The sequence below is a fragment of the Rhinolophus ferrumequinum genome, chromosome 24 (assembly GCF_004115265.2).
Source record: "Rhinolophus ferrumequinum isolate MPI-CBG mRhiFer1 chromosome 24, mRhiFer1_v1.p, whole genome shotgun sequence".
NCBI classification, from domain to species: Eukaryota; Metazoa; Chordata; class Mammalia; order Chiroptera; family Rhinolophidae; genus Rhinolophus; species Rhinolophus ferrumequinum.
In genome coordinates this window covers 9340681-9917396 of record NC_046307.1, presented here as the reverse complement: position 1 = coordinate 9917396, position 576716 = coordinate 9340681, and the positions used below count along the sequence as shown (strand labels likewise).

The following is a 576716-nucleotide window of genomic DNA, read 5'->3' as shown; positions in this document are numbered from 1 at the left end:
CAATTTAATATTTTCTTTCTTTTCTATTTTCTTTGCAAATTCTTTAAAATTTTAAACACCCTATAATGCAGTTTATAGTCAACTTTGAAAGAGAAGCATTTAAACAGGTTTTCACAAAACAGCTTCCTCTGCAGAGACTAACAGATGATGTAACTTATGAATCGTGGACACGAGGAATGGTTGAAACTGAAAGACTTTTTAATTGTTCCATAGAAAAAGATGTACATCAAGTTGGGGAGGGGTAAGGAGGTAACGGGGTGCCAGACAAGCCTTTGGTTTTCAGTGTGCTTCCTGCCTGAAAGGAAGAAAACCAATGTTGTAACCAGGAGGAGCGGTCCCTTACATCTGATGGCCCTACAACAGCATAAACAATGACAAGTTTCATAAACATCACAAATGGAAGAATTTGCCTTGAAGTTCCTTCTGGGATCTAATTTACAGGAACAACTTGGTGAAACCGAGGTCATGAGGGAAGCAGAAATGAGTGGAGAGAAATGCAGTGTGACAGCTGAACGCGCCCAGCCTGCCGGGGGCAGCTGTGCTGCTTTGTGGGGAAGGACGCCGGGGAGGAGATGCTGGTGGGAAGGGACTCTGGAGGGGACAAGGCCTCAGCAGCAGTGACCCCTTCAGGCCTGCTGACATCAGGCCCCTGCAGAACTGGAGCCGAGCTTGAGCTGAGAAGAGGACTCGGCACGTGCAGGTTCAACTTCAAGTCTTACCTATGCCATTTACTGCAGTTGTGTGACCTTGAGTAAGTCACATGCCCATGCATTGACATTTTCTCCTCTGAAAAGAGCTGAAGCCAATGCCCGCTCAGGCTGCTGTGAGGATTAGTGCAGTCACATCTCCCAGGGCAGGAAGGGTGGCGGTCATACTCTCAGCTGATTACCAAGTAGGTGCTGGCCGGGGGAAGTGCATATTAGATTCCCTCAGCCTGAATATTCTTCCTGTTCAAGGCTTTATGTCGGCTTGCAGACTTTTTATTTCCTTTGTTTAAAAATCAGAGTTGGAAATTTGAAGTTGGAAAACAAGAGGTCTCATTTTGAACAATGTGTGTAGGCAAGCCCAGATTCACCTTGATCTTTGGATGTATTGTGAATTTCTCGGGTCACCTAAATCTACCTGCAACTCCAACACTGCCCGTGATGGTAGCAAGTAAAAGAGCACACAGACAGAGAGAAATGTGTAAATTAGGGCCTGCGGATCCAGGGGCCTCTCAGGTGGAGCTTTGTTCTGCAGAGAGGGCTAGACGCCTTCCAAGAGCAGTGACACCGCCCGTGCTCAGGTTTGAGCAGAGGATGGAGGCCTCAGGCTCCGGGCATCACTGGAACCTGTTGCCTAATAACTGTCGGGAAGGAAGCTGTCCTCCTAATGGCCCTGCACCCGCAAGTTATTCCTGTCTCCACCCAGCTGGAGGGAGACAGAGTGTGTGCCTGTTTATTTTCAGTGTGAAGTTGACCTCACTCTCTTGTTCTAGGTGGTTCTTATTTCAGCTGAATTCTATGGGTTGATTCTTCTTAGGGCTGAAGGGAGTGAGTACCTGAGATGGAAACAGCAGGTAGGGACTGAAGAGTTGAGAAAGGACTGGGGAAGCTGTGTATGCAGGGTGGCCATGTGGGTGGAGGGTGGTGCACACCTGCTTGGTTTGTTGATCTTCCTGGAAATTGTGTGATTTGTCACGAAAAACGTCTTTGCTTGAAATTTGTTGGAGGACAGGGCTGGGTGGGGGGCTTTCAGCCGAGTGCCCTTCTGACAGGAGTGGGGTTCTTTTTGTGCTCACAAAGGAGGTCCAGTTTCTCTTTATAGAAAAGGCGTCTGGAGAGAGGGGTTGGGTGTGGGGCAGGAGAAGATGCATCGGTACACAGACCTGTTCTTTAAAGCGGACGACGCTCGAGTCGCCTCTGGAATCGGTGGGTATTGTTTGCAGCCCTCTGTGGCTTGGAAGATGATGCAGCTATCACAATATGCTTCATGAGTGGGCCGTGGGAGCCAAATTTCATTTTACGTCTGCCAGGAGATTCCGGCAGCGTGCTTCTGTGGTGCGGGATCATTATTTACAATGAGGCACTTAGAGAGAAGTAGTCAAGTTAATGGAGGTTTCCGAGGAATTAGCCTTCTTCTGTTTCCCAGGGGCACAGCCGGCTCCCCTCTCTAGTAGCTGGATCTGGTAAGGAGGCAGAGCTAGTGGAGTTTGGAGAGTGGATGAAATTGGGAGGGACCCAAAGGGCGAGCCGCGGGCCTGCAGACCCTGGCCTAGGGCTGGGCTCTGCCACAAGGCTGCCTCCCTGGGCCACAGTCCTGCACGGCCTCCCTGGGGGTTCCTGGCAGAGTCAGGGCTGTTAATGCCTCCCCCATGGTTGGCTCTCGCTGCTGCTGTAAGAAGGTGGTGAGATGCAAGTCAGCCCCGTGCTTCTGTTCCCTGGTCAGAAGTGACCGGGCTGAGTGACTTACTCAAGTGGGCCACATGCCGTGAGGTCCTTGGGTGACGGGGCCTCAGGACCAGGTTTCCATGTCTTCCCCATTGCCCCACTCCCTGTGTGGGGGTTCGGAGCCAGGCAAATGTGGGTTTGAATCCCAATTCTACTGGATGGCCTTCAGCAGGCTACATAGCCTCTTGAGCTTCACCTTCCTTGTCTCTGAAATAGGGACAGTCATCATGCCAGTGCCACAGGGTGTGGGGAAGGCTCATAAGGTACAGAAAGCACTCGTGCGGAGCCAGGCACCAAGACAGCTTACTGGTCTTTCACTTTTTGTCTCAGCTTCTACCCACCCATCCATATGTACTTCTGTGCCAGAGAGTCCACAGATGGCATTTCCCAGGTTTCCTTGCCAGGCGGCTTCCTCGTGGGTCCTGCCCGCAGGAGGCCCAGAAGGCAGGAAGACCAGGGAGGCCCAGCACCTGTGAAATGATTTTCTGTGTTGAATCTCCTCTGTGTGAAGGACCTAGCGTGGTTTCTGTGTCCCTGACTGGACTCTGATTGATACAGTGGAATCCCCATTAATCATGACAAGAGCAGGCCTCGGAATCAGACAAGGCCAGGCTTGAACATCGTGGCTCCATCCCTTCCTTGCTGTGTGACCTGAGCCTCCATGTGGCATCTGTAAAGTGGGGATGATAATAGACCCAACTTCATCGGGAGGATTTAATAAGATAGGTGCTTGTGGACAGACACACAACATGCGGTTATGGTTCTAGAAGTGGTTGTTGCTTTCTCAGGTTGGCCCGGGGTGTGCTGAGGATGCCACTGGAAAGGACATGTGGAGTGGTGGGCCTGGGCCTGGGTAGTTGTGGGCAGCTGGAGCTGTAGGGGCCCTGTGGACAGGCACTGGATGAAGCTGTCTTAATGTCCCCTCTCAGCGTCGCTCAGAGCTTCAGCAAAGCACCAAGGGCCAGGCGCTCCCTGGGGCCACCCTGGGAGGACGACCTCACAAGTGCTATGGCCTTTTCTCCATCTCCAAGGCTCAGATAAGTGAGGATGGGTCAGGGCCTCAGTCTGAGGCATCACGGGTAGTGTGGCCTTTAAAATCTACTTAGTCATTCATTTTACCTAATTAGCCAATGACCTAACACCAGTCTGTAATGTTATTTTCGGCTCACAATGATACTCATGGGGTTTGGAGAGCTGGATTACTTTATCTACCATGATGGCCAAACTTTCCAGCACTTGTTCTCTCAGACCCTCCAGAGAGGAGCTGGCCACACCCTAGGGCTTACCTGGGAGTCTCAGGGCCTGGAAGCCAATGGATGGGCCATCCGTCAGGCCCCTGTGGAGCGCGGGGTCAGCAGCCCCATTGTAAGTGGCTTCCTGTGGGCTGTTTATCTCCAGGAGAGGGGTTATGATGAGCAGGACTTGGCAAACCTGGGAGGGATCTGAAGCAGCAGGACTGAGACAACTTGTCTCCTAAGCAGGTAATCTGGACAGCGTAGGCTTGTCCACCTGCCTGCGCTCTGCTGGGCCCTGCCTTTCCCAGGGTGGTCCTGGGGAGCTCCAGAGGCCCAGAGTGCAAGGTCATCCTCCTACCATCTGTCCTCCCCGTTGGGAGTCCACCTGTTTTGAGAGCACCCTCTCCTTCAGACAGGTCAGCTCCCAGTGTGTGCATTTCTGACCCACTTTTGCCACGCCACCTACTGTGCTGGTGATGCCCTCTCTCTGCAAATGCAAATCGTATTTGTTTTTTAAAGCTCTCGGGAACTTCCCCTGGGGGTTCAGAGGCCTGCTGACCTCCCTCCTCCCTGTCTTCCTCTTGTATAGCAAACACTTCATTAGGTTTTACCTGAAATGAGTCTCCAGGTCTTTGCAAATGTCAGGCTGGAGTCTCTTTGTGGGCTCCTGTAATGTTTGGGATTTCACGACTAGCCCTATCTGGAAGCCTTCGCGTTGCGGCCTTGTGTGCCATTCTGGGTGCCCTTACCAGGAAGACAGAGTTTTCAGGGTATTGCTGTGTGGGCAGTCAGCTAGGTTTTCCCCACTGGTGGAGAGGCACAGCACAGACCAAAGTTTCCCAATCTGGCGTTGTAATAGACATACCTGGGAAAATATTTAAAAATACAATTCCTAGACCTTACCCCCAAATATTCTGTTGTAGGAAATCTGGAGGCAGGGCCTGGAGATGTATGGTTTTCAATCAGACCCCCAGATAATTCTGATGTCCAGCACAGTTTGCAAACCCTGGCATTGAACAACACATGAGCAGGTCAGTCACCCTCACGACTATGCCATGTCCTATGTTTTTGGGGCAGTCTTATAGCAAGTATTCTGTTCCATTGCTCCCACAAACCCCGGAAATAGTCCAGAAATGCCCCGGTTTTGTTACTCAAGGTGAATGTCTCAGGTCGCTTCTCAGACATGAACAAGGCAGCTCCCCAGACCTCAAGTCCTGAGTTAGGAATTGGGAAATGGGCACCTTCCCATAAAACAATTTCATGATGAGGCACTTGATTTTTAATTCTCTTGGAATCTAAGATTCAGCACAGAGTAATTCAAGAATCTCCTCTGCACGATTCAGTCAGTGCTAGAACAATCCCAGCCAAGGAGCCCAGGACCCCGTGAGTGGCCGGGCTTGTTAGACCTTCTCCGTCCCTGGTCCCTGGAGGTGACACCCTCCTCTCTGTCCCCTCCCACCACTGATCTCACTAGACCCCTAGGGCAGTGGTTTCCAACCCTGGCTGCACGTTGGCCCCTCACACTGAGGTTCGGATTCAGCTGGTCTGGGCGAGGCTCTGGCCTTCATCCTGATGAACAGGAAACAAGCCATGTTCCTTCTCACCGTGCGTCTATGCAGAACAGTGGGAGGAAAACTCGAGCCACATTAAAGAAAATGTAAACACTTAGGCACAGTTTAGAACTTTCCTTACTAAACTTGAGTTATTCCTCCTCATTGAAGTTCCTTATAGTTACGTTTCTCGATAATTTGAAGCTATCTTTCTCATGTAGCACTTTATGTTTCAAAATGACCGCCATGGTGGATGTACCCCGCAGCCCCTCCTCCCCGCCCTGGCCAGACCCCCAGTTGCTGACTGCAGCTCACTTCTGCTATTGACGTAGTTGCTTTGTTTACTGCCTTTCCCTTCACTCTGCTTTGCACTGTCTGAGCCCTTTCTGGCCCTTGTTATTATTTTTTTACAATGAGAGGCGTAACTTTCTGCTCCTCTAAGTTACTGAAGCTTCTCTCCCCAGAGCATCACACTGAAAAGAGAGGGAGAAGGAAGTCTACACCCATCCCTATGATTTTCTTCGTCCTCCTCTTTCCAAGCTGACCTATCTCCTGGGCTGGCTGCTATCCCTGTCCTCCATGGTGCGCAAGGAGGCACTGGCATGGAATAAAGATTATCCATTAATCCCCCAACCATAATTCCTGCCCAGTTTGGCTTCCAGAAGAGGAACATGTTCTTTATGCCGAATGCTGGAAGACTTTGCCTTTTTAAATTAAGTATCGCTTCCTTGCAATGTCCGAGGGGAGGAGGCACATCTCGTCTGTTCCTCCATTTGCTCTCCCGCACCCCCTTCCCCAGCCCCCAGCCTTGTGCTAAGACCCTGCCAGCCTCAGGAAACACTCACTGTATTAAATTCCGTTGAAATTCTTGCTCTTCCCTCCCTGCGTTCACTCTAAGAGGCCGGCATGAGGAATATTAGTGTCAGGTCGTGTGTTCTCACTTCAGCAGGCTGTCGCTGTCCTGTTGGCGACACTCCCTGGTTTCACAGTCCCTGCTGTGTGGTGTTTATCCCAGGACAATCAGCTTGTTGTAGGAGAGTTTGCCCAGCCAGGGATGGGATTTGTCAATATGAAGGTGTGTGATTCCTGCACATTCTTGGATTTCCAAACAAGCCTCTTGTCTGTTTGGAGTGGAATTGCTCTCGCCCAGTGCAACTGGCTTATAGGATTCATTAATTCTACTATTAGAAACAGATCCCTATTAAAGTCAGTTAATAAACTGTGATAGTCTCTTGGTGGACCTGGAGCCTAGGAAATACAGGAGCCTGAAAATAGCAATGCTGGTGGGGAGAACGGGGGGACGCTCGCTGCTTGTGTTGGCAGGGGAAGGCTGGCACCTACCATTTATACCTGCAGTGAATTCAAGGCTCGGCAATGCATTCTGTTGCAGGAATTTAGGGGAAAGGAAGGGAAATCAATGCAGACTCTGTTTTAATCTTAATGCAGGAAAACCTGCATTGTGTAAAATGGTTAAACATACGAGAACAAAATGTACCTCAGATTTAACATGATACTTTTCTCAAACCTATCACAGGTGAAGAGACCTGCACTGTCCAATCCAGTGGCCACCAGCCATGCGTAGCTACTGAGCACTTGACATTTGGCTAATCCAAATTGAGATTTTCCGGGTTCTGCCAGGTTTCGTGGACATGGACGGCAGAAGGGTGAAGGGTGTGCTTACCTCTCGTGGCGTTTGGGTTGTCACCAGGCCCTGGAGTCTCCATCTTCTCCCCCAGTGCAGAAGCATAGATGGGGCAGCTGGGTGAGATTCCAGCTGGCTTGTTCCCTGATGACTTCTTTCAATGACTTTGGGGGAGATATGAGGGAAAAACAACACTCTAGTAGCTTCGATTTCACCAACAGGCTTCCAAAGTCATCCTGAAGGATATAAGCCAAGAGAGCATACTTAACTTTTCTTTTTAGTTTTTCGATTTTTTTTTTTTTTTAATATTGCAAAGTTCACACTGAAGTCCCTGAGCATCTGGTCTTCCAGCTGCAGGTGTTCTCCTCGGTTCCCAGCCCCACGCTGGCCCGCAAGCCTGGATGGGTTTAAGGGCAAGATGACGAGAATCATGTCTGGTAGCAGTTAATTGGCTTGGACCATCAGGACTAGAGACTGAGATTTGCCAGATGTGCCCCCGATTGAGTGACGTGATTTCATACCACGTGAGCCCCCTCTAGCCCTGCTTTCATCCCTCGTCCCCGAGTCTAGCCCTGGACGCAGCCCACGTGCACGCAGCCCCTGGGCTATGGAGGGGAGTCTCACATGCTGTGTCCGATTGGAAACGGGCTGCCTTGAAGGTGGCACAGTCTTGTGTTCTAGTTTGGAGTGACAACATTTGTAGAAGTTTAAATTCTGGGGGAAAAGTTAAAGATTTGACTACATTGAAAACTGAAACCTCACTTGAGGATTTTATATTTTTGCCTTAAAAATGAAGTTCATTGGGTAACCAGCAGAGATTTACTTGAGACTGTGTGGTGGGGGAAACCCCTTTTTTCCAAGGAGTTTATAGTTTCTGGTGCGTGGAGAGACAGAGCCAGGGGAAAGCTGTGGTGAGAAGGTGGCAGGTTCAGAAGCCGAGTGCAGGAAGTCTGGGGGTGGGGCAGATTTGGGGGGGTGGTCGAGAAGGTTTTCCCAGAAGGTGCCATTGTGAGCATGACGTGAAGACACCCTCTCTGTGATCAAAGGACAAAATGGGCTCATACGCTATGACAGGTGCTGTGTAAGTGAGTGACAGTGTCTCCCTTCATTTCATCTGGATTATGCAGTGAGAGGACACGACCCTCTGTCAGCCCTGGGGTTCTCCTTCTCCTGTCTACCAAAGGCCTCTGGCTTCCATGGCATTGCTTCAACTGCCCACGCATCTACAGCTCTTGTCTGGTTACAGAGTGTTCTCACTGACTTTCAGAGGCAACAGTCAGCTGGAGGAAAAAGAGCGAACAGGGTTCCCAGAGACGGACGCCGCATGGCCTGCTTCCGTAAAATCTGAGCGTCTTCCTGTTCGGTTAAGCATCTGTTTGTATGGCATCCTCTTTGATCATTCCATTTGTCCTCCATTTAAAGCGAGGAGCCTTCTTGACCTCATACAACCAGTCGTAAAAGAATGCTTTAAGAAAACTCTCTGAAGTAGACCTCTGTTTACGGGAATGCAATTTGAACACCGTCTGCATCGATCCAGCCAGGGGGGAAGGCGAGCGGCACACATGGGGTCACGCTTGCATTTGGAACACGGCAGCTTCCCCCAAAAGGCGCCAAGCATTTAGCTACAATAAGTAAATATTAGCCTGGTCTGGCTGGCAGGAGACCGAGGAACAGAGAGAAGGACATACGCGTTTCCTTCCCAGCCTCCTCTCCTGACCTAGCCGACCACTTGAAGTTGATGTTAACAACAAAAGGAATCCTGTTATTGTTGCGAGGTTGAAGGGATGCTCATGAATGTCCAAGACCCTTCTGCGTATTTAAGGAGGAGCAGGAGTGTGATTGACGACCTACACCTGAAATATGTCCGGAGCTCCCTCCTAAGGCCTCTCAGCCCCACACTTGGGTGGGCTCTGCAAGGACCAGGCTCCTTCAGGTAACGTCTGCTGAAGAATCACCCGGGGTACTTATCTCATTATGCACAGCGCGTGTCCTCATCCAGGTTGCTCCAAGTCCTACTTTGGGAAAAATAAACGTTCCCCACCCCCCCAGTGACTCTTCAGCTATAGGACAGCATAATTGGCAACAGGAGCTAATACTTCTAAGTGTGACCAACTCAGCAGCACCCGGGAGCCAATTATTTCCCTGGGTCAGAAATGGGGAGAAGGTGAGAAGGCTTGTGCACTCCAGGTCTCCTCCCCAGGTATTTGATTTATTCTGGGATTCACGACAAGCTATATACCTTCCTGGAACCCACACTGTAGACTCAAGATAATGCCGTTTGCTTTCTCTCCAGGGGCCTGGGGCCCCTGGAGCAGCTCTGGGGGCTGAGAATGACAGCAGAATCTGGAAGCTACTCAGTGGTCCAGATCCTGCCCCTACTCCCTGGGTGAGGGTGACAGGTGGGTGTGGTTGTTGAGGCCTCTGCAAACGTGGAACGCCTCTGTCCTTCTCTCCAAGTCTGTAGGTTCACCGGCAGCTTCCACTCCCCTGCTCACCCAGGTTTGAAACCTTAGCACTTTCTGAGTGGAGTCTGGATCTCTTCCACGCCCTGAAAAGGGATGGATAGATAGTTTTCACATATGCCACAGAATGCATGGAATTCTGCCACTTGGTGTATATTAGTCAGGGTCCTCCAAAAAAAAGAAACAAGAGATATCTATCTATCCATCCATCCATCCATCCATCCATCTATTGATATTTACTTTAAGGAATTAGCTCACATGATTGCAGAGCCTGGAAAGTCCAAAGTCTGCAGGGAAGGCTAACAGGCTGGAGACCCCTGGGAGAGCTGATGCTGTAGTTTGAGTCCAAAGGCTGTCTGCTGGCAGAATTGCCTCCTTTCAGGGGAGCTCACTCTTTCAGTCCTTCAACTGATTAGATGAGGCTCACTCACACTATGGAGGGTAATCTTCTTCACTCAAAGTCTATTGGGTTAAATGTTAATCTCATCTAAAAATACCTTCACAGAAACAACGAGAGTAGTGTTTGACCAAATACCTGGGTACCATGGGCTAGCCAAGTTGACATATAAAGTTAACCCTCCGACTTGGCTTCCCTGACGTTTGATGCCAGAGGCTTGTTCTGACTTGGCTGTGTGACTCTGTGTGGCTCGTACCTGATTGCCAGCATTTACTGGAACCAGGCTCTCAGCACGGATCTTTCAAGTTGTGCTTCATCCTGGAAGAAAAACCTTCCAGGGTTTGAGTCCAATTTTAACCTGCGTTTGTGGCAGAGGTGACGCCCCCTCACCTTATTTTCTTCCTGTACGACTGCTGCTTGGAGGCTGGGATCCTGGCGGATTCACCCTTGCACCTTCAGTACGCAGCTCCAGACCTTGTGCACAGGAAGAGCTTAATAAACGTGATGCACTGACTTCTGGGGAGTGGCTTTGCGGGAAGTTCTCTCAGTGGTCGTGGGGCATTCAGACGCCCATGCTCCTGGGCAGTGAGCCATGCCTGCTGCTGCCAGCAGCTCCGGTCCTGCCCTGCACGGCCCCCCTTGGCTCACCACCTGTGGGTTTTGTGGTCTCATTGCTTGGGCATCCTGCCTCTGCCTCCAATCGTGTCGCTCAGGGGTGAGGTGATTCCTGTCCCCTCCGGTTAACTTCAGCCCTGGGACCAGGCCCCTGAACAAAGGTTTACTCTTGCTGCTGCTCATCAGAGAGCAGAGCTGCATTAATAGGAAAAATGTTGGCAAGAGGGGACCAAACGAGTGAATTAGTCACAGAGCTTTCTGTGGGGGAGAAGAATAAATAATCAGGATAAAACATATTGTGATAAGGAAGCCTGCCCTTTTGTTTACTGACACGCATCTCTGCTTCAAGCTATTTTAAAAATGACTATTTCATTTGTGCGGCGATAAAAGAATGAATGGAAATTTACCTAAGAACGTCCTGTAATTGAGTGCCTATCTGTGGGATGAATAGCGAAAGTAAATTATCCGCCATGGGCTAACTCTCTGCTTTCCTAGGACTGTGCATTCTATTCTTCCTGTTCAATAGAGGATGTTGTATGCGCCACCAAATTAGCCAAACACAGATATTGTTGTCAAAAAGTGGCTCCATTAGATTTCTCAGATGCCTGACACCAATACAAAAGCCTCTACTCTCACAGCATCTCAACTTCAATTTTTTCCTACATGACTCAAAAAATAAATTTGTTTTGTGGGGCAGAGATGATCAGTTTGACAGGTTTTTAGAACAGAAGATAAGGGAAAAGTTAGCAGTATTGGCTGGGGGAATTCCAGCCAATTTCATTAGGCTGTTTACCACACGTGGGGATGTAGGCAACTTAGTGAACTGGAAAAGACCTTCTGACGGCATGATGTGCGAGCCTGGGCTCCAGATCGGACTGGTCGTTAATCGTGTTAACTGGGTTTGCACTTGACACCCCATGGAGATGATAATGTCGACATCCAGAGAAGGCGACCTCGACCTTCAGCTAAGAGGTCTGGAAGGGAACCGAGGCCTGGAGAGGGGCTATGTCCATAGTCTCCACACGGTTCGTGTTTCTTACAGAATTCAAAACAGGGCGCAAATGACAGCACCGTGGACGTCTCAGGCCAGTTGGGAGAACTGAGCAGAAAGTGGGGCACAGGATATCCTGGAGGTGGGACAGCCCTTCAGGGGAGAAGACACTTCTCCCACAGCGCTGCATGAGCTCATTTCAGCACCCTTTTAAGGAAGACCTAAGAGATTTCGTGATCTCGTCATATCTGTTTATTTTCATTTTTTTGAAAAAATCTTGTAACAACAGAGAATCTTAGAAAATAACTCCGTAATCTCACCACTCTAGTAAAGCAAACGTGAGCGTTTTGCACGTGTTTTTCCATATGCGTGTGTGGTTGGTTGGTTTTCCTGTTCGCTCTTCTCTTTCCCTCTGGCTGGAGCACGGTGTACGCCTTCAGTGGGGGGCGTACGCTGAGTTGGGGTAGCTGAAGGGGAGAGTGGAGAGGCTTTCTCTGTATAACCCCATGCAGGGTCATGCAGGTGGTCTCCTCGGCAGAGTAGGGGCCCCGTGTCTGGTGGGTGTTTGACGGGAAGCCCAAGCTGTCCTTCACTTTCTCCCCAGGGCCTGACTCGGAGGCATTCTCCAGCTTGATGGGAAATGGGGGAATGGAAAAGCTGGATGAAGCAGTATTGAGTCTGAAGACTGAGGGATTCTAGGAGGGGTGAACAGAGGGGCTTAGAAAACCAAGAAGGCCCTGGGGTTGGGGCTAAGAGAGAGGCGGGATTAGGAGGAAGGCCCTCTGAGGAGCATGAAGAGGGTCCGCACAGGAGCGGTTGTGAGAGTCCAGGAGAGAGTGGAGAAGCCCCAGCCAAGAAGAGCTCTGCACAGGTGACACTGGGCGATGGGTGCTGGCGTAAGCCCCTCCCCATGCCCCTCTCTAGCTATCACGGATAGATGAGCAGTTCACTCAAGGTCAGTCTGTTTTATTCCTATTGTGCATTGTTCTCTTGCCCTGTCAGTGTTTAGGGCTCAGCGATACAGTTTTACAATGTGTATGTATGAGTGTGTGTGTGTGCGTGCGCACGCGTGCATGCACGTTTAACCAGAGTACACCCACTAGTCCCAGTTCACCCCTCTGCCTGGTGCGAGCCATGTTTCTGACGGCCGCACAGCCCCCTGTGCTGATTTGCCATAGTCTAGTGGGTGCTACCCTAGAGCCATGGTCTAATGTCTGGCAGGCGCTGAGGACAGTGTGGCCAGACAAGGCTTTAGAGACCAGGGCTCTTGCCAGCCGTGCCAGGACAGCCCCAAGTCTCCATGTGGGCGGCTGTGGGGGGACCTTGGCCTTGCTGCCGTCATGTAGGAAAAAGGCCGGGTCCTTTAGAGGAGAGGAAGCCGAGAACCACGCTGGGCACTTGAAGCAGAAAGGGACGGGCTGCGTGGATTCAGAGGCTCGCACGGCTGTGGGAAGTGGACGGGGGAAGCAAAGGCCACAATGGCCACGTTCAGGAAATTTGGAAATGTAGGACTGTCACAGGGAGCTGTGCCTGCTGATCTCAACAGCACTGAAGCAGGAGAGGCTCAAGGGAACCTGGAGCCCTTGGCCGACCTCACGAGGCCTCCTCACCGCTTTCACCAAAATAGCAGCTTTGACCTCTCCTTGACCTTCAGATCCCACACAGTAGCTCTCACCGGCAGGATCTAATGGCAGCCCTGCTGACAAGGGACTCTGGGATTCTCCTGTGATGCGGGAGATAGCACAGAAGGGGCCACTGCGATACCCGGTAGAGAATGGACAACTTGGTACACGGGTCTTTGCAGACCCTGGCACAGGGTAGGGGGGTCAACACACGTTTACTGAAAACAATGAAGAATGGTGGGCGCACCACTCAGGGCGTCTCTATTCCACTCAGAAAGACCAGGTGTCCACACCCTGCGGTGGGGTGCGTGGGGGGCTCCCAGAGAATCCATTCACATTTAGAAGGAGAGAGGGGCTGAGGCTCCAGGAAGACTCCTGGGCCTGGGGAGGGACAGCATGGCTCCTGAGTTCAGAGCTTCCTGAGTCCAGGGCGGGAAATGCAGGGCCTGCAGGGGAGGGGCATCTCTGAGGTCTGGCTTGAGGCCTAGAGACTGGGCTCCACGGGGATTTCTCTCCTGCCTCACTGCGGCATGGCCAGATCTTACACTGAGGTTACAGGCTTAGACACCAGGCCTGGAGCTAGGAGAGTTTGTTCACAGGCACAGGGGTCAATCTTGGGAGCGCCTGAGGATGAGAACTGTATTCATCTGGTCTCTGACTGTAAACCATAGGCAAACCCACTCCAAAAAGGATGTTTACTGACTTGCATAGCTGAGAAATTCAGGGGGTGTCTGCCTTCAGGCAAGGCTGGATCCAGCCACACAAGGCTCTTTCTCTCACTTTCCTTTTCTTGGCTCTGCTCTCTCTGACCTTTATTCAGGTGTACATCTCATTCTCTTCTTCTTGTGGTGTGCTTCCTTTTTACAAGGTCAGGGAAGATGGCCATTAGCAGCTCCAGGCTGCCAGAACCCCACCTTAGCCAGTCAGTGGATAGCAGGCTTCCTCTCCAAACATGAGTAGAAGAAGCTGAAATGACTGGCCTTGCTGGGTCAAGTGTCCCCACTGTGGACACCTTACTGTGTTTGAGGAAATGTGGTGCTATAATCGTTACAGATTGGCACACTTGCCCGCGTCTGTGGGCAGAGGCTGGGCTGGGGGAGGGGCACTGGGCTGGATGGCTCCACAGGATCGCAGGGAAGGCAGGAGGGATGGTTCCCCAAAGGAATAAAAGTTGCAGCTCTAGCCACCTATTTCCAGAACCAAAGAGAACAGGCAGAGGCCTGGGCTGAGGCGATGGTGACGCAGGCAGAGGAGAAGGGCCATGTGACAGCCCTTAGCTTTGCGTCCGCTCATATGGGCATCCAGCTGGGTTCTTCTCCAGCGGAGAGCAGCTAGCCGGCTCCCTGGAGCACCACAAAGGTCCCCGCTCCCCTTGAGTATGCTGCATTTGGCATGAGCTTATTTTAAATGCCATGTTTGGTCTTTCCATGGATACAGTGTCTGAGGCTAACTAGACTTAACAGCAGCATGGGTTTTATGGTGGAACATACAGAAGGGATCCAAATGTTCTTCCTCTTTCGTTTTCCCTTCTAGATGCTTTGGCTCCTGGCAACTTCCTATTTAGGAATTACAGAATTACGCATATTTCAGTCAGTGTTTACTGAAAGCCTACTGTGTGAAAGGTTCTGGGGATCAGCCTCAAACAAAACAAACCCAGTCCTGGCCCTCACAGAACTTAAAGCCCAGGAGGTGTTGTCCTAGCTGGTGAATACATTACTCAGTGGCAATGGGACTTGGGCTCCAAAGGAGAAGCACAGGGTCTCCAGACAATTCAGGACTGACCTGGCGCATGGGCAAGATGGCTTCCTGGAGAAGGGGATGTTACACTGGGAGCCAAGGATGGCTGGATTCTGGACTTCGATGAGGCAGAAGGGGTGGAACAGGCAAGTGTGATGGGATGCCAGGGCTCGCACTGGAGGGGAGAGTGGGCCTGCTGCCTGAGGGCCTGGGTGAGTAGGCTGGAAGGGGCAGTGTTTGAAGGCCTGGAGGCCATGCGGGGGGTTAGGGTCTAACGTAGCTCCCCTGGGAGTAGGAACTTGCTGCCATCCCATCAGAGCCCTCAGCTACAAGGACGAGAGGAATGGTCACTGTCGGGTCCCCCCCATGCTACCTCTAAGTGCCCCCACCCCCAGATTACCTGGTGGGAGGAAGCATGTCCCCTAACGGCACTTGAACCTGCACAGCTCCAGGTCTAGTCTGGCGGTGGGTGGGGGAACTGCTGTATTTATGTTAACGCAGGGCAGCCTCCCTGGCTGAGAAAGGGCTGTTGGGGGCCCGGAGAGACGGTGGGGCTTCGAAGAGGCTGTTGGCAGTGCAGGTGGCACAAAGTGCCGGTACAGGAGGTGCTTTGAAGGTAAAGCCATCCAGACTCATGGGCAGAGTTACGTGTGGGGGATGGTAGTGAGGAGAGAGAAACAAATGAGAGGGACTGCCAGGCTGCAGCCTGCGGGGACGGGGGTGCCGTTCGCTGAGGTGCAGAAAGCTAGGAGGAAGACGACTTGGAGGAAATAAACACAGCCACACACGGTCCGGCTTAGAAATTTGGAGTCTGAGGAGATGCCGAGGAGGCAGTTGAATATTTGGGTCTGGGCTGGACATAGGAGTGTGGGAGCTGTTGGCACGGAGGCGAGAAGTGAAGTCGTGGCAGTTGGGGTCTGTATGCGCGGTATGGGGAGACCAGGCACCGCAGCATGGGGAGGTCAGTGAGAGGAGAAGCACCCAGAAAACAGATAAACCTGACGGGGGAGGTGACAAGCTGGCGTGATAAATCATGCCAGAGCTGCTGGGCCGCAGATGTGAGCTCTGAGGACCCCGTAGGCACCAGGGGCCTGTCGCGGGGTGATGGATGAAGGCAGCTCGCACCCACCCACCTCCCTCCAGCGTCTGCTTCCTGCCACCACCAGGAAGTCCCTCAGGAATAGAGCAAATAGCTGAGCAGCTCGCCGTGACAGCCTTTTAAAAGTGACTTTTAAAACTTCTTATAATTGTTGATTAAAAGGCCCATTGCTCCAAAGGCTCTGTTTGTGGTAGAAGAAGGAAAGTCATTTTAGAAGAAATTTCTGGGGAGGTGAAGCGTTCCAGTAAATTGGTGGGGCGGCATTTGAAGCTCCAGGCTTATATTTCAAAAGCCATTAAAAGACCCTGAAAAAAGTGGTGCAAAGTTGTTGTTTTGAGAAAGGGAAATACTTTTTGTGGGGGAAGGAAAAAATGCCAGCTGTGGGGCTGAGTGGGCAGTTGGGGGAGGAAGCAGGAGCCCCCTGTTCCCCTACACCTGAGAGCAGGGCTGAGCTGTGCCTACCTGCCTGGCCCCGGCAGTAACTCCAGCTTCCTGCACTCCCAGGGCGTGTCCCTGCACCTGTCACCTTGCTTTCACTGCCCCCGCCCCCCTTTGGAATGACCACTTCTTAGTACCGTTCTTTTCAAAGTTAACCTATTTTGTGGACTCTTCCCCTAAATCTACCTGGCCTAGTAGCCCTCACTGACATACAGTGGCCCGTTGATGCCTGCAGGACCCATGCGTGCTTGTGGCAAGGGACCCTCACGCTGCTGTTCAGTGCCTGTCTCTGGTTCCCCCCCTGCAGGTTGCAATATGTGCTGAGGGCAAAGGGCACTCAGGGTGCTGGGGGTGGGATGAACTCTGCAGAACATCAAAGGCTCCTTTCCGCTTTGCTGAGCGGCTAGCATACTGTGGGGCGCGCGTACTTGGCACCTATCACGTCTGTGTCCTGGGGCTTGTGCCCTCCCGCGTGGGGCTGCCCCAGCAAACGCAGGCAGGATGAATGAATAGCATGCATGTACATGTGTATGTGGTGTCTGTGTTTTCCTGTGGTCGTCACGATGAGGACAGCTAGACAAGCTGGCCAGGGGAGGACTGCCCAGGAGAACCTCCTGGGGTTGAGAGGAGACCAAGAAGCGTTTGCGTCTAGCACACAGCCACCTCCAGCAGGGGGCAGGGCAGGGTGGGGACCTCCAGCCATGACACAGAGCGTCTTCGCATCCCAGTGTCTCAGAGCCCTGTGCCCATGGTGGGACCACTTAGTCTCAGCTCCCCTTCTGAGGGGAAGAGAGGCAAGCGGGCCAGGTGAGGCCACGGCGGCCTGCGTTCCCTCCCTCCTGCTCTGCCTCCTCCCTCCTGCCAGTTAGGCCACCCATCACCATCCACCCATCAATTTGTTCACTCTAGGCCTCACGTAAGGGGTTGGGGACACAGGGGCTACCATCTGTGCCCTTGGGTTATGGGGAGGCCGACAGGAGCCAAACAGATACAGGGTCAGAGTGAAGCATGCTGTGTTTGGAGCACATGGGGCTGTAGGAGCCGTTGCTCTGGGGGCCACAGAGGCTTCCTGGGATTTCCGTCATCCTTTGACCTTCCCTGCTGTGACTGGGCACAGCCACCGGGGGCTTCAGTGAGTGTGGCAGGTCGGACAGGGCCCAGTGAACACGGCCTGACTGGGGAAAGAGGGGAGACCCGACACCCACACCTGGCGTGTGTAATTTCTGCTCTGCTTTCTCTGTGTAAATGCAGGTTTCTGTGGTTGCTTTGGAAGTTTTTTTCTCTGAACCTCATCTCACCGCTGAGCTGAGAGAAAGCCATGTCCAGGAACCGCATACATGAGAAGGGGTCACGTGTTGACAATAACCAAATCTGGTGTTTTTAAGAACATCGCTCTGCAGATCACTCAGAACTGCAGCCCTCCTCACCCCCTCGGCTCCTCTGGGAAATGAGGCTGCTGGGTTAGCAAAATTTCAAAGAGTTTAACATTCTGAACCTCTAGACGTAGTAGAGTAGCTTTTGGCATGGCACCGTGCACGCATTACATACTGTTACTTCTTTTCAGCCTGAGGAGGAGCACTTCTCCAGGAGCACCTTCCCCCGCCCGCCCCCCAAGGAGGAGAAAACACAACGAGTGACAGCGTGGGACCCAGGCTGGCACCTGCGGGTGAGCAGAAGGCAGGTAGGACTAGCTTGAGCCTGGCGCTGTTGGGCTGCCACTTGTTCTGGTTCAGCTGCAGGTGTTGTTAGGTCCCCACGTGAAGGAAGTGCTCGAGGGCCAGTGCTGTCCTTGGGCGATGAGCAGGGGACGGGGAGAAGTCTGGGTGTCTGTGGCTGAGTCCTGGGTTCAGAGGCTGTTTCCAGTTTGCTGGGTCTCTGTGGGGAGACTGGTTGTCCTCAGCCACATCTGGGGAGCCAAGCACTGCCCGAGGGACCAGATGCACCAGAGGGAAGGTGTGAGGGCTGAGATAGGGGGATGCAGTGCGGGTAGCAGTGCCCAGCCCTGAGGACAGACAAGGTTGAGACTGACTCCCTGTGAAGGACTGAAAAGGGAGGGTCGTGAAGGGGACCGAGGAGTCCTGGGCTCAGTGTACTCTGGTCTTCACTGGAGCCAGGGATGGGCACTGTCAATTTCTAAGGTTTCTCAATGTTTTGCGGCTTGGTTTGTTAATCTGGTAGCATGGACTTGTCTCTCCGTGGTTACAAAAGACACTTGTGTGCTTATCTGAGAGACAGCTGTGCAAGGGACGTACTGGAGATGGCGGGGGGGAGGGAAGAGGAGGTCTGGTAAGCAGGATAGAAGGACGGGGACTAGGGAGAGAAGAGGGCAGGGGTGTGTGGGGAAGGGACTCAGGGGACGGTCAGGCTCTTTAGTGCTTGGGGGGGCCTCCGGAGTCCACAGAAGGGCCCAGGTGACCTGTCTCTCCGTGCTTGCCTGTATTCACACACCACGTGTCCACATGAGCACCAGGCTGCGGGCACGGAGTTTCTTTACTCTTTAGCAGTTCCCAGGTGGGGAATTTAGGCCTCAGAACAGGAGACGGTGTTCCCCAAGACCTCCCAGACACGTGACTCCTGTGAAAATTTGTGTGTCTCTCTCCGGAACTTTCTCTAGACACCATTTCTCTCCATTTCAGAAGCCCTGTCGGGTATGAGTCCTGTGAGATGCTCTGTCAGAACTGCTCACGGCCCACCGAATATCAAGGAAACCACATTCTGTGCTTCCTTCTTGGAGATTCCCAAAGAATACTAGCATTTCAAAGGCCCCAAACTGTTCTTTTGCAAAAGAAATCTGTTAAACTTTCTTGAGTCCTGTATTTCCTCAACTCCCTTGACCACACATACCTTTTGTTACAGAAAGCAAGCCTAGGAAAGTCCTATGCCACTCTCCTCATCACCCCCTGGCCCCACCTCAAGCCCCCGACACACCGTGGGCACTCTGATTACTCTGTATTCTCATGCTTGCTACCTTGTGGACTCAGAAGCTCTGCATTTAAGATTAGGCAGGGAGTTTGTCATCTGACCTGCTGTGGCCTCCTCTGAGCTTGGAGCAGGCCTGCTAGGGCCACAGCACACACCCTTCTGTTCACCCCACACCACTCAGCGCGTCCAGTCCTCCAGCCTGAGTGTGCCCACCAATTGCTTCCTGGTTCAGCAGGAGACTCTGGCATGATGACCAATCTGCATGTGTTCATGTTCACGGCCAAGTGAAGCTCACCCAGGCCCAGGAAGCTGCGCGGTGGACGGGATGTGAGCAGAGATACTCCATCTGTCGGATCCCCTCTCCCCTGCAGCAGGGCTGGCCCTGGGCTGTTCGGAGGGCCTTGTTTTGCATATGGTGATAAAATATTAAAGGACATTCTTCCAGTTTTGAAAACCTTTTTGTCGAGGCACCTGGGGCAGCCTGAACACGTGGCAGAAGCCCCTGTTCTTGAGAGAGGAGCAGGACAAAGAGAGAGGAGGAACCACTCCAGAGGTTGGAGGTTTTTTGAGAGGGACCAGGGATGGCTCAGGGTGGCCATCTTCTCCCATCTTTGCCCTGCTGATTGCGTAAGTGGACACTGCTGACCCGGAGCCTGGGAGGACATGGTTCTGGAGAGTGCTGGGAGGCTTGTACTGTGTCCTTGGGCAAGTACATGACCCTCTCAGGGCTTGGGCTTCTCTACGGATAAAACTAGATGTTTGACCAGATGCCATGGGCCTTGGCAAGCTTTAGGCAATAGGATTCTACTGGGAAGTTGTTTGGTCTTTCACATATTTGTTATGGATGCTGCCTCGATTCCTAGTGAGATAGGCTGGGCCTAGGGGCCGTCCTGGAAGGGAAGCTGCACTTAGGGGGCCCACTAAGTGTGGGCTGCTGTGGCTTGGAAAGACCCAGGCTTTCCTGCTCACGGAGACATTGTTGGAGCTGGGGCAGCCGCATCCAAGGGCTAGCATGGCATTGGCCAGCCACATGTCCGAGCTGACCTCCTGGGCATACCCCATGACTTGACTCCTGCTGGGTGTCCTCACAGGGTTATGTCTGCATCCCTGTCTGGGTCTGAGCCAGGGTCTTCTCTGAGCACAGACACAGAAGCCGCCCCTTGGCATTTCTGATACAAAGTGTCAGCCTCTCCAGCCGTGCGTGGCCCTCAGTCCTGTGATGCTCTGTGCCCTGGCTTGGACAGACCTGAGTTGACCTAAGTCGGAGCTGACTCCAGAATGGCCGGAGCATCTGCAGAGCCCGGATCCGTGCTGTCTGGTGATGTAGCCCCATGTTCACGGGCCTGAGCACACGCATCTCCCAGGGAAGGAGCGAACACCTCCCACTCAGATGATTGATTAGCATCTTTTGCCAAGGCAGCTCAGAAGCACACAAGCAGATGGCTTCTCAGGGAATTCCTCCAGGGAACTGGGCTTCTACAAATCCAATATGCAAATGAGAGAAGAAACTGGGAAAGATAATAAGTTCTCTTTCCTTCCCTCTCAGTTAAAACCTGGATACAGAGCCAGAGGGGTTAGAAACAGCCCCCTCTCTGCCCTGGTTCCGCTTCCAGCTGGAGGGAGGAGAGCATACCTGAGGCTGCTTCTAACTGCCTGGCGAACAGGCCTGTGAGGGGCTGTCAGAGATGGACAGCCAAGGAAGTGAGCTTCGAACAAACTGAACAGGCTTTGCTTAAGCAGCTACGTACTGGGTGCTAGGCCTGGCCCAACCCGTGTGGATTGAGGTCTCATAGCTATGGCTTCAAAAGCAGACTCCCAAAGTAGACCTGGGGTCTAGTCCCGACTCTGCCACGTTCCATCTGTGGGTCCTTGACCAGGAATTTAGGGTCTCGGAGCCTCAGATTCTCAGTCTGTAAAATGGGGGTCATAGCACCTGTGTGTAGGATTGTTGATAACAATGCAAATGAATTAGTGCATAGAAAGAACTCAGCAGGGGCCAGCTGAGAGCAAGCCCATTAATCACAGCCCCAAGCCCCTGCAGCAGGCAGAGGGGGTGTGCCCCGTGGCAGAGGTGGCAAACGGAGGCTGAGAGAGATGTATGAATTTTCCTAAAATCACCTGGGTTATAAATGGTAAGGCGGGGCTGGGATTGGGGTCTCTCAGTTCTCCAGGGGGATGTCCTGCCCCTGCTTGGAGCTTGGGGACTTCCCTAGGTCTCAGGATAGTCTGGGATGAAGATGAGCCTGCTTGGGGCAGAGGTGGGGGTTGGGGGGTGGGTTTCTGTCCTCACTGCCCTTCAGCAGAGGTCGGGCTATTAACAACACACCTGAAATTTTAACTTTTTTACCTCCCTCCTCAAGAGGGAGAATTCCAAGGAATTAGAAAAGCTCTCCAGATCCATCCTCCTAAGCTGGCAGAGACTGTGGAGGAGGAATTCAGAGCCCCCTTTCCCAGAGCCTTGATCCCCCGTCGCCCCACACCCATATTTTAAGGAGCCTGTTTGTTCTCTAGCATTTGGCTTTTCCTGTTCTTCTCCCTGAGGTATGGTCCCATTACTGTGTATGAGCAAATAAAACCTGGGATGCCGCTCTGGGCCATGGGATCACTGCTGATCTGGGGCGTGGGGTGGGAACATCTAATTTAACATAATCTTGCTCTCGTGACTTCCCATGACATCCACTGCGTCCTCCTCCTCCAGGAAAACGGGCGAAAGGAGTGGGAATGTGATGACAGCACAGGCTGCATCTTGCTCCTCTAACCTCGGCACCACTGGTCCCCCCCTAGGAGCGGCATGAGAGTCAGGTGGGGTGTCGCAGTCATGTGTGTTGTTTTTATGTTAATTCCTACGTGGGCATGCATGGATGAACAACCTCGGGGGCACACGAGCTCCCGGGTGGCATGGATGGTGTGTCAGCTGGTTTCCTGCAGAACGAGGTCTCAGGGCAGAGCTGGTGGGTATGTTTTTGATATGCGTGAGGATGCCCATTCCTCCTTTGGAGCAAGAAATTCAACAACATAACATTACTTCAAGGATAAAATGCAGACTAACTTGTATGTGGTGCCATGTATTCCCTCCTAGTTCGTACCAGACGTGTCATTTCTCTTTTCCTAAATGCACCGAGTCCTCGGTGGGATTCTTTTTAACGGGCTTGGAGGAGCTGTCTTGGGAGTGCTCGGGGGAGGGTGAGAGGCTGCCTGGAGGCTGCATTAGGGAGATGCATCTTGAGGAAGGGCAGTGTATTCCTTCTGGAGCTGTGAGCCAGGCAGAAGGAAAGTAATTATATCATTACTTGTCACTCTTGTCTCAAGGGGCCACCTTAGCTGACTCTCCCAAACTAAGGTTTACTTTTGACTTTGTAATTTACAGACTGATACACATGCATGCTAGTTCACTCCTAAATCTTTCTGGAACAGCTGAAGTGTGCCTGACACAGCAGGCAACACAGAAGAGGAAACGCGGTCTTGACACGGAGGCTGTTACAGGTTCGCAGGGAATGTGAGACAGACCACAACCCATGGAGGTGCCCAGCAGGATGGGAAAAGGGCAGAGGAAAGGCACAGAGAAAGTCAAGGGCGAGCACGCACACTGGATGCAAAGACTTCAAGGAGGGAGGAGGAGGCAGCCTGGCCCTTGGAAGATGAATAGGATTTCCACTGGTGGAGACGGGGTGGGCAGGGCTTCAGGGAAAGGCCATCCAAAACGCAAGTGTAGACGGAGAGACGAGGGCCATTTGGTAAGAGCCTCTGTGGAGGGAAGTCCTGGGAAAGTGGCTGGAAAGCGTGAATGAGGTTCTCCTGGGCTCTGAAGATGCTCAGTGCGTATTGAATAATATTGAATAAATGTGCGAGTTAATGGCTGAGCCTTTATTTATCTGACAAATATTTACTGAGTGACTAGTACGCGCCGAACACTCTGCTAGGGGCTGGATATGCGGCTGTGAACAGAAGAGAGAAATACCACTTCTTTGTGAGTTTACATTCTAGCAGGGCAAGCCAGACAGTAAACAAATAAATATAAGGCGTGAGTAGTGCACGCAGTATGTTAAGAAGAGGGAAGCGCAGGGGAAAAGAATGAGTAGAATCGCGTAGGGATGGGAACATCCGGGGCGTATGTATGCGTGTTTGGGGGCACGTTGCAGTTTTGACCAGGGTAGCAGAGTAGGCCTCTGAGAAGATAACATTTGAGCCATTTGAGACGGATGTAAGGAGTCAGCCAGGTGGATATTTGGGGGAAGAACATTCCAGGCCGAGAAATGGCAAGTGCATAAGAACACGATGCAGGAGTGGACCTAGTGTGATCAAGGAAGAGCAGGAAGCTGGCGTGGGTATGGGGGCGGGGGGTGAGTGCAGCGTCAGTGGTAGGAGAGAAGGTCAGTGAGCCAGTGGGGGCCTTGTAGGCCAGTAGGGCTTTGGACTTCACCCTCAATGACAAGGGGGCCTCTGGGGGACTTTGAGTAGAAGAGAGTTATGATATGACTTCTGTTTTAAAAGTATAATATCATTCTGTGTTGCGTGAAAACTTGACCCTTTTGGGTCCAGGATGGAGACGAGACCAGCTGGGAGGCTGCTGCAGCCTCCAGGGGAGAGGGGTTGGTGGCCTGGGCTGCAGTGGTATCATGGAGGTGATGAGAAGGGTTCTGTTCTAGACTTGGAAGGCTTCTTAACAGTCTGCATGTGGGTGTGAGAGATGGGGGAATTAAAGATGGTGCCACAGTTTCAGCCTCAGCAGTTGGGACTGAGAAGGCTGTGGGTGAAGCAGGCTGGGGTGGGATCAGGAGCTGTTTTAGACATGCGATGCTTGTTGACATCTGTGTGGAGATAGAAAGGGCAGCTGGCTTTCCTTGCCTGGAGGTCTGGAGAGAGGTTGGGGCTGGAGGTGTAAATTTAGGGGCCGTTGGCCTTTAGATGGTATTAAAACCATGAAATGGGATGAAATCACCATGGCATTGATGGAGAGATACAATGACAACCAGGGCTAACATTTTATTTCATTTTGAAGTGTCAGGCGTTCTGTTAAACACGTCCCAGCATTCCCTCTCTTGGTCGCCACCACAACCGGATGAAGTAGGAGCTGTTATTTCCCCCATTTTACAGAAGAGAAGCCTGAGGGTCAGAGGGGTTAAGTAGATTATACAAGATCACACACCTACTAAAGGCCAGAGCCAGATTTGGCACATAGGTCTGTCTGACTCCAAGTTTTTTATCATTACACTGACCGACTCTCTAAAGCATGGACCTAATTTTGTGCATGGTGGGGGATCCACTGAAGTTTTTGAGCAGAGAAAGGACTTGGAGATATGGGCTAGCAAGAGGCATCTGGAACCTGGGGACTCCTAAAGAGTGCACTGGGGAGGGAGAGGTAGAGACCAGAGGCAGGGAGTATAGAGAAGATTTGGACTCCCCGGTGGGGGTTGGAAACGGCCTGGAGAGGCAAGTTCCTGAAAAGGAGAGAACCAAGGTGTGGCAAATGCAGTGTTAGGAACCTAATGTTTGTGTCTCCTCATGTTGAAGGCCTAATGCCCAGTGTGGCTGTCTTTGGAAATGGGGCCTCTAAGGAAGTAATTAAAGCTAAATGGGGTAATAAAGGTGGGTCCCTGATTCAACAGGGTTACTGTCCTTATAAGAAGTGACACCAGAGAGCTCCGTCTCTCTGTGTACACTCAGCCAGGAACGGCCACGTGAGGACACAGAAGGGGGCTGCCTGCAAGCCAGGAGGAGCAACCGCCAGAAACTGATTCAGCCACAACCTCGATCTTGGACTCCCAGCCTCCAGAACTGTGAGAAAATCAGTGTCTGTTCCTTAAGCCACCCAGTCTGTGGTGTTTTGTTCTGGCAGCCCTAGCAGACTAATACCCCCAGACTCTTGGGTATTCTGGCTTTTCCCAGAACTGTGTCTTTTTGCCAGGCTACCGGGCACAGCCGGTTGGTAGCTGGTTTCTTAAGGGACTTCTGCCCTCCCGCCTCTATACGACTCAACATATTTGAATGAACCAAAAGTCACTGAACAATTATCTAGTGATTAGCTTTCTTGTAGAGTCCAGAGAGCATTGCTGGAAGAAAATTGGTAAATTCTTTTCATTCTTAATAAAACCTAACATTATCTTGCTAATGCCTGATATTAGGAGTTCAAAGTCATTTCTATACCACTGATCTTCAAAGGAAGATATTTCCTAATTTATTTGACAAAGCCTGGAAAAATGCCGGAGCGGTTCCTTTCAGATGGGAATTTTATTTTTGTTTTTTTTAAAAAAATCTTTTAAGTGTTTTTGTACAAAAAGTGGTGTAATTTTATTTTTCATTTTAAAACACCAGAGTGTGGGGAAAGGATGTAAGTAATGACAATAACAACAAAAAGATGCTTTTATAACATTATTTTCACTGTTTAGAAAGAAAAAAAAATCACTCCAACAGGATTGGAAAAGTCCACAGATGAAATTCATTTTCTTCTCTGAAGGATGGTACCAGGCCTATTGATTCTGTGTCTTGTGTCCAGTGGAGCCACGTTGGTCTCAATGGTGCAACAGTTCCCAGTACAGAGAGAACAGCCCAGATTTCTGGGCGCATGGCCTGAATGGAAATGTGGGAGCGTGAGGGGATTGAACACCTTTCCCCACAGAATTGTGCGCAAGAAGCTACTTCCTGAGCCAGGAATGGAGACAGGTCCAGCAGCAGCCCACACCCAGAGCAGAGGGGTGGCCGAGGCCTAGAAGCCCTGCTTTTGCCTCCCTTCCCTTTCCAGAAGACGGAAACAAACAGTCAAAACATCATGCCTGTGAAGAAAGTGCAATGTATGTTTAGAAATACTGGTAGAGGGAAGCATCTTAGGAGTCAGGAAAGCTTTGCCAGTTTTTACTACAAGTGGGAGAAGAGCGCCGTCAGGGAGATCCCGCCATGAGGTAAACAGACTTGGCTTTTCTAGAACCCCTGTAGCATTTCCAGTTTCCCTTTACAATGAACTGGACTTCTGGATTCGGCATTTTGACTGCATATGGATTGATCACCGGGAGACTGCAATCCCTTGCCCGATCCCAATTATCTAGTCACCCCACTGCCTAATGTGATGGTACCTTATAGTCCCGTAACCGGGAAATTCCATCTTTTTCCAGAGGGGAATTTTAGAATACTGGATAAATTGGCATCACGGTCGACCTCTCCCACCAGCCCTACCCCTTCCCTGCTCTTGGCTTCCTTTGACTTGCTGGGTTCAGTGGCAGCAGGGACCTCCCTGAGCATCCGGGCCCTATGAGGGACAGGACCACCCCCCCCCCCAAGTACGCTGGCATCCTGCTTTCCACCCCTGGTCTGAGGAGACGCAAGTGCTGGAGCTGTGTGATTGAGCTAGTGGTAAAGGGGGCACAGAGACGTGCGCCCTGTGCTGCCAGGTCCTCGGGAAGTGATGTTTCTGGAATCTTAATGCTTTCTCGCTATTTTTTCCCTGAGAAAACCCTTTCTCAGTAAAAATGAGTGGTCAGCGGCTCTTGAGGCTCTATAAATTGATTCAGGCTCTGTCCATTACAGGTAGCTTCTGTGCGAACAACCCATATCAATCTTACTCAGTCAGGGAGGGTTTAAAATGGCAAATTTCAGAGTAAAGCCTTAACAAAAACCATAAACAAAACTTCAGAAGTAATGGAAGTGTTTATAAGCATCTGTGGAATTCCACACAAGAACAATGAGCGTGGTTTGGGTGCCAGGAGATTGACTGAGGCGTTGTGTTTGCAGTGAGAGAGAGAATATCCATCTTTATTTGGCCTCTGCTCAGGGAAGCCGGACTTGGAGAAGCGTAGATGTGAGCAGGACTTCACGGTTAGGCTCATGAGAGGGGGTTTATCACTGTCAGGGGCAAGTCTAGCTCGGGAGGCTGCCACTGGGAGTGGAACTCGAACTTGCCAGGGACTAGAGCCTTGAGTCCACCATGTACCTCTTGTTGTGGGAAAGTACAAACATTGCTGTGAGCGCATGATCCCAGCACGAGCCGTGGGGGAGTCGGAGCAGAGTGTCTATGTCCTGTTTTCCAGCTAAGGAAACTGAAGCAAAGACTGGTTTCCGAATCCCAGAGTGAGCCATCATTGTAGCCGGGGGAGAGCCAGTGGTTCCCAGGCCTGTACCCTCCCTGTCTCAGCATTTCCTTCCTCCCATCTTAACTCCACCTCTTCATCAGACAGGTATTGAATCAGCTCCAGGCCAGGACCTGGGCTGAGTGCGGGGTTGTGGGAAGACATATGAGTGTGCAAGTGTTTTTACTTTCCCCCTCTGGGAGGCCCTCTGTTCCTCTGCTGGGAACTGTACACAGGGAAGTCAGCATGCTGGACAAAGCCCCAGTAACTGTCATTCATTCAGTCATTCACCAAGCGTTTATTGAGCAACAGCTATGTTCCAGGTTCTTTGCTAGGTGCTCAATAAATAGTAAAGTGTGCAAATGTTAGTGTAAGGAATAACTTCTAAGGGTGGCCCAGCAGGGGTGAGATTGGCATGTGGGCGGAGTGGGTGGAGGATTCCCCCAGAAGGAAGGGCTGAGTTGGACTCTCAAGGAAGACAGGGTTTGGGGAGAACAGGCAGTTTCCAGGTGGCAGAAGCTGAGTGAGGAAAGGCCCAAGGCTGTGAGTGTGGGAGTTGTGTAGATTTGGGCCAGCAAACCAAACAGGTGGGCCACTGTCACACGTGTGTGACATTCCACAGATGTTCTAGCAGTGTCAGCTGTGGGATGGGCCGAGCTTGGTCTTCTGGAGCTGTTGCTCTGGACGTTGGCGTCTTTTGGCTGCACCCAGGAGCTGAAATGCAGACCCCTAGAGCTGGGAGTGGGGCTGCGGTGTGCTGGGAGGGCAGCTGCTCTTTCTTCCAGTGCCTTCTGTTCTTCCTCCCATCTTTGGCGTCAGCTGGGTCCCTGTACTTCCAGGAAACTGTTGAATTATAAGCATCTGACCCCAACAACCCTCAGCTCTGTACCAGGCAGATCTAAATCAGACTGTGACCCCTGTACATATCTGTTACTTGTCCTGTGTCCCTCTTGTCTCCCCAGGCAGCCCTGGATCCCTGAGGGCAGTCTGTAGTAGTCCCAGAGACCCGGCGGGCCTGGACACGTGGTGACTGCTGCCAGGTAAAATAGAGGAGACCCAGTTCGATTTGAATTTCAAATAAGAAATAAGTAATATTTTAGTAAATGCATGTCCCAAATATTGGAACATCATTAGACTAAAGAATTACTTGTTGTTTATCTGAAATTCAAGTTTAATTAGGTTTTCATTTTTTTCTTAACACTCAATCTGGCAACCTTCCCCTAAAAGGCTCACTGATGGGTTATTGAAACGCAAGGATTTCTAGGTTCACAGGACAGGAAATTAGTCACGTAGAAGCAGAGACTAGAACCGAGGTCAGGAGCCTCAGCTCTGGATCAGACTGCTCAGGTTTGAATCCCATCTTTCTCATGTACTACCTATGGGGCCTTGAGCAAGTTACTTACCTCTCCAAGCCTCAGTGTTCTTATCTGTGAAATGGGAATGGTGATATTCCTACCTCCTGTGTGAGGAATAAGTGAGATGATGCCTGAAAGTCTGAGCACACTGGCACTTATGAGTCTCAGGAGAGTAGTAGCCTCTATTATTGCTGTTACTATTATTGTTGCTGTTGTCATTGTCACCTGATGGGGCCACACAACCTCTCTGGAGCTGCCCCAGGAAGACCTCTCTGCTCCCTCTCCTTCTGCCTCTCTTCCTCTGGGTTGGTCTCTCCTGGGAGTCCCCCTGGCTTCTCCTGTCCCCTGAGTGTTGCTTTCCAAGTGACACACACTAGGTTTGCTTAGACCCATCAGGCCTCCATCCCTGCTAGAAACAGACGTGGCTGGGGTAGCAAGTCCTTTGGCAGACTTTGTAATGGGACATAGATCATTACAGATGGGACTCAGCTTTTACAAAATATTTTAGGAGGTAGATAAATTAGATCATGAAAAGTGCATAAGGGACATCAATTATGCAAGAGCCAGAAGAATGATTATAAAGTGATCTGGCCTCAGTTTTAGCTCATGAAACATTTAACTTTGGCCATTAAAGTAGAAAACATCCTTTGTTCCCTACTTCAGAGAAGTGGGGTGGTCCTACTTGCCCCAGGGAGGTTGTGACCTCCTTCGCTTGTGAGCATCTGAGGGGTAGAAGGCCACCTGGGAAGTGTAGAAACTGGGACTGGGCTCGTTGGGATGGAGAAGAGTCCTGGGGGCCCTGGGAGCACTGGAGCCAGCTGAGGGCTCTCCTGGTTCTGAACTCAGGGCAGAAAGTACACACCAGGACATCAAAGGGAAGTCATTAGATGTCGTGAGTCCTGGGTCCTCACCGCCCTCTCCCGCAAAGGTGTCGTGCTTGGCCTACCTCTGCCCAACAGCAGCACACACCTGGCCCACAGTGGGCTGGCCTCTACCAAAGTTACCCGCCTGGATGCTGAGGGGAGAAGGGGCAGGTGATCGTGACCCTGCCAACGGTCCACTTGCCTTCCTCCATGAAACTCCAACGACTGTGGCTGGTCCCAGACCTGGCCATGAATTCTGCCTCTGAAAGAACCCAGACCGTACCCCGAGCCATACAGGCAGCTTACATGAGTGTGTCTCAGCCCTACTTGGATGATGTGCTGTGACTGCACAAGGCAGGCACCTTCTTCCTCCTTCTCTCGCCCCTGGGGCGTTGGGCTGGGCACATGGGGCTCCAGGCGAGCCTGTCGGGGGTGGCGAGGGTTAGTGACCAGCTACAGGTGACATTCTCAGACCTCCTTCCCTGGGGTGGATTCTTGTCATCCCGTGGCCCGTTCCTCTGGGCCTCCACTCCTTGCTCCCAACGTCACCATGCTTGTTTCTGCCTTGCTGCCGCGCAAGATCAAAAACTTTTCCTTGGAGGGGAGGAAGTGGTGCTATGGCCTCCTCATTAATATCACAGGCTCGGGATTCTGGCAGGGGTAAGATCATATCCCTGCTCTGCCACTCACAAGTTGTGTGACCTTGGGTAAGTCACTTAACCTCTCTAGCTCTCAGTCTTCTGAACTGCAGAATGGGTCGTGTCGATGCCGACCACATTAGGCGTATAAAGTAAATTCTCTGATGCGTGTTCTTCAAGCAATGGTGTGTTCTGCTCAGGATGGAGAGATGGGTGTGGGACCTTTTGCTTTGCTCAGCCTTTTAGAGGTTGGAGTGTGGGGGCAGGCACTTGGCCTCCCTGGCCTCAGTTTATGCATCCATGAAATAGGCTTAGTATGTGGTCAGATTCTCCATAAATCTCAGCACGTTAACTTTGCAAATGCTGAAGCCATTTCTCACTAGGGTGTACCCTACCCATGTACTTTAAACTTGCATGATTGAATCATTACTATATACTGTTATGAATGACACTGGCTAACATTTATCTAAAGCTTCTTGTGGTACAAAGCCTGGGCTAAATGCTCCATATGCATTCTCCTCTTTAACATCATAACTCAGTGGATAATGCCGCTTAGGTCTGGAGATGTGAAGTGACATGCCCAAGGCCATAGAACTGGGGAGGTATAGAGGCAGGATTTGAACCCAGGCAGGTGACTTGAGGGCAGAGAAAGAACAGGCAGGCCTCCCCAGGAGGAGCTTTCCTAAGTCCTGCCTGTGAGCCCACCTTTCTAGAATGGGAGGGACTATGGCAGGGGGTGTGAGAAGGAATTTCTACTGTTTCCTACAAACCTAGAAGAAGGGGCTCCATGAAGGTGATTTCATTTTCTCTTGTATTCCAACGTCAGTCAAGCGGCTGTAACTTTCCTTGAATTGAAGACGGCTCTGGAGAGAGAAATACTTCCTCAAATCACTTAAAGATGCTTGCATGCTAAAAAGGACAAAGTAGCCCATTACATAGAGGAGGAAAAGGGCAGAGGGCTGGCTCAGCCATCCTGTGTGCTGACAGCTGAAAAAGAGTTGGATGTTGATCTTGAGGTAAAAAAATTTCGCACACAGTGGAAGGAAAGTTGAAAAGATATTGCCTGGAGCTCAGACTAGGCAAGAGATCCCACCGTGATGAAGGAAGGCAGAGGACACAGGAGGGTATGTGTCCATGGGGCTGGGGCTGGATTGTATATAGATTTATACACACATAAGGCTCATTTATTGCCCAAACCAGGATGCCTCTGAGAGTGAAAGGTGTTATTAATAATTGCACTGGGATGATAGGCATTCACCTGGGACTGTCCTTGGGTACAACTGTGGATTAGTCCTATTTATTAAAGCCACCCTTTGGGCCTCTGATGAACAATGTCTTGTCTGGTTTGAGTTGTGTCCACATGTACGCGTCATATACCAGTTGACTCACCTGCATCGAGCTTGACCATTAAAAGGCAGAGAAGGAATCTTGGAAAGGGAAAGCCACAGAGCTCCTTAGAAGGCTGGGGGGCTGCACAGCGTGAGCATTTGGGTTTCTGTCCTTGGCTTTTTCCACCTAAAGGGAGTTTCTAGGGGTTTGGGAATGACTTCTCCAGCTCTAAACTTGGTAGTCTCTGCGTATGGGGGTGAGGATGGTCCTGACCACTGAGGGTGCAAAGCAATAACTGGGATTCTCATGGGCGGGAGTTCCCTGGCAGCCCTGAGGCTCCTCAACAGCTCCCTGGTAGTGGGGGTACTTACAGGGCTCCCCGCCCCCCCAAGGCAGTGTGAGTCCTGGTTCCAAGGGCTCCTTGGTTGTCCTCAGCACGGAGCCTGCAATGAGAACTCAGCACATTGCCATTGTTTCTGGGGGCAGCCGGCAGGGCCGGAGCGCTGGGGCCTGGGGACCTGTTTGCCGTTGTGTCTCCCGCACTAACCCGCTTTACCTTCTTCTACCGTAGGTCTTGGGTTGTGCAAACCCATGTGTGTCACAGCTAATTGACAGAATAAGGTAACTGCTGGCTTTCCACTGAAGAGGGACTGAAGCTATCCTTTCTGTCCCAAATGGAAAGCTCACAGGGCCTGTCCCTGACAAGCCCCCGGGGGACCATGAGAGGCCCAGCCCAGTTCAGAGCTCTCATTCTGGCCATTTGCAGTAGCTAGAGGTGACAGAAAGACAGAACATGGCAGTTCCCGTCCTACCATATGACTGCAGAAGGGGAAGAAGTGGTTCCTGTCAGGTGGGGTGCATTTTTCCAGAAGTGGGGAAGAATGGGGCAGAGAAGCTGTAGTGGCTTTTCTTTCTTTTTCCAACAGCATTTGTACCAATAGAAGCAGAATCACAGTGGTAAGTCTTTGCTAATTTGATTGAACAGACAGTATTTGATTTAAATGTGTATTTCTTGATTAGTAGTGAGGCTAAGCATTTGCCCCCATATTTGTTGGCCATTTGTATTCCTGCTTTGTGACTCACCTGCCTGTGGCCTTCGCCCGTGTTTTGTAGTATTGCTGAGTGTTTCGGGGGGTGGGGTGGGGCGGGTGAATCTGAAGTTGCTGTTTTCCACGGTCTTTGGTGGGTAATTGTGTCGACTGTGTTTGTTCCTGCCTAGAAGAAACCCAGCTGAGCCTTCGGGAGACCAGTGTGGAAATCCAAGGAAAAAGCTCTCTCCTTAATCAAATGTCTCGTATTATGAATGGTTATTAAATGTTTTGTGTGAGGATTGTAATTACTGGTTAACGCCAATATCAATAGCCTCAGCTAATCAGAGTGTGACACTAATTAGAAGGTTCTGAGTAGCCCCGGACGACTTGTCTGTAACGCTTTGGGAATTGCCGTAATTGCTGGCAAGCTGAGCTGGGAAGTGGGCACGCTGGCTGGGAGGGTGCACGTGTGTCCGTGTCAAAGCCCAGTCGAGGGGCAAGGTAAACACAGTGTGGCAGGAATCACTCTGTTGGTTCGGAGGGTTTCCCTCAGGTAAGCTGTCTTGCCTGGTGTGTGCCATGGAGAGCCTGCGCCCCCCACCCCGACCCCATCCCTAGTCACGTGGCGTTTGGATTAATGAGATCTTGCTCTGAATGGTGGGAGGTTTCCAGCCTGAGAGGTGGGACCCTCAATCAGATGCCTGTGTCTATGTCCCTCCAGCCCTCCTACCGCTTCCAACACACACACACACACACACACACACACACACACACACACACTCACTCTCTCTCTCTCTCTACACTCACTCACGGCTTAACCATTACTGGCTTTGTTTGTCTGGAATATTTCTTTTTGAGAGTTTTGTCCTACCTCTAGTGGGGGCAGCTGACCATGCTGCAGTGAGAGTTACTGGCTGCAGAATGGCTGGATCACATCCCAGCTTGGGCCACCCAACAGCGTGTGCAGTTTGTGGGAGAAGGCAGGGGGCTACAGTGCTGGGGCCTGATGTCTGGGTGGGCGTCATGCTGGGTCAGCCATGGGACACCGTCTCCCTGTTTCCTGGGAAGTGGACTAGAAATGGTCACCAGGGACCAGTGGAGACGGCTAAGAATGTGCAGTGGGGAGCCACAGAGGAGGGTCGAGGAGACCAGACAAGCTGCCGTGGGCGTCCGCTCATGGTGACACCTTAGTGGGGGAAATGGCTTGGGGGTCAGAATCCCAGCCCCGCTGCCCACCCGTTCTGGGGCTTTGGGAATGTCACACCACCTCTCAGAGCCGCAATTCCCTCATCAGTAAATAGAAGCTAACGACACCTGGCTTCCAGCGGGCCCTTGGAGAGGCAGCACAGGCTTTTTTAGGGCACCGCCTCTGGAGACCCTCAGCCAGCCTGGCTTCCTACCAACGCCTCGGCCGCCCCAGCTGCTGCGACCAAGTTATTTAACCTGTGAGTCTCAGCTTCCTACTGTGCGCAATGAAGATGGCAATAGCACCTACTCACTGGATTACTCGGAAGATTGAATGAATGGTAAGGAACTTAGAGCAGTCAACACTACACAGGGGCTTGTTAAATATAAATAAATAAAGAAAATGTCATGTAAGTTGCCTGACAGGTGACCAGGCAGCACTAACCACGTGCTTAACACACCTGCTGTGCCCAGTGCTGAGGACACAAGATGTGCGTGAGCCAGACCAGGGCCCTCTCCCTCCTGTCTGGTGGCAAACGCAAGGAGACCAGCCAGTGAACAGGATAAATGCAGCCTGTGTTTGTGCCACGAAGAAAACTGATGCAGGGTAACAGGGACACGAGTGACGAGGTGGGAAGGAAGGTGATTTTAGGTAGACAGAGCCAGTGGCAGCTGAGTGGACACCTTAACGAAAGGAGGAGTGAGTTAGGGGAAGAGGCAGAGGAAGAAGCAGGCACAGAGACCGCTGCTTCGTTGATGCCGTGGCTGCTCTGCCCGAGTCCCCTTGTGTCCCTTCTCATGCTACATACACGTCTGTGCCTTCTCTCCACTGCCCGTGCCTGTGGCTCTTTGTTGGCAAACTGACCTCAGGCTGCTGGAACTGCTTTTCCTCCACACTGAGCGCAGGAGGTAGCGCGGGTTTCCATCTCCCTCGGGGGCCACCCTGAACCAATGACTGTTGGGTGCGGGGGTGTGTCTGCCAGCCCCTGGGCGCCTGGTAGGGAGTGTCCTACACTGTTTTCAGGGCTCCCCAGTGGCACGGCGGCACAGCCACCCTCTGTGGGATTTTGCTAGACTGCGCTTGCTCACCTGGCCTGCTCCCCTCCCTGGGCCTGGCTCCTTGCCTTGGAAGGAAGGGTCTCAGAGGTGGGAGCTTTACAATCCTTCTGAGGCCCATTCAGGGCCCCTTTAAAAAGAAGTTTTGTGGAGGGCTTTGCCAGGGTTGAAACGCCAAGGACTTTCTCTGCTTTAGAGGTACCTGCTGAGACCCAGCCTTGTGAGATGGGTGCAGTGGACCAGTGCACATGCAGCCCAGCACCCCACAGGCTCGGAGTTCCCGTGGGCTCTCCTGGGGACCCTCCTTCGAGGACAAGGGCCAGGCAGAGCCCACTTCAGCTGTGGTTGGGTAGAGCTGGAATCCATTTTGCTTCCTCAAGTTAAGACAACATTTCCTCAGAAAGCAAGACAGTCCTTCTATTTCTTCTAGAAATTAAGTACCTGGAATATTAAAATGCTTGGCTCTGACTTTCTGGCCCCCAGGGGACAGTTTTTAGGAGACATAAACTCCTTTCTCTGCATGAGACAGAAAGGTCTATGATGAGCTTCCGTGGGGGTGGGCTTTCTTTGAGAAACATTTTTCCCGGCTGCACATCTTTTCATGATCTGGATCCTAAAGTGGATGCTTCAGGTGGCTATAGCCTATGGCTTGATCCCCAGGGCACATCTGGTGGGCAGATGTGGAGGGTCTCTGTTCTTGGGTGCTGGGCAGCCCCTCAGTGACCCCAAGGACCCCTGAGAGGCCAGGAAACCCCAACTTAGGAGCTCTAGTACCCACTGACCAGCTGAGACCCCCAGTTTCCACAGAAGCAGCCAGTGGTGTCTGGCTGGGAGCGTGGGGTGGGGGAATCTGATTTGATTATGGGAAATTTTAACGTTACAATATCCAAACCTTCAACCTGAATTTCCACTTCTTTGTGTCCATTTTAGAAACATAGTCCTAATGTGTACAAAGAGACATTTATGCAACTGCTCATTGCAATTAGTTTTTAATAGTGACAAAATGGAAACAACTTTAAATGTCCTGCATATTAATAAACTGTGGAATAGCCATATTAGGACCTACTATGAAGGGTTCACATTCCTTAAGGTAGATGATATGTGTACAGTGTTGTGGAAAGACCCCCCCAGTGTTATTACTAAGTGGCAAAGTAAGTTGCCGACTAATTTGTATAACATGCCATTTATGTTAAAACCCTCCCAGAAGTGATTACTTTATTTGTTTACATACATCAGACACCAGACAAAGCAAACTGAAAACAGTGATTAACTTGGGAGGGGACTGGAATTGGGGGTGGCATCCTCCAGGCTTCGTATCTACAGTTTGACTTTTAAAAATGAGATTAATTTTCAAAACTACTTGTATAATTAAGAAGGTTATAATAGGACATGAAGTAATGACGCCTATTATAAGAGATTGTGTTAAATACAGAAAAACGTCACCCTGCATCCCACTAGTAGCATTTTGGTGCATTTCCCTCCCAGCGCATTTTCCTTCATGCATTTCCACATAGTGTTAAGCATACTGTATAGGTATACTCTGTACCCTGCTTCTTCTTCCTAACGTTTTGTCCTAAGTACTTTCTGCGCTGTTTCGAGCTCTCTATAAATATATTTAATAACTGCATAATTTTCTATTGTGTGTATTTAGCCAGTTCCCATTTTTTCTTCCCATTTTAAAAGTGATCTCTGTTTGCCTAGGAAATCTTCCACGAGTCTGTGAGACGACTGAAATCGTTACTATTCCCATGCCTGGGGCAGTGCCAGTACATGGGGTGTGAGCAGTGTGTGCAGGCACGTGTGGGCACATGTGTGTCCGTGTTTGTGTGTGAATGGCGAGATGGGAAGCTGAAGTACTGCCTCAGAGGTGGCCTGGCCAGGGCTCTCCCAGGGGAATTTTATGCAGAAGAGGCAGGGCCACATATTGAAGCCAGAAGCTGGTAGGTCAGGTGAGTGGCACCTTTTGGATACACCAGTCTCTTCTGTGAAATAACTGACAGCAGATGGCCTGGGAGTGTTCCCTGCTGCAACGCTAGAATCCTGGGTTGGAGACTTAACTCATCACTAACTCTGTTCCCCTGTCTGGAAAAACTTTGTCACCAGCCCACAAGCCATTTTGTGATCTGAATTCAGAAAAGGAGGTTTCCGGAGGCATGTCCTCTGGGTAATCAAGTCCAGGTGCGGCCTTGTGGTTTAGCCCCCCAAAGAGGCTCTTGTGGGCGGTGGAGAAGCAGCTGTGCTCATCCTGCTTCAGGCCTCAGCTTTCTGCTCTGAGAAATGAAGCTGCTTGGAGCAGGGAAGAGACGGAAATCCCCGAAGGGCGATTTAAGGCTACAGACGGGACTATTTACAATGATGTGGGCAGGATTAAGGGATCCAGCAAGGGCTGGTGAGGCACCTGGGGACTAACAACACTGGGCAACCATCAGACCCCTGGGCTTGAAGGGGAAGGGGAAGGAGCTGTGAGGAACTCAGGGAGAGCTGAAATCATAGGAGAGAGACAACTGAGCAGAATCTGAGCCCTTAAACTGTGTTCTAAACTGAGATTTGGCACAGAGGGAGCTGGGGAGTAAACATCACCACCTCTCTGTCTTCTCATTTCCAGTCTCCTGCTGGTACTGTCCATTGTCAACCCTATAGAAAGCCCGAGGTGACAAGGGAGCTTGGGTATTGGGTCTGCTCGGGCCAGCTACCCAGGGCACAGAGCAGGGTTCTTCGTCTTCGGAAGGGAAAAACTATGGCCCCACAGAATGGAAGCACAGAGTCCCATCAGCCATTGGATCTTAGTGTGATGATGACAATTCAGTTATATGCCCACAAGGAATCTAATTTAAAATGTTAGCCTCTAACGTGGGTCCTTCATACAAGGTAGTGGGAAAAAATAAACAACACAAACACACATGCTGCTGTCTGCTCTGCAGCTGGTCATGAGGCATTCATTGGTGATCATAGCTTTGGTTTTTTCACCATCCATTCGATATACCTCTGGTCCTCTGCTAGCACCTTTGCTGGTTGGCTTATTTTAACATGGTGGTGTGACCTAAACCTTTGTTCATACAAGATCAAGCTATTGTTGAGTATATGAATAGCTTTTATTCTTGTTGTGGTGGCTACTTTCTGCATGGGCCTATAGATCAAGTGACTGGGGAAATAGGTGACTGGAATCCACAAAGACAGTCATTTCATTTACATGATTATTGCGAGCCTCGTGCCGGGAATGCTCTCTGGTGAGGATATCTGTGGGACATGGGTATGTGCACACATACTCTGAACTCACTCTGAGTGGCCCTTGCAGATGTTGTCTTTGTCACCAATGTGTCAATCTTATTGTCAGTGACTTATGGTTAATGCTAGTGACTGACTATAAATCAGTGTGTATTTATCAGGATCTTTCTCCTTCCATGTGATACAGACAACTACAGGTATTTCCTGAGTTTCTGCCACCAGGAGGATTTCCTCTCCCCACTGTCTTTCAGGGTTACCCTTGAGTGGGATTGCAGTATATTGTCCCTTCCCATCTGACTTGTTTCAGCATACTGTGCAGGCCATGCTTCCCCCTCCTCTCTTCATTGATTATGGGGAGCTCCCTCTGTGCCATAGGTGGAGGTCGAGGCTGATGTGGTGCAGCAGTAGGAGTAAGTACCATAGGAGTTCGAGCCGCCTGCTGTATAACCTTCCAACCTGTGCAGGTTTGATCTTATATATACCACTTCCATTCAACAAATGGAATTCTGCTGTCTACTTCCGATTTTATGATTCAGCAGATCATATAGCATTCAGTTCATGATGGGCGGTTTGTGTCACATCATCACTTAGTGTCCCATGGTCTGGTGTTGTCTTTTCCATGGCTTAGGAGAAAGCCAGAAGCTGCTTTGTAAATGGAGTACTATTATTAGCAGAATTCTTACTCTCAAATGGGACCTGTGCTGCAACTTTCCTTCTAAGGCTTGCTAGAGGCTCTCTATAATGTCTCTATCTGCCACAGATATTTCCAGTACAATTGGATGTGCTGGTTCACCAAATAACAGAGCAACAGACCAATATATAGCCAGGACCTTCTGTAGAAACTTTTCTTGATGCAGACCTCTCTGAAATTGGAAGACTTGTTATCTAGCAAAAGGTCAGAACATGATGCCCAAATGTGGTATATGTTTTATCCACAATCCAAAGAGGCGCAATCAAATGTCATGCTTTTCTTTGTGGTGAATGGTGGAAGGAAAGCAACATTTTTTGTCACTTCAGAGAGAATATTCCTATCTGTTCTAGATTGCTGTACTCTTACAAACTTTACTTATGTATCAGGTCCTTGAATTTTTACAGGGTTTGTCACCCATTTCTGGCATGCATTTGTTTTCCTAAAATATAGGTGATGCTTACTCACTCCTTCTCAACAGGTCCAATTTGCATAATTATATTAATGTAATAGATTACTGTGATTTTCTATGGGATAACGTAATTAAGACTATATTGTGACAGAGAGCAGACTGTGTTGTGACAGAATTGGAGCGTTGACATAACTTTGGGATAAGACAATGAAGGTGTACTGCTATCCCTGCCATGTAAAAGCAAATGGCTTCTAATTATTTTCATTGATTAGGATTTATTAGATCAATAACAGCTTACCAGATTTTTGTGCTAAGGAAATATGGTTTCCTTGTGTGAGGATGAGAATCTGCTTCAACCAGCAAGGAAATTTCAAGAGGATTTAGGGGTTCAAAGTTCTCATCTACCCAAATGTCTCTATTCCATGTATCAGGATCTTACTTCTTTTCCACTAGTGCCCTTACCTTAGCAGATCAATCTCAGCTCTACTGATTTTTTGGGCTAAGTAATTGTTCTCTCTCTCTCTCTCTCTCTCTCTCTCTCTCTCTCTCTCTCTCTCTCCTGTGCATTGTGGGATGTTTACAAAATCTGTGGCTTCTATCTATTAAATACCAGTAGTAGCCCTTTTGCCGCCCAGTTGTGGCAACCCAAAATGTCTCCAGACATTGCCACACGTTTCCTGGAAGACAGCTTGCTCCCATTTGAGAACCACTGCCTTAGCACAAGAGACCTGGCAAAGATCTGTATTCATTGGTACTTGAACTCTGTTATGCTTATACTTAGGCTTTGTATTTGATCCTAAGCCATAGCTGCCTTGAAACTATAGATAATGAGAAACTCTTTCAAAAACTGCCATGAAGTCTTCCTGATTTTCTACCTGTTCTTTTACTCAGGAATTCAAGGTTTCATTTTGTCCTGCCTACAACAGAATACACAGGAAAGGACAAAATGAAAACCTACAGTCAGAAGCAGTTGGCACATCCCAGGGTCTTTGTAATCACCATTGTCACTATAGTGACAGGGTGTCAGAGCTACTTCAGCTCCCAGCACTTTGTCTTCTATCTGTACTCTGTCATATGCCATCACCGGTGACTTGAACAATTGTACCACTGCTTACTACAGATGATCATTATCCCATGTACCCTTAGTAAGAAGCTTATCCATGCTCTCATCAAATAAGTGAGTAACCCAATCCCCAAATCCTATTTTTAGTGCCTATTTCTGGGGCCACTTCCAGTACCAATTATTGTAAAAGTCAAGAGAAAAATGGCACGTTCAAAAGAGTAACTAAAAAGAGGTTAATGTAAAGACTATTCATAAAGGTGTGAGCAGGATGAAGGGAACCAAAAAAAGGATGGTGAAGCACCCAGTAACTCCAAAGAGCAGTGAGCCTTCACCTCTCCTGGACTGGAAGAGGAAAGGAAAGGAGCTGTTCCTGGAACCCAGTGAAACCTGTCAACAAGGAGAGGGGTCTCTGAAGTTGTTGTAGCCTTAGGCAGAAATGTGGCGACTGCTAATGCTGCTTGGAAGGACAGAAGATGGGGACAGAAATACTCCAACTTCTCTCCCTTCTTACCCTCCCATTTCTGGGTGACTCTTAGTGGCTGAACTGGAAACCAGGAGGAAGGAAACCCACTTATGCAATCTAGGCAGGTCAGCCTCCCGCGGTACAGAGCAAGAATGGGGTGGAACATGGAAGACAAACCAGGACAGTAGTTGAGTAGGGATATATATACATATATATATATATATATATATATATACACACACACACACATATATATACATATATATGCACACACACACATATATATACACACACATACACACACACACATATATATACATATATATGCACACACACACATATATACACACATATATGTATATATATGAACTTCTTTTGTAATAATTTAATTTCTCAGCTCCCCCAAAATTTAAAAATCACCTAATCATTTTTGAGTAGTAGTGTAATAAATAATGATATATTATTTATTTCACAATTTTAATTAAAAAATTAAATTTATAATTAAAATTAATTTATAATTTTAATTTAAAAATCGAGATCAATATTGTTAAAGTTTGTATGAAGTTTATTTCACAGATAGCTTTGAGTATATAAAGAGAACAAATTAAACTCTTTTGCATTTAACAACTGATAATAATTTAATAATAATAAAAATAATGGCTAATGTTTATTTTGTGCTTTCTATATATTTGGTACCATAGTAAGTGTTTTGCACGCATTGGCTAATTTAATTTATTTATAATCTCTTTGCCAGAAATAACATACTGCGTGTATGGGCAGTCATTTTTTTTTTTTTTTTTTAAGATTTTATTGGGGAAGGGGAACAGGGCTTTTTATTGGGGAACTGTGTACTTCTGGGACTTTTTCCAAGTCAAGTTGTTGTCCTTTCAGTCTTAGTTGTGGAAGGTGCCATTCAGCTCCAGGTCCAGTTGCCTTTGTCAGTTACAGGGAGCACAGCCCACCATCCCTTGTGGGAGTCGAACCGGCAACCTTGTGGTTGAGAGCCTGTGCTCCAACCGAGCCACCCGGGAGCTGAGCGGTAGCTCACTGACTTCATTCTAGTTGTGGAGGGAGCAGCTGGCTGGCCCATGTGGGAATCGAACCAGCAGCCCCATTGCCCAGAGTTCACGCTCTAACCAACTGAGCCACCCATCCGCCCCTACGGGCAGTCTTTATTTTTAACAAATGAAAAGCCACATTGGATATAATCATTACTATATTTTCTTTTTGAACATTCAAATTTTGAAGTGCTAAAGCTATCTAGATGTGTTATACGTGATTTCTGATCAGATGGCTGCAACTTACTTAACTGGCAGAAATCATACCAGGGTGATTTTATAGAATCATTACCATTTTTTATAGTCTTCATTAATTTGTTGTATTTTAACATCCGTGTTTCTTATGCTTCTTGACTTTAACCAATGGCCCATTATGAGTATAAATTAAATAATGCATGGCTAAGAATAGGATATTTAAAGGAGTATAGTGAACAAACCCACTATGGATGGCAGTTAGCACTTGGTCAGCTAAGTTACCAATATATTGAGAAACTGATTTGTTGACAAATTGATCTGATCTTCACTAACTGCTATTCTTGTTCTCTTAATGCACACCAAAGAGTTCTTTAACTTTTAAAGAATTATTTTATGTAATTATTTTTTTAAAAATGGAAGTGGACATCTTTGCGGATGAAGATGAACCCTTGCTACCATCTCTAACCCCCAGAAGGTTTCTAGATGGCTATTTATGTCAGGCAGAGCAAGAGGCACCTTTGGTCCCACTCTGGTTTTGCTGGTGCTGATGCTATGGGCCAAAATAGCTATTCAGGGGGCTGGGCAGGAATGACCAAGCCCCACAGAGTGGAGAATTGGCTCCCAGGAGGCCTAGGGTCCAGCATGTCAGTGCTGGAAGAGATACGGGGGTTATATGGTCCAGGCATCTTTTCATATTCTTTACTGAGGAGGAAACAATCCAAGAGATTTGCCAGCGTCAGAGCCATGATGAGAGCAAGCACTGTTTCTTTTCTCCTTATAAATGATTCCAGACAACATTTGCTGTTGAGCACATTTCCCAGGGCCCCTGAAGATCATGGATCCTTATTTCCTGGCAGGCATGATGGAGTCATGCCATGCCGAAAGGCCTGCTGAGGCTGGGTGAATGGCAAAGAGGGACATTTATCTCTGGAGTCCGGGAAGGATTTCCAATCCTGACCTCTGATGTGTACCTGGGGCCTCTCAGGAGGTGTAGGTATGTGTGGTTCTCTTGTGGATTTAGGAAGAATACCCGAAGAACCTTGTTTGAAGTCAGGAGCTGCTGGTGAGGTTGGCAAGCAGAAGCTGAGATGCACAGGCTTTGGGTCCTATTTGGAGAAGCAGTGTGGCTTCCCACACAACAATCTTTGTGATTCACAGGACAGACCTGAGATCCTGGAACACCTAGTGTAAAATGCAGGCGAAAAAGACTGTGTGTCTTGAGCGTCAAGGTGCCCTGGCAGAGGTGCTAACTTCCTTGTATTGAAACGCTTTTCAAAGTCTTTTATATTGGAGCCTTATTCTCTCCCACCACCCCCCCCTCCTTTTTTTTTTTTAAACAGAAGGCTCTCTGTTCTCTGAGGGAAGATTGGGGTAATCTTTTTGCTGGCTGATGGCTCTGTCTGCAACCCTGCAGAACAGATAAGCCAGGTGGCAACAGTCTTGGAGCAGGCACAGAGCAAACTTTCCACAAGACAAAATTCTGACTCTCTGCTGATGTGCCTGCAGCAATGGCAAGTCAAGTGTTTTGGTTCCATTGGTGTTCTTCTGCAAAGTGTAGGGAAAATTCCATTCCCACTCATTCAGGGAGGTCTCTGTCTCCCTCTTGTTGTCCCACCTCAGGCTAAGGCTGAATACGAGTGCTGAGTATTCAGTATTCAGTGAGGCTGCTGCCGCCTCAATGGTTACCCAGAGCTTCTGGTTCTTGTCCTTTGGGTTCACTGGGCCCTTTGGGAATCATTGAAAATGCTGGATCATCTCCTTCACAAAATGCCCACTGCACAGGCAGACTGCGTTCTGGAACAGGCACACTTTGGCGGTTGGGTTTGTGTTCACAGACCATCCAGAAATCCATACACTTGAGGTTCAGGATGCTGAGGTTGATAGCATTCCTAGTCGTGGTTAGTGCAAGTCAGACCCCTACCCACTGCCCGTGGAGAGATGGGTGCTGGGCCCGGATGCGGACCCCACATGGAGGATTTCTTGCTGTTGGGAAGAGTTAGCTGTTCCAAGTGCTCTACTTGGTGTTTCTGACTTGGGTTCCCAACTTTTTTCTCCTGCTTCACTGACTCAAATCTCCTTCTCTTCCATCAGTACAAGTATTTTTCAAGGCTGATTTATCCTTTGTCTCTTCTCTCTAAACCTCCTCCCCGAATAATCTTGACCATCCCGTGACCTTTTTGCCAGTGATCTCCCAGTTTTCAGTCCTGCATTCTCTCTTGAGCTCTAGACTCATTTCCAGTTGCCACAAAGATGCCTTTTAAACCAGCACCCCTCCAGAGCCCCCACCCTCCTGGACCCACCCACTCTACTCTCTCTCTCAGCAGCTTCTCCCAGCTGTCTACAAAAACCATTGATGGACTCCAGAGCAACACTGTGTGTGTGTGTGTTTCCTTCTCTCCACCCCCAATATCATGGCCTGCTTCTGGCCCCGTTACTATCCTTCTGGAAGGTTATGAAATTCTTCCATGCACCTCTTAGCTCACTTGTCTCTTGAATCATATTCTGAATTGTAGCCATGCTACCTCCAGGCTTAGAAGCCTTCTTTGCTCTAATTTCCTGTAGCCCGGTAGATCCAAACATAGACACACTGAAGGCTCTCCACGGTCAGGACCCACCTGTAGCAGATGTTGTGATGCCCTGCTCACATCCCTGAGGTCTAACCATATCCGCACACACAGGCCCACCGTGCACCTGCCAGTATCTGCGTCTCTGTGTTTTAGGGCCGACTGTATAGATGTGTGAATACTGGGCTCTGATAGCAAAGCCTACTTTGCAGGGCCTGGGATAGGTTAGAAGGGCCTATCGTCCTCCTTACCTCCCAGAGCAATCCTCAATAAACGAATGGCTGGTGGTGTAAATACTCCTGGTGCCTTGGGTCGGGTATTCTGAGCTACATGCTTCTGCATTGGCTCCCAGAGTTGCCATGGGCCTGGATTCCAGAAGCCCTCAGAGCCAGTGTTTCCTGAGACCACATCCCAAATATACCACTTACACTCAAGTCTTTATTTATACTTCTGGAGGAACCCAAATTAAGTCACCAGTTGACCTTTTCCTACCCTACCCCTCCCACCAGGGGCTGTGCCTTTCCCTGACCATCTCCTGGTTCCATCTGTCTTTGTACCTTTCCTTAAGCCAGGTCCTCTACCCAGGAGGTATCCCCATCTCTGCATTCTGGAATCCTGCCATCTGTAGGTTCGCCTGCAAGGTGGCCTCTTCTGGGAAGCGAGCACTCCCACCCTACTTTCTGTCTTATCTGTAGAAATGAGGTATTTAAAAAAACTGTTTCAGCCCCTGCAGCACCTAACCTGGAGCTTGGCACTTGGACCTTCAACAAATGCTTTTTGAATTAAACTCCCTCCTCTCTCCCAAATCAACGTTATACTGCCACTCACTTTACTAAAGCCCCATTCTGAGACTCAGTGGCAGAGTGCCCTGCATTCTCTCTTTGGAGGCAAGCTGAATCTCCTCTTCTGAACTGTCCTCCAAGCCAGTGACCAAGAAGGGCTTTTAAAATTCATCAGGCAACCAATATACTCAGACAGTGACCCATGCGTTAGGCACCGTGCCTAGGGGGATAGAAAAATACAAGGGTGAGTCTTATATTCAAAATGTTTACAGTTAACCCATTAATGAAGGGGTCAGCACACTTTTTCTGTAAAGGGTCAGGTAGTAAACAGTGTAGGCTTTGTGGGACACATATGGTCTCCTGTTTTACAACCCTTTAAAAATTTAAAAACCATGCTTAGTTCTCAGGCAGTGCAAAAACAGGCTGTGGGCTGACCCCTGCATTAGTTCAATGATTCATCGAACTAGCATTTATTGAGCACCTACTGTGTGCCTGGCACCTCTTCGCAAAGTTACGCTTTCTGACGGGTCCCCTCTAAGGCTAGGTACATACCTGGCACGGTGTGGAATGTTCCTGAGAAGTTGAAATGAGTTGACTACATTGCCGACCGTGGTCCTGTGCTGGGGACCCAGGGAGGGTTGTCCTTTCCTGCATTACTCTTGCTTCTTCTCTTCATGGCTGCTCTCTAACAACGTGGCTGTCTCAACCTGATTGCAACTTTAATTTCAGCTAGAAGTCAGCTGTCTCCGTCTTCCTAAATTGCTGCCCCTCCTGAGTGAATTTTGTGTGTCAGGGCATAATCTGATTTTTGCTTTACTTTGGACACTGACTCCATATTAGCCTCCTAACAAGCCTCAGTCTTTTACCTCTTTCCACCACGTTGGCTTCCTGCGCTTCTCTGGTTATCTCTGCCTCCCTCCCTCCTCGCTGTGCTCCGCCTCTGGCTGCATCCAGTTCACACCCCTTCCTGCCTGTCAGGGGCCTCCCTAAGAGCCACTGACGGCCTCTCTGTCTGTCTCTCACAGATATAGTCAATCTCTTCCACTGCTGGCCCCCAGGGCTCTGCCGGCACAAGCCCCATGTCAACCTGAGGTCACAGCCAGTCAGTAGCCAATGAGGTATCTGCTTGCAGGCTGCAACCCAGAGGTGGTTTTTTTTCTTTAAATTACTTAATCAGTTAATTAATTAATTAATTAGTTAATTAATTAATTAATTAATATTTTATTTATGTATAGCTGGCATACAGTATTATGTTAGTTTCCAATGATAATATAGTGACTCGACATTTATACACCTTACATTGTGGTCACTACTCTAAGTCTAGAAACCGTCTACCACCATGAAAGTTATCACAATGTTATTGACTATATTCCCTTGTACCCTTTTCACCCATCTCTCCACCCTGCTCCCCTCTGGCAACCATCTGTTTTATCTCTGTTTCTGCGAGTCTGTTTTTGTTTGGTTCATTCATTTATTTTGTTGTTTAGATTCCACACATAATGAGATCGTATGGCATTTCTGTCTCTCTGTCTGACTTACTTCACATGGCATAATACCTTGTAGGTCTATCCGTGTAGTTGCAGATGGCAACATTTCATTCTTTTTTATGGCTGAGTAATATTCCAGTGTGTGTGTGTGTATGTGTGTGTGTATGTGTGTGAGATTTCTTTATCCTATCATCAATTGATGGACACCTAGGTTGCTTCCATATCTTGGCTATTGTAAAGAATGCTGCAGTGAACATAGGGGTGCATATGTCTTTTTGAATTAGTGTTTGAATTTTCATCGTGTCCAGCACTGTTTTGGACCCAGAGTTTCTGAGTGTCAGAGCCCTGCCCCCCACCATGGTTAATGCCTTCATGATGAATTAGGTCCCTTGGCGTCCTCGTCCTCTTCACCTCAAAGGATTTAGTCATGCATGGGTTAATTTGGTCTTTGCAATAGATAATAAAAAGCATTCTCTATGAAAAGCCCTCCTTAGAGGTACAGATGCATGAGAAATAGACACCTTATGCCTTGAACCACCCCCTACACTGGCATTCTTCACTTATAGCTACCCATTTTATAGAAACCCACTCTGACTAGGAGGGGGACTAACTTGCAGATTCTGAAGTTTCCCTTGGTTTCCAGAAGAATTCATTGCCGGTTTTTACAAAGTAGTGAGCTCCCTTAGTGCATTTTAAGTGGTTTTATTTGCAAGGTTTTGATTGGGGTTTAACTTTGGGAGTGCATAAAATGCAGCATATTCACGTTCACCTGGACCACATTGTTACCCGGATGTGAGGAAAAGATCATTTGCAAGTCTGATGCTGATGCTTTACCCCAAATCCCCCAGGGCAGTTAGTTCACATTCCAGAATGCAGATTGCTCCTAGTCTTTTATCTTAAGAAGTTCACCTGTAAGCATCTGTCTTTAGAATGGAGGAAAGTCAAGATCTGAGGATTCCGGTCGAATGCGGTTATGATCCATTGAAGGACTTCAACAGATCACCCTGGTATTTGAACAAAGCCCTCAGCAAGCTCTACCCACTGAGCAGGGCCTTGCACCAGCTTCCTCTTTGCCCAGAGTTCCCTGACCTGGTGTTCTCAGACCCCAAGGCGTCCACCTGTGGGATTGAGGGGTCCACCAGCCCTCTGAGAAGGCATCTGGTTTTATGTGTCTTTGCTTATGTGCATTCTTTTGGGGAGAGTGTTTAGGACTTTGGATCCATGAAGGATTTGGGACCCCAAAAAGGCTCACCTATGGCCTGGTCTCAGGAGATGAGATGGTCCACGAAGGTGGCGCCTTTGGCTTGTTCTCTGCTGGGTCCCAGCTCCTGGAGCACAGTCTGATGCATAGTTGTCGCTCAGTGTGATTCGTGGGTTGAATGATTCAGTAAGTGAATGAATGAAAAGGCAGAACCAGGACCTGAACCTGGGCTGCTCTGATCCCAGAGCACTCTGCGCTGCACCATCCCACAGGGAAGAGACTACTTTGGTTTTCCAGGAAGGCTGGGCAGGGAGCTGGGCATAGAGGAGGAAGAAAAAGGCTGTATTCACCAGAGACCCAGAGTGTGAATTAAAGACCCAGGTCGCTGCAAAAGAAATCTCAAAGTAATAACCAGAGCAAAGACTGTAAGAGAAAAGACAAATTGGATTTTCTGAGTCTCTCTCTCCCTCTCTCTCTCTCTCTCTCTGTCTTTCTCTCTCTCTCACAGAACAGTTACCTCTGAGCCTTGGGAGGGTTTGGGCTCTGGCCAGCTCGAATGCCAGCGGGCAAAGCACTTCTGAGGCGACTGGAGCGGGAGGCAGCTGCCTCAGGCTGCCTTGGGCTCTGGCTGGCGAGCAGAGCATGGGCTAGGCCGTTACCACATTCTTCCATTCTAGAAGTACATGGTGCCATGGGCTGCGTTGGACACTGAAAAAGGCAGTCCTCTAAAGTGGACGAGGCAGTGGACTGAGGTCAGAGGGCCTGGTTTCGGGGCCTGACTCTGGCTCCTGGCACACCTCGAATCACCTACTACTTCCCCCTCTGGATTTCAGTCCCTCTCTCTTTCTGTAGAACGGTTAGCAGTGCCTGATTTTATTCTTCCCAGTGTTAGCTGGGGCCAGTGGTGAGGATTGTGACTGGGTTTTATAAACTACAAAATGTGCTGACAGCATCCTCCTGTCTGGGGTGCAGGTGGGTGTGGTCAGACCCTGTGGTCAGCTGGTCAAGCAGATGCTCCCGCTGAGCAAGGGCTGCCTGGGGGCTACAGGGAAGTCCAAGCTGGCAGGTACCTGAGATGCACGCAGAAGGCTCAGAGCTATCGTCCTGCCACAAGAGACTCATCAGTCACTCAGGTGAACGTGTGAGGAGTCCTTGGTCAAGAAAGTTGAGGAAGGAGGAGCTGGGCTCCATCTGTGCCCTAAGCCGATGATCTGGCCCTCTTTAGAGAATAAGAGTCTGTTAGTAGAGCCACTTAATTAATTCCAAGATGCTGAATTGAGCCAGACTGGCTTAGGCCACTCTCAACAGCAGAGCAGGCAAACACGGCCATGACCCATCCCTGAGTTCTGGACATGTTCCAGTTAATAGAGGAATCACTGTCCATGGTAGCCAGGGAGTTCCTGACTGAGAATTCTAGATGGGAGATGAGCAATTCTCAGTATTCTGGGACTCCTGAATGGGCCTGCAAATCGTGCTCCTGAACCCTGACATTTTGCATAGATGCAGCTGACATTTTCGAGGGAGAGAGCAGATCTGTCAGGAATGGGATGAGATCCCTCTGGGAGGTTTAGTGCCATCCTGCTCAGAGCAGGAGGAAATGGACATTATGGTTGTCTTGCCACTATTCATTCCACACTCCCCCAGGTCTAGCAGCCTCGTGGTTTGAGTGGCCCTGATTGGTCCAAGTCAGTCAGGGAAATCGCACTCTCCCCTTGCTGGAGGGACAAGTGGAGAAATGGTCCAATCAGAACAAAGATTAGGGCCTTAGTTCAGTGGTCTGAGAAATGGCGCTCTCTTTCCCTCTGGATGTGAAAAGTGAAGCATGATGTCCTGGTTTCTATTGGCAGCCATTTTGTGACCATGAGGAAAATAGATCTGAAGACAAAATTAGTACGTGGAAGGCAGCAGAGCAGAGAGGATCACAAAGAAATGGAGCTGGACTTTCTTGAGATATGAGTCAATCAATTCCCTTTATTGTTCAAGTCAATTTGAGTTGGCTTTTCTGATTCTTACATGGAATACTTTCTAACTGATACACAGGGCATATTATTTTCTCAGAATCCTCTCAATCCTAGAAGTCAATAATTCACCTTTATAGTTTTATGTCCTGGGACTGGAGCCAAAAGCAAGTGGAAATAGAAACTTGGGGCTAATGTTCTACTTAAACATTCACGCTTTGTGTCAGAGGTTGGAATGCTAGAAGCTGACTTGTACCAGGGATCTCTTCAATCTAATCATCACAGATCCCTTTAAAAGCATGGAGAAGCCCTCTTTGAATTTTGGGGGCACTTAGGTCTAGAGGCTGGTCTAGCCTGTGGTTTGTTGGGGGTTGGAGATGGTCTAGATCTAGAAGAATCCAACCTGAAAATTTAGGGTTGTTCTTCAAATGGTCTGTGGCTTGGAAACTACGAATCAATTGAGGAAATGATCTCTTCTAAGTTGTGTTCTGAGCTCCTGAAGTCAATTACCTATAAATCTTAGAGCTCACTCTGGTACTTAAAATTGCACAGTTCCTAAGCCAGTGTGTCAGGGGAAGCCAAACAAACAAGCTTCCATTTTACAAATCCTCAGACGTTTCCACAAAGGCGCCCTTAACTGTCTCTGACAGTAAGAAAATTAACAGATGCAGCTGACAATGTGTAAAATGATGGTGTGTGTCAAGGTCTCAGAGGATAACATAACGTCTCCACTAGAAGGTATGATGTGAACTGGTAGCACTGGAGATGGATGGCTAGAAAGCCCGCCATGGGTTAAATGCCATTATTACAGGCTGGTTCAATCAGGAAATAGCTGTCAAGTGCCTGCAGGCTGCCTAACGGTGGGCTGGGTACCCAGGAATCCCGGCATGCAGGATGATGTTAAAGAAGGAGAACATTCCTTGACCTTGAGGAGCTGCCCTGTCAAGCTGTGAAGAGAAGGCCCACATAGCTTACTTCCAGGGTGCACTTTACGGCTGTGTATGTTCTCAGAAGTCTGTAAGAAGGAAATGATTTTTGGGATCTGGGCTCTCTCGGGGGAAATGGGGCTCGAATTAGACTTCAAAGAAATTGAGCAAATTATTATTTGGAGGGGGATTATGTATTATTGAATAAACCTTGAAGCAGCCATTCATTGGCTAGGTCTTGGAGATTTTATTTACCGAGAATGTTGGAATAAAATTTATTATAACAAGAATTGGCCTGCCCCGTATTTGTCCTATATTTAAAACATGTAATTTTTCATAGTAACAGCAGAGAACATGAAATTTAAATGTAGGCTTCTTTATGGAGTCTTGGAAATGACTTTTCTTCCTGGATGGAATTGGACTATTGACTATGTTAGGTTTGGAGGTGATTGAGCAAATAGTATTTTCTATTTGATCTTATTATATTTTAATCACATTGCAAGAAATGTCAGAGTAGTACAAAATGGGAAACTTCACAAGCTCATATTTCATTATGAAGTCAGTTTGTACAGAAGTTTGGAAGGGGCCTCACTCACATTGATTTGCTGCAGTGATCAATTATGGCTCCGCTCTAACAGGCAGAGGCTGGTGTGCAAGGAGCTTCCACCAGGCCGGGCCTGAAGGTCACTCCACTCCCCTCTGCCTGGGGCTGGCCATGTTATCCGCTGTTTTATGGAGTGACTTGAATCTGGAGGTGGATGAAACACCACTTGCTGGGCTCTGGTTTGCTAACACTTCAAGACGTCATGGCTGAACAAATATTGTCTGTGAGCTGAATCATATTTTGAGATATTTGTTTTTCTTGACTCCACCCCCCCCTTCCTGTTCAAGCAGGGAGCAGGCTTGGGGTTTCATTGCCTCAGTAGAGCTGCATGACCAGGCTGCAAGCAGAAGTTGCCGGTATGACTTGTTGACTCTTAGGTTCTGAAAGCCCAAGTGTGTGGTGTAGGATCGGAGTTTTGGCAAAAGTCAGAGGGTGCGGGGAAGCAAGAGGCAGAGAGTTTCCAACTATCACTTTTAAATGGAGATTACCCTGCGTGGGTACCCGAGGGCAGTGGCAAGTCACAGACTTGATGCATTTCCCACAGATGCTGCTGCAGTCTGAGGGTCCCATGTCCCTGCGTGATGGTGTGGAACCAGCAGAGAACCACAATTCACCAGGCAGTGGAGATGAGGAGGAAGTCAGTGGCTAGTCAGCGGTACCTGCAAAGTGGAGACTCTGCCCCTTTCCAGGAACCACATAGTTCAGGCGAGACCGGAGGGCCAGGAGCTCCCGAATGACCCTGTAGCCCCTTGACATATAGTGATTCTGTGGCTTCCATTCACCAGTGAGGAGACTCTTGGTCAAGGCCGGCCACCCTGGTGTCCTTGGTCCAGCATCCCTGCTGCCTCCTCAGGGCGTTGCCGTGGCAGGGCTGCTGCGCTCAGGACAGCCTGCCTCTGCCAGCCCCCTGCAGTCTCTAGAAACAGCCTCTCTCTTCCTGGGGATAAAGGAGGGCGTTGGAGAGGGAGTGCTCAGTCTGTGTGGTTCTTCCACAGCAGCCAAATACAAAATGCATCTTGGCATTTAATGTTATTTTTTTCTGCCATGCTTGTCAAACAGAGAAGCATCATGGGGAACATGAGAATCCACCCTCATCTCACCTACAGAAGATTGTAGAATCAGCTAGTGTGGACACTGTGAAGTGACTTGAGCTAGTAGTTCATGTGGCATCCGGTGCTGTTGAGTGTCACTGTGTTTCCCTCAAACATTGAAAATATTGTGTGGCCTGCTGTGATTTTGCTGCAGCACTCTGGGGTGGCTTGGTGCACAGTTTGAGAATCATAGAAATAGAATTATATCGTTTATGAGCTTTGTATATTGTGTAAAACTTTTGGAATAATTGCATGTTGCTATATTTGTATATATCACGTATTACTGGGCCCTGTTGTCGGACTTGAAGGCCGTTAACAAGTCTTCTTTAGAATATTATAAACATGATTAGAATAAATAGCTTTGCAGTTCATCATTGAGCCAATTTTTTTGTTAGGATACATTTCTAGAGTGGAATGGTGAGGTCAAGGGTAGTCCCATGTTTAGGGCTGTGTATATGAATAGCCACATTTCTCTGAAAAGGTTGTGCCAATCTGTACTCACACTATGTATGTACAGGATCAACTATTTTCCATGCCATCACTGATACTAAGTATTGTCATTCTTTTTAATCTTTGCCAGTCTGATGGCATCTGCTTGCTTACTTTGTGTTTCTTTGGTTATTAGCAAGCTTGAACTTTTTCACACGTGTATTAGTCTTTTCTGAATTTCCTGGGTACGTCTTTTGCTCATTTTCCTATTGGAGTGTGTGATGATTTTAAATTAGGCCAGTACTTTCTTTGCCATTCTTTGTTCAAAAGGTGGGGCCTAAGTCCCATCCCTCACATATGGGCTGGACTTAGTGATTCACTTCGAAAGAACAGAATATGGCAGAAATGGTGATGTGTGACTTCCAAGGCTAGACCAGAAAGGACATTGCAGCTTTCACTCTCTGGAGTCATTCGCTCTAGGGAAAGTCAGCTGCCACATTGTGGGGACAGTCAAGCAGCCCCGTGGGGGAGAACCGAGAGCCACATGGAGAGGAGCTGAGGGCTCCTGGCATCAGATGGCACCAACTTGTCAGCTGCATGAGTGAGCCACCTTGGAGGTGGATCCTCCAGCCCCAGCCAAGCCTTTGAATGATCACAGCACTGGTTGACACTTAACTATAACCTCGTAGGATACCTGAGCCAGACCATCCAATTAAGCTGCTCCCATATATTTGATTCTTAGAACTATGTGAGATAATAAATGTTTATTCTCATGTCAAACTGCTGAGTTTGGGGGTAGTTTGTTATGCAGCAATAGGTAACTTATACAGAGTATTTGTCTTACTGATCTGTAAGGCTTTTTATATAGTAAGAATATCAATTATTTGTATATTATGTGTTGCAACTATCCCTTGGGATTTTCATTGAATCTGCATTGAATTTATAATTATTTTGGGGAGAAGTAACATCTTTACTTTTACTTAGGGAGAAGAGCACTGCTTCTTCTTGTCCAGGAATGTGGGTTTTAGTCTTCTTCTACACGCTGTAGTAAATTTGGTTGTTTTATTTGTTTAGATCTTGCCCCCCCTTTTCTTATGTTTATTTTTGGGGTATTTTATATTTTTCATTGATATTGTGAATGAGATCTATTTTTGCCTTATACTTTCCGATCAATCGTTGATGATAAGACTACTTTAACAATAATTAAAACTTGATGAACTCAGTGATACATGGATTCTCAACCTAAATGGGTTAAATTCTTTGAATCTTAGCTACCCTGTCTATAAAATGGGGGTAATAATTGTACATGCCTTGTGGGGTGGGTTACCGGGATGAAATCAGATAATCTAAGTAAGGGGTTCAGTGAATGCCTGATACATGGCAAACATGTCAAATATTTGCTGTTGTTGTTTTTACTAATGATCAAAGGAGGAAATAAAACCAAACCTTACCTATATCGACATCCTTGACTCAGAGTAACCACACTGTGTGTTAAGAGGATGTGCATACAATACACAATTGTTTTACCTGCTCTGACGGAGCTTCAGGCTGCCCTCATTACAGAGCAGAGAGATTTGACGGCCTTTCTGATGTGTCAAGCCCTTGGATTTGAAATCCCTTGTAAGATGTACAAACTAGTTAGCTTTATTTTATACTGTATACATGTGGAGTTGCCACCTCTTGACTTCAACAATCAGATTTATGTGAAAAGCATGGAAATGACATTTCCCTGAATCAATTAGAGCCTTGTGTGTCTCTGGCTGAGGTCTGCACTGCCTCACACACCAAGCTCTATATTTATCAGTTCCTTTGACTCAGGGAAGGCTGAGGGCACTTTCAACTGTCTTCCCTAACTTTCTGAGTGCTCCCTGAGGGCAGAGACCCTGGGCTCAGTTAGCTCAGCAAACATTTTTGACAGGGATGTGTGCCTAGATTTGAAGTGTGGTGAGATATGTAGTGGGGTCTAGAGTTTGTGTGAGACGCAGGTGGGCAAAGGGAAGGGAAGGCACGAGGGTCTGATGAAAGTGGTGTTTGTGTTTTGCTGCTTTGGGTTCAGGACCATTTCTGAGCCCAAAGAGCTGGTGGCGCAGATAACAGGTATCAGGGTTTAGCTGGTGGATGGGGCAGGTTCACTTCTGCTGCTGTGGTCCCAGGACCAGGGACAGCAATCCATCTCCAGGAATAAAGACCTGTAATCACAGTTCAGCCCTGAATGGAGATCCCACCTGTGGGAAGTGGCGGGATGTTTGCATTCCCTTGGTGGATGTGTTGTGGGCTTGACGGTGTACCAGTGAGAGTCTGACTTTCTATTCCCAAGGTGTGGTAGCCCCCACCTCTTACTGGCCCATGCTGTAGGCGATAAGCTCTTTTTTGTGTTCCAATTCTCATTCATGGCAGGCACCTGAAATCTTTATTAGCATATTCATCCCATATGTAGATGCTGATTGCCAATGACACCTCAGTGTGGAGAAGGGATGGTGGGGGACACTGAGGTTGTGTATCAGTCAGCTAATACCACAATAAAGCTTCATAACACACCTTCCCCAAACTCAGTGCTTGGCAATAACAAACACTCTCAGGCTCAGGCATCTTCAGGTTGAATGTGGTTCGGTTCATATAGGTTGCACATGGCTGGGTGGGGGTGGGGCACTCCAGACTACAGGTTGGATTCAGGTCTGTTCCTTGTGTGATCCTCTTGGGGCCCAGGCTCAAGGGGCAGCAGCCCGCTAGTGGATTATAAGACACATGAGCCAAGTCATACCACATATGTATATTTAAGTCCTCTGCTCATGTCACTTCTGCTAATCTTCCATTGGGCAAAGCAAGTCACATGACCAAAAGCCCACCACCAATGGGGCAGGGAAGTATACTCTGTCCACAGTGGGGGGGGGGAGGGAATGAACAGCCAAATTATAGGCTGAAACTCAAGAAAAACATCACAAAGGTTAGAGAGTAGGAGTTTGGCCTCAGGCATTAGCACATGTCTTTCTCAGAGACCGTGGTGAGCTGAATAATGGCCCCCCCAAAGTCGTCCTGGTCCTAATCCCTGGCATTTGTGAATATGCGACATTACGTGCTGAGGGGGACTTTGCACATGAGATTGAGTGAAGGATCTTGGGATGGGGAGATATTCCTCTGGATTACCTGGATAGGCCTGATAGAATGACAAGGACCTTTATAAGAGGGAGGCAGGAAGAGTTGGAGACAAGGCCCCGTGATCATGGAAGCATAGCTAGAGAGGGAAGTGCCCCTGCCACTGGCTTTGCAGGGAGGGAGGGACCAACTAGCCAAGGAGTGCAGGCTGACTTTAGAAGTTCTCAAGGAAACGGATTCTCCCTAGAGCTACCAGAAGGAACCAGTCCTGCTGACACCTTGATTTTAGCACTGTAAGATGCATTTCTTCCGACCCTCTGACTTACAGAACTGTTAAGAGAATAAATTTATGTTATTTAAACCACTGAGTTTATGGCAGTTTTTTAAGCATTTGTATTTCAGTATGTTTTCACAGACTCAAAACCTTGAAGATTACAAAATAATTCCTGAAGTTTGCGATGCTGTGACAATTTGATGTCATATTTTGGGATATGTATAGGGTAAGGGGCTTTGTCCCGTGTCACACCTCACAGGTGTGCTGTACCGCTCTCATCTCTATCTTGTAGTGACCTACTTGATAATGTAATCTCTCAAGGAATGGCGGTCATCAGCTCTCCTCTGTTCATGATGGGTGATTGGCCATATTTTTACTTCTCAGTGGTGGCATGTACTTAAAACCTTATTAGTTTATTATGAATTTTACTAACTTTCCTGCTTGTCAATTAAACACACACCTGGAGGTCATGTTGAATGCACCAGATCTTCTCTGTGGGGAGTATGGGTAACGCAAGGAGGGCTAGTTGGGGCTATGACTCAAGAGCTGGTTGCCTGAGGGTGTTTCACTTGATCACCACCAGATATGCTAAGGAATTAGAACCTGATCCAAGACATTATGGAGCCTCCTCTCTTCCTTCCCTCCGTCCTTTTTTTCTTCCTCCCTTCCTGTCTTCCTTTCTTCCTTCCTGCCTTCCAGCATGGCATGACATAATCTGATCTGTGTTTGAAAAGCTAGCTAACTGGTGACTGTGTGAACTGGAGTAGGCCAAGCAGACCAAGGAGGAGGTTGGCACATTCATCTCGTCAGGAGGTGATGAGAACTTCAGCTAGGGCAGTGTTATTTTGGAAGTAGAATGAGTGTGGTTTTGGGCCTGCTGAGTTCGAGGCCTGTGGTGGACACGGCCCAGCTCCCTGTGTCAGGAAGGAGGCCCTTGTCCCCCACCCCGCTGGCCTAGGTGTAGGTTGATAATGGTCATGGCTGACCACTTTCAGGGAACTGCGCCTGCCAAAGGAGCTTCATTACCTAAGGAGCCACGGGAACTTGGGACGAAGTGGTTACCAGAAGGAAGATGTGATGGGCAGAGAAGGCAATTTGAGAGTCCCCGCCGGATTTGGCAATGTAGAGGTCATGGGTGACTTTGGCAAGAGGACTATAAGGTGGGATAAGGTATGGGTTTCTGGGGCTTGAGGACCACATGGGAGGCAATGAGAAGGAGCCTGACTTGAGTCTTGAAGGAAAGGGAGGAAGCCGTGCATGGGAAAGCCTTCCAGGAAGGGGGATGATATAAATGAAGGAACCCAGTCTGGAGAAATCACCTAGTTGGATTGGAGGGTGAGGGGAAGGTGGGAGGAATGGATGGAAAAGTGGATGGTACCTGGGCATGGCCTTCTTAAATGGCGGCTCTGTCTAGAGTTAGAGCAGCATTGACCAGACGGCATCCACGCATGTGCCCGAGTTCCACCGGGTTCAGGGAACTTCCCTTTAGTGGGCACCGGGTATTTTGTCCCCAGAGCGTGACCTGCCTGTTCACATGGGTGTTTTGACCATGGTGCAAGGCCCCCCTCCTTGTTTATGAATGCAGATGTAATAAATTTTCTGGAGTGAGTCCATTAAGCCAGTTTAATGCCTCGATCAGTTTACTGTTCTGTCTTATTAGAAATAAGTAAGCTTATTCTAATACTTTTGACTTATATTTTAAGGTTACTAAAATTATTTTCAAAAATTAATTCTGTTTTGTATAAATTGTACAGGAAGAATTTAATACATCCACCAAATTGTATCCATTATAATGTCTGTCATTGTGAATTTTCCTTTGTGGCCGTTGTTTCTATCAAATCCAATTTTCCTGGACAAATATTTGCAGATCTGAATTTTATCAAGACAATTATATATATAAAATCTCTAACAAATTGCACAGTGTGAAATTCTCTCATTATCAGTTCTATTTTGAGAGCTAATAAAATTCATTATGACCGGGATCAAAGATCGATAGTTTATATTTATTTTTTCGCTAATTTATTACAAAATTATCTATGAGATGGTTCCGGTTTGCTCTCTTGTCCAGGACTGGGTGATTGAATTGTAAATCTAATTCTTCGGTCTGTTTCTGATTACTCTGTGTGCTCTGTATAAACCGCCTCCTGTGTTGGCAGTACACGGTGAGGTCAGGATTTCCTCAGGGACAACGGAAGGGGTGGGCCTTTCTGCCTCAGCTCCATGGTAGCCCCCAGCATGGAGCGCTCGCTCTGTGTGTCACTGTGCTAACCCTCTACAGGCATTACCTCATTGCATTCTCCTTCCTTAGCCCATTTTACAGGCATGGAAACTGCAGCTTAGAGAAGTTAATGGGCATAATTGGGATTTGAACCTAGGTTTGTTTAAATCCAAAGTCCACAGTTTAAACTGCTGGCTTACACTGTATATATTTCACTGTACTTGTGTGCTCAGCAGATACTCACCCACTGCTGGATGTTATTTGGGGGACAGTGTTTGTTACGTCATAGAATGTCTTGTCCAGACTCTCCCTATTGTCACACACACACACACACACACACACACACACACACACACCCCAAATGTGGAAACAAAGTCTCAGGGGAGAGAAAGAATAGCGCAGGGTCAAGTAGCCATTGGGTGGCACAGTTGGCTAGAACCCAGGTTTCCAGCCCCTCTGTGTCAACCTCTGGTGGTGATTGTCACTTGGGTTAGCCCAGCTGCTTGAACAAGTGTCTCTGATTCTTCTCCGGGTCAATGAATGGCTACTTTGATGGGGAAGCCGGGCAGTGTGAGTCTCCTGAGACGGGAGACTCTTGAATTTCCTTTGTTTTAGGGAAGTTGGGAGAAAATGCCCCGGTGAGAGGAATGTTAAATCACTGGTTAGAAGTGACCCTGTCTGCTAATTACCACGTGCCCTTCCCGGGTGCTAGAGTCTCTTGGCAGGGTCTGCTTTTCCCATTAGAAGAAGGAGCTGAGTGAGACCTCCAGAACTCTGTCCCCTCTCTGTGGGACACTGAGCAGGGAGCAGAGGAAAGTCTGCCTCTTCCATTTGTGGGCCTGGAACACACATCAATTACCTTTTTGACCTCCACTGTGAATAACGCACTGAGGTACTTCAGGCCCTGAAATGACTGAAAAGAAGGCTTTTTCTTTGCGTCGTTACAACATATTCATAATACTTTTTCTGATTATATAGGGAATGCAGGCTCATGGTGGTACAGTTTCCTTTAAAGGGGTTATTTCATGACAACCATTGAGACAGAGTCATAATAGTATGAGAATGAGAAAGAGGTCTTGTGTTTTCCTTTCTTTCTTGAAAGCCCACATTCGCACAAAGAAAGGAAATATGGGGCACAGAGCATGAGGAAAGTAACTATCCACTTGACCTAATTAGATGGAGAAAAGGCTGACTGGCTGGTAACAGGCTGGGGTGGCTTTTTTCCATGTGGAATTCTGGGGCATCTGTGCTGGCAGCACTGACCCTCAAATCCCACTGTCCCCCACTACTCCTGGGCAGTGACATATGGTCACCATTACGTATGCAAGGGAAGAGGACTTTCAAAACTCCGCATCTCAGGCAGTTTCCATTAATGCTAGGAAAGGAAGTCTGTTAGGAGAGGGGAGTGTGGCTAGAAGATTACTGGGAAAACTTGGAGTGTCAGCTGGAGAGTCTTGCCTTTGCTGTTCTCCCTCTGCTCCCACTAGTCTGGCTGGGGGCCCACCTCGATGCTGGGTTAATCATAAGGTGATTTTGTTCTATGGAGCTGGAGATTCTTCTGTTTTTAACCTCCCACACAAAATGAGGCCCCACAGCCGAGGACCCTGTGCCCAGGGAGTATTTTAGCAGGTCGGGCCAAGGTAAGCCAAATAGGGCCTATTTGCCAGTCTGCCTTCTTTGTCATCCTCTCTGGGGACAATGTGGACTCCTTCTTGACTGAGCGTCTCAGTGGCCCCCCCGTTTCAGGAGTGTGCCTGGAAGGGCGGGGCTTGCACAGCCACCCACTGCCTCTGCGGAGACCCCAGTCTCCGTTAGCAGCAGACACGTGGCGAAAGTCCGACACCGCTGACCTGCCAGTGAGTCTTCCTTCGTTTGACTCCATTAGCCACTGACTTATCAGACTTCAGGAGATAAAGATTCTAAAACCCACCTGTGCCTTCAGGCTTTCACAGAAACAGTTGGTCTATGTTCCTCTCGCAGATAGCTTTGGGCTGAGAAGGAAGAAGTGGCTGTTGCGTATCCCAGAAGTGTTTTGTAAAAGGACTGTGTATTCTAGGCACAGTCTACTTGGCCCGGCCCGCTCAGACAGTCAGTAATTCCAGTTTGTTTATGGTTATCCTCGCCCCCGCCCCCTCCATCTGCCATCAGAGTTTGCGCCTCGTACTGCACCTGCCCCGTGGAACGTGGGAGCATCTGTCTCTCTAATGACGGGCCGTGGCAATCGTGGCTGTTCCAATATGGCTAGATGAAGAAAACATTTAATTTGTACAATATGGGGCACTCCAAAGCTAGATTTGACAACTGTTCCATTGAACACTAGTATTTCACAATTTCCTTAGATTAAAAAAAAAAAAAAAAAAAACCAAAAACCAAAAAAACCCACAGTTCTCACTCCCAGAGGAATATATTTACAAGATGAGATGTTGATAACTAGGCCACTAGAATGACAAATGGTTCTGAAATACACTCGGTATTGACTTTGATGAACGTGCACTGCCTTCTGTGGGATGGGATTCTTCCAGAGTGTCTTGTTCTTAGCCTGAAGGGCCTGCAGAAGTCTTAGGGAGAAGACAGGGCCTGAGTCCTGCTTCCTGGGAAATTCTTAGAGTCCTAGGAGACAGCTTGTGGGTGGGGGTCTCTGGGAAAGGCATGAATGTCAGGTAGGAGCTCCAGGGAGGGAGCTCCCTGAGGGCTGGGGGAGTTGGGTCAGAAGAAGGTTCAAGTAGATGTGGGGTGTACATAGGGAGGTGAAGGACGGGAAAGGCCTTGGTAAGGGGGGGGAGTTAGGGGGATAGGGAGGGCGAAGACATCCAAACTGTTGTTTACAGCGAAAGTGGACTGGTCAGTTGTGGACCTGGGTGGAAGGGGCTGTTCTGTGGGCAGGGAGGAGGCTCTGGATAAGTTCTCAGGGCTGTGGTCTTTGGACCTTGGCCGAGGTAGATCAGTCCATGGTCATGTGTGAAAGGGAAGATGCGCCTCTGGCCTTGGCCTTGTGGCTATGGAAGGAGAGGACCCAGAGACAAGGGCTGACAGTAAGACTACGGTTATAGAGGCTCGCTGCATGCTGGGCCCTGGGCCCAACTCCTTCGGGATATTTTGGTAGAAGAATCACAGAGGGCCGATTGGCATGACAGAAGCTTGGGACAAGGAGGCAGTCAAGCTCCTCAGAGCCCTCTGAAGGTGGGGCTCTTGCTCCCATTCTAGACACTCATTCTCTCACCTCGTGGGCCATGACCCAGAGCCTGTGATCCAGAGAAGCTCAGCCGCCCCCGTCCATGACGTTCCTGCTCCTGCCCAAGCCCTCTTGTCCCTGCACATTGGAGGTGGGGCTGTGATGGGATAGAAGGAAAGCTGGAGTCAGAAAATCTCCTTTTTACCTCATGAAAAGGCAGACGTCCTCAGAGACTGGAGCCGTGAGAAATGGGCACAGAAAGTGTGCTATGATTCTCCAAAAAAGCATCTTCCACCATTTGCTTTAATTTCCTACTGCTTTGGGCTTTTCCGAATAATTAATTGATGGAACAAGCATCTGCCCTGGATTTTTTAAGGTAATTAGTAGGTCAGGTACCTACCAGAAAAGAGGATTTCTTGGGGTCCCTCTGGGTCCTGTGCCTTCCCAGTGTTGTTCCCTCCTGGCACTGCTTTGTGAAAAACTCACTAGGCTTCAATTTGTTTCTTGGTTCAAAATATGATTCGATACCCTCTCTCCCCCCAATAACCTTTGTCAGCTCACTCCATGGTAGAGTGAATCCCTCTGGGTCTGGATTGGGAACCCTGGGGAGAAGAGGATTTTGTGACCCATTTCCCTCTGCAGAACACATTTAACTTAAGAAGGAGGTGAATTAAATAAACTTCGTGAAGACATTTTCATCATGTCTCTTGAGCTGTTATAATACCGGGCTTAAGTTTTCGGCCCTAAACACTACTCAAGTCGTTTCTAAGGCTCAGGATGATTTAGTGATGATGCGATGCTTTTCCTTTCGGCCCTCCTAGCAATGGGCTGAAAGGGGTGGCGGGATTGTGGGAGGGAAGGGCTGCCTGTTAGATACACCCTACAAGGCTGGTTCCCAGCTCTGTCCCTCACCAGTTAAGTATGCCAGTAATCCCTGCTTTATCCCCTCCTCATGAGATAGGGGAAGGCTTCGGGAAGGGCAAAATGTGAGCACATTGTTAGGTATCAGTGTCTGTCACGTGGGTAGGTCTCGGCCCTTTGCTCTCAGCCCTCAGTTGTTTCACTGAACAGCTGGATACTTGAGCAGGTTGTACAATGCTCACAGGTGTCAGCTGAGAGAGCAAATAGGGGCTGAAATCAAAATGGGGGTTGCAGTCTGCACTGCAACAGCAATCTGTGTGCCCCTGGCACTGTGCTGGCCCGTTCTCTGATTCATACAAAAGACTAGGCTGATGGTGGCACTGGCTAGGAATCCTCAGGCTGTCCTCAGAGCAGGCCTTGGTCACGCAGAAGTCCACGCCTTGTGGCTGCCTCCAGGAGAGAGCACCCGTGCCTTACCTCTATGCACTCTGGCTTCTCGTTTGCAAACACGGCCCGTCCCTGGTTCCCAGTGCAACTACTCTGAGGTTCACGCATCACTGTACTTCTTTAGGGGCCTGCAGTTCAGCTGAGGGCCTCGCCAGGGAGTGCTGACTGGTCAAGTCAGCTCCTCTGAACCATTATTTACCCACAACCAACCCACTTGGAAGGATTCGCCCACCTCTGACTTCCACCTCTTTCTGCCCTGAGGCCTGGCCCTGGCACCAAACCTGCTATCCTCCAGAGGATGGGTCTCTTCCTCTCCTGCATCTGCTATCAACTGTGGCCCCCAGGTTTGCATATCCAGCTCTGAAAAATCTCTCACCCACAGTCTGAACTCTCTCTCCCTGCCTCCTTCTGCCTTTCCTCACATGGCTGAATAGGCAGTGCCTGGGGCTACTACCCCACCTTCAGAAGGCCTGACTAGGGCCTGCTGTTGGGTTTGTCTGTATTCAAGGAGAAATTCTGGTTGACTTGCTCCAGAACAAAGTCTCTCTCCACCCAGCCACTCTGCTCAGTAGCCTAAGCAGCTCATGGGAGGGGATATGAATCCTCAGTTAGCAATTTAGAAACTTCCTTTTGCCTTCTATGCATAAATCTCTCCCAGAGATTCCACAGGAGCTGGGAGCAATTGGTGGGAGGCAGTGTTTAGGGGTACAAAACTGAGTACCTCTGCCATTTGACTGCTCTTGGGACTCCCCACCAGTACCCACCAATTCAGCCTATCTAAAGCCGTTCTCCAGCTTCAGTCCAACAGCAGCCCCACTGCTGGCTTCCCCCAGGACCCAGGCAAGGTCTGCGGCCAGGAGGAAGGGGGAGGAGATAGTCAAGGGCACGAAAAAGATTCCCAGCGGCGCTTTAGGTGATAATAAAAACAAAAAGAAAATTAACCCAGATACATTTTCTAATCACTTGATCTTATTAGAGCCTGATTATATAATCTATCATGGTTTACATTTTCTTAACCTGGTTTTTCAATTGGTATTAATGGTGCTTGAGAGTCTCGTGTTGGACTCCTCCATCTGGCTCGGGTGGGCAGGTTGTGGCAATTTATCGTAAGCCTGATTCTGGGAAAACCAAATGTCTCTGCACAAATGAGAGGTTGGTACTAACAGTGGTTGCTTTGTGTTGTGCGATTTGCAATCAGAAATGATCAACATTACAATAAAGGGTCACCAAATTACCAGGTGCCACATCTCTGATAGAATCACTGACTTTGGTTTCTCTGGGGTCGTCCTTTAGCTTCCATGGGCCTGTCACAGCTAGCTAGAGAAAGTTGGGAAGGGGAAACATCATGGATTTGTAGAATAATGTGGGCGGCAGGCAAATTTAGTGCATTGGCCGACCCCTGTGCCCCAGAATTCTAGGCTCTGCTTTCTCTGCTTCCACTCCTGCAGGTGGCAGGAGGCCCCAGTCCCCATAGGAGACCTGTGGGAGAAGTTCCACATTAGGCACTATAAACAACAGGAAGCCAGAGCATGACAGGGTGCAGCCATGACCTCTCAGCTGGGGCTTTAAGATCCAAGAGAAGCTTCTCCTCTATCCTCACAGCGCCCCTGGTGGCTAGGAGGAGTTATTGGAGCATTTCCTCCAAGCCCCTCAGGAAGCCTGGAGCAGGGGCTTTTTCATTTGCTCCATATCCTCACAGCTACACGAGGTAGTTTAGCAGCTGGCAGTGCTCTGCCATTGTTATTTTCAATAGCTAGTTTTGTCATTTTAGTACCTAAATGTCCATTCGGTTTCTCTTTTTATCCTTGGTGAAAATGGAACACGGCTCTTTGCATACTATCAGTGCCTTTTTGCAATACCAGTTTTCTTTCTACGCTCGTTCTAGTTCATTTAGCTTAGAATTGGTGTTTCATTTGGTCACTGCTAGCAGTTTGTTGGGCTGTTTGGGCCAGCAATTATTTTTTTTTTTCCTGCCTGGGGAAAAATGTCACTATATTTGGAAAGAAATTCCCTCGATTTAGGAGCCAAAACTGATTTTATGATTCAGATATTAAATGCATTTTTTTCCTTTAAGTTTCTAATTTTCTTTTAGAGCAAATACATGAATAGCTGTCTGCACATGCCTGTCTGAAAGAAGGACAGAGCCATGTAGGTTCATGAACTTTCAGTCAACAATCTGCTGTACACTAAAAAAGAGAGAGGACACAAACCACATACCTGCTGAAGGCCTGCTTGCTAACTATTGTACTTTTCAGAATGATATACATATTGCACACTTTTGAATCTGTGATTTGTAGAGCTCATCCTTTGAAATGAGGAGTGACAATGGCCAGGCCTCTAGTACAAAGACCTGTTGTGAATATTTCAAGGATAATGGGGTTATCTCAGCTGAGTGGAGTCCTTAACGTTAATTTTCCTTGCTTTATTTTTTGAGGTGTTAACAAACCTGTTTTACCTAATATATTAGCATTCATTTCTAGGCTTTGAAAACTGATCCTACTTTGAAAGGAGAGTTTTAAATTTGAAATATGAGGCCTGTATTGCAGTGCCTTGAAATCATTAACTGTCCTTTCAATATTAATTGCGGGTATATCCATCATGGGGAACTCGTTTGTCATTAACGTGAGGGGGATGCAAAAGGAAAAGCGCCTGGAACCCCTCCAGGGGTAATGTTGTCACTCAAAACTTTATTTTGGAATCGATCTGACCTCAGAAATGGGTTGTACCTATTGATAAAATGACAGTTGGTAGTTTTAACAAAGCTGACGAGTGGCAGTTTTAGCAAATGGAATGGGAGTTGGTTTGTGGCTGAATCTGCCAGGCAGCTTTGGCTCTGAGCAACGTTTTTGTGGACAGGTCTGATGAGCCTGCGGCGTCAAAGGGCAGGACACCTTGGAATCCATGCTTAATTCCATGGTGCTGCCAAGGATATGGCTTATTCGCAACGTAGCCCAACTGCCACAGGCTCAGCCTGCTTGGGGAAGGTGGTATTTATGTTTGTTCAGGTCTCTGGCTAAAGAAACATTAATCTATATATGAATTATACATAGATTTAAAAATTTTAGCCACTCCTCCCGATCCCCGCAGCGCCTCCATGGCTTGTCTTCCTACATGCTTATTGACTTGTGTGCTATTGATTCCCTGTTGGGGCTGGTGACTTTTCACTTTTTGCTCTTATTCAGCAATTTTGCCTGTTAAATTCTAATCCAGGTCTAAAACATTTTCCAATAAAGCCAAAGCTTGAGGATCATCCAGTTGAAAGGGAAGCTAGATCCATAGAGGGCCCTCAGGGTATTTGCACTGAGGCTTCGCCTGCATTGAGAGGCAAATACCTTCAGTCTGGAAAACTTGCTGGTCCTGGAAGGATGGGCCAGAAATGAGTGTCTCTTTAAAATTGAGTTTTTATTTCTTACTGTAGTCACCCTGGTGTCTTACAGAACGCCATCTTTCCTGGACAGAGAGATGGGGGACAAAGGCCAGGGCTGAGTCGTTATTCCTGAGAACAAACATTGATCCCATTGCTAGTCAACTTTCTCTGCCTCCAACTCCCAGCTTGTCCCTTTTCCTGGCCAGGGACTTATCTATGGCGATGCAGTTCCTGTATGGGAATATTCAATTCACTTTTCTCTTCAATAAGTTCAATTTTACAAATCCTTATTGAGTGCCAGCTCTGTAAAATTGCCATGGAAACCCAAGTGGAATCTTTAAAATCCACTGGGGGAATTGTTCAGCATTCCCACGTCCAGGGACACTTCAATGAGCAAAAAGGATCCATCTTGGTGCAACCTTCACCTGGTTGGGTAGATGCTTGCATTCAGCCCAAACAACAGAAAGGGGAGACAGATGGAGGAAAATTTGTAAAGCTGATAAGATGGCTTTTTGTCCCTGGCGGTGTAATGTTAGGTTCCCAGGGAAGAGGAGTGAGGAGCCAGGGCTTTGATTTCTGTGGGAGCGAAGAGCTGAGTTCAGTTACAGCAGCCTCTGCTCAATAGTGTCAATCACACACCAGCTCAGCACAGGGCAGGACCTACAAAGGGATGTCTTGGCGCCTGTGACAGCCTCCTCTCTGGCACCCTGCAGCACAGCGGGGGCCATGGGCTTTGGAAGAGCAAAGCCTCCATTATGTGAGGCACTCATCACACAGCAGGAGCAGGGCTGCTCCTGACACAGGGCTAGAATCCACAGACTCATGGTCCCAATGGGGGTCTTAGAGGAACCATGAGACCCCATGCTGTTTGTTCTTAAGGAGACAGTAGTTCCAACTGTGCTTAGGAAAGTTCCAACTTAGAAAAGAGGAAGATGGGGTTTTGACATTTAAGATCGTTGTAATGATTATAAATCAATGTGCTGCAAGTAACAAGAAAAAAAAAAGGAAGAAAGCAAAGAACAGAAAAATCAAACTGGCTTAAACCATGAAAGAAATCTGCTAGTTCAGTTAAAAGAAAAATCCAGATGTACGTTTAGATGAGGATTGATCCAGGGACTCAGGCATGTCACCAAGGACACAGTTTCTTTCCATTGCTCTGCACTGCCTTTCGGTTCTCTTCCTAGATGGCGCCAAGCTGGCTGCCAGCCGTTGCTAGGGCTGCAGCGTACCTCATCCATGTCTAGCAGGAAGTAGAGACATCTTTGTCCCAACTTTCCCGCAGCCCTTGATTTTCACCCTCATTGGACTGGCGTGGCTCACGTGACCACTCCTGAACTAATCACTGGTGGACCGAAGGAGCGCACAGTCAGCTTTGGGGGGAACCAAATGGAAATGAGGAGCTGTGGTGGGGGGGGCATAGATTCAGGAAGGCAAACAACAGGTATTTACTACAGTTTTACAAAGGACATGACTTGAGTTTACCCATATCTTTGCCTGCTAGCATCTGTTTACAGATAATTATAACAGCTTAGATTCATAAATGTCAGCAGCTACATTGATTTGGGAATTTACCGTTAGATCTAAAAGACTTCAATATGCTAAGCACTTCACCTGAATTGCATTATTTAATTCTTATACGAACCCCTGAGATTGTGACCATGTGTCATTATGTATCTTTGTACAGGTGGAGAAACCAAGGCACAGGGAAGTGAAGTGACTTGCCCAAGGTCACAACGGCAGTACGTCGTAGAGACAGCATTTGAACTCAGGTCTGTGACTCCAGAGTCCATGCATTTAAAGGCAGGATGCCAGAAGCAGTGTTTTCTGAATATTGCCCGGTAAGGATTTCCTACCAACAAAGGGTTTGAGTCTTTCTCTGGACCCTCTGGCCTTTCCGTGGAAGTGTTCTTCAGATTCCTGTGTTCCAGGCCAGTCCTTTGCACCAAGCTGCCCTAAGACTTTGGGTTCCTGCCTCCCTTGAGCCTCAGCCACCTCACTTGTGAAAATGAGGGCTTGGACTCCATGGTTTCTCTGGTCATGTTCAACTCAGACAGCCCAGGGCTGCTTGAGGCCTGAGTCTGAGCTGCATATGGATTTCTTTTTCTTTTTTTGCTCTTGGGAGGCAGGAGGGATTTTTTTTCCTCGGTAAATTTCTTGGAAGAGAGCATTCCTTTAATTGGCTCTTGTTTTTCCCCTAAAAAAGGAATATTCAAATGTTTTCTTTGCTAATCACAGAGAATCTAAAAGCAGCAAACAGATCACATCCAGGGATGAATTTCAGTGGGATGATGGCAAATCTACCAAAGATGCACCCCCTTTCAGCCTGTAAACTCTGACCTGCACTGTGCACACTCCTGCCATCGTTTAGGCAGGCGCTCCACCTGGACACCCCCGCCCCCCACCCCCCTGGGATACACTGCAGCCAGTTCACAGGGTCAGAGTGGAAGAGCCGACCCCCTCTCTCACTCTCTCTGCACCCAGAGGAGGGAGCAGTTTAATTTTCAGTAATGCAGTGAGCCTTTCATCTGGTTTTGCCGTCATGTTGTCCTTTCCACATTTGTCTCCTTAGAGCCACTCTTCTGAGGGCTGAGGGGCTCTCATAGTCCAAGCATAACCGATGCCCACATCGGTGGGTCTCTTGCTCTGCATGTGCCCACTTTGTATCACTGCTAAAGTCTGCATGATAGCAGCTACATTTGAGATTTCACTGACCCGCTGTTCGTGTAGGTATCTCTGTCACCAACCTCAAAAATAGCTTTTGTTTCCTCGTATATCATGTCCCTTTTCTTTTGGGAGCATTGATTTTTCTTCTCGTGGTGGTTGATGGTTGTGCTCAGCCAGTGTCTGTGAGCTGTCAGGCTTTGGCGAGCTGGGGTTTGGGGGCGTGAGATGGTGGTGACTGGGTGTGCCTGGCCCTTCGTCAGTCTGCTCCGTACTCCCCACAGGGCAGCCCCACTGGCTCCTTGGCATCATCTGGGCCAAGCACCAGGACGATTGACTGTATTTGTGTTCAAATGAATGAGCTGCTTTTTCACTATGTGGATTCGCTGGAGGTCAAAGGGTGCAGGTGTCCATTGGTTCTGATGAAGTGACGCCCCTGCAAGAAGGTCTTGTGACCAGAATGCCATGTGCACACTTCACTTCTGCAGGGTTCAGAAACAGAGGTTCATGACGTGGGGCTCTTTGTCCTAGAGAGGTGATGGCTCTAGGGGACGGACAGTGATGGGGTCTTCCAAAGAGGTCAGAAGCCAACTCTGAGTCAGGAAGAGTGGTGCTGAATGTCTTCTTAAAGCCATAACCACGTCCTAAACCACGAATTACATCGGCCCTCAGTCACAAGGGCTGGGAGAGAGGTCACGCTGACTCCTAGTACCAGTGTGGGTTAGCTTTGCAAAGAATGACCTGCGAACAAAGGCAGTGCCTGAGGCCACCACAGAGCAGGATGCTGGAGTTTCCCTATGACAGCCCAAGGCTCAGCCTTCCCTCCTGGAGAGGTAGGGCTCTCTGGTCTCTTCCAGCTTTCTGGCTCTTGCAGTTTATTACACAGTGTGGTAGATGCTTTTGGTGCCCTGTCCTGACTCCCTTTCTTGCCAATGCTCCCATTCCCGGGCTGCTGTATTCTGTGAGTTCTCTAGGAAATCACTCTGCCGAATGGGAGCTACGTTGTGCAGGAAGTTTTGCCCCCTCCCCATCCCGTGGGGCCAGTGACTGACAGACCAGAGTGTACAAACGGCCAGCCCCCTTGCCTCAATTTGAAACCAACCTCTTGGGGGCAGTTTGGGCTTCAGAGCCTGCCGCTGGATCAGGCCCGTATCAGATGGAAGCCAGTCTCCAGCTGCAGCCACGTCCTTGCTGGCTCCTTCCTCTACCTTGCCCTGCTCCCTCACTCCTCCCAATAGTGTTTGTTGAGTCTCATCAATATTCCGGAGAATATTTGCTGAATAGATCGCATGAAACCAAATCCCTGTTTTTTCCTGTTTTTAGGGAATCTGACCCAAGGTACACAGTCACCATGGACCAGGATTGTGTCGTCAGCATAGGATTAATAGGATGGTGTTCTCCATCCATTCTACTAATGCCAGTCCCTTCTCCTTTGCGTCTCCCCAACCCTTTCTCTCCTTCCCCCTCCTTTGCTATTTCACGTATCTGCACATACACTTGCCTACCAATCCATTCACCACCACCCCATCCACCCTTCTGACCACCCATCACCCAGAGACTGGCCCTCAAACCTTCCGGTGTGGTGGAAATATCAAGATTCAGATTCTGCGCAGATGGAAACCACTTGGGACCAACTATCTCTTTGAGACAGAGCTTCCTTTCTGTTCCTCTCGAGAATGGACGGGGCTGAGAAACAGAAGGATGAGGGCCGTTGCTTCCGGCCAAGGGAACTGGCTTTGTGGATGCAGTGCAACTCGCCGTTAGTACATCCTCTGCCGTTTCATGAGCTTGTTTTCCTAGGGGCTCACCACCTGGCCCTGGGTCACTGGCAGGAGCAGGAGAAGGGAGTGTTTTTCATTTATAAATGGTGTAGGAAAAATTGAGGTGAATTTTCCGGCTGCTGCGTGAGTGCTTTATTGATTACAGAGCGCCAATCAAATTAGCTGTCAGAAGAGAATGCAGATGGCACCGTGTAGAATAGATTTTCTATATCCCCTAATTACATTATTTCAATCAGCGGGTGAACATTGCATGGCCTGCGGTGGGATGGGGTTGGGGAAGTGGGGGTGGGTTGACACGCTGTCTGGGCCAGGCTGGGGATGTGGGTTTGAATGTCACAAGTATTTCAATATCAAGGTTGAGGCTTCAGCAAAATGGATCTGGGTTGCTTTATGGATTAAAGCAGGGCAGGGGCAGGACTTCGAGCATGAGCTTACGGGACAGAACACTTCCCACCCTTGAATTTGGAGATACATAAATCCCTAGTATAAGCAGATGGAAACAACTCTCTTCCAATGTTTGAAGGTGGATTGCATACCATTTAGGAGCTTAAGTTCGAGTCCAAATCTCGGTTCTACTCCTTACCAGTTGAGTGACCTTTGGCAGACTACTTAACCTCTCCAACCCTCAGTTTCCTCATTTGTAAAATGGGCCTGATCATTGTACCTTCCTCACAGAGCTATTGGAAGGATCAAAGGAGATCTTGCAAAGTGTTCAGCACGTGCCTGGCCCACGGTTGGTGCTCAATAAATGTGAGTGCTTCCTCCTGAAGGTCATTAACCTTTCTTCTGGGCACTTGGGAATTTAGAAGTGTTTCTGGGTAGGATTGTGGAAAGTCTCGTTCAATGATGGAGTAAGACCGAAATGCATGACTTCTGTTCTTCTCAGAAATTCTCTTTTTATTTATGTACTTAATTTGTATCTGTCTGTCTACCTACCTACCTATCTGCTTATTTATTTAATTTATATTCTTTTATTTATTTATTAATTTGTCTTTGGACTTGGCTCTTCTGAGTGGACGAGATAAACATGTGAACTCTCCCCAGAGATCCAGCCCAGTGGAACCTGGAGTGTCTACTGGTGGAGGATATGTAAAAGGAATTGCAGGGGCTTTGATGGCAACAGCGTGGCCATCCTGTTGCCTGGCATCCAGGGATTCTGAGGGGCAAAGCTTCCTCCATGGTGGGGTCATGCTGGCTAATGGCAATTGATCAGCGAATTCCCAGTGAGACCCGTAGCAGAACCTTCTCTTTGCACGGGGGCTGCTGCAGCTGCCAATGAAGGGACCTCAGAAAGTTCTGGGCCAGAGCTGGGCAGAAGTGAGGACGAAGGGTGGGTAAGATCTGTGGGGCCCCAGCCGAGGCTCTGTCACCTCAAAAGTAAAAGCTCTGTTTTCAGTAGCCCTGGGCCTGGTGGCAACCATGACTCCTGTATACCATGCTTGTAACGCTGGGATACATTTATACATTTGGCTGTCCATGTTGCACCTACCACCAAAAATCTTTCTTTTTTTTAAATCTCCCATCTAAGAACTTTCTACTTGCTTGGACAAGTGCATTACCTCTCTCAGAAGGAAGGAGGTGGCAGGTAAGGGGCAGTGCTAAGATGGCATCAGGGCCCAACTTGCTATGTGGAGAAGCAAATAAGTTCTTTGGATCAGAAGAACAGTTACTTTCATCTCTACCACCACGGCCAAGAAGAGTGGCATGGGGCAGGCAGACGAGGGAACGGGGAGACTGTTCAAGTCCCGAAGACTTATTCATGTGGTCCATTCTTAGGTGCTAGGGTCACAACCGTGGCCTTGGCCAGACCTGTCCAGGTCACAGGCAGAGAGAGGAGAGGCTCAGACCACATCCTCATCCCATCCCCTTCACCGGTGGAGACCAGGATGTGCAACATGCCATGTTCTTTGTCTTATACGAAAACACACAAACAAGCAAACTCCAGTAAGTTCACAGTTCAGAGTAGTAAACTTTTTCAGAGAAAAAGCTCCCAAGGAAATCTAATTAGGAAGCCTGTAATCCAATAAGTCTCTGTGTTCTGGGACTGTGTAGTGTGTGTGTGTGTGTGTGTGTGTGTGTGTGTGTGTGTGTGTGTGAGAGAGAGAGAGAGAGAGAGACACTAGGAGGCAGAAGCTCAGTGACTATCCATCTGGCGTGGCAGAAGCTCTGGGTGAGGGCAGCCTGGCAAGGATGCTGGCTGGCTGCTTCGACCTAGTGAACCAGGGACAGGTTGAGAACATCCTGAGAGCTGGCTGGTGATTCCAAGCCCCGAGAAATGTAGACACTGCCAATGGAGTCCCCCAAGCTGTCCTCAGCTCCTTCTTTCTGTGCGCAGTAAAACTCCGATGTATGCTGTAGACATATCACCAGGGTTGGGACGCTGAATTCGTCCAGAATCAGCCTCTCACCTTATTGGATCCATGATAAACACTGACAAGGCTGGAATCCATCTGAAATCCGTCTCCTGCTGGTCCCTGGGAACCAAGCCGCAGGTTGGACACCAGCAAGTTGCAGATGCAGCTGAGGGGCTGGTCAGCAAAACCAGGAGGACCAACGGCTTTGGCTCTACTTCCTTAGCTCGTCCCATCTCTGTTTCCTCCCTTCCCTCTTCACCAGCACTCACCTGACTCATACACCACTGGCGTCTCTTGTCTGGACTGGGAGGCTGTGATTGGCTCCAGGTGAGAGAGGAGAAGGGTTACAAGTAATGTCTGATAGACAAATAACTAAAGCATCCATGTTTCATATAATTTACTTTTTTTCTAGACTAGCAAATACAAGGTTGTTGCTTTAAATCTTACTTTCCTTCTGCTATTGTTTTGATGGATGATGAGAGGTGCCATTTCGGAAAGAGTTTGGAGAACTGCATATGACCCAGGGCCTCTCGTACCTAGGTCAAAGCCTGTGGTCCGGAAATGCCCGCAGATGTGGGTCGGGCACATGAACACTGCTGGAATTAAAGTAATAATTTGTGTTCTGGACTTTTAAACAACCCCCTAAGAGGATTGTACCTTTAGTCTTACCTCCTCCAATTTATCTCCCACACTGAGGACAGAAAGAATTTTCTAGAATAAAATGGAACATATCCTTCATAGTTTCCTTTTCCCAAACAGCAAAGCTCACCCTTCCTGGAAGTCTCTTTGGCATGGCCAACAAGGCCCTGCACTGTGGGTTCCCTGTCCTCCAACCTCCGGGCAAAGCCCAGTGCTGTCTGCTTGGCACCAGATAGTGTGAAGGCCAGAGATGATGGAGTGTAGATAACAGTTTTTACACACTGGCTGCTTTCTCACATTTGCATTTGCAAAGACTGAAGACCTATCTTACAGAGTCAGAAAACTGGTGGTGGAGAAGTGAAGGCTAGCTGAGCAGATTCCGTCATGATTTAGCTTTGTTTTCTTTCTCCTTCTTATAGGAGTTGGAGCACTAGTGTAGGTCTTTGGCAAACACTGCCTTGATTCTCAGCACCTTCCAAACGGAGGGGTAGGAAAAGTAAAGTGCACCGTGATGGAGACGTGGGGTACCTCTTCAGCTTGTAGAGATCCCAGTTCGCTTGTGATAAAACAGACCTACAGACACAGGTTGTTTTTCTGTTACTTATGGTGGCAAATAAATCTTCAGACCCTTGTTACTAGACTATGACTCAGAGGCAGGAAAGGAGCAGCAGAGATTAAAAAGGGCAGAGGTTGTTGGGGGATGGGCACGTATTTTAGTGAACAAAGAAAGAAAAAGAAAGAAAGAACAAGAGAGAGAGAGAAAAGGAAAGAAGGAAGGAAGGAAGGAAAGACGGAAGGAAGGAAGGAAAGAAGGAAGAAATGGAGGAAAAGACAAAAGGAAAGGAAGGAAAGGAAAGAAGGAAGGACAGAAGGGAAAGACAGAGAAGGAGAGGAAGGAAAGAAGGAAAGGGAGGAAGGGAGGTGGGGAGGAAGGAAGGTGTTGTGGCCTTTCCTTTCTAAACGTGTGCCGATTGCAGGGATGGGAGGCTTCTGGGCCCTTGCCAGGGGACTCTCTTCTCATGGATGTTGGTGAGGAGGTCCTTCCTTCGAGGAGGAGAGGGAGATCTTGGTAAGGAGCCCCTCGGATAGCCCCTCAGGGACCCCTGCGCTACGCAGCCCATGCTCGCTCTCATACTCTCTGGTTTACTAGGATGCTTGTTGACATGCACACAACACACGTTCCTTGGAGGCAAAGGAGTCCAAAAAAGAAAAAGACAGACATGGAGGACAGAGGGTGGAGGTCTGACACATGGATTATGGGGCTTGGAGAAGAGAGCAGAGCAGATGAAATAGAAGGAATAAAGATATTCTAGAAGAAAACATGAGCTGAGGAAAGATATGTACTGACAAGCTGAAAAGGCTCACCATGCTCCATGCAAGATAAGTGAAATGAGATCTGTATCTAGCTATAGCTGGCTAGCATTTTCAAACAAAGTTTTACTAAGAAACATTTCAAGCATACACAGGAGAGTTAGTACAGCAAATCCCCCCAGGTACGTACCACCCAGATTTTAAGTCATGAAAATGTTGTCACGTTTGCTTCATCTATGCTCTTTGCTTCTTTTATTCTTTCTTTGTCTTCTTTCCTTTTGTTCCCTTTCTTTTAATTTTTGCTGAAGTATTTAATTTTTTAAACTGAGATATAATTGATGTATAACATTGTATTAGTTTCATTTCATATGTACCACACAATGATTCAATATTTGTATATATTGTGAAATTATAACCACAGTAAGTCTAGTTAACATCTGTCACCATACATAATTGCACATTTTTTTTCTTATGATGAGAACTTTTAAGATTTACATTCTTAGCAACTTTCAAGTATGCAATACATCACTGAAGTATTGTCAAGAAAATCGCAGACTTCATCTCATCCTCTCTATATATTTAGTATAAATCTCTAAAAATGTGAGTATTTTCTTGCATACCTACAATGTAATTATCATACCTACTAAAATGAACAATAATCTTTGGTATTGTCTAATACCTATGCATCATAAAATGTCCCTAAATGTTTATAAAATGTCTTTACAATTGGTTTGTCTTGATCACGATCCAGACAAATTCCACATGTCACATTTATTTGCTATGACATTTTTAAGATATGTCCTCAATTTTTTTGACACTCTTCCCTTCAGAAGATGGAGACAAAGACCCCTTTCCTTCAATGTGGGCTGGAATTAGCGCCTAGCTTTTTTTTTTTTTTTAAACAAAGAATGTAGCAGCAGTAACAGTACATGACTTCCAAGGCTGGGTCATAAAAAACAGGGGATCTTCCACCTTATGCTGCCTCGGAGGGATCAGTCCAAGTGAAGCCAGGTGCTCTGTCATGGGGACACTCAACAGCCCATGGAAGGTCGACAGGGGGAGGGAGGCACAAGGCCTCCGGCCAACAACGAGTATCAGCTTATCAGCCACGTGAGTGAGCGAACTTGGACGTGCAGTCTCACTTCCAGCCAGATCTTCTGAAGCGTCCTCAGCCCAGCTCCTGTCCTGACTGCACCCTCATGAGAGACCCTGTACCCTACCATCCAGCTCATCCACTTCCGAATTCCTGCTCCACAGGAATCGTGAGATAATAAAAGTTTAGTGTTGTCTCAAGCCACTAAGCGTTGTGGTAATGTGCTGTACAGTGATAAATAACTAAAAGTTGTTATTTTTAAGAGTCTGCTGTAATCTAGACCACATCTCCCCTTTTACTGTTATTTTTCATGCTATAGAAACTGAGTCAGTTGTTTTACAGAATGTCCTACCATCGGGATTTGTCTGTTAACGTCCCGGTAGTGTCATTTATTGTGTTCCTCTGTCCTCTGTGTTTCCTGCAAATGAAAGTTAGCTCTAGAACCTTGATTTTGGTTCAGTATTTTTGGCAAGATTACTCCACAGGTGATTTTTTGTGCGTGACATGCTGAGCGTCCAGAAGTATCCAATGTCTGGGTGTATCGCGCTTAGTCGTATTAAGACGGGTCGGGCAGTTCAGGGGGTCTGGCAACATTTTTGAACTTCAAGGACAAAAGGGAAAAGTCCTCAGTGTAAGCATGTAGTTAGAAAAACTAGGCTACCCACCATGGGACACCATGGGAATCTAAGAATTTTATGACCAACCAAGCTGGTTTTAGTGAGTAAAGACAATAGAATGGCTGACTCTCACTTGCAAAAGCTCAGAAATATATACCAACTACATGTACTTCTTGGGGAAAAAATACCTTGAGGATGTAGATCTCTATTGGTGCTGTTAATACAATTATTTGAGAACTTCCCACGTGCCTAAGTAGGGGCTAGACCTTGAACTGTCCAGGAAGGAATGAAATGAAAGACTTGAGCACAGAGAAGCCATGTGTGGAATGAAGGGCCATTTGGTAGCCTGGACCAGTGACACACAGTGAGAAGTAAACATCATCAATCTGGTTGTGAACAGTCTGGAGCAAGTTGTTGTGCCAAGCCCACTCAGATGGCCTTCCCAGACAGGGGTATCTGATTGCAAGTGGGGGTGGACAGCTGGGGAAGCCCTGGGTGGTGGGCAGTGCAGGCCTGGGCTGCATCTCATGTGGAACAGGAAAGAGCATCACTGTGGGAAAACACAGGCCCCAGAGCTTGGCCGGCAGCAAAGGCGATCTGAAGTGGGAGAGATGGGGGACCCAGGAGGCAGGCTGTGCAAAGGGAAGTGAGCAGTGCTGGTGAGAGGGTAGTTCTGCAGGGGGTACGGGTGGGGGGACAGAGCCTGCTGATGGCTGGGCTTTCTAGAAGTTTCTAGCCCTGTTTCTGGGGCTGGACGAGGGAGGTGAAGAGACGTTTAAGAGGCTTTGGAGCAGACATGCCCCCAGAGGTGTGCAGAGAGCAATAGAGATGGCTCCCTAAAAGCCCTCTGCCTGGTGTGTCTTGTGTGGGGAGCTCTAGGACCTGGTGCCTGTGGAGTTAACGCCCTTGCAGGGCATCTTCCTCAGGGCCCTCTGTGCAGGCCCAGCAGTTGTCAGTGTGTAGGCCCAGCTTGTAGCCTCTACCACAAGCGTTCAGGGGGGCCCTGGGAAAGGGGGATTCCCAAACTGCCTTGCAGGGTTCCTGCTTCTCTGGTAACTCGTTCTGGATTGACCTGAGGGGGTTCCACCACTGGGTCTGACCCGGTGGGAACACATGGGCTGGCTGTGCACGAATCACTGGGTACCTCCCTCCGCGGGGAGTGTGGGGTGTTTATCAGATAATGCCTGAGCTGGGGTCTCTCCTGCCTTCTGGCAAGAGAGGCTGGGGGAAGCTTTAGAGAAGCTGGAATTATACAATGAGGGAGAAGAGGGGCCACCAATTGCAGAGAAAATTAGAAAGTGCTCTTGTTTTTCTGAGAGTAAATCTCTGACCAGATTTGAAGGAAAGCACAGACACCTGCTTTCTCTCTGGGTGAGCTTCTCCCTGCACCTTGGGATGATGCCCTGGACTCCGTGGCAGGATGATGCCCTGCACTCGCCTTCCTTTTGTCCTGCTTTATCTCTCTTCTTTTTTTCTTTATTGCTGCTCTCGAAAGGCAGAATAAGAATAGCTATGACCCCATAACTTTCTTGGTCCTCCATCCCAGCTAAACTCTAAATCTCTAGTCTGTGGGGTTCTCTTTTCTGCACATGTGTAAACTCCCAGCCTCTCAGCTCTCTGAAAAAACTCCCACTTTCTAGATGTTGTGTGAAAAGAGATTGGACCAGGAGTCGAGTGTATATGTTCTAACTCGATGCGTGGCCTAAAAGTGTCTCTTGACCGCTCTGGTCTCCTGTGATGTCCTCATTGTCAGCCTGCTCTCTCTCCTGTGCTATGTGCAGCAGTGCTGATCAAAACCGTGTTTTGAATCTTTTTTCCAGAGTGTGGGTGACTTGTTTTGTGTCAGAGCTCATCCAGTCCAGCCCAGACCAAAATGTCTTTGTTAGCGGTCCAAAGACACAGACAACTTGATCTTAACCTCCCGCAGAGAGCTTTCCAGTGTGGGCCCCTGAACCAGGCAAGAAAAGTGTGCACACCCTAAATTGTGCCTGCTGTTTCTTCAGCCCTTCCCTCTGCTGCTTCTATACAGGGAAATCGGGTGTCAGCTCTCTGGCCTGCCTACCACCCCCCACCCCTCCCCAGACTGCCTGCCAGTCCCAAAGCAGATCAGGGTCAGAACAGCCCTGTGGGTGTAAAGTATCCTAGTTGGGGCCAGAATTTGCATGCCCGTTCCCAAGGTCTCATCTCTTTTTCTCTCTAGGACACACCCAAGGCGTTAAGTATCTCTTTCTTGGTCATATTTCTCACTCTCTCTCTCTCTCTTTTTTTTTTTTTTTTGGTTTGTTTCATTTTCTGCCTTTCAAGTTCTACTGTGTTCTCTAATTGCTCCAGAAGCCAGACAGATGGGCTGGTTTCTTTAGCCAAAATAAAATTTAAAAATCTCAAAGTAAATGGGAAGCTCAGATGTTTCAGTTAACTTGCACGCCTCTTCTTGATGGCTCGTTTGCCATCATAAGAGCTTCCTGTTTTTAATAAGCCATCTGGGCCTGGCCATCCCTCCCTCCAGAAGGGGTCTAACAGCTTTGCTGGACTTGGCGAAGGACACTGTGGGCCAGAAATGATCAGCAGGAATGAGAGTTGTCTCAGCTTGTGTAAAATTGGGGGTGATTCAGGCTGAGTAAGATGCGCCCGATCTCTCTCCTGCTTCCATTGTGTGGTTGTGGGACCTGTGGCCTCAGAGGGATCGCTGCTGGGAATAAAAGCCAGGTCTCCTGACTCCTGATTTAGCTTCCGTTCTTTGACATCATGGAGACTGTCACAGAGAAAGGGCTTAATAAGATCTTGCTGGAAGAATAAATGGATGATCTGCTTTAAGGGGATTATCAAGAGTCTTGGTGAGGGGGGAAGGGTGGAGAGCTTTGAACTCTGACTCTCTCCACTTTGGAACTCTCCAGCCACTGCCTTAAACACAAGAAATGGATACGGTTATATCCTCCCATACCACTTCAATATCCGGTCTTTAGTCTCATGTCCTGGGACGTTAGTCTGTTCGGATAAGGAGAATCAAGTCCTAAGAAAGATTGCTTTTCAACATACAGATTTAATCAAAATTCCAATGGCATTTTTTAAAGAAATAGAACAAAAAATCATCAGATTTGTTTGGAACCACAAAAGACCCTGAATAGCCAAAACAATCTTAAGAAAAAAGAACAATACTGGAGGTATCACACTCCCTGACTTTAGCTTGTACTACAGGGCTACATTAATCAAAACAGCATGGTATTGGCAGAAAAACAGACACATAGATCAATGGAATAGAATTGAGAACCAGAAATAAAACCACATAAATATGGACAGATAATTTTTGACAAAGAAGCAAAAAATATACAATGGAGAAAAGACAGCCTCTTCAGTAAATGGTGCTGGGAGAATTGGAAAGCCACGTGCAAAAGAATGAAATTGGACTGCTATCTGTCACCATGTACCAAAATTAATTCAAAATGGATCAAAGACTTAAGCATAATACCTGACACAATAAACTGCATAGAAGAAAACATAGGTACTAAACCTATGGACCTTGGGTTCAAAGAGCATTTTATGAATTTGAGTCCAAAGGCAAGGGAAGTAAAAGCTAAAATAAACGAATGGGACTATATGAAACTTAAAAGCTTCTGCACAGCAAAAGAAACCATTGACAAAATAAAGAGGCAACCAACTGAATGGGAGAAGGTTTTTGCAAACAGTGCCTCCGATAAGGGGTTAATATCCAAAATATACAAGGAACTCATGCAACTCAACAACAAAAAAACAAACAACCCAATTGAAAAATGGGCAGAGGACCTGAAGAGACATTTCTCCAAAGAGGACATACAAATGGCAAATAGACATATGAAAAAATGCTCAACATCACTAATCATCAGAGAAATGCAAATAAAAACCACAATGAGATATCACCTCACCCCAGTCAGAATGGCTATCATCAACAAGACAAATAGTAACAACTGTTGGAGAGGCCGTGGAGAAAAAGGAGCCCTCATACATTGTTGGTTGGAATGCAGACTGGTGCAGCTGCTATGGAAGGCAGTGTGGAGGTTCCTCAAAAAATTATGAATAGAATTACTATATGACCCAGCAATCCCTCTCCTGGGTATCTACCCAAAAAATCTGAAAACATTTATACATAAAGACACGTGTGCTCCAATGTTCATTGCAGCTTTGTTTACAGTGGCCAAGACGTGGAAACAACCAATATGTCCTTCGATAGACGAATGGATAAAGAAGCTGTGGTATATATACACAATGGAATACTATTTGGCGGTAAGAAAAGATGATATAGGAACATTTATGACAACATGGATGGATCTTGAGAGTATAATGCTAAGTGAAATAAGTCAGACAGAAAAAGCAGAGAACCATATGATTTCACTGATATGTGGTATATAAACCAAAAACAACAAAAGAACAAGACAAACAAATGAGAAACAAGAACTCATAGACACAGACAATAGTTTAGTGGTTACCAGGGGATAAGGGGGTGGGGGGTGGGAGATGAGGGTAAGGGGGATCCAATATATGATGGTGGAAGGAGAACTGACTCTGGGTGGTGAACGTACAATGGGATTTATAGGTGATGTAATACAGAATTGTACACCTGAAATCTATGTAATTTTACTAACAATTGTCACCCAATAAATTAAAAAAAAAAAAAGACTGCTTTCGTCAAGCTAACCTCATATTAACTTCGTTCAGGTTTGTACAATAAAAGTCAATCTACTAGTTGTAAGTGGCCAAGGGTCTACCAGATGACTAGGTGATCACGTTGGAGACTGCTGGAGGCCACGGAACTGCTCTGACCATCCGAAGGTTGTTGGTGAGCACAGAATAAAAGCCAGGAGTGCTGGGGTTCTTAGGGCTGGCCCCTCCGTTCCTGAGGCTCTTTCTTCTAATGCCCGGGGCCAGGTCTTTTTGGAATTTGGTGTTTATTCCTCTGTATTGAGGAGGGGGGTGGTACAAAGAACGGGATTCTCTCTACGTCTCCTTGCTTTCTGAACCATATAATCTTGACATTTTCTTTCTTTTCCTTTTTCATTCTCCCATTACCCAGTAGGGTGTGTTGGTGGTGGACAAATTCACCATTTAGTCTGTAGGTGGTAGAATATTGAGATGGGAGAAATGAATGTTGCCCAGAGATCTTGAACTTGAAGTTGGATGCACTAACTAGATGTGCCTTTGGGCTGGTTCCTTTTGGGAAGAGAGGAGGTGGTAACATAATGATAGAGGGAGAAATTTTTAAAAAGCGTATGTGAGGAAACCTCAATAATTAACCCTTTCTGGTCACTTATGGGGTATCAAGCACTGTGCTAAAACTTCATATACATTATTTACTTAATCCTCCTAAGTAAATCCTATGAAGGGGAATTATCCCTTTTTATGAAGGATGAAACAGACACAGAAAGTTTAAGTAGCTCTCCCAAGGCCATGTCAGATTTTAAGGCTTGACAATCTGGCTCCAAAGCCCTCAATTTCTCTCTTGCTCTCTTCCTTCCTTGCTTCCTTCTGATATATGTTACTTACAACTAAAGAACCTTATCTGATACTCTCCCCACCTCTCCCCCACCCCCCAGTAGTTAGTCTGGTTGCAGACCATTCTGTCTCTAAGTCACATCATACCCTGTTGTAACTCCTAAGAGGAAACTTACCACATTAAGGACAGTTGTATGTCGTGCAGGCTGACTCCAGTTATCTCTAACAAAGGAGTTCTCCTTCAAGGACCTAGGAGTCATACCTTCCTTTCAGTTCCATCTTTTCAGTCCTACCCCGCAATGTCTAGAGGTATCTTGCTTAGGGAGCATGGAGTCCTGCTCCCCAAAATAAAATTGGGGTAACTTCCTCACCCCGACACCTGGTTTCCAAATCATAAGGAAGTATGGGTTCCTTCTGGGAAGGTTTTCTGGGGCTGCTGACCTGACTGAATCGATGTCCCCTTGGTACTTAGATTCCCAGATATCCTGTCTACAGAGGCTCTGATTGGACACCCGGGGGCTGTGGACCTGCATCTGGGAGAATTTGGCTTCCGCAAGCTCTCATCCTGAGCCCTGTGAGAAGGGAGGGCATCTGGCTATGCAACGCTGTTTGTTGAACACTCATAATCTGCTAAGTGTTAGTGAGGAGCCCTCTTTTTATTCCCTTTTCTATCTCAAGTGGCTTCTCCCAGGCTTGAAATACTACATATCTGTTGGGTGAATGTAAGGTACAGCTCCCTTCAACAGGCTGTAAAGCCATTTCCTCTGCATGCCCTTTTCTTGCGTTGGATCAGGCTATGGACAGAATGTTCCAGAGCTGGGGCAGCTGCTACCCTCCCCTTGGCCTCTTTTCACCTCCCCATTTTTTCTTTATGTGTACAGAAAGCCAGCAAATCCTGTCTGTAAGTTACTGATGCTTCTCTTTTCCCGTCCCTTCCCTGCCATAGCTTCTGGTGGTATTCAAGGGGCAATGGTGGGCTCCCCCAGATCAAGTCCCTCTTGTTTCCCCCAATGCTGTCCTGGAATCCTCTGACCTTTTCAGCCTCTGTCTATTCCCAACCTCCTCACTGTCTCATGGTGCTGTGTTATTTCATTCCGAGGGTTTATTTCAGCTATATGAAACAGGATGGCCTTTGTTTCATACTGAACTGCCCTTTAAACTCGTGTGGAGTGGTTCTGGGGTCCAGATTTGGGGAGAAGTTTATGTCCTACTTCTTCTTGGCCTTAGAAGCTAAGATGTTGGCTGGGTCTTCACCTCTTTGGCCCTAGTGAGACATCCTGACCCTACCTTGACCTCAGAGGGCAGCTTCTCCTGGTCCCTCTTGAAGGGATCATCCCTGGGATTGTCCCTTCACGGCCAGCCTCATCCCACTGCCCTGGTGACTGCTACCCAGGTCTGCCTGGGGGAGGGGGAGCTGGGTGAAATGCTGATGACTTTCTCCTGTAGAGGATGGGGTACATGACTGCTTAGATGCCGTCCTACCCAGGCGACTGCTTCAATGGCAGAAGAGGTCATGGTGGCTTTGTTTTTCAAGTTCAAATTAATGTTCTGCTCTGTTTGCTACAGGTTCTTAACCCCCAGTAAGTAACCATCCTATTTCAGCTTCCACAAGGGTCAAGGTAAACCTCCTTGTAATCTTTAAAATGCCTTTTGTTGTTGCCAAGTTTGCTGCCTGTTGGAGTTTTTTCAATTCATTTTCTGTTTTGCTACTTCTGAAAGTTGATGGCTCTCTGGGTCTTTGCATCTTCTTTTTGTCTGGGACATAGCTCTGGATGTGAGATGTGGTTTGTATAATGTGAAGACGTGATTGAGGATAGAGTGATGGTTCCCCTACCTGTCACCTGCCTTTAGAATATATAGTTAACACACCGACATGCCACTGGCTCAAATTTGCAGCTCGGTAATAATTCAAACATTAACATAGGAGGCTCCAGACTTAAACAAATTGAAACTGCTTATATATAGGAAATAGTGTTTTATCTTGCATATGAAGTAATGATATGCCTTCCTTAATTTCATTCAGCAAAGGATGGAAGTAAATGAAAGAATTGTTCAAACTGGCTTTATTTTCAATATTTGAAGTCTGATTGGTTTTACAAATTGAATCCCTTCATACTTTTGAAGCTAAAGGTATATTATTCAGCTGGGATCCTCTTTCTGCACAAGGAGCTCTATTTGGAGCCAACTGCCCTGCCTCTCCTGAATCTTTCCCTTCATTATTTTCAACACACACAATACTAAAATATGTTAAACCTACAGCTGAGAGAAATACCCCTAGAGCTATTAAAAACCTTCTGCTGCTTCTTTTGGCTCATTCACAGGGATAAAGGAAATTGGGATAAGTTCCGTGACAGCAACATTTCCTGGGGTAGAGTGAAGATTGCTGGGCCATGGTGACATGAAGCTCCCCATAAAGGATGTGATGAAAAGCTTCCCTTGCCTGTGGATCACCCCACCAGCTTCAGGACCACCTTTGTCGGCTCTGTTGTGCTCTGGGGTATATGCCATCCCTTGACACCAAGTGTCCCCAGGGGTCTCAGTAAGGTCGAGAAAAGTGGCACAGCTGAGTTGTGTTATGCAGTCACTTTTTAGCCTGGCTTCCCTCTTGGACGTGTGGACTCCGGCACAGGGATACTGACTGTCTCCTATCAGTGTCCATCCCACATGGGGAAGATGACATTGGCCACTCCCTGGAATTTTCTCTGCTATTGGTGAGCACGCGGAATCACTCAGGATTCCGGATAAGGCAACAGCAATAATGATGGTCTGATGAGAACGTTGGAGTGAGCTGGCTTAATCTGGACTCTGGGCTTCAGAACGAAGACCAAGGGAGAGAAATCATGGGGGTCATTGTCCTTTAAAGTTTTATCTCAAGACTGACACAGGTGTGGACAAGATTCCAAATCTAGACCCTATCCTCTTGTTTTTCCCCAAACTGGGTCTCTCCAGGGTCAACAAATGGGGTCCATCTGATGCCCAACACCAGGTAAACTGTCGTTTTTCGCATGATTGACTACAATTTTGGAGTCATGAAGACAGCTTCAGACCCACACCCCCCGATACTCTCTCTCAGATATTACAAAGGGTTTTATTCATAACAACGCTTTGCATTGATGTAGAGCTTCATCCTTTCCCAATCTCCGCATCTATCCTGGTGTTTTATTATCACTTTTCACTCTCCTGTGATTGCCAGTGTATGGTCCAGGCCAACTTCCCCAGAGCTGAGAAGACTCCAACTGGTAACCCCAAGCTGTTAGCCAGGATTTGGTAAAAGGCAGGAGTGAGGCAGAGGCAGGACTTTAAAGGTTGTCTCTATAATTAACAATTTAAAATCATGGCATGTCTATCTAAAAGATATTCCTCTCCTAAACAAAACAAATCACAGGTCTGAGGAGTGGAAAGCTCACGGAGAACACATCTCTTGGTAAAAACAGTCATTTACTGACAGACTAACACCGCCTCTTGGCAGCAGGCCATTTCTCCCCTGACTGCACAGAACTAACCAACTTCTAACTTGCATCTAAGTTTTCATCTCTGCATCTAGTTTGAGCTTTTTTTTCGGGCAAAGTCAACACCGTGAAACTTACCGCACTGCGAAATGCCCTCTAAAGATGGTGTTCTAAATTTTATATGAAAATCGAAAAGACCTAGAATAGCTAAAACAATTTAAAAAGAGGTGAACAATGTTAGACGACTTATACCACCTGATTGTAAGACTTACTATAAAGCTACAGTAATCAAGACAGTGTGGTACTGGCATAAATATAGACATATAGAGAACAAGCAAACAGAATAGAGCCCAGAAATAGACACACCTTACGTATGTGGTCAATTGATTTTCAACAAAGATGCCAAGGTAATTTGATGGAGAAATGGTAGTGATTTCAACAAATGGTGCTGGAACAGCTGGATACTCATATGGAAAAAAATGACCCTCCACATACATTTACCTCATGTTGTACACAAAAATTAACTCAAAAATGGGTCATAAACCTAAATGTAAATGCTAAAACTATAAAACATCCAGAAAAAATAGGAGAAAAATCTTCATGACCTTGGGATAGGCAGAACTTCATAGGATATAAAAAGCACAAACTAGAAAAGGTAAAATTGCTAAATTTGATTTCTGCTCTTCTAAAGACACTGTTAATGAAATGAAAAGTCAAGACACAGACTGAGAGAACATATTTGCAATATGTATTTCTGATGAAGATCTTTTATCCAGAATGTATAAAGAACTCTTACAAATCAGTAATACAGACAACCTCATTTTTAAAAGGGCAAAAGACTTGAACAGATACTTACCACATACAAAAATATACGAGTGGCCAATAAACACATGAAAAGATGTTTCACATTGTTCGTCACTAGAGAAATGCAAATTAAAACCACCAGGAGATATCACTGCACTCACATCAGAAAGGCTACAATTAAAAGAGTACACTCTTGGGGAGGGTATAGAGCAGATGGAGCCCTGATACCTTGTTGGTGAGAATGTACAATGGTACAATTACGTCATAAAAACAGTTTGACAGTTTCCTATCACGTTAACGATACATTTAAAGTAAGACCCATCAATTCCACTCCCAAGTATTTGTCCATGTGAAATGAAAACATGTTTGTACATGGAAGCTCATGGTGCTTTACTCATCCTTGTTAAATGCTGGAAACAATCCAAATGTCCATCAGTGGATGAATGGATAAACAAGTTGTGGTACATCCATGCAATGGAATACGACTCAGCAATAAAAAGAAATGAATGACTGATACATGTGATGACATGGATGATGCTCAAATATGTTGCATTGAGTGAAAAAAGCCAAGGCGCTAAAGAATACATATTGTATGGTTTTATTTAATTGAAACTCTAGAAAAGACAAATTGAACCTTGCTTATAGAAAGCAGATCAGGGTTTGCTAGGGACTGGTGGGAATGACTGATGGGGCATGAGGGAACTTTCACTCTGACGGAGACTTTCTATATTTTGATTACAGTTGGTGGTTACGTGAGTGTACAAATTTGTCAAAACTCATCAAAAGATATGTTTAAAATGGGTGCATTTTATTGTATGTAAGTTGTACCTCAGTAAAGTTAAAGGAAAATATAGTACAAAGCACATTAAAAAAACATCAGCCTCTTTCTGCCATCCTAATGAAACAATAGTAGTGCCCCGGAGAAAGCAAGGTGCTTGTTGCCACAGGCCTCTTTGGAGCTTCTGAAGTTGGTGCCCTGTCAGGAGTGTTGTCTGTGATGACGAACCTCCAGGGCTTGCTCTCCAGATGCGAGTCAGAGAAAACCATTTGTCGGCCGGACAGCGGCTGTCTGTAGGGTCACTCTGAGGACAGACTCTGACTTTCAAGGACCAGGTAGTGGATGTGCCAAAAAGCCAACTGGCCAAGGGACAGATCCTTAAACTGAATGAAATACTGATTTGGAAGATCTTATTCCAGTTCAGCAATGTAAGAAATTCTCTGTCTGGTTTCCCTTTTCTAAAAATGGAACCGGATGTTGTGACCCATAGAAGTTAATACTTGGGATTGATTTTCACTTGTCTGTAACCCCCTGAGGGAATAGACTCTTGTTCTTGTTTCCTACTGTGTTCCTAGTGCTTGATGGACTGCATGGTACATCTTGGATTTTTTTATAAATATTCTTTGAGTGATTGTATGAATATATGAGATCAGGATTTGAGTAATGAATGTTTATCCAATGTATTAGTCAAGATGAAATAGGTTATGCTACAGTAACAAACACCCCCTAAAGCTTGGTGTGACTAAGTGACAAAAGTTCACCTTTTGCACAGAACTAGATACATGGTCTGGCCTGACTGCAGGGGGGCGGGGGGGCTGGGAAATAATTTTCCACATCCCCAGAAAATGGGGGATATGAAATGAGATTTGGTGAACACACAGCATTGTTTCTGCCACATTATGTGTAGAATAGTTGAAGCTTACAGTTGGAGGCTGATGGAAAAGTGAGCCTTGTGGGAAGTGAACACAAGTCTTTCTGATGGTCTCTATCAGATGCCATGCTTGCTTGTGCTTCTGTACTTTAGCTTGTGCAATTCCTTACATCCGGAAGGCCCTCCATTTTCTTGTTGGAGGAGCTGAGATTCTGATCCATTCTTAGACACTCAGTTAAGAGGTAGCTCTTCTGATGACTCATTCCTCGTCCATGGCCACGGTGAACGACACATGCATTTGCATACTTAACTGCACTTGATCCAGTATTTGTTCACGTAGAGTCACGTGGCTTCTATGACTCCACATATCTGCGGGTTATTTCTTCAATGAGCCATAAGCTCCTAGAGAGTTGGCACAGCTCTTCCTTCTGCTCTCTCGTATAGCAGAGGACTAAGCACAAGGTGGACTCTCAATTAATTCATATTTTTGACAGACATGGGTTGACCAAACCAATGGGAAGCGTCCACTCTGTGGAGCTGAGCCAGGGGAGCAGAGCAGCCCAGGTGTAGCACGTGTGGGCTGCACCAGGTCTCATTGTCATGCTTCCCCAACGGTAAGGGCCGATTTCACAAGACTGTCCACAGTGCGATGTGGGGCGGGCATTTATTTATCTGTGGTGCACCTCCCAGTTCCCACTGAGAAATAGCAAACCAGGTGAGCCCTGAAAAATAGAGTCCTATGGGCTGTGGCTGCGTGTCCTCTGAGGAGCTGAAGAGCTCTGGCCCCAGGTCCCTTCATTACCAGCCTAAGTGATGCAAATCTGCCCCCTTCCCGCTTAGTCTAGGCTGGAGCATAATGAACTAAAGGCTTAATCACTTTGGTATCAAGATATGCCTTTCCGTCTGTGCAACTGTTCTTGGGTGTGTAATGTGAACATGTTGCACTCATTTGGAGCCATTGTTCTCTCTAAATGAGAAAATGCAAATGAGGCACTCAGGGTACCACGCCATCACTCGCTGCATAAAATTCTTGACATCAACATGAAGCTACTTAGCATAATTTTCCTGTTAATAAACTGCCAATTTAGTCATTTAGGTTTCAGCTCCTAGAGAATGCATCAGCTGGATTTCTCCCCCCTCGTATATGCCTGAGTTTATTATTTTGATGTTTATGTTAAAACATAGGAAATTGGAGTTTATGCGATTATTTGGAGATCGTCTACCCTAATTTGTTTACTTTCATAATTCAGAGAATCTTTGCTCATTTGAAAAGCAAAACAATTTTTCAGAGCATTTCCTTCTATTCAGGACAAAATTTCCATATTTAAAATGACTGAAGGACATTTTGAGAACCTGATTGAGTATAGTCTGTGCTGAAGACATCAAAGCAGGGGGCCATGCCTGCCCTGGCCTCCCGCGAAGCTCCTGAAGGAGGCAGGAAACTTGAGGGAAGCCTTGGTGGTGCCTGGGGTTCCCAGTCGGTGTGGAAGCCTCATTTCTGGGGGTCCTCCCATGGCCACAGTCCAGCCCTGCCAACCTCCTTGCTGGTCATTTGTCTCTTCATTCAAAGAATATCCACTGTGTGCCCATCGTGGAGGTGATGCTGGGATAACATATACCCTAAGCTGGGGAGACAGATGTTACTTAATGAATCATATGACAACAAATGAAAATTGCTCTGGGAGAGCCAAGCAAGGATCTGACTAAACTCCTGCCTTCAGGCGCTCACAGTCAAGATTTACTCATGTAATCACCGCAGCAGTTTTATGCAGCTTAAATGATCTGCCAAGTTTCTCCACTTCTCCAGGTTGCTGTGAAGTGTAGACACAACCTAACTAGTGGCATCAGATATATTTTGACACCGTTCCAGGCACGAGCTATGCAGAGCGCTCAGCTTCCGGTAAAACGGCTGGAGGGCAGCCCAGCCTGGCCGTTAAGAGCACGGCCTTTGGGGTGAGGCAGCGTGAGTGAGAATCTGGTTTGCACCCCTCCCCAGGCGTGCGTCTTGACTCTCCCATTTGTAAAATGAGTAACTGAGTTACAGCGTTGTTGGGAGGATTAAATGAGATTTGGAAGGGGCTTGATAAGTCATGGTTATTTTATGTTCCCAGAGAGGAGGGGACACGTTTGCACAAGAGTTGTGCCTGCTATTTTTGTATCTCCTCTGTGTCTAGGCCAGGGCTGAGCTGGAGGGAGGTCCTTGTGGACCTGCCTCGAACCATATCATTATTGTATGATTCAAACCCACAGCCCAGCCGGGCCCCTGGTGCTGTCTCCAGCTTCTCACCTCTTCCATGGGTAAGTGGGCAAGGGTCTGGGAGAAGCAGGGCCCTCCTGGTGAGTGCCTTGTTATCCTGGGAAAACTCTGGTAGAAACTGTCTCTGGGTCTCCAGGGGTCTAGCTGGCTTGCTGGGTCAGTGTCCAGGGGCCCTCTGTGGGCTGGTTTGCAGGGTAATGGATGCCTGTGGACGTGCACTACCTACCACAATCCAGTAGAAATGGCTGAAATGGCTTCACCCTGGCTACTTGCCTGATTTCGGTGTTGGAAGAAAACAAGCTCTCCCACCGCTCTAAGGTTGGTTGTTCCTCTTCTCTGAAGCCCTCAGATCTTGCTCAGGCATGGAGATCAAGGACTCTACTCCCTGCTCCCTCAGTCCCTTTTCCCCAGCTGGGACCCAGCAGCTTGGTTTATATAGCCAGATGAAAGCTGCCTGGTCGGCAGCTGGACTGGCTCAAACAGGGGGCATCCTGGGAAGATGGAAGGATCCCCCCAAAGCTGGCTGGTAATTAGCTTGAGCTCATGGTTCCTTGATTCAGTTGCATCTAGCCTGCTTTCTTGGGAATTCTGTGGGCTTTTGTTGTCTCTTTTAATCCTAGGTTCTCTGTGTCCCCGTTTCTGTGCTTGCTTTTTACAGTGCAGCGGTAGCCTTGGTAGGCTCTGGACCTGCAGGGAGGGGTAGGTGGTGTGAGAGGCTTAGGACAGCTGAGGCCAGGCGACAGAGGCCGGTCCTGAGCCAGGTCCTTCCCAGCAGATCACGCACTTTGCTTTGCTTTCCCCATGGGTTTGGCCAAAGCAAGTGTTGCAATGATTATGCCAACCCATGATTTTTTTCTTTATTCATCCTAATAATTAGGAGAGTTGCAATTATCACATACATTTAAATAGATAAGCTAAAAATAAATACATCTTTATAATTTTTACTTTGAATTTTCAAGATGAAGACTCAATAAAAGCCTTTTCACTATATTTGTCCCTGTTTTGAGTGCATGCACAGAGGCTTTTGCCTCTGCTTCCTGTTATCCTTGAAGAGCAAGGACCCCCTCATGGATTTCTTTTGATTGAAATACCGATGTTAAGAGTAGCACATAATTTGAGCCTTCCAGCAAGTCACAGACACGGGGTTCTTATACGCTCACGTGTCTCGAGTCGGGGGAGAGAAAGAGATGGTGCAGCTGTGAGAACCATGCGTAGCCTGTAGAGCCTGCATTGTGCTTGTGGGCGGCTGTCCTGTCCTGGGCTGGAAGCCTGGCTACACACCACTGGTGGGACCCAGCTTTCCAGACACCTGCACAGCTTCATGGGCTGTGTGACTTTCAGAGTGGCCCTCTTGGGACTCCTGGCCCTCATGCGGGCTGGGCTTCCCTGTTGCAATCTGGTAGGTCTCCGGGACAAATTTAAGACAAACCTAATGACTTCTAGGCTCAGCCTGTGTTTGTAACCAGACAGAGTGGTTCCCTCCTACATGGTCTCCACAGGCCTTTTGTGTTTCTCCAAGGGAAGCTTTACTTCACAGTCAGGTACTGTTCTAAGGACTTGATAACTCGCTTAAACCCCCATTTTACAGATGTTGAGACTGACCCTCAGGGCACTTCAGTAGCTTGTCAGGTCACACAGCTGGTGAGACCGGGGTGAGGGTGGGGACAGGATGTGAACCCCATAGTCTGGCTGTGGAGTCCGAGCTATTGGCCCCCCATGCTGGACTGCCTCTCAGGGGCTCCAGTCTCCCCGCGGGGGCATCACAGACAGGCTGTAGCACGCAGGGACCACTCTGCTGCTCTTTCCAACCCCACCAGGCCTGCTGATGAAGCTCCACAATTGCCATATCAATACTGGGACAAGGTCGTTGAGTTTAGTGGCCTGTCTGGAGCTGTGCCCCGAGATTTATGCTCCCCACATCCATTAGAGCAAATGGGAAAGGCCTGCATACATCATGAGTGGTGGAGGGGAGTTACCGCTCCAAGTTGCTTCCACGTAGTTTTCCTGCTGGCTCTGAATTGGGATGTTCACCCTCTCTAGTTGTCACATACCCCCTAGTATCTCAGTTGTTAGTTTTCCCGGGGAGGCCGGGGTTTGGGGAGAAAACTCCAAGGCACTGGGCTGGATATTTTGTAGCTGTGTGACCTCAGGTAAGTTACATCACCTCTCTGAGCTGTCCTCATTTTCCCACCTGTGAAATGAAGTGAACACCTTGGTGTGCTGTTGGGAGAAGAGTTAAAGCCCTGAGTTCAGCAAACGTCAGAACTCCCTTTCCTTCCACCATATCTCCTCTTAGTACAGGAAACCCAAGAGGGGCTGCGCTGCTCTTTGGTGCCTAATTCTCTGGCTGTGAGAACTGCCAGGTGTACACACAGCTCGGATCTGGAGAGGCTGCGATGCTCAGAAGAGAGATTGGTTCTGAGAGACAAAGTTTTCTTCTGTTCACTTGTTTGTTTGTACCCATATTTATTTGTTCATTCATTTATTCTGCACGTTTATATTGCTTCTAACAGTACTTATTTTAAGTTTGGGGGCAAAAGTGAGATAGTAGTATGCCGATACGATGAAACCTCATTCCTCTGTTCTCACCTTCCCACGGTGCCCTGAGCCGCTCAACTGTCTTGCCACCCAGAGAAGCTAAAACTCCTTAAAGCTGAGTTCTTTGCCTATTTGTTTGTGTTTTACCTTCTTTTTTTTTGTACAAGCCAGGTGCCCAGGTCCCGGTCATGCTTTTCTTTTTATTTATTTTTTAAATTTAGCTGATAAGTTTTATTTTTTTTAAATTAAAGTTTATTGGGGTAACAATTGTTAGTAAAGTTACATAGATTTCAGTTGCACAATTCTGTAATGTATAGATAATGTATACATTATCTATATCTCACGTTGTGTGTTCACCACCCTGAGTCAGTTCTCTTTCTGTCACCATATATTAGACCCTGCTTACCCTCTTCTAGAGCCCCGTCCCCCGTTACACTCTGGTAACCCCTAGACTATTGTCTATGTCTATGAGTTTTTGTTTCTTCATTTGTTTGTCTTGTTCTTTTGTTGTTTTTAGTTTTATATACCACATATCAGTGAAATCATATGGTTCTCTGCTTTTTCTGTCTGATTTATTTCGCTTAGTATTATAATCTCAAGATCCATCCATGTTGTCCCAAATGGCACCATTTCATCTTTTCTTAGGGCAGAATAGCATTCCATTGTGTATATATACCACAACTTCTTTATCCATTCATCTATCGAAGGACATTTTGGTTGTTTCCACGTGTTGGCCACCGTAAATAAAGCTGCAATGAACATTGGAGCACACGTGTCTTTATGGATAAATGTGTTCAGATTTTTTTGTAGATACCCAGGAGAGGGATTGCTGGGTCATATGGTAATTCTATTCGTAATTTTTTGAGGAACCTCCACACTGCCTTCCATAGCGGCTGCACCAGTCTGCATTCCCACCAACAGTGTCAGGTCATGCTTTTCAATGCGCTCTCTGGGCACCTCCGCGTGGCCGGGCTGGGGCCAAAGGCTGGAGAGACAGCGGATGGGAAGGGAGTAGCTGTAGCCACCATCCCAGGAGAGTGGATGGTGCCCCTGAGCAGTGCTCAAGTTCATAAGTCTGATGGGGGCCTCCGAGGTCCTGGGCAAGGAGAATGAGAGAAAGGGAGTCTATATAACTTATCATCCACGCTGGGACCTCCAATGACAGGAGGCACTGTTAATGAAAACATGGGACAGAGTTGCGACCTGGCCGTGGGAAGGCGAGGGAGGCGGCGAGGGTTAAACTGTAATAAAGAGACAGAGACTCACATACAGTTACATCACAGAGGACCAAGGGACTCGCAGCCTCAAGAGACCGGAGCCCCGAATCGGGTCACTGACAGGATTTATTGATTACAAACAATGCACATCACATGATTAGAGGCAGGGTCTGTGAAACTCTTACGCCATTTTATAAAAATGATTTCAATACCCAATTATTTGTCCCAAAGCAGCCGAAGCACATCGATCGTCCCAAGATGACTAAGGTGCGGTATGCACCGCCCTGGGGGAGAGAGTCTCTCGCGGTGAAACTGTCCCATGAGCTGAGCAGAAAGAGCTTGATCTTAACGCCGTAATGGGCCTGTCTCACAACAAGGTGAGAGGGAGCAGCAGAGGCGAGCAGCAGCTTCCCACAAGCACAAGAGGAAGGAGGGGCAAGGCTCCCTCCTATTATTTCTCGTAACAGCTCATTGGGGTCTCAACGGGGTCCTGTCTGGCTTGAGTTGTCCCTCCCGTGAGGAATCTTACTCGTCGTTGACCGCAGACCCTTCTCTTGAAGACCAGATGGAGAGACTCAGGATTTTATAAACTCAATCCCAGAGAGGCACAGTCCCACAAATTCTTCTTTCCTTAGGGAAAGGTTGGGGGGACAAATGGCTAGGCTGCTGTGTGACCACAGGGCAGGAGGTGTAAGCCAGAACCAGCTCGGGCAAACAGGGACATCTGGCCTCCCTGTCAGTCAGGCTGAGAGGTGAGGGAAGGCTGCAGGAAGAGGGGAGCCTGCGGCTGAGCCCAATGGAGGCAGTGTTTGGTGTTCAGATCAATCACACATCCCCAGGAAGGCATGCTTGCAACCAAGTGTCTTAAAGGGTAGCATTTTAGAGGGTCCATTTTTCTTTCTCCCCAAGGATCAGGCATCTAGGAGGGCTGATGGCTGCCGTCTGAGGAGGACATGGGGACAGCCTTCCTGAGTGTCAGGCTGGAGTGTTGACCCTTCCTCCCCGGGCCCCTCCATGTCAGCCTCAGTTCCGACTTGGACCCTGGATGCAGACCTTCCTGATTGCAGAGAAGGGAATGAGATGTCTCCAGGCTCTGCCTTCTTGTTCCCTAAACGTACTGTCTCCCTGGTCCTTCTTCAGGGTGTGCCCCAGGGAGAGGGCATCAGGTTCACAATTTACCGAGATGTGTCACAGCCGCTCTAACGTTAAGCCAATAAACACACCTGATAGCCCACGTCAAAGTGACTAGATAGGCATCTCTCAGGTGGCTCCCTCTGAGCTGGCTGGGGGCATGAGCGTTAGGGATGAGGCTGGAAACCTATTCACAGTGGGGTCTCTGGCCCTTCAGGTGGCTTGAGCCGGGGACTCTGGGCAATGAGGGAGGAGCAGAATGAAGGGACAGCATGATCAGGGCAAGACACTGTCCTAGGAAGGTGGACACAGGAGCTCCCGCCCGCTCTGAAATGCTCCTGAGTGGCCCAAGCCATTGCTCAGTGATGCCGACTGCGGCTGATGGCTGCATTGCTCTATTTCATTGGGGAAAATAAACATCTTGGAAAGTGCCCTTCTTGCTGCCGAGGCAAGAAAAATACACTGAAGAAAATATAATGAAGGAGCCAGTGTTTTTAGAATAAGCATAGCCAGTCCTCGGAGAGCTCATATCTCAAGGAGAAGCCACATGTGGCATTTGTACGTAAGGGAGAGAATGCAGTTTATCTGACCAAACTGCCAGCTGGCCTCTCAAGATTGGAGCTGGCTCTGGTGAATAAATGGGTTCTCATTGGGGTGAACATTTGGTCTAATCACAATAAAAACCCTCATTTCCTCCTCTGTCTTCTGAGCTCCTCCTAGAGTGGTCAGATTGGGTTTGACATGGATGGCCTGTAATCTGGAAAGATTTCCTCCCCGCCTGTTTGTGACAGCTGTGCCTCACTCTGATATTGGCCATGTGTCTAAAATTTTGTGTATCGAATGATTTGTAAGCCGTATCCCTTTTTAATGCTCTGGGGGAAGTTTGTTATGGATTGAGATTATAATCAATAATGATAGGTAATATTTATTGAGTGACTACTGTGTGCCAGAGACGGCCAGGGCTTGAATGCAATGGTGAATATCACCACCAAGGTCCTCGTCCTCATGGAATTGGATTTCTAGTGGAGGAGAGAACTTTTGCCAGCTTTCCTTCCCCTGAAAATTAAGGCCAGCTTTGGTTCTCCCTCAATCCCATCTCAGGAAGACCTGGACCAAGATGGCCCCTCTCCCCCACATTTGGGCCAGATAGGCCAGTCAGCTCCCAAATTTTAAAAGGAGAGAATAACCGGAAGTGAAGGTAATGGTAAGATACAGAGCTGCAGCTCCTTGGACTGTGTGCGTGGGAAACACTGGTCCCTTTTCTGTGGTCGTGGGGTCTCTCCCACGTGCCGTGTGCAGTGAGCTGGTGGCTGTGACCAGCCTGTGTAGCAAGGTACATCACTGCAGTGGTGCAGGGCAGTGGTCAGGCCCATGGGTCTGGTTCAGTATCTCAGGTCCAGCAGGGAGGTGGCTGGTGGTTAATCGGGGCACATGTCCAAGGGCAGCGGACATGGCTCTCTCTAGCCCCGCCCATTTCAAACTAGAGCAGAGACTCACCCCCAGGTGGAGGAGGGTCAGAGCAGGGAACCTAGTAGACGAAAGGGGGCATTGCCAAGAAACCCTCCTTGGAACGTCCCTGGCCAGGGTCTAAATAAATGCAAACCACCTCATTTTAGAGAGGAGGGAGGCAACCAGGACATCACCCTCACGTCTGTAATGACCTGAGTTTCTTCCTTTATCCTTTGCTCCCTCTTCCTTCCCCCTTTTCTTCCCTCTTTTCCTTCTACTCTGCAGCTATTTACTGACAATATCATACATCATGCCCTGGTATAGGCACTGGGGAGACACACTCCCAGCTTTCAAGAAACCAACAGACTGGTTTCTGACCTGCCAATCTGAACCCAGACAGGGAAAGACCCCAAATGCAGTGCTCTGAGCAGGGTACCTCCCCGGTGGGCTGGGGTCCAGGGAAGGGCTGTGCAGTCAGGCTCGCAAGAAGAAGTGAGACGGCCCATTTTGTAACTCAACTGATGGCTGAGCCTGCGGTCAGAGTTGCTGGGCCTGCCCCCCCACTCCCTCCTATCCCCACCTGTGGAGCATTACAAACACTGACGCCTGCCCACCTGTCCCCCTCCCCGCCAACCTCCCATATTGCTGTAATTGCTCTGGGATGTGGCCTTAGTACTGGGAGTTTTAAAAGCTCCTCAGGAGATTTTAATGAGCTGCCCAGTTGAGAGCCATTGGTCTGAGAAGGAGGCAGCTTGACGTGCGTGTGGGGAAGAGACAAAGGGTCTGGGGGAGACAGCACTTCATCTAGGAGGAGTGTGGGGACAGAGTCCCAGAGAGCAGTTTCCAGGCTCTCGGCCTCACGTAGCAAGGTGCTGGCTCGGGCGATAGATGGCCGTCAGCTGTAATCAGATGGCCATTTGCTGTGGCTGGGTGGCCATCAGCTGTTACCGGTTAGCCATTAGCCACTAATATAACTGCCGTGGCTACACTGGCAAGGGGGTTGGTTGGTTGGCAGAGAAGCAGACGGCGGATTGTGCATTGTGTGGAGCCTGCTAACTGTATCTCCAACCCAGACGCCAGCGAGAAATAGTGGTATGAATCCCCTATCCATGGCTCCGTGGGTGTTCCTTTTTGGCCTCACCATCACCTGCGTTCTTGTGTGGGGAGCGGAGCAAGTCCCTGCATGCAGACAGCCAGGTAAGGGGGCTGTGTATGCGGTAAGGGGTTAAAAGGAAGAGTCCTAGAGGACCCAGTGGGAGGTAAGGAAGAGGAGTGCCAGACCCTGCAGAGCAGTTAGATGGCTCAGGCTGGTGTAGGCACATCTGGAAGGCAGCCCCTTGCCGTAGGCCCACCGCCGACCTGGTGCAGGTTCCCAGGAGGGGATGACTGCTGTGTGATACGTGCAAAGTCTGGAAGAAAGGGGGAATTGGCAGGGGGTGTGCTGGTCATATTCCACAAAGCAAGCGTTGCCTTTCCTCTTCCCTCATCCTGGGGAGACGCAGCTCCCTGGCTCTGAGCCTCATGGAAAACAGTGCTCAGCGGCTCCTCACTTGGTATGACCAGTTGCCCACTCCACAGTGAGCTGTCACTTGCTGAGAGTTGTCCTTGGACGCTGTCTCGGTGGCTGGGTATGACCGCTGTGGAATTCCTTCTAGCCTCGTATACTTCCTCCTCTAGAGAAACTTCTATTCAGTCCTCATAGTATTGTATCCCAAAGCCAGCTCACTGCATGCTTGAAGCCCAGAGGGGGGTGGTGGGGCTTACTCAAGGCTAAGGGCAGAGGTGAGATTCAAACCCAGAACTCTGGGCTCCAGGGCCTTTGGACCTGGCTGCAGAGAGGTTTTCCAAGCCAACTACAGCCTTTTTCCTGCGTGTGCATCATTCATTTTCCCCAACTGTTTGGTTTTATTGTTGCATTAAGGTCCTGGGAGATGATTACGTTCCATGAAATGGCGTGATTGATTGACCTTTTGAAATGTCAGCAGCCACTCCCCGCTCCAGGGGATTCTGTGGGCTTCATCACCCCTCCCCTTCTGGGCCATGTGAGCAAACCTCTCCTGTAATTGGCAAGACAGTAGCGAGAGGGGAGCTTCCAGAGGGCTGGGGAGCTTGGCAACGGCTCACGGTCAGGATCCTGGAGGAATTGGGGCACAAAAATCATCCATCACTTAAACAAACCAGGATTGGGTTAGGGAACGGGGGAATGGCTGCAGGACAGAGGTGTGGGCCAGCAAATCACTCAGCTCTGCTACTGAGTGGACGCTAATTAGTCCCCTGACACCTTCCTCGTTGAAGAAGAGGGAAGCTCACCTAAGTTTTAAAATTGTCCTGGATGCTTAGCTCCTGCTCAAAGCAATGACAGTGTGCTTATGAGCTAATGACGATGCAGTGTGAGACAGTGCCTTTTCCTGTTCAGCCACTCCCAGGCCTCCCTGCGCCTTCACATGGCCGATGTGATGGCTGCCGGAGGATCATGGAAGTTGCTGTTTGGGTGGGGCCTCTGCACTACTTAAAGGTTACTCCTTCTCATCATCCTCCCCCCGAGGAGCATACCCCTGGTTTCCAAACTTGAGAGCTCCGGCACACCAACAGGGAGGGATGGGACTAAACCATCCTGTATGTGTTGTGTTGGTTGGAGGTGGAAGAGCCCAGTGGATGGGGAGTGGCTGGAGGTGTACGCCCATGCGTATTTATGTATGTGCGAGTGTGTAATTCACCCAGTAGAGGTTTGGCGGAATCTCCTTCTAGCAATCAGGAAGCTCTGGGAAGTGACATTTATAACATTTCCCAGCACAAACAATGGTCAAGATTGTCACCGATGATGGAAAGCCTTAGGAGAATCTTAAATGTTTTCGGAGCCATCAATTATTAAGTTGTAGAATATGATATTTTATTCCTTGAAAAATTGGTTGTCCTAGTACAGCAACTCTGGTAACTTTCTTTTGAGCAAGATCGTTAACCAGAACATTCTTTTCCTAACCGTGCTCGGTATTATCAATTTTCCATTATTTATTATAACGATTGATGATATACAAGTAATTATATGCACAATGACAAATATAATTTCTTTTTTTTTGTTTGTTTGAGAATTTTTATAAGAGTTTATTTGAGCCAAACTGATGACATATGCCAGGGGAGCAAGATCTCAAATACTCCAGAGAATAACAGTTTTGTAGCTGGTAAATATAATTTCTCGAATGCAAACTGTAAACCAGACCCTGTGTGCTAAATACTTTGTATATATTTTCTTTAATCATTCCAACGACCCTGTTAAGTAAGCATTTAACAGATGGTGTTTGGAGAGACACATCCAAGACCACACAGGAAGGGACAGAGAGATGCCCGACTCCAAATACTGTGTTCTGAACCAGTGTGCACACTCTCTTCCTACTGCAGTGTTATTGGACACCTACCCTGTTGGCAAACTTCGTAGAGTGATTGTAGGGGGCTCAGGTCCTGCTTTCAAGTCAGTTGGGGAGATGGCAGCACATAGAGAAGGAAGGAAACAAACAGTGTGCTTAAGGTTTCTTGCCATGTGACCCATTCAAATAGCCAAGAAATGATAGCCACAAACTGTGTGTGTGAGTGAGACAGAAATGGGGGGCATGGGGGTGGGAGAGAGAGGATCAGGGAGGTTTATGAAAGAGGGGCAACTTGATTTGGACCTTGAATGATGCAAAGCAGATGAAGAGATGGGTGACGGCCCTGACTGGGGTCCAGAGGACACATAATAGGGAGGGAGAGAGATTGAAGAGGTTGCTCAGACAGGTATTGGATGCCTTGGCAGCAACCCCACATCCCCGGTTGCACCCAACGAACCCCCCAGCCAGGTCCCTGAAGGATCCGAGAAACGCACAGTTGAACCTGGATCCTGCAGTGGTTGACAGGGGTCCTGGGAGAAGAGCTTGTCCCACGGATGCATCCCCAGAGGCAGGAGGGGAGCAGACCTGCGAAGAGCCTGGTGGTCACCAGGGCAGGGGAGAGACAGGGCCCCTGTTCCGGAAGGAGGTATATGGAGCCTGTAGGCTGCTTCTGTGTCATTTCTATAACCACGGCTGGAGTTAATCTGTAAAACACACTTCATGTCCTACCAACAGGCCCCTGGAGCTTTAGCTAGTATCTGGATGCTTGTGCAATTCAGCCCTACAGAAAGAATGCATGGTCCCCTGATGTTAGAACTCCCAGGGAGTGGGCAAATGCTGTTTCTATTTCCAGATCGCAAACAAACGCTGATCCTGTTGGCCTTCCATGTCAGGACAGCAGTTACTGTGCCACTAGGATCCAGCATGCAACCTGCCTGAGACTGTGCCTGGCCCAGGGTGATTCTGGCACTGGTGACAGTGCACGACCACGCCAGGCTGGAGAGCTTCGTGAGGAAGGGCATCCCTGAGCTTCTGTGTATTTGAATCAAGAGGTACCCCTGCCCCTCTCTGGGGATTACCTGGGTGCTTCTTGCTGTCTAAGAACATGGGCAAGATTGTGTCTGTGGCCCCTTGGATGGGGATCCAGGACTTCAGACTGGTGCTCTGCACTCCCGCCCTGATTCAGACTGAGCTGAAAGCTGTGGGTCTGCCTCCTGCTTGGGGGCCTGAGACCTCACACACTGGGAACTGGTCTTGACTGGCAGGGAGAGGCAGGAGTCATGAGGTTGGCCTCCCGGTTCCCCAATTACCTGCTGTTTGTACTTTACTAGGGCTGAGCCCATCGGACCCCAGAATTGCCAGTGGGTTCCATGAAGCTGTCAGTTAAACCAATTTTATGGCACGATGACTCCAAAAATCAAATGAAAAAACAAAAAAGCCTTCAACCAAGTTAGTTAAGGAACTGAATGTCCTGGTTTTCCCCTTCATCATGAGACAGAGCTGTTTCCTGAGCCCGCCTCTGCTTTCAATCGCAAGCCTCACCTGTGTCCTTTGCTTGGCTTTGCCACATGCTCAGGTGGTGTGACCCAGCTCAGCCTGGGCACTGCTCAGGGTTGGTTTCCCATCTGACTGAACAGGGATGGACCTGCAGCTCCTCCCCATGGCCTGCCCCCAATCCCAGTATAGCGTACCCCAAGAGCTTCCTGGAGAGGCAGCGAGGCCCCTTCCGCTGCTCACTGAGGGCTCTTCTCTGGTGATGGTAGAGGGTCTCCCCTGTCCCTCCACCCCCACAATCCTCCACACCTGGGACAGTCCGGACTCACAGCTGTGTTGTAGGTAGTAGCTGTCTACAAGTGTGTTTCTAACACAGCGATTTTCCTTGGCAATTTTTTCCTATACTGTCTTTCAATGGAAAAACAAGGAGCATGAATTGAATAAAGAAAACACTATTTTCCCCCAGTTTTATTGACAAATAATTGACCTACATCACTGCAGAAGTTTAAGGCAGACAGTGTGTTGGTTTGATTTACACATATGGTGAAATGATTACCACGGTAGGTTCAACTAATGTCCATCTTATATAGATACAATACAAAGAAAAAAGAAAAAAAATTTCCTTGTGACGAGAACTCTTAGAAGCTACTCTCTTAACTTCTCTGCGTAGCATACAGCAGTGTTCACTCCTGTCACCATGCTGTACATTACACCCCCAGTGCTTACTTATCTCAGACTGGAAGTTTGTCCCTTTGGACCACCTTCCTCCAATTCCCCTCGCCCAACCTCCACCTCCACCAACCAGGAGGCTGATCTCTCTCTCTTTAGATTCCATATGTAAGTGAGATCATACAATATTTGTCTTTCTCTCACTTATGTCACTTAGCATAATGCCTTCAGGGTCCGTCCCTGTTGTTGCACCTGCAGGATTTCCTTGTGTTTTATGTATACCACAACTTCTTTAGCCATCAGTGGACACTTAGGTCTTTTCCATGTCTTGTCTATTGTGAGTAGACAAGTTGCCGTGAACTTATTGTGAGTTGCCGTGAACATGGCGATGCAGATATCGTTTCAAGTTAGTGTTTTCATTTCCTTTGGATATATTTCCAGAAATGGAATTGCTGGATCATACAGTAGTTCCATTTTTAGGTTTCTGAGGATCCTTCATACTGTTTTTCATATCCTATTTCCCCAAAAATAAGACCTAGCCGGACAATCAGCTCTAATGCGTCTTTTGGAGCAAAAATTAATATAAGACCTAGTATTATATTATATTATATTATATTATATTATATTACATTATATTATATTATATTATATGACCTGGTCTTAAAGTATAGTAAAATAAGACTGGGTTTTATATTAATTTTTACTCCAAAAGATGCATTAGAATTGATTGTCCAGCTTAGGTTCTGATTTTCGGGGAAACACGGTAGTTTCTGTACCAATTTACGTTTCCACCAAGAATGCACAAGGATTCCCTTTTCTCCATATACACACTTGCATTTATTATGTCTTGTCTTTTTGATGATGGCCATTCTAACAGGCGTGGGGTGATACTTCATTGTGGTTTTAATTTGCATTTCCCTAATGAGTATTGATATTAACATCTTTCCATGTTGGCCTTTGGTATCTTTGGAGAAATATCTGGTTCATTGCCCATTTTCTAATTGGGTTATTTATTTTTTTGCTATTGATTTGTATGAGTTATTTATATATTTTGGATATTAACCCCTTATTGGATTTATCATTGCAAATATCTTCTGTCATTCCATAGGTTATCTTTTCACTTTGCTGATGGTTTCCTTTGCTGTGCAGAAGCTTTTTGGTTTGATGAGTCCCACTTTGATTTTGTTTCTTATGTGTAAGGTTTCATTGTCTAAAAATCATTACCAAGAACCATGTCAAGGAGATTTCTTCTAGGAATTTCATGGTTTCAGTTCTTAAATTTAAGTCTTTCGTCCACTTGAGTTTATTTTTTGTAACTGGTGTAATTTTTTGTGAGTCCAGTTTTATGTTTTTCCTTGTGAATATCCAATTATCCCAGCACCATTTATTGAAAAGAAGACCTTCTCTCCGCTGAGTATTCTAGGCTCCCTTGTCAAATATTAGTTGACCATAGATGCTGGGTTGATTTCTGGGCTCTCTATTCTGTTACATTTTCTATGTGTCTGTTTTTATGCCAGTATCATACTGTTTTGATGACTATCGCTTTATAGAATGAAATCAGGAAGTGTGATGCCACCTGCTTTCTTTTTTCTCAAGATTTCTTTGGCTGTTCGGAGTCTTTCGTGGTTCTGTATAAATTTTAGGATTGTTTTTTCTACTTTTGTGAAAATGCCATTGGAATCTTAATAGGGACTGCATTGATCCATAGATGACTTTTGGTAGTGCTGACATTTTAATATTAATTCTTCCAATCCATGAACACAGAATATCTTTCTTTCATTTGTATCTTTTTCAATTTCTTTCATCAATGTCTTATAGTTTTCAGAGTAGAGATCCTTTGTCTCCTTAGTTAAATTTATTCCTAAGCATTTTCTTGTTTTTGATGTTATTGTAAATGGGATCAATTTCTTTATTTCTTTTTCAGAAAATTTGTTAGTGTATTGAAGTGCTACTGATTTTTGTATGTTAATTTTGTATCCTGCAACTTTATTGAATTCTTTGATTAGCTCTAACAGATTTTTTGGTTGAGTCTTTCAGATTTTTTCCATGTAAAATCATGTCATCTGCATATAGAGAAAATTTTACTTCTTTGCTTCCAGTTCTGATACTTTATTTCTTGTGTGATTGCTCTATCTAGGACTTCTAGTACTGTGTTGAATAGGAGGGGTGAGAATGGACACCTTGTCTTGTTCCTGATCTTAGAGAAAAAGCTTCCAACTTTTCACCATTGAGTATGATGTTAGCGGTGGCCTTGTCATACAAGACCTTTATTATGCTGAGATATGTTCCTCCTGTACCTAATTTGTTAAGAGTTTTTATCATGAATGTATTTTGTCAACTGATAATCTATGTCTCTTGAGATGATCACATGGTTCTTTTCTTTCATTATATTAATGTGTTGTATCACATTAATAAATTGATTTGTGAATTTTTTGAGCCATCCTTGCATCCCAGGGATAAATTCCACTTGATTGTGGTGAATGATCTTTTCAATGTGCTGCTGAATTTGGTTTGCTAGTATTTTATTGTGAATTTTTGTATCTATGTTTATCAGAGATATTGACTTGTAGTTTGCTTTTCTAGTAGTGTCTTTTTCTGGTTTTGGTATCAGGATAATGCTGGCCTCATAAAATAAGTTCGGGAGTGTTCCCTTCTCTTTAATTTTTTAAAAGAGTTTGAGAAGTATTGGTGTTAGTTCTTTAAATGTTTGGTAAAATTCACCAGCGAAGCCATCTGGTCTTGGGCTTTTTTTATTTGGGAGATTTTTGATGACTGATTCAATCTCTTTACTAGTAATTGATCTATCCAGATTTCCTACTCGTATTTCTTCCTGATTCAGTCTTGATGAGTTGTATGTTTCTAAGAATGTTTTTTTTTTTAGGTTGTCCAGTTTATAAGTGTATAGTTCATAGCAGCTCTTTTGATGCTTTGTATTTCTGTGGTATCAGTGGTAATGTCTCCTTTTAATTTATAATTTTAGTGATTTGGGTCCTTTCTCTTTTTTCCTTTGTTAGTCTGTTTGTCAATTTTGTTATTGTTTCAAAGAACCAACTCTTATTTTGGTTAATCTTTTTTATTGTTTTTCTGTTCTCTGTTTCGTTTATTTCTTTTCTCTCTCTCTCTCTCTCTCTCTCTCTCTCTCTCTCTCTCTCATTTCCTTTCTTCTGCCTACTTTGGGCTCAGTTTGCTCTTCTTCTAGTTCACTAAGGCATAGAGTTAGGTTCTTTCTTGCTTCTTAATGGAGGCATTGTTGCTATAAACTTCTCTCTTAGAACTGCTTTTGTTGTATCCTGCACGTCCTGGTATGTTGTGTTTCCATTTTCATTTGTCTCAAGAAATTTTTTTATTTCCCCTTTAATTTCTTCTTTGATCTATTAGTTGTTCAAAAGAGTGTTTTTTAATTTTCATGTATTTGTAAATTTTTCAGTTTTCCTCTTGTTATTGATTTCTAATTTTATGCCATTCGGGTCAGAGAAGATACTTGGTATGATAGTCTTTTTTAATTTGCTAAAACTTGTTTTGTGGCCTAACTTATGGTCTATCCTAGAAAATGTTCCATGTGTGCTTGAGAAGAATGTGTATACTGTTGTTACTGGATAGAATGTTCTGTATAAATCTTCTAGGTTTATTTGATCTATAGTGTTGTTTAAAGCCTCTGTTTCCTGATTGATTCTCTCTCTCGATGACCTATGCATTGTTGAGAGCGGGGTACTAAAGTCTCCAACTATTATTGTATTACTTCTCCTTTTAGCTCTGTTAGGTTTTGCTTTATATACTTAGGTGCTCCGATGTTGGGCGCATAAATATTTACAACTCTTATTCTTCTTGATGTATTGACCCTTTATCATTATATAACGACCGTCTTTCTCTCTTTCTTTTTTTTACCATTTTTAGTTTAAAGTCTATTTTGTCTGACACAAGCATAGTTACTCTCCTGCTTTTTTTTTGTTATCATTTGCTTGAAATGACTTTTTATATCCCTTTGCTCTCAGTCTATGTGTTCCTTTAATGCTAAAGTGAATCTCTTGTAGGCAGCATATTGTTGGATTTTTAAAAACAATCTATTGAGCCATTCTATATCTTTTAATTGGAGGATGTAATCTGTTTATGTTTAAAGTAATTATTGATGGATAAGGACTTACTATTGCCATTTTGTTAACTGTTTTATGGTTGTTTTGTAGATCCATTGTTCCTTGTTTCTTATCCTGCTGTCTTTTTTCTGTTTGAGGTCTTTCGGTATCAGTATGCTTTGACTTCTTTATTGTGTTCTTTTGTGTAATTACTACAGGATTCTCCCTTGTGGTTACCACAAGGCTTATACAAAATATCTTAAACTTATAACACCCTATTTTAAACTGATGACAACTTAAATTCAATATAATTCGTAAACTTTACATTTTACTTATCCTCTTTCTCACATTTTAGGTATTGCTGTTACTATGTGTATATATATATATATATATATATATATATATATATATATATATATATATATTTTTACATTATGTAACTAATAATTATTGTAGTTGTGGTTATTTTTACTACATTCTTTTTTAAAACTTTTAAACTAGAGTTTTAAGGGAATTGTGTAGCTCTATTGTATTGCAGAATTAACTATGACTGTATATTTACCATTACTAGTGAGATTTACACTACCTTTTTATATTTTTATGACGTTGATTAGCATTCTTTTACTTCCACTCAAAAAGTCCTTTTAGCATTTTTTATAGGGCAGATATGTTGGTAATAAACTCAGCTTTTGTTTATTCAGGAAAGTCTTTATCTCTTCATTTCTGAAGGACAGCTTCTCCAGGCATAGAATTCTTGGTTGACTTCTATTTTCTTTCAGTATTTTAAATGTGTCATCCCATTCTCTTCTGGACTGAAAAGTTTCTATTGAGAAATCTACTGATAGTCTTGTGATGGTTCCCTTGTATGTAAACTCTCTCTTTTCTCTTTTAAAATTCTTTGTTTGTCTTTAACTTTTGACAGTTTAATTATAATGTGTCCTGCTGTAGTCCTATTCGGGTTCAACCTACATTTTTTGTTTGCCTCAGGGATTTGGATGTCATTTTCTTCCTCCAGGTTTGGGATGTTTTCAGTCATTATTGCTTTAAATATACTTTCTGTCCTTTTCCTCTTCTTTTGGAATTCCCATAATGTGAATATTGTTTCTTTTCATTGTGTTCCATAAGTCTCATAAGCTTTCTTCACTTTTTTTCATTCTTTTTTGGTTCCTCTGACTAGATCAATTCTAATCTCCAGGTCATTGAATCTTTTTTCTGGATGGTCAAGTTTACTTTTGAAACTCTCCATTGAATTCTTCAGTTCAGTTATTTTTCAACTCTAGGATATCTTTTCTTTTCTTCTTTTTATTGTTATTATTTCCCTGTCAAACTTCTCATTTTGTTTTTTTCGTACTTATTTTCCTAATTTCATTTAGTTTTCGGTCTGTGTTTTCTTGTAGTTCACTAAGCTTCCTTAAGAGAATTATTCTGAATTCTCTGTCTGACAGTTGATAGATCTTCATTTCTTTAGGGTCAGTTGTTGAAGTTTTATTAGTTTTCTTTGGTGGTGTCATATTTACCTATTTTTTTTTTTTATCCTTGACTCCTTATGTTATCTATTATGTTATCTATGCATTAGAGCAATTGGGCTTCTCTTCCAGAGTTTATAGGTTTGCTTTCAAAGAAACAGTTTTTCATCAGTCAGCTCAGTTTAAGTTTCTGGTGTATCTGCTGGTAATGTCCTTGCTGGTGGGGGGACTGCTATTATGGTCATTTTTAGGCCAGGCAACTGTGTGAGCTCTGAAGTTGGGGGTGGGGGTGTGTGACACTGGCTGAGAACAGTTGGATAGGACTGCTGGCTTTGTTCTCTGCCCATGTGAGGTGGTAGGATGAGTTCCGTGGTTACCTGAATTCTCTGGTCAGGCTTACTAGATGATTGGTACTGGGTACTATATTCAATAATAGAGGGGTCTAGGAATTAGCTTCCCTGACCTAGTAGGGCAGCAGGATAGGACTCAGGACTTGTATAACTTATTGTTTTGGGGACCAGATCGGGCAAGAATGTGCACTGTATTCCCTGATCATGAGAGGCCACCATTTTGTTCTGTGGATATGGAAAGCCACTGGCTGTGCTCTCTGTTCAGGTGCCACTGTACGCAGGGCTGTTGGATGGGCTACACAGCAACCATGTGCTCTGGTTAGGTCCTGGTCCAGCAGGCTGGAGGGTGTATATAGCGATGAGAAGGCTACGAATTAGATTCCCTGCCCAAGCACAGCAGGAGAAGCAGCTCTAAAGCCTGTACAGCTTTTTGCTTGTTGTCTTAACTGAAGCCAGCCCATGCCCCAAATTCCCTGACTGAACAGGTCCACTGGCTTTGCTCTGCAAACTGTTGGCTTTGCCCACTTCTTGGCTTGAATGCCACTGGGCTGCACAACTTCCCGGAGTTGTCTCCAGCACTTCTGGTCATATGGGGCTGGAAGACACGCCACAGTGGGTGGGGCTGCATTTCAGCTCTTGCTTGGGTGTGGGCAAACTGGGCTTTGGGGCTGGCAAAACTTCTCATTTGGGGATCTGAATCAGGCAAATCTGTGCCTTGCTGAGTCCCCTGGTCAGAATGTACCCCTGACTTGGTCCTGCAGATGAGCAAAGCCTCTGCTTTGGTTTGCTAGTTGGGCACTGCAGGTGTGAACTCAGTCTGCCAAGATGCAATGTACTGCTTGTTGCAAGCCCCTCCGCCTTCTGTGTCACAGATTCCAGTGGTTGAACCCCATAATTCCCTTGCAATCCCTGTTGGGGGAGATCAGAGTAGGGGCTCCTGCAAAGTGACCCACAATGCTGGGTAGGCTGGTTCTCTTTACCCACTGGAGGAACTGGAGGCTTGGGGGGACCTTTCTGTGTGGTGCTCTGCTGGCCTGGGGGAGGGGCAGCGTGGTCAGTATGCAGCAGCTTCTCTTACCTTCTAATGCGGTCTGTCTTGGTCTCTGTGGTACAAGGTGGGGGTGCTTCACCTCACCCCTGTCTCCTAGGATTCTCAGTGGTGGTTTATTGTTGAATTGCTGTTAGTGGTTCTTGTGAGGGGGAGTGAAATCAGGAATGCTCTCTGTCGCCATCTAGGCGCTGTCACCCCCAAAGGAGAGAAAAACGGTGCCACCGTGCTGACTGTGTGTCCTGGAGAAGCAGGGGCCCTGCTGGGCCCCAGGCAGCTTCCCTTGCCCTGCCCTGCATCTCCCTCTTCTCGGGACCTTCCTCTCTGGAAGTCTTCCAGGCTTGCTGCACGAGTCGACCACACTTGTGCCCTCAACGAGTTCCTGGCCTGCTCTTCCTGCCAGGGAGCCTGCAGAACCCCCGTCTTGTTTTCTGTTTCTGTGTCAGGCTGAGTCTGGTGCGCTTCCGTGAGGTCTTCTTTCACAGATGGCTCCATCTCCTCTCTGGAAGTTTCCCCAGTGACAAAGTCCTTTTCCGTCCTGTTGGCCGCTCTCCTTGGCCAGGGCAGACTGTGGTCATTGGCATTCCTTGTTTAGTGTTCTACAGAAGTGTTTGCTCCAGAACGGTCAGCTGGGCCTGCAATGATCGCAAATGGACAAGTATGCGATTGGCACAGCAGGTCCCAAGGTATCATTTTGGCTTTTGTCTACGTGACAGTCGATGGACAGAGGGACAGAGCACTGGGAGGTTGGGGCTGAGCCTGACCCTGGCTTTGTAAATGCTTTCTCCTCCCCAGCCCCTCAACACTGGTGTCTATGCGGGAGCCCCTTTACAATGATCTAATTGGAATGGTAACGGATATAGCCTTCTGCCGTAGCTAACAGCAAGATTGGAATTTGAGGAGACGCAGAGACAAATTACCTCTGAATTTTCTTGCAGCCATAAAAGCTTTTACTGTCTAGTAATTTTCCGTTTCTGCTGCCGGCATATTTGCATCTTGCTTAACAATTTATCTCCTGTCATTTGTCAGATATTATCCATCTCCTGTTAATAAGCTAAGACAGGTCACATTAAGACTTTGCAGGCGTCCTGTGCTCACTGTCAGCCCGGCTGTCCTGCCCACAGGGTCCCACTGCTGTGAGAGCAGACAGGGCATAACGGGATTGCAGCTTGGCTCTGTGTCAGGGACCCTGTCTGCAGTCCCTTCTGTTCCTGTCCCCAAGTAGAGAGATGATGGAGTCATGGCATGCTGTGTCTCTGTTCATGGACTTCAGATGAAGCTGTGGTAACCCCATTCTCCTTAAGTGGGACCTGGGGGTCCATGTGCAAGTGGAAACAGCCCTGCTCTGATTCTACTCCTGGCTCTGGCTCCCAGCCTCTCTGATTCTGTCTAACTTCTTTCCCCACTGGAACTCAGTTTCCCCATTTCTAGAACAAGGATTCTAGGACAAGGTAAATGAACCACTTGTTTGCTTTTTTCCTTTTTAAAAAATGTAAAAGCAATAGCACCCTTTTTTCCATTATCTAGAACAGGTGAGCTGCATTTGGAGATGAGTGGAGAATGGGGTCCTGTTTTCCTGCCTGTTTCCACTGACTCCTCTTGCTTCCCCACACAGAGTGGCCCCAAGGGCACCTCCTGGCCTCTTGGGACCCCATGGAGCCGAGGAGAAAGGTGCCTGGTGTGATGTTCTTGGTCCTACGTTCGGCTCTGATTCTCTGAGGCTCTGGTGGTGTCAGCGCATTTGTTCAGCACCTGCCACTGGCCTGGCTCTGTGCTCAGGCTGAGGTGTGATTTCGTTTTCCAGCTCTCAGACTTAAGGTGCTAGGCCTCTACTCACTCTGAACCCCGGCTTAGTAACAGTAGGCTCAGCTGGCCATTGGTGGACAGAATTTGAGAGGAAAGAAAAATAGTTTGATGCGGAATGTGTGATTCGATTTGCATAATTGAATTGAAATAGAATTAAAGGGTCATATGTTTACACAGCGATGCCTGAAATCAGATTGCCGTGATGTGTACTCAGTACTAAAATAAGTTCCTCAGGGACATGTGGATATCTGCTTCCCAGAATCTCTGCAAGACCCGGAGAGAAGTTTCTGGGTGGGGGATGGTTTTGTGGATGCCTGTCAGGGAGCCACGGGGTAGTGAGGACAGTGGTAGAGTTTACTGAGCACTTCCTGGGTGCCCGGCCGCGTGCTAAGTGATTTACCTGGATTTCCTTGTTGAGTCCTTACAACGTCTGTGATTCAGGTACTATTATTGGTCCCTTCTTACAGATAAGGAAACCGAGGCTTGGAGTGGTCAAGCGAGTAAGAGACGGAGGCAGCCCTCGAACCCAGGCAGCAGTGCCCCAGAACCTGGGCTCCTGGCCATTCCCTTGGTACTGAGTGGGGTGAGCTCCAGCATTCTGCTGGGAAAGCATGCAAACACGTTCTCCTATGTGCACTTTGTGACCCACGCTGTGCTATTGTGTTTCTGCCAACTTTTTGTTTATAAGTTTGAACCCTGTTTTTTTTTTTTTTGATCTGAAAATTACATGTCGAGGTGTAGCAGCTGAGGATGTGTGCAGGAAAAGCAGTGATCAGCATTGAAGAGGAACAGATTACTATGCAGGACCGAGCCGTGTCCTCCAGCCATGGGGGAGCGTGCTCCCAGCGATGCCAGCAGGCCCTCGGGGACCTGAGGCGGCCCTCTTTAACTGTGTGTGCTCCTCTGACCAGGGTCTCATACTCAGCACCGAATGTCCTCCCGAAGGCAGTCAACGTGGCGGAGCTTTCACAGTTGTCACAGTCATGGCTGAGACACTGACAGTTGTCATTCACAGGAGATGTGCGTAAGGAATACTATGTGTCTGAACTGGTAAAGAGAGTCCCCACATTCTCAAGGTTGTGGAACGGCTCTGGGTTTTCATCATTCTGACACTGTCTATGTCTAAAAGAGTCAGAATCCTGTAGACTTTTTAAATGAGGGCTGGGAATGACTCCTTCCTGATGTGCCACAGGATCCCTTCAAAGAGTTTTACGTAGCACCTCATTTGGTCCTTCCAGAGCCCTGCAATGTAGGTCGTGTTGTATCCTGTGTGTGGATGAGCAAACGGAGGCCCTGAGAGGTGAAGTGACTTGAGAAAGGTCACCTGGTAGGTAGGATAGCAGGGTGGTGAGGAGAATGGGCCCCCTGGGTTCACCTCCTGGCTCTGCCACTTGGGAGCTGTGTGGCCATGGTAGACTTGGTTATTGTCTTGGGTCTGTTCCCCATCCTGGAATACAATCACACATCCACGTCCCTGGCACGGGTGGGGTACATACATCCCTGCACACATCGTGGGTACTTGGCTTCGCCATTGAAATGTTAGCAGACGTGACTTGAGCAGAGACTTTCAATGTGCTTCTTCGGTTTGGTGCTCTCCTGCGCGGCTTGATCTGTCATTTGGAAAACTCTCTGGGGGGTGGGGGTGGGGGTGAGGGGTGGACTGCCCATCCTTCAGCATGGACCACAGAATGAAGACCCTAGACAGACGCGAATCTGATGAGAAGTCTGGAGGCCAGACTGGCACAGCTGAGCCCAGACTAGAGTAGCCAAAATGCAGCTGACCTGCAGACCTGGGAAAATAAATATTTATTAGATAAGGCACGGAGATTTTTGAAGATATTTGTTATGCGGCAGAAACTGACTGGCACCAAGCACATCCTTGGGGAAGAAACTAACACTTTGGAGTTTCCATTTCTTTATGACTAAAACAGAAACCCTCATACTAGGTTCTCACCTGGTTTTTGTATTCAGCATGGAATGTCCTTATCGAGTCGTTGTGAGGAGTCAATGAGATAAGCACAGTTCCTGGCATAGAGTAAGTATTCAGAGTTTGGTTTGGTTTGGTTTTCTGAGTAGGCAAAGTTTTCCTCGGGATGGTTTTTGATGCTAATGCAGTTGGTGGCAGAGGGGTAATCCCTGACTTTTGGGTAGACGCTGATTCCAGCATGTTTCTTCCCCCTTCGGCCACCCAGCCCCCAATGAGCCTGGCTTGCTCAAGCAAGTGGAACCTAGCATGGATTCCTCGGGCCCTGCCAGGGACTCTGGTTAGCCTGAGTGACGTCACGGAAAGGCTCGCGGTGAGTGCATTTTCATTCCTCTTAGCTGTTCTAAATGTCCTACCCTTCCCTTCAGAGAGGAGACAGCTGGTCAGAGGGCTAGAGTCCAGGAGCCTGGGTCGCAGCAGGTCCCAGACCTCCAGGCCTCCCGGCTGCCTTTCCTTTTGGCTGCTTTGAGATTCTGCCCCTCGGGGCGCTGGCCTTGCCACCATTATCCTGTCGGGAGAGGTGAGAGCCGTTGATGCCTTGGCCTCAGGGATAAAGCTCTTGCTCTGAGAAGGCCTGGGTGCTGTGGGTTTGTCTCCTCTGAGGAAGACCCACCAGGTCTTACACGCTGCCCGGCTCCCTAGGCCTCAATGTACCTCGTCGTCATTAGTCTCTCCAGCCTGGGCAGGCGTTTTGGCTGTCCCCATGAGCAGATTTCGAGTTTAGGATTCTCAAGCAGCTTTTTAGGACAGACCTGGGACCTTCTCACTTCTCAGAGTGAAACCGTCTCCCACGTACTGAGTGCTGTCTCTGCAGGTGCTGTGTCTGTCACACATGCTCCACGCATGGTCACATGGAACAGTCACAATTGCTCCATCATGTCGCACTATTTTATCACTGTTTTGTGGAAGAGGAGATAGCTCAGAGAGGAAAAGTGCCTTGTCAGGCCATCTGGCTGATAAAGGGCAGAGCTGGGATTTGGAACGAGGTCTGTGACTTCATGTTATGCTCTTGTTGCCACAATGACTGTCCTGTCTGTCTGTATCTGCCGCTCTTTCTTTCCCCAGCATCTGTTAGATGAGGTCCAGCCCTTCAGGATGGATGCTGTCTGCTATTTCTGGAAGTTTCTGGCTTCTGGAACAGTGCCCCTGCCATTTTCCTTGGGTGTCTCCTGGATGCTGCCTGAATGCTTTCCGGAAGTGGGCAGGGTATAAAGTGGTTGTTTTCTCTCTGTGGCTTTGAATTTGGCAGTCTGTGGCCAGAGACTGTTCCCCTGCTGTTTGGTTTCTTCCATGGAAATGTTCACACAGTGGGTGCTTGATAAATCCCCACTGAGTTAAGTCAAAAGGAAAGAAAAGAGGCTGTCCTCAAGAAAGTGCTAGACCCCCACTGGAAAAAAAAGCTGTTAGGCGGAGGGTAAAGGCTTGGAGATGAGCCCTCAGCTCTTTGAGCTGTCCTTTCCTGAAACCTTTTCTTCCCTGGTGACAGGGACAGATGCTGAGAGGCACGACGAGGCAAGTGTTTTCAAGCATGGAAGGCGCTATTGCGAATCTCAGCTTGTCCTGGCGCCGTGGTGACTTGGCAAGGCTGTGCGGGTGGGTGGTCTCACAGCGTGGTCTGGAAGGTGCGGACGTCCCTGGCGCCATGGGCAACTGGCCTTCACTCTGCCCCGCATCTCCCAGTGCTGTGGGGAGGATCACTGAGGGAGGCCAGGGGGCCCATTTCACGGCGAGTTTATAAATTCAGCCTCTTAAACAGAAAGAGATTCTGACACGTGGGGCTTCCGTGTTCACTCATTAGCTGTTGATGCGCCTTGGATTTTCTTGGTAAATTCATGTGAATGGGGGAGGGGGGGAGACTGTCTTTGCCATCGTTTCTGAACATGGAGCGAGAATCTGTGTATTTCGGGCGAGCGATGTCAGCCTGGTCTGGGGTGGGGAGTGAGGTACCACTGCTCCGACTGCCCAACTGGCTGGTGGAACGGCTGCTCAGGGGAGTGGGGGCTGAGCTGGGGGGCGGGGTTCCCCCTGGAGTTGCCTGGTTGACCTTGGCCCGGCATTGACACGGCCTCAGTTCTGACAGAGAGCACATTTGCTTTTACGTAATGCCTGTGCTCTTCACTGGCGGGACAAAGCAGAGAACCGCACAAAAGATGTGCCCGCAGTTGCCATGGCAGTTTCCAAGCCCCCCTCACTGCCCTCCACTAATTCCTCCTAATCGGCCTGTGTTTCGGGCATTGCAGCTGAGGGGACGTGTCCTCTGGCCCAGAACCTCATACTAACCTGTTGGAGCGTCTCTCCCACAGAGGCTCCTCTGAGATAGGCTCACGGTCAAATTAGGCGTCAGGGGCCCCAGGCCATGGCTCAGAAAGGGCTACCTGTCAACCTTACAAGCACCTACTCACACCTGCCTGCATGCACACTCATGCACGTTCACACACAGTCACGCGCCTAATGCAGAGATAATTGGGGAGATACTTGTCCCCAAGGGGGCCGCCCAGTTAGGGTCTCCTCCTTCTCCTCCCTTCCCACGGCCCTTCTGGTCTAACCCAAGTGAATTAGAGCCACGTGAGGAATCTGTCCATCTGTTTGCCCTTCCATGTGTATCAACAGATACCTTTGGAGACCAGCCACGTGTTAGGAAAGTGTACAACACAGAAATGATCAGAATTCACATTGGGAGCGTAACAGTCTAAAAGGAGAGGGCAGACAAAGGACTTTGGGGCCTGGAGGAGAGGGAGGCCAGCGTGTCCAAACACTTCAGGGGAGCTGAGGTGGGTCAAGGACTTCTAGGAGAGGGATCAGCGTGAGCAGAGGCACGGTGTCCAGAGGCTGCGCCTATTCAGGAACCTGTGAAGGGTCTGGGGGGCCTGCGAAGAGGCCAGTGGGTGGAGCAGGACCCCAGAAGGACAGTCACCAAGACATCAGCAGGTTCCTAAGGCACAACTCAGGGCCGGGTACGGGTCCTGTCCTCGGAGGCCCCAGACAGAGTCAAGACTGTCAAAGACCAAAGACGTCCCTCTTCCTCAGCCCCCAAAGCCTGTGGGAAGGGGAGGAGGGACAGTGTGGCGGTCAGGAGCCCCTGGGGGCAGACAGACCCAAGCACTACTCCCTACTTACTCGCTGTGTGACCAGGGGCCCACCCACAACTTCTCTGAACCTCTGTGTCCTCATAACGAGGTGTCCTCACAGTGTCGGTGTACATGAAGACTGAATTAGATAACCTATAAGGCTCAGGGCACAGCTCTGTCACCACATTTCATTGGAGATGGAGCTTTGGTTACGGTGTGGCTTAATCTCTGAGGAGAACAGACGGGAGCACTGGGTCATGAGTAGAGCCGTCTGAAACAAGCGTTAGCCTCTGGGCTTTATCTTGTAAGACGGGTAAACCTTCCCAAAGCTGACCTTCAGGCAAGCTGCTCACTGTCTTCACTTCCATATCCCCACCCCCCGCCTCCCACTTCCCAAATTCTTTGCTCAGTTCTGGTTTGCAGGGAGGAGGTGTCTGTGGCTTTCGGCTGTCCTGGCTCTGTTTGGGGCCTCTGAGGATGGGACTAGTGCCCGGCTCTGAGCTGTGCCTTGGCTCCTACTGATGACTGGCTTAGAGGACGTGGATGAGGCGGGGGCTGGACTTTTGTGTTGGGTTTGGTGGCACCCAGCTCCTTCCCTACTGTGGACACTGCCCTATAAAGCCTGGGTTGTTGGCCTTCTAGCCTTGGTCTCTTTCGTCTTAGAGGAAAGGACTGCTTGGGTAGGAGCTATGTTTCAAATCTCTTGAAAACAGTGATGACTTAAGGAAAATAAAAGTCCTGCCTGCTTTGTTGTTTGGGAAGCCTACCTTTACCTCTGACATGCGACAGCAGGGGCAGTGCCTCCCGTCCTTTGAACTTGCAGTATGGGGTGGGGGTCCTGGCTCTTGTGCTGGCCGCTGGGGCCACAGACTACAGATATGGGCCATCAGGCCCCTGGTAGCTGCCACAGTGATATAGTTTGGAACCCAGAAGGGAAGATGAGAATATGCTAGCAAAGTGGCATTGCTGCTGGGTGCTCAGAAGCGGCTAGTTATGGAGCAGTCCATGGTCATCCTCAGGAGGAAGAAAGGGCTGAATAAAGAGGTGCAGTCACCTGCAACATAATGGCAAGCCTGGCAGGCTGCTGTGTTCCCTCCCCACTGCTGACAGGAGGGAGCCGGGGGTCCGAGCAATCATCTGGTGCCACAACACGCATGGCTCAAAACGAGATGAGCCACAACAGATGCTGGAAGAGAAGTAGGGGCAAGGAGCACTGGGAGGGCCCTGGGCCCCCCCCCCGGTAGCGCTCCTGATTCTGTGTGTACGTGGAGAGTAGTGACACATGCCTGTCACCCCTGCTGAACTGTGCGCTCAAGAGGGTGGGAGTCAGGTACAGTGTTACTCCCCACTGTGTTCCTAGCACCTAGCAAAGTGCCTGGCACATAATACATGCTCAGTTAATACCTGTGAATGAACAGATGGGTGAGAGGAGGAGACCAGGGAATTTCTGTGGGGTGGCGGTGGAGGTGCACAAAACATTGCCAACGAGCAAGGCAAAGGCAGCCTCCGGCTTTACGGGGTATCTGGGACTTTGTAGCACTCAGATGAGGCCTGTCTTGGGCCCGGGGACAGTGTGATGCCGATGTGACACCTTTTGGAGGACAGGCCCTCGGTCTACTCTTCCAGGTGCTCTCCCATCCTGGGCATGCATTGAAGCAGTCAATGCTTTTCATGGCTTGGCAGGGGGGCAGCGGGGGCACTCGTCTGGGGTTTGGAGTTTTGGGGCCTCCACACAGAACTGTGGCGGGGCTCGCAAACCCGGCAGAGGAAGTGTTGATCCGTAGCAAGGTGGCTAGCCGTCAGAGCCCTGGGAGGACAGCACCAGGACAACCAAGTCAGTCAATTTATCAATAAAACACAGTGGCTGACATTAACCCACGCTGACCTCCCCCCTCGAACTATCAAATCACAATCCGCTCTTCCCTCCGGGTGGAAACAGAGATGCAGTTTTCCTCAGGAGATGTGCAGGGTATTATAATTTGAGAGGATGCAACAAATATTTTATAATTGTATAATTCGCATATAATTCCTTGTAATAAAATGTGATGATTATAGTTATGTTCTCATAAAAGGCTCCCTAATCTTCTAATTATGAAAGGATGTTTTCTGTGCTCTAGAATGGTCCATCTTTAAAAGCTGCTTTTATTTTTAAATTTTTTATGAGAGTTAGTATCGAGTTCGGCTTCTGCTAGCTCTGCGCTTTTCAGTGGGTCCGGATCCTCTCAGAGAGCAGAGGCGGTGGCCCCGTCCAGACCCTGCCCGTCATCCAGGTGGGTGGGCCAAGAGCGAGAGAACTTTCTCACAAATGCGAATCTTTCTATGTCTGCCAGAAATGTTGTCACCTGAAAAAAGCAAATGGCTGCCTTTTACCCACATTCATTAAACAAATATTTACCGAGGACCTGTGTGCCAGGGAGGTCTCCCATCACGGGACTCCCCACACAGGGTGCCAGAGATGTGAATCAAATCATCACGCTCTGGAATGTGACATTATAGCTGTGACGTGCGTGAGCTGTGCCTGTGAGGTACCTGGTGCCGCGAAAGCTGGTGACGGTGGCCCTGACCTAAGCAGGGAGGTCAGAGAGGACCCCCGAGGCCGTGACATTGGAGGTGGTCTGTGAAGGATGAGTAGGAGCTAAGTGGATAAGGGGGGGCGGGGCAAAGCCTTCTGAGCTAAGGCAGCAGCATGAGGTGGGAGGGCGTCTGACCTGTTGTCTTCTCACATTTAGGAAGATATGTGGTCTTCCTCTGCCTGCTCCTGAGACCAGAGCAGCAGAGACCTCATCTTGGGGTGCGTGACCCTCGTGCCCCTGCTGGAGAGGTCAGAGCCCCCCTCAGTCTCTCCCATCAACGTCCTCCAAAAGGGTTTCTTTCTGTTCTGCTTCTCCACTTTGCATGCAGCCCTGGCTCTGAGGACCGAGTCCGGCTCGGTGGCACAGTCCAGGCCGCTGCCATCTCTCACCATAGCCCACCTGGACTTCCAGCAGCCCCCTCACCATCCTTCAGCCAAAGGGATCTTCCCGTGGGGCAAAGCTGATCACATTACGCCCCTGCTCAAACCCTTCAGTGGTTTCCACCCCCCCCACAGATGAAATCCATGCTCAGGCCCTGCCAGCCTGGGAACTCGGAGAGTCCCAGGGTCTCTGCTGTACACACTCCAGGCACTGAACTTGGTTGGGCTGGTGGATGTGCCCAGCTGTCCCTCTCCTCAGGGTCTTTACACATGCCATTTACTCCCCCTGGAACACTCTCCTTACTCTAACCCGACCCTATCCCTTCATCCGTCTGGAAAATTCCTTCCCATTACATTTCTTCAATGCCCAACTTAAAAGTCATCTCCTCTAGAGCCCCCCTGGGTCCTTGATGTAGCTCTCCACTACGCTTTGCTACAGATTCTTGTTTCGCCTTCTGGCCATAGATTCCAGGAGGCCAAGCACACGTCTGTCGTATGCAGTGTCGTGTGTCTCCCGTGTCTGCATAGCACCTGGCACACAGCAGTGACATCTCGGGTTGGCTGTGTGTCGCCTCCCCAGCCCCGCCACGTTCACCATGGCCCCCGTCCCTGCACAGACTCTGGCTTCCTGTTGGCGTCGATTGCAGAGTGTCTCTCGTGCGCCAATTCTCTGCGGGCTGAGTGAGTCGGTCTTGGGGACAGACAGCCCTCCTTGAGACTTGCCCCCAGCCTTGAGAATTCAGCCTCACAGGGGTGCGTGTGAGCAGGTGTCAGTGGCAGGCTTGGAGCTTTGGGGAGTTCAGAGATAAAGAGGGCGACAGTGTGAGGAGTCCATTCCCTGGGTTCTCAGCTCGGAGAAGTTCAGAACTTAGATGTGAGTTGTCCCGACCCGCGGGACACTACACGAGGGACCCCGAAGCACCTAGAAGGGAGGAAAATGGGAGACACAAAGACCGGAGACAAGACAGGAGTTCTGATCAAGTCTCTCTTTATTGCAGCTCAATCATGGGTTATATACATTTTTGTGCTGGGTGGAGGGGCATTAACATAAGCAGGGTTGCCGCAGGCTGATGGTCTTAAGCCCTCTGGACATACCCTACAGAATGTGAGTGTTATCTAAAGACCCAAGTAACTTCCTCTATCTCATGCTTCTCAGTCATGTGATGGTGCCTTACAGGCACCCGCCCACTACAGTGAGTCAGAGCCACGTCCACAGTCGCAGCCAACTCGTGGGCAGGACAACGGCAGCTGGGCAGGCCATCCATCTGGTGCGAGTCTGGCCTGAGTGCTGCCAGCAGTGGAGACCCCTGGGAGGAGGCATTAGAGACACATTGCTTCTGGAGGCTGCAACAGAGTCGTCTATGGCTGGCAATTATGTATTTCGGATCCATTAAAGAATGCTTTGGCATAGAAAATACAGATTAGGAATGAAATCGTAATATAATCAAATTGCATTTTTATGGAAAGTACTACATTTTTCTCTAAATAAAATTCAGCAACAAAATTTTATTTGCTGTTCCTCAAAAATGCCTTTCCAAATTGATTTTTCAGAGAAATTGTGGAAAGCAATGTGGTTGAGTGGAAGAAAGGTCTACCTCAGGCCTCCGACCCACAGGATGACATGGACATGGTTGGTAAGCTCAGGGTCCCTTGGACTCAGAGCCTCTCTGATTTCCAGTGTGCTCCTCGCTGGTCAGCTCATCTTTGACGGAGCTCTCTGGGAGATGGCATAAGTCCACCCCGGCCAGGGTGGAAGAGACACGTTCTTTCTGAGGCATCTCATGCTAAGGGAGCCGCAGGCAGGTGTTCAGAGCACAATTATTAGAAAAAGCAGATGAAGTTTAGACTTTGGAAATTGCTGGAGAGGAGGATGTGCCAATTACCATCTCTGTGGGCAAAGGTTTGCAAAAAGGATTTTCAGCTGTCCATGCACAGCCCCGGATCAGCTGTCCGTGCACAGCCCCGGATCAGCTGTCCGTGCACAGCCCCGGATCAGCTGTCCGTGCACAGCCCCGGATCAGCTGTCCGTGCACAGCCCCAGACACTCCTGTGAAAAGTCACAAATTCAGTTCGTCCCACCGGTGTTTGCTCGGCATCTTTATGTTTGGGAACATCTGGGTCATCATGAATTTATCACCCCCCCCACATGCTTGATATTCCCTACCTGGGGCCAGCTGTGTGCACACAGCAGGAATTCAGCGTGATTGATTCTTTCTCTAATAACTATAATCCACCGCCAGGTCCTCAATAACTGTAATCAACCATCAGGTACTTATGTCTTACGCTCGGCATATGCAAGGTACAAGAGACATATGTCATGATGCTTCACTTAAGAAAAGTGGCATCTTGTTTGAAAGACAAAATCAATAGCATGGTATACTGCACCCTTGGTTCTCTCTTGGTCTAACCATGATCTTTCCAGGGCATATGACAGGAGTGGGGTCTGAGGGGCCAGAAAGGGGGGGTATAGAGCAGGGAAGATCTGAAGGGCCACAGGAGGGATGTTGGCCGCAGTGTTCTGCTCCGGGAGCCGAGCAAGGACATCAGTCAGTACCCCTTCTCTTTCTGAGTGGCATCTGCCTTCGGCTGGGGCTCTTATCATCCTAAGTGGGTGGCTGCCACCCATGCCAGAAGATAAAGCATTGAGCAGTGTGAGGGGCATCCTGGGTTCTGTTTTCTAGGTCCTGAAATTTGATTCCCCTTTGCCCAGCTCACAGACCTCAGCGGGGGGCCTGGCTTGAGCCAAAGCTGAGGGCTTCAGAGGCCCTATGGGGGACAGAACAGAAAGTCAATGGACGTCAGCCGCTAAGGACAGGTTTCTACCCTGAGGACCATCAGAGCTGTGGGCCCTGTAACATTTCTCATCAAAGTCCCATGTTTACCGAGGAAGTCAGAGTAATTGAATTTAGAAAAAACGAGTTTCAAGTCAGACCTGTTTATCCCCCTTGAAGGTGATATCTAGTTGTCTGGCTTCTGTGTGAGCTCTGTCTACAGAATCTTTGCTCTGTCCTAGGAATGACTGCGACGCGGTGAGTGGAGAAGGACTGTTTTGAAGGCTAAGTCATAAAGCATTTTCAAATCCATGACAAAGCACAAAAACCTTTTTTGCCAGAAAGAGCCAGTTTCCCCCAATATCCATTCTCCTCTTCTCTAGAGCCATCTGTTTTCAGCTGGGCTCCATTTCCCAGCCTTCCTGACAGCTGGCTCTGGCCCTTTACCAAGTGCTGGTCCACAGGCAGTGAACACAGTGATGTGACTTGACTTTCAGGATGTGCCCTTAAACAGTGTGCCATAGCACCACCCCTTTTTTCCCTTTGCATTTTGTCTGGAATGCAGACATGGTGGGATGACCCTGGATGGCAGCCCCCTCACGATGGGTGGACCAATTAGATAGAAGGAGTCCAGGCCCCTGGCGCCGTGAAGCCATGAAGCCAGCCTGGACAGATTATGCCCACGTTGTTGTTCAAGAGAGAAGTAATGTCTCCCTTATTTAAGCTACTGTTACTTCGGATCCCAATTCACAACAACGGCATGTAGACCCTTGTTTATAATTCTTTCATTGGAAAGTTGAATGTGTACAGTTGCAGGATAAGGAAGACACGTGCATAAACCAACCACCTTAAGGTTCTGGCAACTGAACACTGTGTGGATTTGCCTTCATGAGAGGGAGGAATGAAAGGCTTTCTACAGACCTGCCAGTTTGCAATCAGTTTTGAAACCTCACCATCCTGGGAAGCCCCCCTGGATACTTTCCCATCTCTCTCCTCTCTGTCTCTGGTTACCACTCTCCTGGCTGAGGAGTTTATCATCGCTTCCTCGATTGAAATGCAGACTCCAAGAGGACAGGGGCTTTTTGTTCACTGCTCATCCCCACACTACGGAGAGTAACTTGTAGATCATAGGTGCTCAATACACGGACTTCGTATCCACAGAGCTCACAACCTTTGCCTTGGGGCTCCTTGCTCTCTTCCCCTAGTCTAGTCCACACAATCATTTTTCTTAATCTTGTTATCATGTAGAACCTACCACCCAACCCAGTCCCTTGCCCCAGCCTGTCATTGGCTCCCTGTAGGATAGAGTCTACACTCCTTGAGTTGTGACCCACGGGTTCCCACTTCCTCCTGCATGTGCCGCTAGGCCACAGGCTCTGTCCCTGCAACAACTTGCAGCTCCCAGGCCATGGTGCCCTTTCCTACATCCAGGCCGGTGCTTCCACCTGCCATGCCATTCCCACCTTCTTCACCTGGTGAACGTCTTATTCTCTAAGACTTGCTGGCCTCTTCCCATCCATCACTGCCTTACAGAGCAGGCCCTCCCTGCTGTGCGGCCCCGTGACACAAGCATTCTTCTACTGCAAAATTTCCTTCCACTGAAGTTACTTCTCTAGAGTTGGGCCCTCTGGTACCACGGCTGCTTCACAGGTGATCTTCACCGTAATTCCCAGCCCCTAGATCAGAGTAGAAATCAATGAACGCAACAAATGAATCACGTGGCTCTGGTTCAATGCTGTGCTGTGGCCTTGATTAAGTCATTGTCTGTATCCTCCTGGCCACAGTCCCTTCGTGTGTGAAATGAGGATAACGCTGGTCCTTCTGCCCATCTCATCTGGCCTCTGTAAGTAGTGAGGGAATGTGCATGGATAGTGTCACCTTCTGCGTGAGGTGGATACACACATCAGTTTTCCAGGCTGAGATCCTGGGATGGCTTCTGAGCCACATCCAATAAATACCATCAATTCTGACACTGGACCAATGAATTGCTCAGAGGATGGGCTTCATATACTTGTACAAATCCTTATAAAGCACTTACTGTGTGCCAGACACTGGTCAAACACTTTATGATATTGGATCCCATCTGCCACTGTGTGAGGTGGGTACTTCTCTTATCCCCATTTTGCAGATGGGGGAACTGAGGAGAGGTTGAAACCATTGCATGAGGGCAGGGCTAGAATGGAAGTCTGGACATGGGCAGTCCAGGCTCCTAACCTTTTGCACCTGCTATGTTTCCAAAGCTAGCAAGTGGTAGCTTGTCATGGCAATGTGTGGGTTGGTTATAATTGTGATTTTCGTTTGGCATTGGAGGAGGAAATAGAAACCCCAAACAGAGGCCCATGTGCTGCCCAGTGGGTTCCGTATAGAGGCAGTGCCTGGTGATTTTACAGTAATGCAGACCTCTTAATCAGGTGATCTGACAACTGCACCATTTGCCAGGAAAATTATGCCCCTCTCGAAGTGATTGTGGGGAGAATAAGAAAAATAAATGAGTCGGGAGTATGTCAGGGCTGATAAGCCCCAGGGACATGGCTGGAACACAGCGAGTACAGGCTTTTTAAGAGCAGTTGCTGGCAGAGCAATCGGGACCAGTTTCACGGGCATCCATCACCGGGGACTGTGGCTGGCCTGGCTCTTGCCAGTGCTGGTTGCGAGCCCCTTTCCCCCGGCTCATACCTGGCTGGTTGTTCCAGACTTCCATTACTATAATGACTGGCATAGAGTGGGTGCCTAATAAGGCTCAGATAATTCCACTGAGTGATTTGTGGGTGAACAAAGAAGAGGGCTGAGGCAGTTCCATCCTGGGAAGGGCTTGCTGAAGCACCAGCAGAGAGCATGAGCCTTCTGGCTCCGCCATGTGGGAGCAGCAAGAAGGAGTCATCATCTCTTACATTAGGCCAGCGTTTCACTGTTTCCAAGCACACAGCACATCTCTTGTTTTATCTGCCACATTCTGCATTTCTGGGTTTTGCTCTTTGTATAGACACAGCATATGCCGGGCCCTTGGTGGCCACTGCCGTTGGACAGAAGTTTTATTCCTTAGACCATTTTAGCTTTCCCTTCCCAATTCAGCCAACCAAGCACGTTACCCCAGTGTAAGCTGCTGTGTTCCCTCTGAGGTGCCATATTGAAAGTCCACGACCTTTGAATTGAATGGGAGGGGATAGGGTTTGTCATCTCAAAGCCTGACTGCTAGCTGAAGAAACAACACGGCCATTCAGAAGAGTGGACCGGCCCATCCCTGGAGAGGGGCTGAGTCCCCCGGGACAGGCCCCTGACACCAGCGGACCTGCTGCCCTTGCTCTTTGAACGTTAGAACTGTGTGTTTCTGTCACCACCGCTTGGCTGACCTTGCGAGCGCTCGACAGGCCCTGTACACTTGGTCAGGAGTTCCATGCTGCCAACTAACTGTTTCTTAGAGAAGAATTCATAGGCTCTTTGGAACAGGTCCTCCGACTGTAGACTAAAGCAACGTGGCTGCCATTTAAGTCTTGTCACAAATATATCTCAATCCCTGGAGCTTCTCTTTGGGAGGAAGCCTAATAAAACAATGAATAGTAATTTGGGGGAGTTCATTATTTACTGCTGCCCCAGGTGATCTGAATTATGCGGCCCTCAATCACACGACTTCCTCCTCCCACGGGGCCATCTCTGCAGGCTGCCATGGCGGTGGGTGACAGCCGTAAGTGTATCATGAGGGCAGTTCCCCATTTCTTGAGATGCTTCAAGTCCCCTGGTTGAAGGCTTATATTCCACAAACTCGGTATCTTAGTGACGGGTCCCGAGACACTTGGAGGCAGAAAGACAGATGAGGTGTTAGGCTTGACAGAAAGAGTGTGTGCCTCTCTTTGCTGAACATCCAAGACAGAAAACATCCCCTCAATGGGTACTTGGAGGAGAGAACGTGTATGTCTCGGCTGCAGCAGTGACTGGGTCAAGGAGAAAGTCCGGGCCTGCGGTTGCCTGTCTGTGCTTGGGAGCTCAGTGTGGTTGAGAGGCAGCAGGTAAGGGAAGGGTAGTGGGTTGAATCACCTCCGAGAAACATACAAGCGAGAAGCGGGGTTGGGGTGCAAACCCTGGCACCTCGTGGATGCTCTCCCCTTTGCAACCACTCCGGGTGGCCCAGGAGGGAGGACGAGAGGAGAGGGGAGGGGAAATGGGGGTGCAGGCAGCAGCTGCACACGCAAGGTGAGCATCCCGCTACTGCCTTTTGCTTACCCGTCACTTTCAGCCCCGCACTTGGCATGTAAGTGAAAACAAGACCTTCCCCTAACGTGTAGCTTAATGAGCCCTTTAATGCCCGAGCCGTGGCATCGCTTCTCTCTCGCCTGTTCCCTGTCAGCCATGGGGCATTAAACTGGTGATAAAAATGCCTTTTTGGTACGGTCCACAAACTCACCAAGAGGCTCCTGGTAGCAGTATAGCCAGCCAGCATGAAATCAAGAGGCAGTCACCGTGGACGAGGTGAGAGGAGCTCTGCGCAGGAGCAATTAGGAGCCCACGTCCTGGGTCCTGACCTTCACCATCTCCTTGCGCCTCACCCGCTGCCTCGGCCCCCGCGGGGAGCACCCGCTGCCTCGGCCCCCGCGGGGAGGACTCCCGCCGTGGAATCCCGCAGCCCAAGCCCAGTTCTGAAGTGGGTGCTTTTCCTTTCCTGTGTTTGGGTCAGTGGAAGATGCTTCCCCAGGTCTGTAAAGCGATCGGACACAGCAGCCCTGACCCATATGGCTCCTGGGAGCACACATCCTTGGTTATGTGTTCAAACTAGAAAATAGAAGACACAAAAGAGCGAAAAACGAAAGACATGCCCAGTTATGAATATGCATTACCATGAGGCTGCGTTTAGAGCAGGAAGCAGGAACCATTTATTTTAAGCAAATCGGATCTTGATACACGGCCCACGAACGTGCCGACTTCTCTATCATGCAAACATGCTGGGCAAGCTTGATTTATAGGGTGTGCCTGTGAGGTTTTTTTTCCCAATTAAAAACGAACCGAGAAAAATCATTAATTTAACTACTGTATATTACATTTGCATTAAAACATCCGTTTGTCTATATTTATCAGTGAATTATCAAAAATGTGAGCTCATGAATTCTAATTTTTAAGATCACATGCCAAATATTGAAGATAAATTTTATTTATTTCTGCAATTAATTCTATGAGAACAAATAGCTCTAATTTAGGGGATGGCAGATGTAACTGTCCGCTGGTGCCTTCCTGCATAACAAACATAACATTCATCTTTTCTCATTAGAGTTTTCCCGTGTCTGGTCTCAAGATACATAAACCTTGGCTCTCTTTCTGTACCTTGTGACTCCAACACCCTCAGTAGACATGTCTAGAAAGTACTTCGGAAAATATGGACCGTGTCAAATCTCTTTTTTCTCCTTCTCGGTGATGTGCAAAGGCTTCACCCATATCCCAAAGGCTAAGCAAACATTTCTTCAAAGGATATCTTGACATTAGCCACTGGGTAGAGGAGCTGGTGGCTTTTCTCTGGGGCCACCGCCCCCACGCAGACCTTAACAATACATAGATTGTAAGGAAGGGAGGCTGTGATCCAGCCTCTCCACCTGAGCACCAGGATGTCTGGTTAAACTGAGAACTTTGCAACTCCCACTCTCTCCCTGCAGGAGGCCCCCCTGGGCCGGGCTCTATGTGATGAGTATTACAGGCTGCAGCGCAGTCAAGGCCAATCAGAGCACAGCGCTTCTCTGGGCTCCAGTCACATGGTGCCTCAGTTGGGTTGTTCTCAGAAGCTCTGCCCCCAGCGCAGCCAGATGCATTTGTCATCACCCAGGTGCCTAGAACAGGACAGTGTGTCTACTGTCAAGGCTTTCTTTTGCTAGATGGCCACACATATTGCCAGCACTGTTGTTTAGTAAGTAAGTAGTTTGCACACCTATTGGGTTACCTGTGGGGTTTATGCTAGTTTTAGCCATTAATTGGGGGCGGTCCCTGCTCTCAGTAGCAAAACAGGCAATGACAATGCAATGTGATCAGGGCCAGACCAGGGGAGTTGGGAGCAAGAGTGGGGATGACCCCCGCTGCTACTTGGGAGACCGCCAGCTGGTTGGGTGGCTGAGCTCACACTTGTGCCCTGAAGGGTTTCACTGCATCAGGAGGTCCGTAGTTCCATCTGATGGTTGTCATGTCTATAAGGGGCTGAATCATTCACACCCCACCCACTGCTGTGGGTGGCACCATCATTGTGCAGAAGATGACAGTTGGGCCAGGAGGAACTGTGGCCATGCAGGGGGGTACTTTCTCTGTACCACAAGTACTGAGGGTCACTGACCCACTGTCCCTTCTGCAAGCAGGGCTGACGCCTCTCTCCTATGGACCCGTGCCACCAAAGACCCATTAGCAAGAAGTGACTTTCTCCATGCTGGGAACTCTTTTCCTCAGCATGGCTTGCTGACCTCCTCCTCTGGGGCTAATTCAAGTTCAGCTCCAAGGTCAGTCCTGGCTTTGGCGTCTGCTGCAGCCAAGGGGTGGCTTCTAGTGGTCTCTTCTATACAAGAGGGACCCAAGGCTGCATCTGGAAAGTTGGATCCTTCAGACGCCGGGCCCACCCTGCTGGGGGCCAGGGTCATCAGTGAAACAGCTGCTTTTCCCACACAGGGTCTCCCAGCAGCGGAATCTCCCCTGGCCTTGCTCCTTCCTCTCCCAGGGAGGCTCCAGATTCTTCCTTCTGATTGGCAGTGTTTCTAAAATCACATTTTGTAACAATCAGCCCCAGGAACACTCAAGTCAAGTACAGCACATTATCAATGACGATTGTCATGTCAAGTTTTTTTTTTCTCTTTCCTCAGTCACAGAATGATCAGACAGTCTTCTGTGGGCCCATTTCAACCTAAAGTGAGCGGCGAGCACTGCTGCCAAGGGTTCCCATGGCAGATGATCCCAACTTCTTAGAGAATTACCCAATCTACGATCTCCTCCTCTGCTCCAGGATCTCACTGAGGGCAAGGAGTAGCTGATGATTACAAGAGACCTTGGCTCCCAGTGAGTCCTCAACACATGGTCGTCAAAATAAAACCCCCTGTCGGGCCCCTAGGATACGGCTCCTCCTTACAGGCACCTCGTCCCAACTTCTGTTCGAGAGGACAGGTAGACGCAATGTCCGTGCAGTAATCTGGCTACAGCAAAATCAACAGAGACATCACAACAGCTACCATGTGAAGGCCTCACAGTGTTCCAGACGCTGTGCTAATAACACTGTGTGCAGGACCTCCTGTTATCCTCACAAGAGACACTATCCATCACCTGTATTACAGGTGAGGGACGTGAAGCTCAGCAAGGGGAATGACTTGCTCCAGGCAGTGTAGCTGGTCACAGGCAGAGTCAGAACTGAACCCAGGTCTGTGGGACTCTAGAGCCAGAGCCCTGCCCCTTTGGGGGCTGTGGCCTCTCTACTGAGGCCTGGGTGTCTGGACAATGCAGGGGCACCCAGGGCAGGCCGAGGTGAACTCCACACAGCATCCCCCCCGCCCCCCACCCTAGTGGGTGCGACGAGCTATCTCCCTAAGGTCATTCTCATGCTCTGAAGATTTGCACTCAGTGGTCAGCACCAGTCACCTGGACAGGGACAACTGCAGGAGGGAGAGGCGGCTGGTGGGCAGGCTGGCACCAGCCCTAACCTTGGGCTCCTTCTGGCTTTGTCTCCAGATGCCCAACTGTGCGTGGAAGACAAGCCCCAGGCAGGCCATGGCAAGTGGTCACCGCTACCCCTGCTTTCCCAAGCTGCCCCGAAATGCTGTGAAGTCGGACAGGAGTAATGAGTGAAGCAGGACAACCCCCCACCACGCAGGCATATGTTCTGTCCTCTCAGAGGAGTAACAGGTGATCGTCACAGCCCTTCCTGACTCCAACAGCCCTGAGTCAGATGCTTCCCATCTGGAACCACCAGAAGGACGGGGCTGCAGCCCCACCGAGACTCTGATCCATTCCTGGATATGTTAATACATTCTAGAGCCAAATGGAAGTGTGATCTACTCTTTGAAAATCAAAGGGACACTGATCATTCTGTGACTGAAGGAAAAGAAAAAAGAAAACTTGACATGACAATCGTCATTGATAATGTGCTGTACTTGACTTGAGTGTTCCTGGGGCTGATTGTTACAAAATGTGATTTTAGAAACACTGCTAGTCAGAAGGAAGAATCTGGAGCCTCCCTGGGAGAGGAAGGAGCAAGGCCAGGGGAGATTCCAGCTGCGGGGACCTTTTGTGTCAGAAAAGCATCTATTTCACTAATGACCCATGACCTCCAGCAGGGGGGGTCTGGTGTCTGAAGGATCCAGCATTCTGGAGCTGTCTGGATGTTGTCACAACTGATGCCATAGCTCTTGGCGTTCTACTCTGTGTCCCACCACACTAAGCCCCCCACCCTAACCTACCCTGCCACTCCTGCTCAGTCTGCTGTGCCGGCCCCTTCTCCTCTCACTAGCCTCTAGTGACTGACATCCAGTGCTTAATCCTTGGTTCTGTTTTCTTTTATTGCTGTACTCCCTCTCCAGGTGATCTCATCTAGCCTCAGGGCTTTAAATACCTGTATACAGTGATGATCTCCACATTTCGACCTCCAGCTTTGACTTCTCCCCCTGAAATCCAAACTCTTATATCCAACCGTCTGCCCAATAGCTCCACTTGTGTATCAAAATGAACCTGTCTGGACTGAACTCTTGATCTCCTCCTCCGGACAGACACACACACTCACCGGCCCTGTGCTCATCCACAGACCTGCCCCCCACCCCCGCCAGGCTTCCGCGCATCCGACCCTGCTCCCCACACTCATACAGTTGCTGCTCTGATCTATAATTTCGGGATTATCCTTTCTTGTTTTCTTTTTCTTATACTCCACCTCCAAGCCCTCAGCAAATGCTGTCATCTTTATCTTCAAAATAAATCCAGAATCTGACTAGTTCCTAGTGTTCTACTGCCAACACCTCCCCAAGCCATCATTGTGTTTTGTTTGAATCATTTATTACAACAGCCCTTTAACTGGTCTCTGCCTCCCTATAGTCTGTTCTCAACACGGTAGCCAGGGTGATCCTTTTAAAAGGTTTCTTCATGGTAACTTATCACCACCCACCATAATCTAAAATCATTTGTTTATTATCTGTCTCCTTGCATTAAAATGTAAGCTCCATGGGAATTGAGATTCTATTGGTTGCTTTATTGCTGTCTTCTCAGCAGCTAGAATAGTCCCTGGCACACTGTAGGTTTTCAGTAATTATGTGTGGAAGAAATAAATGAATAAACACATCTTACTTAATCTTCACAGTAACCCTTGGTTTGAGGATGTTAAAACTCAGAGCAATTAAGTTACTTGACTGAAGTCACTGAGCTATCAAGTGGCTGATTCGGGATTTCAATTCTCTCTTGAGTCCAAAGTTATAGCTCTTAATACTCTGCCAGACTTTCCCATGTTTGTGACCACTTCTGGGTCTGCTCAGGCCTGAAGTGAATATGTTCCTAGGGTAGAAAACTAAGGAGGTAAATCTCCATTTCTGAAACTCTATTCATCGCTGGATGCATTTCCCGAGTCTTTGGTCGGTGTCTCCAGTGGATGGGACCACTTCGCTCCTGCACTTCATGGTCTTTCCACACTAGGCTTTTCTGGTCTCTAAGCAGGTCCTCCCTCTCTAAGGCAGAATGTGCTAGAGACCTCAGATGTCATCAGTGTGCTGTCACGTGGGCAGAGGGGGTAAAGGCATTCCTGATTTCATACCACATCCAGGCAGGGGCCACATCGTGGACAAGCTGCCCAGATCCCAAGAATTTCAGCTAAATGATCTCTAGGACTCAGAACCTAGGTCTCTTAGATTTGCCTCCCTAGGAAAGAGTCTTAGCAGAAGAATTTTTATTCAAGGGGAGAGTAAATGTTTTATGGCTAAAGACTGACGTATGTGAGAGTGATTCTATTTGAGGATTTCGGCTTTTAAACAGAGGCGCAATTTGTCAATTTTGGTTTCAGTTTTACAAGCATTATCTTTTCCGAAGACTAAATTTGTGTGAGCATGAATGTTCTAATGAAACATGACATTTTCCTCTATTAAATGTACCTTCTCCGGGGAAGGGTTCTAAAAGAGTTCATAAAACTTCTCATGGCATTTGGGGAAGCACATCATTATATCTATAGATGTTTGAAAGCAGGATTAAAGCTCTCATGGTGGAAAAGTACTCAGAGTAATTTATACTATTAACATCGAGAGACTAAACAGAATACAGAATTAAATAGAATACACATAGTTTTCTAGGGATACACGTAGTTTTCCCCCTTCCATTTTCTGAGCAGGGGCTGGCTTGCAAATGGAAGACTTTCCATTTTAATATTCACAATTTAATTTTCAGGCTGACACAAACTTGACTCAGTTTTATCCTAAGAAACCCAAAAGAACAATCTATTTTCTAAACATTGGATCCTGTAGAGTTAGTCATGGTTTCCTTGCATCTTTATGTAGTAGGAAATTGGCAATATTAATACTAATTTTTTTGCTGTTAAGCTCCAAATTGGTTATTATCCAACTCTTTCTAAGGCAGAAGAGAAGGCTTTTCTAAGAAAAAGGAAAAATGCAGGGAGAACAGTTATATTTCAAAGCATTTTTGAAGAATTAGAATCTTGAAAGAAGAAACTAATTAATAAAAAGTCTTTTTAAAAGCGGGATTATTTTCAGAGAGCTAAGAATACATGAAATTTAAAGTGTTCTTAACAAAAGGGATTGTTATAAGGTTTTTCCAGCTATCTGAAAGTGATTGAAAAGTAACCAGAAAAATCCCAGAGGTAGTGTTAGTCCATGGTATTACAAAACAGTAAAAAAGTGTAAACCTCATGTTTCCACACTAATTTCAGTGTTAGGATTAAAAAAAAAAATCCTTAGGATAAGATATTTCTTGGTGAACAAATGTGGTGAGCAGATATCCATCCCCTCATCCACTGCTGTATTTTGCTGTGTCTCTAAAATGCATCATATCATCTAGTCCAGTAGAGATTAAACTTTCATATATTTGAGGGTCCACGGAGCCCAGTCATGGAGTCTGGGGTGGGGAGGGGTTGTGTCTGGATGGGGAAGTCACGAAGGGCTGAGCCTATAAGCATCCTTGCTGGACCCAGGGCCCGTCAGACTCTCCCCAGCTGACTCTGCGGTCCTGCCGGCCTCAAGGCCACACCCTAGGGTTCCCCGCTGCCAGGGCTGTCAGTAGTGAGGGGCGTCTCCTCCCTGCTCCTCTGTCGTCCCTTGAGAGGGTCACTGATACCTGCCCAGGTGAGATAAAGAGGCTCTCCTCATTGACCTCCCCAATTTTTGTGTATTCTTTATTTTCATGTACTCCAAATCCCCGCCAATTTAGGGTGGTGGTGATGGATTATTTTGCAAGCCAGCTTTTAAGGGTTAAATCTCGGGTCCTGAGGCTAGACCTAGCAAAGGGCTCTCACTTGGCCCAGTCCAACACGGTACCCAGGTGCTCTCTTTCCTGCCAGCTGTCTCTGCACAGTACTAGGCTTTTTCAGAATCAGCTCTAATGCTGACACAGCAAATCATCTCATCCAATCCACAGAAACACTCCTATGGGTCAGTGGCTGTGGGGACGGAGCCAGGAGTACAGTTTCCAGGCTTTTGCCCTCATGTGGAAAGGTGCTCACTCGGGTAGTAAATGGCCATCAACTGTGATTGGATGGCCGTCAGCTGTAACCAGTGAGCCACTGGCCACTAATATAACTGCCGTGGCTATGCTAGCAGAAAATGGGGGCTAGCAGGAGGATGGTGGCTGAGCTAGCAAGAGCGGATTGCAGTTAGCACGGTGGATTGCAGCTAGCAAGTGAGGTTGGTTGGCAAAGACAAATGGACGGCGGGTTGTGGATAGTGTGGCTCTTGCTTCCTGTGTCTCCAACCCAGCTGCCAGTGAGAATAGAGTGGTATGACTCCCCTACCTATGGCTCCATGGGTGTTCCTTTTTGGCCTCTCCATGTCCTGTGTTATTATGTGGGGAGCGGGACCAGAAACCCTGCATGACACCTGCATGACAGTGGCATTAGCCTTCTTTAGATGGGCAATGGAGGCTGAGAGGTGAGCGGCTTGCCTGAGGTCCACAGTGAGCCAGAGGCCCAGACTGGCATGATCCACACCTGCTATTGCCGTCTGGGTTGCAGTGACGGGTGGTTTTAGAATCAGTGACTTCTGATTGCACTTTTACATTGAGATTGGGAGACGTTGGTGACAAATATTCCTGTTTTTTAAGGTTTCAATTTCAAAACCTATTTCCCACATTTTAAATTATTCCACATTCCTATTTTCATGCCAAGCTCTTTCTCATATTAGATCCTTTGCAGAAGCTGTTCCTTCTGCCCTGATGCTTTTCCTTTGGAACTAATAGAAAGAACCTACTTAGCATTCAGTTCTCCCCTTAGATGTCAGTCCTCTGAGAGGCCTTCCTGCCCCCCCCACCCCCCACTCCCCCAGGCACTATCACATCACTGTTTTATTTTCTTCATAGAACCAATCACACCTGATTTTTAAGTGTGCGGCTTCATCGTCTGTGTCAGCCCTAGAATGCAGTCTCCAGGAAGGCTGATTCGCTGCAGCCAGCCCACGGCCTACACTAGTGCCTGAAGCATACCCTCGGTAAATGTGTATTGAGTAGATTTCTTAGCTAAATGAATGAATATGTGACTATAAAGGGAAATCTGCTTATGTGGAATAGACTATTCCATTCTCTACCCTGATGCTTATGAGCAGGTTTCCTTTCCTTGATACACACCGCTCATGTGATTGCTCTGGTTGTGTTCAACTTGCCTTTATTGAGCACCTACTGTGTGGCAGGCATGGCATTCTGACGTCCACCATCTGTGATCTCCAGGCAGCAGAACAAGAAACGTTTCTGCTGTTTCATAGACATACAGTTTTTATTAACACACACATACACACACACACACCCCCTACCCCCATGGGAGACTGTGGTCTTTCCTGCTTCATTCTTTAGGTGACTTGTCAAGATTTCTTTTGTCTTCATGGGATCTGAATTAATACAATTTTGCTTTCTTTCTTTATTATAGTATATGGAGAACCTTTTCCTCCCTTGATTACTTTGTGCGAAGGATGGCTCCTCCTGGTTGCCGGCAGTATTAGAAATGATAACACTACAACCCCCATTTATCTGAAGGCTGGAATTGCAGTGACCTCCACTGTGAAGAAGACAGCGGAAAGCTTTGCAGTAGGTAGGGGGAAATAGTTCGTGGAGAGGCAAATTGTTGTCCCACAGTGATGCATGTTACTTACAGGAAAGACAGAATAGCCCCGGGTATCGAGACAATTGTGTATGATAGAAGTTAGGATCGAAGCAGCCGTCCACGGACATCAATGCACGAGCCCTTCACTCCCAGAGGGAAACAGGAGTCCCCTCAGACGATACAGCCACCTGGGTCCTGGGTGCAGGCCACCACCCTTCCTTTGCTGCTGCTGCATCACTGCCTGGCACTGTGGTCATTGCTGCGGTGATTAGCAGATCAGCACGGAAGCTGAATTCTGTTCCCAAGACTACTTGTTATTGAGGCCAAACCAGTAAGAATTGCATTATAGAAAAACTACAGTAAAAGCAAACAGACAAATAAGTCTGGCACTGAGAGGAAGTGGGAGAGTTGGAATCTTGCCCGGCCTGCTTTCTTGCTGCCTTTGCCCCTCTATTCCAGCCCTGGTCGAACGTGGCCTTGGATTAGGACCCCCTTTCCTTGTCTGTTTCTCCCTCACTAGATTGTGAGTCCCTGGAGGCAGAGAGGATGTTTTATTTATTTCCTGGTCATAGCTCTGTGCACGTAATAGTCCCTAGATAAGCATTTGTTGATTTGCCTAGAATTAAAGTTCGGTACTGGAAAATTCACTTAAATTGGAGAATTCAAAGTGGAAGCAGATGCGTTGAATTTGCATTCACAGTTGCTGGTGGGCATCACGAGATGTCAAACGAAGGACCTTGAGTTGATTAATTGGGTGATTACTTGGTTCGTTTTGAGCTGAGGAGGTTTGAGTGACAGGAGTGCTGAGAAGCCATCCTGTCCCGTCTTATTTTAGGGGAGGAAGACCTCGCAGTGGGCAGCAGCCAGGCAGGCTGAGTCAGGAGGAGACACCCCTACCCCGGGAAGGACCCCAGGGGCTGCTTTTATGCCTGGGTGACTGCCGAGGCTCCTCACTCACAGAGAGAAGGGCTGGAGATTCCCCACCTGTGCTCACGGCCAGCCCCATTTGCCTGCTTTGCGTCCATTTCTCCAGGTACATTCACATGGGAGGTAGAAGCCAGCTGTCTCCTCAGCTCTGCAGCACAGCTCTGGAGGGCTGTGGCAGGAGGGACCTCATGTCCCCAACATCCGCCTAGATGTGCCCTCCACTGTGAAGAAGATAGCTGAAAGCTTTGAAGTAGGTAGTGGAAAATAGCTCATGGAGAGGCAAATTGTTGTCCCACAGCTGATGCATGTTACTTACAGGAAAGACAGAATAGCCCCGAGTATCGAGACGATTGTGTATGATAGAAGTTAGGATCGAAGCAGCCGTCCACGGACATCAATGCACGAGCCCTTCACTCCCAGAGGGAAACTGGCATCCCCTCAGATGATACAGCCACCTGGGTCCTCTGATTTGTGGGCAGAAAATGTGTTCTCTGACCTTTGCTATCTGAATTGCATCAATTTGTTGTCTTTAACCTTTTCCTCTCCCTTTTCTATTTCAATGAGTACTGTTGGGCCTGTCCTTCAGATAAAAATCATTTATCCACCCGTTCACTCGTGAATAAGAGCATCAGCTGTGGGATCATTTAGATAGGAGGTTCAGGTCTGCTCAGCCACTGTATGAGGACGGGCGAGGCTATGCTGCAGTGACAACCCCAAATCTCAGTGGCTTCAACCCAAAAAGGCTTATTTCATTATCATGTGTCATGTCCATTGTGGGTCAGCTGGGAACTGTCCTTTGAGTCACATTCAGAGAGCTGGGCTGAGGAACAGTCACTGTCTAGTGAGTCACCGGATACTGTGGCAAGAGGGGGTGCTGTGGCAATCTTGCATTTCTTTTAGAGTCTCTCTCCTGGAAGCGGCACACAGTCCTTCCACTGGAGGTTTATTGTCCAAAATAAGTCCCGAAACTCTGCTCAACTTCAGTCTCACCAGGTGCCTGGAAGGAGAGCCAGAATATTGGCACACAGCTCTGATGACTAAAAAGCCATTGGCTGGCCATGTGCCCTTAGAGAGCCACAAAACTTATTCTAAGCCTTAGTTTTACCTGTAAAATAGGGATAATAACAGTACCCATCTCTTTGGTTATTGTGAAGATTAAAAGAGATAATGCATGTGTATCAGTTACCTAGTGCTACATAACAAACGTTAGTGGCTTAAACAACAAGCATTTACTTAGCTCAGAGTTTGCAGTTTGACAGTTGAGGTGCGGCTCATCTGGACATTTTTTTCTGGTCTTAGCTCATCTATAGGTCATCCAGGTGATGCTCCTCCTGGAGGTTGTCTGGCTGTCAGCTGAGGCACCTCAGCTCACCTTCGGAAGGTCCTTCATCCTTGGGTAGGCTAGCCTAGGTTTCTTTTCATGATGCAGGCAGACAACCCAGGGAGAGAGCAAAAGAATACAAGAAACCTTGAAGTCTTGGCTTGGATTTGGCACACTGTCACTTCTTCTGTATGCTATCAGCCAAAGAAAAGTCACAAAGTCAGCCCCGTGTCAAAGGGTCTGGAGCTAGATTCTACATCTTTGCAGGTAGAGCTGCAAAGCCACACTAAAGAGGCTGGGGATACAGAGTTGGGGTCCTGTGTGCATACAGTCTACAAAGTCTACCCTCTGGTCAAAATGATCCACTTTTCTTCTATGTGCAAAATAGACGCATCCCCTCTGAAGACCCCCAGATGTCTTATTTAATCATGGCATCATGTTCAAAATCCAGGATCTTGTAATCTACATAAAATCCACATGTAGCACTTCTTGATCTGCAGACCTAATGAACCAAAAACAAACAAACAAAGACAGAAAACAAACCCAAAAGCTCTGTCTCCCACGCACCCACCATACAATGGTGACACAAGGATAGCATAATAGGATAACAGAATAGCAATAAATACTCCAATTTGAAGCAAACTAGCCACTAATCCATAATAATCCTGAAGTCCTGCTGGGTAGAAATGTTGCCAAGCTCGCCATCGCGGGTGGGAGGCTTCCTTGCTTAGACCACAGTCCTGCTCCCTGGGAATGATGCTCTAGTTCCTTGTTTTCTACAGCTCTTGTCTCCACCATCTGGGCTCTTGGCTCTTCCCTCTGAGACCTGCTTCCTTTTCCGTCACAGTCCAGGGCTACTTCTAAAGAAATGCTCTAGGTTGGTGGCTCAGTAGCTTTCTCAGTCTGTTTCCTGGCCATAGAACATCAGAGATCCAGAGGCCTTTTTGCAATTGGAACACTCTTGCTTCCTGCTGGCCCAGGTTGACAGCACTTTTTACAAGTACAACTCACATTAAAAACATTGAGGGATTTCTATATATTTCATAATAACCCACTGCATGTTAACACTCACAATTATTTCAATGTGCCTCTCTCTCTCTAGACTTACTGCGATGCTGAAATTAGGCTCCGGTGGGATCTTGCCCTTAAGTCCTAACGCCCATTTGTTCCTCTGGGAAGTTCTACTGGGCAGTACATTTGTTCTTTTAGATGTCTTAGCAAATGATCTTGCAGCTATACACTGATTTGATCCATGGCCCCAAGCTTCCTTCCTTCTTCCTTCTTCCATCCTTCCTTCCTTCCTTCCGGATATGAATTATTTCTGCCAATTGGCTGAAAAGACCACACTTTACCCAGTGAATTGTCTGTGTACCTCTGTCAAAAATCCATTCACTGGCAAGAGTACCTCTGTATTGGCAGATTAAGGACCTCTACAAATCTACTTTTCCATAAAAGCAATGAGAATACTATTGTGTTTCCCCGAAAATAAGACCTAACTGGAAAATAAACCCAAGCATGATTTTTCAAAAAGGATGACATCCCTTGAATATAAGCCCTAATACGTTTTTTGGAGCAAAACTTAACATAAGACCCAGTTTTATTTTCAGGGAAACACGGTGGTAAAAACTGTCAAAGCTAACTTATTCAGAACTCTGAAAACTATCCAAAGGCCTGCAACTCTATAAGGAATGTTGCTTAAAGAAAAACAGCTGAATCTTGGTAAAAATCAAGCTTTGCTGCACTTAACTTACTCTAGGCCCATCTCTTTCTCCTATTCCCATCCCTTCCTTCTGGAGCAGGACTTAAGCTGCAGCTCCAACGACTGGGAGCCCCAAGACAGAGAAGGGCGTGGTTGGCTGAGGAGAGCACACAGGCCCCTAATTGGGTGAGCATCTTGGGAGCTGTGTGTGGAGCTGGCACACAGGGCCCTCAGGGGAATGTGGCGGGGAGGATGCCTAAGGACGGGCAGGACCCAGACCTTGTGTAACTAGGTATTCCAGGTCAGGATGCAGGCCTTTATCTTGAAGCCAATTGATGACGGGAAGCTATTGATGACGGCTAAGGTGAGAGGACAGAGAAGCTGAGCCTAGCACTTCAGAAGTCCCTCTGGTTGCAATGGGGAGATGCACGTGGGGCATAAAGTGGGCCCTGAGACAGGCTGTTGAAAGCAGGGGCACTGGGACCCTCAGAATTATTGCTTGATCTGGGCCTTCCCTCCTTTGGACATTCCTTGTTCTCGGTGAAAGTGTGAAGGTGGGTATCTGAAATAACATCATTACAGGGTCCTTTACTTGTTCCAGAGGCTGGGTAGGAACATGGCTGAAGGGAGGCAGGGGACCTCGCGGGCCCTCAGCTGTCCTGACTGGTGCTGAGAGGCGGAGCTGCTCAGAGGACAGGACACACTCCCACTCTTCTGGGCCCCAGACCCTGGCGGGACTGGTCCCTGGACTAAAGACTGGCACTGTTCCTGCCATGTTCCTGCCATCTTTCTGTGGATTCACAGAAAGCATTGCCGCTCTGAGCACTTTCGTCTTCAGCAGATACAGGTCAGGCTGTGAAGAAGCACTCAGGGAGGATGAGCCTCCTGGGGTACAGGGTGGCCACCTGGGGCCTCACTTCCCACGCTCAGTGGGGCCCTCATCTGCCCCACCCACTCACTAGGAAGAGCTGGGCCTGAGTCGTGAGCGCTGACACCACCCCCCCGCCCCCACCACCACCCCACCTCCACCCCCTGTCACTGAATGTGAATTTTGGTGGAGCCGGGGTTTCGGGGGTCGGATGTCAACTGTGTCCAGTGGGTGACTTCAGGCTGTTGTTAAAGAAGTGATTTTGGAAAAGGGATTTTTCTGGTGCTCCTTAAATCCTATCACTGAGGCATCCAATTATGCCACCTATATGTGGCTCTAATTGTTAAAACATCCTGAATTGTGATGCTAATAGCAAATTTGCTAGGTGGAAATGAATTTTTAATATCATAATTTGCCTTTTCCTTTTGATCTGATTCGTTTTCTTTCTAGATGTCACTGCATGAAAGCGAATGAAACTTGGAAACATTTCTTGCCCTTTCTGTTTGTGACATATTTAGTTAGATTTCATCACATCTGGGGATTCTTCAGGACTTGTTAAAAGTGCGTGCAGGATGGCCCTGCTCGTTTGTTGCAGTGACAGCTGTCCCTGCCCCCAAGAATCAGGCCTCCTTCGGCAGCCTCACCTGCAGCTTGAGGATGACACAGGCAGAGCATGCAGGACTCAGCCAGAGCTGCAGCTGATTCCACGAGGGGCCCATGTGTCTCTGGGCCCAGCGAGTCTTTGGCTACCGACGAGGTCACGTTAGTGGCATAACTTAGGCCACTTGGACCTTCGGTCCCTTCCTGAATATCTCGCGGACTCACAGGCTAGTTTGCCCCCACAGCTCACTGAGCCTAAAGGTGACGACACTGCGCAGTGTCGGTGGCAGGCCGGAGAAATTGCTCCTCTCCGAGTCATACACCTGCCTGCAAGGATGACAGCATTTAGTGAAACAAATCCACAATTTCGCTTACAATCCTTCCCTGACCAGACAAAGGTGTTAGAAGGTCTGATTTACTCACATCTACGGGCTCTAGTCAGAGTCACGCGTACTCTCTGACCCTTGCAGCCATATCTTCCAGAAGGATGAGGGGTTTTCTGGGAGGTACCTCAGTCCCCAATGAGGCAGACTTGTGCTGACACTCACCCCAGTCCCCCAAGGGGCCTGCAGTGACCCCAGCAGGGAGCCCTGCTCAGGAGCAAATCCCGGTGGAGCGCATAGCACACAAACACTTCACGTGTGGAAAGGCATTCTTAGAGTTAGGTCACAAACTCAGTCCCGTCACAAGGCGCCCCTTGGCCAATCATTGGTTTTCTCACTACAAATATATGAGTGAGAAGCGTCATGGCACGAAAGGTGAGGATGAGCCCCTAATTTATCCAAATGCATTGATTCACTTCTGAATAGAATTTCGTTCATTCATTCCACAAATATTTATTGTTTACTTACTGTGTGCCAGGCACTGTTCTAAGTAAGTAGACATAGCAGTCAACAAAACAGATAAAAGATTCTCTGCCCTTGTGGAGTTTATATTCTAGTAGAAAAAAAAAGACAATAAACAAACACATCTAAAGCGTGTATGATGATAGGTAACGTGAAGGAAAATGCAGCAGGGAAGGGAGGTCAGGTTAGGAGTGAGGACGTTGAACTACAAGCAGTTAGGATGATGTTGGAGCACAGAATTGAGGAGGTGAGAGCACCTTGCAGATACCTGGGGAAGAGCATTCCAGGCAAAGGCACAGCCAGTGCAAAGGTCCTGAGGTGGAAAGAGGCCTGGTGCTCGAGCTGAATGAGTCAGGGGCCAGTTGCAGGGGATGAGCTCAAAGCGAGTTTTATAGCCCAATTTAAGGACTTTGCTTTAATGCTGGGTGATAAGGGAGGCCACAGAGGGTTTAGAATATTGAAGTGACATGACGCTCTTTGTTTTAAAAGGAGCATTCTAGTGTGGTATTAAAATTAGACTGTAGGAGGACAAAGTCAGAATCCGGGAGAAGACCACTGCAAAAATCTAGGCAGACAATGAGGGTGGCTTGGGCCAGGGTAATACTGGTGGTGGGGGAGGTGGTAACAAATGGTCATATTCTGGACATATGTGAAGGTGCAGCCAGTAGAACTTAGCTCATGGATTGAAAGTGGAATGTGAAAGAAAGAGCAGAAGCAAAGATAACAGCAAGGCTTTTGCCCTAAGGAAACGGAAGCACAGTCGGCCTTTGTCAAGAAGGAGAAGGTGCGGGAGGACATGGTTTGCAGAAGATCAGCACTTCGGTTTTGAACACGCTCAGTTGGCAGTGCCTATGAGACGACCAAATATAGATATTAGACAGGCAGTTGGCTACGTGAGCCTGGAACTCAGCGGTAGGGAGAGAAATTTGGGAACCATCAGCATCTTGATGGTGTTCGTGGCCTGAGGATTAGGACAGAGCAGAACTCAGATATCAGAGAAATAATGATGCTTTAAAAATACATCAGAAGCAATGTTTTCAGCAAGCAAAGGACAACACTGGAGAAACCCTTTTCAACATGGGAATAACTTCTTTTATTTCTATTCAGTGTCTTTGTCCAAATGTGTGTTTTGATTCTGAAAAAAAAAAAAAGGAAAAAAGTCTTCACTGTGAAGAAAGGGAGATTAACATAGAATTGCTTCAAAATCAGATTCAAACTGTGATCCGCCCTTGAGGTGCTTCACAGAGAACAGCCCAGGAAAATTGCACTGCATGAGAAGGTTCTTCTGTGCAGTCGCGAGAGGGGAAAACGTGGTGTTAGAGCTACCAGGGTTCTGGAAATAGACTTTTTTTTTTTTTTTTTTTTTTTTTTTTAACAGTGAACAGTGGAGAAAAAGCTTTTAACATTTTAAATATCTTTTAGCCATGGATATTTATTTCTGTGAACTGATTTACATATAATTCGAATATCTACAGGTTCTAAGGGGGAAAATACATCTTTATTCTGAACTATAGAAAGACAATATTGGAGGCTCTTCAGAGAAGAGGGAACAATAAAGCAGGAGAAAAGCATCAGAGTTCAATTTCTTTTATAATTTGCCAATGTTTTTAAGGCTTCCAAACAAATTTTTTAGAAGTAGCTCTGGGGAGGTAGTTCTAGATTTTCCATCAATTTTCTAATTAAAACAGGATTTAGAAAAAAAAAGTGCTTTGTTCACTGAAATGATTCTTTACATTGCAGGTGGTATAACATGAATTCCATAATAGTATAATAAAATATGTGAGCACTTTGGCTGGTTCACTTGCAGATGAGACACTGCTGGATCTTATAAGCTATTCCTTTAGTGATTATCTTTTTTTTTTTTTAAATTGAGGAGAGATATGATACGCAGGATACTCCCACGCCTGACTTTCCTGTGGGGGCCTTTGGCCAGGATGGAGCCAGTGAGCTCGGGGCCTTCAGAAAGCACCACACCTGAGCTGCCACAGTCCTGAGGGGCCCAGGTGTGTGGTGCTCTCGGATTCCACAGCATCCCGCTCTCCTGGCATCCCTTGAGCCAAGGATTGTGTAGTGGCCTGGCTGTGCTTGCTGGCGCTGCTTCCCTAGCTGGATGGTGTTTTCAGATTTTGAATGTAGAGAAGGAGGAAGAGACCTTTGCGGCCCCCTCCGTTATGTGTCCCAGGTCAGCCAGATGTCCCCAGGTCCAACACATCTAACCCTTGACTTGGCTTCTGGAAGAGGCTTTCTGAACTGTAGAGCCCAGTTCTTCTTCCGTCACAAAAGTGAGGCTGCTTTCTCAGTCCAGCTTGTACACCAGAACAAACCTCTATCCCAGTGGCTACTAGCTCAACAGGGTGACCGATCAAAATGGAATGTAGGCGCTGAGAAAGCCATCTCCTGGGGTGAAGCTCTGTGGCACAGGCATCTAGTGCTTACGGACCATGCAGGTGCTCCCTTCTATTTCTCAGAACTTGCAGTCAGGCCTACGCCTAGTTCTGGCCAATGGGTTGTGAGTAAAAGCAGTGAGTGTCACTCCCAGCCCCAGACATTTAAAAGTAGGTGAACATCATCGGGAAAATTAAAATAACAATGACATACCATCGCACACTCATTAGAAGGGCTAACATCCAGAACCCTGACCACACCAATGCTGACCAGGGTGTGGAGCCACAGGAACTTTCATGCTTTGCTGGTGCGGATGCAAAATGGAGCAGCCGCTGTGGAAGACAAAAGTTTGAGTTTCTTAAAAAACTAAACGTGCTGTAACCACACAATCCAGCAACCATGCTCCTTGGTATTTACCCTTAGGAGGTGAAAACTTATGTCCACCAAAAGCCTGCACACAGATGTCTATAGCAGCTTTGTTCATAGTTGCCCAAACTTTGAAGCAACCAAGACGTCCTTCAGAAGGTGAACAGATAAATAAACTGTGGTACATCCAGACAGTGGAATATTATTCAGTGGTAAAAAGATGGAGAAACCTTAACTACAGAGCGTGCCAAACAAATGGATACACATTTTAAGAAAGGAAAACACTGTATTAAAATTGTAATAATATATACCAATAACAAAAGATGAATACAAGTCATGTGTGTACATTTTTTGCACCCCCCGGCGTGTATTGCTGAAATCTGAAAAGGCTACATACTATATGATCCCAACTATAGGACATTTGAAACACAGCATAACTATGGAGACAGTAGAAAGATCAGTGGTTGCCAGGCGTTAGGGAGGAGGGACGAAAAGGTGGAGCACAGGAGTTTTTAAGGCAGTGAAAACACTCTGTGTGATGCTGTAGTGATGGACACGTGTCATTATGCATTTGTCCAAATCCATAGAATGTGTAATATCAAGGGTGAACCCTCGTGTGAGTGATGGGCTGTGGAAGATAGGGATATGTCAGTGTGAGGTCCTCAGTCGTAACACACGTAGCACACGCTGGGGGCACGCTGAACATGGCTGAGGCTGTGTGTGTGTGTGTGGGGGGGGTTATGGGAAATCTCTGTACCTTCCCCTCTATTTTGCGGTGAACCTACTGTTCTGAAAAAAAAAATTCTTAATAGAAAGGAAGGGAGGATGGAAGGAAGGAAGAGAAGAAAAGCAGGTAGAGGTCCTTATTCTCTCTCTTCTAGCTGTAAGAAGATGGAAGAGGACAGGGTTGATGATTCCTGAGTCACCATGAACTGTGGCCTGAGCAAACCTCCTTGGAAACCTGATGAGAATGAGAAAAAACTTTTGTTGGGTTAAGCCGCTGAGAGTGAAGCATTTAGACATGACTGCAGCACAGCAGCGACTATCCTAACGGATACAATTCCTTTCTCAAAGCACTCTCATACTTCATGGGGTCTCAGTGGTGTGGTTTGGGACCCAGAGGGCATATGCTTCAGAGAAGGAGCTTCATACCGCTTTGTTTGGGGCCATTACAACCCTGTGTGCTGATGATAGATTTCCTGAGTGGTGGCGACTGGATGGGTGTTGAAATGAACTCTTAGCTCTGGCCAGCTGGGTGCCTGGGTGTGCTGATGTGGTGCAATTTTCATAATTAGCATGAAATTAAATCAATCTCAATCTTAATCAAGGAGAATGGTCATCAGTAGAAAGAACAATATCCCGTATAAAATTGTGGGTGTTGGGTCATCTTTCATCTACCTTTGAAGTGATTCTTGACTCTCGAAGCTAATAAAACACCTTGCTGAAATAAAACGGTCCGCCCAAGCAAATAAAACTCCTGACAGAGTTACTGTATGGTGTTTCCTAGGGAGCTATAACCATGATAGCTAGTTCATTGAGAACTAAGTAGGAAACCCAAACACTGACAAAGCTGCAAAGGAGAAATGAATCACCAATGGGGGGAGTCTGTGCCAGGAAGCACGCTGAGGTCATAAAATATAGGGACTCGCTGTACGAGGGCCGTGAGTGGGCAGCCAGGCTGGCTTCTTGCCTCGGGCATCCCAGCTTCAAATGTCTACCGAACTTCCCTTCTACACCCACCTCATGCCAGGCTTTGGGGGTCACCAGGAGCAGCGGGGCCGGAAGATCTGCTGGGGAGATGAGATTTACTGTGAGACACGAGCCACTAAAGAGTTAACGGGCTTAGGAAAGCCAGTGCATACTAATGGCGGCAGGAAAAGGAGGGGCTGCCCGGGGTCCTATCTTCAGAAGAGGGTCCCCCAGCCTCCAGTGTCCTCATTGCTGTGCCGTCTTCTTAGAGTGGAGTGGAGGCCCGTGCCTGGGGCCCTAGTAGCATCCTCGGCAGGAGGCCATTCGATCTATGTCTGGATGTTTCCAGTGTTTGGGAACTTATTACCTGTCAGAGAAGATCTCTCGGACGATTCTTTACTTGAATTGAAACCTGCTTTCATCGAGCTTCTACCTACAGATGTAAGACCTGCCCTCAGGATTAATAGAGCACAGATCTCATCTATCTCCTATACAACGGCCCTACAGATATTTCCTCATAGCTACCAGGCAACATCTCCCCACACAGGCCTGGCTCCACACACCTTCTCTCCAGGCTGAGCATCCCAGCTGTCTTCAGAAGCACAGCCTGGCTCCCAGATCCCCCCATCCTGCGTGGCTCCCTGGCTTGTTTCAATTGTCCAAGGCGCTTATAGCGCCCTCCTTTTTGCATGGCTGCCATTCTGCCTCAAGGCATGAGTCTCGCCCAAGGCAGGGGTGGAGCACTCTGGCCTCAAAAGTCTAATGGCTCAGACCTCTTTGTCCTACAGTGAAGTCCCTGCCTGGAAAAATCCCCTTTCTGACCTGATGCCTACATCGTTCAACTATGATAAAAAAAACACAACACCCGTGAGTAACAGCTCAACACCACTTTCCTCATGCGGTTAGTAACGTAGAAGAAACATGTGTTAACCCCTCTATTCTCAAATGAAATAAGATATTATTCTCTTGGCCCCATGCAAAGGTATTAGTGAAGTATGGCTCATTGATATCTTGAAAAAATTTTAAAGTAGTTTGTCTCACAAGAAGTTGCAAAAATCATGCACAGAGTTCCCGTATCCCCTTCATGCGGCTTCGGAAACTGGTACAATACTTGGAACTCAGTTACAAACCTTGTTTGGATGTTCCCAATTTTTACATGCATTTGTGTGTGTGTGTGTGTGTGTGTGTGTGTGTGTGTGTGTGTAGCACTGTGATATTCTGTTAGGTGTAAATTGAGTAACCATCCCCACAATGAGGATACAGAACTGTCCCGTCACCACAAAGAAAGTCTCTCACATCATCCCCTAATAATCACATCCTTTCTCCAACCCTAACCTCTGGTAACCACTGATCTGTTCTCCGTCACTGTCCTTTTGTCACTTGGCGGGTGCTGTGTCGATGGAATGGTACAGTACGTGAGCCTCTGAGATTGGCTTTTTTTCCATTCAGCGTAATCCCTCTGGGTACCTTCTGCTTGCGTGTACTCATGATCCTAAATTATTGGATGGTTTTATATTTTTATCTTGGGCAACGTGACAAGAGCTCTACAATGTATACACTCAAATAAACAAGACACTGACTTAAAGACAGAAGAGTAAATCATGCCCCTACGGCCAGTAAGTGGCGCAGGGGTGGCATGAGCTGGGTGACTCCACGGGGACTCTCCTTGAGGAGCTTGGGCTCTAGGACTGTGAATGAGATGCATTTGAGTTTTTGTCTTCCTCTTCTAACTACCTCTATGCTTTCAAACACATTTTTCATAGCCTGAAGATTTCAACATTTTCAAAAGGCAGGCATCAAAATCAGGAGTAATTAAACTTGTCAACCTATAGGGTTTTTGTTTTTTTTTTCCAGGGAAGCATTTTAGTAGAGGCGATGGGCTGTCATATTTCTAAATCCCCCCATAGGTACACCTTCAAAGGGGGTATGTGTTCTGTGATTGTCTGATCTGGAGAAAAGTTGTATAAATTCAAATTTTAATCTGACTTTGCTAAATCAGAAGTGATTAGCCACAGAATGAAAATATCCACAGTGATGTGGCAAATATTAATATTGCTGCTGAGCATTTCCACTGGAAATGAAAAAGTAAAGTATGTAAATTGAGGATTAGACGGGAAAGAGAGCTGCTCATGTTTTAGGAGTGTGAATAATTATTTAGTGAGCTTATCTATTTACAGCAATGTATTATGCAGGGAAGTTGGGGTTTTTTTTCAGCTTTGGGGAAATCTAGGAAATTTAATGGCATGAAAATTTCTAAGCAGTCCTCAAAAAGTACTAATCTATTGGCTGTAGATCAGCTCATTTGTTTCAGGGGTTAAGCAAAGCGAAACTCAAGACATTTTATAAATATAATCAAATATGTATATATGGTTGGGTTCTGGTAATATAACTATTTTTTTAAATTCAACAAACATTTATTGAATGCCTACTTTGTGCAAATAGCTCTCTGATAGGCATCCGACAAATATTTGTTGAATAAATGATGAATGAATGAATGAATGAATGAACAAGGACAAGTTAATAAGGAGGTGACCAGGATGTCTTAGATTCTTAAATGAAGAAGATGATGCGAACTTCCGGACGACACAGAAGTGCATAAAGAATTGTTGTTACTCCCTAACTTAATTACAAAGTTCTCTTTATGAACCAAAGCTTTGTGTTTTGTTTAACCAATTCCAAGAAATGATTAGTAAATATTGTAGATTAGGTATTATGCATCTATTGGAAAACACTTTCCATATTTTCTCACCAGAGAAAATAGTGATACTATCTCCTTCATTAGCACTCCCAGGATAGGCTGTAATGTAGTTCTACTGCTGCTAGAGCTATGCTATTACTTACACCAACACTCATTAATACTAAGCAACTACCGTTTTGAGCCCTTGTTAAGGACCCGGCTCTGTGCGAAGCATCGCAAGCATGGTGCGGTTTAATCTTCATCACCCCTGTGTGAAGCTATAACCAGTGTCTTTACAAATGACGAACCTGAGGCTCAGAGCACATTGGTGGTTTCCCCAAGGTCACAATGACACTAAGCGGAAAAACTGGGGTTTGAACACAGGTGGTTATCTGCAAAGCAGGAGCTCATAATCTCCTCAGCTGCTTCCATACTGTTTTCTTTCTATCTAGTCATTACATCCAGTGTGGATAGCATTTGGAGTGGGCCTCACTGGATTTACTTCACTCTTTGGAAGCAATAATAACTGCTTTTCTTCTTTCAAGATTTCCTAACTTAGACTCCTTCATTGATCCATCTAAATTAGTGTGTGTGATTGTGCATAAAAGAAAAGTAAGCCACAGAACAAATATGTAGGCAGGTGAAGTAGAGAAGAGGTAGGCCGCAGGAACCAAGAGGTCACCTTGACATCAGTTTGCAGTTCCCCACTGACATGGTCTGGGAGACGGCACAGGCTGGGGACCTTGTGAATTCTGGGCACCTGTACTGAGAGAACCTGGGCTGTGTATAGACACACGGCTCTGGGCCGAGCGCAAGCGTGCTGACCTTGAGCACACCTGGGGGTGTTCTGCCCACAGCCCCAGAGAATGCAGAGGACCCGTGGCCAGCAGCAGGGCAGCAGCAGTTAAGGCCAGCCTCTGCCCTTGGCACCCACTGGTGAGGGAGTTATGTCCTTCCAATCTCAGCTTAATTATCACTTTGTATGGGAGAATTTCCTTGACACCCACAGGCCAGGCTGGGTTTCCCTTGCTGGGTGCTCCCAAGTGCTTTATACTTCCCCTATTTTATTGTAATTGCTTTTGAAACTATTTATCTTGACTGTGAGATCTAGTAGGGCAAGGAGAAGGTCTACTTGGTCCCAGCTTTGTCCCCAGGCCCAAAAGAGGGCCTAGAACACAGGGGCTGCTTAATAAATCAGCATGAAATAATTTATACTGTTTTCCAAGACAAGGAAAGATGGAAATGACTTGGGTACCTTACATGAAAGGAACTAACGGAGCCTATACTTTTTCTCACTGTCTGAATTCGAGCAAGTCGGGTGTGCAGGACTCCTGCTTTTATTCCTTCAGGCCCTAACTCTTTCTTTTTGTTGACTTATCAGAGTTTCTCTTTTTTTCTGTTCCTTATTGACCTCTTGCTCTCTCACTTATTTCCTTCCTTTTATCCTTTCTCTGTCACTTTAGTGTGGTTTTGCCTATGTCTCTGAAATTCTTTTTTCTGGGTGAACAAACACAGATTGCGAGCTTAAGAAATTGAGAGGGGAAAGGTATTATTCTTAGTAACATAGGGACAACTACTAGAACGTATTAAAAAATGTATAACTTTCAAATCAGCAGAAGAAATTTCCATCTACCCAATAGAACTCAGGAAAGTAAGGGGGAAAAAAGGAGAAACATAGAAAATTGGAAACAAAAAAGACAGAAATAAATATTAATATAAGAATTATATAAATGTAAATAGACTTACCAAAAATAAGCAAAGATAAAAATTTTAATATGAAAGAAACAGTAATTTAAAGCATAAAGTAATAAAAGGGGAAAATGAAGATATAGTGGTAAAACAAATAATATATGAAAAAATATAATGATCGTGAACATTGATGACAATATAACATCAAAATTGTACATAAAGCAACAATTGACAGATCTAGGATGACAAATAATAAATCAAAAATCATAGTTGAGGATTTTAATAACCTTCTCAAAAGCTAGTAATTGAAGAATAAAAAAACAAGCAAAGATATCGAGGGTTATAGTAATATAATTTATCTATCCTCAACAAAGAAAATACTTTCTTTTCATATACACATGGAACAACACAAAAAATTATGTGCTAGGCCAGAAAAGAAGCTTTAGCAAATTTAAAAGAAGCTTTAGTAAATTTAAAAGGATCAACATCATATACACAACACAATGTTCTGACAATGATTCAATTAAATTTAATTTAGATTCTTATATGTCTAGAAATTTAAAAAATACTGTCAAATGTCATTGGACAATAATGAAATCAAGGAGAAACTATTAAATATACCTACAGGCGAATGGCATGAAAGCACCCCATGTCAAATTTTGTGCATCATATTCAAAGTAGTATTCAGAGGTGGATTTATAGCTTTAAATATAGTAGAAATTGAGAAAGAATACGAACAAGAGAGCTAAGCTTCCAATTTACAAAGTTCAAAAGAGAAACAGAGTAAATCAAAATAAACAAGAAGGAAGAACACAAATAAGAATAGAGACAGAAATAAATAAATCTGGGAAACAAAAACAAATAGGAAATTAATTAAACTTTAGAAAGACTAACATAATAGATACACCTCTGGCAAAACTAATAGGAGAGGAAAAAGAGGGAGAAAATATGAATAAACAAAATATGAGTGAGAGAATATATGTATAGTTATACCCTAATAAATTGAATACTTAGATGAACTAGGTAAAGTTCTGGAAAAATGTAAAAGTACTAACTAAAAGAGTGCCCCCAAATCTTAGAACTACAACCCTTAAAGAAACTGAAATGGAAGTATCATCACTCTTTCAACAAAAGCCCACTTCCAGATGGTTTTACAGCTATGTTCAATAATAATTTCAAGGAAGAGATAATCCCAATCTTAAAAGGTTGCTACAGAAACAGAGGGAAAACTCTTCACATAATTTTATCAGATTAGTGTAACCTTGATTCCAAAACTAGATGGTAACAATTCAGCGGAAGAAAATGATAACCCAGTTTCACTATGAAAACAGATGTGAAAATCCTAAATGTTAGCTAATCAAATCTACTGGTTTATTTTAAAAATACAGCCAAATTGACTTTATCCAAGGAACTGAAGAAAGTCTAAACATTAAAAACCTATCAAGGTGATTCAATATATTAATGGAATAAAGGAGAAAAATCTCATGATCACTTCAGTATATGCCAAATGAAGCACTTGATAAAGTTCAACTTCTATTCAGCATTTTAAAAAATACACTGAGAAAACCCGAATACAAGGGGAATTTCCAATGTTAACAAAGGCTAGCTACTAAAAACAATTTTTAAAATCCTATATTTTACAGCATCATTTACAAAAGAGGAGTTCGAAGCAGCCCAAGTGTCCCTCTTTAGGAGACTGGATAAGAAACTGTAGTCTTTTTGTTAATTAAAAAAAGAAAATGTAGTTATACATCTGTTCTTTTCTTAAAAAAAACTACATGTGATTGGTAAAATAAACTAAATTTACATATAGTAATGCAAATAGATCTGAACAGAGAATTGAGTAAAGAAGAATGAAATGTACGACATTTTGAATTATAAAAAGGAACATGTATAAAACACTACGTATTTCTCATGGATCCCAAACCACATAGTGGCATTGATAAATATGTTAACGAGGGTGCCTCTGGGCAGGTAAGAATAGGTATGGAAACCGGGTCCTAGGGGAAGAGCCCTGCATGGACCAGTGAAGACTGTGTATTTAATTGAGCAATTATGATTTCCTCAACTCTGTGCACTTATGGACCGAAAGAGAAAAAAAACTCCTATCTACCCATGGAATATGGTAGCCTGGGTGCATCCCGGCGTCTCTTGGGGTTAATTTGTTTCTTGACCATCTCAGGCTCAGATTTACCAATGTTGCCACATTCCGGCTCTCCCCTGTGTTTCTGAGTCCACCATCCCTCTCCCAAGGCATCCGGGAGGGGCTCCCCAAAGGCTTAGAGCAATGAAGAGGCAAGGGAAGGGGGGTGTCACAGCACAGCACAGTAAGCTTAAGGGAACTCTCCTTAAAGCTCCAGACTCGTGTATCCAACAGTCCACTAATAGACGTCTGAAACTTATTAAAGGGCCCAAACTGACTGCAGGATTTTCCCACGCTGAACTTGTGCTTCCCCTAATTTCTCCATCTTACTAAATGACTTTTCTCTTTCATTCATGACCATTCCATCATTCATCCTTATCAACTGGAAATTTAAACTATAGCCTGAATTTAACCACAATTAAAATGCCACTCCCGTCCAAGCCAACATATCTACCACCTGACCTATTGCCATAGCTTCCTAACCGGTCTTCCTTCTTCTATTTCTTCTATTCTTGTTCCCTAGAGTCTGTTCTCCACCCAGCAGCCACAAGGATCTTTTCAAGACATAAAGCAAATAAAGTCACTCTCCTGCTCTAAAACTTTCCATGGCATCCCCATCGTACTTAGAGCACCAACTACCAAGCACCACCCACAAGTCCCTGTGTGGTCTAGTCTTAGCTGCCCCTCTGGCTGCAATTCCCACCATACTAGCTTGTTCATGCTGGCACAGTCTTCTCTTTGCTGCTTGAGCACAGCAAGGCTGCTCTCATCTGAGGGCCTTTTCACGTGGTGTCCCCTCTGCCTGGGATGCTCTAGCCGCTGCTGGTGGCGCCTTGACCACATCTCCTTGGGCTTCCATCTTTCCGTACACAGAACCCGACTTCCACCTGCCAGCTGCTGCCTCACGTTGCCAGGTAAGTTCTCTGGTGACAGCCTCCTCTGCCTGTGTGAGTGGCAAGTCAGAAGGGCCAGAGAATTCATGCCATCACCAATAAGAGGGGAGTCGTTGTGTAAATACGCCAGCTCCCTTGGCCCTTTGGGTGGGAAGGAGGCTTAGAGGCATGTGTTTTATGCTGGATCACAGCAGGATTTGCTCCGTCTGTCCACAGTGGTAGGGGGCTTTCTGACATGCCCTTTGGGGGCTGCCTTCCCTTCTGTTTCACGTTCCCACTCTCCTCCTCGGGCTTCCTAGGATCACCTCTTAAATAATCTTCCTGCCCATGAATCTTAACGTCAGTTCTGCTCCTGGGAAAAACCAAACTAAGACACCGCGAACTCCAACAGCTTTCAACTTACACATCCCCTCCTGGGGAAGGAACATCACACAGCGGTTTGGAGGGTGGATTCTGTGGTCAAACTGCCAGGGGTGGGGGGAAGCCTGGCCCCAGTGCTCGCTCGCTCTGTAAACTTAGGCTCTAGTGCCCTATTTTCTCATCTGTAAAATGAGAAGTAATCATAATAATGAAGCCAAAAGCAAGTTTACATGCATGTTTCAGGGGTTACAAAATCATACTTCCTGAATGCTTGCTGCATGCCTGGCTGCCTTCTAACTGGACCACATCTATTGATGCATTCAATCCTCATGGCAACGTATCATTCACTAGCTGACGTTATAGTCCATTGTTTGTTCTTTCTTTGCTTTCTGCCTCCCTGTCAGTAGGACCCTGGGTCCGTGGGCATAAGGACTCAACATGTAGTTCGGCTCTGTGTGCCCGCTCCCAGCACAGGGCCCGGCTCGCAGTAGATACTCAAGGGGTTTGTTCAGTGGATGATTCTTAGTCAACATCTTTCTTAAGAGGCTCTGGAAGAACCAATTCCCCGGCCACTGTGTCCCTCTCACTGGCCAATAAGATGGCACCGTTGGAAAATTGCTGCTGAAGTGTGGTGTGTGTGGGGTGGAGGGGGCAGGGGATTGCTGGGTTTGGAGCAGGGGAGTGTGGATTCAGAGTCGTGCTTCCAAGAAGCTCCCTTTGGCAGCATGCATGGAGGGACTGGGGTGGCTCGAGGCGGGAACAGGAGTCCTGTTGGAGGCTCTGGCTTAGCCTAAGGCAGAGGAGAGGTGAAGAGACGAGAAGTGCAGAGATCCCGAACACAGGTAGCAACTGAGAGGAAGAAGAGGAGGGCCTGACAGGTGAGGGAGGTGGGAGAAGCCAGGGTCTGGAGCCTGGTCCAGACTAGGTGGAGAGTGAGAAGAAACACAGGAGGCGGTAGGTGTGGGGAAAAGGTGCTGAATCTAGTTTAAAGGTCTGTGGCTCACCTGGTGAGAGCAGATGTTGGTACCCAATTAGGTATACTTGTCTGCAACTTAGGAATGAGGCAAGGCCTGGAGACATAAAGCTGTATTAGATTGGTATAAAAATAATTGCGTTTTTTGCAAGTATTTTTAACCTTTTAAACCACAATTACTTTTGCAACAACCTAACAGATATGTGGTGGCCTGGAGAGGGCTGAAGCTAAGGAAGGGAATGTGGTCACCAGCTTTTGTCTAACGGGAATCCCAGGCAGTACCAGAGGGCCCTCCACACATCTAGGGGGCGCCCAGGCGACCTTGAGGCCTGTGTCCGTGCAGGAAGGGCCTGACTCCTGCGTCCCAGTGAATTCCTGGTGCCTGTGCCGGGATGTTTGCATCTTTCTCCCTTTCCGCCCTCTCGCCTGGTAGCCCCATGGCTCTGTGCTCAGCTCTGGGAAGACTAATGGCCAGGTTAGGAGAATCCCTTCCACATGCTAGCACCATCAGCCAAAGTCCAGAGGAAAAGACAGCAAGGAGACTTCACCGGGAGGCACCCATGAACTGACCTTGTAAACCGGGACGGGGGTGTGTGTGGGGGGGCGGCGCAGGCATTGTGACCCAGAGCTGTCTGGAGACAGGTGCAGTCACCGACTGGCTGGGATGCTGTCCCTAGGGTGTGAAGTGTGGTTAAGAACACGGCTCTGAAGTCCGACCACCTGGGCTTAGGCTCCCTATTGAGTAGCCTGGTAGCTTTGGGCAGGGTGTGGAATTGCTCGGAGCCTCAGAGTTCCTGTATGTAAACAGAGCAAATGCATTGTACCTACTTCAGAGGCTTGTGGTGAGGATCAAATAAGATAATGCATGTAAAGGACCCAGTATAAGTGCGCAGGGCATAATACGTCCCCGTCAATGCCACTATTGATTAGCATTACCAAGTACTCCAGTTTCGCCTTTTGCTCACGGAGAGATTAGACGAGAGAAAGCGAGCAGGTTTGCATATGGCCAGCTGGCCTGTGAGGGGCAGGGCTGGAGATGTCGGCAATTGCTTCACACACACCCTCAGAGTAATTATTGCCAGACCGTTTGCCTAGAAATGAGCAAATTTAGGCCCCTTGGAATCTTCCCGTCCAGCAGAAGACCCTCTTTAGTAAGTACAGGAGCTAATGAGGAAAGGTAGGGTGAACAAATGAAGGAAGGAATGAAGGAGTAAACAAAGGAATAATGAGCCTTCACTGATGGCCCATCAGCGCTGACCTTTCTCTGATTTCACGCTGCAAATTGTTAGCATTGCAACTGAAATGCAGTCTGATGCAGGCTCTCAATGGTGTGTGTGTGTGTGTGTGTGTGTGTGTGTGTGTGTGTGTGTGTGTGCCGGCATGTGCGCGCTGAGATTAACATAGGAATAAATCAGATGTTTAATCTTCTTGGTCCCTGACAGGCCAGTTAAGTAGAAGTTATCAAAGACATAATTTAACTTGCGCTTCTTTTTCGGCTCCCGTCAATCTCAGCATGGACAGCGCTGGACTGCAAAGTGCCTCATGAATTAATGAAGAGACACCAGCTTATCCAGCCTTTACTGCTATATTGACTTCATTTAGGATTTGACCACAATAAACAGCGAAGAACTCATTTCCTGCCCAAGATGCAGAACAGTTAATCCTCAGCAGGAGAGAAAAGACGCTACATGGGGAGATACTTCCTGAGGAAGAGGGTTCCAGAGCCAGTGTTCAAACAGGGGTGTCTCCTCGTGACCCAAAGAGTTTGGGGTTCCGTGGAGGCCTCCAACTTGGCTGAAGGGCCTTGTGGTGTGAGCTTCACCTCAGAAAGTTCATCGACCAAGGAGACCAGGCCTCAGGGATGAAACGCTGTGTGAACTGCGTGAGTCTGTGAGTCAGGATGGTGACATGTCTGACTGGAGGGAATTTCAGAATTCCTTCTCTTCCCTTCACCTTCTGTGGGTTTCCCGCCTACAGAAGGAGGAGGCTGAGCTCCATCACTGCCAAAGGGCCCTCTGGTACTAACAACCTACAACTTGAGTCAGCACACATGTGCTCTGGGGTATGAACGTGTGTACGTGGGGGTGTGTGTCTTGTTTTGTCTAATGCCGAAGGCAGCATGACCTGACACTCAGAGGGAGCGAGCACATCTATAGAAGGTAATTTCTGGATGTATGAACCCATTCTTGGCATGGACATAGGACCTCAGACTCAGGGTAATTTTATAATCAAAATGAAACCCCCAAAAGACGGCATGTGGGCAAGCTGCCCATTGTCACCACGAGAACTGTGGGCGCGTCTCCTGATTGGTCACATCTTTGTCACACTTGTGTTTATTTAATAATCTATTGGAAGACTGTCTGGATATTAATGTTAATCAGAACAAGTGGGAATCCTTGCTTCCAATTTTCAAAAGTCAGCACTGAGTCCCTTTTTCTGGCCTGCAGCGTCAGTTCCCAGGAGACCCTTTGAAGCCGGGAGGACCGAGGCTGGTGAGTGACCTGCATCTCAGGAGGTCTTAGCTGCTTCCAGGCTTAGAATTGTGCGGAGTCCACTGCAGGTAGTTGATATGTGACTAATTTATTGAGTGGATGTATGACTCCTCTTCGTGGGGTTAAGCCCAGAAAGAGACAGTTTACCCTGGAAAGAGTTGGTCCTGACACCTTTAGCGAGAGAATACCCCTCTTTGCCCAGGAGCTGCACTGGGGACCACCAATTGCTAAACCATGCAGCAATTCAGTGCTGCCCTCTAGGGCTACGGAATTGAATCAGAACGTTTGCCCGGGCACTCGTTGGCCCCAAACTTTTCTGGTTTTTATTTCTGCTTTTAAATTTGTATTTATCAACTCCTTATTTTTTTTCTCGTGCTTTTAGCTGCCACTCCTTGGCATGTACCAGGTTCTAGAATTATCTTCCTTTCATAACCACTGCTACTAATTTTTTTGAGTTGGGAAATCAGACCATTAAGAATGTTGGAACTGGGCCTGGCCTTCAAGTGAAAGATTAAGCACACTTTAGTCAGGTGTCTTTTCCAGGCGGGTGTTGGGTGTACTGCCCTCGCACTTGCCTACACCCCTCAGGTGTGTGCTTCCCCCATCGTCCTTGCACCATGATGTCTCTGGAGGCTTCTCTTTGTTCAGTGACCCCTGTGTCACCCATTGGGGAGCAAAACGGAAAACCCCTAAAGCAAAAGGGTGGCAGATGTATCAGTTAGGATTTTGAAAGCAAACAGGATTCACCAGAGGGGTGAAACGAAGAGGTTTTAATGAGGAGAGGAGACGACTTATAGCGGTGCGGGAAGGGTGAAGGGAACAAACAGGTGAAGGGAAGCGGCAGTGAGGTCCCCTGTGGGAAGATATTACCACCTGTAGCACCAAAGAGACAGAGAGAGGAAATAATGCTGACAGAGCCCCCTGAGAGCTAAGCTATGGAGGAGGGCCATAGTCACAGAGAGAGAGGGTGTCAGCAGGGAGGGGGTCCAGAAGGAAATACCCAACCTGTCTCTTTTTCCATCCTCCGATCAACTGGTGCTTCCAATGGGCAAAAGCCAACCAGAGGCAGAGGAAAAGGGGCTTCTAGGTGCTGCCCATATTCCGTAGCAGTCAGTCCCCTGCGGCAGAGAGTTAGGTCTGGGGGACAGGCAACTGGAGAATCACCAGCGATGACTTTGAAGGGTCAGAGAGCCAGGAAGCAGAAGGCGCTATCCGTTGTTTAAATAAATGACTCATGAGTAAGAAACTTAGGGTTGGCCTCTCCATCATCGTCATTCACCATTGTTACCCTCCATGTGAGCAGGATGGCAGATGTATCAGTGTTTCCTCGTGCCGTGGTCTAACGTTGTAATACTGTTGTCATTCTGAGGGTTTGGGACGGGAAGAGCCCAGCCACTGAGCCGTGTTTGCAAAGGTTTCAGAGGATGAACATGCTGACCCCGCGGCGGAGGGAAAGACGTGGAAAGCAGTGCTAAAGCCCTTCGAGACATCACCGGGGGCCAGGGAATGGATCTCAGCAAGAACTTTCATTCCACTGCAGGTTTCACAGCTCAGTCTCTGCCCTGCCTCAACATTAGAAAGAAAGAAAGGAAAAAAAAGAACTTTAAAATTTTCCTTGCCTTTTGGAACACAGGAAAGGGTGAGAACTGGAGTGGTCTTTCTCAGCATAGCTGCAAGCTTGAACTCAAGTGCCCAGAGGGCCGCTCCAGCTATAAGCACACGTCACACGTTTGCCCCAGACCCCTAGGCATCCGGGGGGCTGAACGCTTTTTCCTTCTGGCCAAGCACATCCCTGTGGCCCTGGGAAGGACACGCTTTCCAAAGTACAATCTCTTTACCCTCTCCCGACCATCATTTGATTTTGATAACCACTTGAATTTAGGAAAACTTTTTATTTCCTAAAAGAATAAAATGAGGATTAAAAATATTAGAGAGGATAAGTTGCCTCCCCATACAGTATTAAAATCGGAACGGCTTCATTCTGTCCTAGGGACTTCTTTGCACGCTGTTTCGTCCCTTCCTGGGTGTCCGCCAGGCTTTACCTGCCTCCTTGTAAGCATGGGGTCGTGCCCGCTTTGCTGTTTTCTCTCTGATCCTTTGAGCTCTGTGTCCCCGGCTGCCTTTGGGGCAGGATCTCTCTTTATTAAACAGGACAATCAGTCTTGTTCACACCGCTCTGCCTCGTTAGGCAGTTTCTCTTAACGATGGGCTTAACTCCTGTGTCTGTTGACAGCTCTGTGGGAGGGGTACCTATCCAGTGGGCAACGTGCTCTGCCCTGGATTGTGAAGAACTCCAGAGGGCTGCCATGCTAGTATGTGCTAAACCCCAAATTTTAGGGATCAAGACATAAGCCTGGAGGGATGGCAGGGGAGGTGCGAAACCACACATCAGTCTGAAGGAGGGTTGGGGAAGGAACAGTCAGAGCTCTCCGGAGGCCCAGGCTCTGGGGCTCATCCCTACCAGTGGCCCTAGGTCTTGCAAAGACCATTATATCTGAAGAGCCATTATATTTTTTTCTTCACAATGGAAATATCTTTAAGGTTTTTGATGATGATAATAGTAAGGAAAACTTGTTTGTTGTAAAATTTGAAAGGATTCGCGGCTCTGTGAAATAGCCAGTGAAATTCCCTTACCATCTCAACCCACAGAGTTAAGAGCTTTTCAGAGCTAGCAGGGTATGCTTCCAGATTTTTCTATTTTCAGTATATCACATATGTACGGTTATGAATGGTTAAAACTTGGGTCAAACTTATGCACACGTTCCTGTGTCTTACTTATTTTGCTTTAGAATACACAGGCAGTCTCTTGCTTTCACACGTAATAATACATTTCTGAAAATATGTTCAAAAGTTAAGTAAGCAAAAGTGAATAATTGACATACATTTTCTAGGGTGATTGCAGTCTCAGAAATCTAAAATTATTCTGGCGTCTCATTTACATTCTCACGGTTTGTTCTTATACTTTGCAGTTGTACACAGAGCCCACAAGTTTAAGACTTTCTCCTTGTGATTTCTTTATTTCAATTTTATTAAGCATCTGAGATCTTGTCTTCTTGTTGTAAACATTCGTATCAACATTTTAATTTCTTATCATTCATTTTTATAAGACAATGAAGGCATGATGCAGTAAAATATTCAAGGATAATTGTGCAAACTGCCCGGGTACGCTCCTTAATCTGGATTGGGGTCTGACCGTCAGACCCCAATGCAGAACTCAAGTGTGCATTCTTCTGCTGAATTCTGAGGATCTAAAGCTGCCACTTGAGTGGTGGCTTAGAGGGTTTCCACGTGTGGTGTACAGAAGTGTGGGTTTTTCAAAAGTTGACATTAAAAAGTCAAGGATACCTGTATCCTGGAGATCTTTCCAGGCAATGGAAGCTAACTCAGCGCCTAAAGAAGAAAAGGAGCTGACTAAAGGAGATAGGGCAGCTCACAGAAGTGCTGGGGGCCAGAGAACTAGGTTTGGAACGCTGCTTTGTGGAACAGTGGCCAAACCCAACTGCAGAGCTGTCTTTGTGACAGAATGACACCAGGTAGGCCTAGCTGCTGCAGTTGACTCTGCTGGGAACTCATCTTGGCTGACACCACCCCAGTCACTAGCGCCGATACCACTTCTGTGTCACACACAACCTTGCAAACCCTAAAGAAGGCTGTCTCGACCACTGTCCTCAACAGCAAAACACCGTCCCTCTCTGAGCCGGTTTCCTCACTTCCTATTTGAAGTATTGTGTGGTGTGTCTCGTTGGTGGAACCAGGTTACATACCTGTGTCCTGGCTGCAAAGAAGGCTGGGAAATGGGGTTTCTGGCTTCTCTTGTTAACTATCATAACTTCCCAAGCATTAAAAGGATGCTCAAAAGCTGCTGGGAATAAATATGGGGGGGTGGGGAGAGGGAAGAAGTCCTCGACAAGTACAAATAGCTACAGTGGATTGGTTTAAAGGCTGCATAATATTTCGTTTTATGCATATATTGTAATTTAGCAAATCCCTTATTAGTATATATTCAAATAATTTCCCTTATTTTTGCTATTAAAAGAATATTACAGTGAACATCTCTGTATGTGCATGTGTACACATACATCTATACAGACAAATGTGCAGTGTGTTTGTATACTGTAACTTATAGAAATGAGTCTTAGGAGTGCTGATCATAGGATATTTAAAATTTTATATTTTGATTACAACATTGTCTTCTTAAAAAACTTGCTGAAATGTGTCTCAACAAGGTAGATCGTGTTTAAAGGAGTTGTCAAGTTCAGGGAGTTAATATTCAAATAACTAAAAAATGGTTAACACATGGATGTTTCTACACAGCGGCTTTATTAACCAGACTATCTAGAATAAATGGAATGGTCCCTTTCCCTACTGAGCCTGATACTAGAAAGTTTGCTGTCCCAGTAATTTGTGAGTCTATACATGGATTTTCCAGATTGTCGATGTGGTCACTGTGTGGTTCAGTCTCTGTGATTCATTTTTGTGACACTCTGGGAGCCCTTGGGAGTATGGCTCAACCAGCCACAGGGTTGCCCAGAAATGACTTCATGACTCCCCGAGATGCTATTTCACAATGTAGTCCACGGAAATTGTGTGCCCTGGAGTTGTGCAGTGCATAACCTGTGCAACAACTCATAGCACTCCTGCCAAGCTAGCAAGAGGAGTCACGTGGCAATCCTTCCAGTAGTCCTTTTGGACTTTTAATTCATTTGTCTAAGGCAACCGATTGTGAAACAGCAAGCCCGTTTCCCCTCCAGAGCAACAAGGCAGCGATGGTGACAGCTCCTAAGTACATAAGAAACACATCTTGAGTTCTGTGACATTTTACATTCCCAACTTTGCCCAGTGGCCAATGGTTCCTTCATCCAAGTGACATATTGATTGTACATGCATACAGGGTGACTACGGTTGTGTTCAGTGTTTTGAGCTCGTCATCTGTTATCCCATTCTTTTTGTCATCCTACACCCAGACAGTATCAAATTGGAAGCAGTAGTGTAGAAAATTACGAGCAAATCAAAAAAGACTGCAGCTGTGAAATGAATCAGGCTATCACTCCACATTTACTATTTTCCCTGATGTAAACGCCCGGCTCCTTTCTTCGTTCTGTTAGGAGGTCTCAGAGCCGGGAGTGCGCTGGGGTAATTAGAGCTCAACTTTGACCTTGCTTTGAAGTTAGGTACCAGGTGTCCCCAGGAGCAGCAGATTCTGCTGTCCTAGAAGCTGTGTCACATCTTGGAGGCCATGGAATGGCTCACCAAGGTGTGACAATGAGGAAGTGGAGATTGACACATGGTGATTTCTGTGACTGTAAATGGCAATTTCACTCTTACGGGGCACCAGGGATAGCCATTCCCTCAGGTTTTATGAGATTCTCATTAATCACACCCTCCAGGGATATTTGTGACAAAGGGGATAATACCAGGGTGCTATGTTGCTCAAGGTGGCACGAATGTAGGTGCAGCTCCATCAGGTGGATAATTTCACACATCATCAGACTGAAAAGCCTTAACAAACAGCAAGTGGGCAAGGCTCACCTTGTCACTATGATGACAACCGTGGGCTCCTCTGTCACTGTACCGAGCCTGTTGTCACTTTATGTTTGCTTAACGTACCTGTGGTAGATGTAAATGGGGCCTGCATTTTAACATTAAACAGAAAAAGTGCAGACTCTCTTCTCATTCCAAAACGTCAGTTCTGACTCCTTTTCCTGGTTCACAGAAAGTCTGGACAAAGAGAATGGGGCTAGGGAAAATCCCTGTCTTGGGAGCTGACCCTTCGGTGTCTGTGGAAATGATCACCATGGGTGGGATGAATGTGGGGTGACCTGGGCTGGCAGCACATGATATGGTGGATGAAAGCTTGCTTATTTATTATAGGACGTCCTGGTCCCTGGCAATCAGAGATAATGTAGTCGAGGGAGAAGTTACTCCACTGAGAAAGACCTGGTTGGAGGATCCTTCCAAGGAGGCTCCTCCCTTCTCACTACCCTTCCCTGCCCACAATGGGGCTTATTCAGACGTCCAGAAGGCAGGGGACTCTCCCCAGGGATCTTGGCCTACCTGGAACCTCCTGACTTAACTTAGATCTCTAGGTTTGCTTCCGGAGCAAGGCAAGTTCTGAGGACAGGATGGGAGTCTCTCTCAGAGGAGGGGCTGAGGCAGTTTGGAAATCTGCTTGGGAAAGCCCACCCCTCTCCAGGGCCACCCTATGAGCGTCACACATCTCTGTTCACATGAGGCTAGGGAAAACCTGGTGGGTGGTCCACAGACCCTCCCCTCTCTGAATCTCAGTATCCCCACTCATGTATTAAATCATCCAATCAACAAAAGTTTATAGATCTACTGCCACACTGGTGTAGGGATTGAGGACATAATAATGAACCAAATATACAAAAGTCCAGCCCTCACGGAGCGTATATTCCAGTGGGGAGAGAGAGAGAGAGAGACAAAAGTAAAATATAGAATATGTTGAAAGAAAATAAACGCTACGGAAGAAAAATAAAACAGGGAAAGGGGACAGCTCATGCTAGGAGGGGGAGCATTTGAAGTTTGAGTTGAAGTTTTAGGCTGGTCAGGAAAGGTTGGTGGAGACGCAGAGGCTGTGGAGTGAGCCCAGTGGGTGTCTGGGGGAGGCATCATTAGGCAGGAGTGTGGCTGGAGTATTCAGGAATTGCAACCAAGCTGGTGTGGCTGCAGCAGAGTGAGCAAGAGGGTGACAAGGGGGGCACAAGTCAGAGAGCTGATGGGCGATCGTGTGTAGGGTCTCAGAGGCCCATGCAAGGACTTGGATTTTCCTTGGAGAGCAACGAGAAGCCATTGCGGGAGCGCGTCAGGAAGAGGGACGACACGATCCACCTGGTATTTAAGAGGACAGTTCTGTTTTGAGAATAGTCCCTGCGGGCAGGGGAGGAAAAGCGGGAGCTCAGGATACAGCTGAGAGCTGATGGTGGTCTGCACGTGGTGGGTGGCCACAAAGGCAGTGACAAGCCGTGTGACTTTAGATTTCCTGGGAAAGTGGGGATGCAAAGGTTTGCTGACAGATTGGATTGGGGGGTGGGGGAGAGAGAGAGAGAGAGACAGAGAGAGAGACAGAGAGAGAGAGAGAGAGAGAAAGAGAAGAGCCCACGATGACTCCAAGGTTCCAGCCTGAGCAATTGAAAGGCTGAAATGCCATTATCTGATCTGAGGAAGAATGAGTGTGGTGGCGTTCGGTGAGAAAGGTCAGAAATACAGACTTGAGCCCATTTAGTCTGAGACCCTTGTTAGTTGTTCAGGAGGAGGTGCTCAGGGAAGGTGAATACAGGAGTCTGGAGATGGGAGAGAGGTCCAGGCTGGAGATACAAGTTTCAGGGTTGTCATCTTACACAAGGTGGGGAAAGCTGTGAAGTGGAAGAACTTGCCAATAAAATGAGTGCAGACAGAAGAAACGCCAGAACTCAGACCCAGAGTACCCCAGCATTTAGAGGTCAGAGACATAAGTAGGAACCAGCATAGCCAACAGAGCAGGAATGGTCGGGGAGGGAGAAAGAAACCCAGAGAGAATGACGTCCCAGAAATCAAATGGAGGAAGTGTTGCTAAGGCGAGGGGGTGATAGCTGTGTCCACTTCTGTCAATCGCTGGACTCCAATTTCCGTGAGCACCAGGGACCTTTTTCTATGCTCGATCTCTAGTCCCTAAACTAAGAGCTGGCACATAGTAGATGCTCAACAAAAGAAAACTGTTGAATTAACAAGCAAGTCAAACAAGAGGAGGACTGAGAATTTGCATTGGATATGGTAACTCGGAGCGTGTGGTAACCTTACAAAAGCAGTCGCAGTGGCATGGTAAGGACGGAAGCCTGTTTGGGATGGGCTCCCAGGGAGAGGAAGTGCAGGCACAAGACAGAGAACCGAGAAGCAAGCTTGTTGCTGGAGGAACGATGGTGTTGAGTCCAGTCTGACCTGTCGTATCATTAATGGGTCCATCTTCCAAGAGCCTGGCTTTCATCTTGTCACTGCTGCATCCCCAGAGAATAACGCCCACTCCCTACCCCACCCCCAGCCCTAAGGCAGCTGCTATTTATCTTTTCACTTTTGCTTTTTGCTAACTCTCTTCTTACCCTTCCATTCCAGCCAAACAATGTAGATCCCTGCTGTGCTCGTTACCAGCTGTGTCACCATGAGCAAGTCACTTAACTTCTCTGAGCCTTAGTTGCCTCATCTGCATAAGAGGGATAATGGCAATATTTTCCTCATGAGGTTGTTAAAGGAATTAAGATCTTGTGTTCAGTTGGTGTTCAATAAATAGCAAAAATGGTATTCCTGGTTTTGCACGTTTGCTTGTGCTACTTCCAGCCACCCCTTAGTCCATCTATTAAAATCCTCTCCAAGATTCTATTCAAGACTGCCCATTTCTGCATAGTAATAATAGTAGCAGTAAGTATTTGTATAGTGCTTACTCTGTGCTAAATGAATACTTCACATATATGAAGTCATTTAATTCTCGGAGCAATCATAAATAGTAGGTTCTATTGCTGTTCCCATTTTATTGAAAAGGATATCGAGGCACAGAGTGGTCAGACGCCTTGTCTGAGGTTGCACAGCTTGCAGGTGGAAGAGCCAGATTTCATTCATTTGCTGTTCAGTAAACCTTTAGTGAGTGTTCACTGTGAGCCAGGCTCTGCACCGGACACTGGAGGTTTAGAACGTCAAATACTCTCTGTGTTCTTGAGGAGCCCACAGCCTGGCTTTCCTCACCACTTAGTCCCAAGGCACAGCTTTTGAACTTCCACAGCCATTACTGCTTGTCCCACTCATGGAGCACTCAGGCCTCTGAGTGTCACCCTGATGTTTTACCCTGTAAGCTCTTTGAGGTTGGGCTTCTGTTTGGGGACCTCTGAGTCTTGAAATCTTAGTCTTGCCTTGCATATCCCAAGGGCTCAGAAAAGGTCTTCTATGAAATGGCAGTCTGTCCTACAGCCTCTCAGTGTTGTTTATTCAATCAATTAACACTTATTTATGGGGGGACTATTATGGTCCAGGTGCTGACCTGGCCCTGGGGACTCAGTGATGGGCAAGACAGAGTCCCGGCCCACATGGTGCCATGCGCTATGGGATGGCACCGGCTACGCCTCCCCTCACTCATTCATGCCCACAGCATGACTTCTGTTCTTAACATTTGACTTAAGCTGGACTCACTTTGGATTTTGTTGGGGGAAGAAGACGGAGTGATGGCATTTTCGCTGCTTTTGCAAACTCAGGAAAGCAGAGCCAAGGCAGCTTTAAGGAACTGGTAATATTCCAGATCAACGCACCTTCCCCTATTTGAACAATAGAGCTGTGTCTCTCAGTCTTTTCCAGATTCAGTGTTGAAGCAGCTGGATTACTTCACTTCAAGAGCATCTTCATCAAGCACAGAAATATGGTTGGTGCTTCTTGGAGGCCACTTTGTCCCCTCTGACCACGGGAGTCCTGTTGAGCTTTAGCTCATTCACCCCCTTGGGGAGTCCTGATCCTCAGGAAGGAAATGATAAGGGTAACAATAGAAAATGATGACTTTAAAAAGAGAAAACCAATCGGAAAAAAATCAATAAAACAAAGAGACGATTCTTTGAATGGATCGATACAATTGACAAATCTCTATTAACACTGATGAAGAAAAAAGGGAGAGGACACAAAGCCCCAACCCGTATTAGGAATTAAACAAGGGATATTACTACAGACCCTGAAGACATCAAGTGGAGAAAGCCAGACAGAAACACTACAAAAAAGAAAACCAAAGACTCATATCTCTCACAAATACAGACCCCCAAAACCCTTAGTAAGATATTAACAGAGAATTCAGCAAAATATAAAAAGAATTATATACCAGGACCAAGCGGATTTATTACAGTGATGTAAAGCTAGTTCAGTATTTAAGAAATCAGTGTAATCCGCCATATTAACAGACTAACGAAGAAAAATCATATGATCGTTATCAATTAGTGTAGAAAAAGCATTTGACAAAATTTGATTTATTAGAAACTCTCAGAAAAATAGGAAGACAGAGGAACTTCCTCTACTTAATAAAGAGCATCAACAAAAAAATCTACACACACACACAAATCTACACAATTTCATAATTATACATAATTATGAAAGAATGAACACTTTCTCCCTAAGAGGAAGACAAGGTTATCTGCCCTCAGGACTCTTATTCAACATAGTGCTGGAAGTTTTAGTCAGTGCAATAAAGCAAGAAAGCAAATAAAAGACAACATATCAAAAGGATTAAAATGGTCTATTTGTAGATGATTTGATTGTCTAGATTAAAAAATCCACGGAATCTACCAAAAATATTCCTAGAAATAATAAGTGAATTCAGCAGAATTATAGGATATAAGATAAACATACAAAAGCAATGGTATTTCTATACACTTAAAATTAGCACATGGACACCAAAATGAAAAATACAGTACCATTTACAATGACTTAAAAAAGAGAAATAAGGAGAAAACTTCAAAATACCCACGAAAGAAATCAAAGCAGGTCTCAATAAATGGAAAGACATACTCAACATAGTAAAGATTCAATTCTCTCCAAATTGATGTACAGTTAATTGTAACACAATTCCTACCAAAATCCAAGCACATATTTTGTAAGTATATACAAGATCATTATAAAATGTAAATGGAAAGGTTCAGGGCTGAGAATAGCTTAAACAATTTTGAAAGAAAGAATAAAACGGGAGGAATCACTCTATTCAATTTCAAGACTCATTATACAGCTACAGTAATCAAGACTGTGCAATATTCGTAGAGGAATAGACACATAAATCAATGGAAGAGGATAGAGGACCCAGAAATAGACTTACAAAATATGCCTAACTGATTATTTTACTTTATTTTTATTGAGGTGAAGTTCATATAACATAAAATTAACAATTTTAAAATGAAACAAATCAGTGACATTTAGTATACTTACAGTGTTGTGTAACCACCACCTCTATCTAATTCCAAAATATTTACATCATTCCAAAATTAAACCCCAAAACCATTAAATAGTTAGTTACTCACCACCGTTCCTCCCTCCAACCACCAATCTGCTTTCTATGGATTTACCTATTCTGGGTATTTCATATAAATGGAATCATACAATATGTGACCCTTGTGTCTTGCTTCCTTCTCTTCACATATTGTTTTTGAGGTTCATCCATGTATCAGAACTTTATTTCTTCTACGATTGAATAATATTCCATTGTATGTATTTACCATAATTTGTTTATCCATTCATCCATTGATGGACATTTGGGTTGTTTCTAACTTTTGGCTATTGTCAGTGATGTTGCTATAAATATTTGTGTACAAGTCTTGGAGAGCCAGTTTTCAATTCCTTTGGGTATGTATGTGGGAGCAGAACTGCTGTGTCATATGGTCAATTTATCTTTAATTTTTTTGTAGAACCGCTATACTGTTTTCCACAGCATTTTACATCCCCACCAGCAATGTGCAGGGTTTCCAGTTATCCATGTTCTTGCCAACACTTGTTATTTACTTTTTTAAAAATGCTATTATAACTTGTTTCCCTGAAAAGAAGACCTAGCTGGACCGTCAGCTCTAAGGCGTCTTTTGGAGCAAAAATTAATGTAAGACCTGCTCTTATGTTGTATAAGACCGGTATATTATATTATATTATATTATATTATATTATATTATATTATATTATATTATATTATATTATATTATTCCGGTCTTATAGTATATTAAAATAAGACTGGGTCTTATATTAATTTTAGCTCCAAAAGACGCATTAGAGCTGATGGTCTGGCTAGGTCTTATTTTCGGGAAAACACGGTATCTATCCTAGTGGGTATGAAGTGGTATCTCCTTGTGATTTTGATTTGCATTTCCCTAGTGACTAATGATGTTGAGCATCTTTTCATGTGCCTTTTGACCATTTGTATAGCTTCTCTAGAGAAATGTCTATTCAAGTCCTTTGCCCATTTTAAAAAATTGGGTTATCTTTCTGTTGTTGAGTGGTTCGAGTTATGTGTTCTGAATATTAATCCTTTGTCACATATATATATGACTTGAAAATATTTTTCTCATTCAGTAGGTTGTCTTTCTGCTTTCTTGATAATGTTCTTTGATGCACAAGAGTTTTTAATTTTTATAAAATCCAATTTATTTGTTTTTTCTTTTGCTGTTCGAGCTTTTCTAAGACTCCATTGCCAAATCCAAAGTCATGAAAATTTACCACTATGTTTTCCCCTAACAGCTTATGGTTTTAGCAATTATATTTAGGTCACTGATCAAATTTGAATTAATTTTTATATATGGTGTCCTATGAGGTCTCACTTTTTTTTTACATGTGCATATCCAGTTGTCCCAGTGCCATGTGTTAAAGAGACTATTCTTTCCTTCACTGAATAGTCTTGGGACCCTTGTTGAAAATCAATTAGCTATACATGTATGTTTCTGGAATCTCAGTTCTATTCCATTGGTCTATCCTTTTGCCGGTACTACACCCTTTTGATTACTGTAGCTTTGTAGTAAGTTTTAAAATCAGGAAGTGTGAATCCTCCAACATTTTTTTCCTTCAATTTTTTTGAACGTTGTATTGGCTCTTTAGGGCCCTTCACAATTCCTGCTCAACTGATTTTTGACAAAGGTGCAAAGTAATTCAATGGAAGAAAGATAACATATTCAACAAATGATGTGGGGCAATAGGAAAGTTCTTAGAGGAAAAAAAAGAACACTAATCTAAGACCTTGTATAAAAATTCATTCAAAATGATTAACAAATTTAAATGGAAAACTATTCAACTTTCATTAAAAAAAATCAGAGAAAATCTTTGGGATCTTGGATTTAGACTTGATATCAAATGTAAAGTATATAAAAAGGAAAAATTGATAAATCTCATTGCATGTAAATTAACAACTTTTGCTCTGCAAAATATCCTATTAAGAGGATGAAAAGACAAGCTGTAAACTGGAAAAAAATATTTGTAAACCACATATCCACAAAGGATTAGTATCTAGAATGCATAAAGAACTCTGAAAACTTAATAGTAAAAACAAAAAACAAAACACAAGCAATCCAATTAGAAAATGGCCAAAGACATCAAGAGACTTTTCACCAAAGAGAATATACAGATGACAGATAAGCACATGAAATGATGTTCAGCATCACTAGCCATGAGGGAAATGCAAAATAAATCCACAATTAGATATCACTACACACCTTTCAGAATGACAAAAGAAAGTGACATCAGCAAATGCAGGCAAGGACACAGAGAAGGGAATCATTCGTGCATTGCTGGTGGGGGTGTGAAATGCTACAGCCATTCTGGAACATAGTTTGGCCATTTCCTAAAATAGTAAACATGCCACTATCATACAAGTCAACAGTAGCACTCATGGGCATTTATCCCAGGAAAATGAAAATTTATGTTCACATAAAAACGTGTATACAAGTGTTTATTGCAACTTTATTTGTAATAGCCTAAAATGGAAACAGCCCAGGTGGTTCAACAAAGGTGGTACTTCCATACCATGGAATACTACTCAGTAATACAAAGAAGCAACTATCGACATGTGAAACAACCTGAATGGATCTTGAGGTAATTATGCTGAATGGAAAAAAACCAGTCCCAAAGGTTACGTATTGTGTCCTTCTCTTTACATAACATTCTTGAAATGACAAAATTGTAGAAATGAGAAGAGATTAGTGGTTGCCAAGGGTTAGGGATGAGGAGGGAGGGGCAGAAGAAAGGGAAGTAGGGGTGGCTCTAAATGGGCCACAGGAGGGATCCTTGTGTGGACAGAAAGGTTCTATATGTTGACTGTGTCAAGGTCAATATGCTGCTTGTGATATTGTACGGCAGCTTTGCAAGATGTTATCATTGGAGGAAGCTGGGTAAAGAGTACACGTGATCCTTTCTATTATTTCTTACACCTGTATGTGAATCTCTAATTATTTCAAAATGAAAGGTTTAAATGGAAAGATCAGTAAGTGATACATTATTCAATTTTTTTTTCCATTTATAATAAAAGACTGTGAACCTGTCAGTGTGTAACAAGTGAGCACACACAGAGGGTAGGTGGAGGTCAGAGGGGAATGTTCACGATGCCACCACTCACTTTATCTCTTAGATCAAGAGTTGAGACTGCTGGGATGGTTGCGATGTTATATTTTAAACTGTTTTTCTTCTTAGTCATATATTTTTGATTTGTGCCCATAATGGATTGTGCTTAAAGACTAGAAACATAAGGAACCCAATGATGAAACACAAGATGATTAAAAGCAAAAAAGTGATAAGACTACAATCCTATTTCAAAATTACCTTCACCAATCTGTAAATTTCATACATCTGATAAAAAGACTCTTATATAGAACATCAAGATGTCTCTGGTACTTCAAAAACAATGTTAAGAAGAGAAAACAGAATGACAATTATATCCAATTTGGCTTTTCATTTATTGAGAATAAAGACTCTACTCACACCCACAAAGTGCTATGTGCAGAGCGCTTGTGAATCTGACATCTTTCCCCTCCAGTCAGGTATAAACAAAACAGAGAAGTTATAAAAATAAAACTAGTGTTTTTAAGCATAAAATCCCATAATTTCAGACATCGATTTTTGGAAAACGGTTTTTGCCTATACCTGATGCTGTATTCTGGCATCAAACCTCAATGTACTTTTTAGTACGAGGTCCGACCATTAAGTTCGCGAACTTGATGCAACGATATTACTAACCTTTTTTGATATCAGAGGGATTATTCATTATGAATTTGTAGCAACTGGACAAATAGTTAACCAAGTTTACTATTTGGAAGTGCTGAAAAGGTTGCATGAAAAAGTTAGATGACCTGGGCCGGCCCAGTGGCTCAGGCGGTTGGAGCTCCGTGCTCCTAGGCTGCCAGTTCGATTCCCACATGGGCCAGTGGGCTCTCAACCACAAGGTTGCCTGTTCGATTCCTCGACTCCCGCAAGGGATGGTGGGCAGCGCCCCTTGCAACTAAGATTGAACACGGCACCTTGAGCTGAGCTGCCACCTTGAGCTGAGCTGCTGCTGAGCTCCCAGATGGCTCAGTTGGTTGGAGCGCATCCTCTCAACCACAAGGTTGCCACTTCGACTCCGGCAAGGGATGGTGGGCTGTGCCCCCTGCAACTAACAACAGCAACTGGACCTGGAGCTGAGCTGCGCCCTCCACAACCAAGATTGAAAGGACAACAAGTTGACCTGGAAAAAGTCCTGGAAGTACGCACGTTACCCAGTTAAGTCCTGTTCCCCTTCCCCAATAAAATTTAGAAAAACAAAAACAAAAAAAACACCAACCTGAACTTCTCACCAATTCATGACTCTTGCATCACGCTTCTCACCAATTCATGACTCTTGCATCACGACAATGCACCAGCTCACACAGTGCTGTCTGTGAGGGAGTTTTTAGCCAGTAAACAAATAACTGTATTGGAACACCCTCCCTACTCACCTGATCTGGCCCCCAGTGACTTCTTTCTTTATCCGAAGATAAAGGAAATACTGAAAGGAAGACATTTTGATGACATTCAGGACATCAAGGATAATACGATGACAGCTCTGATGGCCATTCCAGAAAGAATTCCAAAATTGCTTTGAAGGGTGGACTAGGCTCTGACATTGGTGCATAGCTTCCCAAGGGGAGGACTTCAAAGGTGACTGTAATGATATTCAGTAAGGAAGTATGTAGCACTCTTTCTAGGATGAGTTCGTGAACTTAATTGTCAGACCTTGTATATAGCCAGTGCCTAAACCAGATATGACATATCATTTTAAAAATATATTCATCAGAAAATTATGCTTTCTCATATATAATTTAATAAAACTTAAACATTTTGCATTTGTTAAATGATACAAAGTGGAAATTTATCTGCAATATTATTAATATTATCGATTGCATTTAAACAAGACTTCAGAATACAGTATTTAATATGATACTCTCAAATAATTTATTTAAAACTTCAAGCCACTTCTTTGTCCCATGCCACACAAAAATGGCAAAAATCCATTGTAAATTTTTTGAGGAGAGTTGTAGTGACAGGTGTTTGCAAGTCACAGATGGCAGGGCATTACTGATGGGTGTGCATGTATGAATTCATCAGCTTTAAAGCATCCTGTGCTATTATGTGTCCATTGCTTTTTATCTAGGGCAGTTGGGAAATGGAGGGTCCTGGTTAATTAAACATTCTCCATACCTGGAAATTACTATATGTCTTGAGCCTGGATCAGAGTCAAGAGACTTCAACTTTTGACTAGCTTAGGGTTCTTGGACAAATCAAGTGGGAGGGCAAGAGAATTATTCGTACCTCTCTCCCATGCTGTGTGTCTGAAGCCAGTCAAAGAATGCATTAGGGTTTTCTTTACATTTTAGCTTCTTTCTCATTTGGTACGTTTTCTACTTCGAGTCACAGAAAACCCCAACTCACTTGATGTAAGTCATGAGGAAAATAGAAATCTCGAGGTCGGGCGGCTTCAGAGTAGTTATTTCGGCAGCTCATTGAGGTCCTTGGTTCTTTGGCTTTCTCTCTTCTGCTGTCTTCCACGGATCATCTTGGCTGCTCTGAGGGTCACAAGACGGTGACCCTGGCTCTCGGGGGCCCTTGTAGTTAATGAAGTATCAAGAGGGAAAAGAGACACCATCTCTTTCCTAGCATTTCTTTATCCCCGCAGTTCTCACCTCTCCTTGGTCAGAACGAGGCCCCCTGCTCACCGCTCAGCCAGTTCCTGTAAAAGAAAATAGGAACTTCCTGATGGGCTTAGGCTACTGGACACAGCTGACATTCTGTAGGCAGAGAAGAAGTGAGAAACACTGCGCGTTTGGTTTGGCTATGACAAGGCTTCGTGATGAGGACGATTAAGCGAATATACCAGTAGGTTCAGGACAGAAGCTACGCCGGTTGCCTATCAGTAGAACATGAATTCTGAGACGAGTATTAGCTGCCATTGACATACACACTATGTATAGCTGATAAAGAACTGCATAGTGACTACGAGGGCAGGCTCTGAGGAAACCCTACCTCTGCCATTTGCCAAACTGCCTTAGATAGGTTGTGTCACGTCTCTGAGCTTACCTTACAAAATGGGCCCTTGCAGAGTTGTTGTGAGGATTAGGTGAAACGATACATACAAACGGCTAAGTCTAGGGCCCAACGCATAGTTGGCAGCCAGTTAACGGTTCAGCGCTGGTATGATGTCTGTGATCATGCGAATGAGCTAGACACCACTGTGTACCTCTCAACGGCGGATCAGCTGGTCCCCCCGCTTTTACTCCTTCCAGCAGCCATTCTTCGCTTGACTCAGTCCATTCGCCACACAGCATCCAGAATATTTGTTAAAAACACGCAGTGGACCACATCATTTTCCTGCTCAGATCTCTCCACGGGCCCCCATGACCCCTACCGTCAGACCTGCAGGCCTCATTATCCCAGCCTACAGGGCCCATGCGATCCGGCCCATCTCTGTCTCTGCAATTCTCCGCACAGACCCCTCTGCTTAGCTGCCAAGGCCGGGATCCCATCAAGCTCCTACATCACCTTTTTCATGCCTGTTTTGCCTTCTGCCTGGATGCTACCCCCACCAGATCTCCTTATACCTTGTCCTCTCATTTAATCATGTCTCCTCTCTAACCACCTCCTTAGAGAGAGTTTTGTCATCTGTCCTCTTAAAAACAGTTATGACTCTTCCTTCCTGTTGTTCCTTCTCTCCGGCTACATTCCCCAGAAACAGCACCTGAGGCAAGAGGTTATGTACCATTGCTTTACTGAGAAGGACAATCCCAGCGAAACAGGGACGATGAAAAACAAGGAGCAAACAGTGAACAGGGCCCAGCTTTGTACTAAGCGTAGCCTCGTGCTTGGTCCCCAGAGAGGTCTTCAGACAGGACATAGGGAGCATTGCATCTCAGGACAGACAGTCCAGGGAAGGAAGAGAGAATTTATCTGCTGGCTTCCTCTTTTACCCCATCTCCCATGGGTCAAGTCCACCCCCCAGGCAGAAACTTCCTCCCACTTCTGGGTGGTAGGGAGTGGCCCCTCCAGGCGGCCTCTGGGGAGGCCAGAACCCCAGGGTCCAGTATGCCTGTTGCACAGGTATGGATGCCAGGGTCTGCCTGTCAGTTGGTGCCACGTGCAGGCTTTTTGATCTGAGGGGGCCTGGCTCTAAGACTGTGGAAATAGCTAATAACGTCTCTCTGGCCAGGAAGCAAGGCAAGGAGCCCGACTCCTGGTGTGGGGTGGAGGTGGAGCGGTCCGTGCGGCTGCCCTGATTTGGGTGGTTTATAAACTAGTCCGGATCCATCTTACCCATCCTCATCTTGCCTAGCACTTAAGATGGCCCGCCAGACGGATGCCTATCCATTTGAATGAAGCATATATTAACCAGAATGGAATCTCCATCAGGTAGGCGCTCATCTTTTTGTTTAGATTGTTCTTTACCACTCTGTACGGTGAGGTGGAAAACAAGGTCATGAGAAAAGTTTGTGGGTTTATGCCTTCCCGTTGAATAAAAGATTGGCCCTCCTTTGGCTCTCCTCCTGCTATGCTCCCTCTTTCATGTGTCTCCCCAGCCCCAGTAGGATGTGGTGCTTTGTGGTCTGGAGGCCAGGCCTTCTCATCCCCAATTCTCCCTGTGCACGTAGAATTCTGAGAACAGCCGAGCTTCATTTCCTCCCGTGATCAGGGTCTGTCTGAGGCCCCTGGCACCATCAAGCTAGCCCCTGGGAGTTAGATGGGACTTTTGTCCCTGGAACAATACCTTGGTGAAGGGTTTTACTGTTCATCTCTCTCCTCTTTCATCATTCACATTTCCCTTCCATCACTGCATCGTCTCATCCATCCCAACTTCTTAATTAAAATTCCCACTCAACACCATTTCCTTATTGCCTTGAAAAATTTCCTAAGTCACAGTTATCTCTTGAATGAATACCTTACTTACCTCCATGCTTTTACTTTTTTTTCCCTAAGTCAAAGTTAAAAAATTATTTCTGAGTGTGATTTCAGGTCTAGGATTTGGAATTTATTACCTATATTCATTAATTTCTAGATGACTAAATAAGTCATCATTTAAGAAATCAGCATGAATGGTAGACTTGAGGGAAAGCTTTAACCTCATAGCTCTTTTTAGATCAGAGAAGCCCTAACTTCTGTAAGTACTAGCAAAATAAAAGCATGGACTTGTAGAATTTAAAATGGCCTTAGAAGTTCACTTAGTATGACCACCTTCCAACTGCTTTCACCCCCAGCTTCCTCTTGAGAGATGAGGAAACAAGGCCCAGAAAGGGTGGGACTCATCCAGGCTCACCCAGCGAGAGAGGGGCACCGACAGGAGAGGGGTCCAGTCCCCGTGCCGCTCTGTCCAGGGCTCTCCTAAGATCCAGGCTACTTCTTCAATCAACTTCATGGTTTGGTATGAAGATTTACTAAGACATTTTTTGGACAGGCAGCAGAATGTTCAATTATGCAAGACACGGAAGACAGTTTCCTATCTTTTCTCACCTTCTCACAAGACCTCCCCGTCTGGCTTCTCTTGGGTATTTCTGGGGACTGACTGACCAGGCCAGGATGGACCTGACCCATAGCTAATGACAGGACACTTTTGGTTGAACCTGGAGGAGGTGCCCTGCTCCCTCCTGATCCCAGGGCTTGTATGTCACCTCTGGGCACCCTGAGGTGCAGTTTCAATCTGAAATGACCTGTAGGAAACCTGTTATTTGGTAGCAGTTTTGATCATATGGTTATGCTTTTGGTACGAATAGAAATAGAAATTGGCAAAGTAGAAAATACATATATGGGAGATTTTTAAACTTTTTGACCTAGTAAAAATATATTGATAACTTCCTTTTGTGTGTGTCTGAGTCTGTCTGGCCAAATCTCTTACCAATAACCTAGAGTTGGGGTTGAAGGAAGTCATCTGAACTTATGTTTCTTTTTAGCATCCTGATTCGGAACTTATTGAATTGTATGAAATCAAAACTTAACTTTTTTTGTGTGTGTGAAGCATCCTAGCTGGCTACTGAGAATTATCAGTATGTTTGCAAGTTCTGAAGCAGTGTTTCAAACAAATTCTAAAATTTTGTGTGTGAAATCTAGCCTATTTAGAGCAATTCAAAGAGGTGTCAGTTTCTACTGGCACCTGATGCCACTTCCCTGAAGCCTTGTTCAATGTCGTCACTCCCACTTCACCTGTTTTATTCCAACGTGACTTTTAATTCAACTCTTATTTTATGCACAGTAGCCACCATAGGTCCCTTCAGATGTTAGCATTATCTCTCAGGGAGATGTCTCCATCTGGTTTGCAGCAGCTACACTGTCCCTCTTCTTTGGGAAGCACAGAAGTTTGTAGAAGTCCAGTCCCTGCTTCCTGCATTAAACAGAGCTATTTCTGATCTTGGTCAGTCTGCAGAACCTGACTTACATATGACCCTGAGTTATTAAAACCACATACCTAGAGGCCTGCATGGGTTATGTAATAGGACCAGGAGGCTGAATCAGGGACTTTGTGCTCAGAGCTGAGAACAGAGATCTGCTTTTCCAAACACATCACAGTGTGGGAGAGGAGATGAACCCAGTCTCTGAGCTGTGGGGCTCCATCTTGACCAGGACTTAGAATTACGTTCCAGAGGGAGGCACAGCGTGTGTCCAAATTTCCCTGCTTCCTTTCACGCCCAGTCTTTCTTCTCTTTTTCCCAAGATGGAAAGTGCCATCCCTTCCTTGATCCAGCGGTAGAGAATCTGGCCTCAAGCTTCAGAGTTTCAGTCATGGGTGGCCTTGGCAATGATTCATGGTCAAATATGAGAAAGTATCATGTCTGCCAAGGCACTGGGCGTTCTGAGGATGGAGTAGGCTTTATCCTTCTAAGCCCAAGTCATGATATCTACGTGGGAACTCACAGCAGACTGAGACCTGGAAGTCATCCAGCTCTTTATTTTGCAGATGGGAAGACTGATCTCTCTAGCAGAGATATGCCTCGCTCTGGGTTACCAGCTGAGCAGTGATAGAGGGAGGACTGGATCCCAGACCAAAACCTGTGTAAAGGCAGGGACCATGCTGGCCCAGCCACTGCTGTCTCCCGAGCACCTGGTACAGTGCCTGGTGCATAGGAGGGCTCCGTAAGTATCTGTTAAAGGAAAGAACACATGTAATATCTCTCCTCCATGTCACCCTTCTCCTGAGTAGTCTTCCCCTTCTCCTGAGATTTAACTAACTTTATCCTCAGAAAAACCCCTCTACCCCTCCTCCAGGCCAGGAGTTATCACAGGGGCACGAACAAGACACTGTTTCCCCAAGCCAGGAAGTCCCCCGGTGCCCATACAGCCAGAGCAGGAGGCAGTCCCCCAGAAAGTCCTGCCCATTGGTCACCACCTACCTGGCTTGGCTAGGGTCTCCCTCCTGTCACAAATTAGAGTCCAGATTAGGGCTACGGTATGACCACTTGGGAGGCCCAGGTCTTTACAAAGATGTTCCCAGTTTATTCAGGCTCCAGGGCTGATCTCCAGTGTAATTAATACAAGCCAGATGAATGTTGGTTGGGGTCTCTCAAAGTTGTGGTTGTGGAAGAGGATCCCAGAAAGGTTTGGGATGAGGTCCTGCTGTGAAAATGCCTGGTTTTGAGAAAGAAGAAGGGACCCTGGTCACAGCTTGGCCAGGCTAGGCAAAGGTCACCTGGGATAGCCCCTGTATGCCCAGGATTTTGTAAGATTCTGCAACTGGGAGAGGGCAGATTCAGAAGAGAGAAATGCAAACTTGGCTTTTTCGCAGGTTGTGGGTTCTCAGCGAGGGGGAGTGTCACTTGACTTTGCCTCCAGGGACGACTCTCCGTGTGGTGTAGGGCTCCGCAAGCTATGGCCCCTGATGAAGACCAGCTGTGCTCCTTGAGCGCACAGCCTTGGACAATCCGGCCGGGGAGGGAGCCGAGAGAAGAGAGAGGTGAGGAAGGGTGTGTTGGGTGGTGGGAGACGGTTGCAGCCTGCTGGGCTCCGGGTGAGCCAGGAGCGGGAACGTACCCGCCCCCCCCCCCCCCCCCCGGGGATCGCGCAGATTGCCCTGGGGCGTCCGAGTCCTCGTGCCCAGTGTGCGCGCCCCGGGGCTCCGCGCACCTGCCGCCCGCCCTGCGCGGGTCTGAGAGGCGGGCGGGCGGACCGCGCGCACAGGTGGCGGCGATTGGGCAGGCGGGGCCCGGAGGGTGACGTCACGGGCTCCGGTCCCGGCGGCAGAAATAGGGCAGCCGCGGCGTCCGTCGCACAGCAGCGGGCAGCGGCGGCTCAGAGAGCTGGAGCCGCGACAACCTCCAGGGCGCCCGGCACCCGCCGACCGTCAGAGAGACCGACCGAAGGACGCGGGGCCAGGTCGCGCCACCGCTGCCGCCACGGGGCGCTCCCGCCTGCCCAAGTCCGGCCACCTGGTCTTCTCGGCCCCGGCCGCCTCAGGTACGCGGGTGCGGGAAGGGTGGCAAGCGCCGCCACTAACTGGTCCCGCTGCGCCCCGCTGGGGTCCCGACGCCTGCGGCCCCGCGTCTCCCGCAGGGCCCGGCGCCGGCGCTTGCTTGTTTTCTCAGCCCGCGCCGCCAGAGTCAAGTTTGCCCACTGGTGGGCGGCGGGCAGGGACCACAGGCTACCCCCGCCGGGGCCAGGACTCGGGGTAAAGACTGGGATGCCGAGGCGTGGGGCCCGGGTCTGCAGGAGGGACCGGAGTGACCTGGTTGGCACGCGGAGCGCGGCAGAACCGCTGGGGCCGAGCCCGTCGCCCGCGTCGGGCTCCGAAACCCCGGAGGAGCTGCCCCGGGGCGCCGGACCCCTAGCGGCGTGGGCGAGCCCGGCGAGTGGCGGCCCCTCTGCTAGGACCCGTGCCCTTGGCGCTGGGGTGCGGGGCGGGCGTGCTCACTGCCTCCCCCCTCCAGCTTTGCGGGGAAACTTGCGTCTCCTTGCTGCAGCCCGAAGGGCTCGCTGCATCTCGCCTGGCCCTCACTTCGCGGTGTTCCCCCGCGTCTGGGGCTGAGCGGGGGGCTAGGAGGGAAGGACCCGGGACAGAAGCCGGCACCGGGCAGCCGCAGCTCTCGTTCTGCCCGGCTCGTCGCTTTCCCGGAGAGCGCCGGTGTTCCCTGCTGGGGGAGTCATTAGGGAGCAGTTTGTCTGGGGGACGTTAAAGCAGGGGGCTCGGTCCTAAGAGAGCTTGTGCTGTGGGTGATCTCCGTCTCTCTTTGCGCCCGCAAAGGAAACCTGGTCCAAGTTTCGGGGGGACCTAGGCGACGCAGGCAGAGAGCTCCGCTTTGGGCGCGTGTCGCCTCGAGTTTGGGACGAGAGCGGTGCAAACCTTGGGAGCTCTTCACCTGACACCGAGGCCCCCCGGCGCGGTCGCCCGAGGCCTAACACCTGAGGACTTCGGCGCCCGCCACTCTTGCCGGGGCCGAAACCCACTGGAAACAGGAGGTTTCTCACGATGCCCGGAACGTGGGGAGCCTCCGTGCAGCGCGTCCGGCTGCCGGAAGTGCCTGCGGACCCGCGGAGTGGGGACCTGCTAGGTCTGTATCATCGCCCTGTAGAGTTGGTCCCCCATGAGCTGTCCAGCGGATCTCGCTCCTGATAACTGTCTCCGACATTGATGAATTGCGCTTCCGCAGCGTCTCCTCCGCTCCCCTCTAGGTGTCGCTTCCGCCGAGGTTTCCGGAGAGTGGAAAACGGCGACAGTAGCTTTGGTCTGTTCCCTTCCTAAATTTGTTGCAATCTTGTGCACCAGGAACTGTACTAGATGGGTCCCCGAGGTACAAACATCCACCTACATTTTCTGGGCCAAAGATAAATAGAACTTTAATAGGAGGTGACACAGTAACTGCTCATCAAAATGTATACCCTGAGGGGAGAAAAAAGATAGGGAACAAATTCGGACTTTTCTGAAAAGTCCCAAGTTGTTTTCCTATCATCAGGCTTAAGAGAAAGCCAGAGATGTCTTTTAGCAGTGTCCTCTTAATCCTGGAGTGGCCAGAGACAGGCTCTGAGTCTGGGTAGTGGTCAGGTGGAGGGCTCACCTGGGAAGCAAATGGTCAGGGGAGTGAGTGATGTGGCTTCCATGACGCTAGAGCCGCAGCAACCCTCATGCTGTAGCGCGGTCGGAAGACGGAAGCTACATAATGCCTCAGAGGGCCCATGATGTCTGCTTTCCATCTTAGTTTCGTTGGAAGACACTGCAGCATCACTAGACCATTTCGGTTTAGACACACTCAGCTGCATGCTCGTTTCCTCCCATATTAGGGGAAAAGACAGCCCCCTCCTGGAAGACTTCAGGCTGAGCCAAAGGTCATGCAAGAGAATAGTCTTTGATGTAATCTATTAAAATTGCTCATTAAAGTTCCAATGGCTTCTGCTCGCTTTGAATTTTATGATGACTCTCAGTTTTTGTTTATTCCAAGAAGGTTCTTTTTGCTCCCGAGAGGGGCCAGCCTGTACTGGGCATTGAGAGAACTTCTGTGCCTTTGATTGTGCCCTAGAGGTGGGTGAGGGAGGGTTAGGTTGGCTTTTTCTACCTTGACCAGTCACTCACTCAGGATTCTTCTGTTCTAAGGGCCACAGGATTTTTTAAAAAGTGGTCTTCGTGTTGTGATCTTCCGTTGGACTTAACACTATATTCCAGAAACTGACATTGAATACTCAAGATTTCCTAAAAAATCTACCTGAATTCCTACTTTGCGTTTTTCGGTATTTCTGTGCAAACTCCCCCTTCTTGTGTTGCTTATGTGTGGTCAATGTGTGCTTACTAATTTAATGAAATTAGGTTGTTATTTGACAAGCACATCTTTCCTTACATTTTCTACCTCAATGCACAACATAAGACATGGAACTTCAAGTAAAAATAGAACTACAGTTGAGGGAACATGGTACTTAAGAGGTATAATCTGAATCTTGAAAGGAAGTTGTGTGTGTGTGTGTGTGTGTGAAACTTCACAATAAACAGGAATGTCATAGATTTACACATTGCAAATAGGCATCTAATTTATCAAATGTTGGAACAGTTAACCAAAGATATAAAGAATTAATAGGAAATGTAATATAACTTCATTATGGCTTGTTGTTGGGTTACCCTGATATATTTCCATGACTAATTTCCCTGGGTTGGTATTTTAGAGGCTGTCTTCAAAAGTTTGTATCCCTTTCTTTTTTCTAAAATACTTACAAATCAAACTAGGGGCCTAACCTTCCAGAAGAAATTAATATGTAGCTTCCTGGTTTTGGGTTAGGGTTTATGTGGCTTTTCTTTTCCTTTTAACATTGGGCCGTCATATAGAAGAGGATTGCAGGATTTTGGCAGTCTCCAGTTTGTTTCTATTTGTTGGCTACTAACATCCCATGTGTAAAATGCACTGCCCCTCAAGTAATACACTTTTCCAGTAAGAAAGGTTGGAAATGCAGGTGCCTCAGGGTCACAAACCTTACCTGTTGTCTTAAAGGCTGGGTGGTATCGCTTGGTTCTGCCAAATCATGTTCATAATTTCTGATCCTGTCAGTTACAAAGAGAAGCCATTCCCGTGTGGCTAATCCATAAAGTCTGGTTTGGTAATGTTTGCATATTCTGGGAGAGAGGCTGAGAGGGAGAACCTGTCAACAATCTCCTCCAAAGCTCTCAAGGTCAGAATTCCCACTCTTCCCAAAGAGGGCTGGTTCCCAGAGGAAGAAAGAGAAGTTTGTGTGAAATCCACTGCCACTTGAATGTCGGTGCTTCTCTCTGGCCTCTGACCCTGTTCAATAAAGACAGCTGACATGCCAGCCTGTGTCCTCTGGTGGGACAGATTTGGAATTTACATATTCATGTCGATTTCTCCCTAACCATTTGCGTTCTTATGTCGTATTTTTTTCAGCTTTCTTCAAAACGGAAGTCAGAATTTAGAATGTTATGTCATACAAATTTGTAGTACCTCTGTAATTTTAAATATGAATAAATTACAGCACAGGCATCAGCTTATATTATAAAACCAGAAAATCCTGTGGTTTTCACAAGGAAGGGGTAGATTCGAGTGGGGTCCATCCAGCACTAAAAAATGCAGTATCAGTCTATCTAAACAGAGAATGCAAACATATTCCATACATAAGTTTGTAACAAGGTAAAAAACGAAACAGTTAGTTGCCCAGGGGCCTGGGTTTTAGTCTAGGTCTGCCCATTGATTTGGCTTCACACATTGGATTCCTCAACCTGCCAGGGCTAGCACCTCGTTCCCTTGAGCATGGGGAAAGCAAGGAAGCAGTGAACTACTTCTCTTGGAAATGAGATGTCTTACATATCCACGGTTTGGGCTTTGAGTTATTTGAAAGAAAAGGGAGCTCTTTCATGACAACAATCTCGGGTTGATTTATAATCAATCTTAGGCTCTAGTATGGATTGAATGACGCTTACAAACCTACAGTGGTCTCAGAAGGAACTCTAGGTTGCACAAAGACGTTAGTGGTGCAACTAATGTCTGGTTGCAGTTAGGGAAAGACATTATTCTCTTCCCGTGTCTATACCTGGAGATCCTTGGATTTCCTTCTGTCTGCAGGCCAGTAGGGCATTTGCATTTGAGGAGTAATTTGTCAACAGATCCAGTTCCCCCAGACCAACTGTCTTTGCCATGTCAGTGCTCCCCATGGGCCGACGGGCATCCTTGCTACCTGGTATTCTGTGCATCTCCTGGTGGTTTCTTTCTTCAACCACATTTCTTCTTGGCCAATAAAGACAGCAGCAGTGGAGGCTGAGGCGAGCATGCCAAGTGGGGTGCAGGATGGGGAGCAGCTTGGCTTTCCTCCTTACTCCACTCCTCCATCCTTGGCCGGACCCATGAAAGCTGGAGGAGTGTAGCTCTTGGAAGCTTTTGGAGGAAAGGGATACGGGGCTCAGGGCCTCCTATTTTGCTCTCCGTAGATTTTCTCCATCATGCTAGAAACAGCTGTTCACTGAAATAAGTATTGGGAGACAGTAGAGAATGGGGGCTAAGAGCACAGATGCCGAGTCTACCTGCCTGGCTTGAAGTCCTAGCTCTGCCACTTATTTGCCACCTGACCTCGGTAGGGTACTTACCTCTCTGTGAACTGTCTCCTCTGACTGCGGGGTCATCATTGCCCTCCTTATCGAGCAGGAATGAGGCTTATGAGTTAATACCTGTAAAGCATCTAGAATAGTGCCTGACGCACAGTAACTGCTATATAAGTGTTAACCAAAATAGTCTCTATGTGGTTATCAGACAGATCATCAAAATTGATTTAGACCCAATATTAGTTCTTTTTTTTTTTTAATGTTCCGAACGGTCATAAATGTGAGTTGTGAATTTTTAGGTGATTGCTGCTGTAGGTGTCATGAATTGTCACTCAGCATGAGTACAGGATGATATCTAAGCTGCATCTATTGTGCAAATGAAGTCTGATCTACTGGGCGCCAAGCTGAGTTAAACTTTACAAAGAAGCTGCCGAGGAATATTTCAAGTAGTTGGCCGGCTTAATGTGTCTCCTTGTCTTCGAATAAGATCCTCCAGGACCTCAACACAAACCAGAGACAATGGCAGGTGCAGCAGGGCTGAGTTCCAGCTTCCTGAAACACTAAACAGCTGGTTTAAGGACCGAGGTCAGGATGCGTCCTCCTACGTGGAGTGATTCGCAGAGTGCCAAAATAACAGTCGGAATGCATGGATTTTATTTTGATGCGATCTATTAATAATAAAACATCAAACATAATTGGTCTTGGATTCCTAGGCAATTTGAAAGCTAGATACGAGATTTCATGGGTTGAATATTTCATAACTCCAGGAATTGACATCTGGATGTTAACTTGAGCAAGTTTTGATTATCTTGCTTTTTAGAGTTTACTTGGGCTCAAAGGCGTGAACAGGGAGAAAAGAAGACCTTCTCTATGTGTGCTCAGCCCAGGAGCCTTGTTTGAGAGCGGATAAGTAGGGAAGAATTAATAAAAGTGGAGTGGGAAGCAATGTCTTTCTAGTTCTAGCTTGAGTTACTATTGCCGGTTTTTAAACAAATTCCAAACATCTCGTATCTGCGTTTTGCAGTCTCCGGAACATGGCTTTGCATTCAGAAGAGAATAATTTATGGAGAGTAGGGAGTTGCCCTATATTTTTAGAAAAACTGGTTGCAGTTAGGGAAAGACATTATTCTCTTTTCATCTTGAATGTGATGTTTCACTCCTCCCCAGCGCTGTAAGAACCCACACACCCCAGTTAGAGCCCTGGATCTGGAGCGCAGAGTTTGGTGGCTGCTTGGACCGCTCCTGTCATCTCCCAGGAGCAGCCGAAACCACACTGTTCTGGTTCCTTCAAGTGCGGAGCAGGTGCTGATGGGGGCGAGACTGTGACCTTCACATTATATTTACTGGCCACCTGGACTGTTTCCCCAGTAGCTCCAGCTTTGCCAACAGATGTCAGAGATGAACGGCTGAAGAAACAGATGTAGGAGTGGGAGCCTATGGACTCTTTAAAACAAGGAGACACCTTTTCTTACGAGACAGTCGTAACTGACAGCGTTGCCTTTCATAGGCCGGTGTTATATGACCACAATTTTTAGTCTGACTTCTCCTTCCTGGGGGAATTTCTATCTCAAGATGGGGACATAAAGCAAATCTGAAGAGACAGCTCTATTTGGGTGTGGAAAGCAGCCAAAGGAAACCTGGAATGTGGCAGGAGTGTAATTGGTGGCCCTGGCCTCAGCACTAGTGATCGTGGGATACCTCTAACCCCTCTTGTTTAGAATCCTGCAAAGCTATTGGCTTTGGGGTGAGCAGGGTGGACTCCTCAAACAGGCTATAATGTCCCCCAAGCAGCTAATCCTTTTTGACCGGGATGCCTAACTCAGGTCACACCGGCTGCCGGCCTCCAAGGAGCTCTGTGTTTTCATCTCCCCAGCCGTGATCAGGATACAGTGTGGACCACAAGCAATTAAGTGCTAAATTGTGTGGTGCTCACAGAAATTAATAACCCCTAAAGTTTCCTTGAGTAAGAGTTGTAAATACTGTACCATGAGTTCCATCTGGCCATGTTTCTTAGGTAGAGATACTGAGATTAAGTTTGGAATATGCTCATAGTAGAAACCTTAAAAAACACAGCAAGTGGACTAGCCTGTGTTCCCTCAGCACAATGCCCAGAACACAATAGGGAGTTGAATATTTATTGGCGCGGATCCTTAGTTTTATCCAGGTGATTCTATGATTACTTTGAATTGTCCATTTCTTGTCTTCTGGGACTTTGGGCAGTTTATCACATGAGCCTCAGGAAACACCTGAAAAGTTACTGAAATCTCATTATCCAGGGGATGCTTGAATTCTGCAAAAATGACTGGTCTTGAAAAGACTGGTCTTGAATCGGGCCTTATAATGCCATTTTAAAAAGCTCACTCTCTTGTAAACTGAGTCATCAGCTCCAAATGGGATGCCACGGGCCTAATATGATTTCTCATCAGCTTCCTGGGGAAACTCAAGACTGGACATATGGTGACCTAACAGAAGGGACCCTACTGTCTCACCCTGGTTTGTTCTTGGAGACGTAGTGGTAGGTGGATGGTGTTTCACATGAGTTTCTACAGAGCAGCCAGCATGTTTAGAGCTCTTACTCGGTGCCTGACACTGAGTCCTTCAATCACCACAGCACGCCCATGAGATATGTATTATTGACCCCATTTTAGAGGTGAGTAGACTAGGCTCAGAAGTAACTTCTCCGCAGGAGAACAGAAGGCGTGGTGCCAGGATTTAAACTCAGGTTTACCTGATTCTTGAATACAGGTAGTATGAACTAACTACCCCGTGGCTTGCTCACACGTTGTAATGCTAAATTCTGAGCCCTTGTCATTTTCTTAACAGACTCAACAAAATGAAACCAGGACACGTTTGGCTGCATCTTGCACTGCTCGGGGCCTCCCTGCCAGCTGTGCTGGGGTGGACGGACCCAGGAACAAGCAGAGGCCTGAACGTGGCTGTGGAGGAGTCGCGGGCAGAGGTATAGTCACGGAAGAGCTGACATGACATTTTAAACTGATTGCTTTTCAATGTTCCAGTATCTGATGTCCCCTCCACCTTTAGTTTATATCAATGAGATTGCAGTGTGAATTTAAATTGTTCCCCCTTGTTGGTAGGGGACAGAAGGAAGCAACATGTGTTGATATGGACAGGAGATTTATATCGTTACTGTAAGTACTGGTCTAAATCTCTCCAAGGCTGGAAACACATTCCAGAACCCAGCTGCAGTTGCAGGGTTTGTCTTCCACAAAGACCCTCAAGAGAACGGCCTTTCTGTATATTTAATGAAACTTGGAAAACGCAGACTCATGGGTGGAGCACACCCCTGTGAATTAATGAACTCTTTTAATTACAGAATATGTTTTAAAAGCAATGAACTCCTTTTTGGGTCTCTAGATAAGAAGAAGCAGGCTGAGAAAGAGCTGGCAAGTAGAGTCCTAAGGGACACTGCCTTAATGAACAGATAAGAATGATTAATGGCGTGTTAGGTATGTATAAATGCTTCTAAAATGCTTGGAAAACTTGTTCTCAAATGCCTCCCTGGAGAGTCTCGGTATACTGCTAATTGCTCAGTGAACTTGGTCTTAAGGACTGAAGTGGCTCCCTGAGCTGGGCCTCGCCCTGCTCAGGTATAGGCCTCATGAATTTAGGGCTCACGGGGGACAGTTTTCCTGCAGAAAAGGTTTTGTATGTGCTGAGCCCTAAGAAATGACTACCCACTTGCATTAAAACTACCTGGAATTTTCTTTATGCTGCAGTGAGTACTGTGTCGTATCTAAGAGCTTCTCAGGGTGTTTTAACTTCCATTATCTTTCCTGATACATACCCTTGTTCTTTTTTCCCCCTCTGTGCGTGTTTCCTGTCCTGTGGAATGAGAATGAGAGAAAAGTTATTACCTCAGAAAGTCAACAGTACCAGAGAGTGAACGACGGTACACAGTGTATGGCAGGATTAATGCATTATTTGATCAAAAGACACGATTTCTCTTTCATTATGACTTAATTGTAATGCGATCCCAAACCTACGAGCCTTCCTCTTCGGGGAGCTTCTGAAGTAATTTACCGCACACTTTTCCTGCTGAAGTTAGCGTGGCTTCCTTTTGTGGTGAGCGGATGATTAAATAGAAACACTATCTCTCCCATCTAAATCCATGAAGGACGCAACTTAATGCTCTTTTGAGAAAGTCTGGAGGCTGACTTGCTAGCGAGCACGGCACGTCCCTTATGGGAACGGCTTAATCATTATTCTCACATCCATATAGAGAGAAAATGATCACCTAAATCCTACAAATATATCGTGAAGTATTTAATAGCAGAGCAAACAGACACACACACAGGTATGCTCACTTAGACTTTCACCACTGGGGCTCTCTGGCCCGCTGTTTCCAATCACGTCCTTCAGTTAAGAGGCCAGCCAGTTAGGGTGGGATTTAGTCGGAGGTAAATTGAAAGTATGTTAATATCAGCCCAGGACCTCTTAGCTGTTAGCACCCTAACACTTTGTGTACCAACAAGAAACAGCAGATGCTGCTCATTCTGAGGAAGTGAGGCTTTTTGTCGGTTTTGTCGGGGGCTGTGGCTTGGCTCCTCCTCAGCCTCAGTGGCATAGAGCCCAGGAGCCGCCCTGGCTCCCAGGTCCAGGCATTCCAGAAAAGGAAGTGATGCCTCTGCAGACTCCCGGGCGTAGGAACTACGGCCTGATGGATACACTTTTTTTTTTTTTTTTTTTTGCTATAGGTTGAGTGTTTGCAAAGTGTTATACCTTCTACCCATTGAGTCATAGCAATGATTAAATGCGATGGTGACGATGGGAAGGGCCCAGGACAGAGAATGGCCTCAGCAAAGGTTTAGCTAGAGAGACAGAACATTTATGGGTAACTGATTGGTTTGCTGACCTTGATCACCCTTCATGCATGACCCCTATGCCCTTAGTCACTAGGGTCCTCTTTCCACGTGCCTGAATCATCCCTTCCTCTGAGGCTCAGCTCTGGTTCTTACCTTTTATCTAGAACCATCTTTGACTACTCGTGGTCACATTTGATCCCTTCCTAGACTCCTAGTCTTTCCTACCTTTTTTATTTTTCTTACTGTTGCATTTTTATTTTAGCACATGGGTGGTACCGATCTTATTCATCTTTCTTTTCCTCACAGTGTCAAATACTTTTAATAGCAAAATAGAAGCTGTGTGTTTTTAAGCCGATTGATATTTTTTCAATATTTGGTAGTCGTCGTGAAGTCACTGCTGCTTGCCAAATTCAGACTAGACCACCCAGTATTTAAGTGTGTGACATGTCTCCCTGCGCACAGGGTTCATTTCCGGTAGAGACATGAGCGGTCGACCTAGAGAACCAGTAGACCTGGCTTGTATCTTATCCACATCCAAGATAGTCCTTTGGTGTTAGAGGTTCTTGGTAGTTTCTTCTTTGAATTGTAGCTATTAATATAACTATAACTCACTGCCCAAATCATATGAAACTCCTCCAGCAGTTTCCTCGGACAGTCTTATTTTCTGGAAGAATCAAAACCAACAGACTTTCCCGAGACTCAATAAATAAATCAGAAACACTTTTCAGGAACTAAACATTTCTCTGTGTGTTTTCTTTCTGATAGCAGTACTTTACAAAACATTCATTCACTTAAGATTTTTTAAAATGCTTGGAAAGCGTTCATAAGATTTGATTTGCCTTTAAAGTTATTATACCAATTACTTGAATGACCAAAGGGTAAATAAGGATTAAATGACCAACGTGTGTGTGTCCGTACATTTTTAAAGCGATTACAGCAAATGTGAATTTTGTTAAATTATTGTTTTATGAACAAAGACTGCAGTTGAAATGGCTTCAAGGAGCTTGCCATTTTACAAACACAGATAAAAAGAAATGTAGCTGGGTGGAGTGCCTCTTTAATAAGAGCTGAGTGGTAGAACATGGCATAGAATACTAATGCAATTCTGAATTCAGCGGAAACAATTCTGAGAGATACAATTTATTGAAATTCTGAAATAATTGTATTTCCCCCTCCCCTTTCCCTTAGGTTCTGGCTAATATAGATACAGTAATAAAATCAGTATTGGTAGAGTTTTATATTTGGGGGACCAGGAAAGTGAGACGTGATGTAGCAGCCCCCAGAGACCTGCCCCCTTTTGAGGGGCAGGCTTTTGTAGGAGGGACCCCCCTGCCTTTGGGCCCTGAACGCTGTGTTCCTGCCACTCACTGGGCTCTAGGATTCAATGGTGGCCATTTCACAGCCTTATGCAGGCTTCAGGGATCTTACTGAACTTTCTCTGAATTGCTCCTACCCTTAGTTTCTAGTCCTGCTCTAAATAATTGCACACGGTAATATTGGGTCCTTTAAAATTGGCTTCATATGCCTCAGGGCTCGCAGCCCAGAGCTGTGCTTTGAGGTCAGACACCATATGTTGTCTTAGGAAAGTCGTCAAGGAAAAGATACGTCAGGTGGTATCAGTAATAAGGACGACTTCCCTGCTCCCTAACCCCAGGGGTCAGCCCAAGAAAGCGTGATCCTCCTCTGCTGACTGGCCCTTGCCCTTCCTGCAAGTGCCGGCCCCAAACACGGACAGAGGCCTGCGGTCCCGTGAGGCGGCTTCGCATTGCAGGCACCTTTAGTGCCCTGGCTCCCTTCTGCATTGCTTGACCATTCACGAAGAATTGGGCTGCTAAGACTGGGCATTAATTTTTTTAAAAACGATTTGTTTTCCCTAACAGGTATTATTGCTCTTACATGTGTGGTTGAATTTAATGGTCCCCTGCCGTTTCTGGTAATATTCCCCTCCGTGCTCCTCACCACTGACCCTCCTTTTTGATTGACTGCCGGGAAGAATAGCTGATCTTTTGTGGGGTTTAAGGTCTTCCCATCAGCCGTCCTGCTCACTCGTGTCCCTGACTTTGTGGGCGTGGAGAATAAACTCCCTGTTCCCCGTGGACAGCTAGGTCCAGGCGGACGCGGGCGTTTTCTAAGGCTCCCCTGTAGTACAGGCCCGCATGCATCTCACGCGATATCACCCTCCCAAACACTCACTGCTGCCGACTCCAGCATTGGACTGGCTTTCGAGGAAAACGAGACTCTGGGCAAAGTGTCTCAGCAAGACGAGTGCTGGGATTGCTGCCGGCACCCCTTTACGAGGTCCCAACACTGCAAGTGGCGGGTGGGGCAGCCTCTTCTCTGCGCCTTGAACGCTCGGCCATGGCTCTCTGCTGTGTCAGAGAGTGTGGAGTTTTGTTTCTCAGGTAACATTGGGAGAGCATGATGTGTAGTAAATCCATCATTTTCAAGATGAAAGATGGTGGCAAATACTCCGAGTTCATGGGGAACTTGGATGAGCTGGTTTCTACCTCGTGTTAGTGGGAGCTGTGCCCCATGCCAGCACCTCTGGAGCTTCTGTGCACTTGCAAACAGCCGGTTGGGGGGGCGGTTAAAATGCAGTTGCTGATGCAGGAGGTCTGGGGTGGGTCCTGACATTCTGCATTTCTCAGGAGCTCCAGTCCCAGTGGACACGGGGCAGAAAAGCTCTAGGGGCATCCTCCCTCACACCTCACGCACACACCCAAGAAAGGGCATCCGGGTGGTGATGAGCCCTGGCCTTCTGTAGCTCTTGCCAACATGATGCTGCTGATTGCAGGCAGGAAAAGGAGAGCAAGGTGCAGGCTGCAGTCATGCCAGGAAATCACTTGACATGAGACCGGCTTGCGGGGCGGGGACAGGTAGGCAAGGGGGAAGGTGAATTTAATCAGCCTGGGCTCAGAGTCCTTTTCATCTATAGTCAGGTGGTCAGATAAACTTAGGTCTCTGAACCCAAGCTTCCTCCCTGGCTTGTCTGCAGGTGGTTTAAATCCTGAGGGTCAGCCACACCCTCTGTTCTCACGCATCACCACCTCCATGCCACCCATGCTGGCGACATGCCCCAGGCTCTGTCCCCACGGCCCAGCCAGGCTGTTTCGGGAACCACAGCTGCCAGGCTGGTGTTCTGTTTGGGGCTCTTGTTCTTATTTTCATCCCTGGACAAAGGAAGTTGCTGTCTTTTTTCTTCGTGTTGGATGTTTCTGCTCTCTTGCTGCTCCCAGCAAGCCCGGTGCTCTGTACTAGTCAGCACACCGCATGCGCCTTTCGTATTTTGAGATCATAGTTGACCGAGTTTTAATCGGCTCTGAGAAGTTCTGTGACCCAGGAAAATGAGTGTTTATATGAGTTCACAGAAAACCATTATTTTTTTTCCTCTTAATTTAGCATTAACTCATCTAACCACTTTATTTATGCCTCTGCTGCTAAATAATCTATGCTTCTCTAGGAAACTGTCCACCCTTGTAATCAGGACATCAGGCCATGCGTTGTAAATGGGGCTCTGATTTTCCATTTTTCGGGGAGTTGGCTGCATCAGATCTGCCAGGTCCCGATCATCTGCCTGATTTATTCTCCATGGCTGGTGGATTACCTCTCTTGCTTCCCGTCTAGAGAGAGGTAAATGCGTGCTGGTGTCTGACAGGCTCCAACAGGCCTCATCAGTGGGCGCCACTTTTCTGTCCTGCCAAGCCAGGGCCATTGTCCTTCTGCCTCCACTGCTGTGCTTTCTGCTGTCAGGCTCTTGGCCATGTCTTGTCTCCAGCCACCTGGGAGGTAGAGGGCACTGGTTCTAAAAACGGAGGGCGTCTGAGGCGGGCCCTATACTCTGAGCAGGCAACACCTGAGTAAATTGCAGTGGGAGCCAGGCATGCTGGTATTGGGTGCAGGACATGTACCCCAGTGGCCCAGAAGCTGTCTGTCCTTCAGCCGGACCTCTCTCTCTATCAGTGGCCACACACATTTCCATTTTGGCCTTAGGTGTTCCCTTGAGCCAGGAAGGCACGGTCCAAGAGAAACCCAGTGTCTTTCTTCATGAGATCCAGGTTCCAAGAGGATTTTTAAAAAGTAAAACCTGAGTCTTCTCAATTAACACTTCATCTTTGTGGGGCCGCCAACTGACCCTGGACGCCGACAGTTCCTAGCCCCATGCTGTGCTCAGATATTTCAAGGACTATAAAATTAACTTTATTTCAGTGTAACTTAAAAAATCTGTGTCTCTGACAGCACTTCTGGGCTTAGTAGGGATGCAGGGACACAGAATTCAGCCGCAAATAGACCCCTGCAGGGTGGGGAGCAGAAGAGAACTCTGGAGGCATTGGAGGGAGGGGCAACAGTGGTTTCCCTGGTGTTTCTTCCTGTTCTCCAAGGGACGGTGTCATACAATCGTATTTTGGAAGAAGTAGTCCCTGAGGGAAGGACTGGGTGTTCTGAGGTCAGACAGGAATGGAAAGCTGAGGGTGTGTGTGTGTGGGGGGGGGGCAAGGGGAGGAGTGGGAAGGTGGAGGAAGGGAGCTCTGAGTGGGGTTGTTGGGTCAGTGAGTGAGTAGAACTGCCTGGCTCTGGCTGTTGAGCTGGGGGTGACACAGGGCATTTGTCAAATGCTTAGTGATCCACCTGTGTTTTGTGGGTTGGCCTTTTCTCTGTTGTCCAGAGTAACGCCTGTTAGTAATCCACTCCCGAGACTGGAAAGGTGACCCAGTGGGGGAGAACCAAGCAGAGACCCTTAAGCTCTGTAGGAACCTTCTAACTCTAAGTGCCGTCTGCCAAAGCAGCTTATTTCAGGCTGAGGCCACAGGATTCTCACTTAGACTCTGCACTGCAGGCCGAGGCTGGCCCAAACGAGGTCTGTGGGCTTGAGCCAGTCATCCCCTTCTCTTCTCTGGGCCTCAGTTTCTTCATGTGGAAAGTGAGGGGGTAGTCAAAACGCTGACTCAGGTTCCCTTCAGGTTGTCTTCACCTCTCAACTCTACCACTGCTGACTGGGCCCCTTTAAAATGTGTGAAGAAAGGCCAAAGTGTTATTTCAAGTACAGTTTTACCTGTCTTCCTTTTTCCTGTGTGGCCAAGCAACAGGTGTGCAGTCTGCAGGCTTGGCTCACCTTTGTCTAAAGTCACGTGGCGTGTTCTCCCTTGGGAAGGGATGGCAGTTAAGGAATTCTTCATCACTTAACGTGGAACCACGTGGGTCTGTTTGACCAGAAATCCTCTCCCGTCCCTCAGCGCAGACCTGGGTTCAGAAAGGTTCTCCTGCCGTGAGTAATGATGCCACAAACTCCAGCGGCCTGCTGGTGTCTGAGAGAGCAGGTGGAAGTCCTGGGCATACAACCTGCGAAGGAACTTGATTCTCTTCATTGTCTAACGAGGACAGGGCACAGCGTATCTGCCGTGTGCTGGCAACTGTGCTCAGAGAAGTGGTTCCTAGAGCGTTTCAAGAATCAGCAGAAATAGTCGGTGGCTCCGGGGAGAGCAGCTACCAACTGTCCCTGCAAAGGGAGGAAGGGATTGAGGGCGATGGGAATAGACGTTATCTTTGGAGATGTTATTAAATAGGTGTAAGACTCCTGATGACTCTTCTTGACACTCAGGACAATAGGATTAAAAACTTGTTTAAACTGTTCTATCATTTGCAGCTTGCTCTCTAAATAAAGGAAACAGAACTCTTTTCCCATTTATTTCTCCTTCTAGCTTTGCATTTAAAACATGCTCACAAAACTTCCTGTGTGGTAAAGACCTCAGGTTTCTGTGGTTTTGCTGATGCCGCAGGAAAATAGACTTTCCTGTGGGCACATTGGGAGATGTCAAAGGGAGAGGCCTGCCAGGCGATGCTCTAATTGGAGTGCTTCTAAAAAATGCCCCACTGTTCCTGCTCTTCCTCCTCCGCTCTCTTCTGTTTGGTTGTTCCATATGCTGTTGTTTTCACGTTAGCATTTGGCTGTGAAGAATGGGATTCTCTGCCTCATGCTTGGGTGTTCATCCCTGGCAGTATAGCTTAGGAGTATGTCTTTGTGTCCCAAAGCAGAACTTCTTCCTTGGCCGTCTCAGGACGCCGTGCACCTGCCTCGTGTGGGTCTCTGGGCCAATAGGGACACCTGGCGGTCTTAAATCTTAGTTATCAACAGGTATCTATGGAGCACCGAGCTGTGCGCTTGGCCCTGTCCCAGGGCCAAATGGTTGAAGAGAAATAGGAGTTATGATTCCATTCTTGTGGCTTGAGGTCCAGTGTGACGCGGGGGTGGCATCGGGGGTGGGGGCGCATGAGGCAACCGGCTGTCGCGGAACGGAGTTTGAGTCCACAGAAGGAATTCAGCACCGCTGTCAACTGGTGATCTTTTCTAACCTGTTCTGGTGATTAAGTCCTCAACTTGAGCCTAAAGGAAATGTGGTACATTTATTGAGTAATAAAGGAGGAAGCAGCCTCTACCTTCTCTGGTCCCCAAGCGGGATGTTTGTCCTGACAGTCCAGACATTCTCCTTCCCAGACGGGATGGGGCTGATGGCAGATCCGGTGTCACAGGTTTGTTCTGGCTCATGACTCAGCGGCTCTGGAGCCCTCAGAGGGTGGGTTGGGGGCTGGAAGAAGCTGCAGTGTCAGTGTCACCAGCATAGGCTGGACAGAGTTCTGACTGCTGCGGCCCCGTGGTGCCCAGGGCTCGATTTCAACCAGAGCCCCTGCCTCCCTTCCAGAACTTGTCCACCAGAGCAGGGCCTGTGCCCTTCTGGGCCCTCTCCTATGGTGGTCCTACCTGATATGGCCCTCGTCTTATTGGCTCAGTGCCTCCTAGGTCCCACTCAGAGGCCTTGGGTTGGCGGGGGGCGGGGATGGCTGCTCATTATTGTTCTGTCTCATCTTGCTTAGGGCGCTGCAGCATGTGACATTACCGCCCCCCCAGGGCCCACTGTGTCATGCTGGACGTCTTAGCTCTTGCTTTAGAGCCCCATCTCGAGTTAGGTGTCCACCCTCGTCCAACGGGTTTGGTAATTTTTCGGAAGGAAAACACTTCTATGGCCATGCCGAGCAGAACAAAATTATCTGTGATTCATGATACATGAAAATGTATCATAAAATTTAAACCTAGAGTCCTTCGAAACAACTGTGGCTGTGATACAAGAAAAGGTGGTCATGAGGTGCCTTCTGCAGGAAGTGCCTTCTGCATGTGGGCTGATGTCTCCCCACGGGATCATGAAGAAGGAGAAAGAATAGTCACAAACGGAGCTTAAAGAATCATCGATACGCTCCCACATGGTGAGCAATGAGCACAGCACAAGACACATCCAGGGAGCAGTGTGGGCCAAACCGAGGGTGGTGAGAGAGTTTAGAACAGAGAGGCGCTGGGTGGGAAGTGGGATTGGGGAGGGCTTCTGGAAGGTGCAGGGCCTTGGGGAAGATGGCTGAGATCTGGGTGGGAACAGTACTTAAGAATTTGAGGAAAAATCCCCCAAGGATAGGTGTGGGCTGGAATAGGAGCATATCTAGTGGGAAGGCAGAAGAGAAGAGACTGGTGGGGTGGCTTTCCAGGCCCCCTGGCAAGTAAGTCCGTTGGGACCCTTTGGTGGCCAGGGGATCTTGTGGAGCCCACTGCAAGTTGCCTGGTGGGCTCAGGGCATTGGGTCGTCAGGCAGCCTGCCCTTCCTCTCCCTTCTTCCCACCCGCACCGTCTCCCACCTCCATTTCTCTCTCCCTTGGAGGCTGGCCTTTCCACAAAACTAGAAATCCCATCTCGTGGTTGTCACCGTGTAACGTCAGCCCTGTGGCCCTGCCATCACACGAACCTCCAGCTCCAGGGCCCTGGACTGCCTCAGACGAGATCTGCAATCTGAGAACTTGATTGGAGAAGTGTCTGCCCTGGTCCATACACAGGTGACAGGTCCCCATATGTGAGGCAACATTCAGGAGCTCTGAGCAGAGGGTGTGGATGCAGGCCGGGAAGTGCTAGTGAAGGAGTGGGAGAGCAGGCCCGTGAGCGGAGGGGGCTACAGAGACCTAGGAGCCAGCCTCCATGTTCTGAGAAAGCACACCGAGCAATGTGAGCAGAGTCTTTTCAGAACTGTGAGCATTTTATGGAGTTGAGCTTTCTGATCTTTAGAGCTGGAATCGGGGTAGGAGGGCCTGCCTACGTGGTCTTAAATCTTTGCCTGCCCACCTTCCTCTTCCTGTCTCACTGATGTCCTCCCCACCCCAACCTGGTCCTTCTGCAGCTGGGCGGCTTGGAAGCCCAGCTTATCCCTCCTTGGGCTTTCCCAGAAGTCAGGCTGTAAAGTGCTGCTGACCTGACTCACATCTCACAGGTCACCACCATGACCCTCCCTCCCTCCTGGTGCCAGTGTTCCCGACACCCAGGGCTTGTGTCCACACCCTGCCCACCAAACTGAGAAGGGGGAGCAGGCTTTGGTGCTTGGACGTGGCCCTGTGACTCCAGAGTCATGTATCTTGTGGCTGCAGGGAGCTCCTTAGTGCAGCTGCTTTGAGCTTTCGCTGGAATTGTTCTTGGGAAGAAAGAAAGGGCTGCATGGGAGGTAAGTCATGACTTTACCAGCTGTCTCTTCTTAGAGGGTCTGCCCCCCAGTGGGATCCAGTGCGCAACGTCACGCTGGAGCTGTTGTGGGATAATTAGGCCAGTCATCATGGAAGACAAGACGTGATGGGTGCTCCCCCCGTTCTGGGGCTGAGTGCTGCTCCCAGCCAGGTGCAAAGTCTTGTTGCATTAGGAACTTGGTTTTTGCTCCTATGTCTATTTATGTGTAACCAAGAGTTAGGGAGTGTTAGAGAACCGAGGACACCTGAAGGGTGGGGTGACAGGGCAGGGTGGCCCCTGGAGCTCAGGGCTGCGAGTGTGAATGACTCTTCTCACCCTTCCCGACAGGCATAAGGAGGAGATTCCCGAGAGGAATTCTGATTATTGATATGGAATGAATTCCATAGCTATGAATGATGTAACATTAATAAGTAGCCACCATTTTGTCAAAGCTTTAGGTGGATTACTTCGTTGATTTCTTAAACTGATTCTACAAGGTACTATTAACTTGTTGATTTTACATCTGTGGAAACTGAGGCTTCCAGATGGTAGGTGAGCTGTTTTGAGGTCTCCCATGTATTAAGTGGAGCTGGGGCTTGCACCCGGCATTCGGACCGTCCTGTTTGTGCTCCTAACACCACACTGGCCTTTAATGGTCCTCCCTCATGTTTTTGAAGCTAAGAAAAGGATATTTGATGACATTGAGCTTTGAAGACTAAAGCAGACCCCATGGCATCAGATAAGGTCTCCCCACCTCCCAGGGCAGCTTTGCCTTCCCTGTGGGGAGTGGCAGAGCACACAGCTGAAGAGTGACATTGAGTGTTCTTTGCAAACCCTTTACTCCACTCTCACAACAATCTCAGAGGCACTGCCCTGAATCCTAGCTTACAGCTGAGCAAATGGAAGTTTGTGGGGCTTCCCCCACCAACGAGCAGGGGCAGGGCAGGGACTTTTAGATGGGCCAGCTACTAAGTGAATAGCAATTCAGCTATGCTGACTGTTGGGTACCTTTCTTCCTTTTGTCTCTGTTATAAAAGAAAATGGAAAAAGAGCCTTATTGTGCCTTAAAGGCTTTTTAATTATATATAACTCACTTAATTTAAACTACTTAAAGTTCCATTTTTAATATAAGTTTTATGGTGATACAATGAAAATGCCTTCTAATTAAAGTGTGTTTGGGGATTTACTTCCTGTACAAAAGCTGATGCCCGTGGGAGTCCAGGCCAGTTGTTTATTCAGAAAACAATCAGAAATCACCAAGTACTGGGTGGAAAGCATGGTTGTGAGGGCTCATGGGAGTGAGAGGTGTCAGAGGTCCCTCCAGGGGGCTGTGAGATTGAACAAGACGGGTGAGGAAAGGGTTCAGCAAACGGAAGCTGCCGTTGTGATGCCCACTGCCATTTCTGGGGCCACACCTGCTACCCCTGCCAGTTCTCACTGCTAGTGCCACAACTGTGGAGGAGGGCGATAATGATGGAGCGGGAAGCTTACTGGGCAGAAAGGTCAAAGTCGTGCTCCAAGGGGACAGGTCTCTGCTCAAGTAACAGCATCCTGGAGGGGCCCTCCCTGAGCACCTCATCCAAAGTAGGAAACACTTCTCCTGTCATTCTGTCCCCCTTCCTAGTTTTACTGTTGACCATGGCACGTCTTACTATGCACGGTCCATAAATTGCATTTGCTTGTCTGTCTCTCCATGTGAGGTCATAAGCTTCATGGGGACAGGGGCTGTGGTTATCTTGACACTGCTGTATTCCCCGGGCAGTAAATATTTATTGAATGAACGAATGCTTGAACAAATGAAAGGGTGAAGAAATGAATTGGTCAGGAGGCAAGTCAGGAGCTCTGCTGAGAGGCCTGGGTGAGGAGCTGAGTGTCTTGGGGAGAATCAAGGTGGTAGCATAGCAGAATAGGGCCTGACAAAAACACAGTCGCGGAGAGGAGCCCACAGAGGCCGGAAGTAATGAAAGAGGAAGAGAAGGCCGAGGACATGTCCAGGAGGCCAGGGCTCCCGGGAGGACAGAGGAACCACTGGCCAAGGAGGACCAGAGGGCAGGGGACCTGTTCCTGGGCAAGATGAGAGATTCTGGTTGGGAAGCTTGGATTAAGGGGTCTCCATGTGTCTCTCTGGGGGAAGAGGCCATCCTTAGGCCTCAGCCCCTTGAGGTGTTTCCGCCTTATTCCTGCCAGACACCGCCCGCCTAGCCTTGGCTGCCGTCCATTCCTCGGCTAGCCTCCTTCTCCCCCATCCTTACCCCACCAGGACTCTGGAACTTTTTGCGTCTTTATGTCAGATCCTTTGTATCTGTGACCACCCCCCGCCCCGCCCCATTCCATGGACAAAAACGAGACTGAAAAGTTAGACATAAGGATTGTGCTGGAGGGCAGCCTCTTTTCTTTTTTTGTCTTTTAATTTTCTAGACACAGGTTATTCTAAACCTCAGCTTGGCTTACAGCTGGCAGGAAGAAAAGAAAGTGGCAGGTTTGACTATCGTGTTAAACAGGTCGACGCAATGTTACCTCGTCTGTTGGATGGTGCCTCAAGGGTATGATGAATAATTAAAATGTAAACCTGTCCCCTTTCCTCCCGGGGGCCATCTGTTCTCCCCCCAACACCCACAAGATGGTCTTGATTTTCTTGGGGCCTGTGGTCTGCCGGAACAAAGCCAGCAGAGGGGTGCGGCCTATTGGGCTGGACAACCAGTGGACACAAAACTTCCCAGAATGAAGAAAGCATCATACGGTGTTCCTGTTTCTGTGAAAACTTCCCTAAAAAAGGAAAAGCGTAGGAAGTCAGGCTTCTGAGATAGTTGGTGTGTTCCGCGAGCCTCGAGGAGAAACTCACTCGCCCCGTGCTCTTGCCAGGAGATCATGAAATAATCTGATTTCATCCTTGCAATAAATTTGTTTAGGACCTATAATAGGCCAGGCCCTGGGCTGGGGTGGGAGGGGCGTGCGAGGTGGACCATCCTGGGGAAGACAGGTGCTGCTCTAGTAATGACCATCCAGAGTGACCCTCACTTGTTTGGCTAAGTCGCTGTGCATGTGACGTGCTGGGCAGTGTTGAGCCCTGCTCGTGTCCCTGGAGGTGACTATTTTTGAAGTGGTCCCTAGGGTGGCACGTTAGAGCCCCTTGCTGCTGTCAGGATGGTCCCGCACCCCGTGATTGCTTGTTCTCAGGCAAAGATGTGGATTATTTTCCAAATCAAAGACTTAATTCGTTTTTAATTTGTTGGGTTGTCAGAGAGAGAAAACTGGAAAGTGCCCCTTTTTTCCTTCTTGGTCTCTTAGTCTGGCTGCGTGCAGGTGGTTATGTTTAACCAGGTGGAGCGATCAATTAGTCATTGACATTTATTCCATCAAAGGTAATTGTAATGTTTGCTTGTGTCGTTGCTTTGGTAGATTTGCCACAGAAGACTACCTTAAATTCAGAGCCATTTTTTTCTTTTTTTAACTGTAAATGAATAACCTTTAAGAGTTAGCTTTAAATAATACCTAGGATTTGAAATCCATAAATCCTCATATAATATTCTGTTTGTTCTTTACTTTTAAAAACAAGAAAATGAACGTCCAAGTCATCTTAATTTCCGAAGGCCTGGCAGATATCCTCACGGCCTCATCATTAACACCTTTCCTCTTAGAAGGTCACCACTTTCTCCTACACTGGCCACCCTCTGCTCCCCAGTAGAAAGCACGAGGCAGAGTTGCCTGTGGGACTCCACTCATGTTTCTGATTCGTCCTGGCAGGGCTGTCTGGTCTGCCCATTTTGCAGGTGGGTAAACTAGAGTGGGAGGTATGTGGCTGGTTCCCTCAGGGCTACAACTGGTGGAGCAGTTACTACTAAAATCAGGTTTTTCAGCCCTCCTGGAAGCTGTGAGGGTCTTGTTTCACAGTATCCCTCCGGGATGTAATAAAACTGATGTCCCCTGCAAGTGTACTGCAGGGAGACTATCGGTAGGTTCGGAACGGTGATTTTTTTTTTTTCCAAGCATATGAGTGGCACTTCATTTGTAAAAAGATTTCTGATATTTTGTTGTTCTCTATGAGTCAGGAGACAAGCTTGGACCCCCTCACTAGGTGGCATTTCTCCAGAGGTGGCACGTCCTTGTTGGTATTTTCCTTGACTACTTGGCTGCAGGCTCCACGTGGTCCCAGGAGAGGGCGGAAGTGTAGGCTTCCCCACCCTCCCAACCCAGAAAGACCTGTTTTAGCTGGATTATTCCCTTGGCTCTCAAACTGACCCTTGAGTGTAGGGTTAATCCCCTAACCCTCTCTTCGTCTGGCTTTGAAGGCCCAGAAATAATGTGCTGGAAGTCTAACAACAGGAAGGTTTTCCTTCTGCCTTTGACTGAACGATACAAATGAAATAATGTACCAAATGCTTGGGGTGTGCTCAGTAAATGGGAGCCAGTAATAGAATACGTGCTACAAAAGGCATCACTTTATTTAGCTGTATCCTGTCAGTCCAAGTGGAGGTTTTAATTGCAGAATGGTGTCTTGCTAGCAAAATGAAAGTGGTTAGAATCGAGTTTTTAAAATTCAAATGAATGAATGAAAAATTGTAAGAAAGGTTGTTAAAGAAGCATTAGTTTTAAGAGCATCTCAGATATGAAAAACTTAGAATTTGGATGTCAGAATTTCAATATTGATTAATGCTTCCAGCAAGGCTTCCAGCTCCACTGTACCAAATGGTTTATAAATTGAATACATGGGCTTCCTTTTGTAGCTTCTTCAGACAGCTGGGGCTTGAGGAGCTCTGAAGCAGGGGGCTTCCTCAGCTCTTCTGAGGCTGGAGTGAGGCTGTGCTGCTCCTGGTTCCCATCCGGACACTGGCAGGACCTGGAGGCCAGCAGCTGCCCACCTCAGCAGGTGCTGAGGTGCCCCACCTGTGCCAGGCTCACTTGGCTTCGTCTACGGAGACCCGGTCGTGTCGAGATCCTTGCAGGCTGTTTTTCTGGCATTCTCTTCTTAGTAGCGGGTGCTTTTAATCCCCACTTTCCCAACCCACAAAGCCAACATTTTCTCAGAAGCCGCTGAATCCCATAATACTTCAAGTGACAGATTAAGACTGAACCTCGAACCGAGGATGGCTGGATACATGGATGAGGAGGTGTGACTTCTGTCCTGTGGCCGGGCTCGACCACCCTTTTCCTGAGCTTCAGGCACAGCCTAAGATACGGAGCACAGCCTAAAATGGAAGTGAGAAGGGTCCAGCGATGGGATCTTGGGTCCTCATTCATACTCTTTCTGCTGCTGTCAAATAATTTTTTGGTAGCTGAAAATCTGCAATCGATTTTTGGATTATGAAAAATATTACTCAGTGCTCACATTATATTGATTCAAAAATAAAGATTATGCAGTTCAACTGCACAGTAAAATACAGCTTTATGGAATGGTAATTTTTTTACTTAAGTTCTTCTACATTATAGTGGAAGATAATGGATTCAGGAAGGGTACAATGAGGAATAAAGCTGTTGTATTGTATTGGTTAAATGACATTTAAAATGATTTGGCTGTCAAATTCGTGGAAAGGTTATGAACAGTGAATGAAAAATCTAAAATTAATTACCTACTTCAAGAAAGTGTGATTTATACCATAATAAAATTACATTTTTAGTTAAAGAAATTTAGTCATTAAGCAATGCCCATGCGCTGACTCTCATTTATAACCATCTGGTTTGAAGCTTCTGCAGCAAATAATTTTTTCCTTAGGCAATGCATCTGAGCCTTGGTGTCAATTATGTCAGTGAATTTTGTTCTGTACAGCTCTGCTACAGGTTCTGGGGGGTTGAATTCTAAGTACTGAAAGACAGGTTTTTATTTAGCCTCAATAATTGAGGCAGCCATTGAACTCATTTGCCCCCCGCGTCCCCCAAATGGTCTTACATCTCTCCCTTAGCTATCTTTGTTAATGACAGTAGAGACGATGACAGCCACCATTTGAGGACAGCCAACCACCGTGCTCAACATGGTACAGGCTTATTATTATTTCCCTTAATCATTACAACTACTCTGTAAGGAAGTTACCATGACTATCTTATTTTATACATGAACAAACTGAGGTTTAGGAAGGTGAAATAATCCACTGGGGGTGGCAGAGGTACAACTGGCAGGAATAAACCAGGCTCCAGCCCAGGTCCATCCAACTTCAGAGTCCCAAGTTTTAGTCCCTGTCATGTGTCTCATGACTATTCATCGAGTATCTGCTTTGAAGCAGCAGAATATAGTGGTGGGATTTCGGAGACTTGAGTCCAGCCCTGACTTGGCCACTTATTACTCGCGTGATTTTCAGCAAACTGCAACCTTTCCCTCAGTCGAAACTTCCTCATCTGTAAGTTAGGGGGGGTGATTTATTCTCCCTCTTCAACAAACGTCTGATGTGTACTGTTGGGTACCTTGTCCTGTTTTATTTTTTAATTTTTGATGGAAGCATATGAAATATATAGGAAGGTGCTCACATCTCAAGTGCAGCGCTCAATTTTTACATGGTGAACATAACCATGTCGTCGTCACCAAGCTCATAATTTAGAACTTTCCCAGCACTTTGTGTCCCCTTGGTCATGATCCTCCCAAAGGTGATCACTAATCTATCACTAGAGAGTGCTTTTGCTTGTTTCTGAAATTTATGAAAACAAAACCCTGTACATTGTACTCTTTTGTGCCTGCTTTCTTTTGCTCGACATTAGATTCATCCGCGTTGTTACGCATTGCAGAGTCTGTTCCGCATGGCTGTGAACTCGTCCATTGTCTGGCTATGCCAGCCTTTATTTACCCATTGTACTGTTGGTGGACATTTGGGTCGTTCCCTGTTCTTGGTTATTACCCATCATGCTGCAGTCAGCATTCTTGGACATGTGTTTTGGTGCTCTTACGAATGTACCCATGTTGGACATTTACCTCGCAGAGGAATTATTGGGTCAGGAAGACACCAGTTATTTTAAATAGAATTTAAAATAGGGAATTGGCTAAACAGATATTAAAGGGTTAAGAAGCCAAAAAGGACCCACTGAGATAACTAAGAGCAGTAACTGCAGAAAGCGGCTCTTGTCTCCATACGCGTGAGGCTGCGACCAGTGAGGGGAGTCCTGCTGGTGCTGCTTCCTCTGACAGTACAAACGTTAACAGGTGTTTCATCTCCTTGTAAATATTGGTATCGTCAGTTTGTTTTTTTAATGTTATTTTCTCTATGGTGTATAGCAGTATTCCATTTTGGTTTTAACTTGTGAAGTTCCTATTAGAGCCTTCTGCTCGTTTTTTAATTAGGTTGTTTGTATTTGTCTTTATTTATTTGCAAAAGTATGTTCTCTATTCCAAATGAGTGCTTTGTCACACACACACACACACATACACACACACATTCCCTTAATGACTCTACGTTTCACTGTCTTAATTGTATCTTTTAATGAACAGAAGTCTTCATTTTAATAAAGTCCAGGATATCATTCTTTTTCTTTTTGGTGTGTGTTTGACATCCCATTTAAGAAATTTTCACCTACTTAAAGGTCATGAAGATATTCTCTTACAGTATCTTCCAGAAACATTATCGTTTTACCTTTTACATCTAGATCTGTAGTCCATCTAGAAATGATTTTTATGTGGGTTTGAAGGTAGGAGGTTGTGGTTCATGGTCTTCCACATGGATCGCCAATTGATCCAGCACCATCTTCTGAGAAAGCCATCCTTTTCCCATTGTATTGCATTGACACTTATGTCACAAACTCAGACACTGGGTACATGTAGTTTCTTGCTCGATTTTGAATTCTGTGTACTTTTTTTTTAAAATTTGGATCAGCCTTCTTAGGGATTTATCAAGTTTATTCTTTTCAAGAACTAACTTTTGGCTTTAAATTTTTGTGGTATAATTTTACCCTTATTTCACTGATGTATGCTCTTATGTTTCTTTCCTTCTACTTTTTGTGGGCTTACATTGTTCTTTTTCTAGCTTTTAGAGATAGATGCTTAGTTCATCAATTTCTAGCCTTTATTTTTTTTCTAACATATACATTTAAGGCTATAATTTTCCTCTAAGCACTGCTTTAGCCACATCCCACAATTTCTTAAATGCTATAATTCAGTTGTCATTCAGTTCAAAATATCTTCTATTTCCTTTGTGATTTTCTTTTGGGAGTTATGCAGTATACCATATTTTGCGGTGTATAATGCGCTCCCATGTTTTTTCCCTAAACTTTCAGGGAAAAAAATCTTTCATTTTAATTTTTTAATTCAAAATTTTATTTGTTTATATTTATGTACTTGTTTTTTTGTATTATAAAGGAATTTCAGCATTGATTTTTTAACATATTATGGTACAAGAAATTTTATGTAACAAATAATTACAAAACACAACAACAGATACAAGGACAAGGTACAGGAAATTTTATGTACCGGTAACAAATTTACAATATTTATGCATCATAGAAGGCCAAGAACTCTTCGTCGTTGCAAGTTTGATCATAAGTTCAACAAAACCGATTATCATATTCCAGGGTATTATTTTGCATACGGATATCATTATTGATTTTAGAGTTACACTTTTAACTCATAAGCATAAATAAAAGAATTAAAAACGTTTATATAGATATGGAATTAGTACTACTATAATGTGTATCCTTATTTTCCCTCACAAATTTGGGCAAAAAAGTGCACATTATACACAGCAAAATACGGTACTTTTAAATTCATGGGTCAAATGTTTGGATATTTTTCTCTATTTTCTTTTGTTATTGATTTCTAATTTAACTTCACTACAGTCAGAAAACTACATGTGTTCTCTATATGATTTTAATAATTTGACACTTGTTGGAACTTCCTGATGGCTCAGCATATGGTCAATTTTTATAAATGTTTGGATATTTGAAATGAATGTGCTGTATGCAGTTGCTGGGCACAGTGTTTAGTGTATATCAATTAAGTCAAGTTTATTCATCATGAGATTCAACTCTTCTATATTCTTACTGATAGTTTTCTCTATTTATTCTGAGTTAGTGACAGAAGTTTCTTACATTCTCCTACCATTATTGTGGATTTGTCAATGTGGATTTCTTTTTTTAGTTCTTTTATATTTGACTTTATATGTGTTTAGTCTATGCTATTATGTGTGTACAAATTTATAATTGCTATATTAAAATGTCCTGTTATCTTTATGAACCATCCCTCTTTGTCACTAATAATAATAATAATAATTCTTTACACCGACTTTCTCTTGGTTGGAGTTAATGTGGTTTATCTTTTCTATCTTTTTACATTCAGCATTTTTGTATTCTTTTATTTTTGGTGTGTCTCTCGTAAGCATCATATAGTTGAATTTTGTTTTCTTATGTCAATTTTTGTATTTTAGTTGGATTATTTAGTTGTATTTAATGTGCTTAAATCTAACACATTATTCCCTGTTTTTTATTCCTTTTTCCCCCCACCTTTGGTCTTCTTTGCATTAGTCATTTTTTCTTTTCTCTCACTCCTTTGGCCTCATAGCACTAATTTTATCATTTTTTTGACAGTAATACAGCATTATAATATTTCAATTCCATTTGATCTCCTGACCTTTTGTGATCATATTGTTATCTATTTTAGTTTTACAAATATTATAACCTTAAAAGGCATTATTGTTGTGTTAAGCAGCCAAATTAGAATTATCCATTTTTCAATCCTTTCTGGTGCTCTTTATTCCTTTTTGCATGAGTATGTATTCATCTGAAAAAGAAAAAATTTCATTTTGTCCAAAGTGTTCCCTTCTATTGCTCTTACTGTTAATCTGCTGGCAAAGTATTCTCTCAGTTTTTGTTTGTCTAGGTATATTTTTATTTTGCCTCTCGAACACCCATATTTTCACTGGTTGTAGAATTCAAAGTTTTTTCAAAATTTAAAAAATATCATTCCATTGTCTTCTGGTTCCATTATTTTCTTCTGAAAAATCAGCTGTCAGTCTTATTGTTGCTCCTTTGTAATATATCCTTTCCACCCCGACTGCCCACCCTCTGGCTGTTTTTAAGATTTTTGTCTTTGAATATTCAACTAGTTTTCTTTGAGTACCTGTTGATGGTGTTCTGTGTATTTATCTTGCTTGGGGCTTAGAGAGCTTCCTAAATCTCTGGCTTGCTGCCTTACATCAATATTGGAAAATACTCAACCACTCTCTTCAAATATTGAGTCTACTTAATTTCCCCTCTCCTTTCACTCTGAAACTTCAATTACAAGCTTGTTAGACCTTTTCACCATGTCCCTTAATGTCTCTCATAGTCTTCTGTATTTTTCATTCTTTATTTTTCCCTTTCAGATCTTTAGTCTGGTTATTTTCTACTGACTTACCTTCCATCTTATTATTCTTCTCTTTAGTTATGTTTAACCTGCTGTTAAATTCATCTGTTAAATTCTTTTGGTTATTTAATTTTCAGTTCTAGAATTTCCATTTGATTCTTAATTTAATAAATTCAAATCTTATGGTAAAATCCAGCATATTTTCTCTTATTTTCCTGAATTTATCAGTTGTAATTATTCTAGAGCTTGTGTTTGATAATTCTAAAATCTGGATAATCTGTAGGTCTATTTCTGCTGTCTAGTTTATTGGATTTTATTCATTTGATCCCATGTTCTGCCATGCCTTGTAATTTTGGATTGGATGCTGGCCATTATATATGAAAAATTGTAAAGTCTTTGGATAATGTACTGTCTTCCAGAGAGGATTTACTTTTCTTTGTTAGACATAGAATACTGGCAGATCATCTTGGTCTATTCATGAATAGAAGTCCTTTGAGAGTATGTGAGCTTAACTGAAAATCAGCTACATTTACCAGGGCCACTCTTTTTTGGAAAGCCTAATGTTTGTTTCCTTAGCACCACGATATTGTCAAAATACATGCGTAGTTTGTTTTTAGCTTATTTGAAGTTAATTTTTTGCTTTTTTTCTCAACCTCTTGCCCTTCATATGTGCAGCTCAGGCATAACCATATCACTTAAGAGGAAACTGTTTGCAGAATACCGGGCTCACTTATTTCTGGTTCCCTTTTCCAGGATTTCAAACCCTCAAGTTCTAGCTGCTTTTGTAGCCCCATTTCAGGTACCCCAAACTCAGTAAGACTTCTTTAAGCTCTAGAACATCACTTTCTGATTGGCTTCTATATAAAACTGTAAATACCCCCAAAGGAAAAATGTGGCAGCAAATATAGGGCTCATCTCAATGGACTTTTCTTATGTCCAGATATTGGCTCTTTAGTATCTGGCTGCTTTTGTTGCTCACGTATGCCTTCAGAAAACTTTGTTTTTGTTTGTTTGTTGAGAATTTAAGAAACCCCTTAAAAAACTTTTATAGTTTTTCTTAACAAAAGGATTGGCTTAATACAAGCTATTCTTTCATAGTCTTTCAAAGCAGAAGTCTATCTCATCTAATTTTCACCATCGTTATGAGTTAAGTAAAGATGAAATGTTGTTACATGCATAAGCTTTAGAATCAGACTTTGGAATTTAAATCCCAGCTGGCCACTGAGAAATGAAGTTGAAGAAGCCTTTAAAGATCAGATACCCCCATTTTAATTTAAACTATTTCAGAGCATAATAAAAGGAACACTTCCAAATTCATTATATGAAACTGGTATAATTTTGATTCCTAAAACTGAGAAAAATAGCACCTAGAAATTATAGACTACTCTCATTCATGAATATTGATGCAAGAACATATTTAAAAATCATAGAAAACAGAATCCAGCAATATATTTAAATATATATATATGGTGGTGTGTTTGTGTGTGCATATGTGCGACTACTACTCAGCCATAAAAAGATAAAATATTGCCATTTGCAACAACCTGGATGAGTATTGAAGGTATTATGCTAAGTGACATAAGTCAGACAGAAAAGGACAACCACACGATTTCACTCATGTAGAGAATATAAAACAAAAAAGTAACAAACAAGCCAACGGAACTCATAGATATGGACAATGGTTGGTGGTTATCAGAGGAGAAGAGGGTTGAGGGACGGTGAATGGGGAAAGGGGGTCAAATATATGGTAACGGATAAAAACTACACTTGTGGTGGTGAGTACATGAAAGACGATACAGTTATCAAATTATAGCGTTCTTAACCAATGTTACCGCAGTAAAAAATATAAAGAAAAGATAGAACTTTCTAAAAAGAAAGAAAAGAAAAGCTTATTCCAGAAATACAAGGATAATTGAATAATACCAAATCTACTAGATAAGTCATCAAATAATAGAGCTAAGGAGAAAAAAAATCATATGAGCATCTTCATAAATGCAGAAAAAGGATTCAATAAAATTCAACACACATTTATTTTTTTTAATCAACAAATATGTATTGAGCATCTGCTCTATTACAGCATCGAGCATGCAAGAGTGAAAAAGATACTGGCACCATCTCAATTCACATACCAGTGGAGGGAAAGAGCCAATAAATGAACAAAAAAGGGGGCAACTGGAGCATTTATTTAAAAAACATTTATTTAAAAATATGCCTGGATTTCATTAATATAATAAACATACCTTGGGCCAAAAGCCAACATTTTTACCTAACAGGGAAACACCGACGGTTTTCTTCTTAAAGTCAGAAAGAAGATCAGGAAGCCCACAGTATCCACAACATTTAACATTAAATTGAGGAATTAATTAACTAATGAAATAAGACAGAGAACGCATCTAGAAACATAGGAAATGGAAAGGAAGAGATGAAATCATCATTTACAGGTTATATAAATATACAAATGGAACCCCCCAAAATAATTAATGGGAAAACTATTACAAACAATAAGATATTTAGTCAAGTGGCTGGTTATAAAAGCAATATATAAAAATCAATTGCCATCATATACACAAACAAAAATCAGTTAGAAGATATAATGAAAGAGAAATTCCATTTATGATAACAAAAGATATACAAAAAAGAAATGTGCAGAATACATACAGGAAAATTATAAAATTCTTTTGAAAGAAATAAAGGTAGACTCGAACAAATTACTTGAAATACCTCATTGTTAAAGAAGATACAACCTTATACAGATGTTCGCTTTCTCTAAGTTAATTTATAAATTTTATGCAGTTGCAATCAGGCTTCCATACAGTGTTTTCTAGAGCTGTAAAAGCTGATTATGACGTTTCCCTGTTCCACAAACACTGGTTATTTCTTGGAGCAGGAAGCCGAGGAACTACGTGGGAGGGATTGGGTTTGCCTCGCGCACGATATGCCTCATGGCTTTCATAACTTTCATGGCACTTACCACTCTCCATGCTCCCTCTTCTGAACCCTGAGCTGGTGAATGACCCTTCCGGAGCAGCAGCCCAGAAGCTCATTTGGTTAATTGTGCTGTGCCGATGGGCTGCTGGCCTGTAACACGTACCTTCCATCGGCCTCCTCTTGGGCTTTTGACTCCTTACAGAGGTGGCCCTCAGAGAGTGTAATTTGGGGAGGACACACTTTTCAGTGCCTCCCCAGTTTCCTCTCTAATATTGCCTTCCCCTCTTGGCCCCAAAAAGATACCAGACAAGAATGCTAAGGTATGAAAGGCAATGCCATTTGTTTAAAAAGTGCTGGCTCTGAACGGTCTTCTTAGTTGTGATGGTGAGGAGTTGGCCCAAGTTTGCTGTTTTATCTTTTCTTCAGTTGCTCGTATGGATTTTCACTTTACTTGCAATATTAGGCTTTTATCCTTGACTGGTCATTTAGGATGAATTATAGACACTTTTTATTAGTTATGAAACTACAGTATCTGTTTTCAGCCTTTCCCCCCTATTCTTACTGAGCCTTTTCTTCCTTCCTGAGCATGCTTGTACCCTTCTCCCACCCTACCTTTCTTAAGCCATTCCCTCTTCCTGGTATACGCTTTCCTCCTTTGTTCCCATCTAAAAGCCTGCCCATTCTTGAGTGCTATTTTGAAAGGCTATTTCAAAAACCCTTTTCTTTATATTTCCAGCTGAATGTGAATATACTGGTATTTATCAAGGCAGAATCGCCCCTTTATTTTTCAGTAATTTGTGTTTGTTCTGTAGCCTCCTGTTTAGCTGTGAATATCTTCAATGCACGAACCTGTTGCCTGTGTAGCTTCTGAAATACTTTGCTTCTTGTCCTGCACGTAGCAGGAAGATGACATTAAATTAAGGAAAACCAAGGGCTTAATTTAGTCAGCGGCTTGGACTGGCTCTCCATATTGTCTGTTAGCTCCTACCCTTTGGAAATGACTGAATTGAGCATAATCCGTCACGAGATCATGCCAGGGACCCACCCAGGAGCAACGATGCCCTTCATTGTGGCACCACCAACCAGAACCTGCTGCTAGCCAGGTAATTCTGGCTCTTGTCTACTTATGTTTCCCCAGGCCCTACAAGCACCTGCAGTCTAGGTGGAGGGTGGGGCATCAGCCTGGAAGAAGCTCTTCCTTAACACTCGATACCACCCAGATTCCACATAAGGAACACCATGAAAGCTGGCTCTGCTCGTTTAAAAACTGCGTGATTAACAATCTATCTGTTTTTTGCCTAAACCCCAAAGCAACAAGTTGTTTATATTTACAGGTGTGTGTGCGTGTTTTGTGTGTGTGTGTGTGTGTTGAGAGTTTAGTAGACCTAGCATTACTGAATGTCTTGTTCTTGTGACCTGGTACGTGAATAAATGGCTAACAACAGGTGAGATGTTTGTAAGCATCTGTACACGTAAATTATTCTTCAACAACAGTCTTTATTTTCTTGCAGGAATCCAGAAGCTTTGAAGTCACAAGAAGAGAAGGTAGGGAAAATGCATTTATCCCAATTTCATTCTCAGTGTTGAGATCTTGGAAGTAGTTTGTTGAAGCTAAGATGAACTTTAGACTGTGGACAGCTTTTCTTTGAAATTCCATGTGGCCTTTTCTGGGTGCTGACTGTTTGGCACATGGCTTCTAGGACCGACCTGCAAGAAGTGAAGGCCCGATGTGCTTGTGAGAGCTTTGTCTTTTACCGTCATGTATCAGAGGTGCGGTCTGGAGAATTGGCTCATTCTTGATCATGTTTACAGTCTCTTGCAATAGCCTCATTTTTAAATGAAATGTGGTGTGATTATTTAGTTTCACCTGGCAAAAATAGTACCGATAGTAAAATAATGGCTTATGGTTTGAGGTATTTCAACATCTGGGAAAAGATGCCACTGTGAAAAATATTTCTGATTAGATTTTTTACAGCTTTAGCTAGGCTGAAGTAGAAATAACCAATTAATTTCCCTTTTGAAAACAATTCCATGACGTTCTATTTTCCTTCGCAGAGTAGCACATTTGTTTTTTGGTTTTTGAGGTAAGTATATGTGGGTGGTAATTTCTAAAATCTTTTAGTGGAAATTGAAGTTTCCCTTATTCATTTTCAGCAATACCTAGTCTCTAATAAGAGGCTATCTTTTGTATGATTTATGGAATTATCACCAATCCAAAAATCCTTGTATTGCAGGGATGGGAGAATGAAGTCAAAAACCAGTGAGTTCTTGGTCTACAATCTGGCCTTTGGTTTTAGTCTTAACCACATCCTTTGCTATGGCAATGTCTCAAAAAGAGTGGCAATCTTTAAAAAGTGAGGAAATTCCATATTGACTGCTAAGTCTAACATATTCTTGCCTCCTGATTAATTCTGAACAATGAAGGATGTACAATGGCCGTATCATCAAAGTGTGTTTCTAGAGCTTGGAAACCTAACCTTTCCATACTATCTACCGTGTTTTCCCGAAAATAAGATCTAACTAGAAAATAAGCCCTAGCATGATTTTTGCAGGGTGACATCCCCTGAACATAAGCCCTAGTGTGCCTTTTGGAGCAAAAATTAATATAAGACCCGGTCTTATTTTCTGGGAAACATGGTTTATTGGTAGTACTTTGCTGCTGTCCATGGTGCTGGAACCTTGGATTCAAAGGATGTGACCAATCTGGCTCTAGGAGGAACTTCTGACTTCCATTCCCATTTGCCATTGTCTCTGGATTTGGACTCAGTGTCTTCTGAATTGTATCCATAGGGTAAACTGAATTGTTTGGGTATCAAAACTAAATGAAATTGGATAGAGGTGAGTGGGGCAGGGAAGGTATGTTGCTCATTGAAAATTGTGTCCACAATGGGCACAATGACCATACAAATTGGAGAGAAATAGCCATAAGGAGAGAAGTTGGCATGAACTTTGGTTTTGAATACTATTCTATTCACGTCAGTACCCCTGAGTGTTACTGTTTGGAATTAATTTGCCTTATGGAATCACATATGCACACAACTGTTTTGGAATCTTACTGTCCTTGTGTTAGAAATGATTCTAAATAGTAAGACGGGGGTATGAGAGGACCATATGTATTTTTGCTCAAAGGCATAAAAAGGCTCCAAATCCCTAGAATACTGAGGGCGTCCGAGGGTAAGCAGAGGCGTGGTCAGGCTGTGCTTCACTCATTCATAACCCTCCTCTCTTGAAGCAGCAGCTTTCACAACTGGCTGACTGGGACAATATACTTTGGGTTTGTACTGGCAGATTTGTCTTGAGATCACATAAACCTTTTTCTTCCTATTGTGAACTGATGTCTTTCTTGCTTGTTTCTGTCAAAGTTGAGTTTCTGAGAGTTCCTGAAATAGCACAGTGCCTTAATGTCAATGATTATAAGCTGGCAGGTAGGAAGAGTGGGGCCTAGCAGGTTGGTTACAAGTATTTTTGTGTCTGAGAATTCACTGGCTTGGGGGGTAGCGTTATTCTTCTCCAGAACAGGGTATGGGTAAAAAATAACAGGCACTGTGACTGTTTTCATAAGTTATTATTTCTACAAATACAAATAAGACATTATTGTCTAGCCACCAATACTTAAGGTTGGTTCCTTAGCTCTGACTTAACCTGGAACTGAAAAAGCAGCAAATAATTTTTCTGCCCAGTTTAGCAGGCCCAGGAGATTCTGTAGAGGCAGCCTCTGGACCACAAAAATCTAAGATATTTTCCTGGTTTTGTTTTCTTTTAATACTACACCTGCCTCAGGAGAATCAGCTTGATCCATGGTTCAGTGCTACAATTAGATGACCCAATGCAACTTCATACTAAATGACTTTTGGAAACTCTTCACAATGTCTGTGAAGCGAGAAGTTAGAGCGGCTAATATCGGCAGTGGAGGTGGAGTCCAGGCTAAATCAGCGGGTGACATGAATGCACTGTTAGTTTAGATCCCCGCCTTATTTCCCCCTGCGCTCCTTGGATCCCCAGCCTTGGATCCAGTGGTGTTACGGTTCCCAGACTGTAGCCCAGCTTGCTTACCTCTGGCCTCGCTCACACTGTTCCTACAGCCTACATCCTCTGTGTCCCTCATCTTTGTCACCTCTCCCTTCTGCCTTCCAACTCTTTTTTTTTTGAAGCGTTTAGCTAACCCTACTTTATCTGAGAGGTAAGGGTAGTGACCCTACCCTCACTCACCCCCAACGCCCCAAGCCTGTAGTTGCTCAATAATGATTTCTTTCTTTCTTTTTCTTTGTTTTGAGAATTTTTATAAGTTTAGTTGAGCCAAGCTGATGACATATGCCGGGGAACAAGATCTCGAATGTTCCTCAATAATCATTTCTTGAATTAAGTGCAAGCTACAAACTGCTTTGCATATATTGTCTTTTCACTCTGATCCTGCCCTAGTGATATATAAGCGAGGCACTTTTTAAAGAGTGTTCTGGGGATATGCATTGGATACTTCTAGTTGATGCATCAATGAAAGTACTCCGTGTTCAAATAAGCTTGGTTTTATGGGTTGAATTATTTTCCCTGCAAAAGATATGTTGAAGTCTTAACCCAGAACCTGTGGATGTGACCTTATTTGGAAATATGGTTTTGGCAGATGTGCAACAAGTTTAGATGAGATTGTACTGGCTTAAGAGGGGCCCTAACCCAGAAGAGGGACATTTAGACACAGACACACAGGGAGAATGCCATGTGATGATGGAAGCAGAGCTTGGAGCGATGAGTCTATAAACCAAGGAATGTGAAGGATTGCTGGCAACCACCAGAAGCCAGGAAGAATCCTTCCCTGGAGCCTTTAGAGGGAGCATGGCTCTGCCAACACCTTGATTTCTGACTTCCAGCCTCCAGGACTGTGAGAAAATTAATTTCTCTTATTTAAAACCACCAGTTTGTGGAACTCTGTTGTAACACCCCTCGGAAACTAATGCTTAGGCAAACACTGGACTCAATATTGAGCTAGTTTTGTTCTTGTTGTTGAAATTTTTATTGCAGAACCTCTCAGGTCTTTAAGATGCTAAATATGACTTCGAAGCATGGGGTGTAATATGTAGCATTGCCCAAATTTAGTTTCTTATGGCATCTTAGTTTTGTTGTTTTTGATCGTATTTGGGGTTGCATTCCATGCAGTGCCCTTTGCAAGCCCTGCTATACGAACTGAGGAAGTGCTTCCTAGGTGTCCAGGCTGAGGACATGCCCTGGCACCAGTGACTCCCAAGGGCAGTGCATGGACAGGCGGTGAGCTGGCGATATGATAATCACTTGTAGTTGTTCTGAAGTTTTCAGAGACCTTTGACTTTCTTTACCTCCTGTGACCCTCACCGACCCATGACGTGAGCAGAGCAGGTGACACCTTACCCTGGAGTCTCCTTCCTTTCTGGCCATGCTAATTTTATTAGGAGCCAGGACTTCCTCTAGACCAGCGTCCCTCTGATGCACTGACCATCTCTCTCAGGGGACAGTGGCTTACATGACTTGATCTTGCTTCATCCCATGCAAGGGGTTCTCTACGTACATGTCCACTGCCAAGCCCAGAGAGCTGAGAGGGACTCTAGGAAGAAACCTTCCTAGGGGAGCTTTGTTTCCATGTTAGATTTGTGGTAAGGATTCTCCGGGGAATCTGGAGGGAGATATAGTATCAGAGACCGTGGCAGGGCTGCAAGACTGTGGGATGTCATTTGGGAAGGACGTACACCTTCCCAGCTGGACGAAACCCTTTTGCCCTCTGGACGGTCCTGTATTATCCTCATGCCCTGGGACCCACCTGTGCTAGCGGCATGGGGGAGAAGAGCTGGCTGCTGCTTCATCTGCTTTCCTGTGCAGGTGTTTTTACACCTCCCTCCAGACACCTACAATTTAATTTCAACTTTTTCTGAAGCTTCAGCAAAAGGTGCCAACCTCACCTTTCCAAGACACTCCTGTGTCCACTCGGAGGGCTGGTGCTGATTACAACTGCCAGAATTCATCTGCTCAAACCACTACTTTCCTTGAAATGATCCCATCACTTTAAATTACAGCCATGAGAGAACGCTTGACTGAGCTGAGCAAGTGGCCGGGATAATTCAGCCCTTGTCAGCCCTCTCTTAGGAGCATGGCGGGATCTGTGAGCTATTCAAGATGTCTGTGATTGTGCTATGATTAGAGCCTGTGAGTTTTGGGGTGGGCACCAATGTCACATTGCATTACCCCACAATGACTCACTCACATGTAACAGTCCATAGCAGCCTGGCCTGGCTTCCAGCAGCGCGGTGAGGGAGCCCTGAAAGGGGGGATGTCGCTGTCTTCGTGGAAAAAGAAAGGGGAGCGACAGTCACACACAGGGCCAGGGTGGCTCCAGCTCCTTAGCAATGTACACGTCCTAAATAAACATGACCTGCCAGTCCTGAGTGTGCAGCGCGAGCCTCACGTTCTGAAAACCCTTGGAACGTGTGACTAATTGGCAGCTGCCTCTCATGGCCCCTTTATAGTTCTCTGCGTCTGGGAGAACGTCAGCCATCAAGAACTGCATTCTGTTTACCATTAATTTTGATTTTGTTTAGCAGCTGTTTTCTGGATCTCTCTATTGCCTGCAAAATCTGTCTTGGTATAATGTGAAGTGGCTGCCTCTCTTCCATGAAACAGATTAATAAACTCCTAGCTTCTTTTGAGGTAACTTCTTTAACGGCTGCAGATGTCGAGAATTGAAAAGGGAACCATCCGGAATTGACAAGCCTGCGGCAGTGGGTCCTTTTCAAATCAAGACTGCCAGCTGGGGAAAGAGGTGGAGTTACCTTCCCCATCACATACCGTGGAGTTTGCTTGTTCTCTCCTACAGTCAGTCACTGGGCTCCAAAAAGTTGGGAGGGACATTGTTCTCCTATTTCTAACTTCAGAGAAACTGGCTCTTTCTGGGCAGTGCTGTTCCTTTTCAGCTGCTGGAAGATATTGTACCTACTTGCCCCAGGTTGAGTGGGAAGTGGATGGCGCAGCTGGCTGGGGGGTCTGGGTGAATACAATGAATTATCTGGTTCCTACCTCTCCACTTACAGTGTCACTTGGTGCTAGTTACTGAATCTTACCTGGAAGAAAAAAATGGGGTTAGATGTAGTACCGACCATCAGCCCTAACTCTGGGTGGCAGACACCCAACTTGCACAGGCTGAAGCCGGAAAGGCTTGTGAAACAGCAGAATCCCAAGGTGGACATGGCTTCAGGAGCGGCTGATACAAGGGCTCTCACACTCTCCGTTTCCTTCCTTCTCTTGGAGTATTGGCCTCTTTCATGCAGCCCTCGCAGGATGGCACCAGGCAGCTGCTGCTCAGAGTCCTGGCCGCTCACCGGCCATTCCAGAGGGTGAAACTGCTTTCCCCCAGAATGACACGAGAAAAGTCCCAGTGAGGATTGTGATTTGCTGGGCTGGTATCATGACTCAAGCCCTAAACCAATCACTGGGGCAGGGATGGGATGGAATATTGGGAGTGGCCAGGAGAGATCACATGTTCTCCCTGTGAGGTATGCAAAATCACCCTCACTCAAATGTTGGGCGATGGGGACAGGCTGGCTCCAGAGGAAGGGTGCTGGCAGTGCCCCTCCTGGCTTCATGGAGATGTGGGGCGGGGCTCGGTGTGGACAGCCCTTGGCGCAGTATGGGTGGTGGTGTCAGTGCCAGGGAGGTCAGTAATCTCCACCATGGCTCTTCTTCTCATGCATTAGTCTGGCCTTAGACATAGAGTGAGGAACATCTCCGTCCATGTCTCCAAGCAGACTTACTGTGACCGTGCCTGGGATAGCCTGTTGACCTCCCAATGAAGAATTTCCTGAAACAGCCCATTCCATTCCTCCCCTCTGTCAGCATCTTTCTTTTACCTTCCACTCAAATTCTCTCATTCCACAATCAGAAGAGGGAAACACTCCCTTCTTGACGGTGTCTTTAAGAGCTTAAGGACAAGCACACATAAAACTTTGGGGCTTTGTGGGCATGGGGGCAGAAGTTGTCCTTGAGCACCACAGTTACCGACCCCTCCTATTGCCTTTCGTTTACTGTGTCGTAATAAAGCTCAGACGAGGGCCCTTCCAAAGGACCAAGCACAGCATTAGCCAGAGGATTCTCGGGCTGTGGATGACCCCAAGCTTCTCCAAGATAATTCTAAGCACTTGGGCCTGGAATGACCAACTGTGGACTAAGACAGCTTGAGTGAGCCTGAGTTTTCACTGCTGCTCCTGCATGTGCTCTGCCAGCTCTGGGTATATGGCTGTTCCAGCCTATCCCCTGGCTGATTTCAGCTCTCCAGCGATCTGGAAGAAGCAGGACCTGGCTGTGTGCAGCTCAGGGCCGATGATGGCTGGTACCCATGCTCCTGTTTGAACTGCAGGTGCGTGACTCCTCCCTGGTGGCTGTGGCGTGGGCTCTAGGGTCAGTTGTCTTTCCTGCTGCTGTGTAGCGTCAGTCCCGGGAGAGCAGGGACCAAGGCTCTTCCTCCTGGGCCCTTGCCCCTTACACGCAATGAGCACTGAGAAAGCGTTAGATGCCTGATGCATCCCAGGGCTGACACGGCTCTGTCACATCTGCATTTCCCATAAGGTAAAACCCCAGGGATGAGGGCTGCCAGGTGGTTTGGCAGTGGGGCCCCTAGCTCCACGGTGCCCCCATCCTACCTTCGCCCTGTGTTGACTCTTCCAACCAGTGTCCTGGGGCGACTCCCTCTCCTTAATGACCATCCTCTTTCTGGCAGCTTGTGGGTCCCTCTGCAAAAAAGGGCTTCAAAGGTGTTCATGCAAATGAGCTAAGTCTCTGCCATTGGGACGGACACGCTGTAGGGCCTGGTAGGTCTGAGCAGGGTCACGAACAATGTACAGCGAGTTGTGCTTGTCGAGGAGTCCCCTTGGCAGGTGCCACTGAGAAATGTGGGACTAGGTCCCTCTCTGGAGTTTGTGGGGGAGGAGTCATGTTCCCTGAGAGGACATAGCCCCCAAAGGGTATGAGCTACTGCAGCTTCGAAAGGACGTACTGCCCTGAACACCCAGCGAGCCCGTCAGGCCCTCGCAGGGAGCTGACGTCACCCCACCATCCTTGCTGAGGCCCCATCCTTGCCAGGAGGCTCGTCTCTCCTCTGAGATCTCAGCACCGAAGGTTGACGATTGCCATCTTTATCCCTTGCCTGGACCCCAAGCCAGAAGGAGTTTCTCTGCTTTTTGGGAGCCCTTTAAATTATCTTCTCCACATCAACACTGTAGTTAAGTGTTTCTTTCAATCGTGTTAAGCCACTTGCCCCAGCGATATTAACATGCCATTGGCAGTCCTCTGGGGTTAATTATCTGTGACTTAAAAGTCATTTGTTTCTGTCTCTGTTGTCTCATTGCTGCTCCGCAATCTTTCTTTATTAGGAAACAAGGTACCGAATCCAACTGACCGTTACGTTCTAATTCTTTTCTTGTCATCAGAATTAGTTTATCTTTTAACAATTCTTTAAGGAAAAAAAGCCTTCTTATTTTCAGATTATGTTGTCTCAACAAATCTTTAATCTCTCAGCTTCAGCGGGGACAGAGCCCTAAGTGGAAATGATCTAAGGGTCGCCGTCTCGTCTCACAGAGCGAGGCCTGTCAGTGCTCTCTCTGATTGGCCCCCGCTCACTTCTGGGGGCTCAGCCATTGGCCTCTCTCTACCCGTGAAGAGGGGTCACGGCATGTCCTCTGGGGCACACGCTGGGCTTGGTGAACGAGCGATGATGTCCCTGGAGGCCCTTGCAGATCAGGCAACCTGTTGGGGAGACCCTGAGCACCCTGACCCAGCCAGGGGCTCTCTGCACACTCCTCTTACAGCTGTGGTTCTTCTTGGCCAGGTCTGCCATTGGCTTCCAAGAAATGCTTCAGGGTCTGCATTATAGAAAACTTTTCGCAAAATGTTGAATTTTGCATGAGTCAGGTAAATTTGTCTTGTGCTCTCCAGGAAGTTGGGGGACATGCAACACAGAAATGATCAGGCTCTGTAGGATGTTGACGGTGACCCTCAGCCTTCAGGGACACGGGTGAAGTGAACGGGGGGCAGTCTGGGCTGGTGTCCGAGTGCAGTCGGCATGGTTGGCTGGTGCACGGTGCACCCGGGCTCACCAGGGCACCTGAGTTTGTCATTGCCTACCTGCCCTGTTCTCTGGAGGCCACTAAGGAGAGTTCTCGGCCCCTCAGCTGTCCTCCCACGCACACAGTGCTTCAAAAGCAACGTGACTACCTCCGAAGGACAACTAGCTCCTATAGAAAGGCAAGGGCCATCCTTAGGGTTTCTTGAAGCTTTATTGGGTGCTAATGGAAGTTTCCTTGGGCGAATTGGAGTTTGCCTGGTGTGCAGCGATGACAGACGTAGTCCCCGCCCTTACAGAGCACACGCGTCAATGAGTATGTCAGTTGAGGAGATGTATGAGCGTCCTGTAGACAGAAAGGGCACCTGGGTGTGCCTGTACCACGTCCAAGCACCGCGCAGAGGGGCAAATAGGCAAAACTCAACCCACTGAGACCAAACACACAGAGGAGCTAAATGGCTTATGTACCTGGACAGTCGGGCAGGGCGTGGAAGGGTGAAAGGTGACGGTTCCAGGCACACTTGATGTAGGGCGCAAAGACCTGGTTTCTCTCTTCTTTTCACCCCTGGCAGTTGAGTCCCTTCACAGTGGGTGTCACCCTCTCCCCAGACCCCCTTTCACAACTGCTAGTCCCGTGGAAGAGAAAGGCTCTTGTTTGATATTTCCCACAGAAGTGCTAAGATCCACTTGTGTTGGATGGGCTCAGGTCGTGTGCCCCCTCCTGAATCAGTGATGAGGCCGGGGGCATGCCACATGCTGCTGGGCTTAATAAGAGTCACAGGCCATGCCCCTGCCATCAGAATGTCAGGAGCTGAGACTGCGAGCAAAGTGGGTCCCCAGCTGAGAACTAGGGCGCTGTCCAACTAAGGTACATTGATGCAGCAAGGTTAGGAAAAGTCCACTCTGCCATTCACTTATTTATTTCACATCTGAGTGACTGTCACATCTGTCATCCCCAAGGGGTTCTGCCTCAATGCCTAGCTAAGCTCAGCAAGTATTCACCCAGCATCTCAGTGGGGAAAGCCTGCCTTCCATGTTCTGAGAAGGAAACTGAGGCTAAGAGGTAACATTGTTGACCTAAGGTCACTGGAGCTTATAAGGGAGTAGGAATTGGAACCCAGATCCCCGATGACAAACGCAGGGCATTTTTGTTGTTTGTTTTTTAATCACTGCTGCTCTCTCACCCGTTCCACTATGATGGACACAGTGACCTGGTGAGACGCACGGAGCATCTACTGGCCCAAACGGTGGGAGATGTTATTGTTTGTTTGGACCCCAACATATCCTCCTTTCTTTAGCCTTCAGCCAAAGGGCATAAGTATTGAAAATGTCTGTGCAAATTCCTCCTGGCAGTGACTTCAGTACGTAGGTCCATGGGCTTCTCAGAAGTTTTGTTTTCCATTTTTCATAAGAGATCCTCTTCCTTAGGAAGGGGGTGGTGGGGGCTCCTTGTGCTGCTGTTCTCACACGGGCATTATGTGGCAGGTGGGGACATAGACAGGGGCAGGGACCTGGGCCTTCCGTACAGCCAGAGCTCTTGTTTAATAAGCGGTTTCCCATTTGTACATTATTTCGGGGCGAAGGCTTACTCACTGCTTTAATATACACTCCATAGATGGGGACAGTTCTGAATGGAAACATTTTCACATTCAGTCTCTTACTCAGTGCTCATCATACCCTCTGACATCAGCACTGCAGTCTTGTTTTGTAAATAGAAACAAATGGGGGGCCAGTTTGACTGCTGTAGGGAATTGACAAGAGAATGAATATGGGCTTAGCTGAGGTCATTCAGGAAAGCACCTTCTCGATGAGAATTTCGCAATGTTTGTACAATTCTGATTGCAACGTTCATATTTACAAATGTGGAGCCATCATTCTGTGGCTAAAGTGCCCGCAAGTTTGGGCCGTGGGACCTGTGGCTGTGCCGCGGCCTGAGAAAAACAGGGATCTCCATGCTCAGAGGATATGGCCTTCAGGAAAAAACTAATCACGGGTCTGGAGAATGAGTTGTGGGAGTAAAAGATACATGTCAGTCTGTTTGCTTTACTAATTTTAGCTCCCATCCAGCTGTTGGGCTGCAGTATTTGGATTTTTATCATTTGTGTGGAATCACTGCACGTTTGAGCACCAAACAGGAGTTCTGTGGCTAAGAGGAGACACTTATTTGATAGGTCAGATGTAATCTCATGCTTAGAAACTTCAGCTGAAAATAAAATGAGTTCAATTTTTAAATTTTTTTTTTCCTTTTTAAAGACAGCAGATCTGTAAAGCTGTGCTAGCATATCATGTTTCCCTTTCATACAGAATCGAAGATAATAGCATCTTATACTTGGGTAGTGTTCCCAGGCTGGTTTTTGCGCTCAAAGAACTGACTCAAGTGTCATCTCATTTAATCCACATTCAAGAAAATCTCTGAGTCAGCGAGAGTCAGCGAGAGTGAAGATATCATTGTTAGTATCTGCCAGCTGAGGGAACAGATGCCCAGAGGTGGCAAGGGACTTGTCCCAGGTCACACAGGTAACTGAGGCAGGGCTGGACTTCTGCCACCATGAGTTCACGGTGCAAGTTTTCAAGTTAAAACCGCGTGGGAAGTACAGAGTTTTTAGGTTCTTTTTAAAATAAATTATTTTAAAGACAACTTTTCTCGTCTGTCAATGGGATGATCCCATACCTTGTGGATGTAAAATAGTCAAAATGTGCATGAGGGAAATGGTAGAAGTTAATCATTTTCATAGTACCTGTCTGTGGTGAGGTTTAATTATCACTGGACATATTTCATGGTTTACAATGATGACAGTTTAAAATAGAGCCTGAGACATCCATTCGTGACCGTGGGCTGGGTGCTGTATTAGAATGACCCCTACGTAGAGATGCTCCCCAGACAGAGGAGTCTGCAGCGCAGTCTGATAGCTACAGATGTGCCCGGAAATGACACCCCAGCCAGGAACTTTGCTGTGACCTGTTGTCAGCAAGCCGAGGGGGCACGGGTAAAACCTGGCGGTGTGGTGTGCTGCTCGCACTCCATGCCCAGTGCTGACCTCCCCCCGCCCCCCCAAGCCCTCACCTTGCACTGGCCTGCAGCGTTTCTGATGAACAAGCTGATGCATTGTGAAGTGTACTTTTAACCAATAAATGAAAGCTACTGAAACTACAAAGCTACTGAAACTACAAAGGGTGACATATATTTCCATGTGTTTCTTAGGGAACTGCATGCCTTTCCGAGACGGGAAGACTGTGAAGCAGCTTCTTGTGGTGGTTGTGGTTGTGGTGGTGGTTTAATAACCTCAACCTCATCTGTCTGTTTAGGAAGTACTTACGTAACTGTTCCTTTCCCATGAGATTGCTGGGAGAGGCACTGACCCGTCTGTCCACATTTCAAATTTGAGTTTGGAGAGTCCAGGGAGAGGGAGCAAATGAAGCCATCTCACAAATACGGATGCTGTTTGACGTCTGTTAGCTCAGTGTTTATCCGTTGCCGACAGCGGCGTCCTTTAGGACACTGGTGTCATGGATCAGAGGCCCTGGGCACAGTAAGAGACATGCCGAGAGCCTGTGGGTTGTGCCTGGCACTCAGGTCCAGGTGCCCTGCCCCTCTTCATTCCTCCCTTCACTCTCTGGTTGCCAGGGCCAGTCCCAGGGCCAGTCCCATGACCAGTCCAGGGCCAGCCTTTGTGGCTGCTTCCCAGCCCGGATGCTCTGTGTGGCAGTGGCCGTGGCCTCCTTGGGAGGTCTGGCTTCCTTCTTGGCGCTGCCATTTTTGAAATTAACCCAGTGATCCAACTCCGGATCTGGAAATCCCTGCAGGGTCACCCTTATTTTCACAGGTACAGGCTTGAAGTGACTGGGAAGTGACTTCAGAGGACACGGGAAGTGATGGTCTGGGATGTGAGGACCTGTGCTAGTGTCCGTAGACCTCAGGGCTCTCTCTGGATGTTTTTCTTCCTTTCCTGCCCCTTCTTCCCACCCTTGGGGCCAGGTTCTCCCTTCTCTCCAGGGTGGCACAGTATCCAACATACCCTTGATACTCAGCCACCGTTTTCTAATCACGTGCATTCTGGCTGAGTTCTCTAGTTAAATTCTCTGCTTTGAGTTTCGTTTAAAATATTTCTAAATATTTTGTTTTCCTTTTGTGGGGGAGGGGACCATGTCGGAGGGGGCACACGGTAACAACTGTCATTATCAAAGCCCACACCATAAGCTCTGCCGAGTTGACTTGTTTCAACACTCTCAGCAGTCCAGGGGGCCAGCGAGCGTGATCTTCCGTGTTACAGGTGAGGGAAACCGGCTTTGGGAGGATTAGCGGGCTGGCTGGCTGGCTGGCTGGTTGCTTTCGTTCGCTGGTAGCCTGTACGTTGACTCTCCCTGTCGTGGAGTATTCAGAGTCCTGTGGGACAGGGTGTCCATCTAGCTCACTGTTGTGGCCTCCCTCGGACTCTTGTCCTAAGGACTCTCAGCTCTAAAGCGAATCTGCAAGGCCATTTCCAAGGTCAGCCCCTGGAAAGCTTGAGAAGAGCAGGCTCCTCTGTGGCTGTGCCTGCTGGGCCTAGGAGCAGTGTGGAGGATCAAAGCCGGGGGAGGCCAGGCACTGCTGCATGCTGGGAGCAGAGGTGAGGATGCTGGTCCAGGCTGTTGGTCTTGCACAAACCTGGGCTTCCGCCCCCTTGATACAGCGAGCTACAGGCACCACCAGGCTCTCCCTCTCCCACGCTCCCTGGAGCTCAGAGGAAGAGTTTTCTTTTGTAGGCCAGGAGATCCAGTGGCAGAGACTAAGATCCACACTGAGGTTGGAGCCCAGGGAAAGGCGGGAGGCAGGAAACTTTGCCCCGAGGCTGCCTCGCCCTGTACCTTGGGGGTCCTGGGAATTCTGTGGCTCTGCTCCCATGTTCAAGGGGCCAGACAGGACTTTTGCCCACACGTGCCTCTGCTGTCTGCTGGCTAATGCCGACCCTTCCTCCATCCCCCACCATTACTGCTTCATCTCTTTTCCTCATCAACACCCCCAAAGTCATTTTGGGTCCTGAAGGAGTCGCATATGGTTCCACTGAACCATACCATACCTGTGGCACTCACAAAGCCTGCTGCCTCTTTGTGAGAAAACGCAACACAGGCATTTCCTAAGAGTCCTGAGCGTGATGTCTGTTTCATAAGTGATTGGTGTGACAGGTCTCAAACTGCTGGCCCACGGGCCAGAGTCAGCATGTGGTCATGTTTTATTTGACGTGCGTAGTATTAACCTACAGATGGCTTTTCAATTTTTATTTTTATTTTAATAAGTTGCCAACATTTAAAAACAAGGAAATTTTACATACAGATCCAAATAGGACAGTTACCTTGGCATTGTTACCCCTCGGCCCATATGACTTTCTGACAACCACAGGCTGAGTGAGCAGCCGTGTCCTTAGAGCTGCACGTGCTCGCCTGGTTCCCACAGTCCCCACTGCTCCCTCGTGACTCCCTGATACTGAGACCAAGTGTCAGATGCAGTTTTGAAAAATAAATGTGAGCAAGGTGAAATCCCAGAAGAACCACACTCATTCAATTACCTGAGTGGCTTCTGTAGGCATTTGAGTTTTCAGTCCCTATTTTGTACTAAGATATAGAACTTGTTAATCACAGCACAGTAGAGGCAGGTGTCGGTAAAAGGCAGGGCAGGAGTGAGGTGGGTGGAGCAGAAAGCAGAGAGGAATGTGGCGTAAAGGCTGAAGTAATTCTTACCGTGTTTCCCTGAAAATAAGACCTAACCGGACAATCAGCTCTAATGCATCTTTTGGAGCAAAAATTCAAATAAGACCCGGTCTTATTTTACTATAATATAAGACCAGGTCTAACATAATGTAATGTAATGTAATATGATATAATATAATACCGGGTCTTATATTAATTTTTGCTCCAAAAGATGCATTAGAGCAGATTGTCTGGCTAGGTCTTATTTTCGGGGAAACAGTATCTACTTAGCCCCCCTTGAGAATCTCTGGTGAAGCTGGTGTCTCTAAATGGGTCCTTGGTTTAGGCAGTTAAGTCTTCCATTAAACTATCTTATTTTCAAATATTTATTTCTTGATCTATAAACATTCACTCCAGGCTATAAGTTGGCAAGTGAGTTTCCAGCTTGGTAGTTAATATTTGTGCCGCTTTATATTAAGTTATGTCTTTAAAATGGATCAGTTGCTTTAAGCATTTAAAAGACATTCCACATATATTGTAAAGTAATTACTTTCCAAAGATATTTCCCACTGATGTTTTGTTAAATTTAAATATACATTTACAATACTCAGTAGACCAGAATGGCTCTGATTTATGTATTTTGGTCCACTGGGTTAAAAAAAAAAGAGAGAGACATTTTAAAATTATCTTTTTAATTAGTGTATTTATCCCAAAGAGTCTCTTGCCGCCTCTAGAATCAGTCACGTGGTGTTAGAAAAATAATAAACATGGTGTGTTCTCTGGGTTGATTTAGAATTTAATGAGAGATGACATCTCGGCCTGAGAGTGAGCGTGGCTTAACTTTTAACTTTTCTCCTGTTCTTATTCCTTATAGATTCTTACATCACCTATTATTGTTTTCTCTAATTTTCCTGTGTGGTTTCTCAAACTTATGCAGCCAGACATTCTGAGTATGGTCTAACTTACTAGGTAGATTAACTTTTAATCTGGACTCCGAAGTGTCCTGGAGCTTGGAGGAGCCTATTAACTCCGTCTGTGTCATTTTCTTAATGTGTAAAATTCAGGTAATAAACTGCTACTGCCCTTGTGTGGTAAGAATTAATGCTTGGTGAGTAGCAAGTATTGTTTTCATAAAATAGTCTTAATTGTTTGCTTTGTACATTTTCTGCTTTATTATTTTTATTGTTTTTCTTGCCTCTGTAATTGATAGTTATTGGGTTCTCATTATTTTTTTATTAGTCATTTTGTAAAAACTGCCTTGTGATTTATCTTTTCTCCCACACTTATTTCCCCCCACTTGTCATTAGCAGAGGCAAGAGGCAGGCAGATAGCACTCGCCTCTGCAGAGCTGGAGCTACCGGCAGCTCCTCACGGCTCGCGCCTTGTCTTTCGGAACAAAGATTCCCAATTTGTTGGTTGCTGTGCTGTGTGAGGACTTGTATGAAGCCAGGGAAGTTTCCTAGAAAAACATCCTATGTAACAGTGAGAAGGTAGGAAGAACAGGGTCTGCCAGCTCCTTCCATGTAGGCAGAGAGGAGCAAGATGGCCCCACCCAGGGTGAGACAGGCATTGTAAGCGGGTGGTGACCACATCACCTGGCACATGACAGACAAGGGCAAGCAAATGATCATCACACAGTGCAGAGACCCCCAAACTCCCTTCTGCCTACAAGTCGGCACCTCTGCATTTCCAGCCACCGTTACCTAGGGACTTTTCTCCTGTTCTTGTTCCTTAAAGACTCTTACATCACCCACTATTGTTTTCTCTAATTTTCCTGTGTGGTTTCTCAAACTTATGTAGGCAGACATTCTGAGTATGGTCTAATTTACTACATAGATTTCTTTGGGCAGATTACTTAATCTTCTGTGCCTTCGTTTTCTCACCTCTAAAATGGTTTTAATAATTCTGTTATTTCATGCGACAGTTGTACAGATTAAACATATAGAGAAAAGCTTCGCATAGCACTGGCCCACGTTCTGAGCCATATTAGCCGTCATTGTTGGCTGTTATCCACCCTCACTGGGGCTGGGGTTGGCACGGGCGGTGTCTTATAATTAAAAGTGTGCCTAGAGTACTGGGAACCGGGATAGCTTCAGTGAATGCTTGCCGAAACAAATTAGGTTAGAAAGCCTTGGATTTAGTGAACAAAGTTATTGTCTTTCCTCAAAACTAAGTAATTACATTTACCCACTATTTCTGGAACAGTAGGCAATGATAAGGTGAAAACTTTAGAACTATCTGTGCAGGCTTTTGTCTCTGGCTGTCTAGCTGGATACCTTAGCTGACTCTCCCACTTAAAGCAATTGAAAATGATGGATAAACCATTTAAATAATCTTTTAATGCTCTGTGAGAAGGCAGGAAAATGAAGATTTCCTAAGAGGCCAAAAACTCAATGAAAATTGAAAATCAGGGCTCTGGAGCTACCTTTCACTTTGATTTGCCCAATGCAGTTGACCTTGAACTTTCTTTTTTTATGACCTCTAGAGATAGGGGAGAGAGGAGCCAGGCCTAGGACATATCAGTTTGTTAGGAAACCCCATCCACCTAAAGCTGGGATCCCCAATAGGCTGCATGTTAGTGTAAGGGTGAAGAGAAACTAACATGCCCTGTCTCCCCTCCGGGAGTGGTGAGAACATTGCCTGTCTGGGCGAGGGTCAGAATATCTCCTCTTGGACTTAGAACCGCAACTGTGTTTCCACCTGAATTCATAGAACAGTCTGGTCTGAGAAAACCTCAAGACAAGAACTGAGCTTAAAGCAGGAGTGCTCGAGGCATGCAATAGTGGGAGCAGTGGCCCTGTCCGAAGAACCCTTCTTCAACAGAGGCCGCAAACAATTTTGACAGGTTGCCATCCAAGGAATATGAGCTCACAGACAAAAATCAAAAAATATTAGAAAATGAAGTAATAGAAAGATACCAAAGGGAGAGCCAGCAGAAGTAGAACTTCAGACGTTGGAATGAACAGACGTAAAATAAAAACAATAACTGTGTATAATATGTCATGAGAAATTTTAAAAAGGAGCTGAAATGTGAGCAAAGAGGAAGGTTACAAGAAATGATCTTGATTATTTGAAAAATAACCAAGTATAATTTCTAGAAATGAAAAATATAATCAAAAATCTAAAAACCAATGGATGGATGTAAGAGCAAATTATACATAATTGGGTTAAGACATAACTAAAGAAAACTGGAAGACAGATCTGAAGACATAGCCCAGAATCAACACAACAAGGGGTGAACACATGTGTCCAGCAAAGAAAGTTCAAGAATATTGTCACAAGCTAAACCATAAAGCAATTCTTATAAAATTTCTGCCCTTGATGCCATTAACTCAGAAAATTTTAAAAGATGACTAGAAATATTTCCATACTTTTGAAGGTTGAATATTTTCCTAAATAATACATGAGTCAAAGAAAAAAATGAAAAAAATCTAAACAACAACAAATACTGCATATTGAATTTTGTGAAATGCAGCTAAAGTGGGAATCAGAGGGAAATTCCCTTAGAAAAGAAGAAAGGCCCAACATGAATGAATTAAACGTCCAACTACAAAGAATAGCAGAGTAAACCCAAATAAAGTAGAAGAAAGTAAACAATGCAGAACAATATAAAAAAGGAATGGGTGAAACTGAAACAACAAATACAACAGAAAGGGTAAACAAAGGACAGACAGAAAGAACCAATAAAACTGACAAAACTCTGCATGAGAATAAAGGAAACAGGGAGGGAGAGAGAGTAAATATGTAACATGAGAGCAAAAAGGAGATATAATTATTGAAGTTGCAGAAATTAAAACAATAACAGCATATTATTTTGTCAGGATAGTATTTCAAAGCTCTCATGGTCAGATTCCTCAAAAAATAAAAAGAAATTTGCCAAAAATTACTCAAGTAGAAATTAAAAACCCAATCAGTCTTATAATCATTAAGAAAACAGAATGAGATTTCTAACTAGAAATCTCCCCACAAAGCTGGTATCAAATCCAGATACCAGTGGGTATTAACAAATTTCAAGGAATAACAATTTTAATCTCACATGAACTATTCCAGAATGCAGAAAAAGTGGGTATACTTATGAGGCTAGAATAAAGTCAATACCAAAACCTGGCAAGAATGATATGAAAAAAAAGAAAGGCAAGTTTTAAATAGAGCTGTCAAAGTCCTATTTAGAAAAAACTCAGTTCAGCCTGCCTCTTTCTTTCCTGTGTATCTCCTTTACTTTTGCATAGAGTCGCTTCTGACACTTCTGGTCACCAAATGTGTGGAGGAGTTTTTCCCCACAGCAAGCAATTCTCTGCAACACCAGCTGTGTCCTACAGTTTAACTCAATTCTGAGACAGTGTCAGATTCCACAGGTTAAGGGCTCGGTCCCAGGACGCTGCCCCCACTCCCACCCCCCTAAACACATACACTTCAGTCGCCAGTCACAAACCCAGGTTATCACCTGTGCTTCTGACCAATCAGCTGTAGATCAGCGGTTTCAACAATCCCCTCCTTGGGTTTGATTAATTTGCTAGAGCGAGTGGCTCACAGAACTCAGAGTAACGCTTACTTACATTTGCCAGTTTATTAAAGGATGAGATAAAGGTTTTCGGTGAATAGCCCGATGTCAGAGATGCATAGGGCAAGGTATGGAAAGGGGTGTGGAGCTTCCATGCCCTCTCCTGCCGTGCTACTCTCCCCAAACCTCCAGGTGTGCACGCACCTGGAAGTGCCCCGAACGCCACATTGGGATTTTATGAAGGCTTCCTCATGTAGTCACGATCAATTACTAACTCAATTTTCAGCTCTCCTGCCTTCTCGGGAGAGGAAGTGGTGCTGAAAATTCCAAGCTTCTAATCATGGTTTGTTCTTTCTGGGATCAGCCCTCATCCAGGAGCCATCCAAGATCCCACCCAGATTCATCTAACTTAAAACAAGAGATACTCTTTCACCCAGAAAGTTGCAAGGGTTTCAAGAGCCCTGTGTCAGGAATCGTGGGCAAAGACAAATGTTTGGACAAAAGATGCTTTTAGTGCTCTGATGACTTAGGAAATGACAAAGGCTTTAGGAGCTTTGTGCCAGGAAGCGAGAGCAGAAAACAGTATATATTTTCGATGATCTCCCAGTCCTAAGCAAAAATTAGCAAACTAAATTTAGCAGTGTATTAATAAAAGATAATAATCCATAATAATTTGGGTTTATCCCCCAAATATGTTTGGTTGCCACTAGAAGTGTCCTGATGTATTTCACCACAGCAGTGATTTTTAAACAGATGTAGGGAAAGCATTTGAAAAATCTAATATCCATGGACTATTATGGAAAAAAAAATTCTTAGAAAAAGAGAATGAGAATCAAAGAGAACTTATTTTAACATAATAAAGCATAATTAAAAAAACACAATAGTAGACAAATGAATACATCTATTGACTATAATGAGAAGTTTGTCTGTTGGGATAGGGAGTTACCAATATGGAAGGAGAGAAGTCTGGAATGTACCCTTTGTTGTTGGATTGGAGTTGGAAGTGTCAGCAAGGACTCAAAGTATGTGTCTGTGTGGCTAACATTTCCCAGCTTTGTCTACTGATATGGCCCAGAAGCAGTGTCACCCCAACATTCTTCACTAAAGGGAACCCAGACTTGGAGAAATGGCTGATTCCAGCACTGGAGCAGAAAAAGTCCACAGTGAATCTCAAACATCATTTAGTTCCACCATGTAAGGCATTGCTGAAAGAATCGTGGGGACTTGTCAGTAGGATACAGCAGCCAGGTGGAAAGGGCTCACATGGCCACATCTGGACAATTTGGGCTTAAAAAAGGAAAAAGAAAGGTGGTAATGGACTTGTGGAAGATGGTATTTTCCAACGAAGGCCACAACATTGTCTCCCATTTTTTATGTTCTTACAGTGTGCGTTCAATACCCCTCCTGTCAAACGGTGTAGTCTGCACTCCCTCCCCTAAAATCTAGGCAGACTTGTGATGATGGCGGACATGGTGTTATGTGCCTTCCAAGGCTAGATCGTAAAAGGCAGGGCAGCTTCTCCCTTGCTAGCTGGAGCACTCATGCTGGAGCCCTGAGCTACCACATAAACTGTCCGGTTGCCCTGAGGTCACTGTGCTACAAGGAAGCCCAAACTAGTCCAATCTGCAGGGACCACACGGAGAGACACTGAGATGGAAGAAGAAAGAATAATGCTCCGTCCGCCCCCAGCTGCTGGGCCTCCCCACTGCTGCAGCTTCAGCTTCTATCTGACTACAATGGCACTAGCACCCCCGAGCCCAAACCACAGCTGCACCCTTCCCAATTTCTGACCGACAGAAATACTGAGAAATAATTAAATGCCTGTTGTTGGTGTAAGTCACTAAGTTTTGTAGTGACTGCTTGCAAGGCAGTAGATAATCCTAATAGGTTTTGGTGCCATACTAAAAACTCAGAGCATGTGACATTGGTTTTGGGACTAGGTGGCAGGAAGAAGGCCCGAAGAGATTGCCGGTGAAAACTGAGAGGGCCTATGTGAGAGTGTTAGCAGAAACCTGGAGTGTTTTGAGGCCGCTCTCAGTGAGTGCTTACAGGAAAGAGAGGAAAATGTTATTCAAAGTTGCATGAAAGAGGATGCTGGATATGGGGAAGTGGATAGAGAGTTTGGTAATATTGTCACTGGTGGTAGTACAACAATAGGAAATACACCAAATGAGCTCAATGATCCCACAGAAGAGGTTATCAGACAGAATATTGAAAGTGCCCCCTCGCTGCTTCTTGCCTGTGATAACACAAGAGGAAGAGGTGAGCTATTAAATACAAGGGAGCCAGGGCTCACTGGGCTTGAAAATCAAACTCCTCATTCGCAGCCTCTCAAAGATGGCAAAACGGGGTTAAATAAATTAAGGAAAGATTTCAGGGCAAAGATCAAATCCACGGAGAGCCTGTAAGCTTCTTCTTTTAAAACTTCAGAAAAATTTAAGGTATCATCGAGCCTAACAACCAGAAAAAAGAAAGAAAAAGTACTTTAAGGATATGCCTTTTGGTTGAACATTGGGTTTCTAATGTCTTAAGAGCGTTGCCCCGTACAGCCTTGCAGGAAGCCCAAGATGCAGAAGGGTTTATTCTCAAGAGATTTTGTGGGTGTGGCTTTTGTCTGAAAAAGTATGTATCAGTCAGGCTTCTCCACAGAAACAGAACCAACAGGATGTGTTTCTATAGAATGAGATTTCTTTTAAGGAATTGAATGGTTGTGGAGGCTTGGCAAGTTCCAAATCTGATTGGCTAGGAGACTCAGGGAAGTCTCAGTTCAAGCCCATAGGAAGTCCACTGACAGAAGTCCTTCTTGCTCAGAGGACGTCAGTTTTTGTTCCATTCAGGCCTTCAACTGATTGGATGCGGCCCACCCACATTGAAGAGTAATCTGCTTTATTCAGAGTCCACCAATTTAAATGTTAATTTTATACAGAAAAAAAAGAAACAAAAAACACCTTCACAGAGACATCCAGAAGAATGTTCGACCAAAATCTAGGCACTGTGGCCCAGATATGTTGATATATAAAATTAAGCATCACATAGCACATTATATACTGATTCATTAAAAATCCACAAGGTTTTTTTTTTTTTTTAAAATTAGATTATACAAGTTTGGACTGAAAGGAACAGAGACAGCACAAACTGAAGAGCCCCCTGAATGCCCTAACTTCTATGGGCAGGGAGCAGCCTGAGAAAACGACTTAACGAGAAAAACAGGCTACTTTTTATGGAAAAGAAGGTTTCAGAAGGTGGAACCTGAAGCCATGAAGCATTATTTCTGGCCAGGAGTAGATCAGAGTGCTAACCAAGGAACTAAAAACAAGTACCCGCTGGATTTCAGAACTGCTGTGATTCAGTAATTGAAATATGCTTTGCATGTACCCCTTTTTAAAATAAAAATATCTATAGAAGTTATCCTATGCCTATCTCACCGTTATAAATTGGTGCATGGGGAGGGATTATGTATTTATTTAGTTTACAGGTCTTCAGGTTAAGAGAAATAGTATTCAAGGAACAGAACCCAAGGAACCCTATCTGAATATGGACCTGATTGAGATGACAAGATTCCGGATTTTATGCTGATGCACTAATACAGTTGGCGATATTATGTGTGCATGTGGGAGGGATACGAAGTGCTGTGGCCAGAGGGTGGAATATAGCAGATTACATTTTCCAAAGATGGCTGCAAGAATATCTCCCATCACACATCCTTCTACAGTGTGACTTTGACCTTCCTTCCATCAAGAGAGGAGATCTCTTTTCCTCTCCTTGAATTTGGGCAGGCTTGTGATTACGGTATAAGTGATGCTCCCTGACTTCTAAGGCTTGGTCCTAAAAAGTGACAAATATTCCATCTTGCTGGCTGGATCACTCACACTGGAGCTGTGAGCTGCCATGGGAAAGGTCTGACTACCCCGACGTTGCCATCCCAAGAGGGAAACCAAAAGTGCCAATGTGGGAAGACCACATGAAGAGGCTCTGAGACTGCAGGGAGAGAGGGACTCAGCAAGCCCCCAGCCAGCGAGTCCCACACTCGTCCACTCCAGTTGTCTGACGTTAACCATGTGAGAGAGACTGAGCCAGAATAACCTGGCTGAGTCCTGCCCAGGCTCCCAACCCACAGCAACTGTGAGAGATAATAAAATAAGTGTTGCTTCAAGCCACTAGATTTTATTTTTTTTTTCCATTTTCTAGGTCTTTTGTTAATCCATGTTTCACTAACAGCCTACCACATAAGTAGTAAATCCAGTAACTTTTAGGTCTAAAAGATACACACACACACACATACATTTCCCTCTTTAAATTTTATTTATTGAGATGACATTAGTCAATAAAATTATATAGGTTTCAAGTATACAATTCTATAATACATTACTTGTATATTGCACTGTAAGCCAAATCTCCTTCCATCACCATATATTTGACCCCCCTTTACACTTGCTACCTCCTCCACCCCCAATTTCCTCTAGTAATCACTAAACTGTTGTCTGTGACTTTTTGTTTGTCTTGTTCACTTGTTTTCAATTTTATATCTCACATATGAGTGAAATCATATGGTACTCAACTTTTTCCATCCGACTTATTTCACAAGCCACTAGATTTTCAAGTGATGGGTTCTACAACAAAAGACAACTGGAACAGGATTATAATATTCTAACACTCTAAATAAAATAGGAATCCATGCATCTATTCTTATATAAATTAATAAGTACATGGGGATAAAGGAAAGCTCTTCTTTATGGTGGAATGTCAGATAAGATATATACAAGGGATGATGGACTTTAAAAAAGTCATCACTGGATACTGAAAACCAACAGTCAAAATTCTACAAGGAGCACAATATTTACATATTCTGAAAGTATTTCTTCACCAATTATTTTTTAATTACAAAGAGAAAAAAAAAAGTACTGCCTCTACTTTGGAGACACTTGGTGGATACCACCTTAATCAAGGGATTAAAGCTAACATCACAAATACTGGGACGAGTCGCCATCATGTGCCTCTTGATACGATGTACTGAGGAGGACAAATGCCATTTCTGTGGTATTCCTGTGAAAAATTTATAACTTGAATCTTATCATGAGGAAACGTCAGACAAATCCAGGTTCAGGGGTATTCTACAAAATAACTTGCCTGTACTCTTCAAAAATATTAAGGTTAAAAAACACAGGGAAAGGATGAAAACTGTTCCAGATAAAAGGAGACTAAAGACACATACCATCTAAATGCAGTCTGTGATCCTGGGTTGGATCCTGGACTAGGAAAGAAAACCGGCTATAAAGAACACTATTGGAACAATTGACAAAATTTGAATGTGGATTGTGGATTAGATAATAGTATTGTAGCAATGTTGATTTTTACCATTGTACCACAAGAGACTGTCTTGATCTCAGGAAATATATGCTTTAGGGTTAAAGGCGTCTGATGGCTTTAACATGTTCTCAAATGATTCTCCAAAAAGTGTGTGTGTGTGTGTGTGTGTGTGTGTGTGTGTGTAGTGTATGTATAGATAAAGTGTGTGTGTATATATATAACTTTAACACACACACACCTACACCTGTTTGTGTGTGTATATATATGTGTATATATATATATATATATGTGTATATATATATATATATATATATAGAGAGAGAGAGAGAGAGAGAGAGAGAGAGAAATGATAAGCAAATAGGACAAAATGGTGAATCTGATAAAAAAGTGTAAGAGTTCCTTATATTGCTCTTGCTATTTTTCTATAAGTTTGAAATTATATCAAAATAAAAAGTGATAAACCTCCAGCAAATGCTGTTCTCAATAGAAAATCATTGCAAGCATTTCCTTTAAGATCATGAGCAAGAGGAGGGTTCCTGCTATGTTTCTTCTATGGAATGTTGTATTGGAGGTTTTAACTAGTGCAATCAGGCAAGAAAAAGAAATAAACAGTACCAAAATTGGAAAGGAAGAAACAAAGCTCTGATTATTCACAAATGATATGGTTGTACAGAGAAGCTAAAAGACTCTGTGAATAAATTATTAACCACTGTATTTTAATAAGGTTGTTAAATACAAAATTAATATACAAAATTCAATTGCATTTTTATTTAACAGCAGCAAAGAGAAAATGCAATTTTAAATGCTACCATAACCACTGGCATCAAAAATATAAAGTTTATAAGAATTAATGTAATTAAAAAATGTAAGATATTCATGGAAAAAAGTTATGACAATTTATTGAAGGACCGAATTAATGAATAAGAAAGCTCAATATTGCAAAACAGTTTATTCTCCCCCCCCAGTGATCAGTATATTAAGCTTTTGTCTGGTGTATTTGACAAGCTGGTTCTAACATTTATATGGAAAACAAAGGACCGGAAATAGTGACGTCCATCCTGAAGAAAAATCACAAATCGGGAGCCCTGACACACTGCTGGGTGAGAATATAAATTGTATGACTCCTTTGGAAAACAATTTGGTCTCAGTACAGCTGATATCTCTCATCCCCTAGGACCCAGGCATTCCACTCCCAGGTATATACTCCCAGAGAATTTCTTGCATATTTGTGCTGGGAGATATGAACAAGAAAGTTCTAGCAGCTTTGTCTATAATAGTGTAAAACTATAAATAATTTAAAGGTCTAGTAACAGAAGAATGCATAAGTAAATTCTGATATAGTCTATAGTAATAATGTATCTAGTGATCTATTTAGTGGTATATGAAGGGCGGGAGGAAGGGAGGAAGGAAGGATGGAAAGAAGGGAGGAAGGAAGGAAAGAGAAAAAGAAAGATATACTGTGTTCCCCCGAAAATAAGACCTAGCCGGACAATCAGCTCTAATGTGTCTTTTGGAACAAAAATTAATATAATACCCAGTCTTATTTTACTATAATACCTGGCCTTATATTAATTTTTGCTCCAAAAGAGGCATTAGAGCTGATTGTCCGGCTAGGTCTTATTTTCGGGGAAACAGTCGATAGATATAAAATAGTATATCACAATGAAAATGAATGAGTTACATCTACATGTAATAACATTGATGAATCTCAAGAACATAATATTGAGCAAAAAGAAGCAAGTTACAAAAAGATGTCTCCACATATAAGTAAAAACTAAATAATTTACTTGGGCAATCATTGTATCACTTTATATGCTACCTGTATTTTATAAATACCTCATTTCTATTTAGAAGTTATTTTTACATAACTTTAAATAAATTTAAAATATTTATCACAGCATTGGTTATAACAATAAAATATTTAAAAGTAATAATAAGTAATTGACTAAAATTATCATGATATATTCATGCCATGGCTTGCTAAAAAGCTATTTAAAACGACGTTGTACAAGTATGTCTGTTGAAATGGAAATTTGGTCACAGTATACTTTTAGAGGGAAAAAAGCAAGTTATCAGGAGAGTATGTACTATTACATTCTATTTTGCAAAAAAAGGTAAATATAGAAGTATATAAAACAAAAATAAAAAGCTTTATCAAGAAAAGATAAATATAGAAATATATAAAACAAAAAATCCACTTGAATAATTTTTCTTTTCTTCATGAATATCTGTTATCTTCTAATGTTTCCCAAGAATAAACGTATACTACTTGTGTAAGGGGGTAAAATCTACTGCTGACCAGAGACGAGGGGGTGAGAACATGTTCTCATTCTTCATTCACTTGTTCCCTCATCATTCACTGTGTATTTACTGAGCACCTATTGTGTGTATCAGAGCCTCTGCCTGGTGCTAGGAAAAGAAAGATGAGCAAGGAACTGTCCTTGCAGCGGAAGGGTCCCGTCTACGTATAAGTAATAATCTAGTGCCCTATGTACTAGTGTGATACTTTATGACACTCTCATTAATATAAGAATGTCGTCTGCCTCTTCCTTTCCTTCAGTCAGCCAAAGAAAGTCCCATAATTGTCAACCCAATTTCTACCCTCTCTTCTCTCCTTCCTTGCTCATAAAGAGGTGGGTGGGTCTATGTATTAAAAGAATGAAGAGGAAGTTACATGGAAGAAAAGCCAGGGCGGCCGGGAGTGAAGAGGTTAAGGCAGTAGTGAGTAGAGATGCCTGGGACAGCTGGGGGTGTGAGCAAAAAGAGGCAGGAGGGTAAAAAGGATGTTAACAAATGTCACCGTAAACTAGGTTATTTGTGTCCCAGTAACTTTTCTAGAAAACAAGGCAAGAATTGGTATTATTTGTTAAAGTTATTTTTAACCTCAAGGTTGTGTTCCTTCAACCATGTTATTCTTCCAAGACTGGACCTTATGGGTTCTGGATTTAATGGTTACACAAGAATAGTTGTCAGGGGACCCGGAGGATGGCGTTATCTGAAACTCCATCACTAGGCATAGAAGCAACATGGCAGTGTATAGAAGTACATCAGCATATAAGGAATTCGTGACTGTAGTGAACTTATTAAACGAGAACAATGACAATCTTTCCTTACAACTTATCCGGGTGTTCAGTTGTCGCCCAGCCTGGCCTTGTCCCTGTTAGGACCAGCTTGCAGAAGCCTGAGCAAGCCTTTGCTGGCTGGGAAACGGCAGCGGGCCTACTTATACTGACTGACCTTTTCTGAAACTCAGGTGGTATGGAAATGACTTGCATCCAGTACTTTAGGACGATTTGTTAACTTTAACATGCGAACTCCTATTTCATAGGAGGTTTTAATTTTGTTTTGTTTTTAAATGCGCCCAGTTTATCTTCCCAAGTGGTTGCTCTGGCCTGAGGTTTCACTATAGAAGTGTGGGTGAGGGGACACATCTCTCTTACTGTGGGCAGCCCTCCTTGCGGTGGGAGGAGAGGACTGGGGGAGCCCCAGCAGTGGGGGCCACTGGAGAGAAAATCAGGAGGCAGGAGAGGACGGTGAGGCAGGATGGTGACTGTCAGGGGCCGAATCGGTGGCCCCTTCTTCTCACTGAGGGTCTAAGGCAGTCTGCTCTGGGTGCGTGCTCAGGGGACTCAGCTCTAACTGAGCTGAAGCTGAGACGACAACAAAGTCAACTGCTCTTCAGTCGGCTTTGCTGGATCCGTGGTCTGCCCGACAGGGGTGGAGGTAACTGTTCCTGGAGAGCTTACGTTCATTTCTTATTGCCACTGTACCAAACGACCACCTACCGGGTGGCTCAGAACAACACATTGGTGACCTTATAGTGCTGCAAGTCGGCAGTCCAAAATCAATTTCACTGGGCTAAAAACAAGGTCCAAAATCAAAACACCCTGTCCCCGGGGGGAGGTGGGGACGTGTTTGTGGCAGCTCTAACTCTGTGAAAAAGCCCACGAGGCCCTCTTTCCTTCCTGCATTAACTCCTTGGTCCACAAGGTGCTGTTTGTTTGTTGCTGACCAGGAAATAAGTCCCTGGGACCATGACCTACACGGTTCACAGCAGAGATGGGGTTCGTAGGGTTTGTCCCTGGTTGGGTTGGGGGCCGACTGCTCCGGAGGTGTTTGGGCCCCTTAGTGGCTCATTTTCTCCAGAAGCTCCAGGGCCTTTGACCAAAGGGCAGAACCAGGCTTGGTGCTCAGGGGGCCGGCCGGCCAGCCTGCCTGTGAGCAGCCTCCCTGAGCCAGGACGGCTGCACGTGACATTGCCGCTGCTGCCGTTATAATGGAGGCTCTGACCTGGTCATCATAGCAAGACCAGCTGTGTGCCGTGCAGTGTGTCCTTCCGCCCTGTGCGTTGGGAGACTCAGAAGCCCATGGGGGTAGACGAGGCCTGGCTCTGCAGCCCAGAGTCCTGTCCGTGAAGGGCTATGAGGGGCTCAGTTCTTTCTAGTCAGGTCTTCCTGGGGAGCTCGTTCCTAACCCGCACGTTGGGTTAACTAGAACGGCCTCCTGCCGTGTGTCACGGAGGCTGCGCCACAGGGCTGCGCGTCCCAAACGGAGGCTGTTTGCTCCACGTCAGACCTGGAGATTATACTGCATGTAACTCTCTATGCTGTGAATTGATGAAACGCGCGGCACGGCGGTGATACCGGGAGGGGCAGTTTGCGGTGACTGGATTCCTGGAAGTTACAATGGTTGGTCTGTGTGGCCTCAAACAAGCAGGAGGCAGGGCTTCCTTCTGGAGGCTCTAGGGGAGAATCTGTTTCCTTGCATTTTCTGGCTTCTAGAGAAGACATGCTTTCTTGGCTTGTGTCCCACTTCACTCCTACCTCTGCTTCCGTTGTCACATCTCCTTCTGACTCTGACTGTCCTGCCTCTGTCTTAGGTCGCTGTGATTCCATTGGGCCCACCCAGATAATGCAGGATAGTCGCTCCAGCTCAGAATCTGGAAGTTAGTTTCGCTTGCAAAGTCAAGTCCCTTTGCCCTATAAGGGTGCATGTTCTCAGGCCCCAAAATTAGGGTGTAGATGCCTTTGGAGGAGTATAACGTCCACTGCCGAGCTGGAGCCACTTCCTGTTTAGCTCCCTGCCCTGGAGTCTTCTCGGCTTTCCTCCCCAGGAGAAAAGGATGCAGACCGCCGAGTGTCCCGTATTGCTGTGATGGATGCCAGGGATAAGCTCGCTGGGATACTGTCAAATATCATTCAGTTGAGAACATGACTGACAGAGGAGTCTGACGATTTCCATCCCTACCACTAACCTGTGATTTCGTAAACTGAAACTTGACTGGCAATTTGAAAAGGATCATCTTTCCCTTTCTCCGTTCTCATCCCACACTGATGCATTGCAGGTTGCAGCTGACAGTCTTAACAAATAAGATGATTTGCTGCTCACTCCCTCACGGTGCGTGCCTTAGAGTGGAGAGACCTACTCGGAACCATGTCCTTTTAGGTAACTAGTTCAGCCAGGAGGGGCTCAGCTTCTGTCTGTGCCAGGACATCCCCACACAGCCTGGCCTTCGCTCTTTCCAGCTGAGCTGTAACAGCAGAGGCGGGACACTCGGGGCCTCATGAGTCACTACCACTAGGAATAATCCTGAACTTCCTGATGTGGGTCCTTCCCTGGCAAGATGACCACCATGGCCGAGGCTCCAGTGATGTCCCCCCTCTCCCTTTCATGCATCTCACCAGGGAGGCCGGGGACAGCACTTTCTCCAGTAGTGGTACAGTGGTACCTCGGTTTTCGAACATCTCCGTTGATGAACATTTCGGTTTACAAATGCTGTCAATTTTATGGATCTATGTTATCATTAGATAATAAAATTCATGCTAAATTTGCAGTTTTAGGGGTTGATTTTAAAGGTCTGGAACGGATTAATCTATTTTGCATTACTTTCTATGAGGAAACCGTGCCTCCGTTTTTGAACATTTCAGAACTCGAACAGTCTCCCGGAACAGATTATGTTCGAAAACCAAGGTACCATTGTACCTTGTAACAGTTCATGTAACAGAATACAGTGGTACCTCGGTTTTCGAATGTAATCCGTTCTAGAAGACCGTTCAAGTTCTGAAATGTTCGAAAACTGAGGAACTAGTGTATGTTGACGAGAAGGTTAAGATTTTGATGGAGAATTATTGAAAGAAACAGTATGAAGACAGTCGTATCAGTGGTCCCCAGAGTGATACTAGGAGAGGGTCAGTCAGGACAGTTGGGGCCCTTCCTTTTCTCTATTCACTCTCCTTGCAAAGAAGACTCAGTGCCACCCAGGTCCCTGCCTTGTCCCCAGGCTCATCTCTGAGGTGTTAGAACCTGGCCCATATACAACCTGGGCACTGCCCGCACACATCAGGCACTGGGACAGTCCCTTCTCTTGTGTCCTTGCTGTTGCAGTCCAAGTGTGGCAAGATTCCCGACCAGTTTGTGGGTGTTAGTGTTTGAAACACACAGACCCCACTTAGGTAGGACCTGCTTCATCTGAAGCTCTGGCCTGGCTCAGCTTGCCAGATCTGTGCATGGTGTGTGAGACCTGGGTCCAGCTGTGAGAGAGGGATTACCTGGCTGTCCTCTGCCAAGGAATTTTGTGTATTTGGGGACTTCGTGGGGAGGGGTGACTGTGAACAGGGCAGGGTCCTTGACTGTCGGTCCACCTAATAGCAGCCCAGCCACATAGCGATTTCTAAGAGGAGAAGGTACGGTACTATTTCTGTGTACACTTGGACCTTCTCTGTGATGCCCGAGAGCATACTACGTGTGTGTCTGGCCTAGTCTGCCATCTCCTTGAAGGCAGGGACGATGTTTTTGCTTAACTTGTGCTTATTTACCTACTTTTCTCTTGAAAGTGCCTAAGCTAGTGCTGAGTACAAAAATGCACGTCATGTGACTGAGGATTACGGAGGCCCCTGCAAACTGCTGCGTGAGCTGTTCTGCAACAGCCAGCGAACAGGGAGCAGGGGTGGGAGCTGAGAGTCCTGCAAGATGTTTTTAACCTGCTCTAACCTTGAAGCCGAGTGTGGACAGTAACTGTGCTCAGGCTGCAGCGCAGTCCCGATGGTGCCGCGGCTCCAGAAGATGCTGATACGTTAGCTTTTCCCGAACCTTTCCTTTTCCCTGAGATCAGTAATTCCCATCCTTGGTTTTTACAGCACCCTAGGGTGTCTCCAGTTGTCTTGAGGACTGGCACAGAATTCTCAAAACCATTTGCTTCAAACAAAAACAAACATGCAGAATACAGCAGTTTCAGCTGAGTTGGAGGAGGGGAAGAAGTGCCACAGAATCCAAACAAGCAAATTGGGTGTCACCCTCTAAAGGTTAGATTTGCTGCCAGAGAAACGAGACAAGGCCTCACAAAGCCAGTATCTTCTTTTATGATTTGGATCAGTGTTTGGGGACCGCTGCACAAAGGCAAACATACAGAATTTCTTTTAAAAAACCATTTTACTGCTTTCTTTTCCTTTTCTATAGAAGATAAATGTTATTATGGATGAATAGTGTTATACAAAAACCGTTCAACAGAGATCTGAGCCAGCAGCTTTGTAGAAGTGAGTCTTTACCGAAGTGGAAGTTCACCATTTGCTGAGCCTCTGTGGGGTCAGGGCTGGAAATGCTTTGACTGGGTTGGGGGGTGTCCAGCTGCTTGATGAGTAACCAGGGAGGCAGTGGTGTGAGAGTTTCCTCATTGTACTATGGAAATGATGATAATTCATACTTCATGAAGTTAAGAGAATTAAATGAAGGGTTATGAAAACCTTAGAACAGAGCTTGGCACATAGTAAGCATTATAAAAGTGTGTGCTAAATAAAATATCGAGAGCCTACTATGTACCAGGAATGGAGCTAGGCAGGTTCCTGGTAGCCGATGTCTAGTGGAGAAGATCAAGAAAGAGACAGCTGGATGAAATGCCTTGTGGTGAACGCTAGATCAGCACAGAGCTATGTTGTGGATACTTTGTTAAAACGTAGATTCTGCTGTCGGCATTGGTTGTTAATATTTTGGGCAAGTCATTTCTATTTTCTGAGCCTCAGGGTGTTTGTTAGGGGAGGCTAGGTTGCAATAGCAAACAGGCTCTAGGGCCTGTTTCAGGGCCTTCATGCCGCAGAGGTGGACTTCTGCTCCAGGAAGAGTTCTGGCCAGTGTTCAGACTGTCAAGGCCTCTGTCCTCCACGTGGCCATTCGGGAACACAGGCTGACGGCCACTTGCACGATTGCCCAGGTGTCAACATTCCAGCCAGCCCAGGTGGAGGCCTGCCTGTAGGAGGTTCTCAAGGGCCAAACCTGGAGGTGGCACTCTCACTGCCACACAATTGCTCCTGGAGAGGGCTAGTCATGTGACCCCCTCTAATGGCAGGAGCAGCTGAGAGATATCATCCCACTGTGTCCAGAGAAGGAGAACAGATTTTGCCAGACATCCTAGTTTGTTCATTTCTAGGGTGGGAGCTGACGTTCCCTGCCACGCGGACTCACATGGGTTGTTGAGTGTCAAGTTACCTGAGTTGAAAAGAGTTATATGAACAAGGGGAGCTGTTACGTGGCGCACGGTAGCCTTAGCTGGCAGGAGAGCAAGGTGGGGGTTCAGCTGACATCTCAGCACCAACCCTACATTGTTCCCTGACCAAATCAATTCAACCAGGGTTCATAGAGGAATGTGTGCCATGCGCTGCCCTGGGTGCTGGGGACACAGTGGTCATATGACAAGCTTGATCCCTGCCCTCAGGGAGGAGCAGATATGAATTGGAGTCACAGTACAGTGTGACATGCACTGTGGACACACATACACAGCTTCTTCTCTGGACAAGGCAGTCAAAGCATCTTTCCCAAGATGGGCTACCTAACTGGAGAACAGAAGGGCTTGGCCCAGCAGGGCGGGGTGAGTGGGGAGGGGCAGGAAGGGGTTTGGAGCAGAGGGAATCCCATGAGAAAGTCCTGTGGGAGCAAGAGTGCAGCTTGGGTAAGGAACTGAAACTCGATGTGGCCAGGTCTCGGGTGGGGGAGGGGAAGCCAAGACACAGGTGTGGTTGGTGGCTGGTGCAGGGCTTTGCAGACCATCTTCCTGTGGGAAATGCCCCTTCATTAAAGATGACTTGTTTCCTGGTGTCACAACGGGGTGTCATAGGAATTATTACTGGAAGAGCATGGAAGCGTGTGCTATTTTACCTGCCCTAAGACCACCTCCCACCTCTCCACGATAACCACTGTTAAGCCCACCTCTGAGGGAAGGTGGCTGACACTTAACCACAGTTATGTTGTGGAGCTTGGACTGACACTGATGGCCAGGGGTCACCCTCACTCCCAGCACGGATTTGGGGGAGCTGAGTTCATGAGCTCTGTGTCCCAACAGACTTGCAGGTGAGTGCACAGAGGGAGGCTGAGCAAGGCCCACGGGGCACTGCAGTGCGGCTGACCCCTGGCTGTCGTGGGGTCACTGGGACCCTCTTGCCTGGGCCCAGAGCTGCACATACCTGGCTGGGTCAGGGAATGTTTGTGTTTATTTTGCACCTTGATGTTTCCAAATAAGGAGAAAAAATAAGGGGGAAATCAATAAAATGTAAATGACTCTTGCTGCTCTGCCTTCCTTCAGCTCTCACAGGACCAGTCTGGCCTGCATTTTCTAGATGATTCCTGGTTGTTTAACAGCATTATGTGTCTGGAATGCTTATGACATTGGTCAGTATTGCAGTGAACACCTTTAACGCTCGCATGCGTGTACACACACACACACACACACACACACGTGTGGTGGGTGTGGGGGAGGTTACGACTGAGAGAATGGAGTGGGCACTGGCTGGCCCTACCTGGCTTTGGGGTGAACCCTGGTTTTCATGGCAAGTCAGAAGCAGTTTTTGGTGAGAGAGATGTGTCTCTGAGGCGTCAAGCTACATCCGTGTTCCTGGAACTTTGACTAATTTTTGATTCCGTGGTTCTGTTAGCCAAGCATTAGACGGAGTGCCAAAATATACCCTTCAATTTACAGAGAAGTGAAAGGTATTCAAACATGGAATCAAAATAAAGGATAATTTTTCATCTTCCACTGAAACCTCTCATTTTCCAGCAGCGTAGAAACAAAACAGGAGGCAGCGGGAGGATACCGTGACTGAGAAATAGCACAGTAGCCACCTTCTGAGGGAGCCGCATGGGCACAGGTCCCCTCTGGACTCTGCTCTGTCCACACCCAGCACGATGGCCCAGACTTACACAGGGCAGCTGGCTGCCACGTTTCCTGTTGTTGGGTGGGAAGGAGGACGATTGGGACGCTTCCGCCTCAGATTCCTTTCAAGGTAGAGGGAGTCGACCAGAAACTCTATCTACCTGAGCTCAAAACCTCAGCGCAAGTTCCCAAACCTCAGGAGTTCCCCGCAGCCCACTGGGCTCGTTCCCAGTTCCCTGCAAAGGCCTCTCTGGCCCTGTCTGCCCAGGGCCACGGCACTGCTCATTCAGGTCATCCTGTCACACGTGGCCAGCTGGGTTTGGGCTTGGGGTGTGTGCAGTAAGTGAATCCGCGAGGAGATCTGAATGGCTGTCACATGGAGTTCGCTGGGAATCTCCTCTGCTTGTCTGCCCGCACTTGGAGGCCATGCTTGGTCTCGCCTCACCTGCCTCTCCAATGGCAGGTCTCACTGGGCTCTAGCATGCATCCTTTGTTCTGGCTATATATGTGGGCTTCCTCTGTGTGTGAATATGCTCTCCATTTCCTCCAAGATCCAGCTAAGGTCTCGACTCAGTTTTTCTCTGTTTATCTACCGTGTTTCCCCGAAAATAAAACCTAGCCAGACCATCAGCTCTAATGCATCTTTTGGAGCAAAAATTAATATAAAACCTGGTATTAGATTAGATTAGATTCTTATATTATATTATATTGTATTGCATTATATTATATCATATTGTACCCGGTCTTATACTCAAATAAGACCGGGTCTTATGTTAATGTTTGCTCCAAAAGATGCATTAGAGCTGATGGTCTGGCCAGGTCTTATTTTCGGGGAAACACAGTCCTTCTTCCTCACCACCCAAACCCCACACCTCATCGTCCAGTGCTTGAGAATGAGGCTACCCCCTTGGTTTCCTGGGTTACCAACTTAGTGGTGAGGAGAATAAAAACAGCTACAACATATTTATCACTTGCTATGAGCTAAATATTGGGTTAATCCCCTCTTAAACATCATTGCATTTAATATGCTTGATAACTCTGTATTGGTTAGTATCATGGTCTCATTTTATTTAATAAATCGCACTGCCAGGAATCAAACCTGTTTACCTGTAAAAACGACCCTTTAACCAGCACCCTCTCTGTGTGTGGCACATCGTAGGTGCTCCATAGTAGTTGCTTAAAGAATGAACAAGCTGTTATATCCTTCCCATGACCCTGATGCCCGGAATGGCATGGAGAACACAGTATATGCTCAACTAATGCGTCTTTGCTCATACTTGCAGGGGTGAACAGTTAGGGAATGGCTCTTATTGGCTCGTGGAGTAAAACCTGCTTCGGTTATCAATCCAGAGGCCCAGATTCCAGTCCCGGCACTCTGCTAATTGGCTCTGGGACCTGGGGCCCCAATTATCCTCAGACACAGTTTTCTTATCTGTATGACAAGGGGTTGTTCACAGGTCCTGTGGACTCCGAAATTCTCGATGCTTTTATTTTCATTCCCTGAAGAGGTTAATTAGGTTGAGGTTCTCTTTAACTGGCAATTACACAGCTGAGACATGGCTTGTTAGTGAGGACGCCGTCATCGCCAAGACTGGTACGGTTACTGATGACGGTTTGCCATTCTCAGGAGAGCAGGAACCGGGAGGAGGTTGTTTAAGATGAATAAAAATTTCCCCCAAACACCATCAAATGAGAAAGCGATGGATCCAGAGCCGGGAACATTAGTGTGCAGGAGTTTTCAATGCTCCTAATTTAGCTGGCTCTAATTCTTCTCTAAGCATCTTTTCACTCACATTGTGTAATAAAGGAGCCACCTTTGAGTGGAAGCACTGTGTCTCATGAGGAGGAAGCCAGGGCAGGCCAACCAGATATGGACACGGCAGAAAGAATCCAGCTCCTGGGAACCCGGCCTTCATCAGCTGTCACACTTGGTCAGCCTGTTGTGGGGTGGCAATGTGTGTGATAAGCTAATGCACATGGAAATCTAAATGGCTGCCAGGGATCATTTGCCTTTTTCACCAAAGGGATACGTCATTCGTGGAAGTCCTCCAGACATCAAGTGGTCTTGGACTTACTGACCCTGGGCCTGTTTTGCCCGAACAGTGGAAAGGCTGGAGCACCCGTCTATCAGGTAGACTCCACAATGCACGGTTAAAAAGGTGATGTTTTGGAGACCTGCTTGATCCAGGAGGTTGGTGCTACATGTGTTTGTTCAAGAAATCCTTATCTTAAAGCACTTACAGACAAATTGGCAGTGTTGGGTGATTCTAAAGGGCTTTGAAGAGGACTGAATACAATGAGGTCCAGTTCAGTCCTGAGATCTAATGATCCCAGCAGGTCCTAGTCGGTGCCCAGGTAGGCGGCATCCTTCATGAGATGAGCAGCACAGGTGGGGCGGCTGAACTGTGTGTACAGAGGCCCCTGAGGGCTGTGTGCTGGGTGTGACCTTCCTGAGTTCAATTCTATAGGTTTGAATGATGGCAGTGTCATGTAACCCACCTTGGTGAGCATTTCTAGTGGGTCTTGTATGTGCCAGGTACTGTGGCCATGCTGATCCAAATCGGTGTGTGGTGGAGAGAGCTCTGGTTCTGGGGTGCTCTGTCTGTCACAGGCTCATCTGTACCCGCTGACTCTTGATCTCTATTTCCTGAGTTACAGCCTGACAAGGCAAGGCGACAAACTGTGTGTTTCTCCTAAACTCCTTGGGGTTACACTGCTCTGACCCTTCTCTTTTGCACTGTGACTCTGTCTTTTTATCCTTCAGTCATGACAAAGCCTCTTGCCTTTGTCTTGTCAGATTTTGGAAAGTCCTGAGTTATGATAACGATTCATTTTCTTAAACCCTCCAGTAGACTCCCAGGATGCTCAGGATAAAGTTCAGTGGCTTCCCAGAGCCTACAAGGCCCGGTGTGATCGCACCCCCGCCTGCATCTCTGCACTCGTCTCCTCACTCTCTCCCTGCCACTCCTCATGCTGCAGACATAAGGACTTGCCTTCTGTCTGCCTCGCAAGTAGGACAAACTGGATGCCACCCTGGGCCTTCGCACTTGCTGCTTCTCTGCTTAGAAAGTCTTCCTTGGACCTTTCGTGGCTGCTGCCCCTGCATCACTCGTTATCCTTTCAGGTATTACTCCCTTAAAAAGGCTAAACGGGGTCTCATATATGGTGATGGAAAGAGAACTGACTCTGGGTGGTGAGCACACAATGTGAGATAGAGATAATGTATTACAGAATTGTACACCTGAAATCTATGCAACTTTACTAACAATTGTCACCCCAATAAACGTTAATTTTAAAAAAAAAAGACCATTGCTGGCCTTCTCATCTCAAGGAGCCCCCTCTTCCCTCCATGGTCCATTGCTTTATTTTAGTGCCTTCACAGCAATTATTATCTAAAATTCTATTATCTATAATTTACTGTCTGTCCAGTGAATTAGAATGTAAGGTCCAAGAGAAAACAATGCTCCATCAGAGGTGGTTAGAATACCATTGAATAAATGAATGAATGAATGAATGATGCTAATAATGGTAGCCAGTACTATTTATTGAGAATCTATTATGTGTCAGGCTGCATATACAAACACCTTCAATTATCACACCAACCCCAAGTGGTCGGTGCTATTACTCTCACTTATATATGGGGAAAATCAAGATTCAGGTAGGGTAAGTTTCTTGTCACTTTGTAGCAAACATCATAGCCAGGATTCACACCCAGGTCTGTCTGGCCTGGAAACCCACGTACTGTTTCTACCATGGGTAGCTTACTGTGTTGTCCACTGTGCAGTCCCTACCCCTCTTGGCTCACCTGATTTTTCCTCCTTAAAGGTCGTATCTCCAAATACAGTCATGTTGGGGGTTAGGACTTCGACATGTATATTTGGATAGACACGGTTTGGTCTATAACACCTTCCATGGAAAATTTTTTTTCAGCTCTTTAGCTATCCCTCATTGATTAAAACACAAAAATTCCCAGTAAGTGTCTCAAAACAAAACATTGAAATAGGTGGTTCCTGCCCTTAAGGAAATTAGTTTCAAGGGATCGCATCATTGAATTGTGTGCTCTATTAATGACCACGGGCCTTTAGAATGAATTCTGGACACGCCCGTTGAAGCCCCTGGGCTCTGAGGGGACACCGGGGACAGACCCATGCTAAGAACGTGTCAATTAGATAATCAATTAGCTTAATTTAAAAGGTGGGAGCCACTGAAATATTAAATGTTAAAGATGCTATTGGAAATTGTTTAGGCTGCAAGTCACCTCAGAGAGATGTCTGCGTCAGCATTATGTCATGCTTTGGCCTCCAAAATTTAGGCAGGATGTGAAAAAAGCTGGAGAGGGTCCAGAAATGAACAACATGGGTGAATTAAGGGACAGAAAATGATGCTATGAGGGAAAGTGATAAGAGTTTGTTTTTTATTTTTTTTCAACCCAATGCCCAAGGGATTATGGCAAATAGGTAATTTACTGTCTTCTAGGGTGGTTAAAGGAAGAGTGCTGACCAGCTGTTTAACGTTTTCTTGGAAAATTTAATAGGAGCCATGGGCTCAAGTCCAGCAAAGGAAAGGTGGAGGAGGCAAAGAGGCGATCGTTTTGATTTTTAGAGTGATTACATGCTGAGTTAGACGAGTGAGAGGATTGCACAAGCAGTGGTCCTGTCCTGACAGCTGTTTGTCTTGACTGGTTCGTGTGCAAGTAGACTCAAGCCTCCCTTGCCTGGTCCAGTTCTTGCTACTCATGAATAATTTCCCCCACAGCTCTATGTCCCTGGGGGGAATCTGGGCACCTGGAGTTAGTTCTGCACCCCATCTTGCTTTGTGTAGTGTCTCCTGAAATTTCTGCATCTTTGTCATAGAGGGAGCTTTATATCATCTAACTATGTCCCTTGGCGTCTGTCTTCAGTTGCATTACTGTGCTCTTGGGACAACACTACAGTTTATAAATCCAGCTACCTGGAGGCAGGAGATTAATCCAGAGGACCTGTGAAACCTCTTTGTTTGTAGTCAAAACATCTACTGGCTTCTTACTCATAACTTAACAATGGGTGGAATGTCGTGATTGCTCACTGTGCCTCTCCATGAAAGGGAATTTAATACATCCCCCCAAAGACATTAATGGCAATCAGGAGGTAACAGAGTCCCTTCTCAGGGAGTTAATTTTAGGAAGAGTTTATAGGGCAATGGGCAAAAAAATGGAAAAGGAAATGCTATTTATTGAGAATCATTTGAATGCCCAAATATAACAGATTTACAAGGAGATCTTCTTGCCCCCATTTGTATCATTCAGTCAGTGGTTCCACGAGACTTTTGAGAGCCACATGGGTGCCAGGCACTCTTAGATGTGCTGCAGAGAGGGTGGCCACCAGTGCAGAGTCCCTGACTTCACAGAGCTTGCAATTCATTCCTCATCAATTAGGATTTACAATTGCAAGTGACAGAAACACAGCCAAAACTATCTTAAGCAAGGACAAAGGTATGGGGAACTGGAAAGGCCAGTGGTAACTGGCTCCAGACATGACTGGATTCAGAGCTCAGTAGGGAAGCAAGAGATGGCTCCTCCCCAGCTGCTTAAGCTAAAACCCTAAGGTCTTCTCTCCCGGGATCATCTTGGTTGGGTCTTGGACTCATCCTTGAACACCTATTAGAGAGAAACAGAAAGTCAGCATCTAGAGTCAAGTGGCAACGATGTCTACTGCATGCACCCCCAAGTGCTGAGCATGAAGTCAGCGTCATCCAAAGAGTGGGGTTGGGGTGCTTATTTTAAAGCGGGTTCAAGGTACTTTCATCCTAAGAAAGAACAGTGGATGCTTGATGGAAAACAAAACAAAAACAAAAAAAGCCGTTACTTCTCACTACACCATTTCTCAGAGGAGGAAACAAACTTCCAAAAGTTTAAATGACCTGCCCAGGGTCTCACAGTAGGAAGCCGAGCTGGATATTGGACCAGCGCTTCCCTGCACTGGGCTCCTTCAGGAGCCAGAGGCCAGTATTTCCCAGGTCCTCTCTGGCAGAACAACCTCTTCCTTCCTCCATGTCACCTCGGTCCAGGTGCTCCAGACACACCTTTGTCCTTTCATCCCTTCAGACATCCAGCCCCTGTCTCGTTCTCCAGCATCTAGCACTTTGTTGTCCAAAATGATGCATAATTCTACATTATTATATATAAAAACACATACATAATGTGCACATACACATAAATATGACTTTTCATAAAAGTCATAAGCAACTCTGTGTTTTCATAAGCAACTCTGTGTTTCAAAATCCCTTCATTGAACACTTTCTACCCTCTTCTCCCTCTGACTAGTGCTGGAGCTAAATGTGATACTTTCTAACAGTAGGGACCCGGCAGCTCCTGGTTTCAGCTGGACACACTCATGAATGTCTGCTGAATGTGGAATGGGCCCCTTTCTCCTCCTGGAGAACTGTGTTCCCCCCACGGGTTGGTCGTGACCTGTGAAAGCTCTGCCTGTCACTTGCTGCCTCAGTGTCTGCCCATCTCTACCCTGCCGCAGACACTGAGTATCTCAAGGGACAGCCCTGGGTTTCTCCTCCTCATGCTGGCCCAGCACTCTGCAGTGTGCAGTGCGTGCTCAGCACTGACGGGTGCCTGGACTTGCTTCCCTGAGGCCACACAGGTCTTCGGGACTGCAGAGAAGGCTGGTCAGGTTCCTAGCCATCACTCGGAGCTCTTTGGTGTGTGTGACATGCTCTGAGATGTTCTTAGCCCATCGACATTTGCACACTCTTCCCCTAAACCCTGCATTTTTAAGCCCAGAAATAACACAGCCACATTGCAAAAGGAAAGAGGGCCAGGAAGGAGGAAGAGTGGAAAGAAGGAAAGGAGGAAGGGAAGAAAGGAGGCAGTAAGGAAGAGAGGAAGAAAGGAAAGAAGGAAGGAAGGAAGAGAGAAAAGGAGGCAAAAGAGGAAGGAGGGGGAAGAGAGAAAAGGCAAGAGAAAGAGAAAGGAGAAGGGAGAAAGAAAAACTGAGGAAAGAAATATATAAACCCACTTTCTATTGTCACTAGGGCTTATTTCCTTCCAGCTTCTTTTCATGTGCGTCTGTTTTATGTTGTTGTATTTTTTTTAACACAGTGGTGTACCCAGTCTAATTTAGCTGCGTGTTTATCCCAAGTAATTTTATGTAATTTTTTTCTGTGCAAAATTGACTCTCAATCTTCCGTAGCTCCCCTTGCTGGGACTAACACCTACATCTACTGCCTGAGTATTGTAATTAGACCCAGAATGAATGGATGTGACTTGTGGGGTCGAAGGCCCTATGCCCTCTCCCTCTGATTAGGAGATCGTAGAGATGACTTATTTTGAATTCTCGTTCCTGACTGCGCCTCTCAGAGCCGAAATGATTCTTGCTAAACAACAAAATTCTCTATAAAAGGCAGCTTGCTGGGGGAGGAGGGATAATATCTGGTTGGAAAAGTACAGCTAGTTATTGCATGAAAAACTCTACGTAGGGGCAGGCACCATTGTTACTGCTGTTGCCCTTCTCTGAAAGGCGGGGGGCAGCCCAGCAGCCCCAAAATGACCCTGGCCGTTGGGGTTCCCCTTTGCGTTGCTACTTTGGGGAGAGCAGACTGTAAGAAGCATGTCCCTTGGTGACTAGCGATATGAGAGCCCCAAAGCTACCCAGGGAACGCTTCCTGAGGCCAGGTGCTGGGGTAGAATCAGAAAGGGCCTGGTCCCCAACAGGGTGGGAGGGCTGGTTGCTCACTTGGAAGGGAGCCCCAGTATGAAGACCGTTAGTGCTGGTTAGTCATTGTGTGTCCAGGGAGCAGTGGGCACTTTCTGGCTCCTAGAAGGGAAGTCCCGTGGGGGTATATGTGTCGCAGGTTTTTACAACGATCGGCAGAAATGGTAGGCTTTGGAAAGTGCCGTGAACAACATTAAACAGAAAGGACAAGCAATTTCACATAAAGGGCAAAGGCAAAGGGCCCCCAAATCCTTGCTTGGGGGACCTTGATCCCCACCTGACAAGTGAGCCTTAGAACACAGAGCTTGGTTTTGCAAAAGTTGTGTCTTCTCTCTACGTCTCCGTACTTTCATCTGCAAAATGATCTTAATAATAATATAATAATAGTCTTTCTTCTCTTGCTTGTTTGATGAAAGACTCACAAAAGGGCTAACCATATACAAAGGTTAGTGTTCATTTTGTCCCATGCTATGGTGGTCAGGGAATAATATCCTCTGTAATTAGGTTTTGAGAGAGCTTTTCATTTGTTTTCAGTTTCCAAGCTGATATATCTGTTTTGTAGTCAAGTTGGAAAATGCAACAAAGCATGTCAAAAATATTTTTAAACTACCATCCAGACGTTAAAAACCAGTACTATTTGTCCAGGCTTTTTCTCCTATGCGTGGGTTAAGAGTAACAAGCATTTAGTACCTTTGTGCTCTCATCCTCATCTATGTAGTCCCAGTTTCTTCCTTAATGCAGAGTTTTAGTAGTGAAATCATTGGGATTTGGAGCAGACTATATGCAGAGTTTTAGATCTTTAGAAACATATTGTCAAGTTGCCATTTTGGAAAATGATCTTTCTTCACATCCCCACCAGAAATTTAAGATAATGCTATTTCCCTCTCCCCTGTCCTTTACTGGGCGTTAATATTTGTAAAAATCTTTACTAATACGATAGCATGAAAATGGCACTTCCTTGTTTTAATGTGCCTTTCTTCTATTGTCAGTGATGGCGAATGTGTCATTCTGTGTTGATTGGACACTTGCATTGATTTCTCGGTGCTCTGTTCCTTGGCCTCTTCTCTGGCGATGTGTTTCATTGTTTTCTTACTGATTTGTAAAATAACATTTTAACATATTAAAGACATTCACTTTTCAGCATGTATTTTGCAAATATTTCCCCAATTTGTCATTTGCCTTTGAATTTTTTTATGATAGGTCTGCACATGAAGATTTTGCTTAAATATTTACTTAGTAAAATTTTTCAATTTTCTTCCTTCATTATATCTGCATTTGCTTATATGCTTAGAAAATCCTTTGCAAACCAAGAGTGGCCTAAATATTCATCTATCTTGTCTTATACTATTATGGGGTCAATTTTCTTAGTCTGCCGAGACTTTCTTGTTTGCTGTGAGGCAGAGATTTAATTTAACTGTCTCCTGCGTGGTTAACTAGTTGTCCCAACACCATAAACTTAGTAAGTTATTCTCTCTTCTTTGAAATGCTACCCTTCTCATTTACAAGAATTGCGTCCTGGATGTCTCTTTCTGTTGTTTTGACCGGTGGTTCCTACCCTGTCTCTACTCCATTGTTTTAGTTTCCCGAATTTTATAGTTCACTTCAGTATCGGATAAGTAAACACACTATACTGCCTTTTCCAAAAACTTTTTGGAAAGAAAGAAATACTGTTGGGATTTATTGGAATTATATTTATATTGTAGGTTAATGTAGAGAAAATTAAAAATTTTACAACCTTGAATGTTCCTGTTCAGAGGCATAGAATCTCTTCCTTTAGTTGTTTATTTTTCTCAAGAAACTCTTGTAATTGTCTTTTTATGTATTTTGCACATTTCACAGACATTTATATTTTTGGTGGCTGTTGTAAACCGGATTAATTTTTTTCCATTATATCTGTTTGTCTGTTAATTTATATTGTAAGTTCCCTTACTAAATTCTTTATAAATTCTAATAGTAATTTTGTGGATTGCAGATTTTTTCCAGAAAAGATTATTTTTGGCTCCTCCTTTCTAATGCTTTTTGACTGCTGTTGTGTTTCCTTGTCTAATTGCAATGACTACACTTTCCAGAAAACAAAGTCACGCGTGAACATCTGCCTTAATTCTAAAAGTTAAAGGAGTGCTCCTAAGTGAATCATGGGTAAAAGGATATTGGTTGTTCTTTTGAGGTAGGATTCGTTTAGCATATAAAGTGAGCACCATATTTCTACTTTACAGAGGGGACTTCACTTTAGGAACAACTTGGGAACTTTGTCAAGTGCCTTTTCTGCACCTACGAAGTGGTTCCTCACCTTTGGGCTGTCAGTGTGTTGGCAGAATGGCTAAGCGTGTGGGTGCTACAGCCGTACTCTCAGGTATAAACCCTGGCATTGCCATTTGCTGTATGTGGATTTCGGAAAAATTACTTAATCTTTTTGTGCCTTGATTTTTCTCACCTTTAAATCAGCATGATTTTACTGTAGTTGCTCAGTAGATATTGGCCATTCGGTATTATTGCTAGTACTGTTGTTATCTCTATGAAGTTTGTTCCCCCCACAGAATCCCTAGAATTAGTCGTCCTCGGTCATGGTATGTTACTCTTTTTTTAAAGACATAGTGCAGGTTTTAATTTGCTAATATTTTACTTAGGGTTTTTACCTAAATTTTTATGAGATAGAGCTGTAGTTCTTAGTTTAGATGTTTTATTTCTCATATGTTTGTATCAGTGATGGCTCACTTTGTGAAATGAGTTGGGAAACTCCATTTTTTCAAAATACATTGAACTGTTAAATACCATTTGTCACTATATCTACTTTGTGTCTGATGTTGCTATTATCAGCCCTGCATATTTTGTTATTTGTTTTTTTCTGATCTTCATTTATTCAACAAATAGTTATTGATCGCATACTATGTTCTAAAGCCTGATTTTTATTTGTCTATCCTTAAATTTTCTATATTTTCTTTGTTTTGCTTTTTAAAAAAAAAAAAAAAGCAGGTGTTCTTTGTGAGCCAATCTAAGAGTCTTTCATTTTAGAGTAAGAGAATTTAACCTACTTATGTTTATTATAATATGTATCATGAGTGGAATTACTTCCTTCAGCTTATTTTGTTTTCTGAATTTATGCTTCCTTTGTCTTTCTTTGTTTTCTATATTTTACCCTATAAACGGTTTTTATTTTATCATCTATCGGTGTTTTATGTTTTATTTTCCCTGTTCTTAAATCTCCTACAAATTACCTTTTAAATTTTTGAAGCATTTTAAATCCATCTTTCTCTAATTCTCAAATCCACTGAAACAACATCTTTTGAATCCCAATATTAATTCATTTAAATGAATTTTTAACCTCCTCTCTGTTTCCAAGTTCTCTCCCTACCCCGTTACCACTTTTAAGTTTTTATTCTTATTAGGCATTTAGAGCAAAATCAATTTGAAAAAAATTTTTGAAATTTTCCTTTACAAAAAATGTTGACAGTTTTTATAGCTTATCAAGCATCACAGAAGCATTTATAGAGGTTTATCTGTTGCTTACTTGGTTGCATGACTTACTGAGAATTCTGTTATAGTCTCAGGAGATGGTCGCTTTCTTCTCTTGGGTTAGTTGCATTAATATTACCTTTTCAAGCAGTGCTTCTGTAGAGTACATGAGTGTTATATTGTCTGAAATGTTGCATATCCAAGAGTATAATACTTTCATATATGAAAGACAACTTTCCTGGCTATACTTCTTACAACAATTATTTTCCCTTTCATCATTTTCCAGTATTTTGTGATCCAGAATAAAAGGCTAAGTCTGATTTTGTTTCATGGCAGAAAATCTGTAGTTGTTATTTTATTTTCTTGCTATAATGCTAGAACCACTTCTACTGCTTTATCTTTGTCACTCAAAGCTTTGCTTTGGATACGTCAGCCATGTGTTTCTCGGCAGTTCTTCTTCTAGAACATGGTGGACACTTTTAATCTCTCCTTTGGCATTTAGGAAATTTTGCCTCAACTGTGTTTTAATTAATCGCTTTGGTTTATCTTCTGAAATTATCTCTGGGATCTCTGTTGCCTGCCTGCACCCCTGTTCTCTCCGCTCTGCAATCTAGGAAAACTTCTGAAGTTTGTCTTCCAAGTCACTGATAAAATTTTGTACCATTTCAGTTCTGTTCTTTACTGGCTCCTATGTAGATGTTAATTATACAAACTCATTTTCTGCTTCTTACAATCTCCCTTTTGCTAAGCTACCTCACTTTGAGTTTCCTCATGTTGTCCCTTCATCCTCTCCTGTTGTGTTTTTGAGTCATCCTTTTGTCTTTTGATCTATTCTTCTCTATGGATTTCTGCTTCTCTCTCAGAAACCATCACTTCTTGAATTCTATTAAGGTGCGGAAGTTTTCTTAAATGTTCTTCGGAATCCTAAAATAGAACCTTTTCAGATATGACTCTTCAGAATGATATTCTCTTGATGGCAGATTCCACCCCCACACCCACCCCTACTCTTTTGCACCAGGCCTCATTTTGGGTTGAAATCTTTTACTCATCACTGAAGGAGGAATGAGCCACTCTCACTCATGATTGGCCAATAGACAGCGTGTTTAGATGCTTTTGTCCTTGTGGTCTGTCCACTTGGGTGGCTGAAGATAGTTCACTGGAATCTAATCCTATCTGCAGATTATAGGAAGAATTCTGCTCATGTAGTTCTGTTTAGCCAAGTGTATCTGGCTGCTCCTCGGACATGCGGGATCTATGGTTGGGCGCAGGACAAACTATTCACAGAGTGTACTGCTGGTATGGTCTCTGCTCTCAACACTGTGTCAAGGTGAGGCCGTTGTGTCACTGTTTGTACTACTGGCGAGCATGGTTCTCTCTGACCAGAGAATACAATAACTTTTGTCCCATATAATAATAAATGATACTTATTTGTGGAAAGAAAGAGCTCTGCCCTGGTAGGATATATATGATGTGAAATGTATATATGTGTATTTATGCATGTGTGTATGTACACAGACACACACACACACACCATACTTAAAGTTTAGGATTAGGCATCATTAGAGCAAGTGCCCATTACACATGAGGACTGGCAAAAGTGCAGCTCCCTGAAAGGGCCTATGAGATTGTAGAAGATGTTATCCAGTTTCTTGGCATCACCTTCTTAATCCAATCCTACCTCTCTGTTGGCATCTAAGGTTACCGTGGCATCATACGCAAATCCCATTGCTCTTCTTCCTGAGTATATCGGTGTCTAAGTATATACACGTGTGTGAATGTACATATTTATCTTTTTACAGCCTGTAATATATAATTTCTGATGCAGAGTGAAAAGGGTTACAAAACACATGCATGATGCCTGAAGTTCAGGATACGTAAAAATATAATTAAATGGTAAGTACTGTAAAAGTCCAATGTGTAAAATCCTTGGAAGAAGTACCTACATTTTTCTGTGTCAGATCCCTCTGTTAAAGAATAAATAGAAAAGATATACTGGACAGTAGCTGATTTTGAACTCCGAATCTCGGATTGAGTTGAGATCCAAGCCCTCTTAGTGAGGCCACAGATTTTTCTCCCTATGTCATTGTTCGTGGCCAGTATCATTTGCCAATCCATGGCGGCCTAGACTAGACACCTGTGAGCAGCGGAGAGCTCTTTGTGGTCAGAATTGAGTCGGTGTTAGACTGTGCATGGGCGGGGGTGAGAGAGAGAGAGAGAGAGAGAGAGAGAGAGAGAGAGAGAGAGAGAGAGAGAGAGAGAGAAACACAGTGAGAAGCCTGGAGAAGGGCCAGGCAGTGATGGGACCCACGGGCTTGGGGCTTTGGAGGAGGGAGCCATGCCTGTGCCCAGCATGGGGTCTCACTGCTGTTCCCAGGAGCACCTGGGGCTCCAAGATCAGAGCCTTTCTCAGTTAAGTTGAAAGAATGACAATTCTATGAGGTTATGTGAAGAGAAAGAAGGGTGGCAAGGACTTTACAGAACGCTGGGAACTACAAACTTGCTGGAGACACAGAAACTGGAACTGTATACAAAGCCCTTTGCTCCTGGGACCTCTGTGGCTGGAGTTCCTCATGCTACACTCTATCCTTCCACCTTGAATGACGCTTGGTTCCACCTGCACTTCTGCTATGTTGTCTTGCTTCACCCAGCACCGCCACTGCCAGCTAGCTATGTCCTCTCTGCTCTGTATCTTTTCTCTGCTTCTTTGTAGCTGAGATTTGCTGTGACCCTTCTGATTCCCAGGCTCCCTCAAGACCTCTCTTGATGTTTCCTCTGACTCTCAGAACTGGGGCAAACTGATTCATGCACTTGGCATTTTTCTTTCAGTTATAAATTGCTGAAACAGAATCCAATGGCTCAGCTCACCTCTTGGAATATGTCACTGGAGAGGCTTTGGATGTGCTGCCTTTGGGTCATGTGTGTCCTCTGATCCAATTAGCCGTGGTCATGGAAAGTCACAGAGTACAAAGTATGGCTGCCCAGAGCCACCCTTTTAGCTGGGTCTGCAGCTGAGACTGTTTTCCTTAGAAGGGGCTGTGAGTGTGGTCAGAAAGGTTAGTGACAGGACTGGTGTACTTGTGCTAGCCACTGGGAGGAGGAGAGGCTATGGCACAAATGCATACGTATAGCTTCCTGTCCTTAAGGACCTGGGTGGAAATACAAAGATCACACGTGACTCCATCCACAAATCATGCTGGACATCTCAGGCTTCCAATCATGTCCTTCACAGGGGACGTGGGCCCATGGTAGACCACCCATGCTTCAGGGGGATGCCAGCCTAGGTTGAGAGGTCCAGAGGAGCCAGGCCCACAGCGGGCTTGGCTGTGCTTGAGATGTCCTTGAAGCCATATTCTCTGACCTTGATGGAACTTAGGGGATACATCCCAGACCCAGTAACTGAGTTCAAAAAACCATCTAGAGATGGAGCTAAGAGATGACCAAGCAATAGAAACATCAGTTGCTACAGAGGCATTGCAAAGGGCGCCACCCCAGAGCTGCACAGAAACCTTCATCGATGGATAGCTGGCTTTTACGGCCCCATTTCACAGGTGATTCTGAGGCCAGGGGACACACACATCAGAAGCCTCTCACAGTGGGACGCAGCTTGGCTGTGACCCTGCTTTTGTGTCCATTCTGTGACTCCCTGGCAGAGGCAGGAGGACGAAGCATGGAGCTTTCCACCTTCCAGAAGGGTCTCCCTGGGGCTGCATGTCAGTGCCCTCAGTAACGCACATGCTAAATTTTGTTACCGTTGCCTTTGAAATGTTTTGTCTTCTCCCAGTTCTCTTAGAGCAGGAGATAAAACCTGGGTAGGGAGCTGAGTCTGTGCTTTTCCCCTCTGCTGGGAACATTGATCCTTCTGAACGCCTGGTGGCCTGTTCTAGGGGAGGGCCAGGGGCATCGCTGGGCAGGTGCGATAATACACTCCGGAGTCACAAATTCATCATGGCCAGCCGCCAGCAAGCTGCCACCTAGAGCTCGTAGCCCAACCTGGGAGGATTCAGCACAGTCCTTGGGGTCTGAAAGGTAATTTTTTTATAGAAAAATGGGAAGAATCTCATTTGACTTACCACTTGGTCTTTTGGGGTCTGTGGCTTTTGTTAATACAGGGTGCCAACAAGTTGTTTTGTGAAGCATGATTGTGCACAGGGTGTTGGTGTAAGCATATTGGCTAGGAGTTCAGTGTTGAGGTCAGACAAACTAGGCTCTGTAGTGTGGCCATGCCACTGAATCACTGTGACCTTAGATAAGGTCACACTGAGCCTCAGTTCCCCCAGCTGTACAAGGGGGATATACTGGTGCCTGCATCATAAGGTCATTGTCAAGATTAAGGGAGATAAAATATATAAATACCTTGGCACAAAGCCTTGCATACAGTGGGCGTTCAAGTGTTAGCTATGATTATTAAATATGGATGAGTGGACCAGACCTTTCACCTGCTCTCCATGTACGAACCATGGCATCTGGGACTTGTGCCAGCCATTTGTCCTTAGAACGTTGTAGGCATTCAACATGTGCATGACTTCTGAGCTCCTCGCCCAGGTTCAGAGCAGGTGCTGCGAAGTCAAGGCCCTGTATCCATGGCCACTGCCCACGGCAGCAGGAGGGAAAGGGCTGGCACACTGACCGCTCAGCTTTGTGTCCTTTGTCTTTGTGTCTTTTTCCTGGTGGCTTGCATATGTTATCATATTCAGCCCATTTTCCATAATGCGACACTCAGAGTGTTCAGCTACCCAGATGCCATTGCAGTCCTTTGTTGAAGGACTCTGTTGATATGAAATGAGTCATTTCCAGAAGAAATAAGTGAAAGATCCAACAGACACTTCCTAGGCTGAAGGCAGTAACCGTCAGAATGCTGAGAGCGAACACTCAGTGGTCTCAGTCCCTTAAAAGGTTTTCTTGGGATAAATTGGTGCTTGCTGAGTGATTTGCGTCTCTGTGAGGGTATTCGGGTGCTGGCTGTAATGAGCGAATGAACGAGGAGGAGGCAGGTGCCAGGATGGCAAAGCCTCCTCTTTAAGAAAGAAGAGAGAAGAGGAAATTAGGAAAAGCAAAAGTCTGAGCAGAACATGGAAATGAAGAATTGAGAAGGTTGGCCAGGTCTGTGCTCTGTGTGTAAAGGAGGAGAGGGCTCTGCCCCGGAAGACTCCAGAAGCCCAGAGGGGATGAGGTTTGAGGGGTGGGTAGCCCCACCACCCACGGGAGGTTCCCCCACCATTGCAGGGGGCAGCTCTCCCAAGTCTGACGGTGCTTACAAACAGGGATAGGAATATGATAGGGTGTCAGGAAAAACACCTGCATTTTGAAATCGTTGCCAGATTTTTCGTTTCCTTGTGTCATAGTTACTCTCCAAAGAAAGCATTAGGCCAGAGATGGTGAAAGCAGTTTCTGAGCTAGTTCCAATGCGATCTTTTAATTGACCTTCAGAAATGACCCAATGGGCCCAAACTCTTTTCAGCCCAATTGGGAAACCTATAAGGAGCTAGTGCAGCATGCTGCATTGTTCATTTTCATTAAAACAAAACAAAAATCAATTTTTGTATTGCCTGCTCTTTTAAAGCCCAGTCTAATTTATTTCAGATGAACTTTTCAGAAATACTTGCTATTTGTTTATTCATTCCTTCAACAAATATTTATTGCATGAATGCACTTATGCCAGGCACCGTCCTGGGCCTTGGACAGAGATAGATACTGAAACAATTCTACTTTCACCCGATTTTCACCTGTGTGCCCTGTTTTGGCTCTCCAGTCCATGGAGTGTCTCTGTCATACCTGCTCTCTCAACAATGCTGGGCAGATGAAATCCTTATTACACAGGGAAGAAAACAGACTGAGCCTGATGGTTATACGAACCATCAAAGGAAGTGGTGAGTCAGAAACCAGAATGTCCATGCTGGTTACCCATCCACTCTTGTCCACCCAGTTGAGTTTCTGATCTTTCTTCTTGCTCTGCCTGCTCATCAGCTCTTCCCTGTCCCTTCCCTCACATCTGCAGGGTTGAGCTATTGGCTTTTCAGGGTGACAAGTTGAAAGAATCGACTCCTCTGTGTGACTGCGTAGGAAGCTAATAATAGCTCAATGTCATCCTTCTGTGCATATACTTGTACCCTGGCACAAGGTCATCAGGTTGTCAATTAAATCTCTTCTCTGTGCCTCCAACAGACTATGTTAGCTAGAGTTGGGGGTACTCCTGGACTAAAACTTGATAACTAAGTAAGAGCATATTCCTGCCATGTCACAAATCCCTGGACAATCAAATGAATTGACACAACGTTTTTCTTTTTCTAAAATAATCGTCAGCAATTTCTCTAAGAGGTGGGTTTGGATGGCAGCTTCAGTTATCCTTCGTTCAGTGAAGACTTCCTGAAGTTAAATGACCTTCTCCAGCTCTAAAGAGACCCTCATCTTGTTGAGACTGGCAGGTAGCCCCTTGCTCACTCTCTGGGATTCTGCAGTTGACTTGCCTTAAATAAACCTACTTGAAGAATATGTTTCCACGCAAGTGGGATGGGTATTTTGATGGGGATCACGAAGAAGTGTAGTTTATTGGATTTTATCTTGCAGCTGATTTGTTTCTGCCAGACATTGATATGCAGCCCCCATGCGTGATCTCAGCCCTCGGGAGTATCAATGTTATAAACAACCTTCCACGGTTTCGTCGGCGAGGAGGAACCCTAATGTATCACACAGATGTTAGAGTTGTAGTCTCGTCCACTCAGAAAAAACAATCGGCAGCTATAGGAAATGCATTCCCTCTTTTAAAAATTCATTGCAAGGGATGTGAGAGAGAATTTATTCTAAAATATCTTCACCCCAGTGGAAATAAAAATCCTGCCTAATGGCCAGGAATTTCCCCTGGGCTTTGATTGAGAGGGAACTGCAAAGATGGCAATGTCGTCTCCGTCTGTGTTTGGGGCTAGTCAGACTCCAGGAAAAAAATTCTTGTCTTAGGTCCTTGTTGGGGCAGGAGCCTCCCGGGACATCCAGGTCTGCCTCTGCCAACCTGCTGCTGCCCAAGGCATGCTGGGAGGGCACTCAGAGATTCCAGGATGCTCGCCCCCCCCCCCCCCAGGGGACGAGGGCGCTGCCCTCCTCCGTTCTTTAACTTCAGACACGATGTCCCAGGTGTTCTTATGTTTGAAAACAATACGCTTCATAGTTTTGGGGTTTTTTTTTCTGGTTATAAAAACAAAATATGTCCTTTGTAAGTAAGTAAGTAAATAAATAAATAAATATAAAGCCTTGAATGTATAAATATATGTAGAGAGGAAGGCACAAATGACTTGTAATGCCACCATCCAGAGACAGTCTTTGTTATTATGCTGATTTGTATCCAGCCTAGTCTCACTTAAAGAATTTATGTTGTTTCCACAAAACCGGGCCCTTACTGCCCATTCTGTTCTATAACCTGATTTGTTGGGTCACTTAACACTGTATTTTTTCATTTATTGTTATTTAAGAAAATATATATCGTGCACCTGTGCACGAAGAGGCCACTGTGGTGTCGTGAAGACACAGCCCTGACGAGGCGCATGGGGAGCCTGCCCTCTCTGAGCGCCCATTCCTGGGGGGATGGGAGGCCTCCACAAATCACTACACGGATCATCACTGGATTCCAACCGTGTGAAGAGCTGTGAAGGAGAAGGATGGAGCATTGTGGGCCCCTGACCTGGTCTGGCGGTCAGGAGGCCAGACGGCCAGGTGCTGACAGCGGGTTGTTGTCTAAGCAAAGAGCGCAGGGGAAGAGTGGGTGAGACATAAGAATGCTGGGGGACCCGTGAGCAGCCCGTGTGGCTTGGAGAGTAAGGGAGTGGGTGGCACAGGTGGCACAGGAGGTAGGCGGGGACCAGATCACTCAGAACCCCAGTTAAGGATGCCGGGTTTATTCTAAGAGCAGTGGTGAGCCGAGCCCTCCGTGGTTTCAATCAGGGGTGTGACTTAAGGAGACTTCCAGGCTTGAAGGATTACTCTTTCGCAAAGAATGGGGATGTGGGGGTAGCCGTGAGACGTTAGGAGGCTACCGCAGTCACCTCCTGCCATCGGGAGAGCAATGCCATGGGTTTGGAACAGAGTGATTGATAGTAGAGATTGAGGAGTGGGTGGGCTCTGCCTAGTTGTTTTTGTCTGTGTTTGAGGAGTACATTGATGAGATATTGTGAGTTGTCGGATATGGAAAGTTCGAAGGGAGAGCTCCTGGATTTCTGCCTTTTGCCACTGGACAGAGGCACTGGACACTGAGATGGGAAGCCTGGGGTGCGGGGAGCACCAGGACTTTGGGGGTAGATGATGGACCCTGGTTCGCCATATCATGTCGGATGTGCCCGTGGCGGGGGAGACACGGGCGGCTGGCTGGGTAGGACCAGAAGGCAGCAGAGGGCGCTACGCTGAAGGGAAAGCTTCGGGGGTCCTCAGCGTGTGGACGGCCGAAGAAGCCCTAGTGGCTGAAATGGTCTGAGGCACGAGGGTGGAGTCTGCAGGGAAGGCCAGAGCCTCCGAGCTCCTGGAGGAGGGAGGGCGCCCCGGGCTGGGCTCCTCGGCCCCTGCAGGCCAAGCCTGTCTGCAGCCCTACAAGGCAACTTCCCTCCATCCTTGTGCGGAAGCCAGCTCGCACTGGTGCAGGAGAGCTTTTGTTCAATTTCCAGGAATTGTGGGAGCCAGTGGTCTGAAATTGGCCATTATGGGAGCATTCACACCATGGAAATTGGCAAATGCTACAAATCAGGGCCCTTTTTCTTTTTTTCTTCCCTTCCTGGAGAGCTGGTTGTTAAACATTTACCAGCACACCACTGTTTATAACTAACCTCTGTCTTTGTTTCTGGTGCTATTTTGTGGGTTCTTTCCAATTCAATTTGAGAGGGAGAGTTATCTGTGACTGCTTTGATATACATCTCTCTTGAAAGTCTCTAATCTTGTTCTAAATTACCAGCCCTTTCTTCTAAAGAGGGAGTGACCAAGAGACATGTTGAAATAGTGAGCTTCCTCAGTCTCTGTATTTATTTTCTATTGCTGCTGCAACACATTACCACAGACTTAGCATCTTAAAACAACACAAATTTATTATCTCAAGGTTTCTGTAGGTCAGGAGTCCACACGGACTAAGCTGGGTTTTCTGTGGAGGTTCTCAGAAGGCCAAGGGCACGGCGTTGGCCTGGCTGGGCCCTTGTTTGGAGGCTCTGGGGGAAATTTCCACTTCCACATCCTTCGGGTTGGTGGCAGAGTTCAGTTTCTTGTGAAAGGGAAGCTGAGAGTCCTGTTTTCTTGCTGGCTGTTCCCAGGGACTAGTCTCTGCTCCTGAAGGTCCCATACGTGACCTCTCACGGGGCCTCTCCACCTTCAGATCCACAACAGAACACAGTCCTTCTCACGTTTCGAATCTCTGACCTCTCTGCCATCACCCATAGAATACGCTCTGCCTTTTAGGGGTTCATGTCATTAGGTCAGTCTCACCTAAATAATCTCCCCATCTTAAGGGTAACTGTTCTTGACTTAGTTTTCTAGGGCTGCTGTAGGAAAGTACCAGACACTGGTAGCTTAGAACATTGGAAACGCATCGTCTCCCAGTTCTGGAGGCTTGAAGTCCAAAATCACCACCCATCTCCTTCCGCAGCCTCTAGGAGAAGATCCTGCTTTGCCCCTTCCGGCTCCTGGAAGCCTCGGGCATTCCTGGGCTTGTGGCGACACAATGCCAACATCTGCCTCCAGCTTCACATGGCTGTATCCCCTCTGTGTCTGTGACATCCTGTGTGTCCATGTCCAAATCCCCCACTTCTTATAAGGACACCTGTCACGTTGGATTAGGATGTACCCTGATGACCTCATCTTAAGGTGACTCCATCTTCCAAGTCTTTGTTTCCCAAGTCTTTACTTGCTTCATCGGTACCAGGGGTAGGACTTCAATATATCTTTTTGAAGGGCACAACTCAACCCATAGTGTTGCCATGTAACATAACATAACATTACCACGTACATGGTATCTCATCATATTAACAGGTTCCAGGGCTTAGGGCATGGACAATTTGGGGGGTGGGGTGGGGTGTCCTTTTAGAATTCTGCCTCACCTAGTCTCCAAAGATGCCCTTTCAGGAATTGTCTCATTGGCTGACTTGCCTAAAAATAGATCCCATGCCGTCGAGGGCCTCTCCTTCGGCAGCCGCGGTTCCCACCTGCTCCTCCGTCCTCCAGTTTTGAATGTATTGTCTACCTGCCAAATGGAACTGTCTCCTGGACCATCCTGCCCTCTTTCCTGAGGGCTAGGCTCGGTAAGCTCACTGCCAGAGCTGACTGCAGTGGTTGACACAAGACACAGCAATAAGAAAGAACTCTCCCACCCTTCATACTTGACCAATTTTGTGCTCCCACCATCAGCAAAGGAAAGTTTACTCTTGCTTTTGATTTTGTTCTTAAGATTATGAAGCGCGTGACAAATTGCTCCCCATCGTCCTAGCCTGGTTTTGGTTGGCGGATGCCGTCCTTTCCCTGGCCCCCCGCCACACAGCCCTGCCGCTCGCTCGAGGTGCGTGTGCAGGCTGCAGGAGTTCCTGTACCCCCCTATTTCCCACTGTGAACAGCAGCCAGAATTACACAGTACTGGGGGGGCTCCCTTTTACCTCCCCCTCCTCTAGAGGGCAAGCAAATTCCAAAGTTAAAGCGCACATTTTTAGGAAGCAAACAGGAGTCATATTGGTATTTGTGTTTTACAGGCATGTTGAAAGCCGAATGGTTTCCCACTGTGTGTCCGGCTTGTTCTCTTCTGGGCCATTTCTTTTGGAGAATTTAATATGCTAAGTTATCATATGGTCGTCTACTCAATCCAGAAAGGTTAGAGAGGAGAACCAGTCATTAGGAAATCCTTTTTGGAAATGGGTTTGGTTACCGTATCAGTTTTTATATTCTCAAAGATTAATATGTTAATCAGTTCAATTTTTTTAAACATGGCTATTTTGTAAAATAGCCTCAGGGTACAAGCTTGGAAAATAAGCACCTTCATTATTTTGTGTTTCTGCATGCTGATCTTTGCACCCCAAGACGATATGATACCCCCAGAGTCAGGAGCCTGAGTCTTCTTGCCACTGGGGCAAAATTTCAGACACGTATGCTTCAACCTAGACTCTTTGGGATCAAAGCTTTGCCTTGTGGTTCATTCTGTGGAGACAGGATGAGGTAGAGCTTCCTCTGAGGGAATTGAACCCACAACCTTGGTCTCATGGTCTCATTAGCTCTTTGCTCAGTGGCAGAGCCATGCAGTCTGATGAGCCGAAGACCAGGTGTCTATGTGGGAGCAGCTGTGTCCGCTCTGAGGCTCACTGGTGTATGCAGTGGGGCCGAGTCGGCTCACCGCCATGAACACCCTAGCTTTCTCTGCAAAGTGAGGGCTCAGCTTCTCTCGCAGGGACCCTGGGAGGGTCACGTGGATTCATAAAAGTGAAAGTGCGAAGGCGGAGGGTGGAGAGCTAGACCCAAAAGATAAAAGACCCTTCAACTTTGGATCTCCCTCTCTAGTCCTGTAGCAGCAAAATATGTATCCAGTGCTCTAAGAGTTTCTGAAGCACCCTCTCCATCCGCAGCCTTTGGCTGGCCCATGAGAGGTGATAAAAAGGAAATATGCAGCATGGTGTGCAGCCCCTGTGGTCTAGTTGTAAAGATAAGACTTGTGCAGAGTGAGCACTAAATACATATTGATTGATCAAACAAATGTATGTCAAACACAATACAAGAAGGCAGAATTTAGATCCTGCCTTTCTAGGATCCCATAATCAAGTTAAAATGTGTGCCTTGGGAGGTGGGGATGGGTACAGATCATTGCTGCCTCAAGGACTTCAAAGAGATGAGAGGAAGGCATGAGGTGGCGTGGCCTCGGCTGCATGTCAGAAACCCCAAATCCCCAACATGGGATTAATCAGTTGAGCCTCTGCTCAGTCATAGAAGGAGTTTAAAATCATGTAAGAGTGTGCTTCACTGAAGCAAATATAAGTTGTCACTGGTATGAATAGCAAATTTTAAGCTGAACTGAAGCCCTGGGAGGTTGTTTCATTCCTAGGTTTGCATTTGGGGAATCAGTCGGCGATTGCAATTTGTGCAAGTCTTTTCTGGAGACTCCAGCCCCATAAGCCCTGACCGACGCAGGCTAACCTTTGCTTGGATATACAACAAAATGTGTCTTCTACCGTGTTACTTCTATTGTGTTACTAAGGGAATCCGATCACGTTCCCAGGCCCTTTCAGGACCCAGTGATGTGTGTAACCACGAGAAGGCTCTGATCAAATGGTCAGATCCCTCCAGAGATTTCAGCAAAGAGTTGGCCTCTGATTAATCTTGGAGCTCTTTTGCTGGCTTTAAACCAGCCATGTTAGGACCAAGTTACACAACAAGGGAATGAGAGCTGCTTAGCCGATCTCCTGTTTGCAGTTTTTAAAACATGGCTGTGGGAAGGGTTGACATTTAACCAGTTTGCAACCATTTGGCTGAACTGAGCATTTATGGCTGGAATCCAGTCTGACTGGTCCCTACTCATGCCACACGTGTGTGTGTGTGTGTTTGTGTGTGTGTGTGAGTGTGTGTGAGTGTGTGTGTGTGTAATTTGTTGATGCTGAGAACAGACTAGGCTTTGGGGATTTGAGGAGTTCCTATATTCCCTGTCAGACATCCATGTGTGGAGATTGTGTAGGCACTTCCTCTAAGAAAGGAAGACACATACTGACAGAAAAAAAAATGGACGTCTCTTCCCCTGGACTCAGCCCTCACAGGCACTGCCACTGAGCCCAGGTCTGAGGTAATTGGTCCAGCACAGAATTATCCAAGATCTCCCCTTCCCCACTACAGGGGAGCTGTTCCTAGAGGGAGCAGGGCTAAGAGCTCTGGACTCAGACGGCTCTGAGTTCTAATCCTTGTTCTGCCCCGTAAGTAGCTGTGTGACCTTGAGATGGTCACTTTCCTTGAGTTTCCTCTCCTGTAAGATGAATATAATAAAGCCTCCCCATAGAGGGTTTGTGGAAAGCAGGATGATAAATGGAAAGCCCTTAGAAAACTGCTTAACTCATAGGAGACACTCAGTAAATGGTAGTTATGGCTGCTGATGTTGTTATGATTTTGTTTGCCTGAAGGACAGGGGGACGAACCTCAGCTCCCTGCTCCAGTCTGAGCCCAGGCAATCCTGAGGCCTGTTCCTTATCCCCATTCTAGAGGCCTCTATTCCTAACATCCTGTCGCGGTGGACATTGTCCCTTGATCCAAGAAGAAGACAGGCCGTGTCTCTATCAGATTCAGAATCTGCGTGTCACCCACACACCCACCCACCCTTACACGTGTGACACTGGCGCTGACAGCCTCTGACCTGGCACCAGGGGCCTGGAGTCCACAGGACATTGACATCCGACATCTCTGATAAACTTGGAACATGATTCAGACCGGGATGCATGAACTTGCTGCTCCCAGAAGAGTCCCTCTGTCTGCCTGTTCTGCCCACTGATTTTTTTCCCCTTGCTCTTTAAATGGAAGACACAATAGAACATGCTTATAAAATTGTGTGTTATTTTTTTTCCAAGTAGGAGATGCTCCCAAGAGAGCCCAGATGTAGAGAAAGGTTGAGAAGAAAGGGCTTTGCATGAAAGCATTTATCCAGAAGGCACTGCTGCTGAACCCGCACTGAGTGGTCTGTGTGTTGCGCTTGTCTGGGACTTGTGGGGTCTGTCTTCAGGCGTGGCACCCAACCTACTCACTGGTGACACAGAGGGGTGGCTGGAGAGAGGAGGCTGCAGCTCTCCCACAAAATTCTTCAGCACATCCTTCAAAAACACACACACTGACGTAGCGCAGTGGGTGAGCTGTGCAAGTGGGGCTTCAAGATAAATCGTCAGGTGCCACCCCCCCCTCCAGGGAGACTGCCACCCCGGTCCCTCTTCCTTACAGCCTCCAAAACTACCACTGGGGTTTGTCCCACATTCTCTCATCTTCTTCTCCAGTAAAGTAATGTTTGAGAAGGTTTTCTGTCCCCAGGACTCATTTTTCGTGCTCTGGTTTAGTAAGACTCTGATTTCTCCATGAAGCCCCAGACGCTGTTCAGTTCTCTCTTTATAAAATGGCTGCAAATGTGTAATATCCTGGAGAAGGGACACCATCCAAAATGATGATGCTTAGAATGAGACAGCTTTTGCCATGTAATGCTCTTAAGCTCAGTTATTTGTATTATTCACTCATCCCTGAGAGATATCCCCAAATGTGCCAGTTTTGGGGTGTGACTGACAGCACTGACTCCCCAGGATTGATATGCCAGTTCTGTTTCGTTCCCCTCACGGATAGGAACAGCCGCCCTCTGGGTGTGATCACCATCCTTGCTCTTTCCCCCGCGGCCACGGTGGCCGGCCTGGAAACTAACCGAGGAGCTTCTCTGGGAGCTCAGCCCTCCCCGCAGGGAGCCTGGCCTGTCCCCACAGGGGCTTGGGCAAGTCCCAGCCTTGCTCACTGCCCGTGTGTCCCATCTCTCAGACCAGCTGTGTCCCTCAGTCCCGGCTGGTTTGGAAGTGGGCCAGCATTTGTGCTGGTCCTTCTCCTAAATGATTCTGGCTGTGTGTTCCCCGGACTGATTTCCATCAAGGTGCTATGCGCCAAGGCAGAAACCATTCTATCCGCTTTGTTTGTTCAACACGGGTATGTTGGGTTTTCTGCCTCAGAGTACAGACGGTTGTTTACAACCTCACAAGTCAAAATATTTAATGAAAGCAACCTGCGGTTTAAAAGGACTGAGAGGAGGCAAAAGAAGCAGTTCACTTTCCAGGTTGAACAAACCATTTGCATACGATGCTTTGGTGTGCGAGCACGGCCCCTCTCTGCTTGGGTGTGTTCATGGGTTTTTTTATCAGGGCACGGGCCGCAGGCCTTCTTCTTTTAACTGTTGTAAAGGAAATAAATGCATGCATAAACCAGACCCTGTTCTTCAAAGCGACATCAGGATTTCAGAGTTTTCAGAGATGTTTTAGCCCCATGAAATTCAGACTCAGCTGATCAAAATCTATGCTGGGAATCCCACAAGGCCGAAGGACGCAGTTGTTGAACATTTTATCTTCAAAACCTACTACCTGTCAGTGTATTCCGTGCTGGCAGGGGAACCAAAAATGTTTGCAAATGTATTTCGAGAGTGCGATTCCATGTGTGCTGATGTCGGCTGGCGCGCTGGTAATGACACCAGTGATTCAGTGCACTCATTCCTGCGCGATGCGGGACTCGGGAAGCTTTCAAGGAAATTAAATTACACGTTGGAACAACACATTGTTGTGCAAAAGACATCAGCACAAGTATTATCTTCGGCGGGATAGCCCAGCTTTAAGCCCTCAGTGGCAGATAAAAGTTGTGAGACTGTCACATATGAAATCTTCCATCACCCCTACTCCAGGGAAGTAGAAATAGCTTCCTTTTCTCCTTCTTTCTGCTGTTGTTTAGATGTTCTTAAACACATAGCTGCTGTGTATGTTTAATCTCTCTGTTCTTCGTTTCCTTAAGGGTCAAGTGGATAATAATACCTACCTCAAAGGGCTATCATGAAAATCAAATGTCTTAGTATGGCTAAAGTGCTTAGAATAGTGTCTGGTACATAGTGGGTCTGTTATTCTTATTACACATGCTAGAGCTCTGTGCTTCACTGTTGGAGTTTCCTTTCTTTTAACCTTGTAGAGTTTGAAGCAATAATAATTGGCTAGGGACTGCTTTTTACCTCAGAGGAGAACAAATATTGAGGCAAGAGGCTGGCAGATTTACCACCTGACAGAAGGATGGTCTGAGTTGACACCACACCCCTACACTATTCCCACTCCCAAAATAAATATTACATAAAATATTACTGGGAAAACATGTTTGTTTGTCTTCTAAATATATGTCTGAACCTGAAGGTGAGGAGAATTCCTAGATGCAAAAAATGAACAAAGAATTCTCGAAGGCAGTGATTAGTGAGTAAGCCAATGTTATGGCACCCTGAAGTTTCAGGGAGCAGTATCAGATTCAGGTATAGCCATCACGGTTGATAACAAGGGCTTCAACATCTGTACCCAGACAGCGAATGTGGTCTTGGCCTGCACCATACCAACAGGTACCTACATAGGCCAAAACCTGGGGGACTCCAAGGGACTAAGGAAATTTTACCTCCTGGCCAGTAATTTTTGACCTGCTGGAGTTTGCTCCATACATTGGTGTGGGGGTCTGAATTTACACTACTGATATGGTGCCAAAATTCTAAACCTAGAAATTAACTTGAAGGTAGGTCACAGGTCAGTGAAACTACTAAGGGTCCTAGAAAAAAAAAACGTGTAAATCCATTTTAAAAGAATACCTTCAGCCCAGAATGTATGGGATGCCCATGGGAAAAAGAAAACATGAGCCTAAAATATACCATTGCAGATCATTAGGAAGTAATTTGCCATGAGGAAGAGTTAACAGACTCAGTACACTGGATGGTTAAGTCCTCTAGAATCTTCATATAATAAATCAATATAAAAGTGACTGTTTAAAAATTTATGTTTGAAATTATTAGAATAGTTAAAAGAGAAAGAATTATAAAGAAAAAATTATAGAGAAAAAACAGATAAATTTGGAGAAGTAGAATTTCTAGACATTAAAGTTATTAAAATTGATAACGGATGGATTGAAAAACATATTAGACATAGCTGAAAAGAGAATTATTGAACTGGAATATAGCTCTGGGGAAATTATCCAGAAAATAACTCAAGAGAGACACAAAGATAGAAAATATAAAACAGATAGTAAGAAAAAATATTAAGATATTGTTAAGAGATATTGTTAAAAAAGACATTAAGATTTTTGAAGAGACAATAGGGAGGTCAGTAAGAAAAGTATAGAGGGAATGGCAGAGAGGAAGCATTGGAAGTAATAATGGCTAAGAATTTCCGAGAATTAAAGGAAGATATAAATTTCTAGGCTGAAGAAGCATACCAAGTCCTGGACAGGATAAATACAATTTATGTCACAGTGAACTGCAGGATACCAAAGATAAAAAGCAACCAAAATGAAAAACAAAACAAAAGATTAACTGCAAAGGAACAATTACTGATTGCAAACTTTTCATCGGCAACAATGGAGGCCAGAAGGCAACCAAATAATATCTTCCAAATTATGAGGCAAAATAGTCAACTTAAAATTCTATTCAAGAGTAAAGGCAAAGATACTTCATAACAAAAATTTGAGAGGTTATCATTCGCAAATGCTTTCTGAAAGAATTAATAAAGGATATACTTTAGAAGGAAGGCAACTGAACCCTTATTGTAGAAGATGATAATGGAATATAAAAATCATTAACAAGAAAAGCTAATAGGCAAACATATGGATGAATATAAGTAAGCATTGACCATAGAAAAACAGCAATAATAAGATGACTAGTTTTGGGGTATTTAAATATGAGATGGGAAGTGATGATTATGAGCAGTATTATAGCATTTTATGATTTTGCATTGTTTGAGAAGATAACAGTCCTTAATAACCTTTAGATTTTAAGTCAAAATGCATATTAAAAATATAATGGTAACCTATAAACAAATAAAAATAAAATATAACTTCTAACAAAGAAGAGTGGTAAAGCGGGAGTGGATAGATAACACTGAATCAATTCAATATAAGGTAGGAAAGTAGAAAAAGTGAAACAAAGTAAAAACATAATATAATAATAATATACAGTAATAAAGGTAGTAATGCATAAATAAATAACAAAATAAGATGGCAAAAATGTCTGATGTACCAGTAATAAATACTAATGGCTTGGACTCACCTATTAGTCAACAGCAATTCTCAAATTGAAATTTTAAAATCTAGAGATACAATTCTTAAAAAGAGTCATATCCAAATATAATGATTCAAAATTTGAAATGAAATTGAGAGAAAAAGGTATACTAACACATACTTTTAAAATGCACTGTAGTAACATTAATACCAAAGTATACTTTAAGGCACAGACACATTATTAGATTTACTGCACTGATGACAAAACTATCCATTGGGAAGACATAACAATTATGAACCTATATTCACTTAACAAAGGCACTAAATAGACATAAAGCAAAGCCTAGAGACTTATGGTAGAAAAATTGTCAAATCCATCATGATGGGATATTTTAACATATATTTCATAAAATAAACCAAGTGCACAAAAATTATTAAAAATTAGATATTTGAACATTCTAGTTAATAAGCTTAATCTAATCACTATATTTAACACTGTACCTAGTGTACATCCTTTACATATACATGTACAAAAATTAACCACATTCTAGGCCATAAAAAAGCTTCAACAAATACTAAGTAATTGATAGACCATAATTTTTTACCAGTATGCAATAAAATTAGAAATCAATACCAAAAAGCCCACTACAAATTCATACATTCAGAAACTTAAAAGTATACTTCTAAATAACTCAAGTGTCAAAGAAGAGGTCAAAAGGAAAATTACTGAATGTTTAGAACTGAACAATAATGAATTCATTATTTATTAAAGTGTATAGGACGCTGCTAAACTGATACTTGGAGGGAAAGTCATAGCCTTCAATATAATGTTAGAAAATTAGAAAAGTTGAAAATTAAAGAGCCAAGAGTTCAACTCAAGAACATTGAAAATAATAAAGGTAAGAGCAGAAATTAATAGAAAATAAAGATACAATAGTGATGATCAACAAACCCCAAATCTGGCCTCCTTAATAAAGCAATGAAATACAGTAAGCTCTGGAAAGACTGATAGTAATAATGCTTATAATCCAACGACTTCTGTGTGCCTTATTTTTAATTCACTTGAAAGTCAAAACAGTCAGGTAGATAAGTTTATCATTTCGCCACTCAGCTTACTGGTCCTCTGTGAGACCTGAGCAAAACACTTCCATTATAGCCACTCCTTCATTTTTGCTTATGGCACCATGTAGATATTTTTTTTAAAAAAGCAAAACAAAACAAAAACATGAATGAGGCAAAAAGGTTGGGAGGTGGTTTGCGTAAAGGATGGGAAGTGACTTATGAGGAAATACACATGAGGTGTGACAATTAAGTTCACGAACTTGTTGCAACAATGTTGCTAACCTTTTTTTTTTATATATCAGAGGAATTATTCATTATGAATTTGTACCAACTGGACAAACAGTTAACCAAGTTTACTATTTGGAAATGCTGAAAAGGCTGCGTGAAAAAGTTAGATGATCTGAACTTTTCGCCAACAATTCATGGCTCTTGCATCACAACAATGCACAGCACTGTCTGTGAGGGAGCTTTTAGCTGGTAAACAAATAACTGTATTGGAACACCCTCCCTACTTTCCTGATCTGGCCCCCAATGACTTCTTTCTTTACCCAAAGAGAAAGGAAATATTGAAAGGAAGAGATTTTGATGACATTCAGGGCATCAAGGGTAATACGATGACAGCTCTGATGGTCATTCCAGAAAGACTTCCAAAATTGCTTTGAAGGGTGGACTAGGCGCTGGTGTCAGTGCATAGCTTCCCAAGGGGAGTACTTTGAAGGTGACTGTAGTGATACTCAGCAGTGAGGTATGTAGCACTTTTTCTAGGACGAGTTCTCGAACTTAATTGTCCAACCTTGCAGACCCGGGGCAGGTAAATAAATCTTAAAAAGAGAAACAAATTTGACAAAGAAGAGGAAGTCTTGCAATGAGATAATGGGTCCTGGCAGTCGAGGTTCACCTGGAAATGGGCATTTTCTGGTAAAAGGGGTGAGCTGCGGGAGATGATGTCATTGGTGGCAACAGTCATGCTAGAGACTTGCTTTCAAAAGGGCAGAGGTAAGCCTGGCTCATGTGCGTGAGCATCTGTCCAGATGTCAATGGTGAGTGCTGTTTGTCCTTTGTCAATCCCCAAGGAAGGCTCAGGGCTGTGCTGGCAGAGGCAGGAAGCCCCTTTGGACGGCACAGAGTGGAGGAGATAGATAGGGGTTATTTGAGTGGTGACATACCCATTGCCCAGGCACGATGTGCTGTGTGTGCTCTAAAAGGGGAGTTTTCTCCCTAGAACCAACATGGGTCCCTGAGCTTGTGCGTGTCTTCTGAGAATGTTTCGGGAGTCTCAGCCCAAGGGTAAGGACAACATCTGAGATGATGGAGCCTTCTGAATGGGACCTCAAAGACACCTGAGAGTTCATCACTTGGAAAATGGAGGCCCTCCCTCCATGCCACCTGAGGTAGTCACCGTGAATGCCTCTTGCATGAACAGCCATGTGTGCACGCTTATTACATTATCAGGTTGGATAGGTTCTCCCTCTGTCTGCCTGTCACATCTGGCCCTTCCCAGAACTCAGTGCAATGAGAGTTTCTGACCAGGAGCCAGGTTTTCACAGTGGACTAGGCCGGGTAGCTGTCCCCCAGATGTGAGCTAAAAGTAGGTTTCCCTGGGAGCCTGCCCTTTCATGTCAGAGGTGCAGAGTTTGGCGTTTCTCTTGTGTCCTGGATGCTGCTGGGCCTGATCAGTAGCGCCCTGTGTCAGGACAGGATTCCAGGGAAGAAGGGCTCAAGCTCCCAGTGGCACCAGTTGTGCTTATTCCCCACCAGTGGCATGGCCGCTCCCAGGCCCCGGCCCTCTGCCCAGTGAGGGCTTGGCGAGAGGGCCTTTGGCAGGAGCTTCGGGGTCCCCAGGCTCTGTGAATCCTGATGGGTAGTCTCCAGAGGAAGACCAGATGCCAGAGGAGCAGGATTAGGGGTCCAGAAGCAGTGGGAGTGGTGAGGTGGCTCGCTTGGAGGTGGGGAGCATCCTGGGTCCTATGAGATTAGGGTGAAGGGGGGTCCTCTGAAGCACCCCAAGGTCATTCACAGCCTAGCACCCACCCCCACCCCCAAGGAACGTCTTGCTTCAGTGTTTTCATTTTCCCCAAGAATGAAATTTAGCAATGGTTGGGGAGTTTTTCTTCCAAATCTACAGTTTTAATAAAATTTCTCACCCAGAAAGAAGCACGTGATCTCTACCCTACACTCGGGTGGAAATGTTCCATCATCAATCTATATAAGTTTCTTACCAAACAGATGGCCTCCCACAGTGATTGTTTCATTTCTCTGGCCTTTTTTAAAATCCTAAATAACACAAGATAATTATATTGACAAAATAAAAATTAGAAAACTCCAGTTAAAAACCATATATGTATATATATATATATATATATATATATATATATATATATATATATACACACACACACATATACATATATAAATATGTGTATATATATTTTTATATATGTAGTTATATATATAGTTATATATATATATTGTTATATATATATATACACATATACACACATATATATAATATCTATAGTGTTTTTTTTCTAGTTCAGCTTCCAGTCCTTTAAAACGCAGTTGTGTGGGAAGAGGTCTGATTCTAGTTCCTTCGCCGTCCTTGTTTGGGGCATGACCCCTTCCGTCTTGGAGCATCAGATTTCCCATCTGGAAAAGGATAGTGCTGGACTATCGCTTTGGGGCCTCATGCTCCACACTAGGTCCTAACGATGGAGAGTCCTAGGCCAGGTCTTCTGGGATGTTCCAGAGATCAGAGACCGTCCTGGGCGCTAACCCTCTGCTGAGACTCTGTGGGGGGCTCACTGAGTGCCACCAGAGAAGGAGAGGGATGGCAAGTGGGGATCCCGCGCATCCTGTAGCACCCACAGAGGGCGATGCAGCCTCTTCCCATGGCTGACTCTCCTTTCCTGAGTGAGGACTTGCCATCTGCCAGGCACTGTGCTAAAATGTTTACATCACCAGCTCGGGACACGCCTGCCATGACCAGACAAGGTAGAAATGTTACATCTAATAGAGAAAACCTGAGGCCCCGAGGCAGTCACTTACCCGAGGTCACAGCAATAGACTGCCAGCGGAACAGTTCACCAAGACGGGAGCCTGTCGTCATGTATCCAGGGCCCCCCGTGAGTGATGCTTAACCTCGGAGTGACTCATGCTCCATCATCTGCAAGGAAAGATGGTGACAGCTCAGATTGCAGGAGGAGGAGAATATCAAACAGGCAGCAGCATACATCGTAGGCGTCTGCCCTTTATGGTGTGTGATTGTCCTGAGCTTGGCGACTCTGGGAGTGGCATGTGCTAAACGCCAAGTGCAGATGGATGCAAAGACACGACCTGGGCAATGAGACCAAGAGTTCCGTGTCTGGCTCCCCATGCTCACGTGGTAAAATGCCCACAGTGGGGTGTCCTCTGGAGCTCACAGGGTGCTTTTAAAAGGAGTCAGAATGTGCTTGCTGTCTGCCTGCTCTATGGTTTGCTGGTGTATTGGGTTCCAGGGTCAGACCCCATCCCTTAGACACAGCTTCTGGCAGGGCAATGTAGATGGATTGAAACCCTGACAAAGCACAGTTCTGTCCTCCGGAGGCGGGTGTCAGAGGCTCCTGCAGATGTCCTGGAAAAGTCCCAGGTCCTCCTCCTACTGGCTACGTAACTTTGAGCAAGTTGTCCTGCCTGAGCCTCCATTTCCGCATCAGTCAAAGCGGATAATATTACTTGGCATGATTTTGTGGAGCTTCAATATGGACATGGTGCCGAAGACAGTGTGGTTGGAAGCTCCTTCCCCTCTCCAACACCGCCCCCGCCCCGCCGGCCAGCTCCAGCTCCAGCTCTCAGGCTCCCTGCCCTTGTAAGGAGGTCCCTCTCCAGCTCCTGGTTGTGGTCTCAGCCCTGCTCACTGTGGACCAGGAGCTGGGGGCCGCAGCTCTTCCAGTCAGCTGTGAGGGGTCACCAGGGTTTTTTCTGCTTTCTTAGTGCTAGCCAGTGATAGAGAGCACCTGTGTTAAGTGATGGATCTTTCATAGGGAAACACATTTTTCTTCACCTTATCTCCTCAAAGCATTTTCAGACATGGTTGATGATTGAGCTAGTTTTTTAAAGAAACCAAAGGACAGAATGGAGGAGAGGATGCTTGCTGGAAAGATGTCCCTTTCTCCAGTTCCTTACAGGAATCTCTTTCTCTCTCTCTGCCTCTCTCTCTCTCTCTCCCTTTCTCCCTCTCTCTACCTCTCTATCTCTCCTTCCCTCCCTCCCCTCCCCTTCCCTTCCTTTCCCTCTCTTGGTCTCTCCTTCAGTCCCTCAGTCTGTCTGTCTGTCTCTCTCAAGATCTGTCTTCCTTGCCCCCTCTTGGTCTTTTCTTCTCTCCCTGTACCCCCTCTTCTCTCCCTCCTCTCTTTAGGTCTCTCTCTCTTATACTCTCATAGTCTCTCTCTTGCTTGCTGTCTTGGTCAATCTGTCTCTCTGTCAATCTGCTCTCAGTCTCTCTCTCCTATATTTTGCTTCTCAGTCCTTTCCCCTCTCTCTGTCTCTCTCCGTCTTTCTATCTCAGCCCCCTCACCCCACCCCTTGGTCAGTCTCTCTCTCATCCATGAGCCCGTGTTTTACTGATGGCTGCATGAAGGTTACATGTTCGTGAGTGTGAGCCAATCCTGCTGTGATTGCAAGTACTTCCCGTGGCAAGAGTGTCCTGCTCAGCTTAGGAATGTGTCCACTTGCCCACAGGAAGATAGTCAACATAGTCCAGAATCAGAGAAGAGAGTAGCTTGCCACTGAGGGAGTGAAGGAGAGTGTGTCTCCTGCACTCTCTCAGATAACTGGGATTCAGGACCAATTTGTGCCCCTGTGCAGCGGACCTCAGCCATTCACCTCCCTCACCCACAGTATCCAATAGCCGGGAACTGGCTGAGTTTCCCAGAGACTGTTTGCTGAGACCCTGAACTTGACAGCAGGCCTGCAGCAGAGCACGCTTCCTGCCCAGCCAAACCACTCCAGACAACAGCTTGTTTGCTCGCTGCCTTGGTTGCTCCCACTTGCGTATTTGCTTGGATCATGCTGATTATAAGTCATTTACCTCTTCAAAAGTGGGTTTAAAGGACCTCTGCGGAGCAGCACATCCCGCTCATTTCTAGTTTGAGTTGCTGCAACACTGAAATTAAATTAGATTTCACTTTCAATAGTCCCACATTCAGCCATTGCGCACACAGGCTGGCCATCCTCCCAGGGTGCTGGAAGTGGCAGGGGTGGCCTGCGTGGGAAGCAGCGCCGTTACCTGCCCAGGACGAGCCCCTCCAGCTTCCTCCACGAGTCTCCAGGCAGATGTTTCTTCAGCATCTGTTCCCGAGAGCCCGCTGTGCGTGAGTTCTGCCACCTTACCTGTTCCAGAGCACACGCTGAGAGACAGTGTTCCCACAGTGTCCGCTCAGTGGCCATCAAGAGAAACTCTTGGGGCGCTAGCAAGTCTCTTGTGTATTTTTTTTTTCCCTGGGAGCAGTACGGCACTACCCAGGGCAGTCACATTTCATTTTTAAACCAAAATTCACAGCTGCTATCAGGGTACTATAAATGTATTGAAATCCTTGACAAAGAGATTAAAAAAAAGAGGGGAGCTAGGAAAGTTCTTTGGGAGAAGTTCGCCTTCACGTCAGGCCAGGAGTTGAGATTTGGCTTGAATTGCGTAACACCTTTCCTGAAGCAGTAATAAAAATTGTTACTTAATGAATAAACACAAGGTGTGTACATTTAGCTAGCACTAAGCTGTCACACTCACGGCCTCACTTTATCCTTCTGACTATGAAAAGTTAGAAGGGAGGCATCTCCATTTTATTGGATAGGACCCTGAGGCCCTCATGGGGACAGCAGATGCAGAAGTGGGGCTAGATTTGAAGTGTCTTGAACGCTGGCACCAGGCTCTTGTCACCGTGTTGTTACTTAAGTGACAATAGACCGTGCTGCTGAGCAGTGTGTAGAAAGTGCCACTGCCAAGTGCAGATCACGCAGTGGAGGCCTGGAAGGCGGTCAGGCAGGAGAAGGGTGGGAATTCTCAGACGAGCTGTTGTGAGCCTTATACAAAAGCGCGTTTTTCTTGGGTGGCTTTAAGCCTTATACAAAAGAATGACGGTTCTTACGAATGTAGGAGAATATAAATCTCCTCACATATAAGCTAGTGAGTATCTTTATGTCTTCTTTTTTTTGGTTACTCAAGAAAACAGGGATTTTCATTCTTTCTATTTCTCAAAAAAGAAAATACGTCCTATTCATGTCAGTGGCCTCTCTTCCAATGTCGTCTTCAAAGTTCTATGCAAGAAGGCCTTTGAGGGAACACCCTTCTCAGAAAGCTTTCTTCTTCCTACGTTTCCATTGTCTGCAGACGGTGCTCAGAGAAGGGGGTAGTACCACTTCCGTTGCTGTCTTTTCGTTTGCTTCAAGGGTCCTGCCTGGTAGATAAAGAAATTGCCCAACTTGCTGTCCAAAAGAGAAGGTGCCTCACCCAGGGGACGGAGAACTGCATGGATCTGCTACTTTGGCAGAGGTGCATCTGGGAGAGGCTGGACAGGGGGCAGGGGGTGGCAGAGCACAGTTTGGGGACCCTGAAAGGCAGCCGCATGCCTGGAGCCAGCGCATGGAGAGTGATGGATCTGGGAATTTGGAGTCAGGGTAGCAGGGAGAAGAGTCCAGAGGGGGAAAATGGGAGTGAACATTCTTGCTGGGAGACCTGGCAAGTTACAGGGAGAAGGCAGAGGGGATGGAAACTTTGCAGCCAGCACCTTCAGTACAGACAGCGTGGGACACTCGCCTGGATGGGGGCTACGGAAGCGTCCTGTGGGCTCTGTGGCAGGATTGACAGCGGGAGAGGATTTTGTCTTCTGCTCAGCCTCCTTCTGCCTCTGCCCAGAAGCTCCCACCTGCCCTAAACCTACTGCTGCTCCCAGTACCATGCCCCACACACACTTTACTGAACCACGGAAACTGATAGTGACAGGCTCTGTGAAACGGTGGCAACGAAAAGAAAAGGCTGATGGTTGAACTGGCCTGGGCCTCCAGATTAAACAATGAGGCCGGTCTGAGGCTGGAGCCAGGGGTCCACGATGATGACGATAGCTAGCCCATCCATAGGTGACTTAGCAGGTCTAGCAGGTCTCTAGAGAGGGTCCAGCCATAGCCCGAGCCAGCATCTCCTAGCCCTTTTGTTTGTGTGGGCGCTGGGCTCACTGTACAGGCTCACTGTAGTGTGCATGTGTGCAGAGGTGTGTGTACTTAAACAAAATCCTGCCTCCAGCCACAGGTGGGTGCTTGGCTCTCTCTGAAGATGGCTTTGGTCCATGGGACCCACAGGTCTCTGTCCAGCGCTCCCATGTGACCTCTGTGGGTTATTTGCAAAGAGCCAGAGGGTCGTCATTCCCAATGGACACAGTATCCCCTATAGTCATGCTCTGAGCCTCCCTCCTTTTGTCCAATTGCAGCTGACCCTTGCTCTAGCTGAGAGATCCCCAAACCTCTGCCCCTCAAGGGAGGCCTTGGGACCCCCACCCTCTTGCACACCATATGCTCACCTCCCCGCCGTGCTAGCTGTGTGCTGTGGTGGGAAAGGCCCCTTGTACCTGCTGACTCTCATGATAGCTGCGGCCTGTTGATCCATGTTCCCACTCAGACCAAGGGCAGCTGCGAGGCCCTGCTCTAAGTAGCCCGCTTGTTGTCCGGCAGGAAGTGATGTGCAAGGTGAAAAGTCAGGCTCTGTTAGCCCTGTGGCAGTCTCTGGAAGCAGGCCATTTTTGCGGCCTCTTCAGGGCCTGTGACAACCAGGGCTGAGCCCAGACTGACCCCTTGGTGGCCCTCACCTCCCCGGGGACTCACAGGAGCCCAGCCGTTGGTAGCAGACCCCTTGTCGTGAGCGTGGCCAGTGTTGCTCTGTAGCCCAACGCCAGAGCAGTGCCAGCCGGAAACCTGGCTCCGAGTCTGTGTCTTGGCGTTGCAGTCTGGCTTCCTTGTTCTTTTCTCAAACAAACAACGTGCGTGGTATTTTCTTCCTTCTGCATCAATTAGCATCAGCTTTTAGTGACACTGGGACTGTGTCTACGGGCAGACTGCCTGACTGTAGTCCTGCTCGTCTTTCTCACGTGTTTTCTGTTTCCACCTGGAGTTAACTGCCTTTCCCCTCCTTCCTTCTCCAGACAAATCAGCCCTGAGAGCCGGGATCCAGTTCTCTCTGCCTGTCCCGTGGTCTGTCCCTGTAGGGTGCCCTTCTAGAAGCTGCGCAGGAGTCGGCAGGTTTATCCCTCCCACCCTCGTTATGCCTGCCCCTAGGCTGCCATCCTGGGATCTGAGCTTTCCCTCTTGGAGGTGGGTCGATTCTAGATCACTCCCTGTAGGAAGGGACTGTGTCTGACTTGTCACCTTTATGAATCCAGACCGTGACCTCGAGCCTGGCCCACAATGGGCACTCATAAAGATTTGCTGAATAAACAAAGAAGATGTTCCTTCGAGCGGAGTGGCAAAGCACCTGTGATGAGTTCCTTCCCCAGCTTTGCTTGTGACTCATGAGTGATTAGAATAAGAAAGAAAACCTACAACCCAACCCCCGAGCAGGGGTTAAACATCTCAAAGCCAGAGCGACCTGGACCACACGGCTGAGGCTTGTGGAGGCACCAGGCATGTGCCCGCTCTCGAATGTCCTCAGCCAGCCGTGTGGTCCCCAGCCTCTGGCGAGCTCACTGCTTAGGCGTATTAGGCCAACAGCCACTGTCCCCTCCAGCCTGGACTTCAGAGCCGTCTGGGATTGCCAGGACTGCATTTGTGCCATGGGCTGGCCCTTCTCTCCTCACTTCCCCAACCAGACCTCAGCTGTGAAGTGCGTGGCCTGTTACTCACAGGGGCTTGTCTTTTCTTGCACAGGTAAAGCCTTGGGGGAAAAAAAATCTCATTGAAAAATCGAGTTTCTCTTCCCAGGAAAACAGGCTCATCATCGTGTGGAAGGTCATTTGAGAGCAGAGACTTAAGGATTAGATGTGAGATTCTAAGAGAGGCGTCACTCGCTGGGGAAAACAGCAGAAAACACTGTTTGGGATGGATGAGACCCTGGTTCCCAGCACTCACACATGCACGGCCATATGACCTGCTCTCCAAGAGCTGCGGCCACAGCTAAACATGGGCTTAACCTTGACCCAAGCCAGGCATCGCCAGAGCAAGGGGGAAGCCCAGGTCAAATCAGAGAATGTCTCCCAAAGCCAAACCTTGGTGACTTTGCAAGCTCTTTGCTGTTCCAGCGATCACTTGCAGCAATGCCCCTCCCCCTGCAGCAAGTGGGGAAAGATGCAGCAAGATGACTATTCAAACACGTTGGTGGCATTTTAGCTCTTCAGTTTCAAGGAGAAACTCAAATAGTAGCAACAGCAAATATTTATATAGGACTTACTCTATATCAGGTTCAGATCTGAGGACAATGAAGTCGACATTAAAATCCCCATTTTACAGATGAGGAAACTGAGACTTACCGAGGAGAAGTAATTTGCCCAAGGTCATAGGGCCAGTAGAAGGCAGAGCTCAGATTCAAACCCAGGCGTCTGGCTCCAGCATCTGTGTCCCTCCCACTCTGCTTGTGCCATGCAGGGGGTGTTATGGTCAGCTGTGTCAGCATTCCGTCAGGTCCATGTCGGCTTTTCCCTCTGCTTGGTGAGTTAAATGCTTTCATGAACATTGTCTTATTTGATCCTCATGGAGAGGGAGGAAAGAGTGTCACCCTCTTTCTAAAAACTGGTTTGAGTCTCATCGAAGGCCACAGAAAGAACTCATCATGGCCTTAACATGGTGTTTCATTTTTTAAACAACATTATTGAGGTATAACTTACATCCTATAAAATCCATCCATTTTTAGGGTACAATTCAATGGTTTTTAGTATATTTACAGAATTGTGCAACTATCACTACAATCTAATTTTAGAAGGTTTCCATCACCCCCAAAAGGAACCTCATGGGCACTCCCCACGCCCACCCCCGCCGGAGGCAGCCACTAATCCACTTCCTGTCTCTCTACATTTGCCTCTTCTGGACATTTCCTCTGTGTACTCGTACACCAGGTGCCCTTGTGGGTCTGGCGTCTTACACTGAGCTCAGCGTTCTTAAAATTCTCCCAAGTTATTACACGTGTCAGTTCTTCCTTCCTTTTAATTACTGAATCCTACACCACCCTATGTACCACATTTTGTTCATCCACCGTCTGAGGAAGATCTGGGTGGTTTCCATGTTTGGGCTGGATGGGAAAAGAAACTGTGTCTCAGAAACGTCTTGCACACTTGTGACAGTTACGTCATCAGTGGAGTCAGGCTGGACTCAGGCTGGCGACTCCTGTTCATTCACTGATCCAAGCCGACACTTGGCTCCTTCTGTGTGCCTGTCACTGGTCTGAGCTCTGGGAGCCTGCAGTGAGCAAGACACAGAAGGCCTCCGCCTTCCTGGGACTGTCACTCCAGTGGAGGAAGACAGTTAGCAAGTGACCACACTTAAAGGAGTGTTAAATAATGCTAAATACTATGAGGCAAACGACGTAAGACAGCGTGAGTACAGGTAACACAGAGTTCAAAGTTTTTCAGCATTTTCATTTTACTTAAATGTCTCTAGATTTTCCCCCAGCATTTGAATTTTCTGTTTTAAAGAACTATCCAAATAATTTCTGTTTTAAACAACTATCCAAATAATTTCACTTTACGTGGAAAATGTTCAAAGATTTGCAAGAGAAGGAATCATTTTTATCTGTATACTTTGGGAACGCGCCACACGCCGTGGACTGCCTTGTGGACGGGGTGTGGCTTCTGTCCACACTATGTGAGGTTGGTGCACAACCCCCCCACTCCCCAGATCCTCCACGTCCACCCCATCTGAGAAGGCAGCCTGCTTTCTATCCCACAATCTGGGGCAGCTCAGAGGCCTCAGGAGTCTCCAGCTGAAATTGCATTAGTGTGTGTGAGCAAATTACCCCAGTTATCTGGCCATGTAGAAAGCTATAGTTTTGCTCTTCATGAAAAATTAAAATCTTGTCCTGATCTGATGGAAGGAAATGAATGAGGCAACTTGGGGGAACACAGCCATTGTTGACCAGGCAAATGATAAACATATTTTCCTGACTCAGGGGATCAATGGAGAATCTTAAAGAGAAAAATCACTGAAGAAATTAAGATTAAATTTGCAGGCCTGTAATTTTGGAATGCATTCTAAAACCACAACAAAATAAGACTCTCTCCTGAAAATGCATTATTTATCCCCTGCCTGTTACCACAGTTACAGATTATCCTTTCCGTGGTTCAAACCGGAGTCGGTGATAGAAGCAGACCAGAGACAGACGACTTGTAGCTCACCGGTGAACTTAGAATTTCAGATGAGCAGCCGTGATATTTTTAGAATGTTTGTGTGTACACTCACATCATAAATCGTGAGGATGAAGATAGCTGCGTGAGTCTAAATCCAATTGGGGCCACAGTGTGGGCTTTACACAGCATCAATTTTAAGAGGAAAAAAATCCCAGAATTGGTTGTATGGTTCATTCCTATTGGTTATATAGTTTTCATTAGTAAAATCCTGGAGGAACATCAAAAGCAGTGTGGAGCTCACTGGGGACTTTCCAATCCAAGGAAGCCCAATGATTTCCTTCCTAATGAAACTTGCTCGTACAATCATATTTACCAGAGTGAGATTCAGAAAGAGCAAATTGTCCCACTGGTGTTCATGGATGGGCATCTGCCTCAGATGTCATCACCGCTGAAGTCACACAAGCCAGACAATGGGAACTTTTCAGTAATTGAAGCACAAAGTAATATGAAGTGTCCCCATGGAGAGGTGTGTGCTTCAGTACCCACGAACAGAGGTATCAATTATCTGGGCAAAGTTCTCTCCAAATTCTCTGGAAAATTGGCACTTCTCAGGGGGAAAAAAACAGGATTTTGCAGTTTTGAAGATAAAGTTTGAAGATGCTTTCAGAAAGGTTGTCGTCCAAGCCAATTAAAATTTCATCGGGTTGTTCTCTCAGAGAAGAGAAGCAGACAAAGCATTAGAGGGCCAAGTCTGTCGCCATGAATCGTCCTGAAGAGAGAAACACTGTAACACAGTTAAGAGCAGAGGTTTGGGAATCCCACAAAACAATGTGGTTCCCAGCTCTGGTGCTACTTCTGTGGCCCAGGGCAAGCCACATGTGCTCTCCAGCCTCAGGTTCCTCATTTGTAAAGTGGTGACATCATAAGCCCCTGTCTCCACAGGTTTGCTAGGAGGATTCAGAGAAAGGTATGAAAATCAGCATAAAGTAAATGCCTCACGTAATGGCAGTCTATTCAGAATGACGTGGAAGGAATGGAATTTGTTAGACTAGCAGAGAGAAAACGATAACATTGTTTATTGATCATTTATGAGAAATTTGACTCTCTTCCCTGAGAAATCAGAGCAATATTCTGATAGGCCAAATAAGCTATTAGCATACTTAAGGAATGTATTTAACACCCTCCCTCCGCTTCCTTCCTTTCTTCTTTCCTAGATTACTTTTTCTCACTGACAGTTAGTGAGTCATTTGAACAGTTACTTTAAACCAAACTTTAAACATCGTGGGTAAACACTTGCACATCAGTGGTATTAGTCTGTTGGCTCCTTGAGCAGAATGGTGATGGCAGAACATGCAAAAATCTTCGACAATCAGCACTACTCTGTGCCAGGCTCAGCCCCAGGTGTTAACACACTTTGCCGAAAAGGCCAAGGTCAAGGCTGTACCCTTCAGGTGGGTCAGTAGGGTTCATGCTGATCCACTGAAGGATCCCATGACTACGGCCCCAGGCACTGGGTCCCCCTGACCTACGCTTAGGTTGGTTCCTGACATCGTCCAGCCGTTTCCTGGGGTTCACATTGTGCCATGAGAAGGAACTTACAAATCAGTCTTCCAACTACGTATATAAATCTAAAGATCACTCAGTGGGTGTCCCCCAGACAATGGGTCAGTGAGTCCACTCTCCACAGGGAGGACAACTTCTGACTCCTGAATAGAAGAACTGTGAAGGGTTGGAGGGTGGGTGCTCAGGAGAACAAGATGGAAACATTTGTGAGCTTGACTTCTTCTCCCCAGAGAATGGACATCCATCGGCGAGGACGGCAGATTTGACATCTGATGTACTGTTTTCTGAGTACGAGTAAGTGGCTGGGCTACAAAAATTGCACTGAGTCATTTTCTCCACAACTTCTCTCTAGCTAGCTTTCCTCTCCTTCATGAATATTTATGCCTTGTCTGCTTAAAATGCTGGGAGGGGGGAAAAAACAAACTTTATCCTCAGTCTCAATTTTTCTGCGAGGTATGAGCATCAGTAGAAGATAGTAACAGTGTACTTGCGCTAACCCGAGTGCTGAGACCAATATTCATTTAAAACCCAAGCTGGCTGCTCAGTAACACTGCACTGTAATATGGTATGTACGAGATAAGGAAATGGAGGGGCGCTACGCACGGTGCCCGACGTGTATCAGTCACTGGCTCTCCGCTTCCTTCACCTTTTTGGAATCGAGCTTCACATAATTTACTTGAACCTAAGGGACGAAGCGTCAGAAGGTTTGGAGAGTGACTCCATCTGGTTCTGAAACCCATCAAAGCGCTTGTGTGGGTGCTGTGTGGGCTTTGCTTGTGCCCCCAGCACGTGCCTTCTCACCCTTCCGGCTGACCTCAGGCACCTTTCTGTGCCTCCGCGCCTCGCCTCTTCTCCCTACCTCCTTCCGTGAACTCTGTTCCTGCCTCGCCTCCACCTGCCTCCTTCTCAGAGAGTCCCACGAGGCGGAGCCTGCCGGCCCAGACTCTTCCTGAGGGTGGATATCAGAAGGCAGTTCTGCTCCGAGCTTATAGGGGGCAGGAACTAGCACACACATGCCTGCCTGCAGGCCAGCGGGGTTGCAGAAGTTGGCTGGCAATGCAGATTCGTTCTCAGGCAAATTTCTGAAGTGAGGGGAGAGGGCTGATTATGTGGACCTCTCCGAATTCAGTCTCCCGATTTATGTTATCGCTGGAGCCCGGGATGGAAGCACTACCCGTTAATTCAGACTTGCCTATTACTTATTCTTTATCTAGAGGAAATAAAGAGAAACAATTACCTTGCTGTGACATTCTGCCATCTCTACAAAGCCACCTGCACCTGAGACTTTGCTGGCAGCAGAAAGAACAAGTTAAATGTTAAATATTTCACAAAGAAGCGAGTAGCAGGGCTATTGAAAATAAATTTAAAAGACCTTCATGTATTCTGATCATATATTCCTGGCATAAAACTGCCCCAGAGATAAAATAGCTTTCTGACAGGAGGGCTGTGGCGGGGGAGGGGTACGACCCCGGGAGGGAGGCAAAGAAGGTAACACTGCAAAACCCACTCGACCTCCGGGCACCGACGCAGCGCCTCCTTTGTGAAGGCATCTTTGAAATGATTGAAGTTGGACTATTACCACCGAGCCCTTTCCAATAATGAATTTTAAATTATAAATGACATTTTGCTGCATACTCATCTCTCCCACCTGTTAGAAGTTCCCGGGTAAAGTCAGTGCAGGTGTTGTTCAACGGGCACGAACGTCTCAGGAAGTTAAGCATGGAGCTTGGTTTCAGTTCTTCACTAAGAACGCTCCCAACCCTCCCCCGTTTAAATGCCTGCGAAGGTCATGTCCAGGGACTGGCCTGGCCTGCACACGAGACTCACATTCACAGGGAAGCATGCCCTTTCAGTCTCTCCCCCTTGAGGACAGGCTGTGGGAGCCAAATGTTGGGACGATTTAGGCCCACGGGTGACTTCGGCAGCCCAGGGGACCCTGTGAGACTGTCTTCCTCCCATGGCGTCGTGAGAGCAAGTGAGGACCATCCATTAAGATTACAGGACTGGTTCAATGAGACAATTACCAGTCAAACTACAAAGAAATTGCTGTTTGTTTACTACCCTTAAAGGAAGTTGCTAAGACAGAGAAAAGATAATTTGAGAGTAATCAGTGGTGTGCCAGGCCTTGCCGCTGACCCTGGCGTTCAGAATTTTTTCTCATTGCATCACCCCTTCCTGGCAATTAGGTGTGCTTTCCTTATTAATGCTAGAGTAGGGAAGCAGAAAATGAAGGCCCTTCTTCGCAAATAGCTGCTTAATGTTGCAGTGCCTGCCTATAAGTCATGAAAGCCGTGGAGGTTTGCCCATCCCTGAGCACAGGACGCCCTTGGTGACAGCTGCAGAATAGAAGTATGAACACAGACAAGCAAATCCTGGCATTTTTCTGCTGGCCTGTGCACATCTGCTGGCCCAGTGCCTGAGTGGAGCTGGGCATGCTCCCTCACGGGCCGGCCCCCAGGAGGGTCTGAGCCTGCCTCCCAGAGGTGTTGTGTTCTCTAGCTGGGCCCTGAGCACTTGCTGCTTCTCAGCAAGTTCTTGGCTCCCTGTGTCTCTTGTCCTTTCCCTTCAGGCAGCGTGATTAGAGCTGCAGGGCATGGAGAGGGGGAAGGTTGGGGGCATAGACAGGTTGTGCGTCTGTCCCATTACCTAGTTGTTATTACCTGTATGCAAAATGCCACCCTAAATGCTGCACACCCATCTCAGTTTCCAGGTGTGACATAGGTGGCACTGAAGATGGAGGCCAGCTCCCCTTTAGCCTCAGTGCACCTAGAATGGGAAGAAAGTTCAGCAGGAAGAGCTGAGATAGACCTGAAATCTGCTTTCTGTACTGTGGAGTCGGCCATGCCATCCCTGTGGTGAGATTTCTCTAGAAGACAGCTCTAGGGAAGCCCATCTCCATAGTGCCATTGGTCTGGAGGCAGAGGGTTGGCCTGGCTGACCTGTTGACCCCATAGCCACCTGAGCAGCCACCACCTCAGGCTGCCAAAGGTGGCCTTACCCCAAGCATGCCTTGTCAGCCCTGCTCTCAGACTCGAGAGGCCGTAGTAGGGACACGATGCACACAGCTAGGAGCCACTTTGTCCAGTCCTGACTGCCAGGCCAGGCCTGGATGAAACACCGCCTACCCCGGGAGGTCTCCTGAACCCCTGCACTTGTGTGTCTCACTGTAGCTCGTAGGTCATCCTGCCCTGTTCTCCCCAGACTCAGGCGTCGTTTCCCCCACTGAGCTGTGAGGATGATCATGGCAGGCCTGCCCGGAGCCCCTAGGTGGACAGTGTAACATGGGTGTAGAGGAGGCAAGTTTGCCCAGGGCTGGCACCTGGACCATACGCCTGGGGGCGTGGCCTACTGAAGGGTGAACCTGGTGCTAGAGTGGGGGCATTGCTGTTACGATGCTAATGTGACTACAACCGCTGTGACAAGCAGCAAGTCCACAGCTCTGTGCCCCTCTGACGAGCAGGTAACTTAAGTAAGGCTCTCTGAGAAGCTGCAGGTGCACCTCCGAGAGGAAACAAAGGAAGTGATGGCGCCACCTCCACCCTCTGACAGCCTTAACCCTTCAACTCTTCCGTGCGCGGCTTATTAGCTGCCACAGGCGTGAACCAAAATGCAAACAGCCGTTCGCTGAGTCCAGGGCATGTCCCCCAGCTGGGCTGAACTGGTGGTCCCGGGAGTCTGGGCTAGCTCAACGGGACAGTCGTCTGCACGCTCGGGCAGCAGCACCCACATGGCTCTCAGGCAAAGCCTACGGAGCCCTTGTTGGCGCCAGAGCTAGTGTGCCAGGTGGTGAGCTGGCACTCCTGCTCACCTGTGGTGGGAAGTGACCATCTCTTATTCTCGTCTTCCCAACATGGGGAGCCACTGACGGGCTGCAAGTACGGCGCCTGACACCCACACACCTTTCTCTTGCCAAGACACCTGCCTGTGACAGGACAGGCAGATTGCTCCATAAATGATGAAACTGGAAGGAGTTTGCCAGGCACCTCCTGCGCGGTGTTGAGGCTGTTCCCTATGAGTGCCCCATTCTGAAGGCAATTAGTCTAATTGCTTTTGTTATTTCAGAAAACAAATTAAACCACCCGAGTGTTTCAGGGCAGAACAATGTCTGCAGTGTAGTAAAAGAAACATTTCAGGAGCGCGAGTTCACAGCCAGCAGTGTCTGAGCAAACAGCCAGAAAGCAGGCATGAGCAAGGCGTAAGGGACGGGCACCCAGGAGGTTGGGACCTTTGTGAGGTGAACTCCTGGCCGTCTCTGAGTGGATTTGGCGTCCTGCTGAGGCTTGGAAGCCATCCTCCTGGACTCCTGTCCTTCTGTCCCGGGGCTGCAAGGTCTGTGGATTCGGTGTCCTCCTGTCCACCAACCTCATCGCCGACTGGCTCAGGCCCACCCTCTGTGACAAGGACCAGCAGAGCGGCCACCATCTGAGCTCCCTGTCTTCCTCCCAGCCACCCTCCTCACGGCCACTGTAGGGGCTGCCTGAAACACAACTAATATAATTCGCCACTTCCAAGCAGCTCTGTGGTTTCCTGTAAGCTACCAGATAACCCTTAGCACCGGGGAGCTGGAGTCCCCGCCGGCCTGCATGCAGGTCTTAGAAAACCTAGTTTCCTCATGCTTTTGCTCTGCGCTTTATATGACTGTGCCTCCGTCCCAGTGGGGTGTGGCACACGCACTCACACACACACACTCACTCATCCCTAGACTGCTCCCCAGTCCTTAGCCTGCAGGCCAGGCATCCTTGTCTTGTGAAGCCTTCCCCACAATGGCAGGAGGAGTTAGGTACTTTCTCCTTTGTGCCCTGCTGGGCTTACCGTGTTTCCCCGAAAATAAGACCTAGCCAGACCATCAGCTCTAATGCATCTTTGGAGCAAAAATTATTATAAGACCCAGTGATTATTATATTGTATCATATTATATTATATTATTATATTATATTATATTATATAAGACCCAGTCTTATATAACATTATATTATATAAGACTGGGTCTTATATTAAAATAAGACCGGGTCTTGCATTAATTTTTGCTCCAAAGACGCATTAGGGCTGATGGTCGACTAGGTCCTATTTTTGGGCAAACACCGTAGGACTGACTTACATTTATGTTGTGTTGCCTGCACTTTTCTCTCTGGTGCCCTCACCAGACTGTAAGCAACTGAGAGAGAAGGGGCCTCACCTTGTTCTCTTAAGCACTTAGCCTGTGGCAAAGCATCTGTCACTCAGAGAGAATTCAATACCTGCTGGATGGATAGATGGGTAAATGGGTAGATGCATGGACACTGAGTGAATGAATAACCCCGAGGACCAGCAAATGCTCTTGTCCCAAGGAATTCTTCCTCTTCAGCCCTACTCAAAATCAGGAACTACCCCCAGGGAAGAGAGGGAGGGGGAGGGCCTCACGGAGGGCTTCTGTTCTCCACCAGCACCCCCCTTTCCTGAGTGGTGAGAAACTCGTTCTGAGAGTGAGTGAGCAGTTTGATGACAGAGGCCGTGTCCTCTTTCCTTCCACTCAGCCACAGGAAGCTTGCAAATTGGCCTTTCTCCCTGTTCCATAGCCTGAAATGTGCAAATCCCAACTCCATCTCGCCTTTCAGCCCTGGAAGGCTGTTTGGCATAGGAGTGGAGGACTGGCAGCTTAGACAAGCTAGCCACCCCTTTGTGTCCCCATAGGAAGATCCTGCAACTCAGAAACACCCATCTATTTAAAGTTTTCCTGAACTGTGGGTTGAAAAAGGAGGAGGGAGTAGCCAGAAGGTGTGCTCTGTCCTCAGGACTTACACGGCTCTCAAACCCAGAACCCAGACCACCTGCATCAGATTCACTGGGAGGAGTTCCTAAAAATCAGCTTCTGGGTCCCACCCCAGTCCTGATGAATCAGAATTTCTGGGATGGGATCCAGGATGGGTATTTTAAACTAGCACCCCTGACATTCAAGGGAGGGTTTAGACTCGTTGCCTGAGTAATTCTGGAGGTAGTTGGAAAAGGATTTAAAATGACAGAAATTTGAATTGAATACATGCACCTCCCTCTCAGAGGCCCCTTGGAAACCCACCTAGCGGTTCAGCAGCCTTCACCCCTTCCCTTTGATCTGCTTTTCCAGCCTCAGCAGAAACACATCCTGCTCCCCACATCCTCAAAACTACCTTATGTCTTCCAACCTCAGTAGAATTACTTGGAAACACTGCATCCTGGTTAGAATTTGTTTCAGCCATGCTTATCTGCATGCTACTTTGTCAGACTCGTCATTAAGTCTTTCGTCTTCCCACATCAGCAGACTACGCTGTCCGCTCTCTCAGGTTCACACAGCTGCTGTCACATGATCCGGCCTGTGTCTCAGGTCCCGTGCTGAGATCCAGCTGGAGAGGACATGCAGGGGCCCCCACACAGCTGGGCCACCCCATGTGCTCCCCTGTGTGAGGTTGGCCAGTGGCTCTGATCTCATGGCCCCCCCTTCCCAGAGCAACGAGGGATTGCTTCCGGGTCCCTTGTTGCACCTCAGGCTCTCTGCCCGTGCTAGTCTGCCTCCCGTCTAAATTCCCAGCCACCCCACTGAGGGCTCAGCACCCTGTCGGGAGCTTCTCGGGACGTGGCATAGGACCTGCCTTTGGGAGTGCACTCTACATTTGGGGAAAACACAACCCACAGGAAGTAACAGTGAGCAATACAGGACAGCACGTGGTACCTTCCACATTTATGAGAAACAGAATTATGGCCTCAAGGAGCTCTGAGGAGATGAATGTGGGCTGAGCCAGGTAGGAAGGGCTTTGAGAGAACTCGAGCCAGACTTTGAAGGATAGGTGAGGAGTGGAGTGGAGTGGGTGCTCCAGCTAGAGGTAATGACGGCAAAGGAGGGAGCGAGCATGACCTGGGCAGAGGCTGAGAGAGGCCAACGTGGTGGTACGTTTTGGGACTAACAGTGAGAGGTCAGACTGCCCTGCGGGCAAAGAGTCATTTCACCTGGTGGAAATGCCTAGGGGTGTGGTTTACTGCATAAACTATCTGAATTAAGACACGTCACAGAAAGGTTAGACTTAAATTCCTAGTTCACTCAACTATGTTTTGTAGGAAAAGCATAAGAAAATGGCCTCTTCTTTTCACATAACCTTGGAGAATTTGCCCCATTAAACTTTCCAGTTGGGCTAACCTTTTCCCTGACTCCTGGCCCAGAAGTCACAGTCTCCTCCACTTCCTGCACTGTAGCTTCTGTCCATCTTTCATGGCTGTCCGTCCTTCTGTGGTGGGGCAGCCAGGGAGCGTCCCTGCAGCGTCAGACACAGCAATCACATGGACTGGCCCCAGGAGGCCGGCCCCGGTGACACTTTGTTGTACAACTAGTAAGTGCTTTTCTGTTGTGAAACAGCTTGAATATTTTAAGCCTGGGTGTTGGTTTTGTTTAGAGTATTTAAGTGGGGGTGGGGGTGGGGCTATCTTTCTCATTGTTTAACTAGAAAAACCTGCATGTAGAGTCAGCAAAGAAGAGCAATTTTGTCATTGGAGAAATGGAGCGGCCTTAAAGTCAGTAACGGGCTGTTTTGGGCACCTGAACCCTCGCACCTGGTCAGGTAGATTCATGCTCAGACATAACAGAGGCAGGTTCTGTGCTGTGGGTGTTTGGGTGGGTGCAGCAGGCAGGGAGGTACTTCAACACCCCTGATGCAAGTGTGGGGAGCAGAGTGGCCAAGGAGAACATCTTTGAGCCCCTGGAGATGTGAGATGGTTGTGATGTGTCTGTGAACACACTGCAGGTTCAGTGACTGTCGCGGTGGGAGGTGATTGAAGCTGAATTCAGAACAAGGAATCAATACATACCTGGTGGAACTGTTTGGCAGATGAAGGCTTGGGGCTGCCTTGCAACATATGGGTAATGCAGGTAAAGAAGTCAGTTCTTGCCTCGCAAACCTTCCCCTGCTTGTCTGGTCCTTTCTATCTTCTTACCTGCCTCCAGGTGCTGAACACTTGCATTTCTTCCTGGAGTCATGTGTGCCGTCATTTGTATTCATTCTCTCAGGATTTGCCCTCAGGAGCCAGTATCAGCCATTCATACCTCAGTGTCCACTGAAGTCAAATTCCTTGAGACAGGATATTTGTGTTTGAACCCCTAAGCCTCATTGTGGTGTGGAGCACTGTGTCCCCTGTTTATGTAAAGATTTTGTACCGCGGTTGAAGAACCAGGACAAGATGAGAGAGGAGATGGTGCACTGGGCGACAGGCCTTTCCTGTGCATTGTGGGCAGGGCCTGAACCATTGGAGACAACAGCAGAGCGTGGCTGCTGAGGGGGAATAAATGGCTAGTGTTAAGGAGAGAGTATTCTAACACTTGTCACAAATGCGAAGGAAGATTTTATTCAAGGCTGCTGCAACTGGGGAGAGAGATTGAACTCAACTCCAAATCCACAAGGACAGGGAAGTATTTATAGCCGGCAGGCAGAGTGAGGGAGGGGATGGAAAATTACTGAGAGGAACTTGGTTATCATGGTATCAAGGGTGTGGGGGAAGAAGATTTTGATTGAATATCAGGAATGGAGGGATTCTATACAAACTGGCATAGTAGGAATCTGTGCTGAAACTGAGCTCAGCAGGCCAAGGACAGGGTTTAGTGGAGAAAAAGGCTCAAAGGAGCTTGACCAAATTTTGGTCAAGTCTTTGTCACCAGGTATTCAGAATGGAGAGTGACCTGCAAGGCCTAGCACACTGTCACTGAGGACGCTGGAATGGCCGCTGCCGGGTGTAATTTCTTATAGATGCCCGGGCATAATAAAGATGGTTTAACTCCTGAGACCTAGAAGAGACCTCACTTGCTGTCCCTCATTCAGGCTTTGGAGAGAAGTTGAGGCCAGACCCTGCTTGCGTGTAGCTCCAGAAGAGCAAAGGATCCCTGGAACACCTCCCACCCCTGGGAATCCAGAGCTGGGCCCATGGCCAGCTCAGGACCCAGGTGTCTTGTCAGTTCACCTGTTCTCTCGGGTTACAGAAGAACCCACTCAAACTGGCTGGAACAGTAGGGAAAGTCATTTTCATGCATCGCAAAGTCCCTGGGCAAGGCAGGCCCCAGGCTGTGAACCATCATCGATGTCGTGAGGAACCAGGCTCCTTCACCCTGCCATCCCCGATGAGCTTGCTTTGCCCTCCGTCTATCCCTGCAGAGTCACACGCAGATATCACAACATCCAGGGGGAGCAAAGCCTTTCCCTTCTTAATCTTTCTTCAGCACCTGAGAGACTGCCCCTCCCCCTTGAGTGGTCAGGGTGGTAACATAGGCCTCTTCCTTGCATGCCAGTCACTGCATGCAAATGGGAGTTCTGGAGTATCTTTAACTAATCACCTGGAGTGAAATGGAAGTTCTAGAGTCAACCATTACCTCCTTGCATGTCCTGTATCCAGTCTATCTGAGTCGAATTGAATTCTCAGCCACAGTGTGGAGTGTTGATAGACTAAAAGATAAGATATTTTCTACATCTTGGAGTGAGTAAGAGACATAAAGGGAGCCCTGGCATCAAAGGGGTGCAGAGCTTGGCAGTGTTTCTTAGGAACTCTCCAAGGTGTTGGGGAGAAGGCAGTGCCAAGGTCCCCAGTTGCCCCCCAAGGCTCGTGTGTGCCATGCCTGCACACTAGCACCTGGTCAGTTCCTAACCTGGCCAACTTTCTCTCTGAGAAGGTTCCCTCTGACATCAGAGCCTCAGGGGCATGAGGGGATGTCGTAAAAGCAGATGTCACTGACTGTCTGACCCCAGTAAGGATGTGGCTATGACGAGCTGTCAGCCTTTCGCATGCCACAGCCCCGTCTCGTATGATGATGTCTGTGAATGACTTAGGACGAGATCAGACGGTTTGTGAAATAGAGACCATCCTTTACCTAAGGGCTTATGTGTTTGGCAGGACTCTTCCTCGAAACCCACACAGGCTTAGAGCTTGCCTCGTCCTTGCTGAGAGATGGAAGGTTCTGAGCTGTGGTTATGAGAATGTGTCATTATTTTCTTATTCTAACATCCCAGGTTATTTGGTCTTTTCTTTTTAAATGTGTTTGTGGGGGGGGGGGCGGAGCAGTAGAGTTCTCAAATGAAGACAACTTATGAGAGTTATTGCCCAAGCTGATCAAATGGCACACCAAATCATCTAAATGGCATAAAACGCTTAGATATGAATAGCATAATAGTGAAAACAATGGAGTACCCGACCCATCTCCAAGGGCACTGGTGTGAAATACGTGAACCCCCAGATTTGTCGCGCATCACCAGCAGGATCTGTAACTACAGAATTTCTTTGGAAATTTGGAATTTTCTCTCTTTTCTTTTTTTGTTCCTTTCTTTTTTTTTTTTTTTCGGTTTGGGGGGGAGGGAGAAAAAAACAAATCTGCATTCATCCTAACATGTTTTAAGGACAGATTTGCAGGGACAAATGTTGGTGAACTAAAACTGGCAGATTAAGTTGTGGAGCTGGGACATGGAACAGGAAATTGGTCAGTGCCCCAGTAAACTGCTTAGGAATTGAATTAAGTCCCTTGTAAGAGACCAAACTGCTGAGAATGTGAGAATCCCCGTTGTTCTTGAAGCGCCACCTCTGACGGCAATCCGTCTGTTATGACAGGGAGGATGGATGGCAGGTCCCAATATTGAGACACAGGATTGAAACCCGCACTAGTTATGGCATTTTCCCTCTAGATTGGAAATTTTAATAGCAGAACAGTGTTGACAGATGGAATTTGAGTAAGTGATTTGTGCAAGCGGTCTACAGTTCACAAGAGCATTTTGTTCCCAGCAGTCTGTCGTCTGTCATCAAGCCGTTGTTTGGACCTTTGGAAACTAAAATGCAGTGTTCCACAGGCGTATTCCCCAAAATGGGGGCTGATTTCTAGATGAATTTCCAAAACTTTATTTAACCCCTAATGTAGTTAAAAATTCTCTATGCATGTGGTTATATCAGAGAACCTGGTATTATAAGTAAAACATTAACATTGAAAAGGAAATCGGGTTTTTATGTTTTGTTTTTTTGTGTTTGTTTTGTTTTGTTTTGTCTTGTTTTTGATTGGTGTAACCTGAAGGAAGGCAAAAAGCTAACTCCATACATGGAATGCAAGACTGGGAGGAGTTTGAGCGATACTTGAGTTCAAGTCCCTGTTTGTGAAATGAGGAGATGGAGTTCCAGAGAGGTATAGTGTCTGGCCGAAGGTCACACAGCCAGCCTATGTGACTAAAACTCAGTCCTGCCCTGACCCAGGGAATAATGCGGGTGGGAAATTTCCCAAGAGACTATCAGATATATTTAGGGTTCTCCAGGTTGTGTTGGGTCCCACTGGATGTCTGTTTTTCCCAGTTTCACTATAAAATAAGTCCTGTTCCTTTTTTATTAAATGGAGATGGGGCCGGGGACTAGTATTAGGCTTCTCTAGGAATCAAACCCACAGACGGAATGAAGAGAGAAGAACTGTGTGTTCGTGTGACAAAAAAGCAAGAGACCAGGAACTGAGACTGTGGAGATTGGTCTCTCCAAGGAGGAGCTGGGCTTTGCCTCTGTGAGCCTACCGAGGGCAGACAGATCTGCCCACCAGGTGGCGCTGCCACCCCCGTTCTGCTTCCTGGCTGCTCTGTTGGAAAGAGCGCTGTCGACATAGAGGACCATGTGGCCATGAAGGGGAGAGGGAGACTGTCCCATGAATCCTTGATGAAGGAAAGCGGAGATGGTTATCTCAAAACATAATCCGCGAGCCAAGGGAAACATAATCCGCGAGCCAAGGATAACCTAGAACACATCCAGGCTAAAACAAGAAATAAAAGCCGAAGTGTTGGTGTCAGAAAGCCTCAGCAGGCATTCAGTCTGGGCCTGGCCCACTCAGGGCCTCATTGTGACCCCGTCTTAGAGGCAGCCTTGGGCACCAGGGACCCGCATGTCTCTTTCCTCTTCTGTGTGACCCATCGCATCACACTCTCCACCTCTTGAGAACAAGGACTGTTTTATTTTTAACTCTCTGTGGTCCCCTCATCAGATGTTTAATAATATCTATTGATTGAATTTACTCACGTTTAAGGTAGATTTCTGAGAACAAAACAATATTTTTTAAAAGTTTAATATTTGTATTTGAAATTTTAGACAAATGTTTATTGTTTTTATTCCCACCCCCCGTCCCCAAGTCCGACCACCCCTTTGGCAACCACCACCTTGTTCTCTATGGGTCGTGTATCTATAGGTCTGTTTCTGTTGCTGTTTTATTTTAGTTATTTATTTTGATTTTTTTAAGATTCCACATGTAAGTGAGATCATACAGTATTTGTCTTTCTCTGACTTACTTTACTTAGTATAATATCCTCTAGGTCCATCCATGTTGTTGCAAGATTTCATTCTTTAGTATGGCTGAGTAACATGCCATTGTACATACGTACCATGTCCTCCTTATGTAGTCGTCTATTGATGGGCACTTAGGTTGCTTCCTATCTTGGCTGTTGTAAATAATGCTGCAATGAACATAGGGGTGCATGTATCTTTTTGAATTAGTGTTTTTGTTTTCTTCAGATAAAGAAAACAAATGGTTCATTAAAATCTATAATTTAAAGATTTAATCCTAATCACACTTGTTTGTCCCAAGTATCAATCGACACTTGTTATGGCCTCAGTTCCGTGTGCAAGTTCATGGCAGGGCAGTTGCTGATTCCCCAAAGAAACGGGAGAAAACAGTGGAATCCCCTTGGTTTCTGGAAGTCTGCTAGCTAAAAGTTTCCCTGGAAGGTTCAGCCCCATGCACCACCCCTTCAGAGGCAGTTGGAGTCTGGTGGGGAATGGGGAGGTGACAGTCCACCTCCCCTTAGAGAGGCAGAGATCTGAGCTGTCCATCAGCCCCAGATCGGCTTTCGGCTTTCGAGGCCACAGAAGCTGGGATGGCTAAGTCCCCTCTGATGTTCCTGCCCACCCCTTTTAGAATGTGGCAGTGTGTAAACCTGTCCTCCACATTTCTTGTCCTTTCATGTCCTTCCCAGGAGGCTGACCAAGGCCTAAGTACACAGCAGGTCGTTCAGGAAACAAACTGAAACCATCTCAAAAGTTCCAGGTTTCAAAACATTGGACTGTCCCTCCCCCCTCCTGCCCGCTCTTTAATGATAACACTCTTCCTGATAACAGCAGTCACGCCAGCGCCTCCTGTCTGGGAGGCCCTCATAACTGGTCAACAATTGCCCATCGTCTCGGGGCAGACTTGTGAGGCCCAGTCATTCCTCATTTCATAGCTGGGGCACAGACCAGAGGACAAATGTCTTGCAGGACGTGGAGGGGCCAGGATTCCAACTCCAAGGCACCACCTAGAATTCCATCAAGGGGAGCCTGTTCTCCCTCATGAAATATAAGAGGTGGGATTCTGCCTTAACTAATTCTTAAGACTCACTTCAAGCTGGGGTGTAGACAGAAAGGAAATGGGAGGAGTGGGGCTGCCTCTACCGGAGAAGGTTAGGTGATGACATCCATTTCCTCTTGAGTGTACTGGCTGGGATTGTAAAACCCAAGGCAGATATTTCAAGGCTTCCATTACTCTTAAGGACAAAAATCATTCTTTTATATTTATACATAAATCACTGTTTTCTTGAGCAGGCTCAAAGAAATGAAACACAGATGGCGATAATGTTGAAAGTGTTTACGTATTTCCTCTCTGAGGACATCAGATTAGCCCTTTCTGTGGGTGGAATGTGTAATCTGCTGGAAGACAATATCATCCTTTTGATCTTGCAATACATTTTTCATATCTTTGCCGCAAGAGCTGATTAGTACCGTGACATTTTTAAACAATGACTGTTCACCGTGCAGAATGGGAAGGGAAAGCTGAGCCGAACGTATAGATAGATGGATGCTTGTGGAAGGCCAGCCGATGGGAATGAAGGAATTCTCCCCGTGTTTCTTCCGCTCACTGACATTAACCCCTTCGTCCCTGGACACGATCTTCTGCACTAATTGGAATCTGACACTCAGCTGTACAAATTGGCCTCTCCTCACTCTTATGCAGAGGACCGTTGATTAATGGCCTCGTCCACCCCTTCCAAGGTCGCGGTGCCCCCTTTTCTTCTGGAAGTTAAAGCATCCTTGATTAAAAGGCAGAAGCGGATTGAATGGGGAAATGTGTGAGGAAGGGCCTTTATAAACCGTGCGGGGCCACGCAGGCTGGAGATGCTGATGACTCCTTTGTAGACGGAGCCCGGCATGCAGACAACACAGGCGGGGCGCAGCATTTGATTGGCCGGCGCGGCCTTGGCTCCCTGACATGGAAACTGACATTTCTAAAAGGCTGCTCTGCACTGCGCACTCGCCTGCCTTCAGGGCTTCCCAGCCTTTCAAAGGGAAGGCACTGCATAAAGGAGAAAGCAGCAGAAGTGGAAAGGACGTAGATTTCAAATGTTTTCTGTTTCATTTTGGCTCCAGAGAATTTTGCTGGTGCAGGGGATGGAGTGAGGCCTCTCTGTGAACCAGGTGCATCCACCTACATGCCGCAGGAGGCCCATGATGTCCGGCCCAGTTGCTGAGATCCACCAAATGCCAGGCTGGGTAGTAGCAGTAGGAGGGTTGGAAGCAACCAGCAAAGGACAGGTTAAGGTTGCAGGTCCATGGTAAGCGACCAGGGCACAGCCAGGCCATCCTGCAGCAGTTAAAATTCCCTTCAGCCACAGGGAGGGAACAGATAAATCATGAATGAATTTGAAATTACATTTCCTTCTCTTAGCTTTCTGCCTTTCTTTTTGTTTCTTTTTACCTCCCCACGCCGGGAACAACGGGAACAACGTTACAGAAAATTATAACTTGCAAATACCACCAGTGCATTGAGCTCCATCTTTGCTAAGGGCCCGTGGAAGGCAATCTCCCCAGTTGTATTGCAGGAGGCCTGCCAGCCAGTTTGGGCACTGTGCAGGGGTGTGAAGAGCAAACACAGGAAGTTACCAGGGCAGAAATGGAGCCAGAGGCGGGAAGAGAGTAGGTGACCTGGGGCAGAGGGCTACCCCCACCTCTGTGAGCAGCCAGCGTGTCAGGTTCTGGTGTGTCTCCACTTAGAACCTACTCTCAGGTCACAGGCCGGCCACACCGGGGCCTTGTTCCCTACGCTGGGCCACACCTATGGTGAAGAGGATCTCAGGCTTAAGTGTTTAGTGACTTGTGCTGCAGGCTTGTTTTTTGAAAGCAAAACTTTGTGTGATTTTGTGATTTGACCATTGAGAAGTCTTTCTAGGAAAAGGTTGGGGTGGGGGAGAGAGAGAGAGAGAGAGAGAAAATGTGTGTGTGTGCCCGCACTTGAGACATAACGCAGAAATCAAAGCTCCGGAGGGGCCTCAAGTTGCTCCTCAGGGGCCCCTGGGGTCACGACAGAATCAGGAAATTACCTCCCAAAACCTGATCCATGTGGCGGTGGCTCTTTCCAGGAAATACCCAAGCCGCCCGCCCGTGTCCCTGCCCCGGATGAGCAGCCCCTCCCCTGCAGAACAACACCTGTGGGACTTGGTGCCCAGAGGGCTGGGACCCTGAGAAGTGCTAGCTGACCATGAGGCCCTCCAGGGGCCCCCCTGCGGGTTTGGGGGGAGCACACACACAGCCTTTGGATAGTAACCCAGGCTCAGGCACTGCGTCCCGCCCTGTGCAGGGAGGGTTTGTCAGCACAGCTTTCACTAGGGGTGGGCAGGGGAGGCACCCGGCCAGGAGCTGAGGTCTTCATTCCCCATCATCAGCTCCCTGTTTTTGCCTTTTCTCTTTCCCCTTCCGAAACATCAAGTATCTTCTTCTGCTATGGAAGCCTCCTTGAGCGTGGTCGCCACCTGACACAAAGCCTCCCTGATGTTTTCCTGTTCTCTCTCTCCAGACTTTTCTCACTTGCAGGCCTCCTTCTTCAAAGACCCTCTGCCTTTACCTGCACTGATGAAGTCTGCAGGCCTGACCCTTCCTAAAAGGCCAAATTCATTTGAAAAGGCAATCAATATAGGTTAAGAAATAGAATCAGTAAGGAACATGTGCATACATGTTTTAAAAACAAATGCCTTTCGTCTTTTGCTGTGTGAGCAGTAGCAGCTCCAGGGTATCACCTTTAACCAGAGGTCACGGGTCTGACATTCTCCCATCCATTCCTTTGGGTTAAGCATTTCCTGCCTGTTATTTCCTTGGGAAATAAAAGACAATTTGCCTGGCATTTTCGTATGATGTGTTTATCTGTAACAGGAAAACCAGAAAGTCCTGAGGTGAGGAGCCTATAAAGGTAAAGAAATTAAGAGGGAGGCAGGCCAAACACAAGGAAACAGCTGAACGTTCCACATGCGCCATTCTTTCTCCCTTCGCCCCCAACTCTGCTGTTAGCTCTCAAGGCAGGGCCCGTGTCTTGCTCATCTCTCTGTCCTCCTCCCTTGGTCTGCAGCCTGGCACTCATGCACTTAAGAAATTCATGTTGAGGGAGAGCAGCCACGTGCCACGCACTGGGCTGGGGGTGGGACACCGAGTCAAACATGACCTGGTCCTGCCCCCCCAGGGCACTCCAGGCTGCGGAGGAGATGGGCACCAGAGGAAATAACAGAGCAAACCGCCATGAGGAGAGCCCAGTGATAGGTCACATTGCTTTGCAAGCCCCCACCTTGGGTCGCCAACAACTGCAGACTCAGTCTGGTTGCTGAGAGGCCCCTCCCCAAACAGAAGCCTTCACTCCTGAGCCGGTGACTTGCAGACTCTGGGTAATATCATAACTACCAAATTGGAGGTCAACAGAATTTGGACGGCTGCTATAACAGTATGCCCGCCGTCTTGCTGCGGCTTCCCAATGCTCCCAGGCTGTGTGTGATTCCACAGTAAGAGAAACACCACCTTTGGGGGCAGAGATATTTCACTTTCTTGGCAAATGGTTCCTATGTCCGGGCAACATCTGCCATCAGTGTAAGCTTGTGGACTCCAGTGGTTTCTGCCGCAAGTTTAGATTCAGGTTTGAGTCTGCGTCTCAGAGTAGGGTGTGGAGGAAGGGTTTTCACGGGTGCACAGCCACCATCTAGGAGAAAAAGAAAAACCCAGCACCCTTTCAGCTAAAGCTTGCCCAGGATTTCCTTGCCAAGTTTCATTTTTAAAAGCTCTGCAACTTTACTTAGATGTATGTGTTTTTGCTTTGTAATCAGATTTTCACCAAACTGATATATCATTAAACCTTTGTTTTTACAATATATGCTTTATTGCAAAACCAATTTCAACAAAGTATTGCAGATGCAATGTAATTTTTATGTCTTAGTTGTTTTATTTTTTTCCTTTTTTGGTTGCTAGGGTACCAAACACTTTTGAGAAAGTAGCTTGATAGTATCTATAATATGGTGGTTTTCTGGATAAGAGATTGCATTATCCCCATGTAATATATTTGGGCAGACTGTATCCATCATGGCTCGGCTAGATAAATAAATTAAAACTCGCTGATTGAGGAAGAAATGTGATATTTCTATTGCCGAGAATGGTTTATGCTTCTCTTCTGACAGCTGCTGGTATGCCTCATCCCTACCCAGCTGAGTTCTTTGCACTTCTGTGAAAGATAAAAATGCTGCAATGGTTTTCCGAACTGTGGAAACACTGCCTCTGAGGCCGGTGGTCCCCCCAACCCCCCGCAGAGCCTCCAGCCTCTCACCCTGGGCCCTCTTCCCGATAAGTCATAAATGAGCCTCAGGGTCCTTCCTGGACACCACATACGGTGGTCCCTCCTGGGGATCACCCACCCTCAGCTGGATGTGTGCTGTGGCTCCCAGCTGTGGACTCAGCTGGGGAGACCTCTGAGAAGTGGCTTATTCCTTCTCTTTCATCCCCTTCACCAAGTTGGCAACCTGGGCTAGGCACGAGTCAGGCCCAGCCCCAGGGTCCGACCTGGCCAGGCATTCATTCCCAGCTGCCTGGCCGGGGCCCAGAAGGGCCTTGTGTTGAGAGAACTGAGTGGAGTCAGGGCAGTCTCCTCTGGGAGGCTCCTGTGCCAGGTGCAGCAACGTCCTGCTCCCAGGGAAGGGTGCCGTCACCTGGGCGTGGGAGCAGCCATTTCAGAGCCCATCTAGTCTGAATGCAATCACTGCGCCTCGGAATATTGTCATGTGGAGGCCATGGGGACGGTGACGATGATGACAGACTACAGACTATAGGAGAGGGTAACATGAGTTACGTCTCACCTCACCTCCAGCCCCCACCTCCATGATTGAGGCCCTGCAGGAAAGAGAGAGAGCTTTTCACCTGTTCTGCCTTCTCACTGCCTCACTGCCTGTGTTGTCATTGGATCAAAGAAGAGTAGCATACGAGATGCAGTCAGTGTATATAGCACACTGAGGTGAGGCCTGGGCTGGGATCTGGATTAGTTCGTACGTTCATTCGTTCATTCATTCATTCATTCATTCATTCATTCATTCATTCATATTGAGCGTGTATCGTGCTTCAGGTTCTGTCCTAAGCAATCCAAGTTCACAAGGCATTATTTGTATCGCCTCCAACGAGTCACATCACCTCTGTGCCTCGCTTGCCTCCCAGGGTTGTTGGGGGGACTGAATGAGTAAACGGGGCACAGAGTGCACCTGCGAATGAGAAGAATGTTGTCACCTCTGTGGTTTTTAGCTATGGTCTGAGGACAGCAGAGCTGTGTCCTGTGCGTTCTCTCTGGGCAAGAATAGCAGCTGCATGCCCCGCAGCTGCCTGGGCCCTGCTTTCCCAGTGAACTACCCCTTTTTCGCGTGGCAGAAGGACTGACAAGGCTCAGAGCAGCAAAGCATTTCTGTTCTTCCCTGCTGGTCTGTTAAAACTAACAGTCTTTCCAAACCAGCAGCAGAGGTCACTGGAACTGTGAGCAATTCTTAGGAAAGCTAATTGAATGCTTTCACAATAGACTCTGTACCATTCATGGCACATTCATGGTTAAGATGATGGATTCTGGACCCAGACTGCCTGAGTTCAAGTCCTGGCTCTGCTAGTTACAATCTGAGTGATCTTGGGCTAATTGCTTCACCTCTCTGAGCCTCAATTCCCTCACCTGTAAAGTACATCTAATAAAAGCACTTATCTCAAAAGGTAGTCATGAGGTTTAAATGAGGTAATGCACATAAATCTCTCAGAACAGTGCCCAGCCTTTAGTAACGCACTGGCTGTGTTAGCCATTGCTGTTTGTGTTTCAGGAGGAATTTCCATTTAAATGAGAAATGTCTATAGAAATTGCCTGCACAGAAATCTCTCAACTCAGGAAATTTTCCCCAACTGCCGTTCCCGCTAAGCATTCCTCTGTTGTTTTCTTCTCATTGCTCAGTGCAACATAAATACCTTTCTCGTCTCTTAAAAATTCAGTTCTTTGGTTTGGTACTTGAGAGATATGAGCAAAGGATGATGAAACAAGAATAGTCTGTATCGTCTACAACAGGCTTCTTCCCAGGTAGTCAGACAGGCAAGAGTGACACTCAGCAGCACAGCTGGAGTTTTTATGTTTCCAAGAGACGCTGGGCCAAGCAGCTGTCCCCATGCACAACTGATGTCTCATCTCCTGGCGACCTTGGTCTGCAAAGGTCATGGCCTACAGCACCTGTGGTCAGGGTCCTGGCCACAGCTCTTGGCCGCAGTGGTTTTGCACACTCACAGGCTGCACCCAGGCAGGAATCACCCAGATGTGTGCCGTGGCCCCCGGGAGGGCTGATAGGACTGGCCTGGCCCCTGGAACCTGGGCTGTGTCATCAGGGGCCTCCTTTGACTTTCACCACCACGGCCCACTCCTCCTCAAGGTCAGGAGGGCTCCATCCTCTGTGTTCCCACAGCCTGTGTGTGGAACCCATGGAAGCCCAGGAACTCTGCAGGTCCATCTCCCCAGCCAGGTGTGGGCTCCTAGAGAAAGAGGGACCGTGTCTTTTATGTCCGCATCTGACACGGGGGGAGTGACCAGGCAGGCAGACAGCAGGACAGATGGTCCTTCTGTCCTCGGCTTCATGCTCATAGCTCATGGTGACCCCAGCGTCCACTTTCCTCAGTAAAGAGTTACAGTGACTTCATTGCCAAAGAAACAGAAAAGCCAATTTTTCTGCCTCACTCTGACTATTCTGCTTCCTTCTGAATTGCCCTGGGGCCTGGAGAAATCCCCTCCCCTTCTGGGCCTCAGTTTCTCACCTGTAAGGTGAGACTGCTCTGTAGCCTCAGCACTCCGCAGAGCCCGGCTGGCGGTTCTGTCCACAGGTGTGTGTGGCTGTGTTCCAGCCCTGTTGGCCTTTTGCTGCTGCTGACATTCTCAAGCTTCCCCTTTGTGTGTAATAGGCCCGCCAAAGATTTCTTGATTAGAATGGAAACATGCCCATTAGCCAGTGCAGGTGGAACTAATCAATGTGTACAGTCTCTGCTTACCTAGATCAATTCAGCCTGTCCTCAAGGGGCTCTGCCAGGACTGGGGGAGGGTGTCCTTCGCTAGCTGCTCGGGCCCAGTGCTCACAGTCCCCTCCCTCCCTCTCCTCCTCCAACCTCCATCCTCTCTCCCTCCTTCCTTCCTTCCTACTCGCTCTCCCTCTGCCCATCGCTCTCTCCCGCTCCTCCCACTCTTCCCCTCCACCCATCCCTCCCCCTCTAGTGTGAAGAGCTAGGCCACTCGGGAATACCTGGACTCAAGGTCTCATCCAGCGTGCCTCCGGGTGGGTCTGCGGCCCGTTCTCGCCCCGCCCCTGTGAATGCCCGAGCTCCTTGATGGATCTGATCTGAAAAGGCACAGGTAGACACCTGCATCAAGTCGGCTGCTTGTGGCGCTGACAGGACAGGTGCAGTGTGTTCCTGGGGATGCTGATGTGGGGGAAGCACATTCTCCTGTCGTAATGGAGCTAATGGTGTTCCACTCAGGACAGCTGCACTTACATCTGGTATCAAACCACCGTTATTTAAACTTTATGATGCGAGAGGATGCCAGCTCGTCCACTTGCAGCATATAAATTATGTCAATTGCTCACGCACGTTTTCTAACCCTGATTCTTCTGCATTATGACAGATGGACATGGCTGGTGATGGTGCGCAGGGCTCCTCTGGGCCCTGGGGGCTGTGAGTGCCCTGCGGAGCCCTTGCTCGGGTGTGCAGCTAGCTACGGGGTTGGAGCCCAGAGCCTCTGCAGCCATTAAGGCAGAGCCCTGGCAGACAGAGCCCCCAGTTATAGAGGGACCATCACTCTGGTCTCAGTAGGTTAACCCTCAGGTGACCTTCTCTGCTGTCTCCTCATGGGGAGGTCCAGATCGTGTGTCATAAAGACTACGGATGCTGCAGCTGGCCTGCTTGCAAAAGTCTCCCCTGATAGAAAGTGGTTCAGCTGCCTTGAGTTTCCTTCCTGGATTTTTTCCTCAGGGCATAGAAATAGTGGAAAGGCTGGTTTTGTGTTTAGTGAATGTGGGGACAGAGTCCCAGAGAGCAGTTTCCAGGCTCTCGGCCTCATGTGGAAAGGTGTTGGCTCAGGTAGTAGATGGCCGTCAACTGTGGCTAGTTGGCCGTCAGCTGTGGCCGGTCAGCCAATTAGCCCCTGATATAACTGCCACAGCTGCTCTGGTTGGTCAGTCCATTGGTTGGCAGGCAGAGAAGCAGACAGCGGGTTGCAGGTCATGTGGATCCAGCCTCCATCGAGACAATAGTGCCGCCAGCGAGACGATAGTGGTATGACTCCCCTACCTATGGCTCCGTGGGTGTACTTTTTTGGCCTAGCCATATCCTGCGTTCTTATGTGAGTAGCGGGGAGCTGAGACCCCGCAGGCCGCCTCGCACGACAAGGGGCGCAGCGAGCAGGGTCTCCCGCACGACAGTGAAGAACCTGGGTAAAGCTATAAGCAGAAAGAACTTTTCTTTCAAAGTCCGTTGGTAAGTAAGTGCACCAAAGCTGCTTGCATAGTGGCTGCCTAACACGGAAGACCTTTCACATGTCTAAGTCGAACGTGACCTAAACCTGGAAGGAGGAGCCTATAACTTCAGCTGGACAACTGACCACATGTCCCCAGTAAAGACCTAGTGGAACCCCAAGAGCAGAGGGCCTGGGGTCAGCTGTTCCAGATCCCTTTCACTCAGGAGGAAATCCAATTTGCCCTCCATTTTCTCTTCTTCGAATTTCCTACATTCGCCAGTGCTTAAAAGACCTCAAGGAAAATGAATGGCTCAGTGATGTAGAGGGGATGGCAGATGAAAAGAGACCACCCAGGGGGAGAATCCGCCATCTCAGAAGAAATCTGGGAAATCGTCACGTGGGCCTTGAAGTGCTGGAGAGAAGGCCGTGACTGTGGGGTCATGCCTCCCCCTGGACGCTCCTGGGGTGGCTGCTGTGGCAGGCTTGTGCTGGACTCTGTCCTCTCAGAGACCATCCCTTTCGCAGGTCCTCCTCACATGGAAAAGACTCCTGATTAATTTATTGAGTCACAAACTCCAGGCTCCACTCTCCTAACCCTGTCCTCCCTGGATACGAGCCCTAAAACCGGCCTCTCCCAGAAGTCAACCCCCTGCTCACGACTTTCAGAGAAGCCCACGTGTCCTAGGCTGTTTGACAATGGTTTCACTTGGCTTTGTTGTGTTTCTCCCCACGGTGTCACTCCTGCTCTCTCTGAAGGCCCCTGTTGTGGTACTTAATTCCATAGGACTGTACAGCTGGTGTTGAGATGCCCAGGGTTCTGCAGGGGTCCCCTGAGTGCTGGCAGTCCATCTGGCAGGGCTGGTCCGGGGCGAAGGCCTGAGGTGCAGAGCAGAGCAAAGACAGCCTCCCTGTCCTGTCAGACTGCCGGGGGCTTCAGTAAGGTGATGTAGTGGGGTGCAAATGCTGTAGGGGATCAGCGGAGGGGGGTTCTGGGTGCCCCCTTTCCCCTTCTGTGTTTGTCTATGTGCCCAGAAGCCACCAATGAAATGTAAATGTTATCTGGAAGGGAAAACCTGTTAAACCATTGTCAGAATTACCTCCCCGGTACAAATTAGTCAATCGGCCATTAAACATCTGGGTGTGAATTAGTCAGTCTATTACCTGAAATGCTGGTGGCAGCTGTGGTTTATAAAGAGCACTGGATATGAGGACCAGAATTTAAATCCCTGTGTCATATTCTTTAGTGGGTGTCGAGCTGTATTGTGCAGAAGACAGGACATTCAGAGCCCTCTCCCCGACCCTGAATTGGTAGGTCATTTTGTAACAAGTGCTGCGGGAGGTCGGGGCCACCCTTTGAGAAACACTGTAGAGAGTGTGACCTTGGGAGTTGTCAGCAAGCTCTCTACGACCTCAGTCTGTCCCTGCAAATTGGGGGTGCTAATGGGCTCCCACCAGTGTCATTGGGAGGAGACTGACAAGAGGCAGATGAGCCCTGATGGAGGAGAGGTCCTTATGGTGAGTGACCCCTCTGTAAGCCCCAGGAGCCAGGGAGCATCTGACACTGTGTGTGCCATGAGGGGACAGGAGTGACACCTGGGGGACATGCCCGGTTGTGGAACTGCAGCCAAGTGGCCCTGGATGCTTCTCCCCTTCAAATGGGGTGGGTGCTGGCTCACTGCTCTCCCAGGTCACTGAGGATGGCTGCTTGGCCTGGGATGACAGGGTGTAGAGAAAAGCTGGAAGCCATGACTCTGTTACAAGTCCACAGAAGTCACTGAGAAGGGCAGGCCCAGGGAGGGAGGCAGCAGATGGTCTCATCAGGGGCCGTATTAGTGGAATGGTATCTTCCTGCTACTTTACAATCACTGTTTACTGATAGTGCTTAATTTAAAGTGTCTTCTCGGCATCTCAAGTGTGAGCAAAGACTGCGCACAGCTACTTCATGCTAATATATGAAACCTCACACATGCAAACAAAGGGTGGAAATAACAGTTTCCTCCACAAGTTATTTGAGATTAAAAGCTTGCCATCTGTTCCAAGAAAGAAAAAAAAGTCAAAAGTTCTGTTGAAAAATTAGGAAGTTTCCCCCAGAGTGGTGGGGTTATGTGGCCCTCGCTAAGATGGTTTTAAAAAAATAATAGTCCCATGCACTGCTGCTCGTTGTGTTTCTAGGGTTTTTTTTAACTTTTTAAAATTTTATTAGTTTCAGGTGTACAAAACCATGTAATAGACATTTATCATTTATATCCCTCACACAGTGATAACCCCCCTCCCTCCATCTACTACCCCTCTGACATCGCACACAGCCATTACATTTCCACTGCCTCTATTCCTAATGCTGTACTCCACTTCTTGTAACTATATATATATATATAAAATTGTAGTTGACATTCATTATCGTTCAGCTTCAGCTTCAGGTGTACAGTTCAGTGATCAGGTATTTACATCATCCCTGAGGTGGTCTCCCTAATGGGACAAGTGTCCATCGGATACCCTACAAAATCTTTACAACATTATTGATTACATTCCCCAAACTGTCTTTCGTATCCCTGTGGCCATCTCGTGGTTACTGATTGTTTTCTAATCCCCTCACCTTCCCCCTTATCCCCATCCCCCCTCCCATCTAGCAACCCTCAGTTTTTCCTCTATGTCTCTGAGACTGTTTCTGATTAGTTCATTCATGTATTCTTTTCTTTAGATTCCACATGTAAGTGAGATCATATGGTATTTGTCTTTCTCTGTCTGACTTATTTCACTTAACATAATGTTCTCTAGGTCCATCCATGTTGTTGCAAATGGTAAGATTTCTTTCTTCTTTATGGCTGCGTAATACTCCGTTGTATAAATGTACCACAGTTTCTTAATCCAGTCATCTACCGATGGGCATTTCGGTTGTTTCCATGTCTTGGCTATTGCGTATAGTGCTGCAATAAACATTGGAGTGCATAAATTTTTTCGAATTAGAGTTTTGGATTTCTCCGGATAGATACCTAGGAGTGGAATTACTGGATCATAAGGTAGTTCCATTTTCAGATTTTTGAGATACCTCCATACTGTTTTCCATAGTGGCTGCACCAATCTGCAATCCCACCAACAGTGCACAAACGTTCCCTTTTCTCCACATCCTCACCAGCACTTGTTGTGTGTTGATTTATTGATGATAGCCATTTTGACTGGGGTGAGGTGGTATCTCATTGTGGTTTTTATTTGCATTTCTCTGATGATTAGTGAGGTTGAGCATTTCTTCATATGTCTGTTTGCCATCTGTATGTCCTCTTTAGAAAAATGTCTCTTCATGTCCTCTCCCCATTTTTTAATTGGGGTGTTTGTTTTTTTGGAGTTGAGTTGAGTTTTTTATAAATTTTGGATATTAACCCCTTATCAGATATATCATTGGCAAATATCTTCTCCCATTCAGTAGGATCCCTTTTTTGTTTTATTGATGGTTTCCTTTGCTGTGAAAAAGCTTTTTAGTTTGATGTAATCCCACGTTTATTTTTTCTCTTACTTCCCTTGCCCGAGGAGATATATCAGTAAAAATCTTACTCCAGGTAATGTCTGTAAAGTTTCTTCCTATATTTTTTTCTAGGAGTTTTATGGTTTCAGATCTTCTAGGGTTTTTTTGTTTGTTTGTTTGTTTGTTTGTTTGATCGAGTTTGAGCTGCAGGAATCTAACCTGGGTCTCACCACCGAGCCTATTGCCCTTTTCCGACTATGCCAGCCAGGGTGCTTCTCTCAAGCTCAGAGTTTAGAAATTTCCAGGAGGTGTATTATGTACTGCCCTGAAAGGCAGAATAGCACGTGACTTACAGAGAAGCTTGGGGACCAGGTGGCTCCCAAGGCCTTGGGTAGGTCCTTTCCTTGCTCTGTGCCTCGGTTTCCCTAAATGTAGCATGGGCTGGTAAAGATGCCGACCTCATTGATGAGGCTTGTCACATGCCTGGCACACAGGTCTTCCTTGGGCATTGGCTTTTCCTTCCTCCGACCTCTGCCACTCACCTACTGTGACGGCACCCACATGGCATGTGGTAACTCCAGGGCACAGGCGGGCACGCCCAGAGTGAACAGTGTCATTGGGTCCTGAAAAGTTAAGAGGAAGTGGAGCTCTCTTTCCTTTCCAACCTACCTGAGCTACTTGGTCCGCCTCTGAATAATCTAGACCTGTGCCGTCTCCCTCGTGCCTCCTGAGCCCTGTTGCGGCTCCATGACCAAATCACTGGTGCTCAGAGCGCCCAGAGACCGAGGTCCAGGGAGGGGACAGGATGTGAGCTAGTGAGGCCCAGGGATTGCAGACTCAGCCAGAGGGAGGGATCCGTGAGGAGCAGACACGTTCCACGGGGGCCTGCGCTGACATGGGAGCCTTCACAGAGGCCCGGGCTGGGCCGTAGGTAGGGGGCTACCCCAGAGAGGACCAGCTCCAGGACGCCTGCCTGCACAGGGTCCTGGGAGAGGGGGAGCCAGCCACGCTCTCCTGTTGGGGGGGAGGGTAGGAGTCACTGAAAAGAGTGGAGGAAACTTGGAAGAGAAGGGTTGTAGCTCAGGAATGGAAAAGGGCCACAGGGTCTGGTGCAGGGTCCAGCAGAGCCGGCCTGTGGACAAGGCTCTAGGGGCCTTGATGGGTCTTGAGTTGCTCTGGGTGCCCTAGGAATAGGGTGCGGGAGGAAGAGAGTCTCCTCAGGAGAAGGGAAGGTCATGACAGGGAGCGTTTTTATGCCCTATGATCAATCACTCAGGGAAATCACTAGCCCTTGAGTTTGTAAACCACATAGAACTGCCAGGGGACACATGATTTGCCTAGAATCGCACCCAGCTGCCATCTGCTCCTCCATGTAAATCATCTGTATTTTATATAAACTTTCATGGAATTTGTTTAAAAAGGGTTACCTTTTCTTCAAAACTCAAGCATAAATTCAAAACACAATGAAATAATCCCAAGAATTTCCCTCTGTTAATACTGCCACAGTTGTGGCAGGCAAACACGTGGGTCTTGGGGACCGGGAGAGCCCATACACTCAGGGGAAGAAGTCCACAGCGGAAGCCTGCCCTGGCACATGCGCACCACGGCTCCCCGTCTGCACGCGGAGGGATCATTCTGCCCCCGGCTGGTGTCTCAGAGACTTCCCCGGTGGGACTGACTGGCCACAGGGGGACGCACTTCGTCCCCAGGAGACAGTGTGCCCAGCACTGCATTGGCACCAGGGCAGGTGGGGCTGACAGGATGGCAACCCGCCTGCAGGTGAGTAGAATGAGGCGGGACCTGAGCTCCACCGCCTGTGCTGTGTGCGCGTGGCCATCTGAGGGTCCACGCATGTCCCTTACGTGGATGTCCCTGCAAGATGACCGCCACCCAGCAAGGCCTTGTCAGCTGGCAGCTGCCCCTCCCCTTCCCCTGATTTTTAAAGATAGGTAGTACTTTGTCAGAAGAGCGCTGCTTGCTCTTTAACTTGAATGTGAAAACTAAGTGGGATCAGAAGCAGATCGGGATGGCTGGGTCTTCAGTCCAGAGGACTGCGTGCTGGGCTCAGGCCTGTGTTCTCTCCCACGCTGTCTGGGCCCAGCTCCAGGCCACTTCTCCCCTTCTGCAGCTCTGCTCCTCCCGGGCAATCAGGTATCTCGCCTTCCTCCCTGGAGCCCAAAAATGGAGGCTGGGAGAAGGAAGCCACGGGCTCAGTGGAGTAGGTAAGGGGGCTGCTTGAGACCTCACATGTAGACAGCGTCCCCCAACCCCCGCCCCAGGTGCCCTGCAGAAGTCCGTACTCCACCTTCACCCCTGCACAGTCCCAAGAGCACATAGGCTTCGAGGGGGGAGGCCAGGGCCCAGGAGCTGCCGCCCACTGTTGATGGCTGGTCACCTAGGTCTGGAGCCGTGGGGGCTGACAATGGTCTAGCAAGAGGGAGAAACTACAGGAGCATGGTACAGACCTGGTCAGTTGCTCAGAGTGGGCAGAGTGAACTGAGTCTGAGCAAGAAAGTGTCTGGGCAGGAGGGGGCAGAGGACTGGTGTGGTCCCCAAACAGGAAGAGTAGGTTGCAGTCTGGTTGCAATTGGGACCCGGCGCTGGAGCTCCTGGGCCGGGTATCGTTGGTGGTGGGCCGTGGAGAAACTGGCTGGCCCAGCTTTGCTCAGCACTTCTGACAGCCTGGGGACCCTCCTGGGGGGCTCTTAGTTAGTGTGGGCAGCCATAGCAAAATACCCCAGACGGAGTGGCTTGTAAACAACAAATGCCTATTTCTCAGAGCTCTGGAGGCTGCGCATCTGAGATCAGGCTGTCAGCACGGCTGGGCTCTGATGAGGGCCTTTTTGCAGGTTGCAGAGTCTCACTGTGTCCTCAGATGGTGGAAGGAGCTAGGAAGTTCTCTGGGGTCTCTTTTATACGGGCACTGACCCCATTCGTGGGGCTCCACCCTCATGACCTAGTCACCTCCCAGACGCCCCACTCCTAAGACCACCACCGTGGGGGTTAGGTTTCAGTGTATAAATTTGGGGGACATAATCAGCTCCCAGCAGGGGCTGTGGGCCAGAAGGTACCTACCTACCTGTCTGTCTGAATGTTTTTGCTTTTGCTTTCTTCCTGCCTTTCAGTTGTTTAGTCATTTAATAAACACTGTGAGGAGCTGGGAATAGTGCAGTCACCAGTACAGACCTAATTTCACCCTCCATGGGCTCTGGTCTGACAGCTGCAACTCAGCACAGGTGCCGGGGAGTGGCGGAAAGAAGAGGTGCGGTAAGAGCATATGACAGGAACCTCTAATCCCAAACTGGAGATGGAGGAAAGTTGTCTCAGATGCCATGATGTCTACATTGAAAGCCAGTGAGAATCTAAGGCAAATTGGTGAGTGGGGGGCGTTCCGAGCAGAGAGAAGGAGGTGGGCCATAGCTGGCGCAGACAGAGCCTGGTACGGAGTGGGGGTGGCTGCAGGCAGTGAAGTCTGGTGGGGATGAGCTGCAAGGGGCAGACTTGAAGTGGGGCTGGAGGGTCCCCCTGGGCAGGAATTGACCTACAGGTACTGGGGGTCCCCTCAGAACATCAGGCTGAACCTGAACAGGGGCTGGCCGGGGAAGGTGGGATTCCTTAACGAAGGTACCTCAAAGCACTGAATCAGGGAACGCACCTAGGTTGCAGACATCATTGGAAAAGTAGCCGTGTCTGGGAGGAGAAGTCTCATATCCCCCGTCTCTAGCAGGATAGGGCTGACCCGTTAGCTGCTCACCTGGTTTTAAGAAGAAGATACAACAGCAGAGGGGAGTGGGGAACTCCCCGAGCTATGAATGAGTTGCCCCAATACCTTAAAGTGTGAGAATTCTGTTCAAGCTTGGATGCTTAAAACATTTGGGTTTTTCTTCTCCCACATGGGAATCCTAAATGTGGCCATTTCTTCCCTAAGGCACATTAAAAGACTTGAACTCCCCTTATCACTTGCTTGCACCTGGGAAAATCTCAGATAGGAACAACTGGATATTTTTGGTCCTTAAGTGAATTTAAATTCCACATTTAGACTCCACCACGCATGTTTGATTTCTAATTAGAATGTCACACTTACCTTATGAACACAAGGTGCTGTGCAAAAGACCTGCAAAGGACGGGGGGGATCGGGGGAAATGAAGGTGGTCCATATGGAACAAGAATGATATTTCTGCAGGTATGTTTAGAGGTAACAATTTTCTGATAAACTGAATCTTCCAACATGTTTTTTAAAACCCACCAGATTGTCTTAATGTGCTTTGTTCACAGGTAGTAAGATATGCAGGGTACCTGTTGTTGCTTTAAAGAAGGTACATACAGAGTGTGCAATTGTACGTGGCAAAAAACTGAAGTAGTATATAACACCCAGAGATAATGACGGCGTAGCGTCAGTGGTAGAACAAGACTTGATCAGTGAGTGGTTTTGTCTTGGTGACTGTGGAAGTCAGACTGAGCCTATCGGACTCCGGAGAACGGAAGACGTGGCCTTTGGAGTCCTATGACTCTGCGTGGGTCATCATACAGATGCCTCTGTGTGTTTTTCTTCTTACTTCCACCAGAGTTCAAGATAACATAGCACTGCATGGGAGTTTTTAAAGAATAAATCAAAGAATGACACCCATGCTGTATTGTATTGGTTTTGCTGAATATGTTTGTATTCACTCTGGTCAAAAAGAGATGAGAATTTTTTTCCCCTTCATCTTGAAAAAAAGATGAAAAACATCAACATTACATCTCTCAAGAACAGCTGCAGAAGAGAATGATCAATAAAAATGGATCTGACTCTATGCTAGCGTAGACTCATTTAGCATCTTTCCTTTCGTTCTAATGACTTAATGGTGAGATATCACAACTGTACAGTTAGCAAGGAAGAGAAGTGATTGGGAGCTGAAATGGATGCCGGTGCTGTCAGTTTGCAGTCTGGTTGCATCTTCTTGTAACCAAACAGAAGGAGAGAGGTGGCTGGGACCTTGGTACCCTATGGCACGGACACATAGCTGTCCTTAGCCAATTAGCCGTTGGAGGTTATCACCACCTCACATCATCAAATTAGACTGTGCAAGGAGACGTCTCCTCATTCCTCCTGGAGGATGCTGCCGGGCCCTGCCTCTGATGAGCACATCTGGTCAAATCCAGGGAATGGGACTCCTCTGGACTCCGTGTGACAGAGGGTGAGTGGGTCTCTGTCCCCATCAGTCCAGCTTCTGGCCCTCAGGGGTGCAATGCCAGCAGCTCACTAGTGGACAGGCATGGCTGTCCACAGCCACTCAAGACACTCCACCCTTGAATGTCCACCTGTCCCAGGCCCAGCCCACCTGGACTGGGTTCTCCGCAGGAGAGCAAGTGGGCTCAGCCAGGAGATAGCGCCCTTTTCCGACGATGCTATCGGGGTGTGATTGGTGTCAGCCCGCCTGGCCACTCTGCAGCGTGCCTGTGGGGGTGTGAGGCAACACCGCAGCGGGGAGTCAGCAGATCTAGCTTCCCTGGTCCTAACCTTGCCACCAGCCATCTCTGTGTCCTGGTGCCAGTGACTCTTTTTCCCTGGACCCTGTGTGTCACCGATGCTGGCCTCAGGCCATTGTTCAGGTCCCCACCACTTGCTCTGCCTTCTATGGTGATGGATTATCCAACTGTGACCTGCCTGCTTGGAAATTGTCACTAAGCAGTCCTGGGCCACCGTGGCAGATGCCAACAGTGCCCCACCCTTGAGCCATGAAGCCATCTACTGGCGCTCTTTGCCTCCTCCCGGGCCTCTCCCTGGACTCCGGAACGTACTTGGTCAGTGCACCAGGCAGGCCAGAAGTGCTGGGGAGTTAATGCCCCCAGAAGCCGCCTCCAGTCAATAATGAGCAAGAGCTGATGGGTAAGCCTCAGTTCCGCACCCCCAGGCTCCACCTCCATCGCCCAGAGCTGCCTGCCCAGCAGGTCTGAGTCCCAGCTGCCCATTAATGTCCTCTGTGTCAGCTTCTGTCCCTTCCTTGTTCCATTTCCCCATTCCCACCAGCTTTCTGGGATCATCTCCCAATAAGCTACTTGCGCTCAAGTCCTGACTCAGGATTCTAGGAACTGCACCAAGATAGGCTCCGGCTGCCCGAGCCAGGCCCTGTGCTGTGCACAGCCCGACATGCAATCTTTTCTTCCTTTTCCTTGCTCGGAACAGGGCTGAACCTATCGCATAGACAGAGGCCCAGGCCTGGAGGGGGTGGTCACCTGCACATGCATAGCCCCTGGGACATGGGCCTCCTCGCTGTGGAGCCACGGTGGGCCCCGCAGAGGTGTGATCGAACCACGGCGGAGGCTGGGCTGCGGTTCTGAGGCTGTGACTAAAACCCCTCTCCTGCGCTGGGCCTGGGCTGGGCGCTCTGTGGTCTCCATGGTCTTCTCCTCTCCTGCCAGTGGGATGAGCCAGGCCACTGCTCTGATGCTGCACCTCCAAGGAGGTGACCCAGCTGCTTGGAGAACTGTTACACTCCTTGGCACATGTGTCCTGGGGCCAGCAGTGCTCTGCAGGCAGGAAGCTTCCTGGATGAGGTCGATGTCTCAGGTCAGGCCTGACACTGACGGCCGTGAGCAGCTTTGTCAGCCAGGCTGCCGTAGGGGGATTGATTAGAGCTGAACCTGGGTCTGTGGTGCTGACTTTGATTCGGGCCACAAGCAGTTGCCTTGAAGTCTAACCCCTAGCCCCAACCCCCCCACCCACAAAAAGGGCACCTTACAGGCGCCTTTGGGAGGCCTACAGCCACCGAAATGGATGGAGCAGTTCCTGTGCCCCCAGCCTCGCCCCCAGAGCCCTGCTTTGTCACCGGCACCCGGGGGTGGTTCAGTGAATGCGTGCACCCCCAGATGTCCTGCACTGTTTCCTGTACCACCTGCCCAGCTGGACCCTCCATCTTCCATGGCCAGGGCCCACTCTACGAGATTACTCTTCCTTTTCCTTCTCTCCGCCCCACCCCAGCCTATCCCCCATCCCTGGAGCTCTGCTCTGCAAGGATGGTCCTTAGAGCGAGTGAACAAGCCATCTTCACTTAGAACGCACAGATCAACACCTAACTCCTCCCAGGTGACAGCAAGCCCTACAGGTGAGGCAGTGAATTCCTAATGAAGGGCGGGGGGCAGGGAGCGGGGTGTGTGTGGAGGTGGCCAAGCTCGAGAACACCCTGTGCCTGCGCCCTCCGGCAGTCTTCCCATGGCTGCCTCCAGACCTCCAAACCAGCAGGCGAGACCATCTCTGCACAGTGACACCAGTGCCAGGGCTGGGAGCACCTCTCATTCCAAGTCCTTATTTCAGAAGCAAGGAGAGTAGATCCTGAGAGGAAAGGGACTTTCCCAAGGTGTCCCGTGAATTCACACTTGAAGGTTCCTGAAGCAGGGGAGAAGCCAAGGTGTTCTGGTACTGTACCTTCTCTAACTACCTTGCGGTCTAAGCGATTTACGTTTAGTGAGGGAAAGGACAGTCAACCTCCCACCTGATAAGAACAGGATGAAAATGTTCACATGTGGTATCAACTCTCAGTCTCACCTAGAGGCCCCAGATAGCTTCTGTACTGATTTAAGGTAGAAACTCATGGCCCGAGAATCACCAAATACTGGCAGGTCTAGACCTGGTCATGTCAAAAGTCTTCTTTTAAAGAAAACCCATCTTATTTAAATTCAATAAGTAATAGATTGAAAGGGCTCACAGAGTTCTAGGGGGAAAAATACTTCTAGATGCTCTTGTTCTGCTCCCATCAGCCTCCCCACCTCCCTAGGCGGCCCAAACCTCCTGGACATTCATTCGCAAAGGCTAAGAGGAGTCCGCTCAATGCTTCACTTGGGTCCCAGGCCACCAGGGGGCGCTCTGTGCCATTGCCCGTCCCAGCTTCCTTCTAGGCATTGTTGACAGGCAGCGGAATGAGACAATGTGACATCATGGGACATGATTTGTTATCTACACTGACTGAAGCCAGAGTGAGCAAGAGAAGTAAAACTGAGGTATGTTGAATCCCAACAGCTCTTCAGTGCCCAAGTGCATCCTGCCCCTTTTATGTATAATATGAACGGTTTCTCACAAAATCACATTCTTTGCCTGCAGCCAAAATACTTCCCTAACTCCTCTGCAGACCTTCCCCGAAGGTGGCGCTAACTAGGTCAGTTCTGTTCAGCCTTTACTTATCTAAGTATTTAATTTGCATGCGGCTTCTCGTCATTGTAATGTCATTTTCATGAGATGTGAGCCCCAATGTCTGGACAGTTAGGCTGGTGGATTTGCAGCTCCGCCTTCACTGAAACCTTTCCTTAGTCAAACTCTGTCTTCCTCGCTCATCCTATGTTTGTGAGCATATGAATGCAAAGACTCTGCAGTTTCCACCACATCCACCCACTCCCTCCACCCCCGTATCTACTTCTCCACAATACCTTAGTGACCTGTGCAGTGTCGCTAAGGGATGGCACAGATTCTTTTCTGTTTACAACCCCTAATATATTTCTTACCACCAATACAATGTATTCTCCCTCTGATCAATATTGCCTAATCCATAGACATATCCTGGCAAAGGTCTCAAAATACAGACACACCAATACAGATTCTACTAGCATCCTGGAAAAAAATCAACTCATGACTTCTTGTCTGTAAATATGCCAGAAGATACTGTAGCAGTAGTTAGAGACTTTTGAGGATAAAAGATTATGATAAAGGAACTTTGTACCCTGCCTCAGTATTGTTCATGCCTGAAGGCAAGAGGAAGACGTTCTCGGATATACAAGTGTTCAAATACATATAACATTTTCCTGCTTCTTATTTTTAAAAAAATGTACTTTGTCATACTCTACCCCATTGATAAATGAATCAAAATAAATAACTCAGAAAGAGAGTGTCATAAAAGAATGGGCCATGAGATGCCAAATGAGTTAATTACAGAGTTAAGTATATATAATTAGAGTAATATATTAAAATTCACTAATAATAAGGAAGAGAAAGAGGAAGAGGGAGGAAGAGGAAGGAAGGAAGGAAGGAAAGAAGGAAGGAAAGAAGGGAAAAACTTGGCCTATGGAGGTGAAAATGAAAAAAATACTAATAAAAAAGGACAAAGCATGGAAACTTTAATAACAAAAATAATGAAAAAAAAGTAGAGAAAGTTAAAAGAATAATTTCCCAATGAAAAGGCAAAGATTCCCCAATTGACTCAAAAGAAAAAAACAAAACAAAACAAAACAAAAAACAAACCTTGACTGTGTACTATCTGCATTAAATATTGGCTGGTAAATGTTTTTTTTCCCTCAAGCTCTACTCTTAGATGAACTTCTCTTCTGATTCTTTATGCTCAAGTCACCTCATCCATGCCCAGAGTTTCAAGTGCCACCCAAGTGTTGTGACTGTCACATGTAGAGCTCCTACTTAGACCTCTGCTCTGATATTCAGGCCCATATGTCCAATTTCCTACTTGGTAGTAGTACCTCGGTTTTTGAACGTCTCTGTTGATGAACATTTCAGTTTACGAACACCATAAACCTGGAAGTAAATGCTTTGGTTTTTGAACACACCTCGGACATCAAACATGTCACATGGCTTCCAATGAGTGCAAGATCCTGATGCCTAGCTGTCAGCTGTTTTCAAACATTTCAGAACTCAAACAGTCTTCCAGAATGGATTATGTTTGAAAACCAAGGTACCGCTGTATTTGTACTTGAGTGTCTCACAGGCAACTCAAGCTCTTTATGTCTGAATCTAAACTCATGGTCTTTTCCCAACCTCCTGCCAAAACAAAGACAAATTGCATCTCAGTCAGCATTTATATCTCAGTGATTGGATATCACCATCAGTGATGGATATCACCATCTATCCATTTACACAAGCCAAACATCAGGGAGCCATCTTTATCACTTTCTCCTGTAGCCACCCAATCCAATCTATCACCAAATGTTTTCGACTCTACATCCTATATGTGTTTCAAACCTAGCCACTTCTCTCCTTTCCACTACAACTACTCTAATTCAAGGTACAGCTATTTCTCACCTGGACTCTCATAACCACACTCTAACCAATCTCCCCTCTTACTCTCCTGGATTCTGTTTTCCACCCAGATACCAGACTGATTTCTATTCAAAATGCAATTGGTGACTTTGTCAATCAATGTGCAGGTAAATGTTTACCAACTGACTCTCCAGGGGAAAAGCCCTGATAGGTAGCCTTTGCCATCCATGGTACCACCGTGGGGGATTTCAGGTGAGCAGTTCAGTGATGTTATGAACATAGTGTTGGAAGAGATGTGCATAGCTCTGCTCTTGTCTGCCGCACACCTCTGCTTGTAAAGCCTCTGCTTAAATCCCTTTAATGATTTGTCATTGCTTCTAGAATAAGGGCTTAAATCCTCAGCAGGACCTAAAAGGCACTGCATGGTCTGACCCCACTGACCACACCGTAGTTTCCTGGTTCTCTGCACCTAGCCCCACTTGGGCAACAAGTTCCTTTGCTGTAAGTTCATCCCAGTGCCCCCCGCCCCCAGTCTGGTTAAGAAACACTTCCTTTAGAGCGGAGCCTAAATGTCTCTTTCTCAGGAAAGTCTTCCCCCAATCTAAATGAAGTCATTCCATTATAAACTTTTGTAGCACTTAGCAGCTCATCATACCGTGTACCATAAAGCACATACCACCATTGCAATTTTACATATACTTAGGAAATTATTGATGAATGTCTATCTTTCGTATTGTACTTTCATTTCCATGAGGGTAAGCACCATATTTGTTTTATGATCACCATCGTATTCCCCAGTGCCTAACACTCGGCACGTAGAAAGGCTCAATACACTTTTGAAGAGTAAGAGAATGAAAAGACATACACTTAAAATCGAATGGCACGAGGACGGTAAAGGAAAAAGATCTATTCGTCAGAAATCACACACACACAAAGCAAAGGTAGCAATTTTAGAGGCACAGTATAAGTCAAGATAAAAACATTAAATGAGAAAGAAGGAGGTGATAAAATCCATAAAGAATATGCAGTGGTCAAGGAGCTTTGTGTACCAAATAGTCAGTTGTTACTCTCAGGAATCAAAGGAAAAATAAGAGTACAGTTGTAGTGTGAGGCTTTTACATACAAAGAGAACTGAACAGAAAGGCCAGAAACAACCCTCAGGACCCAGGATGCTAACATAAAGACAGTCTTTCAGAACTGTGAGAAAGGGTGGAGTATTTTCAACTGATGCTGGGACAAATGAGTGTGTGTGTGTGTGTGTGTGTGTGTGTTAAGGAGGGATTGTTCCATGATTCCAGTCGGATAAAATGGCTCTTCTAAAGTGCTTGTCCCAAAACACTCTGATAGGACATTAATAATCATAACAGGAAAAAGGTTCTGTAATCTAATAAGTCTGGGAAGCGCTGTGTTAAGCCAAGGCAAGCAGATTTCTTTATTGCAAATTTTTCAAAATCTTTGTTGCTGCTATGCACTAGATCATTTCAGGAGAAAACTACAGCACATACTGTTCCCAGAGGTACTTGACCACAGAATATTTCACGAGACCGATGTCTTACATTCTGCAGAAATCGCTTGGGAAAGGAGGCTTCCAAAGTAAATAAAATCATAAAAGACTTCAAATTAATACACACAGATGTGTATATGCTTTTATCCAGGTGAGTGAAACTTTCCGAAAAAGGAAGACACAATTAGGGATATGGCTGATATATTTGATGACATAAAATCTTTAGGCTTCTGAATATCACAAAGCAAATGAACAAGCGTGGGCGGGGAGAAGTAGGTGGAGTGAGGAATGACTTTTCTATATAAAGAACACTTAGTAATCAATAAAAAAGATTACCATCCACATAGAAAAGCTGGTGAAGAACGTAAATGAAGAACACATACACACCCACATTCACTGTCATCCACCAAATATGCCTGGTCATTAAATATTAGAAAGATGCTTAACCCCATTAATAATCAAAATAAGGCAAATTAAAATAGTGGCATAATGTACTTTTTGGCTATTAGATTGGCCATTTTTAATAATAAAATTTAGTTTAAGCAAGATAAAGTGAAATGAGAACTATCAAATAGAGCCTCCGGTAATTTGGCAGCACCTATTTATCAAGTCTCTTTAGGCCATTTATCTGAAGGGGGAAAAAAATCAGAGATTGCCTAAAGATTTATGAACAGCGATGTTTACTGTAGTCTTGTTTATAATAGCAGAACTATTGGAAGCTGCCCAAATGTCAAGCAGTGATTTGTTAAAGAAGTTAAAGTATGCCCTACATGATGAGATATTATGCAGTCTTTAAAAATTATGCCTCGTAGAAATATTCACAAAAAGAATATTAAGTTGAAAAGCATGATGTAAAACTATGTCCAAATTCCATTTTATAAAAATACATATGTATGCTTATGTAACTGGAAAAGACTAGGGTGAAATGTACGAAAATGTTGAGTTATTCTCTCTGAAAAATATTCCATTTATTTTTCCAACCATCCCCCACGTCTCCACATCTAATCTGTTAAGACTTATCAACTCTGCTTCCAAAGCATACCCTGCGCCTTGTCGACTTTTTCCCATCTCCACTCCTGCAACACTCGTCACAGCCACTTTCATCTTAAACCTTGACACAGGAGCCTCTCTCATTCGTCTCCCTCCCTTGGCTTTTGCCATTATAGGCCAATCTCCTGCAGTAGCCAGAGTGATCTGTTTTCAATGTAAATCAGATCACGTGACCTCCTGATTAAAAGCTTGAGGACTTTCCCGTCACACCTGGAATGAAATCCAAAGGACTTTCTTTTTTGCCAGGACCCTGAGGCCCTTGTTGATCCCAGCTGGGATCCAGGCCACTCACCCCTCCCACTGTGCTGTGGCCTCTGGAGGCCCTTCTCTTGCCCTCTCATCCCCCACTTTGGCCTGGCACTAGCTCTCCCCATGCCTGGAATGCTTCCCCCGCCCTTTACACAGCCAGTTCCCTCCTGTCGAGTCACCTCCTTCCTCTGAGAGGCCTCCTGATCAAATCAGTGTATTTTAAGTCTCTGCATAGCACTCATTACCATCTGATTTTTTTCTTTTGTGTCTATTTCTTTGTGTAGTGTCTAAACTTCCCCCACTAGAATATAAACTCAGTCACAGACTCTCTGTTTACTTAGAACCTGCCTTAATAGGAAATAAATGCTAACTGAGTGCCGAGCTAGCAAATGAAAACGAAAATATTTCATCAAAATTGGAAAAGTGAAATCATGACAGGCTACTACTTGACCACCAATCTTCAAAAAATAAAATACTCTGGAAAGTCTGCAGGCTTAGAGCGGTGTCCCCCCCTGGCGTGGATGCCCTCACTGCCAGAGAGTGGGTAATCCTTCCCTTCTCGAGCCTCCCAGACCAGAAAATATTAACGTGGATGGACAGGTGGAATGGATTTGCAGTGTCCCCTGCTTCAGAAACAAATAGCATGATTAGGTTTTTGCAGGTCTCTGGGGAACTCGTCCAGGTTTTGGTGAATTCCAATGAGCTCCAGTTTTAAACATGCAAGATTTCAGCTCTGGCTTTTAGCTCACTGAAAGAGAGCAGCTTAGATATTGATTTGCCTCACAACTCCAGGAATTTCTCTTTCCCAACGTGACAGCCTGAGAAGTCAGAAGTAGAGAGCTCCGGGAGCCAGGGGACCTTTAACGAGACAGGACCCAGGAAGCATTCTCCCTCTTTGCCTGCAAGAACTGGGCCACGACCTCACACAGCAAGGCCCAAGAGTATCAAAAAGTGGCCAGATGTAGTGCTGGTGGTCTTGACTGTACTGTAAGGGCCCCCGAAGGACAGCGATTTGTCACGTTGCTGTGGAATAAATTGGTGTTGAGTGCGATTTAAGGGCTGCTGTGTGACAACAGATCACATGGCTAGTGAGTGGGCCTAGTCAGCCACCCGGCAGCCATCTCACAGACACCTCCCCTTAACACTGGAGATTTTGTTCACTGCTGAGTCCCTGGTGCCGAAATCAGCACATGCACATAGCAGATGCTTAATAATGGATGTCGAATGAGCTAATAAATGAGTGGTGACATTTTCCCCCACTGACTGAGCCCTCACTGTGCGCCTCACCCAGCTCAATTCACCAGCAACTTGACCACTTAGTCCTCACGCCACTCCCACGAGGTGGGTTTTGCGGAAGAGAACCTGAGAAATTACCGTATTTCCCTGAAAATAAGACCGGGTCTCGTATTAAATTTTTCTCCAAAAGATGCATTGGGGTGTATTTTCAGGGGATGTCTTATTTTTTTTCATGTACAACAGTCTACATTTATTCAAATACAGGCATGTCATCTTCTTCTGGAACATCGTCATAACGTACTAAATGTGTCCGTCTGGCTGACCATCTTAACTGGGGCTTATTTTCGGGGTAGGTCTTATTTTCAGGGAAACACAGTAGGTGCTGCAAACCTCATGAAGCACGTGCCTATTTGAAAGTTAGAGTTTGTGTCCTTTGTAAGGATGTTGTCTGATCCTCATAGCGTCGAGCAGATGTTGTGGGAGAGGCAAGAATGTCCGGGTGAGGAGAACCTCTCTCAACTAGCTAACATGTTGAGAGAGGCAGTGTGATGCACAAACAAACAAACAAAAAACACTGGGAAGGGAGTTGTCATCTCTGGATTCAAATTCCATCTCCTTTGAAAACTAGTATGAACTTGGACAAATCACAGCCTCTCCGAGCCTCAGTTTCCTCATGTGTTAAAAAAGAAAAAAAATATGAAACCAGCCTTGCCCAGCTCATACAGGGTTTAGTGAGGTGCCAATGACAGAAAAGATGTGGTTGAATGATTCTCAAACCCTCTCTTAGGTTGAATTTCTATTTGAATTCAGTGTTTGGCCTGGTTCATGGGGCTTAGGTATCGAGTCTTGGGAAGATTTTGCATATAACTGATTCCACGATAAACTCCAAGTCAAACTCCAGATAAAATGTTGCCAAGAGTTGTATACTCAGTCAATAATAGTATTACTATTATATTGCTGGAAAAGGCTCCAAGGACACCTGCTGAGCCCTGAACACAATTTTTGTCTATACTCAGGGTGGCCGATGAGTTTCACCTTGTGTGGTATTCAGGTTATTGACAGTGGGTAACAAATGACCCCCAAACTTCGCAGCTTAAAACAGCAGAATTTGTATTATAGCTCCCGCTTATGTAAGGAATCTGGACATGGTTCAGCTGGGTGATTCTTCTGCTTCAGGTGGCATTCGCTGGGTTTGCTGCCAGCTGGGCTATAAGTGAAAGTCCAAGCCAATGTCACTCATGTGTCTGACACCTTGGCAGGGTCAGCTGGGAGGCTCTCCCCATGTAGTCTTAGAGCATTTCCACCTGGTCTGTCCTACAGATAATCATACCTCTTACATGGTGGCCCAAGGCTCTAACAGTGAGTGTTTCAAGGTGTCCTTGTGAAAGATACAACGCTTCTGAGCCTCAGAAGTCCAGTTATCTCTGTCACATTCTATTGGTCAAGCAAGTCACTAAGGCGACACCAGATTCAGGGGGAAGGGAATTGGACTCTGCCTCTCAGAGGCATCAGAGAACTTGTTGCCATCTTAATCACAAGTGGTAACTGATCTCTTGGTAGCGTCTGCCTGGGGTAGTAATGTGAGAGATCAGTGAGAAGGCCACACCTGGGCCCAGTGGGAAAGAATGAGGTGACGCCCATGGTCTGGTATGGAAGTGGGAGCACTTTGTTCTCATCCCATCAACGGTTCATTCTGATTGTATTTAACTGTTCAATCTACCAGAGACTTTTATAGGAGCTTGTGTTGTTCACCACCACTGTGCAGGAATGGTGGGACCTCAGGTCTGTGCTGGGGACTCATGTCTTCATCAGGTGCCCTTTTCCTCTAAGCCTGGTCCATGGAGCCATTTTTGAAGACTTTGCTGACCACTCTCTATAGCTTTGCCAAGTCAAACTTAAGCAAGGCCAAGCAGGCGTATCTACATCCCATTATGGGTGTGACCCTCAATAAATAGTGAAAAACACTAATGCTTGTGTTACCTCTAATGCTGCAAAGTGGACTTATATTGAAATGTACATCAGGAATTGAAGGAAGAAAGTAGGGAGGGAGGGAGAAAGGAAGGAAGGAGCAAGCTAACCTGCTTATGATTTTGGAGAGCCATATTTCATTCTTTTGTTCTGCAGAGTAAGGTTCTGATGTAATAAGTTTGGCTAAAGTGACACACACAGTGAGCTACGGCATGCCTGAACAGTTATCCTTCTGCTTCCTGTGCTGGTTCATGAATGCCTCTGTAACCAAACCAGTAAGCGCTCTGACTTGTCCATCCCTGGGTCCTGCTGAGATGAGACTGATGAACTGGAAACTTTATATTCATTTCCATGGCAACAAACAGCACTGTCCTAGGGCCACTCCCCGAGACCTTTGCAAGTGCCATTTTCCCATTATGTCCAACCCCGGGAGATAGCAGAGTGCATGCAAAAGCAGCAAGACCCAGCCCACAGGGTCACGGTGGCCGGAGAAGACGAGGCTTCGGACGAAGACTGTCTGGCTCCACGTGCACACAGACAGGTGCAACAAAGACAATTAAGTAAGTTGGTTTTTCTCCAATTGTTTCTTCTCTTATGAAGTTCACCCCCAGTGTGAAAATCTCACTTCCAACGTATGTTCCTCACCCAGGCAGCTTTCTATCTAGAGTTTGGAAATTGTCTGGTTGAGGGAAAATTATACCTCACATTTCCCCAGTGATTGGTGTATCTTGTGGCCACCTGATCTTTCTCAAGTACTAATTATGAGCATTTATTTACAGCACACATTTCAAATGCTGATGCTATGCGGTGTGTGTCTGTAATCCCTGACTTGCCGTTAATCAATAATCAGAGATCCTAGGACAAGAATGGGTGAACTATGGTACAGACCTAATTAACCGGAAATAGGAAAGAAGGGACTTCATCCTCTAATTGGGTTACATCGTGGTGTGGAGTGCGCCCATGGATTCTGGGAGGTCACTGAGGGTCTGTGAACTCATGTGGCGAGTGGACGCCTCCCAGGGAATGGATTCCTGCGCTTGTCATGCTCTGTGCTCCTTCCTGGAGCACAGACAACCACAGCACAGTGAAGTTCGGTGGCCTACGATGTCTTTATGCTCAAGAGCCTGGAGATCTGCTCTCAAAGCACAGGCCTAATTTTGAGCAAGGCGGCTTCTGGAAGAATAATGAACTTGGCCTTAGCCCCAAGCCTGAGATCTTCTCTTGGCTTGACTGTTGTCACAGCTACACTGTTTCTTCCCATGTCCCCTGGGTGGTGGTCATGAGCACAAGATCTGGTCCCAGGCAGTCCTGGGGCTAAATCCTCCCTCTGCCCGTCTTCTCACCTCTAATATGGGAATACTCGGACCGACCTCCTGAGATTGCTGTGAAGCTGACGTGAGGCCACGCCCACAGCCTGGCATGGAGTAAGGGGCCAGCCCACTTCAGTGCCCTCAATGTCACCATCCTCGCCATTGTCTACGTTGAGGTCGGGGGCAGCCCCCTGGCATCAGCGACTGTCCTGGTTGTTGTCCGTGCTCTGTAGCTGTGAAATGAGTCCCAGGGAGGTGAGGTGACTGGCCCCAGGCCACCCAGCTGGTAAAAGCAGAAGCACGATTGTAGCCCAGGGCTGGCATCTTCTGTGAGCTGGTCTATAAGAGGGAACGTTGGGGTATCTTCAGATGTGCTGAAACAAACTTTCCCCGGGCCTTCAGGCATCTGTGAGAACTCTGAGAAGGTGACAAGACACGTTGAGACGGAGAAGTCGTGTTCGAATGTGAAGTCTCAGCTTGCTTCTTCCGCAACTAGTGCTGAGTTTTTGGAGGAGGAGACATTTTAGCCTGGCTTTGCTTCTTGCCTTGTGGTGGCAGTAGTGTTTACTAAGGTAAAGAATGGACTTGGAGGTTCTCTGGATGTGTTCTTAAAGCAGGGATCAGAGGTTGTCTGCCTGAGGGCCGGGGAGTAGCAGGTCTGATACTCACGCCGTTTGCCCTGGAGCAAGTGGTGACATGTGTTGGTGGAATGTTCCTCAGTGCCACCATTGGCTTCAGCTCATGGCCATGTGCTCTGAGGGGCTCTTGCGCCAGCCTGTGGACTCCTAGCCTTTATGGACATATCAAGTGTTATATGGAGAAAAGGTTTATATTCAGTCCTATCTGTTTTCTTCCTGCCCTCTGCAGGGTCCCATGGCCTCTGGCATGAGTCGTTTGGATGGACTCAGAGGGGAAGAAATTGCGCTGTGTCTCTAACCACTTTTGCCATTACCGTCATCACACCCTCCCTAACCGCCGTGGGCCACGCCCCGTTGCACCTGCACCATCACCCTGCCACTGCTCGATTCCCCCACCTCCACCTTCCCCCTTACCTCTGTCACTGCCCCACCCCACCCCCACCTCCCCATTCCACTCCCCACTCAGTGTCTCCCTTCGTCTCTCCCTTTCCCCTCCAACAGCACCACCACCACCACCCTGTCACAGTTCCTTGTAAGCTCCTATTTGCGTGTGGCAGGGACTTAGTTCTTTGTGTTGTATCAGAATCAGACAGTACCGTTACTCCAGATTCCAGGAGAGGTGTGTGTGCAGGGTCTCCTCCGCAGGGACCACAGCAGGGGTGTGGGGATAACGAAGGTAGCAAGGCAGGGAGGAAGCTGTGCACGCTGCAGCTCCTAAAACGCAAGCAGGCCAGCCGGAGGGGCTGCCTGAGTGGGCTCAGGACTGAAGTTTCTGCTGACGTAAATGAACGTGGGATCGGGGCCCCCACCTCCGTCAATTGAGATGAGCAGTGCTGAGTCGTCAGGACAGGAATCGAGGCACCCGCCGGGAAACAACTCGCCCATGAACTTGCGTAGTTCGAGAACAAAGCCAGTGTGCCCGCTCCAACCTGTTGGGTGGGAATACCAGGGACCTTTTCTTTCTCTTTCATTTTTGTCACCCCTCAACTTTCTCCATGTGGACACTTAATGGGCATCTCAATCTTGACATAGTTGGAACAAATCTCTTGGTTTTACGCCCAGGTCTGACCATCACCGAGTCCCCCAATCTCAGAGAATAAGAAGCAGTTTGTGGTTGACCCCTCATGTCTGCTACCCTCAACATCAGGGGCCGTATCAGCAAGCCCTGCCTAAAACAGCACAGAAATCCCTCCGCCCTTCACCTCAGCCCCACCCTGGTCAGGCCATAGCATCGCTTGCTTAGACGATTCCAACAGCCTCCTATGCTGGTCTCCTGGACCACCCAGCAACCAGAATCCATTTTAAAAACATAAGTCATGTCATATCACACTCCCGGCCAGAATCCTCCAGCAGCTGTCTTCACACTTAGGATGCAGTCAGAGCTCCCACAGGGCCCGCAGGCTCTGCCCCACCCCGCCTCTGACCTCTTCTTCCGCCACTTTCCTCTTGTCTCCTTCATTCCAGCCACGCTTCCTTCTCTTCCATGAAAGCACTAGATTCGTTCCCAATGCAGGGACTTGGCATTTGATCTGTCCTCAGATCCTGTCTGGCTTGTTCCCTCACTTCACGCAAGTCCCTACTGGAAGGCCACCTCCTCCAAGACGCCTTCCGTGAGCAACTTATCTAAATCGCCCTCACCCTTCACTCCTTGTCCCCTTTCCCAGCTTCTTTTCTTCGCAGCATTGATCACTTCCTGTCTGTCTCTTCCTCTCCAACTTAAGCTCCAGCAGGGCAGGAATTCTTATATATTTTGGTCACTGCTGTGTCTCCAGTATGTAGTATAGGACCTGGCACAAAATAATACTCAATACATATTGGAACGAATGAATGAGTGAATGAATGAATGAGACCAGTGCCTAGCCCAGCCTGCTGCCCCTTCTCCCCAGCTTTGTGTCTTAGGAGCTGTCATTTGAGGTAGCCAGAAAGTATCACGTGTGATCCTCCCTAGAATAGCACTAGGGATGATTTCCGAAGAGAACCTGTAAGATGTCAGAAATGGCAGTGCCTCCGGGGCCAACTGGCCAGTATCGCCCACGGTCAGGGCCATGGCCATCTGGTAGAAGGCACACCAAGAGGGCAGATGAAGAGTTCGACAAACAGGGAAACTGGGCATCCTGCATGGACAGCTACCTGGCCTGGGGTCATGCAAGAGGGGACGTGCAGACAGCAGTCCAGGCCTAGCTACAGAATTTGTAAGGCCCGCAGCAAAATGAAAATGTAGGACCCCAGACAGGGATGTGGAAGTACGTCTCACCCTCCACGGGCCCACTGCCCCCAACCCACTATAGATGGGCCCCCCCAGGGGCTTGCAACCCCTGCACGAGGAGACATTCAGAGTCTGACTTGAAGATGAGTGAGGGGCCCCCACCCCTCGCGCCCTGGTGCTGTCAGCCTGGGACAGGGACAGCGGCCATCGTGCCCCAGATGCCTGGAGGTGTGGGGCCACACATTACCCTGCCTACTCCCCCACCCAGGCCCCTGCAGGGGGGAGGGCAATGACAGCATGCAGACCCCCTCCCCCAGCATGACCTCTCCTCTGCCTACCGTGGGGAGCAGCAGCAGGGGGAGTAGGGGGCAGCCACCCAGGGCACGGGCGTGGGAAGCAGGCCTCAGAGAGCCATCCTGGGGAGCCGAGGATGTGGCATGAGTCAGGACCGCTCAGGAGCCTGGGCTCCAAGCCCAGGGACAGCCCCCACGACCCCATCAGACTTCCTTACAAAACAGATCAAAGGTCATCATTCAAGACAATAAGCGCAGAGCATTCCACCCTAAGTACAGGGGCTTCTTAGTGCCGGGGCTGGTGTTACTGTACCTGTCCCATGCCCGTGAAGCCAGCCATGTCTGTCGTCGCAGAACAGAGGGCCAGCCAGGTTGTTCTGTGACCCTCTCGGGCTTTCGAAGCACCTCTGAGGCGCTGCCAGATTCCTGTCATCTCCCTACTGCTGCTGCTGTGCTGGCATCATCGCATGACCTCACCGGGTTCCAGCAGGGACTCCACCCCCCACCCCGTGACCCCAGGACCTAGAGCCCCTCCACCCAACCTGTACGGGTGGGAAGCCCTGGATTACTGGGGAAGATCTGAGAGGACTAGAAAAGATTTCTTAAATTTTCATTTGTGATTATTTAACTTTAAGTGTTGTCTTGAAACAAATAAAAATAAAAACCCGAATGTGCATTTTTTAATTGAAATACAATTTGCATGCAATGAAATGCACAGATCTTTGTTGATGATTCTTGACAAATGTATACACACCATCCCGCAAATCAAGACATAAAACATTCTATCCCCCTAGGCCACAATCTCAAGTCCCTTTCCAGTCAACCTTACCCCACCCCACACACAGGCAATCACTGTTCCTATCGCCATAGATTAGTTTTAGCTATTCTTGAACTTCACGTGAGTGGAACTACAACACTACACAGGAAGGAATCTTTTGTGGCTGGCCTCTTGCACTCAACACAACAGTTCTGATTTTTCTCTGTGTGGTTGGTAAATTGGTTCCTTTCTGTTGCTGAGTGCTACTTCATTGTATGACTGTATGAGTTTGTTAGTCAGTCCTGTTGCTGCGCATTAGGTTTTCCAGTTGGGGACTGTTATGAATGAAGCTGCTGTGAATATTTTTGTACATGTCCTTTTGTGGGCATAGACTTGCATTTCTCTTGGATAAATCTTTCTGGATGGCAAACAAACACATAATAAGATGCTCAACAACATCATGCATCGTTAGGAAATACAGATGAAAACCACAGGGATATACCACCGCACACCTGTTAGAATGGCTGAAATTCCAAAGACTGACCGTAGCAAGTGCCACAGCAAGGGGCTATTTTCTACTTTGGTGATTTCTTTTCTTACCTTTATTTTTCTTCCTTTTGCTTCCCTTTGGTATTTTTTTTCTTTTTGTTTCTTCTTGAAGTAGAAGCTTAGTTCATTGTCTTTTGATTTCCCTTGTTTCTGATGAGAAGTGAAACATCTTATTGTTTTCTTGAAGGTGAGGTCTCTTTTTTTCTCTGGCTGCTTTTTACATTTTCTTGTTTCCTTTAGTTTTCAGTAGTGTAGTGATGGTTTGCTCTGTGATTTCCTATGTATTTATTTTACGTGGGGCTCCATGACCTTCCTGGATATTGAGTGGATGTCTTTTATCAGTTTTGTAAATTTTTAGCCAATATCTTCTCAGATATTTCATCAGCCCTGTTCTTTCTCTCCTTTCCTCCTCAAACTCCAATTACATGCATGTTCGTCCTATTCAGATTACCCAACCGTTCTCTGGCGATCTGTTCAATTTTAAAAAATTATTTTTTTTCTCCGCTTCAGTCGGGGCCTTTTTAATTATTGGTTTGTCTTTGAATTTATTGATCCTGTTTTCTGCTGTGTCTGGTCAGCTCTTATTCACATCCATTTAATAAACCGTTTATTTCAGAGATTGTATATTTTGGTTCTGTTAAAGACTTGTCCTCTGAATTTTGTTCACTTAGATATCTATTTATTACTATCTCGCAACTTTAAAAAAGATGTGAATTTTAGTTTATCTGTTATTTTCTTGTTTTTATAATGTAAATGACAATCTTTTTTCAAACTTCTATATATCCTAACCAGAAGAACTCTTGTCTCTGAAATTTTAGATGCTCTTTTTTCCCCAATATTACTGGGAAATTGCAAGAACAGTATAAAGAATGCTCATGTCCTTCACCCAAAGGCTCCATTCAGGTTTTGCCAACTGGCCTCATAACGTCCTTTATAGAAAGAGAATGCAACCCAGATCGCCCGCTGCACTTAGCTGTCACCTATCCTCAGCCCGCATCAATTCATAACAGTTCTTCAGTCCTTTTCTACACTCATATCCTTAACATTATTAAGATTATAGGCCAATATTTTAATGATCCCTCTCATTTTGGGTTTGTCAGATGTTTCCTCGTGGCTTCATGGAGGTTATGGATTTGGGGCAAGACTATAACTGAAGTTCTGCTGCGTTTCTGTCCCTGCATCCATCAAGGAGCAGCTGATGTCACCTTGTCCCATCACTGGTCATGTTTCCTTCCATCACTTGAACACGGTGATGTCTGCCAGCTTTCTCCAGTGTCAAGTTGCTCTGTTTCCCTTGAAAATTAGTGTTTTGTGATGAGATACTTTGAAACTATGTAAACATCCTGTTATTCTTCTAAGTTTCATGCACTAGTGTTTGTATTTATTGATTTTTTATTCCTGAACTAATTAGTACTATCTTGATGGCCAAGTGAAATTATTCTGATTCCATCATTTCTTAGTTGACATTCTCCTGTAAGGAAGAGTTTTCTCTTTTCCCATTTATTTGCTCACTTTTTAAACCTCAGTGTGGAGTCATAGATTTCTGTTTATTCAATGGGATGTGTGACCTGTTATTATTTATTTTCATGCTCAAAATGTCCCAGATTTGGCCAGTGGGCACTTCTTCAAACTGGCTTCTGTGTCCTTTTGACATGTTCCATGATTCTGTGAGTGCTTCCTTATTTTCTGGCACAATAAGATGTTCTGCGCTCTTCTGCTTTTTCTCCCTCTTTCTTCAAAAACTGTTGGTTCCCGTAGTGGTGAATTGCGTTTAGAAACCAAGACGTGAGAGTTTAATATGTTACTTGCTACTGGGGTTTTGCTACTCCCAGATCCTCTCAGACACAAGCTATAGGGCATATACATATGTACATACAAATAAATCTTAAAAATTTTGATAACCATGAGTTTCTATCAATACCTCCAGTGCCAACCCAAGCACAGGGTTCATTCTAGCTTCCCCTCTTTTCATATCTGTAACTCTCTTCTTCGTAAGAAACCCAGCTCCCATTACCTTCAATACATTTATTTAATGCTAGGTCCCCCGTATGTAAAATAATCTCCTGACCTCCTGGCCAGGCTGCTGACCTACTAGGCCACCTTACCTTTGGTCCCTTTCCTTGTGACCATTATTATCCTCTGCTGCCTTCCTCTTAGCCGTGAATTTCTGAAGATAAAACATTGTTAGAATTTTCTCGGCTTGGAATAAAAGAGCAGAAGTCATTCTGACATGTGTAGAGTTGAGGTAATAAGTATGCTTCTTGTCACAAATCAAAGATAATTTTGTTTTGGTTAATATGACCTGCTTAGGATATTTTTTAATGTTTAATATTGTTTAATTTTGCTACTGTAAATAAGATTGAGCCAATACTAACTACAGATTGATTTCCTCCTGAGGTTTCAGTAGAAATATGTCAATGAGAGTAAAGCCTCCCTTTCCAAGGCTGCTGCCTCAGGAGGGCAGAACCTGTCAACAGCAGGCTTGCTCTGACCAATATAAACTAGGGGTCAGAGGACAGTGTAGGTTGGGGACCCACACTGTGGTGGGCCTGCCTAAAGCAAGGAGTTGCAGACTCAGAAGACACTTCACACACAACGCGGTCATTTTATTTTTGTCAGAAGTGGTCTAAAAGGGATTTGTCACTGACCTGGTATTTGTCACCAGCCACGTGTATTTATATATCACGGAAAGTGCTGTTCCTGAGAGGCTCCGACTCTGGGTTTTGAGGTGGAAGATAGGGGCACAGCTTATGGGTCACAACTGTGTCCTTTTCTTTCTCTACTGCACCCCATTAATAGACTTCGTTTTATTGTTTAAGTTCCTGGTGATGGAAGAGTTTAAATTTGCTTTGACATGCAAGTAGACTCAGGAAAATTAAAACAGGCCATCGGGCCCTGACCCGGGTCCTTCCTGAGTCTCTTCTGTAGCAGGAATTGTTCTCATCCACTCCAAAGGGCTAAATGGTGGTGTATTGAAAATAATATCCCTGTATTTATCTCTAAGTGCTTTTTAATTGTTGGGTTATATTTTTAAAAGTCATAATCTGCCTTCTGCCTCTGGCGACATAGCAGATAGATATTTTTTAAATCCTTTTAAGCGTTGATGTGCTGGTAAGAAAATAAGGAATATTCAGAGGCTAAGAAAGCAAGTGAAATCAGGAACCCAGAGAGGTAAAGTGGCCTTGAAGCTGGTTTGACCTCAAGGCCTTTTGCCAAACTGGGTGAACTTCTGATTTCACTTGCACACCCTGTATAATTCAGGGTACCAAGGGCGAATCCCAGGGACCTTCCAAGGTAGAAATATTTGGAAAATCCTCCCTCCCTCATGTAAACCTGGGACCCCAAAGGCTACATTTGCAGTGGAAGGACGAACAAGAAAGAGACACACCCAGTCCCAAGGCACTACAAGACCATGTGCTTGTCTCAAATCTTGGCATGGAGTAGAAAGGGAGAAAGTCCCCTTGTCCTGTGTCTCCACAAGACATGATAGCACAGATGCGTTCTACCTGGGTAGTCTGACAAATCTCAAACATACAATTTGGTTTAACCCAGAATGATGGGGTCCTTGGGTACCTGACACAATCAAAATGAGCCCATCTCCAAGTGTGCCTCTAAAAGGTCTCACAGATAAATTTCCAGGAAATGTGAGGTCATTTAAAAAAGCTCAAAACACCTTGGGGAAAAACATCATGTAAGAACCAGTATAATCTATAAATAGTAAACTAACACAGAATGTACAATACGTATGTTTAACGTTTTTAAAAGCGTGAAAATATGATTGCAAACCAAAAGATTATACAAATGGCCAGTCATCTTTGTGATGGACTAAATAGAACTTCTAGAAATAAAAATGCCAAGTTAAAAACCCAGTGGGAGAGGGTAAGAGTAGATTAGAAAATGCTGAAAAGGGAATTCAGGAGCTGGAAGATGAATTTGAAGAAATTACACAGAATGCAACACAGAAAACCCAAACATAACAAATGTGAAAGAGATAAGTGATATCGAGATAGAATAAGAAATTGTAACATGTCTAATCAGGAGAGAAATAACGGAACAGAGAAAATATTTAAAGGAAGATGGCCGTGAGTTTTCATAAATTGATGAAAGACAAAAATACCCACTTCCAGGAAACCCAATGAATTACAAGCAGAATAAATGCAAAGTATGCATACTTTCATCATAGAGAAATTGCAGAAAACCCAAGAGATGAGCTTAAAATTGTCCAAAGAGAAAAGATGGATTACCTACAAAGAAATGGAAAGGTTGTCAGCTGACATCTCAACAATAGAAACCAAGGAGCAGGGCATACAATATTGAGTTGAGAGAAAAATCTGTGAACATAGAATTAATTATAATAGCATAAATATATACACTATTTTACAGCATACATAACTCTTTTAAATGAGGATAAAAATGGTATTTTAGACGCACATAACTAAGAATTTGCGGCATAAGAAGGAAGTATGAGGACTAAAAATAGAATTAATATATACTACTGTCAGGTGTTTAGATCAGGAAAGGAGTGATTGGAAATCATATGTTCTCAGATTCCTCATGTGGAGGATAAAAATATTGGTTAACTTTAGACTTTGGGTTAATTATACATTTTAAAATGTATGGAGTAAACAGTAGAATAATAAAAAAAAAGTATGTTTAATTTTTATATGAGTAAAAGAAAAAAGAATGAAAGGTGAAGTATTCAGGAAACAAAAGAGAAAAAGAGCTCCAAAGAAAGATGTAATAAACAATTTAATATAGACTACATAAATGAATAATGATATGTCTATACAGTGAACACTGCAAGTGAAGATGAATGAATCAGGTATACACCACGATATGGATGAAACAAAAGATAGTGTAAGAGCAAAAGAAGTAAGTCTCGATAAATAGATACCGTACCATTTTCTTTATATAAAGTGCAGAAACATCTAAAACAAGCGGTACATTGCTAGAAATACAAAGATGAACTCAAACTGCAAAGAAAAGCAAAAGAGTAATAAACACAAGATTCAGGATAGCAGCCACCTTTGAGTGGAAATGAGGGAAGAGCAATGGAGACAGGAACGTAGAAAATTCAAAACTAGTAAAATAGTTCTTTTCCTTTAAATGCATAGATGAGTCCACAGTTGTTCTTTGCACTGTAATGACTATGCTGTCCGCAAAGCAGATGAGTATCCTTTCATATCTGCAGCCGTTACGTAACGAGAATAACTTATAGTTACTTGAATTTGATTTTTATGTGGTGTGAAAAAGGGTTCCAATGTCATTGTATTCCAGCTACATAGCTAGTCATTTATCAAATGACTATCATTTTCCCAATGCAGTGGTCACTCTTGTCATACATCAAATTTTTATATATACTGGGATTTACTTCTGGATCCTCTCTTTTTTACTGTCAAATCTACATTGATTGTCTATTCCTCGATCAGTGTCTTATTGACGTGATCATTGCAGCTTTCTGGTTTGACATTCTGATATCTGGTAAGGCACACCCTCCACTCCCTTCCTATTCTTTTTCTCATTTTTCTTGGTTATTGGGGGCTGCTTATTCTTCCAAATGAACTTTCTAAGATCATTTTATCCAATTCCAAAAGGATTTCCTTAAATTTGTAAATTTATGATAATGTCTCCCCACTTAAGAATAAGAAATGTCTTTGCATTTGTTCAAATCTTATTTTACGACCTTCAATAAGGTTTTATAGTCTTTTTCATATCGGTCCTGTGGCTTCCTTGTTAAATTTATTCATAAATATTTTATGGTATTTATCATTATTATGAGTAGAATATTTTTCCCTTTTCCATTTCTAAATATTTATCGCAAATGAAGAGAAGAATGATTAATTTTGGCATATTTATCATCTGTCCACCACCTCATCATAATTCTCTTACAATTTTAACATTTTTTTCACTAGTCTCTGGGTTTTCTAAGTATGTAGATACAGAATTAGTCAAAAGAGATAGTCATTAGTTGCGTTTTCCAAATTTTTACTGATTATTTTCTTTCTTTCTTTCTTTTTTCTTTTTTTCGGTCTTGTTATCCTTCCTTTTTAAATAAAAATGGTGATGACAGGTATCGCTGTCTGAGTCCTGATTTTAATTGAAACAGTGGTTGGCACTTCAATTAACATGACAGATTTAAGGAGTTTTCTTCCTTTCCTTTTTCCTTAATGTTTTAATTTGGAATAACTATTGTATTTTATGACTTTTTATTTCTATTTTTGCTCTGGGCTTTGAGATATGGCCTCTGCTTGATCTTGGAGGCCACCATTTTGAGTATCAACAGTGACTGTTCTCTCCTTAAATGCCTCTGATTTTCTTTTTGGTTCAACACTCATGGTTTTCTTGAAAACCCTCTTTTTGCTGTCCTCACTTATGGAGGTTTGATACTTTGTGGTCTCTGTTGACATATCATCATTCTCCTTCAGCTCTAATTCTGCTCGTTATTCCCCTGCCTGGAGGCTGGACCCCCTCGAGTGGGTGCTTATTCTCCACTGCCTGCTCACTGAGGCACAAGTGCAGACACTGCAGTACCTTAAGGCAGTAGTGGTACCACAAATAGTGCCCGAGAGGGGCACAGCTGACCCTGAGGGTCAGGCCCCTGTGGAAACACTTGGAGAAAGCCTCCTACTCTCTGGCCAGCATGTGCTCTCCTGGTCTTGGGGGGTAGGTAGAACACACCCAGCCCATCCATTTAGCCAAGAAACCCAGCTTCCCCTGAGCCTTAGGCCCACCTGCCAGAGGCCTCAGCAGCTTCTTGACTCAGGCGAGCCAGAGGGCGGGACCTGAGAATAGAAGAGAAGAAATGAAAGTATCTATTTGATACTGTGACAAAACTTTGTTTTGATGTTTTCCAGTACATATATTTATGGCTGCTAATCTCACTGAGAGAAAAGGGTAGATCTTTGAGAAAAGAAATTGATACCCTTCTGATTAGAAAATAATAAATTTCTCTGTGCTGATATTAGATATTGTAATTGAGTTCCTTTCTTTTCTTTAAAGAGTAATCAAAGAGAAGAGCCTGTTTTTCTCTCTGGTTGTGAAACACATCTATGACACGTGATCTACCAGGCAAGGTGATGACCTAGAGCAGGGCTGTCCAAACTTTTTTCAACGTTTTTTCACCAATGGCCATATGCGGTAAAATACACAAACAGCCGGGCCACTCACTCGAGGTGAAGTATGTATTGCCTCACCTGGTTTATTTAAGTAAACTAAATATATTTTTGGAATTTGCTGCGGGCCAATTAACAATGGATCATGGGCCGCAGTCGGCCCGCGGGCCGCTGTGTGGACACCCCTGGCCTAGAGGTAGCACTGGTACAGCAGGTGAGGGGCCCTGGAAGAATGCAGCACCCCCTTGCTGCTCATAAGTCTAGAGTATAAAGTAGGGGGGACACCACAGTGCCTCATGCTGAGTGTCTCCGCGATAACCTTTGAAATAACTGGAGGCATCCTGAGGTGTCATCGCGACCTTGAATCATTAGTTGGTGGGGAAGCAGAGAAGAACCCACGTAATGAGGTATCAGCGAAAGAGTGAAGACCCATAGAGAACACAACATCTGGCCCCCTCAGCTCCAAGACACAGGGAACCCCAAGGAGCTAGAGAGAGTGACAAGGGAGCTTGGTACAAAGAGGAAAAATGAGGGCTCTGGGGACAAAGAATAAGACAGATGCAAACTGAAGAGGCTTTAGGCAAAGAACAGGAACTTGGGGATCGCAATGTATTTGGAGGAAGTGCTTTAAAACAAAACCTTTTGTAAAATTCACTCTCCCAAAGGCAAAAATCCTAATGTGCTTCACATTTTTATGCAGCTGTTCTTCCCAAGAAGGTCTCTGAAATAACCCTTCAGAAGCCAGCTGAGATAACTTGATAGGGCAAATAGAGGTAAAAAGGAACAGAAGAGATTATTGTCGTTTTATTATAGCCGGAAGCTGTGCAAGCTAGAACACAGGCTTTTATATACACCCTAAATTCACAGGCGTGAGGTTATTTTTCGATCTCAAGAAATCTCTATACAAGGAAACTGAGGCTCACCTATGAGACTTGCTTTGGTGGAATCCAGGTCTCTAGTTTCCCACCCCGGTGCTTCCCACAATCTCTACTCTTTCTACTGCTCAGCGTGTCCTTGTGTCTGTCTTTAAAACCACAGATTTCTGATTACTCCGACCTCCAGCCTGACATCTTGGGTCTCTGCAGTGTCTTATCAGATTCACTCTTTCACTTGGCACCTTCCACAGCCCGCTGTGGGCCAGGCCCTTTGCCGAGCGCTGAACCTAAGAGGTAGAACCTGGTCCTGGTTCTGAAACCCCTGCGGCCCTGAAGCTCTGAGTGACTGTGAAGCTGCAGGCTGTGCCCCGGGGCCTGCTGTTCTGTCTGAGGAGCCGGGGGAGCCGGGGATCCCCACTTGGCGGTGACAAGTGCGGAGTGCTGGCAAGCAGGGAAAAACCTCCAGGCCATCAGCCTGGGAGCCTAGTTTAAGAGAAGTGTGCCTGTGGGAAGCCTCGGGGAGAAAGCTCTAGAAGTAATGAGTCAGGCAGCTGCACTGTCAGACAATGTGGGGGGGGGGTGGCATAACAGTGCAGAGGGCTCCCCGAAGGAAGAGAAACCCCAGGGCCTGACCACGGTCAGTGGGCCTGAGGTGTCCACCTGCGGGCTGCCTTTGAAACAGCCCCGGGACTACCCGACAGCACCCCGAGGTGTCGAGGGCAGCCTGCAGAGTTTGGGCTGCGCGTCAGCTCCGGTCCCTTTTCCTTGAGAATGTGTGATTTCAGACGCCCTCAACTTGGAAGCCGGGCAGAGTCAACCTGGCTCAAGCCAATCCCCGATGTAGAGGAAGAGGCGAGGGAAGCCTTTCCTTGAGCTATTGGGTAGTGTGCTATTTTGAGTCTGCCTCCTCAAACCACTCACTACTTTCAAAATATAATTTGCTTGTCTTCTCCTTAAGGCCGCCCTCCTGACAACTGAGCAGCCCACACTTGCATCCCTAAAACCGAATGGCTTATCTTTGCGTCCTGTTTATTCAACCCAGCACTAACTCGGAATGTCTGAATTGAGCACTTACTATGTGCTCAGCTTTTGACATGAATGATCTCCTTTAATCCTCAAAACAACCCTGTAAGCAGCAAACCATTGCTATTCTTATTTTTAAATTAGAGGGGGGAATGGGTGGGGACTTGCCCGGGTCACAAAGCTAACAAGGGCCAGGAGCACAGGGCTGGGTCAGTCCTGAGGTTTCATGTGTGTTACTGGAAATCCAGCCGCGCTTACCTGATGAGTTCTGACCCGGAGATGAGTTCTGACGCGGCACCCGCAGTGGAGAAGCAGGCGGGGAAGCAGTGCTGTCATCAGCTCGCACACAGGCCCCTTTCCCATATGGGAGCTCTCCTCTGTCTCAGCAAAGCTGAGCTCGGCAGTTTGGGGCCTCATTTCCTCCCGTCTGGGGTCTTTTAGTGAAGCTGGGGGCTCCCAAGGAAGGAGATGGCCCAGGGAGGGGGAAAGAAGGACTGCCCTTGGCAGCCTGCTCAGATGACATCTGTCACTGTCAGCACTTTGTGATATTGGGAAAATTATCCAAAACTTGGCAATAGGGTAGAGGGAGGGTAGCAAGTCCTCCCAGTGTCACACTGGGGCATCAGTGACCAGAGCCCCCCAAGGATCCAAGCCAGGGGGTCGCGTCTATGTTCAACACACTGTTTACTACTGATGAAAGGCCCAGACTAAGCAGTTACGCTTAGCTTGTAGATTTGTTTCCATTAAAGATGCAAACTCTTTCTTTCTGGTGGAAAAATAACCCAAAGGCTATGGTGCTCTTGCCTGCAGGTCATCGACCTGCATTGTTCCTCACCAAACGTCTCATCCACCTTCTACCTCCTCCACTTCTGCTCGGGAGCAGCTTCACACTCCTGCGGGGCCCTCACTAATGAGCCACATCAATCCTAACTCATGCTTTATATTCTCACGAGAGTCATGGTTTGAAGTTTTTGAACACTTTCGCACTTGTGTTCATCCTTGACTGGAAATAACCCCCTCTGAAAGCCCTGCGCAGGGACACTGGACAATATGCAGGACCCTCATCTGTGCTTTGGTTCGATGCAGAGTTGGTTAGATACAAACTCCTTAGGCAGGAGTGAGAGCCTTACCGACAGGTGAAAGGTCTTCCTTCCCTCTCCACGTCCCAGGCATTTCTGACTCCGTGGTTTGTTTGGAAGCCAGCGTGTCAGACCTCGGTGTAGGATCTGTGAGCACTACACGTGACAAGTGACAGCACCTTCCAGTGATGGGGAACCATGTTTCTGTTAAGCTTTGGGACCTGGAGAATTTGGTTTAGACTTTCAGAATTCTGCTTTCAAAATTCTGCTTTCATGAAGCACACAATTGCCTCGGCTTGGGCTCTGCTCTGTGGTCACCGAGAGGATATCAGGTTCTGAACAATTTCAGGGAAAAAGGCAGGGGAGGGAGCCAGGGAGTCACTGAAGCGGAGAGACATCATCAGGGAGGGAGGGAGGTCACTGGCCAGGTGTCCGTGCACAACAAGAAGTGGCTTTAGGCCTGTAATGTTCAAAGACGCAAGCAGAGCTTCCTCCTGTCACATTGTAAACCTCCAGCCCTCAGAGAAGTTGCTTAATTGGCCTCCGAGCTGCACGTTCTTGAGGTGTGTGCATGGCAGAGATCCCATAGGCCAGGCGTGCTGATGTTGAATGCATCCCGATGTTGGAGAAGCTCAGGCTATGGACATCTGGACCCTCCTCCCGGCATGCGTTCCGAGGCAGAGACCACGTCCCCCACTGAGCAGATGTTCCCAAGTCTGAGGGATGTGGAGTGAGACTGATTCAGGTTTAGGCTCTGCCACCTACAGCCCACTTGCTGTCTGACCACAAACAAGTCAGTCCTTGACTTATATTTCCTAATCTGTAAAATGGGCATATATGCATGCCTCAGAGGAGACCTGCGTGTGAACTTCACAGAGCTGTTGGAGGCTTAGATGAGCTCATATATGGTGCCTGGCCCTTCACATGCCCCGGTAAACAGCAGTTATTTTAAGCATCGCCACCTCTGGCTGGATTCTTGGGAGGAGCTGCAGATTTTCTTCCCAACACTAGAGTGTGAATGAGACAGTACAGGGCAGAGGCAGAGCTGGGGCAGCCCCAGCCCCAGGGCGCCCAGAGGATGTGGAGTTTTCTACCAAGGTGGCCAGTGATGAGAGCCCTAGAGGGCTGCTCTTCTCCCCACCAGCGGCCTGGGAGGTGCCAAGGGCCTTCTGGGCTATGGGGGTGCTTGAGGACAGGGCCTTTCAGCCAGGAGTAGAGACAGGACGCGCCTCCGGCACTCAGTTCCCGGGAGCTAACAGAGGCTTCCAGGGAACCAGCCACCCCACTACCCCAAGGGTACAGTGGGGCAAGCTGGCAACTGCCTCTGCCGTCACGGCTCCCGGCAGACTGGGTCTGCCCGGCAAGGTGTGCCTCAGAGCAGGGCTTTGCAGGCCAGGCCTCTTCCTGTGCAGCCCCCTTGCTCTGCATGTGGGCCACAGGGCCCCAGGCTGCTCTGCTCACCCCTGCCCTGCGCTCTGCTGCCTCACTTTCAGGTCTCAGGTCACATCTCCCGACAAGCCTGCCCTGGCCTCCAGCTGAGAGTTGGCTCTCTCATCACCGGTTATAATATTTCCTTCCCGGCATTTACCACAGCCCACGTTTGTCATTTATTTGTTTTCCTGGTCATGCTCTCCCGTGTCTTCCTGCACTGCCCTGTAAGTGCTCCGAGGACAGTGTCCTATCCTGTGTTGTGTCCCCAGCACCTCGCATAGGGTCTGGTACGTAGGAGGGGCTCCAGAACTACTTGGTGGATAAATAGGTGGATGGGAGCTGGCGGGCAGGTCCTCCCGAAGTGCCCCATCCTTACCACCCACCCCTGTGTGTAGAAACTACACTGGCTGGAGAGCTGGGTCTCTGCCTGCCTCTCACAGAAACCCAAATTCTGCAGCCATATCCAAGGCACTTGGGGGTTCTCTGCAATGAGAGAGTCAAAGTTGACCAGACATCCTGTCTCCAGACCACCTAGGGTATGTCTGAGAGTATAACTTGTCTTGAGGTGGGGAGGTACTGGGACCATTACCTCCTGGACGGCACACCCCATATATCTGCACACCTCTGTACACACACTGCTCTTCCAAAAGCAAGTTCTCAGCTTTAGGTCTTTCAGAAAGCATGACCATGACCCAAGGATAGGCTGCAGCTCCCTGGTGGGTTGGTATGATGCACAGAAAATAAAGCATATAATCCACAGGCAGGGAGCTGTCTGTTGACGGGACTTGGTTCCTGTACAAGGACCTCTGTCTGCAGAAGCGGCAGAGTGCTGCTGTGCCAGGCTGGGGTTCGAGGCAGGAAGCCGTGAAGCCGTCAGCGTGCAGGGCAGCTGGGTCTTGGCACTACACGTGCCTTCTGCATGCATACACGTCCCACTGATCTTGACCTGCTTTGGGCCCCCCCCCGCAGAGGGTGCAGCCACCTTAGAGCCAAGCAGTCACCTGACTGTGGCTTATGGCGGGGTGGGGCGAGGCAGTAGGGATTTCAGCCGCAGTCCTTTGCTGAGGGTTCGAGGGCCTGCAGGAGGAAACCGATGCAGGTCTGCTGACTGGTACCTGGAGTGGTGACCTCCCAAGGCCGTGTAAGGGGAGGGGCTCTCCTCAGCAGTCAAGCCAAGGACAAGTTCTCAGACAGAAATGCTGCACCGGGCAAACACGTTGGGTTGCAGGCCCTTAGCAACCCAAAGCGGAAAGCTAAGGGGTTTCCTCTCCTGTGCCATTCAGGGCACGATCCCTGAGAGGTTGGTTTGTTCTGCGCCAAAGAACCAGTTACAGAAACTGAGTCAGTTTGGAAGCAAAATATGCGAATTGTCTGTACTCTGGTGTGTTCAGCGGTGACCGAGGTTTCCTGCTCTGGGTGGAGGAAGAGCACCCACTCTCTCTGTCTGGTCCCTCTCCTGGGAGCTCCGGTTTTGACTTGGACCCTGGTGAACCTCCACCGGCTCCACCTGCGCACTGAGTTGGCAATCCCTGGTCTGTGACGCTCAAGTCGAGGAGCCCTACCTGAATCACAGAGGGAGTCTTTAGCACCGACTGTACAAATGGACTTGTGTCTCCCGCCACCATCGCTTTCCTGTAACAATTCCCATTTCTGACCGTGTTCGGTAAATTGAATTAGTGGGGAAAAGCAGCTTATTTCGTATGGTGATCAGTGTCTAACGTGGGTAAACGACTTGCTTTATGACTGTGAATCAGGCACATTAAATCTCTTCCATGCATCATGGTCACCCTCATAAACAGTGGAGGCAGTTGCTGGCGGTCTCACTTGGTTACCTTTTCCATTACGGTTTTATCATCATCCTGGTGGGAGTGGGGAATTCATCCTGTTTTCCTAACAAGGAGGAAGTGGCGACCAGGGGCTTGTTTAACGACCAAGCCACGGCTTGCCGACGTCTCTGTGGCCGGGACGGGGTCCCAGGCCCGCCCTGTGCAGGGGGTTCTCAGTTTGTCATGGGGCTGCTGTCCACAGATGGGGGAGGGGCAGGTGCCAGGCTTTGAAGCTACTTTTGTCTTAACTGCAAATAATTAGGATTCATTTGTTTGCCGACCGCTGATGTCCCCGTCAGAGAAAACCTGAGTGTTCTTGACAACTGCCACGAGCACAGGGTGGCACGTTTTCTTAACACGGATCGTTCAGAGCACAGCCCATGGAGGAGGCCTCAGTCACACCTGCAGGCTAACCAAACGTGGGTATTGGTGGCACCGTGTGTAACGCTGCTCTCCAGGGGTGTTCAGTGCAATCAGAGAAGAAAGGGTGGGATAGACGGGCTTCTCTCCCCCGTCCATGGTGAGCTGGCTTTCCTTTGGCTGCCTAGACTGGCTTAGCTGGTCTCCGAAGCCCCTTCCTGCTCTGCCACTCCAGATTCTAGTCCCCTTGACCCCAGAAGGCCCACCTGCATGGACATGTGTCTCCCCTTCATGCTGCCGTCCTTCCAGCTTCCCTCCTGCCCCCCTTAGAGGACACAAGGGGAGACGCACCCCTCACAAGGTCATAAATGCCAGGCCCTCACCACCCTCCCCATCCCAGCCTCTAGCCGGGGGTTTGAGCGGTGGCCAAATCAGAGTTAAGGAGATCTGCTTTGAAAACTGTTGTGTTTCCTAAAACTTAAGCGTACGGGGGCCACTTGAGGACAAAAGCCCTATATCTGTGGGGTCTGCTGGGGCCCCAGAGTGGGACAGACACTTTAGGGCAGGGGGATTCAGAGAGGGGGCACGCAGATGTGAGATGGCAGGAAGTGGAACCCGGGGTGAGTTGGAGCTGATGATTTGGGGGTGGGGGCTAAGATGCAGTCTGGGTGGGCAGCACAGCCCACGCAAAGGAAACCGGAGGCTCAGAAATTCTGGCTGTTTATTCAAAAGGGGCTGATCAGTGGGTGCCCTTCCCATCCCATGCAGAAGTTTACCACAACGGTGATGCAGTGGCAATGCTTTGTGTCCTAACACTGTGTTGGGAAAGAAACAAAGGCTGATATCTTTAGAGCTGTGTTAGTTTCTTCTAGTAGCCACTAGTGCTTTCCAGGGTAACCCATTTTCCAAGCAGCCAGGAGAATCAAGCTAATCAAACACGCTTGTGGCAAAGCGGCTGTGAACACCATGGGGGCGGGGCGGGGGGGGAGGGAGGCCTCCAGCCCAGAGCCTCCCTCCTCCGGGTGCCTTCATCTCCCCTCCGCCTGTCAACCTTGACGGGAAGACGTGCACTAGGGCACAGTGAAGGCCACGGCACCTTCACGGTGACACGCGAACAATTAGCAGAGTGGATAAAGGGGATTCGTGTGCTCGCTGAGGAGCTGCACTCTTACTGTGCTCAGAGATATTTTGACCTTCTAGTTTATTATGATTCACGAAAAAGTCAATATTTCTTCGCTTGCCAAGGCTGGAGGAATTTAAATGAGTTATTGAATCAAGCAGTTAATCACCAATAACTGATTTGTTTCCTTTCAAATCCGTAATGAGGAAAAGCGGACAAACAAAAACAAGAAGAGGAAGTTGTTGTTGTTGTTGTTGTTTTTTCCTTGGACATGTTAATCCCATGGGGTTGGTAGGAGCTAGGGCTGAAAGTTCAGTCTTGACTTGACTGCTAGGGCCATTCTGTTTTGCTGAGTCTTTCGAAGATTTAATTAAAACTTTAAAAGCAAAGACTTCTGTGGCCATAAAATCTGCATTCATGTTTTAATTATTTGTATTTTGATATCCCTTTATAATTCTTAACTTCCTGTCTGTCGTCATTGATGCCACGTGGCCATCAGTCAGTTGTCTGGGATCCTGTGATGGAACATAACGTTGCTGATAGATGCTTGTTTGCCTTTCATGTAAGCTAGCTTTCCATCATAAGCCACTCTGCCAGCCTTTCTGTCCACTTTGCTGTACAAGCTCTGGGCACCACTGCCTGAGATCATTAAGGGCCTGTGTTGGGTGCAGGTGACACCCAGCAATGTGGGGCAGGTAGGAGACCCAAAACAACATGGCGGTTGCCATTTCCAGGGTCTCAGCCTTTTTGCCCATGGCTGCAGCGTTGTGCTGGAAAGGACTGGGCAGTGGAGAAAGGCTGCTGGGGCCACCACTGACCACGTGTGTCCCGGAGAACCGTATTCTGGCCTCCCCCCCTTGGCTGCCCCCTCCCCTATCCTGGACACTTAAAATACGACTCTCCCCTTACTCCACACTTCCTCCTTAGAAGGGGAGGACCCCCACCCCGTCCCCTGCATGAAGCTCTTCCTTACCTCAGGTCTCCCTAAAGCATGCCAGTCATGGGAGCCTTGACTCAAGCCCTGTATGCCACTGGGAAAGCCCTCCCGCTCTCGGTCAGCAGGGTCCATTGGCGCTTTGCCACCTCCGTGTGCCCCCCTCCCACCTCTCCTGCCTCCCAGATGTCTGAGATGTTTGGTGTGAGTCAGCCGTAAAACCGGAGCTCTTGGCACCTGCGGCCACCTCCATCAGGCACCCAGAGCCCCCAGGCCTCGGCCCCACAGGCAATGGAGCCTCTCTCACCATGACCTGAAAGAGCCACAAAGGAAGCCCGAGACCCCACCCGAGTGCCCGCAGCTGACCCTCTGTGTCTGTGTGTTTGACAGGGCTTTCCGGCCACGATGGGCTGCCGGCGTCCTGCGGAAAGAAGCTGTGTAGCCGCGGGAGCAGGTGCATTCTCAGCAGGGAGACGGGGGAACCCGAGTGCCGGTGCCTGGAGGCCTGCAGGCCCAGCTACATGCCCGTGTGCGGCTCCGACGGGAGGCTTTATGAAAACCACTGCGAGCTCCACCGTGCCGCGTGCCTACTGGAGAGGAAGATTGTCGTCGTCCACAGCAAGGACTGTTTCCTTAAAGGTAGGAAGATGGCTCCGTGTCCCTATGTTTTTGGCTTTTGTGACGGTTCTTGTAATGCCCTTTTGACAAATGACCTGGATGTACTGAGTTTCTAGGTTGAACATGTAAAGGAAGTAGAGAAAGAGGAAGGCTGGACCTTCACAACGTGGCATTTTGGTGACTCAGGTTCTGTTGTGTCAACCCCAGAGGCTCCCTGCCCTCAGAGAGCAGAGCCCAGGGAGGCCCAGGGAAGCCCTGGCTACTGCAGAACTTGTGCCCAGCAGGAACCAGACCACAAGGAGGTGCCCAGGACTCACGTAGGGTGGGCTCCGGCAAGGTGGTGACAGGACCTCTGGGTCCCCCTCGGGCAGGGGCCACACTGCACACAATGTGGCCAGACGGACACCAGCACAGTGGTTCCCAGCATGGCAGACATTCAAACTCTGATCTGGAGTGGCTGCTGATGGAATAGCTTTCCACGTCTGGCCTGGCCAATGAGCGAGACAGGAAGGTCCTGCATAGCCATCAGACGGTGTCTGTGGAGTTGGGCCGAGGGGTCCGTGCTCTGTGCTGGCGTCAGGTCAGAGGAAGAGCAGTGGCAGCTCCCACCAGAGGGTTAGAGCATCTGGGGCGGGGCCTGTGCTCTTCCTGCTGACGCATCGTCCACACCTGGTCCAGTCCTTGCACCAGGTAAATGCTCATGGCTCACAGATGCTTCACGACGAGCGAGTTAGACTGTAGATTCCTGTGTTGACGTGGCCCTGATGAACGGTACAAGCCACAGCCTATAGAAACATCTGTGATCCTGAAACCACATAGTCCCACGTGAATAGGCAGGGGAATGTGAGAAGGCAGAAGCAGCATGTGGGACACTGGAGGTGGCAGAGCCCGCGGCTGGTGGTACAGGGAGCGGAAGAGATGGCTCGGGATGGAGCCCCACCAGTGCCTGCAACACTGGCTTCTGAGACGGCAGAGCCGCGGGGCCCCGAGGCCAGGATGATGTGACAGGGAGTGTTCTCAGCGGTGGCGCACAGGTCTGGTGGCCTCCTGCCGCCTCTGCCCGTGCCACCTGCAGTCCCATAAAGGGCTGCCTCCCCACCCTCACCCATGAGCCGTGGCAACGGGGAGCCCTGGAGCACTCGGGGCCCCGCAGAGTCAAGTTGACCCTCTGACGAGAACAGTCTTGGACGCTTTCATGGCTGTGCTTAGGATGCCAGTGCTGAGGTGCTTCAGAAATCATGAGACACGTTATAGAAATGAGACCAAGATGAGCCCGGGATAAATGTCCCCAGTCCGCAAGCACTGCCCGGCCGCATGTCTCCCGATTCCTCAGCAGCCGTGAGCACTGAAATACCTGACCGGTGGCTCCAGCTTTATTGGCTGCGTTGAGTTTTACAGACTGATGTTCCGTTCTCCAGTTTCCAATATCCCCCAAATCGCATCTTTCTGAAGGTTTTTATTTCTGCGTCGCGGTGTACCCAGCCTCCCTCACCATCGGTTATTCAAACAGCATTTCTCATTCGATGCGAGGGAAAAACCGCCACCACACAACCCTGTGAGGGATGGGGCAGAGCCGGAGAGAGGATGGGGTGGGGGCAAGCAGAGTCGGGTTCTGCTTCATGCTGATTGAGTTTGTCCACCAAATCCTTCTGATTCTTTGAGGTTTTCACCGATTTTGTGAACCCACACCCACATGGTGTGGCAGGGCCACTGTCCTGAAGCTCCTTTTTCAGGGGACAGCGGTACTTGTAAGGCTCCCAGAGGTTGCAGCCCGGCTCTGCCACTTCCCAGCTTTGTGGCTTTGGGTGCGTGATTACACTTTTCTGGGCCTTTTCCTTAGAATGGGGCTTTTGGCAGCACCGACCTGCTCTGTGGCGAGACCTACATGATGAGCTGACAGAAACCACTGAGCATGTGCCAGGTGCATTGCACATGTTGGTATTAATGACACCCGTCGCCATCATGAATCTAATCCACGTGGCCTCAGGCCCAGAGCAGCAAGATGCATAAACTGTGAAGGAACCCAGAGGCTGGGACAGGGGCTCTGCCCAGCAGTCTCGAGTGACATTTCTGGTCCCAGATGGTTTCATGGTAGATGGAAAGTAGGTGCGGAAGGCACTGAGCGACAGGCCTGATGCTGTCCTGGAGACGCTGCTGAGAGCCAGGGCTCCCGTTTCCTGGCCCTGTGGATCTGGGCCCCACGGAGAAGCCTTCACGGCGTCATGCTCAGGGACAGCTCCAGTCTCTGGCCAGTAGGAGAGCCACCTGCCTTTCCTCCTGTAGCCTTCCCCCAGGGGGATGCCTGGGGCTTGAGGGCAAGGGAGGCAGGCCGGCCCTACAGAGGGGCCTTTGGGTGACCTGTCTCCACCTTCATCAGAACCGTGGCTCCAACACGGAGCCCAGAGCCAGAGGAAATGGATTGACAGAGGGGCTGGGTTTGGGGGTGACCAGGGTTGGAAGAAAGTGTGTAAAGGACCACTTTCGCACTCCTCACTCCCAAGATGGCAGTAAAGTATCTAATGCCATCTTGAGTTCCTTGATGATCATTTGTCTTTTGTCCCACATTTCCAGGGACTTATTGATACAAGAAACTTAAAAACACCTCTCTTTCCACGCAAATAAAAATAATAAAATCATCCATGTTCCATTCTCTAGTCCTACCAGACCTGACAAAGAGAAGTTATGACTTCATTCTCTGGGGTTTTACCTTTCCTACCCCCAGAAGTCACTTATTAGGACCATCCTATGAGGCCGGAGTGTGCTGAGCAGGGGGACAGTTCTGAGCACAACCTGCGGGGACACATGGCCTCACCACTCTGCAAGGGAGGAGAGGCAGCATTCTCGGCCCCATTTACAAGAGAACTTCTGGTATCACATTCCAGTTGCCATGGCAATGGGATTCCTTGTGAGCGCTCCGAATGAAATATAACATCATTTAGGGATCATTAGCATGGGAGAAAATCAAAACTAACTCAAAAGCATTGCTTCAGCTTGCGTTGGCTGCCTTCACACCAGCTCTCCTGAAATCCCAAGCAGGGTCTCTCGCCGAAAATCAGGGGTGAGAGGGATGTGGGATGTTGTAGCCTTTCTTCTTGTGGCAAAATTACAGTCACAATTGTCCTCAGCACCAAATATCTCCAGAGAATACGAAGATAGTGGGTGGCATTTTCTGTAACTTTCTCTTCTTACAGAGCTTGTGTGTTAAGGTATCTTGTGACATGGGTTCCTATTTGTGTACCAGTTGGCATTTTAAAAATTATTTTTCTGACTCGGTTTTGAGTTCCTGCTTTATCTCCTGTGCTGTTCGAGAAGACAAATTGCCTTTCAGCAATCACTCGCCACACCAGGGTTGTATTATCCCAGATGATATAATGTCATAGTTGGGCAGTTTTCCAAACAAACCGTGAAATGATGGAAGAAAGGAGCCTGATACGGGATCAGTTCTAAACGGACCTGAGCTTTCTCGTCCTGCATGCTCTTTGTTGGTGCACTTTGCTACTTCAGAGGGGAGTTCTCAGGCTCATGAAATCAGACCAGAAAAAATTAACTATACGATAGGTTCACTAAGTGTTTTCTTAAGTGTTACTAAACACAGGAATAAAAACCCAACCTTTTCTTGTAAGTTAGCAAAGCAGATAGATCTTGCTGCCAAAGAGATTTCTTTTTTCTTTTCTTCTTATTGTTTCTTTGTTGTTGTTACTTTAAGCCCCACACCTCCAGGGCATTCCGACACTTCTGGAAGTCTTTTCTGCCCTGCTAGGGAAAGCTACTCACATCTCCAGCTGTGTCAGCGCGCCCACCTCAGCCAAGGTGTGTGAGTTCCTGGCACAGGCCCTGATGGTGGCAGGCATCACAGGGGACTGGGTTCCTCCAACAGGGAGGTGCTATGGCCTGAGGGAGCATCCTGGGGAGGCCCAGGCTAAGGGGGCAGTGGGGCACAGGCTCAAGGGCACCATGCCACACCTCCTTGGATGAGACACGTAAGCTCTGTGTAACCTCATTGACCTCATCTGTAAAATGGGAACGATACTCGGGCTTACCTCATAGGGCGTTGTGAGCTTGTGCTGAGCACTGTTCTCTAAGTGGTATCAATAGCACTCAGCTAGATGGTGACGTCATTGCAAACATCAGGGCACATTCCCTGAAGGGGCAGATGCAAGAGGCTATTAGACCCATGCCCACACGTGACAATGCTGTATACGGGCTAAGACGTTGGGGTGGGGGGCTCCAGTGAACGAGGCCTCCATATTTATTTAACAAATGACTAGAATTTGACCTCCAAGTGATCAAATCTTAAGTCACCTTCTCAGTCTGCCTTGCTTTTTGATAAGTGATGTAACGTAATCCAAGTTCACCCCGCAAGTTAATAGAGAAGCAGGAGGAGAACCAAGAGCTCCTGATTCCAGATCTAGAGGAGGTTTCTGGGATACGTGACAGGCTGTCAGGAGCTGTCAGCTGAGCCCGAAGGAGGGATTGTCTGCCGGAGGATGAGAAGGGGGGTATCCAGGGAAGGGGATGCAGAAGAGACACTCGAGGTGCATCCCCAAAGGGTAAGCGAGGGCATCTGAGGGACACGCAGGAAGTGCTGCAGATCCGGGGAAGAGCAGGTGGTTAGAAGGCAGACCATAAAGGGTTGGGTACAGCTGGAAGGAAATGCCGACGAGCGGGTGAACTGAGAAAGGCCTAGGTGCCAAGGAGGCAGCATGAACTCAAGCCGACTGCGTGTAAAATAATCTGGTCCAACTTTCCCGTTTCCCAGACAGGTACCTTAAGGCCCAGCGCACACTCTGAGCTCTGCCAGTGCAGCCCGCTCTTCATAAACACCCACAGCTTTGGGGCTGCTTGTCCAGCAAGACCTGTTCACAGCAGATGCAATGGCTTTATCCTTTTCCCCAGGAGATTCCTGGTGGAGGGAGGGTTCAGGCCATAGTCAGTGGGAAAGTCTTCATGGGTGCTGAGCTGGGTGGGGCCTCCCTACTCTCCGGGTCAGCAAGAAGCCCAGCTGGGGGCTTCTCCAGGAAAGCTGCTGCAATCATCCCAAACTCACCGAGCCTCCCGACATCAGAACACCAGGCCACTCTCTCCCCTCGAAGGAAAAAGTAGGAAACTCAGGCTCGCCCAGAGGCTGCCGAAGAGCCTGGGGACAAACCAGCAGAGCTTCCTGGACCAGCCCTCCTTCCACCTGGTCTGGCTTCTTGGCACTGGCCTCCACTTTCTCTCCAAACCCTGTTTCCTGTTTTCAATTTCTTCCCATTGCGCTTCCACTCCTGGCCCAGTCATGTTCTGCCCAGGGGACCCTACTCCTCCCTCAGCCCTTACAAAGGAAACTCTCTGCGCCCAGCACCCTTTCTGGCCTTCATTGTGAGCTCCACAGAAGAAGGTCCGGTCATTTTTCACCAAGCCACCCAGCTTCATAGACATTATTGAATGTCCACTGGGGGCCAGAGTTGTGTGGGACCTGGAGACCAGTATAATAAGGATGCCAGGCCGTACCTCATGGAATTGAGAGGTCCCCAGCACCCCCACTCCCTGGGCCACCACGTGGGGGCTGCTTAGCCAGAGACAGCCCCAAAACCTCAAGCACCAGTGGGAATCTTCATGGACTGGCTCCTGTCTTGCAGCCTCGCCCATGGGTTCCCGGGACATCTATGCAAACAGCTGGGAGAACTGAAAGCTCACCAGCAGCCCCCCCACCCCCCCCACAGCAAAGCAGGCCTCGGAGCTCAGTCATCCCATTTGTAGTATCTGTTTCCAGGATCAAGAAACAGGACTTAAAACAAACATGTGTGTTCTTTGGGTATTTTCTCCAGGTTTTATGACAGAAAATGTCTTGATGTGAGCACCCTGCAAACGTGCAAGAATGTTATCAGTCAGCACGTGTGGTGTGCTTCACAGAACTGCTGTACTTGGGACGAACTAATTACATTCCAGTAATTAAAAATTGCTAATAAGTTATTGAGCTGAGAAAGTCTCGCGCTGCATTGATTTCGCTGTGGAAACCCGCGGCCCCTCCCCGCCCCCCGGTGATGTTTCCTATTCTTTCCTGGCACTTCCTCCTTCTTATTTCCAACCCCTCCTGCTCTGCGCTCCTCAATCACTTCAGCTGCTGACAGATGCAAGCTCCCTCATCCTAAAGGGAAAAGAAGCGGCTTTGTCCCAGCATCCCTCTAGGTACCATTTCATCTCTCCCCTTCTCTTCTCTCTCAGGCACCCAAAGCGTTACCTGCCCTGACTGCCTTCACTTCCCCAGCTACCCCTGCATGCTGCCCGCCAGGGTCTGCGGCTGGCTCCTGTCCCCATTGAGATCATAGTATCCTTCCAAATGCCAAGTCCCGGGGGTACTTTCCAGGCCTGGTCTTACTGCATCCCTCCGGCAGCGGCACCTGTCAATCATCCTGCAGCCCACTCCCATGGCTTCCATGGTCCAGCCCCCGCTCCACTGACTCTACAGGCCCTTCCTTCCCCAGTAGCTTTGTATTTTTTATTAAAATATAGTTGACATACAATAGTGCATTAGTTTCAGGTGTACAACATAGTGATTTGACATTTCTATACCTTACAAAGTGATCACCATGAGAAGTCCAGTGTAACCATCCGTCACCACGCAGTCATTACAGTATTATTGACTATAATCCCCGTGCTGCCCACTGCATCTCTGTGGCTTGTTTATTTTATATATGGAAGTTTGTACTTCTGATTCCCCCGTACCTTTTTCACCCATCCCTTTACCCCATCTGGCAATTATAAGTTTGTTCTCTGTTTCTATGTGTCTGTTTTTGTTTTGTTTTGTTTTTTCATTTGTTTTGTTTTTTTAGATTCCACATATTAGTGAAATCATACAGTATTTGTCTATCTCTGTCTGACTTCTACTACTCACCAGTAGATGGTTTTACACATGGATTGTCTCGGGGACCCTCCTTGACTCTCTTCTTTTCCATTCCACCCCTCTCATTGTTCCAGCCAAGCTCAGGTGCAAATTTGACCAACTGTATCTTCACCTTGACCTCTCCATGTCTCCAGCTGCCCACGCAGCCCCTCCCCCAAAGGCCCACGGGCACTTCAGATCCAGTGTGTCCCAAATGAACTCTCCATCTCCTGTTCCCTCTGCCCCTGATATCTTTTCTTCCGTACACGCTGTCTGTCTCGGTGAGAGCAGCAACCTTGCCAAGTTACTTCTTTATGATTTCTTCATTGTTCCCCTCTTCTCTCTGTCTTCTGCTACCACGTACCTCCAGCCCACCACCGTCTCTCACTTGGACGACCTCTGTCGTCCCCCGAGCTAGCCTCCTAGCTCCTGGTCAGATCAAGCCCACCTTCCAGATGGCATTAAGACTGAGCTTTCCAAGATGGAACTATGACCATGCTACTCCCCTGCCTGAACCCTTCCAGCCATTCATTCAGCAAACACATGCCTCCTGTGGGTCAGGTCTGTTCTGGGTACTGGAGATACAGCCATGCACAAAATGGCAGGATCCCCGCCCTCGTGACGCATGCCATCTTGTGGGAGAGACAGTAAACAAGAGAAAAAGTGTGTTAGATAGCAACAAGTGCCATGAAAAGGAATTAAGTCGGGCACGGGGTTAGTGAAAGCTTCTAGTATGAGAAGTGACTTAAGGAAAGACCTGAAGGAGGCTGGGAGGTGGGCGAGCGAGGCATTTGCATATCTGCGGGAAGAGCTTCCCAGCAGAAGGAATAGCACCTGGGTGGAGCTCGCCTGGCATGTTTGGGGATCAGCAAGGAGGCCCGAGGTGCTAAAGCAGAGAGAGGAAGGGTCTGAGAGGCACAGATCACCCATGTGGGGCCTCGTCGGCCCGTGGAAGCCCAGACGGTTAGCCACTGTGCTATCCCGTCTTTCTAATGATTCCACCATGGCCATCAAGGGATGGTCTTGAGGAGGCCACTCTTGTCACCACCACCTGAGGAGCTGGGAGGGTCTGCCATGGCTGGAAGAGGCAACCTGTCCAGGAGCTCGTGGCCAAGCATCTCTAGGTTCCTTCTTTATTTGCAATAAACCCGCAGGGCCCAGGGCATTTCTTCTGTGAGCCCCATGCTGACCAAGGTTCTACCAGAACTGCTACCAAGAGGAGGGTCCCCTTCTGTTCTAACTTTTTATCCGCTTGCCTATCTTCCCCCCACACTGGGTGTTCTTTCCAGTGGCGAAATGTGATGTCTTTCTATTCCTAGCTCACTGGAGATGTTCCATTCATTTTTTAGATGAATGCACACATTGATGATTATGTACTAATATGCAGTCTGTCAGCGGTCCCCAAATGAGAGCATGGGAAGCCCTAGTTTAGAGACCCTCCATGCAATAGATTAGAAGTGATGGATTCATAAGGAGGACCTTCTCAAAGGACATGGTGGAATCTCTGTAGTGGGGGCCATCGAATATATACAGGGAACACAGGAAGGAAGGGGGCAGAAGGAAGCAGGGGAGGGGGTGACTTGGAGCCTCCTGTCCCCCAAAGTTCCCCCCAGGAGACTGCTTGAGGAAGGCCCTGCGTAGAGACAACAAGTGCCCTTTGCTCAGGCTGCTGAGAACCATTTAATGGATCCCATGACCAACACTTGGGAGACTTTGGATGGTGGTCAGGAGTCAAATGTTTAATTACTGGAGCAAGAAGTTGATGTGGGACTTCTTTAGGTTCTCCCCTATTGCACCTTCAATTAAGATCAAGGCCCTCGTGTAGCAGCCGCTAAATGACACTGCATATTGAGTCTCTGTGCTCACGCAGATTATCTAATTATCTGTGCAACAAACTCAGCAGCTGTCAGACCAGCCACAACTCAAATATGTTTACTCTGGGTCCCTGCCTAAAAGTGTTATGTGCTTACTAACAGGCTAAAGGAGAGGACTCACATGCTCTTTTGTACACATGAAATCCCTTTGACGTTCTTCTGTCGCCTGGTGGTGATTTGGGAGTTAAAGGGGCCAGTGGCTGGGAGGACAGTGGGTGCAGGAGGTGGGCAGAGGCCTGGGGGTCAGCCTGTTCTTGGCTCTCCACCCCCCTCCCTTTCTCACAGGCCCTGCAGAGAGCATGGCTGTCCAGGCTCTCTGCCTGCTTTTTTGGACAGTGAAGTAAGTGTGTTTGGGGTCTTTTTCTGCAAAGAGAGGGAGGAACACTTACCACTGTGTCGAATTAACTGAAATAAATCGGGAGAGAGTCGGAGGCAGGCCCTCCCAGCGACCCAGGGAGAGGTAGGTGACTGCTAACCTCCACCAGCAGTGTCTGCGTGGGTAAACATCCCCAGTAGAGCAGGCTCACTGAATGCCTGGTAACAAGTCCACACCGAACAATACCGCAGTCAGCCTGCAGATTTGAGTCCTCAGCCTGGAGAGCCAAGGAATGGAGCTTCAGAAAGCTGAGACCCACCCATCTGCAGTGTCCTGGGGCCCAGGAAGCCCCGTGGTTCCTTGCTGTGGGTGAACTTGTGGCCAGTCCTGTGCCAGGTGCCATGGGGAACCAGGTCCAGAACACAGAGAGTCCTCGAAGCCAATGAGGGAGACAGAGCTTCTCCACCACTGGGTGGAGGCACCTCGTCCTCATGAGCCCTGCCCTCGGCCTTTCTTCTTGTTGTGTTCACTTCTGCTTTGATGCATTTTGATCTCTCATTAATGAAGGTAATTGGAGTGAAACTAGTTTCAAAAAGCTCCTCTAAATGCAAGTAGTAAAATTGCTTTGCTTGCAGGTAATTAAGGTCTCCAGAAACAATGAAATCCATGGTCCACTTATAAGCAGGGAGTCTGAGTGGTGCATTTCTCTTTGTAGCTGGAAGGAAGGGCTCATCCAGTGACCTGATAGGATGTCTGTTTACTTGTCTTTCTTGGGGAACTGTTGTTTCCTCACCCACTGCTTTTCTTTTAGAATACCCTCACCCACTTTGATTGGCTGAGTTGTGACCCGAAGGCCTGGTCCCCCGCGGTCCAGCAAGTGCCTCTCTGAGCCCTGGCCTGCCCCACTCACTCTACCCATGTTCTCTCTCTCGATCTCTCTCTCTCCCCCTTCCTCCTTCCCTCCCTCTTTGATTGGTCACCCAGTGACTCATGTTTCCATTGAGCTACAACAAAGCCAAGGTCTTTTGTTTGTAATGGGGTGTTGCAGAGTCTTTCACTTAAACTGAGCTCTGCATGAGCTCTGTAGCTGAGATTCTAAACTTCTCCCCACCTGAGCCTGCCCACTGATTTCGGGAACCCTCGATGAGAGGTGCCTGAGGGTCTGGTGGGTCTGGTAGCGGAACCTTTCTTCATGGGGATGATGGTCTAGAAAGGGACACTAAGAAAGATGTCTTTGCAAAGCTACAGAGGAAGAACTAGACCAGAGTGAGGAAGAGGTTTGTTTCGCAAGGGGATACCGGGGTCACAGTGGGTTTGGTGGAGGAGGATCAGCAACATACAGTCCCGATTATTCAGAGTGAGCTTGTTAGTTCTATTTACCCCACACTGCAGACTTTCAAGGGTGTCTCTCAACTGTTTAGCATAAGTGCTGGTTACAGGGAAGGTATGACCATCAACCCCACCCCCCACCGCCAGGCGTGATATTTTGTAGCAGTGACCCTGGCGTCAGCCATCCTTCCACAGTCTGGACAACCTTACCTGGGCTGAGAGTAAACGGAGGTGAAGCCTGAATAGACCTGTCTGACCAAGAATAAAAGAGAAGTTGGCTTCTACAACACAGAAAGAGGGGAGTACCACACTCAAGACGCAGAGAAAGAGTATGTTCTTGGGCAAAATTATTATAAGAAACAGAAGCACACTAGACAGCAAGTGTGTTCCACTCAAGTCAAGAAAACATGAACTCAATACGAAACGAAAAATGGGATTATAAATTGGCCAAGCCACAGCTAACAATGAAATGGGAGCCGGAGGAGGTGAGGAAAGAATATAAGGAGTCTGGAATACAATAGCGGAAGTGCCTTCTGTACTTGAAGCCAGAAAGGGCAAGATTAACAATGCAGAACTCAAACAATGATTCTCCAGTAGCGAGAACAGACTTGAAAACCTCTCCCAAAATAAAAAGAAAAAAGAGAGAGAAAAGTTTTTAAAAACAGTAATAATAATGTGAGAAGATAATAATAGATATGTAGGACAGAGACATAAGATTTTTCATACTGATGATTGGTTGCCTTCAAAACCCCAGAGCAAATCAAATGGACACAGGTGAAGAAAAAAAAAAATTTTTTTTTTATTGCCCTGGACAGAAACATTCCAAAAATAAATCCAAGTATAACTGTTAAAAGTTCAGGGTTTCAAAAACTTTTTTTAAAATGTATTGAAGTGTTTAGGCAGAGAGAAAAAAAAATCTGATTTGCTGTGAAGGAACAACAAAAAAAAACCCTCTGGCCTTAGCCTTTTCTGCAACGTTAAGAAGCAAGAAGACAATGAAGAACATCTGTAGAGTTTTAGGTGATAAGATTATGACCCACGAATTCTACACTCATCCAATGGTGATCCAGGTGTGGGAACAACAGAAAGGAGTCTGGTAGGCAAGGGCTCAGGTAATCAACCATCTGGGGGAAAAACTACGGAAAGACGAGCCCCCAACAATCTAGAGACAAATCAGAGAATCTGAGAAGGAGGAATCGTGGTACTCACGGCCTAGGGGTGAGCACAGGGACCCCTCACGTGCAAAGCTGTCCACATGATTGTTTGAAATGTAGTTATCAAAAATGGCAGAGGGTAAATGGTGAAGTTGATGCAGTTAATTTCCTCGACTCACTTGAATTTCAACAGATCCTGCATAATTCTTGACTAAGTTTGTTAAAAAGCGTGCATCTGCCCAACTTGGCAATTCTCCAGGAACTGCATCCTTTTTGTCCAGCGTGAATCCAGTGCTGACCCCAAACAAATGTCCCAGTTGTTCCCAGCCACACCTGGGAGACTGCTCCTGCCTTTGCTGGTGTATCCAGAGATCACAGGTAGGGTCGCCGTGGACTGAGGTGACCTACCCGAAGGTCAGGCTTCCCGTGCCTTTATCACCGCAGCGAGCATGTGCCCACAGGAAGCATGCCTGGGCTGCAACTGAAGCAGAAGGAAGCTCCCAAGTGTGATAGCTTGTAGGAGCCACGATGTCCTTAATAACGGGCCACGTGAATGTGCCAGGGACGTGGCTGGGGCAAGTTGGACCTGGACTGTTGATTCTACCTTCCAATCGGAAATAATAAGCAAAGAATGGTCAATCAATAAGCAAAGAATGCATGAGAGCTGAGCCCTGTTGCCCCAAAAAAGGCCAAGAAGGCAAACTATCTAGCCTCTTGGGAGGTAGACGTAGATTAGACCCTTGAGACAGCCAGCGGCCCCCCTGGGGTAAAACCACGCACAGCAGAAAAGGGGATGGCCTTCGGGATGGGGCACCAACATGGTAATTAACGACCACCCCTCACTGAGGTCTGCCAGGTTCCAAGACCATACTTGATGCTTTATGGGCATTATCTCAAGTAATTCTCCCAACTGGCATTTTACTTAGGGGCAAAGAGACGCCAAAAACTTGCCCGGTTACTGAGCTGGTAAATGACCTCACGAGTACTGGCCTCTGCCTTCCTCTCTCACTGCTCACCAGTGACCACGGCAGCCACTAGGAGGGACTCCCCTGAGGAAAGAGAACTTGACCTGAACCTTAGAGAATGAGTAGGACTGGAATAACCAGGCAGGGGAGGCAAAGGGCAGCAGCAGATGGAGAGACTTAATGCCACTTTGCTAAGTATTTGTTACCAACATCATTCCTTCCACTCGGACTTTCCGGGTGTGACTTAACAGACAACATAGGCCTAAAAATGATCTTCCCCTAAAGGGACATGAGTAGAATGTAGAGTTTCCACAGACATCAAGCCTTGTCACATCCAGTCATTTTAATGAAGTGAATTGTATTCACACACATTCTGTCTTTAAACCCCAGTGACCGTCTGCATGTGGCTATGTGCCGAGACCACCACCGTGAGCGTGTCACACAGAAAGGAAGTGCCCGCTAGTCCCCAGGTGAAACGTGGGCCGGGCGAGCTTGGTGCCCAGGGGAAGGGACATGCCCACATTTCCCAGTTGCTCCTCCTGTTCCTTCTCACAAGGGTTCCCACCCTCACCCCCACCCCCTTCCAAATTTTAGTAGCATGAAGACCTTGTTTGGCTCCAGTCTTGTCTCACTAAACACCCTCCTAACAGTTTTAAAGGAACAGACTATCCATTTCAAATGATTTTGTCGCTCTCAAGGCAAACAGTTGTGAGTATTGAGAGGACCTGATGAAAAGGGGGACCTATAGAAAAGGGAGGTAAAGCCCACCGCTGTGAAATGAGGCTTCTCTGCCAGCAGGAACCCACACGCTAATTTAGAGAAACAGTTGGCAGGAAACCAGACGCACCTGGAACGTGCCATCTAGAAGGCTGGGGAAGAAATAACTCAAAGCAAGGGCCCCTGTAAGCGTCCTTTGAGTTCAGCTCCACAGGGACTCAGTTGGCTGCAATTCTAATCACTAAAATTTGCAGCTAATTATTGTGATTTTATACTTCTCACCCTTTTTAAGAGACCAGAGATTGGATGGAACGGAGAGCAGGGTATATCTAACGTCAAAACCCCATGCTACATGCCAGGTACTTTCTCTCATCAGTCCTACCACAGCCCTCAGGATAAGGACTGTTATTATCCCTCTTGGCAAAGGAGGAAACCGAGACTCAGAGAGGGTTAGTGGCTTACCCGAGGCCACCCAGCTGGTGGTGCAGGTGGCGAGGGGAGCAGCAATTCAAACTCACATCTGACTTTTTTCTTTTAAATTTGAAATACTGTCTTTGCTCCTACTGCTCTGCCACATCTCTTATACCCATAATGATTTTTATAATTAATTTTAAACAACATACTCAGAAACCATCTGATTTTTAAAGCACTCAGTGACTGTTGTTCAACAACTTGGCCGACTGTGCCTGCGTTCACACTTTGGTCCTGAAGGAAATTTTTTTTGCACATGTCGCCAATGGTCACCTGGCTGGTAGCCACTCTTGACTCATCTAAAGCATGGCGACATTTATTGAAAACTTTTGTTCCTTTGTTGTCTTTGCTCCTTCTGCTATGCCGCTCCTTCTGTATATGTGATGACTTGTCATAACAAAGGAAAGAGACGTCACAGGGCGCACGGCCCAGTCCGGGCCTTGGTGAGGATGGGCTGGGAACTGTGTGCTTGCCTCAGGGGAGCCAGTGGGCAGAGTGGACTTGAGGCCGAGCCACTGGCCAGGCCTGCTCCTAGTGGAGTCAGCCCGCCAGTGGGTCCCCAAGCTGGGCTCTGAGTGGACCAGGAGCCTGTGGGACAGCCCGAGATGGCAGCCCTGGAGAAGGGGTTCAGAGCAGGTGTGATTAGGGAATGGGCTTCTCTAGGCAACATTACAGAGAAACACAAACCCCAGCAAGGTGTGCCCTGCACTCCATTCCACCTGCTTGTTCTTATTCCTGGGGCGAGTGAAATGGTGGTCCTGACCTCAACGTGACGTGGACCAAGTGTCACCCTTATGTTTCAGGATTTCTTAGAAAAATCTGTGATTCTTATATCTGGCTAGTTCATGACTTGGCAGGTTTCAACAACTCAGCATTTTATTTATTCAGCAAACACTACTGAGCACCTACTGTGTGCCAGGCCTAGTTTAGGGGCTGGGGACTCAAGAGGAGTGTGATGTGGCCCCTGCCTTTGGGGAGCTCATGGCGGAGGCACATGCAAACGAGGGTGGTGAGCACCACGCAGAGTGCATCATCCAGTCTGTTATGGACAGAACCAGGGAGGCCTCCTGGAGGAGGTGTCATTCATTCCGCATATACTGTGGTGAGTAGAAATGGGGTAGGCAAAGAGGGAGGGAAAGGTTCTTTTAGGCCAAGGGTTAGGCTGTAAAGCCCGTAAACAGGAGTCACAAGCCAATTGCTGTTTCCTCAAATATGAAGTTCAAGGTGGGGAGAAAGCAGCAAAAGCTATGTCTCGCCAAGCCAGGGCTGGACCTTGAACATCAGGTTTAGGCGTATGAGCTTTCTACTGTAGGGAAAATTTGGGGGTTTTAAACAGTCTGATGTTTAAAACGATCACCCAGTGTCACCATGGGGGTGGCTTGGGGTAGAGCCTAGGAAGAGGCATTTCGTGCATCCAGCAGAGAGAGATACGAAAGCCTGCGGTAAGGGAGTAGACAGACTGAAGAACTTTCAAGACAAGTACATTTGGCAGGACCAGGACCTGAACACGCAGGGAGAAGGAGGCGGGGTGCTGATGTCCAGGCTCCTGGCATGGATGGACCTGGGTGCCTTTCCCACCAATGTGGGGACAGAGAAGCGGGAGCCATGTGAATGGTGGGGAAAGTTAGGACTTGCCCTCAGGTATAGGTGTGGGGCATCTACGGCCCTCTAGGACCTCAGGGAAGAGGAGTGCAGTTTGTGTGAAGAGCTTGCCCTCTAGACTTCAGCTGTTCCTGCCTGAAGAAGCTTCCAAACACTTTGGGATTGGCAGAGTGAGCCCTTCCTCTTACCCTTACTGTACCAGGTTCTCCAGAGAAACAGAAGCAAGAGCACACGCACACACACATATAGAAAGAGATCTGTTCTAAGGAATCACTCACGTGATGATAGAGGCCGAGAAGTCCCACATCTGCAGGTGGGACAGCAGGCTGGACACCCAGAAGGAGCCAATTCTCCTGTTCGCGTCTGAAGGTCGTCTGCTGGAGGATTCTGTCTTACTTGAGGGAGGGTTGGTCTTTTTGTTCTAGTCAGGCCTTCAACTGATTGGATGAGGCTCACCCACATTGTAGAAGGCAGTCCGCTTTACTCAGAGTCCACCGATTTAGATGTTAACGGCATCAAAAACACCCTCAGAGAAACCCAGAATAACGTTTGCTCGCCTGTCTGGGCCCTGCATAAAATGAACCAGCATACCTACTCACTGCAGGATTGTTCTAAGTGCTTTCCTCGGACCTTACCCAGACCTTGTCTGCCTAGAAGCATAGGCTCGTGAGGGAGGCCTGCATGAGGTGCTTTGACTGACAGGAGCCAAGCCTCCCATATGGGCCAGGCCCTGAACAGCCCTGTAGAGGTGCTGGCACCTTGTCAGAGGTACACCCCATTGCCACCCCACCACAGAGCAGGATGCCGACTCAGAAAGGAAACTGCTTGGAGGGGGGGGCCCAGTGCATGTCCCTGGGTTATAGATAGGGTGTCGAGCTCTTGGGGTCATTTCACCTGCCTCCCCTGAGGTGCAGCCACCCGCACCCCCCGCCCAGCACCCAGGAGTTCCACAGGAGGATGGGGGCGTGGCCCTGGGCTCCTTCACCCACCAGCCTTTGAGGTGCTTGCTGCCAACGGCTATCTTCCTAGTACATTTCTTTTCTTTCTCAAGCTTAATAATTTTAACGATAACTTTGACATTATACTTAAACACTCAAATGATGTAAGATGCAAACTTGAGGGGAGAAAATCAGAAGGAAAGAGGGCATGAGGTTTCTCTGGACAGAGGAGTGCCAGTGGTGGGAGATGGCAGCCGGGCACAAAGGCTGCTGGTGAGATCCTCATGTGACTGCGTTCCAGGGCTGCCTTTGTCTGAGACTCACCTCGCTGGCCAGCTGCCAGGTTCAGAGAAACAGAAATCAAAGTATTTAATCCGCCACCCCTTGGTTGTCTAGAGCGTGTGGGGAGATGTGTGGGGAGACGTTAGTTCTCCCGGAAATGGTAACGAAGACTGCAGCAGGAGACCCATCTCAATAAGGCCGCAGCCAATTACCAGAGCAAATGTTTGAGGTGTCCCCGCTGAGTGATGGGATGTATCGTCTCCTCCCAGAGCCCCCAGGGCCGGTCAGTCTGACAGGCAGGTACACGACTTAGGTTAATTGGAGAAAAACTGCTTCCAGTACGCGGGCACTGGCTTGTCGTTTCAGGGGACTGAGGTTTGTTTTGGGCAAGGATCTTTGCCTGACCCAAGAAAGGACACCTCCTGCAGATAGGCTCCCCTCTCTCCATGCCCCACCCCCGGGGAGACCCTGTGGTGGGGGTTTCTCACCAGTGGAATCTCTAGCCCATGGGCAAGGATGGGAATCTGAGAACCAGGAGAATTTTAGCAGGAGGGGGCTGCGCTGAGCCAAGCTTGTCCATGACAGGACAGCTCTGCTCCCCCCCAGGTGGTGAGTGAGGAACCACTGCCGGGAGCCGGCCACCTGATCCCGGCTGTAGGGATGGGGACGAGCAGGATTGGGCCACAGGAGAGGCTGTGAGTGAGCCACAGCTGAAGCTCAGGGTGTGGCAGTTGGGGTGGGCTGGGCTTGCTGTGATGGGGACCAGGGCATTGTGCCAATGGAAAAGTTCGTTTCCAAATGGCCAAGCAGAAATGTATCAGTGAAGGGCGCGTGGGGCCCGGTCCAGCTGAAGTCCGAGCCTGGTTAAGAATGGGGCACGCTGACTGAATGCCCCAGGAAGTCCAGTCTCTCCTTCCCTTCGCCCACTTCCCCCTCGTCTTCTCACCTCCCCGTTTCGCTTTCCCTCTCTACCCCTTCCTTCAGGAAGTCTGACTCGTGTGCCCACATGTACAAGGGTCAAAAATGGCTGAAAAATACCAATTTCTCAGTGAACTGGGAGTATTTCCCACGCGCCACAAGCTGCTCGTTCTGACTTTCCAACAACGCCAGCAGTTGTAGCAGCATTTACACACAGTTGGAATTGTGACTTGTCCACGCTGTCCTGGACATCGTCGCCCGGTGTGAGGCAGGGACGCAGGGGGATGGAACCTCCCCCTGCGAATGTTGTCAGCACCGCGTGAGCCAGCAAGTTTGTCTTGTGTTGGAGGACTCTCTCTCTCTCCAGTTTTTCAATCACAGTCTGAATTATCAATAAGAGACTAACTCAACAAACAAGTGACTTATTCCTCAGTGTTCTTGTCTCTAGTTTAAAGTGAGAGGAGTGGGGGATGGGGGAAGTACCAGTCGTGCGGGGAGGTGGGCATTATTCTCCCATCGTGAACACGTGCCCAAGGCTTCAGAGGCAAGGTGGGTTCTGCCAATGGAAACAAAACTCCAGTACCCCAGTGGCAGTGTGATTCTCACTCATACTGCACGTCCCACGTGGGTCAGCAGTGGCCTGGCTCAGCGTGGTCACTCAGACCCACTTCGACACCAGCTTCCTTAGTCATCGCTGATGGGGAACAGGAGGTGGTGAGTGCAGCCCCCTCTGGCTGGCTGCTCTCTGGGGGTCAAAGTCACGTGTGAGACCAAGGGTACCACTGGATACATACACTTCCATCGGAACCCATTTCCTGGGGGACTACACTGGGCAAGCAGTAAGCCACATTTTCCATCATGTCTAGGCCCCCCTCTTGTGCTAAGGAAAATCCTGAGAGGGGCTGTAAGTCCTGAAACAGAACATAAGGGTTTAGGGGTCACACTCGTTTCCTTGTGTGCTTCAGAAGAAGACAGCCTCCTTACAGCTAGTTTTGGTACCTCTTGTTATTGCACGTACATTTAACTTTTTGCCCCCCAGATATCCTGAACATGCAAACAGGATGACGAAGCCCCCCCAAAAGAAACTGTTCTTTGAAGTTTCATATCAGAGCAATTTGAAGTTTTTTGGCATAACAAAGCAGTTACATCAATCATACACAAATTACTTCATGACCAAATTTTACACCCCTGAAGCTACCAAGTGTTTAAGAACATCCACAAAATTAATATTTTATAGAGAAGACTAGAAGACTTCACATTGTTTTCCAAGGTTTCTGCTCTGGGCCTTGTAATTAGGTTCTGCTTTGCAACACCCCCTTCCTCCTGTGCTCTCCCTGACTCACGTCCCCCTCCCTGCTCGGGTCGGAGATCGGGGGACCACTGTCCTCCCTCATATCTGTGCTCATCATATTCTGGCTTTTTTTTTTTTTTAAATAGTTGTCTCACCTAAATATGTGTCGAAACATGGCATGCTTTTTCCTATTTTTGAACTTCATAGCGAAGGAACTGAGCTATGGATGTTCTTTTCTGATTTGCCGCTTTCACTCAGCACCATACTGGTAAGACTCACCCACACTGAATGTAGCGGGAGCTTCTCCGTGTGTGTTCCTGAGAATCCCCTTACACGAGTGCACCACAATTCATCCGTTCTTCTGCAGACAGCTCACACCAGTTCCCATCTGGGGCTACGCCCCGGGACACCGCTGGAATCCTTCTTGTATGTGCCTTTCCCTGTACACGTGCTGGAGTCTCGTGTGTGTGTGTGTGTGTGTGTGTATGTGTGTGTGTGTGTGCACGTGCACGCGCCGAGGCCATGTGCTTCATTAGCCTTACTGGAGACTGTCATCTGTTCTCCAGAATCCTTGCCAGTTTGCCGTGAACACAGTTGTGTGTAAGAGTTCCTGCATTTCACATTACTCACATTATTTTTGCCAGTCTGGTGGGTATGAAATGGTGCCTATTTCACTGTGGTTTTAATTGATACTTTCCTGATTACTAATGAGACTAAGCATCGTCTCATTTGTTTATTGATGATTTTGATTTCCTCTTCTCTACAGTACCTGCCTAAGTCTTTGACACAGCTTTCTATTCAGTTAGTCTTTTTTGTATTGACTAGTAAGAGTTCTTTATGTATTCTGGGTACTTCTTCTTTGTTGATTACATTTATTACACATGGAGTCTTCCAATGGTGGCTTGACTTTCCACTTTGTCTTGGTTTCTTTTTAAGGATAGAAGTTCTTAATTTTAATGTAGTTGAATTTACCAAACTTTTCCCTCATAGTTAGTGAATTGTGTGCCCTTTAAAATCAATCTTTTCCTGACCCCAAGACCCTACATTTTTCTATGCCATCTCCTACTTTACAGCGTTACTTTTCACTTTTAGTTTTTTTAATGTAATAGCTTTATTGATATACAGTTCGCAACCATTCAGTTCACGCACTTAAAGTGTACGATTCAATCATTTTTAATATATTCACAGAGTAGTGCAACCATCTCTACAAACAATTTTAAAATATCTTCAACTACCACCAGAAAGAAACCCTGCACCCCTCAGCAGCCACTCCCCACGCTCCCCACGACTATAACTCCTCTAGCCCTAGCAAACACTAATCTATAGATTTGCCTTATTTCAGGTGTGTTCTCTTGTGATTGGTTTCTTTCACATAGTATAAGGTCTGCAAGACTCATCCATGTTGTAACACGTATCAGTACCTCATTTATTTTTATTGCCAAATAAAATTCCATTGCATGGATATACCAAAGTTTATCCATTCGTCAGTTAATAGACATTGGGTCATTTCCACTTTGGGGCTATTATGAATATGATGCTATAAACATTTGTGTGCAAGTTTTTAGGTGGACATATGTCGTCATTTCTTTTGGGCATTACCGTAGGAGGGGACTTGCTAGGTCATATGTTAACTTTATGTTCAACCTTTTGGAGAACAGCCAAACTGTTTTCCAAAATGGGTGCACCATTTTACAGCCCCAGCAGCAATGTATGAGCATTCCGATTTCCCCCTATCTTTGTCAACACTAGTTATTATCTGTCTTTTTAATTACAGTCATTGAAGCGGGTGTGAAGTGGTATCTCATGTGGTTTTGATTTACATATGTGATTATCGGTCATTTGCATATTTTTGAAGAACCGTCTATTCGTATCTTTTACTCATTTTTTTAATTGGGCGATTTGTCTATTATTGAGTTGCAAGTGTTCTTTATATATTCTGGATATAAGTCTCTTATTAGATACATGCTTTGTAAATATTCTCTCCCATTCTGTGGGTTCTCTTTTTACTCTTTTATGATAATCTTTTGAAGTGTGAAAGTTTTTAATTTAGAGGAAGTTAAATATATCTATTTTTTCTTTTGTCAGTTATGCTTTTGGCCTCATATTTAAGAAGGTTTTGCCTAACCCAAGGTCACAAAGATTTATTCCTTTTATCCCCCTAAGAGTCTTGTAGTTTTAGCATTTACATTTAGGTCTTGCATTAACTTAAGTCCATTTTGAGTTCACGCTTGCGTATGTTGTGACATAAGGGGCCAATATCCTACTTTTACATGTGGCTATCCAGTTGTCCCAGCACTATTTGTTTTAAAGACTACTCTTTCGCTTTGAATTATCTTGGCACTCCTGTTGAAAATTAGTTAACCATAATTGTAAAGGGTTTATTTCTAGACTCTCAATTCTAGTCCATTGATATCTATCTTTAGGCTAGTGCCACACTGCCTTGGTTACTGTAGCTTTGTAGTAAGTTTTGAAATCAGGAAGTGTGAGTCCCCCAGCTTTGTTGCTCCCTTGCAAGTTTGTTTTGGCTATTCTGAGTCCTTCATATCTCCATATGAAATTTTGGATCAGCTTGTTACTTTCTTCAAAGAAGCCAGCTGGGATTCTGATAGGTATTGCACTGAATGAGTAGATCAGCTTGAGAAGTATTGCCAGCTTAAGAGTATTAAGTCTTCTGATCCATGGCCGTGGGATGTCTTTCCATTTATTTTGGTCTTCTTTAATTTCTTTCAACATATTTTTCTCATTTTTGGAGTACAACTTTTGCACTTCTTTGGTTAAATTTAGCCTGAAGTATTTTATTCTGTTTGAATCTATTGTAAATGGAATTGTTTTTATATTTTCATTTCAAAATGCTTAATGTTAATTAAGAAATACAATTGATTTTTGTGTATTGATCCTACAAACTTGCCAAACTCCAAAACTCATTCATTAGTTCTAATAGGTTTTCTTTTCTTTTTCTTTTTTTTTTTTGGCTGACTTAGGGTTGTCTATGTAAAAGATAATGTGAGTATAACTGAGTTTTACTTCTTCCTTTCTGATCTGGATGCCTTATATTTCGTTTTCTTGCCCAGTTGCCCTGGCTGGAATCTGCAGTACAGTGTTAAATAGAAGTGATGAAAGCAAGCATCCTTGTCTTGCTCCTGATCTTAGCATTCAGTCTTTCATCATTAAATGTGATGTTACCAGTGGGTTTTCCACTTGAAACTCCTTTATCAAGTTTAAGAGTTCCTTTGTAGTCCTATTTTTTTGAGTGTTTTTGAATTTAAAAAAAGAATGTTAAATTTTTTCAAATACTTCTTCAACTGTTGAGATGCTCGTGTGGTTTTGTTCATTTTTTATTGATATTGTATGTTTAATTAATTGATCTTCATATGTTAAAACAACCTTACATTACCTGGATAAATTCCATTTGGTCATGGTGTATAATCCTTTTTATATGTTGCTGGATTTGGTTTGTTAGTACTTTGTTGAGGATTTTTTTGTATATATAATCATAAGAGATACTGGTCAGAGGTTTTATTGTCTTGTAATATCTTGTCTAGTTTTGGTATCACGGGGATACTGGCTTCATAGAATAAGTTGGAAAGTGTTCCCTCTCTTCAGTTTTGTGAATGAGTTTATAAAGAATTGGTATTCTTTTAAAATATTTGATAGACTTTACCAATGAATCCATCTGGTCCTGTGCTTTTCTTTGTGGGAAATTTTAAAATAATTAGTTAAATATTTTATTTGTATAGATTTTCTGTTTTTTCTTGAGTCAGTTTCAGCAGCTTGTGGTTTTCTGAAAATTTGTTCAATTCATCAAAGTAATCTAATTTGTTGCCATACCGTGGTTCATATTATTACCTTATAATCCCTTTTATTCTGTAAAGTCAATAATGTCTCCTCTTTCATTCCTGTTATTAGTTATTTGAGTCTTCTCTATTTTTCTTTTTTTTTGTTGTTACCAGTCTAGCTAACATTTCATCAATTTCGTTGATTTTTTAAAAAAAAAGGGAACAACTTTTGGTGTTTTTTCCCCTCTATTTTTCTATTCTCTGTTTTACTAATTTCTATTCTAATTTTTATTATTTTCTTCCTCTGCTTGCTTTAGGTTTAGTTTGCCCTTCTTTTTCTAGTGTGTTAAGGTAGAATGTTAGGTTATTGATTTGAGATTTGTTTCTCTTTTAAGGTAGGCATTTATAGCTGTAAATTCATCCCCTCTAAGCAAACTTTTAGCTGCATCCCATAAGTTTTGTTATGTTGTGTCCTCATTATTATTCATCTCAGAGTATTCTCTAGTTTCTGTTTATTTCTTCTGTGACTCATTGGTTATTTAGGAGTGTGTTATTTAATTTCCGCATATCTGTGAATTTCCCAATATTCATTTTTGATATTGATTTCGAATTTCATTCCATTGTGGTAGGAGAACATATTTTATATTATTTCAGTTATTTAAAAATTTTTTAAACCTTGTTTTATGATCTAGAATATGGTCTATCCTAGGGACTATTCCATATACACTTGAGAAAAATGTGTATTCTGCTGTTGTTGAGGCCTTTTTATAGTTTTATAGAGGCCTGTTAGGTCTAATTGGCTTGTAGTATTGTTCAAGTCTCATATTGCCTTGTTTATCTTAGGCCTAGTTGTTCTAGCCACTATTAAAAGCAGGGTACTGAGCCTCCAACTGTTATTGCTGAGTTGTCTATTTCTCCTTTTAATTCTGTCAGTTTTTGCTTCAGGTATTTTGGGATTCTGTTGTCAGATGCATATGTGTTTATAATTGTTAAATCTTCCAGAAGAATTGATCCTTTTATCATTAGAAAACATCCCTCTTTATCTCTAGTAACTTTTTTTTGTTTTAAAGTCTATTTTGTCTGATATTAATATTAGTGTACCGCCTTTGGTTTTCTTAGAGTTCCTTTTTTCCATTCTTTTTCTTTCGACGTGTTTGTATCATTAATCCTAGGTATGTCTTCTTTTTTATTTATTTATTTATTTATTTATTTATTTATTTATTTATTTATTTTAATTTATTGGGGTGACAATTGTTAGTAAAATTACATAGATTTCAGGTGTGCAATTCTGTATCACATCATCTATAAATTACATTGTGTGTTCACCACCCAGAGTCAGTTCTCCTTCCATCACCATATATTTGATCCCCCTTACCCTCATCTCCCACCCCCCCAGGTATGTCTTCTGTATACAGCTTATATTTTAATCTTGATTGTTTTATACAGTCTGACAATCTCTGCCTTTTGACTGGATTGCTTAATCCATTCACATTTAGTATTATTATTGATATAGTTGGATTTGCATCTGACATTTTAATTTATGTTTTCAATATCTTGTTTTGTTTCTGTATTTCTCCTTTACTGCTTTTTTTGCATTAAGTGACTTTTTTTAGTATATTTTAAGTCTTTTAATGAACTTTTACTATATTTTTGTAGTTATTGTCTTAGTGGTTACTATAGGACTAACCATATACCATATTTTGCTGTGTATAATGTGCACTTTTTTGCCCAAATTTGTGAGGGAAAAATAAGGATGCACATTATACGTGGGTAGTACTAATTTCATATATATATATAAATGTTTTTAATTCTTTTATTTGTGCTTATGAGTTGAAAGTGCAATGATACATAAATAAATGCTAAAATTCCTTTATAATACAAGAAACAAGTATCTAAATATAAACAAATAGAAATTTGAATTAAAAAATTTAAATGAAAAATTTTTTTCCCTGAAAGTTTGGCCTAAAAACATGGGTGCACATTATACATGCAAAATATAGTACATCTTAGTTTATTAGAATCTGCTTCCGATTCATACTAAATTCCAGTGGGACATAGAAATGTCCCACTTTTTAAAAAAAAATTTTTTTATTTAAACTTAAAAAAAAAACAAAAAGCAGTTCACTAATTTCTCCAACCCCTAACCACCCTACCTTTTGTAACCACCAATCTGTTCTCTATATCTATGAGCTTGGGGTTTTTTCTGTTTGTTTTTTTTCCTGTTTGTTTTGTTTTTATAACCCACATATAAGAGAGATCAGATAGCATTTGTCTTTTTGTGGCTGATTTATTTCACTTAGCATGATACCCTCGAGGTCCATCCATGTTGTCACAATGGCAAGATTTCAATTTTTTTTTTTTAAGGACGAATAATATTGCATTGTGCATGTATGCCGCAATTTTTTAATCCATACATCTATCAATGGATCCTTAGGTTATTTCCATATATTGGCTATTGTAAATAATGCTGCAATGAATATGGGGGGTGCATATAGCCTTGAATTAATATTTTATTTTCTTTAGATAAATACCCAGAAGTGGAATTGCTGGATCATATGGAATTCTATTTTTAATTTTTTTGAGGCGCCTCCATACTGTTTTCCATAGTGGTTGCACCAATTTACAATACCACCACTAGTGCACAAGGGTTCCCTTTCTCCATATTCTCGCCAGTACTTATTTCTTGTCTTTTTGATAATAGCCATTCTAACATGTGTGAGGTGATACCTCGTTATGGTTTTGACTCACCTTTCCCTGATGATTAGTGATGTTAAGCATCTATTCATGTACCTGTTGGCCATCTGTATGTCTTCTTTGGAAAAACGTCTATTCAGATCCTCTGCCCATTTTTTAATAGGAGTTTTTGTTTGTTTGCTGTTGAGTTGTGTTAGTTTTTGTTGTTTTGTTTTTTGTATATTTTGGATGTGGATCCCTTATCAGACATATGATTTGCAATTATTTCTCCCATTCAGTAGTTGGCTTTTTCATATTTTGATGGTTTCCTGTCTGCTTTTATTGTTCTACATGTTACATCTATATATGCTACAAACCCATCAATGCACTGTTATAATTGTTATTTTATATAATTTTGTCATTTAAAGAAGCTGAGATTTCAAAAGTAGAGCAAGCATTTATTTATATAATTATATAACTATATAAATAAACCTTATTATTTACCATTTCTGGTTTTCTTCATTGTTTGTATGGATTCAAGTTACCTTTAGTATCATTTCCTTTCTTTAATAGTTTTGCACCCACCCACCTCCCTTGTGCTATTATTGTCAAATATACTACATTTCTCTATGTTATAGGCCCAACAATACAATTGTATACATATTGTTTTATACAACTGCTTTGTAAATCAGCGAAGACAAGAAAGGAGAATAAATATATATTTATACTGTCTTGTATAATTACATAATTACCTTCACCAGTGCTCTTTGTTTTTTGGGTGGTTCAGATTACCATCTAGGGTCGTTTTCTTTCAGCCTAAGGAGCTTCTTTTAGTATTTCTTGTAGGGCGGATATGCTAGCAACAAATTATCTCACTTTTTGTTTTTCTAGGAGTATCTTTATTTTTCTTTCAGTTTAGAAAAATACTTTTGTTGGCTATAAGGTTCTTTGTTGACAGTTTTTTGTTTTGTTTTGTTTTAGCACTTTGAATATGTCATCCCACTTCCTTATGGCCTCCATGTTTTGGATGAGAAGTCAGCTGTTAATCATATTGAGGGTTCCCTTGTACTGGATGGGTTATTTTTTTTTTGCTGCTTTCAAATGTTTCTCTTTGTCTTTCAACATTCTTACTATTATGTGTCTGAGTATAGACCTCTTTGTGTTTATCCTATTTGGAATTTGTTGAGTTTCTTGAATGTGTAGATTAATGTTTTTCATTCAATTTGGAAAATTTTCAGCCATTAGTCCTTTAAATATTTTTTCTATTCCTTTTCTCTCCCCTCCTTCTGGTACTCCCTTACGCTTAATGGTGTCCCATATTTCTCTGAGGCTTTGTTCGTTTTTGTCTGGTTTATTTTCCTCCCTGGTAAACTAGCTGGCCTACAGTCTAGTTTGTTACGCTACAGCCTCATCTTATTCACTTACCACCAAAATTGCCACTGTCGTAAGAGCAGCCTGGTATAGGTTGGAACTTCTCCATACTCTGTTCAAATAAAGTTAGTTCCTCTCAGAGCTCTCCATTTTTATGGCCTGCCTCTCTCCCTGGGCAAAGTCTCCAAGCCACTGCTCCAGAGCTTGAGGCAGGGATAATGGCCCGATTTTCTCAGAGTAACACCCTAGTTTATGAATGGGATGCTGGGTGGGAATGGTAGCCTCTGGTCTTCTCATCTTGCCTCTCCCGGCATGGAAACTCCATCCTATGAATGAGCTGGGTCGAGGGTAATTGGGGCCCCAGTGTCTTTGTCCTGCCTTGCCAGTAGGAGAGCTTCCATCCTATGAGTCAGGGCTGGATGTAAAAAGAGAGCCCCAGGCACTTCAGCTGCACTTGCTTGGAATTTATCCTGGAGGGATGGAACTGGAGGGATGAGAAATACTGGTGTCCTACCCTTCCAGGGAGACATTATAGAATTTTACTGGGAGTTCAGACAGAAGGAGCTCTGTCTCTCGGGCCACTCCTATCCACAGTGGACGTTCCTTCACACTGAGCTGGCAGGGAACCAGGAGTCGGTAGGCCACAGCTCAAGTAAGAGTCACTTTTCTTACTAAAATTTAGTGGATTTTCTTGGAAAAATGTTTCTTCATGTGTTGTATACCCTTAGGACAATTTTCAGGTACTTTAAATGGTTGATGTTTGGTTTTTTAAATCATATTACCAGTTATGGCCATTTCTCTGGGAAACGGGGCACAGAGCTCCTCATGCCATCATTCCAGATGTGGAATCCCATTTTATTGTTTATCGAGAAGTCATTTTTTTGTGTGTGTGAATGATATAGAATGCAGGCCTAGTATTTGTTGGGGGGGGGGTTGTTTGTTTGTTTGTTTGTTTTGTTTTTCACATAGATCCCAACTTGTGCATCATTTACTAAAAGGTCCATCTGTTCCCCCATGGATCTACAATAACACTTCTGTTTTGTAGCAAATGCTCGTATTTTCAGGGGGCTATTGTGGAGCCCTTTCCTCTGTTCAGGTGATCTATTCCTACACTGATACCACACTGTCTTAATTACTACAGATGTGGTATCTCATAGGACGGGCCCTTCTTCTTCCCCCTTGAGAGCACTGCAGTTGTCCTTAGTCCTTTGCACCTGTCTGGAAACTGTAGAATCCGCTTGTTAAGTGTGTGCTCACATATGTGCATGCGACACAGGGATGCACGCACGCACCCTGTTGGAAATTTTATTTGTATTGCATTGAATCTGTGGGTCATTCCAGAAGTGGAATCCCATGTTTATTTTTCAGTCTACCTGGAAGTAATTTTTCTGTGAATGGTAGAAAGTGCAGACCTCGTTTTTAGTATATATGCTGCCGAAGCGAGCACCAGACCTAGTTTTATTTTTTTTTTTTCATATGGATCCCAACTTGTGCTAGCATCATTTTCCAAAAGGTCCATCTGTTTCCCCACAGAGCTACAATAACACCTCTGTTTTGTAGCAAATGCTCGTATTTCCAGGAAAATGGACATCTTTTCATGACTGTGTCTTTAATCCACGAACATAGTGTATCCCTCCATTCGTTTATGTCTGAATATCAATTTGTGCAAGAAGTGTATCTGCTCTCCAAACCATGGATCTTTCAGAAACTTATAACATATTCTGCTATCTCCACTCCTTTCTCCCAAGAGTTGATCTCACTTTAAAAAATGTTGACATGAGAGAAACGAATTAACCTTAGAGTCTATTTGTGACAGAAAGCCAGATTTCCAGACTGGTAGATGTTTTGGATAGGTGCCTGTAATGGATCAACTATACCCAACAGGAGCAAGAATAAAGGAAGGTAGATTTTTGTCACACAGGAGCACCTATTTGAAGCTCCTCCACCTTTCTTACTAACCAGTTTGCTTCCTTTTATGCTTTCTCCAACATTCCAACTGTTTTCTGACAATGGGGAGCTAGAAGAGGCTTTGCTATTTCAATCAAAGCAGGACGACCTTGATTGGGTTTCTGTTTTGTTTTTAAGTAACTACTGTTGCTTTCTTTTTATTATTGTTGCTTTTCTGATTACAAAGGTATTATATATTGTTTGCAGAAAATTTAGGAAATACAGGAAAGCACAAAGAGAAAAATAAAAGTTATTTGCCATTAGGGAGAACAATGGATAATATTTTGGTATGTAACTTCAGAGTTTTTCCTTTGTGTGTGTGTGTGTGTGTGTGTGTGTGTGTGTGTGTACACACAGCTATGCACATACCTTCCCCTCCCCCTCAAAAAAATGACATTTTATAACCTGATCTCTTCATTCAACATTAAGTCAAACCTTCTCATCACTTTCCCATCACTTTCTCGGGAAAAGGACCTGCAGCCCTGGCAGGACAGGTGGCGGGTGCTCAGGAGTTCATTGCAGGTTAAGTCAGCAGAGAATTCCTTCCGGAGAAACAGGGATGTGGAAATCAAAACAGCCCCTGCAGTTCTGCTTCGTATACAGATTTTAAAATCATGTGTTTGGTCAGGTTGTGTTCCAGCTCACTTGTGGAACTCAGCCCACTCATTTTGTGCTGGTTAGCTTATGATTTTGATGGCCTTGCAGTTTTTTCCACCTCTGAAATGTTGGGATTCCAAGATCTCCCCCTCAAATCTGTGGCCCTGTGCCACCTGGCACTGTCGTAGGCCTGAATTGTTGATCTGATGAAGTTTGTTTAACTTTCCACCAAGCACATGACTGGACGGGTCCATGTTGAATCAGGATGGTAGCGCTGTCACGATTTCCATCTAGAAGGGAAACTATTAAAGTCCATTCCATCTGCACAGCTTGTACAGAGAAGAGAGGATGAATTCAGAACTTGTCTCTGGTGACATGTCCGTGTGCTCCGGGCTCGGGACCTGGGCACTGCCCTCCTCCCTTCATCTCCACCACTGAAATGAACCCTCCTTTGAAAGGACCTTAGTGTGAATAAATTTGTCTCCATAATGACTGAATAGGAGAAAGTTGCACAAAAGCATTTAATTGTAAAATAAACTCCTTTGTGGCCAGGACAGTAAGCCTGAGTGTCGGGCAGTTGGGGGAGAGGTGGGGACAGAGCCTTGAAATCACCCTTTCTAAGCTACCACCCAGGGTGGGCTCAGGGTTCCCTTTCCCAAGAGCCGCCATTTAAGGTCCATGAAGCAAGTGACTTGGCGCCCTCTATCTGAGCTGCCGTGTATGCTCACCACAGGAGGGAGGCAGAGCCCAACTGGAGAGGCTTCCCCGGCTTCTGGAAGGGTGAGGATAATTCTGAGGTTCTGTGCACAGCTCTATTTAAGCCAACATAGAAAAGAGCATTGTGCTGTACGTACAGCCAGATAGTGTTTCATGCTGAGATTTGGGGGACCATCTGCTGCTCGGGTGCTTATATTGGCCACCTGCCTTAGTGCCCCACCCAGGGGGACCAAGGAGCACCTCACCCTGGAGTGCATGGCATAGGTTTTGATCAGAACATCACAAGCAAAGAGGGTGGGAGCTGTGGGGTCTGCCCCAAATGGTTGCTCAATGTGGGGCCAGCATCCCATACTCACCCCTAACCTGCTTAAGGACCATTCCAACCTGAGCAAGGTCATTCAGACCCAGGAGTGTCTGTCCTTCATGAGACACAGATCACTCAGCTACTTCAACCTCTTTATGGAGCCAGGCGGGCAAGCCAGTGCGGTAGGCTGTTCTGTTCCCACTGCTCACAGAAGTGGGAACTTTCAGCTCACACTCTCACGTTGCTGCTGCTGTTTGTTCACACCGTTTCCCTCTCGTGTGTACACACAGTGGGACTCTTCGTGCACAGACAGCTGGTTACACAGCCTTCCCCGCACGGTGCCGTTACTTGCGGATTTTACGTTATCACTCTTACCATGTGTTACGAGGAGTCTCCACAGGAGAAACCCCTCCTGATCCCCATCACTTCCCAAGGCCCAGATTTAAGGTGCCGACAGCCCCCTGGCTGACCCTTCCATGCAGAGGGGCAGGGGGCTCTACAACCTGAATCCCTTCCGGGAAGGTCAGCCACACTGTTTCCACCGGAGGCGGCTTGTGCGAGAGCCTGCAACTCGGAGCCACGTCCCTCTGGGCACAATTAGAGAGAATGGCCCTGCTTGTCAGGTGTTGTGAATCCTCCCCTCTCCCTACTAGAAGCCCAGTTTCCACACTTGAAATGCAGAGTCCTGGGCCCTCCAAAGGGCTGGAGAGAGCGCTGTTTGAATGTGTCCCAATCTGTTCTGTTTAAGCGACGTTAATCCTGCAACACCGGATTTTCATTTGGCTGGTTTATCATTCCCCCTCTAAGTGTCGCTCGGAACTGGTCCAGCATGAAGGGAAACCTGTGGCTTACGCTCTCATTGGCTTTTCCCTACCGTTAGAAGTCCCTCCCGGCAGCCTGGAGGCAGGGTTCCTGCTGGCTGCAGGAGAGGTGGTTGGAAGGCCTGGCAGATGGTGACCCAGTTCTCACAGGACACCCGGCTGAGCCTCGGCTGGCCAAGCTGAGTCGTGTGTTCGCTCCTTGGCGTCACGTGTTTAGGGGCATTCTGACAAGCAGGTGGCCTCCAGAATGGGGAAGACCAGGAGAGCATGAAGTACGGAACCTTCATCCAAGGGATGGTGAAAACAACACTCGATTTTCCCCATGGGCCCCAAAAGCTCAGCATGAAGCATTGTCTGAACACTCTCCGAATGTGAAGTCCTTCGTCTGGAAGTTTGACGCGATAGGTTTGGGCGCCCCGGCAGGCAGACGTTGGGACTCTAGGTGGGTGGCAGGAGGCAGATTTCGAATGCCCTGTTTGTCAGTGTCAGGAGTCTCGCTTTCCCTCTGGAAGCAGTTTCCACCATGAAATGGTGAGCCTCTGACAACTGAGGCTGTCTGTGTGACAGGAAATGGCCCTGTAGTCCCTGGGAATAAGCAGCAGAGGCTCAAGGCTGCATTTGTCGGGCAAGAGGGGAGGGCTTTCTGCCTGGGAGGGGGGCTGGCGGAACCCCCAGCCCGGAGTCCGTCCACACGTCTGCTCTAATAGACACTGCTGGACCGCAGTACTTGTCAAACCCAAATCAGTTTACTTCAGTGATACTTCCATCACAAAAAAATGCCTGGCAGTGGGTGATGGTGTGACTATATTTCTCCACGGCACTTCAGAAGGTCAGAGAACAAAGGGAAGATGGCATTTCCTTGTCTCCCAGCTGACATTTATGCACGTGAATCAGCTGCCGTTTGCTGTATTGTTCTGCTGCCCGTCCATTGCATAGGAGGCCCCTCCTCTCCCAGAGAGTTCTTGCGTTGTACAGACAAGTGACAGCCAGGCCTCAGGGGCACCCAGGCCGCTTCTCACCCCCCCGCCAGGCCTCAGCCTGCCACCAGGAGTCCCATGCTTTCCCCAGACCTCTTCAGTCATCTGTTTCGTGGGCGTTTAGGGACACTAACTAGCCCCAGCTTTACATTTCATGAGAACCACGTGGGAGAATGTCCTCAGAAGCAGATGCGTTGGATGCCAGGAATGCCACCTGCTGTGAGGGCAGTGAGAGTGCTGGCTTCCAGGCAGCACTGACATGTGGGCAGTGGGAGCTGAGGTCCGGGCGGGGCAGGCTCATCTCACGGCCAGGCTGCCCGTTACTCCAAGGCTCTGAGTGCCTTGGAGCTGGCGTAGTGGCCTTGTCCCTCCGTGGGCCTGATGCCACCTAGGACCCCAAGAGTCAGGCCTGTTGCCAGGCCAGGAGGCAGAGCCTCCATCTCTCTAGTCACGAACCTGATGTCAAAGGTGCTGGGGGCCTGGATGTGATGCCCCCAGTCATTGATCTAAGACAGGTCAGCGTCTCACCCCCGGATTGACTCAGCACCCCAGCCTTCCCTCAGACTCCCTGACCTGTCTCTTCCTGTCACTCCATGGAACCAGTCACCTGGGACTTCGATGGGTCTTCCTTGGAACTCTGGCACTCTTTCCTTCTCCCCATTCCAAGGGCCACCACCACACCTTCTCTGGCCAGGAGCCTCTCAGTCACCCTGCCCGTTCATCTCTCCTGCGTCCCACAGCACCGCTTTCTCTCATTCCCCCATCTCGAGCTGGTGAAACTGTAAGCCCAAACCCTGATGCCGCCTACAGACCAGACTCCCTAGGCCCAGGGGTTCTCTCCCGACCCATCCTCATGCACCTCTGCCTGGGAAGCCAGACCAGGAAGGTCCCTGCACAGTGGCTTGCCCTGGACACAGAGGACACAGATCTGTCCTGTGTCTCTCCAGGGCTGGGACAGGCCCTGTCTTCCTTTGGGTGTCCTCCACCATGGCTAATGCGTTAAAAAATTAGAACTCTGCCCCAGGGATGGGCTCCTTACGTGATCCAGGTAATTCACTCTGGTGGGACTGGCCTGAGGGTCAGATGCCAAGTGATGGACCCGTGTCTGGCAAAGTGGCATAGCTGGGACAGTCAGCCTCAGCCCCCATCTTGCTGCCCAACCTGCCATCCATGGCTGCATTATCTGTGTTACCTTATCATCCCCTCGGCCACAAGCTAAGGATCTTGGCAGCAACCAGCTCCCTCCTCTGCATGGACAAATCGTCTGATTGGGGCAGACACAAAATGATTAGGGCATGATCCACGGTGCACGCCAAGAGAGGGCTGTAGGGCTCTGACCACTCACACACTGAGAGTTCAAAGGAGATAGAACAGTGAACAATGAGGGGACCAGGAGGTGTCTGGAGGACATGGGATTGGAACAAACAGGAGGGTCTTGGGTCAAAAAGGCAGAGAGGCAGGACCAGTCTCAACCAAAGGGACTGACCGGCCAGATTTCACTGTCACCGGAGAAAGAAGCGATGCTCTTCCACCTCTGTCAAAACTTTGCTGTCCTGTGTCCTCACCATCAGGGTTCTGCCCTTAACTCCGAGGCTCTCTGGAGAATTGTGGGTGGCGCGGGGGGGTTAATGGATTCACTAAGCCCTGCTGATGCCAGCTGACAAGGTGACTAGGATTCCATCCAGGAAATCGAATGACACAAATGCCATTTAGTGGTGCCATTTCAGGCACAACATGCCAGTTGGTGTCTCTGATATCTCAGTGTGTAGGAGACACCCACCTGTCAGAATGGAGCCCGCCTGAGCTGAGCTTTTGTGTAGAATAAGCAAGCAGGCACCTGGGTGGTGGAAATAAGCAAGCTGCGCTGGGCTTGGTGCCTCATTGGGTCCTGACTTTGAACAAACCTGGTCCCCCAGCACGTCCCCTGGCAGGTGGCCTTACTTTCTCCTTCTGCATAATAAGGGGTTGACCATTTTCCCTACCCTCTTCCTCTTCTGTGACTCTTCTGGGAGTGGCATTCCGTGTCTGAGTGTGGGTCTCAGCTCAGGTCCTGCTAAGGAGCCCCGGGAGCGAGGAGCCCCAGGGAGGTGGCCGATGGGGGTACAGTGCTTGCTGCAAGACACCGGTTGCCAAATGCAACAACTTGCATAACTGGCTTCCTGTTTTATTAAGAGGCATGATTCTCTGCAGCCAATTCTCAAATGCCAGATGGGCACTGAGCTTTGGAAGATGTAAAGAGATTAACATTCACAAGGAAAGGGCAGACCTGGTTAGCTTGGAGGCTGGTGGCATTCGGCAGACTATGTGCAGGTGTAGCTGCCAGAAGCCTCTGTGGGGTCCAAATCAACCTGGAAGGTGGCATCTGCAGCTTCCCATCTATTGGGATGAACACCTGTATTTGGCTCAAGATTGGCTTTTCTGACTATAAGAGACATTCAGTCCCTAAAGCGCCGTCTACCGGAAAATTCCCTTTTACAGAAAAAGTCAGTTGGCACCAGGAAAAGTCCTGACCTGCCAACTGACAAGCCAACGGCATATCCACTGTTGGAGCAGAAGGAAGAGGCCTAGTAGATTTGGGCTTGGAAGTTCCAGATGATCTGACAACAAGCTAAAGGCACAACTGCCCGTGGGGTCAGATTACAGGGGCTCCCACTCTATGGTTCTGTTTTGGTGCATTTGTTTCCTGGCTGAGGCATCTGCGTGCAATACGCCTCCTGGTTCCAGAGAGCTAAAGAGGCTGAGTTCTCGCCTTGCTCTTCCTCCTCCTCTATGGAGTTAGGTAACCCCAAGACCTTCCTAACTTCTGGTACCAACTGCTAGTTTAGGAGTGTCCCCAAGACCACCCTCGTGGTTGGCAATTTGCTACAAGGGCTCACAGAATTCAGAAAGGCCAGTGTACTCGTGGTGATGGTTTATTACAGCAAATGGGGACGGGTTAAATGAGCAGAGGCAGGGTCCAGGAGGGTTCCAAGTACAGAGCTTCTGATCGTCCTCTCCCAGTGGAGCTGTGTGCACGGCGCTTGCTTCCCCCAGCAATGATACATGACAGTGTGCATGAAGGATGGCCAACCAGGGAAGCTCACCTGAGCCGTGGTGTCTAGAGATTTTCCTGTGGCTCCATCACGTGGACGTGGTTGACTGTCCCTGTGGCTGACTCTCGTCTCCAGCCCTTTCAGAGGTTGAGCTGATACAATGTGGCTCGTGGCCTCCACCGTCAAGTGCATTGTTAGTGTAGACTGTCTGATGTGGCCCCAGTGCAGGTCAACAAAGACACTTATCAGGTAGGACATCCCAAGCGTTAGATAGCACCTCCCAGGAACCAGAAGACAAAGGACAAGATTAGTCCTTTACTGCAGTTGCCATGTGTACAGGGAAGGGGTCGGACAGGATGGTCTCCTGGCTCCCTCAAGGTCTCAGACTTGGAGTCTTAATCCTGCCTGTGGGTCCTGCGTTTATCAACAGTAAGGCATGGAGAACGCAGTTCCAGTTAGCCAGCAAAAGGCAACGTGAACTTGTGTTACGTTTCTATTCAGGTACATCCCGAGTCGCCTGTGGAATTGTGTTTGATTTGTTCTGTCCCACGGGTCATGGCTGGCAGACCCTTTAAAACCATTAGCTTTCATTTCCTTTTCTGCTGCCTTGATCTTTGATTCCAAACTCCTGGCATGGCTTACTGCGGAGAACCCCCCGGTAGACGTAAACCTGCTTCCTTGCACTTCTTAACGTCTGTCATCGTCAAGGGGAGGAAACGCTGAGGAGAGACACCCTGGCCCACCCACAGCTGTTCAATGGCTCTGCTTGCTGGAGAACGAAATCTGGTGTGAATGCACTCACAGAAAAATGTCACATGCCATGGCGGCGAAGCCTCTTCACATTGTGAGCCTAAAACCCAGGGTCTGATTGGAATGAAATTAAAACAACACAGGCCTCTAGGATTGGATTCCTAAAACACTTCTAAGAATAAAACCTATCCGTGGCTTTTTCTTTGTTTACCTGAGGGATGTTTGTTGTTTGAGCCATCTAATCCCGGGCCCAAATCCTCCACATTGTTTCAGGGACGCTTCCAACCCCACGCATTTTCAGGTGATGCCAAAAACACTTCGTGGGGATATGGACACGTATCTCAGGTTTTGGCACTGGCGTTGCTGGCTACACTGAGTCTTCCCTGGCTGCAGGGCACGTGACTCTTGGCTTCTTGGCGTCGGCCCTTCCTGTGCTGCCTTAAGCAAGTCCGTAGTCGGGCCTGCTCGCCTCTCACCAGCCCTGAGCTGAGCTCTTCCAGGAGAGAAGGATGGCTGTCCTCCACCTAAATGCGCCCCAAAGGAAGTAACAGAGTCACACTCAGGACAGGCCTTCTCGGGAAGGACGTTGAATCCCAAGAGTGGTGCCCTCTCCTCCTGCTCCTGGTTACGTGTCACAAATCCAAGTTTAAATGGATCATTGAACAGCCCTGCACCCAAACATTAAGCAAAGGGAACTTGTAGGATTTCTTTTGTCTTTCTGGCTTTTTCAAACTAGGGCAAGGCCTTTAAATAAGCCTAAGTTCAAAACTTAGATCTTGAAATTGGTTTCATTGCTATAAACAGTGACGCCGCCTTGTGCTTGTGTAAGAGACAACTATTTTCAGTTACTCATGTGCTGTTACTTCGAGTGAGTCACTGCCGTGAGTTAAGATCCTGGGTGCTGGGTTTCACCTGGACTTTTGTGTCACAGGGGTTTGTGCTTTGTGTCCTTCCAAAAGGCGTGAGGAAGGGGGCATGAGGGAGCAGACAGAAGGAAGTTTGCAGTGACCCGTGTGGAGTCTGAATTATGGGCTTATGTTTTAAGAAACTGCACTGTTGCTTTCATTCTTTCTTAGTTCAGGCTACTATAACAAATTAGCATGGATGAGGTGGTTCTAACAACAAACATTCCATCCTCATAGTTCTAGAGGCTGGGAGGGCCGAGGTCCAGGTGCCAGCAGATCCTGTGTCCAGTGAGGGTCCACGTCCTAGTTTACAGATGACCATCCTGTCATCATATACTCACGTGACAAAGAACAGAGAGAGGGAGCAAGTTCTCATGTCTCCACTTACAAGGCCACCAATCCCTCATGACTCAATTATCTCCCAAAGGTCCCACCTTCAAAGGCTATCACACTGAGGTTAGGATTTCAATATACAAATTTGGGGGCGGGGGGACACAGACATTCAGTCCATGACAGCATGACAGTCAATTAACATTTACTGAGGACCTGCTGTGCGCTTGTGACTGTGCCAAGCAGTGCGGCTACAGTGGTGACCGTGACAGACAGCGTCCTTGTCGTTCGGTTGCTTCCATTTGAGGAGAGTGAGACCGAGAAGAAGCACATGAACAGACAAGTATGATAAGTGATAAAGAGCCTGAAGAAATGTAAATCGGATGCTGTTTTAGTGGGGATTTCAGTTCGGGTATCTTGGGAGGCCTCTGTGAGGTGACATTTGAGTTGAGAGCTGCATGTTGAGAAGGAAGCAGCCATGCAAAAATCTGGAAAAAGAGCAATCCAAGCCAAGGCTCAGCATGTGCAAAGGCCCTGAGACTGGAAGGAGCTTGACATGCTGAAGGACAAAAAACTCACCATGGCCGGAGCATCGGAAGTGAAGTGAAGGATGGCGGGAGATGTCAGGGAGGGAGCCAGGAGCTAGGCCGAGAGGGCCTGTGGGCCATGGTAAGGAGTCTGGGTTGCCCATGAAGGTGGGATAAGAGTGGCAGGAGCAGCGCCAGTCTGCTAGGGTAGCACAGGATCAGAGGGCTAAGCTTCATCCTTTTGTCTGGTCCTACCGGAGCCTGCGGACACCAAGACGCCTGAGTTTTGCAGGCTGCAGGATGATAATGCAGACTGAACGTTAATACCCACGGCCCTCGTTCGACCTTTTCAGCGTTGGGTGTTCTGATTAACTAGCCCATCCTCCTCTTCAGCACATGCAGAAGACACTTTGTTCAGGAGGAAGTTGAAATGGCCAGCCCATCTAATAACAGAATATTGAAAAGGTCATAGTAGTACCGCTGAGTCCTCCAACCTACAAATCACAGACAGCGTCTGCTCAGATAACTCATTCTCCTGACAAATCAAGGAGCAAGGACTCGAGACTGCACAGCTGATTAGGCTCATCGGAAAGCAGAGAGACAGGGAGAAATCGATAGAAGAACCCCACTGCCCCAAGCAGGGGGTCAGGGCAGCAGAAGTGCGGATGAACAAATCAGCAGTTGGGGAGGTGTGCTGCCCCCTGGTGGCCACTCAAATGACAGCAGCGTTCGGAGGCAAGCTGGAAGGCCCAGGTGAGCCTGGTACCTGTCCTGCCCTCAGGGAGCGAGGCCCTGTCTTAGGGGGTCCTGCCAGGCCAGTAGTTTAGCCAAAGGCCTTTTCTGTTTTGCCACAGAAGTATTAAAAAGCACCTTTTCCTAAGCCATGGCTAAATAAAATACTTGCCATTAAACTCCCTGAAGTTCTATTTTTTTTTCCATTAAGGATTTTTTTAGAAATTAGCTTTTGCCATGACCAGCCTTTGGAAAAAGAGTGAGCAAGAACTTGCAAAGCTCAGACTCCTCATAAAATGAGAACAGGTTTATGCCTTCATTTGTTACGGAGTTCCGCAAACAACGTTCAAGAAAAATTACTGATTTAATTAAAGACCAGGCAATTAACCTTCTGTGTGCTCAGACAGAAGCCGTTGCGAGGGCTTTCCACAGAAGTGTATCTTCATCTAGGAGGCAGTGGCCGCAGAGAATCTGAATAGATCAGCGAAGCCGGATTGAAATGGAAAGCTCACCTTAAAAAAAAAAAAATCTAAGAACATTAAGAGACGGGTGAACGTCAAAAATGACTCTGATAAAACCACGATAAAGAGCGCTAGAACTGAAAGAGAGAAACAGGATACACGGAATATATTTTTTCAACCGTTGGCACAAAGATTTCAGTAGGCTTTGGAGATAAGGGGGCCTGACATTTTGAGAACGGTTGATTAAAAGCTTTTCGGCACAAATGCTCATTTTCACTGGGGGTTGAGCACAAAAATCCATGGAGTAAATTGAAATTCTAAATGCTAAGAGAAGACTAAAAGATTTACTGCCACAGATTCAATTAAATGGCTAAAAAAAAAATGTACCATCTCCTTCAGGACTCATTTAGGTGCCTGCCTCGTAACTGCACCATTTCCCAAACGCTATTTGCTAATGTGTGTTGGGTGGAGGGGCGGGGGGTGATTTCTGCAGGAGGGGTTGCAGCACCCTACATCAGGAACTAGCGGTCCCAGCACACAGCACCCCTCACTGAGTCTTCCCTTCACAGCCCCACTGCCACCCGGGCTGGGAGGTTCCTTGTCCACGGGAAGCATGCTGGAGTTCCCTCAGGGGCCACAGGCGTTGAGACCACAGGCTCCACAAGTGCCCCCACTGCCCACAGGACCCAGCTTTAGAGGCTAAGAGCAGTCCAGGACTTGTACTGTTAGAGACAGAGCCTTGCTCAAGATGTCCCCGCTGGCAATGGTAGAACCCTTGGTTCCATATTTCTGAGCTGTCAATCTTCCTGCTGATGCTGGAATGTCGTGTGTGTGCTGCCTCAGCCAGGTTGGTCAGTCGGATGGGGTTATTTAAAGATCTGTCCCTACGCATACTTAAGGCCCAGAGGTGGGCTAGAACCGGCAGGAAGACCAATGAGTTCTTGCAAAGTGGCAAGTGTTCATTTAAGGCCTTCTGGACCACTGTCTGTGAATTAACCCAGCTGTAGAAAACTATTGTTAGCGCAGTGTGAGGTGAGGTGGTCCCAGTGGTGAGAGGGCCTGCACAAAGCGGTGAACACTGATGGAAAGACGGGGAGTGCAGCGGGGTGTGGGCGGCCTGGTTGCAGGCAACCCTTGGTGTGTGATATCGCAGCTGGACCGGGCTAGTAAGTAGGAGCTCATTCCTGTGGCCTGTGGCCTCCCAGCTCTGAAAGGGCCCCTCAGCCCACAGGCCATGTGTCATCCCTGCTAGTGCGCCAAGTAGTGGCCAGAGGTCCAGGAACAACCTTGCTCGGCTCCCTCCATGGATGCTAAATGCTGTCATTTTAAAAGAAAGAGCAAAGGACGTGACATGGAAAGGCAGCAGATAGACTTTCGTGGTTGGCCGTAGGAGTGCAGGGCTGCCGGGTTCCTGCTGGCTGCAGTGCTCAGAGAAGACTTCCGTGTGGAGCCGCGCACAGGGAAGGCATGGTGAGGGGTGGTGGAAGAAGGGACATCATCTAGGGTGGCAATTTCCAGGGTTTTGGGGAAAGCAAGGATTGAAGGGGAATACAGTGGGTGAGCCCCACCCCTCCTTATGTTCCCAAAGGGAAAGCAGGGGCGGAGCTAGCGGTTGTCACTTTCCAGAGCACTACCACCCTGTATCGCATCCCACCTGTAGAAGCCCAGGAGACCCCCTCCTGGGGGAGCCTGGCACCCATCACTGCCGTCCCAACCACAGTGCCGAACCATGACTGTTTTGTTTTGTTTTAATTTGTGGATCATCCAGATTATTTGGAGAAAGAAAAGAATTAAAAGGGGTCATCTTTTACCCATTTTGGAAGTAAAACAGGAGTAAGTTAGGAGAGAGGAAAATCAATGAAAAAGACGAGGTTTAAAACAAGGGGTTTTAAAAGCTACAGGAGACAGGAGAAAAGGAATCAATCAGAAGATTAGAATTTAAACCCCAGATATAAAACTTAGATAAATGGAAAAGAAAGGAATACAAAAAACAGGATGCATTTCATAATGAAGTATTGTAAAAGGAGAGGTTAAAATAAAAGTCGGAGGTGAGGGTTTTTAAAGACAAAGTAATGAGTAGCTCCTGAGAAAACGAGAGAGACTAGGAGGTGGCTGGAAGTGCGGCAGGAGGGTGTGTGAAGAAGGTCCCAGAGTGGGCTGCAGCCCAGACCCACTTCCTGTGCACACCTTCCCCCCTCCCTGGTCCTTTTTCCCACACCTAAGGGGCAGCATTTTCCATTTTCAGGGGCAAAGAGCTGTCCTTCCTTTATGCCCGAGGCCTGGGCGCCTGGATCCATCAGAGAAACCATGAAGGTGTAGATAAGGAACCCCTGGTACCCACCCAGCAGGCCCTCAGGCAATGTGTGTTGGGTGAGTGAGAACGAATAAACAAATACACAAGGGAACAAACAAAGGCGTCCCTGCCCTGCTTCTGGAGGGGCGACTGGGTCCCACAGGCAAATCTTCAGGCACTGGTCCTCACGTCTTTCACACCCAGTACCCACTTTTTACAACAAATTATGTGTTGTATACCCCCTTTACCATCCTGAGGTGCAAATTATAGATGGTACAGTCTACTTACACATCATGAAAAAGGAGGATGCCCTAATTGAAATGTAACTGAGAAGTACAAGGAAAGTAATTTGTAGTAAAATACTACGTATTTCAATACGTGGGTGTGCATGCAAGCCCACGACAGGATTCAGAATGAGGCAGCCAGATGGTGGCATGAAAGTAACCTCAACAAATGCAACTGATGCGGGTGTCAGGTGTACTGAACAGGCAGCTCACACCACAAGCAACGCGTTGCCATTGGTAATGAGCTCGTCGGGAACAGCTTTTGATAACGTTCTGAAGAAAACAGTACTCTCCCCTTGGTTTTCATAGTAGTTGTATCTCAAATCCCCAATATGTCAAAACCACGTACTAGATACTTCGCGTTTATGTAGAACCAGAGTTGCGTTCTAGGCTCAACTAATTATACAGATGTTTTCACCTATGTGGATCTCCAATGAGACCTTCAAAGAAATAGGGACATAGGACAATTTATTGTTGAGAAGAACGTCTGGCATCCCCAGTCCCTGCCCGTTCAGTACTGATGCCACCTCCGTCTGCGCACCACACCCTCAGTTACTGTGACAACAGGAAACGCTCCAGAAAAACCACGAGGAGGAGGTTCTGCCTTCCTTAGAACCACTGTCAGCAGGAGAAACTTGGCTGAACTAGAAAGCATTTGAAAGCCGCCTTGGGTCTCCGTGTGGCTCTTTGGGTACACGTTCCAAGCCTCAGAAGTTGCAGGGGACGTTTCTGTGGTGAAAAAAAGACATTTAGGAGTAAGAGCAGAAAAGCCTGCAAGAGAGACCTGTGAGTTTTGGCCCAGGTGTATGGGTCTGGCGGTCTGTAGGTCCTTGGGCAGAGGACCGTGAAATGAGTCTCGTGGAAACGGAAGACAGCAGCTGGATAAGAGAAAAGTGATGTGAGCTCAAGCAGGAGCAAAGGACCCACTGAGAGAGTGCACTGCTGTTGTTGTTGGAGAAACAGCAGATGACGGAAGAGAGGATGCTTCTCAATTAGATTAAGAAATAAATATAAAGAATTATTGTAATCAACTGTAAAGCCTCAAGATGACAGATAAAGGGTCGGAGGGAAGGGGTTTCCATTCCCGTGGTTTTCATCTAGTTATTAGAAAGCTCTGGAAAGAAGCCAGCACTGCACAGCTGGCACGTGAACCTCTCCTTGGAAAATTGATTAGAGCAAGAAGAGGTCGGGGGTCGTGTTTCAGATTCATTCTCAGTTGCAAGGGCCCAGAAAAGACAATCTGATGTTCTTCTTACACTGGGTCATTTAACTCGTTTCTAGAATTGGTTTCTTGCTTGGAGCAGAATTTGGAGGTTTATAAACTCCAAGGAGAGAAAAAAGTTCATACACAAATGTGTTATTGTGATTGAACAGTTTTAGTGTCAAAGGTTTCATTCCCCAAATTTTGCTTTAGGGAAAAAAAAAAAGTGCTACACAAAGTAAGATGGAAATTAAGCTGTCTGTGTTAGGGCACTCAAGGTGCTAGTCGGGGAGCACGACAGAGAACGGGGCGTGCCATCTCGGAAGAGACAGAGAGCCTTTCCAATGTCTCTGGAACTTCATTCATTATTTTTGAAGGGTAAATGAATTGCTCTTCTTAACTGACTGAAATTAAAGTGGAATTTGAAAACGTAGCCTCTTCTTTGAGCTTATTTTTATTTTTACTGAGCGTAATTGGATGATGTAAAGAGACGTTTACTTTTTAAATGTGTCGTCTCTGATTTCCCTCAAGCTGTAATCACACCAACAGGAACTCTCCCTTTGGGGTTTTATTGCCTTGTCGAGCTTCCTTCTCCAGCCTATCAAACTTCGTGAGTTTAAGGAGTTTTCAGAAAGAATGAAAGCCGGTTTACTGCAGAAAGTTTTTTATTGCCTGAAAAATAAACTCTAAGAGACATTAATAGTCATGTTTAGGGTTTTTTTAACTTGAGATTGGAAGCGAGAGTATTTTCAGATTTGGAGTCTGCGAAATGATCACTGGACCAAAGACATTTCCATGCATTAAGGTCAGCTCTTGGAGCCGGCGCTGAATTAAACAAGAGGTTCTTTTCTTTCTTACCATAAAACAGCCTTTAAAAAGGTCAGGACACGGCTAGGTGCTTGGAGGGGGGCAATCATCCAAAGTTGTCCTTCGTATTTTGAAAAAGAAAAAAGTTAAGACTGTAGTTGGGACGTGTGATGTAGGCAAGTGATTTGGGATGGGGACGGGGGAATGTTGTCCCCTGAGGCCCTGGACATGGTTGAGGGGGGAGCACCCCTGAGCCTCCAGCCATGGTTAGGAGCGGTGTTTCCTGGGCAGCACTATAGGAGATCTGCTTAGAACCTCCCTGCTGGGGTTAGACAGCAGGGGCCGTGGGGACCTTGAGACAGGCTGCTGCTCTGGACACCTGGCTCTCTGTCTTTTGGGGGCAGTTTTGAACCTCAGACCCAGACACAGGGAGGGGCAGGGCGAGTGCTCCCCTCTCCCCCACCTGTCCTGCTGTCTCTGCTCATTGAGAATGCGCCTGTGAGGGGCCGCCCACGACCAGCGGAGGACCAGAGAGGGCAAGGGTCCCGGATCAGAACTATAATACAGTGACACAGGAAACGCTGACAACAGGTTAGGAGCCAAAGGGTTCCAGACCAGCATGACCCACCCGGAAGAATTTCCATATATGTAACTGTAGCTGGATGCTCACCCTGAGTCTTGGAATCACAGGAGATTTACTGCCTTTTCCGTGCTTTCTTTACAGTCCAACTTGACTTCAGGCAGTGTGCGTCATTTTATAATAAGGAAAAGCAATTCATGAAAAAGAAGCATCCGGGAAAATCTTACATCTGAAACAAGGCCTTGAAACCATTTGCAAATCCATCACCTTGAGGCAGGCTGGACCTCAGAGAAAAGGAACCAGGACAGGCCAGACCCTGAAAAGGAATGAAGCCTCATCTGAAGAGGCACCAACCCCCGAGTGAACCCAAAGTGTCTGGGCACAGCCTCTCCCTTCCCACACAGCCCCTCCGTTGTGGGGCCTTCTCTGCTGTCAGAGTCCAGCCGCTGCTGTTTGATTCTGGGGAGACTGACACGTGCAGCCGTAATCCCTCTAATCCACCTTGATTGATTAATGTTGGTGCTGACGGGTTGACTTGGGCAGTGGCAGGCAGAATGATGGCCCCCGCCAGTGGTACCCACATCCTAATTCCTGAAACCTGCGACTGTGGTCTCCCTTACGTGGCAAAGGGGACCGTGCAGATATGATGAAGTTAAAACTCTTGAGACGGGTAGATTATCTGGTGGACCCTACTTAATTACAAGGGTCCCGATAAGTGAGAGAGGAAGACAGAAGGGCCAACACCTCAATGTTAGCCCAGGAAGACCCATTTTGGACTCCTGAGCTGCGGAACTGTGAGATAACAAATTTGTCTGTCGGTTCAAGCAGCCACAGGACACTGCTGCAGGCCGCCAAGGTGCCCTGAGAGAGAAGGACCAGGCAGAGAGCCACGGGGAAGGCCGTGCCGGTGGGAGGGCCTGACAGACGGGAGGCAACTCTGTCAGCTGCACCCTTGACAAGCTGAGCTGACACCACGTCCGGCTGGCATTAGGAGCTCCATGCCGAGTCAGAGCTGCCTGGTCATCCTGAGCGTGGGCTGGCCCTGGCTGTGCTGCTGTGCCCGCACACGGCCAGCAGCACGAGTGGGAAGGCCCAGGGACATGGTGTGGTCCCAGCACTCTTTTCCTTTGGGGACCTCAGTGTGGGTGTCTCAGTGCCCAAGTACCTGCTTCTGCCTCATCCTGGGGTACTAGGGAGTGAGGCCCGAGGAGGCAAATCTTCAGAAGTGAGCCAGACCAGAAACCCTGGGAAGGAAGTGGAACCTGGGAAGCCCGTGGGAGGCAAGCAGGCAAGGAGAGGGCACTGTAGTCTGGGGGGGCAGGCAGCAGTGCTGCAGTTAGATTTCGCGGGAGGACACAGTCCAAGGGAAGAATTCAGTTTTGCTTAACAAGGGATGGTGTCAGAGCTTGAAGCTTTGGCCGAAGTCAGCACCTTCTAAACTGCTGTCTATAAAATAGACAACGAAAGACCAAACACAGCTAGAAACCAGTTCCCTGGCTCCCGACTGCATCCACGCGCCTTTTGTACTTACTGCCAGTTCATTACTTGTTTGGTTATTCGTGGGCATATCCTGGGCGCGGGCACTGAGGATCCACTCAGCAGAGAGGGCAGAGTGGATGTCCCTGCCGTGGGGATGCCTGGTGTGAGGAAGACAGATGGCAAACAGGAAGTTCTGATCGGGAAGGGCAGGGCCTCAGGACAGCACGAGCTGGAAGGAGTGAAGAACTACCAAAGCCAGCCCATTTGCTCTTCTCTGCCCTGGTTGGTGGCCAATGATGACAGTGTCAGGTCCACTTGCGCTCTTTTCTACCCAACTCACCAGCGATCTGGATCTGGCTGCACTGACCAGCGGCTTCCCGGTCCCTGCCCAAGGTCTGCCCACAGGCCCCCAGTGTGTCCCAGCTCTGCACTCACGCCCTCTGGGCTTTTTCGGACTCCAGGATCAGTGTGGCACTAGCTGGGCTCTGCATGCACGCTCGTCTTGGACTATGAAACTTACCTGAAATTGAAAAGGGGATTAAGTGCCCCTTTATCAGGTCTGCTGTCAGCGAATGCACGTTAGGATGGACTGTTCCAGGCCAGGAGCTGTGCAATGTGGCCTAAAGAGTCTCATTTGCATGCCCAGCACTCTTTTAAAAGCCCCAGAGGAAGATTCAGGAGCTCTCTTTCTGAAGACGCTGTGAGCCCGGTCCCTACGAGGCAGGCCAGGAGGCAGACCCAGGGCAGCCGTGCCTGGAACCATGATGGTGGGCCCACCACTCCTCCTGTCCTTTAAGTTTCTGGTCTTGTGATGTCCCCTGCCATTGCTGTTCACAAAGTGGCTGCCCAGTGACCATTTCCCCGTTACGATTCCTCCTTGGTCTCTCTGACACCGGTTCCCACCTAGAGAAGGTGGAGAAGGCTCCTGACATGTGCTGAGGGGCCTCCTGCCTGTCGTCTGTGGCCTGGCCTCTCCCCATGGGAGGCAACTGGACCTCAGGTCGGGGGCCTGGCCTTAGCCACCAAGGCTCTCTAGGACATGCTTCTTCCTCTCAAAGGGTAGCTGCACCCTCCAGGTAGCTCCTCCTGGAGGCCCTCCCAGACCCATCCCCAAACTAGGTCAGTGCCCTCCCAGGGTATGCCCAGGTGCCCAGAGGGGCCGTAACTGGTGATGACCCAGCCGTGTCCCCAGAGACTGGCACACAGTAGACACACTGTATATGTTGTGGTTGAATCTATGGTAAATAGGAATTATTGTGCAGTGAAAATAACCCTCCCTAATATATCTGCTTTGCAAGACTATGCTTTTAACTATGAGGGCTTTTTATAGCAGGGCCATGACCCTGAAGGTCCCTTGGGACCCAGGCCCCCACGCCTCTGTGAAAGGCCTTGAGATTCTTCCTCTTAAAAGATAGAATGCCGCCCACACTACCCGAGAGGCCCGGACATCTGCTGTCACTGCATCAGACAGTTCCTGACGCTTCTCCCACAGCCCAGGGCCCAGCCATGGGTGTCAATCTCAAGGCCTCAAGGGTGCCAAGGGGATCTCAGACCAGCACAAAAGAGGGACTGCTGAGTCCAAAATGAAAGATGAGAAACTCCTGCTTGGCCATTAAAACCCAAATAGCTGGAGGATTTATTTGCAGCCTCCTTTTACAACTACAGTTGGCATTGCTAATGCTGGTTCTAAGTTCTCCCTAGAGCTTGCCTTGCCCTGAGCCCAAAGAGATTCAGTCATATTCAATTTAGTCTCCGCCAAGTGTTGCTTACTTGCTTTCTCTCTTCAGAACTTGATAAGCCATCTGGGAATCACTATTAACAAGAATGCTCCGGCCTCTAGAATGCTCCGGCCTCCCTCAGCTATTCTGGGTAACAGTCTCCACAGGCTGCAGCCCCTGGGACTCTGTATTCTGTATTTATTTCCACTCTTTTCACATGCAAAACGACTTACTAACAGCTGCTGAGGACCAGTGAAATCTACACCACAGGCAGAGACGCTGCTGAGAGTGGGGCTTCCTAAATTCTATCAGCAATGGCCAAAGCCCACCATCATTATGACAGGAGCCAGTGGGGACCGAGCAGGCCTGAGGCCCACACCAGCACGGCAGTTACATTTCTCACACCCACACACGCACGTGGCTGCTATCACTTGGCTGCCATCCGTCTGTTCACCGTTTGGTGGAAAAGTAGCACTGCTGGGCTGCAGGTTTGATGTAGGGGACGTACATCTGAATGGGCACAGCCTCTGCACGAAAAGGTTGTCACAAAACCATCAGCTAGAGGGCTGGTGCCATGCCCTCTAAGTTATATCGGTATCTATCGGTGGCCACTTTGCTCATCTGCCCAGTGCCCAGCCCTTTGCTGGCCCACCATCTGGAGTCCATCTTGGGCCACGGGAGGCATGAGTCTGGTCTCTGTGCACAGGAGAGTATGTGGTCTCTGGGCAGGTGAAATGACCGCACACCCCGTGATGACCAGCAGAGCCAGGTGCTGGGTGACCGCCAGGCTGCTGGGGACAGAAGGCATAGAGACCTGGGCCCTGGGCTACCCAGTCTCTGCATGACATTCTCTCCATCTCAAAACTTCCATGCACACTCAGCCGTGACAGCCAAGCTGGGAAACACGCAAGTCTCCCCGAGTCTCCATCCTGCCCTGAAAGCATGTCCCTTTTCGGGAACAGCTCACAGTGTTCCTGTTTCAGCAATAAGGCTCTCCTCTCCTTTGTTCCTGGGCCAAGTGGGGTCAGCTTGTGGGTGTGTTGTTCTAGCTCCTTCTCTCTTGTCAGCCTGGTAAGGGCTTCCCGTCCAGTCCAGCGTAGCCCTACAGACTTCCCACACTTTTTGTCCCCAATATAATGCCTCTCAATCCTTAGGATAATCCTACACGTTGCCAGACTAAGCTTAGGTCTGAGGATGAGTGAGCTGCCTGAGGCCGCCCAGCAGGAGCGGAGCCCAGGCCAGACCCAACCTCCTGAGCCTGCCCACGTGCAGAAGGGCTGTGGCCACGTGTGTTCACAGATCCCCTCCTGGTCTTCTGTGCTGTTGGTCAGTAGCTGCGGCTGTTCCTCAGTGCGGGGGGGGGGGGGGTAGGGGAACCAAGAAGGACGGTGCTCCCTGTACCAGCAGCATGTTTGGGGTTCCTGCTGCTGCCTAAAAGAACTGCATTCCACAAAGGACGCTGTAAAACCTGAGACCCCGTGGTGAACAAAGTCCCAGCAGGCAGCATGCTTCCTCCTGCTTCTGAAGTTGTTATTTCAGGCGTGCGTGCGTGCGTGCCTGCGTGCGTGTGCGTGTGTGTGTGTGTGTGTGTGTGTGTAGCTCTTCAGTCTCTAACACTGTCAGGTGGGAACTTTTTAAAGAAAAACTTCCAGAAAGTATTGATCTGTCATTTTATGGCTCTGGTTGCCCCCTCCCCACTTCATTTAGCATGGGTCCCCCAAGATATATGTGTAACACTCTCATTCTCACTCCAAGTTGCTGAAGTTGAGAAATGATACCCCATACACCAGCCCACCAACCCCCAGGGAGGAAGGAGGACAGCCTCACCTTTATTTGGATGTGAAAGGGACCCCTCAGCCCCCACCCCAGCCTGGTGGTCAGTCTGGCTCCAGCCCCCCTGCTGACTTTTGCTCCATCCTCTGCAGAGGGATTGTCACCAAAAATTGTCTTCAGAGTGAAAAAAAAAGTTCGTGAAAAGAAAAGTTCCCATTGGCTCCTCCCACAGACCAGGGTGGAGTCACAGTGCACTCATGGCTCAGCTATAAATGGCATATATAAAGTCTAAGGACATTAACGTTGAGATCTGAGCTAACCAGAATACAGTGTATTTCTACTGGGGGGAGGGGTAGGTAGGAGGGTACCTGTTTATACAGGGGAACGGGGGAAGAATTGTGCAAAAGAGACCTAAAATGTCATCTTCCATACTGGGATGTTAATAAACAATGCCTAACACTTAAGAAACAACAAGTAGAATGTTTTCTGGGTTAATTCCAAACTAACCAAATAAAAATGCTAAAAGGGGCTGCCTCTAAGGAAGAGGAATGGAAAGAAGGGACAAAGTCTTGCTGGTTTTCATTAAAAGACTTGAGTAACTATTGGACTTTAGATAATGGGCTTTAAATTCTTTAAGGGCTTATGTAATTTTATTTAAATATAACTTTTTAAAGTATGTTAAATACTTAAAGATATAAGAAAGAGTAGAAAGCATCCTAAAAGAACTAAATACTCTAAAAAAGAGTTAAATGGAACTTACTGGAAAAAATTTTTAATTGCCATTATAACTAAAAATTCAAAATATATATTAACTGAAGAGAGAAATAATGAATTGAAAGACAGCTGAATAAATAACCCAGAGTGCAGCATCAAGAGATAAAGAAAATAGGAAACAGCAGCTAAAATGTGGATGACAGAATGAGAAGATCCAACATACATCTAATAGGAGCTATAGAAGGTGAAAATAACAAGAATGAAAAACATTGTTGAAACGAAAATCAATGTTTGAAAACAATGGCTGGGAATTCTCCAGGACTGAAGAAATACTTTAATCTTCAGATTGGAAAAAGTTCCAGGCAAGATGATAAGAGCTGATCAAAGATTAAACAAGACAATGAGAAAAGTTTAAAAGACAAAAAGACTCAGTACCTACAGAGGGACAATACTTAGACTGGCAGACGACAACAACAACAGATGATAGAACATGAAGGAATAATGCTGGAAACTGCAAGGTGGCCCCAGGTGGAGGGAGTGGAAATGCAGTGAGCGGCGATGGAGAAATCTGTGCACAATTCCCTCTACTTGCCACAACGAAAAAGTTATATCGGGCAGGTACTGCTAGCTGCTTTCCAATATCCATCTCCCCACCTCCCTCTTTAATGACAAAGTCTCTAAGTCATCTGAACACGTTGCCATTCAGACAAAATTCTACATTGCCCAGCCTTCCTCATCACTAAATTGGCCTTGCAACTAAATCCTGGCCAATCAGATGAAGCCGAAGTGGTACATGAGAGTTCCAGAAAGCCACCTTACAGAAGAGGGGGCATGCCCTCTTCCTTCCTTTGCTGCCTGGAAGGAGGCTGTTTGGACTGGATCTCGAGCTCCATCTTGGACCATGAGGCCCAGGGCCACACCCAGGGGATGTCAGAATGGTGAACTGGGATGACCCTACGTCTGTGACAAGTAGTGGAGACCCCATGCCAGTTCTGAATTTCCTCCCTCTGGATTCTTTTACATGAAAAAGACAGCAAAAACTTAAAGCTCCTTTAAGTCACTCTTTTGGGGCGCATGTTACAGCAGATTTAACTGATGCTGAAGTCAATAACTGATTGACTGCAGGAATGAAAACAGGAACCCAAGCCTTGGGAGAAATGTTGAGAAGGAAGAGAGTAAGGGAAGAGTAAGGGAGGTGGTTGGGCCTGAGAGCCCGGGGCTGGAGGGAAGAGCTGCCTACGTGCAGAGCATGGGCCCTTCCTGCAGCACTGAGTCCCCGCCAGGCAGGAGGCAAAGAGGCAGGCTGTGGCTCTAGCACAGAAGCACCGCCCCCAAGGGCCCTACCTCAATGCCTCTAGTAAATATCACCCTGGGTAGGTGTGTGATAGTCTCTCTCAGAGCAGGAAAAAAGGGGCAGTCCACCCCGTGGGTCTTCTGTGATGTGACACCTCAGTTGGCATCAGAGCATTACAGTTCAAAGTGCTGGCTGTGCTCTTAGCTTCTTTGGTGCAGTGAGGTTGTGTCCTGTAGGTCAGTGGTTTCTGCACTGTTTGAAGCTCCTCAGAGAGTGGGAGCTGCAGGGAGGAGGAGGAGGAAAATGATCTCTCTCTCTCTCTCTCCTCCCACCCCCCCGCAAGAGGGGGAACAGCCTTGCACTCAATTTTCTAGCAATTAGAAGAGTGTCGTGGTTTTTGCTCTCAGGACCACCCACTGCCTCTCTCTGGGTTTGTGAGTTCCACACAGAGGCAGGGGTCGCCACTCACCCTCCTCTGCAAAGAGGGCTGACGTTGTCACAAAATGTGTGTTCATTTTTGGCCTGTGAACTTGAGAGAACTATTCTGAGATTTCACTCGATATGATTACAAACCCCACAAGCCCTCGTGTCCTGTCTCTAACTAGCAGTTATTGAAAAGATAATGATGACTTAGATGTTTTAATTAGCCTGCAGGAGTACCCTGGTTCTGCTTATTCAAATGAGTTAATTCCAGAGACAGTGCGCCGTTGGTAGCACTCGTAATAAGAGCTGCATTGTTCAGATGGTCTCTCTGTGGTAGGCTCCATGCTCCGGAATTTCCATGCATCACCTCCCTTAATCCTCACAACTACCTGGTGAGGTAAGCTCTATCATTACCCCCATTTTTCAGAAAAGGACATGGAGGCGCAGATAAACAACCAGCCCACAGTCCCTCCACGAGGAAGTGGAGGAGGCAGACCGTGGGTGAGTTCAGATCTGTTGGACTCGAAAGTGGGAAGCATGTGGAGGACACACAGCTGAGAGTGTCCCCCTCCTGCCCACAGACTCACCCTCAGGGACACCCACAGCTCTTTGTGCCCTCCAGTGCCCACACCGGGCCAGGCTCAGGGCCTCTCTAATCTAGCAGGCCTATAGCTATAGACCCTCTCCCATGGCACAAGTCTGTCTTCTGGGACCCCCACCAACTTTTAAGAGGCTTAGTCATCTCCTCCAAGGAAAGGGGCCATCAGACGCCCTCTAGAAGAGGGACACCATGCTTGCCGTTACTGTTCTCATCTCCCAATTCCTGTCCCAGCCACGTGACCTGATCTCCTACTGGCAGGGAAAACAAGCTCGTAAACCCCCGTACATCCTCCCCAATTCAGCTGCTTCTGCTCGAAATGTTATAGACTCTATCACTTTATTTTTTGCTATTAAAAGCCAAGACTATAGAGCTTCAGAAGGACATTATTTCTTCAAAAAGCCTGTCGTCTACAAATCGAAAGCCTTAATTTCCAGAAAACTGTCCCCGCTATGACTTTCGAGAGCCAAGAATTGACACCTTTGCGTTCTTTGCACCATATTCTCCCCTGAGCCTCGTGTCTGGTTTTAAGGGTGGAAGAACTTAGGAGAAAAAATAATTTACTGAAAGTGAAAAATCAACCACCAGCCATCATTCTGAAATTCAGATGCTCCTCAAGTTACAATGGGGTTCCGTCCCGATAAGCCCATAGTAAGTTGAAAATATTGTACATCGAAAATGCGTTCCATCTGCCTAACCTGCCAAACACCATAGCTTAGCTCACCTACCTAGCATGTTCAGGTCACTTACACAGAGAATCATGACTCACGGTGAATACACTGTAGCGTGTGGGATGGTTACCGCGTGATCGTTACCTGACTAGGCGCTGCACTCGCTGTCACTGCGCAGCCTTACGAGACCGTATGGTAGGTACCACATATCGCCAGTCTGGGGAAAGATCAAAAGTCAAAATTTGAAGTCCAGTTTCTACTGAAAGCGTATCGCTTTCACACCATTGTAAAGTCGAAAAAAATTTTAGGTCAAACCATTGTAAGTCAGGGACCGTCTGGCCTGTCCTGCTCACCTGGCTATGGCTTGGATGAGACTGGGCCTTGGTTTCTTTGTCTTTTGAGCGAGAAGCTGCACTTGTTGGTCTCTTCGGCCCTCTCAGCTGTGACGACCCATGAGTCTGGCATCCCAGCAGGCTCTCTGGGGCCCTTTCAAAGTGGACATAAGTGAGCTCTCTCCGCTGCAGTTTGAGGCAAATTGGGAAATCCAGCATCAGTCTGAGCTTTCCACATGGCGTGAACAAGATTAGCCCAAGACAAATGGTCCTGCCTGAAATGAGACACCGGCCACCTCCATCTGCGGGGTGTAGAATTGGGGTTGTTAAGGGCCTGATTTGTGAACTTGAATGAGGGCTTCTAGAAAGCTATTTGTAAAATTCATTGCTGTCTCTGGCTGCAGCTAACACATTCCATCTTCTTAGGATAAGTGATTCCACATTCCATGCATTCATAAAACAGAGTGGACTGTGGAATGGGGGCTGGGGAAGGCCATAGGAAGGGGTGGGGCAGGGTGTTGGGGTGGGCATGGGGAGAGTGCCCCTGGGCAGAACTGCTTACTGGGAACTGAGTTACTGCCAACTTCCCGGTAGCTTCCCACTGGGCAGCCCCGGGGTCTGCTCTTGCCTGCTTTCTCCTGGGGAAATCCTCGAAGGGATTTCCTCAGACCCCAATGGGGAGGGGGTCGCCCTGTTTGCAGAATTTTTAAAGCAAAGGGGGCTTTGCAGCTGAACGCTGGTCTGCACCTCTGCCTGTCTCAGTGTAGCCTCTCAGTTTCTAGGCCTGGTCGGAGAGAGAGCTTCTGAAAGGATCCAAATCCTGTGAGCAGGAAGTGCTGGGGAGTGGCCTGGAGTCCTGGTGCAGCTAGAACGGGGCCCCAAGGGAGGGATAGGGAAGATTTGAGACCAGCAAGGAGGAACTAGAAAGCTTGACCAGGGCCAACTGAAGCCCCAGCACATTTTTTGCGGTTGTTAAAGCCACCTCAGATCTTTTCTGGAACAAGGTTTTCTCTGTCAGACAATCATTGCACTTCTGATGGCACCTAGGGCAACTTTCTGGATCAAAGTGTAATTTAAATTTAAAAATTGAATCAGTGAGGAAAATTAACGTCCTAAGCTACTCTTTTATGCCCTTGGAAGAATTGGACTAATGTACTCACTTCCAAGCCTCAGTGTGCTCGTCTGTAAGACTTGCTTCCCAAGGCGGCTGTGATTCTAAGTAAGTCAATGTATGAACTGATTTTAGGGTATTCACAGCTGCAGAGGGAGAATGAGTGCTATTTCATGACCACCGGGGTTGTTTGTGGCAGCTCTAACTCTGTGAAAATGCCCACGAGGCCCTCTTTCCTTCCTGCATTAACTCCTTGGTCCACAAGGTGCTGTTTGTTTGTTGCTGACCAGGTAGTAAGTCCCTGGGACCATGACCTACACGGTTCACAGCAGAGATGGGGTCCGTACGGTTTGTCCCTGGTTGGGTTGGGGGCCGACTGCTCCGGAGGTGTTTGGGCCCCTTAGTGGCTCATTTTCTCCAGAAGCTCCAGGGCCTTTGACCAAAGGGCAGAACCAGGCTTGGTGCTCAGGGGGCCGGCCGGCCAGCCTGCCTGTGACCAGCCTCCCTGAGCCAGGACGGCTGCACGTGACATTGCCGCTGCTGCCGTTATAACGGAGGCTCTGACTTGGTCATCATAGCAAGACCAGCTGTGTGCCGTGCAGTGTGTCCTTCTGCCCTGTGCGTTGGGAGACTCAGAAGCCCATGGGGGTAGACGAGGCCTGGCTCTGCAGCCCAGAGTCCTGTCCGTGAAGGGCTATGAGGGGCTCAGTTCTTTCTAGTCAGGTCTTCCTGGGGAGCTCGTTCCTAACCCGCACATCGGGTTAACTAGAACGGCCTCCTGCCGTGTGTCACGGAGGCTGCGCCACAGGGCTGCACGTCCCAAACGGAGGCTGTTTGCTCCACGTCAGACCTGGAGATTATACTGCATGTAACTCTCTATGCTGTGAATTGATGAAACGCGCGGCACGGCGGTGATACCGGGAGGGGCAGTTTGCGGTGACTGGATTCCTGGAAGTTACAATGGTTGGTCTGTGTGGCCTCCAAAAACTGGGTTCTTGTGGCTCTGCCACTTCCCACACGTGTGACCTTGAGGAAGTGTCTCATGCCTTTGAGTCTGTTTCCTGATCTCTAAAATGAAGAAATAGAGCTATTTAGAGAATTAAGTGAGACAAATAGAAATAAAGCCGCTATCCAATACCTGGCGCCGAGTAGGCCCTTCAAGAGCAATAAGTGTTGTTTGCTAATTTCTGCTTTTATTAGTTGCTATTGTCTTGTTCAAGGTCCTTGGGACTAAGTTGAAGAAAGTGCCTGGTGCCAATCTGACCTCCAGGAATTGGAAGTGCAGGAGGAGGGGGTGGGCAGCCTGTCTGCCTGCGTGCCCCCTGCCTGTGTATATCCTAAAGTGCGCTGCTGGGTGACCCACTGCCCCACATGCACAGAATTCACGGCCAGCCCTCCAAGGAGACAGACCTGCACCACCACAGAGAAAACTGGTGGCCGCTCACTATGCTAAGTAACCTAATCCTATCCAGATGGAATGGACAAACACGGATCAGGAGACATTTGGAGAAAACCGAGAACGTGAAAGAGAAGAACCAGGATGAAGACAAAGAGTGACTAACCCTGGAGGATATGGAACCAAAGAAAAAAATTTTGTTCTGATAAAAACCCTTAGAGAGACTTGAGAAGATAACATCGAATATTGAATGTCAACTTTTATCGAAAAATTTTAAAAGCTGGGGAAAAGAGCAATGATATTATGATAGCGTGGTACAGTGTCAGAAGGTTGCTGGGGTTATGATGATCCCTTTAGCATAGGGAATGTAATCAATAATGTGGTAATAACTCTGTATAGCGCTAGGTGGGTCCTGTTAAATAACTATGATGTACACCTGAAACTAATATAACATTTTGTTAGCTGTGTTTTAATAAAAATCTTTTAAAAAGAAAGAACTGTTATGAAAAGAAGAATAGGGCAAGAAATATGTCTTGGAAATTAAAAATGCAATTGCTAAAATTTAAAATTCAATAGGAGCCAAAGAAAAGTCAAAGTGTCCCATAATACCGGTTTAAAAAGAGATGGAGAAGGTGAGAGAAAAACTGAGAGGCATTGAAGAGCCTCTCAGTATCTAACAGTATCAATATCAATCTGCTCAGACTTGTCCACTCAGAAAGAGGAAACAAAAAGAAATTGAAAGGAAGAAAGTATCAAAGGATTGACAGAAGAAAACTGTCCAGAGCTGAAGCGAGATACAGACCCTCAGATGGAAACTGAGAACTGAACAGGAAGATGAAAGAGGGTCTACAGCTGCATGTCCTCTGGAAATTTCAGAACATCAAGGATAATGAGAAGGTTCTAGAAGCTTCCAGAGAAAAGACAGGAGTCAACAAAGAATCAAGAATCATTGTTTTCAGATAGGTGGTATCAATACTGTCAAACAATGAAATAATTCCCTTCAAATTTTTGAGAGAAAACAATTTTGTACTTAGAACCCTATACCAAATAAAGGCATTTTCATACATACAAGGGCGCAGAAAATTACCTTCTTTCTGCCTAAATAAAAAAGGGGGATGGGGTAGAATCCAGATAAACAGAAAATGAATCTAAAAAGAAGAGCTGAGCAGACCCAAGAATCAGCAGAGCCCTCCTCGGTGTGTGATGACACGGAATCCCAGCAGGACAGGCAGGATGATGGTGTGAGAAGGATTCAAGTTAGGAGAGGACATCAGAAGGGTCTGAGAAAGTGGATTCCAATTCACAAAAACCAGATGAAGAAGCTCTAAGACCTTAGGGATAGGATAAAGGAAGAAAGAGATCTTTTAATACATTTTTTAAGACAGTTAAAAATTCTGGGGAAGACAAATTGCTGAACAAGAAAGGCATGGTCGAATATTAGGCAAAGTCAAATATGTCACGATGTTGAGTAATTAAAGGGAGGTGACAAAAGAGAACTATTTGGTTGTGAAGGATGAAACAATCTCCCTCGAACAACACAGGCGAGACACCTGGCCTGCCATCCCCTTCCCTGAAATGAGGTTCCGCTGTGTCTTTCGGCGGAGGTCATGGTTATGTCATCAGAATGTCGGTAAAGATCTTTATTCATTCTCACTGTTAGAGTCAATGAATAGAAGCTTACACTTATTACAGAATGTAATGAGGTAAAAATTAATGTTATAGATCGTTTAAGTCAGAAGTAACAAAGAAGGATCAGGGATTGGATTTCTGCTACCGTCAAGGGGCAAGAAAGACTGCCTAATTGATCTTAATGTATTAAGTTTTGCCTTTTGGTTTTTAATAGTATGCATATTTCAAAACTTTTTAAAAAGTGGTGTCACATGAAACATCTGAAGGATTTCCACCCAACTGTTTTTCACAGGCTACTTCATGCCTATAAGAAGCCACTGCCTTTTCTGTTCTGTGCCTTTTACTGTATTTTTATTTGTTTGCTGTTCTCCAATGATTGCAGTTTCACATTGCTCAATATATTTTCTAAGCTGCAAATGTCAATGTATTTATGTAATGAAAATGCCAATATGTACGTATAAATCTGGAATCGGCATAGACGTGATAAAGGCAGTTCAGTGTTGATCAATAACTGTATTTGATTTGGGTTTTTCACTTTGCTTCTCTCACCCATCCTGTACTTTGAATTTATTACCACCTAGTGAGATTCTGGCCTTGACTAAATAGAAGTTGCTGGGGGAAATTCACAATCTAGCAATTGAATTCAAGCGGCATTGCTCTCAGAATGACAATACGAAATTAGGTCCTGTAGAGTAAATAGAAACACAGTAAATGGGAACTGTGCCCTTAATAAAAATGTCTCCTATTGCCTTAAACACAACAAAATAAGCATCACCAAACTGCAGCCCCCAGTTATAAAACTTTTATGTTTCAGCTGTAGGGTCAGAGTCCTTCTTCCAGTGTGATAAGCAGTTTGACCAGCAAGTGTATTTTTGAAAGATCTGAGACTGTCAGACCCCAGTTTTGAGAAGGATTACACGGTGTCTTGAAAAGTCCCCTGTATTCCATATTCTGTGAAGCTCCAGGGTACTCACGTGTTCCTGGGACAGAGAGGTGGCTCTGGACCAAGGTCCCCGGGAGCCCAGGTGCCAAGCAGCCACCAGTGGTCTCCCCATCTGTGCCGAGCATCCACCCCTCTGCTGACACCCCTAGTGGCCTCGAGGAGAAATTGCACATCACAGCCAGCCTCACCCTCGTGCTCCTCACTGAGGACTCAGAGGATAGGTCCAGATACTTTCTTTTTTTTCCCCGGAGTTGCTAAGGAAACCTATGCTCTGCTTTACTTCTTGCTAATTGAAATAAAATGGGTTTTTCTAGGATGGGTGGCCTGAGCCTTCATTATATAATAATGCAGAATAATAACCGATATAACAAGAGCAACTTTTATCTTGATGGTTGTCAGGAGTGCCCCCCGGCCTGTTCCTCCTCAGAAGAAAGGAAAGGCCCCGCCCCCCCGCCCCCCTCAGTCAGTAGGATAATAACAGGCACTGTGGTTTTCCGGGGGTTGGGGTGGGGAGTGGCCGTGAGCAGCTCCCCTTGCAGTATGAGGACCCTGAGCCATTGGAAACAAGTGCCATGTGTGCTGTGATCGCCGTAAGGCAGAAACATGCAGCACGAAGGAAAGGGACAAAAGAGAATGTGCAAGAATACACGTGGCCTTGTTGTTAGAGGTTCAAGAATTACTGCTGATTATCTCTTTTTTTTCCAAATTTTCTCATCATGCCCACGAAAGGGGGACTTTGGAGGCTACAATTTAGTTACAGTAGTGGTAGTGCCCCCTTATCAGCGGTTTGCCTTTCCACAGTTTTAGTTACCCAGTCAACCACAGTCCAAAAGTATTAAATGGAAAATTCCAGAAATAAACATTAGTTTTAAATTGCACACCTCTCTGAGTAGTGTGATGAAATCTTGTGCCATCCCGCTCTGTCCCTCCTGGGACGTGAATCGTCCCTTTGTCCAGCATCTCCATGTGTATATGCTCCCTGCCCATCAGCCACTTAGCAGCCGTCTCGATTATCAGAGTGACTGTCGTGGTATCACAGGGCTCGTGTTCGAGTGACCTTTACTTTACACAGTAATGGCCCCAAAGCCATTCATGTAACTTTTATGACAGTATGTTGTTAAAATTGTTCTATTTTATCCTAGTTATTGCTAATCTCCTACTGTGCCTAATTTATCATTTAAACTTTACCATAGATATATATGTATAGGAAAAAACGTAATCTGTACAGGGTTTGGTACCATCCAGGGTTTCAGGCCTCCACTGGGATGTTGGAACGTGTCACCTGCAGATAAGGGGGGACAACTATATTTGAATTTGATGAAACTTTGGGCAGTGCCTTGGGCTCTTTATAATTTTACAACTCAGTGAGCCACAGGATGCATAGGGTGAGACTCAGCCCCACTGCCTGAGTCTGGACCTTTCTTTTCTCTCCTGTGGACGAGGGGAGAACACCCCAACTACCAACAAATCCAGCTCACCAGAAAGAATAGTTTTCCTCTTTTGTCTCAGAGAATGTGCTTCCCAGACACTATCAGTTCAGTAGGAGGTACCATCAAACACATACACGCAAGTCCCCGAGGACCTGCTCAAGCTGACGTTCCATGCCCGAGGGAACCGGTCTGGGGAGCCTGGTCCCGTCTGCTGTCCATCCCTGGCCCTGAGCAGCCCTGCCTAACATCCCATCTCTTCTACCTGCTCCCAGTGTCCAGGCTGCAGGAGAACGCCCCACCCCCTTTCCTCCCCACCTGCCCCAGGTGCGCGTGTTATCTCTGTATCGTTGCCATCTTCTCATTCTGTGTGCACGTGCGCGTGTGTGTTGTGGAAGCACAGGGACCTCATGGTGTCTGGGCCACGCAGCCACAGCAGCATAGAGATTCGTGGGTGGCTCTTGGTCGGGGTGCTCCGGGACCCCACTACACAGCCCCTGCCAGAACTGATAGGCAGAAGCCGACTCCAAATGTTTTTCCTTCCTTGGCTGTTTGGGGTGAAAATGTAGCAAATGAGCAAGTCGACAGCTTGCCTCCTTACTGAGGTATTGTAAGTGGAAGACGAACCATGCTGCTCGTTCAGGGATGACTCACACAAGATTTCCACACTTTTCTTGCCAGCGTGCTTTGCGGTAGGGGAGGCACGGCTTTGTTTTCTCTGATTCCCAGCTGTCTTTGTGCCGGCCCCTTCTCAGCCCCTGTGACCTTCACAGGCCTCTCCGCGAATCCCACCTCCTGCCTTTTTCTCTGGCCACATAGGGTTTAGCAACTTAGTCCCATCTGGTTCCAAGCCTGCCATTACCTGAGCTCCGCTTGATGCCGCCACAGACTCTCTAGGCCTGCCTTCCCCTTGGGCAGCCCTTGCCAGCTGTCCTTCCTGCCCACTTGTCATCTGGTCCCAGATCCCTGTCAATTCCTGGGACTCCTGGGGCCCCCCACCCCCCACCCCTGTGAGAGTGCTATGTGAGCTGCCAGAGCCAGAAGTAAAGTAGCTCGGGTCCTGGGGAGGTCACACAGGAAGCTGTGAGTGCTTTGAGAGACAGACCTGCCTAGACAGGTACTAGGAATTCTCCACACCTGCACTCTTGTGGGCCTGGAGGCAGGAGGTAGATTGCAATGCATTGGAGGCCTCCAATCTGTCAATAAGATAGGTACTGTTACTGTACTTGCTTCGTGAATGGGGTTCAGAAATGTTTAGTGACTTACCTGAGGTCACACAGCTTATAAGTGGTACATCCAAGGTTCATACCTAGGGTCTCCTAGAGGAAGAATGCTTCATGGTAGGCCTGGAAGGACAGAGGGGATATGGACAAGCAGAGAGCAGGGCATGGGGTGGTGTCACAGAGAGGTGACAGGATCTGGAGTTTATACAAGGTGCTGGTAACTGGCTGTGCTCCACTTGCAGATGAGAACAGGAGAGACAGGAAGGAGGTTTCCTCCCTGCAAGGTTTCCATGCTGTTTATTTCACCCCCTGCTCCTCTGCTCACACACACCCTTGTTTCCAGCGGTCTCTAGGGCAGACTATACATTTTTGCTGAGTTATCTGAGTGAATTATTTTATTCCTTTTTTATGTCACGAGCAAACCCACATCATCATTTTATTAATGTATTTGCAATTACCACGTAATGATATCCACAGTTTACTGTGGTCCATGATAGGGGGACGCTTAATCGAATATCCGCATGACGGGCCTTTAAGTTCTCTGGGGCCAGAAGCTTTTCCCATCAATTAAACTTCAAAGAAATGAGTCTTAGGCTCATCTGCAACTGTATTTTTATGTTTCTTTTATGGCTTCCCTGCCTTCTCCTGGTGTCTTTAGATATCCTGGGAACTGTGGCGGGGGCTGAGGTATTTATTAGTGGTGTGCAGAGAAGAGGTTTATAACGGTCATTACAAAATATTAAAGTGCCTGCTTTGAAGTAAGACAATTTATATTTCCATTACACTCATTCATGATTGCCCCCTCCCCTTAGTGTCACCAGGGAGAGGGAAGTTTACCCTGGGCCTTGGGATCAAAGCCCTGGAGGTGTTTCCCCTGGAAAGAGATTGGACTCCCAGAACTTTTCATGGACCACACACGCACCCCCCACCCCAGAGGTCTTGGGAACCGGACCCATGTAAAATGTGAAGAGGATTTCCCTATCATCAGGTACTCTTCCTCTGTGCCAGGAGAGGTGCCATCCTGGGCCATTGGCTCCGACAACAATCCTGGGGACAGAGGCTATGAGTGCCCTCATACAGACGAGGAGACCAGACTCAGGGAGGGAAGACCAGAGTTTCATGCACACTGGCGCTGCCCTGCTCACACACCCAGAACATGGGTGCATGGGGGAGGAGGGCACACCCAGCCTCCAACCTGTCCTGTAAACACACGTGAGGGAAAGTTAAAAATAGAAGAGAACTGGAAGGGAGGGCCGTCAAGCCACACTGACTCCAGTCCCCGTACTTTTTACGCACCGATGAGAAAGCAGAGCCCCGATGCTAAGGCCTGTTCCCCGACAGGACAGGGCTCACTATCACAGCACTGCATGCTTGGGCCTCCCTGTCACCATTTCTGTTCTCCTGTCCCCACTTATGTGAGGGAGTTGAGTCTGACGAGAGGAAGTGTCCAGACGGAGGCAGGAGGAAGGCCTGTGAGCGTGGCAAATGTGTTTAGTTAACCCCGTAGCTGTTCTGTGGCATCCGGACTCGGGTCAGAAGGAAACTTAGAGGCCACACGTGTCTCAGTAGAAGCACCTGTGGATGAAAGTCATTTCTCCGTCCATTTGGTCATTCCTTCGTTTCTCTGGTACATGCTTGCGGAGTGCTGGTCACATGCCAGGACCCCGCTGGCTCTCAGGCCATGACAGGAGGAGCGTGCTGGGCAAGTGGAGGAAGCAGAGATACGTGCTGTGAGCGGGTGTCCAGGGCACTCTTAGGACGCTCCCTGGAGGGCTGTGAACCCAGCCAGGAGCAGTGAGAGGTGACTTGCAGGGACAGCGCTGTGCCAGTGGAGACCCAAAGATGACTAGGAATTGTCCAAAATGGGGCAAGGTAGGGCTGTGGTGCCATGACCCAAGGTGATGCCAGCCAGTTTGAGGTGCTAAAGATGTCCCTGGAGCAGGTGTGCACGTGGGGAGAGGGGGGCTGGAGAGGGGCGGGGCCCGTCCAGGGCGCTGCGGGCCAAGAAGGCAGCTTGGCTCTATGCCGAGGGCAATTGGGAGCCCCAAAGACTGGTCCAGCTGCTGAGTGGAGGGGCAGTGGTGGAGCAAGACTGGAGTCCAGGGCCTCAGCAGAGAGGACTGGTCATCCACGTAGTGCTACTGGTTTCCTTAGACTGGCGTAGAGGCAGTGGGCATGCAATAAAGACCTAGGAGGTAGAAATAACCTGCACGGGGATTTGTTGGCTGGGATGGGTGGGGCCTCAAGGGCAATGTCTGGTGTGTAGTTTGGGCAGCTGGGGGCTTCGGTGGAGGGGCCACTGGCTGGGGTCGGGGTGTAAAAGGAGGAGCGTGCCGAGGTCAGTTTGGGCCACATTGAGTCCAGGGGACCTGAGGGACAATGTGGGGAGATGTTAGACCAGTGGCAGGGTATAAGGCTGGAGCTCCAGTGAGGGTCTGGGCTGCACAGTGGATGGAGAGCTCTTCAGTCCTTGATTGAGAGGACCGAGAGTCTACCGGGGAGCAGCCAGAAGGCTACTCCAGCTTATGTCATCCCTCACCCGAAGAACCAGAGTTTCTGGGAACGCTGAAAGGCACTGGGCGGGAGACACAGCCAGGCCCTCATGGGCAGGATAATGGAGCACAGCAGTGAGGCCAGCCCTGGGGCGATGCCCATGTTCTGCCCATAGGAGCTGCTCCAGAGAGGGGCACTGGCATGAATAGGCCAGCAGAGCCCACCAGGGCCTCCAGGAGCAGAGTGTGATGGGGACACACGCCTGCAGCCATCCGTGGGCAGGGCCAGTGAGTGGCCCGAGTGCCCCATCCTTGGTGATTAGCAGCTGCCGGAGTGCACACGGTGGGCGGGGCCAGGGCAACAGAGGCAGAAAGGGTAAACTGGGCCCCTCTGGAAGCACCATGTCCAAGGAGGGCAGGGCCATCAGAGGTCATTGGCTCTGTCCAGCCCAGTACCGTCTGCCAAGCTCACCTGCCAGCCAGACATTTCCCCATGGAAGACCCAGGAGACAGACATTCTCAGGGACTCAGTCTCATACTCATACACAACCTGTGATACACACATCCCCCCAAGCTCCTCTGCCAGACAGCCTCCGCACCCATACTAGTCCCCCAAACAGGCTCATCTAGGGCCACACAGTCCAAGTGACTTACAGGCAAGAGACATGACTGTTCTCAGTACTTCATCTCCATTTCTTCAAACGGTGCCTCCAGAATGCTCACTGCATATCAACTTAACAGCTAAATCCACTCCACTGAGCTCGCTGACCTTGAGAAGGACGCCTTTCCAGCTCTTATGTTTGCTTTCTGATGAATGGGACGACGATCCTTTGATACCTGGTGCATGTGGAAAGAGCTATGAGGTGTGCAGTACGGACCCTGTAATGTGCAGCCTGAAACGTGGACACAGGAGCCAGGAGAAGAATCTCCTAAGACCTGGGTGACATTTTAAACACAATTATTGCCGGTCTTCCCACATAGCAGCCCCACTTTGAAGCCAGCAGACACCCTCATTTTATATTTACTTTTAGCCCCATACTATTTTCTGTGACCCATTAGCTCCACTACGTCATTTAAAAGCCATAATCACGGCTGTTTGCTCAGGTGGCTGTGACCCAGATCCACTCCTTGAAGACGCCGTGGGCTCCTATTCAGTGCTAATGCCCCCAATTAATCACGCGGAGCCGGCCGCTGCCAGTTCTACCTCATCTCCTTTTAAAAACTAGGTAAAGCATGTGCACAAATTAGTTGCAGAGGATAATTGATGGCCCACTTCTGAGTTGGACACTGTACCTTTGCCTTTGTCATTTCGGTTACAGGGACAGAAGCCCCCACCTAGAATACAAGCACAATTTCCCTCTGTGGTTTGCTTGATAAGCCTGTGTATCTGGTCCAGACGTAGGACCGGATGGGCCCATCCCAGCCCCAGCTGTTCTGCTCCCCTTTTCCTGTCCTGGGGCCTGGGCTTCTGGAGAAGAGGGCTCATGTCTCATCCCCTCCCTGCCCTGATGCCTGGCCCAGGGCTTGGCACGCCCACAATCCAAGTGCAAGGGGGTGTCAGCACACATCTGTTGAGAGAATGGGGACAGGATCTAAGGACTTTCGGGCTGGCTGTGCTGTTTGTCACTCCCCCGACCCCTACCTCCTCCCCCAGCTAGACAGCCCAGTTTTGCTGGGGAGGAGGCAAGTATGTTTTCCAGGGCCTCCAGATGAGTGGGACGGCCATCCTGTGGCGATGGTTCAGAGTTCTTTGCCCAGTGCCTCTTCGGCTTGTGTTCAACTTGAGATGTAGAATTCTGGTAAGCCTGGCAGTAACTCATGTGCCGGTGAATTCAGAGCAGGTGTGACGAACAGCGCTGCCCATCTCTGCTAAGCCAGATGTTCAGAAAAGTTATAAAGATCTCCCTCTGCTCCTTCAGTGTAAGTTACCCGAAATTCATGTTGCTTTTGGGTCAATTAGTTCATCCCCAGGTACCAAGCACCCCTCGTGGTGGGTGCAGTAACTGCAGAGAGGGTGCACAGCCTTCCTGTCCCCGAGACCCCTGCCATTTGGCAGGTGTGTACCACATACTGGAAAGCAAGTGAGTGCCTTAGGACAGTTAATGTTGAAAGTTCAGTGCTGGGTCTGGGCCCTGATTGCCACAGAAAGGGGGAGGGGTGCTGTCCAGAGACATCTTTCTAGGAGAAGAGACTCAAGCTGTGCCCAGGAGCGCAGGCCAGCACTCTGACAGGGAGGGCATCTCATAAAGAGGAGATGGATTCTGTAAGTCCCGGTGATGCTGAGCCTGAGGCGCTGACCATGTTGTCCATCCTGGTAGGTGAGTCAGGCACAGGTGGACCGTGAGGTGAGATGGCAGAAGGATCCATCTTAATCCCTTCTGAACAGGTGAACTTGATGCCCATTTCTGGGCCACATGAGCCAAAAGCCATGGCCATGGAAGTCGAGTCGTAGGTGGGCTAGAACCCTCATTTCAGTCCTCACAGCCTTGGAAGTCCAGGAGGGAGGCAGAATAGGCCAGCGCGTGGTCTGTGAGAGCCTCCTCAGGCCCTGGGTCAGACACCTCTCGGAAGCTAAGTGTAGGGGTGAGGCCAGGATGCCCCCAGAGACCCAGGCCTGAGCTGTCTAACACCAATGCCTCCAGGGAAGAAGACGGGCAACTCAGAGCCTGGCCCAAGGGATGCCCAACCCAGGATGGTTCGTTGACCAGAGTTATGCCCCACAGGCATGGGAACCAGGCAGACTGCTGCTGCTTCACGGGGTAACCCTCTTCTGTGAACCCCCCACCTCGCTCCCTCCTCCATGTTCCCAGGCCTGTGTCTGGCCGAGGACAACGATTCTACCCAAACCAACTGATATCTTCCAGATGTTGAGAAACATCGGGCTGCCTCTTTAAATAAGCATTATTATTGAAGCGTAACACATGCAGAAAGTGAATAAATCATAAGTGTATAGCTCAATGAATTTTCACAGAGAACATACCTTGTGACCAGCACCCAGAGCAAGAAACAGAGCCTTACCAGCACCCAGAAGCGCCCCACACTATGCACCATTGATGTCCCCACCCAAGCGTAACTGCTAGTCGGGTTGCCTCTTGCAAGAGGAGACAGCACGACAGATCAGAGAGTTGGCTGAAGTCGACTGAGAGGAGGCCCCAGCAAGAGGGCAGAGGCCAGAGGGTTAAGAAAAGCTCTGTGTGAGCGTGGGAGAAAATGATCCAGTGGGCGTGGCAGGCACAAGGGCTCTGTGACATGAGCACCACACTTAGAACACAAAGCAACTACCTAAGAAATTAATAGTACCAGTTACAGTATCATTTCGGAAGTTGGACCATTTCTAGACTCTACAACCAAAGGAGGAGAGACTTATGAATGGAAGCAATAACAATTATTAGTGGAGTAGAAATAGAGATGTTCTGTTGGCTCTCAGGCCTCTCCCTGCCCTAGGTGACGTCCTGGGACCTGGGTGAGGCTTGGGCCTTCCAATGCCCCAGAGGTCACACATGGGGCATTGAGGGCCCCTCTTGGCTCAGGCCAGAGTCCATCCACTCCCTTCCCCAGCCTATCTGCACTCTAGCAGCTCTGTCTGAGGGCCTGGAAGAGCATCCTGCAAAATGGATCTTTCTAGATTTTCTTTCCCATAATCCTCAGACACCACCTTCCACCTGAATCAGGTCAGCCTCTTGCTCACGTGGAAACACCCTCACTGAGTGTGCCTCTGCTCCCCCGGAAGGGACACTAGCCCTGGGACTTGGCTACAGGTCACTCCTTTCAATTGGAGGACCTAGAAAGCCCCATCTTTATGGATCCCCTATTTTTCCAGGCACTGGGTGACAGGGTCAGCCTGGACCCTGGATCCCTGAGCCAAGACTGTTGGCAGGAAAAGTCAGGATCTGCCAGCGTGTTGGTGACAAGATTTTCCCAGGAAGAGGCCCTCATGTCTGGGCAGGGTTTCATTCTCCTCCTCATGCTACAGAAAACCCTGTGCTCTCCCCGTCACAGCCTCCTTGATCCTTACCCACAGCTTTATTTATGTCTCATGGGGTTTCTTGCAAGAGCTGAAAAGCTGGAATTAGAAGAGATGGAGGTGGAACTGGGGCAGGAGAGGCCCCCAAGAATGTGGGCACAAAATGCCAGGGAGGCGATCGTCCAGCTCTGTCACCAACTCCCCAGGCCCCAGGCGGCCTCTTGCTGTTCCTCAGTCTCAATTTCCATATGAACAAAATGAAGAGTCTGAACTAGATCTGCCAAAGCTTTTACCCCTGCTGTTGGGGGCTGTGGCCTGTGGTTTGTGCTGAGTGGGCTGTGTAGACATCTCTAAGAGGCAAGCGGAGTGGGGGCACAAGGCTGGGGCTGACCTGCTGGCACAGGACCGATGTCACTGGGCTGCCCACCTGAACCCGCAGCTGTGTGTCTGTCTGTCTGCGCGTGTAAGGACTTTTTATCCAGTGTCTTCTGTGTCGAGTGCTATGGGCTGCAAAAGAAATGAAAAATAGTACGTCTCACCCCACACTCTTGCAAATCTTTCCAGAACACTATTACTCATCAAACAGAGTCCCCTTAGTGGGAAAAACACAAATCAAGGGAAGAGTGTGATTGCCTTATTTAACCGATGGCTTCTGTTTCTGTTAGGGGCTATTGGCATCAAGTGGCATTTTTGAGCCTCTCCAGGTGATTTCTCAGATTTGGCCTTCTGCGTGAAAAGTTCTTTATGAAATTTTTAACCACATTTTCAAAGCCCAACTCAAAAAAAGACAGGTAAACATTCCCCAGGCTGAGGTCAAGAGTGCTAATCCCATGACAGATGCAGGCTGTGCCTTATTCACAGGGACACACACAGGGCACCTGCCAGGATTTCAGGTGTGAAGAGCCTCAAGCTGTGGGTCAGTGACCCCACCTCTCCGCCCGCCCGCAGGTGTGCTCCAAGCTGTATACATTCTCCTTGTGGGATTCCTCGAAGGTCCCGGTCACTTCCATCTCCTGTGGGTCCTGGACCCTCTGAAAGCATCTGAATTCGTTTTCATGCTGGATGAAAGCAATGAGGCCATTCTTGGGATCCGAGAACTTACACACATGGGGAGCAGAGAGGGCCCAACGATTTCCCAGCGTGTGAACCTAATGAGAATCAGCGCACCTGCAGAGTCCCGTCACGGCTGCTGCCTTGGCGGTGTTTGTGGAGTGAACAGGGCAGATGGTGAGACGGCTGAGCTGGGTCTGAAATCACGCAATTTGGTGGAAGAGGAGCCACACCCCGGATTCCCCTTCAGTCCCCATTGCCCCCCTTTCCCTGTGGGCCCCAGGTCCTCCTATTGCCAGGCTCAGAGTTCTGGACACCGAGGCAGAACCACCTCAGTCTGCTCATCGCTCACACATCCTGCCGGGGGCTGAGGTTCACAGAGACAAGAGAGTCTGCGGCTCCCTCCCCAGGCTGTCCAAACGGTGCTGTTTCCCGTCTGGACGAGCCCCAGGACAGCAGCCCGATGCAGGGAGTGCCTTCTCGTTCTCCTCTGGCTGCTCAATCACCGGCAGTCCTCCAAACTTCTGCCCTAAACGCTGTGGTTTTCCTTCAGAGTTGGTGTGAAGTTTTATTTTGTTTTGACCTGGGATTTACTGTCAGTTGTATCAGTCAGAGAGGTTAACGTAAATCTTCAAATCTCAGGAAACTTCTCGGAGTCATCTCTGGTCTAAGAACCTCTGTTCAGGTAATTCTCTGAAATGCCATTTCCTGCCGGGCCCACAGAAAGGCCGGAATCCCTGGCTTACAGCAGACCCCGTTTTCCTCTAATCTCTCCCCTTCTAAAGTCCCTGTCCCCACGAGCCCAGCAAAGCTTCTACAACTGGAAATATTGAACCCCCTAACGTTGGGCAGTTGCTTCCTAGAGACCCTGTTTCGAAGGCCCTGATTGGTATTCCATGCACCCCTCTCACTGGAGGGGGAGCATCCCTGCCTGTCGTCTGTAAAACCCAGTGGCTCTGTGGCTTGGCTCAGAAGCTGCAGATTACAGTGTCTGAGAAAACACCCCTGAGACAACACCAAGGAGAGAAAAATACCGCAGGCCACACCAGGCAGATGGGACGTAGGCTCAGAATCCTGCCTGTCCCCAGGCTCCTCACCTCCTGGCCCAGAGTGCTCGTGCCATGCCCACAGGGTGGGTGGAGAGGGGTTCTGGGAGAACAGAGACAGGGCAGCGCCCAGTTCTGGAGAAAGGGCATGGAGGTGGGTGCTGCCCAGCACCCCGGGGGTCTCTTTCTTCCTCAGTGGGGCCTGCCAGGAGGGCTTCACATTTAGTCCAGTTTTCCAACATCGCTCTTTCACTCTGGACCCAATGATAGATGTGCCTGTCAACCATAAAGAGTGTATGTTGATCCCTCTTCCAGGAAGACAGCCGATTTTGCTTTCTCTAATAGGAATAGAAGAGAGAGTTGTAAACGTCAAGCGGCAGGCGTTTGAACCAGGCATTTGAACCAACCGTATAGCGACACCCATTGAACCAGGCATTCATGAGCAAGTGCACCATTTATCTAACAAAGGTCTAGGTGGTTGTGTTCATTTAAATGACCTGATGCTGGGGCGAAAACTGAGATGAGGGTTTGTCTGTGAATTTGGGTGCAGGTGGACGTGGATATTTTCACACAGGCTTATTATGCTCTGTTGCAGCAGCTAGAGAAGGAGGCACGTGTTCAGCGTGGCATGTGTGCTGGAGCCCACGAGATGTGGTCAGTGTGGTGTGTGTGCTGGGGCCCAGTCAGGGTTATAGGGCATATGCAGCCTTAGGTGTACAGATTCTGTCTGTGGGCCCAAAGTGGGCCCTGTATCTTTAGGAACCCAGAACATTCAAAAGCAGATGGGCTGACAAATAAGGCCCTCCAGGGAAAAGAGCAGAGGACATTGACCAAGGACAGTTGGCCAGCCTGACGCTAGGCCCTCTTCAGGGTCCAGGAGGGTAAGAAGTGCTAAGGCGTGCAGTGGGCCTATTGCTGGTTCCGAGGTTGGGACCAGTGGGGGGGGAGGAGTGGGACGCAGGTGGAGCTCAAAGTGATGGAAGCGGCAGGGGGCAGGCCAAGTCCCTCTGAAACTGGGGGCAGACAACAGCTCACCAGGGCCCCTGTGGCTGTGCCAGTGTCCACCGAGGCTCCCTGTGGCTGGGTTCTCTAAGAGAGTGAAGACATTCGTGCTGGAGATGCAAAGGCACTGGGGCACCGTGTTTGGAGGACATGGGATGGCGACAAAGGCAATTCCTCAAGGCCTAAGGAGCCACGGAACCAGAGTGTGTGCAGCTTGGAACAGACAGAAGCAGCTCTTTGGAGCTGGGCCTTGGCAGAAAAGTCATATTTGAAAAAAAGGGCTTTTCAGAAAGGGAGTACCTGGGAACAAAATCTGCAGGCCGGCTTTCTGGCAGGTAATGGGAGTAGCCAGTGGCATGAACACCTTCCCATGATGCTTAACTGTGGGCAACAGTGACCCATCTGCACCAAGAAACAGCTGGCAGGGGGTCACCAGGCGGCGTGACTTTGAGTACCGCTGTTTGTGTCTGTCTGGGGATTGTGAAGAGACCATATCATGTCTGCGTAACCATCTCCTGGAATTTTCCAAATTTTGTGGCTTGGTCAACACCATCAGTAAAACTATATCATGTTAGTGAAAACATATCTTAAAGATAAACCTATTGGTTTTGGCATTTATTGTTAATTGAATTTTCCCAGAAATGGCAGCAGAAAGATTGTTAATGTTCATGAATTTACATCAAGTTAAACATCTGTTCCTCATAAGCTCAACTCTGGTAAAGTTACGGCAGCTCGTAAATTAGATCTGGGAGTAAAACGCTTCTTGCTCTTTGCACAGCTTAGCAGTTTCAAAATAGATCTCAGAATGACACCTCGCAGCTGAGGCCCGTGCAACACGACCACGCTCAGCTGTGCGTCGGTGCCAGACGATTAAGCCACGTTTTTGCTTTGACGGTGAAGATCGCAGCTTTGTCAAAGGGCGAGTGACGTTGCTTCTCAGGCCGAGGGGTGCAATGTGGGAACCAGGGCTACTGATTATGTGGGGTGCAGGGGAGCCTTCCCGTGAGCAGACCCAGCAGGCCACGAGCACGGTGGGTCTCTCCCTCGGAGCCCTCTGGGGGTCCTCACAGGTGGAGGTCTCAGGATCTGAGCCTAGTGGCTGGGCCCCCCTGCCAGGTGGAGAGGGCTGGAGTCCAGTGGGTGTGGCTTGCACACATGGCCGGCTGCTGTGTGGTTTCTGAAGGGATGGCCTATGTGTGGTTTGGGAAGGGAGCTTCCCACACCCCAGGTGTTGGCATGTCAGAGCCTGACCCACCAGCCCCCATCCCAGCACTTCTTTCTTCTCATCCTCTGCTTCTTATCCCATACCCATCCCCAAAAGGGATTCCTTCTGCTAATGGCAGAGGAGTTCCTGCATGGTGTGCAATAGTCTGTGTCCTGAAGTCCCCTTTCTAGTAAATTTGGGGGTTGTAGGGGACTCCTGAAGTGCAGGGCTGCCCCAGTGAGAGAACTGCCAGCTCACTGGAGTCCGGCGGGGGCTGGGGTCTTCACAGAGCCCTTGGGATTCCCCCACCCACCCGAACCCCCATTCTGCCTGTGTGTAAAGCTCTTCCCAAGAGCACAGAGGGGCCCCAGGAACAGCTTGTCCTTATTTACTGATCAGAGCCCTGATTTGGGAGCCCAAAACTATGCCCTGACCCAATTCACCCTCAGGCTTCCCAGCCTGGGCTGCGCTTCCAAGCATCAGCCTCCACCTGGCCTCTGACCGGCGATGGCAGAACAAGAGGGCAGAAACTTCCATCCTCCTCCTCTCCAGAGGCAGTTCCCAAGGCGCTGTGTGCCCACCAGAGGAGGCTCGAATGAGCCACTTTTATCTAACCCAGCACCCAGCAGGGCAACACCACCTTGCCGCCACCACCCACGGCTGGGACATGCAGGTTTCACACTGTAGTGTCAATGCTGCAGATTTGGGGTGCCCCCACTGGGTGAGGTAGGGTCCGTGCCCCTTGGCAAGCCCAAGACGGCTTGGGCGTCTGAGCACAGCTACATGTACCAGCTATGGAGCTGCCCTACCATGCCACATCTCCCGCACAGTTTCCACCCCCCACCCCACCCCCCTGTCGCCCTGAAAGCTGACATGATGGATGCCATGGGCCCCCGGACCCCTCCAGAGCTCTAGACCTTGGTCACTGTGACTCCAGGTACTGGGATTGTCCCGTCCTCAGGGTAGGGCTGCAGCCACTCTCTGAGCCTACCCGCTGCCTCTCTCCCCCTGGAGTCCCACAGTCATCCAGTCAACAGACGTTTAATGAGTACCTTCTACATGCAGGCATTTGGGCCAGGTACTGGGAATGGCAGTGCAGCGAGGTGAGCCCGCAGCCGCGAGGGGCTCCCGGTCTGAGAGGGCAGACTGACAATCAACAGCGGGTGGAGAGGAATAGAGAGGGAGGCTGGGCGAAGTGCAGCGGGCGGTGGTGAAGAAGGGGAGCAGAGCCCAGGGGGCCCTTTAGGTGGGCGTCGGCGTGTTGGAGAGGGAGCACGTGGTGAAAGGTGGCTGGAGCTGAGCGAGCAGGAGAGGCAGGCAGAGGCTGCCCCTTTCCCGTCACCCTCACCGCCCTCCCCTAACCTGCCGCCAGCTGCGTCCTGTACCCAGGACCTGGGCCTCCCTCAGGAGCCTTCACCTCATGGCCTGTCTCACTCGAAGCATCTGAGCTTCTCGCTGCCTGGGTGGCATCTCCCACCTCGCTCCCATTGTACAAACCCCCCTTCCCTTGACTCTTTGGAGCCCCCAGTCCCACCCATCCCAGGGCCTGGAAGCCTCACCTACCACAGAGTGGAGATGGTCCCTTTGAGGCACGGTCTGGCAGGGGCGCACGTGGCTGATGGAGTCGTCACACAGTCTCCTTTGCTTCCCTTTGTTTTGCAGGAGAAAGTGTTCCTTTGATGGACATTTAATTCCAGAGGCTGCTACCTGCTTCCTATCTCTGTCTCCTCAAAACATTAAATGCGGATGTGCCTGTGCTCCTGCTATAATAATCTCCCTCGGTGTGGAGGGAGTGTGGCTGGAATGGGAGAACAGTAGACTCTTCAAAGAGGGACAATTATTGAAGGAACTAGATTAATGAGGTGTCATAACAACTTAGCCAGATCTGCGGCTGACCTTTCTCATGGAGAACGGGCTTGATGAATGTAGTTCATTACCAAGTTCTGACATGAAAATAGGATCCCACTCTGGGCTCCTCAGCAGGCTGATCAATATTTTATCTGCCAAAGCAGGCCTGGTCTGGGAGCAGGAGGAGCCCCACACACAGGTGCTGGCAGGAAGCCCAAGGCCAGTGCCAGGGGCTGGCCGGGTGGGCAGGAAGGTGGCTGGGCCCTTCCAAGGGCCTGTCAGGGACGCTTGTCAGGCTCAGGCTGAGCAGAGATGAGCCTCCCTCCCTGAGAGGTCCTAGAGGCCATCCATGGGCGTTGGGAAGGGAGGACGGAAATCTGTTTTTCCACAAACGCTGATATAGTGGCCACCTGTGCCAGCTGCTGGGCATTGATGAAGGAGACAAAGACAAATGGGCCGTGATCCGGCTGCTTGAGACATCAAGCCCGTCTCATTAAGAGAAGCCCTCAGGCCTGGCTGACCATTGGGACTTGGCAAAGTCCTCTCACATTTCCTTTAATGTCATGACCCTGTAAGGTGGGAAGGGACTAACTTGCCGCCATTCGAAGGTAGAAGTGGAAGCAGGAAGGGCAGGGCAGTGAAGGCCTTTCCTAGGATCTCATGGCGAGGGAAAGGCAGAACCCCATGGTCTCCTGACTCCCTGTCCAGTGCTCTGTCCAGCCTTGCAATGATTGTCACTAGTGGAGTTGGTGTCAGGTAGACATAGCAGCCTATGAAGAAGTCCCTGTCTACCTCAGGACCCCAGACAAAGTCGTTACAGGATGGTCCCATCACCTTGGCTTCTTGATAAGACTGTCTGCCCTGGAGCCCCAGGACTCTGTTCTCCCCCGTATTCAGTAGTTACCTCGTTCAACAAGCATTTAACCCTTAACGCTGTGTGTGTAACTGTCTCATCCAAGGCCACCTGCTTGAAACTTGCCCATGGAGGGTATGTAGCAGATGTTGATGACACACCACCCAGACTCCCTCAGTCCACCCCAGAGCTTACATGCACCTTTGGTGATCTCAGATTCCTGCATCTTCAGCCTGAAACGCTTTCTGGGCTCAGGAGAGCCCTGGGTCTTCATCTGGGGACTTCAGAAGTGCTGGACGAGGGCAGAAGAATGGTTGAAGTCCCCGGGAGCAACTCTCAGCCAACAGGCTAGAAGTTGGCAGAAGTGTGCCAGCCCCCTCACACCTCGTGGGGCAGTTCAGAGGCGCAGCCCCAGTTCAGAGGTGCCCACAGCGGTACCCACCCTTTATTGGCTTTCTCCCTCCCCAGTCTCACTTCTCTACTCCTTCCTCACCCTTCTTAGAAGCACCTCCAGATATACTAGTCGCCCCTAGGTCCTTGACTCAGGGGCTTTTTTGCGGGAGCTCAAATGGAGGACAAGCCCCTAAAAAGTGCTATGTATTGGAGGAGAGTGAGGAGATGGATGGAGGAAGGTGGTTCTATGTGCGTGAGCGGGAGGGGCCTGAACGAAGGGGAAAAAGGAGAGGAGAAAGCATGTGACAAGGCCCAGACAGGTGTGTGTCGCTGAGATCACAGCACAAGGAGCGTATGGGTCAGCAGGGGACTTGCCTAGAATTCTCCAAGCCTCATCAGAAGGCTTTTTGACCTAGCCAAAGTCACCAAAAAGACCAAAAAAAAAAGCCTTATTTATGAAGACGCAAATTCCTCTTTACCCGGAAATCACCAAGACTCAGAGGAAACACTTAAATGACTTTCCAAGCCTGTGTAGAACTAATTATGTCAGTCCTTCCCACTCATGCAGCAGGTCCCCTGCAGGTCCCAGCTTGGCAGCCCCTGGTGACCTCATTCAAGGCACAGACCTCAGCATCACATCCAAGTGTCCCCCTCTCCAGAGTCCTCTCTGAAAGTCCCTCCACGCCTGATCCATGAGTGGGAAACCTTGATCATCCTCCGGCGTGGGCTGCAGATGCCCTGGCGGGAGGAGTGGGCCCTGCTTGGGCACACCACGGAGGAAGGTTGTGTAGCCTCTGCCACATCCCCTCCAGGGCCCTTCCCTGCAAAGGGGCTAGGGTCCCCCTGGGACCCAGGTCTGCTCCAATCAGGAGCAGAGCCCAGAGAGTGCCAGGCACATTTGGGCAGGGGCCAAGATGAAGCCAAGTGTGAGTGTGCAGAGGTTTGGTAAAGACCAGCCCAGAGGGAGGGAGCAGTAAATGCCACCCCCCTGACCCACCCAGGCAGCAGCACGTGTCAGTGGCCAGTGCTGCTAAGGTTGTTGTGTGGGCCGGCTGGGATGGGGAACAGGTGACCTGTGTGAAGGTGAGAAAGACCCGACCCCTGGGCACTGACACTCTTGCCCAAACCGAGTGGAACTTGTGAAGGGAAGGAGGGAGTTCAGAAAACAGAGGTCGCGTGGGCCAGGCCTCCGCTGGCCAGGGCTCAGCACCTTGGTCATGGGCTGATTGTCACCTGTGCCAAGGGCCCGGCGTCACCTCCAGCCAGGCTCTGGGAAGCAATGTGGGTGATTTCTTTCTTTATACCACTCCTCTGCACTTTCCAAGTACTCTTCGATGGACGTGCTTTTCTTTTATAAGAAGACGAATATTTGAAAGTGGCAGCAGGGTGGGGAGCCTTTAGCTATAGACCAGGCTGGCAGATTCACCAACGCCCACCACCCACCTTGTGAGACAGTCCTATCTGACCCCACAGCGTAACCACGGGGGTCGCGAGTAAAAAAAGTAAAACTGGGACTTGGTAAACTACCACTTTTACATGCCTTGCTAGAAAGCTATGCATCCTGGGAACCACGACCTGCCTTGGGGATGGCTCCCCAGAGGGCAGTCCTTGCAGGAGATGAAGCTCTAAAGGGCGTCCCAGTGAGATTGTGGACTTTGGAATCTAAAGTGACCATTTCCACAGGTGTGGAAATGCCACCATTCGGGCAGCTTTCCTCTGGGGCTCATGACTCCCCAGAGCTCCAGGGAACGAAAGGAGCGCGATAATATTGGGCCAATGATTTCACCATTAGGTTAGGCCAAGTCCTCTCTTGAGACTCATGGAAAGCACAACTGCTCCTGGGGTAAAGAAGGATTTCAGATTCTCTTCCCCGGGCCCCTCCATTCATCTCAGCACCCCCACATCCAGCACAGGCCCAGCAAACTGAAGGCCCTCGGTAAAAGAAAGGAAAGACAAAGGAAGTTTTGCAAATTGTGATCTGTAGTACCTGGCATCCTGCCACAGCGCCCACACTTCCCTCCGGCCTCGTCACGCTCCCTTCTCCCCGCTGCACTCTGGCCCAGCCACACCAGAGTCCTACGGCCTCCAGACACATTATACCACCTGCTCCTGCACGTGACCCCCTCTGCCTGCATGCTGCTCCCTCTGCCTCCTTCCCCCCAACTCCCCCATCCTAAGCGCCCCTCTTTTAGAGAGCCTTCCTTCACCCCAGCCTTGTTAGCGCCCCCTCCGTGGGCACTCTGGATGCCCAGGACCAGCCTATCCTATCCCCAGCGTGCCATCCAGCATCTGGCACAGAGTTTGTGAGTCAATGCTGGTAAGAGAATGAGAGGAGCAGGGCCGGTGTGGGCCCTAGTAGGGGACAAGACCCCGGAGACTGACACCCCCTTCCCCCAGGTTGATGTCTAGACACGTGCATAGCTTCCTGACCAGGAGACATGTGCTGGGCAGTAGCCAGCATGGAGAAGCCGGAAGCCTGTGAACTCACAGTGAACTGTAGGGATGTGATTGGAGGGGCAGGTCCTGGGGACGTTGCTGTGGCCCTCCTCACAGGATCCACCTCCACGGTTCCCCTCGCCGGCCAGTGGGAGATGTTGTCTGGCTGCAGACCGCTGGCCCAGAGCAGCAGGGAGCTCAGAAATCTGTGCTCCACCAAGGTCTGTGAGGAAGGGTGGGGGCTGGGGGGACCGGTGGGAATGAGATGTCTCTGCCCATCTGACCTGTTCTGGCCCATCCTTCAGGTGGCCCTGCTGTGGTGTGTTCTTAGAAGCCTGATCGTCCACTAGCAGTTCTGGGTCAAGCTTCCTGTTGACCCCACATCCGTCTACTGTGTGCACCAGCCTCAGCATGCGGGCATGAAAGCCTGCCCCCAGGAGAGCCTGAGGGCCCCTCCAGGACAGGTTCCTCCACACAGAGATGGGAAGTCGCGTATACCAGACACCAGAGCTTCCATCTAGCTCGTGTACCCAACTTCCAGTCTTTCTTCCAGAACTGGATTTTACCCTGTTGGGGGCAAGGGCGCAAGAGTTGGACAAAACGATTCCTCTCTGTTCCCCAAACTGACCTTTATCCAAGCCCAGGAAGAAGAAAAACCCAGCAGGCTACTGTATCTTCCCCGGGGCTCAAGTGGTTTTGGTGGGACAATGCCCCTATTTTCAACACTGTGCAGCTAAACAGACATAAGAATTGGGTTTGCCAACTGGTGGCCCTAAGAGCTCCCAGGTGTGGATACCCTACCAGGCCTAGGAGGTGCCAGCACGGTTAGGGGCACGGGAGAGCCATTCCTGTCAGAGCATGAAGACTCCCAGGGAACAAATAGATTTGATTATATTGAACACAGAAATTGATTTTTTTCTAAATAAACATGCAAGAGGAAATGGTAACAGGCATCTGTTTCTGACAAGAATCAATTGACCCCAAATTGGAAGAAAATCTGGAAACACAAACAAGCATCCGGGCTTATCCAGTGAGGGAAGCAGGGAGGAAGAGACAGACAGACTTCCCCATCAGCCGTTCCCCCACTAAATAGCTTCCTTGTTTGCTACTGTTCAGCAAATGTGCTTCTAATAATGATAAGGGAAAGTAGCTATCATTTTGAGTCCTCATTCTGTACCAAGCCTGTGCCAAGCGTTTTTTATGTATAGCTTACTTAGTCCTCATAACTGCCCTCTGTGGGAGGAAGTATTTTCCCCATTTCACAGATGAAATCATTGAGGTATCTGGTCCAAGGTGCACACACATTCAGGCAGTGGCAAGGCTGTGACTCAAACCCAGTGGACTTGAGTCACTGCTCCCCAGCCCTGCTTTACAGTGACTGTTCAACCCCGAGGTATTTCCTGGTGCCCTAAGCCGGCCTTGGAATTAAGGGGAAGTGTTTGAGGGCTCAGACAGTCCATTCCCAGCAGTGCATTGGCCTTCTACCTGCAATGGACAGGGAGGCGCCCACGCTCGATTCTCCAGGACTCAGCAGAGCCAAACACGGGAAGCTGTCCACCCCCATGGAGGTGGGGAAGTGGGCCTGGAGGGGCTCCCCTGCTCTGCTGATAGCCCTGCAGCCTCTGTTAGGGGCTGTGCCCTGAGTGGCGTTTATCCTAGTGGCCCGCCACCAGCAAGATCAACTCTGTCACGTCACAGTGCGTCACAGGCCTCATTTGCCAAAACGCAGTGTGGTTCTGACAGTGTGCAGCTAGCACGCCTGTGATAAAAGGCCCGCGTCTGAGGGGCTGTGCACTTGGGTGTTAATTTCGTAAAGCTTCCCTTTGTTTCTTGGTCATAGACTTGCATACACATGTTTGTTTTGCAGTAATCCAGCTCTGGGAATGTACCTAATTAACTTAAGCAGGGTTTATTAGTCCTGTTAACTAAAACTCCTGAATCTATGAGACCAAGTATTCAAAAGCAGCCTTTAAGATAGGATTAAAGCAAAGACAAGCTATTACAAAATGGAATTGGAGCCGGCTTTCCTAAAGCCGCTGTGGGGGCTATGGCTGTGAATTCCGCTGGACGAACTCCATATTCCATCTGGCAATCGCTCTATGTGTGGCGTGTAGTAGGTGCTCAGTAAAAACCCTGTTTCCCCAAAAATAAGACCTAGCTGGACAATCAGCTCTAATGTGTCTTTTGGAGCAAAAATTAATACAAGACCTGGTCTTATTTTACTACAATATATGACAGGATGTAATATAACATAATATAATGCCAGATCTTATATTAAATTTTGCTCCAAAAGACACACTTGGGCTGATTGTCCGGCTAGGTCTTATTTTCAGGGAAACACGGTACCTGTGGGATGGACCAACAGGCTCCGTCCAGCATTTGCATCAGTTCAGTGCGCAGTATTTATGGGATGGATTGGTGGACAAACAGGTCCTATCCACTCAGGGGTGCACCACATGCAATAAATGCCGAGTCACTCATGAATGGGGCGGATGAATGTTCTCTCCACACTGAGGAGGATTCTTGTTGCAATAACCTCATCTTCTCTCCCAGGTGACCCATGCACCATGGCCAATTATGCCCGCCTGAAGAATGTCCTTCTGGCGCTCCAGACCCGCCTGCAGCCGCTCCGAGAAGGAGACAGCCCACAAGACTCTGCCTCCCAGAAGCGCCTCCTGGTGGAATCTCTGTTTAAGGGCTTGGATGCAGACGGTGACGGCCACCTGAACAGCTCTGAACTAGCTCAGGTGAGTACAGCATCCAGTGAAAATCGAATTACAGAGGAATTCAGTTTGCCATTTAGCAGGAAAGTGAAGAGAGCAGGGAGATGCACGCGAGGAGCGTCGTTTATTGCTGTCTCTGTACCAGGACACCAAGGAGGCGTTTCTCCTGCCAAAGAAAGCCTCCTCTTCAGGGTCAGAGAGCTTGTATCCAACTCCTCTGAGCATCCCTTATAAACAAAACGGTGTCGAGTATCTTCTCCCCACCAACCACCTTCAGCCAATATTTACAAACAAGCTATGAAACACTCGCAGCTAACTGGCAAAGCACATACTTCGGAGGGGCTGGTCTCCAATGTCATTAGGAAATAAATTTTTCCTTCCTTGAGTCCTTTTACTTGCTTTCCTCAGCGGGAAGCAGGCTCGGTTTCCACCAAACATGGCTGGAGCTGTAACCTGGGCATCCCAAAGTCCCTCCCCTAGGATCTCGCCATTCTTTAGGACTCAGGTATCAACAACCCAAACCTTAGCCTGCTTCCTTGCAGGAAGCCCCATGTCCACCCCCAAGCGCTGCTCTTCCATGTGAGAAAACACTTAGATTGGTGTTCCTCTGTCCAGCCAGGAGGTGGTGCGAGGGCAGTGAACATCTGTGGCAGAGAGTAGCGAGGATGGCGCCTCCTGGGGCCCAGCCACTGCCAGTGGCAGGGAGGACCTTTGGGTGCTGGGGGCAAGAAGGAGGCTGGGTGGGCCGGAAGGGCCTGCTTTCCTGCTCTGCTGGTTTGCCGCTAAGGGCCGGAGGCCCTGGAGCCACACCAGGCAGATGCAAAGATTTTCAAGGAGGGCGAGGTCAGCCTCCCCACGCAGGGTGGTAGGCAGGGACAGCTCATCCTCAGAGACCACGGAGTGCCCAGATAACAAGGACGGGGCAGATGGACAGAGAACAGCAAATAAGGATGAGTCCCCGCCTTTGATGCCACTTTAAAGACACCCTTCGCATGATGCGGTGACCTTATCAAAGCTGTGGCCAGGTCGCCAGGAAGGACTGGGCGAGGGCGTGTCCTAACGCTTACTGAGCACCCTGTGTGCTTGGCAGTAAGCCAGGCCCTTTCCCTGCGATGTGACAAGCACGGCATGGTTCCTTATTGTGTGGTGTGGTAGCTGAGAACGCAGGCTTTACGGTCAGACTGCCGGCACCCAAGGCCCACCTCCAGCGTTTACTATCGCTGGGTCTTAGGAGACACCCTCACCTGTCTGTGCCTCCGTTTCTTGTCTGTGACCATCACAGGGTCATCAGGAGGGGGAAACAAGCTGAGATATGGGAAGTGCTTAGCACCGTGCCTGGCACATGGTGTGGCTCAGGAGGGGACAGTGTCATCGTCATCACCCTATTACTATGAGCTCCTCCTTAAACCTGTCAGCCATCCTCTGCTGTGAGGTAGGCACTACTGTTCTCTCCACTTCACAGGTATTTTTAGGTGAGGAAACAAGGGTTCCAAAAAAATCAAGCCTGAGTTGCGTTCACTGTCTGGGACACGATGGGGCTAAGACAAACCCCCGGTGGGCTGGTGTGCACACAGCACAGGGGTCTTCCTGGGGGACAACGGCTCCCGCCATGGGTCTCCACCTGCTCCTCTGGATGTCTGTGGAGCCTTAACACGTGCCCACAAAACCTGAATACGGAACAGTCACCCGGAGGCTCTGCCACACAGCTGCCCCTCCCACAGTTCTCTACTCCAGCCAGTCCAGAGCCCGCTTCCAGGGAACGTGCTGGGGACCACAGACCTAAAGGCACTTGCAGACCCCACTCTGCTCGCCCACATCTAGGCCACACGTGCAAGTCTATCCAGGGTCTGCCTCCCACAGGCCGCTGCCCACAGTCTCCCAGGCACATGCCATCTCAGCCATGCCAGCCAGCACGTCACCACCTGCAGCAGTACTAGGTCCCCAGCTATGGCAAAGAGCCCAACGGCCCACAGATGACCCACGCTGCTCAGGGAAAAGCCCTGGTCCTGTTAGTTACAGTTCCCGCAGGAAGAACCATCTGGCGAGGCCCCACGTGACAGGTAATACAAGGAACCCCAAGGGCAGGCGGCTGCGCTTGCCCTGGACAGAGGCAGCTGTGGGCTCTTGGAACCCCAGGCCCACACGCCGCCCCGGTCATTGCCAAGTAAATAGAACCTTCCTGGTCATGTTGCTCTAACCTGGCAGAGACGTGCCCCGAGGCACCAGAATCCATTAACAAGCATGGTAATTGGACTATGATTTTCTCTTTAAAATTTAATGTATTTAAAGTCCGTTTCATAAATCTGCCAAGCAGAGCCCAGCTAAAGTGGTCCTTTTCCTGACACTGAATCAAAGGCGTTGCGGAAAAACTTGTTGGTCCTATGAAAAGTTAATCAATTTCCAATGCAGAAACAGACAAAGGGAAATTTCCATCTCTGCAAGATTGATTTCGGGCGTTACGGTTGATCTCCGTTTTATCGAACACTCTTACTTGCTGGGTGAAGGGTCATTTTTTTAACATTATCACATTAAATTGCCTTTAATATATCAGGCCACGCTGAGACTGTTAAATAAAGAGAAAATGCTCCTGTCCTCCCCCCAAAAAAATAAAATAAAATAAGATTATTTCCTTTCTTCTGAGCATTTTCCCTGTAAGATACACCAGCCTCTGGCTCCAGCTGAATGAGTGTGCCTGGAATTTCTATCCTTAGTCACCATTTGGAATATGGCTGGTCATGCCGGGGAGGCCTCTGAGCCCTGCGGCCCAGGCCATGTCCAGAGAGAAGTTCACGAGGGCCCTCGCATGGCCCGTGCCAGAGTCCCAAGGGCAGACGTTTGTGTCCCTGGCAGGACAGGGTAGGCAGAGGCAGGGCTCAGGCCTGTGTCAGAATGGCAGCTGCCCCCTTCTGGGGTATGCGCTGTGGCTACGATGTGCAGCCCTGAGATTGGTAAGGGTTGATGGCAGGTGGGGGGAGGGAAGTACTGGTGGAGCAGAGACTTCCCAGCTGTACGCAGCTGGGAGCCAGGGGACCTCAGTTCCCACACTGAGTTCAGCCACTGTTTATTTGCTGAGTTTATTTGATCAGGCCCCTTCTCTGTTCACCGTCGATAGCATGAAGGGGTAGACCAGACCGCTTCAAGGATCCTTCTCACCTCACACTGTCTGGGGTCTGTTTACCCAGATGAGGAGGAAACACACCTGAACACTAGTCCCAACTCTGCCCCAACTACTGTGTGACCTTAGGAAAGTCCCCATCCCTCTCTGAGCCTGTTTTCTCATCTATAGAATGGGATGGACAGACAAGACAAAACCAAAGAGTTTTGGGTGCTTTCCATGCCCACTAAGCTGTCCCTGGAGTCCTCACCTGCCCCCAGGCCGGTGACCGCAGCCCCACTTGGCCTGAACCATGTCCCCGTGAAGTCCACAGCTCTGAACTCATTCCTGGCTCTGACCTTGCTCCCTTCCTCACCCGCAGCACGTGCTGAAGGAGCAGGACTTGGAGGAGGGCTTCCGAGGGTGCTCGCCGGGCGACCTCCTCCGATTTGACGACTACAACGGTGACGGCGGGCTGACCCTCCGCGAGTTCTACACCGCCTTCCGTAAGTCAGGCCCCAGCTGGCCGGCGGGCAAACGGGCTCGTGTCCACAGGCGCCGCTGCACCAAAACGTGTCAGGGTCTTGGGTCTGTCCTCGGTTGTCTCCAAGGTTGGTTTCTTTTACAGATGAAAGCAATTGGATTTGTTTTGCAACAAGCCTGAGCTTTAAGAAAAGGGTATAGGAGAGCGGGAGGGGAGATGGGTGCTCGCTCTGTTCCTTTTGGATAATGGCTCTTCTCTCTATGGTTGAGGAACCCAGGACTGTGATTTAAGCGAGGCTGGTAGCTCACTATCCAACACCCCTGGAGGGAGTCTGGGACTGCACCTGGAGGGAGCAGACTTTAGGGCGATGGCCTGGCCCTCCTGGGCAGCCCTGCCTGGGGGCAACCCTGCAGGAGGGTTCTGGAGACTGGGCCAGGCTGGAGAGGGAGCTTCATCAGAGAGCTCAGAGTTCAGCCGTGAAGAGAGGGAAGGGCTGTGCTGGGCCCAAATCGAGACAAGAGGGGGCATTCTTGGCCCCAAAGAGATGTCAGACAGCATTCAGGGCTTAAAGAAAGTAGTGTGAGCGCCCTGTGTGATGTGACCTTGGACTGACCTGCAGGCCCTGGAATTTGGGAAGTAGGTGTGAGACCGCCAGGTGAACTGAGCCTCTGAGCTGCAGATGCTGGCATCCCCCCCGCACCCTGAACCTCTACCGGGAATTCCGCTTTTCAGAAAGGCGTTACTGCTTCCTGCTAGTATCTCTGTGCAGTTGTTATTCCAAACATCCACAAGGCCTGAGAGGGAGTCCTTGTGCTTCGCTGGCAAGAAGGACTCTTGTAGCAGATGGAATAGGCACTTGTATGACAAGAGGAGAGAAACAAGTGCAGTTCTTTCCTGTGGGAAATGCCTATGAGCTTGATGCGGGGTGGGGGGTGGGGGTTGCCTCTCCAGTTCGCAGCATCCCTATTGCCAAGGACCAAAGTCCAACCCCCAGTGACAGGACTCTGCTTGTTATGCTCTGACTTGGGGTGTCCCCATCATCCTCCTCCCTGCCCACTGTGAATACTCATATGTGCTTACAGAAGTTCAGAATAAGGTGTAAATGACTGATAGGCTTAGCCTGCCGGGGGAGGTGTTGGATTTGTGGATCAAGGAGCTTATTCCCTGAAACAAATCTCTTGAGTTTTAGAATGTGTGGAAGTATTAGCGGCTCCCTAGACCTAACTCATGGGAACCAGTTGTTGGTTTTCAGGAATTTTGCAAGGCAAATAAATAGCTTTCGATTGGCCATGGTGGGAGTATTTACACCACGGAAATTCACACCATACAAATGCCATGGGGGGGGAGGGGGGCCTTTTTCCTCTGGAGAGCCAGGTGGTCGGCACGGACCTGCACATCATTCCTGTCCCCAGAGTCCACCTGCTGCAATATCCTCTCTGTGCATCTTCCCCAAACTGACACCCGAGATCCCCTGATGATTCTAATCCCGTAGAAAAGAGTGGAGTGGTCAGGGCAGATGACAGGGAGAGCACCCCCCACACACACACCTCATGTCAGGAAAGCAGCAGCAAGTGTTCTGGGGACACTTCGGAGACATCCCCAGCAGTGCTCTCTGGGCTCAGGCCCCTCAGCAAAAGGAGCTATGAAGGGAAACACTGGTGCATTTTAAGAGCCAGGGGCCAAGGCGGGACTTCAGAATTTGGGGGCGCACCAGGCATCATTGCTCAGATGTCACGGTGCCAGCATTAAGTGCAGAATGGTACTTGCTCAGGCACTGTCCTGGTTCCCGGTTCCACAGAAGGCTCTGCTCCGTGAGCTCTGTTCCTGGAAATCAGCTGGGGCCAAACAGGAAGCTACTGGCTTTACACTCAAGGAAACAGAAGCGTCTCTGCCACGCCAATGAAAGAAAGGCCTCCCTGGCCTCCATGATGAAGGTCATGACAAACACGAGCTGCCCATGGAAAAGTGGGAGACCGCTTCACCCCCAGCCATATGTCTCCTACCGAGCAATGTGGTGTCTGTTTCCTGCATTCCCAGATTATTTGGAAAGCATTATAATCATCATTTTTCACGCAAATTAGATTCTGCTGTCGCCTTGGACTTGTTTTGAACCAGGCAGCCAAACCATTCATCAGAGCCCAACCCAAATAATAAATATGCAATCAAATATAAACTCGCAGACATTTAGGAAGCCACAGAATGAGTTAACCTGCTATAAAGGCCTGACATGTGGTTACTCCGAGCACATGGGATCAATGGTTTTTTCAAAGTCACAGGAACTCTAAAGTAAATGCCCAGCGCTCTGGGAATGGATTTATGGTTCAGTGAATATTAAATAGGTAATTAAAGTAAGACATATAGGTACAAGTTATTACCCAGAAATCAATGGGCGTTTAAGAAATCTCACAACTCAGACAGTAATAGCTCAAACATGTCAGCAACAACATTTTGGATTTCATTTTAAAAACTGGAGCTGATGGGTTGGCAAAGGTTGAGACTTTAAAATTTTGTTTTCTAGTCTCTATTTAGCCAGGATCCTTGGGTACCAGGCAAGATGAGATCCATGGGGTGATCTTGGCACTGACTCAGTGGCTCTATTTAAGGATGGGTTTGGGATACTTGCCCTGGAGAAGTGGGTTCTATTTACCAGTTTGAAGGTTGGCGGTCTCCTAAATGACATGTCCTCATGCAGCTGGCCCAGCCATTCGTGAGAAGACGTGTTTGCCGCTGTCTGCAGCTGGCCGAGGGTGATCAATGTCAGGAATCCCAGGACTGGTGGTTGGCCGTGCTCAGCTCAGCTGGTTCATGGTGGGGCTGTGCTGTCCTCCCTGCTCTGCAGAATAGGTGACCCCTCCCCAGGGAGGGGAGCAGAGGACAGGTCCCTTAACCACAGAAGGCAGTTCAGTCTTTTCCTGACTGTCAGATGGAGCTAAGGCTCCCAGTCACCTGCCTCCATACAGTGACAAGAGTGAAATATGAGGGTGGCCTCCCTCTCTTCCTCCATTTATCACCAAAACATTCTCTTCAAGTTGCGTTCAGCTTTCCCAATCACAGGCTGATCTGGGAACTAAAGGCACAGTGTGCTCTCAGCACGTCTCCCCCCGTCTTCTCTCCTCCCCCACCCAACGAGCAGCAGAGACCCAGGCCCCAGGGTCATGGGTGTGAGCAAGATATGTGCCAGCCCTGTCTGTGCATCACAATAAATTAATCTGAAAGTTGCTCGTTTAAAAAGCTTTTCAATAATGCATGTTTTTGCACTTTTCTGAATGCTTGGGCTGGGATCTTGGGGAAAACATGTTGCTTAAATGAGGATTTTTCTCTCGCTTTAAATTCATTACAAGTTTCTTCTGCTTTTTAGAAAGATACTTGTCCTTTTAATTAATCCCGTGAGAGCAATGTGTTGGATGCAAAGAAAGGGTTTGAGCAGCTAGCAGTGCAGGATGGAGGGCCTCGCGTATGAAGGTTCTGGGATCACAGACATCTAGTGTCCAGAAGAACCCGTGTCCGGGGGACAGCAGGGAACTGGCTATGTGGATTGGACACCCTCCCTTGGCTCCAGGCAGGAAGGGAAACTGATTTCATCTGATGATTGCAATACCTCTGTATCCAGGGCAACTCTGTGAAACCAATGAAATGGTCACCTGGTGAATTTACAGCTGTTTTTCTGCCATCGTTGCTACAAAATGAAAGGATGATACCACATTGTTATCCTCTAGAATGAAAAATGCCCAGCACAGGCCAGACACCATGCCAGACATGTTATCTCAGTCAGTCCTCACAGCCACCTGTGGTGAGCAGAATGGCAAAATACAACAATGGCAAGCACCCCTCCCCAGTCTATCCGGCTGCCCCTCAGCGTAGGGTGAGTTCAGACAGGGAGTTCAGATGGCCAGAATATCGCTTTATCCTACATTTGGTTCCTGAGTTGGGGATAATGAATAGCAAGATTTCGGAAGCTTGGGGCCTATCAAAAATTACATCCGAATCTGTGTGGCTCGTGAGTGTGGAGAGTACGTCATACCTGTGGGCCAGTGTCCGTTCTGGCTGAGGCCAGGACAATTGGTGTGATGACTCCCCCAGAGGGAGAAACTGGTTGCCGCATGCAGGACTTGATGATCAAATGGCCAAAACACTGATTTACTGCCCTCGGTGCTTCACCTGCTCGAGGGTATAAAACAGTTAAATTGGAGAGGCCAGAGGAGGATTTGAAAACGGGAAGACAGAAGGTGCCAGGAATCTCACCCCCCCACACCTCCCACCTCCCCACACCCCCACCCCACCCACCCACTACCCCTCCACTCCCCACCCCCAGTCACAAAGACAGAGATGGGGGTACTTTCTCCTCACCTCAAGCATAGAGGGAGGGGCTTCAAGGACACTCGCAGGTGGGCTTGCTGTGTGCCCTTGAAAGCAAAGTCACTGTGCCGTCTGAATGATTTTGCTTGTCAATATTGCTTTAGTTAGTAATGGGCTCTTAATACTTAAGTCGTGTAAAATGATACCTAACATGTATCATGTGTCAGCAGCACTGTGTATTACGTCCCAATTTTACAGATGAAGAAACTGAAACAGAGAAGTTAAATAGCAAACATAAAATCATAATCAATAGGTGGAAGAAATAGGATCGAACCCATATGCCTGATTCCAGAAACTTCTCACACGCTTCAACACACTTTGCAACTCATCATCTGCATTCTCCGTAAAGGAGACTCTCACTGTCCCCACAGTGGGTTTTCCTAAATATCAAGTCTCAGCTCAATGGTCTCCTCCTCCAGGAAGTCTTCCTCAATCTATCTTCCCTCTCCCAAGCCCCACACACTGTCCTCTGTGTGCCTACAGTCCTGAGTTCATCTCTACACAGTAACAAGGCCGTGGCCTGATGGTTGAGTGTGGACTGAGTCAGACCTGGTTCGAATCCTCATCCTTCCACTTACAAGCTGTGTGACCCAGGACAGTTCTTTACCAGAGCTGAAGCTGGGTTTCCAGGTCCTCATCTGTATAATGGGCATAATCACCACTGTTACCGAGCAAGAGCTCGCTGCCCGGCATGCATAGAAGCCAGTACTATGGCACAGGCTTTTCAGAAGAGAAAAGGCTTTATTGCGAAGTCAACTGGCAAGGAGACAGGAAGCAAGGCTGAAATCTGCCTCCCCGGTTGAGGGTTTAGGGTGGAATTTAAGGGGTTTCAGTACCACATCTTCCTAGACAATGGACCCTGCGTTTCTGAGAGGGTTGCAGCCTTCAGATTACGGTCGCGTCCTGGTCTTTTGGTTCCGTGGCGGGGGGAGAGAAACTGACTTTGGTTCCGGGTGTAATTTGCAACATTTTCTCCACTGCACATGCTTCAGCTGCACGACTTGCCATTTTGTTCTGTTGTCCCTGACAGAATAGGGCCAGTTTGAGCTGGTTCTGTGGCTAGACCATCATATAGGATTCCTCAGGACTAAATGAGATAATAAATGTAAAGTGATGAGAATGATATCTTGCCGAGGGGAGGTCAGTGATGGGGGTGGTGACGGGTGCGATGGAGATTTACCTCTGTGTCTCCACAGCCCTTCCCTCCCAGCCCCTGTCACTCTGTGCCACGTCATTGTTCTGCCCACGTTAGTCCGTAGGCTCCATGAGGCAGAGGCTGTTTTGCTCACCGTGCGCTCTTGCCTAGCATGGGGTCTGGCACCCAGGAAACCCTTGGTAAATGTTTGCTCAATAGGGGATGATGTGTATGGAGAAATACACTTGGCAAGCAGAGGTCCAAACACTATTTGACTGTCACAGGGGTCCCAGAGGGCCTTTACATGTCTCAGGGAACAGGGACCCTGGCAGGGAAGCACCAGTCAGGCTGGACCAGGCCAGTGAGGGCACCCAGCAGCCAGACATCCCTGGTCCACTAGATACGTGGGGGTGTGAGCTGAGCCCCTGATGTCCATATGGGCTTAATGCTCCTTTAATGAAGACAAAAGCTGCTTGTCCCACAAAGCTTCCATCCTGCTCCCAGGGCTGCAAATTGCCCATTCAGCCCTCCTCAGGATAAGTGTTCTTTTAGGCTATCAGGCCACCTGCCCCTGCTTAATTACCTCCACCTCTGACAACTGTGTGTAGAGATAAGGGCTCCTGCTCAGTCTGCCGCAGCCCTGTAGTGTCGGGGGCCCGTGGCCCAATCCCCAGCAGAGGCAGCAGACGCTGGCCGTGGGAGGGCCAGGCTTAGCCGGTGCTCGGCTTTGCTGTTTCTGCGCAAAGCCCTGCACCTTGGGAAATAATTCATTAGCATAGAGTGTGGGCTTGTATTTCTTCCGAGCTTAGCTCCTGCGAACCTGCAGCACATCTGCACAGCCCCTGCTCGGCCCGCATGGCCACATTGCAAAGACAGAGCTCGATGGGGTCTTGGAGCCTCTGCCACAGCATGCACTGCTGGAAACTGGAGACCCAAGCTGGCCCTTGCAGGCCGGAGGGCAGGCCTTTTGAGCAAAACCACTGAGCACAGAGACCCCTGACTCTGTGTCAGTGCCAGAAATATTCAAGGAAGCAGCACCATATCAGATCACTGCGGGAACCTGGGACATATCTGCCCTGAATCTGGTGTGGGCCAGCCTCTCTGCAAGGAGGGCATCTGGGCAGGGAGGTGGAAGCCCATTCATTTGGGGTGTAGCGTCCATGTAATGGGCAGGCAGGCCAAACAGAACATCTCAGAGGATGGGATGGCCAGGGTGGGGAGAGCACACATGAGGAAAGGCTCAGCAACTGAGACTGGGAGTTAGGAGGAGGAGAACATCAGCTCAGCAAACACTCACCGGGCCCACTCCATGGCCTCCAGCAGGCAGGTGACAGCCGTAAGCAAGAGTAGCACAGAAGAGTAGAATGCCGGCACGGAGCTTGCATTCTGGCAGGGGACCGGTTGGGAAACAGAAAAACAACCAAATAAATCATGTAGAAGCTGGGACAGAAAATACGGTACAGGGTTAGCAGGGAGGACCCACTCTCTCCAGAGAGGTCGGAAAGGGACATTTGAGAGGAGGCCTGCCCACAGGGTTGGGGATACCCAGGCGAAGGATGAGGAGAAAGGTGACCCAGACGAGTCGGGAAAGGGTGTGGTTCTTTAGGAGCAAAGGGATTGGGTGAGAGGGAAGGCTGTCACAAGGAAGAATGGCTGGTGGTAGCATCCCAGAGGGCAGAACCTGAGCACAAGTCTTCCAGGGCAGGAAGAAGACAGACTTAGCCTTGATCTGCGGAGACTTCCCCCAGTTGGCCACCCAGCCTTGTGGGGGTTTCTGGTAAGTAGTGAGGCCCCGTTGCTGTAGGTGCACCAGCGCAGAGGACACTGGTATCAGCTGGAGAGCTAGACCTGACCTTGGAAGCCCCTTTCAGTGATGACTGTCAGGACAGAAAAGTGAGTAGAGCTGCTGGCTAAGTTCTCAAGGAACCTATGCTCCAGTGCCCACCTCTGTCCTTGCAGGCCCTCCCGCTGAGAGCGTGCTCAGGCCTCCCCCTGCCCGTCTGCCCCTCCCATAGGATTGCAGCTGGATGGGCTGGGAAGCCACTGGCAGCCCCCCGTGGAGGGCAGGGGGACATTCAATGAGTCCTTCACTGGGGGGGGGCAGGGCGGGTGGAATGGGTTGCCCCTCCCCCTCCACGCATGTACAGGGCTCTGGGGAGGGACGATCTCACCCCTCATCACACGGTGGAGGGGTAGGTTCTGAGACAGAACTGTTGCTTGCCAGCCATCACCATCTCACCTTGTGCCACTTTCTTCTTGGCCGGTTCAAACCCAGATGCCTCTTGCCCATCGCCAATGCTTTGTTCCTAACAGCTGCATTGTCAGGCCTAGCACTTTCTGGCCATTGTCTGGAGCTGAGCCTTCAAGCACTTTCCATTTTTAAAGATCCCAGCTGGAGGCTGTCAATGGCCTCAGTGCAGAGCAATTCAATAGTAGAAAATGAACTAATTACAGGTTGTTATTGAAAATCTATTGTATACAAATTGCAAAGAAAACTCATTAGAATATGCTTTGGTGATATTTTTCTAAACCCTCCTCTTGGAGGGAGAGGCAGGGGCAGAGTGGCTGGACGCCTTGTTCCTCCCTGTTCCTGGTCAGCACTCGCTCCCTCAGGACTGCAGACCAGGGTGTGGGGCTTAAGCCACAGTCCCCAGCCTCGCATTACGCATTCCAGAGAAACCGGAAATTCTGCGTGGAACAGGGAGCTTTCTGAATGTTAGTGACTACTCAGAAATGGCTTCCGAGGAGACAAAGAATTTCATTGCAAAGATATAAAATGAGAACAATTTAAATGTCAGCTTTTTATGAGGATAGCACCGTATTGTCCTCGCAAATATCTGTTTTTGCAAAGCTTTTGTGAGGATTTCAACAAGCAATTAAGTGCTGAAGGTCATATAACCGATTGCTGCCTGGGAGTAGAGTGTTGAGAAAGTTTGGGATGTGAACGGCCCAGCCCTCCAGAGCCCAGATCTCCAGGCTGAGGCTGCCTCCCCGGTGCCAGGCAAGAGGGCCTCGAAAGCAAGCTGAAGGCAGCACAGGGTGCATGCCCACCCCACTGACTCCTGGTCCTGCCCTCAGCATCCGCGTCTCAGTGCAATGTGGTCCAGGTGGGTCGTGGGGGCTCTGTGGCACCTGGAGACCCCAGTGTTCTGAGGTGTAGAGAAGGCACCTGATGTACTGCTGAGAGGTGAGCCCATCCTGAGGCTGTACACACCGGACGGGGCCTTGGAGCACAGATCACGTGTACTCTGCCTTGGCTTTCCTTCCTCCCCAGCCACCTTTTCTCAGCCTCCGTTACTGTGTCCCACGAGACCCACCACGACTACACAGGCCCAACTTGTATGCTACACATGGAACAAGGTGCTGGGGGCAGAGCGGAGCAGAGGGCTCCACTCACATAGCATAGTGACTAACTGGGTGGGCAGCATGTGGGCCCCACTTGGGGCTGGAGGTGCACTCAAGTCCCAGCACCAGGGTGGGCCCTGGCAGGAGGTAGCTGGAGAGCCAGGCCCTAGGGACAGATAGGACCTGGCTAGGCAGAGAGGTGTGTTCTCCTGGGAGAGGAGAAGGGAGGGGCAGGCACACCCACGCTGCTCCTTCCTGCCTCAAGCAGGCACTGGGGTAGCACATGAGGGGCAAGATGGAGACTCCAGATCACAGGCTGGTGACCCACCTGAGGTTTCCTCTGCACCAGCAGCACCTGCTGGCGGCTGGTCCTTACCTTGTCAGGACTGCGACGCGGTGGCTCTCCAGCCCCAAAGGCCCAGAGCCCTGCCGCTCCCAGCTCCTCCCTCTGGGCAGAGGGCTGAGGACAGGGAAGCTGGTAGGTGGTTGAAATATAGGCAGAGGCCATGGGACCAAGAGTGCCCCGAGCAAAGATAGAAGCGCAAGGGACGAGGCAGTCACAAACCCAGGAGGCACAAAACGGCAAAGGGAAAGTAGGGGCTGCGTCTGACAGCAGGCAAGGTTATTACTTCCTGAAGCATTTTGTTCCAGCTGGAGGACAAGGGAGCAAGAGAGAGAAGCCTAGAGCTTTCCATAAGGTGGATATAGTAGGTACTTGCTAAACGTTTGGTGGAAGGATTAAAGACCATGATAGAATTTTTGTAATTGCAGTAAAGAGAAAAGGTTCGGAGTGGTTGTGGCAGCTCCCAGAGAGGATGAAGAACAAACAGTCAGGGGGCTGTCTCTGGTGGAGGGAGGGGGTTATCCTGATGCCACACATGGCACTACCCCAATCAGCAGCCCACCAGGGTTCCACAGGGGTGTTGAGTTAGCTGGGTCTCTGGGTTGGCAGAAAGGTGCCCTCAGCCTGGCTGGCTCCCACCCATGCTTCTTTTAACTCTCTGCTGTCCTGGGGGGACTCACTTTACCCCAAAAGCTCACCTTGCACTGGATAGTGCAAAGCCACTCTTAGAGCCTTTTAACTCTGGCATCTGGCAATCCTTACCAAATGCTTCCCGCAGGCTCCCAGGCTGGACGCTGTGAAGAGGCCCAAAGCCAAGACGCAGACTGGGATTCTTAAACGCCCTTTGCAGTCATGTGGGAATATGGGAGGTGCTCCCTGCTGATGGAGGAGCCTGGGTTCCGAATCTGAGGAGGCAAGCCTCCTAATGGCCACGTGCTCCGAGCCCTGAGTTCCCATTTAGTTCACACAGGATTTGGAAGGGTTCTGGGGACCCCAGACTTTTGTCCCGACTTGTGATGGCTGCTGTCATCCTTGGACCCGTGGGATCCAGGCTGGTGCTGGGACAAACAAACATGCGTAACTAGTCTGTTGAACCATGGGCTGGAGTCAGGAGAGGTACAAGTAGGAAATCAGTTTCATTCTCATCTGCGCAGACTTTCCAGTAAAACCTAAGTCTTCGCAGCCGGTGGGGTGTGGGGAGGGGAGGATGTGTGAAGACCGCTGACTGGTTTGGCCACCACCACTAAGTGGCTATGTGGGGCCACTTGGCACTGGTTTTCCATTACCAACTTTGGCCAGAATTCCAACCCTCTGGCACTGTCCCATCCGTGTCCCACTCCAGGCACGATACCTTCGATCTGCCCAAGGCAGGTGGAGGGAGCCAGGTATGTGAGCTGCTCCGGGCATCCAGGCATTCCGCGAGCTGAGCCCTTGGAGAACCCTGCTTCTCCAGCTGGCACAGGCATTTTGTCTTCACACAGGTGCTGCAGGCACAGCAACTGTTTGTACACTTGTTGGGATTGCAAATCACTTCCAAATGAGAGTGGAAATGGGACCCAAAAGACTCTGCCCCCTCTGCGGTGGCAGAAGGGGCCGTGCAGGTGGGCTGGCAGCTCCCCTAAGTGCTATCTCTGGGCTCACTTGTCTCCCCAAACGCTCTCAAGCCACTCCAGACGCAGCCCCACCAGCTGGCGAGGCGCTGACGATATGCTTCAGGCTGAGCTGCCTCCCACTACCACCTCGGGCTAAGCACTCACCGCACACCAGACGCTCACCGCCCCAGGCATCAGGCAGGCTCCACCCCAACCCCAAGTTCTGAAGATTGGGGAACCGAGGCCAGGGACGGGCGCACAGCTGCTAACACAGAGCCAGGTGTGCGGGTCCAGACCTGAGTCCTCGGGCATGGGTTCCACACCCAGCTCTGGTCAGGTCCCTTTAGAGTCTCCATTTCTTCCCCAGAGGTCAAGATTCAAAGAGACCCCATGATCTGTGACTCTGGGATGGAGCAGGGAGTGTAAAACCCTCCTCAGGCCCGCTTACCGTGTGCCTTTACAGAGGGCGAGGCCCCTGTACCGCTCGTCTTTCCAGATCCTGAGGTCCGTGTGCCACAGGTGCTCTTAGATACATTCCCCCAGGTCCCTTTCAGATGACGCTGTGAAAAGAGCCCCTGAGGACCGGTACGCTTCAGCCCCACAGGGGAAGGTAGGGCCACAGGGATCAGGCCTGTCACTCAAAACAGGGGTCCCCATGCTCCCTGAGTGATCAGATCCCCTGGGGAAGGATGTTTTCCTTTCAAACTCAAAACCCAGCAAATATCAATCCCTTCCCAGCTCCCACAAATAAAAGCACTTCCAGAGACCCCTCTTTGTAGCCCTGTCCAGCCCTAGTTTTTGTCCCAATCCTCAAATGTCCACCTCTGTGCAATGGTGCTGAGACATGGACTGGCTGACACAGGTTCACAAAGGATGGTGTGAGCACAACACCGCATTTCATGTGTGTCCAAACCACCCCTCCCAGGGGCACCCCGCTGACCCCTTGCTGCAGGCCGACAGCCCAGGAGGAGCTCGCCAGGCTAAGCAGCGTCCAGGCAGCAGCTATAGGAGGGCCCCCCAGCGCACAGGGCACAGGACACAGTGGGGGATTAAAGAGTCAGCAGAGGCCACCCGCCCATGGCTGGCTCAGCCTAAACATACAAGGGTGGGTCGGGAGCTGGGCCAGAAAGAACGGGAGGTGAAATAAGGGCATTGAGAAAGCCAGCCCTGGCACCTGGAGGTGCTAAGTGACAAGTATCCCTCTCTGTGGGGACAGTCGTCGCTGTGTCTCCTGGACCACGTCTCCCGCCTTGGAGGGAATAGGACCCCGGTGTCCTGCCATGTCCTGATGTGCCTGCAGTGAGGCAGCTCTGTCCTCCCCAGGGACCATTGAGGCTTGAGGGTTTGGGGCACATACGGAATTACCGCCCTGTGGAATGGTGGGAAACTGATGGCTAGCACTTCCTGATGACGCTCAGGGCTTTGGAAATTAGGAAGGAACAGAAAATGTGGTGCGTTCACCGGCAGGGACATTGGCGGTGGGCAAGGTGGGGGTTTGGAAGAGAGCAGCAGTGGCCACACCTACGGGAAGCCCCTTCCCCTAAACACAAAGGTCGGCCGTGTAGACTTCCTCACTGACTGTGTCCTGTACAGTTCCAAGTTCTGTTCCTTTTTCCTGGGGTCTCACCCTCCCGAGCCACGCCAAGCACGGAGCACCTACCTCCCCTTGCTTCCAACCAAGGATGCGCACACACCTTCCCAGACAGGGAGGTAGTGGGAGACCTAAGTGCTGGTGGTGGCACCTCAAGGGAGCAGTGGTCTTGCTGATGGAGAAGCAGTGGGTAGGCGCTCCTGATGGGAAGGAATGCCAGCGCGTTTCCATTTGGGATGTTTTCCCTCTGTTCTCCAAATTAACACTAAAGGCGGGGGCTGAGCAGGGCTCCTGGTCCCCCAGATTCGGCTCTCCATCATTTGGAGGCTGACTGTCCACTTTCGCACCCACACTCCAGAAGGCTCCCTGCCTCCCCACCTGGTCAGAGTTCGGAAGCAGCCCTTGCGAAGGAGCAGCAGAGACAGGAGCAGGGAAAACTCAGAGCAGCTACATGTGCTGCTGATGAATGGCCCTGGGCAGCGGTGGTTTGAGAGAGGAGGGCAGAACCCAGAGTTAAATGGACACAGGAGGAGGGACTGCAGGTATCGTCTGTGTGGGCCCTGCCTGAGCCTCCCGACTCATGTGCCCACCTCATTTTGAGTCAGGAGAGGTCGTTGACCTTGTATGGAGTGGAAGGCGTGGACCCAGTCCAAGCCCAGGACCCCTGGCCTCCAGACCACAGGCCCCAGGCCCTCTGTAGCAGCCTTGACCGGGCAGCTGAGTAGCTGAAATAGTCACAGGCCCAGAATGCATCTGGGCACTCGACTTTAAAAGGCCTGCGTTGGAGTAGCTGACTGCTCCAAGCCTGCTCCTTTGAAGAGCAGAGGATCGGAAGGCGGAGATCCTTGCAGGCTCTGTAACGTCTGCAGACAGAATGTTTCCCAAGATGCTCAGGGTGTGGAAATCAGTTGTCATCCCAGGAGAGCTGTGTGAGCCTCACGACGGCACAGCCAAGGCCCTGGCCCAGGCCTTGCTCTTCCGAATGTACAGGGATGGCCTCCCAGACACCAGGCCTTGTTCCTCATCCTCAGACGGGGATTCCCTGGTGCACGGGTGCTTTCAGGGCGAGTGGCCTGGCAAGCAGCTGGCCCTGCAGTCTCTGTGGAGGACAGTAAGCTTCCAGAGTGAACGACACACCCCGACCCCCAGGCCCCGCACGTGTCAAAGGGCTTAGCACCATGGCTTGGTTTCCTGGAGGAAGCTTTAGATGTGACAGCTATGGTCTTCGAAGTCACGAAACCAACAGGTTAGAAAGCTGTGAGTAAACATGAGTTTAAGGAAATGCTCCAAATGGAAGCAACAGGTGAATATTTGCTCTCCTGTATTCATTCATCCTGAGCACCTGCTCCAGGCAAGTTCTGGGCTGGGCCCTGAGAACACGGTGGTCGTGGCAGGCCTGGCCCAGTCACCCTGTCTGCAAGTTGCTTACTGAGGCAATATTTCAGAGTCCACAAGGGGGAAGCCCTCCCATGAAGGAGTGTCTGCCGTGTGGGCAGACACGGCACCCACCACACGGTGCGGAGGCACCAGGACTGAGGGGCAGAACATTCCGTAGTAACAGGAGAGAAGCCAAGGCGTGTGGGCACAGGTCCAGGGCCGTGGGTAGATGTCGTGGGAGCCTGGGTACATGTCGTTTTCTCAGTGCATCAGGAAACAAAGTTACGGTTGAGAGTGCGGAGATGAGGCAGTGTGAGGAGAAAGCAAGTCTGGACGACTTGTCTGGGAGAGTGGGAGGGTGAACAGATAGGGAAAAGGTGGCGTGGCCCCTGGGCAGCCCTGAGGGCCCCTTTGAGCCATAGTCATGAATTTAAAGGGTAACTAGTCAGCAGGGTAGTGAGCTTCCCCGGCCACGTTCAGCTACACAGATGGAAGGAGAGGGTACACAGACAAGTTTAACCAGGGCTGGGGGTGTGCCAAGAGGGGCAGGGCGTTGAGCTCATGTCCCATGTATTCCAGTGACAAATCCCATGGAACTGAAGCTGGGTGACAAAGAAGTAACATCATGGAGGAGTGACACAATTAAATGGTTGATCAGTAGATTGTGGGTCCCACTGGAGTCGAAGAGTTGATGGAGTCTGGATGCCAGAGAGAATGAGCCAGAGAAGAGATGGGAGGTGGTGAGAGAGTAGGAAGCCTGAAGAGAAGATTTTTCAGGCTGCCGTTATTTGTAATGACAATGTCTAGACTCCAGGATATAGTAATGGGTATGAGGGCCAGTGAGGTGGAGAGTTGGCTGGGCAATGTACTTGGATGTTTCCATCACCCAGTGTTAACCCAGGAGGAGCATCTGAGAGACTGCTGTCAGCCAGAGGCTACAAGCATCAGAAATGGGGTGGGGAGTGGTCCAGGGTGAGTAAGTGATGGCAGCAAAGCAGGGTGGTGGGTGGTACGCGGAGCCTGCATGGGTGTTTCCATCTCTCCCTGGGAGCAGGTTCTTTGAGGTGGAGTCTTCTTTTTATCCCCATTTTACAGAAGAGGAACTGAAGCACCAAAGAGTCAGTAAGTGGTGGTAGAGCTGAAACTCAGCTCAGGGACTCTGACTCCAAAGCTGACACCCAGCCATCGCAGGGCATACCCTCCACATTGACGAGTTGGACGTAAGATTTGATCCCTGCCCGCAAGGAGTTCACTCTCCTGTGGGAAATGAAGACATGTGCAAAGGGGAGGCAAAAAATCTGTGAGATGGTTGATACAAGACTGCCTTAGAAACTGAGGAAGGTATAACATGTCCAATGAAAAAGATGCCAGAAGTCTTCAGAGAAGACCAGGGTTTCACAGGCAGATACAGGAGTAGGGAAAGGCATCTCCATCAGAAGGAACAGCCTAAGCAAAAGTGCAGAGATGGGAAGGCCTCAGACCACCTAGCATGGCCAATTTGTCCCTTGCATCGTGGACAAGTAAGAGAGAAACAGAAGATGATGCTGGACGGAAAGATGAGAAGCAGAGCAGCAAGGGCTTATGTTAGTCAGGGGGGTAAATGCAGTCACGACAGCCCCATCTCTCAGGGGTTTAGCACAGTACAGATTTCTTCCTCCTTCACGTAACAGTTCAATGCTGGGGCTCAATTTGGGGCCACAGAGTGACATAGGGATCCAAGCATCTTCAGATTGGTGGTTGTACCATCTCGTACGTAGGGCCTCAGATTCCTTTACCAGATGCCCTGCACCCAGCCAGGATACAGAGGGATAGGGGAGTAGAAGATCTTGTAGGAGATTTTTTGGGGAACCCAGCAAGGACTTGTGCACATCCCTCCTGACATATTCCACTGGCCAGAAGTCAGTCACATGGCCACACCCAACTGCAGGGGCAGCTGGGAAGTGTAGTCTAGCTGTGTCCACAGGAGGGAAAGGAAGGTTAGGTGAACACATAGCCATCTCTGCCACAGGCCCCCAGATCCAGGCCACAGGGTTTGGCCTTGCCAAGGAAGACAGGGAGACCAGGAAAGCAGGGAGACCAGGAAAGCATGATCGAAGCCAACTGGAGAAGGACTGACCTGGAGACACCCACAGGGGCAAGTGTGAGCTGGAGGACTTGGGAGGTGATGGAGACTTGGGAGGTGATGGAGATTTGGGAGGTGATGGACCATGGAGGCCACAGTGGGGGCAGAGAAGGGCCACAAAAAGGAGTGCTATTGAGAGGCTCTGTGGTCATTGGCTTGGGTGGGAGTCGGGGAAGGAGCTGAAGAGTGAAAGGTAATTCTGAGGCTTTCCTGTCTCCACAGTGGGGGCCCCTCCAGGCCTTGGGAAGATGAAATGGCTGCATGTGTCCCATGACAGTTCTCCTCCATCCACAGCCTGGCCTCAGAGATGGGGGACACAAGGGCCTATTTTCATTTTCTTCTTGGGCCTCCACATGACAAAGGAGAAATATCACCCAACATTATTATCTCTTAGAAAAATACTCTCTGGAGCCATAAAAAGGGAAACACAGTGAAGCCAGACCACAGAGGCTGCCCCTTAAATCAGGAGCTGCTGAATTATCATGGTGGTGTTCTCTAATTCCTCTGGATGAAAACGTTAAAGATGACAATGCCCCTTTAAATCAAATGCCCCGGGAGTTGCTGTAAAGTCAGTGGGCTTTTTTTTTTTTTCCTTGTGAGGATTTTTTTTTTTTTTGTCTCTTTTCACCTTGTAATAAAATATAAATCATAACTTGTGGGAGCAGGCTCTACAGAGCAAGCTGTGAACATGGGTTTTCTGAAAATGAAGGTGTTTCGTTAATGGGAATCATCTCATCTCGGAAAACGTGAGAATTTCAAATGATGAGTTTGCTACTTAACTTCACACTCATTTTTCCCCCCCCTCTGGATTCATGGGCTGGCCCTGGGCCGGGCTGTGGCACCACTGTGATGAATCACGATGGCACGCTGTAGGAGCCCAGCAGCCTGGTGACCCCTCCTGGAGTAGCAGGTGGGGTGAGGACCCCAGAGCCACATGATGCAGAGAGGGAAGTGCCGAGTGGGGGAACTGGGAGCAGACCTGGCAGACTGAGCGCTCGGGCCACAGAGAGAGCCCGGAGCCAGTGCAGCCCCAGGAGGAAGGGCTAGGAGCACAGGTCAGAAACACCTGCAGGGCAAAGCCTTAACCAGGTAGCTAGACTTGTGTTCAGGGCTCTGGTGTGGAAAAGAGGGATGAGATGGGGAAGGAATCGGTGAGTCCACCCAGGCAAGAGCAGTCTGGCCAAGGCAGTCCAGCCAGCGAGGGTCGGCCCTGGGGCTGTTGGTCTCCTCTCTCTACACGCCAGCTCGCTTCCACGGGCCTGGGTGGAGACTCAAGGCTGGCAAGGCCGAGTCTGTGAAGTTGGCTGGACAATTGTAACCAAGGCAGGAAAGCAGACTCAGAAAAGGTTCAGCGATTGGGTCTGAAATGGAAGGGTTTGCTGATTGTCCCAGACCCCCCCCCCCACATGAATCGTGCAGCCTGCAGCCCCCTCTCCTCCTGAAACTGTCAAGCACTGAAATGGATGGTCTCTTCTCATGGACACCATGGCCTGACCCTGACTCCTGGCTCTGTCTGCTTCCCTAACCCACCTCCACACACGCTAGTACAGATGAGGAAATGGAGGCCAACAGAGGCCACTCGTGACCTACAGTTGGCATATCAGTGGGCATGCCTCAGTCTTTGTCAGATCTGACCTCTGCAGCATCAGGCCCCACGGACCTCGCTCTTTGAGACCCGCACTCTCTACCCACCTCTTCTCCATCTCCTTTGCAAGTGGGCCCCTCGTCTGCCAGCCTCTTACACTTTTTTTATAGAGGGCCAGGTAGCCAGTATTTTAGGCACGCAAGCCATGTAGCCTCTGCTACAACGACTTCATCCTGATATGGTGGCACAAAAGCAGCCACAGACGAATGAGTGTGGCTGTGGTCCAGGAAAACTTTACAAAAGCACGCGGAGGGCCTGCCTGAGACTCTTACTGTGCTTCTCTCCTCAGTGTACACTCCCCTCGGGAGGGTCTTACCCCACCCACGCCTCCAGACACCGGGTTTCCAGCTCAGGGGTTCAGCAGCCCACCGGCGCCCCCTTGGCCATTACTTGTGGGCACCTCACACTCCCCACCCTCCCCCCAGACCCCCTCTTCTCCTGCATCTCCTATCTCACCAGTGTCCTAACCCCTATCCTCTTAAACGTACTTCATTGTAATCAGATTGCCAAGGGCTTCCGAGTGGGTGGGTGGATCTCTGAGAAGTTGCGTGCGTCAGTGGGAGAAGGCTCATGTGCTGGAAGACCTGGCACCAGAGTGGTATGCCCACCGTGGAGGGCTGGCTGGACCTCGACTGCTGCCTGCTGACAGGCTTGCCGGCCAGCCAGCCAGGCCTTGGCAGTGGGGTCCCACAGGTTGTCTTTTGGAAAAGGAGTCTATGGATAGACTTACCAGGTGCACACAAGAGACCACCGATGAAAGACAGTGTCCTGGAGCTCTGGGCCCCTGTCTCCTGTCTGCCCATCTCCAGGTGTTCCCATGTCCCTGAGCTGAGGACAGGCTGCTTCTCAGAACCGTGTAAGGATGCTCCGAGGAGGGCTGTTTGCGGCCACAGGCCTCCCTTCCTCAGTGAGCCGATGGCCAACGCCCAGTGTCGTCCACAGCGGAAATGCAGGGCCTTCAGACATCCATGTCAAGATCCACAGCCGACTCCCTGAGGCCCCCAGTGGCCCATGTGGGACCTCCTCCCCCAGGGCTGCTGACTTGCCCGGAAGCAGGGAGGACTCGGGCGTGAGGCTCCTGTACCACCCAAGGGGGGATGGTGGCCTCATGGTGGCCTCACAGGAGCGCCGCTCCAGCCCATTGTCCCGGCTGGCCTGGGCCTGGCACTCGAGGGCGTGTGATGCTGCATGCTGACTGTGTCCTCTGGTTGATGCGGCTCCAAACGTTGTCTCGCCTGCTCCCTGCCCGGCACAGGCCAGGGTGAGCCCCCGTCTTGTTTGTTCACTCTCCCCCTCACGGTCCTGGGCTGCAGTACTCGATAATTAATTCCCAAGCCCCCCTTGTGAGGGGCACACCTGGCCAGCGGACAGCTCCCAGGTCCCTCCCATGCCCACCTATGCTGTTGCTGACACACAGTCTGTGAGGCTTTGCTCCCAGGCCTCAGTTTCCCTCCTGGCCACTCTGTCGGGGATGGAAGGCAGCAGCACCCCCAGTCCGCAGGCCCTGTGCCTGGCACACTTGGAAACACCCTGGAATTTATTTCACCCATTTGAATTTAAATGCAATGGAGACAAAATTCTTTTTGTTTCAGTAGCCATTGCTCCGTTTTTGTTTCTCATCAGTGAACTGACGACCAAGGAGAGTGGACATGAATAACTGTGCCCGGCTGTGCCAGGCAAACTGAATCTCCCACCCCCTACTGCACTGGGGATCCATCATGTTGTGTTACCAGCCAAGGGCTGGTGCCAGGCTTTGGGCAGCTGTGGAGGCAGCACGGCAGGCTTGGCGCCACATCTGTGCCAGGACAGGCTGTTGGAGTCGGGCAAGCGGGGAGACAGTTACCCCCAACTGCAGGAGACTTGTCCCATCTCCCTGTAGCCTCTCACTCATTCCTGGGGTCTGAAACACTGCCTTAGAAGACTTTTCCTTCGACAGAGATTCCAAGGAAGGGAGACACGCCCAGTCATTCACTTGGGAGGGGAGGAAGCAATGGCCCAGGCCCTGTACTCCAGAGCTCCTGACCCACATAGGGAAATGGGGCCCATGGCAGAAAGCGGTGCATAGAAATGAACTTCTAAACCTTGGGTCGGAATGCCAGGTGCTGTGGAATATCGTGAAGGTCGGCAGGCTTCCTGGAGGAAGATGGCTTGAGCTGGGCTTTAAGAATGGTAGACATGGATGGACCGAGAGAGAAGGAAAGGGCTCTGCCCTGAGGTGAGAGAAAGGTGTGGAGGAGCGATTAGGAGAGAAAGTTCAAGAATATGCATTTCTTCAATGCTCATTAAGTACCTGCTGTGTTCCTGGTCTGCATGATGCAGGCCTGAAGTTGGGCAGACAGATGGTGGGCCCGTCAGAGCTGGGCTTCCAGGCCAGGCTGAGCCATGCGACCTCCAGCTCAGTCCTGCTTTGACTTGGCAGCCTCCAAGATCCCACTGTTATCCCAGCCTGCAGGGTGGTAGGAGTTGTACTCAGCCCGTGGGCAGAGAGGAGCCTGGATATCCCATGCCCACGTTCCACTGGGATTTCTGGGACCATGGAAATGTTGACAGAGCGCTAGGAGGCCAGTGCCGCTGAGCTGCCCTTGGTCCTAATGAATGCTCCAACAAAGAGGGCGGAACCTGGAGCTCCCTTGACCAAAGGACCCCTTACGGCCTCAGTGTGCTTCCCTGAGGCCAGGCTGCAGGGACGGTGAGTGGGGGCATGGCACCCCCTTTGGGGTATGGAGAGCAGCTGCTGACAGACCCTCACACTTGTCTTTCAGTGCAGGGCAGGGAGTGGTTCCTTTGACCCAGGAACAACGAGCAAGGTGGCATGAGACCCAGACAGGCACAGTGCCCCAGTACCCAGATGTCCCCTTCAGTGCTGTCCAGCTGTGCTGACAGAGGCTGTCACTTGGGTAGGTCAATAAAGCTGGGTCACAGCCCTTCTCATAGGCACCCCCTAGGCCTTGGGTACCCCTCAGCCCTATGGGAACAAAGGGTCCCCTAAAAAGGCCCTGTCCAAGCGTCCAGGGCCAAGGGGATGGGTGAGGGCTCATGAAGAGCTTGGTGTTTTGTTTCGATGCGTGTCCTGCTGTTAGGGCTCCGAGCACTGTGACTAACGGGTATTAAGGCGCTGGTGGCTGGGCAGGTTCTGGGTTTGGTCTTGTGAATGCTGGATGTGACATGTCTCCACAGGAGCGGCCACATGGCTTTGGACAACTCGATATAGTGAGAGGCGGGCAGTGGAGCCAGGGCCCAGCTGCACAGAGCTTAGGTCACTGTTCTCGAGGCTATCCAGCCAGGAAGAGGTGGAGCTGGAAGACTAAAAATAAGTCACTGGTTTCTTTAAAAGGGCAGTAACTAAACTGAGCCATTACCCTGTGCTAGGCACTGTGTCAAGAGTTAAAGAGTTAATAATATTTGTTCGGTCCTCAAACAGGTACTATTATTAACTCCATTTTACAGATGAGATGACTGAGGTCAGGAAGTAGCAGAGGTGGCATTAAACCAGGCAAATCCAACTCCAAGACACATGGCTTTTCCGCGACACTATTCTGCTTCCCAGGGAGAGGGGTGGGTGATGGAAAGATCCAGAGTGCTCATGGTATGGCAGTCATGAAAGGCTCCTTGGAGGAGGTGGCATTTGGCATTTGAATGGTGTCCAGAAGGATGTATGTGATTAAAGTAAATGGTGGGGAGGAACCGTGTGAGCAAAGACATGGAGGCTGGGGGACACAGACCACCTTTGGGAAATGGGGCGCTGCTGTATCCCAGAGCACAGGGTGTGGGCAGCAGGGGGCAGTGGGGGCCATAGTGGTGAGACCCGCCAGAGCTCATGGGCCTCGAATGCCAGGCCAGAGACGAACAAAGCTCTGGGCAGAAGAGAAGCAGGGCCAGGGCTGAGCTGGGTGGGACTTCCACGCTTGCGTCTCAGAAAGGCAATGATCCAAATGACTGCCCTTCATGGGCCAGAGCCTGGGTAGCGTCCCCAAATCAGTGCCGATTTCACAAAGATACGTGCGGCTGTCACTCGTCAACTCCCGGCAGCAGTGCTCCCTTCCTCAGGAAAATAGTTGTTCTCTAAAGCTTTGATGTGCTCCACACTGAGGATCTCTGGCTGAGAAGCACTGGTGTTAGCCTCGAGTTTGTAAAGATGTGATTGCCCGTCCGCTCAACCCGTCGAGGCAGCAGCCTCCTAGAGTCAACGGATTGTTTTTAAGTGAAAGAGATGGAAAGAAATTTAAAATCAATACTTCTCAAATTAGGTTTTCCTTTTATGGGATTAAAAACGCTCCACTCGAGCCCAGAGGAGGAACGTGGTCTGCAGGCAGCGCCCCGGTGATCAGTGTGTCTTACAACTTCCAGATGCTCGCAGACACTTTGAGTAAAAACAAAGAGACCCAAACTGTTTCCACAGAGCAGCCAGGAGGCCCACTGCTGCGTGGGATCTTCTCAGGCGCTGTGAGCCAGTTCAAACGCCAAGGCCTCCTGGAAGCTGTCCCCTCGTCCCCTCCCGCTAGCCCTTCCCTGCTTTGAGGTGTAGTGGGAGGTCCCCAAGGCCGTGGCATGGCCTTGAGCTGGGCCGTGATCTCTGGGCTCCACAGCAGCTACGTGGCTGGTGAGCAGTCAGCGCCCCCCACCCCGCACCCCACGTCCAAAACTCACCAGGCGGTGCCTCTTCTCCCTCCTCACACAGCAGCTTCTCTGAGTGGAATTTTTTTTTTAATATTAAAAGGCCCTTTTGAACTATAGCTTGTGGGTTAGAAAGAACACTTTTGTCAAAACTAAAGAGGTGATTAACTTATAGTGGGTGGATGTGTTTCTAAAATGTGCTCCATAGAAACAAGATCTCTTTAGAGAAAGAAAAAAAAAAAACTAGGCCTCCATACAAGTGTGTTTACGTCTGTGAATTTGGAAATCGGGAACGGTTTCCCAAAGCTCTAGGGTCTGTTGTCCCTCTCTGATTGTCATACAAACCAGCAGGTATTTACCATGAGCCTGACACGATGTTAAATACTTGTCACATATTAGGTGTCTACAGAAACTCTGTGAGGCAGATCCTGTCATGACTCCCATTTTGTAGAAGAGCAAGGCCCACAGAAGTAAAGGGATTTGCCCAAGGTTGCACAGTCAGGAAACGTAGAGCTGGGTTAGAATCCAGGCTCCTAAGCGCCACTTGACCTTATACCGAGGGACACTTAGCAGTCGGCCTCTCCTTATGACCATGTCATGCCCACCCCGAGCCTGCAAGATCCCTGAAGGGGCACCCAGGACAGGGCTTACTGCAGACAGGAGTTGTTGGTGCCCTGGGTGATGGGGCCACGGATCCAGCTCCCTTCCCAGAACCCTGGGCTCACGGCTTGTGGTTAACCTTGAAAGCACTGAGGGCCCCAAAGGCAGGGCTTGACGGAGTCTGTGCCTGGACCTGGCCCAGCCGAAGGGCCCATCTTGGGGTCTGTAGAAAGCCTGATGCAGCCCCTGCTTCTACTGCTGGGGCATCCCAGCCCCACGCTGGGCCAGGCAGTGCCAAGCTCGTCCAGCCAGGGCATCTGAAGGCCATGTCTAGAGGAGGGAGATCCAGGTGAGCTGGAGGGTCAGGGAGGTGAGCTAGGGTAGCAGCACGTATACCCTTGGGAAGTGGAGGACACTGGGAAAGGATTCCTTTGGAACCGTTAAGGGGAAAATGTGAGCGTTCAAGATCCTACTTCATGGATGTCCCAAGGGTGAGGTTCAAGGCCAAGGGAGTGGGCTGGTCTCTCCTGCCCACATTGGAGAGAGTCTTGGGCCAGAGCCGCCTTCAGGGAAAGGGCTGGGGTCCCCGCTGGGCTGGCACCTGGCTGGACCTTACTGGAATCTTAATCAGTTCCCCTCATTTTCCAAAGCACTCACCGTTCCAACCGAAATAGTATTGCTACTAGGGTTTTAGCAGTTCCATCTCCATCATGACTTCCCTTTGTCTTCTCTGTTCTCTTTTTGTTGCTCATAAATAGTTCTTGCCTCTCTTCTGTCAAACAGAGCTCTGCCTGTTTATAACAAGAGGGCAGATGAAAGCGTGCAGACCTCCCTGTGCCCTCATCAACTGGCTGGGCAGACTGGGCAGCAGCAAGGGTGCCAGTGCTGACTCAGTGCCATGCTCTGGCCGTTCTCAGGGCTGCCTGGCAAGGCTCGCAAAGCCTCACCCGTCATCGTGCACTCACCTGCTCGAGAGCCTCCCACGGCTCCCTATTTCCTGCCTCAGTGAGTCGGAACACCTTGGCCTGCTCCTTAGGTCCCATGCCCCAGCAAGCCCTGTCCACAGGGGCCTGACACCCTGCCCAACCTGTCCCTTCCCATGGGGCTGTTTGTATTCCCCCTGGAGGTGTGGGCGGTACGATACCAGATGGCAGCTACTCACGTCGGCAGGGGCCCCAACCACAGATACCAAAGGCAAGTCGGCACCATCTCACTACTGCCTGCTGCCCACATCCTTCCCCCAGCTGCTCTCCCAAGGGACGCCTGACTTACCATGTTTCCCCCAAAATAAGACCTAGCCAGACACTTAGCTCTGATGTGTCTTTTGGAGCATAAATTAATATAATAAAAAATTAATATAATATAAAAGTCTTATGTTAGATAAGACCCAGTCTTATAGTAAAATATTATTTTATTTTACTTTCGTGGAAACGCAGTAGGATCAAAAAGGCGTGTCACACGTCAACAATAGAATAGCTTTTAATGACTTGGCTCGGTTCTAGTTAAAGGAAACAACACTTTGATTCGCAGCAGTCTGACCTGGGGGCATGGACTTGTGCGGTTTGCTCCTTAAGATGTGCTTGGAGTTCAAGATATGCAAATGGTCTCTTCCAGGGTGCAGCTGGATCAGGGTAAGACAAGGGCCAGGCCTGGCAGCCCCACCTTGTGTGTGCACATCAGACATTACCTTCCAGGTGTAGTCTCCTGCTCATGCCGTGCAGTGAGCCAACATCCCACCATCACTTCTCTGATCATCCACCAGATCCATCTGTACCCTCTGGCCAAACACCTGCAGTAGCTGCTCTCGATCCCCTGCCCCAATCAGCACCTAGAGTTTGTGTGACTGGGGCTCTGCTACCCACGCTCTGTATGGGAAGGAAAGCCAGCTGGTATCTGAGCAAAAAGGCAAGACAGAAGTTGAGGGTAGGCTGTCCCCCTGGATCTAGACCTTGCAGTAGAGTTGTCACAAGTGGTGCCTCCGTGACTTGTCTTATCTTGTTTTATTTATCATTTCCCAATGGACACTGCTTTCCAAGACAGGCCCAAGTCACTGTCCCCCACTTGGGAAGAGAAGGACCGTCCAGAGCTGGATACTCAAGGCACAGTCTAGCCCTGTCAGAGCCTCGAAAAGCTCCCTCATCTGCACACACAACCCCACAAGCTGGGCTCAAGCCCCAAAGGCCCCCAGGGAGGGCTCCTGCAACACGTCTTTAGCGGGGCAAATGGTTTGGGGCTCTCAGTCCCCCCACCCACATCTGTCATGGCTAAGCAGTCCTCAGAGGCAGGAGGCAGGTTTCTCTGTGACGTGGTGAGAAATCAAATTGCTTTGACAGGGAGCCTGGGGCCCTATTCCGTGCCCCTCTGCTCCCAAATTATTTCTCAGAACTTGATGAGTGTCAACAGCTGTCTCTTTGAAAAGAAGCAAATGTCAGATGAGTCTTTCGAGACTGTGGTGTTTGTTTAAAGAAAATTATCTTCTTGGTAAAGGGGCTGTTTGTTCCTTATGGAAACAAGATCAGTACAGACCCTTCAGGAGCGGGATCCAGGGGCTCCCAGGACTAAAGCGAATGGGACAAACCCCTAATTCGATAGGACCAGCCCAGGCCAGGGTTGAGGGTGGGTCCCACTGATCGATCAGCATCAGCAAAGTGACTCCGGTGTCTGCTGAGGGGACCTAAGGGGCAGCCCTAGTCCTGGGACATGAAGAGGGGACATCTTCTGAGACAGAAGGTTCTATTCCCCAGGAAGCACTACTGAGTCTCCAGCTTCATCTCACAAGAAGAGTCATATGGGAAGAAAAGAATCCTCCTGCTAATGGGATTAAAATGCATTTTGAGTTTTCCAATTATATATTTCAATTATTCCATGAATGTTAGTAGGAACCCAGCAATGTAACTGTGAGCTGGCAGGAAACCAGAGGGGATCTCTTCTAAATAGCCAGAGGTCTGCTACCCCAGGACACACAGGATACACGAGGAGACTCCTCTCAGGCCCCAAATGTGTAAGAAATTCTCACCACGGCCTCAGCACGTGGCTTGGTGGTCCTGCCACTGCTCATCTGAACCACACAGGGCACTGGGCTTTTGCACGTGCCGTTTCCTCAGTATGTGCTTGGAATCCCCTCCCCTCCCCCTGGTCAATCTCGTTTAAGACTCACCTCAAGTGTGCCCTGTGCAGGGGGCCTCTGAGGACACAGCAGATGCCCCACAAGCATTTCCTCACTGCCCAAGGCTCTCCTCAGCTTCCTCCCCTGACGTTATTCATCTTCCATTTCCCCAGAGCCCACATGGGGCCTGGCACGTAGTGGGTGCTTCATAAACTCATGCTGCAGGGGGAAAACAGGCACCAGCTCTACTCACCTGATAGGCCAGGCTCTGGCCTGCTCTGTAGTCCGGGAGTCAGAACCCCCCTGGCCATGCTGCCTCTGACCAGCCCTGGAAAAGCCAAATACTAGAACAGAAGGCCCTGCCCAGTGCAGACCCTCAACTGGTAGCTCACAAAACAAGAAAACCCCTCCCCGGGCACATTCCCTCAGTCACCAGTCCCATCATGCTCTTCTTCCACATTTATTCTCTTTTTCCATTTATCCAGCTCAAATCTCGGGGAGTCCTGGACCAAGCCTGCAGGAGCTCAGGGGGCTCAGGAGTCCTGCAGAGCTGGGTTGCTTCACCTCTCTGAGCCTCAGTTTTCTCATCTGTACAATGGGAGCCATAAGAGCACCTGCTTCGTAGTGTGGTTCTAAGGGCTCAAGGAATGGTGTGTAAAGGCTTAGCGAGTGCAAGGTGGGATACTCAGAGAAGATTAGCTTTTATTTCTTCCATTTTTGGCCTCCTAAACCCAACCTACTTGGGAGCATTTTCCTAGGAAGAAAGTTCCAGGCAATAGTCAGAAGGGGTCTTTTGGAGGCTCTGGACTCATGACCGTCATGTGGCCCTCAGGGCCATTACTGCAGATAACAAACACCAGGAAAGGGGAGAGCTAGCTGGCTCAGGGCTCTGGAGAATGGGCTGTGGGAAGAGGCAGGAGGCGGGTAACAAGCACCCCCATTCAGAGCATCCTGGGGGTGTCCCAGACCCAGAGAACCAGTGTGCTGTCCTCACTGCTCACCCGCCAGCACTTACCTAGCACATTCCATGTGCCAGGGATCCGATGGTGGGCAAAACTAGACTGGGTTCTTGCCCTCGGAGAGCTTACAGTCTTTGGAGAGAGACAGGAAACAGTAGAGATCCATTCTAGCCTGGGTAGTTGGGGGAGGGTGATGTCCCTCTGAGGGATAACATAAAAGATGAGAGGGAGCCAGCCAGCAGTCCAAGCAAAGGACACAGCTCCCGCGAGGCTGGAGGTGAGAAGGAGCCGGCTGTGTTCTGCGCCAGGCAACTGGAAGGTGCTGGAAAAGCGAAGCTGCCACTGGGGCAGCTCTCACAAAGGAAGGAGGGTGGCTTGTGCCCTGTGTGCAGGGGCCAGCTGCTTATTAGGGTCCCTGGCTTGGGGCATGGGGTGCCTTTGGGACCCGGCAGCCGAGGTCCTGCCGCCAGGGACCCTCCCGCTGGTGAGGAGTGTCTTGAGTCCTCCTTGGGGACTGGGGGCTTGATGCCGCCACATTTCAGGAGCAGTTTCAAGAGCAGGTGGGGGATGACTTTCATGTTTCATTTGCACCCACCTGGCCCGGTCACTTCCAGAGTGGCGTGGACCTTGGCTGGGAGTTTGCTCATGAATATTCATGCCTGGGCTCCCAGGTAGAGAGAGATCTCTGAGCTAACTGCTGCTGGGCTGAGCCTGGGGCTGGGGATTTCAAGGGCTCCTTCCTGCACTTCCTTCCTCCCCATGCCCGCCGGCCACTTTCCACCTGAGCCAGCGTAAGCAATGTGGCCACTGGTGACCAGAGGCACTGAAGTGATTGGCCAGGGTCAGAGCGATAGCCACCTGCAGACCTTGGAGGGGTGATTTGTCCCCTGAACTCAAGAAAGGCCCCTGTGTACGTTTCAGAAGACTGCCATATCAAATTGCCCTATGGCTCCAAACAATGTCAATTTCTCTCTCACCGTTCTGGAGGCCAGAGTCAGAAATCACGGTGTCGGCAGGACCTCGCTCCCTCTACAGCCTCTAGGAGGAGCCTTCCTTGCCTCTTCCAACCTCTGGTGGCTCCCGGCATTCCCTGGCTTGTGGCAATGTAACTCCAGTCTCTACCTCTGTCTTCACATGGCCTTTTTCTTTGTCTCTGTGTGTCCCCTCTTCTTCTGATAAGGACACCAGTCATTGGATTTAGAGCCCACCCTAAGTCCAGGATGACTTCATCTCCAGATCCCTAAGTAATTACATCTGTGAAGATCCTAGTTTCAAGTAAGGTCATCATCTGAGGTTCTGGTGGACATGGTGCAGGGGTGGGGGGTGGCGCTAGTTAACCCACTGTAGCCCCCGAGGAGGATGGCCCTGGCAGGGAGTTGATGTGGACGCCTGCCGTGTGCCATCTTGGTCCTCACAGATGCTTGTACACCTGTACCACCTCCAGTCCCCGACCACTCCTTGGCTCTGTGGCTCCCACTCTGTCACCACGTTCTCACTTTCCCTTGGGTCCCTTTGAGGGGCCCCTGAACTTCCTAGGAGATGTGTGCAATGGCCAGCCCCGGCTCAGCCTGCACCGCCTCACCAGGGCCCTGGGACCCGAGTGCTGGCTGCGGTCTAGAGAACTAGAAGTACAGAGAACACACAGGCAGCTCTAAAGAACTTCTGTGCAGAAACGGGCCTTCTTCTGCACGACCCTCAGCATCACAGCAGCACTTGAATTACAGCCTCACTGTACGAGCAGGTTGGCCAGGGCTGGCGAGAGGCTGGGCCTCCCAGTGGATGGGGATGAGACAGAAGATGATGCCCGAACCCTCACCGGGTCCGGGGACCTGGGGCCTGAGCTTCAGGCCCAGCAAGACTGTTAGTGCCCTAGCTACCCGAGGCTCCCATGGCTCACTCATCCATAGGAGGAACAGGGGACCAGACAGTCAAGTCCCCTTCCCTCCCTGATGTCCTGGGTCTGACACACAAAAATGCCTCTGCCCCCCTTTCAGGGAGTGGCTGAATTTTTCCAGGTGAGCATGACCTGCTGACCTCTCAGAAGCCGCCTCCAAGGAGGGCTGCTGCCCTCCAGCCTGTCCCTGTGGGCACAGCACCTGGTGCCCACTCTTCCACTAAGAACATCCTCACACCTGTGATCCTCCCCAGAGGGCTCCTGATGCCACCTCTGCTGGGATGGCCTCCTAGGGCCGGCAGGGGAACAGGTCCTGGCTCCCTGAGACTGTGTTGGGGAGAGTCGTCCTTGTAACGTGTGAGTCAGGACAGAGCAGGAAGCATAAGCTGGCGTTAGCCTTGATGGGATGTGGGAAAGGAAGTTCCAGCAGAGGCAGAGCCCTCCTGGACCACCTCAGAATGGAAAGCCCGTCTATGTGACTGGCAGACAGGTGAGGTGTGGGAGTAAGAGCCAGACTGCAGCTGAGGTGCGGCAGAAGCCCTGGTGAGCTGGGGAGGGTGGGAGCCGCTGCGGGAGTGACACGGGGTCGCGTAAGTTCGCTTTAGCTCTGAACGTCCATGCCACGTCAGACCCAGGCGCTCTAGGGGAGCAGGCCTCTGGACCGGTGTGGGCACCTGGCCTTGCTGAGGACCGGCACTTTCTAGCGGGCAGCTGTGGGACCTCTCAACGCTTCTGAACATCACGACACTATTACATCAGCCCAGCAGCACTTTGGAGCGGCTGTGACCAGGTCACCACTGATCAGCTGGGGATGCCCCTGGAAGTGCCCGTGCAAATCTCCTAAGGTCCCATCTTTGTAGTAGGCGTGCCTTCCCGCCGTTCTGGAGGCCACATGGTCCAGGCCATAGGACTGAGCTCGAGGGGTGCACAGCTCTGGTCACAAGGATGGGTAAAGGATGATGAAGTCCTTGTCACAAAGGGGTCCCTGCCCAACCCCAGACTGCCTAACTCTTCATCTTTTGCTTCAGAGGAGCACTGAATGTCCTTGGCACAAACCCTCGGAACATTTCAGAACAGGGCTGCACTCAAATCGTGGTACAGGAGAGAAAAGCCAGGGTCCCCAGAATCCCCCAGCAAGACAGCTGCGTTCATGGGCTGCTTCACTCAGGGCATCAGGGTTCACTACAAGGGGCAGGGCAGGCATGGGGGTCCCTGGGCCCCACACAGGCTCCCCCCAGATCCTTCCCATAGGAAGGTAGGTGGGAGCTGATGGGGAGTCACAATGTATTTTTTCTCTTTATGTATTTACTGTATAGCCCTTGTTTCAAATTATAATGTACCTGCCATTGTTTACCTTGTAATTGACAATACCATACACAGAAACCATAAGTACACCGTTCAGTGAAGCAGGCATGGGCACTCCAGTGAAGAAATACTGTGTTTCCCCAAAAATAAGACCTCGCTGGACCATCAGCTCTAATGCGTCTTTTGGAGCAAAAATTAATATAAGACCCGGTCTTATTTTACTATAATATAAGACCGAGTCTTATATAATATAATAATATAATGTAATGTAATGTAATGTAATGTAATATAATATAATATAATATAATATAATACTGGGCCTTATATTAATTTTCGCTCCAAAAGACGCATTAGAGCTGATGGTCTGGCTGGGTCTTATTTTCGGGGAACCAGGGTAGAATCTTACAGCACCCAGACACCCTTCCTTCTCCCAAGTGTAACTGTTCTCCCGCCCTTCTAGAGTCATTTTGCCTTTATATCAATGGAGTCGTACAGTATGACCCTGTTGTGTCTGGCTCCTCAAAACTGGGTTTGTGAGATTCCTCTGTTGTAGCTTCATCTATCATAGCAGTTTGATCCTTTTCAGTGGCATATAATATTCCATTGTGAGAATATGCTGCAGTTGATGTCCACAGGCCATTTCTAGTTTAGGGCGATTATAAATAATGCTCCCGCGCACATTCCTGTGCAGGTGTTTGACATACGTTTCTCTGGGAGATACATCTTGATGTGAAATTACCGGTCAAAAGTGTGCATAGACTAACTAGACATTGACTGCTGGTATAAAACATGGGCCTGTTGTGAGGGTGGGAGGGGAGCAACGGCCTTTAGCCCCAAGGCACCTGTTCAGGGTCAGCTAGTGACACCACCCTGAGGGGTCATAATGGCTCCCCCCAACCATGGCTGTAAGCCCCTGGGTTAAGGCCCCCCTCCCTGCCTTTGCGCCACGGCCACTCTCTGAGAATCTATGTCATAAGGCTGAGGTCAAGGCAAACAAGCATGGAGCAGCAGCCAGGAGGGGAGGCCAGGGCCAGACAGACCTTCAGGGACCCTTCAATTGCCAGCCTTAGACAGCCAGGGCTTTGGAGGAGCCACCCGCCTCCCCCACCCTCTCTCTCCCTTCCCTTCCCCCATTTCCTCCCCTCCCGCACCACTGGGCTGGGCCCTGAGCGCCCCTTGTGGCTCCTACCTTGGGAGACAAGAGATGCATTTCCGTCCTTGAGTAATGTGCAGCCCCACTTAACGAGGAAATGTGTGGTTTCTCTCTGTCGACTTAATTTATGTTTAGTATAATGTTAGTTAGATGCGCGTATGTACAAACATAAAACTAGGTACACGTTCCTTACGCATGGAGCTCTTCTACAACCATAAAGCTAAAACAAATTTACACATGAAATAAAAACAAACTGCAAAACCAATAAACTTCAAATTAACAACATTAATTTAATGGGACGAATGATACTGTTTTCCTGAAACTAAATCAGCGCTCACAGCATGATTCTGGGGCAGCCTGCCACCGTCCTCTGGGGTTTTCTGCGACTTCACCAGTGCGGGGCGATGACTCAGCCCTCCCACCACTTTTTCTCCATTCACACCACTTCAAAACCTTCATGCCTGCCTTCTCAGGACTTCCTTGAGCCTCTGTTTGCTCATCTGTAAAACGGAAACCGTATTTGTCGTGAGAAGGAAGCCAGTCAATGCACATACAGTCTGTGGCCCCGGCTGGTCTCATGGGCGGGCGACACAGGCCTCTGAACTCACAGGGGCCTGCAATGGCGTTAGTGCTCGGCGATGGCCGTCTTGACATTCTTAGTCCTTTCTTGAACAAGGGCCCTGTATTTTCACTTTGCGTTGGGCTCCACAAATTATGTAGCAGGTCCTCTGCAAGGCACAGAGCCAGGCTCATGGCTGGCACCCCGCAGAGGTTAGGGGCTGCTACGGGGACCCTGTCCTTGTTACAAAGGTTCTTTGTGATATTTTCCTCCAAAGACAGTTTTATCTTCCCGTGACTTAACAGGGGTTGGAGAGGGCCCCTCATGTGTGTAATGGCATTTGACTAATTCTTGGAGTTCGGGGTGAGCTCTGGGGTGAGGGTGTGGGGGTGTGGGCGGAGGGATTAGAACATTCGGTCACATGGACAGGCCGAGCACACCGACTCGTCCAGAGCCAACGTCTGGTCCTGGGTGCTCAGTCCCAGACCCCCAGACTTCACTGACATTCCATCACTTTTATCACAATGTCCAGGCCGGGCAGAACACTGCTGTTTTCTCGAAACCACTTGAATAGGTGGCCAGAGTTGACGTTAACGGGTTGTCGAGTTGCAGGCACCTTAATGGATTCGACAGGCACATGGAGTTGCTCATTTAATTTCCCCTTTTATTGCTGTTCTCCTGAAAAACAGCACAGAGAGCCCTTTTCCAAGAGTGAGATATTAATAATGACAGCATTCTGCAAGAGCAGGAAGGTCGTTAAGGTTTGGCACGGTCTCTATTTGTCCCTGACTCCTCAAGGGTCCTCAGCCGGCCCAAGTCGGGGACAGACCCAGGGAATTAACTGCTCAGTGTTCCAGGATGTGGAAATGGCACTTAGCCACTGTCACCAGACAAAGTCTTAGCCCCGCCTGCCCAGAGTGCACCTCTGCCAACAACGCTCCGTCAGCCCCTGGCCACCAAAGAAAAAGGAGTCCTCACGCCTAAAGCACGGGCATTAATATCCTAAGTGTCCTCGTCATGGAGGACTTTGTTCCCCAAGAAAAGTGAGTCTTTCCTTGGGGGACACAGCAGGGTGACGCCTCAGCTTACTTCCTGAGCTTGGTAATCAGTCGTCAGGGTGGTGTCCTGGGGGAGGGGCAGAAGGAACCTCCCTGGCAGTGCCACCCCCTCTGTGCCCAGGCTCATGCTGTGCATCCGGTATGGCAGCCACTACCCGAAAGGAGGCTGGTGCGGAGCGAGAGGGGCACACCACGTTTTGAAGACTTACATGGAAAACGAAGGCAAAATATCACAGTAACTAACTTATATTGATTCCCTGTTGAAAGTTTATTTTAGATATATTGAGTTGAAGTGTATTATCAGAATGAGTGTCACCTGTTTCTTTTTACTTTTTTTATGTGGCTGCTAGAAATTTTAGAGCAGATACGTGGCTTGCGTTACGCTGCATTGTAGCTCATTGCGTCTAGACAGTGCTGCTCCAGCGAGAACAGAGGAAATATCTCAGAAGTCAGCCAAGGAAGGTCAGGATGCTGACAGGGGGAGAGGGGGCTAAACGCTCCGCTGGCAGAACCCCAGCAGGGCACTTACCTGAACACTGGCCCTCGGAGTCCTCTCCCACCTGCTCCTAAAGCGACGTGGGGATGGGAACTCCCGCCAAGAGGCCCCGAAGGGAGGACTCAAAGGCTGTGCTGTTACAAATAGTAGCAGGATCAGAAAGTCAAGCTGGGCTTTCAGGAGCCACCTGAGTACTAACAGATGGTCCAAGCTGTCATAGTCTGAGTCTTTAGGACAAAATCTGGAGACCCAGTCGCAGACCACTCACGGCATTGCCTGTAGTGCTAACGCAGTACAGTCGTTTGCAGACTAATAAATCGGAAGAGTTATTATTCCCTTAAAATGCAGACGTATCTGGGGTAGCCATTTAAGGATGCACATGGAATAAATTACTTTTGGATGACACTTTTTAATTGAATTGAGCTAACAGCTTAGTACTGTGTTGCAATAAGAAGAATATTAGGATGATTAAAAGATCTGAAAACTCTTGCAAAATTAAATGATTAAACATAATGCTGAGTAAATGAACAAGCTTGTGTATATTCATCAGTTGTGGGCCTCAGCAAATGGCCGTGTGACTAAATGCACATTACGTCCCTGCACACGCATGGCTTCCCGCTCTCTCATTGCTGCCTTTCCATCATGCGCTCCTTACTGCCACGCTGGGCAAGCTGCTTTCTCCACAGATAAACAATATGCTAGTAATTTAGTGAGCGTGACAGGTGCAAGAGCTACTGCTTGGCAAACTCTCATTCCTTTGATTGTGGCCTTCAAGGAATGGCCATGCAGTTCATTTTCAGTCTCTGCTTCTAACAGAAATGGTACTTCATGGAGCAAAACATGAATAGAATTCTGGCTTCCATTCTGAGCATAGGGATTGAGCTCCCTGACCCTCTGTTAACCCAGTAACGCCCGTTTGCTTTAGTTGTCTCAGGGCTGTTGGTTGGGCGCCTTGGTCTTAGGAAGCAGGGGGTAGGAATGTCACTTTGGGAGTATGTCCTGATTCCAAAGTCCCCTTGGCCAAAGCTGGCTGCCCCTGGGGTGAAGGAGGAACCAGCAGCTCCATTGGGAGTCCCAGGAGGGTGTCTCCTGCGTCCCTCCATCCCCCTCGGACTGGTCTGCCAGCCGGCATGGAGCAGGTGCCTTTTGTATGACCTAGAAAACAGATTAGCTTCCTCCCTCGTCTCATCCCCCGCCTGCCCAGAGATAACACAGGTAATTTCTTTTCTGATCATATAAATCTTTCATGCCCAAGTCTCACTCATAATTAGTTGCATAAAAATTCAGGTTACGACTCAGGGTGTTATTAGAAAACACGAAAACAGTGAAAAGTTTTGTTTTGCTCTCTAATAAAAACTCTCAAGGTCTCTGTTACAGAGAACAGAAGAGACATTGTATCTCATTAAGGGTAAAATTCAATTCAGAGCAGAATCCCACTTGCTGGTATTGATGCTGAATATATATATTTTTTTAAAGAATAAAGAAGAGAAAGGAAGGGCCCCAGGCACTTGGGCGGATCTGTGCCCACCCCCACCTTGCATGGACGTGGAGGCCTGCCTCCCCCAGGCCTCCCTCCCTCAGCCAGGCTGAGTTTTGTGCTTCCTACACCAAGGATACGAGAAGCCCAGCAGAGGCGGCTTCTCAAATGAAAATATATTCCCCCAACTAAAGTGCTGAACAAACCTGTTTTGCAGCACATCACATTGGAAAATAACACTGTGGAATTCCATTAAGCCGATGGCTCCAGAAGAAGTCAGCTTTCTGAAAAGTCCCAGATAAAGTGCTACAATTGTCTCAATTGTTTCATGTAATCGACTACCAGGGACGCTGGATCCATCTCCCCCAATTTGGCAAATTCAGAGCCACCGAGAAGAATCCCACTCCCATGATTACCCGGGAGCCGAGAGAACTCCTCCAGGCAAGTGTTGGCAGGGTGTCCACCGTCTGTGGCCCCTGTCCCACCGTCGGGCCCAGCCCAAGCCTGGTAGCCCATGAAGCAGCGCTCACTGGACTCCAGTTGCAATGTTAGAGGCCTTCCAAGAGCCAAAGGTTCACTCTCCAAGGAAGGGAATACATTTTCCCAGAGGCTAGAGGTCTTGACGACCCAGGCCCATCATGAACTTGTCCCTTCCAGATGGCACAGCTGGCCGTGCCACTCAACCCAAGATCCAGCAATTCAAGTGCTCTGGGCCTTGAGTCATTCAGGGATCTTTTACAGGCTCCCAGGCAGGGCGGCGGGGTGTGGTGGTGGCCTGTGTGTCACGGAACCCCAGCCCCTCATCGTCATCAGAAGGCAAGAGTCAGAGCCTCACCTCAGCAGCTCTCATTCCTTACTTTTCTCCAGGGCACAAATTAATATTGAAAACATTAATTTGTCAAAACTCTGAAAAGCCACAGGCCTGAGCCAACAAGGAGAGAAGCAATCAAGACTTTGTCATCAGAGGAGGCGGGTGGCCCCAGTGTCCTATCACATTTAGTCCAGAATGTATTTCACCATTACGTAACTGTGCCCTTCAGCGGCCACGCGGGTTCAGGAATGGAGCGCTAATACATTCTGTGGCACAGTCTCTTTCCGGGGAGGACGGGAGCCCGGTGCCCCTTGACAGACAGAGAACAACAGCAAAATGCAACGAACGCTTTTGAAATGCTGATGCACGCTCCCCACAACTTAATTTTATTTTTTTTCTTATTGGCTTTTTCATATGACATTTCACAGTCCTCTAGGCTCAATAGCTAGATCTGCATCATAAAAATGACAACATGGTGATTTAAGGAGGAGAGACCATCAGAGCGAAAGGGATGGTGTGCTTTCAAAGTATCAGTTTAGTACCTTTTACCTGGGGTCAATGTTCATTTCCAATACATCATTAAAGCACCTGGTTAAATCACTCAGAGAGTGACTGTCTTCTTCCCCAGCTCCATGTTGGATTGTGGAGACGAATGGGTACCCCTGCAGGAAGAGCCATGTTACACACACATGATGTATTGAGTTAGGGGCTACCAGGGAAGCGTGACCTGAATGAAGACTTGCAGAGGGAAGGAGAGAGAGAAGACGACCAGGCGTGTGGACACTGAGGTTTCCATCCGGAAGTCGGTAGTGAGCGACGGACGGTGTCAAACTCGCCTCCTCTCGTGGTCAGCTTTACAAGCACAGGGTTCACCACTATTCATGCAATTCCAAGCTGCAGTGGAGTCTGCAGGCAGCAACCCAACAAGAGGAGAGAGGACACGCGGCAGTGCCTCGGAGAACTCTGCTCATCCCAAAGTCAGCTCAAGGCAAAGGGCAGTGACAGGCCCAGCAAACCGTCAATGGAGCATGGCAGAGGTCTTATCTCTGGTGAGGGCTTGGACCAGAGCACCAGGCTGCCTGAAACCCTCCTCCCCAAATCCCAAATGAGCAAGAATTCCTAAGAAAACATCTCTGCCATCCAACTGCCCCTGTGCAGTCACCAGGACACCCTGAAACAGCAATGCTCCCAAGGGCTTTCTTTCATTTTCTTCTTGAAATAATGTCTTTTGTTTCAAAGTAATATATGCTAATTTTACACCATTGCACATGAAGTTGAAAGATAGCCCCTCCCAAACCCACTGCCTCCCCAGGCCCAGGCCTCAGGGTTCAGCTCCATTGACAAAGTGGTGGGCCCATGCAGGCTTTCTTTTGTGCACGTACAAACACCCACACAGGTATTTTTGGGGTATTTTTGTGACCTTGGATCAGACTCTACACATTGTTTTCCAACTTGTTTTTCTTGTTTAAAACCATATCCGGTCAGAACAAATATATTTACCTGGCTCCTTCCAATAGCTGTATAATATTCTATTTGAGGCTGAAACAGTGTATTTAACCAATGCCCTGGTAATGGGCATAAAGGTTGTTCTTAGTTTTTTACTGCCACAGATAGTACTGCCATTGGCATCTTTGGTCAAAGACATCTTTGCACATTTGTGTAAATCAACTGTTGGAAAAATTCACAGAGTTTTCTGGAGGGGTCTGACTTTACGGGTACCTGGCAGCTCCTCCAAAAAGAACAGACTCTCAACTCTACGTCTTATGGTTTCCAAAGTTAGGGAAAGACTAAGCAGCCCACGCTATCCTCCCAGTCTTGGGATGAGGAGGGAGGCAGCTGAGATTTGCACTTGAGATTAGCTCCTGAGAAGCTGGGTGGCAAAGACGAATGAGCCATGCCTCCACCACCTCCAGTTTGACCTGCAAAGGCCTCAGAAGTTCCAGGACTCTTCAGTCATCCAGGAAGTCAGAGGTGCAAGGAAGGGGGCTGGGGGTGGGGGTGGCACAGGAGCAGCCTGGAAAGCCTCAGGAAGGCGAGGGTGGAAAGGTGAGGGCCTGAGATGGGGATGGCCTGCTGTGCCAGCTCACATGAGGGCTCTGGGCTTCCCGGGGGGTCAGGGTGGGTACCCAGGACAGGGCCTGGCGACAGGAGGCCTTTGCGGGGGCTCTGACCTGTGGCTCTGGGAGTGGAAGAGAGGTCAGGCTGGGAGGCTTGGGAAGGAGAAGCTGACTGGACATGAGGACTTTTGGGGCAAGAGGCTAAAGGAATGAGAAAGGACAGTAAGGCTGGGCCCAGCAAGCGGGTTAAGGGATAAGACAAGCCACCTAGGGTCGAGGTCCGTGGACATCAGAGTGCCAAGTTCAAAAGAGCTCAGGCTGGCCCCAGCTGTGAATGCCCGGAGTCACATTGCTCCAGGGGCCGCACAGGGCCTGGCTCCCAGCAGGCACTCTGTGGGGGGGCGGGGAGGGGCGGGGGGGTAGCATGAGTGACTGTATGACAGATGGATGGATTTCAGTATTTGTGATTGCTTTCCAACTACGCCATATTGGATTAACCAAGAAGGTCTTGGCGGGGTTCCAACACAGTAACTACACTTTCCAGAAGCACGGTAGGTTTCACAGAAGGACCTGTGGCTCCAATGACTCCAATGCTTCCCAGGGACCACTGGGCTGGCCCCATGGTCTGCAGGGAGACCATGGAGTATGGCTGGCGTCCCTGGAGCCTAGGGCAGGTAGAAGCCTCCTGGTGTCGTGGTCATTTCCCCAACCCCTGCAGACGAAGGCTCGGGCATGGAGAGGTGGGGCGGGACCAGAAGCTGGGAGTGCAGCACCCTGGCTGCTGTCGGCTCCTCAGCATGAGCTAGTTTCTCAGAGCTCTTTCCTTCGTGATGGGCCAGAGTGGAGACGGGAGGTGAGGCTGAGGAGGGTCATCTTGGTACAGATGAGGTTACGATGGTCAGGAAGGGCTGCCTAACGGGGGCACTCCAGACAGCCAGACGTCAGTTGTAAACCGGGGCACTGGGGGGTAAAACTGGGATCTGCAGGGATGGAAACGTGGGACAGCCCCTAGAGTATCTGTATGGTTTGTTTCTGTGTGTGGTGTTTATAAAGAAGCCCTAGAGCCCAGATAGTGTTTTGTCCCAAGGACTTCTGACCTTAAACCTGAACCTGAGCCTGTTGTTACAATGTGCAAAAGAGAAACCTGGCCTGAGCAGGCACAGCGGCAGCTACAGGTTAGTGACATGGGCTGCATCCCAGATGAGGCCCAAACATGTTTCCAAACAGGGCATGCAGGCTTCCTGATGCAGGAGCCGTTTGTCAGCACGCTGACCTCTGCTCAGCCGTGCGTGTGGTCACCTCCGCCAGGGGCGCTGGGACACCTGCAGTGGCCCGCGCCTACATTCGACTATTCAGTTGTACCTGTAAAGTCACTGTGTGCCACAACCACAAACAAAACACACATGCGATCCAGATAAATTGGTCCCCTGTTGCCAAGGACAGTGGTGCCAGTGCCAAGTCCCTGGGGCTTCCCCTGCCCACCTCCCCCGGCCTCTCTGTGGTGGAGGGTAGGAGCCACCATGTGTAACACTTAATTCATCTGTCTCTGCCTTGTTAGCTGCTTCAGTACGAGGTCCAGATTTTTTCTGGAATTTATAATTGCCCCCTCTCCCTCCAACCCCAATGCATTGAAACTGGGTGCTAAGAAGAGAAGAAGCACTGTGCCGAACTGCAGGGTGTTGGTCCTGCCACCCGAATTCTCTGCACTTCGGCTTTCCCGTCCTCCACATGGGGACAGGCCTGCCAGTGGCAGGAGACCCCGGATTGCAGCCCTGCAGGGCAGCTCCTGCCAGCCTGTGAGTCCCTGCTGGTGGGGGAGGCGGCAGGAAGAGCCCCCTGCATTTGGTCTACAGGCCAGTTCTCTAGGCATCAACCCACCAAGTGATGCATTTGTCAAGTTATGGAAATCATTTTTTAAATCTCTGGTTTCACTGCTACCCTGGTGACTGTTGGAATTTCTCTATTTTTTTTTTTAATTGGGGAATATAGGGGAACAGTGTGTTTTTCCAGGACCCATCAGTCATTGTCCTTCAATCTAGTTGTGGAGAGTGCAGCTCACTGGCCCACGTGAGAATTGTTCCAGCAACCCTGTTGTTAAGCACTAGCACTCTAAACAACTGAGCCATCCGGCCGCCCCAGAATTTCTCTTTTTTTAACGGTTTATGCTCCAGGCCACCCCTGCCCCAGAGGCTCCCAGACAGGCACCCTCTCTAGGTCCAAGGCTGTGGCCACACTGATTTTACCCCAGAGGCAGGGTAAGGTGATAGCAGGGCAGAGATAAAGCCTAGAATTTTTCGCATTGATTTTCTGCCACCTTCACCAGATGAGCTGAGGAGGTCGTGGGCTTATTTACATAGTGCTGAGCTCCTCTGCCGGGTGGTGCCAGCGTGCCCAGGAGGCGTGGGAAAGCCCAGGACACAAGCGGACAACAAGAAGGAGTTCAGTTGGCTCCAGCTCCGTGGAAGCTGTGGAGATGAGGACTGGAAATGGTGCTAGTGAGCCTTAAAATGCCAGGTGGAGGAGTCTGGCTCCCTCCCGAGCCAGTGGGAGGGGAGGAGGTCTGTAGGGGAGCTGCCTGGTGGGGAACATCCCCAGGGAAGAGGCTGATGCTTGGGCCTAAAATGAGGTCCTGACCAGAAGTGGCCTCAGAGGAGCTGCAGAGAAAGGGGTAGATTCAGAGGGGTGCGAGGGCGGTTTGGCTGTAATTGTAAGATGGGGAGACGTGGATGAGATTTTGGCTCATTCATCCCTAAAATGAACCATTCACTCAGCCAGCCTGCAGCCTCCACGTGTGCCTGCCAGGCAGGCGCGCCCGGCGTCGTCGTGGAGTGCAGCGAGAAGCAATTTGCCGTGGGTCAAGATGTGGAGATTTCCAAACTGACAGATGGCAGAGGAGTCTTTGGAAAGGAAACGGGAGGCATTTTTCTTACCAAGATCTGTCCTTGGACAAAGCATACATTATAGGATTCTCTCTGAAAGATAATTTAAAGAACCTACGCAAGACAAAAGGGAGAGATATAATAAATATCTCATACCAGGAAAAGTGATTTCTCATCTCTCCATATTTTGGTTCCCACACATCCTGCCTCCACAGGGACGTTTTCAGCAAAGGCCAATCAATGAGTTGGTTCCTATGTCATAACCATGACGATCGTAACACCCACTCTTCCGAGGTCCCCGCTCCTCAGTCACCTGCCTGCCCTGAGACCCTACACCAACCAAGCCCCGTATCAGCAGGAGAGCATGATGGTGTAAGAGCCCTTGTTTAAGGTATGGCCTCGTCAAGCTCAGGGGAGGAACGAAGGGCCCCCTCTAGCCCCCCCAGTTTAGCCACCGAGGCGCGGGGTGGTGTGACCACGGGCAGAAGCAGGCCCTCCCTGGGAAAGAGCCGTGGGAGGACGTTCACGTTCAACAGATGAAGGACAAGTATTTCTTTTAGGAATTACTATTATTGCTAACTGTGGTTATTAATGTATACCATGGTTCTCAATGGTGCCACTATTGACATTTGGGGTCAAATCATTCTCTCTTGTGGGAACTATTTTGTGCATTGTAGGATGGTTAGCAGCACCCCTGGCCTCTACGCCAGTAGGAAAACAGTCTTTCCCCCAGTTATGATCGCCAAACATATCTCCAGACATCACCAAACGTGCCTGGGAGCAGAATCACCTCGGGTTGAGAACCGCACCAAACGGGCCTCCCTTCATGTTTCACCATCATGTGCCGTCCCCCACTTCTCCATCTGCAGCCAGGCACTAAGTCCCTGCCCCTCCCCAGAGGCCAGGCCCCCACTTATTCTCTGGGGGCTCCCCGCTCTCACCCACTCAGAGGCTTTTCTTCTAAAATTGCCCCTTCTCTCTTTTGCCTCGCGCAGTTCACTCCTTCTGATCATTCTGATTGGCCGGCAAACACGACCCCTTAGAACATAAGCCAATCTTTTCCTTGACCTTCCATGTTCCATCCCATTTCTCTGCCCGCCTTTATGACAAAACTCTTCTAAAGAACTCCTCTTCTCCACCTCCTCACCTGTTCTCTTTCAGTCCATCCCCAAGAGGACTTCACTCCCCAACCTTCTCATGACACACAGGTTCCAAAGGTCGGGGTCCCAAAGGACCTTCATGTTGCCAAACCCCAGCCCTGGTCTGAGTGGAGCTCTTGGCAGCACTGACAGGTGACACACCCCGTCCCCCACAGGCTCTGTGACTCCTCCTCAACCTCCCCCTGCTAAACCTTGGTGGACACCAGGACTCAGTCCTCACACCTCTTTCTTCCCTCAGACCACACTTCCTAGTCCTCTCATTGGGTCCCGTGGTTTCAAATGTCATGTAGGCATTGATGAATTCCAAAGTCGTCTCCCTTGCCTGGGGTAAGATGGCCAACTGCCTACCCCTCAGTCCACCTGCCACAGTAAACACAGAACTTGGATTTCATCTCAAATGTCTGCTCTTTCTCCCTCAGCCTTTCAGGAAAGGGAACCAACACCCACTCAGTTTTTTCAGAGCAAAGTTCCAGTATTCTTCCATTCTGCCCCTGTCCCTCAATCCACCCCCTCCTCCAGTCAATCAACAAATCCGTTAGCCCTGCCTCCTACAGGTGTCCCAAATCACTGTGCCTCAGCACCTCTGCCACCACTGCGTTGGCCCCAGCCTCCGACACCTGCTTCACAGGGCAACCTCCCAACAGGCTGCCCTCTTTCGCCGAATCTGTCCACCTTCCACACAAGTACCAGAGTGCCCCCCGCACAACCCTCACCCCTTGTTGAAAGGGCCTCAGTCAGCCCAGCCCCTCCCACAGCCACACGCCTCCCCAGCCAGTCCTGTTGCTTCTTGCCAGTAGTTGCTTTAGGGGTGAGCACACGACTCAAACCTGGCTAATGGAACCTGAGGGGATGCCAGCATGGGGGCTTCTGAGAAAGGCTTCTTCCCGTTCACATACATCAAAGAGTCTCTAACACGCACGCACGCGCACACACACACACACACACACACACACGCTCTGCGATGGAGCACCTGTCTGCGAGGCCTAGAACTGCATGGTAAGGCGCACACACCCCAGGGCAGAAAGAAGAGAGCCTGAGCGCTTGATGACGTCTGGGAACCACAGAAGGAACGTACCCAGGAAGCTCCCACCACAGCCTTCTGGTTATGTGTGTACAGATGAGAGCTTTTCCTTATCAGTCAGCCCCACTTCCAATCAAGGTTTCTATTCACGTTGCTGAAGATATCTTGACTGATGCACAGATGGTCTTTAACGGTGTAAATCAGACCATTGTAGTCTCCCGCTTAAAATCCTCCAGTGGATTCTCATGCAATAAAACCCCGACTCCTCACCATCGCCATGGGCCCTGCCAGCCCAGCTCCTGACCTCATCTCCAGCCGTACCTCTTGCCACTGCCCCAGAGGCCGCCTCTCTAACCTCTCACTGCCCTTGCCCTGCTCTCCCCCAACAGCCAGAGTGAGCCCTGTAGCATGCAAATCAGATCACATCCCTCCTTGACTTAAAATCCTTCTGATCCCTTCCCGTTGCCTTCCATGAAAACCATTCAGCCCTCGCCATGGCTCTGCCTGGCCACCGGGCCTCTTCCCACCTCTCTGACTGCAGCTGTACCTTGTTCCCTGTGCTTTGGCCATACTGGCCTTCTTCAGTTCCCACAGCATTCTCAGGCCCTGTCTGACCTCAGGACCTTTGAATGAGCTGTTTTCTCTGACTAGAATGTCCTTCTCCCCATTCTTGGCCTAGGTGGTTCCTTCTCATCTTAGAGATCGCCAATTAAATATCACCTACTGAGAGAAGCTCCCACCACCACACCCTGTGCATCTTAATAGGCCTCCCTGCTGTTCTCTCTCGTGGCATCTTGCTCTTTCCATTCGTGTACTTATTATACTGTGAAATATATTTACCCATTTTCCGCCAGCCCCCTCTGAGATCCCTCTCCCTCGTGCAGAGAGTTTGGACACAGTGAAAGCATTAGAAACAGCCATGGGATGAGAGAGTGGGCTCCCTGGACAGAGGTGTTTGGGAGATTGGAACGAAAGTTAGATCTCCTCTCATCAGAGGATTCTCAGAGGGTTCCTGACCTGGCCTCTCCAAGATCCCTTCCACATCTCACTACATTTTCTTCCGAGGAAATACAGTAACTTGTATTTCTTTCTCTTCTGAGGGAGTGTATTAGATAATTAACCCAGCTTCTGTAGAAATCCCCAAATCTCAGTAGCAAGAGCAGAAACTGAGTTTTCACCCTCATCAGGTCTGATCAGGTCCGGCAGCTCCCCAGCAGTGACTAGGAGGCTGTGTTCTTTGCTTTCTCAAAATGCATGACCTCAGGTCCACAGGGAGAGAAGAGAGCATGGACGATGACTGCATTAGGCAGGGTTCTCCCGAGAACCAGAACTGATAGGATGCATGGATAGATGTATGGATGGATGGATGGATGGATGGATGGATGGATGGATGGATGGAGAGAATTGGCTCACATGATTATGGAGGCTGAGACATCCCAAGATCTGCAGTCAGCAAGCTTGAGATCCAGGAAGAGGTGGTATTTCAGTACAAGTCCAAAGGCAGGAAAAGACCCACATTCCATCCTGAAGGCAGTCAGGCATGAGGAACTCTCTCTTAACCAGACTTTTTGTTCTATTCAGGTCTTCACTTGCTTGGATGAGGCCCACGGACATTAGGGAGGGCAGTCTGCTTTATTCAGGCTACTAATTCAAATGTTAATCTCATCCAGAAACAGTCTCACACTCAGAATAAAGTTGGACCAAATATCTGGGCACTGCATAGCCCAGTCAAGTTGACACATAAAATTAACCATCACAGTGACCCAGGGTTTTGTGGCCAGGCGTTCATATCCCTTCACTCAGACCCGGTCACATCCATGTCCCAAGAGAGCCTGGGAGTTGGTCTTCATGAGTGCTCAGAAATTAGAAAATGAACCAGCATCTGGGAATACACAGCATGGCACCCTCCTGCTGTCTGTCTAGGTAAAAGCTATCTGCTTATCTCCCCTGACAGTTGGTATAGAAGATTCCAGATCCAACCCTTGACATCTGTATGAATTTTTGCAAATTCTGAGTAACTAGTATATAACTGCATGAGATAATACATTCTTTTCCCTGAAGTCACCAAAGAAATAAGCAGCAAGATACTTTCCTTTTGCAAGTACCTTGAGCAGAGGCATTTCCATCATCGTTGGGAGTGGACTTGGCAGGGTGTAGACGATACACAGACCAACCGGCCTGACCAAGGTTACCCCAGGCACAGAGACCAGCAGAGGGCGGGGGGAGAGCTGGTGCCTGGCTCCGTGGTGGCCGTGCACCCTGTGACCAGGAGGTCCTGGGCTTCCCGCTTCTGCACGGACCCTGTGCTCCTTCCTGCGGACACCTCAGTGCCCGCCCCACCATGGCACCCTGAGACGACAGTGCCGTAGCTCCTGGGCACTATGCTCAGCTCTAACTTCCACTCCTCTGCATACTGTGGTCACATTCTGGTTTAGTTTTCCCAAAGCCAAAAAGGTTTACTGACCAGAGGAGGCAAAACAGAATCCAGGAGCTTAGAGGACGCCCCTCCTGCTTACAAGGAGGACACTACACCAGACCGGGGCTCCTTGGCCATGGGACATGGGTCTGCCTTCTGTGTCCGCCCCACAGGGCCCAGTCCTGGTCACACAGAGAGGGCTCTTCCAAGAGAGAGCAGTCAGACTCTGCAGGAGCACAGGCCCTCCAATGGGGCCTGAGGACAGGTGTCAGGTGCCAGCCCCTTTGCCCCCCCACACCTATCTAACACGTGTCCTCCCAGCTAAGCTGCAAGCTCCAGGTTAGCAGGCAATGGGCCTCTTCTGCTTGCCAGTATATTCCCACTGTATCCTGGCACATAGTAGGTGCTTGAATAATTGTTGACTTAGCACTACCCTCATCATTCTCTTGCTTAAAACTACTTATTGAGTATTTTCTGTGTGCTAAGAAGTATATTAGGTGCTGGGGATACAAAAGAAAGAAAACAGATATGGTCTTACAAAGGTGTTATTTACACTGGGAGCAGAACTTGATAACTAAACTGTAATCATGGTTGAAGCAACACCAAGCAACATAAGTCGGTTGCAAAAGTAAATTACCCACCGATCTGCACATGATTAACTACTAATACGTTTATTGTCATCCCCAAAATGAAACATGCAAGAGGGACTATGACAGTGGCACAAACATCGAGCCAGATTATGCATAAAGAAGAGGAAATTTTGGATGAGTGCAAGTCTGGCTGGTCCAGAGCCACCTGTGGAGGACAGACGCACCCCAGGGCTCAAACTGTGGGTGTCCAGATGAAAATCCCTACGTCAACCTGTTCTGGCCTCCCACCCAGCAGCTGAAAGGAGCTGGGAGGGCAGGCGCTGGGGGAGGGAAACAGGCGGCATAAAGCTCTGTCCCCCGGGCACCTTTCCACAGGACACGCCAAGCAGTGCTAGCCCACAAAGAGCAAGCGACGTCATCATGTCCAAGAGAGGTTGCCCGTCCCCTCCTTGGTCGCGAGGCACACACTGTACCTTTGTTTATGTCCCACTTAAAAGTGTGGCCACGGTCACAGGAACCAAACCACATCCACAGAACTTGCCCCACAGGTGCCACGCCTCCTTGGCAGCTCCGAGGTCGCCTGAGCAGTTCCTTCCAGGGGAAAAACATTGGTTTACGAGGAGAACAGTGTGAGAAGAGGCTGCAGTCACCGAGATGTGTGTAAGCGCCCAGTCTGGGCTCTGTCTCCAGAAGACACTGATTCCTGAGCAGGCCCCTGAGCCTGGCTTTGTCCTCAGAGGCTCAGTCAAAAATACCGATGTGTAGGCAGGTTGAATGAGGTTTTCACAGGATCTTTTCATTAAAACCATCATTTGAAAGATGGCAACTGTCCAGATCTGGAATGTGTTCCATTAGTGCATTTCTAACATAAGAAAACTAACGCCAACTTGACAAGAATTTGAGAAATTTAATTTCTATTGCTGTGAACCACCAGAATCCTGCTTGAGAGGGTGCTGATAGGTTCGTGAGTATCTCATCGAGTTCAAATCAGTGTGAGAAATAGTGCCTGAGATTAAGAGAAAGCTATAATAGGAACTAAAATCCAATTCTCCAGTGACTGAAATCTTATGGCCTCCTGTTTTCTGGAAGGGTGTGTGTTACCCTGCTTATGGTGGGCCCATTAATCCAAGAGAGAACACGTGTGCAGTGAGGGTGAGAGCTAGTGTTTGCGACAACTTGTGTCTGGAAAACCAAGGGTGTTACTGCTCTGGTTGGAAGGGCTTACAGAGAGAGGAAGAGGTCTCCCTAAAGAGTCCTGTCAGCTGGACTTGGCCTCAAGCCCACCTACTGTGTGCCAGTCACCAGGCTAGGCACAAAACAGCCCTGCCTGTGACCCCACTGACGGACACCAAGCCTGGTTAGTGCAGCGGGAAGGTCTATCTTGTGCTAACAACCTACACTGACTGACAATTGTGGCAACGCAGCCTGTTCATCCCAAGGGATACAAGAGGAAGCCGACTGATGTCAGAAGGCCTGACCCATAGGGAGACAGGTGTCCCAGGTTGTGAGGAAACTCCCAACTCCCTTGCTCTCCCCAAATTCCCAACTCGCTAGACAACCTTCCAGTGCTGGTTCTTATAGCAGGGGCCTTGTCTCTCTGGGGGCACCTCTGCCTGACAGAACCAGACAAGCTCCCTGCTGCACGACTCCAACCCCCTGCCCAGACCTCCCTTCCCAAGGACACCAGCGTCTTCCTACCCCAGACCTGACAGGAGCCGCCAGCCCAGCCCTCTCTCCCTGTCCCCACCACACTCTGAGCACAGGGCAGCTCTTGTTGCTTGGTGCCCCAGAAACCTTAGGAACCTTCCCACAGAGAGATGGGACCACAGATGGCCAGGCACCGTGGGACAGCAGAGCCAGAGCCAGGAGCTGGAAGGACCCTCACTGGCCCTTCCGCAGGCCGCTGCCCTAGAGGCTGCCGTGTGGCTTCTTCACCTCTCTCTCCCGTGCCCCTGGCCCCCCCCGCCCCAGAACAGAGTCCAGGTCGGACGTACCTGAGTGCCCTGCTCCACAGGTGTGCCCGGGCACAGGTGAGCTTCCTCCCACAGTAGAAGTTCAGTCGATGTGTGTTCACTGAACACTGATTAGGGCCAGCCCCACAAATCCCAGGCGGCCTGGCTCTCCCCCTGCGCCCATCACAGTGCAATGCTCGAGAGGACTTGGGGGCCCCTCAGGGAGGCCACACCACCACCAACCCCTCCCCGGTCACTCTCCGGACAAGGGGCAGGTGGGGGCAGACTGCGACCACCGAGATCAGGTTTCGGTTCTAAGGATTCTCACTGTGTTCACAGTACGGCTCCACCTACCTTCGCCTCGTCGTCGTCTTGCACCACATCAAGGCCTCCAGATGGGGCTGTGCAAGGGTGGAGGGACGAGAAGGGGCCCTCTGTGTCTCTGTGGGGGTCACAGGGTGTTGATCTGCCCAACACACCCTTTCTGTTGAGACATTTGGCCCCACCCCCCAACCACCCAGCGTCTGGCCCAGAGGTGGCCACCTGGCCAGGCCTGAGGGTCAATCAGTGCTGTGACCGCAGAGTACTCCATGCACCTGGCCGCGGTGATTGCTTCATGGAGGAGACAGAAGGCAAGTCTGGCCAACCAGAGCTCTCCCCATGCTTTTTCCCAGGGCTCTCAGGAAAGATTTGGTCCCTTCTTCTGGGATCCCATGTACAGGGACAGTGTGAGGATGCAGCCACCACTGGAAACCTTGCAGCCAAGCAGAGTGCCGTTGTTTCGGGTCCTAGGGGCCTGTATCTGTACAAGCGCCTCTTTATGGTAAAACTTCAGGGTACCGGAAACATCCCATAAGGTCATCTCAGAGGTGGGGGTCAGGAGTGGGAGGGTCTCAGGATAGACAACTAGAAGGTGCCCACCGGGCACAGGCTTAGACCCGAAGCCATAAATGGGATGGGGACCCAGGGGACACCGTGGTGAGTAATGTGGGGGGAGATCATGGGGCGAGGTCAGGGGCTGCTCTGAATTCTCCGTGGTGATTGTGTGGGAGGTGGAAGCGTCTGGTGACTTTTGAGCAAGGCTGTGATGTACCTTGTATTCAAAGTGGTGAGCAGGAGACTCACAGCCAGCAGGTCAAACTGCGTGACCACACAGGAGGCTGTTGAGGACCTGGGATGGAAAGGAAGGGGAAGATTCAGGGGGTGTCACGAGAGAAGCCCCTGTGGGGCTTGGCAACCATGGTGCCACCACATGTACGTGGGCAGGTGGGCACAGGGCAGTGGCGCTGGGGAGCAAGGGGAGGTCCAGATGGGCACCTCCTGGCAAGACCAAGGAGGGTCTGCAGGAATGTCCCTTAGAACCAGGTTCTCAGAATCCCAGAGCCTAAAATCGGGCTGGGCCCTGCAGAGCCCTCCTTGCCCAATCCATCATTTTATAGATGTGTAAACTGAGGCCCAGGGACAGGAAGGGACCTGCCCAAGGCCATTTGGCATGTCACCAACAGAGCCAGGCCTGGAGGCCAGGTGTCCAGAGCCACCGTCTAGCATCTGCCCCGCTCACTGGAGCCCCAGCCCAAGACGCTGCCTCATTTTTCACTTGCCAGTAAATCACCGTGGGAAGTCACTTAGCAGGGAAGTGGGGCCTGCCAGGGGAAGGCGTGTTGAGCAGTAAATAACTGGGGGTGAGGACAGGTTCCGTTGCCATAAATCTCTTCAGAATTTTAAAAGGAGCTGGGGAATATTGATGTGAATTAAATCCAATAAAACACTCATTTAATTAAACTTTAAATGATCCAAATATTTGCTGTTTGGTTAATATTTGTGTGGCTGACAGGAGCAGAATTATGATGGTTCTGTCAGTATTCGCACATTCTAATTTTGCACGAGTCGTTCCTGCGCAAAGCGCACGTCTTCAGACTTACAAACGACGGGGGTTGCGCTCAGGAAGGCTGCGGGAACTGGCTGTCTCAGCAGCGGATGGTGAGATGCACAGACTGCCCGCTCAGGGTGTTTTGTATGATTGTTTGTTTGTTGTTAGCCTTGTGCTCTAAATTCCTCCAGACATTTTGCTAAAGCTTTTTGAAACACACGACTTTGGGACCACGTGGAGGAGGGGCGCTCCTACGTTTCACATAGGCCTTACATTCCAAAGGAGGGTCGATGCTCCTAGCCTGGTAATTAGGGCCCCGGAGACCCCAGCCAGCCAGACTGCCTTGCCTCCCCATCCCCCACCTGCTCTCCCCGCCGTCTATGCAGACCCCCACCCATCTTTTAAGGCAGGCGTTCTCAGGCCTCAGGGTATCACAGAAGCCCTGGGGTGCTTGTTAAAGCCCAGAGTCTGTGCTGCAGGTGGTGGGGAAACCACACCTCAAGAAAGCAGAGCTCCGGGGCCCAGGGGAGGTCCTGCCTCCTCCAGGGACCCCTCCCTGACTAGCCTGTTGGTCTTTTCCTTGTCGTCTGCAGCTCAGACGTGCAGAGAAAATGTGGGTTCCTTTCATAACATACCTGACTTTTTAAAAAAAGTTTTTTTAATTACAGTTGACAGTCAATATTAATTCCAGGTGTACAGCATAGTGATCAGACATTTATATACTTCACGAAGTGATCCTGCCAAGAAGTCTAGTACCCACCTGGCACCATACATAGTTATTACCATATTATTGACTATATATCCTATGCCATACTTTACCTCCCTGTGACTATTTCGTAACTACAAATTTGTACTTCTTAATCCCTTCACCTTTTTCACCCAGCCACTCAACTCCCCTCCCATCTGGCAACCATCAATTTGTTCCTGTATCTATGAGTTTGTTTCTGTTTTATTTTATTTTTTAGATTTCACGTGTAAGTGAAATCATAAGGTATTTGTCTTTCTCTGACTTATTTCACTTAGTATAATACCCCTAGGTCCATCCATGTTATCACAAATGGCAAGATTTCATTCTTTTTTGTGGCTGAGGAATATTCCCGTGTATATATGTACCACCTCCTCTTTATCCAATTGTCTATTGATGGACACTTAGGTTGCTTCCATATCTTGGCTATTGTAAACAATGCTGCAGTGCACATATCTTTTCAAATTAGTGTTTTGGATCTCTTCAGATAAATATCCAGAAGTGGAATTGCTGGGTCATAAGGTAGTTCTACTTTTAATTTTTTAAGAAAACTTCGTACTGTTTGCCATAATGGCTGCACCAATTTGCAATCCCACCAACAGTGCACAAGGGTTCTCTTTTCTCTAAATCCTCGCAAACACTTGTTCGTTAATTTATTGATGATAGCCGTTCTGACAGATGTGAGGAGAATTTGCATTTCCCTGATGATTAGTGACAGTGAGCATCTTTTCATATGTCTGTTGGCCATCTGTATGTCCTCTTTGGAGAAATGTCTGTTCAGATCCTCTGCCCATTTTTCCATCAGATTGTTTGTGTTTGGGGGGTGCTACGTTGAATGAGTTCTTCATATGTTTTGGATATTAACCCCTTATCAGATGTTATCATTTGGCAAATATTTTCTCCCATTCAATAGGCTATCTTTTCATTTTGTTGATGGTTTCCTTGGCTGTGCAAAAACTTTCAGTTTGATGTAGTCCCGTTTGTTTATTTTTTTTCTTTTGTTTCCCTTGCCCAAAGGAGACATATCCAAAAAAAATATTACTAAGAACGATGTCAAAGAGTTTACTGCCTATATTTTCTTCTAGGAGTTTTATGGTTTGAGATCTTACATTTAAGTCTTTAATCCATTTTGAGATTATTCTTATATATGGTATGAAAAGTGGTCTAGTTTCTGTGTGTGTGTGTGTGTGTGTGTGTGTGTGTGTTTTGTGGTATTTTTTCTTTTTTTTTTTTTTGCATCATCTGTCCAGTTTTCCCATCACTATTTATTGAAAAGACCATCTTTACCCCATTGTATATTCTTGCCTCCTTTGTCATAGATTAATTGACTGGCTGTGCAGTCCTGTACCTGACTGCACAAGCCCCACCCACCAGCCATTGGGAGAACAATGCACCTAAATGTTCGATCCATCATAAAGCTTAGTCCCAGCTGGTCGTTTTAGTAGTCCACATAAGTAATGCTCTCAGAAAAATGCTTCGTGTCTCCACTTCCCACCCCACATCCCCAACTGCTCCCCACCTGGTTTCTGAGTGTGGAGAGAAGCACCCTGCCATCCCCCGTCAACTCCGGTTACCCCTGCCCCCACCTGCCCTGTCTGAGATCAGCGCTCTTGGTCTGAACTCTCTCAGCCTGGCTGAGTCTGGAGTCTGAGGTTCCCCATAGTTCACTCCCTGCAGTCGCCACTAGCACTATGCACCCCTTGAGGTCTGGAGGCCATTGCCTTTGGGCCCAAGTCTGGCTGTCTAATGCAGCCCTCAGGTACAAAGGTACAGAGCACCTCACAGCCCAACCAGTGCACAGCCAAGAGCCCCTGGGCCCCTCCACGCCACTCAGAAACCAAGGGGGTTCTGGCAGATAATTGCAGGCCCTGGCTCTCTTCCCACCATGTGTGGTCACAGCAGGTGGGGAGGGGAGCAGGCTGGTTGGGGAGGGTTCGGCCTCCTCTTAGAGCCCCGCCTTGGCTCCCCTCACCTACACACCAACAGGCACACTCTTTGCCCTTCCCACTGTCTCCCTTCTGATCCCACAATGCACTGGGCCGAGGAAGGAGCATTCCATACTCCTTCCTCGAGGCTCATCCAGTGAGGAAGAGGTACCTCATCTACACCTGGGGAGACCTCTGTGTTCTGAGTCCCAAGGGCCTGCACAGCACAGTGGGAGCTAAACAATTTTAGCAAATTCTTCTTCTCTGTCCCTCTCTCTGCCCCTCTAAATCTTCAAAACCAGGGCTTTGCCACGGAGGGCTAGTGCCTTCTCTGCCCTGAGCCATAAGCCTGACGACGCGGTGGGAGGGCAGCAATTAGAAGTGATTAAAGAGGGAACTTGGAATACATCCCTTCGTTCATAAAATATTAGGCTGGCTGCATCTGCATCAATCACACGGTGCTTATCTTTCCTCATGTGGCTCCTTCACTGGGAGCCACATTTGTCCTGTGTGTGATCGTCCCCTCTCCACTGGCCTGTTAGCTCTTTCCTTCTTTATTTCCATTTTCTCCATTGTTCATCCATCCATTCAACAAGCACTCATGCGGCACCTAGGGTATACCTTTTTCTTTTTCCCGGGCCCAGGGCTGGGCCACTGAATGACTACAGAGGGCGAAGGGCTTTGCTCCCCAGTATCCCACCTGATCTTGCACCTGCTTTCCCTTCACCTGTCTTGCAGTGCATCACACCTGCGGCTGTTCTCACTCCCCTTCGCCGCCCCTCCTGCACCAGCACTGGCAGGGGGATATGAGCACAGATGTGCTCCCGATGAGTCCCGGAGCCCAGTTCCCAACCCCGCCTTGCTCACACCTGTCAGGGGCCCCCAGGCCCCGAGGGAGAGGTCAGAGTGAATAGGGCTCCCCACATTTTTGCTGGCATCCTGATAAACACTGGCCCAGAGTTCATGCCGCCTCCAGCTGCTGCCCCAACCCCCCTGAGTTGTAGATTTGGGGGAGGCAGTCCAGTCATTGGGATGGTGACTCCGCCTCCAAGCCTGATCCCACTTTAGCATTTGAACATCAGAATCTGATTAATTTTTTCATAAATCCCGGGAATTTCAGAAAGGCTGTGGTTGCAGGGAAATATTTTAGACCCTTCCCATTTGCCTGAAGAATGATCAGTCTTAATGCCAGTTATCAAGTATGAATGGGCAAGGATTAATAATTTGTGCAGCCTGAAATACACTTCAAAAAATTAAAGGCTACCATGCCTGGTTGCTGAGCAGAAATCCAAATCTAAGTTCAGAGAATCTTCAGACAGAAACAAACCTTCAAAGGTCAGCCAGTCCATTCCCCAGACTTCAGACAGTGCAACCTTTAAATTGGCCCCAGATGGAGGAGAAACCTGTCGGCCCAGCCAGCAGACTTTGACTGCACTTAGCCCGGCCCAGATTCTGTGAGGCCTGGGAGCCCAGGGCAGGGGCTGCACAACAGGTCCCTGGTCTCGGTGTGGTGGCCTCCGGGGTCCTGGCAGCCCACGTTCTGGGCTCAACTCACAAATCCACAGCCCAGATGGTCCCCTACACTAACTGTGGTTCCTGATCTGTTTTGACTCACAGAGCCCTTTGAGCATTTGACGTAAGTCACAGCGCCTGTCCCAGAAGATGTGTCCGTCTGTAAGTTTCATCCATATGCACGTGTTGGACGGTTTTCCGTTGCCTTGAAGCCGCCTGGGCCTCCGCCCTAGAGGAAATCCCTGTGGCCATTTCCCAAATGGAGACTTCACCTCCTGGGCCTGCCCCTGACGGTCTTTTCCTTTTCCCTACAGAAGTAGTTCAGCTCAGCCTCACCCCCGAGGAGAGGGTCAGCGTGGCCACAGTGACTGTGGGACTGAGCACAGTACTGACATGCGCTGTCCGAGGAGACCTGCGGCCACCCATCATCTGGAAGCGCAATGGGCTGGCCCTGAACTTCCTGGATTTGGAAGACATCAACGTAAGTCACCTGGCTCCGACGCTGAGCTCCAACGTACCTCCTGGGGAGGTAAACTATGCAAGACTGTGGCAGGGCCTGAGGATTTTCTTTTGACATCCCGTGTCTGGTGCCTTCCAGCCTATTGTCTGATACCTGGAGGTACCAGAAAACGCAAGTCCCGACGCGTGCAGAAGTGGGATGGATGGTGGCTGTAAGCCTGCCAGCCAGGCCCAAAAGAAGATGAATGGGGAGGCAAGGGGGCAGGGCACGAGGTTCCTGTAGTGGCCACAGCAGCCAAGGCCAGGAGGTGGGCGTGAAGACGGGATGGGAGGAGGAGGCTGTGCAGCGAGTCCGCTGCTGGGAGGTAGGGACCACAGGCCAAGAGAGAACACCGACAGGCGGGCAGCTCCCAGGCAGGGAGGGCATCTGGATGGGGGTCCCGAGGGAGACTCAGGCCCTAAAGCTGGGCAGGATGTAGACAACTGGACACAGGGGTGAGGGGCGGAGGGGATTCCCTGTGGAGGCACAGCTAGGCCACTGGGCTGGGTTGAAAGGCAGGGCCCAGGTGAGGAGGAGAAAGAAAACGAGGTCAGGCCAGAGAGGCCTCCCCGGGGGCCTTGTCTGTGGAGTGAGGGAACGGATGTGATGAGTTGAAAGAAGAGAGCCTCTGAGCTCTCCGAGCACAGCCTAACGTGACCAACAGGGGAACTTCTGTACTCTGAGGCCCAGCAGCCTGGGCTGGGGTCCCAGTGTCACCCAGGCTGTCTTTATGGCTTTGAGCAATTTCTTAACCAGCTGACCCTCAATGAATTAATCGAGTAGAAAAGCAACATTAGCAGTACCTCTCTTCTACTGGACTTGAGGAATACAGGGATTAATTCAACAATATTTTTTGGCCCTGGTTTGGGACAAGGGGTGAGGTGGCTTCCCAGAAGTTCATGTGAGAAGACAGTGATGTCACCCACGTAGGGTGCCACCCTGACAGCAGCTATAGTAACAGGAATCCAAGTTTCAGGCAGAAGACGGGACAGCCCCAGTCTCCTTGGCTCAGGACCGGCCAGCTGGCCCAGAATGGGGTGCTTGGCCCAGAGAAGGGAGACCAGAGGGATGAGCGGTCACTTCACGCTATCAGCTCTAAGGTGGTGGGGGAAGTGCTGGGGTAGCGGGAGCTGGCCTGGGCTGTATGATCCCAGGAGTTGGACTAGCACCCAAAAGAGACCAGTTTGAGCTGGTCTCTTTCCAGCCATCAGCCCTACCCCTCGATGGAGTAAGCCATCACAGGAGGCAGTGGGCCCAGGACCATGATAAGCAATGCTGCTAGCCACAAAGAGAGCAACTAAACCTCATGACCTTGAGAGTCCTTCCAACTCTGAGACTGCTTTGTGGGGAGAGGCCCAGCATGAAATTCTGCAAGAACCCCCGAAGTTGGGACTCTGCTCCTCTTTAGGCCCCTGTGGCTGCATCCTGGAGATCGTGGGGGAAGCAGACGAGAAGTGGGGCCACTCTGGAGATCCACCCTGGGCAGAGCTGGCAGGAGTGCCCTTCCCCCACCCTTGTCACACTGGGCAGGATTGTTTCCTTGCAATCTCCCCACTATGGTGAGCGCAACGTCTGTCCTACCCATCTCTATATGTCACTGCCAGCACAAGCCTGTGGGTGCTGGGTGGACAGATGCTGGGTGGGCAGAGCCTCTGAGCCTGAGATGCCCAGGGCATGTCTGGGATCCTAGCAAGGGAAGGCGGTATCCTGTTTATAAAGACTGGGGTGCATGTGTGTGTACTAGGATGCACATTTGTCTGTGCAAAAGCTCTCAAGGTGGGGTGTCAGCTTTTAACCATGTTTGGCCAGTGGTGATTGATGCAGAACTAGGACAGGTCCACCTGTGTCTATCTGAACATCCACGTGCATTGCTTGATGCTCTATTTAAAGACACCAGAAATAAAGGCAGAGGTGGAACCCCTCTTAATGCACTTGCCATCGGTTAAGTAAATTACTTTTGAGTGTTTTCCCCTCCCTCGAACGTGCCTCCAGCACCAGCTCAATTGCATTTTTACTTTTCACAGTGAGGTTAGCAATTTGGGTAATTGTGGATGCGACTGAAGATTAATGGCCTCTGGTTACCTCCCAGGATTAATGGCCTCTGGTTACCTCCCAGGAAGCACTTGCCGCTCCTGGTCAAGTCAGCTGCCCACAAACAGGCAGGACCCAGTGCTTCTCAAAAACCCCCACGTGACTGTAGAGGGCAGCACCCGCCCCACAGGGGTTCTCACCTGATGCATGCAACCACACACACCACATACCACACATACATACACACATAACACTCATACATGCACACACATGGGGCTCTCCCTGCCTCAAGGAGAAGAGGGAGGCAGCACAGGCTCTGGGGTCAAAAGTCCCTTGATTTGAGTCTCAGCCCTGCCACCTACTAGTTGAGTGACCTTGGAAAGGGCACTTGACTTCTCTAAGCCTCAGTTTTTTCCTCTGTGAAATGGGGATAAATAATAGTTTCCGCCTCATAGGGTAAAAGTGAAGATTAAATGAGAAGATACATGTGACATCCTTAGCATATAGTGTTCCGTGTAGTACTACATTGCTGCCAAACAACACCATGCATCCTGAGTCCCCAGCATGCAGCCAGCAGCAGCCATGAGGCTCCCCACTCAGGCAGCTATGACCCCGGGGTGCCCTCACTGTTTGTAGACAGGGCAACACCATGTCAGCCTTGATTCATGCCGGGAGACAGGCAATGGCCAGCCACCTCCAGCAAGTCCAGAGACATCCTAGGTGAATGGAATGACTTCTCTGAGCCTGCGGGGAAATGGAAATGGGGATGTCCTCTTCACAGGGACCATTTTGAGGCTGAGCGTGTGAATGTGATGTGCCTAGCCTGGTGCCAGGCACGGGGCAGGTGTTCACAAGTGGCAGCCCTCTTCTGGGGGCAGTGAGGACAGTAGCCCTGGGAAGAAATCAGCAGGAGTGGGGTAGAGCCAGGGGTTCTCGGGATTCAAGGGGCATTTGTGAAGCAAGATTGGTCGCGGGAGAACAGCCCAAGAGGGCAACACTGATGGGGCAAAGATCAGGGATAGATGAGCCCCTGGAGTACCTTGGCCTGCGTCCCAGCACCCACCCCACCCGCTGCAGTCAGAGACAAAATACAACCTCCTCCCCTTGTTGTAATTAGCGACTGACGCCGGGACACTGCACAGTCTGGGAAGTGATCAGCCTACAAAACCCAAGGCGGGCAGATGAGCAAGCACGGGATGATGTGGGCCTCCTTTCTTTGTCATTCGGATGAGACATCTTGATTGGCAACAAAATATTAATCACTTTTTCACCATTCTCTTAATGAGATGCTTTCACGGGCAACAAAATATTAATTTGTCTTGTCTTATCTGTTAAGAATTCTGTTAATGAATTCAGTCGCAGAGCTATTACAGAATGCCATCCTAATGACACATGTAATTAAACTTTTCTGACTTGCAAACATCAAGGCTGCCTCAAGCATCAGAATAATATTTGATCAGAAAGTAAATGTACCCTCTAGACCGAAACCAAGTGAGAGGAACCCCTCAAGTTCCCCAGTGAGCAGTGTTGCTGTCAGAAGCATTCGTGAGCCACCCCGTGTGTGCGCCTGGCGGTCCAGGTGGCACACCTGGGGAGTCACCCTCTGGATTTGTTTACTAAGCGCCCATGACTCACAAGGCCGGTGCCAGGACATAGAGCAAAGACACTGTCCTGGCCGAGAGAGGGCGGAGGCATCCAGAAACGCAAAATTACTGCACATGTGGCGGGTTCCATATTAGAAGGAGGGAGCCAGGTCTGGGGGCCAGAGGAAAGAGAGGCTCTGATTGGGACGCAGAGAACAGGGATAAACAAGAGACAGGAGTCTGCAGTGACAGGTTGGGGCAGAACAGAAGGCACAAGGCCCTTCAATTAACATAAAGGACCATGGCTGTTCCCTATGGGCAGTGGGCGCTGTAGATCTTTACCTGGGGAGTGACATGGTCAGATATGTGTCCTGAGTTCCTTCCAGCCTAAGTCTGAATAAACATGTACCCAAGGAGGACCCCAAATAAGTGGCACCCAGAAACAAAGGGAGCCCTGCTGGTGCTCCGGATTTTGGGGGCGGGAGAACAGGTTCCTCCTCAATAACTCCTCCAATAGCATATTCAGAGTGGGCAGTGCCCCAGGCTGCCCCCATCTCCTTTCTCAAGGCCGTGACCAGGTCACAGCACCTTCGCCGCGTCAGGCTGCCGGGAAGTTCAGCGAGGAGCTGGTGTGCCTCCTGAGGGTGCCTGAGTCACCACCCCTTTGCAGGAGGCCTCAGCTTCCCCCCAGCCCAGCTTGCAGGAGGAACCCCTACCTTACCACACCTAGGAAATGCCACCCCCACCCCCAGCAGAGGGCAGCATTTCGGGACCAAGAGTGCCAAGCCCCAGAGACGGGGGCTCCCCAGCAGAAGGAGCAGCCCTGGGAATTCACTGCCGGCCTCTAGCAGTGAGTCTCTGGTTTATGACGCCTCCTTCTGTTTGGTCAGAAATCAACACTTGTTACTTCCACACCTTCCCCGGAGCTAACAGAGGGCTCTGGCCAACTTCCCCATCCCCCCCCCCCCCCCCCCCCCCCCCGTTTCTTCACTGAAGCAGTTGTAGGTCTGGATGGCTTCAATCTTAGCCCTGCATTACCCCCAACCTTAGTCCCCAGGACCCCAGTCCCACGGCTCCCAGCTCAGAAGCTAGGAAAGGGCACAGTCCCCGCAGCTCCGTGGGCTCCGCCTGTCCCGGCCTTGGGCCGTCCAGAAGTGTGCCTGCGCTGGTGCCTGACAGAGGGCGAGCCCTCACCCCACAGGCCCTCCCACTTTGGGCCCATGGTCAGCTCCCGGCCCGTGGAGCCTACTCGGCTCACACAACACGATGCCACATGGGGAAAGGACACTGCCTCCCAGGGGCCACAATCAGAGCCCAAGGTAGAAGGAAGTGTATCCTCGGGAGGAATTCTGCCTTAGGAAGCAGCTAGACGCCTGTCATTGCAGCCACCCAATTAGAAAGGGGACCAATTGGGTTAACCTTGGGGGACTCTCGCAGCCCTGAGGTCATACAGCCTGTGACAAGGAGAGCACTTGGGAGGCAGGGACCTATGGGACGCGGGAGTCATGCACAGATGCCAGGAATGCCCTGCTCCCACCCGGGCACTTCACGTTTTCACCTGGACCACAGAGCTCTAAGCTTCCCCAGGGAGCTGCCCCTGCAGCCCCCCTCCTCTGAGAGCTCAGAGCCAGGCTTTGGGGACCGGGGTGGGGGCCCATCAGAGGCAGATCCGTAGGCTCCTCCCCTACCCTGGCCTCCATGCTAGGTGTTCTGGGGATTTGAGGGGGGCTGCCTCACTTTCTACACAAACTGAACATGCAAACCCGTTCCAGACCTCAGCCCCCCGTCCAGACCACACGGCAGCCTCTCAGGGTGAAGTGAAGTGTCCCCAAATCCAGTTGTGCATCCTACCTCAACGGTGTCACCTGCCCCCCACAACTGCCTTTCTCACTGTGCTCTTCACTGTCCCTTATGATCTCAGGGACAGGAGTCCTGTCCATGATGGAGCATAAGCAGGGAGAGGACGCCCCCAAAGTCACAGGAAAGAGCTGACCTGCTGAACCCTTGCCAGTATTAATGCTGTTATTTCTACCATTAGCACAGGCAGCTCCCACGTCCAGGGGGCCAGGCTCCGTGCTGGTCCATCCACAAGCATCATCTCATTTAACCCTCCCCACAACTTCGTGAGGCACGAGAGAGTTTTTAAGTCGAGGGTCCAACAACTCGCCAGGGCCTGCAGCCCACCCCAGCTGGAGCTCTCTGGGTTCCTTGCTCCTGGGACACGCCTCCCAGCACCCAGCTTTGCCAAGGCCTCGGTCTGGGGCCAGCTGGGCCTGCCTCCTGCTCCAGCAGTGACCGCTGCAGTGCCCGCGCCCCCGTGGGATGTGTCCATTATGGGTGCAGGCCCATGTGTCTGGCGCTCTGGTTTTCAGCAGCTGCTAGCCTCTGCCCCAGCGAGGGAGGGAAGCAGAAGGCGCTGAGACTGGCACATGGGATTCTTTGGCTGGATATTCTCAGCGAGAGGAAACATTTTTCTATTGTACTCTTCTTTAAAAAAAAAAAAAAATGTCTACAACAAACCCAGTATATTTCAAATGACTTGAAAGGGCCACTCTTTTTTTGTTGTTTTTTTTCTTTTCACCAAATCTCACTATTTTGGGCTTTCAAATGTCGGCAGGCGGAGTACAGTGATAAAAGCAGAAAAACAAAACCCATTAGAAGAAAGTATTTGTGGCAGTGTTTGAAGGATGTGTTAAAAGGTTTGCTTTTTTCCCATGTCTAAATGGTGTGTAAAACCAGGAACAAATAACTCTAATGAAGCATATGCTTTCAGCCAGCTCTTTGGAAGTGAGTTATTAAAAAGACCAAAAGAGAATGATTTAGGAGCTCATGACTCATTTAATTTTTATTGTCTTTATATGAACCCATCATGAATCCACTGTAAAGAGATGAGAGGTGTTTGATTAGCATGGAGAACTATTTGCAACACGATAGACCGTGGTTATAAGTTCTGCATTAAAATAATCTCATTAAACATTTTGGTACGTTTTGTTTTAAAATCTTAGAAAACACTGTACTTGAAGAACTCACAGGCTTTGGCCAGTTCTCTCCAGCTGGTGTCACAAAACCTGTTTGCAGATGAACATCTGGTTCTTTAGAACTTTGGGTGGGTTCAAACCACTAGGCGTGCTGGCCAGAGGTCTCCAAGAGACGGGGGCCAGGCCCACGGGTACACCAGCCTCTGCAACTCGTGGGGGGACTCTGCCCCTCCAAGTACTTCCACTGGCCTTTGCTTTCTCAGTGACCCCCTCAGGGTCACCTCTCTTCCTTCTATTATTGGCTTCAAGTCTTCCCTTCTGGCACCGTCTCAAAGGCACGGGGTCCCTCTGGAAGGTTGTGATCCAGCGTCAGATTCTGAATGCAGAGCCCCAGGCCGTACCTGCTGTGCCTGGGCTGCCCTCAGCAGCCCCACGCAGGGGAGCCATATCCAGCCTGTTTGCAGGCTCCGTCTACTGCAAACGGCATTGCAGTTAACATCCTGATACACCTCTTGGCACATTTGCATAAGTAGGTCTGTAAGATAAGTCCTTCGAAGTGGAATGACTTCATTCCAGGGTGGGCACGTGTTTGGTTTTGATGGATGTTGCCAAATCGCCCTCCAAAAAGCTTGCACCAGGTGACACTCCCCCAACAGTGTATAAATAGAGTTTTAAACACTACATCAGGAGAAAATTCCTGATTTTCTCCCTGAAATGAGCCATGGAAGGAAATTTAATTAAATCCTCTCTGGAGATTTTCAAAGACAGCAAGAATGGCAGTCAGCTGTCTTGCTATGAGTGGTGCCCTCGGGAAAGCCCTCTCAGGCTGGGGATCCAGGTGCCCCCAGGGAGAGTCGCAGATTCCCTGGCCATGTGGAACCTCAGTTGACGGCTGCAACACAGGCTAATGCCCGAGTCCCTTCTCGCCCCAGCTGGCTGTGCTGGGCTGATTGGCTGAAAATCCAAAGCCCTTTTCAGGGGCTCAGGCCTGCAGCTCACCAGAGGGCCCCATGATCTGCCACTCACCCACATGACACTCTGGAGAGCTGGCCAGTCAGGAGGTGTCTGCCCTCTGGCCTCTGAGGATGGACAAGCTGGGGGCTCAGGAGCGTGTCTCTGACGTGAGCCTTCTGTTGCAGGGGCCCAGGCATCCGTGTGTACTCAGACACTCAAGTTTGTCCCCAGGTCAAATGCTCAGCATCCTCACAACTGGGTCAGAATCCCCCGTTTGAGTTTTGGCGCCAACTACAAAGTTAGAGACAGCGGTCCACACAAGACCTCCCACTCTGATATCGATGACACGTGGAGATGTCCCAAAACTACCTTCAGAATCAATCATTTGCTAGAAAGACTCACAGAACTCTTTGAGGACGGTTACACTCAGGTACAGCTTATTACAGGGAAAGAGTACAGATTAAAATCTGCCCAGGGAAGACACCCATGGGCAGAGTCCAGGAGGGTCCAAATGTGAACTTCCATTGTCCCCTCCTCATGGAGTCGTGGACATGTTACTTTCCCAGCATGAGCATGTGACAATATGCACAGAATACCACCAACCAGGGAACCTCACCCACGTGTGGCGTCCAGAGTTTTTACTAGCGCTTAGTCACATACGGCCTATGTGCGGGACCTCTGGCCTCCCACCCCTGGGGAGGCAGAACTGATACCGCATGGCCCAGCACCCCATCACACTGTTAGTCTGTCTGGTGGCCAAGCCCCCAGGCCAACAAAGACACTCCTATGGGGCAGGACCTTCCCAGGCCCAGACTTCACCTCCCAGTAGCTGCGAGCACAGGCCAGACCTGTCTCCGGGTAATGTTACTTCTTCGCCACCTTTCCCACTTGGCTAACACGCCTCCATTCATTCAGTAAACACCACCTGAGTCCCAGTTATGCACCAGGCACCTTGCCACACACTGGGGACAATACACTGCTGCCCAGGAAGATGAAGTGCCTCCCCTTTGGCACTCACAGTCATGGGGAAGACTGACAACACAAACCCAAGCCCGCCGGTGTACACACGTGCCCTGCAGTCCCAGGGAGGCCAGGATCCCTCGGCACAGTACCTTCGCCCATGCCTCTGGCTCCCTTTCCTGGGCCTGGGAACAGGCAGAAGGACACACTGAGCATGACTGTCCATAGCAGCCCTCCCCTGAAGGCTCAGCAGCTACTGAGGGATCTCTTCAAGTTCCAAGTGTTTCTTTTTTAAGAGGACTCTGGGGCGGCCGGTTGGCTCAGTTGGTTAGAGTGCAGTGCTCATAACACCCAGGTCGCCGGTTCAATTCCCACATGGGCCTCTGTGAGCTGCACCCTCCACAACTAGATTGAAAACAATGACTTGAGCTGATGGCTCCTGGAAAAACACATTGTTCCCCAATATTCCCCAATAAAAAAAATTTTAAAAAGAGGGCTCTGAGCAAGAGGACTGGTTCTGCAGGTCCTTGCAGAGTGGCCTGTCAGTCCCCTGAGGGGCTGGGAAGAAGGGACCAGCATAGGAACTCAGTGTGGTCAGCAGTGGAGAGCCAGTGGGTTGGAATGAGCATGTGCGTGCGTGCTCACATTTACTGCGTGTGTCCACGTGGGTGTTTTTGTGTGCCATGGCTGATGCATCTGGTACTTGCTTGGTTTGGATGATAGATGTGTGCTTCTATGAGTGCAGACATTCTTCTGAGGACCCACCATCACCAAGGCATTGCCTGTCACTCAGTGTTGGGGTCCGTTGTGTTCAAATGTTTGTGCAAGTGAGAGGGTCAAGTTAGTAAAATTCTAGAAGCCAGAACTGAACCAGCATGAAGGCAAAGCCCACCCCCTTTCTTCCATCCTCCCCAAAGAGAGCCAGGGGTGCTCCTGAGAAGGGCAGAGTTGGAAAAGCTTGGAATAAATATTTCTAAACTGAATTTTAACTTGGAGCATTGATGGTATCGTTAACCCAAACTCTGAACTCACTCTGGAGTCCCTGTGTTTCATATCTAGTCCCTCGATACTCAGCCTTGATGGCTCATGTTCACATTACTTAGACCTGAACCCCTGCAGCCTTATGACAACACCCCCCATCTCTCCTCTGCTTATGGTGTAACACTTACGTCTCGTTTAATTACTTCATTAAAGGCAGATACTGAGAAAATCGCTTTTTAAAAGGCAAAAACCGTATCTTTAAGTAAAATTGTCTCTTTCCCAAAGATGGATGTGCGTCAGTACAAAGAATGGTCTAATCTGGCACCTGTTTATTTGTGGACGGAACCTTGATTTTGCTAATACATTTCTATGCATCAGAATGTGGGAAAGCCATCCATAAAAAGACAATTACAGAGATGCAATCAAGCACTGACGGCATTATTCAGACACATCTCAAAGAACATTTGGGAGAGTAAGGATTGCAGGTTTAGTTTTATGTAGCTTCTTATAAATCAATTTTTAAAGTAATTTCCTCACATCCAACGAGGTAAATTTGATTCTGTAGCCAGTGTTCATGTTCCAGAAAACAATATGCACTTTGTTCTATAATTGTGTGATGCTGATTGTTTTAGCCCAGAGACATTACTTTATTTATTACAGTCAGGTTCTCACCAGAGCCAAAATCACGGGCTGGTAATAAGTGAGGTGCTCCAGGTAGAGCCAGAACGCATCCCGCAGCCCCACGTGTCCTTGAAGAGCTGACAAGCACCCCTCAGCACCTGACTCATCACCCAGGAGTTATGCCTCTGCTCCCGGCAGCAGGGAGGGAAAGCAGACAGGGAAGTTAAATGACTTTGTTAGGGGCTCACCAAATGTCACCCACCGCGGCTGGGGTGGGCTTCCACGCATGCGCTCTTCCATCTCTGCCTGCTCTGAGTCGAGCCTTCTCTTTAGTCGATTCCAGCGTGCTTTGGCCTGAGGACACAGCACGGAGGAGACAGGGTGGGGAGGTGGGGGCGACCAGATCTCTACCTTCCCCCTAGTCCCCTCGTTTTGACCCTGTGTGACCGGCAACATCTGGGTGGATGGGCAGACAGGAGGTGGGCGCCTCAGTAGTCAAACCCCAAGAACCAGAAGAGTCTCTGCAGAAAGCCTAAGTCAGCACTTTGTTCAGTCCCCTCAGTGGATATCTACGGAAGGCCCGCTGGGGTCCTAGCTAGGTCCTGTGCTAGGTGCTGGCGACACAGCTGTGAGCAGCATGCACAGCTGAGAGCTTCTGCCCTCCCACGTCGCTCAGGTTCCCATGGGGGGGAGACAGACTGAAAACAAGGCAAATGACCAACAGTATGCTAGATGGTAGCAGTGCCAAGAAGAGAAATAAGGCAGGAAGGGAGGTGGAGGGCGGGGGTGGGGTTACAGATAAGGCACCAGATAACATCTGAGCAGACTTGAAGGGAGCGAGCCAGACTGATAGCCTTTGGGGAGAAGGAGGCAGCAAGTAGAAAGGGGGTGGATGGCTGGCATGTTAGAGCCACCGCGATGGGCCACAGTGCTGGAGTGGGATGAGCAAGGGAGAGTGGAAGGAGGTGGAGTGGGAGAGGGGACGGGCAGGTCACCGCTGCAGAACCGCTAGGGCTGTGGCTCTGGGCCAGGAGGGGTGTGGCCTGGCTGCTGTGCGGAGGGGCAGAGGCAGGAGGGAGGGTGGTGCCGTGGCCCAGGGGGGTGTCAGTGGAGGTGCTAAGAGGTCAGACTCTGAATGTTCTGTGAAGGACGGGACACCGGGCTTTTGTTCGGTTTATGGTTCGCAGGGGCTTTCTGAGGATTAAACAAGGCGATATAGGTCAGGGTTCCTGGCACAGAGTTAGCTCCTGAAGATGGTGGCATCTGCAATTGTTCCATGGGAACGTCGGCCTGGGGGCACTTTTCAGCCTGAGGAACGCTGGGGTCCCCATGACCACACAACCCCATCGAGGTGACAAGAAGAACAGGGGATGCCAGAGCCCCAGTCTGGCCCCAAGGGCCCTCCCATGGGGAAGGGCTGTGGGCATGGAGACTCAGGACGGCCGTTTGGAAGGGAATTCTGGACGCCTCCCAGCAATACTGGGAGTCCCAGTATCAGACTCCCAGCAAGCAGCTCTCGGGCTGCCCTTTGGGGTGAGGTGTTGAGGGGCTCCCAGGCTGGGGGCTGCATGCAGCTTCCCAGCCCTCTTTCAAGAGGCCATCCCACCCCTGAGACTTGGGCAAAATACATTTTCCTCCAGACTTAGGTTTTGACACAGGAAACAGACATATGCCAGCCCCAGAATTGACTAACCATTAACTTTTCATAGACAAGTCGGGTATGAACGCTTCATGACTCTGTTATGACACAGGACAGATCAGCTGTCTGGTGTTTTATTTTCATCATTGAAGCTTCCCCAGAATGGTAGGGAGGGGCCTTTTTCAAGAAGAGCAGTGTTTCAGAGAAAATTCGCAGGATTCCGGCAGCCCTCTCCAGTATTTTACTCCTTTGGGAACACTGTTGGGCGTTTTTCCCCCAATCCTGAAAGCAGGCTGCGTGTGTCCTCTATCCACCCTCCACCTCTGCCCTGCCCCAGGCCTCTCTCCGGACCTGCACACCCTCATCGGGCTAATTAGCCAGAGAGCATCCATAAAGGACTCATGAGGGTGGTGGCAGGGCCATCTGGAATGTGAGCGAGCAGAGGGTCCACGTTTCGGGGAGCAGGAGCACTAATAGGAGGAACAGGGAGCCAGAACTTCCCTGTGGCCGCCCTTAAACAGCTGACCGGTGGCCTTCCCTCCCGTCTGCCACCAGATGCCTCTGTGCAGAAAGGGCCGACACAATGGCAAGAGGGACGGTTTGGTGTTGGCTCCAGGGGTCGAGAGGAGTTCTGCGTCTCCTGTCAATAATAACAAGAAGAGTACCCTCCCCCATGTACTTGGGCCAAAGCGCTCCCGGGAACTCTGTCGCCCAATCTTGCCAGCATCCCGTGAGGCAGGCAGGGCACTGGCAGGGGCAGGCACCAGTGCCCAGAGGCACGAGGGGGATGTTCCATGACAGAGCTCAAGCTAGAACCTGAGTCTTCTGAGCCCCTCACCTCAGAAGCTGGCACTGCACAGTCATTTCTCACCAGTGAGCCAGGCCCTCCTCTGTCCCCTCAGCTCCGAGCACCACACCTCAGAGATGTTTGGAAGCTAAAGCCAAACCTCATGAGGGGTCCTCCTGAAACACCGGGTATTTCCATCCCCCAACATGTCTGCATTGGGCCTGAACAGGGCCAGTGGTGTGTGTGGTTCTGCTAGAGAGACCGTAGCTGACCAGAAAGGCCCTGGGGGAGTGCCTTGTGCCCAAGTGCTCATCAGGGGCCTCTGACCAGCCACAAGCCCCCTCCTGTCCACCCTCCCCTGTGCACTGGCCCAACAGGAGCCCACACTGTGGGCTGCACGGCTCAGGAAAAGGCTTACGGAGCCATTCCCCACAGAACCCAACACACACACATCACCCTCCTGGCTCTCTATATCTATGCCCTTCTCTTGGTTTGGTCTGCCCTATCTTCCTCAGAGTTCTATTTCCCTTCTCTTGTGTTATCCAAATCTCTGCAAGCTGCCTGAAATTAATTTGGTATCAAGGTGGGATCTAAAACCCTTGGTAACCTAACTACAGCCCACAGGCCAAATCCGGCCCGCCACCTATTTTTCAAATAAAATTTCATTGCAATACAGTGACACTGGTTAATTTATGTAGCGTTATGGCTGTTTTCATGCTACAAGGCAGAGCTGAGTAGTTGACAGAAACCCTATGGCCCACAAAGTCCCCCCCAAAAATTGCTCTCTGGCCCTTTAAGAAAAAGTTTGCCTATAGCTGAACAAGGCACCCTCCAGGCACAGAGCTTTTCAGCAGGTGGGCAGGAGCCCAAGAAACCTGCCAATAAATAGGAGGGCAGGTGAACCCAGTTCCTAGAAGTCGAGAGGGAGCATGGTGGGGAAGGTGTTCCAGCGCGGCCTCCCCAAGAAGGTGAACAAGGCCTTAAACGCACGTACAGGGTCTGGGCAAGTGAATTGGAAGAGAGGTGGGCTTCTTGCTCACCAGCTCCTGCACCACCCTGGCTGAGCAAGGGGGCAGGCCGGAAGTCTCAGCGTTTGTGTTTCCTGGAAGACCAGGACACCTGGCTATCCTTCAAGCGACGCGTTAGAGAGGCCAACTTCACTGTCTTCCTTGCCCCGTGCAGGACTTCGGAGAGGACGACTCCCTCTACATCACCAAGGTGACCACCATACACATGGGCAATTACACCTGCCACGCCTCCGGCCACGAGGAGCTGTTCCAGACCCACGTCCTGCAGGTGAATGGTTAGTAGATGGCTCCATGCATGTCGTCCCCTCAAAGTGTTCCCCAAATGCTGCTCAGAGCCACCCTCCCCTCTCCTGTAGTCTGTCTGGTAGAAATACTTGACCCCAAGACACCCCCATCTCTCTCATAAGTAAAGGGGAGCAGTGGGAAAAGGGCAGCGTCCACCAACTAATTTCCGTGTTCAGCCTCCCCCAAAGCTCCCTCTGATGAATGGATCCTGCGTGCAAGGGGATGAGTCATGTAGGTAAGTCCTGCCCAGCGGCAGAGGCTCCAGCACTGACTGTGCCCTGCAGGTGACACGGTGGCAGCGGTGACCGGCTATGGTCTTGGCTCCAGTGAGAGCAAACACAGCCTAAAACCCAGCACTCGGCTTCCAGGTCACTTCCGTGTCACTTATCCAATTGAGAGGCACTGTTTCCTCCCACAGAGGCTGCTTCCCATCTCCCTCCGCAAGAGGCTCAATGAGCCTCCACTGGGGCCAAGCCAAGCCTGAACCTGAGCAGACTCGGGGGGCTCCCTGGGTTTCTCACAGGCCCCTGTGTTGCTAGGACTCCTGGGAACCGGGAAGAAATAACCCCACCTGATGAGCACATCAACAATTACAGCAGTCCATGTTTTCTGAGCATTTATTCTAGCTGGTCCTGTGCTTACATGTCACATGGACTCTCCCAGTTGGCATATTTTAACCCACTTTATGAATGAGTGTCTGGGTAAGGTCGTCTGCCTGGGGTCACACCACTAGCAAGTGTTGTTCCAGACCCAGGACCCATGCCCAACCTGGCCACTCCAGCCATTAGAGCAAACACGCCATTGTCTCCCACAGTGTGTGGCAGATCAGCACCCCAGGGAAATCAGCCGTGTCCAGCCACGCCCCGCTGGGCCTCGCTCCTGTCACCCAGCAGGTCTGGGCAAGTGTTCATGCGTCAGGGAATATGGTGGAAGCTCCAAGTCAGCCCCAGAGACTTTGAGCCAGCTGGTGTTCAGGGCTTCTGCTCTGAGATAAAGTGAGCAAGGTGTCAAGAATGAGGTCCAATGTCGCTTACCTCTGGGATCCAGGGTGACAAGTCGTTTAAGGACCGCTGGGTGAGCTCAGCTCGCCTGTGCATTTGCCCTAAAGGATGTTTTAGGGATTTTTATACTCATACATGCTAAGCCATATTTTATTAGTATTTCCCTTGAGCTGGGATATACTTAATCCTTTCATGGAGTTTCATGGCTGGGCTTGTTGGCTTGAAGCCAGGCCTAGAATGAAGTCTCTGGATTACACCGGAAGTAACCCAGAGGTTCTTAATTCTACCACCCCCTGGGTGGGCCAACCGGTCTGGGATTCAGAAGCCAATGTAATATGCAGCTGGCAGGCAGGGTCTGGACCTCTCATCCCACAGGCGCCACTCCTGGGGTGGAGGAGGAGTAAACGTGCGTGTGGGGACAGAGTCCCAGAGAGCAGTTTCCAGGCTCTCGGCCTCACGTGGAAAGATGCTGGCTAGGTTATTAGATGGCCATCAGCTGTAATCAGATGGCCATCTGCTGTGGCTGGGTGGCCATCAGCTGTTACCGGTTAGTCATTAGCCACTAATATAACTGCCATGGCTACACTGGCAAGGGGGTGGGTTGGTTGGTTGGTTGGTTGGCTGAAAAGCGGTTAGCAAGTGGATTGAGGCTAGCAAGTGTGGTTAGCAAGCAGAGTATGGATTGCGGATCGTGTGGCTCCTGCTTCCTGTGTCTCCAACCCAGCCGCCATCGGGAATACTGTGGTATGACTCCCCTATCAGTGGCTCCACTGGTGTTCCTTTTTGGCCTCACCGTATCCTGCATGACAGTGTGCTTTGCAGTGTGAAGAGGGCTTTGCCGTCTGAAACCTCCAAGGGCTGGCTGGCATTGGACAGTGTTGGGGAATGTTTCAGTGCAGAACAACTCCACAGGGTTTGCTCGGGGTCCCTCGCGTCCTCAGACAAGCCTGGAAAAGGAAAATAACCAATATTCCCAGACCCTCATTTCACCCCTTCACACCCTGCCCGCCCTTCACAAGCACAGCACAAGGAGAGCACTTGGAGCCTTGTCCCCTTTATTCCCTCCAAAGCAAGTCTGTGAGGCAGGAAGAGGAGCCACCTGCTGAGGAACTCACAGGTGAGAGCCTGGACAGGTGAGCCTGTGGCTTCCGGAGGAGCCTCTGTGGTCTTAAGTGCCTTATTACAGCTAAGTGGTAAGTCCATGGTGCTAGGAAAGCCCGTCTGCCCTGAGTTCCCCCAACACTGAGAACGAGCTCCTTGTGTGGATGGGCCAGGTCTTCGCTCCCAGTGCCAAATCCAGGAGGAAGGCCCCAGCCCACAAACTCCCTGAGGTGCTGCTGGGCTCAAAGTAGAGAATAACCTCCTCCCACCAGGTGGGAAGCAGCCCACAGAGCTGGCACTGGAGAGTAGTGTTCCAGCCCTCCCTTCCCGACCACCCCCCCCATCTCCACCACCCCCTCTACTCCCTTCCCTCCCCTCCGCCCCTTTCCCTCCTCCCTCAGCCCCAGTCACCTCCGCCCTCCCTCCTCTCCCTGCCCCCCTCTCCACCACTTGCCCAGCAATGGCCCAGTCTCCACTGAAGAGGCTGCTCTTGGCCCTGGGGAAGTCTAAACAGAGCAAAACCTTCCCACCGAGATCCAAAGAGAGGCCATTTGAGATCCGTTTCCTAATTGCTTAGAGATTTTCGACTTCTCTTCCAGCCAAGGCACTATCAATTGAGTTGGAGGAAACATGCTGGGACCTCTTTATTTTGTGATCGGTTTTCTACCTCATTAAATTGCTCACTCTGCTTGGCTCCATGGCAGCTGGGCTAGGCCATTCAGGTGGCCTTAGCTCCAGGAGCCCTGAGGTCCCTGGGCTGGGCTGACTCCCAGGCACTTGGGGTGGCATTTGCATCCATTAACCAGCCCTTCATGGGAGCCTTATGCTCATATAAGCCTGGGGTTGCCTCTCAAGGACGTAAGTCCACTGCCTAGTGACCTGGGAACAAGATGGAGGTGTTTACAGTATCCCAGACGTTCAGCTTGCTGTGTTGGACCAAGAGGGAAGGGTCGTATCTGTGTGGGGAGAAGGGAAGGTTTTGTGGAAACTAGAATGGTCTAAAAGATACAATTTACAATAGGAACACCCTTGTTTCTGATGAGGAGCCTGGGGCTCAGAGAGCACATGATTTGCCGGGGACTCCCAGTCCTGCAGTTAGAAACCGCAGAACCGATCTTGACTCCAAAGCCCAGGCTGTGGACCCCTGCCCTCCCCTCCTTGCTGGGCCATGGTGTTGCTCTTGGAGAATCCGGATACGGGATACAGGGGCAGTCAGGTCAATGCTGAGCTGCTGTGGGCTGCACACTGTGGGGGACAGGGGACAGGAACCCTGCCTCGTTTGTCTGTGTCCCCATGTTGAGCTCAGACCTGATCAGAAACAGCTGGCCTAGGGAGAATCTGAGGAAGGACCCACAGTAGTAATGATAAGGCCCAGCCCTCAGCAGGACTGAAGCTGGTGAACTGCATGGCTTGATGTCATCCAGCTCCAGCTGGGGCTTAGCAGACCACTGTGCAGACTCCCAGTGCGACTCCAGTTCCCAGGAGGCTGGGTCACTGAGGCGGAGGGTATGGGGAGCTTTGCAGGCTGCAACGTGGTGCCAAAGGGTATAAGCTTCCACTAGGAGGGCCTGGGAAGGTTGAGAAAGCACTGCTGGTGCTCAGGACAGAAGGCACGCTGCCTTCCTAAGGAGTCTCCTGAGGAAGGAGTGAGAAGGTGGTAACAAATTCATCTGTGGGATTTGTTCCTTTCCACCTTCCATCCCAAGCATGCGTCAAAAGCATGAAACTTGGCTCTGACCAGCTTGGGTAGAATTCGGCGCGGTTGCCCAGCAGGGCTGTTGGAGGTCTCTTTTGGTTCCCTGTCGGCCTGACAGAGATAGTGGCTTACTGAGCTGACATAGTGCCCCGGACAGCCAGATAGGGGCGATGTTCTGTGTCCATTCCTCCAGCTAGCTTTTCCTCAGAGGGAAGACAGAAAGGGGAAAATGATGAAGGGAGGAGAGGGGAGCATTCAGAAGACTCCAAGTGAACGGCAGATGTGCTGGGGTTTTAATGTGTGGCCTATGGGTCCAAGAGACAGAGTCCATTCCTGGGAATAGGAGCTGGGCTGGGGCTGTTCCATCGTAGGCTCAGGGCAGACCCAAGGTGGCAACACCTCTGTCAAAGGGTCAAGATAGGAACTCTGAGCCAGACAGACCTGGTTCAAGTCCTACTGCCGGTACTTCTTTGACATACAGTCTTAAGACAAGTAAACTCACCTGTAAAATGGGAATAACAGTAGTACCTCCTGCCATACAGGCCTGATGAGATAGAATATGTGGAAAATGCTTGCAAAATGCCTGAAACAGATAGAGTTCGAAGTCCAAAGTGGAACAAATATGGGGGAGATTTTGGGTTGTCTCAAGCTGTATTTGACTGTAGTTGGTAGGCATAGGTGGTCTGAGCTGGTGGCCTCCTCAGAGAGCCTCCAACCCATTATACAGATGGGAAAATCAAGACCCAGAGAAGTTTGCCAAACCAAGAATAAAATATAGACTTTTTCTCCCCGGAGCTACCCGACCCCTAGGTGGCAGGACAGGACCCGATATAGAGGCTGGGCCACCATCTTCTGAAGCTTCTCCATCCGTGACTCTGCTTTGACCTTGTGACTAAAGGAAACACTTCCAGGCAATTACTGCCTCTCTCGAATTATTGGTATAACTTCCCCATAGACCAGGCCTCCCAGAGATGAGGCCTAAATACTGACATGATTTATAACTTCATGCAAACCTCCCGCTTTGCTCTCATAGGAAGGAGCAAGAACTTCAGACATAAATGATTAATCCATTAAATTACAAACACCCTCGACCTCCCACAGACAAGTAGCGATTCATCCCCCAAAACAATATCATCTCCCGAATCTGTTTATTACTCCAGCTTGGTACTTTCGCGAATGTACCTCTTATTTAGGACATATGTATGTGTCTTGCACCTCAGAAGTGGGAAACCAAAAAGAATGGGCCTTTGTGTTACATATTCAAACATTTTCACTGGAAGGTTTTGCAAATTAAAAAAAAAAATTGTAGGTGTTTACCCAGGATACATTAATTTGAAATGATTTTTAGTATGCAGGTTACACAAAAGGAGAGGAGAGATGGGGGCCAAAAGAAAACAGTTGGGTCTCTGCTTTGCTGCTAGCAGAGAGCTGTGTGTCTGCCCACCCCCTCCCTGGGGCGGGCAGATGTTTCCTCAGTCTCACAAAAAACATGCAGGATTCTTTCTGACAGGCCGGTCCAGGCAGGGTTCGGGGACAGCAGGGCCTGTGCTGCCTCCCCGCCCAGGTTCCCCTCAGGCTCTCCTCGTTCTGGCAGGAGCCGCAGCTTCTGCCCAGGTGGACAAGTGCTTGCTCAGAGCCTGGGCCTGGTCCACCTACTGCAAGCACAGTGCTGCCTCATCACACACGAAGGGGACAGTTTGGTCCTGGAGGCAGTGAGGAAGCTCTCACCCAAGTGATAACGTCGTTCTTTTGTTATTTGCACATCTTTGTGCCAGTTTTCCCCTTAGTATGTGGTGAGGTCAGGGCAAGATGTGCTTCTCGGTGGAGCTCCTTCGTGCCTTGGGGTTTGCCTTCCGTGGACGAGACCCAGAGTCGCGCTGACTCCACGGTAGCCCGGGGAGGAGGGGCCAGGACTCTCCGCAGGGCCCCCTTCCGTTGCTGCTGGCCTGGCGTGCTCCTTCAGTCTCCTCCACACCAGCCCCTCAGGAAAAACAGGGGAGGCCTGAGCCACTGGGGCACAGGGGGCAGCAGCAAAATCTCTGCCCTCATGGGACATGTCAAAGGGTGAAAAGTACTAAGGAGGAAATCTTAAAAACAGCAGGGGATAAGGAGAGTCAGATCGAAGGTGGGAATTTCAGGAAGGATGTCGACAGAAGGCCTTGCTGTAAAGGGGCCGTTAGTGTCAGCTTGGTGGGAAAGTCAAAGATGCCTCCAAAAGACATGGTCTGAGCAACCGGAGTAGAGTGGCCATTTCCTGAGACGAGGAGAGCAGAGGACAAGGTCTGGGGGAGGAGGATCCGGAACTCGTGGGGACGTGGCACATGTGATGTGGTGCGCAGCCCGCTGGGTGTCGAAGGTTGGAGTGGAAGGGAGAGGTTTGGCGGGAGATGTAAGTTTCAGATGCCTTGTAGGGTGGCTGGTATTTAAAGTCAGTGGACTAGGGTAGACCACCGAAGGAGTGAGCGAGGAGAGAGAATGTCCAACGACCAACACAGCAGCATTTAGAGCGTGGCAGGTGAAAAAAATCAGCAAGGAAGACAGAGGAGAAGCCACGGAGACAAGAAAACTAGGAGTGTGGGGTGTGGGGGCCAGGGAGAGGCGTGGTCAGCTGTGCCACAGACTCAACAGGTCGGGGAGCATGAGGACAGAGAGCGGGCCATCGGGTCGGGGTCAGCTGGGGGGGTCACTGTGAGCTGGAGAAGGGCAGTTTCAGTGGCGTGTGGGGTAAAGTCTGCCTGGAACTGGCTCAAGGGAGAATCGGGGAGAGAAGTCATAGCAATTGAATACGGTCAGCTCCTCAGGGCGTTTTCAAGAAGAAAAATGGGACAAAGTTGGGATAAAGAGAGGAGTCTTTTTTCAGAATGGAAAGTAACAGCATTGTATAGGCTGATCGGGAAGGCCCAGTAGAAAGAAAACTTATGTGGGAGTGGGAGAGAGATGCTGGGGCCACGTCCTGGAGGGGACATGAGGGGGCAGAATCTAGGAAGGAGGCTGGCATGACATGGAACTCCAAACTGGGCATTTTTCTGGAGAAGGGAGAGAGCATGGCCTGCAGTGGTCTGCACTGGCAACGAGAGCCGAAAAGGACACCTGCCCCACCTCCCAGCCCTGTGGTGAGAGAGAGAGGTGGGGGCGGGGGGCGGACCCACTTAAGAGGCTGAAGGAGAAGCAGTGTCATCAGGTTTCCATTTGAGTGAGAAGGAACATAGGCGAGTTTGAGGATATACAACATTCTGCTGATGGTAGAACATGAGATCCAGAAGCAACAACAGAAGGTTTTGGGGATGAGGGAGGCCCCACAGGCCTAGGGTTCTTGTGGAGACTGACACGATCCTAAATAAAGGGCGTCCTACATGAAAGAGTCCTGATGGTCCCCATTTGGAGAGTTGGGGCAAGTCTGGGGAGAGGGGACATCAGGAGGGGAGTGCGCAGAGGTCTGAGGCCCCCTCTGCGGTCTTGCTGATGGAGAGACGGAGGCCGAGAAGGAGTGGTCTCAGCCCTCAGAATGACTTTGGCTCATGGAGACCTCAAGACCAGCAGAGGGTTCCTCTCGCTCTGACCGTATGTGAGCAGTCTTTTAAGCCCTGCCCTGGAGGCCTATATGTCTTGCATTTAGTAGATGTCATTTTTTTTTTCAAGTGAATCACTCATCCTACACCCTTGACTTTCAGTCAGGTGTCACTGGGTTCTAGAACAGTGCCACGCATTCAGTTCAAAGTTAGGTGTGAATTGGAGTGAAGAGTTTCCAAGCCCACTGACTCAGGGTCTCGCCTGGAACCCGAGAGGTGGAATCAAAGCCTCCAGCCCCACCACACATCTCCAGAACCAGACATTGTGGGAGCAGGCCCTGCCCTGTTTCAGCAAGGCCCCCTCCCCAGAGGATGCAGCACATGCTCAAGTTTGAAAACTTCGTGGGTCCACAGGATTTCTATCGAAGGTCCGGTGGCAAAAGCCGGTCTTTAAGGCTGGTGCTGACCACTGGCCGTCTCACTGAGGAGGCCACTCCACACACCACCAGTCTAGAGTTCCCTGTTCACCAACCTGCCACCAATAAAGGAACAGGCACCGCAGGCGTCAGGAAGGCAAGTAGCTCCTTTATGAGACCGAGAGAGTGAATCCTACTCTATTCTGACAAGTCTCCCCAGGCCCCTGTCCCCGTGCCCTCAAAGACCCCTTTGATCACCATTGTTGATCACACTTACGATTCATTGTTCAGTCACCTTCCCCCAGAGAGAAAGCTCCATGGGGGCAAGGACTGGGCCTGTCTTTGTCACTGCTCTGTCCATAAGGCCTGACAGTTGGCACTTAACACATGTTGGCTGCGCAATGTTGAATTGACAGCTGTGTAAAATCAATCGAGACCATTAACATGGGGCCAGAGTCAGAGATGGCGGTTCCCTCAGTTCTCCCCTCCCCCCGTCCCCCCCTCTCCCCACTTCGCAGCAGTTGGTATTGTAATACTTTGTAATATCTGGTAGGGCAAAATGAGAGTCATCACTCATTTTTCAGTGTCCTCAGTTCTTGTACATTTTTTTCTTCTAGATAAATTTTAGAATTGTTTTGTCAAAACCCCACCAATTAATTTTAATTGGAATTAAATGAAACGGATGCCTTAATTTCTAGTATCTTGTGTCTTAACAGGAAGTCTTCCTTTCCAAGAACATATCTCCCCAATTATTCGAGTCTTTGTGTATGTCTCCAGTGAGATTTGATAGTTTTCTTCATTTAGGTCCGCTGTATTTTTTGACTGGTCGCTGCTGGTATATAAGCAAGCTATTCATTTTGTATGTTTTGCTACTGACCCCTGTACTCACTTATTGACCCTAACTACTTCTTGATTCATTATCTGGAGCATATCCAGGTAAAATATCATTTTTCTCCATCTTTTTAATATTTGTACCTCTTATGCCTTGCCTTGTATGGATAGACAATAACGTCCAGCATAATGCTGAGTCTGATATGCCTCCTTTCCTTTTTCCTTTACTTCCTGACTTAATGTTTCACTCTTCTGAAAAGAACAGGGAAACACTGTTTCTTCTTTTTATAGAGATAGTCTTCACTGTAGGAAGGAAATATTATTCTGTTCCTATTTTATTGAGGTTTATACCCCCACCTCCAAGAAATGGATTTTGAATCTTTTTCAAAGGCCCTTTCAGTGTCTTGCAAGGGAATCAAATGTTGTTTCTTTTTTGACTGCCTATGACTTTGGACATGATTGATTATAGATTTCCTAACAGCTGGCCATTGAAACATGTTATACTTGGTCACAGTATGTCCTTTAAGTACCATGCTAGATTCAACTTGATAGTATTTTGCTTAGGATTTTGGTATATCTAGTCCTGGTTAGGCCTGTGGTCATGCTTCGTGCTCTCTCTGGCAGCAGGTTTTGGTGTCTGTGTTCTACCAGCTTCAGGATGGTATGTGGAACGTCCTCTCTCTTGTAATGCTCTAGGAATTATCCATTCCTTAAACGCACAAAAGAATTTCCTATGATACAAGTCAGGGTGCCTTTGGAGTTAGTAGTCTTTACTTTTTAGCAGCTTTGTTGAGGTATAATTGACACACCAAAATTGCACATATTTAATGCGTCCAATTTGATGAGTTTGGGTTCATGCATACACCCATGGAACCATCACCACAATCAAGGTAATCGATGTCTCCATCACCTGATTTTCTTGTTTGTTTGTGGTAAGAACACTGAACATGAGATCCACCCTCTTAATGTATTTTTAAATGCCCCATATAGCATTGTTGTACAATAGGATTGACTATAGGATGTTGTACAGCAAATCTCGAGAGCTTATTCATCCTGTATAACTGAAAAGTAGTGCTGTGAAATTTTTTAAACATTCTCTTCGTGATTCCACGCCGATACTTCAAAGTTTCCTTTTAAGTGATCCATTTCATTGAGATTTTCACATTTATTACCTATCGTTGAATATGGTATGCTCATATTTTTAATCTCCTCTGTGTTCTTTCTCTATTTTTTTCATTGACCAAACTTGGCAGATATTTGACTGTTTTATTTATTTTTTTTACAAACTGCCAAGTCTTAGATTTATGTATCAGTTCTACTCTTTTTTTAGCTAATTGATTCATGCATTTCTGCTTCTATCGCTATTGATTCTTCCTTCACCTGCTCTAGGTTTACTTTGTGGTTGTTAGGCAGGCTTGTGTAAATAAATGGTGATCTTGCAAGAGCCCAAGTTCATTGACTCTCAGGTCCTGGCCACCCAGGACCCAGGACCCTGGTGCCCTACCTCCTTCTCCAACTCCCCACCAGGCCCGTGCTCCTAGGTATCCCCACGTTCTATCTCTGTGCTCTTGAATTGAATTACAGCCTACTGACCAAAACCCTGCCACCCATTCAAATTGAACCCCTTTGCTCCCTCTACCACATTCAGAGGGTCGGGCAGTTTCCTAGATACGTTTCTATTCCTTTCCTCTTTGAACTAAGGGGCATCAGAGAAGGGAGCTCTGCTTCTGAGTTCCAAGCAGCCCTCCAGGTAGCCTTAGCTGGTCCCCATTCGCCTCCTCCAACTGCAGTGGCCTGATCTGTGACAGGGCCCTTCTGACACACCCTGGAACCCTCCCCCAGAACTGCAAACAGAGAGAAACTAGGGAAACCACTGCGGTTTTATTGTTGTTGGGTTTCTGTGTGTCATAAGGTGCTTCCAAGCTCATGATACAGAAACAGCTCTGGGCCATTCTGAGGGTGGGTTCATGCCCTTTGCCAGTTGTCCATTTGGCTTTCTCCTTGGCCCCCCAACTTTACCCCATAAGTCTGTTACTGAGCAAGGGGTGCCTGACTCACACAGGAGCCAATATGGTACTAGCTTTTGAGAAAAGAAAAGGCTTTTATTGCTAAGTCAACCCATAAGGAGACCGGAAATAAGGTTCAAATCTATCTCCCCATCAAGGGTTTGGTGTTACATTTAAAGGAAGAAGCAGGGGAAGTTGTGCATATTCTATAGCGTCACATTATTGTAACATAATAAGAGCTTAGTACACATGCGCTAGGGGATCGCAGCTTTTCGTGCAATTGCATGTTTGAATTGGGGTGGGGGTGGTAGTATATAGTCTGCAGTGGATTTTGACCTGGTGACATTGAAAGGTTGTTCTAGGGTGAATTCTTTCTCTAGTGCACATGTCCAACTGGCTGGCTGTATGATCTGCGGCCTTGTTCTGTTATCTCTGAAAAACAACGTAATGTCTCGTTAGGAACAGAACAGGGCCAGTTTAGACAGGGCAACCAGAGGAAAGACGAAACTCAGACTGCGTTGATCAGATTATTAGCAGCCTCCTGAGTTCCGATAGGAGATGCAGAGTCCATTGTTTCTCACAAGGAGACGGCAGGGCTTGTCCTCGGCCCACCCAAACACAGATCACGAGAAACCTTGCTCAGGTTCCAAGATCAACACCACTGCCTTCTTCTGCATAAGCATCAATTTGTTCTACAAGTCTGGTCCCAGGAAGTCTTCTCTCTGCTAAAGGACTGGAATGCTTTCTTTTACCAACAGTAGGAGCTTTCAGGTAAATAGTTGCCCCCTTCAGGAAGGATCCATCTCCCACCTCCAAAAGCAGTGTGATGTTTTTGTTTGGTTTAGTTTAATATCCGGGGGCTTTTACATAAGCTCTCACGAACCCTTTTTGGAAGTGTGTGCAGTAAAATGTGTGACTAAGGCAGAGCCCTCAATTCCACTGAAAATTGTAATTATTTTCTTTCCTCGGCCCAGAGCTTGGGGTCGGAGGGACGGTCCTCCAGACAATCCTGACTTCTTCCAGGTACCTCCCCACAGACAGCCAAGGTGAGAGAGGCCTGCATTCTGCAGAGGGTGACACCTTACCCACCCGTGCTCGTCTGATGAGTGGGCCAGGTGCCATCCCCAACCCCATACTTGAGTGCCAGGGCCCATGGCTGAGTCAGGAGCCAGGAGGGCACACTTGCCTTTCACTGCTGTTCCAGGGGCTGAGAAGTGGAGAAATAAAAATGACCCACTGGAAAATCAATGGTCTTCCCTGGAGTGGTGATGTAATGAGTGGCCCTGCCAGTCAGTGCCCATAAGTGCTTTGTGAAGCACTTCCTGCAAGAAATTAAGCCCCTGTCCAATGGCTTTCCGATAACAGAAATAACGTATCTGAATTTTATTCATTCAGAAATAAATGTCAGTGGCCGTTGCTCTTTACACGTAGCAGCTGAACCGCATTAAATATTTGGATGTCTTTCTGATCATATTTAGAATAATGATGAGAGCCATGAATTACAGGGTACACTGCCTGACATGTTTATTGCCTGCAATCCATTTTATAGCTCTCTTTTAGGGCTTGAGTTGCTGAATAGGATGATTACAAGCTGGTTGCAAAGAGAAGTCCAGAGTTGCCTCTCGGTTCACCTCTGTGGAGCAGGGTTTCAGGGCTGGACCACAGGCCCGAGGCCAAGTGAGGGCCTTCTCTTACCAGCGCTGCCTCTCACCCGCAGTGCCGCCTGTCATCCGCGTCTATCCCGAGACACAGGCCCAGGAGCCGGGGGTGGCGGCCAGTCTAAGATGCCATGCAGAGGGTATTCCTATGCCCAGAATCACTTGGCTGAAAAATGGCATGGATGTCTCAACCCAGATGTCTAAACAGCTCTCCCTGTTAGGTAAGAACCACCCTCAGTGTTTCTGTGCTATTCCCATCAAGTTCAAGCTGACACTCTCCCTAGGAATGGAGATGAGAGACGTGATTTGTTTCTAAGTCAGGCATGTTGGGAGTGAACAAATGTCTCCTCAAATTTTTCTGCGCTCTGGGCTCACCCAGGTCTTGCAGCTCTCTGAGAGCAATAATGAGAAGCTGTCCATCAGGTCCCAGGTTCATTTCAGCTGTGCTGGCCCTTTCTGGGCATGTATCAGGGATGGTGGCTGCCCCCACCCCAGCTTAAAGGCTGGGTTTATAACACCAACACCCTCAGTAGCCCTGTGAGGAGAATGTGGGTGGGGGTCCCGCTGAGCAGGCCGCCCTGAGCACTGCCCTTTCTGCAGCCAGTGGGAACGAACTTCACATCAGCAGCGTCCGGTACGAAGACACCGGGGCGTACACCTGCATTGCCAAAAACGAAGTGGGCGTGGACGAAGATATCTCCTCACTCTTCATTGAAGACTCAGCTAGAAAGACCCGTGAGTCCACTCTTGCCTTTGAGCTCCTCCCTGAGAGGGTTGGGGTGTATGGGGGGGGGGCAGGGAGGGAACTAACTGGCCAGGGCCAAAGCCACCAACCATGAGCCACTGAAGATGGGCTAAGACCCATAGTCTCTGTGCTCAAAGCTGAGGACAGGGGGCGCCAGAGGGAGCCGACCTTCCCTGGCAACCTAGACGCATCTAGGAACGCAGACAGGGAAAGTCTCTGGACAGCAGACGGACAGCCCAGGACCACAAGGAAGCTCGCATGTCCTGGCCTCAGTTCTGCGTCCTACTTGCTGTATGACTGAGACCTCTACCCTCTTCTATAAAATCCCTCATCCTGTCCACCTCCAGGGGCTGCTGCCCCACTGTGGCCCTGGAGCGGCCTGCACACACACTCCTTTACTCCACGGGCGGTAGCCCACCAGCGTGTTAAGGGTGCTCTCCCAAGTGGGTCTGCTGGTGTGATTTCAAGGACATGGACGCTGGACATGGTCTCTTACCCTTAGTCAAAGACTCCAAGCTGAGTTTTGATCACCTGAATCTTTATCAGAAGTATTTCATATGGTCTCGATAAGGAGAATCCTGGCAGAAAATGAGAGTTCTCCGGGAAGCAACCCAGGAGGTCTGGGAAAGAGGTTGCTCCCTCTTTATCATCCTTGGAAGTAGAGGATCCCGTTAGTCTCTGTGATCCTGGGACCTGGTTACAAAGATTCATGAGGAACTGAAAGGGTCCCCCGGCCTGGAAGCCTTTGTCCTGTCCAGAATCCCCCCAGTATGATTGCAGGGGCAGTGAGCGGGGCCAACTCGTGTGTGATGGACCAGACAGCAGTATGTTCCTGACTCACTGCAGTGAAGCTTCTCATGCTGCTTTCTTCTTCTTTTCCTTCTCTCAATCATGCTCCCGCTTTCCTGAATCTCTGCTGCTGCAGTTGCAAACATTCTCTGGCGAGAGGAAGGTACCAAGCCGACTTGTTCTATATTGTGCCTGTGATCGCGGGTGTTTGCGGTTGTATAATGGGCCATCTTTCCAGAAGCCGCCATCAGCTTTTCCAAACACCAAGCAGTCCCCACAAATGGGGTCCATGTGCCAAATCAGATGGGAGGGGGGAGGTCAATGTCAAACTCAGGCGGCACACAGAGAAGCAGATTTAAAACCTACTAGTGTCTTTAATGGACGCTGGTCCATTAGGATTTAAAACTGGAGAGTTTCCATTTAAAGCTAATTGAAACCTCCCCTGAAGGAAACTACTTGGCAAGGGTTCCCGGTCAGATCTGCGCCTTAATCTTTTTTCCAGTGGCTGATACTGGTATTGGGGTTTAGCGTGTACTCGTAGTAGGAGGAAATGCTGAAGAAAACAAGCTACCGTGATTTCTGTGAATGTATGTTTACATATATTTTTTTAAATGAATGCATTGTTTAAGTTGTAGTTAGTGAACAATCTTTAGACATTAGGTTGGCCCATACAAATTGCCATTTTTGTACAGCAAAAAATGGCCTACTATGGACAATTTCAGATGGTTCAAAGCATAGCAGGCATGTGTGGGAGCAGGTTAGAGAACCTGGGTCACTGCTTGGGGTGAGGTGCACATGGAGGGCCCCAGCCCTGACTCAACCCCTCCCGCAGAGCAGAGTCCACATCCCCGGAAGGTAACTTCTCCAGTTCAGTGGGCGGGGTGGGTATGAGAAGCAGCGAGAAAGCGCTGTGTGATTTCAGGGCTAAGCACAAAATCACCCCTTTAAAAACCAGCGTACTTCCTGTCTCCTTTTGGCTGAAGAACATCGCATGGTGTTACCTCCACCCTCGCCTGTGCACGCATACACACACTCAGGACAATTTCCTGAATGTCAGGTACCAAAGCTTACAGAGGAAATCTGGGAGCAAGAAAAAGGCCGAGCCCGGAAAGTGAGGCATTGCTGCCAATAGGCCTTAGGGACCCTTGGAAGAACAAGTTGCCGCAGCAGTCACTACTCGTGGATAGTTGTCCCTTCATGTTGCCTGACGCTAGTTCCTAGGCCACAGTGCACACAGAGAGCTTTCGCTCTGTGTCTTTAAGAGGTGATGTTTTTCTAAGGTGAGGCACTGCAAAGGGACTCAAGTTTCAAAAGTAGAGACCTGCGAAGGATGCAGGAGGCCCTGGCGTGTGTGAAATGCAGCTACAGTGGCCCACTTAAGACCCACAGCTGCCTTAGGGCTGGCGGAGCTGCACTAATATTAGACAAGCCGGCAGCAAACCAATCCCATCAGGCTTGGGCAGCCCGCTGCTTTTACTCTTCGCTGCTAAAACTCAAGGCCTGGAAACAGGGAGACGCAGAAGCAAAAACAAAGGGGATGGCGAGCCACAGGGCACTGTCAAATCTCACTAGGAGAAATGAAATGATGAGAGTACCCAAAAGCAAGGAGAGCTCCTTCATGCCCCTTTAGGATGTAGAAGCTCAACTCAGAACCTCCCAGGGGGCTGGACCGTGAGGCTGGGTTTCCTGTAAAGTCAGTTGTTTGTTGAACGAGTATTTGTTTGTTTATCCTCACGTTCCATTGCCAACTGTGAACGAGTCACTGTTCAGCCTGAACTGTAGCTACAGTGGCAAACCCCATGGCGATTCTATTATGCTTTCAATCTTGTGTTGGTCCTTCCAGCCATCAGTTTTCTGAGAAGGCCCAGGAGGCTGTTCCTGGGGTCTGTGGTTGTGTAAGAACTTTGACCCCCGGGGGCCCCGAGGTTCAAGTGAGAAGTTTGCCAAGTGAGAGAGTACAGAAGGGAAGGTCCTGCTGGGGCCTGAGACAAGGCACTCATGGGAGGCTTCGTCTGGCTCTGAGGGACGGGCTTCCCAGCACCCAGGAGTCCCCACTGGGAGCTGTGCATTTACTCCCAGGCGGGACCAACTTCTAAGAGGCTGGGGTCAAGCTGTTCACAATGGAAGGACCCTTCCTGCCTGGAGCCCCTCTCAGCACAGAATCACAAGCATTGGAGGCTGTGACATGGAGTCAGGGACCTCTGTCCACACCAGGAAGCACACACACGGGTGCCGTCTTCACGGGCCCGAGGCCCAGAAAACTGCCTGCAGGGTCATTGGCAGCAAGTGGAATGGTGATTCCTATTTGCGGGTCTTACTGTTTTCTAACTCACTAAGAACGTACCCAGATAGTCAAATAAGTCAATACACTGGTTTTCTCAGCATGGTAGAAAAAAGTTTTCTGTATATTTGATTTTCTTAAAATTTATAGCAATCGTTTTACTCTCTACCTTCAAGAGAAATGAAGGGACAGGGAGAAAGCAGGAGGGAGAACTCAAACCTTACCCGTCTTTCTGTCAGGTTTGTTTATGGAGCAGCAGGATGAGGGGACAGAGCCCAGAACCAGGACTCAGGTCTAACGCCAGCTCTGCCACAACGGCCCCTCCCTCCTTGGACCTCAGTTTCTTTGTCTTTAAAATAAGGAGGCTGAACTAGCTGGTCCCCAAGGCCTTTTCTCCCCAGATGGGCCCAGCCCTGAGTGGGGGTCGGGGCAGGCAGGTGGCCGTGACCAGGCTGTGGGCTCTGTCACCTGGCACAGGCTGCCACGGCAGAGGTGAGAGCCAGCTGTCTTGAAGGAAGGGTTTGCCAGCACAGACAGGCCAGGACTAAGTTTGGACACAGGAGCACCAGCCACAGCTTTCTTAAGACCCCACATTCCCGGAAGTGGGCAGCGTACCTAAATGTGTGTAAAATAAGAGGCTTTGCTTTCTGGGCATCATCTGATCCATTATTTTAGATGACAAATGACCAAGGGAGGCTTGCCCTTTCAGAACAGGAAAGATCAAATGTATGTCAAAGTCAAGGCTGTCGTTTATTTGGAAATGTGTGTTGGTGGCCAGCCCGGGATGACCGGGGGCAGATGTGTGTCTGGGAGGATGGCTGGCGACTGCAGGGCCCTCAATGTGCAGGACTGACTGACAGCCGTCAGGGCACCGTCTCCCCACGCTCCCCACGCACCACCGGCTCCTCTCACTTTGCCCCACCTTGACCAGGACTTGCATTTCATGCCTGTACCAGCTGCAGCCAAACTGCAGGTTTCATGTGAGTCCAGTGTGGCACGGGACCCCCCCCCCCCGGGGGCCAGCTGCTCGGAGGCGCGTGACCATGGCTGTGTTTGCTCCTCCAAGGTCTCAGTGTGGGGAACATGTTCTATGTCTTCTCCGACGATGGCATTGTCATCCTGCACCCCGTGGACTGTGAGATCCAGAGGCACCTCAAACCCACTGAGAAGATCTTCATGAGCTACGTAAGTTTCTGTGCCAGGGCGCTTCCCATCGCACCAGACAGAACCCTAAAAGTCAGTCTTTCACCCCGTGTGCCATTTGAGTCTTAAATTCCATCTACTATAAGAGGTCTGAAATTAAGTTCGCGAACTTGTTGCACTGATGTCGCTAACCTTTTTTGACATCAGAGGGATTATTGATTATGAATTTGCACCAACTGGACAAACAGTTGACCAAGTTTACTATTTGGAAGTGCTGAAAAGGCTGCGTGAAAAAGTTAGATGACCTGAACTTTTCTCCAACAATTTATGGCTCTTGCATCACAACAATGCACCAGTTCACACAGCACTGTCTATGAAGGAGTTTTTAGCCAGGAAACAAATAAGTGTATAGGAACACCCCCCCTACTCACCCGATCTGGCCCCTAGTGACTTCTTTCTTTACCCAAAGATAAACGAAATATTGAAAGGAAGACATTTTGATAACATTCAGGACATCAAAGTTAATACGACGACAGCTCTGATGGCCATTCCAGAAAAAGAGTTCCAAAATTACTTTGAAGGGTGGACTAGGCTCTGGCACCGGTGCATAGCTTCCCAAGGGGAGGACTTCAAAGGTGACCATAGTGATATTCAGCAATGAGGTATGTAGCACTTTTTCTAGGATGAGTTCTGGAACTTAATTGTCCGACCTCATATGTGTTCTGTCTCCAAGTTTATCCCAAGGCCAAGAAAGAAACATATGAGGCTGAGAGTTTGAACTCTCATTCCTTCCTCCAGCAGCCACTTCCACACACTGAGCCCGAGGTGAGGCTCAGGCCATACAGATGGCTTCTGGCCTCCCCAAGTTCGTAGATGGTAGAGGAGACACCGAGTGAACAAACAGCCACCCAATAGGTGCTGTTAGAAGGAGGTACAAGTTGCACTGGGACATCAAGAGAGACCTCTCCAGACCTGGGGAGACAAAGTCAGAGAAGGCTCCCGGGACAGGCAATGCCTGGCTCAGTTTTAAAGACCAAGTAGGAATTGGTGATGGGTTTTTAGGGGAACTGTCCTGAACATGGTGAACAGAGACTCAAAACATGTCCTGTGCATAGAACCAAAGATACTCTGTATGCCGGATAGAAGGGTGGGTGTGGGGACGGCCTAAGATGAGGACACCATAGGTAAGGGTCCAGCTGAGGAGTTCTGATGGTACCCTGAAGCTCTGGGAACCCCTGAAGGACGAAGGATGGCCATGACCAGGTTGCTCTAGAGCACATGCCAGACCTCAGTGCGAGTGGTGGTCAGAAGGCTGCCCTAGAAGCACAGAGGTGTCTCTAGAGGCTGTTAGAATTATCCAGGCGAGATGGTGGTTTCCTGGTTAAGCCAGTGTGAATGGTGAGGACTGAGTAGATTTTAAAGCTATTCACAGGTGAAAGCTGTCCACAGAGAACCTGAGGATAAGCCAAGACACAGTTAACCCAGAGTCTTGCAAGGAGGAGGAGGGTGCCCTTCACATGGGGGTGTGGGGGCAGAGAGAGACATTCTCTACCACTCTACTACCAGGCTTGTCCCTCTTCCCAGGACTGGGTGCTAGGGGTCCAAGGCGCAGGACAGATGGGCTCCTGTCAAGCAGATCAGGCTGGCCCATGCTGTGCTGAGTTTGAGGTGTCTATGGGACACATGCACAGAAACATCCAGAAGGCAGTGGGGGAAATGGCAATGGTGAGAGGGAGAGGCCTGGGCTCTCTGGCAGGCAAGAGAAGTCGCTTTAAGGGAGCCTGGAGAACATGCGTCACAGAACCCAAGGAAGGCCAAGTTTACAAAAGGAAGGGGTGCTCAACCAGTTGATAGAGGAGGCGAGCTTAGAGGTCCTCGGTGACCCTCAGGGAACTCGGGGAGAGAGCACAAAACATGTGAATGCCTGGAGTGTCAGAGGTGCTATGAACAAAATACGAGGCCAGGTAGAAAGTGGCAGCTTGATGTGCTGTGGGCAGAGGCAAAAGAGATGATTGCTGGTAGCCGATCGGGAAAGCCCTTGCAGCCCTCAAGACCCAGCTGTCAGGAAGCGGCCCCCGGGACTGTATTTCCTCACCCCACCCCACCCCACCCCGGGACTCTGTCCCTCTGGTATCCCACTTGGCTTTGCATTGCTGGTTTCTTGCATGAGGTCTGATCTCTTCTACTAATCCCTAGCAATTTGAAGGTAGAACTATGGCGTGAATCCAAGAGCCATGTGAAAGCCCCTACATGCCCTCTCCTTGAGGACATACAGTGAATGAACGGAAGTGATGGGCTTGGAGCCCGGGGCGGAAGTGGGCTTGTCCCAGGCAAGTTCCAAAAACAAGTTTGCTGCATTGTTGTGCTGGCTGTTGGTGTATCTCAGGCTATTGCGTTTCTTACATGTGTAGCTTGGGAGCAGCTGTTTTCCAGGCTATTTCATTTGAATTAATTTTAAAGTGTTACCTCCGATGAATTTTCCCTCCATAGAATAGAAACCATCTAGAAGGAATTGTCCCGGTTCGTTTCTAGCTGTTAGGTTTCAGAAACTGCACCCCATCTCATTGGCTCTAATTTTTCATATATTTGCAATATCCTAATCTGTCATTTGGGAGAAATCCCTCAAATCCTAACCAGGAAATTTTCCTAAGAAACTAAAACAAGATATAGTAAGAGAGGTCCTACAGTGTAGCAGGCAACACAAGACCACCATGCGATATGGGACAAGTCCAGTTTTCTCATCTAGAAAATGTCCAAACACTCCCACAGGAGGGTTACCATGGAACAACCCTCTTTCTAAAGTGCCGGGCGAGTAGGAGGTTGGTGCATCTTCCCTCGGGCCGCTGCCCTGGATTGGATGTCCACTTTCTCCAGTGGGAAGCAGCAGCATGGTTAATGGATTAACGGCAAAGGCTTCAGAGCCAGGCTGACCTGGGTTCAGATCCCACCTCTGTCGCTCGGCAGGTGGTGGTGAAAAGTTACTTAACCTCTCTAAGCCTGTTTTCTCATATGTAAATTGGGGTTATTATGAGGATGAAATGTGATGACAGCGAGTGGCAAGGGTAAAGGAGAAAGACCTGTCTTAAAGCTGTTGTAGCCATTTAGGAAAGAAGTGGGGGTGGAGATGGAAAGTACATGAATTCATAGATTGAGGAGGAGGCTTGATAGCCCTCAAGGACGAGTTTGTGGTGAGTCGTACAGGAGAAGAAAGAATCAAAGATGGAGGTCATGCTTTGGATTTGGATGACCAGATGGTGATGAGGACCCAGAGGGAGGAGAGGAACAGTTCAGGTGTGAGTGGTCAAGTATGAGGCGGCCACAAGCGAACCAGGTGGAGAAAGTGGTTCTGCGCTACAGACATAGATCCGGGAGCCAGCTGCACAGGGATGTTGGCTGAAGCCAGGGGAAGTTAGCCAAATCGTCAAGGGGGTGTGTGAGTGATTTGAGAGGGGCACGTAGAACAGAACCCTGGGGGCCATCACAGTTAACAGGCAGACCAAGAGGAACCACAGAGTTGGGCCAGAGTCATGAGGAAAAATATGAGAATGTGTATCATGGGAGACAAGGGAAAAGAAGGCTCCCCTTTGCACTCATTTATTCATTCAGCAAATATATTTTAAGCACCCACTGTGTGCTGGGCACTGTACTACCATGTTCCCCCGAAAATACGACCTAACTGGAAAATTAGCCGAAGCATGATTTCTCAGGATGACATCCCTTGAACGTAAGCCCAAATGCGTCTTTTGGAGCAAAAATTAATATAGTGTTTCCCCAAAAATACAACCTAGCTGAACCATCAGCTCTAATGCGTCTTTTGGAGGAAAAATTGATATAAGACCCAGTATTATATTATATTATATTATATATTACATTTATTATATTATATATATTATATATTATTATTATAAGACCGGGTCTTATATAAGTCTTATATTAAAATAAGACCGGGTCTTATATTAATTTTAGCTCCAAAAGTCGCATTAGAGCTGATGGTCCAGCTCGGTCTTATTTTTGGGGAAACACAGTGTCACATCAGGTCTTATTTTCGGGAAAACGCAGTAAGTGCTAAAGACTTAACAGTGAACCAAACAGTCAAAGAGCCTGCTCTCCAGGACCTTACAATCTAGCAAAAGAAAAGAGACTAAGCATCGGTGGACAAATAAATGCATAAAGTCAAGTGGTAAATGAAAGCTGCAGTGAGGTAAGGGAGCGAGGAGGGCTAGGGGCGAAGCTGGATGAAGTCAGAGACAGCCTCTCAATAAGGTGATGTTTAAGCTGAGACTGAAGGACACGAGGGAATACACCAGGTAGATATCTGGGGAAGAGCGTTCCCAGCACCGGGCACAGCCCGTGCAAAGTCCCTGGTGTGGGAGGGTGGCATGAGGGAGGGAGCGCGAGGAAGCCGTGTGCACGGAGTAGGGTGGTAAGGGAGAGACAGGCCAGAGATGGCTCAGAGGCGTGGCAGGAGCCCGCGCGTGCAGGGCCTTGTAGGCTTCAGGAAAGGCTTGGGTGTTGTTCTGAGCAAGACGGAATGTTACAGGGGAGAGGGATTTGAGAAGAGGAGAAACATGATCACGATGATCCCCGTGGTTTCTCATAGAGGACAGGTTGCGGAGGCCAGGGTGGGATCACGGGGCAATCCGCATGTTCTAGCAGTTACTCAGGTGATCATGGGGCTTGAGCCAAAGGTGACCAAGGTGGCAGTGGTAAGAAAGCATTGAATTCTGGATCTAGTTTGAAGGTAAAGGTGAAACTATTTTTAACGCGTTGGGTGAGGGTTGAGAGGATAGGGAGAAAAAGAGGAGTTAAAGATAGCCTCCAAGTTTTTGGTCAAAGGAAATAAAGCAAGGACACTGCTATTTTTGAACAGCGTGAGCATAACTAAGAGGTGAGATTGAGAGTTGATTTTGGACTTAAATGTTCGAGATGTACATTAGCCAACCAAGTAGAGCTAGGTAGTTGGCAGCATAAGTCTAGAGGTCCAGGAAGAGGCCTGAGCTAAGACATAAATTTGTGAATTGTAAACATGTGGACTATAGTTAACGCCATAAGTTTGGATGAGATTAACACAGGGAGTGGATTTTAGAGAAATCATCCACGAGTGAACCCTGCAGGATCCGGCAATATCAGTCACTGGGGTGGGATGGAGGGAGAACCAAGGAATAGTCAACACAGCGTCAGAGGATGGAGTTCAAATAAAATGATAGCAGGGGAGCAGTTTCATAACTGAGGAGTCAGTATGGACCGTGGTGAGAACACAGCCAGCTTTGGTGAGGACTAAAGCCGGATGGTTGATAGATGAGGAAGCAAGGCAAGTGTAGGGAACTCTTTCAGAAGTCTGGCCAGTGACTGAGGTTTGTAAACGATGGCGATAAGGACAGGAACAAAGTAACATGCAAGAGTGGAAGAATATGGGCTGGACGCTGCTGACTGAGACGGCCTCGAAGGCAGTTCCAGCCTCAGGAGAAGTGGGAGGCGGTGAAAGATGAAAGGAGTGTTAAGTGAAGAGTTGGTGAAGTGGGAAGGTTTTGGGCCAAGTCCTGTGAATCCAAAGGATTCTAAGTGAGGGAAGGAAGGGACAGAGGGGAACCCAGAGATGTCGGAGGAAAGGAGGATGAAGAGGATAGATGGTAGCCTATCTCCTTTACAGGAAGAAATCTGTCCTCAAGGGGAAAGAGATGCCCGCCAGCTGTGCGAGTGGGTGTCAGCAGTGAACGTCAGGCATCGCTACATCTACGTGGCCCAGCCGGCCCTGAGCAGAGTCCTCGTGGTCGACGTTCAAGCCCAGAAAGTCCTCCAGGTACGTCTGTCCACGAGAGCGAGAGGACTGCCAGTCCTGGGGCACAAGCTGCCACATTCTCCTTCGCTTTCTGCACACCCCCTGGCTGCTATGAGAGGTGGTCGGGCTAGAGGGGGGAAGAAGCAAAGAAGATTCGTGTACAGTGTTTCACCAAGTCTTTACTGCCTATGAGGTGCCAAGCACTGTTCTAGGTACTTGAAAAACAGCTAAAATGAGCTTGCAGTCCTAGAACTTATTCTGTTTGGGGAGACAGACCATAAATCAGGGTTCTGGGGAGATCAAATAGTAAGAGCTATTTGACTAGAGGTGAAATGTGGCAGGAACTGGAAGATGATTTTAGATTAGCCTCGCTCTAGAGTGAACAGAATCTGAGATCTAAATGCCCAGCAGGACTCCGACCCAGAACGGGGGCCGAGGGGAGGCCAGTGGGACGGGAACACGGGTACATGGCGGGAGAGTGGGATATGGTGAAGTAGGGTGTAAACGAAGTCCAGTGAGATGGAAAGCCACGAAAGGGTTTCAATCAGGGGAGGGACGTAATGTGACTTGTATTTCTAAAGAATCAATCTGGCTACTGTGTTAGCAGACTGAATGTTAGAGTAGGGATGTGGTCACTGAAATCAGCCAGGCAAGAGAAGATGACAGCAGTGGAGGTGCTGAGAAGTGATCAGATTCTTGATATATTTTAAACGTGGATCCCAAAAGATGTTCTGCGGTGTTGGATGGAAGGTTTGAGAGAGGAATGAAGTGTGTTTGCTCATTTGTTTTAACTTCAGCTGTAGAATGGTGGTGCCATTTACTGTGTGTGGTGGGCTGAATCATGGCCCCTACGATGCCCCATCCTAATTCCCAGAACCTGTGAATGTCACCTCATGTGGCAAAAGGGACTCAGCAGATGTGAGTAAATGAAGGATTTTTAAGTGGGGAGTTATCCTGGATTATCTGGGTTATCCCTAAATGCAAGCAAAGGTACCCTTATAAGAGAGAGGCAGGGAGAAATTTGACTCCATAGAAACAGGAGGCGAGGTGAGGACTGAGGCCGTATGCTGCACTTACTTGAGATAGAGAGATGTGTGTGTACACACACACACCTCAAGTAAGCTGTTAGGCAAACAGGTCTGGAGTCAAAGGAGAAGTCTGGGCTGGAGATGTCAGTGATGGCATCATCACTGTGTTAAATCCAGAGAACTGGATGAAACATCACTGAGAGACGAGGTCAAGTTTGGAGCACTCCAACACTTAACAGTCAGGAAGGAGAGTAAAAGCTAACGAGGAGTAGCTGAAAGATAGGAAGCAAATTAGGAAAAGGGTGTATTTCAGAAGCCAAAAGTGTTTTAAGGGAGAGTTAGTGGTCAGTGGGGTCCAGTGTTGCTGAGAGCATTTGTATGTTATGAACACTGACTGTTGGATGTGGTACATGGATCACCTTGGCAGGAGCAGAGAGGAGGGTGGGCAACGGTGGAATACAAGCCTATCAGAGTGGATCCAAGTTAGAACGGTAGCTGAGGAAATGGAGATGGTGGATATAGGCAACCATTTTGACGGGGTTTGCTCTAAAGGTGACTACAAGTAGACAAATGAGTCAGTAGCTGGAAGAGGATGCCGAGGGAACTTTATTTTTAGAGTAGGTGACATTGAAATATTCTGCTGCCACATTCTCTCTTGCGTCTTCTTGTGGGACTCTGTTTAAAAAAAGACCTTTCCATTTTATTGCACATCTTTTATTTTCCATTTCTTTTTGGCTCTTTGTGCTTCAATTTGAATATGTTCTATCCACCTTTCAGTCCACTAATTCTATATTGTGTGTCTAATATGGATTTAACAAATATTTATTGAGTTCTTCAGGTATTACATTTTTCACTTTAGAATTTCTACTTAGCTCCAAATTACCTTTTCATGGATCACCTGTAGGTCTGTTTCTATTGTCTTTATGTTCTTTCAGTCTTATAGTCAATATCTTGAAATACCTAGTAATTTTTTGAATGTCAAACATTCCATATAAACTATAATAAAGACTTTAAATGACTCTCATCCACCAGCAAGGGTTTACCCTTTCCTCTGTTAAGCGGAGAGAGAATAAATCATTTTAGTTAAGTACTGAGTTGAATCAAAGCTGAGTTGAAGTTTTAGTAAGGCTTCATTCCTGGTCCTAGAGTAAAGCCTTCAGGGATTTTAACTGAGAATCTAGTGTGTTCTTTTCAGGAGTCTTTGCTTCTCAGCATATTAAGACTGTGGAAGAGGGCCGACATTTGGGGTATCTGGAGAAGAATGTGTAGTCAAGAGGAGTTTAAAAAGAGAGAGAGTGTACAAGAAACTAGAGATAGTGTCAAGATGGTGTGTTAAGAAACTCAGGGTAGAGGGAGATCGTGTCAGATCATAAAGCCTTTGGTAAGTGGAGGGAAGCATGCAGGAAGCCAGGAGATGGTAGGTACGAGGACGAGTAGCTGTAGACAAAGGATCTGGGTACGTGAAGTGTCGGAAAGTGGTGACAGCCTCTACTTGAGACATCAGAGGATGGGAAGTTTTCATTAGAGCAAGAAAATAAAAGGAGCCTTCGAAGATGGTGATGAATGGAGAGGAAATATATTTCATCAGGGATGGATGGGTAAAAATCAAGAGATCAGTTTTGTAAATGTTAATGTCATCAGCAAAGGACTGAGTTCTTATCAGAGTACAGTGGGTTGTGTGAAGCCATGGCACTGGATGCGCTCACCCTGGGAAAGAGAGAAGGTCAAACATGCAGCTCTGGGACATGCCAACATTAGAAGGCAGGATGAGGACGAGAAGGTGGAAGGCTGACTGAAGAAAATGTTTCCGGAAGGGAATAGGTAAGAGTAATAGTTAATAGTAAGAGGAGGGTCACAGAGATGACCCTGAGTGTGACACGCGGCTAGAACAGTTCATTGGAGTGAGGAAGATAAACACACGGATTCAGGGACTCCATAGTTTTCTAGAGAAGTTTTGACCAATGGGGTTTTCCCCCTAAGACCACAAAGGCTAGAATATGTTTCGATGAAGTTGAAATTTCAGAAATTATACTGACAAGATATAGGTTATGGTGGCTGAGGTGCAGAGGAAGAAAGGATCCTTGAAACCAAGAAGGAACTGAGAAAGCGGAGCTTTGGATGAAGTGTCCCTGTGAATTTGAAGGCACCAAACTTGGACACCAAGTGAGTGGTAGAGAAGACAGTGAGCCATGTGTTAATGTCTTGAGTGAACAAAGGGATTGGCTAGGCCATTTGGCCAATGATAAGACGAGCAGAAGTCATAATCCAGTGGCATGAGTATCACAGAACAGAGTTTTGGAACTTATAATGGAGTTTTATAAGAAGTGCAAGAGAAGTCTGTTTGACAGGGCCACAGGGAATAGCAGTTTCCATTACAGCATAAGAATCGAGTCTGCCTGCTGCTGTAGTCTGAGTTCCAGAAGCTCCAGCTGAAGGATGTACAAGGTAGAGACCGTGCGAAGGTAAGGTGATAATGGCCGGTCTGAGAGTCAGTATCGGATGACCCAGGGGGAAGGGCCCACTCACCAGAATCTGGGCCTCAGAGTCGCCTGGGGAAGGATGCTGAGGCTTCAAGAGCCCAAAGGGCATCCAGGAAAAGTGATGGGTGTGTCCTCAGCTGGTTCTTCACTGGAAAACTTAAAGCCTCTATGTTTAGGCTTTTGCCACGATGCTCTGGGTTTCCTTTAAGTAAAGCAGGAAGTTTTTAAAAGGGAGAAATTACCGACAACCAAGTGTATGCCTCTGAAGACAGACCCAGAAGGGAGCCCTGGGTTCCCAAACGGCCTCATTGCCAAGCCTGCCGGGGTGGCCTTCCACTCTCCCAGGAGTGACGGCCACGTGCACACAGCCCAGCAATGACCACTGTGCAGGCCTCTACAACAACATGACCAACTTGTCACCATTTTTTTTCAAGTCCATAGGTGTGGACCCTCTGCCAGCTAAGCTGTCCTATGACAAGTCGCATGACCAAGTGTGGGTCCTGAGCTGGGGGGATGTGCATAAGTCCCAGCCAAGCCTCCAGGTATGTTGAACACGTGGAGGCCGACACCTACCCACAGAAAAGGCCTCTCTCCCTATCTAACAAATGTCTCCCGCTTCCCTTGGTGGCTAATCACATGTATCCGAAGTCTGTCCATAAAGCCTTGAGGAGAGAGTGGGAAACAGCCTCCAGCCACTTCCTCTCACAGAGAATCAGCGAGGCCTGCTGTTAAAGACAGTAGTATTGAGGAGGGATACTATTCTGATGTTGTGACAGCCAGAATGGGGCTCCTGGGCCCCCCCCCCCCCACACCACAGCACCTGCCTCGCCTGAGCCAGCAGCTCCTGAGGCCAAACAGCAGTGAAGCCCTGGAGTCCAGGCTTTCTTCCCCTTGGGCTGAGCAGGCTGGAGAATAGTGTGTCAAAGCAAGCACTAGCTGCTGGCCAATCATGAAGGGCGAGGGAAAGAAGCTACAGCAATTATGTCCATAAATGGAAGCCCATTTCCAGAGTGCTTACCAGGGCACAGAAAAGTTAGTGCCAGGGCACAGAAAAGTTAGGCAATTTGTCCATGGTCTGGCTCTGCAGCCCACACCTTCAGCCACTGTGGGAAGAGCTTGGGCCCCGAGGTCTGAAGAACTCCTCCCTCGACCACCCGTGTTGAGTGTGTCTGGCTCAGCCTTTCCCAGCACGGATACACGAGAGGATTGCACTGTACAAAAAGTGATTTCAATGCCTGTTTTCTCAATTCTCCCAAAGATGGTGCATAGAACCATTCTACATGCACAGAAAAGTTAATTCATTACACACAAAGGATGCCTCGGATTTTAGGATTTAATTCATTCTCTCTCAGAACCCCAGCTGAGAAGGGCTGCCCATGGAGCCAAGTTCACCCTGGTGAGAGGCGAGGGACACGCAGGTCTAGAGAAGCTTCTTCCCAAGGACTGACCACCTCCCGGCCGTCCGCTGCAGTGCTGCACCACTGAGGAACAGGAATACTACTTCATGTCCTGTAAACTAAGACAGTTGTCACTCGATGGACACATCAACCCGTCCTGGGCCCCAGGGAGCAGACAAATAATAGCACCCCATTCGAGAACCTAGGAGCCAGAATAAAGGTCACTCAAAACAGGGTATAAGCTCAGAGAAATAGTATTATTATCGCTCCCTCCTCTAGAAGCTCTAAGAAAGTGCTTAAGGAAATTCAAGGGGAGAGAGCCCCCAAAAAAAAGATTTTTCTGGAACTGAAAATGAACACAAATGATTTCCTAATTTTAAACTACAATAGGTAAGTTGAAAAATGCATGGTTTCTACTGAGACCCAACATACTTGCCTGACAGATGAGAGCACGAAAATTTCAAATTGCAGAGCAAATATATGAAGAGATTAAGACTTGAAGTCTCTGAAGTCCAGAAAGAGAAAAGGTCACCGTTGGAATGGAGTCAAACATTACATAAATTTGTAATAAAATTTCCGAGCTAAAAAATTTAATCAGGTAAATTGAAAGGGATCTACAAGTTCATGGTGAGACTGATGAGGAATGACACATCTCTGCCCTTCTTGGTAAAAGAATAAAACGGAACTCTTACAAGGCAGAAAGAACGTTACCTGTAAAAGAAACACAAGATGGGCCTTGAACTTCTCACTTGCAACAGGAGCTGGAAGACCATAGAATCACATCTACGTGCTACTTAGATAAAAGGGCTGAAATCAAGAATCCCATTCCCAGCCAAGATAGCATTCACCTATCAGGACAAAGAAAGCTATAAGGATATTCGAGAATTCAGAGAGCGTATCACTCATGTGCCCCATCTAAAGAATACGTTTGAGGAACCAGATCAAAGACACCAAGATGGAAAAAGATAGAGGAGACAGCCGTGAGTAATGAACCTAGAAGAGGAAGGTGTAAAATTAAAAGTGAGATGGATGAGGAGAAACTAAGTGGTAATGTGTAAGTGCTAAATAAGGATGTTTGAATTAGGGGAGACACACTGGACGAGAAATCCTGATACCAGGCTATAACTAAAGAGAAATTATTTCAGTAAAAATGAGAGTACGGCGTAGAGGAAAGGGGAGGGGGTAATACTCAAAAATGTCATCTTGCTGGGATAAGAGAGGATATACAGAATGTCATTTGAAATTAATAGCTGAGAACTGAATATCATTATTCCAAATGTGACAAATTGAATTGTTCTATTAAAAGCAGAAACGATCAGATTGGGTTTAAAAAAAAAAAAAACTAGCATATATAAACCAAAGTGATAATAAAAGATTAAATTTAAAGGGGTGGAAATAGTGAGACTAGAGGAACAAAAAAATATGTACAAGTGTTAATATTAATACCATACAAGATAGAATTTAAGGTTACAAGCACTAACCAGCATTAGGAGAGACATTATGTGACAACAAGCAGCCACTAGATATCAAACAACATGACAACTAAATACACAAAACAAGAGTGATTAAAAATACAAAGGGAACTCGATTAAAAATGCACTTAAGACAAAATAATGACATGGGAAAATTTACTAGGAATAAGGAGCTTGGTTTAACAAATATATAGAAAACCTTTCCTCTGCCAAATAGAATTTTTTCACATGTTCACATATAGATTAAGTGTATCAGTAATCACAAAGAAAACTTTAACAAATTTTGTAAAAGATGTTAGAGGCTACATTAGCTAATAATTAGAAATAATTAAAATGTGGCCTAATAGAAAACACTCCTAGATAGCTATTGAATCAAAGAGGAAATTAAAAGGGAAATTACAACTGTGTCAAAAGCAATGAAAAACAGACCATTTTACATCAAAACCTATGGGATACGGCGAAAGCTGTACACAAGGAATATTTGTGTCTTAAAAGCCTGCAAGGGAAGTATTTGTGTTAAGAATTTAGAAGAACAAAGTGACTGGTGAGAAGCAATTAATAAAATGACTGAAATTAATAGAAACAAAACAATAAAAGAACAAACAGAGAAACATAACTTCTTCACGGGCCTGATGAATAAAAAGACAAAATGAGAAACAATAAAGGTATGACTACAGATACAGGAGGATGAAAATAATTGTAAAAATAATCCTACATGGCAACTCTGGGGTGGAAAATTTAAGAAGAAATGGATGATTGTTTACCAAATGTGGTGGAAAAACAAACTGGCCTAACAAACAGAAAACTTGGAATAGAACAATTATCTTAGGAAAGATTTTTTAAAAGATTAAAGATCTACCATAGAAAAATGTACAGCTGAGTTTTCTCAAACCTTCAAAATATAATTTTAATGTTATTTGAACTATCCCAGGCCATGGGCAAAAAGTGTACAGCTCCTTCATTTGTTTTAAATAGCCAGTATAATTGTAATTACAAAAACTGATTAGTCTAATAGTCTTATTTTTTTATATACTAGTTTTAATCTCACAAATGAAGAATCAAAATACTAATCATGGTATTAGAAATAGAGCATGGCATCTAATTGCTCGAGCAGATATGTAAGGATGCTTCACTCCCAGGAAATCAGTCAACATTATACGTAACACAAACAAATTAAAACAGGAAAAAAACAACAACAACTATGATATCTTCAATAAATACTGAAAGGGCATTTAATCAAATACAGCAGACATCTTAATAAAAAAAATTTTTAAAAAAGCACCTAAAATTAAGACTAGAAGGAAACTTTTTAAATATAATGAAGACTATTTCCCAGAAATCAAGAGCAAATTTTGCCTAAATGACAAAACACCAGAAGTATTTTAATTAATTCAGGAATTAGACCATGATGTCCACCATCACTATAATTGGCAAATCTAGGAAACGCACTATGACAGGAAAATGAAATAGAGTGAATAAGCCTACCTTCATCGCTGTGGGCCAGGGTAAAGGAAACTTGCCAAGGCTGCTCCCAGAAAGGTCAGCGGCACAGCCTGTGTGGTAAGTAATTTGGAATGGAAATGAAAAGCTTCAAAACAGTGCTTTCTGATCCAGCAACTTCTCAGAATTTACCCAAAGGCCACGACCATAGCTAGGCACAAAGCTGTAGCTACACCGTTATGTGTCACTGCATTGCTTATATTTGCAAAACATTAAAAAACAATATCCTAAAGTTTCTAAATATCCAACACTTTGCTACGACTATAGTTTCTGTAATGGAGGCCCACCCCCCACGAGGTCCTCCCCCAGCAACCAGGGTTTGAACCTTCTGTATCTTCTCTAATCCTGCCCAGCACTCTCTTGCCCACCTACTCCCAGGCCCAGCTTTTAGCTGCCTCTTAGCCTGTCCCACTGGATGCCTTGTTCCCTGTCCTTCCCCAAGTGTCACTTCTTAGCTGGCTTGTCCACTCTCCGAGGGAGATGCTCAATCTTCCTTACCCCACGCTGACTCAAATGACATCCCATATCCAGATACATATGTACATCTCCTGCACCACGCCCAACAAATTTGAGGCCTTCGACAGTTACTTTGGGTGCCCAGTGATGTGTCCAGCCACGTGCTAGTACACAGGCCAAGGAAGGAACTCATGACGCAGAGCAATGGGGCTGACTTGCCCTCAGCAGTTCAATGGCCCATGGTACTGCGTTTTGATGAAGTAACCTCTGAATATAGGGTGCCAGAGTGGTGAAGCGTGAATGACACTGACCGCTGACAGCCTGTAATTTTCCATCTCTATTATAAGCTAAAGTAACAGGCCTGCTATCAAGCAATGATTGCTTGGCTTCTTAGAATTCTTGGGCATTTTCCCCTAGACTCTCTATGATTCCGTTTCCAAATGCAGATATTTTCTTCATGCCCAGTTCTCTGAGGTTTGCTCCATGGACTTGCCATGGAAGTGTCATTGGGCCATTTTTTTTTTTTTAATCAGAGGAAAATAACCTAATGCTACTTTAGAGCTTCCCCAAGATTGAAAATGACAGCCTTTCATCATTCCAATCCAGCATTCTGCCTGCTGACCCCCCAGGGAAGTGTGATTTGGAAAAGACTCAGGCCTCAAACCCGTCTGAGGAGGCAGCCCCAGTTCAGAAAAAGTATCCAGAGCTCCAAGCCTTGGGAGTCAGAGTCCTCACCTCAGAATGCAGACATTTGCATCCTTCCTTCTGTGTACACGGCCACAGTATCAAGATCAGAAGGGTCTCACCGCCCTGTTCAGCATCTAGCCTCTGACTCCAGTCCTGCTCACTGGGTCGGAGCTTGTCCTTGGGGCCCTCAAGCCAAAACTGCCCACAGGCTGGCCGAGCTCCTCACCTGGCTGCAGGCCAGCCACCTTTGTGGGCAATGGCCTGGGACTTGGAGGCTGATGAGCACATGCAGAAGGCAAGGGGACACCGGCTGTCTGGCTCTGTGTCTCCAGCCTGCCCAGGAGCCAGGTGCCGGTAGCTGATGGACTGAAGCCCAGGTGGACCCCAGGGGGCTTTCTGGCAGGACCTCTAGACCACTCTCTTGTCCTCTCTAACCTCCGACATCACTCCACTCTCTGTTCTGCACTGCCAGCGTGCTGTCCCCGACACAGACACAGCAGGGACACACACCAGGGAATGGCTCAAGTCACCTCCTGAGTCCACAGGGGAGAAAATGGAACCTCCAGTCAAACACAAGCCGCCCTGCCCTGTCAGTATGAATTTGTACCAAACGCGGGGCCTGATTCTTTACTTCTCACAGCAAGTTCCCTTTGTGAAACTGGAATTTCTCCCGGGCACTCTAATTGCAAGGTCTCTGATGGCATCCCCGCAGCATGCGTACTTTCTCTAATAAGTTATGGAGTCCCAGCTCCCTGAGAACGCCTCTGTGAGCAGTACGTGACAGATTCACAACAGACTGGCCCAGGTGCCTGGCATCAAAGGAAAATAAAGAACCAGTAAGCAATTCCACCATTTGACATTTTCATTATTTAAAAGCTCTCGCCTTTTCCCAGGGTGGCCTAGGAGTTGGTAAGGTGGGCTTCCCTGTTGCAGGGGAGGTTGTCTCTCAGCAGGTGATGTTTTAGTTCTGGGGCCCTACCTCAGAAGGTCCCGGCAAGTCCCCACTCTGCCATCATGGCGGCTGACAAGGTGCAGCAGGTCTGGCCTGACAGAGCAGGAGGGAGCAATTCAGGCATTCACGCCGGTCCCACCACTTCCTCTCCTAGGAAGGCTCGGTCCCTGCCTATGACATTCTAGAGCAGCTCCCACTCTGTTCCCATCCCCTCCCCAACACTGGGGCTTGTCCATCACACCTCTGCAGCAGCTGCTCTGCTGGGGGTCTCCACCCGAGCAGGCACAGGTCTCCAGCCCCCCACGTGGATGGGCCCTCACCAGGACTCTTGCTCTGTGTTGTAGGTGATCACAGAAGCCAGCACTGGCCAGGGCCAGCACCTCATCCGCACACCTTTTGCAGGAATGGATGATTTCTTCATTCCCCCAACAAACCTTATCATCAACCACATCAGGTGAGACCAGTCGGCACGGCCCTATGGCGCTCCCTGCTCCAGCTGTGCCCTGCGTGGGCCACCTTCACCCAGGGTGGGACCTGCTCCTGTCTCTGTCTCCCCCACTCTGCCTGGGCTGGCTTTGGACCCCATCGGTAAGGAGCAGAGAAATGGGTCCATTCCTAGTCCTTGTGAAAGGTCAGGATGGCACTCAGGTGCTAATGCCCTCAGGGACCAAGTGAGGTCAGGAAGTCTCATCCTCAAGATCCTCAACAGAGGAAAGGAGGAAACAGCAGTGATTAATTGAACACCCTCTCCTTGCTAGAAAATTAGCAGTGGTGGTCGCAAACCTATTTTACAGAGGAGGAAACTGAGACTCAGAGAAGTTAAGGTACTGGCCAAGATCACACAGCCAGGAATTGGCAGAGTCAGACCAAATGCAAAGCCAGGTCTCCTTTCAGTGCCCCATTCTGCCTTGTTCTCTGCTAACCACAGCCCATGTTTCCTCTCAGAGCCCCCAGAGCAGCCATGCGGGGGGGGCCACAAGGAAATGAGGCCTCCTGGATGCCTGGTTTGTCACCATCCAAAAGAATATCCTCATAATAACAGCCATGGCCTCAGCTGCAAACCTCATCCCTGCCTGCCCACTCCCCCTCCTTATTCATTTCAGAGCACCCCCACACCTCTGTAAAGTCGCCACTGCCAGAAGACTAAGCCTGCCCTTTATATAGTCATCAAGACCCAATTGTCATGTGGCACTATGTATGCCTTCCTTTAATTTCACATTAAACACCTTTCTCCAGAAAGAAATGACTCACTGTTGCAAGCTGATACTGGACCTGTAAAAACAAGGCCCGCCCATTTATCCTTGCCCAAAGAGGAAAATAACCACCTCAGGCCTCCCCAGCCCCCCGCCCCACTGTCACTGCAGAGAGTGCTTGGGGAAGAGCCTCTAACCCCTTCAGAGCCCTGAATTCAGCTGGGAGTCAGGCAAACCCAATCAGCAGTGCCTGTGTGTGGCTTTCACATTAAAGTTCCTTGTGACAAAGAGTGGGCTTTAAGGACGCTTTAAAGTGGACATTTTCCCCACTCTGAGGCAGTTACTGAAGAGCAAATTGTGGAGGAGGTTTTCTCCATTCTCACAGGCGGATGCAGTGCCACATCTGCAAGCGGGGTTTAGGAGAGACTCTCAAGTTCAAAGTGAAGTGGAGCCAGGCCTTTGGGCAGCTTGCAAAGGCCCCCAACCAGGAATTTCAGGAAGTCCAAATGTGAGCTGCTATCACCTGCTGAGCTCTCCACCAAAGCGTCCTCTTAAACATTCCCAACAGCCCTCCAAAGGAGCTACCCTCTTCACCTGCACAGAGGTTCCAACTCTCGGCCCTGCTCTTCCTGCCCCAGGCTCTGCACCTAGCAGGGCACTCAGACCAGGCCTCCTGGCTCCAGAGGGAAAGGCCCTGTCAGCCCGCTGCCCACGTTCCCTCCCAGCAGCATGACCCAGGCAGCCAGAGAAGAGGCGGCCCTTTCCCGTTCCCCTCTCAGGGAGACGGGGCGCTGACAGGAAACCTGGGCTTGCTTCCTGGCCTCGGCGTCTCACATTCAGACGTGGCAGTTGGTCCACAACACTGCTAGGATGTAGGCTCTCCTGCCTCGTCCTCACCGTGGGCATGGCCCTTTCCGTCCAGGCACAGGCCCGCCACTGCCCAGCCGCTACACGGCCTCCGAGAGGCTGATGCAAAGGCATCCCAAAGCGAGACCCTGCTGGAGGAACCTTTACCCTCCTCCTCGACCATTTCTAAGGATAAGTGTCTAAGTGTCACCACAAGCGCATGTGTAAATCCCTGCATCTGGTTTGAGGTCCTAGATGAGTCACTTTTGAAGCCATCCCCTGCAGAATGGTAGATCTTATCGATAGGCTCTTAGATCATTGATAAAGGGGAAGAGAAAGGCTGCAATCCTGCACGATGTGCAAAGGAGGGACCCCCACCCGCAAGAGGCCTCCCGACCTCTCACCTCCGTTCTTCCCCTCCCAGGTTCGGCTTCATCTTCAACAAGTCTGTGCCCGCCGTTCACAAAGTCGACCTGGAAACCCTGATGCTCCTCAAGACCATCGGCCTGCGGACACACGGCTGCCTGCCCCAGGCCATGGCCCACACGCACCTGGGCGGCTACTTCTTCGTCCAGTGCCGGCAGGACGGGGCCACTCCCGCGGCTCCGCAGCTGCTAATCGACAGTGTCACGGACGCCGTGATCGGCCCCAACAGTGACGTGACGGGCACCCCACACACGTCCCCGGACGGGCGCTTCGTGGTCAGCGCATCCGCCGCCAGCCGCCAGCTGTACGTGCAGGAGGTCACGCTGCGCGGGGAGATGCGGACCCTGTACAACCTGAGACTAAGCCAGGGCATCTCAGACGTGGCCTTCCAGCGCTCCTTCGCCCAGAGCAATCAGTACAACGTGTACGCCACGCTGGAGGCGCAGCCGGCGCTGCTCTTCCTGGAGCTGGCCACCGGGAAGATGGGCGAGCTGGAGGACTTCAAGGAGCCGCCCGCGGGCCCCGCCCGGCCCTGGGGAGGGCCCCGCAGGATCGTCAGGGACAGCGGGCTGTTTGGACAGTACCTCCTCACGCCAGCCCGAGAGTCACTGTTTCTCATCAACGGGCGACAAAACGCACTGCGGTGTGAGGTGTCCGGCATCAAGGGGGGGACCACAGTGGTGTGGGTGGGCGAGGTATGAAGGAGGCCGGCACAGAGCCTGGGCCACAGGGCCCCCACTTCATCCTGTCACCGCAGCCCCAAGCAGGCGCTTTGTACATTTTTACAGACAAAAGCAAAAACCTGTATTCGCTTTGTGGTTCAACACTGGTCTCCTTGCAAGTTTCCTAATCTAAGGTATGCGCTGCTAAACCAGACTGGGGTTGTTTTCGTTAGGAAGTAGGAGGTATGCCTTGAGCTACGATGAGAACCCATGCTGCTGTGTAAAGGAGTCATTTCTGTGCCCAGCTACACACCATGTTACCTGGGGACGCCGTGGGACGGAGAGCTCGTGCTTTCCAGGCAGACACTTCCGACGGTTGCCTTCACGTATTCATTTTCCTTTACCGCCAGATCCAGCCAGATTTCACCCTGATGGAGTGGCCTGAAACCAGGCCTGGAGACTCGGGCCCACCAGGAGCAGGGGCTTCCCCTCCTGGCACAAGAGCCACATCTGTCCTCGCTCTGCACCTTTTTTCTCCTTTGCAGCTGCTTCTTGCTTTTCTTTCCATTTGACTTGTTGTAAGCCTGAGAGAGAGCCAACAAGACTATTGCATCTTGGGGGAATGGGGAAATCACTCACTTTATTTTGGAAATTTTGATTAAAAACTAATTTTTTATAATCTCAAATGCTAGTAAGCAGAAAGACACTCTCCGAGGTCCAGCTCTATTCTTCCCTGCCTTAGGCCAAGGCTCTGAGAGTCACCACCCCACATCCCACAGCCAGAAAGAACAAGGGTCATCAGAGAATAACAGTCCTCCATACCACTGACACCCCAAAGCACAGATCAGGCCACCCCATTGGTAAAGACTCCATTCTGGGTTGGGACCCCAAGAGACCACAACAAACCCTGCGTGCCTGCCTTTCACCACCGAAGGGGGATATTTAGTAGCCAGATTCAGGGCAGTCTGAGCTTGCCTGGCAAGGTGTGAGTAGCCTGCAGAATAGTGACCTCCAGGCTCAATGCAGAAAGCCCCAGAACACAAGTGGGGTCCAGGCGGCTTCCTTAGGCGATCCCCTTTAAAAACTAGTTTCTTTTCTGCCTGTGGCCCTTGCACTCAGCTCTCGTGCCCCAGCCTCTGCATCATCACAGAACAGTTAGTACAGTTAAGTGTTTGCAGTAAATGTTTCGTCTTACACACAGGCCTCTCTCTCCCCCTTCATACACCCTTTAAAACGCAGAATCCGAAGGATGCAGCTGGTTATTATCCTGCTGAATTATTCCCAAATGTCTCAGGCTGTGGTGGGCTCTCAGACGTATAACCCAACCAGCCCTGTAAAGACTTCCTGTGTCAGAGACTCTCAGGAAGGAAGAGGCTCCCTTGGGCTCTCAGAACACCCCTTTCCTTCTCATTCACATCAGTGGCCAAATCACTCTGGTATGCTTTCTGGCTTGAATGCCATCTGGCGTTGGCAGAGGTGGTCCCATCACAGATACCTTAGCTAGGTTAGCCCTTTCACCTGCCAACACGGTCATGATTTTCCTGTGCTGCTGAGGAATGGGCCCCTTTCAGGGAAAGGAAGACACAGACCCTGCTCACTCTACATACACACAGCTCCCTTTCACTCCCACCTGACTGCCCAACCCGCCTGGGCCCCACCCCCCCATACATACACACACACACACACACACCGTTCCCTGAGGTCAGCCAGTCTTCTCATCTGTCTCATGTATCTTAGTCCACCAAACGCCGGTTCCGTACAACTCCCACGAGTGTGCCTAGATGTGTACATTCACACATTAGGTTTTTTAAAAGGTTAAATATGTAGATACAGATTGAAGAAACTGACTTCAAAAGCCTAATATGCAGTTTCACAATAGCTAAGATGGATGGGTAACACATCTCACCCTTTCTTTTTATTCCTGCCTCAATCTCTTGACACATTTACTTCCAAACTCCCACTTTTATCACTGAAAATTTTCCAACTTTCATGAACTTCACCCTTTGGAAAAATCATCTAAATTGTGGCAGCCCCTGGCAGAAAAAGTCTCTGAACCTAACTGAGGAAGAGCCCGCCGATGGCCAGACCCAAATGTTGGTCCCTCTGGTTGCAAAATTCCTAAGTAAAAGACCAATCTGATCCCAACTGGCCTTTTAAACTGGGAGTGACTTCTGTGGCATCTGCTCCTTTTCCACAACTTCCTCCATTTCTAAGTGTACCTGAAAAGTATATCTGCCTCTCTTTGTCCTCGCTGTGCAGTCACGAGAGACGGCCAGCTTTGTACTCACTGCCCTCGTGCCAGACACTATTGAATCGGAGCAGAGAATCACAGACCTGAAATTATGAAATTTACAAAATCACAAGGGCCAGAGGGTCAGTGTTTTTTCAGCACTACAAGCAACAGAACTGCTTGCGTGGGAGGCAGGAGAAAGGCTGGCCCCAAAAGAGGCTCACGGAACACAGTTTGAAAGCTGCTGGGGTAAGAAGTCATCACGACAGGTGGGCTTTGAAGCAAACCCAGCCAGTAATCCTTCTAAAGGACACAAAAGATCAGCTAATTACCACTATTTCCCATTAAAGAAGTATTCCTTTCACCAAAAGAGTCACCAAAAAAGCCGCTTACATAATGAACAATTTCAACATTACTGAATTTTGAAATAAAATTCATTTCACAAAAATTCAATACCGATTGTTTTTCCAGAATAACAAACACACAATCTACACCTGTGTTGACATTAAGGCTTTGAAATGAAGGCCCTCATTCTCCTGCCCAAGTGAACAGAACCCTACAGGGAGGTTCTGTGTCCAAAAGCCTGCCCATCTGCCCACAGACTGGTCGCAGGAAGAGGGATTTGTCTGTTTCTATACCATTGCGTGGACTTTCTGCATAAGCAGACCTGGGCATAAACCGCACCCCAGGTGGCAAATGCCAGCCCCAGCAATCCTGACCCAGCGAGCCTGCATGGGGCTGGCCCAGGCTTCTTTCTTAAATTTCCAAGTCATTCTAGGGTCCTACTATTTCCCCCAAACCCCCGAAAGTAGCCAGAAGAGCTCTTTAAAGTCTTGGGTGGGGCCAACTACCTACTAAGCTTCAGGTACTTTGATCGAGAGAGAGTGTCACCAGACACAGAAGCTTAGTCCCCGCCATTCCTACTCCTAACCTGGCCCCCTCCCCACCTCCTTGCTCCTCGGTGCAGCAAAGGACACCTGGCTCCAGGTAGGCGCCCTAGAGGACAGCTTTCAACTCCAGATAAAGCCAAAAACCATCCTCTGCCCTAGAATGGTAACTACTGAGTCTTCATGCAGGAAAGCAGCCTGGAGTCCACTTTGCGCAGCCACAACTTCCTGTTTCCTGTTGACCAATAACTTGTGAACTAAAGGCCATTTCAAAACTGAGATGTGAAACAAATCCATTCTGGATATATTTTTCTACAAGGGGCTTAAAAAGTAATCGACTGATTTTTCAAAATGTGTTCCCTTCGAATACCATGGACGCTGCACCGGCTTCCTCACCAAACCCCACAGCTCGCTCTCTCCATTCCTCCTCTGCAGAAGCAAGCCTCCAGGAGAGTTAACACTGTTCCCACCTCCCTCCTACGCATCGCCAATCTACCTCACATCCTCCTCCCCACACCCAGCACTGGAGCGCTGCCCCCACCATGGCAGGGGGCCAGACAGGTGACACAGGACACTGACAATGCTGACATGAAGTCTTTTGTCATCCTCCCCTACCCAGGACCCCAGATCTCACTCCAAGTGCAGTCAGAACTCATGGGACACAGCACCTTGCTGTCCAGAATCACACACCCCAAACATTTGCTTTCTTGCAGCCCTTCAGAGTTAGGTGACCAAGACTAGAGAGAACTCAGAACCATCAGGGAAATCAGCTATTATCAGACAGAAACTGTCGGAGAGGAACAGAGACCACGACATCAGAGCCAAGCCTTGTCCCTGAGAGGGCCTGAGCTACAGCTCTGTGCATTCTACTTTATTCTCTGCCTTTCCCTTCCCATGCCTTGGGCCTCCTGCTCTTACAGTTCAAATGGCAACCAACCTTACCGCCACACCAGCCCCCAGTGGCCTTTGCCCATGCTGCTTCCTTGCATTGGGGTACAAGTGACAAGTAACGCACAGGGCTAGATGTTATTTGCTCCCAGACTGGCACACAGGCGAAGCAATTTTGTTCAGGAAAGTCACTAGCTGCCTTGGTTTCTCTGCAAAATCATGGAGATCACAGGACAGACAGCGACGCTTTAAAGATTCAAAGAGAAAACATGTAGTACCTATCCTCACGGTGTGACTGCAGGACCCCAAATACCCGGCAGAATGCAACCCGCTTCCTGCTTTGATCTGCACCAGATTACCTGCCAAGTCACGTGAGGATGTGAGCACCTCCTCTGGGCCTGCAGGCTTTAGGCACCAGTCACTCAGCAGGCAACGGGAGCCCAGCAAGCACGGCCTCCTGCCTCCTTTGGAACTCTGGGCAGCAAGCAGGAATTTAACCAAACACAACGTGTGAAATTATGGAAAATACGGCGAGAATGGGGATTGAGCTTCAAGATTCACAGTGAGGCTTCGTTAGCCAGCACCAGAGTGTTGAGTGTGTTTTTTTGTTTTTTGAAAAAGCCACAATTTACACACTCCCCTTTCCAAGCTCACTTTGACTAATATGAGACCATCCTTTTCCCCTGGGTCCATGCCCTAGAGGGCTCTAGAGGACTTATCCTGCACGCCACAAAGCAATAACTGTTGACTGGCCCTTACCCCAAGCCTGGTGACATGTGACTCTCCACATGTCACCATGGCAGAATAGGAGAATACTGCCTTCTGGGGGCATCCTCTTCAAGATCAGAGCTTCATTTCTGAGGAAGGGCAACCAGTACTGGCTGGTTACGAGGCCCAAGAGCTCTCAAATGAGAACATTTTTTAAAATCTAAACCTTCATCCACAGCCCAGTGTGCCATCTGCCATAGGTTTAAGAGTTGTTGGTCCCTTGCTACTTCAGCTGCTTCAGATAGGTCAGGGACAACAGGTCTGCAGGCTACCCACCCCCCGACCCACAGCACACCCTTCTGTGGAGCCCCCTTGGCCGACACCCTTACTGCCCGGCTCCTGTGGCTGGCCAGCCCCCAACCCCTACCTGGCCTGGCCCCGACACACCTGCCTTCCCCAAACTGCTCGCGCTTTCTGAAGGCCCTGTGAGGTGATCTAAAAGCAGAACTGGGCATGGAGTTTTGCTGGAGTGGTCACACACTGTTTCCTGCTGTAGTGTAGCTGAATGACCCTCAAGATAAGACGTCACACACGCACCCTTTGTCTGTTAGGATTCTCATCTTCCCGCACCTCAGAAAACTTTCAGATCTCTTATGTCAAGGCAGGTTACATTATTTTGAGCAGTTGTGTAGACTCCAAAATATATTTTCTGTAATCACCAGTATTTCTCAAAAGGCCTCCTGTAATTACTATACATGTGAATTTTTCCTTATTTATAAAATATATATAAATTATTTTTAATACATCAACTTTAGTAGAAATTTGTACCAACACAGTAACTGTATGTAGCATTTGAAATAAGTTTGTGTTTACTTTGACATATTACACAGTATTGAACACGCCGTGTGTTTGCAGTACCACTTGATATAAAGTCGATTCACAAATTATCATCCAATATTGTCATTGTAAATGCTCTTTTTCTGAGGATTTTACAATAAAACTTGAGAAAAGTTACTTTTTCTGGTGCCAGTCCATTGGCAGTTGTTAAAGTGAGAATTGGGTAGAGCAGGAGCCCTCAGCTTCCTTCTCCTCCTTCTCTATCACTTGTATAGGTTTATGATGGTCACAGTGAAACGGCCCCTGCTCCAACCTGGTCCAAAGGCACCTGACCCCAGAAGTCTCTTCCCCATGTTGAAGTTTTAGCTCCCAAAATGCACAACCAATATCTGGTTCAAAACTTCTCATCACCTGCCCTGGCAAGCCCTTAAAATTCTCTACAGTCCCCAGACTCTAATTCATTCTTGCATCCAGTCCCTCTTGGTTCTCACTGGGGCAGACTTTCCAGTGAGGATGTATTAAGTGCTCAGTAATAACCAGGCTACCAATGTAAGCACCTACTATGCGCCCACACTGTGATAGGTCCCGGGGACAGAGGGCTGGACGAAGTAGCCCTAGTCCCCGCCCTCAGTAAGCTCAAGTCCACTACACCATGACTGTTAGTACAGGTTCTCCAGAGAAATAGAATCAATAGGGTGTGTGTGTGTGTGTGTGTGTGTGTGTGTGTGTGTGTAGAGGGGGTGGGGAAAGTGGGAAATTTATTTTAAGGAACTGGCTCATGATGCAATTGTGGAAACTGGCAAGTCCAAAATCTACAGAGTAGGCTGGCAGCTGGAAACCCAGGGAAGACTTGCAGTCCAACCCAAAGGCAGTTTGTTGGCTGAATTCCCCCTTCTTCAGGGGAGCTCAGTCTTTTTCTCTTAAGGCCTTCCACCTTCCACTGATGAGATGAGGCCCACCCACACTGTGGAGGGTAATCTTCTTCACTCAAAATCTACTGATTTAAATGTTAATCTCATTAACAAAAAATACTTTCACAGGTGCATCTTGAATAGTGTTTGACTAAATATCTATCTGGGTACCATGGCCTAGCCAGGTTGACACATGAGATTAACTATTGCAATGACATAAACAAGATGTTGCACCCCCTCTTTCCTGGGGGAGTAACCTGCTATGTGCCAGGAACCATGATAAGCACGTACTAAGCACCTGTTTTAAACCTCACGACACCACAACAAGGAAGATATTGTTATTTCAATTTTATAGAAGAGGAAACTGAGGCTCTGAGCAACAGAGCCAGCATTGAAATTCAAGTCTATATGGACAAAGCCCCATGCTCTTAACCCACTAAACCAGCTGCCTGCAATACCCACCTCAACAAAAATTCTGAGCCCCGGCAGCTCCAGCCTCCCTTCCTTGCAGACCTCCTGGGTGGCACAGGCCACATATGGTAGGGGCTGTGCTCTGCTCTAACTTCTGTCTCAAGAGAACCAAATGCCCAGACTAATCCTCAAGATTTGGTGTCTGGCCAGTGCCCTCAGGTCAAGAGGAAACGTGTCTGATTAGAACCCAAAAGCTCTTGGTAGAAAGCCGACGCAGGAGTCCATCTGCTCACTGCCACCAAGCTGCTCACGGCACACACTCTGGGTATCTCCGTTCAGCGCCAGGACACCAGGTATTGGGGAGGGGAGAAGGGGGCAGCAAAAGTCCCCCCCCCCGCCATAAGACTTGCCCCAACCAGGTGGCAGAAGCTTCTATTCTATCTGATGTTCCATCCATTCCTTCCTAACGAGGCCTCTCAGAGAGAGACAAAGTGCTAGCGCCCAGCCCCGACATGCCCAGGTCTGGGAGATCTAGGAGAAGGCCAGATTCCTCAGCTCTGCCCACAGCCAGACACCTTCACAGCCTTCTCAACGCACCTACTCCCTTGTTCAACCATCATTTTCCAAAAATCATCTCTGTGCCCAGGTCCTGCCCACATGGAGCCCACAGTCTGCAGGACCAGAGAAACCACTGGTCCACAAGAACACTGAGGGGACATGCAGAGGGCTTGGTCAGGAAAGGCTTTCTGGATGAAGTGAAGTGGAAGCCAGTGGAAGACCCAACTGAAGACAGTGGGAATGAGAGCCTGCCTGCCGACAGCAACAGCAAAAGCAAAGGCTGACCTGAGAGAGAACAGCAAGGATGTTGGCGCCAACACAGCTGTGTGAGGGGAGGTCACTACACAGAGCCCGGCCTGAGGTGGAGGAGCTGCATGGTGAGGCACCGCATTGTTATGGAGACAGAGAGCATCCTTTGCGCTCTGGGGAGCATCTTCCCCGTGAGGACACTGGGGCTCAGAGTGTCTAGGTTAAATGGAGGAAGGAAAGAGAGATGCCACCAAGAACAGTGACTTGGTTCACTCACCGGCATCTAGGACCCAGCCTTCTCAAAGCTCAGGCACCCAGCTACTCACAGCCTGGGATCACTCTGCTCAAGGGGAGCCTGTCTTCAGGGTGCCAGGAAGTCTGTCAGAAAAAAGAGACAGAAAGCAGATGCCCGTAGGGGAGGCAGGCAGGTGGCCATGGCACAGATCCTTTCCCACGAGCACGGAGCCTGGGGACACTGAGGAGCAGAGGCGCTTCCATCGGGGCTGCAGGGCAGAGCCAGGTAGGAGGGGGTGTCCAAACAAGCTGGGGCCACACAGGGCAGGGAGCGGGGAGGACATCCCCAGACAAGGACAGAGAATAGGGTGCCAGGAGGGAGGGGAACATCCACACAGAAGTGAGGGACCTGAGAAATAGGGGGTACACAGACATGAGGGGGGCTGAGAAGACTAAGACAGATCCAGGCTCCAAACACCCTGATCTGCAGGGGCTGGGAGGCCACGAAGGAAGATTGGAGGGGTGGCTGGCAGATGGTCTCAGAGCCACAACTCTCTATTAACCAGGCCAGCTACGTCTGAATATAAAATTAATATTAAAGTGTTAAAAATTAAATGTTATTTATGTAATAAATAACACACTGTATTTAAGTCTAAATGGGTACTCTCATCTTTATGTGCACAAAGAAAATTAGTTTGTTTCCTCAGCTTACTCCTCCAAGGCCGTTGGCCATCAGAGTTCATTCGTTCTGAGCCCGAGTTTCCTGCTAAAGTGAAATCCAGTTACCAGACCTTTGATATTGGTCATCAGTGACCAGTAGAACTGCCCGGCAGTGTCCTGAGCAGCCCAGGAAGAAGGGATGGGAAGTGACAACCTATAGGGCCCACACTGGATGCGATGACAGAATTCACCCCCCAGGCAGACCAGGAGCAGGGAGACTTTCAGCATTCCCCGGCACAAGAGAGAATATGACTCATGCAGATCCCAGGGAAATGCCAAAAGGAGCCCTGTACTCACACTGATGAGACTTTCTGAAAACCCCAGGGCCACGTGGATCCATACTTGCTGACGTCCTAGTAGGTACCCAGTATTATTGCTCCAGGACATAAGAGAACTCGTGGTATAGATCCTCATTTTTGTAAAAGAATCCTAGTGGGGAAATAGATTCAAATGTTAACCACTGAACGCTGGGATTTAGAAGCAGATCTGGTTTTCTTCTATACGTTTATTCATATTTTCTAACATTCTACAGTAAGCTGTATACATCACTTCATATTAAGAAATCTGCCGTTGACACCCCCTCAGGAGTCACACAGGTATGGGGCAGAGAGCGCTGGTTTCCCATCCACTCTTGCTCCCTTTGGGGCAGGCAGGGCCAAGGACTCATGTTTTGGCTGGGGCACTCTGAGGGGAGACGTTCGTCTCCCAGGCGTAGGCCATGACGACAGAGCTAAACCTGCCTAATCTTTCCCACGCCGCTGAAGGCGGAGAAACAAAAGACATGAGGGCCCATGGAAAGACAATGGAACCATTCCTACCATGCGCCCAGAATTCTCCCGTGGGCCACCACCAGATAAATGCCTCATCGATTCCCACTTCATAAACAACAGTCACATTTCCTCCCTGAGCATATGGCAGATTAGATTACTCAGAACAATTCTACCATTAAAAATACTAGGTAATTTTTTTTTTCCAAAACAAGAGCACTTTCTTAAATATCAAGGAGGTGAGGAGTGAGGAAATAAGTGAGAACCCAGAGATGGGAGCAGGACCACAAGTCTGCCATTTTCCTGGGGCCCCTTGTCGATCCAGGCAAACTTTGGCTTTCATTCCGATGACTTCACGGGAAATAGGCAGGATCTACTCAAGTCGGGACTCTGACAGGACCTCCTCTCCACAGAAGGCTGGAGTCTCAAAGGGTTACACCCTCAGACTAAGGGTGAGTTAGAAGTCACCTAGTTTATCCCCACCCAGTCCCAGGGAATCTCAAGGGAATTTGCCTTAGTGCTGAAGAGAACACGGGGAAAGCTTCCTGAAAGGTCGCCATCACCTCTGCAGATCAAACTCAAATCACCCACAAGCTGCCAAAAACCTTAAGCCTGGAATTTAGTTTGAAGATGTGTCAGCAATATATATGCTCATAAAATGGTAACATAATCACAGAAAGAAAATAATAATTTCAATGGACTTTGGGACATAGTAGTTTGTTCATCCTTAGTAGGTCACACTAAGAGCTAAAAGAACTAGAAAATTAAACTTCACTCTGTTTTATTGCTAATAGTATTGTTATAAGATACATATAATCTGTTATATATACTATAATAATGATACAGTATTATTAATATTTGTATTGTTATTTTTAAGCAATCTTGTGTATTTAGCAGGATAAAACAAATAAGAAATGGTATCAATTAAGAGAGGCGATTTTGCTGCAATAACTATCAACTTCAGACCCTCAGTGGCATGAAACTACAAAGATTTATTTCTAGCACACGCACTACAGGTCATCAGGAGGCCCTCTTCATTATAGTTTCTCAAGGACCCAGGCTGATCAAAACTCCATCTCTGTACATTTCCACAATTGTTGAGGCTGGGGAAAGAGAATTTAAGCCAGAATCAGCAGTGAAGCAATCTAGCCTGGAAGTGAGAAAATGCTATTTCTCTTCACAACTCATTAGCCAGAACTACGTCATGTGGGCAAATCCAACCATGGGAGGGCTAGGAAGTTCAGTCCTTCACATGCCCAGGTAGAGCTGAAAACAGAATATCAGTGAGTGACATTAAAGAGTGCCACAGGATTTACATGAACACACATGAAACAAGATACAAGTATACGCTCAAAAAAAAGTTAATTAAAAACCCTATAATTTAAATACAGATTGGAAATATCAATATAAATTTATGTTTATGTCTCCACTATTCAAACACTCACTCAGAGTCCAAAAGGACAAATTACGAAAGCTCACTGAAGAAGAAAGAAATAACCTGTGTAGCTCTACGTCTATCGAATAAAACTAATTCATAATTGGAAACCTTCCCACAAAGAAAACTCTAGGCCAGGTGGTTTCACTAGTGCATTCTGCCAAATAGTTAAGAAAAAATTCTTCCAGGAAAATAGAAGAGGAGGGAACTTTCCAACTCATTCTATGAGGCAAGCAATTAGCTAGATACCACAATCAAACAAAAAAATTACAAGGAAAAGTAAGACACAGACCACTATCTCTCAAAAACAAAAACATAGATACAAATTTCCTTAACAACAGTTTAACAATTCCAATCCAAACAATATATAAATAGAATGAATACTATCATGACCAAGTAGGATTTATCCCAAATGTAAGATTGGCTTAACATCTGAAAAATCAATGTAATTTAACATATGAACAGAGTAAAAACCAATGTCAATAGAAGCAGAAAAGGAATTTGATAAAATTCCACACCCAATCGTGATTAAAGAAGGAAAGAAAAAAAACCTCTCAGCAAAGTAGGAACAGAAAAGAGCTCCCTCAGCCTGGTAAGGGGAACCTACAAAAAACGTACAGCCAATATCAGATTTAATGGTGAAAGACTGAATGCCTTTTGTGATAGTGAATTTTATGTGTCAATGAGCATAAGCCACAGTACCCACTCACACATTATTCTAGATGTTTCTATGAAGGTATTTTTTTTTAAGAGATTAACATTTAAATGGGTAGACTTTGAGTGAAGCAGATTACCCTCCATAGAGTGGGTGGGCCTCATCCAATCAGTTGAAGGCCTGATAGAAAAAGACTGACCTCCCGGGAAGGAGAGGCAATTCTGCCAGCAAATTGCCTTTGGTCTCAAGCTGCAGCAGAAACTCTTCCCTGGGTCTCCAGCCTGCTCTGCAGATTTTGGGCTTGCCAGCCTCCACAACTGCATGAGCCAATTCCTTCAGACAGACAGACAGGCAAACAGATAAACACAAACACACACGCGCTCACGCACACGTGCGCACACACACACACACAAAAAAAAAAACTACCCACTTTCCTACATACATTCTATTTATTCTGTTTCACTGGAGAGCCCTGACTAATACACCTTCCCTTAAGACCAGTATGCCAGTCATCAACTTATTATTTCTCAACCCCAAACCCACCCTTCTTTTCCCTGCATTGTGATACTGGAGCTGAACTCTGTAAAGCTTTCTTCTGTGCCAGCTGACTCAATATAATGCTTCGTCTAGAGAGGGCTCTGGGGTTCACTATGAGTCACTAGTGGCCAGAAGGCACTTTCTCTAAGCTGAGGAGCCAGAGGATTGGGGTGTGGAAGATGTGTTGGTGCTGACCTCAGCAGCACTCACACAATCCCAGCTGCACTTTCAGGGACACCCCAGGCCATGTGCGCCTCACCGGGAAGGCACTTGTGTGGCAGTCCGGCCGGGAGCCCTCAGACCACACTCTCACAGGCTGAGGTCCTGCCATACCCTCAGGCAACTGTCTCCCCCTCTGACAAACCAACTATGGCTCTCTGTCTCTGGCAAGTTTCTTCAGCACTATCAGACTGGGTGTCCCTCTAGGATCCATGCCCTCCGTGAAGTGGGTCGAACCTCAGCCTTCATGGAGGCTTGGGCATGCCCTCCGAAGTCCTTAGGTCCTTTACTGACCACTCTTCTTCTGCATACGAGTATTAGCAACTTTTTTGCACTTGGTACTTTTGGATCCCATAGACTCCTCTTAAACTTCTTTTAGTAGTTAACCACCTGGTACTAGTTACGAATTCTATCTATAAATTTCTGCTATTTGAATTGTTACAGATTCAGTCTCCTGATTGGACCCTGACTGATGTACAGTGGGAATGAGGCAACATAAATGGGAATGTGCTCACCACTGATTTCTGACAAGGTGCAAAAGCAATTCAATGGAGGAATGATAGCCTTTTCACAACGGGTGCTAGAGCAATCGGACATCCAGAGGCAAAAAATAAAGAACCTCAGCCTACATCTCACATCTTATGGAGAAATTAACTCAAAATAGATCATGGACTTAAATGTAAAAGATAAAAACTATCAAATGTTTAGGAAAAAATAGTAGAAGATCTTCAGGACCTAGGGCTAGGCAAAGAATTCAAGTTCTTAGGTTTGACACCAAAAGTGTCAGCCATGAAGGGAAATTTGATAAATTGGAGTTCATCAAAATTGAAAACATTTGCTCTGTAATAGATCATTGAAAAGAATGAAAAGACAAGCTATAGACTGGGAGAAAATATTTGCAAATCACCTATCCAACAAAGGACTAGTATCTAGAAGATATAAAGAACACTCGAAATCATCAATAAAATAGCAAGTGATCCAATTAGAAAATGGGCAAAGGGCATGAATTCTAAAATTCTAAAAAAAAATATTTCACTAAATAAGCCCATGAAAAGATGTCCACCATCATTAGCAATCAGGAAAATGCAAATTGAAACCACAATGAAATATTACTACACACCTATCAGAATTGCCAAAATACTACCCTGCTAAGATTTAAAAAAAAAAAAATAGTGACAATACCAAATGCTGCTGAGGATGCCGAAAAACTAGATCACTTACATTATAGATGGGAATGTAAAATGGTGTAGCAACTCTGGAAAATAGTTGAGCGTTTTTGTTTTTTTTTTTAAATCAGCATTCAACTATCACATGACCCAATAATTACACTCCTGGGCATTTATCCCACAGAAATGAAAGCTTATCTTCACACAAAAACCTGTATACAAACGTTCATAGCAGCTTTATTCCTAACTTCCCCAAATCGGAAACAGATGTTCTTCGATGGGTAACTTTGCAAAGTAGAAATACGAAGAAACTCTTAATTATTAGAGAGGAAAATCTACGGCAAATATTCTTCATGGTAAAACATTAAAAATGCTCCCTTTCAAAGAAGGAGCAACACAAATATCCCACTATTACCACTTCAATGAAGCCCAAAGCAAGGTGAGGGATAAACCGATACTCAAATAAATTCAAGACATTCAAAGTGACGCATCCTCAAGGAAAGAGGGTTCTAGAGAAAAGTTTACCCATTGGATCAGAGAAACCAGGAAAAATATCTGACTCTGTACCTGAATGGGAGAAGAAGCCTTCCTTAGAAATTCATAACCATGGACTTACTGCATAGGTAGATTTAGAGTTCAAATTTACACTATCTTTGTGGCTCAGGAACCCCCAAAGTGAGAAATAGGCATAGAAATTGGTGCTGGACCAGTCAACTGGAGAGACATAAAATCAAAGTGGAATTAAAATGCTGGACAATAATTATACTCAAGGTAGGAGAGGAGTAATCAAAGTTAAAGTAAGCTAAAGCTCTTTTGTTGTTGAGGAGGAGGAAAGAGATTTTTTGGCTTTGAAACTGAATGTAAGATTTCCGAACCAATAGATGAAAAGGGAATTAATACACTCAAAAAATAATAAACCACTAAAAGCAATCCAATAGAAGGCAAAAAAAAAGAAAAAAGAAAGAAAAACAAGTAGCAAAGAAATCACGTGATAAATAAAAATAACAAAATAAGACACTAGACATAAATCCCAATGACAGTAATCACAATGGAAAAAGTTTACCAGTTAAAAAACAGAGATTGTTAGAATAAATTTTAGAAATGTAATTTTGCTCTATGTTGTTTGTAAGAGAAACTTGGAAGACATGAGCATACATACAGATAAAAATGTCCATCAGTTGATGAATGGGTAAACATTATAATGCTAAATCCACATGATGGAATGTTATTCAGCCATGAAAAGGAATGAAGTACTGACACATGCTATATAACCCAGATGAACCGCGAAAACATTATGCTAAGTGAAAGAAGCCAATACAAGTCCATATATATGATTCTATTTATATGAAATGCCCAGAATAAGAAAATTCATAGAGTCAGAAAGTAGATTTGCCAGGTGCTAGGGAAGAGGAAATGGATAGTGATACCATATAGGTACAGTGCTTCTTTGGGGAGAGATGAACATGTTCTTGAATTAGACAGTGGTGATGGCTGCACAACTATTTGAATATACTATAAATCACTAAATTGTACACTTTAAAAGGATGGAATTTATGGTATGTGAAATATATAGCAATAAAAAATACATAAAGTAGAAAATGTTAAACAATGGATTAGCAATACAAGCCAAATACAAAAACATTTTTTAAAAAACTGTTCTGGTCATATTAATACTTGACGATAGACTTAAAGGGAAAAAGCAGGGATAGAGAGAGTCACTACATGATAAAAGTGGCCATTCACCAGGCAGTTTAAAAAATTCTAAAATCAAAGCCATGAAATGTATACAAGTTAGATAGTGTTACAAAGAGAAACTGACAAATCTAGCATCATGTCAGGAGACTTTAGCATAGCTCTCTCGATAATTGTCTTAGTAAATAAAATTGGTAAAGATGTAGATTTGAAACACACAGTAAATAAGCTTAATCCATAGATGCATATAGAACCCTGCAATTAGAGACAACACAGCTTTTCAAACTCACATGAAACTATAATAAAAACTAACCATGTACTAGATACAATGCCACAAGAAAAATATTCAACACCAGAGAACCAAAATTATAAAACATGTCTCTGACCACAGTGCAATAAAACAGAAATCAATAATAAAAAATATAACTAAAGGATCTCCATACAATTGGAGACTTAAATGTGTAATTGTAAATAATTCATAGGTCAAAAAAGAAATCATAATGGGAATTAGAAAATATTTCAAATTAAGTTCTTAGAAATATATCTATATATGTTTTTGGTATATATCAGAGATATATGTCAGAACTTGTATGATGCACCTAAAGCAACAGAGAGACGGAAATCTGTACATTAGAAAAAATGCCTACATTAAAAAAAGAATAAAAAGATAACATCAGAGATCTAAGCATTCAACTCAAGAAATTAAAAAAGAACAGAGTGAAACCCAAAGAAAATAGAAAGCAAAAAATAGGGTAAGAGCAGAAATTTTTTTAAATAGAAAACAAGTGATATAAAGGATTAATAAAACCAACCAAAAGTTGGTTCTTTGTAAAAACTAATAACATAGCAAGCCCACAGCAAGACTGATCAGCAGAGAGAGCGTAAACAATATTAGGAATGAAAAAGAAGACACAGTTATCACAGATTTAGCAGAGGGTTTTTTTTTTAACATAACAAATTACTATGAACAGCTTCATGCCATCATATGAAAATTTAAATAAAATGGACCATTTCCTAGAAAAATGGTTTGCCAAAATGAACTCAAGAAAAATGGAAAAACTGAATAAGCCTATAAAAGAAAGCAAATCAATAGTTAATCTACTCATGAAAACAAAACTAAGAACGCCAGGCCCAGACAGTTTAAGAGACAATTCTGTCTTATACACATTGGTTCAGAAAATAGAGAAGAAGGGAAAGTTCCTCAATTCATTTTATGACACTAGTAAACTCTTAAAACAATTGCCAGACGAGAACAGCAAAAGAAATGAAAATTATGGGCCAATTTCACTTATGAGCAATAGAAAAATCCTAAGTCAAACTCTAGCAAATCAGAAGGTAATACCTCATGACCAAGAAGACCATATTCTAGTAATACAAGTGTAGATATATTTGAATCTACTAATACAATTCACTACATTAACACATTAAAGAAGAAAAATCTGTGATCACTTCAGTAGATACAGAAAAAGCATTTGATAAAATTCAACACCCATTCATGGTCTTAAAAAAAAATACCCTTAGCTAATTAGGAATAGAAGGGAACTCCCTTAGGAAATGAATCAGTTTAGGGAATTATTTCTAGCAATGCCCTTTGGATGCAAAGACTGACACTTGAAACTGAGTGGGCAGAGGAACCTCCCAATGCCTGCCTGACAGCATTTAGTCCTTGCTGCTGACCACAGACTGCTGTATATGTCTTCTTCTTTGCTTCTGAATAGAAATTCTTACTGGGTTCCATCCTTCTCTTGCTTCACCACTGGTCATCTGCTGGGGGAAGGGGAGGGCCGAGACTTGTCTTTTGAGTTCAGGGATCACCAGATGACATGGAACTCATCGGGACCTAGAGATCTCCTGGTATTTGATCTGGAGGTAACAACCAGGTGTGACCTGGCATGTGTCCCTTGGAGAGAAGGTTCTACATTACGTGCATATGATGAAGACTGAAATACACATTTTGGTGAGTAAAAGGGCAGACCATGGCAAAAACTGCCTAGCTGCTCACAACCTCATTTCTTCTTCCTTCCGGGTACACGGGTAGACTACAGAACCCAGCCTCCTAAGCAGTGGGGTGTGGCCATGTGGCTGAGTTCCAGCCATTGGAAAGTAGGCGTAAGTGGTGTGCACCGCTTCCAGGCCTGACCCATAAAATCCTCCTATGTGTGGCCCTCCGTGTTCCTTCCACTTCCATGGTGCCTTGGAAGCCACATGTTGCAAAGAACCTGGGTCCCTTGGGGGATCACTTACCGATGGCCACACATCACAAATACAGGATTTGAAATTTCAGTGAGCAAAAAAAATCAACTTACTTTTACTACAGACACTGAGATTTTGAGGCCTGTTTAGCAGCTAGTATTATGTTGACTAATAGAGGTAACTGAAACCTACATCATATGGAAGGTGAAATGTTAAACTCATTCCATTTAGAATCAGCAATAAATCAAGAATGTTCACTGTCTCCCCTCCTTTCAGTGTGGTGTTGGAGGCCCTAGCAAGTCCAGGAATACGACTGATTGATTGATTGATTGATGGATTGATTGATTGATTGACGGATATAGATGAGTGGATGGGTAGGCGGATGAGTTCTGCAAGTATTTTATAAAGAAAATTGTATGGTTATAAAAGAAACATAAAAGATATATAAATGATGATATATGTTATGTTCATGACTAGGAAGGCCCAATATCCTAAAGATAGAAGTTCTCCCCCAAGTTAATCTATACAGTCCATGTAATTCTAATCAAATCCAATCAAATTCCAATGAGGCCAAGAATAGCCAAGAAAATCTGGGTGGTGGGGAATGGTAGGGTTGATCTTCGTAAATAAGATTTCCTATAAAGCTATAGTAGCTAGAAAACATGGTCATATTGCTGCCGAGGTGAATAAAAATATCAATGGAACTGAGTAGAAAGCCCAGAAACAGACCCAGATATATATGGGAGCCAGGTATATGCCATAGAGGTAGCACTAAAAAACAAACATTATAATTAAAAAAATAATAATACATATAAATCAGGGGAAATAATATATATAATTAAATCAATGTTTCTAAGACAATTAACTATAAGTTATAAATTATAACTATAAGTTATAGTTAATTGTCTTAGAACCACTAACTCAAGATTTCCTCTAAAGATTAAGTTAGAGCAAAACTACAAACCTTTAGAAGAAAACATAAAATATGATTCAACTCAGAGTAAAAGAGATATCTTAAACAAGTAACCAAAAACACAAACCCTAAAGGAAAAATTAAGTAAATTTGACATTTTATATGCAGAGGGATATATATTTGTACTTGCTTGTTTGTACGTGCATGAATTTCTTTCATGAAGGGTACATAAGAAACAAATCACAGTGCTGGAGGACTGGACGGAGGGGAGACAAGAGTGAAAGGAAATCATTTAGTTTATACCTACAGGATTGTTAACCATCCGACTCTATTACCTATTTTAAAAATATTTTGTTAAATGTCTATACTTCAAAAGATACCATAAGCAATCTGAAAAGACAAGCCACGCTCTCAGGCAAGATGTTTATAGTCAGTCATATAACAAAATATTAGTATCCTGACTACATAGACAAATTCTTTGCAAGAAGACAATCCAATAAAAATTGCACGAAGATATGAACATGGAAATCACAGAAGTGAAACCTGATGGCCAATGAAAAATGATAAGTTACTCAATTTCATTAATAATCAGGAAAATGCTATTTAAGTTTACGTTACAATGTAATTTCACCCTCATAAGAGTGGTAGTAATTAACAAGTCCAATAACACCCAGTGTTGATGAGCTCATGGGGAAATAGGGTCTCTTATAACACTTCCAGTGAAGTGCAAACTGGCACCACCACTTTGGAGAGCAATTTTGCATAATCTAAGTTAAAAATGTGTACAGCCTGTAATTCAGCAGTTACATTTCTAAGTTTATATCCTAGAGACACTCTAGTACATATGTCCAAAGAAACAGTTAAAGAATGTTCACACTACCACTGTTTGTAATAAAGAATTGGAAACAACCTAAATGACCATCAGCAAAAGAACAGGTAAAGAAATTGTGGTGTAGTCAGAGAATGCAATGTTAAATGAATTAGAGCTACATGTATTAACACGGATAAACCTCAAAAACATAAGGCTGAGTTTAAAAAGCAAATTACATAAAGATATGCACAGTATGATGTCAATTACATAAAGTTTTTAAAAAGTGAAAAACAGTATACAACATTGCCTGTTGCTATTCCTGTGTAATGACAGTACAAAAACATACATGATAAAGAAAACCTAAAAACCTACATCAGTGGTTAGCTCAGGAGTGGGAGTGAAAAGGAGAGGGGAAAGAAGGGCATAAAGGAGACGTCAACAGTGTCTGTAACATCTTAATATTTTTTAATCTAAAGAAAGTATGGCAAGATATTGACATTTGACACAGTAGTGGATAATAGGTGATTTGCAATATACTTCTCTATACTTTTCTGTATAGTGAACACATTTTTTTAAGTTAGACCAGACTATAAATTATTTCACTATCTTGAGAATGGCCATGTTTATGCTTTACCATATTTCCTATTTTTAAAAAATTAACTCATTGTTATGCTTTTTATTAAAGTACAAATAAACAAGTATATACCATAAATTGAAATAATCTATCCTTTACTAAAATATGACACTGGATGGTGGGGATAATTTTCTTTTTTTTTTCAGAAAATAGAAATTCATTTCAATTTTCCAAAAAAGAAAGAAAAGAGGAAAAAACAGAGGTTTCACTTTCAAGATGATAAACTAAATCAGTCTTCTCCTTCTGCAACAAATCCATAAAAATATCAGCAAAATCTTTTATAATAAATACACATGTGTTCAAAACAAGAAAGGAAACTGTTGTTGACCACAAAATACGAAGAGTCCCTGAAAGACAAAAAAGAGAGACAACTGAAAAACTGCAGAAGGATGCCTTTGGCCAGAATAAAAATAATTCAGATGTCCCCTCCACCATCCCCCCCAAAAAAAAAAGTGACAAAACAGAAAACGTTTCATGTTCATGGTAGAAACCCAGAGCCAGAGCAGGCCTGGGTCAGCGGTGACTAATAGGGGCACCTATCAGTGGTTATACCGAAGTAACCATCATTCTACCACCACTCCCAGTGGGCCAAGCATCAGCATGAAGATGTCTGCTTTCAGGGAGCAGCAGTGAAGGTGGATGGTTAGAGAGAAACAGGGTTCTATCCCAAATAGATAGCTAGGGAAAGAGAACAAGGCTCACCCATGCCCACATCAGCCCGCAGGATGTCTTTCTCAGTAGCAGCAATCATTTCTACAAATGGATTGTACAAACAGCGGACACACACTAAAGGACCCTCAGCTAAAGATAAGCGCACAATGTTCCATCACCAAACAACACCATGAGAGACACACTTAGCAAACAGGAGAGCTAAGTCAAAGGAAATAGAATAATTAGGACAGTATTTTTTTATCATAAGAAAATTTTATATACTCAGAAAAACATGATAGCATATCTATTAAATGAAAAATAGATTCTAAAAAAAACCCATCTTTTTAATTGAGGTATAATTGACATGTAACATTATATTAGTTTTAGATGTACAACATAATGATTCAATATTTCTATATATTGCAAAATGATCACCACAATAAGTCTAGTTAACCTCTGTCACCATACAGTTACAAAATTTTTTCTTGTGATAAGAACTTTTAAGATCTACTCTCTTAGCAACTTTTGAATATGCAATATGCTATTATTAGCTATAGTCACCGTGCTGCACGTTACATTCCCATGGCACCCGTCTTAGTAAAAATTAAACTGTTGGTGTTAAAAGGACTCAATAGAAGAGCTAAGTTGCAGAATAAACACTTATAAAGAATGAATTGGAAGCTAGACACTCTTCCACAAGAGGGCACCAAGGAATAGAAAGATAGAAACTAGATTTTTTTTTTTTAAATAGTGAACAAAAAGTACAAGGAAAAAAAATAAACATTAAATATCTCCCACAACTGAAGGTATGTGTCCGTAGAATGAAAGGACCTGAGTGTTAAATAAATAAATCACACACATACCAGCCCTACCAGATACAAAAACATACTATAAAGCCTCTATGATTAAAGCAGTGGGTACTGTGAATGACTAGACGAGAGACCAATGAAACAGAAGAGACAACCAAAGTAGTCATGGGGATGTAGGGTAAAGCATAAGAAATATAGTCAATGATATGGTAAAATTATCTATGGTGTCAGGTGGATACTACACTAGTCAGGGGGTTCACTTCTTAAATTATATAAATGTCTAACTACTATGCTGTACACCTGAAATATAAAATAATATTGAATATCAATTATAATTGATAAGTTAAAAAGAGGGGGGAGGGAAAGGGGAACAGAGGTTCAAATTTCCAGGTATAAAACAAATAAGTCCTGGGGATATAATGCACAGCATGGGGAATATAGTCAATAAGATTGTGATAGCGTGGTACAGTGCCAGATGGTTGCTGAACTTATCATGGTGATCATTTCTTTTGATATATAAATATTGAATAACTATGGTATACACCTGAAACTGATATAATGTTGTATGTTAGCTATATTTTCTAATAAAAATATTTTTTTTTATTGGGGAATATTGGAAAACAGTATGTTTCTCCAGGGCCCATCAGCTCCAAGTCGTTGTCTTTCAATCTAGTTGTGGAGAGCGCAGCTCAGCTCCAAGTCCAGTCACCATTTTCAATCTTAGTTGCAGGGGGCACAGCCCATCATCCCATGTGGGAATTGAACCGGCAACCTTATTGTTGAGAGCTCGCGCTCTAACCAGCTGAGCCATCCGGCCACCCCAATAAGAATCTTTATAAAATAAAACAAATTTTTAAAAAGAGACAATCCAGAAATACGAAAACTTAGTTTACATTAAGGTGGTATCTCAAATCAAGTGGGAAAAGATGAGCTTTAAGGAAAAAATGGTGTTGGTACACAAGCTAGTCGTAGAGAAGATAAAACTGGATCAATTCCTTATACCAAAGCCCAGGATAAATTCCAAACAGATCAGAGGTCTAAAAGTTAAAAGTGAAGCCATATTAGTATTAGAGAGGGAAAAAAAGCATGGTTGAATATCCAGAATGATTTTTAAAAGTGGGGAAAACTTTCCTTACTATGACTCAAAATCCAGAATTAAAGAAAAAAAAAACCATAAGTTTGAGTAAAAGAAAGTCAAACTTCTACACAACAACAAAAAAATCAATTGCTCCTGACACTTACCAATGATTATATAGTAAAAAAAGAAAGATAGCATCATAATGATCTTAGAATATACCTAATAAGAAATGTGCAAGAAATGGTACCACTATATGACTTAACTAAAGAATAAAAAAAATGACCTAACTGAAGAGAGAAACCGTTTTTGAGAATGGGAAGATTTATTAAAATAATAATATTGTCAATTCTGTCTCAAATAATCTATGAATTCAATGTGATTGCAATTGTACTAGCACAAGATTTTTCAAGGAATTGCATAAAGTGATTCTAAAATGCATATGAAAATGTAAATATAAAAATGGTACAGCCACTTTGGAAGACAGTTTGAGTTTCTTACAAAACTAAACATACGAGTACTCTTATCAAATGATCCAGCAATCGTGCTCCTTGGTATTTCACCCTTAGGAGATGAAAACTTATGTCCACACAAAAACCTGCACATGGATATTTATAGCACCTTTATTCACAATTGCCAAAACTTGGAAGCAACCAAGATGTCCTTCACTAGGTGAACAGATAAACTGCGGTCCATCCAGACACTAGAATATTATTCAGTGCGTAAAAGAAATGAGCTATCAAGCCATGAAGCGGTGCGTAGAAACCTTCAATGCGTATTACTAAGTGAAAGAAGCCAATCAGAAAAGGCTATATACTGTCTGATTTCAACTACATGGCATTTCGGAAAAGGTAAAACCATAGGCACAGGAAAAAGATCAGTGATTGCCTGGGGTTAAGAGGGAGGGAGGGGTGAACAGGTAGAACCCAGAGGATTTTTAGGGCAGGGAAACTACTCTGTATGATACAGTAATGGTAGGTACATGTCATTTTACATGTGCCCAAACCCACAGAATGTACAAGGCCAAGAGTGAACCCTAATGGGAACTATGGACTCGGGCTGATATTGATGTGTCAGTGTAGATTCATCAATTGTAACAAATGGACCACTCTGGTGGGGGACGCTGATAATGGGAGAGGTGGGGGCAGGAAGTATATGGAAAAGCTCTACCTTCCCCTCAATTTTGCTGTGAACCTAAAACTGGTCTAAAAATTTGTCTTAATAAATATTTTTAAAAATTGTAAGTATAGATACTCAAAAGTTAAAAACAAGTTTGAAAAACAAAAGAGAAGGAGTATGCCCTACCAAATATCTAAACATATACAACTATAGGAATTAATACAGTTTGTGTTAGAGTAAAGATAGACCAGGAGAACGTACGTGAAAACTCAGAAGTGGATCCATGTGTATACAGAGGCATTTCAAATTAGTTGGGAGCGAATGGAACCTATTAATAATGGTCTTGGGTCAAATGATTCTCCATTTGGGAAAAAAATAAAATTATGTCCCTACACACTATTCTCAGAGATGAAAGATCTAAACATGCCCCCAAAAAGTCAAACCTTTAGGAGAAAATGTGAAGTTAGAAAAGTCTTCTTAAACAAATCACAACCAGATATTTACATAAACAAAAACATGATAAATTTGACTAAATAAAAATGTAAAAGTATGAATGCATAAACAAAAGAAACAACATGAAAAGTCATGCCACATACTGGAGAGGATATTTATCACACACCTAACACAGCACCCAGCCTACATAAAGTTCTCTTAGGAAAAACCCAAAAGAAAAATTGGATAGACGGGTAATTCATGAAGGAGAAAAGACACATAGACAATAACATGAAAACATATCACGTCCCTTGCCTCTTCCAGCTACTAGCGTGGCCACTGGCATCCCTCAGCTTGTGGCGGCATCACTCTAGTCTCTGCGGTCCCACTGCCTTCTCTTCTCCTATGTGGGAATATCTCCCTCTGCCTCCCTGTGATTGCATATCACAAGGATACTTGTGATTGCATTTAGGGCACACCCAGATAATCCAAGGATACTCTCCCCACCTCAAGATTTTTAACAGCATTGTCTTCCTTAGAAAATAATAGTCATGCTTCTGTCTCATAAGGTAATGTTGACAGTTTCCAGGAATCAAAATGCAATTATCTTTGTGGGAGGAAAGAGGCATTATTCTACCTACCATGGGCTAGTTGACCTCAGTTTCCTTGGTGTGAACTGGGTTAATAATAACTATCTAACAGGGTTGTTGTGAGAATTGAAAGAGTTAATACATGTAAAGCTCTTAGAATAGTGCTTGGATAAAGTAACAGCTTAAGAAATAGTATCTGCTACTAGTAATCATAATAATAGCAGCACTGAAGGATTTTTTAAGACACAAAAAGCCCAAACCATTAAAAAAAGAAAAGATTGATTTTAAAAATTCAACTCCATTACCATTCAAATTATCTATATAATAAAGACCTCTACAAATAAAGTAAAAAGATAAACTTCAGACTGGAAGAAGATATTTGCAATGCATGAATGAAAGATTACAATCTACAATTATAAAAAAATTCCTATAAATCAATAAGAAAAAGACAACCCTATTTTTTAAAAAATTGGCAACAGATTTAAACAGGCAAGGGAATATAAATGGCCGATAAATATGAAGCGATGTTTAACCTAACTAGTAATCAGAGAAATGCATTTAAAACTGCAGTGAGATACCATTTCATTTCTATTAGGTTGCCAAAACACGAAAAAGTCTAACAATGTACCAATGAATGGCAAGGATAGAGAGAAATGGTGAGAGTGTAGATGGTTACAACTGATTTGGAGCTCAATCTAAGCACTGTTTATACCACATTTCATCAAATCTGAGACAATACTGATTACAAGATGCATCATTGTTTTGTGTACCAATAAAAGAATAACGCTGTCAAATCGTGAGACATCATGAATTTCAGAGATGTTAAAATGAGGAAAAAAGCATATCGCAGACTATATGAAATACAGTAATAGAGGAAAAAATGGGAACTATCTAAATGCTTATTCATCAGAGAAATGGCTCAATAAATGCACTATATATTCATACCATGAAATTCTTATGACAGTGAAAAGGAATAGATCACCAAAAAATGGATATTACTGAGTAGAAAAAGCAAGATGCAGAACGATATCAAACAGTAAGACATTTATGTACACGTATACACACACGCACACACACAGTCACATCAGACTTGTAAAAATTACCTTTTGTGGTATAAGGATTGCATCAATGCCTCAATTTTTTTATATTTTCTTGAATCCATGTCCTTTTGTAGTGTCTGCCCATACTGACTCTGGGCTGAGCTATGTGACTTGCTTTGGCCAACGGGGAAGTAGAAAACTTGACACAAGCAAAAGCACTGAAGGTGTTGCCTCATTGACCCTCTCAGCTAGACAAAGGGGAATCTAGGAATACCCTAGTGGAAGGATAGGTGGAGAAGAACAAAGTGGATCTAGTCCAGGCCGTTGGGACCAACCAGACTGCAGCCATCCTGCCAGGTGATCACAAGGGCGGCCCCGATCAGTTGAACTATCCCGACCTGAGGACTCATAGACAAACGGTATTTCTTTAAAGCTACTGAGTTTTGGGGTGATACGTTAAGAAATAGGATGGTATTGAAAGGGGACGTAAGCCTTACTTGTAATTTTCCTTTAAAAAAAAAAGATGAATAAGATATAGATTAATTTATGTGATTAAAGATTCACTTTTTAAAGTGGCAAAAGCCACATGCAGGTAATTCTTAAAAGAGTAAATAGAAATGCCAACAACCTATGAACAGATGCTCAGCCTCAGATAAATGTAGATTGAAAGAGGAGGATCTACTTTCACTCATCAAATTGGCAAAAAAAGCAGAAGTTTAATGACATTAAATATTTACAAAGGTATGGGGAAATGAACACAGAAGTGCTGGTGGAAATAAAAGCTAATATAGCCTCGTTATCCACGTCTGAATACTCTAAGGCCAGAAATTTCAACTTTCAGTATCCATTCAAAACCGAAAAGCACCAAAAAATGTTACCTCCCCATCACACTTCCCACTAAACTAACATGTAACTCTCAAAATGAAACATAGACACAAAAAGGGGCTGGCCTAGTGGCTCAGGCAGTTAGAGCTCTGTGCTCCTAACTCCAAAGGCTGCGGGTTCGATTCCCACATGGGCCAGTGGGCTCTTAACCATAAGGTTGCCAGTTCAATTCCTCGCATCCCACAAGGGATGGTGGACAGCGCCCCCTGCAACTAAGATTGAACACGGCACCGTGAGCTGAGCTGCCGCTGAGCTTCCAGATGGCTCAGTTGGTTGGAGTGTGTCCTCTCAACCACAAGGTTGCCGGTACGACTCCCGCAAGGGATGGTGGGCTTCGCCCCCTGCAACTAGCAACGCCAACTGGACCTGGAGCTGAGCTGCACCCTCCACAACTAAGACTGAAAGGACAACAACTTGACTTGGAAAAAAGTCCTGGAAGTACACACTATTCCCCCAATAAAGTCCTGTTCCCCTTCCCCAATAAAAAAAAAAAAATAGACACAAAGAGACATTTTACCAAAAAGGATGTACAGATGGCAAGTGAGCCCATGAAAAGATGTTCACCATCGTCAGGTATGAGGGAAATGCAAATCAAGACCCCAGTGAGCCATCACTATATACTAGAACAATAAGGTAAATAGTTAACATTGCCAAATGCTGACAAGGGTGTAGAGAAATTGTAGGAAAATTGTATCTCACATTCACTGCTGGTGGGAACATCAAATGGGACAGCCACTCTGAAAAGCAGTTTGACAGTTTCTTTTAAAACTAAAAATATATTTATCATATGACCCAGCAATTACGTTTGACCCAGCAATCCTAGAGAAATAAAAACATATCCATATAACACGTACATGCTTATTCATAGCAGATTTATAATAGCCAAAAATTGGAAACAACCCAAACCTCCCTTAACAGGTGGGTGGTTAGATCATGACAGGCATGGAACACTAATCAGTGAATAGGAAGGAACTACTGATACACACAACAGCACCATGCAGTGGGTCTCAAGCACATTATGCTGCATGAAAAAGGCTAATCTCAAAAGGTCATATAGTATGAGAGTCCACTTACATAACATTTTCAGAATGACAAAATTATAGAGATGGAAAATAGATTAGTAGTTGCCCAAGGTCAGAGATAGTTGAGGAAGGAGAAATGGGTGTGCCTATACAGGAGTAGTAAGAGGAAGATCTTTACAGTTATAAAATAGTTCTGTATCCGATTGCAATAGTGTTTACACAAACCTACATAACTGATAAAATGACCGAACTATACACACACATTGTACCAATGTCAGTTTCCTGGATTTGACATTGTATATAATTACATAAGCTATAACCATTGGGGAAAACTGGAGGAAGGGTACACTGAACCTTTCTGTATTAGCTTTGCAATTTCCTGTGAAGTCATGATTTCAAAATAAAATGCTTTAAAAATAAAAATTAATTTTTAAAATACTAAGCCATAGCATAAAACATATATGCTAAAATACTTATTTCTAGATTTTTCTGATTGCAGAATTGTAAATTATGTTGTCAAAAATGAACTCATTGTTTTTTGGTGTCCCAGCTGGGCTGAGTGGCGGTCAGACACATGTTTACTCAGTCTTACTATATGATAACCTAGCCAGGCAGTGCTTTTCAAATGGGAGGTTGAGACCCATTTGTGAATTGTGAAATATAGTGTCTAGAAACCAGCACTGATTTTGAATGAAATAGAATAGAGTCGCCCAGAAAATATCGGTGTGCAATACATGTAGTAAGGACAACCATGATTCCTTGAAATTTTTGTGTAAGTTTTATATGTGGGGGTGTACACTGGGTCACTACAAAAAATGTATTTCTTGCTGGGGATTACCAAAGATACTTTTAGAAAACACTGTTCTAGAACAACACCTTCCCATGTTCACATGGAAGCACGAACATACAATGCATCCTCAGCTGGCCCTTGGGTAAGAGGAAAATTGGGAACTTAGACAACCAACATCAACAGGGGAATGGCTAAATAAATGTGGAGTGGTCACACAGGGCATCCCATTGGATTCGTTTTCCGTGGCTACTGTAACAAATTTCCACAAACTATGTGTGTTAAAACAACATAAATGTATTATTATTTTATAAAGTTCTGAAAGTCAGAAGTCTAGTGTGGGTCTTGCCAGACTAAACCCAAGGGTCTGCAAGCTGTGTTTGCTTCTGGAGACTCTTGGGGAGAATCCATTTCCCGCTCATTCAGTGGCTGGCAGAATTCAGTTCCTTGCAGTTGGAAAACAGGTTCCCTTTTTTTGCTGGCTGTAAACTGAGGGCCATTCCCAGTTTCTAAAGGTCCTTGGTTCACGGTCCCCTTACTCCATCTTTAAAAGCCAGCAACAGTAGGTCCTCCTCACATCACATCTCCCCTACCTACCCTTCTGCCCTCCTCTTCCTCTGTTAAGGACTGGTGATTAGGCTGGGCCATCCTGGTAATCCAAAACAATCTTTCCATCTCTAGGTCCTTACCCTTAGTCACATCTGCAAAGTCCCTTTGCCATGCACGGTGACAGATTCACAGGTTCCAGGGGTTAAGGTGTGGATCTCTGGGAGGAAAAGAGGACATTATTCTGCCTACCAGAACCATGAAGCCGTTTTTTAAAATGAGGTGGACCTCTGGGTACTGATATGACTAAATCACCAAGATAAGTGAAAAAAGCAAGTCATAGAATGATGTATAGTATATTACCTCTCATGTTTGTAAACATACACATAGATACACAATACTACACAGATGCCACATGCACACAAATACTAGATATTCCATGGTACATAAGTAGGTATGCAGATGCATAGAATAAAGGTCTGGAAGGGTATACACCAAATTGATAACCATGACAACCTCTAGGAAGTTGGGCAAGGAACCAAGATTGTGATGGTCAAAGGGGACCTCAGCCTTATTTAGTATGGTTTTCCTTTTCAAAACTGAGAATAGATTCATGCATGTATTATTGAGTAATTAAAATTATATTTTAAAAATAATACCAAAGTTCTTAAACTACAAGGTTGGATAATTAAGCTTGCAAACTAATCCTAGAAAAAGTACTACATACCTCATTGCTGAATATCACTAGAGTCACCTTCCTTGGGAAGCTTTGCACCGACGCCAGTGCCTAGCCCACCCTTCAAAGCAATTTTGGAACTCTTTTTCTGGAATGGCCATCAGAGCTGTCGTCATATTACCCTTGATGTCCTGAATGTCATCAAAATGTCTTCCTTTCAATATTTCCTTTATCTTCAGGTAAAGAAAGAAGTCACAAGGGGCCAGATCAGGTGAGTAGGGAGGGTGTTCCAATACAGTTATTTTTTTCCTGGCTAAAAACTCCCTCACAGACAGTGCCGTGTGAGCTGGTGAATTGTCGTGATGCAAGGGCCATGAATCATTGGCAAAAAGTTCACGTCATCTAACTTTTTCACGCAGCCTTTTCAGCTCTTCCAAATAGTAAACTTGGTTAACTGTTTGTCCAGTTGGTACAAATCCATAATGAATAATCCCTCTGATATCAAAAAAAAGTTAGCAACATCATTGCAGCAAGTTCGCGAACTTAATTGTCACACCTCGTAGCCCTCAACTACTGTGAGGAACCAAGTATAGATTGATTCCCTTATGGTATTCTGCATCAGTAAGTCAAGGTTTTATATATCTTATTTCATACAAACAAAGAAAAGAAAGAACCAGGTAAAACAGCTCCACAAACATATTTATCTTTTCCCTGTCTGACAGGTGTCAGCCAGAGCTAAGTGTTCAGGTTCCAGTACCTCAAGAGCGGGCCTGAATGGTCAAGCCATGAAAGCAGTCCCCTGCCGTCCTCGGCCAAGGTAAAAAATGCGTTTCATGTTAACTGAGTATAGTCCAATGCAGCTTTGCCAAGAGCTCCTGCAGTTCACGGCCTGGCCCAGAGGAGAAAAGCACACATTGCCAGGGGGCCTAATGACTACTCCAGGTGGGTCTGGGCCAAAGGAGCCCAGCGCCTCTCCAGAGGGAGGATACACAAAAGACAGAAAGGACACACAGAGGGCAAGGAAGGAGCTGGAGTATACCTGGCTTCTAGCCTAAGAACTTGCTGTACCCCCAGCTCTACCTCCTTCCACACTTAGAGAAAAAGTTGCATTCTCCCCAAGCCATGGACCCAGAGACAAATCCCGTTGCCTCTAATACCCCACAAAAAGGAGGAGTCAATTAATCTCTTATTTCACAGAATCCAATTCCAGACCTCAGCCCTGAGCATAACGCCCAGATTTCTATCGAGATGCCGGCAGATCACAGGTCAAGAGAATGCCTGGGACCAGGGAAGGGCAGTGGCACCAAGCCCCAATGGCAACAGCATAAGGCACCCATTTGCTCCATCCTCCCATCTCAGACCCCTAACCCCCTGCTGTCCCTCTAGTCCACTCCCCCACCCAATGGCTTGATTTGGACCATTTACTCTCAACTTGGCCCACGCATAAGGGAAACCTCACTCTTCTAGACCAAATGAATTACAGAGGAAGAAAAATTCTTTCTTAAGAGATTGTTCAGGGACTGCCGGTCAAGTGGCTCAGGCGGTTGGAGTGCCGTGCTCCTAATGTTGAGATCACCGGTTTGATTCCCACATGGGCCAGTGAACTGCGCCCTCTACAGCTAAGATTGTGAACAGCCCTCCCTGGAGCTGGGCTACCGTGCGCTGCCGTGAGCGGCCGGTGGCCAGTGTGAGTGACCGGCAGCCAGCGAGAGCTGCCAGGAGCTGCTGTGAGCTGCTGTGAGCAGCTGACCGATGACTGGCGACAGACTGCCTCAGCTGGGAGGAGCGCAAGGCTCATAACACCAGCACGGGCGAGGGAACTGTGTCCTGCACAACTAGACTGAGAAATAACAGCTGGAACCGGAATTGCGGGGGATGCGGAGGGCGAGGCGGAAGAAGGGGGGTAAACAGAGAGCTTGTCTGATGTGAAAGCACACTTTAGCGGGCAGATGTGGGAGTCTAGCATTAAGTTACACCACATATCAAGCACCTGCACCGTCCACACAGCCTCTTGTAATTCTGTCCACAAATAACCCTGTGCAGTAGACTGTGTAGGTCACGGAGCTCATTCAGAGGCTGAGCCAGAATTCTGACCCCAAATTTTTCAAATTCTGGCATAAAACCCAAACGTTATAATGGAAAAAAAAAACGTTATAATGGAAAAACGTTATAATGTAGTCAATGATAAATTTGACTACATAAACATTAAAATGTATCTATGAATCAAAAGAAGAAAGTTGAAACACTTGCAAAATATATATAGCAACATGTACAACAAAGAACTCATTTATCAAGCCTCACAATAAACAGTAAGAAAAACTCGACTTAATAGGAAAATGAACAATAGATGTGAATGTTTACAGAAAAAAAACATACAACCAGCCGATTTCCATTGCCGATTTTCCTACTTTCTTGCCTGTACCGGCTTCAGCTGCATAATGTCTATCAAAATAAAAAGATCATATACCCTTTGACCTAGTAGTTCCACTGCCAGGAATTACTCTCCAAATTTATTTGCAAAGGCTCCCCCCCACACAAGAAATAGATATAAAATTATTACAGCATTGTTTGTAAGAGCAAAAAACTGGAAACAAAAGTGACCATCAGTGGGACTAATTCAATAAAATTATAGTATATTCATTCAAGGACCACTGGGCAGCTACGAAAAAGGATGGAATAGGGTCTGTATGTACAGACAAGAGAACTTGCCAGGCTAAATTATTATTGTTTGAAGAAAAAAAGAAGCAGAGTATAGAAAAGTATATTCCTTTTTGAGTTTTAAAAAAGAAAATATAGATTCATATATGCAAGAATATGCATAATTTTCCCCAAGAGGATCCATAAGAAACTATAACAATAGTTATCTATGAGGAGAGAGCGGGGGCAGAAAGTAGAGATCTTCATATTTCTCTTTTTGTTGCTTGAGTTTTCTAACCTTAAAAATGTTTTGTCTGTTTTTCATAATATCAACAGAATTTTTCTGGGTGGGAAGTTTATGGCCTATTATTTTTCTTCCTTGTAGCTCCCTACGTTAAAAGAGGAATAACCTATTGAAGCATGTAAATATATAATTGGGAGAGATTCTGAAGGTGGAACTGACACGTAGCAGTACCTGCCTGTTCGCTGTTGCCTTCGCTGAACTCTCAGGCCAGGAGCGTCTATTCCACTCACAGGAGCCCTCCCTCCTTACTTGTGGCACCTCTAGGCCCACCTCCCAGCTCCAGCCTCCAGGCAGAACATTCGTTACCTTGCACCACCCTGCCTGAGAAGGGCCAAAAGGCCAAAAAAGAACCTTCCAAAACGGTTCTGCCCCGACTGAAGGCGGCCAAAAGAGAACTCACTCCTCATGCAAACGGAAGCACGCATCTTCCTAGCTAAGGAACTGGCCTCCTTCCATGCCTGGTGCCAGGACTCTGACCGCGAAGAGGAGCCGTCAGTCCCAACATTGTACAGGGGCCCTTCCCGGCAGGGCGGAGGGCTGGGTCCAGCACACACCATTTAAGGAGCGCCAGAGACATCCGACTCCTTGGGCTCCCCTTGCTTATCTTTGGTAAGTAAGTGTAAAATCCGTGCCTGACATCCCAGTTCCATCTGAAGACATTCTTCAGTTCCTTGGGCACTTTCCTCACTCCAATTCCACGCTCTGATTGTGACACCTAAATTGATTTTTCTGGAAATTACAGGTATTAGCTGAAGCTCCAGGCTCCCTTGCATCAGGCTGAATTCCAGGTGTGATGTCCTGGTTCTGGAGCTCACAGGCCCGCCTGCCTGGCCTGCATGTGGCACTTTGATGGAATTTGAATATCAAATCTACATCTCCCACCTCAGACATGAGCCCCAAAGGAATCTGTATTGATTATTTATGCTTGCCTTGGTTTCAGCTTCTGGGGCCGGGAAATTTTTCTTTCTACACATAATAGCTTTACAAACGCTAAAAGAAAGCACTGGTGTCTCTCGCCCCTCCTTACCCCGTCCTTAAATATCCTCCATCTGGGCACCCTTGTTAACTCCTGGCAGTGGCCAGCACATGAGCTGGGGCTTTATGAGTGAGGCAGCAGCCCTGAGAAGTTCACAGTCCAGAGAGGGGCAAGACACAGAGGAGATGTGAGCTGGAGGGGCCTCAAGGTGGGGCTTATCACACAACAACGCACCAAAGGGACCCAGCAGCGCCACCACAGAGGACAGTTTGGGGTTAAGAAGATCGGTTCCTACAAGCCTCCCTGCTCCGGAAGCTCCGGCCTCGTGTCAGGGCGCCTGAGCCCAGGACTAGCACCCCTCGCAGTCACGGACAAGGACACTGAGGAAAATGGGGCCTTTCCAGGAGAGCCAATCCTCTGCCTGAAGCTTGGCCCCTTGGCACACAGACACCCTATCTGAGGGAAACATGGGGTCTCCAACAGGAAAACAGATGTGCCTGAGACTTTTTTTGAGCCAGAGAAGCTGAGAAGGGGCTGGCTAAGAGGCCAACACAGAGCTAGAGAGGAGGCAGGGGACAGACGAGGAGAGGGGCCAAGCCAATGTGGTCATCCTCTTAAGGGAGTCTGGGAAGGTGGTGGCACAGGAGACTCAGGAAGGACATGGGGCAGAAGCTTGTGGTCCCCACACAGTGGCTGGCCTCTGGGATTAGGGTTTGCCAGGAACTTGGATCTCTGCCATAGCTTCTAACTCAATGTCAGACCCCTCCCCTGTGAGAGTGAGGAACAGTTCCCTCTGGTCACCCCAAGATAGGTGACCAGCCATCCTGGTTTGCCTGGGACTGAGGAGTTTCCCAGACATGAGTCTTTCGGTGCTAAAATCAGCTAAATTCAGAGCAAACCTGAACAAACTCCATGGAGAATCCAGAAACTCAAGACTCAGAGCCGCTTTTCAAGGATAAATCTCTGTCATCTTTCTCTTCAGCATTTATAATGCCAGAATTGACTAACTCACAGGGCCCAAGTCAAGTGGTTCACAGTGCAGGACCCCAGAAATGCCTTCGCTCTGGGGACTAAGTCCTTCTTTACAAACACAGTGAGGCTGCCTCACTCTGAGACAAGATGATGGATATAACACCCAACAAAGTTCCTGGGGTCTGTATGGCTTTGGAGCCTCTGCCTCTCTGGCCCCAGGGCCCAGCCCTCACCATAGGGGAAGGAATGGAACCACCAATGCCGTCCAGTGCTGTGATCATAGCTTTACAGATACTCCCTTGGGGGTGGGAGGTTGCCTTAACACAAAAGAGCAAGTTGGTAGGGACAGTGTTTCTGGGCAATCAGAAGCCTTTCTGGCGCCTTTACAAACCCCACAAGGGGCCAGGTACCTCTATAGACTTGGGCCCAGATGGAAGGGTAAACGCCAGTGACTGGGCACAATTTCTTTCCAAGCCAATAACACTCTCTAAGCTTTGGTAAGGTGACCCACAAAGAGCCTACAGTGCCACGCAAGGCCCCCTCTACCCACTAAGGACCAGGGCACGGCTGCTGACATCAGAAAGAAGGTTCTGACACAGGAGACTGGAAAAGCAGACACACACACACATCTGCCACCAGCTCCTCAAGTCCAGGGATACGCCCATGGGAACCAATGAAGGCAGACATGGGTTTTTATAGATGAGCAGCAGTGTTTCTGTTGTGAGAGTTATTGTGGAGACCTCTGTGGGCCCTAATAGATTCCACAACCAGAGTTCCATTTGTTAACCAGTCAGGTGCTACACAAAAAAAATGTCCCCGTGGCTACCGGCAATTGAATGTCTTAACCTTCGGTTCCACTTTACTAGAGCAAGTCACACCGTGTTGATTTAACGTATGAAGGAGATGAAATATGGAAATATTAGTCGAGATAAATAAGATTTACAAAGTTAGGTAAACTAGATGGGAATCTCACTCTTCAAAACTTTTTCTACTTCAATTCATTTTAATTATCTTTTTTTTTCTCACTTATTTCAAGAAAACCAGCTACTGAGGCTTTTGAGAGGAAACACTATTCCAGATGCACCATGGACAAAAGAAAAAGAATTCCATGACTAACCAGCAAATCAGTTTCAATTGTCCTGAGGAGGGGAAATATTTGTGGAAATGATGGACATTCCAGCTGCAATTGCCAACCATCCTTCAGACTGCTCTAGAATCTACTGAAAATAAAACACCAGTGAGAGAGTGAGACCCCGGAAGGCAAAACATGAGGGGAGTTTAATAAACATTGCGTCTTATTTCCACTGACAATTTCCTAACCCCAGAAGAGCCAAACCTCTACGCCAGCTCTCGTACGGAATCTCACAGGATCTCTCTTTCACAGGATCTGTAACCCTGTGTCTGGATCTCCAAGTGCTTTCACCACAAGCAGTTCAGAGCTGTGCAGTTCACCCTTCAGGAAGCCAGAACTGCTCCACATCCAGAGGGGCAGTGAGGGAACTTGCAATAGCCCAGTAGGAGGCAGTAGCATGGGTGCGAGACCAGGAAAGGAGTAAAGTGAGCAAACAAATGGCAGAGCCTAACTTCCAGGCCCAGCTCTTCCCCTCTACCCCTTCTCACCTGGGATTTTGCTTGTGTGCTATCAAAACCAGCAGGACTGAGACAGAGCGGAGCGGGGACGGTGCCAGCAGACACTTTAGAAAACAACTTCTGATGGATCCTTGGAGCTCAGAGAGCAACTTCAGACCTCACAGGGCTGCCATCCAGCCCATCTTCATACCATTATCTGAAGAAGCGTGTTCAACGGCTGCCAGATGACTATCTCCAGGCCTCTGGGTTATCTGCCGTTAAATCCAATTGCTAATAAAGAGGCTTTAATGTAGAGTATGAATCTTTGAGCAGTAACTGTTTACCTCAGGTTTTTGTACTAAGTACCCCAAAATGAATCTCTAAACAAAAGAACATCTGTCACAGCAGCAGTTAAGTCAACATTAGACAGCTGGGCCAATCCCAGGCCAATCCCAAGCATAGAGAAGCCTTCTTGGAGGGAGAGGGAGAGAGAGAGAGAGGGAGAAAGAGACAGAGAGAGAAAGAGAGAGAGAGAGAGAGAGAGACAGAGACAGAGACAGAGAGAGACACATGCACGCACAGCACAAGCAACCTTCTCCTGCTGAGGAATCCACAAGCTGAATACTTGATCTGTGACCTTACAGCCTCACCAAGGACTTTCCCAAGATAGCTGGCATTCTCTTGGTGCTTTGCATGGATTTCCTTATGCAAGATCCAAGCCTAAAACACAGTGTTTAGGTAATGATTCTCTTGACCACCATATGAAGCACATAACAAGGCAGAAATAGGATATCTGTTTCAAACTGAAACAACACTTGTGGCTTTAGGGAAATTAAAATCCACTTTGCTTACAGTCTACCAATGACGGCAACAGGAAGGAAGCAGACCTGACACACATACAGCCCTCAAGTGTAGCCAGGAATTCCTGCTGAGGAACAAAGCTCAGAACAAAACAAGGAAACTGAGTCCTGACCTTGACTTATTTGTATTTCAACAGACACCCATTTCCACACAACACATCTCCCCCTCAAGGGGTCAGGGCATGTTCTCTGAGCACGGCACATCCACAGCTGGGTGGGCTGGGCCTCTTGCTACTCTAAGGTCTCAACTTTTGGTCACTTCTCCACACACCCTCCGTACAAGCCTATTTCCCAGGAGTCTGTGTACATGGGCAGCCCTTTGAGCGTAGGAGCCAGAGGAAACACAAGGCCAGTGAAAGCAGGCAGCGAAGAGACTGCACACGGTGATTCTTTCCAGGTCTGGGAAGCTGTGGAGGGGATCCATCCCACACGTCCCAAATATATATCACGGTGATGTTGGGGCCACAGCTGAGTGGGACCTGCCCTCACACAACCCACAAGTTAGGGGGGCAGATGGGCAAGCGAACAGACACTGACAGCCCTGTGTGATCAACGCTGTGACACAAGACACGCAGAATCCTCTGAGAGGACAGGAGGTCATCAGACCCAGCAGAGGAGAGTCGTGGCAGAATAAGGGAAGGCTTCCTGCAGGAACTTTTAAACTGAGACTTTTAATTCTTCTAAAAAATGAAGAATTAGAAGTTAGCTTGGCAAAGCAGAGGAGACCGTGCTGGAGAAAGGTGGGGGGAGGCCCCTGAATGAAGGACCAACATGTCTA

General features: G+C 47.7%; 1 protein-coding gene across 2 annotated transcripts; it reads left to right on the top strand.

Annotated features, from left to right (window-relative positions):
• The first annotated feature begins 179027 nt into the window (after positions 1 to 179027).
• FSTL4 (follistatin like 4) lies at positions 179028 to 541006 on the top strand. 2 transcript variants are annotated; one of them, XM_033096743.1, is made up of 16 exons: positions 179028 to 179259; positions 186650 to 186785; positions 211865 to 211898; positions 351914 to 352162; positions 431521 to 431714; positions 435167 to 435290; positions 489248 to 489414; positions 503149 to 503269; positions 515557 to 515718; positions 516098 to 516232; positions 517168 to 517194; positions 520379 to 520497; positions 526106 to 526255; positions 530177 to 530284; positions 536551 to 536660; positions 538670 to 541006. In XM_033096743.1, the coding sequence occupies exons 2-16, from the start codon at positions 186660 to 186662 to the stop codon at positions 539370 to 539372; spliced, it is 2529 nt and encodes an 842-aa protein (XP_032952634.1). In that variant the 5' UTR covers positions 179028 to 179259; positions 186650 to 186659; the 3' UTR covers positions 539373 to 541006. The 2 variants fall into 2 exon arrangements, with proteins under 2 accessions (XP_032952634.1, XP_032952635.1); XM_033096744.1 differs by lacking the exon at positions 517168 to 517194 and having other exon boundaries at positions 179050 to 179259.
• The last annotated feature ends 35710 nt before the right edge of the window (positions 541007 to 576716 follow it).

Coding starts and splice junctions, on each gene's coding strand:
- FSTL4 (XM_033096743.1), top strand. CDS start 186,660: ATGAAACCAGGACACGTTTGGCTGCATCTTGCACTGCTCGGGGCCTCC. Junction 352,163..431,520: donor CAAGGACTGTTTCCTTAAAG/GTAGGAAGATGG, acceptor CTTCTCTCCCAG/GTGACCCATGCACCATGGCC. Junction 520,498..526,105: donor AGAAGATCTTCATGAGCTAC/GTAAGTTTCTGT, acceptor TCTCCTTTACAG/GAAGAAATCTGTCCTCAAGG.